Source organism: Homo sapiens, chromosome 9, assembly GCF_000001405.40.
Source record: "Homo sapiens chromosome 9, GRCh38.p14 Primary Assembly".
NCBI classification, from domain to species: domain Eukaryota; kingdom Metazoa; phylum Chordata; class Mammalia; order Primates; family Hominidae; genus Homo; species Homo sapiens.
Genome location: NC_000009.12, coordinates 20,157,571 through 20,645,157, shown reverse-complemented (window position 1 = coordinate 20,645,157; position 487,587 = coordinate 20,157,571). Strand labels below are relative to the sequence as shown.

At 38.5% G+C, this 487,587-nt stretch overlaps 2 protein-coding genes, 1 long non-coding RNA gene, 2 other non-coding genes and 3 pseudogenes across 7 annotated transcripts in view, besides 17 other annotated features; 4 read left to right on the top strand and 4 right to left on the bottom strand.

Annotated features, from left to right (window-relative positions):
- Positions 22,061 to 22,200: a silencer, noted in NCBI's record as "silent region_19801". NCBI's record gives its function as "represses an Ori minimal core promoter by ATAC-STARR-seq in GM12878 lymphoblastoid cells {active_cell/tissue: GM12878}" and the evidence as "EXISTENCE:reporter gene assay evidence [ECO:0000049][PMID:35858748]".
- Positions 22,221 to 22,680: a silencer, noted in NCBI's record as "silent region_19800". NCBI's record gives its function as "represses an Ori minimal core promoter by ATAC-STARR-seq in GM12878 lymphoblastoid cells {active_cell/tissue: GM12878}" and the evidence as "EXISTENCE:reporter gene assay evidence [ECO:0000049][PMID:35858748]".
- Positions 22,659 to 303,489, top strand: MLLT3 (MLLT3 super elongation complex subunit). Of its 2 annotated transcripts, none has more exons than NM_004529.4 (11): positions 22,659 to 22,913; positions 24,324 to 24,504; positions 188,372 to 188,454; positions 196,892 to 197,035; positions 230,733 to 231,437; positions 279,414 to 279,489; positions 281,553 to 281,682; positions 284,317 to 284,416; positions 290,279 to 290,350; positions 291,562 to 291,633; positions 298,584 to 303,489. In NM_004529.4, the coding sequence occupies exons 1-11, from the start codon at positions 22,902 to 22,904 to the stop codon at positions 298,713 to 298,715; spliced, it is 1,707 nt and encodes a 568-aa protein (NP_004520.2). In that variant the 5' UTR covers positions 22,659 to 22,901; the 3' UTR covers positions 298,716 to 303,489. The 2 variants fall into 2 exon arrangements, with proteins under 2 accessions (NP_004520.2, NP_001273620.1); NM_001286691.2 differs by lacking the exon at positions 22,659 to 22,913 and adding an exon at positions 23,220 to 23,385.
- Positions 23,101 to 23,250: a silencer, noted in NCBI's record as "silent region_19799". NCBI's record gives its function as "represses an Ori minimal core promoter by ATAC-STARR-seq in GM12878 lymphoblastoid cells {active_cell/tissue: GM12878}" and the evidence as "EXISTENCE:reporter gene assay evidence [ECO:0000049][PMID:35858748]".
- Positions 23,321 to 23,370: a silencer, noted in NCBI's record as "silent region_19798". NCBI's record gives its function as "represses an Ori minimal core promoter by ATAC-STARR-seq in GM12878 lymphoblastoid cells {active_cell/tissue: GM12878}" and the evidence as "EXISTENCE:reporter gene assay evidence [ECO:0000049][PMID:35858748]".
- Positions 24,301 to 24,430: an enhancer, noted in NCBI's record as "active region_28229". NCBI's record gives its function as "activates an Ori minimal core promoter by ATAC-STARR-seq in GM12878 lymphoblastoid cells {active_cell/tissue: GM12878}" and the evidence as "EXISTENCE:reporter gene assay evidence [ECO:0000049][PMID:35858748]".
- Positions 24,591 to 24,710: a silencer, noted in NCBI's record as "silent region_19797". NCBI's record gives its function as "represses an Ori minimal core promoter by ATAC-STARR-seq in GM12878 lymphoblastoid cells {active_cell/tissue: GM12878}" and the evidence as "EXISTENCE:reporter gene assay evidence [ECO:0000049][PMID:35858748]".
- Positions 40,313 to 40,362: a silencer, noted in NCBI's record as "silent region_19796". NCBI's record gives its function as "represses an Ori minimal core promoter by ATAC-STARR-seq in GM12878 lymphoblastoid cells {active_cell/tissue: GM12878}" and the evidence as "EXISTENCE:reporter gene assay evidence [ECO:0000049][PMID:35858748]".
- Positions 59,753 to 59,802: an enhancer, noted in NCBI's record as "active region_28228". NCBI's record gives its function as "activates an Ori minimal core promoter by ATAC-STARR-seq in GM12878 lymphoblastoid cells {active_cell/tissue: GM12878}" and the evidence as "EXISTENCE:reporter gene assay evidence [ECO:0000049][PMID:35858748]".
- Positions 93,212 to 93,271: an enhancer, noted in NCBI's record as "active region_28227". NCBI's record gives its function as "activates an Ori minimal core promoter by ATAC-STARR-seq in GM12878 lymphoblastoid cells {active_cell/tissue: GM12878}" and the evidence as "EXISTENCE:reporter gene assay evidence [ECO:0000049][PMID:35858748]".
- RPL7AP48 (ribosomal protein L7a pseudogene 48) lies at positions 111,759 to 112,632 on the bottom strand (annotated as a pseudogene).
- MIR4474 (microRNA 4474) lies at positions 142,816 to 142,893 on the top strand. Its single transcript, NR_039685.1, has one exon. It is a non-coding gene; the product is annotated as a microRNA 4474 (primary transcript).
- On the bottom strand, positions 226,731 to 226,837 carry RNU4-26P (RNA, U4 small nuclear 26, pseudogene; annotated as a pseudogene).
- MIR4473 (microRNA 4473) lies at positions 233,920 to 234,010 on the top strand. Its single transcript, NR_039684.1, has one exon. It is a non-coding gene; the product is annotated as a microRNA 4473 (primary transcript).
- Positions 267,985 to 268,034: an enhancer, noted in NCBI's record as "active region_28226". NCBI's record gives its function as "activates an Ori minimal core promoter by ATAC-STARR-seq in GM12878 lymphoblastoid cells {active_cell/tissue: GM12878}" and the evidence as "EXISTENCE:reporter gene assay evidence [ECO:0000049][PMID:35858748]".
- Positions 267,985 to 268,307: a biological region, named in NCBI's record as "Sharpr-MPRA regulatory region 10870".
- Positions 268,013 to 268,307: a silencer, noted in NCBI's record as "tiled region #10870; K562 Repressive non-DNase unmatched - State 24:Quies". NCBI's record gives its function as "represses a minimal TATA promoter and a strong SV40 promoter by Sharpr-MPRA in K562 cells {active_cell/tissue: K562}" and the evidence as "EXISTENCE:reporter gene assay evidence [ECO:0000049][PMID:27701403]".
- Positions 283,702 to 298,039, bottom strand: LOC124902129 (uncharacterized). 2 transcript variants are annotated; one of them, XR_007061434.1, is made up of 4 exons: positions 294,371 to 298,039; positions 293,013 to 293,127; positions 292,758 to 292,852; positions 283,702 to 283,830 (listed from the first exon to the last, which is right to left on the bottom strand). It is a non-coding gene; the product is annotated as an uncharacterized LOC124902129 (long non-coding RNA). The 2 variants fall into 2 exon arrangements; XR_007061433.1 differs by lacking the exon at positions 292,758 to 292,852.
- On the bottom strand, positions 312,874 to 313,720 carry SMNP (survival of motor neuron 1, telomeric pseudogene; annotated as a pseudogene).
- SLC24A2 (solute carrier family 24 member 2) overlaps positions 337,266 to 487,587 on the top strand; it is an 800,438-nt gene continuing 650,116 nt past the window's right edge. Inside the window, exons 1-2 of the mRNA XM_017014592.2 lie at positions 337,266 to 337,505; positions 343,794 to 343,932. The gene's annotated coding sequence lies outside the window, so the exon portion shown is untranslated. The remainder of the gene's footprint in view (positions 337,506 to 343,793; positions 343,933 to 487,587) is intronic.
- Positions 342,414 to 343,091: an enhancer, noted in NCBI's record as "OCT4-NANOG hESC enhancer chr9:20302065-20302742 (GRCh37/hg19 assembly coordinates)". NCBI's record gives its function as "activates a minimal SCP1, AML or CMV promoter by ChIP-STARR-seq in naive H9 embryonic stem cells {active_cell/tissue: H9 hESC(naive)}" and the evidence as "EXISTENCE:reporter gene assay evidence [ECO:0000049][PMID:30033119]".
- Positions 354,232 to 354,733: an enhancer, noted in NCBI's record as "H3K27ac hESC enhancer chr9:20290423-20290924 (GRCh37/hg19 assembly coordinates)". NCBI's record gives its function as "activates a minimal SCP1, AML or CMV promoter by ChIP-STARR-seq in naive H9 embryonic stem cells {active_cell/tissue: H9 hESC(naive)}" and the evidence as "EXISTENCE:reporter gene assay evidence [ECO:0000049][PMID:30033119]".
- Positions 357,793 to 358,087: an enhancer, noted in NCBI's record as "tiled region #2682; HepG2 Activating DNase matched - State 5:Enh". NCBI's record gives its function as "activates a minimal TATA promoter and a strong SV40 promoter by Sharpr-MPRA in HepG2 cells {active_cell/tissue: HepG2}" and the evidence as "EXISTENCE:reporter gene assay evidence [ECO:0000049][PMID:27701403]".
- Positions 367,451 to 368,650: an enhancer, noted in NCBI's record as "MED14-independent group 3 enhancer chr9:20276506-20277705 (GRCh37/hg19 assembly coordinates)". NCBI's record gives its function as "activates an origin of replication core promoter dependent on BRD2, BRD4, P300/CBP and CDK7 cofactors, and independent of MED14, by STARR-seq in HCT116 cells {active_cell/tissue: HCT116}" and the evidence as "EXISTENCE:reporter gene assay evidence [ECO:0000049][PMID:35650434]".
- Positions 446,713 to 447,007: a silencer, noted in NCBI's record as "tiled region #8935; K562 Repressive non-DNase unmatched - State 24:Quies". NCBI's record gives its function as "represses a minimal TATA promoter and a strong SV40 promoter by Sharpr-MPRA in K562 cells {active_cell/tissue: K562}" and the evidence as "EXISTENCE:reporter gene assay evidence [ECO:0000049][PMID:27701403]".

Below are 487,587 nucleotides of genomic sequence, written 5' to 3'. Positions count from 1 at the left end.
AAACATGAAAGGTAAATTATAAAGTAGAAAAATATTTCAATATATCTGACAAAAAGCATGTAGTAGTTTAAATCAATAATGAAAACACTGAAACTTCAATGGAAAAAAGTACAATGTGCAGACAAATCTCAGAAGCAGAAATATAAATACCAATAAATATGTGAAACAATTCACTTTTACTGCTATAATACAAAAAGTTAACAATTTCAATGATATATCATTTTATTCTACTAGAAAAGTTATGAAAATACAAAATTTAAGGCTGGTGAGGTTGTTTCAAAAATAAGCATGATCGTACACTCCTATTAAGAGTCTAAACCAGTATGTATTTTTTAGAAAGCAATTTGGCAACATATCAAGAACTTTGTAAAAGATCCATATTCTTTGACCCAGATTCCCATTCTAGAACCTTTAAAGGCATAAAATGTATCCCCTTTTCTCAGAAGTGTACATATGCAAGAAGCATAAAGCTGACAGCCAGAGGGAAAGAAGGCAGTAGGAAGAAAGAGGTGGCATTAAGATTCTGGTTGTAGTCACTGAAGGCCCTAAAACGGCCCTGGTTCTTCAGAATCTGTGAGCTATCTCAGAACCTTTCCAATAAATCCTCCCCTATGATCCCTTAGTCTCTGTCCCCTGCACAAAAAGATAATTGACTAACATAATGACCCTGGCCTGAAATGTGTATTCTTTCCTTTTGCTAGATTAACCTACTGTATAATTTTGGGTAAAAGGTGCTGATTGCTTTGATTCATTGCAGTTGGTTCTAGTCCAAGCTTAATTAGTTTGGAATTAAACTGGATCCAATACTAGCACCTTTTATAGTGTCTATTGAAATACAATATTAGAGCGATGAAATTCTTCTTGAATGAGAGGTGTTGGTGAGATTTTTAGCCAAGACAAAGTCATGTTTACTAGCTGGATTAGCCAGGGTTTCTAAAGGGACAGAACTACTAGGATATACGTATATATGAAGGGGAGTTTATTAGGAGAATTGACTCACACAATCGCAAGGCGAAGTCCCACAGTAGGCCATCTGCAAGCTGAGCAGCAAGGAAGCCAGTGCGAGTCCCCAAACCTCAGAAGTAGGGAAGCCGACAGTGCAGCCTTCAGTCTGTGGTTGAAGGCATGAGAGCCCCCAGCAAACCACCCATGTAAGTCCAAGAGTCCAAAAGTGAAGAACTTGGAGTCTGATGTTCAATGACAGGAAGCATCCAGCACGGGAGAAAGATGAAGACTGGAAGATTCAGCAAGTCTGCTGTTTACAACTTCTGCTTGGCGGCTGATTAGGTGGTGCCCGACCAGCTTGAGGGTGGATCTGCCTCTCCCAGTCCACTGACTCAAATGTTAATCCCCTTTGGCAACACCCTCAGAGACACATCAGGAACAATACTTTGCATCCTTCAATCCAATCAAGTTGACACTCAGTCTTAACATTCACACCAGCCAAAATAGATCAGAAACAAAAATTAGAAGAAATTTACTGGACTTAGCCTAATTAGTGAGATAGAGCTGCTTCGTGCGGTGCTGTGGTTAAGTGATTAGGTAACAATGATCCAAACACAATAAAATTCAACATCCTGAGGTGATGCCTTATGAATCCTTTCCTCCTTGAAAAGCCTGTAACACGGTGGACTACTCTTTTCTTGTCCTTTTCCCTAGCCTTCACAATTCCACACTCTCCTGATACTTCTCATTAGTCACATTCTCCCCTGGTTTTAATAATAGTTGGATTAGCTTGGATAAAGGCTAGAATGAGGTAACAAGAGACAAAAAATACTCAAATAAGATAAAGAGTTATTTCTCATGTAATATTTTGTGTATATTGTCCAGGAATAATATGGTGGCCCAGTAGGTTAGAGAACCTGAGGTCCTTTTAATGTATGACAGCCACTGGGTACGACCCTCATCCATGTGGTCAAAATGACCTCACTATCATATTTGCATTCAACCCCATGGGAAGCAGCGACATGCTTCTTTCCTACAAAAGGCATAATTGAGAAAGTGAAAACATCATTTCTAATAAATCCCACAAATGAGAACCTAATCATATGGCCACAATTAGCTGCACAGAGGCTGGGAAATGTAGTCTATATTTGGGGAATCGTGTGCCCAGCTAAAGCTCTATTGTATAGAAAAACAGCACTTTCTAACACTAAGGTTTACTAAATATGTCTCATTACTTCAGATTTCTCTCCTGATGTTCACACCTAGTTATTCAACTGTTTACTGAGCATTTATTTATTCCACAAATATTTAACTGCGCTCCTGTGTTACCAGCCACACTAACAAAGATGCTTTTTCTATTTAGATGTTATTCAGAACCCTAACATGTCCAAAGCTGACCATTCCGCATTCCCTAAACTTTCCTCCTTCCTATCTAGGTTATTTGCACCATTATTCAACCAGCTGCCCAACTCAGAAGTGAAGGTGTCTCATACTTATATTCTTCCCTCTCTCATCCAAACTGTCACCAGGCCTAATCAAATCTACCACCTAAACAGATCTCCATTCTAGCCACTTTTCTCCACATACCTCCTTTTAACTGTCGTCTAGGACTCAGTCCTCTCTGTTTTTGAAATTGAAGTATAACATATGTACAGTAAATATGTGAAGTGTGCTAATATAAATGTAAAGTTTAATGGGTTTTACATATGTGCATACCCATTTAACCACCATCCAGATGAAGATACTTCTCAAGATTCTCTGTGTTCTTTCTCAATCAAGCACTATTTCTCCTGTTTAGATAGTTGTTTAAGCCTTTTCAATGGACACTGACCATCTTTCAGTTTCTTTATCTCTCTGTTTCTGACTGCCTGCTTGTCTCTCCACCTCTCTTTCTCTCTCTCTCTCTCTCCTGTGTGTGTGCGTGTGTGTGTGTGTGTGTGTGTGTATTTTTCCCTTGTCCCTGGGGCTTCATTTTACTTCTGTTCTCTCTCTTCCTTTTTGGCTGATAAATCCTTCTGTAACCCAGATCTCAGCTGAGATATCACCTTTATCAAGAAACCCTGTCAGTTGCTGGTATGGGGATTTGCCTAAATAACCTTGTTATGGTTATCTTAGCTTGGGAAAAGGAGAAATAAAACATGTTGAACATGTTTTGATGTAGAACATAGAATATATTTGTTTTGGGTAAACGAATTGGAGATAGTATTTTACTTGTAGGTGAGACCTGGTCACCAAAATATTTTCATTCCTAGTATTAGTTTAAACATTGCTGCTGTAAGTTAGCTATCACAGCAAATCAATAATATTTAAGTCATAGCTCCTTTCAGTGGATCTCACTAGTAAATAAGCCATTGAAAAGTATGACCATATTTATTTTTAGTGAACTAATGTTTTATAATATACATCTAGTAAAGTATACATAACTTAGTGAGTAGTCTGATGAATTCTGATGACTGTATACCTCTGGGTAACCAATATCCCAACTGGTTTCCAAAGTAGAACTTTTCCAGCACCCCAAATAATTCCTTTGTGCCTTTTTGGTCAATTCCTCTAAAATGCAGTTACTGTTCTAATTTCTACCACAATTCATTGGTTTCGCATGTGTTGGAATGCCATGTAAGTAGAATCAGATAGTATATGTATATTCATGTATTTTGCTTCTTTTGCTCAACATAACGTTTTTCAGATTCATTTATGTTGTTGCATATATGAGTAGTTCATTCTTATTTTATTACTGAACAGTATTCCAATGTAGTATATGTGGCACAATTTATCCATTTTACCAATTTTCATATTGGTGGACATACGGACTATTCCCTATTTTGGCCTATAACAAATAAATCTACTATGAACATTCTTACGTAAGTCTTTTTGTGAAGATATGTCTTTATGTTTCATAAACACCTAGAAGTTGAATCCAGATGGATCATAGAATAGGTATATTTTTATCTTTATTAGAAACTGTTAAACAGTTTATCAAAGATTGGTATTATTTTATACTCCAACTAGAAATGTATGCAAATTCTACTTGTTCCACATCCACATCAAAATCTAGTGTGTCAATCTTTTTAATGTTTGTCCTTTTAGAAGTGTGAAATGATTTCTCATTGCAGTTTTCACTTGCATTTCCCTAATGATTAAAAATGCTGAGCACCTTTTCTACATGTCTGTCCTGGAATCTTTAAAGTGTGGCTCTTGTTCTCATTCTTACAAAATGGTGCTGGAGCTCTAGCTGTCACTGCGCCGTAGGCAGAAGGAGGAACAAAGGGTCCAGATCTTACAGTCATGTATCTGCTGAGTCTTTCTCAGAAGCCTCACCCATGGGCTTCTCTTTCTATCTCATTGGTCAAAATTATGTCACATGCCTAACCAATCTGCCAGGAAGGCTGGGTAAAGCAATTTTTTAAGCAGATCTTCCAGGTTTCTATTACTGTGAAACAAACCAACTCAAAAGTTAATGGCTTAGAATGAAAATGTGTTTTTCTCACAAATAGGCCATTTGGGCAAAGCTTAGCAGAGACAGCTTGTCTCTGCTTCACTTGGCATCAGCCTAGAGGCAATTGTTGCTGGCTGCCGGCCAAGAAGACTCACACAGTTGGAACTGTGGTTAGAACACCTACACATGAGCTTTTCATGTGGGTTCTTGGATTCCCACACCACGATAGCTGAGTCCCAAGGGTGAGGGTCCCAAGAGAGACTGAGGTAGAAACCATATCGCCTTTTATGACCTGGAAGTCACACATTATCACTTGTGCTGTATTCTATTCATTGTGGAAAATACAAAGGTCTGCCTGGTTAAAGGGGAAGAGAAGTCGATTTTACAACTTGATCTGGGGGTGGCGAGGTATGGAAGAGCAAGTGGACCAAAATATTGCTGTGGGCTGGGCCCAGTGGCTCACGCCTATAATCCCAGCTCTTTGGGAGGCCGAGGCAGGTGGATCATTTGAGGTCAGGAATTTGAGACCAGCCTGGCCAACATGGTGAAACCCCGTCTCTACTGAAAAAATACAAAAATTAGCCAGATGTAGTGGCGCATGCCTGTAATCCCAACTACTTCAGGAGGCTGAGGCGGGAGAATAGCTTGAACCTGGGAGGCGGAGGTTGCAGTGAGCCGAGATCGTGCCACTGCACCCCAGCCTGAGCGACAAGACTGAGATTCCATCTCAAAAACAAAAAAAACAAAAAACAAAATATTACTGTGGCCATTTTGGGGAAATACAATCTGCTACAATTGGGCATGTTGCTTACCCCTAACTAAGCTGGGATTCTCTTCACAAGAAAGATGTGGCGAATAAATATTGGGTAGGCAAGCTGAGTTTCTGTCATGTTCTTTACACATATAACATTATAATTGTTTGCTTTCCACTAGACTGTAAACTCCATAAAGACAGCAGCCAGATTTGTCCATCTGTCTTTATTAATTATTGGTTCCTTAGGGCCTAAGGAAAAAAAAATAGGCATTCAAGAAATATTTCTCAATGAACAAGTATTAAACTAAATAAAACCATATATAGAATATCAGTTTTAGAAAATAAACTGTGATGAAACATTAGGAAAGAATGTAAAAATTGAAATTTTAAGTCAATAACCTGCCAGCCTGGAGCTGGGAGCTGTGGCTCACACCTGTAATCTCAGCACTTTGGGAGGCTGGGACAGGTAGATCGCTTGAGCTCAGGAGTTTGGGACCAGCCTGGGCAACGTGGCAAAACCCTGTCTTTACAAAAAATACAAAAATTTGTCAGGTGTGGTGGTGCATGGCTGTAGTCCCAGCTACTCAGGAGGCTGAGTTGGGAGGATCACTTGAGCCCAGGAGGTTGACGCTGCAGTGAGCCATGATTATGTCACTGTACATCAGCCTGGGTGACATAGTGAGACCCTATGACAATAAATAAGTAAATAAATAAATAAAAACCTATCAGGCTGGGCAACATAGTAAGACCCTATCTCTACAAAAATCTTTTTAAAAAATTAGCTGAGTGTGGTGGCATGCACCTGCAGTGGCAGCTATTTGGGAGGCTGAGGTGGGAGGATCACTTGAGCCCAGGAGTTCAAGGCTGCAGTGAGCCATGATCACAGCACTGCATTCCAGCCTGGGGGATAGAGTGAGATTGTCTCTAAAAAAAAGTCAATAACCTGCAGAAAGCCCAATAAACATATATGCTAAGGATTAAAACAAATCTCATTCTACTTTTTAAAATAAAAAACAAAATAAAGTGCTATTTAGTGAGGCAATCAGAGACCAAAAGCCAGTCCTTATGACTTTTCTATACATTACTTTACATTGGTTTAGAATATCCAGCCATTGACCATTATTTGCTATTGTTGGAGACAGTTTGGAAAATGCATGCTCCCTGATCCTTACTGGATCAGTATTGAGGTCAAGAATTTGTTCATTCTGTGAACTATCTCTTCTTCATCCTTAAGTACATTTTTAGCTTACATAGTTTAAAATCTTTATTTTCTCTTTTTATTTATTTATTGATTTATTTATTATTTATTTATTGCTTTTTAGTTTTAGAGACAAGGTCTCATTCAGTTACCCAGGCTGGAGTGCAGTGGCACTATCATAGCCCACTGTAACCTCAAACTCCTGGACTCAAGCAATCCTCCCACTTCAGCTTCCCGAGTACCTGGGACTACACGTGCACACCACCATGCCCAGCTAATTAAAAGAAAAAAAATTCCTTGTAGAGACGGGGTTTCTCTGTGTTTCCCAGGGCGGTCTCTAATTTCTGGCCTCAAGCAATCTTTCCACCTCAGCCTCCCAAACTGCTGAGATTATAGACATTAGCCACTGCACCCAGCCTTAACATTTTTTGACTTATGTTGTTTCATATATTTAAATATTTTCATCGTTTTCATTGGTTTCATATTCCCTTTTGAAGAGCTCTTCAATGTTTTGTTTTTCTTTTTCTGGTCCATTTAATAACTAGTTTGCCAGTAACCATGGCTTTGCATGGCACGTTCCTGAGGACTGTGACAAATATTCTCATACTGTGATCTGATTATATCATACCTCTGCTCAAATTTTTTCAGTGGTTTCTTGTCAGGCATAGAAAACTCTTAATCTGTTGAGCATGAACAGAATACCCTTTCTGAGGAGATTCCTCATCTCCCAACACTTTCCTTCAGTCAGACCTTAGAATAAGTATAGCTACTGAGCTTGCCATACCTTCTCCTTTCTCAGTGCCCCCCCACCCCCACCCTTCCTAGTGTCTTTCCAGGCTGAAGGAAGAATATCTGTTAAATGTTTGCTCCCAATTTCATTCTCATCCTTGTGACACCCTCTCCTCATCCTTGTGATAAACTCTTACCCTCCAGTATCATCTCAAGTGTTAATGCCTCAGTTATTCTTTCTCTAAGCTCCCATCTCAGATTGGGTGCATTTTCCTTGTCTTGTATTTGAATATGCAAATCTCAATTAGGCTTTTTTTTTTTTTTTTTTTTTTTTTACTTTCTCACAGCAAGTAGTTCTACACAAAATCTAGGTGGAAGAAACCAAGCACAATCATTTATTTAAATAGTATTTATTGTTTCTTCCTCTCTCTATGTCTTTTTATAGGAGAAGCGAGATATGAATTGGGGGGAGAGGAATCCTACTCTGTTGTTGGCTCTTTTTTTACCTACTATTGGCCAAAGAAGAAGACAGGTGGAGAGTAGTGATGCTCCTCCTGGAATGCCAAGGTGGAAGAGAAAAGCAAGTGATTTGAGAGGTGATTGCATAAGCTTAGACTCAAAGGCCCTGCTGATATATTTCCTATCTTTTACTTGCATCCTTCACCACATGAAGGAGGTTTTAGGGTATTTTTCACATCTGCCCATGGGACAACCCAGCCATTTTCTCTGTCCTCTGGGCTCCCTGCCTTGACAGAGTCTTCTTAGTGTGGTGCTGTCACAACAAGGCTGTTACTGTGATTGAAAGGAAAAGGCCAAAAGACACAGACAACGGAAGTTTATTTAATAGCCATGAATATATAAATGTACAGAAACAGTCAGACAAAGCAGAAAACAACATAAAGTACTCCCAGTTGGATTTACAGACTTTTCAAGTTCGCCACTGGGTCCTACTTAGGAAGAGTGAGTCATCTTCTAAGCCATTTTATCAGAGGATTTCCAATCCCCCTGCTCCTCCCTCTGCCTTTCTGAAGATTCTGCAATTGCCTTGCAGCTCTCCAGCTGCAAGCAACTGATGCAAATCAACCCTAGTACATTCCAGAGTGTTTATTGGGAGACTAGGTGAGTTGAAGGTGAATTTCTACTTGTAGCGTCTATAAGTAGAGCATCTTGTAGCAGGCCCAGATTTCAGGGTTGCTTTTGTTTGGTCCATTTCTACACATGGTGTTTCTATATTTACTAGAGTTATCCCTGCACTGTTATAAGAGAGAAAACATGTTAATAGCCTGGAGTATGGAATTAGATTGCCAGGGTTTGAATTTTAGGATGACCAACCATGCTGGTTGTGCTGGGACTGAGGAGTTCTATAAGGATGCAGGACTTGTCAGTACTAAAACAAGGACAGTGGTCACCCCAGAACATTGCTACTTACTAGCTCAGGTCTCAAATGGAAGTAAAAGTATTCCAGCATTATGGAGGTATTGTTGGAATAAGAGTTAATATTTGTAAAGTGCTTACAACAGTGTCTGACATATATAAGTGTGTGTTAAATCAAAAACTTATGGAAGACACGGTTTTTTTCTGGGCATAATCGCATTGTCCAAGCAATGTTTTTAATTTTTGCCATTATCTTAGGGGTTTACAAAAGTGAATTCTTATTTATCTACACATTTATATGTATATACTGTTTAAGTGAGTTTTTACCATCTAATTTTCACATAAAACAATACATACTCAAAATAACTTCACCATAGTAATGTTGAACTACAAAATAGCATGACTAAAAAGTGATGTGGATAGTAAAGGAGGATGTCCAATTGTGAACGAGTTCCTCCAAACCCTGCACCTCTTTCCTTTCTGCTCTTACTCTACCTTGATCAGAGCCCTGTTTAACAATGACTGTATTGTATTGGAATTATATGTCTGTTGCCACCAGAGAGGGTATGCAAAAGCAGAGCCTGTGTTGCAGCTGACAGTGTGGAGGGAAAAGAGATCTTGGGCCGGTGGCTATTAATTACTGGAAACTTTCACCAGAAGTGAAAGACTCAATGAATGTCAGACCCTCACCCATCAGATTAGCCATCCCTCCTTCAAAGCAGGGGTATGGGCAGTCCTAGAGAAGGCAAGAAGTATTCAGGCCATGTTCTATGGAAATGAGAAAGCTTTGGATCACAGATGTATCTCCCAGCCTACAACCTTTTGACTAAAAGCCTCCTACTTTAAAATATTTGTTAATAGTCTGAAGCTTTAAAAAAAAAAAAGTTTTTGAATCCCTTGTGGTTCAAATCCAGAGCAGTTCTTTTGACAAGAAATGAATGCTATGTGAACATAAATATTTTTAAATACCAAGACCTTTAGGTTTTCTTTGAACCTCATGAAAAGGACTCACAGACCTCCAATACTTCTTAAAAATCCTCTCTTCTTCTCCCATTGGCTAGTCTATTCAGCTAGGCAGCCTTATCTCTCATAGCCCACTTTCACTTTCCCCACCCCAACCCTCTTTCACCCTTAAGCCTAGAAGTCTTTGGGACTTTGTTCCTATTCTTTTTCCTACACCTCTGAGTTCTTTATTGTGTAAGAAATCATAATTTATTTAATTTATTTGCTAAATTATTGCCGTCTAATATTCTTAAATTCTAAATCTGTGATGTCCTTCCAACATGCTAGCACCATCTTAGCTATTGAGCCCTTGAAAGGTGGCTAATCCTATTGGAGATACACTGTGGCAACCTAAAATCAGTGAGAGACCAACTCTACAAAGCAAAGAGTTCATTCAGGAGTAGCAAGGGATTGCAATGAGGGATACATGTGCTATGAAAAACATAGGTGCATCCAAGAGAATTGGGGCAAAGGGGAAGCTTTTAAAGGCAAAATAAATGTCCATATAAGTCATTTTGAAACAAAGACCATTGATTACAGGGTCGTGTTGCTGGAGTTGTTAGCTTATTGGTGGAAATAGCCATTGTTAGGCAAGGGTCCTTGTGAAATCAGGTTACTGCAGTTTCGAGGAATTCCTTGCATAGTTCCCATTATAGGCATACATGTGTGAGGACCCCTCCTTCACGGCATCCCCGCTCCATTAAGTTAGGGTTTTATATTAGTGACTCCATTTTCATACTGATAACTTTCACAACTGCAAGTATATACACACTGAATTTCAAAGGCAGAATGAAAAGGAATGTAAAAGATAGCAATAATAATTTTTAAATTAATTTCAATTGAAATGATATTTTGGTTATATTGGGTTAAACAAAATACATTATTAAAACTAATTTTATCATCTTGCTTTTTAAAAATATGGCTACTAGAACATCTAAAATTATATACGTGCCTCACATTATATTACCTTTGAACAACACTGTTCTAGATTGGGTCAGCAAACTTTTCCCATAAAGGCCAGATACTGACAAAGATTTTTTGCTTGGCCAAACTTTAGTCAGTCTGCTGAACCTTCTCCTAGGCCCATTTGTGCACTTCCTAATTAAACTCAGTTTTAGCAAGAACCCCTACCCTTGGAATCTGACCATCTCAATATCTGATCAGGCTTCTCATCCTCCACCATCCTCCAGGTGATGTCTGGTCACCCTGGCCTGCCTTCAACAAAAATCCTGTTAGGTCGGTTTAGCCAGACTCACTTTTGCCCCTGATGTTTCCTCTTAGTGATTTCCATCCAACCACACCCTGCTCCTCGACTACGAATTTCCACTTGCCCATGTATCTGGAGTTGAACCCAGTTTCCGCCTCCACTGCCAGGCTCTGTTGTAGTGGTTCCTGTACCTGTCTCAATGATGCTGAGTAAAGTCTTCCTTATTGTGCTTTAATAGGTATCATTGAATAATTTTTTTTCTTTGAAAAGGATAAGCATTTTAGGCTTTGTGGGCCATGTGGTCTCTGTCGCAACCACTCTATTCTATCCTTGTAGCACAAAAGCAGCCATAGATATATGAAAACTAACGACCTTTGTTATGTTTCAATAAAACTTTATTTATAGGCTCTGAAATATGAATTTTAAAATAATTTTCACTTGTCATGAAATATCCTTTTAAAAATTGTATTCAACTATTCAAAGATGTAAAAGTTTTTCTTTAACAGACTTAGAGTCTGACTCGACTTCCTGGCCACAGTTCGCCCACCATACATTACCCACATCTGTTCTATATCAACAACAGGACCCTAAGGATGAGATTATCTTCACTACCACAGAAAGGGCCTCAAGAGCTGGGCTGCTTGAGTAAATGAGTAAATTGGGGAAATCAGAACTGTGGACAACTAGAGGAGGAGTACCTAGTCTAAGGGGGTAGCCTGAACTCCGCTTCAGCTGAGTCTTCTGGATAGGTAAGCCCTGGGTGGCCAGATTTCTGATTTACTTTTTCCCCAGGAGAAGCAGGGAATTCGAATTTTTATGTAACATTTTCCAAACTTGACATATTATCCACTACCTTAAACAAATAAATAAGCCAAAAATTTTGTTCAGTTCAAACACTATAGGATATAGGTTCAATTCAGTTCTCCAGCCACCACCTCATATCCTTTGTCTTAGCCATGGAATTTTATTCATAAACACATTTCTTTTAAACCTTGCAGATAAAGGCGACTGGTGTTTTACATGTTTATGTGTCTTGCCAGAATAATTTTAGGTAATTTCAGCGTGACATAATTTTGCAATTACTACTTCATGTTCTCAAAGATAATTTTGTGTCATGTAGAGACTTTTTTACTTAGTAAACAATCATAGTCTATAACTAATTCTCTCCCTCCCCCTTCTTGTATATGTCCTCCATTTATTATGGTTTTATTCTTTGCAAAACACATTCTTTTCTAAAAATGGCTTTTAAGTGACTAGTAGATGAGAACTTTCATGACTCAAAAAGGCCAGGCTTTTAGTTTTATTATCTGAGAGAGAATGAGTACTTAGAAAACTATATGTATTCACTGAAAGAAAAAGCAAACAAACATGAAAACTGATTTTGGGGTTCTAAAAATATTGTTGTTTTTACCTTTGACTTAACAGCTACTTTGGGCCATCTTTATTCTTAAGTTAAATACATTTTCTACTATTAGCTTAATGAAAAATTATTTTGAAATGATTTTTTTTCTATTTCTACAATAGAGTAAGATGGCTCAAAATTGTTATTTTGGGCAAGTCTGCTATTCCTGAACTCTGCCAGTTGGAGACAACCTCTCGTGTCAAAGAACTTCCTTTTTGAGACATGTGCTTGGCTCAGAATTACTTCTGCTCCCCAGTTTTGCCAAGTGGGCTTGCTTATACCCGAGAGTTCAATCATTTTATCTTTGACATTAAGGAGAAGTTTAGCCAATATATATTTAGGTCAATATTTTAAAAGGAAAAAAATGCTAAGACTGATTTAATGCCATTTTGTAGCATTTTTCATTTATCTGCTTGTAAGTTCAATGAACTCGTCTCCAAACATGTAAAATTAAATCATAAAGCCTCAGCAATTACCTTCAGATCTAATTTTTCAGAATTTCAACCCATGAAACACAAAGCAGCGTTTCAAAACAACCAATATGATAAAATACTGGAGTGGAGGGGAAAAGAATGAAGCTAAAGACTCCTGCTATGGTAAAACCAGAATCAGGAATGTTCTGATTTATCCCAACTGGAAAAATGAGGATTGGTGTACCTTAACCTTGACAAAATTCATTAGTAATGACAGAATCCTGTGTAATGACAAATGCCCTTGCTTCTCCATTTCTAAATTGTTATTAAATTCAAACTGTGCCTATATTATTTTATTCATATTGTTTCTCATTATTTAATGAGTAGACTTATGCTAGGAAACAGATCAAAACTCAAAAACTAAGTACTTGCAAGTTTTTCAACATTGCCTTTTAACAGATTTTCTTATTTCTCTACATACTTTGAAGTCTTTCTTACCTGTGCCTTTTTACTTCTTTTTTTTTCTAGAGATGGAGTCTTACTACGTTGCCCAGGCTGTCCTCGAACTCCTGGGTTCAAGGGATCCTCCTGCCTCAGCCTCCTGAGTAGTTGGGAATAGTTCCAAAACTATTGGAAATAGAGGCATGAGCCACGGTACCCAGCCTTTTCTTACATTTATCTCTTTCCTTTAACCAATATGGCTCCATCCAAATTAACTTTCTGTTGAATTCTATTTCAAGTTGCAGAATTTAGTTTTTTGTGCTTTATACATAATAGGTATACAGTAATATTTGTGAAATACATCTATAATGTTAGGGAAACTAGTTATTCTTTTCTGTTTTGTATTTGTTGAATATGTTATATCAATAGAATCAATAAACAATTTCATCCACTAATATGGTTATTGCCATTTTAATTAGAATAATTACAACTTCTTCCCATTCTCTCCAAAATAAAATAAAAATCAAAGCCTTGAGTGTCTCACTAAAAAATCTGTACCATGTTGTTGAGTCAAGGAAGACAAAATGACTTGGAATATTTTGCATTATGACCTGGAAACTGCGTTTATATCTTTTTCCTGCCATGTGCATATGATCACTGCCTTAAGGTTCAACTTTAGTTTTGGCTTGAAGTCAGACCATTGCGTTAGCTCTCTAATCAAAACGTCTGGGATACAGCAAGACCAGTACATAGTTTTAAATATAGGGTTGTATAAGAGAATTAAAGGCCTTGATTGAAGGAAAGGTTAGGAGGTCTGACATCTCCAAAAGACACTTCTGGTGGCTTTTGTTTACAGAGTACCACAACTTGGGTAAGAACCACAGTATAACAACTAATGAATTGAGAAACTACATGGACTGTTATATACAATTACAGCTTCCACATTGGGATTACTGAATAAAAATCAAAACCAGTCTCTGAATGCTTTGCTCTTACAGTAAAAAGAATTTTTCCAGAACACTGTCATCATATTTATAATTCCCATAAATTTTGCTTTATGGTCTAGTTTGGAAGTTTTTATCTTAAATTGGTTTGGATTTATTTTGTTTATTTGTTCTTTATTTGGGACCTGATTTTTTAAATTCACATTTTCACTTAATGACCTTCTCTACCCCTCACAGACATTTTAAGGAGTGAGTGGTGCCTTTGTGCATTCTCTCTCAAGTTTGGAAAGGAAACACAGAGCTCTCTACCCTGTTATTTAGTCTACTCTTTCCACATTCCTCTCTGGTACCTGGTTGGCAAAAAAATCTCCATAAAGATCCTGGGTATAAAATGACAGCTCAAAGAGCAATCTGTTCATCTGCTATTTGTTCAAAACTGCTGGCCAATCTTCAGACATTGCATTGGCTGTACTTGATCAAGAAAAGGTCCTATTTCCGATTTTGAGAAGTACTAACCTGACAGGTGTCAGAGGTAGGTGACCTTTAAAGAAAATATTAACTGAGAACAAAAGCATTAGATGGTTTCTAAATGAGCCAAGGCTACTCATCCAGCTGCCCTTGAGCAATAAAAAAGGAAAGTCAGTGCATTATACACCGGGTCAGTGATAAAAGCCATGAAAAAAATAATCTTTCTAAGTTAGACAATGCTGATATTGGCAGTCCTTGAATGCTATTAAAACACACATACTTCTTTTTGAGAAATGCTTAATGGGGCACAATTAAGCGGTCTGTAGAATTGAATGACCTTTAAATTGCTGTAATCTCATGAGGGAAACCTTTCATACACAGCCTCTACTTTTGAAAGAACATTCCATGAAAATATTGTCACTAATTCAGCAGGGCATGCCAAACCTATGTCTAGTTTCTTGCTCCCTTTGGAGTCCTTCATTCCCAGAGAAAAGCTGAGATCACCAAATAGGCTGACCTCAAACATGTCAGTCAACTAAAAGCCGTCACATGATTAAAATTCAAAAACAAATTTGGTGGTAGGCAGAAAGGAGAAAACATAAAATAGGTAAAGCTTTAAACTGACAAAAAAGAAAAGAAGAAAAAAGAAAAAAACTATAACCTCAATCTTTTACTTAAAAATAAAATCATTTAGATTGTAATATTTTCTCTTCTCATTTGTCCTACTTTTGTTCTTATTAAGCATATATTTTTAAGAAAAAAAATCATCAAATAACATATACAGAACATATACATATACATATACAGAACAGTGACTTCCTAAATTAGTTCTGAATCTTAAGAGCCAATTTTCCCCCTACAATTTATGTTTTGAAAAAAAGAGACTAGGCATGATGGCTCATGCCTGTACTCCCAGCACTTTGGGAGGCTGAGACAGGAGGCTTGCTTGAGGCCAGGAGTTCGAGATTAGCCCTGGCAACATAACAAGACCTCCTCTCTATAAAAAAATTTAAAAAAAAAATAGCTGGGCATGGTGTCTGGTGCCTGTAATCCCAGCCACTCTGGAGGCTGAGGTGGGAGGAGGATGACATAAGTGCAGGAGTTGGAGTGCTGCAGTGAGCTATGAATGTGCCACTGTACTCCAGCTGGGAAATAGAATAAAACCCTATCTTAAAAAAAAAAAAAAGACAAATTTACTGAAAAGGCAGTACAATGATCATTTCAATTCATTTGCCTTATCTCTCTTTTATCTTAATCTGTATCTTTATTATTTTGACTCACCTACTTGAGGGTAAGTTGTAGACATGACACGACCCTAACTACTTTGGCATGTATTTTCCAAAAACTAGGAGGGTCGCCTGTCTAATCACAATCCTATTAGCACAAGAAATTTAACTTTGATAATATCTTCTAATATACAGTATAGATTCAGATTTCTCCAATTATTCCAAGAATATCCTTTAGGCTATTTTGTGTTTATAATACATGTTTTTGGATCCAGAATTCCAGTAAGTATTAAACATTGTATTTAGTTGTCATGTTTTAGTCAACTTTAATCTGGACCTATCCTCGTCTTTTTGTTTTTTTGTGTTTTTGGTTTTTTTGTTTTGGCCCTTATGATACTGATATTTGAAGAGTTCAGGTCAGTTATCTTGTAAAATGTTCTACATAATCTGGATTTGTCTGATTACTTCCTCTTGATTAGATTCAGGTTAAACATTTTTGGCAAGAAAAATACATAGGTGGTGATGCTGTATGCTTTTTTACCGCATCACTTCAAGAGGTACATGATGTCAGCTCTTCCCACTAGAAATGACGGTAAGTTTAATCACTTGGTTAAGTGGTGTCCATGAGATGTTTCCACTGTAAAGGTCTCTTTCTCCCTTTGTAATTAATATGTAATCTGTGATACTATAACATTAAATTAAAATTGATATATAAAATTAATATGTAATCTGTAACACCAGATTTTGTGAATAATGTATTCTCCAAAATCTTTCACTTAATACTTTCAGCATATACTAATGAGCCTTGACTAAATCTATTACTGTTATGGAGTCTGCAAAATTATGACTTTTCTGATCCTATCGTTCCTTTTATGTATATTAGCTAGCATTTTTCCATAAGAAGAAGTTTTGTTTTCAACCTTCTTGTTAGTTTTTTAAAGTACCATTATGGAATGATAGATTCTTTCTGAAGTTCAAATTGTCCCAAATTTGACTAGTTGGATCCCTTCAAAGTAAAATTTTAATTTGGAAGTGCTTTCAATACTTGTTTTAATCTTAGTAAATAATTTCAGCCTTTTTTTTAAAGTAGAGGTTACTACAATGTCATGGCTAAATCTTTTTTTTTTTCTTAAATAAGGATACAAGTGAATAACCAGGGCTTATCGTTATGTGCTTAATAACATCTTTCATTTATTGTGGCAACCTGTCAACTTTAATTCAATAATTATGAAATGCCTTGAAATAAATGAGAGTTAGAGGCATCCTAAACTTACCCTGATTTGAAAGGACCAAGAAAAGTAGCTGACCTTCAATAGAAAGCCAATAAAAGTTAACTGAACACATTAAACTAATCATCAAACTAAAATGCTAAAGTCATGAAACATAAGAAAAGATTGAAATAAGAAATATTAAGGGTTTGATCATACAGAAATAAAGTTATTTAGCTATTTTTAAGTTATTTTCATCTCCTTGTTACTATATGAAATTTCTCCCAAACTGTTATCAATACAGTGCAGAAGACAGTTCTTCACTAACTTTCCCTTATTTGGATTCATAGAGCATATGTAATAGACCTATAATTAGGAATAGCCTTTAAGAGTTATTTTGATTTAGCAAATTGTAAATGAACATTCCTTCTTTCCCATTGATTGGTATTGCTTCCTAGATCAAGAATTTTTTGCCAAAGCACCCTATATCTGGGATGAAAAATTGGTTAATAAAATTTAGAAAGTTTTTCTTAGTAAAATTTAGAAAGAGCTCCAAAACAGAAAGAATGAAATAATATATAAACTTTTCTGTGAGAAAAACTATGAATGGAAAGTAACAAGTAGATGCAGTGATATACATTTTGTATAGTTTTAAAAACCCTGCCTATAACATACATTTACATTTAAAAAACCCCACAAACATAAATTGTGTCATTGTGGATTATCTGCAAAGTAGGTAATATACTCATGGATTATTCAAGGCTGACAGTAAATAGCTTAACCCAACCAGGATACTTGATCCTACCAGAAGGTAGTAAATCACTGGCTTCTTAGAGGCTTAGTATTATTTTCAAGCCACTGTCACACCATTTAGTAGATGGAAAGGAGTCATTTCTTTTTTTTTTTTGAGACAGAGTCTCGCTCTGTCACCAAGCTGGAGTGCAGTGGTGCGATCTTGGCTCACTGCAATCTCTGCCTCCCGGGTTCAAGTGATTCTTCTGCCTTAGCCTCCCGAGTAGCTAGGGCTATAGGCGTGTGCCATCATATCCAGCTAATTTTTGTATTTTTAGTAGAGACAAGGTTTCACCATGTTGGCCAGGATGGTCTCGATCTCTTGACCTCATGATCTGCCCACCTCGGCCTCCCAAAGTGCTGGGATTACAGGCGTGAGCCACTGTGCCCGGCTAGGAGTTACTTCTTTTTCCTAAGTTTTTGGCAGTTTTTGTTGAAGTTTGAGCTGTCCAAATTAGTTCATAGGCCTGATATGTTATTTTTCCATTTTTACCAAAAAGACAAAATATATTTTATTATTTTAAGATAAAGTGATTATTTTAAGCCCTGATTCATTATATGTGAGTGGGAGAGGTGAACTCATATATAAAAACAAACAGAATTTCCATTAAAAATAAAAGAGATCAAATCATTACATAAAGAAAGAAGGAACATTGCACAGTAGCGTTTGAAGAGATGCCAGAGATACATAAAGATATAGTCATTTGGTCTACTTTTTAGATAGATTGTTTTACAGCAAGCATTTTCAACTCAATATGTATTTTACCTAGAACTATTCCACTAAGCATCCTGTATATATTAGGGAGACTCTTTCAATCACTCTATATCAACTGTCCCCCAATACTTATTTTGTTTCATATTGCTGGTTTTACACGACATCCTTGATTAATTTTCAGGCCTTGAGGTGCTACTTATTAAATTAAGGATACAGCCCACTAAATTAATAAATTATTACAGTGGAGGCACTCTTGTCTTCTGCATGTATAAGTGCATTGCTTAAATTACTCTCAGGGAATAATTTACACATGAAGAGGCACTGGTGGTTAAAAAAGCTCTGTGTATTTCTTATCTCTGGAAATAGTCCTGGACTAGGTGCTCAAACGGCTATCAAAGCAATCTTTTTTTCAAAATAGTAATGAGTCTTACCATTCTAGTGTTCCCACACTATCCTAGAATCATGAATTAAATATAATGTTAAACATGTAACATTTTGAACCAAAAATTTCCATAAGAAATGGGGAGATGATTTCAACTGAGAATTGCTCATGATCTTGAAAAGACTTAGCTTTCTTTCATTGTGGGATTTTTTTTTTTCTCCCTAAAAGAGCTGTAAAAAAGTGAACATACAAAATACTTCAGATCAAGAAAAAGGAAAGTAGGAACTGGCTGCTGTTGCAAGAAAGATATCTGCCTCTCCCCACCTTTTAAGTATTAAAAGGTGGAATTAAGGACAATGACTCCTGGCTTCTAATCTCATGCCACTGTTTTTCCTGTCCTTGGGCTGTTCATGTCAGGTTTCTATGCTCCTCGCTTATATATGACACGCATCTTATCCCAAATTTAGCTGTTATGAAATTTAAAAAAAAAAAAGTTTTTGGCGAAACTTCTCCCCTGGTTTATAAACTCTGATATCAGGAATCCTGTCATTCTTACAGTCTTAGGGCCTAACTCTCTGCCTGAGACGTGGAATGATTTTGTGAATAAACACATGGATGCAGTACACAGAAAAAGGTGCACAATTATGGAAGAAGAATCCTTAATTACTTTGAGTCTGATTTTTGCAAAATGTCTATTTAGAGTCTGGCACATTTTCTAGTTTTTTCCATGCTTCTTCTTCCTCTTTTCTCCCCAAGTCTATACAGCAATGACGGGAAATAAATGGTAAATTTTTATTGATTTGAATTTGTGCATCAATTATCTATCACAACAAATAGATAAGTTTATTTTAGGATGCTCCTTAACACTCTAATTACACGTTAAAGGCCCTCTCTTTGTTCTGCCAGAAACATGGAAACTGGCTTTAGCTTCCAGACTAAAGAAAACAATTGCAAATAAAAAGGCTGGAGCCAAAATGATGGTGGTAGGGCAATGGTGATGGTAGTGGTGGTAGTGATCTGTCACAGACACTGTTCTCTTTTATTCTTCATCACGATTTTTATTTGATATGTTAATTACTTTTCTGATCTTCAAACTAACCCCATGGTGCTTCATACTGTGCTATATACAACAGTATGAATTTTGGTAAGATAATTATTCTTTGGATAAGTAGATGATTTTATCCCTCACCACTTCCATTTTAGTTATTATATTACTATTTCTGTATTTAGCACTGAAGTTTGTCTTAAAATTTCTTTACAGTACATTTTCTATAACCACATTGTCAAGTACACAAAAGGTTATTTTCCACATTTTTACCTCACGTTAAAGTGTGAAGATCTGCACAGGAAATTAATCGATTTTAATTGTTTTTAATGGCAAGCTTATTAAAATAGGTTGTAATTAATAAATTGACAGACTTGCATAAATTTCTTTGTCCAAAGTTGAAGGGAGAGTATTCAGTCTTGTGTTTTCTTTTCTTTCTTTTCTCCCCCTTCCTGATCTTTTTGTTGTGAAGGGGTCACGTAAGGACGTCCGTGGAAGAGCTCCGTGCGCCATCTACTGACGGAATCTAAATGTCCAGTATTTGGAGATTGGGAGTAACTACGTTGGGTTGTTAGAGCATTCTTTGAGGAAGGAGGGGTACTGGGAAAATACCCTTTCAGACTCTATGGCTTATTAGTGATTGCTGGAATAAATCTGAATTCAGCAAACACATAATTCAAAAAAGAGACCTCTATCTGTTGTGCGGGTACAAGTTTTGGAGACAATCTCAAGAGAGTCCGGTGGCTGGCGCCGGAAGAAGTTAAACCCTGAAATGAACTCAAACGGGGAATGGGATTGTTGTTTTTTGCCTGTGTCCTGAGCTACACTCGCTGTTAATGGTTACTTCTTAATAAGAAATGGCTTTACTAATGGCACGTCCAGATAACCTTTAGTTTCCAATACTATTATTACAAAGGACTGCTCTCAAATTTGATTATTTTATGAAAAGTTTAATAATGCACAATAAATAGGTCCCCCCTTCACGTAGATACTACCCACACAGCTTGTCTCTGCGAATATAAACGTAGTCCTTGTACATACATACAGACACAGCGACGCATATACCTACAGGATGATATGCAGTTATGTATATGTGTGTCAGTTGACAAATCTAAGCCCTTGGATTTAGATTAAAATGTTTCTACCTTCAGTCGTTTGCTCCATTCTATGCTAAATCCTGTAGAAGGCTGGGAAGAACTGGGGACCTCAAGCCAAAGAAGTTTCTTGATTATAACTGACAGGCAGCGGAATATCAGTTTTAGGGAATCAAAAGTTGAGTTGGAAGGCTGCTGGTTTGGAAACTAAGGTTGGTTCCAAGTGGTCCGACCTGATTCCCAGGATCTTTGTGAGAGCTGCTGGGAGAACTGAAAATTAACAGCGAGGACACAGGACGCCCTAGGTAACGTCCTCCCCGCTATTCTGCTCTTCTCAATTCAAGGGCCGAGACAACTTGCTTTTGTGGAAAAGGGAAGTAAAGGGAAAAGAGGAAAGCAAGGAAGTTCAGTCAGAAAGAGGAAGAGGGACAAAGAGGAAAGAAAGGGACAAAGAGGAAAGAAAGGGACAAAGAGGAAAGAAAGAGGGACAAAGAGGAAAGGCAAGGAGAAGAGAAGGAAAAATCAAGGTTCAGCAAGAAGTTGGAAGGCGAGGGAAAAAGGGGAGTAAAGAGAAGGCAAAAGAGGTCTAAGGGCTAGGAAGATGCAAGGATCTTTTTTTAACGAACCAAAGTCACATCCATCTTTCACTTTCAAATCAATCGTCTAGATCTTATCCGTTTCCTTTTTAAAGGTTATCTGCGTCTGTAAAGGAAGCCAGTAGTTGATACTCCTCTCCGCGCCCCACGCGTGGCCGCGCTGTTCTATCTCCGGCCACTGAGATCAAATACAACGCGAGTGAGAACATTTGCAGAGGCGCGACTCTGGGAACACTCCTGCGACTGGCTGTCACCCGGGAGTCTAACCGGATTAATACTCAGAGATGGATTACGCTGGTTGTCACCAATACGCCTAAAGATTATAATCCAATTTACGCACATTACAGTCAGTATTAACTTTATCTGCTATTTTAAGACTCCCGGTTGCCCCGCGCGTCCTCAGAGGACAATCCTCCACGTTCTGATGCAACTCAGTAGGCTGTCAGGAGGGGAAGCCCCCCGAAGAAAACAACTCCAAGCCTGGTCCCCGAGGGTCTGTACCCGGCACTCCCAGGTGTCTTGCTTTCACCTGGGCACCGCTTTATGAAGCTTCCCAGCCGGGGATTACCAAAGCGGAAGGCGTTCCCTTGCAAGGAAATAGCATCCTTGTTTCTCCCTTGTTCATTTCATTTTCAAATTTTCGGTGGCGGTGGCAGAAGGGCGGGGAGTGAGGGTGGCGGGCGGGTGCCTGTGAGTGGATGGGGCAGGGGGCCAGGGGATCGTTGCGGGTTAGAACAGCCTCAGTCATTGCTATTTTCATGCTCGTTTTTTGCAGGATGGCATTTCTCTCGCTCTCTTTAAGTAAGTTTGTTTGGGTGTGAGTTCTTGTCTTTTCAGCACAAAACCACAGAAATACGTGGTGGAAAGTAAAAGAAAGCCCACTCCCTCCTCCCCGTGCGTACTAGCTAAGGACTTGATTTAACACCCCCTCTCCGGCTGCTGAGGGCTCTAAGCAGTGGCTACATTCCAGCAGTTTTAATCCGTTTTTTATTGTAGGGCGAGCAGAGTTTACACAGGGGCTGGGATGGCTCCCCAGCTGGCCGCTCTCCCCACTCCTGCGTCCCCTCCCTGCCACCCCCCCAGCAGGAACCTGTTACTTTAAGCGAGGCTTTCCAGTGTGGCGCTGCGGGCCGCCGGGGTTTCGGGAGGTGGCAGGTGATTGGCTCTTTCGAGCTCCCCCTGGCTCGCTCGCTCTGCCTCCCCGCGCGCTCCGCCCCGCCCGCAAGCCCTCCCTCCGCCCTGTGAGGCTCGGAGCCCGGGTGTCAGGCGCCACGGCGCATGCTCCGCAATCATCTTCTTTACCCTGGAGCTGCTGCTGCTGCTGCTGCTTTTGCTTTTGGGGCTGAGTTTAATAAGCGAGCGAGCGAGCAAGCGAGCGCGGGGGGAAAAAGGCAGAGAATGTCCGCCATCTACCCTCCGCTCCTGGGCGCGCTCTCATTCATAGCAGCCTCTTCATGAATTACAGCTGAGGGGGGGCGGAGGAGGGGGGGGTACCACACAACACCCCAGCAAACCTCCGGGCCCCCAGGCATGGCTAGCTCGGTAAGTACGCGCAAAAATAATAATAAAAGCCCTCCCCCACTTTCCTTCCTCGCCCTGCGCCGCCGCAGCCCAGACAGCGCCAGCGCTCCGCGGTTCCAATTAGAGAAAGGTTGGTACGGCTTGCAGGGAGCTGCCGCCTCTCCCTCAGCCTCCGCTCCCCTCCTCCCCCACCCCCCCCCGGCGCGCACACAGACACACAGACACACACACACTCACACACGCTCACACTCGCCCCTCCACCCCCCGCGCCTCCCTCCCTCCTCGCCTCTTTGCAGTCACAAGAAGCGCACTCACACACTCCCTCTCGCTCACACGCGCGCACTCACACACACACACACACACGGTGGAAGGAGGCGAATAATAACTCAGCCATATTTCAGCCGCCGCCGCCGGGAGCTGCGGGCACAGTCCGGGGACGCGGCGAGCAGCCTCGGCGGCCGCACCTCCGCAAAGCGCCGCGGCCGCTACGATGGTGCGTTCTCCGCGGCGCGCGTGTGTGAGCCGAAGTGTGCGGGGCTGACAGCGGCGGGGCCGCACGCAACTTTGCCCCAGCGCCGGGAGGTGCTGAGCGCGAGCCGAGGCTCGGCGGCTGTCCGCCCGCCGCCCTGCCTTTCTGAATTTCATTTTTTGGGGGGAGGTGGGAGATACTTTGGAGCCACTTGGGCTCTTGAAAGTGTGTTGCGGGGGCTCGGTTCGACTGGCCTCGCCGATCGCGTGGGGCTTTTCGCTGGGGGGTGCGGGGTGCTCTAAGTTATGGATGCCTCGGCGTGTTTTCCTGCGGGCGTGTGTGTGTGTTTCAGTGTGTATGACGACGTCTCATTTTTGTTGTGCACGAACCCCGTGGCAAGAGCACGGGAGTTTGTGCCCATCAGCAGAGGCTGCCTGTAGTTTCCATTTCGCCTGGCACAGCGCTCCACACGCACGCACACACACGTACACAAAGACTTCCTCGGCGTGTGCCTGTCGCCGCGGTACTTTCGGGGAGGGGGCTCGCCAGGAGCCCTTCGGTCCCCCTGGGTCCCAGCCACCTCCCCTCCCACGCCGGGAAACCGCCCCGGCATCGCCTTCTGATTTGTTTCCGATGCATTTGTTGTCGTGCTTGTCGTGGCTGAGTGTGTTCTCCCTCTTTTCCCCGACCCCCTTCCCGACTGGGGATAACATTCCGTTACAATCCTGTCCGATGTAGATGCGGGGCCCGGGGCGCCTGGGGCCAAGCCGGGCCGGGCGGGCGGGTATATTTGGGGGTGTGGAGTGTGCGCGCCCACGCGCGTGAAACGTGGATGCAGAGGGCACCGCCGTTTCCTTTTATGTGCGTTTCAAGAAGGAGGAAAAAAATGTCAGGCGCAACGTTCACTGCCGAAACCTCGCCTTCCTGTTATTCACGGCTGTCTCTCCTCCCCCTGCCCGCAGTGTGCCGTGCAGGTGAAGCTGGAGCTGGGGCACCGCGCCCAGGTGAGGAAAAAACCCACCGTGGAGGGCTTCACCCACGACTGGATGGTGTTCGTACGCGGTCCGGAGCACAGTAACATACAGCACTTTGTGGAGAAAGTCGTCTTCCACTTGCACGAAAGCTTTCCTAGGCCAAAAAGAGGTAGGGCTCGAATACAAAAGGGTCTTGATAAAAAATGTCTTTGAAACAATCGCTTGGCCCGGGCGGTCCCGCTGTCCCGCTCCCCGCCCCCCGCGCCGCGCTCGCCGGCGTAGCCTCGGGATCCGGGTGCGCGGCGCCGCGCGGGCCAGGTCCCGGCTCCCGCCTGCCCGCGCGCGCGCCACTTCGGCTTGGTGAAAGTCACCGCAGAGAAAGGACCGTCAGGTGTCGAGTGTTTATTCATCCCAAGCCAGCCCTCACCAGTCCTCTGGGGTTAGCCGCGGGTTCTGTGGGGAAGGTGCAATTAGTTGTTGAGTTTGGAGATGTGGGGAATCGGGCTGGAGGGAATAAACACTTTGCGCGTGTGTGTGTGTGTGTGTGTGTGTGTGTGTGTGTGTGTGTGTTTTCCTAGAGAAATTAAGATTTACCTGTGTTATTAGCAAAGAATGTATTGGATGTAGTTATTGTTCGGTCTTGGCAAGTCGGTTCTCTTTAGGGTCTTCTGTGCTTTCCTGTCTGTGTATGAGGCACCAGGTGCCAGTTGCCATAGACTTTTCTTTTTGTGGCTTAGCCACCGCCACACCCACTCCAGTCTGGATTTTATGTTTACTTGGGGGGCTTACTCGTTCCTCCCTCCCACCCCCGCGTGCCACTTGACTGCTCCTTTGATTCTGAGCAACGTTCCAAAGTGTCTGCCGGATGTGATCTGCAGGGAGACTGTTCTTGCAAAGGTCGAAGCTAAGTTGAAGAGGAACGATGTGGAGGAAGCCTTTTGCTTTAGTCCCTCCCCACCTTGGTTCTTAGCCTTGGAGTCTAGTTTGCATAATCCTACTGGGCCTCTGTGGTCCCAAACATTTTCCATAATGGGCAGGACAGTTTTGGAAAAAAGAAACGGAGTGTCATTTTGAAAGAAATTTAAAGAGGGTTTGAGAAATACCGATTTCTTTTCCCTTCAACCTCTGGAAAACTAATGTCTGGTTGTTTTAGTTGGATTAGTGAAGGTAACAGTACAAATACAATAAGGTGCTTTGTTTGTGAGCAGGTTTATTTATCTAAGTCGACACAATGGTTAGTAGTTATCTTCCATTTGATCCGTAATCTTTATTGGCATCTAGAACTCCTGTCGTTTCTTAGAGTAATATCATAATAAATCCATTCTGCTTAGAGCTGTGTGGAAATTATTGAACATTCAGGGGGCTGAATAAAGAAAGGAGAAGCGTCGTGTGCCTTAGAGGTGGCAGAGGTTTGTATTGGTGCTTAGTTTTGTTTCCAGAGCTCATGTAATGGGAAGTAGGATTGTATTTTTTGCCTTTAGTGGTTTGGTTTATAACTCCTCCTGAAAACTTGAACGGTTGAATTTGATGGTCTTTGTTGGATGGTTAATAAATAAATCCAGTTTCTTATAGAGGGCTAGAAATATGCATGGCCTATAGGAAATAACATTTGAAATTTGTTAGCATTTTATGTTAAAATATAGTCAGAGATTATTATATTTCATATTTCCTCCAAACTGTGGTAAGGATGAGCGATGTCAAATTTCTATCGCTGATGAGGTTGATATGCTGCTTCTCGGATTCTCTCTCTCCCTTTCCATGTGTCTGTAGAGCAGAGGAGTTTAAACAAAAGAAACCACTTTCTAAGATCCTTGGTACACATTATTACTACTACTTGGCTGCAGTTCACTTCAAGGTGAAATAAGCTTTTAAAAAGCAACATTTATTAGGAAAATTAACTCAGTTGGCAGAAGATGTAGCTCTTAAGGTAACTTTGTTTAGGCACCTTGACAATCAACAAATTGGCATTATGAAATTAAAGATGATCAACCTCTATTTTACCATTGTTTTTCTGCTTCAGTGGATGTGTGCATTGATGTTATTTTTATTTCCTATACTTAATGATTTTCTGTCTGCCCTGAGGGAACATGAGGGTGCTGCTCACATAGGCCACACCTGGGAGTTGTTGCTAGGCGTGGTAAGCTGCTTGATAGCAGTGATGACTTCTCAGAGGTCTCTGGTGAGAGATGTCTGCTTGTTGGTTGGATTCCTCAATTTTTATACTCAACTGTGGAGGTTCTCTATGCAGTCTATAAGCCATTGTTTTAAAATGTTTATTTTTGGATTTTTATTTGTATGCGTGCTTCCCATGATGTGACAAGTCCTGGGAAAAGTGCCAGCTTACATCACCCAGGAGAGACCTTGTCATACTGTAATTACACATGATTCAGATTGCAAGAGAAGGTTTCTCTGTTCATTGGGAATAGTTGTAAGTTCAAGCAACACCAAACATGCCACTTAATCCTGGGACTTATTTTTTGGCTTATAAAGTCTTTCAAAATGATAAGAATAAATATAGAATAAGAATGCCAAGAATTTGTATGTCTACTTCCAGTACCTTTTAAAGTGTTATGTTAGCTATATTGTAGATCTATAAGTGATAGAGTAAAATTCTACCAATTGGAAATTGGAGAAACTGAAAATATGAATTTGTGAGAAATCTGAGTTATAAGATCTTTAAAAGAAATGCTCATATTCTATAATAAATAAGCTGTGTTGGCTATAGTGACAATCTAAATCACTTTCACTGTATACAGTAGCTGCTAAACAGAGATGAGCCTTAGGACTGAGGATGAACTGCTCAGCCACAAAGATGAAAGAGTCCTTAGTTTTGTAAATCTTTGGTTTGGAAAAGTGAATTGATTTTCAGGTTGATTTCCTTTACTTCACAGTAATATTAGAATTTGTAGGAGAAAAAATTATAGTATTTTTAACTTGTTGCTTAATGAGAATTATGTATACCATTTCAGAATTGAGCTAATTGGATTTGAATTAATGAGGTTTTACTCTGTCACAAAGATGGGTGGGAGACCTTCAATTTAAAACTAATGGCACAAAATCTTAGAAAAGAGATTTTGATGAAATGGTGAAGCCTGGAATGTCTATTAGCCATGACAAAACAGGTAGGTCAGAGTATGATGCATTTTTAAACTATTTACCTGCAAAAAAAGACAATATCTTATTTATTAGTACCAAAGATTTGTACTAGTCTGATATGACTGAAATGAATAGTCACATTCAAAACATTTCTTTTAAAATATTAATGTTTTTGTTTTTAGTATGATGTGAATTTGAGTGAACTTTTTTTCCAGTTACAGCCATCCTTACTATTGCAATTTGTTTCACTGACATTTATGATATGAAATCTGTTGCTTATTATTTTATGGAAGCTAATTTGGCCACTGGTAGGATTTGATAGCTTTTTATTTGTAGCCTTAGTCCTTTGAGTGGGCAGATAAAGCTTAATAAATCCACTCTAACAATTTTCCTTTAAGTGTATGAGGCCAGCTTTACTGCATAGTTTTGATTTGTGTTAAATGGTCTTCTGAAATAATTTGGGTAAGTTTTTATCAAGGTAACTAATACTTGAGGGCTTACTAGCTGAAGACGTTGTGTGCATCTGGTATATTTTCTCTTCAGAGTCATTTAAAAGATATAAGGAACAAAATGAAGATGAGTGACTGTTCTGATAGATTCAGCGAGTGTTATTTGTGTAGGGTTCTGTATGAAATTTAGATGACCAGTGAGAACAGTTTTACTGCTGTGCATTTTGAAGCACATAAAGTATAATTTTCCAAGGCACTTAAAAGCTGAATTGTTGGTGGAAATCTCATATTCTGTGGGTGAGAATGTAAATCGGGCAGGGGTATTTTGGAGAACATTGGCAAGGTCTATTAAGATTTTTAATGTTTATACTGTTTAGCCTAGCAAATTTACTTCTAGGAATTTTCTGACAAATATGTTCTCACAAGTACACAAAGATACAGCATGTTTCTTGTGACTGTTTTTGTAATAGTCAAAATTTGGAAGAAAGCCATATAGGGGCCCTCAACTGGATACAATTAAATGATGATAATCTATAAAAAGAGGTATATCTATTTGTAGATGCAGGAAGATCTTCAAGAATAATTAAGTGAAATAAGGCAAGTTGCTAAATCATTGTGATCTCATTTTTTCAAAAAAGTGCTTGTGCAGATAAGTATACGTATGTCTATACAAGTGTATGTCTGTAAATAAGTAAATTTGCATTAGCGGGCATCAAACTCTTACTAGTAGTTTAGTAGCTACTTGTGGTGGTGATGGGAGGTTATTTTTGTAGTGTTTGATTTTTTTTTAAAGTTAACTCCGTATATTTAAAACATTCAATGAGCACACATAACTTTTTAAAACTGAAAAAGAATAAAAAACCAATATAGAATATTGTTTTAAAAATAGGGATTAGCATGTAGCTATCTAAAAGTTAAAGATCTAAAAGTGATCTTTAATATCTTGGGTAGATATTGTTGCTTAAAGATGGAGAGAATTTAGGGTTAGGAATTACAGACTTGTATTCAAATGTTGGTTTAAGAGACTCCTTGTATGGTTTTGGACAAGTTACTTCTGTGTCTCTTTTCTCATTTGCATTATGGAAATGATGATAAAATAGAACTATTACCTCATAAGTTGAGGTTGAAATGTAAATCAACTGTTTTCATACTTATTGGGCTTAAGATCCTTTTACACTTACAAATTGAAGAACGCATAGAGTTTTTTTGTGTAAGTTATATCTATTAATTTTAGTGTATTAGAAATTAAAATGGAGACATTTTAAAGAAATTAATTTGTCTAAAGGTAGTAACCTATTATATGTTAACATACAGGTAACATTTTAATGAAAAATGAACATTTTCTTAAAAACAGTGACAAGAGGGGCATTGTTTACTTTTCTTTTCTTTTTTTTTTTTTTTTTCAAATCTCTTTGTTTTAATAGAAGACAACTAGGTCCTCTTACCAGCTTCTCTTTTCAGTCTATTGTGTTATCACATGTCCTGTAGCCTCTGGAAAACTCTGCTACACACTCACGAGAGAATGGGAAGGAAAAAGGCACATAACTTAATAGATTTTATTATATATATAGATTTAACGTCACCAATCACCTGAAAAGATCATAGGGATCCTGAGATCCTAACTCTACACTCCGAGAACTGCTGGTAGAAAGTATTCAGCCTACAATCTGGCACACATAAATTGCCCAATACATGGAAGCTGATTGTTATTATTGTTGCTAATAAAAACTTATTTAATGGAAAGAGAAAAGGTAAATCTTCCAAGGTATTTGCCTCATTAAATTCCGGTGAATGATTACCTAACAAAATTGTTTTCAGAAAAGGATAATTTAAACTTGGGTTTTTCTGGGCATATTTTATAGCTACTATTACTATCCATTCTTTTTTTTTTTTTTTTTTTTTTTTTTTTTTTTTTTTCACATGGTCTGGCCCTGTCACCCAGGCTGGGTTGTAATTGCGTGATTTCAGCTCATTGCAACCTCCATCTCCTGGACTCAAGCCATCCTCCCATCTCCTGGTCTCAAGCCATTTCCCAAACAGCTCAGACTATAGGCGTGGACCACCATGCCTGGCAGTTTGTGTGTGTGTGTGTTTTTGGTAGAGATGGGGTTTCACTATGTTGCCCAGACTGGTCTCCAACTCCTGGGCCCAGGTGACCCACCAGCCTCGATCTCCCAAATTGCTGAGATTACAGGCATGAGCCATTGTGCCCGGCCTATCACTGTCCATTCTGTGATGCATTACCTGAATTATGCAGAAGTCTTTTATATTCATTATTGTAGGTGCCCCTCTGTAGAACTACCTATCTTTATGAAGTAGGCCAGGCAGGGATATCACTTGGTTTGATAATTTTGCCTTAAAGGTCCTTTGTTCCTTCTCTTGGTTCTTTGAAGTTTCTTTCTCATGGGTCTTCCATGGACCAACCTTGGCCCCTTTCTTGCCTTTCTAGTCATTTATTACAGGTAATCCCCACTACATAACATCACTTTTACAGTTCTAAGATATAGAACTTTTCTTGTTTTGAATCTTCAAAAGAGATGTCATAGAAGCTGGGAAATTACATGGCACAATTTTGTGGTGTAGCTTTTATGAAGAACCTTGTTCATTTTTTTAAACAAATGAAATGTTTTTTTTTTCTAATTTGTAGATATTTGTTCATTGTAGAAAAGTCAAACCATGGACGAGTTATCTGAAATTTTCATATATAACTATAGTTAATATTTGTTAGACATCTTTATATATATACACATACACATCAATATTAACTATTAACATTCATTCATTCAACAAGTGTGTGCTTTTTTTTAGCTCCTACTATGTGCGTGCCTGCCTACCTCCCTCCCTCCCTCCCTCCCTCCTTTCCTTCCTTCCTTCTTTCATTTTGGGACAGGGTTTCCCTCTTGTCACCCAGGCTGGAGTGCAGTGGCATGATCTTGGCTCACTGCAACTTCTGCCTCCCGGGTTCAACTAATTCTCCTGCCTCAGCCTCCCGAGTAGCTGGGATTATAGGCATGCGCCACCACGCCCGGCTAATTTTGTATTTTTAGTAGAGACAGGGTTTCACCATGTTGGCCAGGCTGGTCTCAAACTCCTGACCTCAGGTGATCCTCCCGCCTTGGCCTTCCAAAGTGCTGAGATTACAGGCATGAGGCACCGCGCCCGGCCCTAGCACCCTTCTTAGAGCTGGAGATAAAGCACAGAGGAACATTCCTACCCTTGTGGCATATCATCTTTTAAAATTGTTGGATTTTTCTGGTATGACATTGTATATGGATTTATTATACTTCTTTTGGATTGTTCCCAGTTTTGATTTGTTATGAATAGTGCTGTGGTGGACATCTTTGACATTCATTTTAATGGTTTTTCTAATAATTTGTTTATGTTAAATTTCTAGAAGGGAGGTTGTGGAGTCAAAAGGTATACAGAGTTAAAATTTTGTTATATATTACCAAACTTTCCTCCAAAAAGATTGTCCCAGTTTATATTTCCTCAGGCATATAAACTGGAAATTAACAGCTTAAAAAAATCTTTGCCAATCTGTGTGGAAAAACTGCCTCATTTTGGTTTGCATTTATATGATTAGCAGTGCCACATATCTTTCATTATGTATTTATTTACCGTTTGTCTTTTGTGATGTGCCTTTTTTGTCCTTTGTAGTCCATGGCTGCTTTTTTAATTAAAAAAAAAAAAGCATGGGGAAATGCAGAGAATGATATAACAAACATTCAAATCCCCACTACCAAGAATGAATAAATGTTTACATATTATCTTATTTGATTCCTTGTTTGGATTCTGGAGAATTAACTATTATAGATGCAGCTAATGTTTTAAAATGCTTCCCAGCCTTTTCTTCCAACCCTTCAGTCTGTCTTCCATTCTATTTATTTTGCACATATATGTTGCTTACAAATAATAATGTATTGTGTCTTAAAATCAACGTGAAGAGGATCATGCTAGTGAATCTTTTTTTTACAATTGAGATATAATTCACATGCAAAATTTACCCTTTTAAAGTGTGCAAGTCTGTGGTTTTTAGTATATTCATAAGGTTGTGTAACCATTGCCATTATTTAATACCAGAATATTTTTATGAGTGAATACATTTGCATCTTGCTTTTTTCCCCCACTCAATTCTGTTTCTGAACCTGTCCACATTTCATCTATAAAGAGCCACGTCATTCTCTTTAATTTCTTCTGCTTAGTATTTCATCATGGGAATATATTGTATACTTTACTTTTCTGTTTTCCTATTAAGAAATAAATAGGTCATTTTCTGTTCTGTGCAGTGAGCATCTTTGTGCATGTTACCTTGTGCAGATGAACAAGGGTTTGGACATAGGCCTAGATTTTGAGTTATTGAGTTGTGGGCACGTGTGTCTTCATTTGTACTAGCTGCTGTCAGATTGCTCTAAAAAGTGGTTCTGACAGTTTATACTCTGTCAAGAAAATGAGTACCATTTTTCCTCTATATCTTTGCCAATTTTGGCTATTTTAATATTTCCTATTTTTCAGAGTTGAAATTTGGTATCTTTTTGTTTTCATTTACATTTCTCTGGTTCCTGGTGGGATTAAGCATTTTATATATATATATTGACTATTTTGATTTCCTCTTTATTGACTTCTTTTTATATCCTTTTTCTTAAAAGAAAAGATTGGGTTGCTTGTCATTTTCTTGTTTGTAGGATGTTCTTCCTTTGTTATTTTTGTTGAAAATATCTTGCCTCATTTTTTTCTTTTATCTTGATTTATGGTATCTTTTTGCCATATGCAAGCTTTTAATTTTGTCAAACTGATGTGCTTTATTTTGTTTTGTTTTCCTCTCTGGGCTTAGGGTCTTATTTAAGAATTTAGTTCGTGGCCATAGTAATGTGCTTAACCAAAAGGCAATATATATGTAGGATACAGTGAAAGACTGAGGGAGATACAAATAAGAGTAAGAGGAGGTCCCTGCCTTCAGTGTGCTGTGTCTTTTTAGAGCTGGAAAGGACACTTGAGATTCTTCATCTTCGATTACCCTTTCATTTTACTTTTAATCAGAAGCCTAGAAATGTGGAGCAATCTTGCATGTAGACACAATGAGTCACAAGTATGCCTGTGCAAAGATAACTAGTAATAAATGGTGGTCAATGTTTACTTTTAAAACATTGAGTAATAATTCACTTATATTAGCAGACAAATGTTCAGCAATAGCTGCTTTTGTAGACATGATCTAGGATTTAATTAAGTGGTGGTAACCATGGTAGATGCTGTTTAAAAGGAAAAAGTTCTATAGCTACTTTCAGACAAAATCAAATTCTCTATATGAATTAAAGTTTTCCTTTGAGATTAAATCATTAGAAAAAATTGTTGCTGGGTGGTAGTTATCTCCTGATATTTTGTCCCCAATTCACCCAGTGGTAAGAATTGCAATTACATGAAGGATGCAGGGTGTTGTTTTAAGAAGTAATGTTGCATGACTTAATCCTTTTGACTTAAGTGTGGTAAGTTTGCAGTGGTTGACGACTGAAGAAGGCTATTACGATAGAATTTCTAAAAAGATAAGGCCAGCATTTGGGTGTGATTTAGTTGGTATGTAGCAGTTAACAATTAACTTTTTGGATAAAATCAAGTCACCATTTTTTTTATTAAAGAAAATTATGGCTTATCTTTAAAATAGTGTTCATTAGTGATTATAAATATAATTAGTTACCTTTAATTAGTTACACATATTAGAAGGTTGATATTCTCAAAGCCAAGTTAATTTTTTTCTATTTTAAAATATTTGATTTTGTCAAAACTAGATTTTTTTTCTTTGTTCCTTTCCAGTAGAAATTATTAGTTATTTCCTCATCAATACCAGGCAAAATGCTCTGTGTGTGTATATTGATTTTTAAAAGCAAAATATATATTAACAGTTTCCTGAAGTATTAATAATAATAGCAGTGGCTTGGAGAGTAGGGAGGTAATTTGCCTCTTAATGTTTTCAGATATAAATTTTGTCTGAATGATGCCTTTTCATTTTTGCAGATAGGTTTTTATGTCCCATTTCCCCTGCCTCCCTCCAAGGATGGTACTGGGGATAGAATACTGTCTGATTATTCCAGGTATCTATTCATTTGATAAACATGTAAAACACTTTGGGTGTTTAAAAACCAGGTTCATTGTAGACTTTATATCATCTTTACCCTTTACCACAAATACTTCATTAATATGAATAATGAAAGCTAAATAATTACGACCTTTTTTATATTGAAGAAACATTCTTCTATTTCACATAGTATTTTCCTTCATTTTACTTATTTCTCTGTTTCTCTATAATAAGCAGCTGTTTTATAGAGTCAATGAAACATGGGGGATTTGGGCTGTTGAGATTTAGTTGCATTGAGTGGAACACGTTATTTGAAAATGTTGACCCAGTTCAAGATTGTCTGATGCTTGTTGTATGACTTTTTCTCTGTATGCACAGAAATAGTAACTAGTGGGCTGGAAGCTAACTTCCCTCATTTTATGGAGCACCAAAGCAGCACGTGTTATGTGTTACATGCTTTCATTAGACCAACACTCCCTTCTCTTTGTATATGTTATCTCTTTTTCCTCCTGTGTTGCATTAGAGTTACACATCAGAAAGGATGGGACCTATGTTATCACTGTAGATACTACTTATAGCTCCATCAATGTAATGTCTTGACCCTGGAATTTTTTGGCAACCGTATAAAGGCAGGTATTGCAAGTCAGAAAAAGGGTTTTAGAATCCCTGGCTTTACTTTCCACTCCTGTAAGTTATAAATTATTACTCAGATTTCTGAAACTCATTTCTTCTGCACCTCTAATAATTGACTTTGTGTAAACAGAACCACCACTTGAATTTAGCAGGAAACATTGTGTCTGCTGAGAATCACATTTTCTAGAATGTGTTCTAGCATTTGTAATAGGCAAAAATGAATTTTTCTCTTTTCTCTTTTTTCCCTTATTCTTTCTTCACTTACTTTGGATGCTTAAAAAGAAAAGCTAGACACAAACTTGAAGGACTTGGCCAGCTCTATCATTTTTTTACTACCTAATCCATGAAATACAACCAGCCTTTTAGCTTTAAAAATAAGAGTCTAATGTAATTCCAGTAACTGGTAGGAGCAGTATTTAGCAGTGTGGCAGGAAAGGCCCTGGCCTGGGAGGTAGAAAGGATGTGTTTGGACTGAATAAGCTGTGTGGGCTTTTGCAGCTCTGAAAATACTGTTTTTCCTTTAGTTTTAAAAAGGATAAATTCTGCAATTGTCATTGATCTAGTGTTTTTATAACAATGAAATAATAACTACCCTTTATTAAATAGCTATATTGGTTATCATGCTAGACAATAGACATGTGGAGTATTTAATTTCTGACTCTTCCTAAGTAGTAGTTCGGAGAATGATATTCTTGAGAAAATAAAATACCAATATATGAACATCAGTGTATTGGAATTTTATCCTTTCTTATGGTGAATGGACAGTGAAATGGGTGAAAGACTTGCTGCAGTAATAGGGAAGTAGAAGATAACATGAGTAATTCACCAAATAAGGGATTAAGTTACACTTGTAAAAGTTAATTTCTGATCATATCGGTGCCATTCACCTCAACCATCAACTATTACTTGTAGATTGGAGCATTTCAAGAACTCAGAAGACCACCCAGTGTTGATAGGAAACTTCTTCCTCAATTATGGCTCTTGACCATGCCATTAGATCGTTGGGTTTTTCATGCTTTTTTGTCTTTTACATAAAATAGACCTTGAAATTGTGTCACTTAATTTGCTTTTCTGAAGTATCACTTACCAGATATTACTTGTGTTTTTATTATCAATAGAGTAATAATTGAGGACTGCCCATGTAAGCTAATTGAGGGCTGTCTGTATTATCATGTGAACAGATTAGAAGAAAGTATATGAAATTTTTGATCATCCAACATACTTGCATACATACATATAAGAATAAATAGGGTTTTCTATTTAATAATTCAAATGCTGAATTGAAGTTGTTTTGAAAAGCAAGTACTTTTCTACTCTTCAGTTGTAACATGCTGTATAACTTTTAGGTCAAAGAAAAAATAATTTTAGTTAGCATTCCAATTCTGTAAAGGAAATTGTCAAGCAATTGACTAGAGCCGATAATTTATCCAAAAATACACAAATGCAGACATTTAAAATAGAGCTGCAAATAAATAGGAATTTTCTTACATTGTAAAGGCTAAACAATAGCTTATAGTTAATGCTTCTTGACAGAGTATCTTTTTTAGGTTAACATCATTGATTCAGTTCATTTTCTGTGTTAGAATGGCTAGATTTGTTCATCTTTACCCCACATTTTGAGAAGTATGTGATAGATAAAAATACATCACTGAAAAGATGGGAAGAAATACTATCGTAGAATGTTAATATAAGTGATCTCTGGGACGTGGGATATCAGGAACTTCTTATTGTTGTCAGTAAAATTCGTTGGCTTTTTCAAGTTTTCTTGAATGACTCATATTATGTGAAAGTAAAACTAGTATTTAAATGTATGTATGGGCACATTTACAATAAGATTTTTAGTTTTTTCTACAAGTAATTTGGAACATGATTAAGACTGTCTTTCCCAAGAAACATTTTCAAATTTTGCTATTTGACATTTTTGCCACCTTGTCGTTTTGAGTCTTTTCCTTTAATGTTACTATGAGTATTTGCACAATGTTTCATAAGTTGATCGTAAGCTTTAAAGGGAGACATGTAGATAACGTTCTTACCTTTCTTAACATTTTGTATTGAAGTTATAAAAGTAATGAGATTAACCTGATTTATAAATGTGTATTCATATAGGATAGTCTTGGTAACAGAAAGATACCCATGTGTAATATATCAGTACAGTATACATTTTTGGAGTACTTAGGAATGTTTTGAAAAGTTCTGGCCCTTTTTTCCTGTGGAGTTTTGATAACTTTGATAATTAACATGTCTATCTTGCTGTGTAGTGTTAAAAATTTTTCTAGAGCCTACATCTGACTTTAAAAATCAACTACAAATAAAAAGACTGTCATCATGTTGCTTAGATATATGGTGATTATGTTGAAGAATAAATAGTATTGATAATTGGAAATAAAAGACTCAATTCCAATGTGTGCATCTTTGTATATAATTTGGAAGTTAAACATGAACTTTTAAGAAATAAAAAGTACCAAAACAAGTACCAAACATAAGGCATAGAGAAAAAAAGATTTAGGGCAGAGAAAGAAGTGGTCCTTTTTGGATGGAGAATTCATGCATAATTCCATAAATTCAAACTATTTTGATACTAAGATGATTTTATTAATATTTCATATATAAGCTACAAAAATAACTAGAGGTTTTTACAAAGGGAAATTAGTACATAATTTTATGTTTTATATACAATGCAGATTGATATGAATATTCCTTAAGCATAACTAAAAATGATTTCCGCAAAATGAGGAGGTTAATTTTAGTTGTCTCAAGGGTCTCTCTGCAATCTAAAATTTATCTAATTAAGTCCATGATTTTATAGTCCGTGAGAAAACACATTTGCATTTTGACATTAAACTTTAAAAGTGTACTGTGCACTAATGCATAGCAAAGCTATATGTCAAATAAAAATAAGGGCATTTTCCCTTTAGTAGTAGATGATTTTACAAAATCCATAAAATACAAATAGATTAACTCTACCTTAGAATGTTTGTGAAATATAAACAATGATGTTTATGATCTGGGTATTTCTTATTAGCTGCTTGAATAAAATTGCAACTTCAAATTCTATTTGCCAGCATTTGGAATAAGATTATATTCCATGAACTTAATTTAGTTCTGCTGACAAATTTCTGCTTAACTATGTCTATTCCTTTTGAGAGAATTCTAAATGTGATTGATAATGGCCTGGAATCCCTTCTTCAGGATTAAGGTGTATACAAGAATGAGGAAAATATACTCTTTGGCACAATGAGTACAGATGGCAATGTTTATTTGCTGCTTTTATTAGTAAGTTAATTTATATAGATGTCTTAACTGCAAAAATAAAATAATAGTTTTAAAATTAAGTAATTGTTTTAAAACTTGTTATAACCAAATACCCCAGACACCAAGTTGAAGAGTGGAGAGTTTGAGCAATATGAAGACCTGGTTTGAGTATTGCAAAGAGATTCCAAATTGGCACCAAATTAAATAAAAATACTCATAAAATTTTGTTATAGGACAGACAAAACTATGGTAGATGACGATAGTGTACAAATGGCCCTTATTTGGAGCATATGGAGTGGGAGCATATTTTGCAGTGAAAGAGGAACCAGAGGACAAGGTGTTCTCTACTTGTAGACTTGTAAAGACCTCTGAGTTTTCTTTATGTTATTGTAGAAAGACATTATTTTTGCTTTGGTGTGCTTAAAACTAAAGGGCAAATGATCCAAAAGAATAATCTTGAAATTCAATAGCAAGAGAACTACTTGACATTGTGGGCTGGAGGCCAGCAAACGTGGGGCTTTCATTGAATGCGTGGGAAATGGGGCAGGCCTGGAATTTAAAGAGACAGGGTGCAGTACCCTAGAAAAGAAAAGCCCTCCTGTATGATTTGCTTACTTGGAGAAAAAAAATAGACTTAAAGTTTTCTCTAAAGGATCTTTATTGGATCAACTGTTTAAGGCATTGAAAGACACTGAGTGAATTTTTCCTAACTCCACCTCCCACACTCCCTAGCCATCTTCTCTTGTCTGAAATTGGTGCAGAGTAAAATTGTTTATAACAGAGCACAAGCAGCTTTTCAAATAAAAGTACTTTGTAGCCTGTTCAAATGGAGTATAATGTAATTCTCTCTGAAATTGAGCACTTATTACTTTGTTTATGTAGCTGTTTTAAAAGTACGGGTGGGTGAAGGGGGTACGGCAGGAACCTCTGCTTTAGAAATTACTGTTTTTTTCTGAGTTTTCCTCCCCCATCCACTCATGAATCCGCCTTCACCCCTCCCCCACCTCCTGCAATCCCTCAATAAAATAGTATTTAAAAGACTTGAATAACCAGTCCTATGTACCAGCTTCTTGCTGGAGGCAATAATGTTCTATTTTCAATGGGTGGTCTTGAATCTCCATGGGAGATTTTACAGGCAGTGGGCTCCAAGACCCACTAAGTGTATTATATGAACATAACCAGCTAAATTTCCCAGCCATAGAGAATACGCAGGGATAGTTTTACGTTATTGAATTCTCGTCATTAATTACTTGCAAACTAATTTATTTAATTTTATTTGAAGAAGTATGGTTTAAGTCCCTAAAGTGAAACATATTAACCCAGCATTTGGGAGTTACTTTTTAAAACCAGTAAGCCATTCATAAGTGTGTCAGTTTAGGAATATCCATTCGTGCACATACTTTAATTATTAAATGTTAAGTAATTTGTACTCCTTTACAAAACCAACACTTAGTAATTGTCTTCAAATGCTTAATAGTTGAAGTGAGATTTCTTCTACTTAAGATGGTATAAAATGATGATATAGGACTCATAATCAGAAAGTATGTTTGATATATTTATAATCAATTAGTATCTCTTACCTATGGCATATAGTATAAATGTTATACTAGCTTAAAATCTGACTAAAATTGTTCTGGCCCAAACCTTTGTGGAAGTAAACATGATTGGAATTATGTTAAATACTGGATTAAAATTGTTCTTTAGGCGAATTACTTGAGTAAGACAATATAGTTACATATGCATCATAAATATTGAAATGGGGAATGTTGTGTCATATCTATTCCCACATAACTTAGTTTGAAATTATTTTGGAGCTTCTTTCTAGTATGAACCCGTGGTTATTAACTAGACTAATAAGCATAACTTTGTTGGGTCACTTATTTAAATTACTTTGTTTCCGTTATTCACATTCTTCAGACACTTGATTTATAAATAAATAAATATTTATAAGTCCCAATTAGCTAGATGTCTGAAATACCTGTTTTCCACAGGGTAAGTAGAAAAGAATGTAGGAATAGGTATCTCAGATACATTGATAGTAACCAGATGATGATATGTAATGAGAGAGCTATTTTTGGTTTATTTTGAACAGTGTAAGTAGTTTTTGGTAGGAAATTGTAATCCTTGAGGAATTGAGTTTGTTTCTTTTATAAAAATCATTATACAGTTGTTTTAGGTCTTCTATAAAATGGTATAAATCCTGCAGTTTTCTTCACTGAAAGAATCAAACATCTATGGCTCAACAGTTTACAGCAATGACTAACCATTTGCCTTTTATTTTTTAGCTTAATATGTTCTTGAATAGCTAAAAAGTTTTCCAGTAGTTTTTATAAGTGAGTTTAAAGAAGTGATAGCCATCTGAAGTTTTATCTTGTGTAGCCAGTATTTAAAAGTTATTAAGATTATCTACACAGAAAAAAGATACAACTTACTTCTGGCCATATATGTGAATAAAAGTTTAACATTGTTAAAAATTAGCTTGTCAAGTAAACGTACTGACTGAGGCATAATTTTGTTTTCGTTATCCATTCCGTTGGCTGAAAATGAAATAGAAACGATCTGGTTACTAAAGACCAGTGCTGCATTGGATCACTTCCTTGAGCTTTTGCTATGATCGTTAAAGGCAAAGTTAGACAGCTGCTGTAGGTTTTGCCAGTGGCCTCACAAAATAAATTGTTTAACCCTATTAGTTTCAAACACTATCATTTCTACTTTGCAGATATGCTAGCTGTGTTTTATATGAATCTATATGACTATGATTTGAATTTCTGATTTACAGGAAGGTAGTATAGCAGAAAATGAGTAATTTTAACATGATTATATTTTCATGTCTTGGAATATAACAAATCTCAACATTTTTGCTTATATTGGGACAGATTTAAAAACTTCAGCTTAGACTGTTTAAAGTTAGACTTTGTTTTTTGTATCTGAAGACTTTTAGAAAACTGTGAAAATTGAGTTTGACTTATAATCCTTGATAATTGGATATTTAAATGTCATTTTTAGGCTTGAAGTTCAGAGGAAATACTAACTCATTGACTTTAAAATCTCATCTTGGATAAGTGTAGAGTTAGAATAATACCATGTACTCCTGGAATTGATGTCATAATGTTAAAAATCCCAACAAAATTTCAACAATGTTGGGTCCTTCTGTATAATGTGTTTGCGTTATTGCTATAGATTTAAAGGGCAGGGAAATACTTTATTGTTAAGTCTTAAGAGGGCAAGATTTTGAAACCCACTGCTACGTGATTAAATCAGTGTGTTTGCCCTGAGGCTTCAGCCATTCAATCTGAATTCATAGCCTGAAATTTTGGATACCTTCTGTGTTTGAAAATAATACTTCTTAAACAATTTTAAGACTGCCTTTGCCTATTCACATGAAAACTATTGAGGCAAATTACCAGGGTTAAGATTTTCATGTAATCAAGACTCTCAAGATAAATTTCAGTATTTTAAAGAGAAAGTTCACAGCCACTGTACATAAAATTTTAGTGGGCTTTTCATTAATCTAAAATAACTGGTCTATAAGTACTTTATCAGTGAAAACTGCTCAGCATGTAAAACGAGGAGTAGAAGAGCACAAAGGCTTCCTGCAAATTAAGGGCACAATGAGTACTAACGGACTTTCCAGCCATCTCCAGCTGTGAGATTATTATAGTTTTTGCAAACCCTTTTCTCTCAAAACTAAATCAAGAATGGTAGAGTCCTGATAAAAAGAAGTGTAGAAAAGCCTAACTAATCCTTAGATGAGTTACTTCAAACGTGCCAAAATAGAATAAAATCAGTTAATAGCATAGATTAAGGGTTACTTTTAATGCATTTTTATCACTCACATTGAGAATTTTGTTGTATGTTAATGCATTTGGCCTTAGTTAACAAAATTCAGAGGAAAAAACATAATGAAATTTGAGAGATTACATAATCACATTATTTTGAGGAAATTTAGTACTAAGTTGCGGGTGCCAGATTTGACCTAAGAGGTAAAAGTGGTGTTCTTGAGATCAGAGCTGAAACAGGTGGCTCTAAGTTTTCTGGTTATAAATAGAAGGCTAACCTATATACTTATAAGAGTTGGCTTATTATATAGATTTTGAAAAACAATGTGGCTATATGTCTTTGGATAAATATGTCCAAGTGGTTTCTTGGATAAGATTATAGAAGACTGCCAAAATCAGATCTGGATTAATGTTTCAAAAGTGCTTGATTCTTGCTAATGGTAAAGAGAAAGTGAGAAGGAGAAATTAGAGGCAGATTTTAGGTGCAAAGGTAGTCTTTATTTTATGTATATATCTAAAAATGATCTTTCATATATAGAGGGAGACTATATCATATCTACTTTTAATTCAGAGCCACATGTTAGCCAACTACTGAATTTGTGGAATTATGGCATATTATGATAAAGCTGCCAAAAATACTGGGTTAAGGAAAAATTGATTTGGCATGATGCCATTGGCAGGAGGAATTAAAAAGTGACATGTCTTTCTCTTTTTAGGTGGAGATAAATAAATATATGTGTGCATATGCTGTGTGTGTGTGTGTGTGTGTGTGTGTGTGTGTGTGTATCAAACTTAATAAAACATTGTTACAAGAGCCTGGCAGTAGGAGATTTGATAATCATGTTACATTTGCCACTCCTCCAAGATGCCAAATTCTAAGTGTCTCTATGAGGACTTAACATTTACTTCCTTGTAATAAATGTATTGCTTTTGCAGTGGGATAACAGGAAATAGTTTGACTGTCACTCCTGAGCACATGCGTGTACTATATGGGTTAGGTGTTTGTGTGTCTATGTGCCCATCCCACATATCCCATATACAAATGTAGATTTTTTTATAAGCCATGTGAGAGTAAAGTTCTGTTAATTTATAGTCAAAACATATAATTTGCCCATACATACAATTCCTTTATTGAAATTCTGACCACATTTAACCTTATTGAAAGCTTCTAGCTTGAATGAGTTTTGCTACATTGAATAAATACTATGCTGTATAGTTATTTATGTGCTTAAGAAGCTGAACTTTCATTCCATCCCAGTAAGTTCCCATGGGATAAGTTATTTTAGTAAATCAGAAAATTTCTCTGAAAGCAAAGTAATTCTTAATTTTTGGAGGCTTGAAAATGGAGAAAATAGCCATACGAGTTAGCGGGAAGAAGTTCTCATTGATTCATATCGCTAAAAAATAATTTAAAATACTTGTACTCTTAAATTATCGTGAGGGGGAAGAACCCACCACAGTGCTGCTGAATTGTTTTACTTCTGGGATTATATCTTTGTGTGTTTATAGGAGTGGGAACATTTTATCTTCTGTGTTTCTGTTGAGGTTGTTTTTCAGCAGTGCCCCAAGAAAAGTCCTGGAGTCTAGCTTTGAAGCCCGGTGGACAAGCTGGATATCAAAGAGCCAGAGGAATTCAGCAGTAATTGTTTTATGACTGGCCAGAAATCAGACCTATTTGTATAGGTAGCACACAAAATAGCTGTGATTTGACAATTTGGTGCTATTTATACCCACCATAAAAAGAGAAAAGAAAAAGTTAAAGGGATATTTTGGAAACAGGAACTAAGCTGTAAATGCAAATTGCTTCATTTTCTCAAAGGAACAAAAAAAGAAAGGGTTTAGGAAGTTTTTATTGAAGCTACATTATTGAGGATCTGTCTGCTTTCAGGACACTCAATATTGTACTCACATTGAAACTACACTTCTTTCTGTTTGCAGTTTTTTCCCTATTCCCATCTGACTAAAATTATTTTTGTGGAGCAAAAGAAACTCTGGGGGAGGAGGGATAGTGGAGTCACAAAGTTTCCAACTCTATCTTAGTAGACATTTACAGTTTCATATTGCTGTTGTTATTTAGCTTGGGGTAAGAACAGTCTGCTGTTGCTACAGCTAAGTATTTTTCCATATAAAAGTTACATATTTTCCACAGTCAGTTGCAGATCATTTATTATAGTGAAGTGTGAGACTTTGCTAGGTAAGTTTTCATGTGTTTTTTTAGAAACACGCAGAATAAACTTTCTACTTTCTATGACTATTTTTGATCTGGAAGCCAGAGACATCTTTTTGAATACAAAACGCCTTAATTATTTGTTCCTCTCACCTGGAGAATATTCTGAACTAAAGGTGGGCAGTGTATCATGGTATGTCTCTACTTAAGTGGGTAGCCCAAAGTGAAGTTTGTTTCCAGAATGTCATTCTGACGTTTTGACGTTGTCAAATGCTTCATTGTTTTGCCTCCAAACCCCAGCCCCTAGAGCAATCTGAGTCTGGGGGCAACGGTGCAGAGAAAAAGCAAACATGTCTGTGATTGACTACACTTTTTTTTTATTTAAAGAAACCCTAGAAATGCCTTAGGGACCCCTGGGGCTTTGTCACAATTTAAAGCCATTTTACCATTGAAGGTGCCGTTGAATTTTGACTGTATTAATTTGCTTTGGTTTAAATTTTTTCCCATTGGATTCTGATTCTCCCATAATAAGTAGAGTGATCTATGTCATGTATACCTTACTTTCTAGGGGAAGGCTCTATAGTTATGGCTGGATGAAAATAGTTCACTGGGGTAGGATAAAAGAAGTGGAAATGGGTGGAGATAATTGGGTGTTCAGGCAGTCAGTTCTGGCTTTGAAAGAAGAGTAAGGTTTAAGATGGTGTGTGAAGGATCAGAAGCTTCTGAGTAAGGATTTAAAATGGGAATCTCCCAAAAGCCTAAAATCTAGTTGGATTTCAAGGTGGGTTCCTTAATCGGGAAATAGGTGACATCACTCTATAGAGAAGAAACATTTGGATTGCTGTTATTCCTGAGGAGTGTGAACACTCAGATGGGAAAAGAAGGATACATCCTTACAGAATATTTTCATGGGTTGAGAATGTACACCAGTTGGGGTTGGTTAAGGAAGGGGTTGTATTTCTAAAGTATTGATTACTTATTCAGCCAACATTGAGCACCATCTATGTGCCAGGCACTGCAGTAAACATGGAGGATAGCAACAAAACAGACGTGGTTCTTACCTTCTGGAAATGCTTAGTCTGGCATCAGGCATGTTTTCCATACACACAAACACAATAACAGCACAACAAGATGAGTGCTTTTATGAAGCTATGAAAAATGAAGCTGTGGAAACAGAGTTCTGAGTGTTTAGTACTGCCCAGGTATCAGAATTTGAACTAAGTGTTTTTTTTTTGTTTTTTGTTTTTTTTTTTTGGACAACATTGCAAGTGAAATGTTTGATAAGAAAGAGAATCAGTGTGGATTTAAAAAAATTATCCTGAATCTGTCAAAGATGGATTTTCATCTCTTTGAGGGTTCTCTTTATAAGGCTGTATAAGTGCAGTGTTCTTGCAATTTCTGAACTCACTGGGTTAGCATCGTACAATATAATATTATATAGGTGAAAAAAGAAGAAAGCTAAGCAATTTATAGTTACTGAAGGTTTAATTTTACACCTTGTTATTTTACAGACGTGGCATCCAAGACTGAAGATTAACTAACTTGCCCATGGTCCATGTGGCCTATGAATATGGTGACTCTATGTCCTGTTTTGCTGAGGACAGTCCAAGTATATACCTATTGTCCTGTGTTGGTGTCAGAACTATTGCTCTTTGGATGATAGATTATATAGTCACCCTTTTTTAGAGTGGCATAACTAAGATTTAAACTCAGGCCTTTTGACTCCAAGTCCTAAGCTCATCACTGTTTTACTCTGTTTATACCATGCTTCTAGGTCATATCTCTACTTTTAGGTTGGTCTAATGAGAAGGATTCTGAGGCCTAAGTCTGGCTTAGTACAATATTCAGTTCTTGGTTATGTTTACCATGGACAATGGGGAGAAACATGAGAGGTTTCATGCTACCTTTTTTTTTTTTTTTTAAACATCTGGTTACTAATTGTTTCAGAATGTGATTTAGTTTTCCTTCAGAAATTCTGAAGGCATTTGAGGAACTTTATGTCTTAGGATTGTATTTATAAATATTAGTCATCATTGCATGATACTCAAAGAAAATTCTCTTTTTTTTTTTTTTTTGGAGACAGAGTCTTACTCTGTCGCCCAGGCTGACGTGCAGTGGCACGATCTTGGCTCACTGCAACCTCCATCTCCCTGGTTCAAGTGATTCTCCTGTCTCAGCTTCCTGAGTAGCTGGGACTGCAGGCGCGTGCCACCATGCCCAGCTAATTTTTGTATTTTTAGTAGAGACAGGGTTTCACCATGTTGGCTAGCATGGTCTCGATCTCTTGACCTCGTGATCTGCCCGCCTTGGCCTCCCAAAGTACTGGGATTACAGGCGTGAGCCACCGCGCCTGGCCTACTCAAAGAAAATTCTAATGATTTGAGTCCTCTGGATACGTGGAAATTTGGCACATCTCTTAATCATTGAATATTGTGCTTTTCCCTTTAATTTTTGTTTCCCTTTCTTAACCTAATCAGAAGCCTAAAGCAGCAGAATAGGGTTTGAGGAAAGTAACTCTAATTTGGAAAAGAAAATTGGAAACTTATGTTGTGATTTGCTTAAATTGATTAGCATTGCCACCAGGTTTTCTGGACAGCTTTTGAGTGAATCACCTTTATTTGGTTTCACTTAAATAGCTCAGCACTTCATAAAGGTAGTTTTAGAAGTGTACTGTCTATCAGGTAAATTAGCTAAAACTTAGATGGATTCAGTTTACTGATCATCACTTCTGGTAATTAGATAACTTTATTTTGTTTTGTGTCATTTGTCTTATATACTGTCTGAGCAGTGCTTCACTGAAGGCTGTAGTGTCCTCACCTAAAGAATGACTAATGGCAACTGTTAGAATGATAAAAGCAAAACTAAAGCCATTTTTGAGAACTTACAGGTTGGATGGTTATTGGGGTGGGATGGAAATGCCTTATGTTGCACATCCTACTTCTCTTCCAAATTTACACATCTAGTTAGACATATGGCTTCTCTGCCCTCAGAGACTCATATGTGGGGCGAAGGGGAGATAGATTTGTAAGTGGATAAATTTCAGTGTAATTTAAATAAGTTATAGTTTGGTAGGAACGGAGTTTTTTGGGAACATAAAGTGGTAAGTAGAGATTGAAGATGAGCACAGTAATGTTTCCATTTATATAGCAGATGTTTGAACCTGAATCTTTCATATTTTATATCATTTTTGGTTTCTACAGCATTTTATGTTGGTTTGCTTCTCTTTTCAGAGACTGTTTATGACCCAACTTGAACAATGTAATGAAATTCTTCTTTAGCTCAAGCTGTTATGAATCCAAAAATAGATCTGGGCTAAGATTAGACTTTGTGGCACAAATTGTGGTTTGTTAGGTTGTGGCTGTCTTTCTTCCAACAAATAAATGTAAATTAACAATTATTTAGAAGTAAAGCAAATGTTGCTGAGACAGAAACAGGACCTGGTTGATTTTAAATGGTGCTTTGGAACACTAAGCAGATATCTAAGTTTAAAGAACTATTTGGAAAAAAATTGTTTTAGTTAAAAAATATTAGTAAGCTTCTATAGAATGGCAGAATTGGTGACTGCAGTTCTATAGGAACCTTACTTATTGTAATCTCTTACTCCTTTTATTTTCCATTTCTTTTTGTTTCTCTTCTGAAAATTCAAAAGCATGAAATAGGCTTCACAGAAAGAAAAAACAAAGCTAGTAATTACAAGACGCTAAAACTTTCTTATCTTATTGGTCAAGTGCAATACATGACACCACTCTGCAGTAATACTGGTGTTCAGAAGAGTTATGGAAGAATCTAGTAATAAACATAGTAAGAAGAAGGAGGGATGAACCTCATTTGTATGGTTGAAAAGTAGATGGTCTTCTGAGGCTCTTAACAGTATATGAAGGTAAATTTGTTGTAAAGGAAATCTTATTCAGATTTTTAATATGATGTCTATACAAATTACTTGTGGGACAAGGATGATCTATTTCTGCAGTAAGACCTCTAGCTCCTTATGGACAGGATTTTTTTTTTTTTTAAGTCACTGTGTTACTCAGACCTTTGCACATAAGTGGTATTAAATAACAACTTTATAGTAAGACACCTTTGTAAGGCCCTAGATAAATAAAAGTACTTCAGTGGCCTACTGTGTGCCAGGCTGAGTACTGGGTACTCTCCAATAATTACCTTATTAGTCTAATGATCCCTATGAATTGAGGTACTACCTGTACTATCCCCATAATGGATGAATTTATCAAGGTTATAGCATACAAGATTAGTATAAAAAGATAGTATTTCTACGTACTTGCAATGAACAATCTGAAAATGAAATTAAGGAAACAATTTTATTTATAATAGCATCAAAAAGAGTAAAATACTTAGGAACACATTTAACAAAACAGATGTGAAATTTGTGCTGTGAAACTACAAAACATTGTTGAAAGAAATAGAGGACTATTTAAATAAATGAAAAAATATTCCATGTTCATGGATTGGGAGACTTAATATTACGATGGCAATACTCCCCCAAATTGCTTCAGGTTACATACAGTCCCTATCAGTCAGAACTCCAACTGGCTTCTTTGTAAATTGACAAGCTGATTTAAAATTAATGTGTAATTGCAAGGGACCCATAATAATATTTTGTGAGTGAGACTACATTTTTAATGTTTTCAAGCAGCTTATTATTTTATTTTATTTATTTATTTTTTGAGATGGAGTCTTGCTTTGTGGCCCAGCCCAGGCTGGAGTGCAGTGGCACATCTCAGCTCATTGCAACCTCCAGCTCCTGGGCTCAAGCGATTCTCATGCCTCAGCCTCTCAAGTAACTGGGACTACAGGCATGCACCACCATGCCCAGCTAATTTTTTGTATTTTTAGTAGAGACAAGGTCTCACCATGTTGGCCAGGCTGGTCTTGAACTCCTGACCTCAGGTGATCCGCCTGCCTTGGCCTCCCAAAGTGCTGGGATTATAGGCGTGTGCCACCATGCCTGGCCAGAGCTTATTATTTTAAATGAAAACTGCAAATCAGTTTTTAAAAATCAGTCATGAAAATAGGGACGTCTTAAATCAGGGTACTCCTATACATTTAATTAAATGCCATAGTTTTCCTGGTAATTCAGTGTTTTGGGGTAGGTTTAAAGCTTTATAAATTTAATTCCGCAAGCTTTTATTCAGCATTTATTTTTTGTAGTCAAGAAAACATGCTATAAGAAAGTTCAATGGAGGCAATTCCTGATACAGAATTATCTGGTGATAAAAGCTTATAAAATAGTTTTATAAGTTTTTCAAGTTTTCCCTTAAGCCTGCCCATAATTTAAGCTTGTGACTTTTTATATTGTCTTTCATGGCTAGGTTTGTTTATACCCTGCAGCAGTACTGTCTAAAACAATAGCCACTAGACATATGTGGCTTTTAAAATTTAAATTATTTAAAATAAAACATTTAATTCCTCAGTCACTTGCCACATTTGAGGACTTAACAGTCATGGGTAGCTAGTGGCTGCCGTATTGGACAGAGCTAGGTAGAGAAATGGTAACAGATTTCCCGGACTTCTTTTTACAGTGGGATTCAGATAGTATATGTGCTTTTGTGAGGGATAAAAAGTAGAGGAAAAGAATCTGATAAGACTTTTTATATAAAATCGTGTCTTTCTTTTTTTGTGGTTACTGCTACTAGCATTATGACACTTTGTATCTTTCAAACGTCATGTGCTACAATAATCTTTTCTCTAATGGTCTTAGCATCTACTGCTGATCTTTTTTTGATGAGCTTGAATTAACTATTTTATTGGGGTTGCAAATTGGTGATTTTCCTTCTTTGATAACGCTTATGTTTCAAATGATAGATACAGGATCTATTCTATTTTTCCTGTTTATGGTTTTGACAAAATTTTATATTGTGACAAATGTTTCCTGTGTCTGATTTTATGGATAACTTAGTGAAGTATGTGGTAATATAAAATTATAATATAAATTATAAAGTAATATAACCTTATTTTTCCAGTAATTTTTATTTTATTTTATTGTTTTTTGAGATAGGGTCTTGCTCTGTCACTCAGGCTGGAGTGCAGTGGTATGTATGAAGACGATTCACTGCTGCCTCAGTCTCCTGGGATCAAGCGATCCTCCTGTCTCAGCCTCTTGTGTAGCTGGATCCACAGGCACACACCTCCATGCCTGGCTAATTTTTTCTTTTCTTCTTCTTTTTGTAGAGATGGAGATCTCACTTTGTTGCCTAGGCTGGTCTTGAACTCCTTGGCTCAAATAGTCCTCCCGAATTGGCCTCTCAAAGTGCTGGGATGACAGTTGTGAGCCACGGCACCCTGCAACCCCCATGCCCAGTAATTTTTTTTTTAAGTGAAAGTAAGTTTATTAGAGAAGTAAAGAAACAAAAGAATGGCTACTCCATAGGCAGAGCAGCAGTATGAGCTGCTGTTTGGACATTTTTATGGTTATTTCTTGATTATATGCTAAACAAGGGGTGGATTATTCATGAGTTTTATGGGAAGGGGCTGGGCAATTCCTGGAACTGAGGGTTCCTCTCCTTTTTGGACCATACAGGGGAACTTCCTGACATTGCTGTGGCATTTGTAAACTATCTTGGCATTGGTGGGAGTGTCTTTTACCATGCTAATGCGTTATAATTAGCATATAGTGAGCAGTGAGGATGACCAAAGGTCACTTTCATCGCCTTCTTGGTTTTGGTGGGTTTTGGCGGGTTTTGGCTGACTTCTTTACCTCAGTCTGTTTTGTAAGCAGGGTCTTTATGACCTATGTCTTGTGCCAACCTTTTGTCTTATCCTGTGACTAAGACTGCCTTAATCTTCTGGGAATGTAGCCCAGTAATTCTCAGCCTTATTTTACCCAGCCCCTATTCAACATGGACTTGCTCTGGTTCAAACACCTCTGACATATTGCCCCCCTCCCTTTTATAAGAGAACCCTTAATCCTAAGGGTTGAAGAGGGATGAAGATCCATCTTCTGTAACTTCTTCAGGCTGAATAGAGGTGATAATATTCCTGCCTATTAGGGTCTCTTGTATTCAGGGTAGAGAGGAGCTCAGTCAGAAAGCATTAGTATGTCGAGGAGCACTCATAACTCTTGAGTTCCAACGAAAGGTGATATCTAGAAGATTAATAAATGTTTAATTTAAGAGAACATTGGTTGGGCACGGTGTCTTATACCTGTAATCCCAGCACTTTGGGAGGCCGAGGTAGGCGGATCATTTGAGGTCAGGAGTTCGAGACCAGCTTGACCAATATGGTGAAACTCTGTCTCTACTAAAATACAAAAAATTAGCCAGGTGTGGTGGTGGGTGTCTGTAATCCCAGCTAATTGGGAGGCTGAGGCAGGAGAATCGCCTGAACCCAGGAGACGGATGTTGCAGTGAGCCGAGATCACACCACTGCACTCCAGCCTGGGCAACAGAGCAAGACTCCCTCTCAGAAAAAAAAAAAAAAATGAGAACATTGAGTAAGCTTATCCTGCATTCCTACACATGGAGTACAACAACAATGTATTCTACAAGAGTAAAGCTAAATAAGCAAAGTTATCCTAAGTAAAATAATAAGAAGGCTTTCTATGAATTATGCAATTGTTGGAACCAAGCTGATAGTCTGAAGTTGCTGGCTGATTCCAGTACGTGCCCAGAATTAAAATACTGCCTCAGAGTTTTACATTACCCATCCCTATTGTTTCTTCTGAGTCACAGCCAGAGATCACTGGTTGGTTCACAGGAATAAGCAGAGTTAGTTTAAATTGCAGGAAAAAAACTGAGAAACAACGAATGAGACTAGAATCTAATAACAGATGTACCATAGTTGTTGAAACATAATTTTTCTCTCTCCAGTGTCCTATTTTTACTAAAGACAAATCATGGTAAAACTGATCTGCTTTATTATACTTGGCGTGATTATTTGTATAAAGTGCAGCAAGAAAAATTATTTTTCACATAGGCTTTTAAAACTGGCTTTGATGGTTTCATAAGGAATCTCAGATAAGACTTTCTTGATGCTAAGCCCAACAACGGGTTTCTGCCCTCAAATATCTATAAGTTTGTGTACATTCCTCTCCTCTCGAGGTCCCAGGATAACTTGGGGTTTCTGGGCCTGTCAGAAAGTGAACACACCCATTAATTTTTAAATGTTGAGATCTGAGGAGAGAGGAGGTGGTTCCAAGGGAAGAAACGGATTTGAGTCAGACGTTTATGGCCATTTAAATTTACAATATTGAAGCCCTTGTTTTTTTATTTTAAATATGCTTGTGGCTTCTGAAGAGTCATGCTATCTCAGAAGAAATTTCTGCTATAGTAAATTTAGCTACAGTACAGAAAAATTTGAGCTTTTATTAAGTTCTGGGCATGGTCATCAAAAATGCCATAATAATACTTAACAGCTTTGGTAGCAAGTGTTGGAATGTCACTATATAAACTCCACCTGCCCTTGCCTTCTCTTTCATTGCTTCTTTAGTTTTATCAGTGGGGATGGATGAGAAAGGAACTTGTCTGAAATTTTGTTGCTCATAGGAAGTGGCTTAAAATTCCCAGGATAGTTTTGGAACTGATTCTTGATCTTGGAATGTTGGAATAGACCTCCTGGTAATCGTATGGCTGAAGTGCACCTGCATTCTAGGAGGGATCTGGTTAGACCTGAGTGTGTTTTTCTCTTTGCTTGTGAGTATTTATTTAGGACTTTTTCAAAGTTTTTGAAGTAATGATTACTTTAAGTTATAAAAATTATAGCCAGTTATAATGTTATGTGCCAAATTATGTGCCCCCTACCCATGCACCACAAATTCGTATGTTGAAGTTCTAAGAATGACTATTTGGAGGTAGAATCCTTAAAGAAGTAATTAAGGTAAAATGAGGTCATTGGGGTAGGACCTAATCTAATATGACTTGTGTCCTTATAAGAAGAGAAGATTAGGACAGACACACCAAGAAAAGACCATGTGAAGGCACAGAGAAAGGATAGCCATCTGTAAGCCAAGGAGAAGCCTCAGAAGAAATCAGCCCTGCTGATATCTTCATCTTGGACTTAGAGCCTCCAGAGCTGTAAATAAATTCCTGTTGCTTAAGCCACCCCATTTGGGTTGTTTAAACCCACTTTGTTATAGCAGCTCTAGTGAAGGAGTAAGCATAGGTAAGCAGGTTATTCTGGTTTATATCTAAAACCACATGTAAGTTGGGGTAGGGGAGATGATAGGGTTAAGTAAGGATGGATTGTGAGGCTAAAAGTCTAATTTTTCATCTTCCATTTTAATTTTTTGGGATATGTGATTGGAATAGGTAGAATGTTTACTCATAGGCTTGCCTTATCTTTTTCTGATCTCTTAATCACTTGGGAATGAAAATATGATAATATAGGTTGGCGGCTCACTAATTCTTATTCATTCTATTCTTAATTTATTTTTATTATTAAAAAAATGTGTTGCCTAGGCTGGACTTGAACTCCTGGGCTCAAGCGATCTTCCCACCTCAGCCTCCTGAGTGACTAGCTACAAGTGTGCCACCGTACCTGGCTTCATTCTGTTTAACATTTCTTAAAAACACTCTTCCTTTCTTTTCCATTTGGGAATTAATTTTCTGTTTTTAGTTTCATGTTCCTTAGAAACCATCTTTCACATGGTTGTCACAAAAACTTTTTTTTGATACACATTCACTTATCTGCTTAAACACCTTTCTCTTAAAGTATTCTTTCTGTGAAATATTTCATATTCAAGATGCTCCCTAAATGGTGAGTTCACAGTTTGCATGTAAGTTTGGTAATTTTCAGGTGATTCTTTGTTCCCTAAACATTTCGCGATATTCTATAACTCTGCCTAAGTTGTTCCCCTCAGTCTGGAATTCCTTTGGTGTTCACTACTCATAATCAGTTCCTTTTTTATAGGCTTCTAGAATTCACAGATGGTTTTTAACATATCTGTTTATAAGTTCATTTTGTGGGCCAGGCTGAGTCGTTCTGTGGCTGCATTTGCTGAATACACCTCTGAGAATGCCCCCTACAGTCGAGTCATATTTTGTTAAAAATGCTTCCTCCACACTATCTGAGACCTATTGACTGGGAACCTTTTCAGAGTGAAATCTGGGAATGTGAATTTTTAAATGCACCCCCAGTGCCCAAATTGCAGCACCTCTGCTGTACAGTAGTGGCAGGAACTTACTCTTCTTCCTAAGTGTCAGGCCCCCAGTAAACTAGAAAAAAACATACTAAATAAATTGGAGAGAACAATAAAACTAGATTCAAAAAATAGGTCCAATAAATTCAGAATGCCACTAGGTATATACTAAAATTGATTTGGGATTGTGGGTTAATGTGACTAAATGTCCCTTGTGTTCTTTTTAAAAACTGTCAAGGCTAGGTACAGTGGGTCACAACTTTAATCCCAGCACTTTGGGAGGTTGACGTGGAAGGATTGCCTGAGGCCAGTAGTTCAAGACCAGACTAGGCAATGTAGGAAGACCCCATCTCTACAGTCAAATAATAAAAAAAAAAAAATTAGCTAAGTATGGTGATGCATGTCCATCATCCATCCCAACTACTCAGGAGGCTGAGGTCAGAGGATTGCTTGAGCCCAGGAATTCGAGGCTGCAGTGCATGATGATCAGGCCACTGCACTCAAGCCTGGATAACAGAGCAAGACAATGCCACTAAGGAAAAAAAAGAAGACGGCAATTGTATTAGTTCATTTTCACACTGCTATGAAGAACTGCCTGAGACTGGGTAATTTATAAAGAAAAGAGGTTTAATTGACTCAGAGCTCCACATGGCTGGAGAGGCCTCAGGAAACTTACAATCATGGCAGAAGGGGAAGCAGGCATGTCTTACATGGTGGCAGGCAGGTGAGAGAGTGACAGAGAGAGAGACAGACAGACAATGAACACGAGAGAATGAACAAGTGAAGCGCCACACTTTAAAATCATAAATTCCCGTGAGAACTCACTATCATGAGAACAGCGTGGGGGAAACTGCCCCCATGGTCTAATCACCTCCGACTGGGGCCCTGCCTCCGCATGTGGAGATTCATAGGGATTACAATTCAAGATGACATAGGGGACACATGCAACCCATATCAGCAGTAAGTATAGGGACTCTGTCTGGGTAGCACTGATGTAAAGGGGACTCATGAACTCATGCTTTCTAGGGAGGCACAACTGCCATTTTCATCTACCCTGACTTCTAGGATGTTAAGAATCTTGGAGAGAGTTGACGCCCATTGAAATGTGTGTAATTACAGCTCTGGAAGCCTACTAAGTTAGAGTGGTTGGTGAAAGGAAAGGTAGAAAAAGATTTTCCAACTTCTAACAGCTGACCTAGATGACTTTGTAAATGGGCTGTTCATTATCCACAGAATGGCTTCTCCTGGCGGGTAACTCAGCTCCACAGAGGGCTGCTTACAAATCACCAGTTAGGTCGGGCTGTAATCCCAGCACTTTGGGAGGCCGAGGCAGGTGGATCACGAGGTCAGGAGTTCGAGGCCAGCCTGGCCAAGATGGTGAAACCCCATCTCTACTAAAAATACAAAAATTAGCTGGGCACAGTGGCGGGCACCTGTAATCCCAGCTACTTGGGAGGCTGAGGCAGAAGAATCACTGGAACTCAGGAGGCAGAGGTTGCAGTGAGCCGAGATTGCACCACTGTGCTCCAGCCTGGGTGACAGAGCGAGACTCCACCTCAAAAAAAAAAAAAAATCACCGATTAAAACCATGGGCTGGGATACTATTGCCATCATAGAAGAAACTTTCAAGAAATACAAAGTTTTTGAATACCTCAATTCTCAAATTCTTTTTTTATAAAAAAATTTTCTTTTTTTTTTTATTATTATACTTTAAGTTTTAGGGTACATGTGCACATTGTGCAGGTTAGTTACATACGTATACATGTGCCATGCTGGTGTGCTGCACCCACTAACTCGTCATCTAGCATTAGGTATATCTCCCAATGCTATCCCTCCCCCCTCCCCCCACCCCACAACAGTCCCCAGAGTGTGATGTTCCCCTTCCTGTGTCCATGTGATCTCATTGTTCAATTCCCACCTATGAGTGAGAATATGTGGCGTTTGGTTTTTTGTTCTTGCGATAGTTTACTGAGAATGATGGTTTCCAATTTCCTCCATGTCCCTACAAAGGACATGAACTCATCCTTTTTATGGCTGCATAGTATTCCATGGTGTATATGTGCCACATTTTCTTAATCCAGTCTATCATTGTTGGACATTTGGGTTGGTTCCAAGTCTTTGCTATTGTGAATAGTGCCGCAATAAACATACGTGTGCATGCGTCTTTATAGCAGCATGATTTATAGTCCTTTGGGTATATACCCAGTAATGGGATGGCTGGGTCAAATGGTATTTCTAGTTCTAGATCCCTGAGGAATCGCCACACTGTCTTCCACAATGGTTGAACTAGTTTACAGTCCCACCAACAGTGTAAAAGTGTTCCTATTTCTCCACATGCTCTTCAGCACCTGTTGTTTCCTGACTTTTTAATGATTGCCATTCTAACTGGTGTGAGATGGTATCTCATTGTGGTTTTGATTTGCATTTCTCTGATGGCCAGTGATGGTGAGCATTTTTTCATGTGTTTGTTAGGAAAAGAGGAAGTCAAATTGTCCCTGTTTGCAGATGACATGATTGTATATCTAGAAAACCCCATTGTCTCAGCCCAAAATCTCCTTAAGCTGATAAGCAACTTCAGCAAAGTCTCAGGATACAAAATCAATGTGCAAAAATCACAGGCATTCCTGTACACCAACAACAGACAAACAGAGAGGCAAATCATGAGTGAACTCCCATTCACAATTGCTTCAAAGAGAATAAAATACCTAGGAATCCAACTTACAAGGGATGTGAAGGACCTCTTCAAGGAGAACTACAAACCGCTGCTCAAGGAAATAAAAGGGGTTACAAACAAATCGAAGAACGTTCCATGCTCATGGGTAGGAAGAATCAATATCGTGAAAATGGCCATACTGCCCAAGGTAATTTACAGATTCAATGCCATCCCCATCAAGCTACCAATGCCTTTCTTCACAGAATTGGAAAAAACTACTTTAAAGTTCATATGGAACCAAAAAAGAGCCCGCATCGCCAAGTCAATCCTAAGCCAAAAGAACAAAGCTGGAGGCATCACACTACCTGACTTCAAACTATACTACAAGGCTACAGTCACCAAAACAGCATGGTACTGGTACCAAAACAGAGATATAGATCAATGGAACAGAACAGAGCCCTCAGAAATAACGCCGCATATCTACAACTATCTCATCTTTGACAAACTTGAGAAAAACAAGCAATGGGGAAAGGATTCCCTATTTAATAAATGGTGCTGGGAAAACTGGCTAGCCATATGTAGAAAGCTGAAACTGGATCCCTTCCTTACACCTTATACAAAAATCAATTCAAGATGGATTAAAGACTTAAATGTTAGACCTAAAACCATAAAAACCCTAGAAGAAAACCTAGGCATTACCATTCAGGACATAGGCATGGGCAAGGACTTCATGTCTAAAACACCAAAAGCAATGTCAACAAAAGCCAAAATTGACAAATGGGATCTAAGTAAACTAAAGAGCTTCTGCACAGCAAAAGAAACTACCATCAGAGTGAACAGGCAACCTACAAAATGGGAGAAAATTTTCTCAACCTACTCATCTGACAAAGGGCTAATATCCAGAATCTACAATGAACTCAAACAAATTTACAAGAAAAAAACAAACAACCCCATCAACAAGTGGGCAAAGGACATGAACAGACACTTCTCAAAAGAAGACATTTATGCAGCCAAAAAGTTTTTCAATAAAGGATTTCTCTGTATTTGAAAGCCACATTATAGATTTTTTTCTTTTAATGGTTAAAATGAGTATTTTTTTTTCTTTTATCTTAGAATTTAGGCATTATTGTGAAGTGGAAAGAGTAGGGGGCCCCTCTCTTGTCTTGGAGGTGGGAGTCCTTGGTTTGAGTTTTGGCTCTCTTATGCACTGAAGGCCATGCAGTGAAAAAGTTTCCGTCACTTCCAAGAGTGTCTGCTTTCTTATCTGTAAAATGAGGAGAGACAGATGGGCTTCTCCTACCTAATTCATAGAATAGTGATAATAGGAGTGAATAAAGAAAAAGATTATATGATATGTCATTTTTATCTGCTTTGTGTCTTATTGGTTTCTTTGAAAGTTCCCTTTGCAGATATGAACCTATTGGGAAGTTGTTTTTTTTTTTTTTTTGGCCTAGCTATCTGCTATCTGTTGGAAATATGCAAAAATTAAAATATCAAACTTTTGTTTAAAAAAATCTAAGGGAAATTGGTATATTAACATTATTTTAAGCTGCAGAATCAAGTCTTTTATTTTGTACTTGGTTTTATCAAATAATTGGCTGGCTTCTCCTGACTCCTACCTAGAAAGTTTGAGGAAAATTAATTCATCACATCTTCTACTTAGGAAAGAATCATGCTTTTGTTTTAAAAACAGATTGAGGTTTCATTTCATTTTTAAAAAAAACAAAATAAAGGATGTAGCAGATAGATTGAAAATGGTATTATACTAGGAATAGTTCTTTCTTACTCTTATTTTTGCTCTTTTTTCTCCTCCCAACTTGCTCCCCTCTGCTGGCTCCTTAGAGGAATGGGAAACCATTTCCCCACTTCCCTAACCAGTGAGTCTCATTATTTCTCTACTTTTTTTCCCTTCATTCCTCTCCTCCCTTGGAAAGAGGTAAAAAAAAAAAACTCCTTGATGTTTATTAGGGGCTTTAAATTGGAGTTTGACTTGTGACCTGCCATAGTTTGAATAATTTGCCTCCATGGTATTTTGCCTATCTCAGTTTCCCAGCTGCATACCTAACTTCTGCCTCTCTTTTTCAGCAGGTTAGTTGAACTTATTTTTAAGGAGAACCAGTCCACTGCCACCCCTAAGCCCCCCAGTGATTTTCTAGGGGTTATGTACGAAGTCAGTGATATCACTTTTGGGATTTGGGCAAACGTCAATTTTCAATCTCCTTTTTTTTTTTTCTTTCCAGTCACAGAATGACTTTGATTTCCTGATTATGTCAGTACCCATCCATACCCATCCATATTACTTTTTTTTTTCTCTGAGATGGGGTCTTGCTCTGTCACCCAGGCTGGAATACAGTGCCACGATCATGGTTCACTGCAGCCTTGACCATCTGGGCTCAAACAGTTCTCCCACATCAGCTACCAGAGTAGCTGGGACTACAGGCACACACCACCACACCTGGCTAATTTAAAACATTTTTTTTGTAGAGATGAAGCCTCGCTATGTTGCCCGGCTGGTCGCAAACTCCTGAGTGCAAGTGATACTCCCATCTTGGCTTCCCGAAGTGCTAGGATTACAGATGTGAGTGATTGTTCCTGGCCTATATTTATTCTCTTTAAGAGGCTTTCTGGTTGAAAAGTCAGCAGCCCGTGAGGAAAAGATAATGGTTGCAGGTCTCTAACCAATCCATCCAGTAAGAGTCAGGCTGACCATTGGTGATTCTTATTCACTGTTTCTCCCTCAATTATAGCAGTCTGTTTAGTGTTTGGTATTCTTGACTGTATTAGAAAGGTCTTAATATATTGTTACTGGTTGGAGCCCAATCTTCTGCATTTCTAATAAGCAGTCCTGGTGATCATGCTCCAAGATGACCATGAGACCACACTGGGAAATAGAACAGTGAAAAGAGTATTTTGCGACACCTTGCCAAAGAAAATGTACAGATGGCAAATAAGTGATGAAAAGATGCTCAATATCACGTCATTAGAGAATTGCAAATTAACAAAAACAATGATACCACTACATACCATTAGAATGGTGAAGATTTAGAATCAAGTGCTGGGAAGGATGTGGATCCACAGGGACTCACATTCACTGCTGGTGGGAGTGCACAGTGACACAGCCACTTTTGAAGATGGTTTCACGGTTCTTTACAAAACTAAACACACTATTACTGTACGTTGTGGACTGACTGTTTTTGTGCCCCTACCAAATTCATACGTTGAAACCCTACCCTTCTACGACTGTATTTGTAGATAGAGCCTTTGTGGAGGTTAAAGGGTGGGACCCTGATCTGATGGAATTAGTGTCTTTATAAGAAGGGACAGGATGTTGTGTACCATAAATATGTACAGTTTTTGTCAGTTGAAAAATAAGAGACTGAAAAGAGGCCTGCCTGCCCCCCGGTTGTTTGAGGACACGGTGAGAAGTTGGCCATCTACAAGTCAGAAAGAGAGTCCTCACCGGAAACAGAATCAGTTGGCCCCTTTATTTTGGACTTTCCAGCCTCCAAAACTGTGAGAAACAAATTACTAAGCCACCAAGTTTATGGTATTTTGTTAAGGCAACCTGAACAGATTAATGCATCATGTGATTCAGAAATCATGCTCCAAAGTATTTACTCAAATGAGTTGAAAACTTATGTCCACACAGAAACCTGCCCATGAATGTTTATAACAGCTTTATTTATAACTGCCCAAAATTTGAAGCAATCAAGATGTCCTTCAATAGGTAAATGGAGGAGCTGGTGCATCCACACAATGGAATACTGTTTAGCAATGAAAAGAAATGAGCTATCAAACTACGAAAAGACATGGAAGAACCTTAAATGCTGATGCAGTTTGGCTGTGCCCCCACCCAAATCTCAACTTGAATTGTATCTCCCAGAGTTCCCACGTGTTTTGGGAGGGACCTAGGGGGAGATAATTGAATCTTGGGGCCTGGTCTTTCTTGTGCTATTCTTGTGATAGTGAATAAGTCTCGTGAGATCTGATGGGTTTATCAGAGGTTTCCACTTTTGCTTCTTCCTCATTTATCTCTTGCTGCTGCCATGTATGAAGTGCCTTTCACCTCCTGCCATGATACTGAGGCCTCCCAGCCACGTGGAACTGTAAGTCCAATTAAACCTCTTTTTTCTTCCCAGCAGCGTGAAATGGGTATGTCTTTATCAACAGTGTGAAAATGGACTAATACAGTAAATTGGTACCAGTAGAGTGGGGCTTTGCTGAAAAGATACCCAGAAATGTGGAAGTGATTTTGGAACAGGCAGAGGTTGGAACAGTTTGGAGAGCTCAGAAGAAGATAGGAAAATGTGGGTAAGTTTGGAACTTCCTAGAGACTTGTTGAATGGCTTTGACGAAAATGCTGATAGCGATATGAACAATAAAGTCTAGGCTGAGGTGGTCTCAGATGGAGATGAGGAACTTGTTGGGAACAGGAGCAAAGGTGACTCTTGTTACGTTTTAGCAGAGAGACTGGTGGCGTTTTGCCCTGCCTTAGAGATTTGTGGAACCTTGAACTTGAGAGAGATGATTTAGGATATCTGGCAGAAAAAATTTCTAAGCAGCAAAGTATTCAAGAGATGAGTTGGGTGCTGTTAAAAGCATTTAGTTTTAAAAGGGAAGCAGAGCATAGAAGTTTCAAAAATTTGCAGCCTGATAATGTGATAGAAAAGAAAACCCCATTTTCTGGGGAGAAATTCAAGCCCTCTACAGAAATTTGCATAAGTAGCAAGGAGCCTAATGTTAATCCCCAAGACCATGGGGAAAATGTCTTCAGGCCATGTTAGAGACCTTCATGGCAGCGCCTTCCATCACATGCCCAGAGTCCCAGGAAGAAAAAGTGGTTTTGTGGGCTGGGCCCAGGGTCCCCATGCTGTGTGCAGCATAGGGACTTGGTGTCCTGTGTCCCAGCTGCTCCAGCCATGGCTGAAAGGGAACAACGTACATCTTGGTGTCTGGCTTCAGAGGGTGGAAGCCCCAAGACTTGGCAGCTTCCATGTGATGTTGAGCCTGTGGGTGCAACAGAAGTCAAGGATTGAGGTTTGGGAACCTCTGCCTAGATTGCAGAAGATGTATGGAAATGCCAGATGCCCAGGGAAAAATTTGCTGCAGGGGTGGGACCCTCATGGAGAACCTCTGCTAAGGGCAGTGTGGAAGAGAAATGTGGGGTCGGAGCCCCCACACAGAGTCCCTACTGGGGCACTGCATAGTGGAACTGTGAGAAGAAGGCTACTGTCCTCCAGACCCCAGAATGGTAGATCCACCGACTGCTTGCACAGTGCTCCTGGAAAAGCCACAGACACTTAACACTAGCCCATGAAAGCAGCAGAGAGGGAGGCTGTACCCTGCAAAGCCACAGGGGCAGAGTTGTCCAAGACCACGAACCCACCTCTTGGTATCAGCACGATCTCTATGTGAGACCTGGAGTCAAAGGAGATCATTTTGGAGCTTTAAAATTTGAATGCATGGGCCCTGTAACTCCTTTGTTTGGCCAGTTTCTCCCATTTGGAATGGTTGTATTTACCCAATGTCTGTACTCCCATTGTATCTAGGAAGTGACTAGCTTGCTTTTGATTTTACAGGCTTATAGGTAGAAGGGACTTGCCTTTTCTCACATGAGACTTTGGACTGTGGACTTTTGGGTTAGTGCTGAAATGAGTTAAGACTTTGGGGGAGTATTGGGAAGGCATGGTTGGTTTTAAAATGTGAGAACATGAGATTTTGAGGGGCCAGGGGTGGAATGATATAGTTTGACTGTGCCCCCACCCAAATCTCAATTTGAATTGTATTTCCCAGAATTTCCATGTGTTGTAGGAGGGACCCAGGGGGAAGTAATTGAATCATGGAGGCCGGTCTTTCCTGTGTTATTCTCACGATAGTATGTCTCACAAGATCTGATGGGTTTATCAGGGGTTTCTGCTTTTGCTTCTTCCTCATTTTTCTCTTGCTGCTGCCATGTAAGAAGTGTGTTTCACCTCCTATCATGATTCTGAGGCCTCCGCAGCCATATGGAACTGTAAGTCCAATTAAACCTCTTTTTCTTCCCAGCAGCATGAAATGGGTATGTCTTTATCAGCAGGGTGAAACAGGACTGATACAAGTGCATATTGCCAATTGAAAGAAGCCAATCTGAAAAGCCTACATATTATATGACTTCAATTTTATAACATTCTGAAAAAGGTAAAACTATGAAAACAATAAAAAGTTCAGTGGTTGCTGGGGGTTTGGTGGGGAGGAAGGAAGGGACGAATAGGTAGAACATGGTGGGATTTTTAGGGCAGTGAAACTACTTTTTTTGATACTGTTATGAGTGGTTACATGACGTTATACATTTGTCAAAACCCATAGAACTTCCGTACAACAGAGAGAGAAAACCCTAATGTAAGGGATGGACTTTAGTTAATAGTGTGTCAATGTTGGTTTATCAGTTGTAGCAAATGTACCACCCCAATGCAAGATGTTAATAATAGGGGAAAATGAGAGCCAGGTAGAGTGGGGAGAGGGAATATGTAAGAACTCTCTGTACTTTCTGCTTAATTTTTCTGAAACCTAAAACTGCTTTAAAAAGTACAGCTTATTGGTTTTTTAAAAGAGTATTTTGGATTCACCTTAGTTTTGTAAGGAGAATAATTTAATATAAAAAATTAAAAATATTTTTCATTGCGGCTGGATTGAGCATCAGATATAGAACTTTGTTCTGTGGTTTCAAAAATAGGAGAGAAAAGGTTAGGCTCTTTTAAACCTGAGAGAGGGTTGCTCTCCTTAAATAGTGATATAGAGCCTTAAATGCATTTCTGTTGTTGTTGTTGATCACTTAGAGAAATAGCCAGAGGTAATGGTATTCCTCTTACCAAATTGAAGGATTAGCTCTGTAGAAATGTTGAATTTTAAATGTTTTCCTTGTACCTGATAGAATTGCATAGTGTTCCTGCATCTTATATGAGAGGTAGTTTAAGGTGCTTCATCAACTGTGGATGGAATCCTCAAAGTCCAGTCTCTGATTGGCTGCCAGGGGCCTAAACAGGTTGAATATTTTAATCAACTATACAGGAGTCAACCATCCCAAGAGTTAAAGAATTGCATAGATCCTTTAGTTTAAGGGAAAAAAAATTCCAAGTGAATTTCTGGTGTGAATTAGGGAAGACTTATTTACGTTGCCCTTTAAGTCATTAAAGTGGCCTCTTAGAACTCCTGATTTAATGAAAAGATAAAAATGTTTTGTAATTAGCAGATCAAAGTACTGCTGTGGATGGTGTTTACATTGTCAGTATGTAAATTAAATTTCTAAAGGGAAAGAAAGAATTTGTTTAACACCTCTTTAATTTTGTTTATGTAATTTCTTGCTTAAAAATCTCTTCCCACTCCCACTTACCATAAATGATCCTAAAATAAACACTAACTTACCACTCTCACCTGTGTATCAAAGAACTTGAGAAACAGCAATGTCTGAATTGTTGAACTTTGCTATATTTAAGACAGATTGAGTTTATCCTCCAAAAAGAAACATGGTCTTGAAAGGTTCGTTCAGCAGTCCTAAACTATAAATGAATCCACTGATAAATGGAATTTAAAGAAGCACCAAAATAAACGGGTGTGTTCATAGTCATTTTGTATTGGAATTTGGCAATATCCTTTTGTACAAATTACCAAATGCAGTGTAGCTTGGCATGCATTGCTTGTTTGGAATATAATGTAGGTTTAAAAACAAAATATGTTGACAGAGGCTTTTCTGTTCAGGTGGTTAGGCAGGTTAGCCCTGTGTAAATTGTTGTAGTTCTGGTTCAGTTCCTCTGAACTGGAGGGAGGGGTGCTCTCCTTACACATTGCTGTGTATGATTAGAATGCTACGTCTAATACAGTAAATATTTTATACAAAAATGAATTTTGACTGCTTTATTTCAAGGCTTTACCTCTAGCCATGTTTGTGAAGGAGTGTGTGAAGAAAACATTGATAAGCCATGCCTATGTGAAAGGAAAACTATATTATATTTCAAGTCATTCCATCCCTAGTCACTTTTTGATTAGCAGCCTTGGTCTTCTTCAGGACTAACCATTATAGGCAGAGTGTGCACAGGTTCCAGATAAAACTGCTCAAAGCAAATGGATTAAAAAAACTGTCCAAGAGAGTCTAAGAACTTGTTTTATGAAGAGTCTTGGCTCTCCAATGGTGAGTCCCAGTCTGAATTTATTCAAGACTGAAAGAAGTTGGAGCATGTCTGTGCAAGGGTATTTTTCAAGAGATTTTCTCTAAGAAATCGAGCTTAAAAAAAAAAAAGTCAAGTTAACTAACGTAACATGCAAAGTGTTAGATGGGACTCTTATCACTGTCTAGTTACAGCAATGGAAATTATTATTAATTTCCATAAATGGAGAGAAGGGATTTAACCTTTCTGTTTTGTTTTAAGAGTTAATGCTAATTAAATGCTCCCAAGGAAGAAAGAGTAAAGTAGTGGATAGCATTTGCATTTATGACCATTAGCATGGCTGGGGTTGTGCCTGTGTGAATGACTAAGATGAGTAGACTTTTTGTACTGTGAGACTGTGGTAGCTGAGCCAGAGCTCTTGGGTCTTGCTAAGGTGGTAAGAAGCTATGGCTTTCTTTATTTAATGGGCCTGTTTAGTGTAACTGGGATAGGACCTCACTGCTCCCTATTTACCTCACACGAGTCTGGTGAGATTTAATTAGTCTTACTTACAAAAATCTGCCTGGGGTCTACTTTAGGGTCTGAATTCACCCAGTGTCTTCTCTCCCCCTAGAGAAAACAAAAGGTTTCTCCCTCTTTGCTACCTAGGCATCCCATACTGAGCTCTGTGGATCACCAGGCTGGAGGCCTCACCTTTATGCTGTTACCATGTCCTGTCTAGCCTCTCATATGTGTCCCTAACTTGATTTGGACTTAGTAGTGAGTAAAAAGGGTGGGGTTAGAGCAAAGAGCTCTTTTACCCTAACCACAAGTCCACATTTCCTCATACCATACTTTACTTTCTCATAGGAAATTAATTTTGTGTGCCTCCATAATGGCTCTCATCAACTTCTTGTTTTTTAAAAGTTTATATTTTTTTATTCATGCGTCAGAATTGTGAAGAAATTATTTGGATACTTAGAAATCTTATTTGGAGAGATGTTTTTAAAAAAGTCTTCTCATGGGCTCTTTGTAGAAGGACATTTCCTCTTGTTTCTCGATGATACCAAGTTGTTTTGTTCTTTTGTATATATATAATTTTCATTTCTTCTCATTTCTTAATTTTTTTTTCTTTTTAATAGAGATGGAATCTTACTCTGTTGCCCAGGCTGGAATGTAGTGGCGTACTACTCAAAGCTCATTGCAGCCTTTGACTCCTGTGCTCAAGTGATTTTCCCATTGAGCCTCCAGAGTAGCTGGGACCACAAGCATACGCCCAGCTAATTTTAAATTTTAATTTTTAATTTGTTTAGAGACGTAGTCTCACTGTGTTGCCCAGGCTGGTCTCAAACTCCTGGCCTCAAGCAATCCTCCTGCACTTCAGCCTGGGATTACAGGAGCTGCGATTACAGGCACGAGCTATCATACCTGGCTTGATTTATCCTGTTCTTAACCCTTCTTTCAAAAATTGTTAAATGTTTTACATTCCTTAAGGTAAGCAACGCTGTACAATAGAAATATAATGCAAGTCACAGTTGCAATTTTAGGTTTTCTAGTAGCTTTACTCGAAAAAGTAAAAAGAAACAAGTAAACTTAATTTTAACAATATAATTTATTTAACTGAATATATCCAAAATATCACTTAACATATCTATAAATAATTAATAAAGTATTTCACTTTTTTTGGTGAAGCCTTTGGAATCTGGTATGTATTTAGATTTCATAAAATATCTACTTGGAAAATGTTAGCGTCATATACTTGAATTGTTCCCAATATAATGTTCAAGGGTTTTCTAGTAATTGATCATATTTTAAAATTTTTAATTAATTAAAATAAAATATAATTTAAAATGCAGGTCCTCAGTTGCACTAGCCACATTTGACGTGCTCAGTAGTTGCGTATGCCTGGTGGTTGCTGTATTAGATATCATAGTGTTCTTGACCTGTCATTCTTTATTTGATATGTTTCCCATCTTCTCTTCTTTTTCTTTTTCTTTTTTTTTAGAGACGTAGTTTCTGTGTTGACCAGGCTGGTCTTGAACTCTTGGCTTTAAGCAGTCCTCCCACCTCTGCCTCCCAAAGTCTTGGAATTACAAGTGTGAGCCACCACGTTCAGCCCCATTTTCAGATAATGAAACTGAGCCCTGGATTAGTAATCAATCCCTGTTTTTCATTATGCTTCCATAATACTTAGAATAGATGTTAGTTCAGAGTGATTCAAAATTTTAATACATCTTATGTGCCAGATATGACTAGGGAAGGGAGGACTTACATGGACTTCTTTTGAGTTTATCTAGCAGTTCTTACATTCTTATTTAGTCAAGGTCAGCAGAAGAGCTGACTGTAGTACAGATCCTCCAAATTGTTGTCTATCTCTTCTATCATGCCAGCCACTAATAATTCCCTTTGTGGTGGAGTATTTCCTTTTGCAAATGATAGGAACTTAAAGGAATCCTTTTCTGTTTAGTAGTATGTAGGTCTGGATTCAGTTGTTGATAGCAGAGACCACTTTAGCCAGTTTTAGCAGGGAGAGATTTGATACTGGGAACTACAGAGGATACTGGAGGATCAGGTTTTAGGTTAAATTTCTAGGAATGATTCCCAAATAATATAGAACTGGCCAGCCAGGAAAACTGCTATGTCTGCTGTAATCAGGAAGCTGAACACATGAGCAGTCTTCCATTATCACAGCAGCAGACTTCAAGACCCTAAAGCCTAGCTGGCAAAATGGTGTGTGTGTTCACTCTTCTCCCTTGAAGCTGAAAACTAAACACTAGGATTTATTCAGAAGCACAGCCCCACCCCACAGTGCTTATTTCTACCTTTCGAATCTGTCATGGCTGTGTCTGGCAGAAGTCTGTCTTCTATTGTGCAGTAATGGGGCTAGAATGGATTTGAATGGACAAGTCTGTGATAATTGCCCAAGTGGTTGGTATATTGGTATGAAAGTGAGAGATGGTCAAGGTGAATCTTTGCTGAACCTGGGGCTCTTTGTCTTGCTGGGAGAATTTCACAGAGATGTTGAAAAGGTACATGGGTTAAGAGAACAGGCGCTGTGAAATGAAAGTTGTGTTTTCTTCTCTGGAGGGCATTTCTTCAGATTCATATCATCTGAAAAGATAAAAACAAATGGTTATACTCCTGGATCAAACTTTATTATGTTGTGTTTTGAAAGATCTCAGAGCCTAACTCCACGTGAATATATCAGGTTAGTGTCTAGCCTACTTCATGATTTTTTTGTGCATCTGAACATTCAGGGCCTTAAAAATAGGAGGGAAGCAATACTAAATTGAAATGTTGTCCTACTATTGCTTTAACTGGAGTTATTAAATATATTAAATTTGTGTGGTGATAAATCACCACACAGAACAGTGTATAATTTTAGAAGAGACAGGTAGAAAGAGTTATATGTTTTGGGATTTTTAGAGGTCAAGATAATAGACATTGGACAATGTTGCAGGATTACTCCTGGTTTGAAAATAAAGTACAGGTATACTTCATTGTATGGTGCTTTGCAGATATAGTGTGATTTGGTTTTTGAGATGAGATCTCACTATATTGCCCAGACTGGTCCCAAACTCGTGGGCTCAGGTGATTCTCATGACTTAGCTTCCTGACTAGCTGGGACTACAGGCATGTGCCACCACATCTGGCTGGATATTGTGTTTTCGTAAGTTGAAAGTTTGTGCCACAACCCTTCATTGAGCAAATCTATTTGCTCCATTTCTCCAACAGCATGTGTTCACTTTATGTCTCTGTGTCACCTTTTGGTAATGCTTGCAGTATATCAGAATTTTTCATTATTATCGTATCTGTTATGGTGATCAGTGATCGTTGATGTTACTATTGTAATTGTTTTGTGTTGCCATGAAGCGTGCCCATATAAGATGGCGAACTAGATATATGCTGTGTATGTTCTGACTGCTCCACTGCTCCAGTCATTGTCTCATCTCTCCTCCTCTCCTTGGACCTCCCTATTTCCTGGCACAACAATATTGAAATTAAGCCAATTACACATCTTTCATTTGAAATCAAAAGCTAGAATTATTAAGCTTAGTGAGAAGACCATGTCAAAAGCCAAGATGGCCAAAACCTAGATCTCTTGTGCCAAACACTTAGCCAAGTTAAGAATGCACAGGAAAAGTTCTTGAAGGAAATTAAAAGAGCTACTCCAATGAACACATGAGTGATAAGATAGCAAATAGCCTTATTGCTGATATGGAGAAAGTTTTAGTGGTCTGGATAGAAGATCAAACCAGCCACAGCATTCTCTTAAGCCAAAGCCTAATCCAGAGCAAGGCCTTAACTGTCTTCAACTCTGAATGCTGAGAGAGGTGAGGCAACTGCAGAAGAATAGTTTGGAGGTTGTTTTATGGGGTTTAAGGAAAGAAACCATCTTCATAACATAAAAGTGCAAGGTGAAGCAGCAAGTGCTGATGTAGAAGCTACAGCAAATTATCCAGAAGATCTAGCTAAGATCATTGAGGAAGGTGGCTACACTAAACAACAGATTTTCAATGTAGGTGAAACGGCCTTCGATTGGAAAAAGATGTTATCTAGGACTTTCATAGCTAGAGAGAAGTCAGTGCTTGACTTGGAAGCTTGAAAGGACAGACTTACTTTCTTGTTAAGGGCTAATGCAGCTGCTGACTTTTAGTTGAAGCCAGTGCTCGTTTACATTCTGAAAATCCTAGTGTCCTTAAGACTTATGCTAAATCTACTCTGCCTGTGCTCTATAAATGGAACAACAAAGCCTGGATGACAGCACATCTACTTACAATATCTGCTTGCCACACTGAATATTTTAAGTCCACTATTGAGACCTACTGCTCAGAAAAAAAGATTTCTTTCAAAATATTACTGCTCATTGACAATGCACCTCATCACCCAAGAGCTCGATGGAGATACACGAGGAAATTACTGTAGTTATTATGCCTGGTGACACAGCATCTATTCTGCAGTCTGTGGGTCAGGGAGTAATTTTGACATTCAAGTTTTGTTATTTAAGAAATTCATTATGAATGTATACATTATAAATGCACAGGAAATAAAAATTTTGCACAAACCTTAAAAAATTTAATTTTAAAAATGCTTTATTGCTAAAAAAATTGCTAATGATCATCTGGGTCTTCTGCGAGTTGTATCTGTAATTTTGACATTCAAGCCTGCTATCTATGGCTATAGCTGCCATAGATAGTAATTTCTCTGGTGGATCTGGGTAAAGTAAACTGGAAACCTTCTGGAAAAGGTTCACTATTCTAGATACTATTAAGAACATTTGTGATTCATTGGAGGAGGTCAGAACATTAACACGAATAGGAGTTTGGAAGAATTTTTTCCCAGCCCTCATGGATGACTTTGAAAGGTTGAAGACTTCCGTGGAGGAAGTCACTAAAAATGTGGTGGAAAGAGAAGTAGAATTGGAAGTGGAACCTGAATATGTGACTGAATTGCTGCAATCTCATGATAAAATTTGAACAGATGAGGAGTTGCTTCTTATGGAAGAGCCAAGCAAGTGATTTCTTGAGATGGAAACCATTCCTGGTGAAGACGCTTTGAACATTGTTGAAATGACAACAAAGGATTTAGAACATTACATATAACGTGGTTGATCAAGTGACGGCAGGGTTTGAGATAATTGACTTCAGCTTTGAATGAAGTTCTACTGTGGTAAAATGCTATCAAACGGCATCACATGCTACAGAGAAATCTTTTGTGAAAGGAAGAGTCAATCCATGCAGCAAACTTTATTGTTGTCATATTTCCAGAAGTTGCCACAGCCACCTTAACCTTCATCACCCACCACCCTGATTAGTCAGCAGCCATCAACATCCAGGCAGGACCCTCCACTAGCAAAATGAGGGGATGGATGTGGCAGATACAACTTGCAGAAGACCCAGATGATCATTAGCATTTTTTTAAGCAATAAAGCATTTTTAAAATTAAGGTCTATGCATTATTTTTAAGACATAATGCTATTGCATACTCAATAGACTATGGTATAGTGTAAATGTAACTCTTAAATTCACTCAGAAACCCAAAAAATTGTGTGATTTTCTTTATTGTGGTATTCACTTTATTTCAGTCATTTGCAATGAACTTGCAATATCTCATAGGTATGATTGTACTTTACACCATAGTGACTTTTCACAGAACTTTTGTTCTTTAAAATGTGTGGTATAAATCAAATAACTGGAAAATTCAGACAGTGGAATTAGGTTCCTTTGAACATGATTCATTCTTCTTTTATTGTGTCTCTAAGTGTTTGTCATGTTTCTTTTTTATTGGTATAAAGCAGTGGGTCTCTTAATTGTGATTTGCAGTTAGTCCGGGCATTATCACCTAGGAACTTGTTAGAAATGCAAATTATTGGACATTATCTTGAACTTACTGAATCAGAGACCCTGGATGTAGTGTCCAGAACCCGGCAATCTGCATTTTAACAAGCCCTATAGGTGATTTTGATTTTCAAGTTTAAGAACTTTGATATGAAGTGATTTACTATTCTCCTTAATAGGAGTAACCAGTCACCAGTTCTTCTATTTCTATACTTTCTCAAACCCAAAAAATGAAACCAAACAGCAAAAATGCAACAGAATTTTATTTTTGAGCAAGTAACTTGATCTGTCTTGTACCTCAGTTTCTCACCTGTAAGATGGAAAAATTTATAGTTTTGGGTTTTGATGAGGATTAAATGCAATAGATGGTTTATGTAATGTGCAAAGAACAGCTCAATAATTAGTTACTGTTAACACTGTTTTTATTATGTTCCAGTTTTTCAAAGCCTTTTTGGAGGTAGCAACATGATTCCATTTTACCAAGGGGAGACGTATACCCAACCTGGTTTGGTTTTAGTTCTCTTAAATTGCTTCAGATCTTATAATTCAGACATCTTTTAACTTATTAAAGCTTTTTAACATCTACTTTAAACATTAACTTTATTTGCATTTTCTTTAACTTTTCTGGTCTTCATTCATTTCCATTTTAGTTTTTTATTTGTATTATGTCTTAGTGGTTTTTAAAATCTTCCTCGTGGCTGGCCACAGTGGTTCATGCCTGTAATCCCAGCACTTTGGGAGGCTGAGGTGGGTGGATTCCTTGAGCTTAGGAGTTCGAGACTAGTCTGGGCAACATGGTGAAACCCATCTTTATGAAAAATACAGAAAATTAGCCAGGCACAGTGGCATGTGCCTATAGTTCCAGCTATTTGTGGGGCCGAGGCAGGAGGATCACTTCAGCCCTGGAATTTGAGGTTGCAGTGAGCAGTAATTTCGCCACTACACTCAGCCTGGGTGACCAAGTGAGACTGTCTCAAAAAAAAAAAACAAAACAAAAAAAAACAAACAAAAACAGGAACAAAAACAAAACACAACAGCGAAAAAAAAAAAAAGTTCTCCTGTTGTGATAGTTTTACTTTGACCTAGTTTTCAAACTTGGTGGGAGATATGAAAGTATCAACAGGTGAATAAACCAAATGATTTCATTAAGTCTCCTAGTCAGTAATCTGGAGGTACTTCATTTTATATGCAAGTGTATAATTTTTTGAAGGAGAAACTATATCTATGGATGGAGAAAACACATCTTTGAGCAAGGAGAGGTTTTCTAATTTTAGTTTTCTTTCAACTAATAAAAAGGTAGTTCAGAAATTTTCTGTTTCTAGACCTAATTAACTGAGAAATCTGGATGTTACTGTTTACTTATTTATATATTATTATTTTTTGAGGTGGAGTCTTGCTCCATTGCCCAGGCTGGAGTGCAGTGGTGCAATCTCGGCTCACTGCAATCTCTGCCTCCAGGGTTCAAGCAATCCTTCCGCCTCCACCTCCCAAGCAGCTGGGGTTACAGGCGCCTGCCATCACATCCAGCTAATTTTTATATTTTTAGTAGAGATGGGGTTTCACGATTTTGGCCAGGCTGGCCTCGAATCCCTGACCTCAAGTGATTCGCCTGCCTCGGCCTTCCAAAGTGCTGGGATTACAGGCGTGAGCCACCATGCCTGGCCTAATATTTTGTATTAATATATAAATAAATAACAAACTATATATTTTTGGAGTATAATGTGATATTTTGAGAGCTTTATAGATTGTGGAATGACTAAATCAAGCTAATTAACATATCCAACACCTCACATACCATTTTGAGATGGCAAGAACATTTAATATCTACTCTCTCAGCAATTTTGAAATATACCGTATATTATTATTAACCGTGGTCAGCTTCCTATTTGATCTCCAGAACTTATTCCTTCCATTTAACTGCAGCTTTGTGCCCTTTGGCCAACATCTCCCCATTCCTCCACCCCTCTGTCCCTGCCCCTGGTAACCACCATTCCACTCTCTACCTCTGTGAGTTTGACTTTTTAGATTCCACATACAAGTGGGATTATGCAGTGTCTTTTCATGTCTGGTTTATTTCACTTAGCATAACGTCCTCTAGGTTCATCCATGTGTCTCTTTGACATACTGATTTCATTTCCTTTGGATATGTACCCAGAAGTGAAATTGGTGGATCATGTGATTGTTTTATTTTTAATGTTTTGAGGAACTTCCATACTGTTTTCCAAAATGGCTATACTAATGTACATTCCCACCAACAGTGTGCAAGGATTTCCTTTTCTCCACATCTTTGCCAATACTTGTTATCTTTTGTTCTCTTGACAAAAACTGTTCTAACAGAAGTGAAATGATATCTTATTGTGGTTTTAATTTGCATTTCCACAATGATTAGTGATGTTGAGCATTTTTTTCACATACCTGTTGGCCATTTGTTTTGTCTTTTAGAATGTCTTTTCAGGTCCTTTGCCCATTTTAAAATCAGGTTGTTTTCTGCATGTTCTCACTCATAAGTAGGAGTTGAACAATGAAAACACATGGACCCGGGATGGGGAACATCACACACCAGGGCCTGTCTGGGGGTGGGAGGCTAGGGGAGGGATAGCATTAGGAGAAATACCTAATGTAGAAGATGGGTTGATGGGTGCAGCAAACCACCATGGCACGTGTATACCTATGTAACAAACCTGCATGTTCTGCACATGTATCCCAGAACTTAAAGTATAGTAAAAAAATACATAAAATCAGGTTTTTTTTATTGTTATTGAATTGAGTTGCTTATATATTTCAGATATTATGCTCTTATTACATGTAGGTTTTGCAAATATTTTCTCCTATTAATAGGTCATCACTTCACTGTGTTGTTTGTGTGTGTGTGTGCATGTGCTTGTGCACACTATGCAGAAGTTTAGTTTGAGGCAATCCCATTGTGTAGTTTTGCTTTTGTTGCAGTTAAAAGGTTTTTGTTGGAAAGTTAAAAGCTTTTGTTGGAAGTTATAAGCTCACCTGCAGCATTATATGAAAATAAATCTTTGTTTCCCAAGGAATGATATGTATATGTGTGAGTACACGTGGTGGTCCTTGTTTTTTTCTGTGTGTAACTAAGCCACTGTGTGCTTTTCTATACTACAAAGACATGTCTTCTATTTTCAGTGAGTGATAAAGCCTAGAGTTTTACTCATGGCTTCTTAATTTTGTATGAAATACAGTTTAGCAATTGTGTAGTTAGTTTACAAAGTCTAGGTATGACTCATCTTCAGGCTATGGCTTTTTCAAGTTATGCTTAAAGGTCAGAATCTATTTAGTTCTTAACCCTGCCTTTTCTAAGTGGGAAGTTAGAGTCAAAAAAAGTAAGAAAATATGGAATTTGTTGGGACTTAATCCAGACCTATAGGTTTCTTATTTTATTGGGTTGCTTTTTAAAGAAGAACAATCGGTATTGCTAGGAATTTCCAGAATTTCTAAGTAATTTGAAAGTTAATCGTTTAACAGTGTTCATAAAAGTTGGACCTTTGGATTTTTGATTTTGCTTAAATGTTTGGTTCTGACAAATACAAAAATTGGTAAGGTTCACAATTCATTTTCTACTCATGTCATAAATGTACATATGTCTAAATCTGTTTTGTTGTTATAGACATTCCAGAAATCTCATTTAAACAAAAATAGTTTGATGTAAGTAGCTTAAGAAATTGTTAAAACTGTGATACATGTAGGAGAAATAATTTCCATGTTTGTTAGAAAGTGTAGTGTTTATGTTTAGCCATATTAATTTTAGTTTCATTTCTCTTAAGTGTTAGTGAATAACCTTGAAAAAACACAGTACTTTGACTCTGCTGTTGTTGTTTATTACTACCATGCTAGTAATGCTGACGGAAGAAAATTAAGATTCTATGACTTGATTCTTTGGAATTCTGACTGTTGTCACTGTATAAATAAAACAATCTCTGGCTGCTCATGCAGTTTTTGTCCCTTACAATATAATATCCTGGCATTTTTCATACTCTATTTTCAAAGCCAAGGTCTAGAATTTTAAGTGGGAAATTGGCTCTGAAATAATCAAATGCCAAACAAAGCCCATCTGAAAGTCCAATAAAGTAAAATTATAGTAATTGCAAAATAGCGTTACTGAGCTAAATCCCCACAGTTTGAGGATCTTTCATTTATAGAATAGATGCTGTTGTGTTGTCAGAGTGGAGGGAATGTAGTTTGGGCCAGCTGGGGGCAAATGAGGAGCCAACGGTTCATTTTTCTGCTAGGGTTATTGGAGGAGAAAGGATGTTTGCAGGTACAGACCACAGCGCATTAGGTGGGGAAGAAGACTTTACTGAGCTTCTGCTTCACATTGAGTGTCAAGCACTGAGCTTTACGTATACATAGGTATGTTAGCTCCACTAAACAGGGACTGAAATAGCTAAGAGATGACGTGCCCAAAGTCATAGAACTTGTGAGTGGAGAAACTGGGATTTGGAATGGTCTCTTCACTCCAAACCTTTAGAACTGGGTGTTCTAAATACCAAGGACACCGCTGAGTTTTCCCTAGTGCTTGTTTGCTGAAGTTTTATTATAGGTTGTCGTCATTGGCTTGTGTACTTTTTGAAATATCAAGCATATTATAAGTATGTTGTAGTAGATTTCTGTGTAGTCTTTCTAACAGCTCTGAGACTTTGAAAAGTCTTGGGACATCTTGGTGACTGTTTTGTGGGGTGTTAATTGGGGAGTGTAGATAGATGATTGCTATTATTGCTATAACTGTTTTTAAAGAGGGAATGAGCCTAGATTTCAAGGTACAACATTGGGTAATGGTGTGTGCAGTAACCCATGGAGGCTTTCTGGGTCTCGAAAACAGTTTTTGCCTACTAGCAGGTATCTGGAGCAGGTTACCTGGTTTCTCCGAGTCTCAGTTTTTATAAAATGGGAACGATAAGAGTTCCTTTAGTGTGTATGTGAATAAGACCATGGGAGGCACATAAGTAAGCATTCTGTAAATGCTGGCTGCTGTTGTTGATCTTATTGAGGCTTATGGAACTTTTCATTCTTCTTGATGTATTCCTTTTACAATCATTTGTTCCCCTTGGTCGTGAGCATGGACAGGAGGGGTGTAAGTGTTACCCTCACATAGGGTTACGTTGGAACCTGAGGCTCTGGATAGTTTTCCTTTGGGAATTTTTTGAAGTAGATGAATTATTATCTTTGTGTTTGGGAATTTTCTCTCCTATTTTTTTTCTCTGAGACATCTTAAAGACAAAGATGTGATTCTTAAATTCTTGGAATCCCTACTCCAACCCCACTCTATTTTTACTCTCTCAACCTCAATGTCTTTATTTCTGAAATGAAGGTAATAACTTCCTCTCAGGACTGTAGTGAGGATTAGATGTAAATACAGACAAGTTTTTTGTACATAACAAGGACTTAATCAACATTAGCTGAAAGGGGAAATAAACCTTGTTAAACAGATGATATTTTCCTTCAGGAAAAGAAATTAACTTGTCTTACTTTCTGTTGGGATATTTTTGTCAGATTCTTTTCATTCTATACTTGTTACATCCTCACTGGAAACTTTGTTTATATGGATTTTTGGGTGTGTACCCCTCAGGGGACTGTAGTTTTCTCTTAAGCTTGGATCTTGCTACAGCTTGGTTTGCTTGTATTAGAATGGCTTCTAAAGGCATCCAGAAGTATTTTGTAGAATCATTATGCTAGTTATAAATATTTTCTGAACATAAAGTAATATGATTCTTGTCAAAAAGCATACTGAATAAAATTATCCATAATCCCTCCATTAAGAGGTATTAGCATTTTATTTTAAGTTTTCAGTCCTTCCTCCCCAGCCTTGTATTATGGAAATTTAAAAATATTCAGAAAAGTAGAGAGAATAGTATAATTCTCTGTGTATTCAGTACTCAGCCTCAATAATTATTAACTCACAATCTTGTGTCATCAATACCACCATCTAAGCCTCCTTTCCTCCCTCTCTCCGACTGAATTTATTTTGAAGTCAGTCCTAGACATCAAATCTTTTAATCTATAAATATCTCAGTGGCGGATGCTTTTAAAATGTTACGTATCACAGTTTCTAACACACATACACACACCCCTCTTTTACTTTATTTATGAGTACTTATTTCTGTCACCATATTCTTCTTAACTAAGGTTTATTAATTGGGAATTATTGAATAGCCACAGAACATGGACTCCAAGTCAACATCTTAATTGTTCCTGAAGGCAGCTGTAGGTGGCGGGGATGGAGGTAAGTATTTTGGTGAGTGGGGTGGAGGGTAAGAGAGAAGAGTTCTTGAAACATGGGCCTTTCTCTTTTTTAAACCCCTTGCTCCCCAGTGGAATGAAGACCTGTTAGTTTCAGGGTTAGAAGCCAAGTGTTAGTGTATGTAGCCCTTCTTGACTCTGAGCCAAAAACCTGTTTGGTTAATGTATAAATCAATTTGTTCATTTCAAAATATACATTATTGTTGGACATGTACCCTGTGTCTTGGTCACTGGGACCATTCTATAAATCTGGGTAATGATAATATAGTCAGGGCTGTTGACCAAGTTGTGGAAAGTTTCTTGTGCCAAATCTTGCAGTTACGCTTTCTTGGAACCCTGGCAAGGAAAAGGAGAACTGTGATGATAAGCCAAATTAAATGAAATTTCAATGTTCAAATCTGAAGATTTACTAAAACAGAGTTTGACATAGAAGAGTTTCCTGTGCCATTTTATGTTTAGGCTCACTATAGCTTGGGGTGGCTATCAGTTGGTGGCTTGATTGCAACAGCAAGGCTAATAACCTTTTAAAAAAGTTAAAGAATTTATACTTCTATATTGAGTTGCATATTAATTGGTTAAATCGTTTGTGTTTTTTTTTTTTTTTTTTTTTTTTACTGAATATAGTACTACTTTCAGCTCTTCTTTTGGTTATAGAAACACGTTTAATTTAGATTCTTGGAGAAAAGGGACCCAGCCTAATTTTAATTTTTTCAGCCCTACTTTTTTTTTTTTTTTTTGACTTTGAGTGATAACATTTCCTCTTGTGCTTTTGGTTGCATCCTGAAGTTTCTGCATTTTTTCTAAAATGAGTTATAAATATTCAAACACAATTCAGACCCACTTTCTAATCCATAAATGATCTATTCTGAGGTTGATACCCTGAGAATCCTATATGCGGTTGCTGGACGGTGCCTTTAAGACAGTTAATAAGACTGCCCTTGAGATCAGGGACATAGCAGAATCCTAATGGATCTCCCTCTTTGGTCAGTTGCTTTGAGTATTATTATTATTTTTTAAAGATGGATATGCTGCTATTCCTCCGTATCCTTGTGCTGGCTAACCAGTGATCATTTGGTGTACCACCTGGAGCCCTAGGTTCAGATGCCCTCTACCCTTTTTCCTCCTTCTTAATCTCAGATGAGCATGGGCACAAGCATATGTAAGGACACAGACATGTGTTTCTCCTTGTTTCTGAAGTCCCCAGAAGACCTGCTTCTCTGTGGCTTTAACCGTTTGATTATTTCTTGAGTAAATATTTATTGAGCAACTATTTGTATCAGCAGGGTGCCAGGTACTGGATGCACAGGTGAATAGGGCATTTCTTGCTCTTATAGAGTGCACAGTCTGTTAGATATGCTAGATCTGTAAACTGATAAGCATGTATACGTGTTTAAGTATATAAATCAGGCTGGAAGGATACATAACAAATGGTTAGCAGGGATTGGAGGGAGAGGAGAGGACTCTGTTTTAACTGAATATGCCTACGTATTGTTTGAACTTGTCCTAAGCGTGTATTGTTCATGCAATTAAAAAGAACATGCATTGTGATAGGTACAATAAGTGTTTATTTTGTTAGGGGGCAGAAGGGTCCTTCACATCCCCTCTTCTTTTTTTTGAGATGGAGTCTCACTCTGTAGACTTGGTAGAAACTGGGTTTCACCATGTTGGCCAGGGTGGTCTCAAACTCCTGACCTCAAGTGATCCACCTGCCTCAGCCTCCCAAAGTGCTGGGATTACAGGCATGAGCCACTATGCTCAGCCCAAAAAGTGTTTAAAAATACAGTGGGAAAGTGGTTAATTCCATGTGATGAAAGTACACTTTATATATATATTTATATATATATATACACAAATATATATATAAATATATATATAAATAAATAAATATAAATAAATATATATAAAAATATATATATAAATAAATATATAAATAAATATATATATATATAAATATATATATATAAATATATATATATATAAATATATATATATATAAATATATATATATTTTTTCCTTGAGTAGGAGGAAGGAGGAAGTGAGGATATAGAGAGTGGACTTTTTCTGAAGAGGGACTAGAATGTGCCCACGATGGACAGAGTAGCTTTTTATGTTCAGGGTTTTGGTAGTGACTAGCTTATCTAGTCTAGGTCTCAGGGCACCACAGCTTTTCTTTCCTTGGGGGTGGAGAGGTAAAATGCAATCATATTTTCTTTGGGGATTTGGAATATATTAGTTTCAATATATTTAATATTTTTGAAAAGGTACCGTAATTCGTGGTTAGGTTTTCAGTGAACCTGGGCATGTTTTAAAAACTCATGGTATAGATAACTGTAGACTTGGACTGTGACTAACTTTGTTTCAATGGGAATATTAAGTTGAATTACCTAGCAGTGTGTATTAGATTATGAGAGTGGGGAGGACAGTACTTATAGCAGTGGTTCTATAAAGAAAGTGAACAATTAGGTCCTTGGGTCCACTGGGCTACTCTAGAAGTTTTCCTTTTTGGGCAGTGAGTTGGTAAGTTATTCGCAGTGTGCGCACCCCACCAAGAGCACAGTTGCATTACAGCTCACTGTGTTTTCCTCATCCCTCCCAACTCCTTAGCCCAAACTGTTCTAAGTGTAGCTGATAACCTAGCGGAACCGAAGCTTTGTGCATTGTACAGTTTGATCAGTAACACACTTACAGAAGATAATCTTGTCAATTGTAAACAAATACTCAGTGGGGCATCCTTTTATTCCTCCAATTGGTGGGAGAAAACTAAATACTGAGAAAAAAAAAAAACATATCAGTCAGTAAACCAGAGATTTTACCTAATATATGTGGAATAAAGCAGTTAATTCCTTGATTCTCTGTATATGCCAGTACTATAGTGATATCATATTTGAAAGATTCCAGTGTGTTTTAATTCTCTAACTTTTTACAGATAAATGGAAGACGTGTAAGCTGAGTTTAATGTAGAAACCAGTCATATTAAGTGCTACCCATACCGTGTGGTATTTCTCCCCTGACTACAAAACATTTGCCTTGTGGAAGAATGGATGGCTCAAGGGATTAGTGATGGGGAAGTGGAGGTTTTCACATTGGTTCAGATTTGACCTTGGTCAGTGATGCTTGAAAATCAGCACTATTTAATAGGCATTAAGAGAGCCCACTTTTTGATCCACTTCCAGTGGATAAATATCCATAGTTCTTTAATGCCATAGTTGCGGAACTAATTGGCAGAATTAAATGATTTAAGAACTTTACTCCCCTTTTGCCCTCAGAAAATAGTTGGTTGTTGTTTAAATCAGAATCTTGGAAAATGCATGAGTTGTTTCTGAGGACCTGAGACTATAGCTAGCTTTGCAGCTTTTACTGTATTGGGAAGCTTATGTACTTTGAATTACTTTTAGTAGGTGAGGCTGGAGAACGCAAAGGCTATTTTTTCTTTTAGTTTGCAATTTTGCCAAATTCGAGGCTTGCTCATCTGATCCTAGACACACTTAAAAACATACAGGAGTCATTTATTTCCAGAGATTCATTCTTCTTTTCTCCATGATCAAATAAAGGGAGTGTAAGAGCCATCTCTTTTCTAAGTCTCCTCATTTTCCCTCCCCTGGAAGAATTTCAAGTGCATGAAACTTTTCTGACACCCTGCTTCTGATTGATATGATGGACTTCTGCAGTGTGGCTTAAGTGAAGTTAGTAGTGTTTTACATTTTACACTGAGTAACTGCCAGTCTTGATCACTCTGTATTTATAGAGCATCCAGGGAAGGGTATGCACTCAGGGATGATATATTACCTGCTAATTTGTTTGCTGAAAGATAGGCCCGTATATTTAGAATGATGACAGATTAGAATATTTGGCTAAGTGTATTAGTCAGTGTCTCATTTTTCAAAACATGAAAACTCCAGCATGCTGCTCTAAAAATGCTGTGCTGGAGATGGATTTTACTTGCCAAATGGATTTCTATCCTGACTAGATTCACTTGCTTATTTATTTATTTTTAAAAGTCATCTTTTGTTATATCCTAAGTTGGATAATGAAAACTTGTGGCTGATTCTTTTTCTTCTTTTACAGATTCTGTTTGTCATTCCTGCAACTCACTTTCCTTTTTCTTATTATAGCAGTGTTGGACGCCAACGTCTTTCCCACATAAAGAAGGTCAAGTACAGAAATCTGTAGGTCTGACTACTCTTTGTTCTGTCTGTCTGTGGCCAAGAGGTATAGACAAGGCCTTCACTGAAGGATAAAGGGAAAAAAACAATGGGCTTTCTAACCCAGCTGAGAGGCTTTAGGATTGTAAGAGAAATTAAAAGCACCATCCAGGAAGGCAGAAAAGCAGTATTTATGCTTAGCAGGTAGAGATGCTGCTTGTTCCAGATGTCTCTGTGGACCTTTATGGAGCTGTTCTCTCCTTGTGCACATAAGGGAATCTGGAAATGTATTTAGCCTGGTTTGTCTGAATAGACTGTCAACAAAAAGAAAAGGAAAAGGCTGTTTCAATTATTATTTGTCAAATATATGACACCCCTCCCTACCCAGCAGGGACCTGGCTTTAGGACGGTAAGATTAGATAGTGAATAAAAGGTATTCTTAGTTCACCTGTTATAGCAAGTGATCTTTAAAAAAAAAAGTGTTTTAGATATTAGCAGATCAGATTCCAGGTAAACCCATTAATGTTGTTCCTCCACGACATGTTACTGATTTTCCCAGGACTGTGCTTGTAATCCATATGTTTTAAAGATATTTATGTCTGGAGTTGATCAGAGCTTCAGGGATAAATTTTTTCCTTTGAATTCTGCCTAGTGTGCTTCTTGGAAACTTTCCCCAGCATGTCTGACAGCTCTGATAGGTTACTGTGCTTCTTAGCTCTTAGCTCCAGGTTTATGAGATCTAAGCTAGCAAGCCAGCAGGGCTGTGAGCTGTGACTGGATGGGAATGGGGGACGGTAGGTGTTCCTAGAAGGTGTTTCATTGGGTACAGTATAAGTAAAATAAAGACAAAATGCAAAGAATGCTCTGGGACCTAGTGTTTTTGAGATTTCACAACTCTGATTAGTTAAGACTTGAAGCCAGTCTTAACTACTGTATCACCTGTTATACTACACAAAGTATTAGGGAAACACTTTCATTTTTCTGGTCTTACCAGGCAGAAAGATAGGCAGGGCTACTGAGCCTCTTATTCTTAAGAATAGTGTCTTCTCTTAGGAAATCAAAATGATAAATTATTTCTACCTGGTCATCCCCTAAAAACACTTAATGTATAAAATTGCACATGTATCTGGGAAATGATTCTTCTGCCATTAAACATATTTACTCCTTTTTTTCTTGTCACTCTTTTTTTGCATTTGCAGTTTCTTTTATTACACTTTTGAATTTGCTTAACCAAATTGTCTCTGAAATTATCTTTGCTGGTGCTAAGGGTCCATTGGTGGGTTGTTTATATTTATGAAGTAGTTTATTAAAATCTGTTAGTGTCATAGATCAAATTTTAAATTCCTTTACATGTTACTTTTGAGGTGCAAAGCTAGAAGTGTAAATTATTTCTAAACTTTTTTTTTTGGTGAGGATTGCATGAATGATGGTGGTGGTAGAGGTAGTGGTGGGAGTGGAAACAGCGATAGCAGAATTCAACCGCATTTTTAATTACTGTCATGGTATATTTTTGCTTTTGGTTCTGTGTAGCCAATGGCTGGAAACTTATAGTGATTGTGAAACTAGTATTACTATGGAAGCTACTGAGTCACTTAGTATAATAGCCCTTTTCACAAGCATAACTTGCATTACATGGTAAATGTTGACATGCATGGCTTTATATATCTCCTCAGTATAAATGGGATTAAATAAAGCATGAAAATATGACATAAAATATTTATAGAAAGATAATATTTAAATTATTGTGTCTGAGGTTAGGCTTAGGATTCTCTCCATCTCCCCTTGGTGATGTCCTTACTTCTGTTCCCTAATCTCTGCCCCCCCACCCCTCAAACCCAAACAAACCAAAACCCCAAAACTCTACATTCTTCAAAAGGATCAGAGAAAGTTAATTATAGTGATACGCAGCGAGTAGGACAATCATAGCTGTTGGTCTGTCCCAAAGCCTACAGAGGGTTCTTATTTCATAAGCAGAGATAATTTGTTTTTCTCTGTGTGCCATATGGTTTTGCAACTGCAGAGATCAAACAGATTTGTGGATGTAAACTTCAGTTCTGTACTTAAAAAACTTTGAGTCGTGTGGAGATTTTCATAATGTGCTTGAATCATTGATGCCAACCAGGTCTGTTGGAGTCAAGGATCTCTTGTCAGTTCTGTAAGCAACCATGTGTGGTGGTTTTTATTTGCCTTGGACTTTAAAGACAACTTTGGAAAGGAAACTTGGACACAGATTGTCAACTGGAATGCAATGATTGTCTTTTGCTATAAGGACGATGATTAAAACCAGCAATCATTAGCATAGAAGGATAATAGTTCTGAGGCTGCCCAGGTGGTCTCTGGAAAAGATTGGAGTTTTTTCTTAATCAGAAAAGTTTTAATTACACGAATTTATTTTGGGATTAATTATTTTGGGGATAGTCTTCAGAATGAAGAGTTTGAGTATCTTGATTGCTATTTTTAAAATGAGAAAAAAATGTAAGTGTGCCAATGATTTCCCTCATTTTTTGTCTATATATATAGTGCTCTGTCCTGCTGGTCTCAGTGTATATAATTTTTAATACAGTGCTCCATTGATCTAAAGTAGATACATGTTAACTAGAGAAATAAAATGCATGTGCTTGTGCACACACGCGTGTGTGTGCGTGCATGCATGTGTAACCTGGAGAAAAGTACAGGAGGCAGCACACACACACACAAAATAAAGTAGATACATGTTCCCTGGTCCCTTTGCTTTTCAGTTATAACATTTAACAGTATACCTAAATTATCTAAACTGTCTCAATTTATAGATATAACATTTGATAGTGTCTAATATTTCAAATATTTCGAGGTAGCTAGAAGAGAGGATTTGAAATGTTACCAATACGTAGAAATGATAAGCATGCAAGGTGATGACACCCCAAATTCCCTGACTTGATTGTTACACAATCTGTATGTGTAAAAAATACTCACATGTACCCCATAAATATGTAAAATATTATGTATCAATGAAAGAAAAATAATAAAAATAGAATAAAAAATTTTTTAATAAGAGTGTAAGGCTATCCTCTCTGCATAGAATGCTGTCTCCTGTTAGCCCACAATGCTCCCCGCCCACAATCCTTAAAATCTTAGATGAAATGTTATTCCCTGAGGACCTTCACACCCAGCTTCTTCTACTATTAGGTTTTCGGGCACACCCTATATCTACTTCTTTTGTGCATCAACATCACGTTTGTAAAAATTCTTTAATTTTGGCTTACTCCCTTGCTGTTTATCTAGCTCCAAAGAGCAGGAACTGTTTGTCTTGTTTTTGCTCTTTTCCCCAACTCATGGCTCATAATGGGTGCTCAGTAAATATGTGTTGAATGAATGACAGTATAGTTGGTATAAATCATGCTTATTTAGTATGTAAGATATAATATGTTTTCTTTTGCTAATTTTCGTATACATCATCTTTCAAAATAGTAGTTGTGGCTTTTTGCCTCCTTCTTTTAAAAATGACTACATACCTTCTGTTTGCATGTATTGAAGGGATCTGGTGTCTGGGTATCCAGATGTTATTTCTGATTTTTTTTTCTTCACTTTAACTTATGCATGGCAGCTATTATTTTGCTATTTCCCAGGCTTATAATTCCAGAACCCTCAGCAGGAATAAGCAGACAGTAATGAATTTCTATGTCAACTTCACAATATGTTTCATTTTTGTTGGTACAGAAAACAACACCTGAGACTGCTTGAAAAGTACAGGTTTATAGTGTGAGCTTTTAGGAATCATGTTATCCAAGTCTCCCTTATTTTATATCTGAAGAAACCAGTGGCACAGAGAATGTATCTGGTGTTGCCCAAAGTAAAATGACTAGTCTGGTTTGTGTTTACGTAGGGTTAAGAACATAGTCACTTGCTTCTGTGTTAGTACTCTTGCTGCTACAAAATCCTTGTATTTGTCAGAAAGTCAGTCTTTCTTTTTACCAAAACTATGTTGTGCATATTGAACATTCAGGAGTGACTATTCCATAAAATATGTATTTTATGCTCTCTCAGGCAGTGGTGATAACAGGTACACAACATTTGACAGCACAGAGTAATTTATCCTACATGACTCAGGTGGAGGAGGCACTCAAATTAAAGGATGCCATGTGATGCATTTCAAAGGGGTGAAGTGATTTGGCCAAAGGCTCTGCCATAGTAAAATTGGTCACCATGCCTCTGCCTACCCCTGCAAAAGGCATTGGCTTTGAAATAAATATCCCCATATAATAAACTCAGCAACTTATCAGATAAGTTAATGTGGAGTGCCAAAATAAAGAGAAGTTTTATTCTTCCGGAGTGCTATTCTTACCCTTTGCACTGGTGTAAAATGCCCCCACCCCTCTGCTTTCACAAAAACAGCTTGGAAACTGGAATGGCAACTTGAACACCACTTACTTTAACCAGTTAACAAAAGCTTTGTTTATTTTATGTTTCCTTTTAATAGCAAAAGTTAAAAGTGTCTCAGCTTTTAAAAGTACTCATACATATGTTTTGCAAAGGAGTATCCTTTGCTCTCTTTAGGAACACAAATATTCCAAAATACTTATATCAGTATTTTAAAATGGAATCGTATTATAAAGTATAACTTTACTTTTATATAAAATTATTTTTAGTAAAAACAAATTAGCAAAACTGCTCAGTGAATGATTCCCGAGAGACCATATCCCATGAAGCCCCATTTTCCTGCTACAGGGTTCCTGGGCCATAAAGGTGGACCTGGAACAGGATAAAACAACCATTGTGCTACAGTCTACCCTCATCATTCAGCCTTTTAGTGAAAAAGACAAGCAGCCGTCAGGGTGATTCAGACCCTTCACCAGGACTGTGACTAAGCTATGAGAAAGATGCTCTCCCCTTCCTTTCTGTTTGTAATGCTGGCAAGTTTCAAATCCGAAACAGTTTGTAGTCATGGTCCCAGTCTTGTGGAAACAGAGCTTGCTGATGCAAATGATGCCAACAGTTTCTCATAGTGGGCAAAGTAAGTATGAATTGCATTTGCTAAGTGATATTCCAGGGATGTCCTTCAGGCAGTGGTCATAAAACTACAGTGTACTTAAGAATTCCCTGGGGGTTTGTTTAAAAATGCAGATTCTTGATCTCTACCCCAGACTGAGTCAGCCTCTCTAGGGGTCCAGGAATCTGTATTTCACACAAATATCTCAGCTGAGTTTAATGCTTTTGGGTGCTGTTGAATTGATAAGAGCCTATTCTTCAACTTGGCAGCTGAGGATGTGATGCTGGCTTGCATTTAGGCACAAGTGAGGTTTAGGTTTATTGCAATGAAAAAGTTATATTGCAGTTCGGGTTGGAAAGATGCTTCCTGGTTGGGTGCAGTGGCTCACGTCTGTAATCACAGCACTTTGGGAGGCTGAGGCAGGCAGGCAGGCAGATCACTTGAGGTTAGGCACTTGAGATCAGCCTGGCCAACATGGTGAAACCCTGTCTCTACCAAAACAAAAACAAAAACAAAAAATAATTGCTTCTGAAGGCCAAATATGGGGCTGCGTTTATTAGGGCAAATCATTTGTTAAAAAGAAACATTCTTTCCTGAAGATATGATTTTGGGGATGGTTGTTGTAGTGGTCGCTGAAATCAATGGTTCTGTGTTCATACACCTGCCAGCCCATGTTCTCCAGAGCTGCTGTTTAGTACTGTCCTTGGCTTCCTTCTTGCAGCCTCTTTTTCTGTTTTCAACCAACTGTAAAAAGTGAACTACAGCCAACTGTAGGCCTGAACAACTGGAGAGGAGAGGAATAGGCAGTGATGTCTGTATCAATCGTCTATCCAGTTATTTTTTGGTTTTCTTTGGTTATCAATATAGGTTATCCCCCTCTAATTATTTTCCATGTATTGTCTCTTGATTCAAGATAAGGAATGAATGAAGCCCTGGGAATAGAAAGTGTGACCTTCTCCCAGCAGTTTCTTCCCAGGACTTGCCCTCTCCCGGTACTTTTTGCCACTAGATTTTTCTGTTTCTGAAACAGGGTAGAATTACTCGCTAATTAAAATACCTTTGCTAGTGTTTCTCTTCCTTAACCCCAGTTGATTTACACAGAGTTTTTATGGACCGTATTATATTCTCACTAGTGCCTTTCTCTAGGAAGGGACTAATGGGGTTCATAGATATTCTTGTTTGTTTCTTGCAAGTAAGCAGTGCCCTGAAATAGGTGAGGAAGTAGCAATTTATAAAGATGTGGGCTAGTGTCTACACAGTAAAAATCTGGACCAGGTGTGGTGATAGTCACTGTAGTAGAAATTTTGGTGGGGGCAATAACGATGATGTGGCAAAAACTGTCAAGCAGGGCTTTAAAGGTTTTAGCTATATTAATTCATTCAGTTTACAACACCCCCATCAGGTAATGTTGATTATAATTCCCATTTTAAAGATGAGGAAATTGGACCACAGAGAGATTAATTGGCTTAAACTAGTAAATTGTAGAGGCAGATTTTGAAACCAGGTAACCTGCTACCACATTCCATGCCCTCAACCCCACTACCCCACTATGTTATTCTGCTCTCCTACCAAATTAGCAGTTCACAGCACCTGACCAAAAGCCCCTGCTTAAGGAAGAATGGTGGAATTTGAGGAGGACTGGGTCTGTTTTCTTGGTGGTATGAACAGGGGCCAGGAGGTGGGAAAGTGCAAAGCTTGTGGAGGAAATGATGTTCCTGAGACTCCAACTGCAGGTGCAAACCGAGGAGCTGTTGTTAGTTAAAGACTGGAACAGTAGGTTGCGTTCTTCTTCTGAATCGTAGTCATTGAGTGCAGACCGACTGCTACTGGTATAGCTCCATGGTCTTCAAATCTTGTGCTGATTGCATACGTTGTCATTATAACTTAGGTTGTTTCAAAATACGTAATTTGGGGCATATTGTAAAAATTGGCTTTTAAAAATAGGCCTTTTACATAATATACTTAAGTAGAGCTGATGAAAAATCTAACATTGTCATACCAGCCACCATTCATTAAAAAAATCAGTGAACAAGCTCTTTAATTGGAAACTTATCTCTCCCTGTTTACTTGAACTCTTTTGTTATCTTATTTCTCCCCCAACTTTTATTTATTTATTTATTTATTTTGAGATGGAGTTTTGCTCTTTCGCCCAGGCTGGAGTGCAGTGGTGCGATCTCGGATCACTGCAACCTCCTACTCTTGGGTTCAAGGGATTTTTCTGGCTCAGCCTCCTGAGTAGCTGGGATTACAGGTGCCCGCCACCACGGCTGGCTAATTTTTATGTTTTTAGTAGAGATGGGGTTTCACCTTGTTGGCCAGGCTGGTCTCGAACTCCTTACCTTGTGATCCGCCCACCTCGGCCTCTCAAAGTGCCGAGATTACAGGTTTGAGCCACTGCGCCTGGCCTTCTCCCCCACTTTTTATTCTAATATAATACATGTTCATGTTTTAGAGTCTTTTATGGATTATCATGTCATACTTATGTAATAAAAATATATCAATACTGAAAATTAAAAATATCCTATGCCTCAAGGATTATTTAATCCAGAAGTAATTGTATAAATATTTCCATTTGTGGAATGGAGTTGATCAAAATAACATGATTATATTACAAATTCTGATAAATGATTGATAAAAAATAAAAATATTTCTGTTTATACATTCATCTATTGCATATATACAGGTGTTTTATTCTTTATAAATTCGTTTATTACTAGATGAGAAAAGATTTGGCATCATTTTTATTTTCCCTTTTTCTTTTCTGTGTAAGATGCAGGCACTGAAAAAACTTGTCAAAAATGAAAAAGGGAGTATTATAGCAGTGCCAGTCAATTGTTTGGAGTTTTTCTGAAGTTATATGGCAAAACTCACACAGTAATCTCATCAGAACTTATTTTTAATGATTTGTTGGCAGATGGCTTAAAGAATGGATGCTCCTGTAATTTTGTTTGAAGCAATCCAACTTGCAAAAGCATTTTGTTCCCTTTTAGACGTCTAGAAATGTTTCTTATTTATTTATTTGCATCAAGACCAGTTTGCTTCTAGTGGGTCTCCTCCTTGTTGCCTGGGAGGTTTTATAATCGTGGGCAGTGTGCCTAGTGAGATGAGGGGAGGGTGGTGGCTGAGAGGTATGCCCACTTTAGGAAGTGAGAGGCAGTTAGGAAAGAGAAGGGAAATTCTCAGGCATATTATTTTACAAGGAAGTTGAAGATGGAGAGATAGTTGTTTTCCTTTAGAGTTTTCATGTGCCCTAAATGTTATACATAGCCCGGTTTAAAGACCATCAGTGTAGAATGTAGTAGAGTAGTGAGATTTTAAGTTTTATGTTTTCTCAGCTTTATGGGTTCAAGAACTCAGTTGCAGCCTGGGTCTGGTGGCTCACGCCTGTAATCCTAGGACTTTGGGTGGGAGAACTGTTTGAACCCAGGAGTTCAAGACCACCCTGGGCAACATGGTGAGACGCTGTCTCTATTAAAAAAAAATAGAACTCAGTTTCAGCTCTAAAAATTTAGGTTGGAGGCTAATACTTACAGAGGAAACTGTGTTTTCAACCAAAATGCTATTTCCGGCATGAAAATAAACCAGAGAATCCAGTGTAAGATTAGGTTAAGATGATTTGTGGGGTCAGTTAGATGACCTTCAGGAGGAGTGCTATCTGAAGACTCGTCTGGCCACCCTGGGGAAGGGGATGATTGGGAGTGGCCACCACCATATGCTTTATCATATTTGTTTAGCTTCACGAAACACTTCTTAATTCGACACCAGCTGACTACTTGGTCTAGTTGTAGTTAATTAATTAGAAAGGAATAATTAAAATTAAGATTAAAATTATTGTTTCTTACAGACTTAAATTCTCTTTCCACCGTTCATTAGGCAGTTATTAATTTAGCCACTTCCGTTTGAGTATCTGCAAAGTAGTTAATTTAGTTTTTCAAAAGTAGTCATTTTTCACCCTCATTTTATTGGTTAACAAAATAATAAATTACTTAAGTACAAGAGCAAATGGTCAAGAACAAAAGCAAAAAGCCAGGTTTCGGAACAAACAAGATGCCTTGTACTAAGTATATTATGGGAGAGGTACTTAATAGCTATATACATTTGCTCTTTGGAGGGTGTCACCCATGTATTTTACAGAGGGAAAGTAGGTATCCTTGTCAGATTGAGAGGTAAGTGAAGTCAGTTAAAAGTTTAAAGTATATATAATCAGCTTTGTTTTGCTGAACTTTGTTTTATTGAGAGTTTTGTGCAATTTATAATATTGTTTCATTGATTTTCTTTCTTATTGCATCTTATATGGACTGTTGTAACATTCTGTGAGTATATTTTGTTCATGTCATCCATTTTTGGTGTTCAGTAATTTTAAAAATGAATTTTAAGTAGGGACAGGAGCTTGAATATGTAATTTGGTTTTATGTACCAGAAGATCCATCAGAAACTGAGTAGCCAAACTTGTAACAACCTGTATTGGTGCATATTCTGCCAGACTATGAATTTTCTTAAGTAATAGAGAACAGAGGTCTTTAAAAAATTGTGAACTGAGATTTTTTTAAAGGTGAAATGAAAGCAGTACTGTACAGGAAATTAAGTTTTTGGGTAAGGAAGTGGAATTGGTTTGATTGAAATTGTTAATGTCTCTTTAATGAGGGGTTATATGAAAAATGTTAGGCAGAAAGTGTGATCCAGTTAAAAATCCTAAATATGAAATTGATTCAGTTTGAACAAACAGTATTTGGAACTGAACAGAGAGGAAAAGGAAAATTCTTATGTGGAAGAAACTAGTCATTATCAAGGGTATGAAAAGCTGCTGGACCATTACAATTGATTTGCTTTTCTCTAAAGAGAAATACCTGACTCAGAGATTTGTGATTTTAGTATGTGAAGTTTTCCTCAAATTAGTATTTAGTATTCTGGGAACATTTTCTTTTGCCAGGAGGGTTGTGATTGTCTATTTTTGTGAATTGTAAATTAAAAAAAAAAAAGCTGTTTATTTTTTGTCTTGTACAGGCAAGGAAAGTTTCTAATGTAGTTATAAAAACTTAGTTACATATTCAAGCTCCTGTTGTTTCCTGTCTTCTAGATCTGTAAGATAAGAATGTCTAAAAGGTCAAGTAATTTGACCAGCCTTTTGGGGGAAGTCCAGTGAATAGTAGAATAATATTTAGAGATGAATTTTCTGTCATAGGCATGGGATAAACTCTATTTCAGTAGAAAGGCAAGATAATGAGCAGGATCTTATATAGACAAATCGTTCATTCCAAACATGCTGGCTCTAGGAGGTGTTCAGTGTGTTTGTTGAATGAGTGTTACAGATGAATTGAGGTCAGATGGAATTGAGGTCAGATTTCTCCATGAGTGGAGGGATTTTTTTTCTCTCATGTCCTGGGCACCTAACACCATGCCTGGCACATGCTTGTCAGCTGTCCTTTGTTGAATCTGCGAATAAATGTGAGGCCGACTCAACAACTATTACCTCCTTGTGGATATGCATATAAGCTCTTCTAGAGTATTTTGGGGGAAGAAATAACCAGAATGTCTGCCCTCTCTTCTTCCTTTGTGAAACTGTTTTCTACAGTTACATTTAGTGTCGAGAAATGAGGGCTTTTTTGTTTTGTTTTAAGTGGCTTTTAAAGTTGCTCCAAGATTCATGAGGTTAAAGTATAAAACTTTAATACTTTAGAAAAATAAGGACTTAATTCTGGATTCTGACCTCTGGTGGTGAAGAAGAAACACCTATTACTCATAATAAAAGATCAGATTCTCATATGTTCTGTAGTACTTTCTGGATGTCCAATGTAGGGAAAGTCTTAATTAGAAAAATACAAATTTTGTATGTGGTTTTGAATTTTCATGAGACAAAAATTTTATTTTTTTACCTTGCAACTTTTTGATAAGCATATAAAAAACATTTAGGTTGTACCTTTACAAGGCTCATTACTGAAAGTGGTTTTTTATTTGGGACCTTGCCTGATGAGAAAAAGTAGATTCTACGTGGGATTTTTATATGGTAATACTAGTCTTATATTTGACTTCTTAAACTTTCTATTAAAACTATTTCCTAAGTAAATCTAAGGTTTATTTGGATAACAGTTATATTGTTATCAAGAAAAACATGAATGTATTACTTGGGAGGAATGTCAAGGTAGATTATTTTGGGTCCTTAAAAATAAACTGCTTATCAGAAACTCAAAACTCGTCTTTATTATCACACCTATCACTGGGCTCATAGGTTCTGTTCTCGCCTCTTCTGCTCTCAAACCGTCTATTCTGCCCCAACAACAACAACAACGATAACAACAACAAACTGGGAAGGAGATGTTCTAGCAGCTAGAGTCTAGCTGCTAGTGGTGCCGCATGTGATGAGCTGATTCTGCTCACACGAGTGATGTCAGCCTTAATTAAAAAACAAAAACTTGAATTTTGGTGGCTGAGGAAATTAAAAGGGTAGATGGAACACTTGCTACCTTGCACCTGAACTCTACCTTGTATCTACTGGGTGGTCTTTTGCAAGTGACTTAACCTTATTTTTGGTGTGTGTTAAATAGGATTACGAATGCTTCCATTTCTAAAGTGTAAGAAGGCTCTGATGTGAGTGTAAAGTTCTTTGCAAACAAGACTCCAAGTAATAAAATCCTAAAAACATCTTTGCTACTGTTGCTCACTGTCCTCTGCCAATATGCTTCTGAGAATTGATCAGAGCTTTATAAAAGGAAAGTGGTTACAGTATGTCAGGAAGCAAAACCCGTGAGAAATAAGTAATCCATAAACTTTACAGTCATAAAGGGATCCGGGTGGGTGGATCTGATGACTTGGCAACTCAGAGAGGGAAGCAAGTGTAATTGTTGATTTTATCAGAGCAGGTTTGTGTATTTGTTTGTGCACGTAGGGGGATGGGGGTTGAATGAAGACTTAACAACATGAATTTCGTGAGGTTACAAAAGTCTACTGCTGCATAAATCGTAGGTAATATGTTCATGTCTATAGGGTGTAATGTTAATGTTCAATAAAAATTAATATCAAAGTCTGTCATAGATTTTATGTTTTGGGGCCTCCAGGTAAATGGTTTGTATCATCATTGGGAATTTATGGAAGTTGATTTAAGTATACAGTAGTTAGCACTCTATTAAATACTGAAGTCATGCACTGTGTCACCTTGATCAATGAGCAAGTTTTTTTTTCTTTTCTGATTCTGGAATTTCAGCACTTTCAGCTTTGAAGGTTGCCTTGGGTTTGTTTTTGAATTAAAAGTGTCACAGGAGAAAGGCTGATTGTTACATTCATGACCAATCAGAAGGGTCTGTAGGACTCAAAATGTTTGGTACATTCCTTAAATTAGAAGATATGCTTCTGGACTTTTCCCAGGGAAAGCAGGTCCATGTAATAATTTACCAAAAGGAAGTTGGGAAAATGAAACATCACCTTTTGTGAGAAAGAGGATGGGGTGGGGAGAGTGCTTTAAAGTGATCTTTGCTTTGTGGAATGCATTGGATTAAAGAGTCACAGAGGCCACAAAAAGCAGCTCAGTGAGTTATCAAATATAGGAGTACTTGAGAAATTAAACCAGGTATGTTATTATTCTTTCTTGGGGAGCCTAAAAATAAACTCAAGGATTGGGATTGTTCCTTTTACTTTCATATCTGCTGGCTGCTAAAGGCAATTGGAAATTTTAGCCAACATATTGACCTACTTGATTTTCACGATGAGTATTTTTTTCCTCAGCCGAATTGGCCATTTAAAGAAAACTTTGTGGCTGGGTGCTGTGGCCCACGCCTGTAATCCCAGTCTTTGGAAGGCTAAGGTGGGAGGATTACTTGAGGCCAGGAGTTTGAGACTAGCCTGGTTAATGTAGTGAGACCCCATTTCTACCAAGAAAAAAATGAAAAAAATTTAGCTGGGCATGATGGCACATGCCTGTAGTCCTAGCTACTTGGGAAGCTGAGGTGGGAGGATTGCTTGAGCCCAGGAGGTTGTAGTTATAGTGAGCTATGATCATGCCACTGCAGTCCAGCCTGGACAACAGAGTGAGACCCTGTCTCTTAAAAAACTAAATAAATAAAATAAATAAGACTTTGTAACATATTAAACAAGCTTTATCATATTAAAAAATACACACAGCTGGGCACAGTGGCTCATGCCTGTAATCCCAACATTTTAAAGAGGCCGAGGAAGTTCAAGACTAGCCTGGGCAACATAGTGAGACTCTGTCTATAAAAAAAAATTTAGTCATGTGGTGGTGGTGTGTGCTTGTGGTCCCAGTTACTCGTGGGGTGGGAGGATCACTTGAGTCTGGGAGGCCGAGGTTATGGTGAGCTGTGATTGTGCCACTGCATTCCAGCCTGGGTGACAAAGCAAGACCTGTCTCAAAAATAAAAAACAACAACACACACACACAGTGAAACGAATGGCACCAAGGAAGAAATCCAAGTGCAAGAAAAGAGGGAATCATACAATAAGAACAATAGGGTGGAAAGCCAGGGTGAAATACACATCTCTGATGAAGGAAGGGCTGTGTATCTGGGTCCTTACTTTTCCCCTTTTACTTGGGTGCTTCTGTCATTATTATTTGTAAGTCACTTCTCTCATGAAGTGCTTTGAGCTTTTGGGGCAAGTAAGAGTAGAGAAACTAGAAATAGTTGGCAATTCATTATCAACCTTGTTACGTGGGATTAGAACTATTGTCTAAGATGGGATTGTGAGTTTTTGAATTGTAGGTGAGATTTTAATGCGTGTGTCCATGCCCCCATTATTGAAGTGGGTTTGGAGTTCATGATATTAGAAGCAATTCCTTAGTTAGCAGTTCTTGTAGATGAGTGATGAGCCACAAGATTTCTGTTGAGATCAACATTCAGTTGTATGAAATTCTTGAGGTGCAGAGGGGAGTAGAATAGGAATTTCCTAATTTGGTTGGATTGACTCCATTTTGGAACTAGATTTTCTGCACGCATGTGCTAAGAAGAGAGATGGTGGTCACAGTGAATGGATCACTGCGCAAAGATCTTTGGTGAGTAAATGTGGAAAGAAGTTTTCATGTATTTGTATTTCTGTCAGGGTGGGATTAAAAGGTCTGAGTAGGTAGTGGTCTTTATAATTCTCAGACCAGCCAAGGTGAATTTGATAGTCTTGGCTGTACAGCGTAGTGGTTAAAAGCATGCCATTTGGAGCCAGACTGTTTAGGTTCAAACCTTAGGTCTTCCGCCAGTCGCCTGTGTGACCTTTGTTCATTAACTGTCATTTCCATACTTTCTTCATCTTCAGAATGGGTCGCATAAAGTACCTGCTTTCTAGAGTTGTTGGGCAGATTAAACGAGTTAACTACGTAAAATGCTTAGGACAGTTCCTGGCACGGAGTAAATGGCATATATGTGTTAGCTATTATTATTACTACTAATATTATTAGTAGGAACTATTTGAGTTAGTCGTTGTTGTTGTTATAAACCATGCTGGGTTGGTAACAGAGATTGTTACCAACAATTGTTGGTGTTTCTTTGTAGAGAAAGCAAAGCCTGATGTCATTTTTATCTTTGTGTCCAGTGTTTTGGCTCACACAAATTATAGCTACTTGGCTTTTCTCATTCTGATGTTGCCAAGGAATCTTATAATTTAATCAGTGATTTGAGTGGCCTGTGCCTTGTCAAATGAAGGCACTATTCCTAATGCCTCATTTTATTATTATTGTTATTTTTGTTAATATCTTTGAGGCAGGGCGTGATGGCTAATGCCTGTAACCCCAGCACTTTGGCAGGCCCGGGTGTGTGGATTGCTTGAGCCCAGGAGTTCGGGACCCACCTGGGCAACATGGTGAAACCCCCTCTCTACAAAAAATACTAAAATTAGCCGGGTATGGAGATGCATGGCTGTAGTCCTAGCTACTTGGGAGGCAAAAGTGGGAGGATCAGCTGAGCCGGGGGAGGTCGAGGATGCAGTGATGGTGCCACTGCACTCTAGCCTGGCTGACACAGTGAGACCCTGTTTGGAAAAAAAAAAAAAATCTTTGAGCAAAATATGTGTTTTGGTAAGTTTGAGAATATTCAAATTCCCAACAAATATTGCCCATCAGTCTTTCAAAGGCATTCAGGTGAGTAGTTTATTCTTTTTGCAGCTCCTTGCTGCCTTTTTATCAGCCTGCTGCCCAGAGCCCGCAGAAGAGATTACACCTGGGACAGGGGATGACTTTTCTTCAATCTTACTCTTAACAGGGCCATTCCAAATGGATTTTAGAACAATTTCACATAATTAGGGTAAGCAGGTTTTACCCTTGGTGTTTCCAATAATTAATTATTACAATTAAAATCCATTTACTGTATGTACTCCAATGGGATGTCAAATGTAATCTGTATTTAGCACCCCCCTGGAAAACTTAAAATATTTTCATTTACCATTGTTCAGACTCCAAATGCTGATGGCTTTTCAGAGAACAAAAATGTCTTCCTTGCGGAGGAGGTTAATCTCAGCCTGTACCAGTTAGATACTACGAGAGCCATCATAAACGCAATGTCAGAGAACTGGAGAAGATAGAGCCAACTGATGAGATAGATGCTTTTTCCTGTTCCTGTTAGACATATGCTGTCCAATATGGCAGTCACTAGGCAAATTTGACTGTTGAGTACTTGAAATGTGGTTAGATTAGAGAATTGAATTCTAAATTTCATTTAATTTTAAACTTAAACAAGAGGCTTGATTCAATTAATGGAAAATTGTAAATATGTTTAGAGCAACTTGGGTATGTGAATCTACCTTTTCAACTGTAAAGTTTTTTTGGACTCTAGATACAAGTCAAGTAGTCAAATGAAAATTTAGCATCTGAATTGAGATGTGCTATAGGTGTAAAATATGTACCAACTTTTATTTTGTTTTATTTTTGAGATAAGATCTTGCTGCGTTGTCCAGATGGGAGTGCAGTCATGTGATCTCAGTTTATTGTAGCCTTGAGCTCCTGGGCTTGAGGGATCCTCCCACCTAAGCCTCCTGAGTAGCTAGGACTATAGGTGTGCACTACCACACTTGGCTAATATTGTTTATTTTTTGTAGAGGCAAGTTATTGTTCTGTTGCCCAGGCTAGTCTTGAACTCCTGGGCCCAAGTGATCTATCTGCTTCCACCTCCGAAAGTGCTGGAATTACAGGCGTGAGCCACTGTCCAGTGTATGTACCTTTTTTTTTTTTTTTTTTGAGATGGAGTTTCACTCTTGTTGTCCAGGCTGGAGTGCAATGGTGCGATCTCGGCTCACTGCAACCTCCGCCTCCCAGGTTCAAGAGATTCTCTTGCCTCAGCCTCCCGAGTAGCTGGGATTACAGTGCCCACCACCACACCCAGTTAATTTTTTTGTATTTTAATAGAGACGGGGTTTCATCATGTTGGCCGGGCTGGTTGTAAACTCCTGACCTCAGGTGATCCACCCACCTCGGCCTCCCAGAGTGCTGGGATTACAGGCGTGAGCCACCATGCCTGGCCATGTATCAAATTTTAAAGACAGTATGAGGGCCGGGCATGGTAGCTCACACCTGTAATTCCAGCACTTTAGGAGGTTGAGGCAGGTAGATCACTTGAGCCCAGGAGTTTGAAACCAGCCTGGGCAACATGGTAAGACCTCATCTCTACAGGAAAAAAAAAAGTATATGAGTACAAGAATATAACATATCTCAATTTTTAATATTCACTACAAAGTGGAACTATTTTTGGTATATTAAATAAAATATTATGTTAATGTCACCAGTATCTGTTGTGCCAAACTCCTATTGACTCCAGTGGGGATGGCACCAGATTCAAGAGGCCAAAGAAGAGACCCAGAGCCAGCAAACAAGACATGGGGTGTTTCTGGGCCTTATATACGGGGAAGAATCCAGTGGCAGCAGGCTGGACAGGGTAACTGCACAGGCCAATGGCAGCAGGCTGGGCAGAAGAACTGCAACTGCTTGCAGAAGGCATGCAGTTTATGTAGCATTTTTACTTAGCACCCTCCTCTAACAGTCTCCACCTGGCAACCTTCGTTCAACCCGAAACAAAGAGCCTCGATCCCCTGTATGGCCCCTGCCTGTTCCACGGGACAGGATGGGAGTGAGAGAGGGTAAAGACTTGGATGTTCCTCATAGTTAAGGAATGGATCTCCGGGTTGGCCTCTCCTGGATTCCTTAGCTTGGAACTCTAAATGCACATTCAGGTGCATCTGCCATACAGGGTCATTCGCAGGTATGCTTAAGTTATCACTGTCAGGTGTGTCTACCATACACAGGTTCGTCTACCATACAGTAGATTTTTTTTTTTTTTTTTAAGTGATAGGTTCTTGCTCTGTTGCCCATACCAGAGTGCAGTGGTGTGATCAGAGCTCACTGCAGCCTTCAACCTCTTGGGCTTAAGCAATCCTCCTGCCTTGGTCTCCTGAGTAGCTAGGACTACAGGCATGTGCCACGACATGTGCCAGCTAAGTTTAAAATTTTTTTGCTGAAACAGTGCCTCACTGTATTGCCCAGGCTGGTTTCAAACTCTGGGCCTCAAGCCATCTTCCTGCCTTTATTTATTTATTTATTTTTTAAGTGGCAATGGGAAAACTTTAAATTACATGTGTAGATTGTGTTATATTTGTATCAAGCAACATTGTATTCTCTCTTTTTACAATCTGTGTCTTTGGAAGCATTTTGATAAACTCCTACGTTCCTGTGTGTTGGGAGTTCATGTTCTGGAAGAGGTCAGAGAAATAAAAATCATCTGGAAATAATATTAGCTTAATATATGTTGAATATGAAAATAATCTCAATCTTGTCCCTTTCATAATTTCTTTTTTTATGACTGTTTTTTTAGAGATGAGATCTTGCTGTGCTGCCCAGGCTAGGGTGCAGTGGCACGATCATAGCTCACTGCAGCATTGAAACACTTGAGCTCAAGTGATCCTTCTGCCTCAGTCTTTCTCGTAGCTGGGACTGGAGATGCTAATTTTTAATTTTTTTTTTTTTTTTTTTTTTGGTAGAGACTGGGTCTTACTTTATTTCCCAGGCTAGTCTCGAACTCCTGTCTTCAAGGGATCCTCCCATCCTGACCTCCCAAAGTGTTGGGATTACACATGTGAGCCACTGGACCTGGTCCCCTTTCATAATTGAATATGAATGTTTAACAAATAGATTTGCTGCTCGGGCTGATTTAAATCTAATACGGTTAAAGATGTATGACTAAAATACAAGGTTGTTAAATAATACTTTGTATATAGGTAATATATTCCTGTGTACTAATTGTTTTTATTGTGGCAAAAAAACTTTTACACATAACATAAAACTCACCCTCCAATAGTTTCCAAATGTACAGTATACTTTTGCCAACCACATGCATGTTGCTATGAAACAGTTCCCCAGAACTCCTTCCACCCACCCTGTGTGATTACAACTCTGTACCCATCTAACAATGGATCCCCTCCCCTTCACCCCAGGCCTCAGGCAGCCACCATTCTACTTTGTGTTTCTGTGAGTTTGACCACTGTAAATGCCTCATGTAAGTGGGATCATGTGGTATTTGTCTTTTTATGACTGATTTATTTCACTTAGCGTGTCCTCAGGGTTCACTCTTATAGTATATGACAGAATTTCTTTAAGACTCAATAACATTCCACTGTATGTATATAACACATTTTGTTTATTTATCTTTCAATGAACTTTTAGGTTGCTCCTCCTACCTCTTGGCTATTGTCAATAATGCTGCTGCTGCTTTTTTTTTTTTTTTTTTTTTTTTTTTGTAGAGATAGGTCTTGCTGTGTCACCCAGGCTGGATTGCAGTGGCGTGATCATGGCTTTCTGTAACCTCGAGCTCCTGTGTTCAAATGGCCCTTCTACCTCAGCCTCAGCTATAGCCTAGCCTGTAGCTAGGACTACAGATGTGCGCCACCACGTTGGCTAATTTTTAATTTTTTTTAAAGACAGGTTCTTACTTTGTTGCCTAGATTGGTCTCAAACTCCTGGCCTCAAGCTGTCCTCAAACCTTGGCCTCCCAGAGTGGTGGGATTATAGGCATAAGCCATGCCCGACTGAGTAATGCTTCATTGAACGTGGGGGTACAAATATTTATTTGAGATACTGATTGCATTTCCTATGGATATATACCCAGAAATGGGATTGCTGAATCCTATGGTAATTCTAGTTTTAATTTTTGAGGAATGTTCATAGTGTTTTCCATAGCAGCTCTACCATTTTGTATCCCCAATGACAGTGCACAAGGATTCTAATTTCTTTACATCCTTGTCAACACCTATTATTTTCTGTTTTTTCAGTAGTGGCCATCCTACGTGGAAAAGATGGTACTTCATTGTGGCTTCATTTGCATTCCCTGATAATTAGTGATGTTGAACATCTTCTCATATGCCTCTTGGCCATTTCTATATTTTCTTTGGAGAAATGTCTGTTCAAGTCCTGTTCAACCTCTTATCAAATAGATGATTTGGAAATATTTATTCCCATTTCATAGGTTGCCTTTTCATTTCATTTTTTTTCCTGCATGGAAGTTTGTGAGCGTGGTATATATAGTCCCATTAGTCTACTTTTGCTTCGTTGCCTATACTTTTGCTGTCATGCTTAAGAAATCCCTCCCAAATCCGATATTCTGAAGGTTTTCCCCTATGTTTTCTTCTAGGAGTTTTATAAAGTGTTATGTTTTGGTCTTAATCCAACTTCTTTTTCTGGCATGTGGAAATCCAGTTTTCTCAGCACCATTTGTTGGAGAGACTATCCTTTCCCCATTGTGTAGCCTTGGCATCCTTGTTGAAGATCATTTGTCCATATCTATAAGACTTTACTTCTGGGTTCTCTATTCTGTTCTGTTTATTTATATGTCTGTCTTTAGGACAGTACTACACAGTTTTGATTCCCCTGTTGTAGGGGAATCTTGTTTTATTGTGCTTCACTTTATTACGCTTTGCAGATAATGCATTGTTTACAAATGGAAGGTTTGTGGTAACCTTGCATCAAGCAAGTCTATTGGCACCATTTTTCCAATAGCATATGCTCACTTTGTGTTCTTATGCCATAATTTGGTAATTCTTGCAATGTTTTCAGTTTTTTTCCTCCTCCTCCTCCTTTTCCTTCCTTTTATCCTCCTCCTCCTCCTTCCTCCTTCCTCCTCCGTCCTCCTCCTCTTCCTCTTCCTCTTCCTCCTCCTCTTCTCCTTCTCCTCCTTCTTTTCCTTCTTCTTCTTTCTGGGACAGGGTCTCATTCTTCTGCCCAGGTTGGAGTATACCGGCACGATCATAGCCCGCTGTAGACTCAAACTCCTGACCTCAAGCAATCCTCCCTTCTTGGCCTCCCAAAGTGCTGGGATTAGAGGCATGAGCCACTGCACCTGGCCAGTTTTTCATTATTCTTATATATGTTATGGGAATGTGACTAGTGATCTTTGAAGATACTATTGTAACTGTTTTGGGGGCACCATAAGCCATACCCATGTAAGACTTGAACTGTGTATTCCAGTGAAAGGAAGAGCTGCATGTCTGTCACTTTAAATTAAAAGCTAGAAATGATTAAGTGCTGTGAGGAAAGCATGTCAAAAGCTGGGTGAGTTAGGTCAAAAGTTAGGCCTCTTGTACCAAGTAGTTAGCCAGCTTGTGAGTGTGAAGGAAAATTTCTTGCAGGAAACTAAATGTGCTCCTTCAGTGAACAGTCGAATGTTAAGAAAGCGACACAGGGTTATTGCTAATATGGAGAAAGTTTAGTGGTCTGGGTAGATCAAACCAGCCACAATTTTCCCTTGAGCCAAAGCCTAATCCAGAGCAAGGCCCTAAATCTCTTCAATTCTTTGAAGGCTGAGAGGAGTGAGGAAACTGCAGAAGAAATGTTTGAAGCTAGCAGAGGTTGTTTCATGATATTTGAAGAAAGAAGCTACCATTATAATATGAAAGTGCAAGGTGAAGCAGCAAGTGCTGACGTAGAAGCTGCAGCAAGTTATCCAGAAGCTCTAGCTAAGATCATTGAGAAAGGTGGCTACACTAAACAACAGATTTTCAATGTAAACCAAACAGCTTTCTAATGGTGAAGATACCATCCAGGATGAGGAGTCAATGCCTAGCTTCAAATCTTCAAAGGACAGGATGGCTTTCTTGTTAAGGGCCACTGCTCATTTACCATTCTGAAAATCCTAGGTTCCTTAAGAATTATGCTAATTTTACTCTGCTTGTAGTGTAGAAGTGGAAGAGCAAAGCTTGGATGACAGCACATCTGTTTACTGCATGGCTTACTGAATAGTTTAAACCCACTGTTGAGCCCTACTGCTCAGAAAAAAAAGACTCCTTTAAAAATATTACTGCTCTGGCTCACGCCTGTAATCCCAGCACTTTGGGAGGCCGAGGCGGGTGGATCATGAGGTCAGGAGATCGAGACCATCCTGGCTAACAAGGTGAAACCCCATCTCTACTAAAAATACAAAAAATTAGCCGGGCGCGGTGGCGGGCGCCTGTAGTCCCAGCTACTCGGGAGGCTGAGGCAGGAGAATGGCGTGAACCTGGGAAGCGGAGCTTTCAGTGAGCCGAGATTGCGCCACTGCGGTCCGCAGTCCGGCCTGGGCGACAGAGCAAGACTCCGTCTCAAAAAAAAAAAAAAAAAAAAAAATATTACTGCTCATTGACCATGTGCCTGGTTACAGAAGAGCTGTGATGGGAATGTATGAGGAGATTGATACTATTTTCTTGCCTGGCAACACAACACCCATTCTACAGCTCATGGGTCAAGGAGTAATTTTTGACTTTCACTTACTATTATATAAGAAATATATTTCATAAAGCAACAGCTGCCATAGATAGTGATTCTTCTGATAGAACTGGGTAAAGTAAATTGAAAACCTCTGGAAAAGATATACTATTCTAGATGCCATTATGAACATTTGTGATTCATGGGAGGGGGTCAAAATATCAACATGAACAGGATTTTGGAAGAATTTGATGACTTTGAGGGGTTGAAGACTTCAGTGGAGGAAATGACTGCAGATATGGTAGGTGTACTAAAAGAGGTAGAATTTGAAGTAGAACCTGAAGATATGACTGAATTTCGGCAATCTCATGATAAAACTTGAACAGATGAGGAGTTGCTTCTAATGGATGAACAACAAAAGTGGTTTCTTTGAGATGGAAGCTACTTGATAGGGTTTGGCTCTATGTCCTCACCCAAATCTCATGTCAAATTGTAATTCCCACATGTCAGGGGAGGGACCTGGTGGGTGTTGATTGGATCATGGGGGCGGATTTCCCCTATGCGGGCCTTATGATAGTGAGTTCTCATGAGATCTGAAGTTTTAAAAGTGTGGCAGGTCCTCCTTTGTGCTGTCTCTCCTGCTGCCATGTGAGATGTGCCTTGCTTCTCTCTCTGCCATGATTGTAAGTTTCCTGAGTCCTCTTCAACCATGCAGAACTGTGAGTCAGTTAAATTTCTTTTCTTTATAAATTATCCAGACTCAGGTAGTTCTTCATTGCAGTGCAAAAACAGACTAACATAGAAAATTGGTACTGGTAGTGTGGCACTGCTGTAAAGATACCTGAAAATGTGGAAGTAACTTTGGAACGGGGTACCAGGCAGAGGTTGGAACAGTTCAGAGGACTCAGAAGAATACAGGAAGATGTTGAAGTTTGTGAGTTCCTCAAGACTTATTGTATGGTTTTGACAAAAATGTTGATAGTGATATGGACAGTGAAGTCCAGACAGGTGGTCTCAGATGGAGAAGAGGAACTTATTGGGAACTGGAGTAAAGGTCACTCTTGCTATAATTTAGCAAAAAGGCTGGTGGCATTTTACCCCTGCCCTAGAGATTTGTGGAACTTTGAACTTGAGAGAGGTGATTTAGGGTATATGGTGGAAGAAATTTCTAAGCAAAGAGCATTCAAGATTTGACTTGGATGTTTCTAGCAGCATACAGTCATATGCATTCACAAAGAGATGTTCTGAAATTCGAACTTATGTTTAAAAGGGAAGCAGAGCATAAACACTTGGAAAATTTGCAGCCTGACCATGTCGTAGAAAAGAAAAACCCATTTTCTGGGGAGGAATTGAAGCTGGCTGCAGAAATTTGCATTAGTAAAGAGGAGTGAAATGTTAATAGCCAAGACATTAGGGAAAATGCCCCCAGGGTTATATCAGAGACCTTCACAGTAGCCCCTCCCATCACTGGCCTGGAGGCCTAGGAGGGAAAAATGGTTTCAGGGGCCAGGCCCAGGACCCTGCTGCTTTGTGCAGCCTTAAGACATGGCACCCTGTGTCCCAGCTGCTCCATCTCCAGCCCCACCCACTTCAGCTCCAGCCATGGCTAAAAGGGGCCAAGGTACAGCTTGGGCCATGGCTTCAGAGGGTTCAAGCCCCAAGCCATGGTGACTTCCACGTGGTGTTGGACCTGTGGGTGTGCAGAAGGCAAGAATTGAGGTTTGGGAACCTCTGCCTAGATTTCAGAGGATGTGTGGAAATGCCTGGATGTCCAGGCAGAAGTCTGCTGGAAGGGTGGAGGCCACATGGAGAACCTCTACTAGGGCAGTGCAGGAGGTAAATGGGTTGGAGCCCCTACACAGAATCCCCACTGGGGCACTGCCTAGTGGAGCTGTGAGAAGAGGGCCATCGTCCTCCAGTGACACCTTGCACTGTACACCAGGAAAAGCTGCAGACACTCAACACCAGCCCGTGAAAGCAGCTGTGGCGGCTCTACCTTGCAGAGCCACAGGGGCAGAGCTGCCCAAGGCCTTGGGAGCCCAGCCCTTGCATCAGCATGCCCTAGATGTGAGACACGAAGTCAGTGGAGATTATTTTGAAGCTTTAAGATTTAGTGACTGCCTTGCTGGGTTTTGGAGTTGCCTGGGGTTTGTAGCCTCTTTGTTTTGGGCACTTTTTCCCTTTTGGAATGGGAGCATTTACCCAATGCCTGTACCTCCATTGTATCTTGGAAGTAACTAATTTGTTTTTGATTTTATAGGCTTCTAGATGGAAGGGACCTTCCTTATGTGGAAGGGACTTGCCTTATCTCAGATGAGACTTTGAACTTGGACTTTTGAGTTAATGCTGGAATGAGTTAAGACTTCGGGGACTGTCATGAAGGAATGATTGATCTCACAGTGTGAGAAGGTCATGAGATTTGGGAGGGGTCAGGGGAAGAATGATATGGTTTGGCTATGTGTCCCCACCCAAATCTCATGTTGAATTGTAATCCCCGTGTGTCAGGGGAGGTATCTAGTGGGAGGTGATTGGATCATGGGTGTGGATTTCCCCCATGTTATTCCTGTGATAGTGAGTCAGTTCTCACAAGAATTGATGGTTTAAAAGTGTGGCACTTCTCCCCTTGTTCTCTCTCTCCTGCTGTCCTATAAGGTGTGCCTTGCTTCCCCTTTGCCTTCAGCCTTCAGCCATGATTGTAAGTTTCCTGAGGCCTCTCCTGCCATATGGAACTGTGAGTCAATTAAACCTCTTTTATTTATAAATTACCCATTCTCAGGTAGTTCTTTATAGCACTGTGAAAATGGACTAATGTACTACTCTTGGTAAAGATGCTGTAAACATTGTTGAAATTACAACAAATGTTTTAGAATATTGCATAAACTTAGTTGATAAAGCAGTGGCAAGGTTTGAGACGATTGACTCCAATTTGGAGGAAGTTCAACTGTGGGTAAAATGCTATCAAACAGCATCACATGCCACAGGGAAATCTGTTGTGAAGGGATGAGTCAATCCATGTAGCAAACTTCATTGTTGTCTTATTTCCAGAAATCACCACAGCTACTCCAGCCTTCAGCAACCACCACCCTGATCAGTTGGTAGCAATCAACATCCAGGCATTACTGCTCCCCAGTGAAAAGATTATGATTTGCTGAATGCTCAAGTGATTGTTAGCATTTTTTTTAAAGCAATAAAGCATTTTAAAGTTAAGGCATGTACATTTTTTAAACACATAATGCTATCGCACATGTGTATATTATATTATAGTATAAACATAACTTTTATTTGCACTGGGAAACCAAAAAATTTACTTGACTTGCTTTATTGTGATATTTGCTTTGTTGTGGTGATCTGGAACTGAATCCACAATATCTCTGAGGTATGCCTGTGCAGATTTTTAAAAAACATTGGTGTTTTATTTATGTTTTTAAGGGACTAAATAGGAATGTTTAAAAACTCGATTTGTAATGCCTTACTTCTTTAATTTTATATAGTTTATAAATTTTTGCATTTTGTATTCATTTTCTCTTTCTGGGAAGTGTAAGGGAATTTCCTTCTTTTCTCTTTTATCTCAAGCATGTTTGGAGCAACTTTGGTATACGAATTTACTTTTTCAAAAGAAATTGCAGATGGTGTGAATTTAGATAGGAATGTTTGCCTTCTCAGGTATTCCTGATATTGAGGTGGAGGTTGGAAGCCAGGAAAGAAGGTTGGGATTGTTTAATATGGCATGCTCTAGAAATGTGGTTAAGACTCTGGAGCCAGATTGCCTGGATTTGAATTTCAGCTGTGTTACTTACTTACTTATAAATTTTGGGCAAGTAATTTGACCCCTTTGTTTCAATTGCCTTATCTGTAAAATGAAGATAATGTTAGAAACTACCTCAGAGAAATGTTTCAAGAGTTAATTGGATTAAACACAGTGCTTGGCACTCATTAAGTGCTATTTCAATGTGGTATATTTTATTACTTTGAATTTTACAAATAAAAGTGAGAATAGTAGCTAAATTCTTAGGTTCTAAAAAAACTAACCTTTCTAATTCCATCAGCAATAATGAACACATGGGGCACAAATAATTTTTTTCCATAAGAATTCTAACACCCAGATGGTATAATGGGAGACTTTATCTTCTCAAGTCAGTGGAGGTTTCCAAATCTTTTAATAGTTATATGAACCTTGCATTTATATTAAGGAATATTATAAGTCTGCCATGTAGTTTATCATTTGTCTTCTGATTTGTAATTAGTTTTTAAAATATATGTTTCAAACCTAGGCTAAGATGAAGATTAATGTATTTGGACAGCATAAACTATGATACTTTGATGTTGGAGTGCTTATAATATGCCATGTCTGTCAAATACATTTTGCAACTTAGACTTTATTTTCATAGGGCAATAAATCATCTGCAGGATCTGAAGTTTATAAATTTAATGGTAGTGCTTTTAAATTTCTTCTTCTTGGTGTTTTAATTACATTTAGCTTTTGTAGCTTGCATTGCTTTATATCTGAATTAGTCCAAATATTTGAAAATAACCATGTGAAAATTCACATTGGAACCAAGGATTTGTTTGAGATGTATACATGTGAATTGGCAGGACTCCCTCACCCCCGCTTCTTTTTAAAGTGTAAATGGGTGAAAAATGTTAAGTGTTCTTTTATTAGGAAAACCATGCACTGGAGCTTATGACTCAAGATGTTTATGAAGGTGAGATAATCATCTGTAGGAAAATAAAAACATTCTTCAGATAAGAAAGCCTATCTAAAATATATTTTCTTGTACAAAAAGAATACATCATTTTCTGTAAATTGTACATTTCCGTAACAGATTAAAAAATAACTCTGCCCCCTACTCTAGACAAATGTAATATTTTCACTTATATGGAATACATTCTATTCTGTATGTAGTATGCATTGATTTGGCCTTAGCTCTTTCTTGCCCAGCTTTAATAACATTGAGTACTCATTTGCTTTTTTCAACCTATTTCAGAATGTATAATATTTTAAATATCTGTAGTTAAGAGAAAGGTAAGTGTATATGAATGCATATGTTGAAACAGCTCATATATGGCCTTAAATAATTGGCTACTTTGGGACTTCCCATCTATAGTTTTACAGCTGGCAATGCAGGGCACCTAGGTTTCATGGTCCTGGATGTTTGTGTTTCTGAAACCTTCATTATAAATGAAGAACCAGACGGTTGTTCTTCATTCAGGCTGCCATCATAGATGTTCTGGAAAGCTGCTGCTGTCTATAAATGTAGTGCTTATGTTTTCTGCACAGTATGTGCTTGTTGGCAGTTTTTTTTTTTTTTTCTAGTTAAACAGCTACTACCTGCAGGAGTCGTCCCATACTGGAGTGGAGAAAAAATAGTCTTGGCTAGGTAGTTTGTAGTAATTTTGTATTTTTAAAAGATGCACACAGTAGATTTTATTAAAACAAACAAAATAGGCACTACTACAAAAGATTACCCTTCAGGAAGACTCATCAGTAATCCAATTTAAAATTGAAGGGACTTTGATTACAGTATTATGCCTTACCTATGTTACTATTTTCCCTTTGGTTCACTTTTTCTTCTAAGCTAACTGTGGCTACAGTTGGCTCATTAGACTGATTCCGAGAGAACAGTAGGCATATAGCATTTTAATTTTACGGGCTAGCATTGCATATTGGTTTTTATGGCGTGCTCAGTATTAAAGGCAGTGGGGAAAAGGGTTGAATAATCCCAGTATACTCTTTTTGCCTAAATGATACCCATCAAAATCTGGAGTCAGAAAAGGCTTTCTCATGGTGTCTTCTTTTATTACTGTGTGCCCTGCCAAAACCCTGGACACTTGCTCACTCCCAAGGACAAGCATGAGCTAGAAGTATGAGCTCTACCTCACTTGTAGGATAAATACCACAAAGCCATTTTCTTCTTTCTGTTTTGCTATCCATTTATTCCCTGCTGTCCAGTTTTTTTGTTTTGTTTTGTTTTGTTTTGTTTTGTTTTTAAAGATGCTGGTAGTAATGGTAGTCGCATGGCTGAATTAATGACAAAGCATAGATTTCTGGCTCTTTGATTTTTCTAATGGATTGATTGGCTCTTTGCCTGCTTGACTACATTAAGAAAAAAAATCCCCCTTTAAAAATTACAGTCAGAAATATACCTGTGATGGACTTTTAAAAGCTACTTTATATTTAATAAGTACAGGAGGTCCTTACAAGTTTTGTTTAGTAATAAAATCACATAGTCATGTCTGCCTCTTGGTGGATTAAAAGGCAACCTCATTGGGTCTAATTTATGCATTGTTTGGATATTTCTAGCTTAAAAATGGATGGGCATCTTCCTATTTCTCCTAACACTTGCCGGTATCAAACAGTTTTTGCAGTGATGTCATTGAGGATGTGGGACATGTGGGAGTTGAGAGGATCAGCTAATGTCTCCTGAACTGAATTTAATTCTGGTGAGCATCTCTGCTGTACCAAGACCCTGCTGGTTCAGGGCTGGTCAGTACGTATTGTAATCCTAAACGTGTGCTCCTTGCAGAGTCTCTTCCTGCTGAGCGAATAGAATATGGTTTTCTTTCAGTAACTATTTTTTTGTCTCTCATTACTCAAATATTTTATGATTGATTTTTTTGGTTGCGCATTTCCTTTTTTCTTGGTTTCTATTAAAAGTTATATTGTGTTTAAAAAAGGCTTGCTGGCTGTGGCCTCTTTGGCACCAGGGCTTTCTGGGGTAGACCTGATTGACCCTGTGGTGCTGCTGTACTTCTTTTCTTACATTATGTGATGGAAAAACAGTGGTCCCCAACCTTTTTGGCACCAGGGACTGGTTTCATGGAAGACAATTTTCCATGGATGGGGTGGGGGGATGGTTTCGGGATGAAACTGTTCCACCTCAAATCATCAGATTAAATTCATCATTAGATTCTTATAAGGAGTGCACAACCAAGATCCCTCACATGTGCAGTTCACAGGAGGTTTCACACTCCTATGAGAAACAATCTAATGCCACCACTGATCTGAGAGGAGGTGGAGCTCAGGCGGTAACGCTAGCTCACCTGCCGCTGACCTGCCGTGTGGCCCCGTACCTAACAGGCCAGGGTTCCTAACAGTACCAGTATTAGGCCCTGGGAGTTGGGGACCCCTGCTATAAAAGACTTAGTCTTTGAAGTTTGATCTGCTCATTCTTGTTTGAGCAAACCATGATTAGTTCATGTCTTTGGTTCCTAATCTATTTTTTCTTTATAATTTTCTTCTTTTTATTTTATTTTATTTTATTTTGTTTTATTTTTGAGATGGAGTCTTGCCCTGTCCCCCAGGCTAGAGTGCAGTGGCATCATCTCAGCTCACTGCAAGCTCTGCCTCCTGGGTTCATGCCATTCTCCTGCCCCAGCCTCCCAAGTTGCTGGGATTATAGGCGCCTGCCACCACGCCCAGCTAATTTTTTGTATTTTTAGTAGAGACAGGGTTTCACTGTGTTATCCGGGATGGTCTCGATCTCCTGACCTCGTGATCCGCCCGCCTTGGCGTCCCAAAGTTGGGATTACAGGTGTGAGCCACTACGCCTGGCCTTTTCTTTATAATTTTCTAAGTGCTTATGTGTTTAGTGTGCTTATTGAGGAGAATAGTTAGAACACAGTGTTCTGTTCATCCAAGGAGGACAAAGCAGAGTGAAAAATGAAGGGGAATGCTACTAAAGTTCAGAACTTTTCACATGATTGCATGAATTCATAACTATTTCTAAACTTTAGATTATTTGGAATGATCTGTTTGATAGCTTATATAAAGGATTAAAATAGGGCCATAGGATCACTATTTAAATTGGACCTTTCTCTTTTTCAGATGTTGAAAGCTCTAAAGATGCATTTCTAATGAAGACTTTTTCCCATCGTTGCCATTGCTGTTCATTTGACTTGCTTTTTAAAAGTTGGGTCAGTTCTCCCACGGTAGCAACTTTCCGAAGACATGACTTACAAAATTTTTAGAAATAAATTTGCTAAACATTTCTCTTTCGAAATATCCCTATTTTGTATAATAACTGTTGAATATTCTGGTGGTAGCTTTTTTTTAAGGATGACTTTTATTTACTTAAAAATATTTAATTGACAAATTAGGATTGAGTACAAGTTATACAGCCTGATGATTTGATATACGTGTACATTGTGCCATGACTACCACAAATTAATTCACATATCCATCACCATCCATGCTATATATATGAGATCCCCAGAAGTTAGATTTTAACTGAAACTTTGTGCCCTTTGACTAACATGTCCCTGATTCTCCCACCTCTCAGCTCCTGGCAACAACCTTTCTTTGCTTCTATGACTTCAGCGTTTTTAGGTTCTACCTGTGGATCATGCAGTGTTTGTGTTTCTGTGTCTAGCTTATTACACTTAGCATAATGTCCTCCAGGTTCATCTATTTTGCTACAAATGGCAGGATGTCCTTCTCTTTTATGACTGAATAATATTCTGTTGCTTATATGTATCACAGTTTATTCATCTGTGGATGGACACTTGGCTTGTTTTCATATCTTGGCTATTGTGAGTAATGCTACAGTGAACATGGGGGTGCAGATATCTCTTCAAGATACTGATTTTATTTCCTTAGGACATATACCCAGTAGTGAGATTGCTGGATCATATGGTAGTTCTATTTTTAATTTTTTGAGGAACCTCCATACTATTTTCTATAATGGCTGTACCAATTTACATTCTGGTGGTAGATTTTTTAAACAGCCATCAAGATGACATTTTCTTTTCTTTTCTTTTCTTTTGAAGGAAAATTTGTTTTATTTTAATTATTTTTATTTCCAGAAAACTCAACAGTGTACATTTAACCCAGTTTGGTGGCAAGTTCTTTAGCCTTTGCCTTTTTGAGCTTGGCAATGTGAGCCACAGTCTAGGGACCCAGTGACGGCAGATCTCATCATATCTGTCATTATAATTGGTCCTGATGGCTTCCACCAGCTTAGTCAAAGCTCCTTTGCCTTCCAAGTTAACCTGTGTAAAGGTGACGGTGGTGCAGGTCTTCCTGTGAACTAGATGTCCCAGACTTGCCTTCTCCTTGGTAATGCACTTAAGGGACCCCCATTTTACGACACAGGGCAGGCAGGAAGACAGCCAGCTCAATGGGATCCATGTTGTGTGCAGTCACCACCAGCTGAGCCTTTTTGTTCTCCACCAAGGTGGTGATGATATTAACTCCTGCTCGAAGGACAGGTGATCTCTTAGTGGGGATGTGCCCTTTGCTGGGAGCTTTCTTCTCAGCCCAGGCCAACAAGCTCTGCTTCTTGTCTTGCTTTGCCTCTGGTCTGTACTTGTGGTCCAGCTTAAGCAGCTGAGTAGCTGTTTAATGGTCCAGGGCCTGGGTGAACTGGTTAATAATCTCAGGAAGTGCTTTCAGCCGCTTGTAATAGGATGGCTCTGCTGCTGCAACCTGATATAGTGGGGCCATTTCACAAAGCGAGTTAAGTCCCTTTTGGGCTGCATATCCTGTCCAATGCCAAAATTCTTAGGCCTTTTCTCAAACAGGAGATTTACCACTTTCTTGGCCTCCTGCTTTTTCAGGACAGCAGGGGCCGGAGCCACCTTCTTTCTCTTGGCCTTCTTTCCTTTGGGAACCTTGGGTGGCGGAAGGAGAGAGCAAGATGACATTTTCTTAAATGTTCTAATGACCTAGGACAGAATTTATGATACAAGTTGAAAATGTAGGCTCAAATTATATACTATATGACTGCAACTGTGTTAATTTTTTACGATTATGAACATATTACATTTTGGTGTCTTTTACTATTCCACAAATTTTCACAGTTGTTACTCTTGGGTGATGGTTTGAGTGATTTATATATATATATTTTTTTTTCCTATTTTTTTACATTTTTCCATAATGTATTTCTAACAACAGAAGGTAATCTTTTAAAGTATTGCTGGTGAATGTTTGCGAGGGTCACTTTGGCTAAGCAGTATTTTCTAGATTATTGTGAAGACTTTATCACATAGTTGAATATCTTCACTTTACAGATTAAATGATGGCTGATAAGGTTTAATGTTTCGCTTGAGGCCATGACATTTAGGGGCCGTTAACAAATCTGTAATGGAACATAGCTGTGAAAACAACTTGCAATCGTTTTAATTTGGTCATTTTTGTGGGCTTTTGAATAGTGCTGTCTGTCACTAAGCTAACGAATAGTGAATGTTTTGTAAATATTTGTTATTTAGTCTAAACTAAAATGAAAATTTTTAGCTTTTCCTGTGAAAGCTAAAAATTTTCATTTTAGTTTATATTAAATAACAAATATTTATTCCTGTGAATCAGTAGTTTACACAGATAATATTGAGAGGCTTTCTTGGGAATTTGAAAGGAGTCTTCAAATCATCCTTTCCCTCAGAGATGAAAAAATATTTTAAAAAAATTACTGTCTTGTATATTTGATATTTTGAAAATGGCAGGGAATCAACAATTTGTTAATCTGTTGTTAAGATCAGTTATACATTCAGTGGCATACTTCTTGTCTTAGAAATTGGTTGAAATTAATATTGCTAGTGAAAGTGTGGAAATAGAAACAGTTGAAAGGAAGACAAATGAGAAGTGGACCTTGCTTCTCATTGAGGATGCTGCAGAACTAGAGTGGTTGCCAGCAGGATGAAATCTCAATTAATTGCTTGACAGAGAATTAAAACAAAGGCAAGTGGTGCTTTTAAAAAAGATAAAAATAGGTGAATATAAAGTTGAAAGGAGGCCAGGTACAGTGGCTCACACCTGTAATCCCAGCACTGTGGGAGCCCAAGGTGGGTGGATGGCCTGAGGTCAGGAGTTTGAGACCAGCCTGGACAACATGGTGAAACGCTGTCTCTACTAAAAACACAAAAATTACTTGGGCGTGGTGGCATACGCCTGTAATCACAGCTACTCCAGAGGCTGAGGCAGGAGAATCACTTGAACCTGGAAGGTAGAGGTTGCAGTGAGCCGAGATCGCGCCATTACACTCCAGCCTGGGTGACAAGAGCAAGACTATGTTTCCAAAAAAAAAAAAAGCAACTGAATATTGGATAGAGAGGAGAAAAAGGGCAATGTATCAAAAAAAAAAAAAAAAGCTAAAAGCAAAACTGGATTATTCTTGGATTTTTCTTTTTTGGGAAAAAAACTAGAAGTATCTTAAAAATATAAGTAGATGAATTAAATTAGGTTAAAAAGATGTAAATAAAATATGTAATACATAATTTGCTCAAAATGTACAAGCAGCGCCAGGCACGATGGCTCACACCTGTAATCCCAGCACTTTGGGAGGCCAAGGTGGGCCGATCACTTGAGATAAGTAGTTCGAGACCAAGCTGGCCAACATAGTGAAACCCCATTTCTACTAAAAGCACAAAAAATTATCCATGTCGTGGTGCATGCTTGTATTCCCAGCTACTTGGAAGGCTGAGGCAGGAGAATCGATTGAAACCCAGGATGTAGAGGATGGGCTACAGAGCAAGCAAAACCCAAAATGTGCAAGCAATTTATACAGGACTTTTGGAATCATGGTTTACTGAACACCTGTTTATATTCAGTAACTGTTTTTATGCATGTATTTACCAGAGAACAAGACATAATATAGGTACGGATTTCTGAAAACATTTTGCACATCTTGAAGGGAAGTTGCTGAATAAATTCCTCTCTCCGTCATCTAGAAGCTGACAGCTTAACCCCTTTATCTTGGCAGATTTAAGCTCTGAACATTTTGATAGGTGACTTGGCTTTGAAGTTTTTCCACTGGCCATACATTTTGCCTTTCATTGTATGTGAATAAAATACGTATGTTAAATCAAAGATTTAGTAACTCTTACTTAACAGTTTCAATATTGAAATATGTGTGTGTTCTAGTCTTGGTAATTTTTTATCCATGTAGTGAGAAGTAAGGGTAACAATGAAAATCCAACCGTTGTATGACTTCCTGGTCTAATCTTCCTTCATTTGTGAAATCAGTTTATTGAGATACTGTTTTTGCCACCTTTGCAGTTATTCATCATACTAATCAAAGTAAAACATGGCGTTTCTAAGCAAAATTAACAAGCATTAACATTTATGCCCAACTGTTGACGTGTATAGGCTTTCCTTTGAAATAGGAGGCATTTCAAAAAATACACATTTCAAAATAGAATCAACTGACTTTTGAGTTTCCCTTCTCTTTCTCAGTAGTGGAGGTGGTAAACAATCCTAGGTAAGTAGATAAAAGTGCAGCCCCAGAAAGAATGAAGAGGAATCAGAGACAGGAAAATAAAACCCTCAGTTTGTGTAACTGGCCTGGTTGATAAAGAATTGGATTACAGTGGGATGCCATGGCTCATGCCTGTCAGCTTTGGGAGGCCAAGGCAGGGGAATTGTTAAAGGCCAGGCGTTAGAGACCAGCCTGGGCAACACAGTGAGAACCCCATCCCTACCAAAAAAAAAAAAAAAAAAAAAAAAGGATTGGATTAATCATCTTTTCTAGTCTCTGAATTTTGTTTGTCATTTCTCATGCCTTAGTGTAGTGGTCTTTGATATAAAAATAAAATCATGAAACAGCAAGTATAATTCTAAAATGATCTCAATATGATTATTTTCATGAGTGGCTTATTCCAAACAAGCATTTGATACTTTTAGAGAAAGGTCAATTAAATGAACTAACTGGCGGTTCCTTTTTATGAACTAGACATTTATTTTGTACTGTATTTGGGTTTGGGTTTGACATTCTGCTAACATACTCTGATTTGGCTAAAAGTGTCATGCATCAGTTTTTAGAACTTTTAATCTGAACATATTTTCAAATTAAGTTACAAACGTGATTTTTAAAGGAATCTTTTCTCCCTAACGAGAAGAGGTGGTTGCATTAAATTGGTAAAAAAATAACAAAAACAAACCAAAAACAGTTTACTGTATAATTAAGGTCTCCATCCTATTTTGTTATTCTGTTGGGCTAGTGGTTTTTCAAACCTGGTTGCACATTTGGATCACCTGAGTTAATAAAAAAAATCCAACCAAACCTAGGCTGCATACCCAGATTGTAAGGCGTAGTCTCAGGTGTGGCCCTAGAGTCAGTAGTTTTAAAATGTCCCAAGATGATTTTAATGTTCAGTCAGAGTTGATAACCCTGATCCAGGCTCTCACTACTAATAGACATCTGTAGCATGACACTGGTAGTCTTTGATTTTTCTTGATTTTGGCCTTCAGTGTACTCTGAACTTTCATACAGTACACATTAAAATTCCCTACCCTGTCTACAGTTGGGGCCTTGTATATTAACTGATGAGAATGCTCAACAGTTTTACAGTAGGCTGCTGTTGTAGGCCAAATGCTGGTTCCCCAAAATGTCCACATCCTAATACCTGGAACCTGTAAATTTTACCTTATTGGAAAAAGGATCCTTGCAGATGCGGTAAATTAAGGATCTTGAGATAAAGAGATCATCCTGGATTATCTGAGTTTTCCCTAAATTTCATCTTAAGTATCCTAGTGAAATGAGGGTGAGATTTGACAGACACACAGAGGCGAAGGCACTGTGAAGATGGAGACACACATGGAGTGATGGGGCCACAAGTCAAGGAATGTCTGTCCGTGGCCACCAGGAAAAGGCAAAGAACAGATTCTCCCCTAGAGCCTTTGTGGGGAGCGCAGCTCTGATGAAACCTTGATTTCAGTGCAGTGAAACTGATTGTGAGCTACTCGCCTCCAGAACTGTGGGGAAATACGTTTCTGTTATTTTAAAGCACAAAGTTTGTGGTAGTTTGTTAACAGCAGCCACAGGAAACTAATATAGCCACTTTCCTGTTACCAGTTGGGTTTTGGCGGTGTGCTATCCCTGTCTACACAGCAGTATATATTTGTGTAACAGATTAAATGCATTATCCCATTTTATAAAAATAAGTTGAAATCAGAGAATGGCTTTATGTATTTGTGTGAACACACACATGGATATATTTATACACACACCCAGTGGTATAGCCATAATCTTAATGTGATTGAGATAAAGATGGAAATCATTAGGATGGGTCTTTAACCTCAATTAGATGCTCATTAGATTTAAGCTGTGTTTAATGATGAGGCAGAAGAACACAGTTAATGAACATGTACCAAATGCTGGAACTATTTTGTTGAAGATTGTTTCTAAAAACGTTACAGATAATTAGGGATTTTAATAAACTTCTATTGCACTGGGAATAGATAATCTCTCATAACATTTATTGTGCTTTCTTGGTTCTAAGGTGTAACACTTTCCTCATTTCTGAAATCAGGATACCGTGTAATAAATGTGCTCATTTAATGTGTTCACCTTAAGATGTTACAGAATTAATGGTGTCATTCTGAAATACAGGTATTTTAGAATTGTGGCACTTCAGCAAGCCTGTTGTTTGACTTTTCCAGTTTGACTCTTGGATATTCAATTTGAGCACATTTTTTTGAAATGCATTATATAAGAAGACCAAACATTACCTATATGAAATTCTAAAGCTTTTGATGTTCCAGTTTAGTTATTGTTTTTGTCTTCAGTTCCCAGGAGCTACCATAGTGGGAACTTTAATTTTGCTTGTTGAGATACAGACTGTTCAGTGGAAAAATCATGGACTTTAGAAGTGGCAGACCTCAGTGCTTAGGCTAATTCCACTGCTGATTAGCTGTGACATTAGGTGACTTTTCTTTGGTAAATACCTATATTACAGGGTTGTGATTAAATGAGATAAGGTATTTGAAGTGTTAAGTAAGGTCTGTTCAAAACTCCATAGACTACTGTCATCTGCCCTCATTTTTATCCAACCTATTTTGTGCCCAGTAAAGATTTGAACCTTAGGAAAGATTTGACCCTTAGGAGAGGAAATTATGTTAATCCAGGAATAAGGCTCATTCTGAGTTGAATTTTGCTGCTTATGGCTCTTTATGCTTTTGCATATTGTTCTACCTGATAAATGTATTAAATTTCTTGATGGTTCACCTCCAGATTTCCCTTCTTTATATATTCTTCTCTGTCCACAATAACCTTAAATTGATTATTCCTTGTTCTGTGTTCCTAGAACACTCATAGGCTGGTTACATAACCTTACCCTTTGATCTTACACTGTTCTTTGTCTTTTCCCTGTGTGTATCATGTTCATACTAAATAGATTAAAAGCTTTGGACCAAGTACTTGTGTCCAGAATATATAAAGGATTTTGCCAAATCAATTCAGAAAAGGCAGCCAATCCAATAGAAAAAGTGAATGAAAGACTTCAACAGACACTTCGTAAGTGTCCAATATATACAATAAACATATGAAAGGTGCCTAGCCTCATTAGTCATTAGGGAAATGCAAATTAAACCACAAGGTGATTTCACTACACCACCACCAGAATTGCTAAAGACAATGAAGTATTGGCAGGAATGTAGAACAACAGAAATTCTCACTCTGCTGGTGGGAATGTAAATTGATGTGAGCACTTAGGAAAACTGCCAGTAAAGTTAAACATAAACATACCCAAGGATCTAGCTGTTCTACTCCTAGGAATGTGCATATGTGTGTGTGGGTACATGTACAAGACATGTACAAGAATATTTCTAGAGTACTACTTATAATAGCTTAAAACTGTCAATCATTGTAGAATGTTCCTACAACAGAATGATCTACATTAGTGAATATGAACTAACTGCTGCTATACTCAGTAATGTGAATGACTCTTAAGAAGCCATACACATAAGCATGTGTATTCTATGCATAAGCCATACACATAAGCAATACACATAAGCATGTGTATTCTATGCTTCTGTTAATAAAAAGTTCAGAACCAGGATGGTACTACCTTTTGGCAGGTCTAGTTTGTGGGGTGTAGTAATGTTAGTGGGTACTGGGGAAGGCTTCTGGGAAACTGGTAATGTTCCATTTCTTGAACTGAGAGGTAGTTTATTGGGTTTGTTGATTTAGTTTAACTTCATCAAACTGTATACCTATTATCATTGCACTTTTCTGTATGTATGTACACTAGTCTTTGATAAGCTTACTTTTTAAAAAAGTTCATTATTGTCAGCTAGCAGAGTGTTTGGCACCTCATGGGTGCCTAATGAACACATCTTTTGGTTTTACGTGATTTTTATACCCTAGTATTTTATGGAATTTTTTTCCATGAAATGTTACAGTATTTTCTGATCTTGAACATACATATCTTCTCCAAAGCAATGCTTCCCACCACCCTTTCTACCTTGTCAAACTCCAAGCCTTTCTTAGTGATAGCCAAAATTATAAAATGTATTGCTTTTTTGGTCTCAGTACAAATGTTCTTGCCATAATTTTCAATAAATTCTTAAAGAATGTCACAACATGTAAATTTAGAGGGTCAGGCTTCAACCTAGACTACAATCGGTCTTGTGAGACCAGTTATAAGTAATAGTTTGATGAAAGGTATTAAAAGCCTGGACTGACACATTAAAAGGGCTGAAAAGAATCTTACAGCAACAAGGTTGTATCCTAAACCTATTAAATGGAGAAGCCTGTGTGCTCAGTGACCTTGGGACTGACTAGACCTACATTTGAGAGTTGACAGGAATGGTTTACAGATGAATGAAATAAGAAGCATGTGTAGTGGGGATACTGTTAACATTTGATAGGAGGAATGAAAACAAGAGCTTTAGATTTCATTTAAAACCTCAGTACTGTAAAAAACTCTAAGATGTCTTTATTTTTTATTTTTTATTTAAGTCAGAGTCTTACTGTTGCCCAGGCTGGAGTGCAGTGGCAGGATCTCAGCACACTGTAACCTCCGCCTTCCGGGTTCAAGCAATTCTCATGCGTCAGCCTACCAAGTAGCTGGGATTACATGTGCACGCCACCACACTCGGTAATTTTTGTACTTTTAGTACAGACAGGATTTCACCATGTTGGCCAGACTGGTCTCAAACTCCTGACCTCAGGTGATCCGCTTGTGTCGGCCTCCCAAAGTGCTGGGATTACAGGCGTGAGCCACTGTGCCCGGCCTTGAATTTGTCTTTCTGTTTGTAGAACTTATAAATGTTGAGGAGCTAGCTACTTTTTTCACGCCTCTGTTTTTTTTTTTTTTTTTTTTAGTCTTTCTTCTTAATTCTACTTTCTTGTTCATATCCTCTCCCCTGTCTCCTTCCTTATACTTCTCATCCCTTTCTTCCCCTTCCCTCTTTTTCCCCTCCTTTATCCTCTACCCTCACTGGGCCAAGCTACTAGGTGCCTTCCTGAATGCTGAGGATGTTGTAGCGCCCTCTGTAGCCTGACAGGGTTCCTGCTCCCTTCTGACTGAAGCTGCTCACAAGGATTTAGCATTTGTCTTTTTCCTTTTGGAAGGACAAGTTTTGACTTCTTGTCTCCTTTGGGAATACATTTGTGAAAACAAGCAAGGTAGAGGGGGTGTGGAGTTGGGGAACCTTCAGGCAAGCAGTGCCCAGCAGGAACCTCATTCAGAGATTTGCTGGGCTGGGATGAAGGGAATGGGGAACAGGTATGAGTGATAATCACACTTGAGATATTTGGTAAAACTTTTGGTGGGTCATTCATGACAGCTACCCTGTGCCACAGTAATTTTTATTTACTATTTTTATTTAAAAATGTTATTTCTGGGAGAATTGCTAGAGCCCAGGAGTTTGAGTTCACCTGGTAACACAATGAGAGCCCGAGAGCCTGTCATTTTTTTTAAAAAAAGTTATTTTTCGTTAGTCACCGTTATTCCTTTTCTCTGCTTTAAAAAGTATGGAAGATGATTTTGATTACAGTACATTTCATCTGGTGGAAACATTTCAATATTCTATTGTACTATGCAGTAGTTTTATAGAAGTTTTTGCAGAGATTGTTATACCAGAACTGAGATAAGGATCTTAATTTTGTATCTTGATACAAATAGTATTTTAAGAAGCAAAACACTTACTTTTTAAAAATTTAGAGGAATTTTAGGTTTACAGCAAAGCCAAGCAGAAGGTACAGAGATTTCCTATGTAACCCCCAACCCCACACATGCACAGCTTCGTCCATTATCAACATCCCCTACCAGAGTGGTATATTCTTGCTGTTGTATACTTTATGGGTTAGGATAAGTGTATAATGACATCTATCCACCATTATAGAATCACATAGAGCAGTTTCACTGTCCAAAAAATCCACTGTGCTCTACCTATTCATCCCTTCTCCCTGCCACTTCCCCTGACCCCTGACAACCATTGATCTCTCTGTGTGTGTCTGTGGCTTTTTTTTTTTTTGAGATGGGTTCTGGCTCTGTTGCCTAGGCTGGAGAGCAGTGGCATGATCTTGGCTCACTGTAACCTCCACCTCCTGAACTCAAGCGAACTTCCCATTTCAGCCTTCTAAGTAGCTGGGACTATAGGCACACTCCACAATGCCTGGCAAATTTTTGTATTTTTTTTGTAGAGATGGGGTTTCTCCATGTTGCCCAGGCTGGTCTTGAACTCCTGAGCTCAAGCGATTGCCCTCATCAGCCTCCCAAAGTGCTGGGATTACAGGCATGAGCCACCCCATCCGGCCCATTGATCTTTTTACTGTCTCTATAATTTTGCCCTATCCTAAATGTCATATAGTTGGAATCATACAGATGTAGTCTTTTCAGACTGGCTTCTTTCATTTAGTAAAATGCATTTCAGTTTCCTCATGGCTTGATAGCTCATTTCCTTTTAGTGTTGAATAATATTCCATTGTGTGGTGGAGGTACCACAGTTTATCTCTTCATCTACTGAAGGACATCTTGGTTGCTTTCAAGTTTTGGCAACTATGAATAAAGCTGATATAAACATCCATGTGTAGGTTTTTGTATGGACTTAAATTTTCAACTCCTTTGGAGTAAATACCAAGAAGTTCCTTTGCTGGATTATATGGTAAGAGTATGTTTAGTTTTATAAGAAACTGCCAAATGTCTTCCAAAGTGGCTATACCATTTTGCATTTCTACCAGCAATGAATGAGAGTTCCTGTTGCTCCATATCCTCACCAGCATGAAGTGTTATCGGCATTCTGGAATTTGGCTATTCTAATAGGTGTGTAGAAATAGCTCGTTGTTTTAATTTGCATTTCCTTGATGACAGATAATGTAGAGCATCTTTTAATGTGCTTATTTGCCATTTGTATACCTTCTTTGGTGATTTGTCTGTTAAGGTCTTTGGCCCATTTTTGAATTGGGTTGTTTGTTTTTGGGTTTTAAGAATTCATTATATATTTTGTTGTTATTTTTATTTATTTATTTATTTATTTATTTTTTAAGACAGGGTCTCACTCTGTTGCCCAGGCTGGAGTGCAGTGGCACAATCACGTCTCACTGAAGCCTCGACTTCCTTTAGCTCAGATGATTCTCCTATCTCAGCCTCCAGAGTAGCTGGCCCTACAGGCACGCACCACCACATGCTGAGATTAGAGGTGTTAGCTACTGCACTGGGCCCTTTGTATATTGTATATCCTTTATCAAATATGTCATTTATTTCCTTCTAGTCTGTGGCTTTTCTTTTGATTCTCTTGACAGCATCCCTTGCAATTTAGAAAAAAAACAACTGTTTTTATTCTGTTTATTTTCTTCTCTACTCTTTCTTCTTACACTACACTACAGATTTCTGTATCCACCCTCCCCTCCAAGCGCATACTGGGCAGTAAGCTCTTCCTTACCTATTTGAAACAAGAGGGAATAAATATCACATATGACCTCAAAAGGGTAGTAAAAAATTGACAGGCAATAATTATATGTTCTAAGAGATTATATCTAAGAGAAGATATAATTACTGTTTTGGTCCAGAATGATTATATCATTATTTTGAAGAGGAAAAGCTAATTTTAAAATATGTTAATTGCTTTCTTTCAAATAATGTTTAAGCTTTAATATCCAATTTATCATTTAAATACAGCACAGAACTATTTTAATTTTTAAAATTCTTTTTTTTTTTTTTTGGTCACTTTCAAAGCTGGAAGGGATGACTTTGGCTGTCTTATTTGGAATGGAAACTACCTAACAGTCTTCTCTATGGAACTTGTTTCTGTACTACAGTAGTACTTTAAAAACATGAACAGTTTAGTGCTGGTAGTGGGAATCTTTCTTTAAATAATTTTTTTTTTGTATCAAAACTTGTTTCTGGGCTCTAGAAATAAATGTGTTTCTACATTTTTACATTCAGTTTAATGAGGAAAGTTTCCACCACATATTTCAGAGTGTTAAAAAAAAAAAAAACTGTGACAGTCAAAACTTAATTATAATTTTCCCTTTTAATATCACGTGCTGTCTCCCTTTAGTTCCTATTACATTTCTTGTTTTCTTCTTCATTCTTTCCTCTTCTTTTAGACTGCTGTTAACCTTGAATACTAAGCTGCATTGGATAAATAGAATGAGAATATTACGGCTATTTTTTCAGCAATTAATGAGTTCTAGCTGGTCTTAATTGCTTATGGCATCACGAACAATAAGGGATTTTTCTCCATTAAATCCAGGATTCAATACCTATTTAAAGAACAGAAAGCACTGAATTTTCTTTTTCATGCATTACTTGAGAACACATTTTCTTACCATTTCTTCCTGCTTAGAGCATCTATATCCAACATTGTCAGTTTAAACTTTGCTTTTATGATAGTTACTGTAATGTGGTAATGAATCAAAAGCCACCATAGAGGCTTGAGTTTGAGTTACAGTTAAATGATTTCTTCTTCTGTTTTCTTGAGGGTTTTGAACTCATTTCACATCCATTTTCTCTCATTTACACACACACACACACACACACACACATATACACACACAGCGAGAGAGAGTGAGCAGGAGACTCTTTTTTTGAGGAACAAATTCTCAATTGATTTGGTTTAAAGTTTACAGCTTAGGCTGGGTGCAGTGGCTCATGCCTGTAATCCCATCACTTTGGGAGGCCAAGGTGGGCAGATCACCTGAAGTCAGGAGTTCGAAACCAGACTGGCCAACACGGCGAAACCCCATCACTGCTAAAAGTACAAAAAGTAGCCGGATGCGATGGTGCATACCTGAAGTCCCAGCTGCTAGGGAGGCTGAGGCAGGAGAATCGCTTGAACTCAGGAGGTGGAGGTTGCAGTGAGCCGAGATCGCCCATTGTGCTCCAGCTTGGGTGACAGAGCAAGACTCTCTCCTTTAAAAAAAAAAGAAAGAACAAAAAAAAAGTTTACAGCTTAGCTGTGCAACTCATTTAAATTTAAAAAAATTATTTCAAAGGTTCTGTGAATTCTTCCACATCCTCAGCCTGTCTACAACTCTTTTGTCTTAGAAGAAATCCTGCCTTTTCCACTATTCTACATGTCCTGCTTCTCCCACTCTTAGTCTTCCCTCAGCTTTAGGACAGTTGCTGCGTCTCTGGCTTTTTCTGCAGCCGTGGCCATGGCCAGCATTCTCTTCTAACACTTTGCTATTCCCAAATGTTCCTTGGATTTTCCTGTCCCTGTGCCTTTAAGATGTTATCCTCCTTTCTGAGAACGTCCCCTTTTTCTTAGGATTGGCTAACTTGTGCTCCTAATTGAAGACTCAGTTCAACCATCTCTCTGTCTCTAGGGAAGTCTGTACTGTCTCCCAGTCAACCATTTTTGTTGTGTGCCTAACCCTTGTGTGTTTTTATTGCGGTGTTATTCATATTAGTCTCTATTCATTTTCTTGTATTATTTTTCACATTATTTTTTATTTATATGCCTTCCTATTTTGCTGGACTTTAAGTTACATGAAGGAAATCACTTTTCACAGCATTTAGGATGGAACTTAGCTGGTACAAAGTAACTCGAAATAAGTGCTTTTTCATTGATAGGATTTGTGAGCTGTTTATGTGACTGTCTCAATTTATTCCAATTGAGACTCAGTGATATTCTTTTTTTTTTTAATTTGACTTTTAAGTTCAGGGGTCCATGTGCAGATTTGTTATGTAGGTAAACTTGTGTCATAGAGGTTTGTTGTACAGATTATTTCATCACCCAGGTATAAGCCTAGTACCCATTAGTTATTTTTTCTGATCCTCTCCCTCCTTTCACTCTCCACCCTCCAACAGGCCCCAGTGTGTGTTGTTCCCCTCTATGTGTCCATGTGTTCTCATCATTTAGCTCCCACTTATAAGTGAGAACATGTGGTATTTGGCTTTCTGTTCCTGTGTTAAGTTTCCTAAAGATAATGGCCTCCAGCTCCACCCATGTCCCTGCAAAGGACATGATCTCATTCGTTTTTATGGTTACATAGTATTCCATGGCATATATGTACCATATTTTCTTTATCCAGTCTACCATAGATGGGCATTTAGGTTGATTCCATGTCGTTGCTACTGTGAATAGTGCTGCAGTGAACATATACATGTATGTGTCTTTATAATAGAATGATTTATATTCCTTTGGGTATATACCTAGTAATGAAATTGCTGGGTCAAATGGTAATTCTGTTTTTAGTTCTTTCAGGAATCACCACACTGTCTTCCACAATGGTTGAACTAATTTACACTCCCACCAACAGTGTATAAGCATTTCATTTTCTCCACAACCTTGCCAGCATCTGTTATTTTTTGATTTCTTAATAATAGGCATTCTGACTGACGTGAGATGGTTTCTCACTGTGGTTTTGATTAGTATTTCTCTAATGATCAGTGATGTTGAGCTTTTTTTCATATGATTGTTGGCCACATGTATGTATTCTTTTGAAAAGTGAGATTCAGTGATATTCTGTGAGTTTAACTATGTACGTCATTGTATATCATATAGTCAAAAAAGCCTATATATGGCTCTTAATATGGCCTAATATAATGACATGCTTCCATCTGGCAATCATTAGGTACCTAAAAGTGATGACATATAAATAAAAAACTTTTTGTCTTGGAATAAATTTAGGTCTACAGAAAAGTTTCATAGTATAGAGTGTCCCTGTATACTCCTCACTCGATTTCCTCTATTGTTAAAAGTCTTTAAGGGTTTTGTAAAAACTTTTGTAAAAACTGATAAGCTAATATTGGCACACCATTATTAACTAATTTCCAGACTTTATTCAGATTTGTCTAGTTTTTCTACTAATATCTTTTTTTTGTGTTTCAAGATCTAATCTAGGATACCACATTGATTGTATTTAGCAAATATTTATTTTAAAAGTCTGTAATTTAAAGAGTAATCTAAATTTCTTCTGGTTAATAAGTATTTCCAACTTTTTTCTATTTAATGATTTAAAAACACTATTCCTTTTTTACCTTTTATAGGAAGGAAGAATTAACTCATTGTTAATTAATGAAAGCATTAGTTAATTTAAAGAGTATTGCAGGGTCAGCAAAATCAGGATCCAAACCAGGATCCCACATTGCAGTTAGTTGTCATGTTTCTTTAGTCTCCTTTATCTGTGAGTTGCTCAGTCTGTCTTTGTCTTTCATGACCTTGATATTTTTGAAAATTCTTTTTCAGGTATTTTGTAGAATGTCCCTTGATTTGGGGTTTGTCTGATGTTTTCTCGTGATTAGACTGTGGTTACATTATTGAGAAGGACTCCATACATTCGATAAGCCCTTCTCATTCATTCCATCACCTCAGGGGTACATGGTACATGATATCAGTATGTATTACTGGTGTTAACCTTGTTCACTTGTTTAAGGTGGTATCTGTTAGGATCCTTCACTATAAAATTTTATTTTATCTTTATGATTACTAAGTGTCTTGGGAGAGATACTTTGAGATTGCGTGATATCTTGTTTGTGCTTAAAATTTTGCCCACTTATTTTTGTTTCCATTCTTGCATTTTGCCTGGAGCAGTTACCACTGTAATGTTCTCATGGTGTTTTTCTGTTTCTCTTATTTTCTTCTGCATTTGTTAATTATAATTTTTCTGTAAGGAAAAGTTGCCTTTTTTTGTTTGTTTGTTTGTTTGTTTTGAGACGGAGTTTTTGCTCTCTTGCCCAGGTTGGAGTGCAATGGCGCGATCTTGGCTCACTGCAACCTCTGCCTCCTGGGTTCAAGTGATTTCTCCTGCCTCAGCCTCCTGAGTAGCTGGGATTACAGGCGCGTGCCACCACGCCCGGCTAATTTTTTATTTTTAGTAGATATGAGGTTTCACCATGTTGGCCAGGCTGGTTGCGAACTCCTGACCTCAGGTGATCCGCCTGCCTCTGCCTCCACCTCCCAAAGTGCTAGGATTATAGGCGTGAGCCACAGCGCTCAGCCTACCATTCATTCATTCATTCATAGCACTATGCTTCATGAATATTTATTCTTTTGGTTATACTATTATTGCTCATTTTATTGTTTAAATTACGCCAACTTTGGCCAGTGTAATTTCTTGTGAGTTGCCTTCTATGCCTTCTGACAAGTCTTCATCTCTTTTGCCATCTGCTTCTCTATTTTGTTTTATTTGATTTCTCGCTTTTTTCTTTTTTTTTTCCTGAGACAGAGTTTTGCTCTTGTCTCCCAGGCTGCAATGCAGTGGCAGGATCTTGGCTTCACTGCAACCTCCGTCTTCCAGGTTCAAGCAATTTTTCTGCCTCAGCTTCCCAAGTAGCTGGTATTACAGGCACCACACCAGCACACCCGGCTTATTTTGTATTTTTAGTAGAGATGAGGTTTCACCATGTTGGCCAGGTTGGTCTCAAACTCTTGACCTTAAGTGATCCATCTGCCTCAGCCTCCCAAAGTGCTGGGATAATAGGCGTGAGCCACTGCGCCTGGCCCTGCTTCTTTATTTTCTGACCCCACAGGATGATCTAGGCACACCTTGTATTTTCACTGCCCTTATCTTGGGTTCAACCAATTTTCTTTTTTTTTTTTTTGAGACAGAGTCTCACTCTGTCACTAGGCTGACCCTAAAAAACCTTGGTTCCTTTTATTGGGGGATTGTATTTAGAAACCTCAATCTGGGTGCCATTTGTGTTCATTGTTACTGGGATGCCACTCCTTCTGGTCCCTCTCAGTGGATAGAGCTATGAGATTTGTGTTGTTCTTTTTTGATGTTGGTTTTGTAGCCCTCTACAGTAGGTAGAAACTGTTGGCCAATACCTTGTAAAAATCTCAATATAGCTTTTCCTTTTCTGTTTTTCTGAGGAAATTTTCCAAAATTCCAATGACATTATAATACACAGTAAATATTATATAATACTAGGCTAAGAGCTCCTTGAAGTCTGAAACAACCTATACTAGCACCTGGACAGTAAATCAATGCTTATTGAACAAAATGGAATTAGACTATTTTTAAAAAATACAAAAACTGCGTAAGTATATTATTTCCTATAGCTAATTAATAAAGTAAAACATTTATCCTTAAACTGCATAGCAGTTTCCAGCATATTACTGAAAATTTCTAGCATATTACTGAAAATTGAGTAGATGCTTAAAATGCATGAGTTGGATTTATTATAATACATTTTAAATTATCTCATCCTGTTGTAAAAATAATATACCTTCTAGGGACAGATTTTACCTTTTAGCCTGCCCATTGAACTTACTGAAAATATATTTGGAAACAGAGTTGAGGTAAAATGTGTTACCAATTTAACATTCCCATGTAATCTTTCTACATTGTTGTAACTACTTGTTAGGAGAGGCTCAGATTCTTTTTTGGTTCAAGAGTATCTGGAAATGATTCTGTACACTCCATAGATGATAGAGCATTCTAATAAGCTTTGATATAAAAAAGAAATAGATGTTTCTGCTCAACATTGCAAATAAACTTTATAGTATTATGTGCCTTTGGCATGACAGTTATTTAATACAATAGCATCAATAGCATTCCTGAGACATAGAAAATGAGGAATAACAAGGGGGACCTGACAGGTAATGAAAGTTTTGGAGGTAAGTCAAGAAATGAGAGTAGTAAGACTGTAGAAGCTCTAGCTCTGTGATTAACTGTAATTTAAAGTATTTTAGTGTGTATACATGTAGAGTGTTGTGCTTTTCTACATATTTTTGTGAGGCTGCCTATCAGATTGGAGTGCGATTAGAAAAAAAAAGTCACAATATCGTTTGTGCTGGTTGTGACCAGAGAGCCGTTTAGTGTAAACATTTGTTTCCAAGCTTATGTGATGGGGATACTTTCTCCTCCTTCATGTGGGTCACAGGTGGGATTGGTGAGTCCTTAGCGGAGTCAGGAGATATCTGAGGCAGTGCTGGTGTTCATAGTCACAGACTCCTGGAGCTGGGTCTGGGGTTTATGGCTGACATCTAGATATCTCTTACTTAACTGGCTTTGCTTCTGTGTTTTATTTTTTTGTCATTAGGTGTTATGCTCCCATGGCACACAATATAACATGTCTAGTAACATTGCTTGTGAGTCTTTTTCTTGTATAAAAGCAAATAGATGTTGCTCTGGTGTGGAATATATATTGACTCAATTTTCTTCAGACATACTCCCCAGCCGCAGAGTCTTACATCAGGCGGTCTGTGCTTGAGCTTTGGGGAAGGCCACAGCCTGATCCGGATAAGGTCAATGGGGAGATCCTCAAAAGAGGCTGCTGCCTGTTATGACTCCGGCTGATGGCAACCATAGTAGAGGTGGCCACTTACTATGGTTGCCATATGGGACCCCAGGAGCTCGTCAGATAAACATCCAAAGAAAGAAAAATAATTATTTAGCTGCCTGGCCATTCTAAAAGATTTTGCCAAAAAGAAAAAACAAAACAAAAAACAAAACGGTGAGTATGGGGAGAAAAAGGGACTAATGATCTCACAGTCTCTGGCCATCCCAAGAAAAGGCTGCTGCCTAGAGATACCTTCCTCCTCCCCCATTTTCTCCTATCAGTCAGATATAGGAACTAAAAATGGTGTTGGCTTCAAGCCCAAGAGGGAAAGAAAAGGAACTTTAAACCCTATAGTCCCTATTCACCAGGTCCCGCAAGTATGCCAGTCCTAGATTACTTAAAATTTCAAAACAAACTTGGCCAAACTTCAGGCAGGCCCCTCAGCACTGAATGCCCTGGCCTACAAGTAGTGACATCGTTACATTTATTATAAACAATTGGAGCATTGCCTAAAAATTGTTCCTTGAGGCCTGGCGCAGTGGCTCACGCCTGTAATCCCAGCACTTTGGGAGACTAAGGCAGGTGGCTCACGAGGTCAGGAGTTTGAGACCAGCCTGGCCAACATAGTGAAACCCCATCTCTGCTAGAAATACAAAAAATTAGCCGGGCGTGGTGGCGGGCACCTGTAATCCCATCTACTAGGGAGGCTGAGGCAGGAGAATCGCCTGAACCCGGGAGGCAGAGGTTGCGGTGAGCCGAGATAACGCCACTGCACTCCAGCCCGGGCAACAGTGCAAGACTCCGTCTCAAAAAAAAAAAAAAAAAAAAAAAAATTGTTCCTTCAAGGTAAGAAACACTGAGAATCTCCTGCCTTGAAGATATTACTGGTGGTAACCAGGAAACACATTTCACTTCCTAGAACACAATACTGGTTTCTTGGAAGATGCTTTCAGTAGAACTTTCATGTCCCTGACAGGTGTTAGGTAATGATTTAATCGAGAGGCATAATGATTTCCTCAAACGACTCCTTTTCAAATCCCAGCCCAACAAATAAAGCCCTAACAGTTTCTATCTTGCCCTAGGTCATATCTTTATACATTTGTGATCTTGCTGCCATCCCATAAAGGCTGGCAGCTAGATCAAGGGCACATTCTTTCCTGGGACCTATTAAAAATAGATTGTCCCATGGGCCAGGCAGTTTCTCATTTGATATGGGGGACCTATTTGAGCTTAAATCTCCACCACCAAAAAAAAAATAAAAAAATAATAAAAACCCCTATATGGTACAGCTACATATCATTTTGTTGAATATTAGTCTCATTGCTACTGGTTTGGGTGTTTAATGGTTTACAGTCCAGAGGCCTGCATCAGCTCGAGTGGGCAGTCACTTAAAAAGCCATACCCCAGTCTCACATCCCAGATGATATCACCCAACCCAGGACCTCTCCATTGGAGATGACTTTGCCCCTGTGATTCCTTCCCCTGGGACACTAAAACCTCCACTCATCAGGACACAGGACATTTTTTGGTTTTCTTCCTGAACCCACTGTTTCCTTAGCCCATGATCCTGGTATCCTCCTTGTTCTCCACTCAAATGTACACCCCTACACTTCCATACTGCAAGGAAAATCCGGAATGAGTTACTACAATTAATGGTGACTGTTGCTTTCCTCAGGAGACACCTGCCTCGTATCAGTCAACCCCTTACTCCCTAGGGGAGAGGACCACCTACCCACTGGTGTCTTTCCCTACTACCCCTTCCAACTTTCCATCAGAATCTCCTGACTTGTGCCTCTGAATATGACCACCAAATCCACTTTCTCCTTACAGTCAGTGCATCCACCCCTCAGACTTACACTTATCTGACATTTAAAAACTGGTGCCCAGGCACCAAGATGTGAATTACAGTGAATTTTTATAATTTTATGTTGCTTCAGCATCTATTCTGAATCTAGGTGTAACTTGTTTCACACAGAAGCAGGGCTCAGTCATCCTTGACACACTATCCACTCCCTGCCTCCTCCCGGTTCCTCAGTGTGGTCGAGCCAGATACCTGCCGTGTACAACCACCTCCCTCATGGACATACAGATACAGCCTACTTGACTGACCCCCCGTACCCTGCATGGACTGCTGCAGATACGCCACGGTAGCCACTCTCATTCACAGTGTGACTCCACAGAACTTTTGCCTGCTTGCTCTAAACCCACCAACTAGAACTTCCCACAGGAAACCTGCTTGGTTAGTTCCCTGGACCCCAATAAAGGCCTTGGCCCATAGCTCATTTCTCTCTGGCTGCCCATCTGCTGGTTGAGTGCATTTCCCTGCCATCTTGTCTTTCGCCCGCATTGGTACTCCTCCTCTCACCAATTTGTCGTACGTTGCTTCTGGTATTTCACATGTTTGTGTTGTATTTCCTCCTCTGTGTCTCATCGGACTGACAGACCCAGACCTAATTTTCCTCTTAGTCAGAGCTCTCCCAGAGAGTGGCTATCTTGGGAGGAATAAACTGGACACAGGTCAGACAAGGGCCACAAGGGTACCTGCCAGTATAAACCAGTTTCCTGTGAGAGGGACACCTGGTCACAGGTCAGACACTTAGGCATTAGGCTGTCTGCCAGGATGAAGAAGGATCTCATGAAAGGTACACTGTAAATATCTACAACTATATTTCCTAGAGCCCTATCAGGGCAAGACTAGAATTTATGGCTACTCTCCAGAGAGATACCCCCAAAACCAAATTGTAGAGAAATATAACAGAGCCTCACTTACAGTTCTTAATATGGTGTCTTATGTGTAGTGGATGTTTGATCATTTGTATTGAATTGTCCTATACCGTGGAGTATGTATGTATTATTTACTTAGTCACTTTATAGCTTGTGTTGCAAAATGGGCAATGCCATAAACAGGAGTTCTAACCAAAAGACAGGCTCTGCAAACTGCATGCTTAGTGTGGAGATGCGTTTAGTCATGTACTGTGCTTTGTGGCAGTATAGTTAGAAGCAGTTGTGGTGATGGTCATAGCTATTTTAGTAACTTCAGTTACTGACTTCTGGGAACAAAGTTTCTTGAAAATAAAATCAGCTGCATTAAAAAACCAAAAACAATAAATGAACTTTGCTTAATGACATAACATGGCATGCTAGTGAAACAGCATTTTTAACTATTAAACTTAGGGGGTGTATAGGATAAAAACACTTGTACTCATAGATGCTGTTTATAATGTATAGTTAGGGGCAGTGGTTCTGCAACAATAGCCATTATCAGAATCAGAACAAGCTAGACTCTTCCCCCAAAGTTTCTGATTCATTAAATTTGGGGTGGGGCCTGAGAATTTGCACTTCCAAAGGTTCCCAGGTGGTGCTAATAGTTCTGGAGTCACAGTTTGAGAGCCACTGTTTTAAGGTTAGGAGAACATACCAACCTATCAAAGTGGGCGGGCATCTGATATTGCTGATTCATGGTGGCATGCTGTTGCTGTATTAAACATCTAAGAAAAATCTACTGTGGAGTGAAAATATGATTGCTAATGGAATTTCAGATCAGGAGCCAGATAGGGAGACATCTGTTGTTCCACAGTCCGTAAAACAGCACCATTGCAGCCTTTCTTGGAGGCATATCAAGAATGAGTATTTTAGGTTAGTATTTATTAAAGGAATACTTTTGAAAGCTTGCTCTTGTAGTGCTAGGTTAAGTGCATGAAGAGGTCTGTGTCTCATCTTCAGCTCAGACTTGGGGGCTTTTTTCTTTTTATTGCTCCAGCAAGGTCAACTAGGCTTTATGCCTCTCCTACTCAGGGATGGGCTTCTTCTATTTTAGAACTCTGTACTGGTAATGCAATTCTGAGGCTGCTCTCTGCTCCACAGAGAAGAGTGCTGTGATAGATTATTAATGTCTGCTGTGGCTACTGTTGCCCTTCTCTGCCTTCAGTATGAGCACTTATAGGTGTTCCTCTTCTAAGCTTTACTTGCTGAAGAGGAAGGAGAGGCAGAGGTGTGTGTGTGTGCATGTGTGTGCGCATATGTATGTATGTATGTGTATCTGTGATGTCTGTGTATCTGTATGTGATGCATTTAAAAAAAAATCTTACATATTTTCTTAGGGACTATGTTGTGAGGCTGGAGTACAGTGGCTATTCATAGGCTCTGTCATAGGCCATGAAATCCTGGGCTCTAGCTGTCCTCCTGCCTCAGCCTCCCAATGTATGTGATACATTTAATGATGCTTCATAGCATAACGCCTTTTCTACCATCTTATAATGTAATTCACTGTTGCTTTTACTTCTGGTAATAGTTTGAGAGAAGGAATTGTACTGTAAAGATTCCAGCTTGTAACTCATTGTGTTATACTTAAAATTTCTTGGTAGATTAATTTTTTTGTGTTTGAAGAAAAGGTATTGCAATTGCAATTTTTTATTATTTGCATATGTTTGTATTTGCATATATTCTTTCCAATACTGGGTCTGATCAGTTTCATTTGTTCTTAATTATTTATTTTTTTCTTGAAGTTTTTTTTAAATTACAAAAGTAATACGTTTAAGTTTTATAACTCAGTCACCCCAGAAATTAATAAGCATCCTTCCATATGAACATGCACACACACATACACCACCACTCTAGTATTAGGCTCTAATAGACATGTTTAAAATGTTTTAATTTGTTTTAAATTTTATAATATTAAATAATACCAGTCACATGATTATTCTCTGACTTTAATTTTTCACTTAAACATATCTTGGACTTATTTTGAGGTTAATAGATGCAGATATATAATTCATTATTTTTAATGGCTGCATAATATTCTATAGAGAGAACCAAATGTGATTTATTTAGCCTTTCTGGTATTGATGGCAACCACATTTCCAATTTTTGTTCTTTTAAGCAGTAATGGCAAAGCATTCTTGAGTACATATCTTTAAATGCTGGTGCTTTAGTTCAGTTGAATAAACACTGAAAGTGGGATTCCTAGACTAAAGGATGTATAATTTAAAAAATTTAAATAATAACATTTTACCAAATGCTTTCTGGAAGATTGTAGAAACTTTCAAACCCCTCTCCCAAGTAATGTATGAAAATGTACATTTCCTTATAGTACTACCAACTCTGAATATTAACAATCACCAAGTTTTTGCAAAATGGATCTTTTTTTTTTTTTTTTTTTTCTGAGATGGAGTCTTGATCTGTCGCCCAGGCTGGAGTGCAGTCATATGATCTTGGCTCACTGCAACCTCTGCCTCCTGGGTTCAAGCGATTCTCCTGCCTCAGCCTCCTGAGTAGCTGGGATTAGAGGTGCACTCCACCACACCTGGCTAATTTTGTGTATTTTTAATAGAGATGAGGTTTCACCATGTTGGCCAGGCTGCTCTTGAACTCCTGACCTCGTGATCTGCCCACCTTGGCCTCCCAAAGTGCTGGGATTACAGGTGTGAGCCACCGCGCCTGGCGGCAAAATTGATCTTTTATTTGTGTATCTCTGCCAACCAGTAAGGTTGAGTACCTTTTCGCATATTTTAAGTTTATTCACATTTCTCCTATTCATTGCTCATTTTTTTCCTTCTTGGATTCTTTTTGCTTATCAAGTTGTTGGAATTCTTTAAAGACATTAACTCTTTTTCAGATGTGTTACACATATTTTCTTCTAGTTTATCATTTGATAGTGGTGGTGCCTTGCTCTTTCGCCAAGCAGAAATATTTAATATTTATCTAATATAGCCTGTCAGTCTTTCCTTCATGGTTTTAAAAATAGAATTTTAGGGTTTATAAAACATTTTCACATTTGATTCACATAATTCAGCTAAGGTAATGTTGATATTCTCATCTTTATGAAGAACCTGAGCTTCCAGGAAGCCAACTGGCCTGCCTAAGTTTGTAAGTGGTGGATATCAGATGTAAAAAAAAAAAAATAATAATTGTACCCTGATCATTATACTGTGCTCTGATTGACAGTTCTTTTACAATAAAACTTAGTTAATCATTTGGCAGGATATAAAACAAAAATATGTGGTAGTAATGAAATATCTGTTTTCAAGGCTATGTGTAAGACAAAGTTCAGGTTACATTTCGTTTGTTAGTGAAAGATGCAGTGCCATGTACGTTACAGCAGTGACTTGAACTGTGCTATTAATACAGTCTTGGCGTGGTGGCTTATTTTTAACATGGTATCATACAGTATTTCAATTATTTATGCTTAAACAAAAGCCAAAACCTCAAGTGTTGTAGATATTAATGCTTAGGAGAAAGACCAAGGTAGAAGAGAAACACATCTTCAACAAATTCAAAAGGGCCACCTCTTACTCAATGCCTGGGTGTTTCAATGACTTAAAGCCACTACAAGCACAACTAAAGAGTGAGAACCATTTTTATCTAGAGTCAAAGAATTATAAAGAAACAGTAAAAGCTTTTCCCCCACTACATTTCAGCTGAACTTTGAACAGAATAAATATACCTTTCAGTACATATTTTAATGAGTATACTGTCCATGGTGAACATACTTAAAAAAAAGGAATCCACCATAAAACAAAAAGATTGCCATCTTTGGTAGACTTCAGTGATTTGTGCTACCAGATGTTCTGGGTACCCAGTCTGGACTCTGAATGGAGAGAGTTTGAAGAACCCACTCAGAACTGGAGTTCATTAGATCTTCATGGAATGTAAACGGTTGTGGGCATTGTACATACATCATATGCAATATGAAGCCTAGGACAATAGATACCTCTCTTGCATGAAAAGAACAGAGACCTTGTGCTTCTGATTCCCACTGATGTACATTGACCTGTAATTCCTTGTCATGTCTTCACCACCCCTTTCCAAACACACAATCACCAGACTTTAAAAATGAAATTATTTAAAATGAAATCATATACCATATTCTTTTGGTTATGAGTTCCTTGAGGATGTAGAGACGACAGCCATATGAATTAGTGATACCATAAAATGGAAATGTTTTTCAGTATTGTAAAATGGGGATGCTTAGCCATATTTTGTTTTTGCTGGACCTATGGGGTTTATAGATACTTATTTTATACTTCCATTAGTGAACATGTCAAATCTTTTTAGCCGTTTGGGTTTAAAACTTTTTTTTATGAATTTATTACTTTTTGTTCTGTTAAGTTTCTTTAATTTACGAGGCTAGTCTACTTGAATTGTATGAAGTCTGACTTTGTAAAGCAGTGGTTTGTTCTTACCCATCTAAATCATTTCTTGTGCCTGAATTTTTAATCTTTTGTCTTCTTCATTCTTTACCTCTAAGATTTACTTTCAGTTCCTCCCTACAGTTATGACTGGGGTTTTGTTGACTAGAATTTCTTCTGCTTTAGGTCTCTAGATCCTGGGATGATAGTGTTGGCACTGCGGTAGTGTCCTCTCCTATCTCTTTCTACCATCTGTAAACACTTTCATTCTCCTTTTAGTGGATGGGCCTCCTGAGGATACATGATGCAGAGTGTTTGTGAAAGGAAACTGATAGGACTGAAGACATTTTTCTTTATAAAAGGGGAAGGGCGGAATGTGGGGTGAGAGGTAAGGGAATGGATCTGTTGTCATCCTTACTTGTTTCAAGTGTTCTGTAGGTTTTTCATTTACCTGCAGTTTTGTGAGACCATAAATAAGAACATTATGATGGGAAAGTTGCAGTATTTTAAATTTAGAGCAGTTTCAAAATCTGTGATTCTGGTTAGTAGGAGACAGATGCTAAACTATTTTATTGTGATGCATTGAAATAGAACCTCTCCTTTTGGATTAAGCAGCAGGGAATATACATTTGAATATCTTAATGTTATTGAATTAATTTCCAGATTTATTATGGCTACCTCTCCCCTCATGTAAACTGCTTTTATTCTTTTTTTAAACAAATGTGTTATATTTTGATGTCTAATCATGATTTTAGGCATACTTTATTTGGATTGTTATAGATTCTTATTGTGAAGAGTACCTTTCCTTTTCCTTTTATTCTATTATGATTTTAACATTAAAATGTTGAGCCAATTGATTTATCTATTTTTCTGGGCTTGAGATTTGTTTTTTTTTTTTTTTTTCCATTTTGGGAATAGACTACATGACATTTTGTGATTGGTTAATTTTCTTCTAATATTGCTGCTCTATCTTTGAGGAAGTTAATAAGCAAATTCTTGCATGCATGGGCAGGAAGAAATTGGGTAATCTTGAGAAATCATCTGCTGGCTTTGAACATGAGATTAATTTTGGTTTTGATTACTTTGTTAGACCAAAGATTTGGGAAGAAAGGAGGAAACCTATAAGGGTCTCTTTTTTAAAGGCAAGCTTTAAGAAATGTTATATAAACTAGGACCTTTTTATGAATACGTTTTTGTAGGGTTAACATTCTCATTTTAAAAAAATGAAGGAAGTTTTGAGCCTAGGCTGCAGTCAACTTGGGGGAGGCAATTTTAGGCTTCAGAAATATTTCCTTAGCTCTTCCCCAGACACTGATTTTCTTTTGGTGCCTTGTAAGTAAGAAGTAGATTGCCGAAAGATGCTCAATTAACAGATTATATGAATTTGTAGATTGTTTGTAAGCTTCAAAACTTAAGAGGTAGATATCGGTGGAACTTGATCTGGATTCAGCTAGTCCCCTTTCCCTTCTTTTAAAGGTCAATTAACTGCTAAAGTGATGTTTTAAGAAACAGTTCTCTTTCAAATGTAGACACCGTCTTGAAAATTTACTACTCACTTTCGCATTAAGCCAGGGCCTACTTGTTAAAGGTTTTAGGGGGTGCCTTGCACTCTTCATACTGCCAATTGAATAGTAAGTGTTGATTTGGAACAAAGAGAATTAATTTTACATGTTTGAGAAAGATTCGTTTTTAAGTGATACCCACCCCCTACTTAAATAGCAAGTGATTAACTACTACTTTAATTTTCAATTAATCAAATTAGGTTTCTACTGGTAGATTTTGATTACATGCAGTTCTAACAGCTTCCAGATACACTTCTCTTTCCCATATGCTTGCCATATGCTGACTAAAATGAATGTAGAATAAATTAGTGTAAAAGTAAGAACACTAAGTTCTTTTGTAGAGTTCATCTTGAATGACAGAAGACAGCTCAGAATCATTTTAGCTATGAGGCACCTTTTGAAAAGTGATATGGAAAAATAACCTATTTATGTGTGCCAAGGTCTGTTTTCATAAATGTAAATTTGAAAGTTCATTAAAATTTTGGCATGTGATTTGGAATGCATAATAACTGGAAATGAGTCAACGCCAGAAATCTGTATCCTTATACTAACAGCATGTTTCACTGAAGACTGGCTTTGTATAGTTGTTTAATATTTAAAAGGTTAAAAAAAAAAAGCATTTACTTGACGGTTATGGCTCTGGAATTGTATTCAGGATGGAGAGGCTGCAGAGGAAAGGGAGAGCCAGCAGTCTAACCAGTGGTCCCAGGAAGCTCATCAGCCAGTTCTCTTGAAAAAGCAGGGGCCGGGCACGGTGGCTCACGCCTGTAATCCCAGCACTTCGGGAGGCTGAGGTGGGCGGATCTCCTGAGCTCAGAAGTTCAAGACCAGCCTGGCCAACATGGAGAAACCTCGTCTCAAACTAGCTGGGCGTGGTGGTGTGCACCTGTAATCCCAACTACTTGGGGGACTGAGACAGGAGAATTGCTTGAACCTGGGAGGCAGAGGTTGCAGTGAGCCGAAATCGTGCCACTGCACTGGAGACTACATCTCAAAAAAAAAAAGAGAGAAAAAAAGAAAGAGCAGGGCTGGTGACTTTTAAACAGTGACTACTGTCAGTGACCAACTATCCCTTGTTTTTCAGACATAGCAAGACAGAAATGCATGTTTTCTGTACCATCTTTGGGAATGTAAAGTTGGACCATGAAGGACATTTTAGCTCACGTAACAACAGCTGAAAAATGGCTGAGCTGGGATCACACTGAGGGGGTATCTAAACTAGTGGTAGTATGAACAGTTAATGCTTGGATATATTCTAATGTTACATGCCTGGCCTACTGCTTACCTGTAACATAAGCCTTCCGAGGTGACGCAATACAGGCATAGAGGACGAGGAAAAACCTACCAACTGTTGGAGCAATCAAGCCCACTTCTTTGTAACAGGACAAATGTGTGTCACGATAGTCCTTTCAGACATCTTCAAGTGAGGCATAGGAAACAATGCCATAAGCCAAGGTAAGGATGAATGAGGAATTACTGAAATAGAAGAGTTTTTATTTTAGAACTTATAGGCTAACCTCTTCGAATTCTTATCCTCTGCCCACTTGTTATTTTTGCTGTTACATATGTGTACTTTGTACAGATTCCATTTTTATTCTGTTATTCATTTTTATGACTTTGTTTTTAAAGTTTCTTGTTCTCTGACATCTCAGGCACTCTGGTTTCTACATTCCAATTTTGTTGGAGGAAAAAAAAGTTTATAATTTAGCAAATAAGGTGATCACCATGATGAAAAGTCTTACTATTTAAATTTGTGATTATGTGTTGAGGTCATATTCTGTCACTTAGTATGCCATTTATGGATGATGTTTTAAAATTAACCAAGCTTCTTGCAGAAAGTGAGTTTAAAATCACTGTCATCTTGGTTTATTTCCTCTCTTAGCTTTTGATCTATTTGACTTTGACACATGCATCTCACCAACTTCTGTAGATTCTCATTTTGACAGGATGCTTTGATTACCACCAACACCCCACCAGCAACCACCCCCTGTTCTGGTTCAAGCCATCAGTCACTAAATTGGATGTTCTTGCATCTGTTTTGTTCACTTCATGTCTTTTGACTTATGGTGAGCCCTTCTTTTTTTTCACCTGAACTTAGTAATTTTTCCTACTTTTGGGCTCCTTTCCGTCAAACCATTTTTCTCATTGTGGACAAATACCTTTCTGAAAACATGGGTCTCATCAAGTTTTTCTACTTAAAAAAATAATTTTTTAAATTGAAAAATAAAAATTATACATATTTATAGTGTATAACATGATGTGGAAATCTGTATACATTGTGAAATGGCCAAATTGAGCTAATTAACATATGCATTATCTCAGGTACTCATCATGTTTTGTGGTGAGAAGACTTAAAATCCCCTTAATGTTTTTCAAAATAAAATACATTGTTATGAACTGTAGTCACCATATTGTACAATAAATCTCTTGAACTTATTCCTCTTATCAAGTGAAATTTTATATCCTTTGAACAACATCTCCCCAACTCTCCACCTGCCCCCACCCACCACCATTCTACTCTTTGATTCAATGAGTTCAGCTTTTTTAGATTACACATACACATGAAATCATGTGATTATTTGTCTTTCTGTGTCTGGCCTATTTCTCTTAACATAATGTCTTCCAGGTTCATTCATGTTGTTGAAAATGACAGGATTTCCTTCTTTTTAAAGGCTGAATAGTATTCAGCCTTTAATATAATTATATTTGTACACACACACACACACACACACAATTCCATTGGGGATATATATTTCACATTTTCTTTGTCCATTCTTCTCTTCATGGACACTTAGGTTGATTCCATATCTTGACTATTGTAACTAGTACTGCAGTGAAAATGGAAGTACAGATATCTTTTTGAAATACTGGTTTTGTTTCCTTTGGATGTATACACAGTTTTGGAATTGCTAGGTCAATAATTTAATTTTTGAGGAACCTTAAAATTTTCCATAATGGCTATACTAGTTTTCATTCCCACCAACAGTATACAGTGGATCCTTTTTCTCTGCTCTCTATATCCTTGCAAAAATCTATCTTCATCTTTTCGATAATAGCCATTCTAGCACGTGTGAAGTGATATCTCATTGTGGTATTAATTTGCATGTCTCTGATGATTAGTAATGTTGGGCATTTTTTCATACACCTGTTGCCTATTTGTATGTCGTCTTTTGAGAAATGTCTTTTCAAGTCCTTCACCCATTTTAAAATCAGGTTATTTATTTTCTTGCTATTGAGTTGTTTGAGTTCCTCATATATTTTGGATATTAGTCTTTTATCAGATGCATGGTTTGCATATATTTTTTTCCAGGCTGCAGGTTGTCTTTCAGTGTGTTGATTGTTTTCTTTGCTGTGCAGAGCTCTTTAGTTTGATGTAATCCCAGTTATCTATTTTTTTGTTTTTGTTTTTGGTTGCCTGTGCTTTTGGGGTCATATCCAAAGAATCATCACCCAGAATAATGTCATGGAGAATTTCTGCTATGTTTTCTTCTAGTATTTTTATGGTTTCAAGGTTTACATTTGAATCTTTAGTCCATTTTGAGTTGATTTTTATATTTAGTATGAAGTAAGGGTCGAATTTCATTCTTATGTGTGTGGTGTCCAGTTTTCCTAACACCATTTATTGAAGAGGCTGTGCTTTCCCCATTGTGCATTCTTGGCACCTTTGTTGAAAATCAATTGACTGTATATGTGTAGATTTATTTCTGGGCCCTCTATTCCATTCCATTGATCTGTGTGTCTCTTTTTATACCAGCAGCATGCTGTATTGATTACTGTAGCTTGGTAGTATACTTTGAAGTTAGATAGTGTGATGCCTCTAGCTTTGTTCTTTTTGCTTGAGATTACTTCAGATATTTGGGGTCTTTCGTGGTTCCATACAAATTTTAGGATTGTTTTTTCTATTTCTGTAAAAAATGTCATTGAAATTTTGATTGGGGAATCTGTAGATCACTTTGGGTAGTGTGGACATTTTAACACTATTAATTTCTCCACTTGTGAACACAGTATGTCTTTCCACTTATTTGTGTTGTCTTCAGTTTTTTTCATCAATCTTTTATAGTTTCTGGTGTACAGGTCTTTCAACTTCTTGGTTTAAATTTTTTCCTAAGCATTCTGTTCTTTTTGGTTGCTGTAGTGAATGGATTGTTTTCTTAATTTATCTTTCAGATAGCTCATTGTTAGCATATACAGATGCTACTGATGTTTGAAAAATGATGTTGATTTTGTTTCCTGCAGCTTCACTGAATTTATTTATTAGTTCTAACAGTTTTTTGATGGAGATGTTAGGGTTGTTTGTCTACAGTCATTCCTCAGTATCTGCAGGGGATTGGTTCCAGGACCTCCTGTGGATACCCAAACCCATGGATTCTGAAATCTCTGATATAAAATAGCATAGTATTTGCATATAACCTATGCACATTCTCCTGTATACTACACATTATCTCTAGATTACTTATAATAACTAATACATTGTAAATGTTATATAAATAGTTGGTATACTGTATTGCTTAGGGAATAATGACAATAAAAAAGTTCAGTACAGATGTAATTTTTTCTCCTAATATTTCAATCTGTGGTTGGTTGAATCCACAGATGTGGAACCCATGGATATAGACAAGCAACTGTATAAGATCACGTTGTCTGCAAGTTTTTTCACCTCTTAAAAATACTTGGTGGCTAGCTATTACCTGTAGAATTCAGCTCCTTACAGTGCTATGTAAGGAACATCACAGGCTGGCATTTGCCTACCTTGTTAGTCTCATGATCAGACACAAATATGGCTCTTTGTGGCTGGTCATGAGGCTAACAAGGTAGGCACCTGGAACCACACTTCAAGTCAGGTTCATTTGTGGTGCCCTGTCAAGCCAGGCATTCTGTATACTCTGGAATTTTTGCTTACATTTTAACTTTGTCAACAATCAGTACTCTTCGTTTTATTATTGTCAGATATTTACCTACTTTTCCTTAAAAGGTAGTCCCCCCCCCCCCCTTTTTTTTTTTTGAGATGGAGTTTCGCTCTTGTTGCCCAGGCTGGAGTGCAATGGCACCATATTGGCTTACTGCAACCTCCGCCTCCCATGTTCAAGTGAATCTCCTGCCTTAGCCTCCCCAGTAGCTGGGATTACAGGTGTGTGTCACCACCCCCAGCTAATTTTTGTATTTTTAGTAGAGACGAGGTTTCACCATATTGGCCAGGCTAGTCTCGAACTCCTGGTCTCAGGTGATCTGCCTGCTTTGGCTTCTCAAAATGCTGGGATTACAGGTCTGAGCCACCTCGCCTGACCTCTTGGGTGCGGTTTTTTTTTTTTTTTTTTTTTTTTTTTTTGAGACGGAGTCTCGCTCTGTCGCCCAGGCCGGACTGCGGACTGCAGTGGCGCAATCTCGGCTCACGGCAAGCTCCGCTTCCCGGGTTCACGCCATTCTCCTGCCTCAGCCTCCCAAGTAGCTGGGACTGCAGGCGCCCGCCACCGCGCCCGGCTAATTTTTTGTATTTTTAGTAGAGACGGGGTTTCACCTTGTTAGCCAGGATGGTCTCGATCTCCTGACCTCATGATCCACCCGCCTCGACCTCCCAAAATGCTGGGATTACAGGCGTGAGCCACCGTGCCCGGCCGGGTGTGGTTTTAACTGAGTCTCCTAGGTCTTAATGAGGGCTCCTTTGGATATTGTAAGTAATAATCATGGTTGTTGGTAAATTTGTCTTCATAGTTAGATGCCTTAACTATGTGAGGGGAAGGAAACTGTCTTATTTGCCTTCGTCACCTCACACATAGCAGAAGGCCTGGTATGTATTCAGTGTTCCATCAATATTTATTGTGTGGAATTTATTTTCCATTACATTTTATGGAGAATGAGAGAATCTTAAAGTAAATGAGGTGTCCTAGAAATGGTATATTTGAATAAAGATTTGTGACATCATGATTTATGGAAGTAGAAAGGGAAATATAGTAATTCCTAGGCATTTTAACTAGTGAATGGATACCATGAACCATAATTGGTAAATTATCCAAAAATCAATCATATTTAGCTAAGGAAAGTGGTGCACATGTGTGTGCATGTGTGTGTGTATCTGTGTGTTTTATAATGGGAAATTCACTTTAAACTAATGAAAGAATGATTTGAAACTCTGAATTATAGGCAATTCTTAATAATTATTGGGAGGGCTAGAGTGTAACCCAGGTTTCTGGGCATTGAACTTAAAGAAGACATTGAACTGGAGGGAGTTGAAAATGATGCAGCTGTGCATCAAGAGATTGCTATTAGTTTCTCTATATGACCTGTGGTAAGTAACTTCTGAATTCGGTTTTTGTAACACAGAACACCTGGAGGACCAAAGTCAATAGGGTATACTCAACTGTAGTAGACAAGATGGAAAACAGTATTGGGAGAAATAAGAATGGGGAAAATATTGAGCCTGGGCATGTCAGTGTATAGCTTTGCCTTAGAATTTAATTTGAACTGAGTGGTCAATAGTTCTTGATGCCCCAGGGAGAACTAGGATATATTCTGGGGCAAATTGAATTTTCCAAAGATTTCCGTAAAGTTATCTTTCACCCACATGCTCTTCTCACAGTTGATTTTGCTACTTCTGTCTTTGAGAGGTAGGGTCTTTGTCTTTTCTTTTTGAAGCTAGGTTGGCTTTTGTGCCTGTTTCAGCCAATAGAGTAGTGCAGAAATGATGCTATGTGATTTCTGAAGCTAGATCAGAAAAGGTGATGCTCCTTTCTTTGTTGAAATACGGTGTTCAGTTGTGAAACCTGCAGCCTTCATGTAAGCAGTCCAGCTGCTCAGAGGCCATTGTGTTGTGAGGAGAGACCAAGGGCCCTGAGAAGACCAACTGTATTAAGCAGCCAGACCTTTGCCCTGCTAGCCCTGCACCGCTCTTGCTTCAGGCACCATTTCAGTGCAGCCAAATGAGAAACTCTGAGCTAGAACCACACAATCAAACCTTTCTGAGTTCCTGACCCTCAGAGAAAGTAAAATGGCTATTACTGTTTTAAACTAAGCTTGATGGTGACTTATTATGTATCAATAGATAATTGGAACATGTTTCTTTGGAGAAGCATTTTTCCATTTTCTGTTAGGTGGTATTGAAGGAAGACAGGGATGGAATAAGAGGCATCTCTGAATGCAGATTTAGAGTTGTCACTGCATTAACACCTGTTCCCCCACATTTTTTTTTAAGAGACAGGTTCTTGCTATGATGTCCAGGCTGGATTCAAAGCCCTAGGCTCAAATAATCCTCTCGCCTCAGCCTTCTGAGTAGCTGGGACTACAGGAGGATGCTACATTTTTACACCCTATTTGGAGACAGAACAATAGAGATCTTAAAAGAAACAGTCATACAAGTTTTTTTCTTCATGTACCTTTACCTAACAGTTGTTAATAAGGGGACAGCTCAGGGTAGACCCTTAAGCTGAGCTGATTGTATTGCAAGGAATGCATCTATTTTGGGGAAATAAGACCATGGGTAAATTCTGCAAATGATTTCGAAGGTATCTCTATGAGAACAGTTATTGCAGCAAAAATGGACTGTTTCAAGGAGGTCAGAGCTTATGTCAAATAATTTATTGTTCAGTGTGTGTTTTTTTTAAAGACAATGTTTTTAGAGCAGTTTGAAGTTCACAGCAAAATTGAGAGGAAGATGTAGAAATATCCTGTGTACCCTCTCCCCTCACACATGCATAGCCTCCCTGTATCATTTACAGTGGGTTTTAAAAACATATTAAACACTAAATGCCTGTTATGGGCTGAGTTATATCCTCCCAAATATATGTTGAATCCTAACCCCAGGTACCTTTGAATGTGACCTTATTTGGAAATAGTGTCTTTTGTAGATGTGATCAATTTAGGATGAGGTCATCATGGATTACTGTTGGCCCAAGTCCAGTGACTGCTGTCTTTATGAGGAGATACTTTATATGAAGATACAGAGGCAGGAAGAAGCCCATGGGAAGATGGAGACAGAGATTGGAGTTATGCTGCTACAACTAAGAAATGCATTTCAAAGATTGCCAGCAACCTCCAGAAGCTAGGAGAGTCAAGGAAGGATTCTTTTCTAGAGCTTTCAGAGGGAATATGGCCCTACTGACACTTTGATTTCAGAATTCTAGCATGAATGGTTAAATTCCTGTTGTTTCAAGCCACCCTATTTGTGGTATTTTGTTACAATAGCCCTAGGAATCTAATACACTAATACTAAGGCAGTATGCTTTAGTGCTTAAAGTTATATTGAAACAATAAAAACAATTTGCTCTTCAAAAGTTACAAAAGTTAAGCCACAGCCTGGGAGAAAATATTTGTTAACATATGTCTGACAAGGGCATGAATCCAGATCAGGGGTGTCCAATCTTTTGGCTTCTTTGGGCCACATTGGAAGAAGAATTGTCTTGGGCCCCACATGAAATACACTACTGATAGCTGATGAGCTAAAAAAAATACAAATCACACACAAAAAAATCTCATAATGTTTTAAGAAAGTTTACAAATTTGTGTTGGGCCGCATTGAAAGCCATCTTGGGCTGCATGTGGCCTGTGGTCGGCGGGTTGGACAAGCTTGATCTAGATTATATGAATAACCTACAGCTGAATAATAAGATGGTTCAGTTATAAAATGGGCAAAAGATTTGAATAGACACTTCATCAAAGGAGATATACAGATGTGAAAGAAGCACAAGAAAAGATACTCGACATCATAAGTGATTAGGAAAATGCAAATTAAAACCAATAGAAGAGTATTACATTCTCAGTAGAATGGCTAAAATTTAAAAGACTGACCACACCAAGTACTGGTAAAGGTAGAACAGCTAGAAGAACTTTTTTTTTTTTTTTTTTTTTTTTTTTTTTTTTTTTTTTGAGACAGCGTCTCGCTCTGTCACCTAGGCTGGAGTACAGTGGCGCCATCTCTGCTCACTGCAGCCTCTGCCTCCACCTCCCAGGTTCAAGTGATTCTCTGCGTCAGCCTCCTGAGTTGCTGGGACTACAGGTGCATGCCACCACGCCCAGCTAATTTTTATATTTTTTAGTAGAGACAAAGTTTCACCATGTTAGGCAGACTGATCTCGAACTCCTGGCCTCAAGTGATCCACTCGCCTCACTGTCCCAAAGTGTTGGCATTACAAGCATGAGCCACTGCACCCATAGAAGAGTTCTTTTACCTAGCTGATGGACACTTAAAATGGTATAATCACTTTGGAAACAGTTTTTAAAAAATTTTCATAAAACATTAAGGACATACCTACCCAATCATTCTGCTTGTAGGTATTTACCCAAGAGAATTGAAAGTATATATCCATACAAAGACTTACACACTTATACAAGTTCATAAGAACTTTTTTTTGTAATTGGCCCAAACTGAAGGACACCCAGATGTCCACCAACAGGGAATGGATAAACAAATTGTGGAAATTCCACATCATAAAACACTACTCAGCAATAAAGAGGAATGAACTATTGATACCCAACACCATGGGTGATTCTCAAAGTAATTTAAATAATTACATTTAGTGAAAGATGCCAACCCCTGAAAAAGCATACACATTGTATGATTCCATGTATACAAAATTCTATAAAATGCAGCATAATTATAAGAACAGGAAGTGGATCAGTGGTTACCTGAAAATGGAGCCTAGACAGGGCAGGGAGGGGAAAGGATCATGAAGGTCGGGGAAAACTTTTAGGGGTTGATGGATGTTCCTTATCTTGACTATGGTGATGGTTTCCTGGGTATATATTTATGTCAAAACATATCAAATTGTATTACTTTAAATATGTGATTTTTAATGTCAATTGTGGTTAATAAAGATAGAGCAAAAAGAACATTGAAAAGTTATAGAAAAAAATGAAGGTTTGGGAGGTCAGAGGGGTTTAGACCCCAGGCCATATTCTACTGTCTGTCAACTGAATATCAGAAGGTGAAGTTTGCGTTGCCATTTACTACTGGATACTACAGCATGTCTTTAATGACAAGAAACCATTTAAATCTAGAGCCAACAAGTAAACCGTTTTGAGAATCAGTTGTGGTTTGATCACGGAAGAAGAACTCCAATGAGTTATTAGCATAAGGAATTTATTATAGAAATTAAATCTTAAGCATTTATAGTGGAAGCTTGACAAGTGAAAGTCCAAGAGGGAAGTTGGAGGATCAGTGGTGTCCCCACTTAGTCTGAGAAAGGCTCTTGGGGAAGTGTCTCTGAGAAGCTGTGCCTCAGTGTACCTATCATCTGTATAGGTATGTTGGGCCTAAAGCACTGTTTATCTGTAGAGGAAGTTGGACAGGGATTTGAGAAGAGCAAAGATAAGCCTGAATCCACTGGCATAGTGGACTGTCAATATAGTAACCATGACGATTTTTGGCTTCCAAATCTGTGCAAATTCTACTTTCTGGTTCCATGTCAACTTTAACCTAGAACCATACTGGAAGATCCTAGGAAAAGTAGTTTCAGCTTAACCAGGCTAACACAGCACAAACCACAACATCCTGCTAATTAATGAGCTTTGTAATTGTAGTGCTTATTTTTTTTAATGTGTGTGTGTGTTTTTACAGTGCGTGTTATGAACCTAACCTCCCCTGTACTCATGTGACGTGTCAATTATGCTAAACAAATATAGAATATAATTTGGAGTGATCTAATTGGGATAGAATGGAGTGAAGGTTAGTCCAGGCATGAATTATAAGCCTAGATCTTTCCAGAAACAGGGCTGATTACAATATAAACAATGGGGAGACTGCATCCCCTGTTACATGGAAGGTGTTTATAGCAACATAAACACCTTTTCAACACAGTAACATAAACAGTTTCTCAAGGAAACATTCTGTAGCATTCAGGAAATGTTTCTTTCTTTACAAACAAAAAAGTGTGTTTTTCTAAAGATTTAATTTACTTTAGGGCTCTGTTTAGAACAAGGCAATGATTGTAGAGGGATAAAGTTATTCCCAGAGCACTTTTGTGGTAGGTTACAGTTGAAATCCTTATAGAAAGCATCTTGTTAAAAATTCTGTGGACTAAGCACAGGTCAGTACAAGTGTGACATGTTGCATATTGGGCAAACCTATGGAAAGTTCTGCAAATTGTACTTTTGTGACTCAAACTGTGTTATAAATTTCCAGGAGCCTGTTATTTGGTATTGTCTTATGAAAATCCTTCTTGAAATTATGAGGACCCTTTGTTACAGGTATAACATTGACTGTCTACTGTGAGCCGAGGGCCTATGATAGGGGTTATGTATTTGTCTCAAGCATATTTAAATTAATTTGTGAAGTAAATGCTTCCTCAAATTGGTCAATTAGGATTCTTACATTAAGGTTCTTTAAAACATTTTTTAACTTGGAGCAACTAAAAATAGATTTCATCCACAAGACCCATCTTAGGCTTGAAAAAGAGGACAATTCTTTAGTAAGAATGCTTTGTTAATAGAGAATGGTGAACAGATATACCTATTTTCAGTATGTTATTAAAAAATCTAGTTCCGGTTGTGTAATGAAAACGCTGTTAATAGGCACTGAGCATCAGCCACACACGTTTTCTAAATCTATGTGGAAAGGCCACATTTAATTAAAGATTTACCAGTAATCTCTAGGAATGATTTATTCATTGCTGACTGTAGATTTTTTGCAGCTTTCTACAACTTAGAACGTGCAAGCAGGAGATAGTATATCATTCTGCCTTCTACCTTAACCTCTAGACTAGTGCTTCTCAAACTTTAATGTGCAGACTGATAACCTGGGCATCTTGTTAAATGCAAATTGTGATTCAGTAGGTCGCAGTGGGGAGTCTGAGATTTTGTAGTTCCAACAAGCTCCCAGGGGATACTGATGTCACTGATTTGCAGAGCACGCTGAGAAGCAAGGGAGTAGGTTTTCTGAGTGTAATTCTGGGTATGGTTGCCCATATTATTAAACTTTTTACAGTAAGTATGATGGACAGAGAGAAAAATGATTTATATAGGCCTAGTTCTTCTCTTGAGGGCAAAAAGATAATGGCAGACTCCCATTAATTAAGTAGCTTGCTTGTAGTTTGGCAGGAATGAAGTACAGAAATTTCCTATTCAGCTAGCTGTAAATGTATTACATTTTTTAATTTATGAAAGTGGGCCAATTTAAAAGCCAACCTCTCATCCAGATGCAAATTACCCTAGGAGGAAAAAAAATCATCTTGCATATATGTATAGTACAACTATGGGCTTACTCCTTTCCCTTGGGAAGATCCATTTGGTACCTGTAAAATTAATAAAACAGTTGTTTTTTCAGTTTTAATATATATGAAATTAAATGAATTGCTCGTGGGTATTCAAATAACAAACTCAGGACCACCTTGAGTAATTTTGAACAGCATTCCAATATTGAGAAAATGTCCGTGGTAGGGAAATTTGTCTGTTTCAAGGATGAAAATGGGGAATTAATTTGAAAAGACTTTTTAGCTGTCACCACTTTGTTTTACCTTTTAAAGTGGCAGCCTGAAAACACTGGTAAAATGCCATCACGTGCTGTTAAAATAGATAGGTTTTGAATATTTTTAAAGAAAACTTCAGGCAATTAGATTATATTTGGGAAATATCATTGCAGTATGACTTTGAGGTTAGGAAAAAATATTCCCAGAGATAAATTCAAATACTTCAAAGAATTATTTGCTTATTTCTTAAACCATTATTTCTTAATTTTAAGTTGACCCTTTATAGTGAAATTGATGATTAAAAACAAAACAGAGCAAATCAGCATCTTTAAAGCTTTCTGGATTTGTGCATAAACCTCTTCTCCCCTGAAGAATGGTAAAAGCTGTAGCCAAATGGCTATGTCTCTCGGTAGAGTGATATGATGGACCACAGAAGTCATTTAGCAACTGTGAAAATTCCTTAGGATCCTGACACAGGCTGATAAAAGAATTCCTAGGAATCATGGAAGCCAAAGTGTGTTTATATGCTGTAATGATTGTGGATAGTCAAATATATTTTTGACAAAGATATTTTAATAGTTTTCAGCTTGACTTTGTTATCCAGGATAATAAATGAAAACTTAGGAACTGATTGCATCTTCCTGAAGACAAGTCTATTGTTAGTTTCTATCTGAGAATTTTTCATCTGCATTTCAGATGGTTGAGTATGTTGGAAATGTGCGTTCCAGAAAAGTGAGGAAGGAGGTATGTGCTTCATGGGGACTAGGTGTTAAAATGGTTGTGGTACCAGCATATTTTAAAGAATGAGTAGTAGGAAAATAACTATGGTGTTACAGATTTAAAAAATTATGCATGTCTATTGTGTACCATTTGCAGAAAGACAATAATGTGAAAAACTTAACATACTTTATAGTATTTTTCAGTTTTTTAGAATTGTAATTATCCTATTTTTCATAGTTTCTTTAACATAAGGTATTTCTCATGTAATTATACATGTTTTGGGGTGAACATTGTTTTTGATGTCTCATTATATTTATAAGAGGAATGCCATTTAGGTAATAATTTTTACTTGTTGGATATTTAAGTGGATTCTTTATCTTCCTATGACAAATAATACTAATGAGCATCTATGTGTAATGCTTTTCTGTGGTCAAGATTTTTTCTTTAAGATAGCTTGCCAGAACTTAAATTTACATTCTTATAGGAAACCTTTCCTTAAAGACTTGTCTGTGAAGTTGAGGAACTATTTATAAAGAAATACTAACCCTTCCTGAGTGTTAAAAGATAAGGATGTTATTTCAGGGTGTTAAAAGCTAAGCTGGAGTTGGATAGGTCAGATTAACCTGGTTCTATCTTTAACATATTTTAAACACCTGTTGAAAAGGCTGGAAACTTATTTTTTGATAAATTACTATAGGATAGGTAGGATGCTTTTTGGAGAAATATGAGTTGTTTATGTGGCGAATGTCTTTAAACAATGTTTTTCTAATAACAAGAGTAGGAAGACACTTGAAGATAAAGTTTCTAATAATAAGAAAAAGTTTATAATGTTTAACTCCTAATCCTCTGAGCTTTCTTTACTGCAAAATATTGAAGTAGGCATGATCCATTAGGCAAATAGAAAAACAAATTGGAAATGGGAATAATACCTATAGTAGAAAAAAAAATGGAAACGGGTGCACAATTCAGTCTGTAAACTGACTTGTGACATTCATTCTTGGCCAATATTTAAAGGTAAGACAATCAATTGGATAGGTCATGAATCTATCCTAAACAACTCTAAACTTCTATTTAGCCTGCAGCATTTTAGTTGCTGGAGAGTGTTATGGCATTAAATTTATAGACAGAGAAAAAGTTTTTCAAGATCAGATCTATAAGCTATATTTTCTATGTACTTACTAAAATTCTTAGTTTAGCATATTAATGGATATTTAAGTTAGAGATTTTAGTTTTCAGGCGAATTCTTTTGCTTAGATATTTAGTTTAGAGATTTTAGTTTTGAAGCAGGTGCTAATTTCTCTTGAGTAACTATTTTGTGCTCTTATATAAATGATTTTTTTCTATTAAATCTAGCACATTAATATATATCTTAATATATGTGGGAAATTTAATTAGGTAGAATTAATGTGTGTGGGAAGTAATGAAGTGATGTTTTCATGATTTTATTTTTATGTTTATAACTATATTTTCAAGAAATTATATCGCCTCTTGAGTTCATTTTAAACTGTAACACTTGGAACATATAAATGCATGTAAAGTATAAACTGTAAAACAAAATAATAAAATGAACATCCTTGAAATGACCATCCAACCTAAGAACTAGGATATGACCAAAACTATCTGTAAGTTCTTTTTCTAGCCCATTCAGTTTTGCAGAGTTTACAGGTTAAAAAGGATCTTGGTACCTTCATTTTCTAAGTTACAACTAGTATGCTATCAGCCTTTGAAAAAATCTAAATAGATATATGCAATTTACTTTAGGAACACCTGCAAATAAATGATATCAATCCATATGCATAATTAATAATGACAAAGATGGAGGTTTTAAAAATAGGACATTAGTACAGAAAATATTAGCTATGGTTAGATTTAAGCTTTTAAATTTATTAGGCTAGAAATCATCTCTTTTTTTCTAAATAGGTTAATAAATGTTTTATTACTGAACCTAAGAGTGACATGAGTACAGTATCTGTACACAAAACACAAATAGGTGTTCATTTAATAACATACATTCACATTACTGGTTGGAATTCCAGGGTTGGTTTATTTGAGAAGAAACTCCATATTCCATATCATGCTATTCCTCAGTGCACGATCTTCTGTGTTCCCCAATCTTTCTTTGTACTATGCTCTGAAAGTCAACAATTCATGGTGAAAAGTCACACAAGAAAACATCAGCAGTAGAAGAAAGTGCTACTGATGAATAAAGCTCCAGGTGTATATGTGGTTATTTAAAGATCATCTCCCCAAATATTATTTCTCCCATTTGTACTTTTTGACACTTACTGTTTTGGAATATAACTGTTGTTGATTTCTCACTTGAGTTTTGACTGAGTCTCTCTTAACAGAAACTCAAATTCTTTTTAAATTTTTACTATCTTTAGCAGTAACTCTTTGAGGAGTAGGAAATGCCATTTATTCATCTTCTATAGCCATTGCATGTGATTGACTGGCTGTTTATCTTCCTCATAAAATAAATATTAGATTTCATTTTTGGTTTGTATTTTGCCCCTGATGTCTTTCTATATTATTGCGTTTATCTGGATTTTTCTGCTTTCTTGAGCAGGGATGTATCTCCTCTAAATAGTGTGGTACTGTATATAGTTCCTCATTTTTCTCTTTCTTGAAAAAACTCTCTCACATGGTTTTTAAAAATTACTTTCATTTTTTTCTTCATATAATACCATATTTAAAATGGTTTTGTGGATAAGAATTAAAAAAATTAATGTTAAAACGTAGCCTTTGATTGACAAAGTATTGCTCTTGATTTTTGAGTATGCAGGAAGAAGTACATAGTTACATAGGTTTGAATTTATTTTTAGTAATATTGTTTTTCCTGTTGGGTTGACTTAAGGACGTTATATGATATATTAACGTCACTTAAGGACATTATAAAAAAGTACCCCTCTGATTTAGAGAACCTTTTCATTTTAAACCATTTAAAGTTTTCTGATCTTTAAAATGAAAGTATTTCCCTGTTGAGTGAAATTTAGTCAAATTCCAGCTGCAATTTTTAATTCATATTATAACCATTATGGGCCAATTAGTTTTCTTGAATATACAGTAAACCACTCTAGTCATTACTAGATCCTAGATTCTGTGTTCTTAAGCAGATTATTTAAAACTCTCTATTCCTTAGTTTCCTCATGTGTAAAATGGAGGATGATAACTTTTCAGGGTTGTTGTGAGAATTAAATGGGTTCCTGTGTCCAAATACTTGCATATGGTAAGTTCTCGCATTAATTTTCTGTTGCTGCTATAGCAAATTAACACAAATTTAGTGGCTTAAAACGAGACTGTCTCATGATTCTCTGGGTCAGAAGCTGGGACTGCCCCAACTTGTTTCTCTGCTGTGGGTTTCCTGAGGCTGAAATCTAGGTGTTGCCAGCTGGGCTCTGGGAAGAATCTGCTCCCAGGTTCATTCAGGTTGTTGGCAGAATCTGGTTCCTTGTGGCTGTGGGGCTGAGGTCTCTGTTTCTTTGCCAACTGTTAGCTGGGCCATCCCTCAGCAACTAGAGGCATCTCTCCAGTCCTTGAATGTGGGCCCTTAACATTTCAAAGCCAGCAATGGCGTGACAAATTCTTCTCATGCTAGAATCTCTCTGACTTCTCTCTTGTACGCCATCTCTCTGACTGTAGCTGAAGAAAGTTCTTCACTTTTAAAGTCTCATGTGGTTAGATTAGGACCATCTGGATAATCTTCATATCCTATGGTCAGTTGATTAGTAAACTTATATTTGCAGAATCCCTTCACAATAGTACCTAGATTAGTGTTTGGTTAAATAGCCAGAGGACAGGAATCTTTGGGGGGCAGCTTTAGAATTCTGCCTGTCATGGTACTTAATCAGTGATGGTGAAGAGCAGTCATGGAGGTGACTGGCAGTGATGAAAGAAATCACATCTTTATCAGAGGAGCACAGAGTAAATTCCTTGAAGGTGGGTACCATGTATTCCTTTTTGTATCCTTAGCACCTTACAGTTTGCCATGTATTTATTTGAGTACTTGCCATTGGTTGTTAGCTTGAATGTAATTTCTCTCCTTATTTTTTTCATTTTCTTTCCCTGACTCAGAAAAAGTATTACAGGAGTTTGATTTGGTATCTCTGGCACCTGCTTGGAAAATTAATTACAACATGTAGTTTCCCTTTAACTTTTCCCCTAGGTTTGATTGTCATCAAATCACAAAATAAAATAGCTTGCCGTTTATATAGGAAGCTGCTACGACAGACTTACTGTCATTGGAGCACAGACCCTGAGTTGTTTTGCATTGTGCTTTTTCAGGATATGTTGGAATTTTAGGTACTCTTAGCCATGTCTTCTGTATCTTGTATTTGAAGATAGGTTGTAAGTACAGCTATTGTGATGGCTGAGTATAAAGTTAGCCAATTGCTCCAGCAGATAGAAGGGTTCTGTTAACGTCTTCAGGGTGGCAGCCCTAAATATTGAACCTACTGGCCAAAGACAATAGCAAGGTGATAATCACCCACAGTTTCTCTTACCATCTGTGGATGTTTTCCTGATCAACAAATCTGACTAAATCTCCCTTTAATGATTTTGTTAGACATATTAGAGACCTGCCAAGAAAGAGAATATAAATCTTCACCTTTAAGATGCCAAGATCTTTGAAAAGGTGTTAGACCTTCTAATGACATTGTTTATAGGATATTTACATAGGCCTGCCTCTGTAGATATAAAAAACCTATCTGACTCAGGAACCAATTCATTGAAAGAATTTTACGAAATTTATTTTTCCAATATTCTTTCTATTCCATTGACATGCCAGTCCCCTACCTCTCTACCCTTCCACCCGCTCTCCCTTGTTAAGCCAGGAGAAACAAGGAATTTGTTTAATATACTTTGTGGAATAGTGTTCACTTTGTTACTTCTCTTTGTTCATAAATGGTATTAATGTCTTGGAATCTTTCTGACACTTAGATACTGTCTAAAAATATGTCTATCTTCCCCCCAAGAAGACAGATAAAATGAAATACCTCTTTTGTGCTGAGTAGTTGAAACACTTTTTGCCAAAGTGCTTTGCTTGCCTTGCTGCCTTTGAATTTTATTACAGAGGCTGGCTGGGCATTCACATGGTGAGTCTTTTCAAGAATGCCTTTCTGTCTAAATCTGGATCAGCAGTGTCCACTCACCATTTATCTGATCTTTAAGTTTTACAGCCTTATCTGGCAGTACAATTTCTTTCATGGAAAACGGGGCATTTGTTCCTTTACATTAACCACTTTTCAGTGAATTGGAGCCTCCCTTACCAAATTTCATTTCAGGAGAGCAAATCTTTCAGAAGCTCTTTGAAAGAATCAGATTCTGTATATTGCTTTTTAAATTTTAACTATTTTTGGAGATCTATTCATGTTACAAGAATAAGTTTAAAGTATTATATTTGCTTCATTTGTTGAGAAAATTGTCATTCTTACTGATGTCATTAGTCTGTAATCAGGGAAATGATTCGCACTCTTTATTTAAAGTCTTCTAATTACTAACAAATTTTTAATCTTTTTCTACGAGTACACATTGTTCAATTTTTCATTCAGTTTAGATTATCAGTTTGATTATTAGTTTTTTTCTTTTTTATTGTGGTAAAAATATATAACATTAGATTTGCCATTTTCACCATTTTTTAAGTGTACAGTTCAGTGTCATTAAGCATATTCACATTGTTGCACAGTCATTATCACTATCCATCCTCAGAGCTTTTTTGTTACCCCAAGCTGGAAGTTTCTACCTATTAAGTAGTAATTCCCTATTCCCCCCTCCTTCTGACCCCTGGCAACCACTTTGTTACTTTCTGTCTCTATTAATGTGACTTAATTAATTTGTTTCTGTAATCTTTACCTCAAAAGCACTTATCCTTCAAGGAAGATTTGGTTTATGGGTATCAGATTTAATTTATTTAATTTATTGCACCTAAGGCACAATAAAAAGGTAAGTAACCTTACCTGCCTTGTGTACTTTTGATTATTTTTAATGTGCAGGATTTGAACATTTGGAATATATGAATATAACTTGTCTTTAACAGAGGTGCTATGCCATTGAAGAAAAAAAATAAAGCTTTGAACTTTGAGTTATGAGTTTTACTGATATTCATCTCTCTCAAATACTATATAATTTCAGTTTGGTTTTCCTCAGATCTTTTACTTACCATCTTGAATGTTTAGTCTATGGCTACTAGAATTCAATGGAAATAATCCCTTATTTTCTTAGACCACTAATGCCTTGATTTTTGACATAAATATGTCTCACATACCACAAGGTTGCTTTAAAATTAATTTGGTAAGAATTAGTTATTCCTAAATTGTGCCACTTGGATTGTGGATACGTTGTCTGATAACTAAATTATTGGTACAGATGGACCCTTCTAAAATAGAGGGAAATGGCCATCTTTCTTGTTGTAAGAAAGTGATGAATAGTACTGATTAGGGAGTATAAAACAATTTTCTGACGTTTGACATGGGAAAGCATGGCTCCGGTTGAAAGTAGGTTAGGTTTTTTCTCTTACGAGTGGCCATAAGCTTCTCCAGAGGCAGGTTTCTAGCTGCATTTGTTAATTTATTTTGTAAATAACTTAATCATATGTTGGGCATAAATAGAATTTCATCCTAGTAGCAAAAGTCCTATGATTTTGCTAGACAGCAGCAAGATTTTAGCCTTGGATAGTTAGAATTAAAGGTAAACAGAGTCCATTGCTTTATAAGGAGCACTTTTACCCTTTTTTCTCCTTACATTTAGCAGACCAGGAGAAGAAATGAAAGATGAGGTGAGGAATATTTTCATGTTAAACTAGCTCTGCTTCGCAACTTTTATTCGGCAGCTTTAGGACCTTTTTATTTAGCTAATGCCCTCTCTGCCATAATTCTAGGTGATAAACATAGATGAATACATGGATAAATAATTGATTTTTTATAGTCTGATTAATAATTGCATTTTGTTATCTTAACACACAACAATTGATAATCACAAATGCATTCCTATAACATTTCTGAAGTTAAGGTGATTTTATTATTATAAAATGTCATGAGTGTGGGTTTTCATTTCCTCCCAGATTCCCCTAGCACAATTTTCTGTTAATCAACAAGTACTGATATAAAGATAATAAAATTTATGTCCCTTGCTTTTGGAGAATAAACAAGCTGATGGAGGCTTAGACATCCACTGAAAGAGTGAGCAAATAAGGCTGTAATACAGTAACGATGCAATACTGCAGAGTAGGTCTGTCTGACAGTTTAAATCTCATAGATATTAACCAAGAGCTGGCCCTTGGAGAATAAGTGGAAACATTTGTTGCCACGTGTCTTCCAAAGAGGTGATACCAATTTGCATTGTAGGAGTGTAACCTTACCTTATTTAAAAACTTTCGCTAATCTTTCAGAAAATCGTGAGGTGGAATATCATTTCATGTATTACTAGCTGCTTTTTTCTGGAGGTTTGCCAGTTAGTATGCTTTAATGTTGGCCTGTAGAGGATAGGATGTTTGTTGGAATTGTGTTAAAGGTATAGAAAATTAGCCTTTTTGTGATAGTGTACCATTTCAGTCTAAGATCATGTTATATCTTTTTATTTATTCAAGTCTTATTTTATATCTCTCAGTAAAGTTATATAACTTTATAGGTAACCTGTGTTTCTTGAGTTCATTGAGTTTTTGCTGCTTTTATAAATGGGGCCCTTTGTTCTGTTGTATTTTGAAAATAGTTATTCCAGAAAGCAGTTATTGCTGCCATGTAGGAAAAGCTATATATTTTTGTATATTACCTTATTTCTGGTTATATGTTTTTGTATTATAACCAGAATCTTTCTGGGAAAGTATAGAATAGTGCTAAAAGAATAGAAAAAATGTTTATCATGTGACTGACAGATACAAATTTTATTTCAGGAAATGGATGACTTGACTATAACGTGTGTGAGTGAAGTGTTACTTCATGGCTGAAAATAATACAATACATGCATCTCTGTGTGGAAATTCTTATTATTTTATCACTATTTAGACATTATTCAAGAAGTGCTATATGTATATAGTACAAGGTTTAGACCACGTGAAGTCTGTTTGCTCAACCCTGTTATAATTAATGATACTGATTTATTTATTATTTTCAAAGTGTAAAAATTTCACCTTATTCCCCAATTTGCTTCTGGTAAGAAATCACTGTTTTGTTTTATAGCTTTCCAGTCTTTATGTATTAAATCACATCACACACACATGCACACACACACACACACGTGTGTATATGTGTATGTGTATATTCTTTTATTAAAATTGAGTGATTTAAAGCAGAAAATGTAGTGATTTTTTAAAAAAACTTGCCAATGTATTGTGTACCTTTTAAATGTGATTTAAAACATCTTGGCTTAGTGTCTGCATTATATTATTATGGTGGTGACATTTCATGGCTTCTTATGTTTGGAACGTGTGAGAAATAAACAAGTGTAGTGATATTATAGTAAATGAATTATTCGAAAATAAGATATATTGTTTAGGTTTTCATACATAGCAATCATTCTAGGAGCCAATTAGCCAAAAGTGGTCTCAAAATAATGTATGAAATTTATAGTTCCCTAAGAGATTTTCACCAATTAAAAGAAATTTTAACAAAACAGATATTTTACATGTAAAATAAAACTATTAACGGAGACTTGAATATGCTCTTGCTTTAAAATCTGGTGAAGAAATATAATTGGCCGGGCATGGTGGCTTATGCCTGTAATCCCAGTACTTTGGGAGGCCAAGGCGGGCGGATCACCTGAGGTCAGGAGCTCAAGACCAGCGTGCCTAACATGGTGAAACCCCGTCTCTACTGAAAATACAAAAATTAGCTGGGCGTGGTGGTGGGTACCTGTAATCCCAGCTACTGGGGAGGCTGAGGGAGGAGAATTGCTTGAACCTGGGAGATGGAGGTTGTAGTGAGCCAAGATTGCGCCACTGCACTCCAGTCTGGGCAACAGAGAGACACTCTGTCTCAAAAAAAAAAATAAATAAAAAAAATAAAAATAAAATTACAGATTTTGCAATAGGGGACTTATGTAAATTTGATTCATATTTTCAAAGACCTTTACCATACATACTCCTTATCTTTTGAAAATATTTAACTGCGTTCAAAATGTGGTTATGATTATATAATTACTGTTCTCTGGTTCATGTGCTTGTGTTCATGATTTATTTTCAGTATTTCATTAAACATTTTGAATACTTTGGGTTAAGCACCATATTAGGCACTGGTACTGTCTTGGGGGAAGGGCAGTTCTTTTTACAGACTTTACAGGTTACAGACTAATGGGAGAGACAAAGAAGCAAATTTCATGGATTCCGGGGAGAAATTGGTAATTTTGGGCTTAGGAGGAAGATGCAGAGAAATCATGGCGGTATGTGGTGGGGCAGACCAGAGAAAAGGAGTAATTTTTGGGTTAAGTTTACCCATATAGTTGGGTAGTAGGTGCATCTCATAGGGTTGAGGGAGTAAAAGCCAAAAGTATATAAATATTTCTGGTTCTATAAACTGCACACAGTTGAGTGTGGCAATTGAGGAAAAATTAGGCGATAGATAGCTTCCTCCAATACAGCATTACTACAGCAGTGTAGTAATGACGGTAGAACAATTGTTCTGTCAGAGGTAGGGCAAAGTTAAAAGAATAAGCTGGAGAGCATGGTGAAGGATGTATTACAGTTTTCTGATAATACTTTTTCATGAAAATTTTTAGTAGACCTAAATGGAAAATATAGTGATACTAGTAGGAAAATTTATTTGGTAAGATTTCTCTCCATTACCGGCTTGACTGGATTGCCTCTGTGTGCACATTATCTTTAGCCAAATCTCTTATTATATGTTCATGTGCCCATAAATAATTAATCACCTGTAGTTATATCACTATTGTATTTTATATATTTTAAGATCTACATTTTAACCTCTCTGAAAGTGGAATATATCTACTAATCTATGCTAAATTAAGAGTTTTACTGGGCCGGGCACGGTGGCTCACTCCTGTAATCCCAGCACTTTGGGAGGCCAAGGCGGGCGGATCATGAGGTCAGGAGATCGAGACCATCCTGGCTAACACGGTGAAACCCCATCTCTACTAAAAATACAAAAAAAAAATTAGACTTGCGTGGTGCTGGGTGCTTGTAGTCCCAGCTACTCGGGAGGCTGAGTCAGGAGAATGGCGTGAACTCGGGAGGCGGACCTTGCAGTGAGCCAAGATGGCGCCACTGCACTCTAGCCTGGGTGACAGAGCGATACTCCATCTCGGAAAAAAAAAAAAAAAAAAAAAAAAAGAGTTTTACTGACTGTGTTATCTCGTTAGTGTAACATCAAGTCATATTGAGTCTTACATTCAGGGGCATCTTACACTTAAAATATGGTATTAACAGTTTGCTGGTGGTTCTCTCCTTTTAAAAAATTAGGTGCACATATTTTCTCCTTTTAAAAATTGTAATCATTGGCCAGGCACAGTGGCTCATGCCTGTAATCCCGGCATTTTGGGAGGCTGAGGTGGGAGGATCTCTTGAGCCCAGGAGTTCAAGACCAGCCTGGGCAACATAGTGAGATCCTTAAAGTTAAAAAAAAAAATAGCCAGGTGTAATGGTGCATGCCTGTAGTCCCAGCTACTTGCGAGGCTGAGATGGGAGATCACCTGAGCAAGCCCAGAAGATCAAGGCTATAGTGAGCCATGACTGCACCACTGCACTCCAGCCTGGGCAACACAGCAAGAACCTGTCTCAAAAAAAAAAATAATAATAATAATAATTTGTAGTAATATAATGAATATCCATGATGGTTTGTAATGGAGCATTTCTGATCATTGCGTTAATATGGATTACTGGGTGTGGGATTTCTAGTTAGCTTTTAAGAGTCTGAAATGATTCACAGTTGGCCTCTAGTTGTCTTTTTCTTTTCCACAGTTTGTTTTTTTTTCACCTGGAGAAGCCAGAATCACTTGTCATTTGTCAGTTCAGTTCTTAGCATGTAAGTAGTACTGTACAATCCTAAGATCAGCAAAGAAAATTGAGGATAGACTGCTAGGACAAGAGGGTGGAAGATATGTTTCTAGGATATAAAAGTCACCTAACAGGTTATCGGGTAATGTGTTAAACTCATGATTTATGTAAGAAACAACAGGTATAAGTAAATGGCAAGGACAGAGGTGTGGGTGTTCCCTCTAATGGGAGAGATTTTTTACCTAAGAAATAAATATACACTCATTTGAACTCTTCTTGGATTAAAAAAGAAATGAAAACAATCCGCTAATGCCTCTTATACTAATTATCTTAGTATTATTCACTCTCTCCTTTAGGACTTATTGGAATGTTGTATTTTTATGATAATCTATTATTAAACCTCCTGGCTGGTATTAGGTAGGAAATCCTAGTAGCATATGTTGTGTTGTATAGGATATCACCTTTTAGATTATCAAAAGACAAAATTGAAAATCTAGTTTAAAGATCTTAATTGATTTTACTCGCCATTCTAGAATTGGGCAACACTTCATTTTATAAGGTAGAATGAGTGTTCCAATGACCCGAGAAGGGGAAATTGATTTTGTAGACAAGAGCTAAAGAAAGCAGAAAAAAGGAAAAAGTGGATGACCATTGCAAAGTTACTTTCCTTGTAAGGTGGGAACAGGGAAGCAGAACAGAAGAAAAATAACTGGCTAACATCAGGTTACATTTTGTTGTAAGGATTAAAGATAGAGGGAACTTTATTGTCATGCCGATTGAAACTGGTCTGTGGACTTTTAGAATGTGTGATTCCATTTGGTTTGGTCTGGTTTGTTTGGGTCTAATGCAGGAACTTAGTCCAAAACTATGGCCTCCTATAATTTTTATTTAACAAAATTCAGGAGTGACTAATATAGGGAAATACAATATGTGGATGAAGAGTCTAGCTTTTGACAGGCTTTCTTAGATTGGGAGATAATGTCTAAACAAGTGCCTTGTCTCTATAACTAGACAGGTAGGAGAGGACTCTTGAGTTCGAAGTACATTTCCTTAATTTTTTCAGCATGTTCTTGAGACCTTGGTTCTCTGTATTTGTTACTACCCAGCTGACCACTAGTGTGGTCTTAGCCAAAATCAGTGGCAATGCTGGTTCTTGAATGCTAAGTAAGGTATTCCTCTTCTAGTTGACTTTTTTAAAAAATGTGGTTTTAGCTTTTTAGGCACAATTTTGACTTTGGTAAGTAACTTGTAACCTCTGTCAAGTATATGTGAGGGAACTGAATTTTCTCCAATGCTCCATTCCTAAGAAGTGGAAGGGAGTTTTAACTGGTGATATGTCATTGATTGAAGGATCTGCATGGTAGGCGGAACGGAGCAGAGCAAGGGGATGTACAGGGTACTATGGGGGTGGAAGTGGGTGGGGAGCTATTTGATTCCTAACTCCCAGTAGGTTCCTCAGTCACAGTTGTCTCTTTGTATCTGAGAGGTGTTGGTTCTAGGAACCCCCATCCCCTCATTGCAAAATCCACAGATGCTCAAGTCAAGTACAGTTGGCCGTCCTTATGTTGGGGTGTGGGACTTGCGATATGGAGCGCCAACTGCATATCAGATAATTGTAGAACTTGAGGCCATCCCTTTAGGCATCTCTTAAATTGTTTTTGGTCTGAGGTCCTTCAGGTTCCTGAGGAAAATAGGAAAATGTTTGCTCCTGTGACAGCGATCGGGAAATTAAATCAGGATTTGGCCAAAATCTTAATGGGAGATTAAATAACTCTTAGCTGTCTGCATGTAATATGTGAGTCCATCATTAGGAAAAAGTATATTAATATTCCAGTTCCCAAACACTGCTCTGAGACAATTCATCAGGGAAAACTTGGCTTTAGTGGGACTGGCAATAGTTTGCCCATTCTTAGTTTTCTCTTTTACTTGAGGTTCCTGTCATAAATAACATTTTTACCAATAATACTTAGTTTTTAAGGCTAGTTTTAGGGATACCTCTTAAATACCTCCTATGAAACTGATCCTGACTCTTTTTTGTGTGTGTGCGTGCTTCGCCATTACTTTTAAAATTATAGTTCTCATGACAATTTATTTATTTATAGGTTTGCCTTTTATTCTCCTTTGAATAAGGTCCCTCTGACCTAGCTATCTTTGTGTTTGTAGTGCCTAGCATTTTATAGGTGGTCAGTAAAGAACTGAGCATCTACTATATACCTATCATTATATGAGGCCCTCTGAGATATTAAAATAAATGGGTTCCCAGTGGTTGGCCCTTTCTCACTTCCAAAAGTGTACAAAGGTTTGTTCGGTGAGTCAGTGCATTAGTGCTCTATGAATATTAATTGATTGTCTTCATGATCCCATTAGGGTGAACAGAAGCATACTTTTGTCTTGAAGAGCAAAATTGCTCTGAAGTGCCTAGCTCGGAAGACCTAGGCTATCTCTCCAATACGTGGAGGAAAAGGAATCCTGACCCTCTTTGCAGATGCAGTTTTGAAATAGGTCAACAGCAGGCTGGCTCCATCTGAAACTGTCAGTTCTTCATTGTTGAGTTTGCATATGGAAATTTGTCTTTGCTCATCCAAGCTCAGGAATTATTCAAGTGGATCTGTTTGCATGAAGAGAAACTTCCAGAACTGGAAGCCTTCCTATGAAAGGCAAGAAGCCACGAATAAGGCAGTGGAAGCCTTGGGGCCCATGAAAGAGCTATTTCATGCATTTATTTTTAGGCCCCCTGAAATGAAGGAATGAAATAGAAAGGCTCAGGAAGCCCCAACAAGTTTGTAGTTTACAGTTTGGCTCTCAAGAAGACAGCATGCGTTCTTTCTGCAAACTTTTGATTTTCAGTTCTCATGTTTTACTTTTATTTTGCTTACTTCTTTGCCTTAAACCTGCTTTCCAGAAATAAGTCAATGGCAGAAAGGATATGAGGTTTGGCAAAGAAAGAGAGCAGATAGAATACCTCTAGTATTTGTAGAAAGGACTGTACCTTGTTATAGGCTGTGATATGGTCACATTTTATATTGCAGTAATACCAGAAGCATAACTCGGCATCATGGGAACTCTCTGTTGCAATGGTTCAGAGCATGGACATTAGGTAATTTCTACTTACACTTTCACATAACTCAGCTGTTGTATCACATATACCATGGCATTGTTATGAGTTATGGAAAATAAGCCATTGTGATGCATTATTTCCCTGCAAAATATTTCATGGTCTTTATCCAAATTTGGTTATATATACAAATGAATGTTATCTGTATGATGTTTCAAATGTTGATTTTTATTATGTATAGAATATTTTTACTTAAAAACAAGTATTATTCACAGCATCCCAGGAAGGAAAGCTAGGACAGATACTATCACTCATGTCTGATTAAGGAAACGGAGTCATGGGAAATTTTTGACTCACCTGAAATCTCAGGCCAGGAAATTAGTGGCAGGCTGGAACTAGAAACCATAGTACCCAACTTCTCTAGGCCTTACTCCTTTCTCCTCTGAACAGCTTGCTTTGAGTCAAATGGAAAAGGTCTCAGCTTAGAACTGGACCCTAATTTGATAAACTAGTTTTTCAGGATTTGTTTAGAGTAAGGAAAGGAAATCACCCATTTTCCCTCTTGCTATAAGAAAAAAAAGGGTTGCTCTAGATGTGAAGGGAGGCCAACAGCAGTTAACAATATAAAAAGCAAATTAATTAGAGAAATAGTTCTAGTGCTTAAAAGATACCCCTTCACAGTAATTGCCTTGGGGTACAAGTACACAGTTAACAACTTTCCTAAGAAACCTGAAAGCATAAAAAGAGCCAGGAACCCCCTCAACAACAAAAACAAAAACAAACCAGCCAGCAGGATTATGTCATATTAGAAACATTTAAACTTGTAAAGGAAACCATTTTAAATCGTTCTTTCCAAATTACCCACTCCTCTCTAATTAAAGAGATTCATCATGTTGGGAATCACATAAGAGAAGGAATTCAGGCCCTGCCAGATGAGGGCAGACCAAGATCTCTTTAATTGAGAGCCTTCAAATCCAAACTGTCATCAGTTCCTGTCAATCTCATTCTTTGTAAAGTCTCTCAAGAGCATTCCCACAGCTGCTATTGTACACCAGGCCCTCTATGGAAAATTCCGTGTTGAAGTTTCTGGAGATGGAACTTCACCTCTGCTGAAGTTCCCTCCCTTTCTCCCCTTCCTCTCCTTCTCTCCTTCCCTCCAGGTGATTTCTTATACATGGCCTCTTTTCTAAATCCAACTAGACTATGAAGTAGAACTCCCTTGTTAAACACGAGGAAAGCTCCGAGGTTAAAATGACTTGCCCCGGGTCATAGCTATTAAGGAGTGGATTTAGAATTTAAACCAGGTCATCTTATTCACGGTCCTGTGCTCTTTTCACCTTGCCATAGCTATATCTTCCATCTTAACTATAGTGATCATGTGCAGAGCAAGAGATATCTGAGGTCATCTTTGAACCTAGGCTTTTAGGGCTTTATAAGACTACGATCAGTTGGTTGAGTTGTTCCTTGACGGGGCACAGTGTCTCACTCTGCAGTTCACCAGCCATGTTCTATGTTATATTTCTGGCTTACTTTCAAGAGGCATGTTAGTCAGTCCGTCTGTGGTTAGTGAGCATCTCTTCTGTGCCAGGTATTGTTTTAGTCACTGAGGGACAGTGCTAAACAAGACAGAACAACTCTTTTCACAGAACTTACATCTCTTCTCCTCACTGTAGCTCTTTAGTGAAAGCCAGAAATGTTTATAAAGGCCTTAGTGTATGCAAAGAATGCCGTGTTAACTTCAATTAACATATCTGAGAAGAGACTGCAGAGGTAGAGGAATAAGATGCAGCTTCTCAGTGCAGCCACTGCCAGTCCACCGAGAATCTGTGATCACCAAGCAGTTGCAAAGGATCTACCCAAGTTCTTGTCATGCCTGAAACACAGCGACACTAAGCCCCAGGGCAGGGTTTAGGGGACTTGTTATTTCAAGGTGGCTTTGTTTCTCTTGATCCACCTCTGATAATTATTGTACTTTTTACTTTGGCAGCTGTAAATAGAGGATGAAGTTGCAAAGGCTGGAACAGCGCTTCTTCTGCAACCTAATTAAAAATGAAATCCTAAATTGTTAAATCCAGTATTGGTTAATCTGTGAAACATACAGTCGTAGAAAATATTTCCTTCTCTTTAGGACTTTCTTTGTTGCTTTTATAGCAGTGTTGGTCATCTCATTTTAGGGTAGAAGTGAGCTTGCAAAAATAACTCATACCATTGGGATTAGGTTGATAATACTGTGCACCCTCTCTGTATCTCCCTGGAGTATAGGAGAACTGTAGAGCCAGAAAGGTCACTAGCTCTAGCCTTTATTTTATAGAAGAAACTAAGTCCCAGGGAGAAGTTGTGTGACTCTTCCTGGGCCCCAGAGCATATAGGAGAGGAGGGCTATTTATTTATTTATTAATTTAAAATTTTCCCTATCCAGTTTTGTCATCCTTCTGGTCATTAGGACAGTAAGCTCACATAAAGGTGATAGGTTGTCAGCTTCAGTTTTAGGTGGCAGAGTTTGTTTTAACTTATTGGGGTCTACTTTCAAAGATTTTTAGTTGGGGATGTGAGAGAGGCTGCATCAGAGTTTGTTAGTCAAATGCCATTATAAAACAGAGACTCCAGTTGTTTCACTCCTCTCTCTAAAATACTACTTTAAAAAACAAAGGGCATAAGCAACTTGTAGAGTGTGTTGCCTTACAAAGAAAGAAAAAAGAGCCTTGAAATTTCCAATCATGACAAATAGAGCAAACCTTAAAGTCAACACTTTTTCATTTTTGTTCCAGTTTTCTCCTGGCAAATAGAAGAATTTAATAAGAAAGGAACCCATGGTTCCAAAACAAATAGGGTCTAAGTCCAAGACATCTAAAGCTTGTGTGGAATCCCTCCGACATTCATCCCACTGGGCCCCAGAGAAGGGAGGAGACAAAAGTCCGTATCCCTGTTCTAGTCAGAGTTGGTTCAATTAAAGGTGAAACTGTCTGTCAAACTATTTATAGCATGTTTATAGCATGGTGGAAAAAACAAAAGACCATAGGTTTTAAAGCCTGGCCTTTATTCACAGATGGAAAAGACTTGTTTGTTTTAAAGGATAGATTCCTTAACGTATGCTATGGTTATTGATATAAATTTAAATCAGGACATTTTAGCTAGTTGATAATTTTCTAGATTGTAATCATTCTTAACAATTTCTATTTAATATTGAGAATTCAATGAAAATGTCAGTCTTTAGGATGAATACTCCACTTAAGATGGACTTCAAGGGATTCAAGATAAAATACTGTCTTCAAATGTAAAAAGTTTTTCATTTTAAATCCTTAGAAGGTTGGTTTTCATTGGCATTTCCAAGGAATCTCAACCAGGTACCATATGATTTATAGAGCCTCTGGTGTAATTTTATAAGCTTTTGTTTGGTTTCTGATTTATAATTGTATGTATTACCATTTATTTTTGAATTAAGTTGACATTACTTATTTGTTTTAAGGATATAAATTTTTTGGCAGTATTTTACAAGTGACTGATATAACTTAAATTTACACACTGTAATGAACAGGGAACATGTGGATAAGGCATGCTGAAATCTATGAGATACCTTTGTTAGACAGTATATTTAACTCCCGATTAAAGTGAAGTTGCTGTCTCAGGGTCTCTGTATACAAGTATTTCTCTGATTTGGGTCACTCTAACTTGCTTAAAAAACAAACCTGCTGACCTGCTTTGAGTCTTGTAGGAAGATGGCACAAAATCTGAAGAGTGTATGCATTGCTCAAGTACTATTTCTCCTCCTGTTTCATTAACCATATTTATCACATGGCATTTTATCTAGAAATATCTTCACCAAATAGAGTTTGAGGTTTACTGTGAACTATGATTGCGTGACTGCACTCCAGCCTGGGTGACAGAATGTGACCCTATCTCTTAAAAAAAAATACACAAAAAAAACAGCGCATTAATGTTGAGACAATAATTTTCCTGTTTTTGAATCAAATAAATAAGTTTGGAATAACTGGGAAAACTTTTAGGTAGCATTATCATATTTGCTATTTAGAAAAACATGTATCAGTGAAACGCATAGTTTGTTTCAGTAGGACAATTTTGTTGCTAACTGAAATAACACACTGACCAATAGCTTTACTGATATTCTCCCTTCAACCTATTGAAATGAAATATTGTGTGTATTTTGGAGGAGGACTCAACTTTGGTGTGTAAAAAGCTCTTGTATTTAAATTGTGCCAAATCCTGGTATAGCTAGGTAATGTAAATCAGTGTAATGGAAGTCAAATGTGATTTTTCCCATAAAACCAATGTGAGAATGAGGAGCTTCCATTCCTGACCCGGGGACCTGAACCAGGTTTTGTTTTGTTTTAAACAAATGCACCAAATACCATATTTAATCAGCTATAAATAATATATTTCTGATCCTGTTGAATTGTCCTTCATATATACATGACTTATTTCAATACAGCTGCCTAATAGTAGACAGTTGTATGAAACTTTATATGTTAACAAAATTTTAAATATTTCTTAACTGAAGCTGATTTATGCCTTCTTTTTCATGCAGCAGATCAGAATTTGAAATTATACCATTAAGATAAAGTGCAGGACAGCTTCCAAGAGGGGAGATTTGATGGGTATCTTTGTGAAAAGTTGTTAAGAGTTAGGGGATGGGATAAGTCTTTTTAGGTGAATTATTGAGAGATACCTGTTTGGCTACCCTCTTTCACATTGTAGAAATTTACTGCAGAAAGCACAGTCGTTAACAGTCAAGTGGCTGACATTTCTGCTGTATTTGAGTTTCCTACTAGAGCTGCCATCCCATCACAAATAACTTCACCTTGAGCCTTTAAAGTTGTATAAATCACACTGACCTTTAAAATGCATGAATCAACTCTTAAGCCAATGGATTTTTCATTCATTCATTCAGTTCCCACCCCCCGGCCATTTCTCATGCCATTACTTTATAGTGTCAAGTAGCCTTAAAGCTTTGGCTTGATGGGTTGGTGTACTAGGCTGACAGCTCTTTGTTGGATTCATAGCATTAAGTTACTCTAGTTTACTCCTGGATGTGGACATATGTAATAAAGTCCTCCAATATTTAGAACACTACTCCCTTTTACCTGTTAGCTATTTAAAAATATTCAAGTCTTGATGAGATTTGGAATAGATATATTAAAACATATTTTTTGCAAAAGAGTGTGTTTCTTTCAAGTGCTTTCTGTGGATGCTGTCTTCAAAACCAGCTTAGTAGCTGTGGGAGAAAATTGCCCTCATTACATTATAGTCATAGGATGCCCTTTGGTCTGCTTTTTTTTCCCCTCGTTGGTCAAACTGCTTATAGGGCACTATTTTCTTAAGCAAATAGCTAGATCAGAGAGGGGGCTGTATGTGGGAAAAAACAAATTAGGATGGAATACAAGGGTGTCTCTCAGGGTCTCCGCCGAATGAAGGCAGAGTCTTTTGGTGGTAGACCGAGCCTTGTAGTATATGGATGAGGAGACTCGTGTATAGGAACAGAATGACAAGATAGGGTAGGTCCATTTATATTAACAGCAATACCTTGAGAGTAATTGGCTTCACATAATGAATATTAATTGTGGGTCAGCTAGTCATTGAAAATGTAAGTATTCATAGTTGCATTTGAACATTAATATCTACACAAGCTAATTTCCAGGGTGTTCTGTTTAGATCATAACAGATATAAACTCTTTCATCACTTCAAATCTTCTCCAATTTTCTTTACACATTTCTTATTATAAAAATTTCTATGTGGTTTTAAGCCAAAATTACTGAAGAATCTTTTGTTCAAATCAGTCCAATAATTAGAGTGTTATAGAAATGGTGTCGAGGGCTTCAGAAAGATAAATCATAAGTTTAGGAGCCAAGAGACCGAAAAAGACACTCCCAGCCGACACTTGGAAATCAAAAGCAGCTGCAGCAAGGTCAGTGTCCTGAGTATCGAGAGGCTGGTTATATTATCATCGTTTAAGGGAATCAACTTTATTCCAAGTCTGTAGGCATTTGATACTTCTATTGGGCATCAACTCTGGCCTTCTAGGAACAGACATGAAGCAAGAGTGTGGTAGAATAAATTCTATTTGTGCAGTGACTAGAAAGTACAGTAGTAATTTACAAGTTGCATAATAATTATTTATGTATTGTACTTCATTGTTGTATATGAGCCAGGCTTTGAGTCCATTATTGTGAAGCAGTCTGCAGCTACTTTGTTTTTTTAGTTTATTAGCATAGTTAGTTTTTTTGTTGTCTTTTGCTTTTTTTTAAATGGTTTTCATAGCAGTGACATTATGAGATTACTATGTTCTTGACAGTTCTTATGGGAAATGTTTGAGTATTATCTGGTGGATTAAGCTTGAATATTGGACCCAGTCCTATTCTTTACCAACCAATGAAAAGCAACTGTTGTTTAGCCTCTGATGTTTAGAAAATTCCTTCCCTGACTGTGTCTATGTCTTCCTGGCAGTGATTGCTTGAACAGTAAACAGACGTACCTCTAGTGTTGTTATCACATTAAGGATCATAATTTTACTCTTGAACATTTTATTTTGTTGTTGTTCTTTGTTTTTAAAATTACATTTGGTGAAACTCAACATTATTAACAATTTTTGTATTATTAAAATAATGTTATACAGAAAAGGAAATTTTTAGGGGATGATTGTACATCATGCTCCTTTAAAAAAGTGTTTTAGAAAACGATGTAATTATTCAGATGAGAGAAGTAACTTTAACCATTTGGTGGACGAAAAAATAGCAGTGTAACTGAAGCAATAAGAAAAAGTGATTTGCAAAGAGAAAACATCTTTGCTTTGACTACGTGAGTATATGAGAAGATCTCTAGTGCAGTGGATGTCAAACTTGAGCAAGCATCGGAATCTCCTGGAAGATTTAGGAGAACAGATTGCTACGGACTACCCCAGAGTTTCTGATTTAAGAGATCTAGAGTAGAGACCAAAAACTGGTATTTCTAAAAAGTCTTTCAGGTGATGCTGGTGTTACTGATCCTGAGACCACTGTTCTAGGTGTAATTAAACTAATGGACTCTTAGCTAAGAAACTTTCTTTTCTTTTTTTTTTTTGTTAGCATAGTGCTAGTAAAAAGAAATAAATGGAAAGAATAGCAGTTGAAGTTTCTTTGGGAGTGTGGCCAACTTTTGAATGACTAGGAGAGGATTGAATTGCAATTACATTGCTGAACTAATATGATTAAAGAAAGGATATGGTTTAGAAGTTAAGATATTTCTAAATTTGGTTTGCTTGGTATTTGTATTAGCACTTATAGCTTATGAAAAGCTTTTTCTTTGGTTGTTAACAAGAACTGTTTCTTCAAAAACATGCAGGGGCTTATATATATTTTTCTTTATAGTTGGTTTAAGCCCATCTGAAGTTTGTTCAATCTAGGGTGTTCAACTACTGCTGCTAAAGACTTGGCACCTTCACTTGTTTAATGCCCAACCCCCAGTGGTAGGGGTGGGCAGTACTTGAAATTCTTAACTGGGATCTAAAATGCTTGGACAGAAAATGCCTAACTATGATCCTTTTGAGGATAAGCCCTTATTTCATTCATGCTTGCATTCTTAGTCCTGGTGTATAATAAATGTGCGATGTTTGGGAAAGGAATAAGTGAATGGCCGGCAACACATATGTTGAAAATAGGTGATGGCAGTGGCATTGAGGGTTGGAACCATCTCAGAATATAAACCTATCCCAGGAAATACATGGTAACTTGAAAAATTTGCATACTAGTTTATTAATATAGTTTCTGTTATGTCAGTAAATTTAAGGCAAATGAAAATCCTAATAGGATTAAATAATATCTGGGTTTTAACATAAAAACAAATCCCTAAAAACATATTTTGATAGCTATAACACATTATCTAAATGAAGCTAGAATTAAAGCCATGGAGAGATAATAAGAGCATTAAACTAAAACATGAAGTTCAAGTAAACCATATTTGTAAAAGAACTTCCAAATTTATGTCATTTATTTCACCTTAACAGTTTAACAGTATTATGCTATTCTAATAATATATTCTTTTAGGATCTTCATTTTCCTTGCTATTTCTTAGCTAAGAAACAGCTGTGTTGCTGTGTTGGTGGTAAAAGTGTATTATCCACATCCTACTAGAGTTTTCTATCCAAAAAAAAAAAAAATGGTAGGTGACATCCTTAGGGGCAGAATTATGTCTCAGTATTTCTAACACCTATCTCTTGGTTAGTCAGAAGTTTTGGCTCAGTGGCACCTTCTCTTTGTCCCCATTTAGTGGAAGTAAGCGTAACTGTTGGCAAAATATGTTTTAAGACGAATGTTTGGCAGGCATTTAGCATTTACAAATCAAGTTTCTCATAAAATAATGTGTTACATTGAATTTGCACAGCCATGCTTTCATTGTTTTATGGATAGGAGAATCTGAGATAGAGAGAAGTTAAATAACCTACCTAAAGTTAATTACTACAGCTAGGAAATGTCAGAGCAGCAAAGAACACAGTTTAGCTGGCTCTAAATCTGGTATCTTTATAAACTTGTTTCTTGTGTGATTTTCATAGGAAAAGGTGTAGAATGGAAAGTACGCATAGGTGGAAGACCTAGACCTCAGTCCTCCTTGACTTTCTGAATATTTCAAATTCCAGAGACCTTGCATTTCTCCGAATTCCTCTTAATTTCACTCAACATCGCATTACTGTTTTAAAGATTTTTCTTATTATTACAAGTAATAATTTTTGTTTTTGTAGAAAAATGAGAAGATCCAAATAAGCAAAAAGAAAAAAATACTTTTCATATAAGCATCCAGCACAAAGTGCTACACAGAAGCCTTTAATAAATATCTATTGATTGAATGCTAGGAATTAACTCACTGACCTCTGAGTAAATTGCTTAAGTTGTCATATTCCATCTTTAAAAAAGGGTGGCTGGCAGAGCTCTTGAGCTACTTATTTCCTTATGTTATAGATTTATGTGACATCAGTGATCTTTCAGGGACGTGATGAAAGGTGTTAAATAAATCATACCTTTATTGTTATCTCCAAGGAAGAAATTATTTGAAATTGGCTGTCTTTAAATGTCTCACTGCTTTTTGTTGCAAGTAGGAAAGAAAATGACTTATTTGCAATGTTTGATATGTGTTTATTTAGAAGGGGGTATGTGTGAGAGCAAATGCATGTATTTATACATAAAGCATCATTTTAAAATATTAAAATTTTCTTCCTGTGGTGTTAAGTACTATTGTTCAGTTTATTACTCCCTCCCTACCCTCCTTTGTACCTTTGGTTTAGGGTAGAAGCTAAACAATAGTACTTGACATCCCAGGAAGAAACTAGAGTCAGATGGATTTGGAATTTATCTACCAGCATTTCTTGATGAAAACAGAAAAACAAGGAAAAGGAATTGATAAGGTAGGTAAAGCTTATTCAGTTTCTTGGTAGTCTTTCTGGTTGATTGTATTTACTCCTGGGCATGGCATTGACATAGGTATACTAATTCACATGATTTACTTAGTTCATTAGCTGATATCAGCATCATTGTCCAAAAACGTTGCTATTTAGGAGGGAAAATTAAATTAGATAGTGGGTTTTCAACATACGAAATGACAACACACAGGGAGAGCAATTTTTTTTAATAAAACACAAATGAACCTGTTGTCTGATGAGAAATTTAAATAAACCAGGCTTCTCAAGATGGGATTATAATGCCTCCCAAATATTTGCTACTAACGTGATAAACATTTTTTTCTATTCTTTTAGCACTATTCTATACTTTCCACATTTTCCTAGAGCCAAGTTTGTATTTCCATTTTGAAGGTAGTATGTGTACACAGTGAGAAGTATATGTTCATCTTTTAGTTAAATACCCTGTTAGAAGAGATTGAAACTGGTGACTGGACATTCAAGTCAACAAAAAATAATACTTGGGAAACAAATTGCTGTTTTTTTCTTCATAAAATTTCTTTTCTTTTTATATAAATAAATTAGACTATAATAGAATTCTACACAAAATTAACTGGAAGGCTTTTACCAAAATTCATACTTCTGTTAATATTTGACATTTTATAGTTCTAGAATTTATTTTTAAATTACAATATGACAGCAAGATTTTAATCTGTGTTGTACCTAAGTTCCAGTCGATTCAAAATAGGAATGGTTCCCTGTGAATATTATTTGGGACTTAGCTCACCTTCATTCAGTTTTATAATTTATCTTTTAAAACAGACTCAGTGAAAGTTATTATGGTCACTCTTTAGGAAGAGAGATTTTTTTTTTTTTTTTCCTGATTGCACCGAATTAGTGAACACTAGCTAGTTCTTCAAGTTAGGCTCTCAGTTATTCTCTTGTTTGACCTTTGTCTGTAACATTTGGTTTGAGTTGTGTTCTTCTCTTTGACTTTAAGATTCAACTACTGGCAGAAGCCTTAATCTTTCTATTGAGCTGTTTCATCTCCTTGAATAGGGCATAAACCTATTCATCAACCTATCTTTCATATGGGCACGCTGTTCTGGAATACTATTAAGATTGACTGCATAGTGGCAGGGTGCATTCTATTTAAAAAGCAATGTAATATGCTTCAATGTGATTAAGAACAAGGGTGTTACAAGTGCAATATATAGAAAAATCATAACATTCAAGAGCTTTTTACATAACGTGCTATGCCTAATGTGCAAACAGTTGATTTAATTTTCTATTTTACCATTTTAAAGGCATGATATTTCTCATAAATGCTGCCAGGTATGTTCTGTTGTTTCATTTCTTAATACTGGAGTTCATATGCCACTCTAACTAAATTATACCAAGTTCCTGAGGAATCAAATTGCTGGTTTGATTTATACATGTAAAACAGGGTTTTACTTGACACATTTAAGGTGACTCCCAAGTAAGAATGGAAACAATGAAAATCTAATTTATTTTTTATTGCACGGGGGCAATATTTAGTATTCCTTTATATTTAGTATTTCCTGTTTTATTTAGTATTCCTTTATTTAATGGTCTAATAAAAAATATAGTTGTTCTCTCTTTAAGAAAAATGGCTTTACCAAATATATTTAAAACAATTCAAGTGTGATTTTAAATCCCTTCGTTTTTGTTGTTTGTTTGCTTGTTTTGTCTCAGTTTCCTGATCGTGTTAACAGCAGATGTGGTGTTTAGCTGATAAATGTTTTATGCTTAAACAAAGATAATGAAAAAATGCATTTGCTTTCAAGTTAGAGTAGAAGTAACATATATGACGTCGGTCCTTTGAATGTTAGGATTTTAGATGTGGAAGCAGCCTCTGAAATGGAAGCTGGCTTCTTATGTGACAGAGGAGGGCTAGAGTAAGTGGTTAAAGGACAAATGGCTAGTTTGTGATAGAAATGGAGCCAGAACCAGGTCCCCTGATTCCCCATTAATTTTTCTTTTACTGCATCACAGGACTCAAACTCAGATTACATTTCCATTTTCTACTCATTTGTTTATTGCAGTATTTCAGTGTTCCTGCTTTAGTACATAACCTCGGAAGCCTTACTTAAAGCTTTTTCACAATATGTGCTCACTTGGGCTTCACGAGTTTCTAGGTGGGCTGATTAGTGTGGCCTCACTGCTAATAGTACCTTTAGTGGTGGATTGAGCTAAAAGAACTCCAAGTGAGGAACATTTTCTTTTTTCACATATCCCTGTCAAGGAGCTATGACAGCAAAAATAAAAACAAATTTAGGAATATTTAATTATACTGATGGCAAATATATGTATTTCACTGTTTGGGGGAAGAAGTCCAAAAAATTCTCTAATATTTATGGCTTGCATTTGACTACTATTAGATAACTGAGTGATTTCTAGTTTTCAGAAAGTGTTTTAAAAGTTAAGGGACTATCTCATGCTTTCTAGCATGGATAACCTCTTACAGTTTATAGGAGCTATATGAAGTAGGCAATAGCATTAGCTTCACTTTGTAAATGAGGGAACTGAACATAATATGTCCAAGATGGGATCTGAACCTAAGGATCTTTCTCAAAGGCTCTGGCTCTCGACCACTAAACTTCTCTGTCTCCACGTTATACATACCTGCCTCTTCCGCAAAATGCTGCCTGTTGCTAAATTAAAGTTTTCAATGAGCCCTTGATTTAAGTGAGGAAAACACCTGCCAATTATTACAGTAAGCTTCAGCAGCATACATGATAATTCCTACTTTTGTATTTGAGGTACAGTCATAATTTCTGACAGCATCTTAACCTTCAGCCTCCTTTTTCCTCCTCTTTCTTCGTATTTAGTCTTCATTTTCTGTATTCTCTGTTCTCTTTGTTTATTTGGGGCAATAGGCAATATGCTTTGCGCATTATTTGGTTACCTTTGCTTCTATTCTCAAAATAGCGATTTTTTATTACTCCTAAATAAGATTAAATCTGCTCATCGACTTTTATTTTTTATTTTGTTATTTTATTTTTTGAGATGGAGTGCCACTCTGTCGCCAGGCTGGAGTGCAATGGCATGATCTCGGCTCACAGCAGCCTCCGCCTCCCGAGTTCAAGCGATTCTCCTGCGTCAGCCTCCTGAGTAGCTGGGACTACAGGCGCGTGCCACCACACCCAGCTAATTTTTGTATTTTTAGTAGAGACGGGGTTTCACCATGTTGGCCAGGATGTTCTCCTTCTCTTGACCTCGTGATCCACCTACCTCAGCCTCCCAAAGTGCTGGGATTACAGGCATGAGTCACTGAGCCTGGCCTGAACTTTTAAAATCTTAAGCAGGGCATGGTGGTGCAGCCTGTAGTCCCAGCTAGTTGATAGGCTGAGGCGAGAGGATCACTTGACGCCAGGAGTTCAAGTCCAACCTAGACAACATAGTGAGAGCTTGTCTCAATTGAAAAAAAAAAACTCTTTGCCAATATCCGGTTCTCTCTCTCTTTTTGTTTTTTAACCTCCCTCTTATTTTCATAGTGTCTCTAGTTTGAAAAGAACTGTTAAGAAATACCTAATTCAGTTGCTCTACTGTGGAATGTTTCATATATACTCTAGCTTGTATTATAACCTACTTATACCAAGCTTTTCTAGAATCATTACTGCTCATTAGAATTTTATTTTCTTCTTCCTTTTGACAGTCATACCTGCTTCCTTTAAAACAAACTAATATTAAGCCCCAGTGACTGACTCTGTCTCTGCTTCTCCCTGGTTTGTTCCCTAAGCATTTCAGTTTGTGAGCAACCTCCTATAACACTGACTACTAGTAGTTTTTATGTTTGTTTTGATTTCTCTTTCATTTATGTTTGTGCTCTTATATTTGTCCCCCTACTTAGTAATTCCTGCAATTCAGAGACCATGAGAGATACTATGCAATTAGTACCACATTTGATAATCAGAAGGTATTTTGTAAAAGTTGACCTGCAGAGTTGAATAAAAGCTGTTCTTTATCCTGTTATCTATTTAGCCCAAAGACATGCCAGAGTTACAAACCTGAGAGATCTGTGTGTTTCTCACTTCTATAGTCAGGGTAGGGAGAAAACAGTAAACTGATACTATGTTTGATAGGAGCAAGCAAAAAAACCCCATACTCTGTAAAAGTAGGTTTACTTAAATGATATAGCTAAAACTTCATAATGTAAATGCGTTTGAACAGTGGTTTCAGATTTTGTTTTAGCCATGGCTTTTTTTCACATAATGTTAAGGGGACACTAACACTGTGCAGGTTAAGTCTCCCTAACTTGAAAATCGGAAATCCAAAATGGCTCAAAAATCTGAAACTTTTGAATGCCAATATGACACTCAAAGGAAATAATCACTGGAGCATTTTGGATTGGGATTTTTGGATTTAAAATCTGAACCTTAAGTATAGGCAAATATTCCAAAATCCTAAAAAATCTAAAATCCAAAATCAACCTCTGATCCCAAGCATTTTGGATAGGAGATATTCAACCTGTATCTAAAACTAGGATGAGTCCTTCCACTGTTCAGTTTTTCATTGTTTGGGACAAATACCCTTTTTGTAGAATCACTTAAACAGCTTGCAAGGATGTAGGGTTTCCTGGAACACAGTTTGGAAATCCTTGCTTGAGAAAAGTGGAGAAACTGGATTTTCCCTGGTTTCTTGAAGAAGATTGAAAGATTGTCAGCCTAAACAGAAACTGTACTCCTATATGTACCCTGTATAAACTGTCGTCATCATATTAACATCACCCTCATTCAGTCTTTGTTTTTAATGTTTAATGGAGTTTAAATCAATTAGGATATTTAGGATAGGCTACCACTATGCCAAATGCCATGCAGGGGGGAAAAAGAAGTAGAGCTCACAAGATGCTGAAAAGAAATCTTGTTCTTAATCCTTCCTCTGAAGTTAGGACAATTTTGGATCCTGTCCTGGAAAAGGGAATAAAGCAAAAATTAATATTGAGCCATCACGTTTTGGTGTTTCTGTCGAGTTAGGTTCTGATGGTCTCCTAGGCTATTTTTTAAAACTCAGAAATGGGTTTTAATTTTGATTTATTATATTTGATTATTTTATAACACATTGCCATTTCTATCACCCTATGCAATTGATAACTGTTGTGTGTAACACAATTTTGTTGTCCTCTGCATTTGGAGAAAAAGGGTCAGAATAAAAAATGAAATTTCATGTTAGGTAAGAGAATATGGGTGTAGCGTATTTAAAAGTAACTCTCATACAGTGCATTTATTAAAAGAACAACACCCATCTATTTCAGTTGAAAATTATCCTTTTAAGGTGAATATACGTTTGAGAAAATTAGAACTACTGTATATTAATAATTTGAACATTATCTCTTTTTGTACTTTTCCCCTTTCTCTCCTGAACCATGTAATTTTTTTCCTGCAACACTATTTCCCTCCCTTGTGTAGATAGCTTTTCACCTGTTATCTTTCCTTTTCTTAAATTGCACTCAAAATCTGCTGCTTTTTTATGCTTTGGTATTCCTTAGTCCACATTCATTGTGTTTAGGAACTCTGAAATTTCAAGGGACAGATTGAAAAAGAAAAAATAGGTTATATAAATTCCCAAGAATTATGTCTACTTATAAAATCTTTATAATGTAGAGTCATTATAAGCTCTTGGGGGTTTATAGCTTTAGGAGAATTTAAGATATGAGAAACGAGATTATCATGAAATTATAAGAGCCAGACCTGTGTGGGTTATTACATGGTGAATTCATGGAAGAGAAGCCCAAGTAGGAAATGTTTAGGAAGGAAGAAATGGCTTTCACCTCAGTTATACAGGAAGAAATCAGGTAAGGGGCTAAGTAGTGCTGGAGGTGAATATAAGGACAGGCTTTAGATTGTTTGCACATCTTCCTCTGTAACCAATATAAATGTCATTTTTTCCTGCCAGGCCAACACATACCCTCCCCGCTTTTTTTCTTTCTTTCAGGTCTCAACTTAAATGCCACTTCCTTAAAGAGGGACTATGATTCTAAAATAAAAAAGAGCTCCTATTCTTTAAGTCTGTTTTATTATCATAACACTTTTATTATTCTATACTGTTATTTTTATGTAGCACTTGTCACTCAGTACTTTCTCAGTATTTTATATATGCATGTTGTCTTTCTCTCCACTTCCTCCCTTTGTCTCCCAACAGTGGATATAAGTTTATTAAGTGCAGGGGACCTGTCAATTACGTTTATTGCTCTATCCACAGTCCCTAGAATAGAACTTGTACTTAGCAGGCAACGGTCTCTGGTTAGACTGAGCAGGACTCGTCTTATCTTTGTAGCCTTAAGATTTTGTAGTGCTTGTTGAATTTAATTAATTTGGCTATTATTATTGAGAAGAAATGCGTTAATATTAATGAAAAGTATAATTTTATAAATTAACACATTAAAATTCTTTTTTTTTTTCTAAATAAAAAACAGTTCCAGTTTTAGCAATGGCTCGGCCAGAAGTAGTACATGGAAGCCTGGGTAAAATTTTGATGCCAGAGGGCTGTCCCAAGGTTTGTTTTTTCTGCTACCTACAGAAATCAAAAGGCGATTGTTTTAGGAAGTGATACTCTTCAATGGTTTTTTATATATTTTATTTTAAAAAGCCACCAAGAAGAACTGGGGTTTCAGATGACCAACTTTTATGATGTAGTAGTACACACTGAAATGAAAATGTTCCCACCAAATATGGGAACAGTTCTTAGTTACTTTCCTAGAAGATCATTTTCTGTGTAGCTAGTGTTGCTTTTCCAGATGGACTTTCTGAAATATGAATATTTTGCCCAAGGTTTAACTTTAAGAAAATGATAATAATTCTTGGAATACAAGTCTCAAGATTTTTCCATTTGTATTATTTTCAATAAAAAATTAGGTCTGTTTCTAGGTTGAACCTTCTCTGAAGATACAGTTTTTCTATTTCCCATCATATTAGCCTGGACATCTGTGTCCACTAGGCTAATCATTTGAAACAATTCTGTATACTGAGTTACATTGAAGGAACTTGGGGGAAGTTGCTAGGAGAAGCACTATCAATTTTAGTGAAAGATGTAAGCCTGAGAAATTATATTTAGTATTTCCTAGCAATTAATAATATTACCTAGTTTTGGGAAACTTCTGAATTTTGCTGGCTTATTTGTTATACGTTCCTTGAAGAAATGATTGTGAAAGCAGTCCTGTTTTAACATAGCTGTTATATTCCCTCAAGATGAAATGTATTGACTTAACCTCAGCTACATGGGCTTTGCTAACTCTAATGACTAAACTCCTTAGAAAGCTGAAAATGTTGTGCGTATGTTAAAGAAAATTTCTCCTCCCCCCCACCCCCTTGAAAGAGAAGCCAGGGATATACTGAATACATAAGTAAACATTCCAAGTTACTAACAAGTGAAGTAATTTTTATGTATCATCATTAAGATTTTTGCAATATAGCCAATTTGGAGTCTCAAATTCTTATTCCAAATCTAGGGGTTCTCTGTAACATTTCAAATTCAATAATCCCTCCTTTACGAGTGCAATCCATTTTTCCCCTCATGGACTTTTGACATGAATTTCTGAGTGTGTGTAGCATGACGTTCTCTATACAAATGTAAACTTTATTTGTATTGTCTGTTGTTTCATTGTTTTCAGTGTTTCTGCTTATACCGACTGTCTCATTATATTGAATTTTACTCTCCTGATGCCTTTGTTCACACTTTCTGCTTGCTGCCCAGGCCTTGTATACTTTATCCTCAACTGTCAGTCTTACTCTATCCCTTCTTTTAAAACTCATGCTAAAGTTATGTTTCACAAATTTACTCAATTTCATAAATGATGGTCTGGGATAAGGAACGAGAGGAGGTGTGGGAAACAGCATTAGCTTTTGGAAAGCTCTGAATTAAGTAGGGATGAGGATGGGACTTGATGGTAGCAGATGTATTAGGATTAGCTAATATGATGCAATGAGAAAAAGGTAGAAGAGAGAAATGACCATTTTTTGTTTTGAGTATTGGCAGAAGGCTCTCCAGAGGTGGTGCTATTGAGTCAGGCCTTGAGTGGTGAGTCCAGAGGAGGTGGACAGGTGGTCTGCATCTTCTCCGCTAACTGTATCTAGTTTGTGTCTTTAAAACTTTATGAACGTTAATTAGACAGTTATATTGGGTGGCTACAGTTCCTTATTGTATAGGAAGCAATTAGGTTTTTAGAATTGCATTTGAATTTTTTAAAAGATCCAAAAGGTGAGAACAACTCAACATACAACTCAATGTATTTGTTGATGTTATCTTTAATTCTTGTTCAAGGAAATGGAGGAAATAAAACACAAAAGAGGGAAAACTTTTTAAAATTTTGTTCTTTAGGAATAATCTGTTTTGAAGTGGGATGAATAAAATCAATGGTGAATCTTTTTGTGTGTGCTTTTAAAAATAAAAACAAAACTCAACTGTTGATTTTTGTTTTCAAAATGTCTTGACTGTAAAGCCTTGTAGTGGTAGGTGCGGTAAGCTACCCTCTGATGCTCAGACTTTCAGACGCTGGCTCTAGACTTCCAGATGCTTGTGCAGAACAGTTTGGGTGCGGAGAGATGGGCTGAACAGGATCTTGTTTGCCCCATTCCTGGAGGCTCTGATGTGGTAGAAGTGAAGCAGGAAGTGAGGGAGTCCAAAATACTAAAGCTGGAAGGGACATTTGGCACAAAGCAGTAGTAATAACCAGTCTATATATAGAGAGAGTTTGATGTGTTTCCTTCCTGAAGGGCTCTCTGCACAGTAAATAAAGTAAAGCCAATAATTATCAATGGGCAACTGGGCCATGTTCTTAACAAAAGTATTCAGATGGCCATAAATCATAGCATCAAAACAAATAGGGTAAAGGGATGCTCTGGAGAGGAATCTACCAGCTGTTTTCCTGAGGTTTCGGGAAAAAACTGTTGCCTAATAATACTTCTAAAGTTTAAATGAAGGTCTTATGGAGTTGGCAGCGTTTTTTCTTTTGGTGCTAAAAAAATAGTTCCTATTAATTACATTTATTTATTGAATATATATAAGTAATTTATTATATAAGCACAAATATATTTATTCATTTACAGAGCATTTATTTCTCTGTACCAAGCATAGCTCTTCGTCAAATCTTTTACTTCTAAACGAGAATATTAAAATTTTCAGTAAGGACTTTTAATAAGTAAGGGTTTGACTTATTTCTAACTAATTAAAAGTCCTTGCTTATTGCAAATTTGCCAGATCATTTTCTTTTCCCCCTTTCCATGTGTTTTTCTTCCTTGTGTACATGTTTTCCAACTAAAAATTAAATAGGTTATTGGTCAATGTATGGTTAGCATCATACTACATATTATATATTTGAATCTATATTGTGTCTGTTATTTTGAAAAGACATTTCAGGGAAAAATGCAATTAAACCCAATTACACTTCTTTTTAAACAAACAAAAACTTTGGTCTGTTTCTCTCAGGCATGAATTTTCATTATAGTATCCTAATAGACCTTACATGGTACATGGGATTAATTAGACAAAGAGAGTTTTGAAAACCTCTCCCAATTAGAGTCTTGGAGTACATGGGTAGTAATGTGTGGATGGAGAGGAGAAGGGGAGCGGTTATTTACGGCTGTTGAATATTAGTTTCAAAATGGCCTTAGAGATCTTCTGGCCCAGTTGATTAACTCAATTGCTTAACATGTGGTGCTCTCAGAACTAGGACCAGTTCCACAGTACTCAAGAAAAATTTCCTCTGTGGCAACACTTTTCTATCACCTGTGCCAATTTTTTAAAAGCTTTAAAAGTTTATGTTGATTGTAGCGAGTTTGGAGAAGAATTTGATGGGTTACTGTCAACTCACCACTTCTTTTGGAAAAACAACTTCTTTGGCAGTGGTAAATCAGTGAAGGGTAGCATGAGTCTTTTAAAAGTTAAATTTGACAAACATTTGTTGGGTACATATTATTTGGCTCAATGGTAGTGTCAGGCCTTGCAAAGATGAATAATTATTGTGGTTGCTGACTTTGAAGGGGGTCTGTCTAGTGGAGGAGTCTGAGAGGGAAATGACTTACCTTCTGACCTGTTCATTGCAACAAGATTATGGAAGAGAGCCAAGGGAGATGTTCTGAAAGAGCTAACATCTGGGCTGGATATTTACAGATGAAAAAAGCTTTTAATGATTTTGCCTGAATTAATATGTGAGAATGCATATGCATATAATAGAACATGAGAATTTAAAAAGTAAATGTTAATTATCCCATTTTATTGTCACCTAAAGATTTTAATGGCTTTCTAAAGGTGAATATTCATTCAGTAGCTTCTGAAACTTGGCCTTTTATGACATAGAGCTTAAGGATGATCTGATTCTTGAACAATCAAGAGGAAGAATTAGTTTCAGGGTTTAGAATGCTTAGCTATCATAAACTTGATGCAGTGAGAGAAGAGACTCTCAATGAAGAAGTGTTGCAAGTGACAGAAGGTGATCCCTCCCAAACATGGTTCTACTTGTTTAAAAAAGAATTGCTTTATATCTAATGTAGTATCCCTACTGGCTAAAATGTTTCTAAGTTTTAACCTCTGTTTCTTTTGAACTAAGAAACTCATACTAATTCTGATCATAAAATACCCAAATAAATAAACAACTTCCCCTAATTTGACTTTCTTCAGATTAGAACTGTAAGTTTTTTATTTACATGGCTACTGATTTTCTAGCCTGTTTATTGTGTGTAAAAAGTTCCTGTTGTTTGCTTCTAATTAAGAACTCAGGGGTTTACAGACATTGTTCATTGTTATTGATGAAATTGTTGCATTTAAAAATAATTATATGAATTGGTAAACAGTTTCTTATAAAATCACACTTCTATACAATATTAGTACGTAGCAAGTCATTTCCTTTAAAGGGTGGGGAAAAAAAAATCCAAAGATATTCAACGATAAGATGTGCTCATTAACAGCTGTTTCTGTTAATAGGAGCAATTTGCATTCAGAATAGAGAAAATGAATTATACTAAAGGGTATATAGAGGATCAGGTATAACTTCTCTGGCATGTGCAGCAGCCCACAAAATAAACTACCTTCCAATGACATTGGCATGATTAATCCCAAGCAACCTGACACTGAAATTGCTGTTCTGAAAAGGGGCTTTGCAGCCTGGAAGTGTCATAAGCGTAACACTAGCCTTCTTGCTAAGGTGGGGTGGGGGCTGCTCAATGCGTTTAGTGAGACTCTCTCACTTGTCTCCAGTGTTCACAATATTTGAATATTCATGATCGGTTGACAGGTGGTCAGTGAATGCAAGACTGAAGCCACTCTGGATCTTTTCACGTTTTCGTTTTTCTATTAGAGAAACTTATAAGGTCATGTGAGATGTCTCATTCTTGATTTACTTCTTCGGATGTCAGTTTGGGGCAATTTTCCTAAGGTGGGCTTCAGTTTACCTTTTTGTAACCATATTTCTGCTTGTGGAATGTCTAACCAATTTCCAGGTACATTATCAACATCATTTCTGTAATAAAAATGCCTCGCGCTTCTGTTTCCTTACATATAGTCTCCTTGTATGTCGATGGCTGTGCCTTCAGTTGTGTAGATGGTGTTTCCTCTTCTTTAAAGGGAGAGAAAATGTAGGCTGTCTAGAGAATATTCAATCCAGGGCTGTGGACCTGAGTCTTCTGACCCAAATCTAGGGCTCTTGCTTGCTGCATCCTGTTTATTTTCATCCAAAAGGCTACATGGCAATTGGGTGTTTTATGTTTAGATTTCCTCCCTGGCTTCAGTCACTTACTGAGAACTTATGCGCCAGGCCCTGTGCTGCATCTTTTACACACATCACTGTGCTTACCCATTCAGGATGCTTTAACAAAGTACCATCCACTGGATGGCTTATAAACAACACAAATGGATTTCTCACAGTTCTGGAGACTGAAAGTCCCAGATCAGAGTGCCAGCATGGTGGGATTCTGGTGGGGGCCCTCCTCAGAGTTGCAGACTGCTATCTTCTCACCATGTCCTCACATAGAGGAAGGGGCAAGAGAGCTCTCTAGGGTGCTAATCCCATTCATGAGGTTTCCACCTTCATGACCTAATCACCTTCAAAAGTTCCTACCTCCTGATAGGATTTCAGTTTACGAGGTTTAGGGGAATACAAACATTCAGTTCGTAACGGTCACCTTGTTTAGTCTTCAGATTGTCTAGAAGAGGAACCCAGAGATCTAAGATGAAATAATTTTGCAGAGGTAGCTCGCCTAGTCTGAGGAGGATCATGGATTGGTACCCAAGTATTCTGGGCTGCTGTCGCCTGAGCCCTTGACACTCTATCTTCTTGAGGTGAATGTGCTTCCTGTCCTTGAGAAGTGAAAGGAAATTAGCAGACAAGATCCTTCAAAATATGGTCATAAGGAACTCTGTTCAGTGTCAAGGTACTGATTCAGGCAGTTAACTTTTTGGGAGGATAAAAGGAAAAGAGATGGTAATGCTTTGTGGTCTAGAAAGATCTTGTGAAGAAAGTAGAATTTGAACTTGCAGAGGATACTAAGAGTAGCTTCAAGGTGTGGTGGAAGGGATAGAAGGAGGACCAGGCACTGGTGGGAAATGCTGGGCACATTTGGGGGAAATGCATTGGAATGAAGCAGAGGGGTTTTGGTAGGTGACAAAAGGACAGGTAAACTGGGGCTGCTGAAGAGGACTCAGGGCATCAGTGTGTGTGGCCTTGATATTTGGCATGTACATGTTTACTTTGTGATACCACCAAAATGCAGTCTTAACTAGAATGGTTTCAGTTGGCTTGTGACTGATTTTCGTTTAATTGAAATTTTAGTGGAATGAAATCCTGTTTGGCTTCTTAGGGTCTCTCATTCCCCAAGAGCTTGCCTAATAGTCTTGCTTCCTTTTAACTCCATGAGAAATAAAAGCCTTATTGTTTCTTATGTATTCTTATGATGTGATTAGATCTTAAGTGTTTACATGTATATTGGTATTTTAGTAAACATTCCTTTTGGGTGGGTGAAGGAGGGAGGTTATGCATCATTGAGAAACTCTGGGTTTGGGATTTTCTAAGGAAAGAGGATGGCATAGAAGTCAGGACATCTCTAGGCCAGGCATGGTGGGTCATGCCTGTAATCCCTACACTTTGGGAGGCTGAGGCGGACAGATCACCTGAGGTCGGGAGTTCAAGACCAGCATGACCAACATGGAGAAACCCCATCTCTACTAAAAATACAAAATTAGCCTGGTGTGGTGACGCATGCCTGTAATCCCAGCTAACTCGGGAGGCTGAGGCAGGAGAATTGCTTGAACCAGGGAGGCGGAGGTTGTGGTGAGCCAAGATCACACCATTGCACTCCAGCCTGGGCAACAAGAGTGAAACTCCGTCTCAAAAAAAAAAAAAAAAAAAAAAAAAAAGATGTCCTTGTCAGGACATCTCAGACAAGTCAGAAGTTAAGGTGGGGAGTGATTTGCATCAAAGACTAGATGCAGATAATACTCTTGTTAGGAAGCTTACAGTTCTTTTCAAACTTTGGGTCATAGGGAGCAATCATCAGTTTCCCTAAAGCTTTTGGGCAGGGTAATAACAAGTGAAGTTCACTCATTAATAATCATGGTTGACTGTGATGAGCTATTCTCCACCAAGATTTGAATAAATGACTTACATATCTGCTTTACATAAGAGCAATTATTGTTATAGTTTCTGGAGAAGAAATAAAGGATAGATCGGAGACTCAACTGGGAGTTTGGCAAGGGGCTATGAAAATTGCGTGTGATCTAGATGGTAGAATGGGATTTTTTTTTTTAAAAGAAGAATGTCTTTTTGTCTATTATTCTCATCTTACCTATTTTCTTTTTTAATGTTGCAGTGTGCAAAGATCCACCTTACAAAGTAGAAGAATCTGGGTATGCTGGTTTCATTTTGCCAATTGAAGTTTATTTTAAAAACAAGGTATGTAATCTTTACCCATTAATCTTTCAGTAGACGATCCACCATTAGCCAAATGATGTTTAAAATAATTTTGACTCATAAGCACTTCTGTCACTAGATGATTTTAAAATAAAAGTTAAATTTGTCTTCTAGGAATTTTGGCTATCATTACCCTTAATTATCAAGGAAGTGGCTAGAAGAAGATAATTTTAATTATATGAAGTCAGATTATGTGAAATTCATTAAGTGTTCCTTTAAAGAGAGGAGTGATTACCATTTTGGAAAAGATAAATATGTTTGTAAAATAGAAAAGAAGAATTATAGTTTTTCAGTAAAATGCTTCTTTTCTCATTTTCATGTCTGTAGAATTTTTTTGAGGCTTGCAAAGAATACTCTCATTTTATCTTTAGCTGGTACCCACACCATACATGTATATAGTTATTTCAACTTCAGATATATGGATTTTACTGGATTTAAAAGTTTTCAGGCCTGGCGCGGTGGCTCACACCTGTAATCCCAGCACTTTGGGAGGCCGAGGCGGGCGGATCACTTGAGGTCAGGAGTTCGAGACCAGCCTGGCCAACATGGTGAAACCTCGTCTCTACTAAAAATACAAAAATTAGCCGAGTATGGTGGTGGATGCCTGTAATTACAGCTACATAGGAGGCTGAGGCAAGAGAATCACTTGAACCTGGGAGACGGAGATGGCAGTGAGCCGAGATCGCACTACTGCATTCCAGCCTGGGTGACAGAGTGAGGCTCCATTATTTTTCTCAAAAAAAAAAAAAAAAAAAAAAGTTTTTAGCAGTACATATGTGGCATAACACACAGACTGTATAATACCAGACAAATTGGTCAACCTCTGTGGGGCTTACTTTCCTTATTTATGAAATGAGGAGATAAGAGTACTTACCTCATAAGGTGGTTAGTAGGATTAGATAAAATAAACTTATGCAAAGTACTTAGAATAGTAACTTATAGATAAGCACTTCAAAATGCTAATTATTATATCATATTCCTTATTTTTCCTCCAGAGATATCATAATTTCTAAAACCTGCTGAAAAGTCAGGTAATTGGCTTTTTTTTTCTTTTAAGGAACTACGCAAATAGAATGTCATGTTATCCAAACCAGTGCTCAGTAAAATATGGTTCTTTGGATAGCATTAGCATTACCCTAAGGGCAGGTTAGAAATGAGATTCTCAAATTCTACCCAGATGTATCAAATCAGAATCTCTGGAGGCAGGGCCTAGGAATCTGCATATTTGCTAGTCCTTCTGATGCTCAGTAAGTAAGAGAACCACTGATAAGCCACTCCTTAATGTGCAATCCCTTCCACTGGAACAGTGTCACACTGGCCTTTTTAACTTATAGCAGTCTCAGTCCTCAATTCAGCAGTTAGAAAGTGTTAAAACCAGATTCGTGATCTAGGTCTTTCTCTCCATTGGCTATGCTCCTAATTTCTGTGCCTTCTAGCAACAACTCTTTGCTAGAATAATGATTATCTTTCTTAGTGGTGATACCACTGAATCGTTGACATATTTGTCATCAAATCAAATTTGTCGAGATGTATTTATGTCTGTTGACGTGATATACTTTCATATTGAAGTGCTCATTTTTCTCATTTCAAGTTCAATTTCCCTTAAGAAAATGGTTTTTGGCTTTCTTTTATTTCTTCTGTTTTTCCTTCACTACCAATTTCTCCAATACTTGTTACTTGTTATTTTCTATTATAGTCATCCTAGTAGATGTGAAGTATACCTCATTTTGGTTTTATGTGCATTTCTTTGATGATTTATGAGTTTGAACATCTTTTCATGTGCTCGTTGTTCATTTGTATTTTTTTTGGAGAAGTGACTGTTCATATCTCATTTTGCTCACTTTTCAGTGTATTTTTAATTTAAGTGGTATGTTTGTGGGAAGGAATTTAGAGCCTGTCTCTATCTCCCATATTCCCCACTACCCTTTTAATATCTTAGAAGTTTAAGTGATGAAGATCATATGGTGCTTTTCTTCCCTCTTGTCACATCCTCATAGCCAGTGTTTTAATTTCATCTAGGGATCGGGCTACACCATAGGAATAATCTAGCCCTTCAAGCCAGCAAAGTTCTTAACTCAAAGAAATTAAAGAATAGGCAATTATGATCTCTTATGAGAAGACCATAATGGTTATGATTATATCACTGTCTTCCCACCAGCAAAGTTAGTTTGACATTGCATTGACTTCAGTTTTGAAATAATGATGCAATGAAGTATCTTCTCTCTTTTCTTGTTTTTAACTCTTCTGGTCATTTGTACAAGCTCGGAGTTGAACAGAGGAATCTGTTTTATGAATTGCTCAGTTTCCTGCTTTACAAAAATAACTGGAATTTCCCCATATGCCAGATTTAAGAAGAAAACAAGTAAAGGATGAAGAGGCAGCAAGTATCACTCCCTACCATACGCGCACGCACACACACGCATGCGTGTGCACACACACACACACACACACACTTCAGTCTTCTTGAAATTCATGGAACAGAGTAAAAGCAAGATATAATGAAGGCACATTGGGTAGTCATTATGACTGTAAAACATATATTCATTTTGTGAGGGATTTTATTTTCTTAAAATATAAAGGAAGAAAGCAGCATATGAGATGAAAAACATCTCTTCCTTTGTGGCCATTATAAAATAGACACATTTGGAACATCGTAGATTTTCTGTTTAGTATATAGATTAGCTTATTTCTATTTTCTAGTTTTAGGCTTTCTTTAAAATTTCATACATAATAATGATTGCTGTTTTCACATGTACACAATAATACATATATATTTCAGTGTTTGTAATATAGAAAAGTAGGATACACCTAATTGGCCCTATGTAGAGATGTGGATTAATAAATGGTAATTATGTAATCCATAGAATTCTGTACAGTACTTAATGTGGCAACATGAGTAAATCTCAAAAAATGATGACTTAAAAGTTGCAGAAATATATGTGCATGGTTATATCATTTGTGTATTTTTTAAAGAAATTATTGAAATGAGTAATGGTGTTCTGGAGAGGTATGTATTTAGTATAAGAGCATATGTTGGAATGACAACACAGGAACTTAAGGGCATTAGTTACTGGAGGAGAGGAATGAAGAAGCTTACATATATAAAGTTGGTTTTGTTTTGTTTTGGTGGGGTTTCACTCTGTCACCCAGGCTGGAGTACAGTGGCGCAGTCTCAGCTCACTGCAGCCTCCACTTCCTGAGATCAAGTGATCCTTCCACCTCAGCTTCCCAAGTAGCTGGGACCACAGGCATGCACCACCACGGACCCGGCTAATTTTTGTAATTTTTGTAGAGACAGGGTTTCACCATGTTGCCCAGGATGATTTCGAGCTCCTGGGCTCAAGTGATCTGCCCACCTCTGCCTCCCAAAGTGCTAGGATTACAGGTGTGAGCCACCCCAACTGGCCAAATTTTATTTCTTTAAAAGATAAAGCATATCTCTGGAAGTGTTATCTGTTTAATCTCAGTAGAAGGCACATGGATATAGCATTTTTAAGTACTTTTCTATATGTTACTAATTTCTTAATTAAAAAAGGAATTATTGCTTTGCCACTTTTTTGTTTTCTTAGGATGTCTTAGAAACCAAATATTTGCTATAGTCTGATCTAGGTCTCTGAGCTAGGTATATTTGTTTCTTTATTTTTTCTAATTTAACTTGTAAGAGCACCTAATGTGAGATATAGTTTCTTAACAAATTTTAAGTGTATTAAGTGTACAATACCTTATTGTTGACTATAGTTGCAATGCACAGCAGATCTCTAGAGCTTATTCATCTTACTTAATTGAAACTTAATGCCTATTGATTGACAATTCATTTTCCTCTCTCCCCAGCCCATGGTAACCACCGTTCCAGTCTCTGATTTTATGAATTTAAAATCTTACATGATATCTGTTTTAGATATCTCATGTAAGTGGACTTAGACAGTACTCATCTTTCTGAGTCTGGCTTATTCCCCAAGGTCCAGCTGGATATATTTTTTATTTTTCATGTTACTGAAATGATCCATTGGTAAAAATTTAATAGGTCTAGGCTCTTGCTTCAGAGTGTTCATTTCTTTCTTTTGCGTATTTATTATTTTATTTATCCCTGGAGTTTATACAACTCTGTCTTGAAGAATAAACATCCATTATAGTAATGGCATATTAGTCCCTTCTCACATTGTTATTAATACCCGAGACTGGGTAATTTATAAAGGAAATAGGTTTAATTGACTCACAGTTCTGCATGGCTGGGAAGGCCTCAAGAAACTTACAGTCATAGCAGAAGGGGAAGCAAACACGTCTTTCTTCACAAGGTGGCAGGAGAGAAAAATGCAGGCAAAGTGGGGAAAAGCCCCTTATAAAACCATCAGATCTTGTGAGAACTCACTTACTATCATGAGAACAGCATGAGGGAACACCCCCATAATCTAATTACCTCCCAAGACACGTGGGGATTATGGGAACCACAATTCAAGATGAGATTTGGGTGGAGGCACAGCCAAACCATATCAAATGGTTTATGAAAAAGTGTTGTTCAGAGTTTTCACAGGAATGAGGGAAAGCAGAAAAAATAATTCCAGGTAATGATGGAAGAGTCTTAATTCCACGTATTAAAGATATCCTGTCCTTGGTCACATCCCCATCCTGTGTTTTTCCTGCTTCTCTAATGAGCTCGTCTTCAGTTCTGCTCATTTATTTGAGCTGTCAGGGTCAAGAGGGGTGGTAGAGTGTCAGTACTTCTCTTGAGTTTGTATATGTTAATGCTGTCTTATTTTGTATTTGTGCTCAACAAAACAACCCTATTTGTGAGAATTGTGTGTTTCAGAAACTCTAAACCAACAGGGACACTGAAACATAATCAATTTATGTTTGAAAGGATCGCAGGCTTCTTTCTTTCAGTCTGATCTCAGAAAAGAGAGAGTAAATGTCAAGTACTGAAGCTTCTGCAGAGTGAGAGAGGGTAACTTGATATTGCCAAAAACAAATTTCCACCTCTAGGAAATGTATTATTTATATATAGAGAGCAAGCACATGCTTTCTCATTTGAACTTTGAAGAAGAATGTTTTCTAAGGAGCACAGACTGACATAATGTCGATGTCTGCCTTCTAAGAGAAGATATTCAGTTGGCCAGAGCACAAGTTGATGAGTACTTTTTTCTTACTTAAAAAAAATCTTTAAAAAAATCATACTCAGGATTCAGAGAGTCATTTTCTGTGGTGCTTACCATTGGTTTTATTGAAAAGTGATGTTTTTTGTTCTGTTTTAGACTGTTGTAGACTATAAAGTGATGTTGATATTACCTCATTCTTTTTATGCTGGTAATTAATGTGTATTCTTCAATATGTTTTTCTCTTTAAGAAAGTGTATAGGAGTATATATTTTCCTAGTAAAAGTATATGGAATAGAACTTAGGAGTTTTAGTCTTTTGACTACATTTAATGATTGTTGACTATTTGGTACAGTCTTCCCAGATTTCCCTCCATGTATTTGCATAGATAAAATGTGTGTCAGCGTAGAGATTGGCAGGGGCATGATTTAATATTTTTCTGTGACTTGCCTTTAATTCAGTTAGCAATATGCCTTTCAAAGTCAGTATTTTTAAACACCTGAATGGTGTTATGTGGTAATGATGATCATTCTTAGTTTCTTGCTATTCTAAGCAATGCTACCATGAACATTTAATAGTATATTTTTGTACTTATATCTGAATATTTCTATGGAAGAGATTCTTAGAGGTAGAATTACTGGGTCAAACATTATATATATTTGGTATGTTGATAGATATTGCCAAGATGTCTACCAAAAAGGCTTTACCAGTTTATGCTCCCAGTTACATGGCAGAAAACTGCCCTCCTTTTAAAATTAATTCTAAAGTTACATCTTCTGTTTTATAACTTAGAGGATAGACAGATAAATAAAAAATCATAACTAAATGTGATAATTACATTAATAGAGGAATGCCATGAGGGACATCTAATTCAGATTATATTGGGAGAGTAAGAAAGACTTTCAGAGGAATTAATGCTTTAGCTGGGTCTTGAATAATGAGTTTGCATTAACTAGGCAATAGAGGGGAAGCTATGCTGGGAGGGAGGACATTTCAGGTGTGGGGAGCACTACTTGTGAAAGGCCAAATGAATGAGTTAATGTGAAGTATTGGGGAACTGCAGATGCTTCAAAGTTGTGGAAAAACAGTATAGTAAGAAATCAAAAGAAATATAGGAAAGGTAGTAAGAGACTGCAATGGTTATTCCAAGGAAGTGGGATTTTACTGCAGAAAATGATGAACCATTAAAGGCTTTTATATCAGTGGAAAGCTGTAATCTGATTTTTGTGTTAGAAAGATCACTCTCTGGTCACTGTGGGAAGTAGAATGAGGTAAGTTCAAAATCAGGGAGGACATCAAATGAAGAATGGTGGTGGTCTAAGCTAGGACAGTAGGCCTTAGAGGAAAGGATAGGTAGATCTGAAAGTTCATAAGGACGAATACTAAATAGAACTTAGAGAAAATTTGACTGTAGTGAGTGAGGAAGAAGTAACAGTTGGGAATGATTTTTGTGTAATTTAACCTTGGCAAGCAGTTAGAATTGCTGTATTCCAAGATAACAGAGGATAGGACAAAAGACACATATGAAGGTAACTTTAGTTTAACATAATGCATGAATTGGATGCTGCCGTAAGTCAACCTGTGGACACATGTATATGGCAGTCAGTGAGAGCTGGGTTGGAGATACACTTGGGGGAGTCACTGTCACACAGGTGGAACTGACTCCTTGTGAATGGGTGTCATCTCCTTGGGAAACTTTGCAGAAAGGTAAAGGACATTTAAGGTCAGTGAAGAAAGAGAAGAAAGTCCTTGAAGAAGATTGAGAAGGAATAGCCAGTAAACTATGAGGAAAACCAGGAGAGAATGGCATCCTGATAAGAGAGAGGAAAAGTAGATTTCATGTCAGATTGTAGTGGAAGTGAAGGGGTACTGAGGAAATGAGTGGAGATTATGATTTGGGAAGTTTGGTGAGGAGGTGGAAACCATGAATTTTGAGTAGTTAATTCCTATATTCGGAGAGTTTCAGGTGCAAAGACCCTTGAGTCAAAAGAAATGGATTCAAATTATTTTGTTTCATCATTTATTAGTAATATAACAATAAAACAAGGCTCACACCTGCCCCAAAGAGAGCAGCGAGAATTAAATGAGATGTCATTATTATCTTGAGTCTGTATTTTCACCTTGCGTGGCTAAAGATCAATGTGTAGAGAGGGATAAATGTTCAGTCAACTTAAGTAACAGCTTGAGAGTTGAACCTGGGTATCGGAAATTCTAATTATTGTATTCTTTTGCATAGGATGCTATTTTGTCCTAGTTATTTATTCAGAAAAATTCCATTCTTATTAATCTCACAGATACTCACTGCATTTCTACTGTGTATAGGCATAAACTAGTCTTTGAGGGCACAATGATGATTCAAACATTGATCCTACTTTCAACAGTCTTCTGATCCAGCAGGGTAAATGGTGATAATAAGAAGGCAATTATTCTAAGACGTGGCAAGGGTGAGAGAAAGATGCATACATAGTAGAGGAGAGGCAGTGGGGAGTCGGGAGTTAAGGGGAGGTTTTCCAAAAGTGAAATCTTGAGTTAGGAATGGTGAGAAGTTATCTAGGTAAAGCAGTAGGTAGAGAAATGGAGGTAGGCAGTGAAGGTAGTAATGCAAAGCAAGAATGAAACCAGAGGTAACCTAGAACACAGTAGGTACTGGGAAGCAACCAGTAATGGGATGTTGCTAGGCCATCAGATGGACAGAAGGGGAATGGTGGAATATGAAGCCAAGAGCCAGATTATGAAGGCCCTTATGTGACATTCAAGTGAGATTAGGATTTTTAGCCCAATGGCTATTGGAAGCTGTTGAAATTTTAACTAGGAAGTGAAAATGGCTAGATTTTTATTTCATATAGATAATCTTAAGGCCTGAATGGAGGAGGAATTGAAGAGAATATATCCCAAAGTAGAGAGTTTATAGTTTGGGCCATGAGTAAAAGCCTAGTAGTAAGAGTTAGAGGGCTTGTTGAAGAAATATTTATGGAGAAAATGGCAGCCTTTGATGGTGAGTGTACTGGGGTGGGGAAGAGGAAGGAATGTGCTTGGTTTCTAGTTGGGTGGCTATGTTGCTGGTATCCTGTCACCTGAAAGATCATGGGGAAGAAGAGAAGTTTTTCTTATTTCATTTCCCCTAACACAAGAAACTAATTTGTCAGACATTTCTATTTTGTTTCACTGATGATTCCATGATACTTTTTTTTTTCCCAGTACTACTTTGACAGTTTAGCTGTTAGATGTCTTAGTTCTTTTCTATTTCTTATGAGGAGTAAATTTTTGCTTTTAAAATTTCACTTATGCCTCACTCTCTTTTTTCTTTCATAATTTTTGTTAACCTCCAGGAAGAACCTAGGAAAGTCCGCTTTGATTATGACTTATTCCTGCATCTTGAAGGCCATCCACCAGTGAATCACCTCCGCTGTGAAAAGCTAACTTTCAACAACCCCACAGAGGACTTTAGGAGAAAGTTGCTGAAGGCAGGAGGGGTAAGTGGCACTCTCTTGTGAAAAGCATTCCTATTAAAAAACAACAACAACAAAAAAAAAAACAAACAAACTAGTTCCTCATGTGTTAAAAAGTATAAGGTTTTGGGAGAGGTAAAAGAAATGATGTACCTTAATGGCTTAGCTGTGGATTCATGTGTTGAGATGAACAGGTAGACAATAATATTTTAGATAGGCTTAAGTTTGAAATTACACTATTTATTAAAACAGCCTTAAGATCTATGCAGCTCAAATTTAATTATGACAAAACCCCAAAACAAACAAGCAATAAACTCTCATTTAAGAAAAGAATAATATTTGAACTGTGTTATATCAGTTATAGAAACTTTTGGGTTAAGTTGCAAGTCACATTAAAAATTATATAAAAAGAAATCCAAATTTTCTTGATCACAATTATTAAAAAAGGTATCTTCACTCATACTACATGTTTGGGTCATTTAAATAGACATTTTTGTTTGTTTGAATTTTATGTTGATAAAAGATGGATTTTCCTTTTTAAAGTAATGGTAGCAAAAGTGTTGTAAACTTTTGCCCTTGTGATTTGACTAGTATGGGAAAGAATTTTAAGTGGTACCTCTTGGAAACATAAACATTTGGTGTGTTTGCTTCTGAAGCTGGGTCAGCTGTACAAACACTATTGATTGGTCAAAATCTATTTGACAATGAGTGTCACTGGGATCATCAGCTCCTACTGCACATGAACTTATGTGTCATATTATGTGGGCACTTCACACCCCATCTATTTTGAGATGTGTTCTTTTCTCCAGGATCATCTTCACTTAGTTTCTCTGGAAGGTTTTTGTGCAGTTTTCTATTTATGAAGTTATTTTCTATATGCATTTGTAGACCATAACCCATCAAGATGCCTTATATCACTGATAAACTCTACCTGAGGGCTTTGTAGGAAGCAGGTGGTTTTTTTGTGGCACAGTTTTCTTTATTGGATACATGAACAACCACTTTGAGAACCTAAGAAAAGCTATTGTTCCTATTATGAGAAAGTTGCCCATGTATATAATTGTGTGACTATTCTGGGTGATGTGGACCCCATTTTTTGAGTTCTGTTTTGCTAGGCTGCTGTCCTTTTACTTGAATTATGAATATGCATTTGAAGCATTGCAAGTACTTTTACCATATTTCATTCCTTATCATATATATGTCAATAGATTATGGTTTAAGTGGGTATTGAGCCAGCTTTGGAAATGAAATGCCACTTAGAGTATTCTATGGGAGAAATACAGCTTCATGAAGAAATGTATTTATTTTTGTAACACAACTTATTTTAAAATTAGGAACTTATTATAATTTTATTAAAGAAGTTGTTTGGAAAAGTAACTCTGTTTTACTCCTTTTATAGTTATCAGGAGTATAGTTTTGATGCCATTTACCTATGGCTATGCCATTAACAATCAACTAACTGGTCCATTTAAAATCCTAATCAATCTCATTTTTTTAATGAATTCGGCATTTTACATTTCTGATTATCTCTCTTGGGTTGTGTAGTTGGGTGGGTAAATTGGAGAGTGCAAATTATGTAACTTTAGTACGTCATGCTTCTGATAAGGGTCGTAGGAAAACGTAAATATGACACAAGAACTTTTTAAAGCAACCACTTAGTCCCAGAGAAGTCGAGGGTTGCCTGTGAGCTGGAAGAGAGGTTACAGTCAGTGATAATGCAGCAAAGTGCAGCACTGCATCCTGATAAGGTCTCTAGTTGATTTCTCATCTTGTGCTCTACTCAGCCTTTATCTCAGAATGATTCTTCTTGACTTCTAACTTTCCTTCTTTGTGTTTAAGTGCTGTTTGAAGCCAGCAGATATTTTCCTATTAGAATTAGATTGTGTCTTGACAACTCTAAAATAATAAGTTGAAATGTGAACTATTCCAGGCATATGCTGTTTGAAATATTACAAGTTACTTAAGGGACTAATCACAGTGAATTTTGTAGTAAAATAAGCATTTAAAAATTCATTAAAAATCATAATAATTCCACAGATTCTGTCTATTTCATATGGGAAGATTAAAATAAACTTCTATAGAAATGTAAAAAAAATCAGTAGACTAATAAACATCTTTTGGCTTACCTAGATTTTTGACTGCCTTATATTATTGATACCTGGCTTTAACCATTTGTCTTATCTTAGTATTAATGCAGCCTATCATGGTGTTACTAACTTATGAGCCATTCTGATTTAATGAGAAATGAGTTCACGATTATGTCTTCAGATAAACTTCTTCTTCTTCTTATTTTTTGGCCTGGGTTTTGTGGTGGGAGAGAGGATACTTTCCTCCTCATACTTAAAAATTATGTGTTGACATAGATGTATATATTCTACCTTAAAAGGAAAAAATAATTGAACCTCTCTTCTCATCTTAATATATAAGTTAAGGCATGGGTGGAGTAAACTTAGTGTTTGGCTATGGTTCCTTCTCTTTTATTATTTTCTTTTAAACTAAAAGTACATAGAGCTACTAAAAGTTGAGTGTTGCTTTTCAAGAGATCAGAAAGGTTGTTTTTAGAGCTGGGAGCATCTTGGAAAAAATGTTTTTCAGCTCTTAGAAGAAAATAATTCCAAAGAACTTTTTGCCAGAGAATCTTGAAAAACTGCAGATTTTTTCTACTTCATAATCTATAAGCCTATAACAACTTTTTTGGGAGAGGGGTCAATAACATTCTGTTTTTTTCACTGGATTTTGTTTTTAATTTCAATGTCATACTATTTCCTAAATAGTCTCAAAACTTGGTGTATGTCCCTCTTGGAAGAAATATACCCTGTGTTTTTCTGTGACATGGCTCCCTAATATTAAGTATATTCTTGTTATAAAAGAAGAAGTATTGTGGGCAGGGCACATTTAGATTCAAACATTATTTTCTGAGAGTATTGAATACAGAGTGATTTACTTTATAGGACCGTGAAAGTAGTTTCCTCTAAATTAGACAGCTCATGGGAGCTTGCTGGGGAAATTGTGGATTTGATTTAAGATCTAGCCCGACGAACTTTTTTTTTTTAATTGAGATGGAGTCTCACTCTGTTGCCCAGGCTGGAGTGCAGTGGCTTGATTTTTGTACACTGCAGCCTTGACTTGCCAGGCTGAAATGAACGTCCCACTTGAGCTTCCCAAATAGCTGTGACTACAGATGCACGCCACCACATTTACTAATTAAAAAAAAAAATGTAGAGACAGGGTCTTACTGTGTTGCCTAGGCTGGTAGATTTTTATTTTTATTTTTTGAGATAGGGTCTTACTCTGTCACCCAGGCTGGAGTGCAGTGGTGCAGTCATGGCTCACTGCAGCCTCAACCTCCTGGGCTCAAGTGATCCTCCCACCTCAGCCTCCTGAGTAGCTGGGACTACAGGCACAGACTACCACACCTGACTAATTTTTGTATTTTTTGTAGAGACAGGTTTTCCCATGTTGCCAAGGCTGATCTTGAACTCCTGAGCTGAAATGATCAGCCCCCCTCGGCCTCCTAAAGTGCTCTAACTACAGGTGTGAGTCACTGCGTCCAGCCCCTTGTAAGGCTTTAAGTAAGAGAAAGAGGGTAGGGGTTATGAAATGAGAAAGAACAACTTGAGAACTTACTTTAAAAATTATTATTCATATTTATTATATAAATTTTTGTATGTTATTATATTAAGGGAGGATATTTCCTTTGAGATCTTTATTCTTTGATTGGTAGAGGGAAGAGAGCAGTGAGCAGTAAACTTTTGAGGGCAAGAACAAACATAATATGTCTTTTAATTTTAAGCAAAAGGACCAAGTGTACTCTGTGGAGAAGCACCTCCCTATTTGCTGAGATATTTCTATTTATTTCCCATTTTTAAAGAATGAACTGATTGATCACTTTTGGATCAGTGATTCTCAAATTGTGCTCATTAGGATGTTAAGATTAAAAGGCTTATGATCACGACAGATAATTTTCTCTCTATTCCCTTATCACTTTTTAGTAGTTGGAATTCAGTCATACTGAAAACATTGCAGAAGAGTTTGTCATCTATTACTATAAGATAGATGAAAGAAGATGAGCTTTTCTTTGGGGTGTTGGCAAAGTAAACATATACTGTATATTAGATATTGTATATTGGGGAACTAAAATTTATTATTCTACTAACTTGTTTTTCTGAATTTCTGGTTGGAAAGAAGTGTGATACAATTGGAAAAGTTTTAAATTCAAGCTGGTTTAGATAAAACCTTTATCATCTTCAAGCTGGGTAACCCTGGGAAAAACCATTGCATCTTTTTGCATCTCAGTTTATTAGCTGTGAAACGGATATGGCAGTGTTTTCCTCATAGGGAACGTGTAACCATGGTGTATGGCACATAGTAGATACCCAGTACCTTAGTTCTTTTCCCCTCAGTTACTAGTTTAGAATATCAGCAGATGCTTAACCATCTTTATATCAGACACTTAAAGGTATGGTGAAAAAGATTTGCTATTCAGTGTAAGCTACTCAATATTTATTCACAGGAAAACATGTTTACCACCAAGTTAGTGTAACCAGCGCATTGATAGATCTGTGTTGTGTTTAAAGATTAGCCCGTGGTTTCTTCCTTCAAGGTGTTGGCACTCTGTTTGTATTTTGCTTGTATGAAGTGCTTGTTTGTATTTTGCTTGTGTAAAGGGCTCGGAATATTATTTTGTAAGATGTAACTTTTCATTAGAAAAATGGATTCTTAACATTGTTCTTAATTCTGAATTTTTAGCGGATTAAAGGCTTCTCAAGGCTGTGTGTTTCCTTAGAAGAGTTCACATATATGACCAGCAAGGTAGTTGGATCCTTGTGCTTCTACGAAGAAAGCACAAAATAGGCAAGCATCTTTGGAAAATCAAGTTTATTTTGCAGTTTCTTTTTTCTTTTTTTGGCCTGGAAACCAAATGGCCTGCTTTGGTTCTGTTGTTTTTTATGGGATGGTGGTAGGGTGTTGGGTGTTTGTTTGTTCCTGCTGCCTTTCTTTCTTCCTTCCCTCCCTCTTTCCTTCTCTCCCTCCCTCCTTCCTTCCTTCCTTTCCTCAATTAAACAGGGCAAAGTCTAAACATGTTGTTCAGTCCTATTTCTGAATCACTGGCAAGCAGTTAATTTTGAGGACTGAAAATTAAAACTAACCACAGCAGTTGTTAAAACTAGGGTTTCTATAGGCAGAAATCCAATTCTGTTCAGACACCACCTGTTTCAGTAGGACATTTCAGACGCCCATTTGGCAAGATTTGCTGGAGAAGACATGGGGAACATGCTTCCAGTCTGTATTAAATCTGCAGCATAATGCAGTCCTGTTTCTGAGAGTGACAGTTACATTTATATATGATCTGTTTTCACAAGGAATAAATTGGAATCTTTCTGAAATGCTGCTTATTGTCAAGTGAAATTCAGGTCCACAGTGGACCTCCAGCGAGGGGTTTTGCTTATTAAAGGGCCAAAAGGATCTTAGGATAAGGAGCTTTCAGTAATGCAGCTGTGTCAAGCCATCTGAACACAGCATTTTATTACAAGGATTTGGAATGAATCTTGTGTAGGGTGGTTTAGTGTTTCCTTTGTAGGGGAGTTGAGAACACTTCTAATTTCTCAACTGTATGGATCACAATCTCTTCTCTTCAAATTTTAATTTTTTTGAATAGGTAAATATACACACAGTGCATCATGACATACAGTTAGGTTTTCCTCTAGGACACCAGTAATACTGTAGTAAATAAACTCATACATAGTTCTTTGTGCACATGGATATGTCCGTAGGATAAATTCCTTAGAGTAGAATTGTGGGTCCAAGGCAAAGTGAAATTTAAATTTTGGTAGACATCTACACATTTCCTGCCAAAGAGGTTATACTACTCTATGCCTGCACCAAATAGTACGTGAGTGCCTTTTTCTCCACAGGATGATTTATTAAACTACCCTCTCCCCCAATCTGATGGATGAAAAATGGCATCTCATTTGTAATTCACATTTCTCTCATGAGTGATGGTGAGCAACTTTTCATATGCTTAAAAAGCCATTTTCATTTCCTTTCAAAGACCACATTTTAATGTATTTTAAATTGGAAATATTCTAAGTGTTTCAGTTTCAACTTAAATTTATGGGTACTCTTCCCACATACTTACATTTGGAAAGGTTACAAAAAGATACGGAAGCCTCTTTAACCAAGGTCTGTGTTTTCAGGCTTTCTTCGATGTGTAACAAATTATGTTCTTAGGAACTGATTTGTCAAGACTTTGGCTTCTAAAAATATAAGTGGCTTTTGTGGCAAACTCATCTAGACAGTGCCTAGAGATGGATAGCTGGCTGCTTATTTTAAAAATGACTCAAAGAAAATAATACAGAGAAGATTATTTTAGTGGCTGTCACTGGGCAGCTTCATTGGATTTTTGGATATTTGTTTTGGAATAAGTACCTTTTTGATTATTTTCTGATATATATAATTCTGTAATTGTCACTTCAAACGATAAAAGAATGCTGCTGCTTTTTTACTGGCACTGATAAAAGGTGGTTTATTTAAATAAATGTAAGACGAAGCAGGCTGCTTCATTTGTGTGGTTATTTCTTAGAAGCTAATTTTCTGTCATATTTGGCATTTTCTCCTTCTTTCTATAACCTTGTCGGCCACCTCCCCCCACAAACTCTGGAAAATTAAGTTATGAAAGTGGAACATACATATAAATGTTAAGTAGAAAGTCAAAATTGTGAGCCTTAATTCCAAATGTAATGTCGATCTCATAAATTATTTCAGGGAAAGCATGGTCATGACAGTACAAAGTTATTTATGTCACTCAACCTATTTAGTGGTTTTATGATTTAATGTCTTCTTAAAGTCACACACGTTGATTGCAGGGCAGTTACAGACTTTTGAAAATAGGTACCAGAAAAATCTGTGTGATAAAACAACTTTCGTGTCTTCATTTGTTCCTTCCTTCCCAACTACCTGTTTACCTTTTAAGTGACAAGGAAAAAAACAGGAGCAAACTTTCCACTCTGCTGAAAGCTCAAACGCCATTACTGCATAAACTAAGCAAAGACTGAAAGAAAAACAGAGGAGAGAGGGAGATGTTCCTAGAATGTGTACTAAGAAAAGTTGTTTTGAGTGTTTAGTTGTCAGTATTGGAAGGTGTGCCCCATTTCTTTCTGCAGACCTCCCCGAAGTAGCAGTTTAGCTGACTGTATGTACGAAACTCTTAATATAGTAACCGTAATTTAGTTTTGAAAGGAAATGCTGTGATATCTTAAAGTTGTCACTTAATCCTGCTACTACCTCCTGTCCCCAATTGCACAAAAAGCCAAGAAAATAAGAAATGAACAGAAAAGGAAAAATATGAAAGGATGTGAATGTTGGGAGAAGTTTCAGATTAAGAAATAATTGTTTCTCTGTTTAAATACAAAAATATTGCAGTTGAAAACTGTTGATTCTGTTTCTCTATTTCGTCTTTGCTTAGGTACTAGCTCTTTATGTACTTGTTTCAAGGATGCATACAAAGTGTATCTAATACTTTGTCTGAGTTCATTCTCTTCTAGGATGGTAAGGGAGTTGTCTGTGAGTGCAGATGCCTATTTTGACTGTCCCCACCAGATATTTTTGAGTTTCATACTCTATAATATTAAGTGAAAACAATTTTAGGGGAAATTGAGGAGGAGAACGGGGGCTATGATTAACATTTTGTTTTCTGCCTGTTTTCTTGTTCCATGAGTTGTAAGAAAACCTGACAATAATCAGGATCTGAAGGTAACACTTTAAGAAACAAATGTCTGAGACTCGAAGTAGGCATATGTGGTTCATTTTCAGGGGTTGAGGATAGATGGTAGGTGGCTTAATATAAAAACCTTCATTACCACAGGGGATATAGCCATGGTATAACAGAAAGAATGTTTGATTTGATATCTGAAGGCACAAATTCAATTGTAGGATCTGCTGCTAATTTACCTTGGGCTTAGGTTTGTATAAATCTAAAATAAGCATAATATCTCCTTTCTCCCATTTGAGATTATTAAATGCTATCTGGTACATAGTTAAGTAGTCAGCAGATAATTAGTTTATTTATTGACATGACTTTTTTTCTGCAGATTTATTATATTTTTGGTTAAACCATAATTTTCTGTTATCTGGAATGGTGAAAGTAAAAGGTTTCCATTACAAGGATTTGACATAATAATAATGTTCTACCAGAAAGAACATATTTTAGTTTCAAGAAGGAATCTAACATTTTCCCTGATTTTGAAATAAGTATGTGTTAATTTTAGAAAGTGTGGACATCTAGAAAAGCAAAAAAGAAGAAAATAAGTCATTGTAATCTTTCTGGTGACTATAACCTCTGTCAGTATTTCACATTATATTTTTATGTAGATGAGATCCCACTGAAAATCTATATTTTGCATTTAATATATTAAACATAACGCATAGATTTTAAACATATATGACTTTATTCTATGTCCTCACACTTCAGAGGATTGATATAAACTTTCTGGTTGTTGAGAACTTACCATTAATGTGTTCTATTGCTTTCTTTCTCCGCCATCCCCCCACTCCCCTTCCTGGTGCTCTGCTTCTCAAAATTAAACTTACTGGCTTAAGACCCAGAAATTTTAACATTGAGAACAAAAGAACTGTTTTGCACAAATTTGAAATTTTCTCTTCATGGTTTTGACAATACAGAAGTATGATGTACTAGCTTTTTTTTTTTTTTTTCCTGATGACTGTTTAGTCCATAGATCAGTTATTTGGAAAGATCTGTAAATATTTTGTTTCTGTTTTTGTTTTTGTTTTTGAGATGGAGTCTTGCTCTGTCACCCAAGCTGGAATATAGTGGTGCCATCGCGGATAACTGCAGCCTCTGCCTCCTGGGTTCAAGGGATTCTCCTGCCTCAGTCTCCTGAGTAGCTGGGACTACAGATGTACGCCACCACGTCCAGCTGATTTTTGTATTTTTTTGGTAGAGTCGGGGTTTCACCGTGTTGGTCAGGTTGGTCTTGAACTCCTGACCTCAAATGATCTGCCCACCTCAGCTCCGAAAGTGCTGGGATTACAGATGTGAGCCACCGCACCTGGCCTAAGATTTGTAATTTAATATAGATTATTGCAGGTGTAGATTTTGCAGCTTGTCTTTGCAAATATGATTCACACCTTCCCTTTCACTATAGGGTACATTGTGGGCCTGTGGGTAGTGTGAAATGGTAAAATAATGGACAGATTGAGTGAGATAAGGATCCCTATTCATGAAACAAACTGGTCCAATCAACTACAGTTAGAGTAAAATGAAGTAAAATAAAAATTTAGTTGGCCTTACAAATATCAGCCTTTACATGAACTTGTGGTGACTTAAGATAGGAATTTATATGGGTAATATAGACAGAAGTCCATGCGTATGGTGACCATTGTGTCTTTGGGCAAATTAAAAATAAATGTCATGCTTATAATCCCAGCATTTTGGGAGACTGGGGCAGGAGGATCACTTGAGGCCAGGAGTTTGAGACCAACCTGGGCCACAGAGTGAGACCTGTCTCTACAAAAAATAAAATAAAGTAAAATAAAATAAAATTAGCTTGGTGTAGTGACAAACCTCTATAGTCCTAGCTGCTCAGGAGGCTGAAGTAGGAGGATCGCTTGAGCCCAGGAATTTGAGGCTCCAGTGAGTTATAATTTCTGTTACTGCACTACAGCCCCAGCCTTGGTGACAGAGCAAGACCCTGTCTCTAAATAAATAAGTAAAGTGCTGCTACCTCTCCCCACTCTATAACACCCCAGCCCAAGGAGCATGGCATGGCTAGCATAGTGTAGCTGAATTTCAGCTAATCCTCATCCCATTGGCCACACTTCCTATGCAGGGTACCATCTGGACAACCATTTGCAGTGGCACTATTTATAGGTTCATAAAAAAGGTGATTTTGATGTTAAAGCTATCTTGTTTGATATAGTCTAGACAGAGTTATCTGGAGAAATAATAAATACATCTTTCTTGAAAATTTGTTATCAGAGTGTTCTGGTTTTGAATAGTCATGTTCTTTCAAAGGTTTAGCTTGACCTCTCATTCTGCCACTCTGCTTTGTGCTTTTAGCTTATAACACTATTGTCCAGCATTCATAGATATCTATAAAGGTCTGGTTTAAGCATAGGGAGCAAAAACTTTTGATAAGACTGTTTTGCTAAACCAGGGGTTTCAAATGCCAGTGACTATGAGACCAAGCTAATCCTTTGAAAGAACATGGCTACAAAAACTAGAGGACCAGCTGAATAATGTAGCCCTTGCTGTAGGGAATTTCACACAAAAGATAGTTATTTATTGTTTTTTTAAAGTAAAGATTAAGTGAAGTGGAATTTTCCTTTCTGATGATTTTGAGCTCTGAATACTTTGGCAAAGAGATCATCAGTGAGCTCTAAATCAGGAATATTCTAGATCAGCATTAATAAAAATACCTTCTACTATGTTCCAGTTTTAAGATGTACTTTATCTGATTTGGCTCTTCATATGGGTCTCAGGGCCAGGGCTAGAACTACTTCTAGTTGAGTCATTTCTCTTACGTCCCCTTTGTATTTTTTCTTCCTAGATTTCTGTTCCTACTCTTGAGAGAAGGGATTGGCTTCTTTCGTCCACTACACCCTCTCCCAGGGTCAGGTTTCTTGAGCTTCTTTACTTCTCTATACACACCAACCCCTGGGATCATTTTATCTGAAATCTCTTCTTTTTTATTTTTTTCTGGAAGATATTTTTGTGGCTTATATACGTACACTTAATTTTGGCTTCAGTTTATTTTTCTTTTTTAATTAAAAAAAGCTGTAATTAAACCTTTATTCTGATTTACCTTTTTAAAATGAAAATAGCTTGACATCAGATGTATGTGCCTCTGTACTGCAGAGCAACATAGAATGTGAATGTCTCACAGGTCTTAGGTTAAACTACTTTGGATTGATCAGCCTTAAAGATAATAGTGACACCTATAGAAATTGAGATGTGTAGTAACTTTCTCACTGCTCAATTTTCTGCATACTGATCTTGATTTTTTTTTAATGCAATGGATACAGCATAACAGTTAGAAAGGCAGACTCATAGCACAGCCCTTTTTTTCAAATGCTGGTATTGGTGCTTAGTAGCTGTGTGTCTTTGGGCACATTACTAATCTCTATCAGTCTGTTTGCTCATTTGTAAAATGAGGTGTTGGTACCATCTACCAGGATATAGTAGTTGTGAGGATGACTTGAGATAATGCATGAGAAATGATTAGCACAGTGACTGCTGTTTAGGAAAAACCCATGAACACTTTCATTATTTTTAATACATTTAGATTCTGGGCATGTGGATCAGGGTGTATTTTTATGGCTATAAAATGAGTAAATCATACAGTTTTGTAGCTGATGAAATTCTTTGATATAATAGGTCAAGGTCACCATTTTACAGATGAGTAAACTAAGGCATCAAATACTGAAATCAGTCAAGCAAGAGATAGCTGAGTCAGGGTTTTTGTTCATTGTTCTTGCATATTCTTTCTACGGTTACACATAGTGATATTAGCTTTCTTTTTGGAAATGCAATGAAAAGAAGACAAAGAATTAAAAAATAAAAATCCCCAGGGCCACTTCTCTTAGTTGCATTAGGACCAATGGAGCAATCTTGCATGAGTCTCCTTTCTGAAGACAACTTGGGTAAACTGCCAGTGAAGCAGTTCACTGGTTGGCAGCAACGGACTTCATATTTTTGTTTATTGCTTTGTAGACTAAAGTTTCCTGTATTTCTCTTGCTTCTGAAAATACAATTTATGTGGAGAATATGATAATTAGAAATCCCTTTCCCCTAAACTTTTTAAAGCCAGCATCAACCTATCTGTGGGGATTGGTTAAGTTTGCATTTTCTGTAAGTTAAGAGGCAATCATAATTTTTGGAGTTTTTCTTTTACTCAGTTGAACAGCAAGGTTATGCATGACTTTATATGTGGTCTAAAAATGGTTAATGCAACATTAATCAGCATATGAAAAAGCCTATCATAAAGTCAAGAAATAACTGTAATCTACCAGGGTTTTGAAAGTAGAGATACAAGTAAGCCATGGGGTATTGTGATTCTTTGAGTGCTTAGATATTAAAAGATTTTCCGCTCAGGGTAGGAAAGTAGGATGGTAGTACCCTTTAATAGAATTAGTTTACCGTGGCTGACTTTGCTACCTTTTCTCTGGGGGAGCTACTTTGGCCTCTTTATAGTCATATTCCACTACCCCGCCATGCGTGTACAGTCCTTAGCATTTATGATCTAAAAATGGTTGAGAATATTTGAATCTAGGACCGATAAGACAGGCTCAGGAAATCCAAGATGCTTTTCAAGTCCTGGAAGACTTCTGGCAGAAGATTTTTATTCTTTTGTTTCTGCTTCATAGATTGAAGTTCCCTATACAAAACTAATTTCTTTTGCTTCTGAAAATCAAGTTCGAGAGGACCTTCCTAAGTCTTCCCGTACTCCTTTTTCCTTCAGATACCATCCTTACACCTCCCACTTTCTGCCTACATAGCTCGGAGTGTATAAATAAACAAAAATAAAAATGTCCTTCCAAGAGGCATTTTTTAGCTTAGTGCTTGCCTTATCTGGAGGACATATAAATACTTTTCATTTTGAAGTATTTGAGTACCTACTGTGGGCCACACTTAATGCCAGATTTTGGGTATATAGTGAAAGATCACTGAGTTGTTTTGCTTTCTATCAAGCCTTAACCCTTGGTCAACTTTTAAGGGATAATAAATTCTCATCTTTTAATAGGATTGGAATAATCTACCTCAGTTTCTTCTTTTTTTTAAAAAACACTGGGTGTGGTGGTGAGCACCTGTAGTCCCAGCTACTAAGGAGGCTGAGGCAGGAGGATTGCTGGAGCCCAGGAGTTCGAGTCTAGCCTGGGTAACATACTGAGACCCTGTCTCTAAAAAAGAAAGAAAGAAGGAAAACAAAACAAATTCACAGCCACCAGTCCAGGCCGCCCTCATGTGCTTTCAGGAGAAAAAGCTGTGGTACTCAGACATCTGCTTCTTTTAGTGGGGTGCCAGAAGCTTTTTTATTGGACTCCATTCCCCATCCCACTCCAGGCAGGCTCTGAGTCTCTAAAGACTAAGGATGGCAAAAACAACATTTTTTTTTAAGAATGCTGATCTTTTGTGTAAATCATCAGATGATCAAAGTGCATGTGTGTAAAATTGTCTTGTTTCTACAACAAATCCTAAGTGAAGCTGATTTTCCCAACAAGATGTGGAAATGTTTTTCCCAAATACACCTTTGAATTTATATTACAAGTTTATTGTCTTTTTTCTGCAACCGAGACAATATATTTTAGTTGAGAGGAGATGAACTGAAGGCTTCAGATTATGCTTGTTTTTTGTTTGCTCTGTTTTTGTGTGTGATATAGATAGAAGAACAACCTCATTTGGCATTTTTGAGAGAAAACCACTGCCTTTCCTTTTATTAGAAAAGGCTTGATTTAGCTAACAGATCAACTAATTTGTATAAGGAAGCCTTTGTTCCTTTCAGGATGGCATTTCGATTCCTCTTAGGATAATATGGTGCAATTTAGGTCTGCACAGTATGTTATGGGTCCTTGAAGAGACAGCCAAGTGGAGCAAATTGAAACAGACTGAAGGCCCCTTGAAGACATCCTCTGATTTCAGTGCCCTTCCCAGAGTCCCTTAGTCCACTGTGCATAGATTGAGATGTGGGGCTTCCCCAAATACTATTTACTTACTTTATAATTTAAAAAAAATTGGAAATAATCTCACATTTACACTTGTAATACAAGTATGGTACAAAAAACTTTTCTTTCTTTGAGAGTAAGTTGCCAATATTGATGCTCCGTTGTCCCTGAATACTTTAGAATTTATTTCTTGCAAACAAGGGCATTCTCTTATATAACTACAGTACAACCATCCAAGTCAGGAATTAGCACTGATACATTATTAACTTGTTATCCTCAGATCCTACTCCAGTTTTGTTGCAGATTGTTCCAGTAATGTCCTTTATTTTTTTATTTTTTATTTTTTTGAGATGAAGTCTCACTCTGTCACCAGGCTGGAGTGCAGTGGCACCGTCTTGGCTCACTGCAACCTCCGCTTCCCAGATTCAAGCGATTCTGCTGCCTCATCCTCCTGAGTAGCTGGGACTACAGGTGCGTGCCACCATACCCAGCTAATTTTTTTTTTTTTGTATTTTTAGTAGAGACAGGGTTTCATCATGTTGGCCAGTATGGTCTCGATCTCTTGACCTCATGATCTGCTCACCTCGGCCTTCCAAAGTGCTGGGATTACAGGTGTGAGCCACCATGCCTGGCCCTGTCCTTTATTTTGATAGCAAAAGGATCCAGTCTACAATCATACGTAGCATTTAGTTGTCATGTCTTAGCCTCCATCAACTGGAAAGAGTTCCTTGGTCTTTCCTTGACTTTCATGAACTTGAAGATTTTAAAGACTTCAGGCCAGTTATTTAGTAGATATACATACTTGGTTATGTATATTTCCCTGCAACTAGATTCATGTTATGCATCTTTGGTAGGAATATCTGCACTCTTCTCATTGAACCACATCACATGATCCTGATTTCCACTGAGACATTACTGTTGATGTTAACACCCATTACTTGATTCGAATGGCATCCTCCAGGCTTCTCCACTGTACAGTTTCTCTCTGTAATTAATAAGTGTTTTATTGGAAGGTACTTTGAGAAGATGTAAATATCCCATTTTTCCTCAGACTTAAGTTTATTCTTATGTTTATTTTATCATCATGGACTCATGGGTATATATTTTTTCAATGGGTTATAACCTATTACTATCATTATTTATTTTGATAATTTAATTTTCCTGACTTGGCCAGTGGGAGCCCCTTTAACCTGGTTTCTTTGCATACTTTTTAACCTTTTTCTATAAAAAGATATGTCAAGTTCATTTTGTACTTCTTGTCCCTGCTCTGAATTCAGCATTTCTCCGAAGAGCAGGCCCTTTTGGTGGCTCCCAGCCCCTGTACGGGTGTCTCTCCACCTGTAGCCGTTCCTCCTCACCGTTGCCTACTTTGCTTGGCCCGACATAAGAGCTTTTGGACTGAATTGTTAAGGGGGCAAAAAGGCATAATTTCATCACTTGCGTTAGCTCCAAGTGGATGGGGACTATAATATATTTGATGTGGTATCCCCAGGTGCCTACTGTATAGTAAATACTCAATAAATGTATACATTCATTCAAAGGCACATACTTATTATGTGCCTTTTAGGGTCAGCCATTAGTCCAGGTGCTGGAGAGATACAACAGTGAATCAAAATTTAAAAACAAAAGCATACATATGTAGGAGCTCTGTGAAGGGAAATAGTTTTTTGTGAAGGATGGAAATAATTTTGTAAGGCAGCCGTTTCCCAAGTGTGTTTGTTTACGCCGATATGTATTCAATGAACAAAAAGATTTTGATTTTGCACTTTTAAACTGTTGTTCTTATTAAAGTGCATAGACTGAAAAAAAAAGCGATTTTTTTTCCAGCCTTGGTGACTTCTTTTTCTATATTAGGACAGCTCTGCTTTTTCCCCCCACCCTGTATGTGCCGCACATAGAGCTAACTCCACGTATTAGGACAAAGGGGTATTGCTGAAGTTACGTATCAGCTAATTCTGCCCTACGGTTTGTTAGTTTGTACACCTTTGACCAGCAATATAATACTTCCATAGAAAAAAGTGATTTGACTTGAATATTTTTCTCATTATACTTTTGGTAATAAGTAATATAAGGTAAAAAAAGGTAAGAATATATTAGTAACTCTTTAAAGTTATGTTATTTCATTTAACTCCTGTCAGTAGAACTATAATACTATATAATCAAACTCTGTCTCTTTTAATATTATAAAATTATTCAAGCATTTATTCACTGAGCACATACTTGATTGCCTATTCTTTATCAAGTACTTACCGCACAGGACTCTTTAAGAAGATTAAATGAGACACTGTGTTTGTGTTTTGCTCATAGCAGCTAATAAATAAGTATCTGCTGAATTTGAATGTGAATTTCTCTTCCTAGACTAGAAGATTTTGACATCAGGAATTTTGAATTTTTCTTATAATAAAAATGTTATATTACAAACCACTCTAACTATCTGTATATGCCTCTCACTCGATTCCTTTGCCTTCTCTCGATATAATTACCTTCCTAAAGTTTCTTGAGCTTTTAAACATGGTTTTACCATAAATGTATGTTTGTTTGCTCATCTTTGCTTATTTTTTATTGTTATGAAAATGGTATAATAGTATATGTATTTTTTATGACTTTGACTTGCTTTATTTATTCAGCATTATAAGATTTGTCTTTATTATTGTCTATTTCACTGCTGTGCATAGTCCAAAGAGTGATTATATCATGAGTTGTGTATTCATTGTCTTGTTATCTAGATATCTAGATTACCCCTTTTTATTTGGTTTTGCAATTATGAACCTTTTTGTGCATATGTCTAGTATACCCATGCAAGAGTTTCTGTAGGGCATTAGATTTCAGACTTTTATGACCGTGACCCATAGTAAGAAACCGGTTTTCCATAATGATCAAGTACCCATATACATAAATAAATATGCATGGACAAATGAGACAAAAGTTTCATAAACCATGCTTAACCTTTACTACATGGAATTCAGTCTATTTAATTTTGTACTGGTTGACTTATAAACAATTATGGAGTCTACTATATTGCTTTCCAGCCTTACCTAAACCAGTTCTGTTTGAATAATACTGCTGTAACTCAGTGGTTCCCAAACTCTAGGGTACATGAGAATTACCTGGAGAATTAAGAAACATGAGGACTCCTGGGCCCAGCTGCAGAGATTCTTATTTAGTAGGTCTAGGGTGGGGCCTAAAAATATAAATTTCTAATAAGCATCTAGGTAATACTAATATTGCTGGTCTGCCGACTACATTCAGAGAAATGCTGTCTTATATTGTATACCTATGAATAAAATTGCTGGGTCATAGAGCAGTCACCTATTTAGCCTTGGTTTATTTTATATAATAGTTATAGCAATTTAGAGTCTCATGTCAGCATGTAAAAGAGATCTCATTGTTCTATTTTCTTGTCAGACTTGTTCATCTATGCACATTTAGTAAGCACATAAAGTTGTATCATTATTCTCTTATTTTGCATTGCAGTGATTATATGTTCATTAATGAAGCTGAACATATATTTCATTGGCCATTCATGTTTCTTATTCTGTGAAATGTTTGTTCATGTCTTCCACTTATTTTTCTATTTACTTATTAGAGGTCTTTTAATATCCTGGAGATAGGAGTTCATTGTTGTTTCTATTTACTATTGACATATTTTCCTAGTTTTCTCAGTTAGTGGCTTTTTTACTTTATGGTATCTTTTGATAAACAAATTCTTAATGTGATCAGATTTTTAAAATAGTTAGTTCTTTTTAATGTCCCATTTAGTATATTCTCCTATACCAAGGTCATATAGATATTCTCCTGAATTTTCTGAAAAGTTTTAGAAGTTTTGTCTAACATTGAAATATTTTCAAATATCTGGAATTGATTTTATGTATGTATGAGGTAAGAGTCTAATTTAAATGTTTTCCTATATAGGAAACCAGCTCCAGCATGTTTTATTGCGTTGTCTATGCTTTTATCAATGATCCGCCATGTCAAGCATCAGCTTTTAAAATATTTATGAGTCTGTTTGGAAGGGTGTACATTTCTGTTCCATTGATCAGTTTGTTGATCTCTGTAGCAATACTACAATGTTGTAATTACTATCATTTCATAAAGAGGTTGGCTATATAATGTAACAAGTTCTAGTAGATCATTTTTTTCTTCATATACATTTTAGACTCAGTGTAAGTTCTCTGAAAAACTGTTGAGATTTGAATTGAAATTACATTGAATCTGTGGTTGAAGAATATTCTCATCTATGAACCTAGTTTCTCAATGAGTTTATTTAAATGTTATTTAATGTCTTTAAAGTATCTGTGTAGTTTTATGCTTTATTTATTCCTAGCTACTTTATATTTTGTTTTGCTATTATTAATATTAAATGTTTCCTGTTTGTTCCTGATGTGTAAATATGCAGTCTACCTTAGGATATTGATATGACTTCTAACATCTTACTAAACTTATTAATTCTTTACAGATCCTTTTGTATTTCTGTGTGGACAATTAAATGTGAATAATGACACATACCTGTCTTATTTCCAATTTTCCTATCCTTTTCCCCCCAGTGCATTTTGCAGTCCTGAGTTAGTAGGAATACCAGTAAAAACTGATTACAAAGGGACTGATTCTAATAATTTGCTATTTAGAAGGTTGTCTCCATGGGACTTTGGTAGCTACTCTTTTTCAAGTTAAGGAATTTATCTCCTAGTCATGTTTGTAAGGAATTTTGTTTGTTTTCATTTTTTGAAAAACCATGGATGAATTTTTGATTTTATCAGAAAACGTTTCAGTATCTATTGAGATGAACAGATGGTTTTGTTCTCCTTTAATCTGTTAATGTAGTGCTTGACAAGCATTTTTGTCACGCCAAAGTACTCTTGAATTTTGGGATTAAACCCAATGTGGTTTTGGTCTATTAGATTTTTTTCCTTTTTTTCCCCCCTACAATTGGATTAGTTATGCTAATATTCTATTCAAAAATTTTTGCATTTATATTCTTGAGTTAGATTAGGCCATATGCTTCTTTTTCTTACTCTTCTTGGTAGGATTTGTTGCTTTGATAATATTAACCACAGGAAATAAAATATGTTTCCTTTTCTCTATTATTATTAGTTTTTTAAGAGACAGGGTGTCACCCTGTTGCCCAGGCTGGAGTGCAGTGGTGCAGTCATGGCTCACTTCAGCCTCCAACTCCTGGGCTCAAGGGATTCTCCTGCCTCAGCCTGCTGATTAGCTAGGACTATAGGTGTGTGCCACCATGCCTGGCTAATTTTTAAATCTTTTTTAGCAGTGGGGTCTTGCTATATTGCCCAGGCTGGTCTTGAACTTCTGGCCTCAAGAGAGCACTCTTCCCACTTTGGCCTCCTAAAACCACAGGGATTACAGGCATGAACTACCATACCTGCCTGTCTTTTCTATTCTTTAGAAGAGTTTCTTTAACGTTAAAATTATCTTTTCCTAGAACTTGCTTCTAAAACCCTGTGGGCTTGATGTTTTCTTTGTAGGAAGATTTCAAACTACTTATCTGATATTAATACAGGATTCTTCCTAATTTTTATTTTTTTGGGGGAGTCAGCTTTGGTAAGTTACATTTTTCCCAAGGTTTGCTTTCACATTTGTTGCAATAAAATTATTTATGATATATTCTTATCTGTTTTATCTGTGCTATACTTGTAGATGTTTTCTTATTTTTTTCTTCCTATGCTGTATTTACGCTTTCTCTCCTTTGTTTTAATTCAGTCTTTCAGTGAGGACTGTGAATTTTATTAGTTCTTTTCAAAGTTCTTTCCTTAGGCTTTGTTGACTGTTTTATTAGGGTTACAAAAATCTTTGTAGTCTTTCTTTTGCTTGAGTTTATTATTCTTCTGTGCATTTATCATCCATCATTTTCTTCACAGACGAGGATTGGTGGCTAAAATTTTTTCAAGTCCTATTTTAATTCCACAAAATTAATGTAGCATTTTCTTTATCATTCAATGTGATGAAGTTGAAAATTTTTATTTTAATTTCTTCTTTAACCTGAAAATTATTGAAGTATATTTTTATAATTCCAAATATATACAGTTTTTTTAAAAACATTAAAACGTTTTTAAATTTTAGCATAATTATATTACCATAATGTCTTCTTAAACTAGTTTTCCTTATTCCTGATATAAATCCTGTGGATGTTCTTTTACTAAAAGGCTCCTGTTAGTAAACACTCAGTTTGTGTTAATCTATAAAGTTTTGATTATTGCCCCTATTTTGAAAGTGTTTTTTCTGGTTTTACAATTCTAGGTTTTTACTTACTTCCTTTCAATATTTGAAAATATTTTTCTATTGTTTTTGTGAAGTCTGGTGTAAGTCTGATTTAGGGTTTTTCTGATGTTTAGCAACTATCTTTCTGAGGGAAAAAGTCATGATTTTTAGTGTTTACTTATTTGTGTGGTGGAAATACTCTCACCGTATTATATCAGTTATTGCAAAGTTGGAAAGAACATACAGTTATGAATTATTTCTGCCATCCTATGCAACAGAGAGAATTACCTCAAGAAAACAGCAAATAATAATATGTAGTAAACTAATTAGAAAGTGCTGAGTTTTGATTATTAATTACCACTGCTTTTAATATTTCTCTGCTTGCAATTTTATATTATATAAAATAATAGTCTTGTTTAATTTATACAGTGCATTTACTGTTTAAAAACTGGCTGAAAAAAATTCCTAAAAATTTAACAGCTGGCTCCCAGTCAAGCCTCTATTAGCTGGCACCAGTGTACCACTAGCTCTTTTTTTAATACATGATCTCTTGTTTCTTACTGTCTTTATAGTTTTTTTGTTTTGGTGTTCTTCATTTTTAGTACAATGTGTCTAGGATTAAATTCCTTTTAATTTATGTATATTATTTTTATACTATACTTGGTTTATCTGTAGATTCATGACTTTGATCATATTTGGAAAATTTCCACCATTGTGTCCCTATGTTCTTTATTCTTTCTGGGTCTCTAATTTGATATTTGTTATTTTTATTCTGTTCTCCATGTATCTTAATAGCTTTTATATTTCCCATTTTCTTGTGTCTTTGTATTATGGCAGTTTATTCATATTTATCTTCCAGTTCACTAATTCTTTTCAGCTGTGTTCAGTCCGCTGTTTAACTAGTCCATTGAGATATTGATTCCAACAGTGTTTTTTTTTTTTCATTTCTTAAAGTCGTATTTGTTTCTTTTCAGTGGCCCAGTCATTCTTATTAATTTCTTATTGCTTGGTCGCTTTTTGGATTCCAGTGTTTTTCCTTTTTATACTTCATATATAGTTATTTATAGTCTGCATTTGATGATTTCCCTATAGTAAGTCTTTAAGGTCCTTTTACCTCACATCATGGTGGCTTGTTTCTTTGTGTTCAGGAATATTTTTAAATCGCGAATTCGTATTTGATTTAGGTGAACATTGGGAATCCTGAGACCTGAATTCAGAGTATTTTTCCCCAACAGCAGATTTGTAAAGGCTTCTTCTTGGTTTCTGTTGAGACTCTGAGGTTTAGGTCTCCAAATGTGCTATAGGGCCCAGGTTTGGTCTTTAGAGACCCAGGAGAACACAGTCATGCGTGTGTCCTTAGGGCAACCCCATCTTTCATGAGTGATTGTAGTTCACATTTTATGGCCTGCCTTTTATGTTTCTATTTCTCTTTCATATACTCTTGATTCTTGAACTTTTTCTTTATTTTTTTAACGGCCCAGCAATGAAGTTTTGTTGTAATTATCTAATATCTAGTTGTATCATAGTAAGAACTCCCAAAGAGTCCACCATATTGCCCAAATTAGACGAGTTGTTTTCTGCAAAGCCATAGTATTTAACAGTTTCAGCATATTCCTTTGCGTATGCTGGAGACCTCATAAATATGTATAAAATAACTACTGAGAGAAGGTAACAAGATAGCATAAACCTGATTATATTTTCCCATTGTTCAGTTGCATCTCTTTGGGCTTTTATTTATGCAGTATATTTATTAAATTTGTGTGTGTCAGGTACTGTTTTTCATTTTATACTTCCAGCCATTATTTGTGATTAGTAATATAATCTGAAGATTGGCTATTCTCTGTTATTTAACGATTATTTATCAAGGCTAATTATCAGAAATCAAGCTAGTACTAAGAGAGAAGGCTGGAATGATCTGGCCAATGTGTTTTTAAGCTGGTTTAATAAAGCAGGAACTGTACAAAGCTAAATATACAAAAACCTAGAAAGAGAAGTGATATAAATATTACTTCAAATTTTTAGTTTCAAACCACAAAGATAGGCAGAAGTTTACTTGAAACTACAGTCTTCTAAATATAACTTACAGTCAGTAGTACTTAACTATGATTTAGAACTTAAGCCATAGCAAGTCAGGGAGTATATATAAATAGGAGAATTTTAAATGAAATTGGATTCTGAAACAAAAGGATTTTATAGCACGTACAACATAGCTGAAACAAGTCATAGTCATTTGAGGAAAAAAGGGCATTATATATTTTGTCTATTTAAAATATTATTTTGTAAAATATTAAATATTTTTGCCAATCAGTACTTTACACTTAAGCTTCATTTAAGTGCAAATACAGTACTTCAGGATATTTTTAATATTAAAAAATATTTATTGGGTTTACCTTAAATTCTTTAGAACAAAAGGCTGGGCAAATGAAAATTTACTACTTATTCTTTTCTCTTCATAGTTGAAATAAATTTTTTCATGTGTTTCTATTTCTCAATTATAAATATAATTTGTAGATTTTTTTCATCTTATTAATGATGTAAGCTAAATGTATATAACTCAAAGTGCAATCTTAGTAAGAAGCTACGTCTGTAGATTGATGCTTGATTGTAGTTTGCTCGAAAACAGTAAGATAACAAATGACATCAGAAGGAAAATTGAAGTGTTTTTAAAACATAGAATGATACTAGTCACATTGTTGAATCATTTATCTTTTTATTTTTCTAATGCAAAATGTATTTCACAAAGTCTCTAAAGTGCAAATGAGTGCATGAAAAGGAAGAGGATAAAGTACATTTGTGAAGTCGAAGATATTTACATGGCTGAAAAAAATAGCGAAGTGTTTAACAAAAAGTAGAAGTCCTATGTTCTAATCTTCCTGAACCTCCTTCCGACTTTCTGGAAGGAACCACTTTAACTGTTTCTATATTTAAATTCTAAGGTGAATGTCCAGAGTTTCCTAACTATATGCTATGCTGCTATTTTTACATGAGAATCTAACCCATTTGCTCCATATTATACCATTTTAATGACACCTAATATGACACCATTTTAAATTGATCTCTTGGATACCTTTATAACTTTCTAGATGTTTAATGTAGAACTATATTAGTTGGCTCACCAACTATGGACAATGTCCCTTGATTCTCAAGTTCAGGTTATCCTAAAGTTATTTCCCTTCTCTTCTGTTCAGACACTTACGTTGTAAGGGTTGATAACATTGTGCTATGTAATAAAATGTTAAGTCTTCTGTGCTTGTCTGCACTAGTGGTGGTGGTAGTAATAGAAAGCACTCACATAGTTCCTGCTTTGTGCCCGGCCACATTGCATATACATGTTATTTATAAAGCACACACATATACAGACATAGGTACTTTACATATATTAAGCTTTTGTAATCATTAGGCTCACTTTGTGGTATAGGTAATATTGTGGTAATATTATGGTCCTCATTTTACTGACAAGAAAATTTAAGGCACTTAGCAAGTGGTGGAGCTGAGTAGATTAGTTTCCAAAAGTTGAAAATCAGTGAATATTGTTTATTGTTATCACTAGGTAGAATGTTTATTTGCAGCTAAAATGTTAGATTTTCTTTCTTGCACAGCCATATATTTTTGTAGCTTTTGGTTTTCTTTATTGCTGCCTGTTTTTGTGTAAAATATTTCAAATTCTCTCTCTTCCTAATGACAGCCTATAGGGGCCCTTATAAGATTCTCCAGTTTTCTTAAAACAGTGACCTCTCCCGCCTCATCCTTTTTGGAGGTGATTATTTATGTGATTTGAGCACTATAAATTTTTATGACTTCAAAATTTGAAAACATTTAATGTGAGATGAGAAGTATCTTGCAGTTTTCTGAAACCCTTTGAAATAATTGGAAGCATCATGTGCTCTGCCAGGGCATTATAGGAGAGGGTGATTTTTCTCAGTATCACAAGAGCCCTCTGAACACAACTCTACTAATAAGTTTATCAACTTAAAAATATTTATTTAGTACCAAAAGACTCAAAGTTTAACCCACTTGAAATGTATACAAGAAGAGCCTCTGATTTTAAAATAAATTACAGTTGCCTCTCAGTATTCATAGGGGATTGATGGGTTCCAGGACCTTCTCAGTTGCCAAAATCTATGAATCCTCAAATCCCTTGTACAAAATGGCATAGTATTTGCATATAATTTATGCACATCCTCCTGTATGCCTTAAATTATTTCTAGATTTGTTATACTACTCAACACAATGTAAGTGCTATGTAAATAGTTGTTATACTGTATTTTAAAATTGTGCATTATTTTGAGTTTTCCCCCAAATATTTTCTTTTCTTTGGAGATGGTCTTGCTCTGTTGCTCAGGCTGGAGTGCAGTGACTTCCTAGGCACAAGTGATCCTCCTGCCTCACCCCTCGCGAGTAGCTGTGGAACTACAGGCATGCACCACCACCACACTCAGCTAGTTTTTTTTTTTTAATTTTATTTTAGTAGAGATGAAGTCTCACTATATTGCCCAGGCTGGTCTCAAACTCCTGAGCTCAATATCCACCCGCCTTAGCCTCCTGAGTAGCTGGGACTACAGGCACATGCCACTACGCCTGGCTAATTTTTTTTTTTTAATGTAGAGATAGGGTCTCACTGTGTTGCCCAGGCTGGTCTCGAACCCCTGGGCTCAAGTGATCCTCCTTCCTTGGCCTCCCTAAATGCAGGGATTACAGGTATGAGCCACTGTACCTGGCCTTTTCCTGAATATTCTTGGTCCGTGGTTGGTTGAATCTGTGGATACAGAACCCTTGGATATGGGGGGCCAGGGGGGCCCATTGCATTTTTTAATCACCTGCCAAAAAATAATATTTTACCCCCTCTACTGGAAATAAATAGAACTTCATTTGTATAGTTCTGCCTAGACAACAGGCATATTTTTGATGATGTTCTTTTACAGTCATTGAGCCTCTCCCCCATTCTATATCTTCTTTCATTTCTGGCCCAGGTTATATTGGCAAGATTGACAGCTGATTTTGAAACCCACTGACTTTACAAGTGTAAATAAAAATGTAGTGGTTAAGACTATAAAAATATAGTGGTGGTGCATGCCCTTAGTCCCACAGCTACTTGCAAGGGGTGAGGAAGGAGGATCACTTGAGCCTAGAAGGTCACTGCACTCCAGCCTGAGCAACAGAGCAAGACCATCTCCAAAGAAAAGAAGTCAGACTAACTGGGGGCTTGAGTGTCAGTTTTATCACTAATTATATATGTGTCTTTGGGCACATTGATATTCGTACCTCAGTTTCCTCACTTATAAATTGGGGCTAATAATAGCTATTTCACAAGATTGTTGAGTTAATAATGATAAAACTTCTACATCAGTCTGGATTAGTAAGCATTCATTAAGCTATTACCGCTGCCACCACTGTCACCATCATTGTCACCATCACTGTCCCACATTGCTACCAGATGACCTTCCTAAAGTGATTAGTTAATATTGATCTCCTCTTTAAAGTTTTCAGGTGGGTTTCTTTTGTTTCCCAGATGTCACTACTCCCAGATGTCACTACTCTTTGCGGCTGCTATTAAGGCCTGTCTTTCCTAATAAATAATTGTCAGAATTCATAGTCAGGTATGGCTGAGGGGAATCTTTCATTATTCTCTCGAATCTCTCCTTGAACGGTCAGCATCATCTTTTGCTCTTTCATGTTATGTGTTGGTTCTTGCTTAACTGTTAGGATGATTGCTGTATCTTTCGTCATTAGTGCAAAATCCAGACTTATTTGTATTTCTGTAAGTGTGGTTATATCTATATTGGTTATTTTACAGATCTGGGTAAATTGAGGAATTTAAGGATGTAATTCTTTAGTTTTGTAAAACTGCTGCTCTTCCCTGGTCAGGTCTAGAAATGGCTTTATTATTTTGGATCTGCGAGGATATATTGTAGAGTTCCCTCTAACTTTCTGGTTGAATGTCACCTTAAAAAATGGGAGATTATTCAAAAGTCGAAACAAGTAAAACCTTCCAAAGCATTGTATTTCATAACAGGAGACCTTTCTTTTTCTTGAGTGTGTATAAATATTTTTTGTCCTTTTTGTGCACTGGCCACATATATTGTTTTGAACGAAAGACTCTTGGGCTTCTCAAGTGCCATTTCTCTTCCACTTGTGGCATGTTCTTTTAGTCTTCTGCCCATTGACTGAGACATGTTAGATTTTGGGTCTCAGTGGCTCTGTTTAGACTCGGTGTTTAAATAGGTTTTGATTCTTTAAAACACATTAATCCTACCAATTGTTAAGGTGTTTTCTGTTTTATAATTTTATTATAACATTAATTTTTAATAAAACATTTACAATATGAACTCATATCTTGCTAAAAATCCTATAAAAAGCATCAGCAGTCCATTTTGCTTCACTCTTTCCCTTAGTACATTCTCTCTCTCTTTCTCTGCCAATTGATGGGTTGATTCTTTTGGTATTTAAGTACCTATTTTGACATGTTTCTAAATTGCTGTCTCCTCATTAATCTTATTCCTTTTATGGAAAATCTGAGTTTTTAATTCAAGAAATTTTACATGCAAGAAATTTCACTTCTTTCAGTTAATGTAGAGAAGTAGATTGTAAATTTTCTTTAAGTCAGAATTAACTTGGCAAATTTCTCCTTAGGATTGGAACACTAAACATATATGTCAGGACATTATACAATTATATAATTAAAGCACTGATGTTGGTGAAACTTGTTTCTTTTACTTTCTTCATTATGTTGGGTATTATAATGTTTGCATGTTTTGTGGATCTTTTCCCAGTTTCTCAAAGTGAATACTAAGTTTAGCTTTGTACTTGGTTTCTCTCTTCTCCTTGTACCTCTTCTTTTTTGTTTAAAAAACAAACGCAATAAAGGCTATGAATTTTCCCTGGAGCATGTTTTTCTGTGCCTCCAGAGTTTTTTTTATATGAAGTGCTATTTTCATTGTTTTCTTTTGATTTATTTGTCTTTAATTTATTTATTTTATTTATTTATTTGAGACAGAGTCTTGCTCTATTGCCCAGGCTGGAGTGCAGTGGCGCAATCTTGGCTCACTGAAACCTCCACCTCCCAGGTTTAAGTGATTTTCCTGCCTCAGCCTCCCAAATAGCTTGGATTACAGGCCCTCGCCACCTGGCCCGGCTAATTTTTGTATTTTTAGTAGAGACAGGGTTTCACCATGTTGGCTAAGCTGGTCTTGAACTCCTGACCTCAAGTGATCCACCTGCCTCAGCCTCCCAAAGTGCTGGGATTACAGGTGTGAGCCACTGTGCCTGGCCTAATTTTCTAATTTTCTTGGAGTAGGGTAGCCAATGTAATCTATACAAACATTTTAAAAGGGGTGTTTTAAAGCTTATGTTACCTTATGATTGATTTTTATCAGTGTTCTATGGATACATATAAAACTTCTGAACTTTATTCAAGGATAGCATTAGGAGATACACCTAATGTAAATGACAAGTTAATGGGTGCAGCACACCAACATGGCGCATGTATACATATGTAACAAACCTGCGCGTTGTGCACATGTACCCTAGAACTTCAAGTATAAAAAAAAACGAGATAGAAAAATTCTACGTATAATTATTAAATGAGCGTGTGGGTTGTTTTGGTCAATTATACTGTGTCTGTACTCATTGTGTTTTATGAGGTCTGTCAATTTATGACAAAGATATATTGATTTCTCATTTAACTAAGTATTTTTAAATCTTCTTATTAAATACCTTTTGCTTTATATAATTTAGATTTTTACATTTTTTATCCTATTTGGTACTCTCAACGTTGAATTCCACATGATCTGATATTAATCTAGCACTCATACTTTCTTTTGGGGGCATTTAGCTGATATTTCTTTGCCCATTCCATTATTTTAAACTTTTTTCAATCAATTGATTTAAAGTATTTCTTGTAACAGCCTTTATCTGATCTTTGTCTTTTTAGCCCAGTCTGACAGTTTATTTTCCAGAGGGAGAATTCAGTTCTTCCATTTTTATTCTAAGTTATACTTGATCTTATTACTGTCTTTTCACCTTGTTCATTATTCATATTTGTGACTTTTTTCACTTTTCTTAATTTTGCCTATATTTTCAAGTTGATATTCATTTTCCATTTTCCCTTTATGTGACAGTTCTGCACTTTTCCATTTAATAAATGACCACCTTCCTTTCTAATTGCTCATAATCCAATTTTTATTCCACTTTAACATAAAAAAAGATACCAGCACTTTCTTTCACCTTGACACCCTAATCCTCTTTCATTCCTAAATTTCTGTGGAAATAATTTAGTTGTTTAGGTCCAGATTGTTAGACTTTTCTGTGTCAGGAATTCATGTTGAGGACTTATATTACAGTTTTTTTTTCATTTAGATTTAAATCTGTATATTGTGCAAGATACATTTTACCCCTCATTTCTTCCCTTCCCACACATAAAACGTTTCTGGTTCAGTTATTGTTTGACTAGACTCTTTTCTCAAGTCCTTTCCTTTGGCGGGGACAGTGGTTGATGTGCTATTTGAATTCTTAAATTTTGGCAAATACTTCTTTCGCAACAGACTGTGTGTGTGGGATATTTGGGTTCTACTTCTTTTTCTCCCAGCTGTCTGGATGTTACTGTTCTTTCTTCTAGATTTCAGTATTACAAATGAGAAGCACAATGTGAGTTTAATTATTATTCAATTTTAAGTAATTATTCTTTCTGGATACTTGTCAGGTTTTTTTTTTTCTTTCCCTTTTTTTTTAAGTATAGTGAGCTCTGTGAGATTGTAATTCAGCCCTCTCTTTAGTTTATGAAAATTTTTTTCCATATTACTTTAATTATTACCTCTTCTGTCTTTTCTCTTTCTTCCTTCTGGAACTCTTCTTATGGCTGTATGTTAGGTTTCCTTGATCCATTCAAGGCTCTTCTCTTTTCCCATTATGACTTTCATCGCTTTGTATTTTTACTTTGTGCTTTGAAATTTCATTCATTTGATCTTTTATACTGCCAGTTAGCATCGATCTTCTACTTTATCTACTGAATTATTCAGCTTGAGAATATAAATATTTAAATTTTAGTTTTTAATTAAACATTTTTTTCCAGAAGTTATTTTTTATACTTCACTTGATTCTCCTTAAGTAGTCATACTGCTTTTGACCTCAATATTTCATCTTTCTCCTCCAGAAAATCTGTTAGATCTGCTTCCTCCTATTTCCTCCCACCCTTAAGTATGTCACTTATATGTGCATTGGGATTGAGGTTGAGCTGTTAGGGGACTTTAGGCTGTTGTAATTCTATAAGTGATGAAAGGTACAGGCATCTCAACCTGCACAGTAGCAGCAAGCATATTATCTATTTCTTGTTTATACACCTAGAGGATTCTGTGCCTTCCTTCTGATCTCCTTACATTCTGCAGCCCTAAGAGCAGACTCTCCTCCTGTATCAAGTGCCTTCTGAGTGCTGGGAAGGCTGGCCATACCTGTGTGCGTGAAACTCTCCTGGAAGCTGGGTATGGTGGCACGTGCACCTGTCGTCCCAGTTTGTTGGGAGTCCAAGGCAGGAGGATCACTTGAGCCCAGGAATTCCAGGCTGTAGCATGTAGTGATCATGCCTGTGAATAGCCACTGCATTCCAGCCTGGGCAACACAGCAAGACCCCATCTCTAAAAAAAACAAATAAACTCTTTTGGGTCAAGCAGAGCAAATCCTGCACCAATTATTTTTCTCAAGACGCCCGTTAGCTCGTGGCCACATTCTTCAGGCCACTGCCTGCTGCCCCCAGAGCTAACTAGTTCAAGAGACGTAAATGGGGTTAGATTTGGGATTGAAGTGGGAAAAGTAAATCAAATTCAAGGCCTCCCCTGACCCCAGAATTCTGAATTTTAATACTCCATTCGTAGTTTCAGTTAGCAGTAATTGTGCCTCGCATAAACCTCATTGGCTATGATCCTGCCACTGCACAAAGCTATTTGTAGTTTCAGATGGCTTGTCATCCCTCTGTGTTATTCATTGTGTGTTTATTGACATTTTAGAGGAGACTTGTATTTTGGAACCTTACCTTTGACTGTCACGGTTTTTCCTACCCCTACATATGCATAACCTCTTGGACCACACTACAATTTTTAGGAAGTGTCCTTGTAAAAATGCAGTTTGAACAAATAAACTTCTAGGAGAGTTTGTTGGTTTTGATAAGTAAAACTCTTCTGGGAGAGTTTATTTGTCTATATGCAAATTTCATTGAACAAAATATGATTGATCTGAAAATCTTTCACAAGACAGAAGCCAGTTAAAGTAGAACAGAGACCAAAAATAAGAGGGATAGCCAGCGGGAAGAAACGGAAGCCAAGAATCAGCTATGAGTTGTCAGTGGTTCTTAAAAGTAGACTTGGAGATAACATGGAAACTGAAAGCCACATATAATCAGAAAACCTTATTCTGGCCAGTAGTTCTGATTTTTTTCTTAAGTCCTCCACTTGAGTTGCTGACAAGTAGTATTAGAAGAGATTAAACATTAAAGATACCCATTCTGTTCCAAAAAATTAAAACAAGGAAGCATTCAGTGCAATCTGAATAGATGAGAGAAAATATTGTATCCTATAGTCACAGGTTGTAAAGTTAGTGCAAATATATGTATATTTATGTTTAAACAATCATTTGCCTTAAATATTTGAGATTTGAATTATGCACACGTGCTCTCTGTGTTAGATTGCTTGATATTCAGTTTGTCCTAATCAGCCTCAGGCGAAGAGAATTTGAATTATACATGTGTAAACTTTACATTGAATGCTAATTAGTCTGTGCTGCTCAGTGGTACTTAACGTTGAGGTTAATGGTTAATTGAAAAATTTAAAAAGCCAGTGACAAGACCCCCATGTATATTATATATATATATCAGATATACATATTTATATATAATATATATATTTTTATATAATATATGTAAATATCAGATAGGCTGAAAATCAGCGAAAGCTTTTAATCTGTGTCAGTGACAGTTTAATGTCTGGCTGTGTATCTGAGCCACTGTTTTACATTTATTACATGTACAAACATGGAGACTGGTGACAAGACCCCCATATATATATAATATATAATATATATATATAAATATCAGATAGGCTGAAAATCAGTGAAAGCTTTTATTCTGTGTCAGTGACAATTTAATGTCTGGCTGTGTATCTGAGCTACTGTTTTACATTTATTACATGTACAAACATGGAGACTGGTGACAAGACCCCCATATGTATATAAGTATCAGATAGATAGGCTGAAAATCGGTGAAAGCTTTTATTCTGTGTCAGTGACAATTTAATGTCTGGCTGTGTATCTGAGCCACTGTTTTACATGTATTACATGAACAAACATGGAGACTGGTGACAATATATTTGAACTTTGACATTGGTCATGGGCCCAGGACAAAGAAAATGCTGCCTTAAAAACTGCTCTCTCTCCTTTTATTTTTTAAATTTTATTTAAGACATTGTTATGGAATGTGTTTGTCCTCTTTTGTTCTCTTAGCTTAAAGATTTTTGAGGTGGTAATTACAAAAAAGGAAAGAACAAGAATGTCTGGGTCACTTGCTTGTACCAAGATTTATTGAGTGGATAAAAAGGTAACAGTAGACATTCAATACCCAGACCAACATGAGAAGTAAAACATTATAAAAAGACATATTTCTAGAGTTTTGTACCTAGCATTATATGCATGTAATTAAAAAAGGAACTTAACTTTTTTATGACACAAGAAGCTGTGTCAGATACCAATGTGTACCCTGAATTAAAGAATTCCAGTTTGTTCTAAAGAAGGATTTTAAAAATATATCATGGAAGGATCTATACAGAAGTTTTATTTTCCTTCCTGGTGCTGGAGTGTTGCTGTTTTTTAATACTTAACATTAGAAATATGTTGGTAGGTTAAAAATTGTATGCTTTTAAAACTTATTTACAAAATATGTGTATAATACTTCATATAGGTTGAATATTAAACAGTGATACTTGAGTATTCTAGAGCCATAATTAGAATACTGATTGCAAATTTTCAAAAATCAGTAAGTCAACAAGCCTATTGAAAAAAACTCAAGGATATTAGATTTCAAAATGTTGTTCCTTAATTTGGTTTGTCCATTATACTTTATTTTAATTATTCATAGTATTGCTTAACATGACAGGAAATGTAATAGAATTTATAAAATAATGAAATTTTAGTAATATGAATCCTATCTTTAGAATTTTCCTTTTAAATCTCAGATTATGATGTTTTCTAAGGAATTATCTAATTTAGTGCATAAAAACAAGTCTTTGCTTAGTAACTTCATTCAGTTTAGAATTTTGAAACCACTCCAGAAAATAAATGGAATAATTTTGTTATATGTCATTTTGTTGTTGAGCAAATGAGACAAAAAAAAATTTATTAAGAAACCAAAAAATATATTTCTACTAATATAGAACAATAAGTTTTCATTTGGATATTACTTTGTGATGCTTATACATGTACCTATATATATATTTTTTGTTGTTTTGTTTTTGCATATACCCAATAAGTAGATTGTTCATTTTAGTGAAAAGCATAGCCCCTGCTTGCTTACTGTCCTGTGTCATGCTAGATATTTAAGGAATATAGGATTGGTTTACATATCATTGGCTTAAATGGGTGAGTTAGGGTGAAAGATAATAAGCAAGCCTGAAGATGTAAATTCTAGTTGAAAATCTGGACATTTATTTGTCTTTGGTTCCATTAGGAAGTGGAAGTAAGCAAGAAAGAGCTCTTCTTTTAGTATTGATGTGGATTTTTGCATGTCCAGGATCTTCTCTGTTTCTTATTCTTACTATTAATGGTAGAGGTTCACAAATATGGTAAGTATGGACTTAGATTTTGTTCCTAAACAGAAAGATTATATATAGGTTATATATTCTGATATGTTTATATGAGTGGAAAAATTGATCATATTTAAAATGAAATAGGCAGCAATTACGTCTTTTCTCATGATCAAAATACAGTAATTGCTAAAGACTTTCTAGTCCATTTGATGGTTAGGTGAAATCTTTGTTCTATTAACTTCCTTTTATTTTTCCTAGTGGGTGAGAGATACAGTTCTTAACTGATGAAATTTTATACAGCATAAAAATAATTGCTTTTTATCTCAAATTGAGAATTACTTTATTTCTTTTGGGGGGGTTTTATGATTCCTTATATTGCAAAGCCATTTGAAATTTAATGTAATCTGACCTTACTATGTGAAGCTGGGCTATTTTTCTGCCTCCTTCTCAATCTTGTTCTATAGCTGGGTGTTCCCCAAATACAATCTGTGCTTTGCTCCCTGTTGTTTTAGTTTATTCTGGTCCTTGGTCTCTTAAGTACCTTTCCATTCTTTTCATTCTAGTAACTACCTGTTTATCCTCCAGGACCTAATTCAGATGTTACTTCTTTATGAATTTTTGAATTATTCTTCGCCCCATGCTCCCAACAGAATTAATAGTTCCCGTCTTTTGGTTGTCAACATCTATCAATCATAGATACGTCATAGTTATTAAGGGTGGGGTCCATGTGTTATTCATCCTTGTATCTTCTAGGACAAGCAGTAGTTAACATTTGTTGAATTGAAATGTTTTAAAACTCCATGCTTCAGATGATTAAGAAAACAGCTTTCCTCATTAAATTATTTGATAATAACCTACTCTCACCTGTTTCTCACATACACTATTCTCACCTGTTATATTGTGGTTTTTGGTTTATATTAAAATATTTTTGGTATTTTAATGATAGCTTGAGAGGAATCAAAGAAGGATCATTTTATGTAGATCTCTTTTGACTCTTCATTGCTATTTAGTTTTGGGAGTTTCATTTTCTTCTCCCCTTTTTGCAGGACCCTAATAGGAGTATTCATACCAGCAGCAGCAGCAGCAGCAGCAGTAGCAGCAGCAGCAGCAGCAGCAGCAGCAGCAGTAGCAGCAGCAGCAGCAGCAGCAGCAGCAGCAGTAGCAGCAGCAGTAGCAGCAGCAGCAGCAGCAGTAGTACCAGTTTTTCAAAGCCTCACAAATTAATGAAGGAGCACAAGGAAAAACCTTCTAAAGACTCCAGAGAACATAAAAGTGCCTTCAAAGAACCTTCCAGGGATCACAACAAATCTTCCAAAGAATCCTCTAAGAAACCCAAAGAAAATAAACCACTGAAAGAAGAGAAAATAGTTCCTAAGATGGCCTTCAAGGAACCTAAACCCATGTCAAAAGAGCCAAAACCAGATAGTAACTTACTCACCATCACCAGTGGACAAGATAAGAAGGCTCCTAGTAAAAGGCCGCCCATTTCAGATTCTGAAGAACTCTCAGCCAAAAAAAGGAAAAAGAGTAGCTCAGAGGCTTTATTTAAAAGTTTTTCTAGCGCACCACCACTGATACTCACTTGTTCTGCTGACAAAAAACAGATAAAAGATAAATCTCATGTCAAGATGGGAAAGGTCAAAATTGAAAGTGAGACATCAGAGAAGAAGAAATCAACGTTACCGCCATTTGATGATATTGTGGATCCCAATGATTCAGATGTGGAGGAGAATATATCCTCTAAATCTGATGTGAGTAGTTCTTACTGGCTTTCTTCCTTTCCCTTATTTTCAGATTTTATTTTGGATAGCTTTGTAATAAAGAATGAGGGAAGAAAATGAATGCTGAGCCATAAAATGGTAGCACAGAGGTAGATCTGGCCTAGAAATGCATTTCCTTAACTAATGAGAAGGAAGAAATGAAGTCATTAAGGAATCTGCAGAATTTTAGGCTGTTATTTAAGTTGTTAAAGGAAAGATATTTCCATAGCATTATAATGGGTCATTTGAATAGCAGCAGAAAATTTTGTTGCTCATCAAAGCTTGGTATCTATGCTTTCCAATGAGTGATGACTTAGGAAAGTGAGAAGAATATAATAAAACTTGAATACAAGGGAAAATAAATTTAAAAGAGAAACTTAGAAAATATTAGGGCTATAATGTTGATGTTTTGATCATTGGAATGAAGTAACATGTTTATGTTGATAGAAGGCTGGTGATAGTATTTTTTTAACCAGTTTTATTGAGGCAAAATGATGTAACAATATACTACACATATGTAAAATGTATAATTTGATAAATTTTAACATTTGTGTATACCTGTAAAACCAGGCAGTAGCATTTTGAAAGAGAATATTTAATATTTTTCTTCATTGTTTAGCCACTGATTTGGAAGGGGTGGGGTATGTGATCTTCATTCACTACAAGTTTTTGCTAATGGGTAGGATTATCCTTTGTGGATGCCTAAGAGAGCATCTGACCATCTAATTCCCCTAAAAGGTGTTTTTTGATATTGGGGTTTAAACTTATAATTACAGATTTTCAGCAGTGGAAGGGATTTTCAGATTATCTATTTTAACCTCTGTAGTAAACCTTACACTTCTAGTGACAGGGTTGTTACTAATTCAAAAGTATTTGATAACGTTTTTGAAGAATAAACATTACTTTGAAGTTATCTCCTTACTTCACTATTTTTTCTAATTTTGGCCTTTTTTCAGTTACTTATTAGTAATGATCAGTCCCAATAATCTCCTTACATTGGCTTGACCGTATTTCTAGGCAATGGTCAAGGAAGCTATCTGGCTAAAAATAACTGGCAATCTTAGAACACTTTTCTTTCTGTCCCTTGGGCTGCCCACAGATGTCTCTAGTTTAAATGCTGGCAAAGGCTAGGAGGGCATAGTAGCAGATTTGCTGTGCCGGGTTTGTACTGTTCTGGGTAGAAAGCCAGTCAGGGTCAGGACATGGTGCTGACACTGATCCCCAGTGGTCCACAGATCTCCCTACTCTCTATAGCTAATCTCGAAATTTTGGTAGAAGATCAGATTAGGACAGTAGCATATAAAATACTGGACATTGGGAAAATTTGTTCCAGTATTTGGTAAAGGCTTTATAGTCATAATTTATGAAATGGAGATGAGAGTTGAATGTGTTTGTTCCAATAACTCAAGTATTTATTTTTCCTTCTTTGCTTCTTACCTTTCCTCTTAACTTGAAGCTTATTCTTAATGCAGATGTTACTTGGACCTTTTTTGTGTGTGTTTGACTTTTGTTTCCAATCACCCTGAAATGCTGTTGGGTTGTGATTATTCAATCAAAATTGTCAAATTTTGCAACTTTGCCATTTTATATTCTAACACATTGCAATTCTTCTAGTATAGAGGTTTTCAAATCATGGGTTGTGATTCACTAGTGAGCTGTGAAATAAATTTAACGTATCACTAGCATTAAAAAAATCAGAAAACTATAATTAGTATGGGTAAGTAATGGCTTATGAAAATTTTATTTCAGAGAAGGTGTGTGTGTTTCTTATAGTGGTCAAAATTTTGAAAGGCACCTTTTTAGAATGTTTGCCGATTTATGAGAAGACCAAATGGCGTTCATAAAGCATCATTGAAAGCTCTTTCTACATGAAACACAGATGGTCTTCCTCTTTAGGTAATTTTGTTTATTCTCCTTTTGTCTGCCTCTTGCTCCCTCCCATTTATATATGATTTATAAAGTATGTCTTCCTTTTAATAAAATTCTTGTTCAATTTGATGTATTTATTCAAAGTATACCTTGAAAAGTCTTCTGGAATGAAGAGTTAGAATTGGAAAACTTTACAGTAGGTAGTAAATTTTCAAAATGGTATATGACATATTAGAGCCACAAATCCAATGATTACAATAGTAGTTTTTGTAATGTACTCTGCATAGCATTGCTGAGAAAGCCTGTAAAGACTTTCAGGTACTATTTGTGTATAAAACCCAACAGCCGTACTTTCCTTATTAGTCTTCTGGTACTAGTAATGGCTTTATTGTTGTTGCTATTGGTTCAATACTTGAAAAGTAGGTAGCGTAACAGAAGAGAATTAACAAAAGTGATGTCATGTAAACCATGAACCCAAAGGCCTTTCTATGAGCAAAGGAAGGTGAGAGAGAATTGAAATTCCATTTATCCAGTAGAAAAGACAGGCTTTGTTTGGACTGTCTCCTACCTGTCCTACCTGGCATCCCTCCTGCCAGCAAGACAAAAGGAACAGGGGACACTTGTAATGGAGAACACTAAGCTATGGACTGCTATGGACTGCTAGTGCTCTCCGTTACAAGTATCCCCTGTTACCTTGGCTAGTAATTGACTTGGTGGCTTGGGGCAGGCCCAACTTCAGGGGTGACTGTGCACATTGTCCTAGTTGTGTGTCTGCCTCTGAGTAAGTGTGATTAGATGACCTGATCTCTCTAAGGTCCTTTCCAGCTTTATTAGTTGAATATGAGCCAGATTCGTATTCATTTGTGGGACATGGGGTGATGGGTGATTTTAGACATAATGGGCAGAGATCATGGACTTTGGAAACAGAAAAAAGACACAAATAAATCAGAAGAATTTGAAGTATAAGGAAGGCTGGGGAAAATGATTATTTGTCTAGTATGTCTATAAAGAAAACATCTCGCCTCAGTATAGGTCTTATAGTTTAAAAAGATGAACATTTTAAAGAACCTTTTCTAGAATCAAATTCTACTCAGGTTTTATATAAAAATGTCAGTAGTATTAAGATGGGTTAGGAAGCTTAGATTATTAATTGATATGGTCCTTTTTGGTAGGATTTTCATATCCTTTGTATGTGAGAAGAGAGAAAGAAGTTGGACATCCATGGTTTGTATGTCTGGCTGGTGTTTGAGGGATCGATCACTTATTTGTTGATAAGTGAAAGGTAGGTAGATAGGTAATTAGAATTCTGCTGTCTGGTGTCAGACAGGCTGTGTCTTAAATTTCAGTGCCACTAGGGATCTTGGGCAAATAATTTAACTTTCTCTGTTTCTTAGTTTCCTCTTTTATAAAATGGAGATCATAATAGTATCTTCTTTGTAGGATTATTGTTGAAAATTTAATAAATCAATGTGGGTGAAACGTTAACACACTAATAAAAAAAATGTAAGTTAGCTATTGCTATGTATGACTTGACTTCTGGGTACCTATATAACCTGTAGCTTTGAAAGAGATTTTTTCTCTTTCAAACTCAAGATTTTTTCTCTTGCAGAACTCTGGTGTCCTTTTTCAAGGTTGTGGGTTTATATGCTGCAATATTTGGTACTCTAAGCCACTTTGTTTTGAGTTTTGTCTTTTGTCACTTTGCTCTGAATTTTGTCGTCACAAGGTGTATGGTCTTGATGTTGATATGGTTCTGCTACATGATCAATGTAAAAATACAAGATAAAAAGTCTTAAGTTTTAAGCTGAAAGATAAGCCAAAGTGTCTCAGATCTTTCAGCTTTTTAATTAAATGAGATAAAGGACAAGAACATACCAAGTACTGCACTGGGTAGGCACTTGGTAGATTTTTGTTTTTTCATTTTTGTTTTCTGCTGTTGCTGTTAAAATATCCTAAGAAATGATTTATCTTTGAGTTACTGTTAATATAACTGAAAGAATAATTTTTAAATACATTTTGTGATTATTGAAATGTTTCTCATAAAGAGATGTAATACTGTCACATGAAAGTTTGTCAACAAATTTCCCCTACAGAAGAATTTGGTAGGGGCTTGGATAAGGTAGACAGGCAGAAGGACTGTGTTATAGTGGGTGAGCATTTAGCAAATACAGAAAGCATGATAGGGGAATGTTTTTGTTAAGAATATTTTACATTCAAGAACTGAGGCTATTCCCATTAGAGTACAGTGGTTCCTGGTTTAGGAGTTCATCTCTTTGGGGTACATGATATTCCACTGTACTTACTGTTTAGTAGGTAAGTGACTGGTGACTGACACTAACAGCTGCAAAGGGAGTGTATCAGTGTCAACTAAAGGTTTATAATTGTATTTTTTATTAACCTGCTTAAACTTTAATTGATAATAGGGAAAAAACCAAATATCTTTCACCTCTTCTGTAATTCCTGTTTTTGTTTTTCATATAATTTTGCTCCTGAAGAGAAGTGTATAGAGTTGATCTTGTCTTCTGATATGAAGAAGTTTGGTATTCACAGCAGAGGAGGAAAAAAACAGTAAATGAAAATTGAGATAACCACGTATGATCAGATTCAGTTATGGTGGTAGTTTTCTTATCATTGCCTTCCTCTTTCTTGCCTTACTTTGAGGATTTAATCATAATTTTAAAGTGAAGAAGTAAAAAGTTTTAATGATCTTTCCCTGAAAATGGACAAATTACATTTGGCAAAATGTTACATCCTTCAGCCTGCAGCATGAGAAGAGAGATTTCAGTCATGTCTTTTGATAGTTGGAGCTTACCAAGGGGTTTTCTTGGAGAAAACCTTCTTGAAGGAGAAAAACAAAATCTCATCAGTTGGCAGCATTTTTCCCAAGGGTGGATGGTGATTCCGATGCAGGATAAATGCTTTAAATCACCTTACCAGAAATTTCTTTCAAAAAGAAAGAAGGAAAAAAAAAACTTCCCTTCTTTTGTTGTTTCTCATTTCCTCCCGCCCCACCCTGTTCATTGCCCTGCTTAAACTGTCTGGAGCTGGTAGTAAACGTCCTGCTGTTGAAGCATTGGCCTTAGGTTTTTATGTGATGGAAGGTTGTTGCAGTCAGAGAAGAAGGTCTTTATTGTGTTTTCAAAGTGGCTTTTTAATGACTTGTAATTCCAGCACATGCAAGAGCTGTAAAGTCTGTAAGTATGGTGAGGGAGCAGCTGGAGAGGCCATTCATTAAAGGGCTGCCCTGGCTCTCCAGGGGGCAGGTTCTCATCGGAGGCTCCTGTTTTCTGTGTTTTATAACTGGAGGTAAAAATACCTGAACGGTTACAGTTCTTCCTCTGGTAAATTCTGCTCAATGTGGAACATTAATTGAAATTACCAGACAAAAGTTAACTTTGTTGGGTGCATGGAGATGTTTCACCTGTCCCTATTTTCTAACGCATTTTTTTTTTCTGTGTTGGGTGTGATCACACTGAGGAGGAGGCAGCCTTGCCAACCAGCTGTTCATTTATTCATCCATATTCCTGGTTTATTTGAAAAAAGCAGTTAAAAAGGAGATTAAAAAAAAAAACAGTTGGAGGCCTTTTTGTTTCCGTGTTTCAGTACATACTAGGGCCAGTGTGGTATCTCAGTTCTTAAATTAAGGAATTCCTTAGAAGCCCTTGGGTAGCAGAAGGTTGTGAATACACAGGGGCTCTATCTTTGCAAAGCTGGTTGTCATCAACAATTGGCAAAACTCAGCATTTCCACTGACATGTATTGAGCCAGAATCTCTCTTCCAATAAATTCTGTGAGCCTTCTTTAAGAGAGCTACATCACCTATTCAATGCATTATTGTTTCTTGCTTTATGACCTATGCATTTGATGGAATTATCCCATTTGTCATCTTTAGACATAAAGCCAACAATGGGACTCAACATGGGCTTTGCAAGACTAGCATTACCATACCACAGAGATGCCTTATAGCCATAGCTAAACTTGAGTGTTTAGTCTGTTAGTCACCCTTCTATGTACTTAACATGATTTAACTCATTCACCCCTCGAGACAGCTCTGTGAAATAGGTATTATTATTATTATTGCCATTTTATGGATGAAAAAGCTGAGGCTCCAAGATGAAGAATCTTCCCCAAGGTTGCCATCTTTAGAAGTGATGGAGCTAGGATTTGAACCCACTTGATAGGTAGTGTACCTACCTAAGAGGAGGTTGGTGGTAAAACAAATCTTATTCTTCCTTGGATTCATACTAAAATTGTAGAGGTGTGCTACATGAAGTTGGCAGTGCTGCTGGGAAAGCCTTGAATATCTCATGTTGTCCCCCATATGAATCCTGTTTCTTTGACCTATTGGTTTGGGCTTTACCAGTGGCCTTCAGGAGGTGACAGGTTGTCCTCATAGGTGGATTTGGCATGCAGAGCCAGGATTGAGGGAAGAGCTGTGAAACATCCAGGAGCCTCTAGCTTCTTACACATCCTCACTTAAAATAAAACTGACTCTCTTGGGTCTAGATTGCACCTTATTATACTATATCATCAGGATTATTTTTCTGTTTCCAGAGTTTTTCCCATGTGCTTTTGCAAGAGAATTTATGTTTCACAGAGCTGAGCTGCAATATCAACCTTTCCCAGAAGATGCCACCAAATAACAAATGGTGTCCTCCAGTTTGGAGACTCCTTTCTGAATTTCCTAGTTACATTTTGTAAATTCATGTTATAACCTCTCTAAGTTATTCAAAATGTAGGCTGTGCTTTCTTTGAATTAGGAGACAAGATAATGCAATGGTAGGAGTAGACAGAGGGTTGTTTTCTTTTGGTGTCTATGTAATTATTTAACCAAGTTTGAGAAATTGTTCTCAGAGGGTTACAATTTATGACTGTAAACTTTGCAAGCAGTGTCAAGGTCCACAAGGAAAAATCACCCCTAAGCAGCTTCCTTAGGTCACCAAAGGTGATTGTGCAGTGATATATTCCCAGATAAAGTCAAAGATCCTGCTATTAAGCAGGATAATATGGAGAAGCATTTACTAAAATGTTTGAAGACAACACTTTTATCTTTGAATTCTGAAAATATAGAGGTTAGGGATGTGGGAGTACAGGGATAGGAAGAAATATTCAGAATCTGTGACACAGAAAAGGTAATTTTCTTGCCTTTCACGGTCATAGAAGGAAAATACATATATGGGTCCCTCAGGTATTACTTTAAATAAATAGAGAAAGAAAGAAATTACTAGAGTGGCCCTGGTTTGAGACCTCAGTGCTTAGAATCACGGTACTGGTTTTTAAACAATAAATTGCTGACCTTTGCTTTATTATGTGACACTCCTATTTTTTTAAGTATGATAAACTATCATGTCACTTTAAGTTATTAAAAACATTTTCTTCTAGATGTGTTTAATGGTTTGTAATATTCTTTCATTACTCTAATAATGTTCAGTAACGCTTAAAAATATGTATGTGGTAGGTACTTCCTATGTACGGTCACTGCATGAGGTGGTCCAGATAGTACAAAGTTAGAATTTGAGCTGGTCTTTGAAGGAAAGAGGCATGAATTAGTAGAGATGAGGGTGTGGGGTCAGTGGGAGAAGACTTTCTATTTATTTTTGAGACAGGGTCTCGCTATATGGCCCAGACTGGTCTCAAGCTCCTGGGCTCTAGTGATCCTCCTGCCTCAGCCTCCCAAGAAGCTGCTGGGGGTACAGGAGAAGGCTTTTTTTTCTTTTTTTCTTTTTTGTTTTAGGTGGAGTCTCACTCTGTTATCCAGGCTGGAGTGTAGTGGTGCAATCTCGGCTCACTGCAGCCTCTGCCTCCTAGGTTCAAGCGATTCTGCTGCCTCAGCCTCCCGAGAAGCTGGAATCACAGGCGCATACCACCATGCCCTGCTAATTTTTGTACTTTTAGTAGAGGCGGGATTTCACCATGTTGGCCAGGCTGGTCTCAAACTCCTGACATCAGGTGATCCACCCTCCTTGGCCTCCCAACGTGCTGGGATTACAGACATGAGCCACCACACCCGGCCAGAAGGCATTCTTGATAAGAGGAAACAACTTGGAAAAAAACACAAACAATTGATGACAAATTGTGTAAATAGTTTGTGTTATCCTCTCTGAGAATGAAGAAGAATCTCATAAATAAATTCCTGCAGTTAATTTATCAAACTGGTTTACTGGGAATGAAAGAAACCTTATTGAACTCTACTCCCTCCATGGTAGACCTGTGTGGGACTCTTTTATTTTATATCTTCTTACTTAATCTATACAATAGGTAAGATAGCTTTTGTTCTCATCTTACAGGTGGAAGTGACAGAGCAAGAATTCGAATCCAGGTCTGAATAATGCCAAAATTCATGCTTCTTGTATTGTACCACTGATGATTAAACCTTGTTCAGAGGGAAGTCATGTCGAATTAAAACCACTGTGATATTGACTAAACACTTTTGAGAAAATAAAATTTAGTACTGTTAACCTTCCCATCATCTGACATCCTCTGACCATCTGGTAGTGGTGCCACATTCTGGTGAAAAGGGAAGAGTAAGAAATAAAATGTAGCCACAGTACTTGGAAACTTGGGTGTGAGTAATGGACTCTGGCATGATTTCTAAAATGCTGATTGAGTCTTGCTTTATGTAACCTAATATCATTTTCTGAGAAGCAGAATTGCAGAAAGTACTGAAAAGCTGTGGTACCTTAGAGTCTATCTGAGGGAACTTTTCCCTAATGTTATTAGGTTGTTTCATATATCTCATTTCTAGGGCCAAGGACATGGCCAGTGTTACTACGAGGGCTCCAACCTATTGTATTGATATTATATTGTATTATCTAAAGGTTGCACTCATGCATCTCCGGGTGGATTATGTCAGAAAAAAATTATAATAAAATAAATAAAGGTTGCGCTCATGGAGGATCTGAGGAAGGAAGGTAGGGCTTCCTTCCTTCCTCAGGAACATAGCCATACCTGGCCAGTCAATTATCTTTGTGGGCTCAGGAGGAGTGGTCCAGGAAGTGTGGTACAAGAGTCTACACTTGGAATAAAAAGACTAGACAGGCTGGGCACAGTGGCTGAAGCCTATAATCCCAGTGCTTTGGGAGGCCAAGGTAGGAGGATTGCTTGAAGCCAGGAGTTCAAGACCGGCCTGGGCAACATAGTGAGATCATGTCTCCACAAAAATATTTAAAAATTATCTGGGCGTGGTAGTGCACGCCTGTACTCCTAGCCACTTGAGACGCTGAGGCAGAAGGACTGCTTGAACTCAGGAGCTCTAGGCTGCAGTGAGCTATGATCACATCACTGCACTCCAGCATAAGCAATGTAGTGAGACCGTTTCAAAATCAAAAACTAAAACTAAACAGGTTTAGCTTTGTAGTAGAGAGCCGTAAAATGTGGATTTAATAATTAGTAATGCTCACCTTATTATAGATGCAAATTGCCATTCAGGTATTAGTTCAAGCAAAATATTAATGATGTCATAGATGAAGACAGCTTTTGTTAGGTAATTTTATCAATTGCATTATGTGAAGACCTGATGTTGGCAGGGGTTCTTGTAAAGATTGGGAGGCAAAACTGCAGTCTAGGAACCTAGTGATTTATAATCCATGATCACAGAATGTGTTTTTATTCTTGCATATATTTCTAAAACGTCATTTCCTATTTGGCCTAACGCTTCATTTTATTGGGAATAAAAGCAGAATCTTTCTCAAAGTCCACCTTAGTTTAAAATGTTTAGTATCTGACTGGGCGCGGTGGTTCACACCTGTAGTCCCGGCACTTTGGGAGGCCAAGGTGAGTGGATAACTTGAGTCTAGGAGTTCAAGACCAGTCTGGGCAACATGGAGAAATCTCATCTCTACAAAAAAATACAAAAATTAGCTGGGTGTGATGGTTCTCACCTGTAGTCCCAAGCTACTTGGGAGGCTGAGGTGGGACAATCATCTGAGCCCAGTAAGTTGAGGCTGCAGTGAGCCATGATTGTGCTACTGTACTCCAGCCTGGGCAATGTGAGTGAGACACTGTTTCTGAAAAACAAAAAAAAGTTTAGTATCTGATCAATTCTACTCAAGATAACCTAATTTCTAGGGCATTTTTAGTAATATAAAGTATTCACTCTATTTTCACGTGTCCTAGTTCACATTATTTTGCAGCGTTATTTTAATTTAAAGTGAGCCTCAGACTTGTTGATCTTGTGGTGGGTTATTTTAAAGTGCTAAGTTATCTGATGATCTTAGTTAAGAATCAGACAGGGCTAGCACATTTACTGTTGTTTACCAAGCCTCCTGTCATTGTCTATCAACTTTCAGAGACTTGTAACAAGTCACTTCCTCCCCTTTAAAGATAAGTCATGCATAGTCCTCTGTGTTTTGTATAATAAACCAATAAGCCTAATAGTTTACCTCCTCCAAAAAACAAGATTTGAAGGAGGGAGGTTGTGTGTTATATGCCACCCATCTCTTTATCTTCATTGGGCCTGTAGATACATTAACAGCTCTGTGGTCTCTCTTCTGTATTTAGAAAACCTCTCAAGGCTTAGGTACTCTTTTTGAAGGTTTAAGACCAAATTTAGAAATCACATACAGTTTTATACAGCATTTATTTCATGAGTTAGATAATCACAGAGTTTTTAGAACAAGAAACTTCAGAAATCTCATTCAACAACTTGAATTTTGCAGAAGAGAACTGGAAGCCAAGTTTAATAACTTGCCCAAGATCCTAGGGGTCTCATTGTTTTTTTTTTTTTAAAAGGGGGCCCTCGGATGCAGGCCCCCAGTTGGCATGCCATTATCGATCATTTCCAGTTTGCAGTGATTCGCACATCCTTCACTCACTTTCCCAAACTCTCCTCCTCTAGAACATTTTAAAGTGGTTCCTAGTGAGTTGTTACCATTTAAAAACTAGCCCTTACACACTTATTTAAGCCTGTCAGGCGTACGGCCAATGTGACCTCTTGGTCCAGCATCTCAGCCTGTGCCCCTATGTTGAATGAATGAACCTCATATCCCATATCCCCAGCTGAATTCCACCTGCAGTGCTTCATGTCTTGTCTAAAAAAGGGTAGGGTGCAAATCCCAAAGGATGTCATGTAAGTTAATTGGTGAGAATTTTGATAGACTTTGTGTCCTGGTCATCCTTTATTGTCTCTGGGATATTGCCAACCAGAATAATCATGACTTGATGTATTTCAGGGGGGAAAAAAATCACTAGGCAAAACGGAAAATGACACATTTAGGTATCTGGCAAATCAAAAGTCTCAGTATTGTTTCATAATAAAAACATGGAAAGAGGTTTTAAAAACTCCAGTGTAAATGAAGCCTTTACTTGGACAAACTGCTGTTCTCAGCGGACGAAACCCAGATCCTCCTCCGTTCCACCCTCCAGGTTCTTCAGTATCTGACTCTGTCCTGGATTGTTCTTCTTAGTCTATCTACAAATATAATGAGTCATCCTTCAGACCAAACATACCTCCCTGCAACTTTCCAGTGAACTCTGGTGCTTTTTAGACTATGGCACCTTCATATCCTTTCTTTCTCTGATGGACATCTCAAAAGCTCCCTTATTCCTCAACCCATTGTGGTCTGGCTTTTGCTCTTGAAACTGTTCTTAAAACTACCGCTGGAAAAGTTCACTAGTGCCTTCCAGATCCTAATGTAGAAACCATGTCCTAAGCATTGACTTTGACTTTACTGGCACTTTTGACTTACTTTTTGCTTGATTCCTTGACTCTGTTATACCTACCTTGATCTCACTCTGTGTGAGTCTCCTTTACCTGCTGACCTTCCTCTACCACCATTAAGTTAGCCATTCTCAGTTTCTCCTTTTCTATTATATAGTCGGTCCCTGGACAATCACCTGTTACCAATATATTTTTTACATCTTCTTCAACGCCAACTATTCTCAAAAGCTACCAACTGGACAATTCTGATCAACAGGTACTTGAAACAGAACAGATACCCAGGTACAACATATTCTAAAGTATCTCTTGCAGACACTGCTAGTTATCTATTCAATATCCATTATCCTCTTATTCTTCTAACAGAATGTTTATTTTATTATAACAGTAACATGCCTAACAAAAAAGTTTCCCCAGCCTTCCTTGCAGTTAGACATTATTCTGTGACTGAATCTGGCTAATGAGATATAAATGGCAGTTATTAGGTGGGAATTACAGGGAAGTTCATTAAAAAGAAGCTGACTCACTGGTAGGTACCATTTTGTCTTTCCCTCTTCTGCTTCTTGCCTGGAACTGGAACTTGGAAGTGATGACCGGTGCTCTAGCTGCCACGTTGTTAGAAGCATATGGAAAGTATGGAGGAACACAAAGACAGGAAGGGGCTGGATTCCTGATTCTTGACCTTGTAGAGCTGCCATGCTGATCCTGTCTGTCATACTGGGTTTCTCATTTAATGAAAAAAACAATGTTAGTTCATGATGTATACATTAGTGCCAGGTGGGCATACTCCCTAACTGATTTAGCTGTACCCATTATCCCAAAACACCTTCCTGTGTTTTCTAATTAGGTAAATATATATTCCATCTATTTTTATTAACCTAAATTAGAAAATCAGTTATTAACATATTTTTTCAAAAAATACTTACTGTCTATTATGGGTTATTGGGCACTGGGGATAATACAATGCTTAAGATAGGAGCAGAGCTTTACCTTCATGTAAAAGGAAATCTATAATTTTAGGTAGTGATTGGTGCTGTGAAAATTATTTCTTTTCCCTCAGATCTTATTTCATTTGCTTATGATTCCTTATCAGGTTTGCTCCAAAAATGTCTGTGACTCTCCCTTTTTCTCCTCCTCCTGCTTCTTCTATTCAGCGCTTAGTTTGGATTCTTATCACATTAACTCAATTGAGGTTGGAGATTTTGAGTTGTTCTTCCTATCTCCTGTCTCTTTCCTTTCTCAGGTTCTTCTCTACAAAACTTTCTAAAATACAAATTCTAGAAGAAAATATGCAAAAGGATATAAATCAACTAGTTAAAATTATGGTGTTATGGGTCACTTTCAAAATATTATCTTCACAATTGGCAGTTTAATGAAACATTCCATAGTTTCAAAACTGCAGCACTTGTATGGACTAAGTACCAAATTCTCTTTAACATGTTTTTTTTTTCTTTTTGTAATCCTTCATTATGAAGATTTTCAAGTATACATGAAATACACAAAATAGTAAACCCTTCATGGACCATCACTCAGCTTCAACAATTATTAATGGATGGTCAGTTTTGTTTCATGTGTAGTGCCATCTTCTCCTAGCCTGGTATGATTTTTAATAAGATCCAAGATACATTATTTCATTTATAGATATTTTAATATGAGTCTCTAAAAGATAAGGACTTTTTTAAAAAACAGAACTAAATACCATGATCACATCTAAAGTAATTAGTTAAGTCTTAATATCATCAAATATCTAGCCACTGGACAAATTTCCAATGGAATCAAAATATCGTAAGTTTTTTTCTCTACATTTTGTTTGAATTGAAATCTAAATAAAGTTCACATCTTGCAATTTGTAAAAGTATTACATTTCTTTAATCTATAGGTTCTCCCTCATCTCTCTTTTTTCACATGAAGATGCAAGAGGAGAAAAACTTGGTTGTCATAGAATTTCTGGTTTTGGATTTTGTTGACAGTATCTTCATGGTGTATTTTCTGTAAGTCAATAGTCAAAGTTAGAATCATGGTCAGAGTCATGTTAGGTTTTTTTGTTTGTTTTAGTTTTGTTTTTCTGGGCCAGACCATCTCATGGGTAGATTATATTCTTTTATTAGGAGGCCTATAATGTAAGATTATCTCTTTTTTTTTAATGATGTTAGCAACCATTGATGCTCATTGCTGTATAAGCATTAATTCATTAGGGATTGTGAAATGCTGATATTTTTGTTCCATCGTTCTTTCTTCATTTATCTGTCAGAGTTCACCTATAAAGAAAAACTGCCCCTTATCTACTTTCTCCCCCCAAACCAGCAGTAGTTTGTATAGAAAAGTAAAACACAGTGCTTGATTCTTTCCATTTATTTGTTTTCAAAAGAATGACTTTGGTACCCTAGCAGCCTCGAACAGTTTCACATGCCTCAAATTATATTTTAAGTACTGCTTTTAAGCCTTCTCCAGTCTGACCGTTTCATCCTTATCTTTCTTTCTTCTCCCCTATACTTTAGTCATCGTAAAATATTAGCAATCCATGATTCCTTGACTATTCCATGCTGTCTCATGTCCCAGTATATTACCCTGAGTCCTTTATGACCTGGTTAACTTTCACTTATTCTTTGAAACTTTTCTAAATAATCTGCCACACCCCAACTAACCCCTCCCTCCTTTGTGCATCTACCATGTATACAGTTTATGTATACTTGGATGATGATTGTTTTTCCGTCATATTAAAGTGTTTTTCTCCTGACCAGTGGACTATTTTGAGGGCAGACCCTGTCTCTTAATTTTCTAATCTCACAGCTCTTTGCATGGTCCCTGGCTCTTAATTGGCACTCAACAAATATTGAGTTTAATAGTGCAAAGATGTGTTAATATATGCGTATGTATTTATAGTTAAGACTCCTCTTAAGTAATTGATGCATGTCTAGTCGAGGAGTCTTAACTATAAATATGTCTGTGTAATCTGGAGATGGAATTTTTGGTCTGTCTTCTTTATGGAGGTGGACTAGACAGGTCACATGAGTGAGAGAACTCCCTGTACAAATAAGACAAGTCTTGGCCCTCTCAGAGGTACACAGTACAGGGTGTAAGCCACCCTTATGCAAATAAGTTTATATAACAAAATCCTAGGATAAATTGGAGGTCACAGTAAGCAAGTTGCATAAATTGGATTTCACTCTTACCTGCCCGGGCAGCCCCTTGCCTTTGTGTTGGAGTACATAAGCCAGCCAAGGAGTGTGTAGCTCTTGAAAACTCCAACAGAAAGAGAAGAGAGTTGTTTTTTTTGTTTGTTTGTTTTTTAGCTGATTTCACCGTGAAGGGTATTAAACCACAAAAATAACACAGGGGCAGCAAGGACCACAAACTAATCTTTTATTGAGACAGCAGAGGGATGTCAGAGTCTAAAATTCCGAGACATTTGCTTCTCTATTTTAAAAAAGCAAATAGTTTTCAGAGAAATTTCAATAACAGGATGTTGCAGTGAAAGAAATTTCTGCCTCCCTATTTCCTATAGGGGCTGTGCAGGGGCATGATAACATGAAAGTTATATGGCCACCTTGTTTTTGCTGTCTTTGTGATCGTGAAATATGATTATATTCCCTCTAATGTTTACAGTGCTCTTGAAATTATTGGAACGGGTAAAATGCCCCTTGTATACCGTGTAAAAGGGACTTGCTTCCCCCACTCCCCCAATTTCTGTGTCCTCAGGTTGCATAATTGTCAAGACAGAATAGCTTTAAATTAATAAGCTTAATTTGGCTGTTAAATATTTATTAAACCATCACATCTGAGTAACTACAACCGTATAATTAAATGTTTATTGTAGCCATGTAGCTCATGCCTGTAATCCCAACATTTGGGAAGCTGAGGCAGGAGGACTGCTTGAAGCCAGCCGTTTGACACCAGCCTGGACAACAAAGGGAGACTCTAAAAAAACTAAAAAATAAGCTGAGTGTGGTGGCACACACCAGCTGCTCGAGAGACTGAGGTGAGGGATTACTTGAGCCTAGGAGTTCAAGACTGCATGAGCTGTCCTTGTAACACTGCACTCCAGCCTGAGTGAGACCCTGTCTAAAAATAAAAAAAAATTAAAAATTAAAAATATTCATTGTATATGCAGAAGAATGAATGAAAAAATGCAAAAGATATAAGTTTCTAACTAAAAGGGGCAAGTATTGTGAAAGAGAGTTATATTGAACACTAGCATAGTGACAGAAACAAGATGTGGAAGATGAAGTTAGTTCCCCTAAAAATTAGGGTCTTAGTTGTGTCTTTGTTGGCACTTGTATTTGGAAATACATATATATTTAATTATATTCATTGGATACACTGTAGCATTTCTAAGAGTGGTTTTAAAAGAGCCATTACATCTATGAGACAAAAATTATACCCAAATATAATTTATCACTGTGGGATGCTGAGATTATTAAGAGAAAAAAAATGAACTCTAAAGACAGCAGTCATCATTTTAGAAAGGAAGATGTTATCACAACCTTCTGTTTTCTTAAGGAAAGGCATAGCCTCAGCACATGTACTTTGAAACCTTATTAAGACACCCTAAAACTTAGGTAAATATAGATTGATGGGTTGCCTCCTGTATTCACTTCTGGAGATCCCCTAAGTTGTAATTTGCATGCTGATGGGTCCTGCAGAGCTGCCTTTCTACCCAGCTTTTATAGGGCCCTACATGTTCCGCAGTCAAAAGAAGCTCAAGTAATGAGCCTGCACTGATAACAATTCTCTCCAATCGCCTGAAAAGCATACTCACTCTTGCCAATCGCTGGTGGGTGCTAGCTTATACTGTGTACTTCTGCTCCCAAAAGTTGAACGTTATACTCACTGAGAAGCCAATGTAGTTGTTCCCAAAGATATGTATCAGTTGTTCTTCTAATTATGTTAATTAAATGTTTTAGAAACCAATAATGTACAAAAAGCAATTGTTTCTATGAAAACTAAGTTGAAACCTGATGGGGAATCCCTTGAAAAAATATGCTTTCAAATAAGGTATAAAACACCAAGGCAGAAAAAATTATCAGACTCTAGAAGGACTCCTGCGTTCTAACAGCTATACAAGTCTCTGGCTTCTTGCTCATAAATGATGATCGTAGATAATGCATTGAGTGTGATTTATCTAAGAAAGATTTTTCAGACCCCACTGAAAACTGCTTGATTCTGCATCAAAGGATTGGTTGATTAATGTGTATTTATAAATTTTCAGTTAAAGCAAAATATTTAAAGTGTGTGTATGTGTTTAACTAGTTCTAGCATCTTTCACCTGACAGATCTCCACTAGCCAGAAATCTTGATTGTGCCTCACCTTGGATTGTGGTTCTTTTTTCCTTGATTTTTGAGTTAGGATAAGCCTTACTCCAGCAACAACACCCTTTGTTGCCTTTTCTTTCTTCCATTATTCCATTTTATCAATGACAGTGTCATACATACCTCACTTCCTGCATGCATTTCTTTCTAGATGAGTTTGTAGATTCTGTCAGCTTTGACGGCATCTACGCCCACCAACATTTCCCTTCTGAACTTGTGTGCTCCTGTAAATATATGCCAGGTGGTGCAGGAATCTGCTTGGAACCATAGCACTTTGGGCCCAGGCAAGCAGATTGTCCATATTTTGGTGAGGAACACAAACTGTGTTTTATAAACCAATTGAAAAACTAACACCCCAGAAAGACTCTTGAGACCTGGGAAAGGGCCCCAGGTCTGACAGTTTAACTAGCTCTGTGATCTGGGGCAAAATACTTATTAACAACTTTGAATCTTAATTTTATAATCTCTGATATGTGAATAATAGCTCACAAAATTGTGTGAATCAAAGGGTAGTAAAAAGTACCTGGCACATAGTTGGTAGTCTGTAAATTCCAGTAGAACCTGAATATTTCTAGTTTCCTTCTGTCTTCCCTCTTTCCTTCTTTCCATGCCTTACTTCACATATTGTTAGGGGGACTATATGTGTAAAAGAGTTCCCAAAGTTTAAAGTGCTACTCACAAGATGTTAAAAGAGATGACTTTCTCTTAAAAAAAAAACCCTGAAAATATGGTTTATAGTAGGCATTTTATCCTTTTAGTTGATAGTTTCTGTTCATGAGGTGACATTGCCATTATAGATGCTGTATTCGTATGTATTAGTTAACTTTTGCCTTTATGCTTCATCTTGTCTACTGAATAGAACTGGGAATTTAAAGGTAGGGATTCTGCTTTCTCCAAGAACAAGCCTATGCTGTCCTGAACACAGGATCCTGCATTCAGAAAATTCTACAGTACAGTTGTTACCGATGGTTTCCTTCATCCTGTTTACCTGATGCTCTGCCATCAGTACTTTTGTTGGCTCTTCAACAGCTTAAAGCCTATAAAAGTGCAGACTTGGCTGGCATGTTTTAATCTATCGGAGGGCATGTAATGTACCACACAGGAAAGATTTATGTTGCTTTCATTATATGTGGTTGTGAACCATGTCACTAAGTCAAAGGAAAAGCTTTTAATTATTACTGAAAGGACAGCTAAAAGGTGTTTAACCTAAATTTCTTTCCTGAATGCCAAATATCTATCCAGGGAGAAAGATGCCAAGTTTTTTCTGATGAGTTTATTACAGAGCAGTAAACACATAGCCAACATGAAAGGCAAAAACAGTTTTGCATTAGATTCATAGCTGCATGTTTTAAAGTAGCTTTAAAAGTTACCCCATTAGTACCTTTTAAAGCTACACATAAAATGCCACTTTACATCTGGCATCAGATCTATTAATTTGACTATTATGAATATGTAGGAATATTTTTGAAAACTCCTGTGGTCTTGTAAAGCCTCCAGGCCCTTATTAGCTAAAAAATCTTGCCTTCTGCCAGGGCATGAAGCCAAAGTAAGATCCTAAGTAGATAACATTTAGCGTTTGAAATAATAATAATGAAAGAGAAGTCCACATGGAGCTTTCAAGTTGTTACCCATTTGAAATACCCAGTATGGAGTTGGAGGCCAGGGGAGAAGATTAAGCAGATGTCAGGTTTGTTTCAGCAGGATGCGCTGCTTAACCACCTTCCCTCCAAAGTGCTTTGTGCCTAGCATCCTGGGAAGGGCAGTGACTAATTCATTTGCTCCATCTGTTGCCTTGGGAGACGCTATGGTTTAGTTCCTCTGACGCTTAGCTTCACAGGTGGTGACCATTGAACATAGGGGAGATTACGCCCTTTCCTTACTCTTGTGGGACCTTTCTTTCACCTGCTCTTCTCTCACATGGGTCACCTTGGACGGAAACCTCTTCCCACACCTCCCTCCATCAAAAAAGAAGTTGGTGGGGGAGGGTGGGCACAGCTTTTTAAATGGGCCCATTTTAAAAAGTTGAAATAAGCCAAGATTTCCTGTTTACTGGCATGTCATTCTTTTGTGGAAGCCTTATTTCTCCATACTGTTTCTCCAGCATTTTATTCCTTATTTTCTTTTCTGAGAAAGAGTTTAAAAATACGTTCCATGTTTGTTACAAAGTGTATCTTACAGCCAGTGTCTAACACTTTGTGACTAAAGGTAACCCCCAGAAAAGGTGATATCTCTGTGGTGGAAGTTACAACTAGTTCCATATTCTGAGTAGATCAGTTCTTGCCTCCAGATAGTAAAGTTGTACACCCAGACATGATGTCTCCTTTGTGGACCCCAAATTTACCTAGTGGGAATATTGAGTTAAGTTACCTTATCACCATCCCTAATGCCCCCTCCTTACTGCACTATCAGAACTAAGACACTGTAGTAGCCTTAAACAGTTAATTCTCTAACTCAGGGCCAGGTCACTAATTGGCTCAGTGTCTAGGTAGGAAGAATCATAGCTGGGTTTCTTAAAGCTGCGGCTCATCTTCTTTTTGCACAGCTAGTGTCTTATTTTGTGTTCAGATCGGAAGAACTGCTCTGCCTCCCTGCCTCCGTAAGTGGCAAATACCCGAAAGCTTCATTCTAATTCTGGAGGAGGTACCTGTCCCTCAATGCTCCCCCCAACCCTGGACCTTTTTCTTTGGGTGTCTGTGTTTGGTGTCTCAGCCTGCATCCAGAAGCCTATATGAGAATCCAGCCAGCTCCTTGCTGTGTTGTACAGGTGAAAATTCTATAAACTGCATATGAGTCATTTTCCTCATATGGAAAGAATCAGAATCAGGGATGGTGGCATTGAATGATTTGAAAGAGTTGTTGTGAAGGATAATTAAAATGACTGTAAATCTTTTTTAGATATGAAGCTTTACAAGAATGATAAATCTTATCAATGATGAAGTACTTTTAAGACAAGTATCAAATAATCAGAACCAATTTATTATATATGTTTAAAAATTGGTAATGCTAGTTATAAATATATCTCAAGTTACAGTTATCACTTTCTCTTGTTACTCTTAGTTTTCTATGCTCTTAAAATAGTTTTACCTGTTCTTGTTAGATTGGCACTTAAAAAATGCATGACTAATTACTACATAATTGAAAAAATCCAATAATGACTTTTCTCCTCTGTCAACTAGCATTACTTTTATCACGCAATAAAAAGTGGTTATGTAAGGCATAGCTGTTGGAGTAAAGAAGAGAGGCATTGCACATATTTACAGTCTTCAGGCACTGACCTTTTCATAGCATGTAACCTAAAACATTCAGACCTGTATTTAATTATATCAGTGAATATTTTTGAAATCGAAGGGAAATCTTTATAGCAAGGTCTACTGTAGATGATATAGTGCTACAGTTAAAGATAGCGTTCTAAGTGAGTAATGTGAGCATTTAGCCTTTGAAATGCAACAATCAGCATCCAGTGATAAAGTGAGCATAATCTTCTATGAGTAGTCCTGACAAATCCTCAGATTCCAGAAATTGCCGATTGGTAAGTCCTATAGTGTTTCCCAGTAAACTCTGGAATTGAATTTGAAATACGTAGTTAAGGAACATTTGGAAAAGACTGTGGCTGTCACTAGGTCCTACCTGGTTATTATACCTAACAATCCTAATTTCTTTATTTTTTATAAGGTTGACTAGAGAATGCAATGGCTCATCCTCATCAGCATTTTTTTTTAATTGAGATGGAGTTTTGCTCTTGTTGCCCAGGCTGGAGTGCAATGGCATGATCTCAGCTCACTGCAATCTCAGCCTCCTGGGTTCAATCAATTCTCCTGCCTCAGCCTCCTAAGTAGCTGGGATTACAGGCATGTGCCACCATGCCCAGCTAATTTTGTATTTTTAGTAGAGACAGGGTTTTATCATGTTGGTCAGGCTGGTCTCAAACTCCTGACCTCAGGTGATCCACCCGCTTTGGCCTCCCAAAGTGCTGGGATTACAGGTCATCAGTCTTTTAATGATACCTTAGGATAAGGTAGAAGAGGACCTGGTGATTCTTGAGATGGATGGATTTGTACTCACTCTACAAATGCATTTAAAGAGTCCATGTCAGCCTGTAAAGAGATCTCTTGCAGAGGGTTACAGGGCTTTGCCTTTTGTCCTGTCCTATTTGTTATGTTTATTGCAAATTTCATAAAGATATGGAAGCTGTGTTCACCAGTAACCCAAAGCTGGGAGGGATAATGTATTCATTAACCCCAGAATTATAAGAAAAAAATTCTCATCGAGTAGAAATGCTAGGGTAAACCCAAGAAAGTGAAATTTAACAAAGATAAATATAAGTTTCTTCATTTAAAATTAAGTAATTATTTTGATTAGTAAAGGAAAAGGGAGATGGGCCTTAGAGACAGTTTATATGGAGATGAGGAGGATCTTGGGGATTTTAGTAGATTGTCAGCTCTATATAAGCTACTTCAATCTAAGATTGTATTAATAGAAAAATTGTATGTCAGTCATATCAAATTACAGTTCTATCATCTTCTCCCGTCAGACTGCATCTGGGCCTTATGTTTGGTGTCACATTTTAAAGAGCTGACAAAATAGAAATATAGTTCAGAGGGCAATCTCTGGACCCTGAAGGTTCTTACAATTACCAGGTATGGTTTGAGGAAGTGAGATTGGGAAGACACATAGTAATTATCTTTATTTTGGAAGTAGTGCTCTTAGAAGTTTCTTAGAGTGTTCTGATTAACAGTAGATTTGGCTTCTTGGTAACTCAGGGAGCTCAGGAGGCCTCGGATAAGCAAATTGAAGGATATTTTTCCGGTGAAGTTCCCGCTTACCGACAAGGTGAGCTGATTCTTGTGGCAAGCCGCCAGTGATACGACGCTCCTTAGAAAGCCTATTGACTTCCATATAGTTTTGTCTTTTTCTTTAGTTGTTTTCTGTCTTTAACCTTATGTAGCACCTGGGCTTTATTATATTAATAGTAAAATAAAATTAGAGAAATCATAGATACATACTAAAACCTTAACTTTCACAAACTTGCATAATTTCTAGCTGCTAGTTCGACATTTATCACATACACATCTTCCTTCTACTAACTTAAGCTTGAGAGAAGTACATTTGATAGTGACAAAGAATTGTGTATTTTTAAAACCTGTCTTGTTTTAGGAAAAACATGGTAGTTGATGGAAGTAATATTAAATGCAATAACATTAGATTTACAAGAGGTAAATACGGAAAGTGGATCAGGAACAGATAAACATAGGCTGGCATATTTTCTCATGAAAATATTCAGTAAATAAATAGATGGATAGGTGAGATGAGATGATGATTCCCTGTGTTTCAGGCTGCTCTTTGATCCGCCTAGGCTCACTTTATGTTGCCTATTAGATCTAGCTTGAGGGCTTTCTGGTTTCATGCCTTAAAGTAATAATTCCCTCATACTGTCAGCCTTCCTTACAAAATAAATATGGGAAGAATGAGTACAGTTCCCCCTGGGTTACTACCTTGTTTACCTTATCTTGTTTACCTTGTTGATCACAATCTTCAGGCACCTGTTCCATTTCCTTCTCTTCTTTTTCCCTCTGCTTTTCCCTGTCCTAGAAATTAGCAAGGATTTTCTAAACACAGATAATCAGTCACTTAGATGTGATTTTATTCCTACAAAATGATTGATTGATGTCAATTGAGTTGCCTTAAAATTTTTTTCTACCCAATTCCCCAGGGGAGTTGGTAGGACCAAGCAAGAAATCCAGCAAATCACCTAGCAAACCGTTGTCCAAAATTGCCAACAGGTGAACTGTTCTGTATCTTGATCTGGTGGCAGTAACATGGGTGTAGAAATATATAAAATTAATTGAGCTGTATGCCTAGATTGTGCATTTTACTACATGCAAGCATGTAAATCACACCCCAATTTGCTTACTTAACCTTTTTTCAAAAAATGAGATGGGATTTCACTATGTTGCCTAGGCAAGTCTTGAACTCCTGGATTCAAGTGATATTTTCACTTCCGCCTCCCGAGTAGCTGGGGTTACAGGCTTGCACCACCATGCCTGGCACACCTCAATTTAATCTATAAGATATCTGATTTGTCTTACTATTATAGAAGGAAATTGTTTCTCCAAATGTTAATTTGTACTTCTAACTCAGCTTTTGAAAAAGAAACTTTAATGCTCCCTCTTATGTAAGTATTTTGGAGAAGTTGTAGTTTTCATATTTGAAGAGTGTTAGTCAATTTGCCAGAGTTCTTGGTATATGTGAAATATTGAAGCAAAGGCAGTTAAACTTTAAACAATAAAATACACTCCAAAGTCTCTAAGGTCAGGAATCATATCTGGGTTGTTGAGCACTGTTTGTCCAGTGTGCTAAGACATTTCTAGACACATAGTAGGCATTCAATAACATACAATTTTTGTATGTACAAAATTTGCTGATGTTTTACACAAAGGAATTAATTTATGATTATTTTGGGATCAGTGCTTTTATCTGATCTTTATACAATTGTAGATCCATCTTCATTTTACATTAGTGCTACTTTCTCTTTTTCGGTAGTAGATCTCATTCTATGTAACAAAGTTTTAAGTTTTGCTTTTAAAGCCCTAACTATATTTACAATCTCGGGGAAAATTAGTATCCTACTTTTAAGATCTCTATTTAAACTTACCACTTTTTCCTCCAAATATCTCAACATATTTTTCTAATTTATGTCCTTCTTAATGTAACACTATCAAATCTACTACTATTTTCTTTGGCTAATGTTTCATATTTTATCTTCAGTTCATTGGAAAGATTGCCGCCATACTCATCATTAACTTCCCTTGGTTGCTTCTCATAACGTTTCCATTTTAGGAACTTCCATAATAATCTGATGGGCCAAATGTACTACACAATGCCCTAAAGTATACATAACTTAATTACATTTTAACCTTTTAAAATATAGGAGCTGAATCAAGTTGCCTTACTGGACAAAATAAGAAAAGAAAAAATTTAATGAGCAATTGTCAATATATGTTCAATGTAACTTTTAAAATGCAACTTTGTTTAAATACAGTTCACCCATTTAAAGTGGTTTTCTTTCCCTTCCTTTTTCATTTCCCTTTCCTTCCCTTACCGGACGGGGTCTCACTGTGTTGCCCAGGCTGGAGTCAGCGGTGTGGTCGTAGCACACTGTAACCTTGAACTCTTGGGTTCAAGTGATCCTCCTGCCTTAGCCTCTTGAGTAGCTGAGACAACAAGTACATGCCACCACATGTGGCTTTTTTTTTTGTTTTAATTTTTGTAGAGATGGGGTTCTACTGTGTTACCCAGGCTGGTCTTGACCTCCTGGCCTCAAGCAGTCCTCCCACCTTGGCCTCCCAAAGCACTGAGATTACAAGCATGAGCCACCATGCCTGGTCTAAAGTGGTTTTTAGTATATTCCAGAATTGTGCAGCTATCCCCACAATACATACTGGAACAATTTCACTGGCCCCAAAATAAACCCATACCCTTTAGCTATCAACTCTCAATTCTCTTATCTCCCCTAGCCCTAGGCAATCACAGGCAACCAGTAATCTACTTTCTATCTGTACAGTTGCCTGTTCTAGACAATTGATATGAATGGAATCATATAATATGTGATGTTTTGTGCTTGGCATCTTTCACTTAGTATTGTATTTCCAGGACTTACTTATGTTGTACCATGTACCAGAACTTCATTAGTTTTTATGTCTGAGTAATATTCCATTGTGTGGATATACCACAATTTGCCTTTCTGTTCATTGGCTGATGGACACTTGGATTGTTTTCACCTTTTGGCTGCTGTGAATAATGCTGCCGTGAATGGCTGAAAACAGGTTTTTGTGGATTCAGTGTTTTTTTACATAATATGTTACTGATGAAACATTACTTTCTGATCCTACTGCAGCATTTGCAGTTTCTGACATTCTTGTTCATGTAATTTTCTATTTCTCTTCAGAGCATCTTGAGAAGGCTGAAAGAATTCTGATATATGTTGAGGGAGATGGTTGTTTTTCTCCCCACTGGAATGTCACGTTAGGTCAGTTATTACCAATATTTTCACCACACACAAAAAAACAAGATAAACTATATGGTCTCACCCACATTCTTATTCTTGGTGACATCACTCTTTTTCCCAATATGCTGGCATATAACTTTCGTGAGAAACTGTCTTGAAGGATCCCATCTTTTGGAATCATGGTGGTTTTTTTTTCCTTTCTTCCTGTTTATTCTTTGTTTTTGACAATTACCTTATTATTGTTTTTTAATGGGAGATTCTTTTGGAGAATAGTTTTGTTTTTTTGAGACCGAGTCTCACTCTGTCACCCAGGCCATAGTGCAGTGGCACGATCTCGGCTCACTGCAAGCTCCGTCTCCCAGGTTCACTCCATTCTCCTGCCTCAGCCTCCCGAGTAGCTGGGACTATAGGCGCCCACCACCACGCCTGTCTAATTTTTGGTATTTTTAGTAGAGACGGGGTTTCACCATGTTAGCCAGGGTGGTCTTGATCTCCTGACCTCGTGATCTGCACGCCTCAGCCTCCTAAAGTTCTGGGACTACAGGCCTGAGCCACCGCACCCGGCCAGAGAATAGCTTTCTTTATAAACAAAAAAGGACAAATTCTACTGTCATCTTCAAATTTCTTCAACCTTTGATTTTACTTTTTAGCTAATGGTTTAGTTTTGTTGTTTATTAGAATAAGTGTTCAAAAGAAACAAGTACATATTTTCTAAATCAATACTTGATCTTCCTTTTTGTTTTGAGGTCTATGCAAGAATCAATTTGGTTACAGAGTCTAGTGTGAAAAATTTCATCTAGGTAATAATCAAAATACTGATCTTCATAAACATCAAATTGGCCATAAAGCACAGGTGATTGTTTCATTTGATTAGGTATTTTTGGGGGGCAATTGTGATGTTAACCCCCACTCTCCGCTGCCCTCCTGAATGAGCCAGTCCTGCCTGTATTTCTGTTTATAGAACTGGAACTTCCAGATATTTAAAACTTATCCATTTAAAATACCTGAATTTTTGAAACAATGAGTTGCATTTGCTAAACGAGTGACCTTTAGATAGCCTTCCTGTGGTGGCTTGAGAATTCTGTTTGTAACTTTTCTCAAACTGCCTTTTCTAAGATGTTGCCATATCAAAGGAACTATCTGGTAGAGAGTAATTTATTATATTTTATTGATGAGACTTTCATTTGTATACATTCAACAATATAATTGGCATGAAAACTCACTCTTCAGGATAATATATCACAATTGTGTCTTCCACAGTAACTCTGAGAAACTTGGACAACAAGGTCAGAACACTGCTATTTTGCAGGATAAAATTGTTTAGCTGCCATAGGACAGAGTGTCTTTAAGGAATGGAAAACTGCATAGCTAGTGAAGGAGTTAAGCTTCCCCTCCACGACCGCAAAAACAAAAAAGCCAAAATTGTGTTTTCAAACAAAAATAGACCAGTAATAGGATAAACTAAATCAGAGAAATCTGATGTAACAAAGTTCACCAAATCCCTAACATCTTTAAGTGTGATATTGCTGTACTAAGTACCCATGGAGCAGGGATCAGCAAAAACAGCCTGTGAACCAAATCTGGTACACTGCTTGTTTTTGTAAATAAAGTTTTATTGAACACAGCCATGCCACTTGTTTACATACTGTCTGCGACTGCTTTCATGCTACAAGAGTAGAGTTGAGGAGCTCTGGAATAGCTCTGACAGAGACTGAACAGCCTGTGAAGGCTAAAACATTTACTATTCAGTCTTTTATAGGAAAAGCCTGCCAACTCTTGCTATAGAGGATCCGAAGTAAGAAAGACGTATTTTCTGTCCTCATCTTTATCTTTGGCTAGTGTGACTGCAGGGAAAAGTGGCTAATACAAACATTTAGATAACTTACACACAAAGCAAAAAGTAGAATAGTAGAATTTTACCAGGTATGAAAAGGATATGAAAAGTCAACTTAATACATTAAGACAATTAGAATAATAATTTCTATATTGGAGAGCAGTGGATATCTGGATAAAATAGTAATAGCAGGCCTATAACTTATTATTATCTAGGTTTAGTTCAGAATGTTATATATATATCCAGAAAATAGCCTGGTTTTTACCATAGGAGCAGACTGGCCAATACTAATGGCCATAAAATCCGGTTAGCATTTCTTACTGAGAATTTTTTGGGGTCTAGAATATTTGATGTAGTCACATATTCACTTGGCTGTCTCATTCCAGCACATCTTTAGAATAGGAGTTTGGGGCATCCATGGGATGGAGTCTGTCACTTCCAGTGATGACTGTGACAGCTGAAAGCTTCTGTCAATAGGCTTTATCCAATTCTGCAATGTTCATTACTCCAGCGACTGGGCCTCCAAACAAAGCTTGATGACAGGAGCCAGATCAACTCCTTGTTGGTCTTTCTTTAGCAAAGCTACAGCCACGAAGGAAAAGCCACACATAATTCAGAGGCTAACTTGTCAGACTTTGGGTTTATTGGCTTCTGAGGTAGTAGGCTTGGGACTGCTGACCAGAGAGGTATTTGAATGAATGACCCTTCTCCTTACTCTTCAACATGCTGTGCCTTGGAAACTCTCCTTGAAACATTATTTTGTGCCACTTCAGGCACAGAACAACACTTGCCCTAAACATAAACTGACTGGTAACACCATTCTTGTATTTACTTACTCTAATTGCAAACTCTTTTTCATTTCAGATAACATTATGTAAAGTATGTGCTTTCACATGGTACTTTTTGGACCCTGTTAACCAAATGGCACGGCATCTCTACATGTTCTGTATATGAAATACAGAAATGGCAGTGCCCATTGGAAATGGGAATTCAGTTTCAACCTAAGGGACAACAGGGCTGTCTCACCAGAACCAGAGTGGAGTGATTGTCCTCTTCACTAAAGGGAGAGATGCAACACAAATATCTCAGAAGGCAGATTGCAGTTTACTTCAGAATACACCTTAGCATCAATGCTAGAGAGAGACCATTGAAATGGATCTTATCAGACCAAAAGTATCATTTCATAATGGTCTTAAGATTAGAACATTATTAAAATGGAATCATCTGTCAATTAGTGGTATATAATTATATGAGACTCTTGTAGGTAACTTCTTGAGAAAACATTATCCTAGGATAGTGTCTCCCCTACCCCACCCCATTGGGCACTATCTGGAGACATTTTTAAATGTTGTGACTTGGGAGTGGGAGTGGTGTCAGCCAAAATTTTCAGCTGAGATTTTAACATTTTAGGACAAATTATTAAGTCTTTCTAAAATCTTTTTGGACTTGGAAAAGTATTTCTTATTGCTTTAGGATGTTCTCGATTGAACCAAAAACAGACATTTTGTTATTTTTATTCATATATTTCAAACATAATTATTGTAAAAATTTTTGAAAGGTACAGAATTGTTTTATAAAGAAGAAAATAAAAAGCACCATAATCCTACCATTCATTTGTACATTTTCTTCGAGATTCAAAATATCATGGAACAGATGGTTTATCAGAGTAGTCTCCTTAAGTAAATCAACTGGAAGTGGGATTTTTTCCTGGGATATTGCTTACATTATCTTTCCGTAGCCCCTTCTCTTTCAAATAATACTACTGTCACACAAAGTTTAGGGTCAGTTTATCAGAACGTGACTAATTATACTATAAATACCTGAGTAGAATTTCCAGCTTTAGGAGTTCTTACCGATATTTAAATAGACTCAGGAAAAAGTATTGTAGACCCCTTTATTATTTTCAGTGTGTATGTTAATCGGTTAGAGATTTTTATTAAGTACCTTTACTTATGGTAGGATTTATTAATAAATAAAAATATTTTGTAACTTTTCAGTCTGAGTCTAGAGGTAACTTTTTACTTTTCTGCAAGAATTTTTAGTTGATTATGAGATCTAAAAAGGCAAAGAAGAGGGAAAGACCAGATAATCTAGACCACCACATAACAGTGTCTCTGGACTTCAGAAGCCCCAGGAGGGTGCGGCTGGGGAGTGCTATATTTTCTGTACACTTAGTGAGTCAAATTTGGTTTGGCAGAGAATTTTTAGAAGTAGATCAGTCTCTGTAAGTAAAACTTTGCAGTTTTAGCCAAAGAAAACAGACTGTAGATTTGATGACTCTATTTGATTTATTAGTGCCATATGCAGGGCCTTTTGATCTTCAGGATTCAGTAAACCAATGAATTGATATTTATCAGAACTCCATCACATGGGAAGAAATCTTAATTTGACTGTCGTGTTGATACTAATATAATTATCCAACACCTGCATCCCATTGATGATAATTGTGTTAGATTATATTAAATTTTAATGATAGGTACAAACTGAGCATTAAGAACACGTTTTTGGATAACATTAACATTGACAATTCTCTTATTTCTTAGGAAATGAGTACATTAAACTTGCTTACTTCTATGTATAACAAAACCTCTTACTTAGGAGTGCAGGAACTGTGTATATGTAGTGATTGTAGTTTTTAAAGAAAAAAGAAATAATTGGCATTGATGATATACCACATGACCAGACGCTATATAATAAAGTGACTTACAATCTTAATTTGTCAGACAACACTAGAGAGTTTCAATTAAGTTTGAGGTTTTGGCCCACCTCTGTATTCCTTTGTAATATTTTATAAAGTAGCAAAAACTACAGACAAATATTTCTGCCATTAAGCAATCAGCATCCATCTGTTTTTGTCTTTTTACTACCAAGACAAGTTAACATGTGGCAGAAGCATATAAGTCTACAAAATTGAGATGAACTGTTAAGAACAGTATCATGATATTATTATTTTCTTTAAGTGGATCATTTTCTTGAGAGTCTTAGGGCCCACTTTTTCTGCAAAAGGAAAAACTTCTCAAACAATGTGATGCCCTAAATAAGTTTCACTTTCTTTTTTCTATGAATTCTCAAATATTACTTGACCAGGCAGTTCTTACCTATAGATCATTTGTGCTTAGATTAACAATCACTTTTTAATTCTCATCTTTGTTTATTCTGTTTGTATAGAAGTCCTTGCTAGAATGTCTTATATATTGGGCATTGAACTAGGTACTTTATCAGCTGCCTTCTCCAGGAGAAGTTTCAGAGAAAATAAATTTTGGATTAGTCTAAAGGAAGTTACCTTATTTCTTGAAGTGTCAAGTGTTTTTCAGGGAAGACTATCATGGGGGAGAGGGTGGACAAGCCAAATGGACTCAGACATAACTTTTTAATATCATAATTTTATATTTATTCCTATTGATGATAATAGTAACTAATATTTAGTCATCATTTATTCAGTGTTCTGTCCTAACTGCTTTGCGTTGTCAACATTCTAACATTAGCGATATGAATTGGTACCACTATTACTTATGTTTCCCCATTAGAAATGAAGGAACTGAGGCCTGGAGAGATGATGTTATGTGCTAAGGTCACATAGCTAGAAAGTGGTGGAACTGAGATTCAAACCAGGTTTGATGTTTTCAGAACCTGAGCACCAAATTATTATAGTGTTTCATTCTTTTCACCCTCATACTAATCTAGATTTTTCAAAATATTTGACATTAAGATTAAAATGCAAAGTTCATGTCAAAAGTAAAATATAATTATGTTAAAATTGTTTGACATTTTAAAATAACGTACCCCCCATCATAGAGCTGATAGCTGCATTTGTTTTCTGCTCCTCACCAACACATCTTAATATATATAAATCTCAATGTGTATGCATATATACAACACAATAGTGTTGTAGGTGTAGTTAATAGCTGCCAGCAAACAGTGCCATCTGTGTTTTCTCTTGTTTCTCACTTACTGGAAAATGTTACTGAAGCTCAAATTATGAGTAGGGGCTTAAAGTTCATGTTCAGTATCTCCACCTTTTAACTCTACCACCTTTTATTTGCACAAGAAAATGTGATCCTCTATAGTGACTTTACCCTGTTTACAGAATAGGAGTGTGTGCTATTACTGATAGGATGGGCAGGTCTTACAGTTTAAAAATACCCATAAGACAAATAGATCCTGCAATCTTTACATAGTCATTTCTTTACTTTGTACTTCATAAAACCCTGCAGGCTAGAGCAAGGAATTGATGTAAGTTGATGTCAAACTGACTTTACAAAAACATTCTGGAATTCTAAATCAGTGTGATTTAAGATCCTGTTATACTAAGAGAGGTAGTTAAGCATTTGACATCCGATCTCTCTAGAAGAATGTCTGCTTACCACACATACAGTAGTATCAGATGGGAGAAGCTAGTTTCTAAAACAGTTCGGGGTGGATGTTTGCCTCTGATTAGCCTGTGTATGTGTTAGATGAATGAGCAATTGGGAAGTCATGACCATGTGTTTGCTGTCATTTAAACTGCCAGTCTAATCTAAATATACATGTGGGTGCCTAAGGAGACTTCTTTCTTTTCAAGAAGATCATTCTTAACAGCTCTCCATTCCTTGCTGACACACATGAACTTAGGGGCACTTCTGTTTTCCTGAGGGCTACACCGTTTTCTTTTGAAAGAGGTGAGAACAATTTCTTTGCTTGCTGTGTTTCTAATTTTTAAAGATAAACTATATGTAAAGTTTATTTACTATGAGTAGTAATTTCATAGGCAAGATAGCTTCTGGGATATTATGTAAGGTAATGAAAAATGGGGTGAGAGGGATGGAACAAGGAAAAGCCACAGGAGGTTTTGATGTATAGAAAAATTCAGGAAAATCTTACAATTTTAGATGATTAATGTGCATATAACATGCATTCATCTAATTAAGAAAAAAATAGAGAAAAAGTTTTAAAATAGGAGCCCCAGTGTGCATTTGTTCTCCAGAGTGATTTAAAGTAGGAAAAAAGATACCCTTCTCCTCTGACTTCAGCACATTTACAAGTATTTTATCTACCAGTGAATTTTTAAGTGCATGTTAAAGAAATAGAAGCATTTTTTAACTCATGATTATCGTATTAAATAATTTCTCTTATTTTCTGAGAGAAGCTAAGGATTAGACCTCTAATTATTTTACTAATCTGAAATGAATCTTCTTTCAGAATAATATTGTTCTTACATTTTTCTTAATTATATAGCTTATCATACATTGAAAGTCGTTCATCCAAAATGATTTTCTCCATTCACATATTTTTAAATATAAAAGTAAACACTGCAAGATTTAACTTACCAGAAAAATAACAGAGTATCCCTTGTTATCTAACCACTAGGGTATTTGGTAAAAATTAGCCCTTAATTATACATTAAAATGTTGTTTTATTAAATTAAAAATATAACTATGTAAATTCTCATGCAAGTACATGTATTTCATTTTTAACTTGTTTAATAGTTATATGACTGAATGGCATTTAGATTGGTTTACAGGTTAATATACATGGCAAATATAATCTAATATAAGTAGTTACAAAATTTAAAGAACACAGCATTTGTTCAGAGTTAGGTGCTTTTTTACACATAGGCAATAAGTTCTGCCATTTTCTTCCTAGAGAAATATAACAGTTATGGAGTTTTATATTTGGAATATCGGAAAGCGTGCACATTCTTCAGCAGAAATAAATTTTCCTGGAACTACATTCAAGGAGAATTTGTCATGTGGATGTCTATAAATTAAATGCAATCACATGATGTCCAAATAGTTAATATTATATGTAAATGTTGTATATGAATGCTAATCCCGATAAAATTGTTTTTCTGATGCACTAAAACATGTTGCTTCTACCCAAATGTGGAAATATCTAAAGGTTTAAAATACTTTGTTGGAGCATTTTCTTTTGAGATTTCATTTCAGCACAATTTCAGAGAAAACAGAAGCTGATCATAATAAGTTCCTTTTATTCTAGGAAGAGTCATATTTAGTATATTATATTTTAGAGCAATAAGTGGAGCCTTAGTGTTTCTTTAAAGCTAGTCTCTCCCCTTCCTCCTGCCATTGCTCAGCCCATTCTCAGAGAATTCTGCAGTTTGCTCAGTTCATCAGGAAGATCATGAGACTAATAACATCAGTATTTCTGGCTTTCTTTCGCATTTTTAGTTTATAAGAAAACAGCACTTTCCAGTCTAATTTGACTTTCAAGTTTCCAGCAGCCAGCTAGAAAAGAGAATGTACTCTGTTACGCATTTCACATTGTTCCTAAGATAAAAACCAATCTCTTAGGAGATGTTTAAGTCAGATGAAATTAAGTGAAAAGAACGGTCTGTGTTTTCTCCTTGCTTTTCGGTCTATGGTGTTTAAGTGTAGTGGATAAAAGGTAATAAGCAGCCTTTACTACATAGGAAGAAATTGGAATGGCAGGTTACAACTAAATGTGTTGAAGTTTTAAAAGCATCCATATTTGAATTGTACGTGCAATTGTGTGTGGATAGTAAGGTTTGTAGAACTGAATAATAATTCCTGAATAATGATTCCACAAGTAGGAATTGCTCCTGTTTTATGAAGATTAAAAACAAGTTAGGCCTTTAAATCATTCTTGAGATATTTGAAATTGAATGAGTTTCTGAGGATCAATTCAGAAACGATCCCTAACCATCCCCTAAGAATGCTGTAAATCATGTGTGCTGTTGTTCTAATTGAACAGTGTGGATCTGGACCCTCACTAACTTGTCTGTAGGAAGAGAAAATTGAAGAGAGAGAGGAAGAGGCTGAGGAGAAGACCTTTACCGGTGCTGTCCTGAGCTGCCATTGTTGAAGGACATCCTGTGAGCTAATTTCAGTCCCATTTTAAAAAAAATCTGTTTAGTGATTAGTAACCAGTGGATAAGAGTAGAAAGCCCAAGTGAATAAAGGCCGTAAATACTGAAGTCTTTGGGATAACAGCCTGTAAAACTGTCAAAAACCATTGCTTAAGTGACAAAAGATAGCCTGAAGTAACAAGAATGTTAGCTCACTGGGCAATACTACATATTCATGAACGAGGAGATGTAATTTAGTTTTCTTCAAAAATAGAGATTCTTCTTGAATCCAGTACCTGCCTCACTTCATTTATTTATTTGTTTTGGATGGTGTCTATTTGTTTTAAGTTTATGGTTAACTGCTTTTGCTAGTAGGAGTCATGGTGCCTGTTTAAAGATAGCTTTGTTTCCAAAAGTGGGACTCTGATTACTGAAACTTCTGTTTAGATCCATCAAGATCTACTTACTTGTTAAGAATGTTAAGCCTAACTGGAGTGAATGGGTGAGTATGTGTGTGTGTATATTTTTAAAAGGCAGATGGTTAGGAATTAGATGCTGAAAAGTACCTTCTTATTGTTTTTAAATTAAAACCTAAAGTTTGTAATTCTTAAATATTTCTCCCTAAGGGGAAAAATTAAGTAAATAAAAACAGAGGAATGTTAAGTCTATATTGCAAACTGTTTTGTTATTCCTGCACAATATTGAGACTCAAATGATTAAAGTCTTACTAGCCAGTAATTTAGATTTGTTTTTAGGGCTAGAGAAAATTCAAGATGATGAATCCAGTGTCTTTATTCTAAATTCCAATTGTTCTCACTATGATGATGATTTGGGGGCTTTTGGGGGACAATCTAAATTCTGTGTTCTTTAGTTTTGTGGTATAACCTCTAAATCCCAAATGTATGTTTTAGAGATGGGACTTCAGTGTATTTAAAGTGTTGTGCTTCTTCAAGTTAGAGAATTTTATCAAGTTAGAGTATTTGCTTTTCAACGTCCAGGCTGTGAGAACTAGAGGTGTCATTCATTTCAAGGGAGCAGATGTTAAAGGTTCTTGCCCCTGCCTCCCTAATCCCAAATACCCTTGAAGAAGAGAAACGTTCTGTTACCCAAATAGGCATCTTTCTGATGGTGAGAAAAGGCGGTAAAAGGCAGTAAATCTGCCTTCTCATTATGAAGTGCAACAATAGATTGATTTATGAAGAAAAGCAACTGTTAGGCTTATATAAGATGTGTGCATGGAAATGCAGGTTCCTTTAGAGCCTTATAAGCAGCAGCATTCCTCCTATTCTGGACAGAAATCTAATATTACTAATCAGGAATATGTGATTCTGAATACCACATTTTTAAAGGGGCTACATTGAGAACACAACAGAAGAATCTACCTCCTAAGTTTTCACATGAGGGCTGTCTTGTAAATGTAGCATGTTTTTGCTACTTTAGTTCATTTTCACTAAGATAGAGGGACTTCTTAAAATAGATATATTTTTACAAACTTTTTATTAGGACTTAACATTTTAAATAGAAGTGAATGTAAGTATAGCACATTTAGACTGATTATAAACAATTTCACTTAATATTGTATAATTTTCTGTAAACACTATAAAAGCAAACTCTAAAATAGAGCCACAGATAATTTCAAACTTCTAGGGGGATTATGTAAAGTATTTTGTGTTGGGTTTTTAAGAAAAGCTATGTGCACTTCAAAATCTTTTAAATAAGTTTGTGTTACCTCTTCTTCAATAAGGAACTCTGTGTACAGTATAAATATAAAAAGTAAACTTTTAAGCTCTGAGTTTGATTGTTATAAAATACTGTAAAATGACAAAAATCTGGATGCTCTCTGTGTGAGTTATAATGAGACTGTCCTGTTTATTTAGCATGTATCACTCCAGAGCTTGAAATCATGTGATATAATTAAGATTTGAGCAGGTAAATTACAGAATTAAAACTTACAGAGTTGGTATTACAACTCATCTCTCCCTGTAAACCTGTATCCCCAATGTATGTACATTTCCAAATTATAGTAAGCCAACATATTATGTACAAGAATAAGTTATGCTGTACTTTCATATTATGTACAAGAAAACACATACAAAAAATTGAAAATTTAAAAGTAAAAGACTAATATGAAAAGAGGTCTTGTTATTTTCTTTTACTACTATGTATTATCTTACACACATCTATGTAAACATATACATTCATACCCACACCCAAAGAACTTTGGAGTTCCTTGATCTAGATAGAGGAAAGAGCTCCAGTATTCTAATTCTATTGAGGAAGATATAAGGCTTGTAGAGAAATAACCCTTGCAACTATCAGTAGTCCTTGTTTCATAAGCTGATAATGAGAAAATGTTGCATTTTTGACCTGGTGAAGATGAGGTAGTCTTAAGTCAACACTTTTTCCCCAGTGGATTTTGGTTATATTAAAAGTCAAACTACCATGGACATAAGTTCTTAGCAAATAAAATAAACTCTTAATGCCACTGCCATGATAGTAAATCCAGGTTTCACATTTAATCGGGAAAATTCTGTAAGATAGTCCAAAGATTAAAATTAATACTTCTTGACATCTGTGTAAATCTGTAAAGATTATATTGGTGTCAATCAAATGCTTTATGAACATTTTAAAGTGACACATTTTTTAAAAGGTTAAAGTTAATAAGGAAATGTAGTTAAATGTCTTGTCAAAATAATCTCTTCAGATATATATCTTTTAGTTATTTCATTTCATTATCACCTTTATTTCCTGAATTCATTCTATTTAATTTACTTTATACTTTTTTATAATCCCAAATATACTTTAATATTTATAATCCAGTACTGAGCCCTGTAGCCATAATGTACTTTTTATGACTTTGTTCAATTCAGTGTTCAGTTCAATGTTGCCGTTATAAATGTTGAGAAGACAAAAGTGATTTTCCACTATTTTAAATTTCTTATGCTCTGCACAGGAGGGTTACTTCACAAGTAACTGAATAGTTCTGACAATAATCTCAAGATCTCATTGTAAACTGACAAGTAGTGGTGTTTCGATGTTCATTGGTCAACTCCAATAACACTTAATTATGGGCCAGTTCTATCAGGAAACTTTTTTTCCTTCCTGTTTCTCTTCTGTGAGGAATTACAGCTCTGAGCCCTCTCACTTGTAACATTTTTCTTTCTCTACCCGTCACTCTCAAAACACACAAAAGAGAAAGAGAAAACACAGCTAAAACATATGTCTTTGGCATCACAACTAAGTGGTGTAGTTAAAGGTCAGTTGTGAAATTCAACTTCTGTACATGTGAACTTTGCTCAAAAATAGTACTGTGTTTATAGGTGGTGTGACTGTAAGTGGTCTGTTTTCAGATGATTTCTCATTCTCAAAGCTCTTAACAAGGATCCTTCAGCCAGTGATCTTAGAACACATCTTGCAACAACTGGATTTTTTGAAAGAGCACATGTTCTGGCTACAATCGTAGCAGCCTTTAAAGTACAAATGGTGATGAGAGATAAAAGACTTGAGGCTCTTCTGCTTAAAAGGGAGGAAGCTGAAAGAAAATGATAGCCATCCCTAAGTGTGGAAAAGGGTCTTATGGAGAGATTTATAGACCCCTGCTCCCCGAGGCCATTTTATTTCCTAATGACATTTTCTATTCTCAGACAAGTAGTGATAAGTCCAAATGACAGCATTTAATAATAATAGTAAAGGTAATGATAATAATGAAGAAAGTGAATGTAATTGTAAAAACAGGCACCTCAATGCAAGCCAATTATCTTGGCTTCCAGGATGATTTTATATCTGTAAGTTGAAAATATAACAGAAATAAGGACGTTTCCTGTTTTGCTAACAGTTGAGAGGGTAATTCTCAGGATCTTGCTCTATCATCAGAAAATGATGGGTATAACAATAGCTTTTGATAACATAAGAACTCAAGAGGCTAAATATGATTCTAATCTAACATCAAATTCATTCAAGTTGTCGTAATACAAATGGAGAGCATCTACTAAAAAGAGATGTAGAGTCTTCTCTGTGGTTACAGACTTGAGTAGGTGTCTAGCAATAAAGGTTGCACTCTAGTGTCCTTTCCCCGGTTCCACCTTGTTTTGAAAGAAAGAGCTGTTAACAGCTTATTTAAAGCATTAAATGGTATTTTTTTCTTGGATATTATGGGATTTATATTGAAGAGTTAGGAAAAGAACGTAGATCACTTGAAGGTAAATAAAATATATGATTTTACTGTGTTGCCTGATGTGCTCATTGGTCCTATTAATGCCAGTCTCAAGAGGATTAGGGCAGTTCAGAGAAGAAACTTCCCTGTTTTCCTTTATAAAACTTACTGAAGTCCGGGCGCGGTGGCTCAGGCCTGTAATCCCAGCACTTTGGGAGGCTGAGGCGGGCGGATCACGAGGTCAGGAGATGGAGACCATCCTGGCTAACACTGTGAAACCCCGTCTCTACTAAAAATACAAAAACCTAGCCGGGCGTGGTGGCAGGTGCCTGTGGTCCCAGCTACTCAGGAGGCTGAGGCGGGAGAATGGCGTGAACCCAGGAGGCGGAGCTTTCAGTGAGCTGAGAACCGCGCCACTGCACTCCAGCCTGGGTGACAGAGCAAGACTCTGTCTCAAAAAAAAAAAAAAAGAAAAGAAAAAAAAAAAAATTACTGAAATAACAAGGTTCCTAGCCAGGATTCATTGTAATATTGATTGGACAAATGTTAGAAGCAATGGATCAGACACATTAACTCCGCTGGGATGAAGTGTTTTGTTTTACCACTGGTTTGCTTTGGGTGTGGATCAGAAGATGTACCTTGGGGACAAAGGATATTCCTTACATCTTCTGCAGTGACAAAACTTTCTTCCCTGTCCCTAATTTATAAAAGGGTGTTAGTATGTTCAGAACACTGCTTTAAATTAATTGCCCTTTTTCAAAGTTAATAGTTGCAGTACAAATAGCATTGGATTAGAAGTCAGAAAATCCGGTTCTAATTCACCTAAATATTACCCCCGGTCACTTAATCTTACTGTGTGCTTCAGTTTTATCATCTGAAAAATATTGATCTAAAATGCACCCTGCTATCTTAGTCAGCTTGGGCTGCCATAACAAAATACAGTAGACTGAGTGTCTTAAGCAACAGCAATTTATTTCTCGCAGTTTTAAAGGCTGGGAAGTCCAACAAGGAATCTGGTAAGGTCTCTCTTCCTGGCTTGCAGATGGCTGCGTTCTTGCTGTGTCCTCACATAGTAAGAAAGAAAAGAAGCAAGCTCTTTGGTGTCTGTTCTTACAAGGATACCAATTCCATCAAGAGGGCCCTACGTTCATGACCTCATTTTAAACCTAATTACCTTGCAAAGGTCCCATCTTCAAATACTATCGTATTGGGACACTGGGGGTTAAGGCTTCAACATGTGAATTTTAGGGTAGAGGGGGCATAATTCCTATCACTCACCTTACTAGTGGTAGTGCAAATGAAATAAGGAATATGATAGAGCTACACAAAAATACATTATGAGGTTAGAGTTACTGATGTTTGTTCAATCTCATTTTTATATATCTTTTTATATAACAAAGTTTTGTTCTTTTAGCATGTTTTTGAAGCAGTTACTAATGTAAAACCAAATGATAATAAAATTTCTCTTGATTCTGGCTTTTAATAATTCGCTAGTGCATAGATTGTTAGGTTAACATAAGTAGAATATTGTTTTATCACTTTTCAATACTTCTTTGTTTAAATTTGGCCTTACCTTTTATTGGCATAGCTATCTCAATATTTTACCCATTAATGGGAATTGGTAACATAGATTTCACTCATCTAATGGAAAGCATTTTTCCACAATTGTTTGGCATGGATGTTATGTATTTTATTTTGAGACAGAGACTTGTCTTGTCACCCAAACTGGAGTGCAGTGGCATAGCCGTAGCTCACTGCAGCCTCAAACTCCTGGGCTCAGGGGATCCTCCTGCCTCAGCCTCCCAAGTAGTTGGGACTACAGGGACACTTCACCAAGCCTGGCTAATATTTTTATTTTTTGTAGAGATGGGGATCTCACTGTGTTGCCCAGGCTGGTCTTGAACTCCTGGCTTCAAACAATCTTCCTGCCTTGGCCTCCCAAAGTGCTGGGATTACAGGCATGTGCCGCTGCACCTAGCTTGTTATGTTATTTTTTTAAATGTACATTTAAAAATTGAGTGGATTATTTTCAGTTTCCTACAGAGGAGAAACTAAATGAGGTGGACTTTTAAGTGGTTTTTTTTTTTATGTTAAGCAAAAAGAAAAGCTATATAATGTGTAAGGTGATTTTTTTTTTTAATGAAAGAAGGACCAAAACTGTGAGAAGAACCTAATACTTCAGTCAGGCATAATGAAAATTGAACAGAGAAGTAAATAAAGTGTCCTATATTTGTGTTTTCTTCTTTCATTAGTATTCATCCACAGTCTTTCTGGATATTTGTGAAAGAAGAGATAATCTTTATAGCAGGCTCTAGGTGTTCTTTTTCTAGGTGAGGTTTACATTTTATGAAAAGTTACATTTTCGTAATGTAACTAATGAGGTTACATTTTATGAAAAGTGTAGCAATGTGTCTGAAATCATTTCTGTTTAACTAGTTATACTGTACTCTTTCCCTTTTCACTATTTTTATTTTGATTGCTTTAAAGATCAAGTCACCAAAATTCTGTTCATAAATATAGTTGCCAATTAGAAAAGACAGAACTACTTTTGACATCTGTTACCTAAAGAGGAAGTATGCTCTTAGTACAGGATCAGTGCCAGCTTATGCAGGCCTCCCCTGTGATCTACCTTGACAGGTGCTCGCTTTTGAAACACTTCTAGTTGTAAACATGTGGTTTTTCTTACTTGTCTTGGACAAAAGTAATACTCTGTAGAAAATCCATTACAAAATGATTTTGCATAGCCATTTAATGTTGAAGATTGTATTGCAAATCCTGGTAGGCCCATTGTTTTGGTAGTAAAGATATATCTTGTATTAGGCAGTAGAGGAGTATGTGACCTATTGTAAATGATAGTAGCAATCAAATGTTGATTAGCTGCCATTAGAACAGCAGTGTGCTAGGTGTTTTTACTTTATTATATCAATTTAAGGTAATCACTTCTGTATGAGGTTCAGTGCCCTCACTCTATGAGCAAACTAATGTTTAAGCAATCTTCACCAAAATATACTATCAAGCAGTAGAATTAAGATACTTCAGCATATGTAGGCATACCTTCGAGACACTGCAGGTTAGGTTCCAGACAATTGTAATAAAGCAAATAGCACAATAAAATTAGGCATGTGAAGTTTTTGGTTTCCCAGTGCATATAAAAGTTATATTTATGCTATATGGTAATCTATTAAGTGTGACAGTATATATTACCTTATTAAAATATACCTTGTTGCCAGAAATGCTTACAATTTTCTTGGCCTTCAGCTAGTCATAGTCTTTTTGCTGGTAGAAGTTCTCGCCCAGATGCTGATGACTACTTATCGATTGGAGTGCTGAAGATATGAGTGGCTGTGGCAATTTTTGAAAATAAGACAATGCAGGCCAGGCGTGGTGGCTCATGCCTGTAATCCCAGCACTTTGGGAGGCCAAGGCGGGTGGATCACGAGGTCAGGAGATCGAGACCATCCTGGCTAACACAGTGAAACCCCGTCTCTACTAAAAATACAAAAAAAAAAAAAAAAAAAAAAAAAAATTAGCCGGGCGTGGTGGCGGGTGCCTGTAGTCCCAGCTACTCAGGAGGCTGAGGCAGGAGAATGGCGTGAACGAACTTGCAGTGAGCCGAGATGGTGCCACTGCACTCCAGCCTTTGTGACAGAGTGAGACTCCGTCTAAAAGAGAAAAGAAAGAAAGAAAATAAGACAATGCAGTTTGCTGCATGGACTGACTGACTTTTGCAAAAGATTTATCTGTAGCATGTGAGGTTGTTTGATAGTGCAGTAGATCTTTTAGAATTGGACTCAATTCTTTCAAACCCTGCCACTGCTTTATCGACTAAATTTATATAATATTCTAAATTCTTTATTGTCGTTTCAACAATGTTCCTAGCATTTTCACCAGGAGTAGATTCCATCTGAAGAAACCAGTTTCTTTGCTCATCCATAAGCAGCAACTCCTCATCCATTCAAATTTTATGAGATTGCAAAAATTCAGTCACATCTTCAGACTCCACTTCTAATTCTAGTTATCTTGCTGTTTCCACCACATCTGCAGTGACTTCCTCCACTAAAGTCTTGAACCCCTCGAAGTCATCCATGAAGGTTGAAATCAGCTTTTTCCAAACTCCTTTTAATGTTCATATTTTGATCTTCTCTTGTGAATCATGAATGTTCATAATGGCATCTAGAATGGTGAATCCTTTTCCAGAAGGTTTTTTATTTACTTTGCTCAGATATATCAGAGGAATCACTATCTATGGCACCTATAGCCTTACAAAATGTATTTCTTAAATAATAAAACTTGAAAGCCAAAACTACTTCTTGATTCATGAGCTACAGAATAGATGTATTAGCAGGCATGAAAACAACATTAATCTCCTTGTGCATCTCCTGCAGAGCTTTCAGGTGACCAGGTACATTGTCAATGAGCAATAATATTTTGAAACGGATCTTTTATTGTGAGTAGTAGGTCTCAACAGTGGGCTCAAACTATTCAGTAAACCATGCTGTAGGCAGATGTGCTGTCATCCAGGTTTTGTTGTTCCATTCCTATAGCGCAGGCAAAGTAGATTTAGCATAATTCTTAAGGGCCCTAGGATATTTTCAGAATACTAAATGAGCATTAGCTTCAACTTAAATTCACCAGTTGCATTAGCCTCTAAAAAGAGTGTCAGCCTATCCTTTGAAACTTTGAAGCCAGGCCTTGACTTCTCTCTAGCTATGAAAGCTCTAGATGGCATCTTGTTCCAGTAGAAGGCTGTTTCGTCTACATAGAAAATTTGTGTAGTGTAGCCACCTTCATCAATGTTGTTAGCTAGATCTTCTGGATAACTTCCTGCAGCTTCTGTATCAGCTCTTGCTGCTTCAACTTGCACTTTTATGTTACAGAGATGGCTTATTTCCCTAAACCTTATGAACCAACCTCTGCTAGCATCAAACTTTTTGTCTGCAGCTTCCTCATCTCTCAGATTTTATAAAATTAAAGAGAATTAGGGCTTTGCTCTTGATTAGGCTTTGGTTTAAGGAAGTGTTGTGGCTGGTGTGATCTTATATCCAGACCACTACAACTTTCTCCATATCAGCAATAAGGCTGTTTTGCTTCCTTATCATTCATGAGTTCACTGGAGTAGCACTTTTAATTCCATTCAAGAACTTTTCCTTTGCATTCACAACTTGGCTAAATATTTGGTGCAAGAGGCCTAGCATTTGGCCTGTCACCTCTTGACATGCCTTTCTCACTAAGCCTAATCATTTATAGCTTTGATTTAAAGTGAGAGATGTGTCTTGGTGCAGTGGCTCACACTTGTAATCCCAGCAGTTTGGGAGGCCAAGGCAGGTGGATCACCTGAGGTCAAGAGTTCGAGATCAGCCTGGCTAACATGGCGAAACCCCATCTCTACCAAAAATATACAAATTAGCTAGGCGTGTTGGTGCACACCTGTAATCCCAGCTACTCGGGAGGCTGAGGCAGGAGAATGGCTTGAACCCGGAAGGCAGAGGTTGCAGTGAGCTGAGATCCTGCCATTGTACTGCAGCCTAGGCAACAAGAGCGAAACTCTGTCTCAAAAAAAAAAAGATTTGTGGCTCTTCCTTTCATTTGAACATTTAGAGGCCATTGTAGGATTATTAATTGGCCTAATTTCAGTATTGTTGTATCTCAGGGAATAGGGAGACCCAAGGAGAAGAAGGGAGTTGGTGATTGACAGGTTGGTGGAGCAGTTAGAGATACACAACATTGATTAAGTTTGCTATCTTACATGGGTGCGGTTTGTGGTGTCCCCAAAGCAATTACAATAGTAGCATCAAAGATCACTGATCTCAGATCACCATAACAGGTATAATAATAATGAAAAAGTTTGAAATGTTGCAAGGATTTCCAATATGTGATGCAGAGACATGAAGTGAACACAAATTGTTGGAAAAATGGCATGATGAAGCAAAGGATGTCTATACTTTTATCACTGTAGAACATACCATTGAAAGAAACTACATGCATAGCATTTCATTACCCAGTAGGTCAGGTAAGCATGTGGTTAGAGGATCAGCAAGAAGTAGTAAAACATTTTTTTGGTGGTGAGAATTTTGATATTTTACAAACAGGTGTTATATTAAGAAGGGGAAAAAATCAGAACCTCATTGGACTTCTCTGAATTTTTGGTTTAGCATTCACACATGTGCACGCCCTACATGTATACAGACACAAGCACATATTTAAAATGTTTCTTAGGGGGTAGGGTGGGGAAAGGAGATTATTATATCTTGCAATCCTTAGGGCCTGTAAAGATCTTCATATAAAGATCTTCATATAACCCTGTTGATGATGATTTTTTTGTGTGTGTAGAGCAAGTGACCTTCTTTAGTTTATATAATCATCCTTGGTTTGTTTTTGGAAGATAAATGTGACATTTTAAAAATAAAATACATAACTCACAGTGAACTGCAATTCTGTTGGTTGGGCTTGATGAAATGTAAGACAGTGTCAGCCTCCTCTAGTGGCAGAGTGGCTCTTTGAGCAGTTAACAGGTGAATTCTGTACTAGGCAGATTAAGTTAGTTTAAGGTGTCTCCCCCACAACATGGTTGTACATGCTTCATAAATGTTTTCATTAAGTGGCAATTGCGTTCTTTCAAGCTGCCTCTGGATAAGTCAATTTTTTTCTAATTTTTCTCATGATATATATAGTCATGCTTTCTTAAATTTAAAATTCTTTCAAAAATGTGTTTTTGTGTGTGTGTTTAAGGAAGAAAGGCAGACTAATATAGAATCAGTGGCCTCATCCTGTAGTTTTCACCAGTATCTCTTGTGAGCTTTTTATAAAAATGCCTGGATCTCCACTATCAACCTATTAAATCAGAATCTCCTCATATATAGGCTTCTCCCAGCTAATTCTGTTGAGTTTCTGTGATTATCGGTCTCTGGGTCCTCGATCAGTGGTTCTCATCAGCATGGTTGGTCCCTGGACCTGCAGCATCATCATTACCTGTGATGCTTTATAAATTCCAGGGTCCTGTCCCACTCACCCATGTCCCTCAACCTACTGAATCTGTAACTCCTGGGTGGGGCTGTAGGCTGTGTTTTAACAAGTCCTCCTGTCATTCTGTTGTCCACCAAAGTGTGAGATTCACTGCCTTAGATCATTTTAAAGGTCTCATCTTCCACAAATGCTTGTTCTGTCCTGACTACTAAAAGCTTTCAGGACATTGCCTTGTTGCCCACTCTTCAGCATTTTATCCTTTTTTATCCAGCTCTTTTGCTTTAAACTTTCTACTTTAATGTCCTTGTAGAATTAATGTCTTTTGTTGTAAAACTTCTCAAATACTTTGTGGCAGAGGCAAGGTCTTAATCATAAATGATGAATAAAAAGCCCTTTTTCCTGTTGTGTTATGTTCCTATTTGTGGGTTTTTTGGTGATCAGCAACTGTGGAATTATTAACCTTATTTATGGGTAAGAAGCTAAAAGAAGCCTGCCTCCTGGTTTGGTTCTGAGATTGACATGATGCTTGAGACAAATGAGTAATGTTTCATGTGGGGTAGTTGGAGAGATGACCACCATCTTCTCTTGTCATCCTTGCTAATATCATTCTCAGCAAATAGCTCTGGCAGAGTGGCTCCTTTAAGTCCAATACAATGTGAACTGGCCAGGCAAGATGAGGAATTAGAGCTCTCTCTGCTCACTGTAAGGAAACCTCCTTTTCGGCTCCCAGATGGTTTCCAGAGCTATCAAAATAATATCATTTGCAGGCACTTTTCATGGCTGAAAAGAGCAACTTGGAGAGGAAGAGGAGTACTCTGCAAACCCTGGGAGAAATGTTTTACAGCTGGGCAGTGCACATAAATGCCAACTGAATGCTCTTTCAGTTGTGTAACTCGCCATTGGGGCTCAACAGTAGAAGAGCCACTCAACAGAAATGAAGAGTACCTTATAGAGCATTTGTACGTGTAAACCAACTTTTCTTTGTGACCCACAAACAGCAATGTGTAAGACATTGTGCTACAGTACTCAAGTAAATGTTACAGTGCTGAAGGGTTGGTAGGCCGCCTGCTGCTCATTAGAGATCCTGTCTGGCTCTTTTCCTGCAGAATGAGTGCTAGATTGCTGGCACCTGCTTTCCCATCAAGCCTGAGGATGTGAATTGTGCATTAGGAATAAAGTGTTTCCTTGTGTCCAAGTTGGTAGAGCCTGGTGCTACCTTGGGAGAAGGGGGTGAGAATTCAGTGCTGGAAAGGGAGATGAACAAAGCATTGGTGAGAAACAAATATAAACTGACTGAGATTCTCATCCTCATTTAGTGATTTCTGGTTGTGCTCTTAGTTTGTCCTCAAATTTGGTCACCTTGAATTAAAAAGATTTGTTCTATACACAGGAAACCACAAATATTCTCAAATATATAGTTAAGACTATGAGCATATTAAAAATAGGATGGAAATAAATTTGGTTATGAGAACATGACTAAGTTATTGTGAAATAAATTTAGCCTTAAATATGTAAAATTCAAGTTTGTTGGTATGATTGGTATATTTGCACACTTAGGTCCATGTGTGTGCATTGCCTGTCTTTACCTGCCATGGAATCTTTCAAAAAAACTGTGGCAGAAGGTGGAACGCAGGGCCTAATGTACCGTCTTTAGTCACCGATAAAAAGTGCCTCTTGTATACAATGCATTATGCTAAGTACAAGAGGATTACAAGAAGCACAAGACAGACCCCTAATTTTTCAAGTGCTGGCAGTCTACAGACTATCTGGGGAGCAAAGACACATCAGAGGCAGTGCAATACTGTTGTACCTCTAACAAGAAAACATGATACTTCCACTATATTTCAGTGGTTTTGGAGAAGGAAGAGAACTGAGTTGGGTGGGTCAAAGAGGATGTGGAACTTTCTGGTTAGAAAAGGATAAGGAGAATTCATAGAGCGTAAGAGATTGGGGTGTGTGTATGACACTCTTTCCTTGCCACTAATAGGTTGTGGAATTAAAGAGAATTTACAAAAAAACAATGGCGACATTTTCCCTTGACTCATTTGGACCTGTCTGGGTCTTGTTATGAATATTGGCCTCCATTTGTGAACTGTGGATGAAAAGGGTTAGGGTTGGGTCATGGCCTTGGGCCACAGTTAAATTAACTGGCTCATAGTGTGATTGAACTAATGACCTTAGCCTCATTACCACTATGTTTTAACCAGTTGAGTCAATCGAACATTACAGAAAGGGTAATCAAGGTATCTCTTAGAAAGACAGCTGTATTTCTCTAATGACCAGTAATGATGAGCTTTTTTTCATATGTTTGTTGGCCGCATAAATGTCTTCTTTTGAAATGCAAATCAAAACCACAATGAGATATCCTCTCACACCAGTTAGAATGGCGATCATTAAAAAGTCAGGAAACAACAGATGCTGGAGAGGATGTGGAGAAATAGGAACACTTTTACACTGTTGGTGGGAGTGTAAATTAGTTCAACCATTGTGGAAGACAGTGTGGGATTTCTCAAGGATCTAGAACCAGAAATACCATTTGACCCAGCAATCACATTATGGGGTATATACCCAAAGGATTATAAATCATTCTACTATAAAGACACATGCACACGTATGTTTATTGTGGCACTATTCACAATAGCAAAGACTTGGAACCAACCCAAATGCCCATCAGTGATAGACTGGATAAAGAACATGTGGCACATGTACACCATGAAATACTATGCAGCCATAAAAAGGATGAGTTCATGTCCTTTGCAGGGACATGGATGAAGCTGGAAACCATCATTCTCAGCAAACTAACACAGGAACAGAAAACCAAACACCGCATGTTCTCATAAGTGAAGAGTTGAACAATAAGAACACATAGACACAGGGAGGGGAACATAACACACCAAGGCCTTTCAGGGGTCAGGGGCTAGGGGAGGGATAGCACTAGGAGAAATACCTAACGTAGATGATGGGTTGATGGGTGCAGTAAACCACCGTGGCACATGTATACCTATGTAACACACCTGCATGTTCTGCCCATGTATCCCAAAACTTAAAGTATAATAAAGAAGTATTTTATATCTAAGATGAAAAGAGGGAGACCTGTATAGCAGTAAACGTAGGAGTGAAATCAAAGCCAGGCCCTTTTCTCATGTAACACCCAAGTGTTTATCTCCTCAAGTTTTTATACTTGTTTCTGCATCTAATAAAAATACAGTGGGCACAACAAAAGACAACATGACTCTCCTGTGTTAGTAATTTGACATAATGAAATGCATCACGGTTTTTGCAGAGGATGGTTTGAGCAACAATACTGTTTTCAACTTTAGATGTGTGGTATCCCGTAAATTTATTGATGGTGCCTTTTTATTCTTCTTTAAAGTCTGAACAACCCAGTCCTGCCAGCTCCAGCTCCAGCTCCAGCTCCAGCTTCACACCATCCCAGACCAGGCAACAAGGTATCAACATCTCATGCAAACTAGGAGATGCTTTTCTCATAAAACACCTTAATGGCACTTTGGGAGGCTGACACGGGTGGATCAAGAGGTCAGGAGATCAAGACCATCCTAGCTAACACGGTGAAACCGTGTTTAGTAAACGTCTCTACTAAAAATACAAAAAATTAGCCAGGCGTGGTGGCATGCGCCTGTAGTCCCAGCTGCTCGGGGGGCTGAGACAGGAGAATCCTTTGGACCTGGGGCGGAAGTTGCAGTGAGCTGAGATCGCGCCACTGCACTCCAGCCTGGGTGACACAGTGAGACTCCGTCTCAAAAAAAAGAAAACAAAACAAAACAAAAAAAAACCATCTTAATGTCTTGATTTATCACCTTATACTGTTTTATTATTCGAATCATAACTTGGCTTTTATGCAGTTGTATTTATTTCCCTTAGGAATACAGTTGAGTATTGTTCTGATGTACGAGGCAAGGCTCTAGAAATTCCCCTTTTTCCGGTCCCTGCCATCAGATTGTCATTGCTACAAAAGGATTATAGACACAGCCCATCCCAGGGAGTTCCCAAAGGAAATACAATAGCAAAAGCTTTAAGAGGCTTTGACATAGGGAAATAGGTTTTCATCTTTCCTCCTGGACATATTTTTTTTCTACATGTTAATAGTCTTTAAGGCAATACTAATTGGCTATCTTTTAAATATATATTTTTCTCTACTCATGATCAAGTGTTAACTTGAATTCAGAATAAAGACATTTAAACTAGAATATTTAACTAATTATATTTTCCATTTTTGTGTATGTGGAAAATCTTCAAATATACACTCTTTTTACATGAAAAATGCATAGGTATCAAAGTAGAATTTGTGTTTTAGCATAGTATTGAACATTACCTTTTTCAATGACCACACTGAATTCCTGATGGCTTTGAATGTTTTGAAAAGGATTAAATTGTTGTATGTGTTTGGACTAAGGCTAAGCTTCCAGGAAAAAAATAAAATAAAAGACAGTAATCGTTTTGGCTATTCAGAGGTCTTGTTTCACTGACTTCCAAAGAAATAAGCCCACTACAAAAGCAGATAAATTTGGGTTTTGCAGAATGTGAGATTGTAGGGAGTCAAGATAGTAATAGCTCAGATATCCCTGTCATAGATGGGACTTTAGGAATTGCCTAATCCCGAATGAAAGTGTCTCTCTTTCTTCATTGTCTTTATAACCTCTTCTGTTAAGATTAAAACTATCTATTTTTCATCACATTTAGCCTAGTAAAGTGAAAATAAGCCACACTGATGAATTTGTGTTTGTGTGTGTGTTTTCATTTCTGTCCTGTCCTAGAATAAAATTAGAGTTTGATTTTTTTTCTTTTTCCTGTCTGATACTGGATACTGTCCTGATTTTTCTGTGTACCTGATTTATTACATGGTCTTGTTTATGTTTATACATGCTGGTATTGTGCCAGTAATTTCTTAAAAAGTAAAATGAAAATTGGCTGCTTAAAATTGCTGCAACAAGACCTTGTGTCCAAGATCAATGTGAAGATCAGAGGTAGGATATTACACCATGGAATTGAAATACTTTATAATCTGAACTTGACTGAAATGCTTGCTTGACCTGAAATTGACCTTGAAATAAAAGGAACAGCTAAACCTTAATGGATCAAAAAGTACCACACAAAGGCTGCATTGCCAAGAACAAGTTACAACCACAGTGATTTATTAATCTCAACTTCTCAATACATGGATTAACCTAACAAAACATTCAATTTACTGATAGATTTTTCTTTTTCTTTTTATGTATAATTTTTCTTAGGGAAGAAAAATACACAGAAAAAAAATTCCTAGAAAATAGAGATTCTTTAATAAATATTTTGGGAATCCATTATGAAAACAATAGTGTTTTGGCAGAGATTGCATTTTAGAAACTATACCAAATTTGCCTTGTAAATTGTATAAATATATATGATGATTATTTTTAACCAGTGTTCAGTGCTGGTAAGCATCCCCCTGTTTCTAATATGGCTAAGTGTGTTTGAGTATATGTTTGATTGCCTGTGGTTCATTGTCATTACTCAGGTCCTTTGAGGTCTATAATGAAAGATCTGCATTCTGATGACAATGAGGAGGAATCAGATGAAGTGGAGGATAACGACAATGACTCTGAAATGGAGAGGCCTGTAAATAGAGGAGGCAGCCGAAGTCGCAGGTGAGTATCTTGGAAGGAAAGGGGTTGCCTGTGATGAAGTCAGACTCTTTCACAAGCCCTGCTGGGATAATCACAGCAAAGGTGTGAAACACCAAAAACGGCAGTAGATGGTCACATTCATTTGATGCAGGGTCTCCTTGGTATGCCTACACACACTTTACAGGGAACTGTTTCTCCTTTTTCTCAGAAAGAGGCTTTTCCTCTAAAAATTTTTATAGGAAAAAGTCACATTAGATGTCCTTGTCCTTGGAAAAGTATGCCAAGTGGCAGGACTGACTGTTGAACTAAAGTCTGTTTTCATTTGAAGAGTTTGTGTTGATCCACTGCTGGAGATAGTCTCAGAATTTGAAGAAATGTGTTTGCTGTTTGTAGTTAGAAATACATAATTGGCTCCAGTGAATTATGTGTGTGACCTAATTAAAACTAGGATCACCTGTGTGTTTTCCAGAAAATAAATTCCTTTTAAGTGTGCTGACAATTAAGTGCCTTAAGTAGCTTTAATGCTGTGAGGCATAATTCCATGTTATAAGATGGTAATTCATGTCACTTATAATTAATACTCAACTTGAAATTGCCCTGAGGATTTTATTTCTTTATCATGAAGAAAACAAATAGGCATGCTTACTTTAATTTGTCTTGAGTGGAAAAAATACGAATCTACTTGAATTTAAAATCCAATTACATTTATAATATATTGCATTAAATCTTTCCCTGTTATCCATTACTATGTAGAAGACCCTAAGATTCAAAAAAAAAAAAAAAAAAAAAAGCGGTCTTAACCCAAACTGGAGAGACCGATGCTTCCTAATTGCCAATGCTTTGTCCTCTGAAAAGAGCCTCCTCAGGGTGTGTGCCCCATTAGATATCTCAGTGACTGTTTTTTATGGTCATATTCAACCCCTGTTTCTCTCCTTGTCTCTCAGACCAACCTGTCAGCATTCCTTTTAAATAGGAGAATATAACCTCTTTAATATGCCCATGGCCTTATAACATTTCCCTTTAGAAGTCTTTTGTCTGATAAAAAGGAAACTGATAGGGAAAAAAGACCTCAAAATGGACTGAAACTTAAAGTAGCTTACTTATACCAACCAAAATCCTGACCACTGGCTGCTCTCAAGTTTAGTTGATGAAAAACGTATGACCTATTTAGATGATTTCCCTAGTTGTTATTTAGAATATCTGGATATTCTGTGATTAGTTGTTGCCCACCTACTTATTGCTGCAACTCCTGAGTCTGTGTGGTCATCATGTAGGTTTGTGAGTCATCTGATACAGATACACATTTTGGGGGCTGCTTTTCTTGTTCCCTGCCTGACCGTGCTGTGTTAGCATGTCAGTGCCAGTGTAACATTTGATCTTCACTGCACTTGTGAAGTCTCAACTGTTTAATCAGTTTAAATACTTAGCCTTCCACTTCACTCAAGACACATTTTAAAACAGCACTTCAACTGAACACTTCATTAATGTAATTTAGTTAAGAAAAACAAGTTCTATCAGTTTTTGCTAAAAGGATGTCCCAGTGTATCCTTTTCATTTCCTATCTTGTATCTTGTCTGTCTGAATACATTATAGAGCTAGAATGTGATTGCCTATTCAGAGTGAAAGAAAAACTATCCTGATTTCTAAAACAGTTTCTGTTTCTGAGAAGCATATTACATTAGGTGCTATATAACCAGAGAGGAGGGGAGCAAATACGGAAAGAGGACATCTCTGAGGGAGGACTACATTCAGCACAGTAGAATAAATAAATCTCTCCTATTGTGGATAAAAGAAAATTCCATTTTCTTCTGAAAAGAAAAAATGGGGAGGAGGTGGTGTGGATTGTCTTTAGTTCTTTAATTTTTAAAATATATCATTGTAGTTTTCCAAAGCGGTTATCCCAAACATACCATTTCTTTGTGTTGTTGTAGCGTATTTCCAATGAATTGTTGTATCAGTGTTCAGAACTAGAGACAGCCTTGAATAATGACACAGTAGAAATGATTGGTAATGGTCCTAGCATGCCGGGCTCCACATGTTCAATCCTTAGATGTCACTCTGTGCTGTCAGCGGTGCAGGGCTGTTTTCTACATTCTTTATGAAGTTTCATTTATGTGGTTGCTTCTTCCCCTGCAGCGTGTATTCTAGACATGTTTGTAACTTTTTCATCTGTAACAGAGAGGGAGGAGGAAAGGAAAATAAAGGTAGTAATCAACAAACTAATTTTGCTGACCTTCTGTAAGCTTGAGTAGCATGCTTGATCATAGTAGGTAGGGAGAGCAGGAGAAGGGAGATGAATGAATAAATGACCCCAGTAAAGTATAGTGGCTGAGCACTAGCTTTGGGCCACTTGCTTGTATTTGAATTCCAGAGCCACCATTTTTACCTGTGTGACCCTAGATGAGTGACCCAGTCTTTCTGAGTCTCAGTTTACTCGTCTGTGAAACAGGAGATCATGAAAAGAGAAATGGCAGGTAAAGCACTTAACACAGTTCCAGTTACAAAGTAAGCACCAATATGTGTTAGCGGCTGTGAGTTAAAATGAACTTGTCAAGGGTTAGTGTTTGGATTCTGTGCTTTCCACGCCTATTTCTATGGGTATTTCAAGAATCATCTGTTTGTAATGATGTGCATAACTTGTCTGTTTCTTTTCAGAGTTAGCTTAAGTGATGGCAGCGATAGTGAAAGCAGTTCTGCTTCTTCACCCCTACATCACGAACCTCCACCACCCTTACTAAAAACCAACAACAACCAGGTAAATTGTGGGGTTTGCACTTTGCAAGACTCTGCAGAGCTAGGTGTAATCATTTTTACAAAGCATGCAAAACTTTCATCCCTGAATTTTAAACAAACTTCCTCTTGATGCCAAATAGATGGGAGGGAGGCCACAGCCTGTGGAATAAACACATAGTTAGGGTATAAGAGGTTCTGCTGTCATGAGAAGATGAATATGTTCCACCAGATGGGTTAATTAAGTTAGTACAATAAGAGAGGGTGACAAAAAGTATTGCCCATTTACCATTTACTCCTGATTTCTATATACTTTACACTTCAGCAGTAAGTAGGTGCCTTAATTAGGAAGAATATGACCTTTGGGCCTAGTATAGAGCTTGGTTCTTTACCACTGGTAATTTACTGGTGGGAAATTAACTTTTAGCTTTTGATTCTCAGTTTCCTTATCTGTAAATGACATTAACACTATCTTTTAGGTTATTGGGAAGATGACAAATAATATATGTAAAGAGCAAAAGGCAGTGCACAGCCCCTCCTTGGCACTCAGTTGATGGTAGTTTATTATTATAGGTGTTCGGCCTCAGTTTTCTCGTCCAAGATAGAAGGATTATTACTTGGGATTTTAAGGAATAATTAATAAAATGCTGAGAAAATAATGGTCATTATCATTGTTACAACTTGAGCTAAAGGAAAGCTTATTAATTTGATAGTCAACTCAAAATATAACTATTTGGATAAGATCTAGGCAGAACTTTGAAGGCTATGATAAAGAGCATTTGTTAAATAAATTAAATCGGGATATTTTCTTTACCAACTAAAATAAACTATTTTCAGTATCATGAATAATGTAAAAGCCTCATTGAGCATTGAATTGATACTCTCATTACCATAAGTTTTTCTTATCTTTTTGTGTCGACAGATTTCCTATGACCTCTACAATAACTGCTTAATTCAAGTTACTGTACGAATATTAACTTGAAAACTAAACAACTGTGTTTTTCTGAAAATACTGTTTCACAGGTGTCCTTCAATTTTAAATAGTCTTGCCCTTAAATCCGTGGTCTTTGTGTTACTTGGAAAATGTTAGTTTAGAGCTGAAGACTTTTTCTTTTTGCATTTTATTTAAAGCACTAGCAAAGATCTCTTATAGTTTAAAATTCCTCATTTATAAGGTTTGTCTATAATGCAAATCCGTTCTTGTTAAGTAGGAATGATACCAGTACTCTTTGTTGTACCAGTTACAGTTCAACTGCAATTTCTTTGTGTCCTACATTAAAATCAAAGTCCAGCCTCATTATCTCTTATAGATGGGGTATTCAGCAAGTTATTTACTTCTTTTTCCATATCCTGGCTCTTCCCCATCTTCAGGGCCAGCTGTGCTCATGGCCCAGCCGTCTTTTACCTCTGGTGTGGATGCCTGCCACCACAAGTCAGGCATTTCAGAGGAAAGTAAAAAGAGGAAAGACATATGCATCATGGCCAATCAGCTGAGAACACTGGACTGGTTAACTAGAAAATTTGGGATCCTTTTGTAAATTTGTGCTTCAGTGAGAACTAGCATTAGAATAGAATTTGAACCTTGGTGAGATTTTTTTTTTTTTTTTTTTTTTTTTTTTTTGAGATGGAGTTTTGCTCTTGTTGCCCAGGCTGGAGTGCAATGGCGCGATCTTGGCTCACTGCAACCTCCGCCTCCTGGGTTCAAGCGATTCTCCTGCCTCAGCCCCGCGAGTAGCTGGGACTACAGGTGCATGCCACCACGCCCAGCTAATTTTTGTATTTTTAGTAGAGACGGGGTTTCACCATGTTGGCCAGGATGGTCTCGATCTCTTGACCTCATCATGCGCCTCACAAAGTGCTGGGATTACAGGCATGAGCCACCGCTCCCAGCCGATGATATTTTTAAATCCAACCTAGGCATATTTCAGCTTGATTTCTGTATCCAGTGGGTGGTATATGAGAGCTACAATACGTCATGGGCACAGCAGTGGCAGGGCCAGGAGTGTAGGGCATTAGGCTCTGCTTTTGTGCCCCTCACTCATCTCCTTCAGTATCTCTCCCAATCATAGTGAAAAGTGGGCTTGCTAGGGAATGCAACTCCAGCAAGCACCTTTCATGCCCTTCAAACCTTATGGCTTCACTTAAGCCCTTCCTGAATGGGCAGTCTTGAACAGACCTTGGCTTTAGGGAAAGGTTTAGACTCTTTGTCAGACTGTTTTTTACCTGTCTAGCAAAACAAAACCAAAAACGAATAGTATCGTCTATCTGGAGAGGGTAAAAGTTACCTTATCTGATTAAGTAGCATACTCCTGGTTCCTTGGCGTGTTTATTTGGCAAGTGTTGCTTCACACATGTGAATCATCAGTCTGCCAATAATACTGTATTATGTGTCACTTTCTCCATGCACTTGTAAGCATGGTAAGAAAGTCCGTATGCTTCCACTTTTAGCTAGTCTGGGTTAGGAAATATATATACCACAGGAGGGCTTACCTTCTTAGAGCTATGTCTTGGAGCCGAGAGGACAAGTAAAGGTTTCTTAAACCTTGTTTAGTATTGGTTTCCTAGCCCCTCAAATCACTTGCACTGGGGTCAGGTGTGATGCTATCCCTTTAAGTCAAGCTTCTGGGACTTAAAAAAAATTACTAGTATATCTTAATTCTCTATGTTGATGGTATAAGAGAGTAAAAATTTCTTAAAAATCTAAAAGTCAACTAAATTTCACTCTGGAATGACTTTTTAGTCGTATTTGAATGTGTGTGTGTGTGTGTGTGTGTGTGTGTGTGTGCGCAGGAGGGAGGGAGAAAAGTAGGGGGAGAGAGACAGGGATAGAGAAAGAGTATGAATCTGAATTTTCACGATTAATAAAGAGTTGAGAACATACTTGGAAGGACTAACTCCGAAATGGGAACACTCTTGAGTTTCCTCCTTCCATACTCCTTGCCTGTTCTCTCTCTATGAATTGATAATGATCTCTGAGTTTGATAAAGCACCAGGCAAAGCTGAAATGTCCATTGCCTTTTCTCAAATCTTCCAGGGACTAGAGAAGAGGGGAAGTACTAATGGAGTCAAATATTTTCATACTGAATAAAAGTGAACATAGAGTCACACGTCAACCAAGCAAGTAATTAACCTGAGTACTGTTGGGAGCTACTGTCATTAGTATGAAAGATCTATCAGTAGAGAATCCATCTGTGAATAACTGAGTTGTCATTCTTCATAAAGTGATACAGAAAAATATAATCTTGAACGTTTGTCAAGACATTTTCTCAGATTAAAGACAAAAGTGCTACTAAACCACAATTCTTCTATTTTCAGAGACTGCTGTATCTATAAATGGAGTAGCTAGGCAGTCTAGGTAGCTCTGCTTCTCTCAGTACAATTTAATAGGTAATAATAAAGAGTGTTGCGTCATTTCAACCAGAGATGGTTTTTTCACTCCAAACCTCCCTTATGTGAATTTCAAACAAAAACAAAATACCACATCTTTTTTAGCCAGAAGCTTGGCAGGGAGGGAGGGGAGAAAGGACTTGAAGGAAGGAAGTGATCCATTGGACCCGGGTTAATATTCAGAATATCATAAATCACCTATCAGCCTGCAAGGCATGTTGAATGAAATTAAAAAGAGTCTATCCAGTTAAACTGGTTTAAAATAAGCCTGTGGAAGACAAGGTGTTGTACTTTTTTATTCTGGAGTTGTTTCCCTAAAGATAAGAAATGATCATAAATAAAACAATTGTCTTCAGCAGGGCTCAGCTCTCTCAGAATGAGGTTTTGACAAAGCTGTTTATTTTGGAGCAGGGAGAGATCAAAGAAGGAAGATTAACTGAGCCCTCTCTGGGCAGCCACTCAGTAACTTGAGGCGGGTCACTGACACCCGGAGCTTTTGTTCCTGCCACTGCAACTTCAGAAGAAAGAAACTAGGATTTCAATGTATTTTGGCCTTCTGTGCTGTAGCACTTACGGAATGTGTGGGGTGGGACTTCAGCGTCCAAATGTTCTATTTTCTGCTTTGAAGAAAAGGTGGCAGAACTCTCTAAACCTAGTTAGCAAAGTTCTATTGCAAATACAGCGTCCTCAAGTCACTTCAACACCCAGAGTACAGGAGTTGGAGGAGGGGATCGTGGGAGGCAGCGGGATATGATGGGAACAAAATTCAGTTCTGTAATGCACAAGTCAAGCAGGCAGGCACTTTTTTTTTCTTTTTTTCTTGCCTGAAATCTCAGCGGATTGTCTCTGCATGCCCAGCCCAGTATCTGAGTTGGCGAGGAGTGCCATCTACTGACCTACTTGCTCCTAGGTCTCAGCGCTGATTTTTCCCTTGAGATCTCACTTTCAACAACAATGGAGGAGGAAATTCTGAATGTAGTGGAGTATTTGGTTTCCTTTACAGTGGAGCATGTTAAAAACGATTGCCTTGCCTCTGTTAATACGTAATTTCCTTGTGTTGCCAAAAGTATTGTATTTTAAGTTAGCCTGGTCAAATTAGTCATTTGGTTATCTTCATATTAAAAATGATGAAAAAAAGCATGATTGTCAGGAAAGACTGTTAAAAGGACACTTTTTACTCGTGCATTATTCTCAATTAAAATAAAAATATGCCCCTTCAGGAGTATTCGGTCTTTTCCAGGATGTCATGTTCCTATCCTCATCCAGTAAAATGTTTATTAGTAATAAAAAATGTTAAAGCTGAATGGGAATCTGGGTCTTATCTTGTTCATCTCTCCCATTTCATCCTTTGCGGTCCAAAAATATTAAATAATAAGGCTGGGACTTGAACTTGGGCTTCTGAGCCTAATCAGTGCTCTTGCCACTACAGATTAAAAGTGGACTCATTCTTAAAATCTTTATGTTACGGAATGTGGTAAACTTGTGGACAGAAGTGTTACTAAGTTAGGGCACAGAATGGGTAAAGAGAACAGTAGGAATATAAAACCTCTTAAGATAAATTAGGTCCTTTATTTGGCATTTTCCTCCTTTAATATTAGTCTCCAGTTATAACAACTCACTTCATAATGAGTTATAATGAAAAAGACAAATTACTTTGCTTTTTGTGTTTATACACATGTGTAAGCACTCATCATTTATAAATTTAGTGGTTTCAAGCTTTTTCAAGTGAGGACCATTTAAAAATACTTCCCTTTTAATCCTCAGTTTTGAAGATGCTGTCAAAGAAATCAGCTGCATTTATTAAATAATAATTTGCTTCTCCTTTTTATTAAGTAGAAACATAGCTTCCCACCAAAGCTTCTATACAGTATGTAAAGCTATTCATAACTTAAGTTGTAATCAGTCCAGATAAAAGGAAAAGCACTTGGCGTTTTACCAAGGGTAAACACATCATTTCTTAAAACACAGAAGATAGTCGGCCATCTTCATTTCCAAAGCTGTATCAGTTTTGTGCATATGAGTAATTTTAGAATGTGAAAGTTAGGTACTAAAAAGGGCATTTGAGTATTTGTTTTTATCATCCCTAGCATACTGAACACTAGTAGTCATGCTGAAACAGCAGAATGAATAGGAAAAAAATTCTTGCCAGAGGGAACTATAATCTCTGTATAACTCAGCTGCTATACATATGGTGAGAGTGTTGTCGCAAAAGAGAAGCAGCCTTGGAAGCTTAGATCAATTTCCTTATCATCAACTGTGTTGTTTTTTTTTTTTTTTTTTTTTTAGTTCTACTTTTCTGACTCAGCATTTCAGATCTAAGTAATTCATTTTCCAAGGAAAATAAGATTAGAGAGAAGAAGGAAAATGTATAGAAAAGAAATGCTATTTGGAAAGCAAATGTTACTGTACATTTCATTCAGTGGATGCCTTTGTTTAGGTGGCTGGTTAGCTAAGAGATGCTTGAAATAAAATTTAACACAGCGTTCTCTTTGATCCCTAGATTCTTGAAGTGAAAAGTCCAATAAAGCAAAGCAAATCAGATAAGCAAATAAAGAATGGTGAATGTGACAAGGTAGGTTTCTAGTCTGTTACTAGGAGGGCTCCAACACTGACAAGCCTTCCGTTTCTTTGTGTTGCCCTTGATCATCCTTGCTGGTTCTCCTTTCATTTTCTTCATCAAAGTGTCCAAGATGCCCAAATGATGAGTATTTCATCCCAGTGCTTTGTAGTTTGTTTTCCATGTGTTGTTTATATCTTCAGTATTAAGCTTGGCCTTATGCTGTCATTTGCCATGATGCCTACGTTGCCAAGGGATTTCAGGCACATTGAATTGGGAATTAAGAGAATTGTGGTAGAGATAGAATATTAAGGAATCTCAGATGTAGATGAGCAAGACATCTGATGCTAGTGCAGTGTGCTTTCCCAGAGTGTGCGTCATGCTTCTGAAACCTGACTACAACACCTGGTGGGGTTAAGTTGCCTGGTTTGGGCAGAGCCCTAACCTTGCTCTGTAGGGCCAGGGCAGACCTCTGTAATGTTTCACAAATCTTTCATTTGCCTTTATCGCAAATGGTGCTGGGGGCACCCATGCAGTTACACTAACAAAGACTCGTGAGTCTGAGCATATGGAAAGAGAGGTACCCCCTCTCCCCTTTCAGGGGAGCTCTTCACAAATCAGATGATAATTAGATAGTGATCCCTGTTTTTCGTAATACATTCTTCTGTTCTTCTGTCACTTGCTGGCATTGCTTACTAGCAATGTTTGGTATGACCAGGAAGCCTTTTTAAAACAAAAACAAAACAAACAGGAAAAACCCCACAAAATTCCCCTGACTTAATTGGTAATGTACATTCTTGTTTCCATGTTCAAACTTAGAATTTTTTTCTCTTAGAAACCTTCTGAGATTCAAGAATGAAAAAAAAATGAAAGTAGCCTTTGTTAATATGTTTAAACTCACAATTTAGCATTTAATTTCCCTACCTTTTGTAGAGATATTGTTGGAGGAAAGTGAGTCTACTGACTTGAATCTTCATAAGAGCAATTAAGTCCAAGAATTCACTCCAACTCCCTTTTTGAAGTTGGTGTGATAAAGGTAATGACTGGTCCAAGACAGGCTTGTTCTGCAGAGGCCTTTGGGCACTGAGTGCACACAGCCTGGGCTAGAGTGGTGTAATGAGAAACCTCCAGCTGCTGCTGCCTGTGTGTTCTTACTTACATATTCATTTATTTTTGAACTACTACTTAAAGTGCTTGTCCTTTTCGGGGACATTCTTCTCTTTCAGGCATACCTAGATGAACTGGTAGAGCTTCACAGAAGGTTAATGACATTGAGAGAAAGACACATTCTGCAGCAGGTGAGAAATGCTTTTTAGCACAACCCTTTCCAGAAACTTCAAGACTTGGTTTGTCCTGCAGTAGTGTGATAGCACCTGGAGGCCACTGCAGCCCCACGCTATCAGAACCTGGCGAATGCCACCTGTAGATGTATTTGGGAAAGGTTCTCATTTCTGAGGCCACCTAGAAGTCTGCTCTGGAGCTCTATGGCAACTGTTCTCCCTCCTCTAGTGCAGTGGATGGTGAGAACTGGGCAATTTGGGAAGTGATACTGGATTGTAGTGATCCCTCAGATGGCTGGTGTAATGTGGGCTCAGGGAGGGGACAGTAGAAATGCAAAAAGCTTTGGGGCCAGGCTTCTGGTTTCATGGGAAAACAGTGATAAGAATTTGAGTCAAGTGTTGTAAACATTTGTGATTCAATTTAGTAACCTTTGCCAATGATATTCTAAGGAAAATAAATATTTTCTTCATTTCCCTTATCTTGTATGACATACATTCTATTATTATGAACTCAACTGTGGAATACTTGTAGTGGAATACTTGTAGAGTGGGGAAACTTCTATTAGTATAATTTGATGTTTTGAGAAGATAAGAAGGGTGGTTTTTCATTTTCATTCAGTTAATGATGTATGCCTCTGTTGCACTACCAGCAGCTATTGGTAATTTTTTTTAACACCCAAAGAGAAGAATGTGTGTTCTAAATTCCAGGGCAGACATGTAGATTGTTTCGCTGTTTGAATTTTTTTCTTCTTTTTTTTTTTACTACTTTCAAATGACTTGACGTTAGTACTTAATCTACCCCAGCTGTGTGTGGGTTTTTTTTTTTTTTTTTAACATTTAATGGCTGGTGGTCACATTTATATTCTGTGTACATTTTTGCTTACATCTATAAATATATACTCTCAAACTTGCCAAGTTTCCTGACTGGCCTGATAAGCTTTTTAACCCTTGTAGAATTTTAGATTTGAACAAAAGACTACAGACCTATGATTCTTAATTGCAGATAAGTTGCATTTCTTGCAGTTTCTTTTTAGTTAGTATGGGTAAGGAAGCAGGACTTAAGTGGCCTACCATGAGTGGTGGTCTAGTACTTTGCTAATATTCTTCTTAGGCCTCTTTTGAAGAACCGAACGTTGTTTTACCTGTCATTTTCCAAATATTTGGGGCTGGCATAATGCTGATTGCAGATCTATTGCATGATCTTTCTCGTCTCTTCCCAAACACCAGCTCTGAACCACTGTGGAGCAATTGTCCAATAAAGCTATTAATGCCCAAGCTGGGCCCAAATAGTGAGTCTCATAGGAGGGTGGGACAGATGTTTGTGCAGGGTTGGGACATCTTCACAAAGAAAGCCCTATCAGTTAGTCAAGGATACTAGGCCATTGGGCAGATCTTACCTTGGGGTGTCATTGGCATTCGCAATTTAATGTTGTCCTTTATTTTGACCTTATAAGAATTGCGAAGAAAGGTGGCTTACTGGAGAACTCCATCCAAGTGGATTATTTTAGTATTCTAGAGGGAGAGAGTAATATCTGTGAATTTTTAACCTGGCATAAAGGCACTCCAGGGCACACAGCATTTCACCCTAATTGCATTCCCAGGCCGGTTGAAAGCTCTCAGTCTTTGGCCTTTTGCCTTGTAATGCAGCTGAGGCTTGTGATTATGATACCATGATGCATGTCCTGTCACGGTTTACTGCTTAATTAATTCCTTTTGTAAAACATAGCACTATTGAGGACTAATGTTATTCTCCACCTTGAGGGCTGCTCATCTCATGGAATTCATTCCACAAAGTCTACGTATTCTCTGCCGTGCAGACTTGAACACCTGAAGCAGAATTTCTGGTGGGCCCAGGATCACATCTAGGTCCTTTCCTGTTAAATGCATCCTATCCAAAAATCTGGCCTGACGATTTTATTTGGCTCACAAAAAGCGGTTAATAACTTTGTTTTCCTCTGGGGGCATGCAGTCCTGGCACTCGGCAGCTAGTTTAATGAACAGACAGCATTGGATCAAGGAGCCTGTGTTCCTAAGCCACTTTTTCAAAGGGTATAAATACAGTAGAGTAGACACAGTCAAACCAAGAGAAGTGATTACCTAGGACTGATGAATAATTTGATTGCTCTTTAAACCACATGTTCCACATTTATTTGGAAAGTGAGATTGAACATATGTAACCTCCCCAGCAATTCAGCTCTAAGCCTGGATTTGCATCCACGTCTGGGGGAAGAAAACTCTGTGGGAAACCAGGTTTCCTAAGAGAGTAGTTTAGCAATTTAGAAGCCAGCCGTCATTCTTTTCGAATTGTCTGCAGGGAATGGGGAATCTGTGGCGTATTAGAATATTCCTTCTAAGAACCCAGAGAACCCTCCCTGAGAAATGTTCTGATGAAAATGATGTTCTCCATCCTGGGAAATTACTTGTCATATCTCAGCACCCCTTGTAGATTGGAGCCTGATGGCCTATCCCTTAACCAAGGGTAGGGCACACATTTTTATGTGGTGGTTGTCCGTGCTTTCCAGACCATAGTAGAGGCCATTCTATGGGAAGACCTATGTTATCCCAGATCTGGCTCTACTCCATAGAGAAGCAGTTAAAGTAAGGCCTGTTCATTACTCCCCACACAGCGAAGAGGCTGCTTCACATGGAAAGAACCCTGGTTTTTGAAATTATAATCAGACCAAAATCAATGCATTTACCTTTTTATAATTAAAAATTGGGGAAGGGAGCCACAGATCTGACAAGTGGATCTTACCCTGTTTAAAACAAAATGAGACATCCAACAGCCTGCGTAGTACCGCTTGAAAGGCTGATGTGGCAGGAAATAATCCATCATGAATGTTTTCACAACAACCATCATCTGAAGAATGAGTTAAGCAGTTTACACACTCTTCCTTTTCCACTACCCATATGTACCTGGTTGCCTGTTTTTCTTTCTTTCTTTTTTTGAGACGGAGTCTCGCTCTGTCGCCCAGGCTGGAGTGCAGTGGCGGGATCTCGGCTCACTGCAAGCTCCGCCTCCCGGGTTCACGCCATTCTCCTGCCTCAGCCTCCCAAGTAGCTGGGACTACAGGCGCCCGCCACCACGCCCGGCTAATTTTTTGTATTTTTAGTAGAGACGGGGTTTCACCGTTTTAGCCGGGTTGGTCTTGATCTCCTGACCTCGTGATCCGCCCGCCTTGGCCTCCCAAAGTGCTGGGATTACAGGCGTGAGCCACCGCGCCCGGCCGCCTGTTTTTCTTATCTGCAGTCACTCTATCTACTATTATTATTATTTTGGACAGACGTTAATTATTGCACTATGATGCAGAGTAATGACGTCAAGGTCAAGCCACACTGCATCAGCAAAGAGGGTATTCCTGTAGAAAGGCACAGTGGAGTTCTTCAGGCACTCATGGGGTGTGTTCAGGCTTTGTGGCCTGTGTCAATGGAATAAAGCATGTTAATGTTGTTTCTGACGTTCTAACTATCAGGATTCCTGGAAAGCAATGCACACTTATTTTTCTTTATGGAGCCCTTACTTAAATGAGGATGTGGGCACATGCTCTAATAATTCAAATCATTAATGCCATTCCCTTTGGCAAATAATTCCCAACTCCCCAGCTGCTGCCACTGCTACTACTTTAAGGCTGTTTCTCTGCATCTACCTTGATGTATTCTTGTGGGCTCTCATAAAAACGTGGGGCTCATTTAGTTAGATTTATCAGATCCCCTTTATATTGTTGTGCATGTGTGGCTGCAGGCCGGGCACAACATGGTGATAGAGGAGGTAGCGGGTGGTGATGGAAGTACTGGAGATCTGCAAGATAGCACAATGCATGAGAAATGCCCGGGCTGACGTTTCTAGTGGGCAAAAGTGTTTATATGCTTTAAAATTAAGTGGCTTTTTTTCTAGAAGGGATTTTTTTATTGCCCAGTTTTCTATTTGTTATTAAATAATTAGGGAACAACTATATTGGGTCGTGGAAAACTGTTTTCTTAAAAGAATGAGTTACAATTTTTTTTTTTTAATTCAAGCCGGCCTTTCTGAGTTTTAGTTTCTGCATTTTCTTGCCTCATTTATTTTAGTGCTAATGAAATGGCTAACACTCATTGGGGGCGAGAGGAAAAAGCATCAGGTCTATAATTCATGTGCAGTTTAGTCACCTCCCAGATAATTAAGGATCAGTTTATAAGGTAATCATAATCATGTTATCCTGACTTAGGTAGCAATTTACCATTTATAAGAAGCTTTATTTATGATACCTTATTTGATCATCTGCCCAAACTTGTACAAGTAGAACAGGTAGCATTACTCTCATTTTCCAGATGAGGAAACTGAGGCTCAAAGGTTATGATGTTCTGTCTAATACCATTGAAAAAGTTTGCAGAGTCAGAACTTGATATGCCAGATCCAGAACTCTATTCTGAATGCTTTGTCAATTACCTACTGGGCAGCTCGCTGAGGAAAGGAGTCAAATTCTGGTCAGCTTGTTATTTGCCTCCATTGCATAAATTTGAAATTATAATAGCTCTAAAGAGACTACTTGTTTCCATCCTGAAATTTACACATTTTCACTAGATTCATAGTATTTTTGCACAAAATGGCAAAAAAAAATTATTCCAGAAAATACATAGTCTTAGTTCAATTGATCTTAATTATATAGTAAGTATATGATTGACATGAAAAGCCTCTGTGGGCATAGCTGTGTGTTTGTGTTTCTGTATGTGTGTGGATATGTGTGGAAGACTTCTTGAAAGTTCTGTTACTAATAACTAATAAAACAAATGTGTGTCCATTTTAGATCTTTTAGTGTTAATAAGATCTTGTTGGATACATTTTTACATAAATGTAGCACTTTAACCATAATTGGGTACACTCCTTCTAAGAATTTCTTGATGCATGTAACAGAACCTTGAGTCTAGTGGTTTAAGCAAGTAAGGTTTTCTTCTGACTCCCTCCCCACCTATAACAGTAAGCCTGGAGGTAAGTAATCCGTGGTCGAGATAGTGGCTTAAAAGATGCCACTGATGACACAGGCTCCTTGTCTTTCTTTTCTTCCATCTTTCATAAGCTGTATTCGTCTTCTTAATGGGAAGACAGCTGCTGCACTTCCAAGCACTGCATTCCCATTGCACACAGGAAGAAGGAAAGAAGGCAAAAGATGCATACCCATTGTCCATACCCTTTTCAGAAATATTCCTGAAAACAGTGAGTTCTGACAAATAAATTGTAAATAGCAGCATCTGACAAGTGCTGCAAGTAGGTCTGGGGAGGCAAACATTGTAGTTGGGCAGCTCTCAGAAAAACGGCCTTCCGTTAATAAAAAAAAATTAAGGAATAAATCGATATTAGGGAGTTAGTTTGCAGCATCTGTTGTTGCATCCACTATGAGAGTAGCTTATTTTAATATTAAGGCTGTAGTTATATCCCTAAAAAATAGTTCCAGAGATTGGGTAAGACAATAACAGCTCAATCTGGAGTTGAGCAGTTAATTGGATTGAGAGTTAATATGTCATGCTTCTGTGAAAGTCAAATAATATGTCAGGAATGGGGAGCACATTTTCTATTAAGAGCCACTGACCTATAGGGAGTAGTTCACAAATTTACTGTATTTTTTAAAAGAAAGCTAATTGTAAGAAGAGAAGGTTAAAAGTTTCAGTTCTGCTGTTACTCAGCGTGGCATTAGGTAATCTAAAACTTCATTAAATAAATGATAGGCTCAATAATTAAAATTATTCTCTTTTTTAAGATTATTGACCTAAAGAGAATCAGAGGTAAGTGATAGAAAGAGAATAACAGACAACTCAAATCAGGTAGAAGTTTGTCAGCTGTTTACTCTGTGCAAATTTTCTTTTATTGCCCTGATACTAACTTTGCTGCCTCCCCCAAAAAACGCTGTGCCCAATACACTGCCCAGATACAGCATCCATGTCCAATAAAATTATTAGTAGAATAGGAATGGGAAGATACTTTACATGGTAAAAGAATCTCTCAAACCAATCATCACCTTCATTCTTAATGTTGAGACTTCAGAAGTGTTCTCCTGAAAGCCAGGGCAAGAGTAATAGTAACCGTCATCTCTGTCATTTAACATTTTTCTGAAAGTTGGAGCCAATACAAGAAGAAATGAGGTATAACTATTCCAAATGACAAGACAAAGGCATCCTTTCTTTTTCTAGATAATATTTCTATTTAATTGAATACCTTAAATATTTAAAATCTCCCCAAAATATTCAGGGGAATCAAGTGAACACAACTAAAAGTAATAAATATGTTTTTATTTTTATGTTAAAGTATAACAAAGCATTCAGGTAGATACATTTTCACCAAGTGACAACATCTTATGTAACTAGCACCCAAGTCAAACAACAAAACAGTTCCAGTACTCTAGAAGGCTCCCTTGAGCCCCCTCTGGTCACTATCTGTTAAGGGGGTGGGATTGTAGACAGTTTCTTTCTTTTCCTTTTTTTTTTTTTTTTTTTTTGGGAGTTCCTGTATTTTCCAAATTATTAACAATTATATAATGATAAAGGAAAATGATTTTATATAGGGGTGTGTGTGTGTATGTGTTTGTACTTAAGTAAAAGTAGTTTTGTTATTTCTCGGCTGGATTTTTCTTATGTCTATTAAGTATAATCACTGTCTATTGAGTCAGTAACTAATTTTTAAAGGAGTCTTGAAATGCTATCTCCCCCTAACTGCTCACTCACAGTTAAATATTCTGTTCATGACTTGAAAGCAGACATCAGTTTAAAGGGTATGAAAAGCAAGACAGGTTCTCACTGGGAATTTCTAAGGCTTAATATACCTTTGACTTATCAAGTTGACTGAGACAGTTTAATGCTATTCATGGTATGGGACCTTGTTGCTATAAATACGAATATTTATCACTTGATTCCATATTTGATCGCCCCTCCATTACTCTCTCTTTGCCTTTTGATGTTTGCTGCGTATTGCCCAAACTTTCTCTTCTTCACTCCTCTAGATCGTGAACCTTATAGAAGAAACTGGACACTTTCATATCACAAACACAACATTTGATTTTGATCTTTGCTCGCTGGACAAAACCACAGTCCGTAAACTACAGAGTTACCTGGAAACATCTGGAACATCCTGAGGATATAACAACTGGATGCATCAAGAACTATTGTGTTTTTTTTTTTTGGTTTTTTTTTTTTTTGGTTGTGATTTTTTGTTCTTGTTGTTTATATGAAAACACTCAAAATGATGCAACCAAAAGGGAAAAAATAAAAATCAAACAACCTTCAGCTTTATTTTTCTTTAAAGCCAGTCATCATCTCTTGATAAAGGAGAGGTTAAAGCAAACCAGCCTCAGCGGACCACTCTTCTCTCCAAGGAAATCCCCGGGAAGAGTTAGCCTGGATAGCCTTGAAAACAAACAAATCAAACACAACACAAGAAAACTCAAAGAATGTGTATGGTATCATGTATCTCTCTGTGGTGGTTCATTCCACAGGACGAATGCATATTCAACACACTGCCTTATTACATAACTGATCTATTTATTATCGCATACAGATATTCTAAGTCGTTGAGGGAATGACACCATCAGACATTATAAGTACTTGGTCCCGTGGATGCTCTTTCAATGCAGCACCCTTGCCATCCCAAGCCCAGTGACCTTACTCGTATACCGTGCCACTTTCCACCAACTTTTTCCAAGTCCTTTAACTCGTTGCAGTCTGTATTTTCCACCTTTTGTTTTTCCAGTTCCAGGACACAGATTATCAACTGGGGGGACCAAATAGCCACCTTGATTTTCTTCTTTGTGGTCTTTTTCCTGAAAGTTGGGGCCCAGTCCTTGGCTGTATCCATGTAATGATCTTGGACCATGGTAGAAAATGCACCAAATAGGATCATATGAATTGCTGTCTAGCCTTAGTCAATAAACTTGTAGGACTTTTAAACAAAAGTGTACCTGTAAATGTCCTGAATCCAGCATTGTTGAGCTGTCATCAACATTCTTGTGTCTGTTTTACTGTTACAATATTAGGTGAATATGGAAGTAAAGGCATTCCACAGGATCATCATTTAAAAAAAAAGAATTCTGGTCCTGTTTTCTAAAAAAAAAAACTGTTGTAGAAATTCTTAATTTGGATCTATTTATTAGTCAGAGTTTCAGCTTTCTTCAGCTGCCAGTGTGTTACTCATCTTTATCCTAAAAATCTGGAATCAGAGATTTTTGTTTGTTCACATATGATTCTCTTAGACACTTTTATATTTGAAAAAATTAAAATCTTTCTTTGGGGAAAAATTCTTGGTTATTCTGCCATAACAGATTATGTATTAACTTGTAGATTCAGTGGTTCAATACCTGTTTAGTTGCTTGCTAATATTTCCAGAAGGATTTCTTGTATTGGTGAAAGACGGTTGGGGATGGGGGGATTTTTTTGTTCTTGTTGTACCCTTGTTTTGAAACTAGAAATCTGTCCTGTGGCATGCAAAAGAAAGCAAATTATTTTTAAAAGAAAAAAACCAAAGTACTTTTGGTGTCATTATTCCATCTTCTCCATAAGTGGAGAAATGAAAAGTAAGAACAGCTCATCTTCAAAGTTTTTACTAGAAATTCAGCCGAAAAGAAGAGAAATGAAGAAATACTTCTGGATCCAAAGGTTCGTCACTGGATCAGCCTTAAGAAAGTCTCTATGTGTGCTAATAGACCAGTATCTCCCTTGTTTGTTCCCATGCCAGATGCTGTCTTTTCATACAGAGATTAACTAGTGTCTGTACAGAAAATGGTCTTTCCAGACCCATTCTTTTGGGCAGTTATATAAATGCAGATTGATAATGGAGTTATTTCTGCATTTTAAAAAGGGGATTTTTTACACTGTTTCTTTCTATCCAAAGAAACTATTTTTCCTTTAAAAAATTATAATACAGCCATGCTCCTTGTAAATTATTTCTCTGAAGCGTCCTCCCAGAGGACAAGTGTACTTTCTCAATAATGTTATGATTCTTAATGACGATTGGCATGAACCGTACTTGAAGCATTTGTTGTATTGTCCACTTCTTGATGTGCAGAGAAACTTTGAGTCATTTTGGACATTAGGTGATTGATGAATTGTGTGGTTTCAGTTGCGTTTTGTTTTTAACTTTATAGCTGGAAGGGGAGGGTAATGTTTATATGGAAATGTTGCAAATTTTTAAAATATTTTAAAATTTCTAACTGCTAACACATATTCTGATCAAGCCAGAAGTTTATGTGATTTAATATATCTGTGTAGTTTAACTAGAAACGTATATATGTAGTTTGGGCCATTTTTATTTCTGTAACTAAATTGTGGGGCAAAAAATATGATTTGCCAATGTAAAAATTTTTTCCTTTAAGTTACTAACCAAGAAGCTAGGTAAGATAAGAAATGACCAAACAAAAATAATGATAAGAAGGACAGCTATTATATGATAAACTTTAGACTTGAAAATTAGGTAATAAAGTTAATTTCTTCAGAATATCCTAAAATGTAAGTTTGTAAATTGATAAAGTTCAGAAAAACTTATCCATCTTCTACTCATCAAGATAGCAAAGTAAGTTTTTCACAAAATTAAGACTGAGAGTTACGTTATTTTTTTTGAAGTGGTAATCTTGCTCTCATCTAATTTTTAAATACAGAAATAAAAAGATCCCTTTGAATTAATTTCAAGTAGTTTTAATACCTCTCTTAAAGTAACCCCTTCAGTTCTGTCACATTTATATACACCCAACTTTGAAGCCTATTAAGAATATCTTTGACATGTGAGTACCCTAACAGTGGCTCTGGTTTCTTAAGCACAAAGGGAAAATGGCAGGGTTTAATTTCTTTGGTGTACATATATAAATAGATGTTTCAAATAAAATTAATTGGGTAAATGTGAATATGGTTTGAACCAGCCAGAGTATGATAAACTTTTAAAAAATTTTTCCTCAGTGATCAGCCAGGGGAAAAAATATATGTACAGAGCTCCTGCCCCTCTGCCCCCTTATAACTTAGCTTTTGCCTCTGGTTTTGCAGCAGGATGTGTGTTGGTGGGTTTGGGGTTCCTTCTGTCTTCGGATGTAACAGTCATGTTAGCAACAATATTTTGCAGTTACTTCACCATCCTCAGCATAATCTGCCTCTCTCTCAATCTTAATACAGACAAATAGGTATGTCTATAAATGCGTTCATATAGTGTCAAGGTAGGGAAGACTATAAAAACTTCAGATCAGGAAAAAAATATCTCTTAAGAGAGTGTCTTAAACATTTTAAATTGCTAGGCAATTTAAATCTCTCTAATCTGAATATTCACCTTTTGGTGGAAAGAGCCAGTAATATTGGTTTTCTTCCACTAAAAAGTTTCTTCAAAATTTTTTTTTTTTTTTTTTTTTTTTTTTTTTTGCCGATATCTTTTACAGGCCCACCTAATCTTTAAAAAAAAGAGAAGAAACAATTTTAGGCCTGTATAACATCCTATTTACTACTTCAAGCTCCACAAATGTAGTTAATATATTTGTTTAAGAGAGACTTTACTCTTAAATGTTTTAACTTTGCCTACTTAATGGAGTTGGATGTCCAGTGTTGGAAACAGTCAGTGTCTGTTTGGTGGCTCGTGTTTATTTTTGTCACTGTAGAAGTGATCTGCTCTGGAGTAATTTGCTGTATGCTTATTACTTTCCACCTTTAGCGTTTTGTGTACTAATGCTATGTACTGCTCCTATATTTATATATACATATATATATATATATACACATATATATTATCAGAGTAATCTTGCTTTGGACTGTTGCTCTAAAACTATGAATATGATGTAGAGACTACTACAGCTGCAGTGAATGTTAAGGAGTCAATTCCCATGGTTTAGTTTAGTCTCGGGCTGGAAGTCTACATCTTTTGACCTCTTTTGTTTTATATGATGCTTTTTATTATGTAGGCACTGCCATCCCTGAATATTCCTTGTAAAGATGCAGTGAAGAAGTCAATTTAAAAGGAAGACAAAGCCACCGCTGTCTGTAAACTGTAAATGTGTATTTTGGCACTTGTACTCCAGTATTCTGAAAATAGAGTTATGATGGAAATGCTGACAGATCCTTAATGGTGGCCAGAGCTACCATGCAGTGCAAAAATAAATTAAGTGAAAATGTATTATTGAGATTAACAGTGCAAGGCCAATACATTTTATAAATCTGTCAGTATCTTTTTAATGGACTGTGTATGTGTAGTTATGTTGAAAGATACATTGTGTATGTGTACATGCTTTTGTGTGAATTCAAGGCACACTGTAAGATGTATTTCCCTTCTCTAAAATCCATGTTGAAATGTAAGTACAGATTGATAGAAATAGGTGTTTTACTTAAACTCATATAATCTGTTTCAGCACCTTTTTTAAAATGTATAATTGTACTGATTTGCTGAGAGTCATTTGACCAAAGTTTGGCTTTATTTTGCATACAGGAAAAATTAGCCCCTAGCCTTTTCTCAAGAAGTGATGCTGTTTCTAAAGAAGAATAGATGGGGAGATCTGAGACATCCAGAGAGAGGACAATGTGTCCAAAACCAGCTGAAGGCAGAGAGTCCATGCCTCATTCATTTTAGGAGTCCCTCATGTCTAACACCATCTTCTGTGTCCTAAAGCCAGTATATATATAATATTTTTAAAACTCTGCAAAGATTGGAACAAGAAGTGGTGGGATACATTTTTTGGCATAAACTGGGCTATGTGTGCCCGGTATTTTTTCTTTCCCCCCTATTTCTTTGGAGGGTTTTGTTCAGAAACAATGTGCTATAGCCAGAGAGAGTCGATCTTACAAAGTCCCTGCATTTACTTTCACAGCAAGAACTGCTACCTTGATTAGACAGGAAGGAGAACAACTACTACAACAAAGAGAATAAAATACATTCAGTTTGGTAAATAACCAAGGAATTGGATGTGATGCTCTTACTTAATAGTAAGGAGATTTACATCAAATTTGAGAAACTGACTTTATCTTCATTCAGGCTGACAAGCCATTTAGGGGATTAGAGGGGACTGCTTTGTCTCTTATCAACCCGAAACTGAGTTTAGGTGTGGAAGCATCAGTCCCAGATGGGTTGGGGTGGCAGTAGAACTTTCTAATGACCATACTTGGATTGGACTAATCTGTTCCCTTGTTGTGGCATAGATACTCAATTTTATTTAAAATAATGGCCTTACACCTTCTCCACTGTATAGAAAGGGTCAAGATCAGCCCCAGGCCCTGCTGAAGCACACTCACCCAGGGGTGCACTGCACCACATGGTTTTCCCCAATAATTTGTTTCCTGTCTCTCCAATTTATGGCCCCATTTCGATATGCAAGGAAACCTGGAGAGAGATGACAGATAACCAAGCCTGACCCCCAGACCTCTCTGGTTGCTAATTCAGGGAAATAAGTCTCCAAAACTAGTGGTCTTGTTTTATTCTGATTAGTAGAACAACTAAGGGTATTTTATTGGTTTCCTTGCCAGGGATACCACCCAAATAGAAAACACGGAGCACATTTCAAAGCTTCTGCTTTCTCTGCCAGGTAATAGTATCCATACCTTCCTGTTTATGCGGTCCCCTTCTGTAGAGGCGTTTCCAATTTTTTCCAGAGGTTGTTAAATTGCCTTTGGCTCTCAGCTTAGCCTCTTGGTCTTAATTTCCCCTTAATTAAAGAAGGGTAACCAATGTGGTCCCTAGGAGCTAGTGAGAGAAATATACGGCACAAACCAGAAAACACTCTGATAATGATAACTGGGCCCTATGGCTCTTAAATAACAGCACAAATAGTCTTCGACCTGAATGAGAAGGCTCCTTGAGTCCACTTTTATAACAATTCAGGGTGACTACTAGGGCACTCGGCAGTCCGCATGGAATGGGAGGTGCCCACAAGGAGTGGGAGATAGATGGTGAGTAAAGACAACGTTATTTGCTCATTTTCCCCTTAATCATGTAGTCATGTCTCCCACCCCATGCAGTCCCCACCACAGAGTTCTGAGGCTTCAAAAGGGTAGAAAAGGATAAATCCAGGCCATTAAAAGAAAATAATCAAAGCTATTGAAAAGATAAAACAAATGAGTCGCACTAAAAGGGCCGTCTGTGCAAGTAACAAGGTTGAAATACTGATACTGATTTCCTAGCCGAACAGCATTCCTCACACATGTGGTTTGTGTATCCGTGTCTGGGTGGGTGGTCTGGTGAGAAGTGCTAAACGCAGCAAGATGGCTTAGTTTTTGAGCAGTGGAGGGAAGCTTTGGGACAGGCTCAGCCCGTGGCATCTATAGTCCCTGCAACATAAAGAGGCTTTCCTTTTGCTTTGTTCCAGGATGGAAAGTTTTAACTTGGCTTATTCATTTAAATGTGAGTCTCTATTCTGCACAGAACCAATCAGAGGGTAGGAGTGTGTGTGTGTGTGTGTGTGTGTGTGTGTGTGTGTGTGTGTGTGTGTCTGTGTGTGTGTATGAACCTTCTTGTCTCTCGCCACCCCAGCCCTAGGGGATGGGATGTGTGGCATAGAATGTATAACTCTTCATTTGTTGGAATGTATTCCCTGGGTGCTAAGCACCTATTAACATCTCTTTTGAAAGGGACGCTGTTTTAAATAACACCTCGGTCTAGCTAGGACAGGAAATAGCATTAAATTAAAGGTACACACGAATACGGTCCACAAGCAATCTAAATAAAGGTGGACTCCCCCAAAAGCACATCTATACTAATGAGAATGCCAAATGAAGCGCGCTTAGTTCAAAGGCGGAGACTTCTTAAGGGAAGCTTCTTTTATTCAGGAAACACGATGCCCGACGATGGCTTTTGAGAGACACAAATCATTGCCAACTCACATCTGAAGACAGGCTGCTTCATGAATATCCCTCAGAATTGTTAGATGTCGGGAGTTTTGACTTTGAATCAGTTGGGGGATAAATCATTGTTTTCCAAATTACAATACTTATTTGTTTCCATGTTTATTATCTGTCTCCCCCACTAGAACAGAAGCACCTGAGGGCAAGAAGTTTGGTTTGTTCACTGCTGATTCCAGGACCTAGAACAAGTCCAAGACATACGAGACACCTCTATTTATCAAATGAAAATGTGGGAGCATTTTGTGGAACATGAACCTCTTTTGACATTTCATGAGAAATGGTTTTGCGTTTAAGTTTGGAAAAATTGCCCAGTATATGACCCTCTTGGCAATTCATGACGTACTAAAATATTAAATCTTGGAAAGCCACATGTTCCACCAATAGTCAAACTTGTTTAACTTTATTTAATGCAATATTTCCCAAACAGTATGTAACACAATAGTAGTTATGCAAGATAATAATAGCTGTTTGGCATTTAAAATAATGTTTCTTTATCAAAATAGTTTTTATTTTATTTTATTGTTTTTTTATGAGACGGAGTCTGGCTCAGTCACCCAGGCTGGAGTGCAGTGGCGCGATCTCGGCTCACTGCAAGTACCACCTGCCGTGTTCACGCCATTCTCCTGCCTCAGCCTCCCAAGTAGCTGGGACTACAGGTGCCCGCCACCACGCCTGGCTAATTTTTTGTTGTATTTTTAGTACAGACGGGGTTTCACCGTGTTAGCCAGGATGGTCTTGATCTCCTGACCTTGTGATCCGCCTGCCTCTGCCTCCCAAAGTGCTGAAATTACAGGCCTGAGCCACCGCGCCCAGCCTCAAAATCGTTTTTAAACTGTATTTCATTCTTCAAGGTTTATAACATAGTTTGGGTAGCACAGTTTCAGAGAAGGACAACACGGCTATTACTATCTCTAGAAGTGGTTTTCTGGATTAGCTAACCATGTAACTTTTTGGCCAAACTGGAATTTTTTTTTTTTTTTTTTTTTTTTTTTTACATACAGGATTTCTCTACGTTGCCAGGGCTGTAGTGCAGTAGCTATTCACAGGCACATAATAACATGCTATGGTCTTGAACTCCTAGGCTTAAGTGAACCTCCCGCTTTGGTCTCAGAAGTAGTTGGGACTACAGGTCCATACCACTAGATCTGGCAAACTGGAACATTTTTGAGAAGGAAATGGGACACTATTAATAATCATCCCAGGACAACATGAATAAATCAAAGCTGTCTTTGGCAAATCAGGGCATGTGGTCACTGTAGTTTCGAGGAAAACACTTTGGGACATGTGGAACTGAAAGTATACCTTCAGATTTCTCTTTCCATCACTTTTATCATATGCACTTATGATGCATATGGTTTGGTTGGGCTGTGTAGGGTAGAAAAAATATCTTTCTTCACCCATTGCAAGGTTCATGGCTGACACCCCTACATTAAAAATAGATTAACAAGAGAGAAGCAGAGCAGATTCAACCAAAGTTTTGTGTGACATGGGAGCCATTAGAAATGAAGGTCCAAGAGACCCAGAGGAAGCTCCATTTTTATGCTTAACTTTGATGAAGAATGGACAGTCGTACGGAAGTATCCATAAAGGCGGTATGACCTAATGGTAATAAACTGGGGGCACTTAGCAAGGCCTGATTGTTCAGATTCTTCTGACCTCAGGGTATAGGGCAGGACTCCTTTGGAATGAGGATCTTTTTGACCTCCTTTCAGGTGAGGTAAGTCAGAAATTTTTTAGAAGGACTCTCGCCTTGTTGACCAGGCTGGAGTGCAGTGGCCTGATCTTGGCTCACTGCAACCTCCGCCTCCCGGATTCAAGTGATTCTCCTGCCTCAACCTCCTGAATAGCTGGGATTACAGGCGTCTGCCACCACGCCCGGCTAACTTTTTGTATTTTTAGTAGAGACGAGGTTTCACCATGTTGGCCAGGCTGGTGTTGAACTCCTGACCTCAGGTGATCCACCTGCCTCGGCCTCCCAAAGTGCTGGGATTACAAGCATGAGCCACCACGCCCAGCACAGAAAAATTTTTAAATGACCAATCTTCATGGGAGAAATGTGGCAAAAAGAGTGCTCTTTCTGCTTCTGAGTTTTGTCAGTTTCCTTCAGTTTAAAATACTCAGTATGCCAAGGTGCCATATTTTGGGATATTGTGTTCTGAACCTTGACAGCTGCTGCTTTGTGGTAACAATTGAGCATCTCCCTCATATTAAGGGTAGGCCCACAGGATCCAGGGTTTAAAGGGCGTTGTCAGTGTTGCTGAAGAGGCTTTGCAGGTGATGTGGTCTCCAAGCCAGCCCTTCCTTCCTCACCCCCGCCCTTGTGTTAGCCTATCAGTTGAACAGGTGAATAGGCCGGTATTGAACATCAGTCCTGCAAGGAAGAAGGGCGCATTCCATATTTGGGGTCTCTGGCCCCATTTCCTGAGCCTGTTGCATGTTGAGGTTGTGTTTGTTTTCCTCAAACTTGACACCTTTGTTTGAGATGCTACCTCTTCATTGTCACCTGCCAAGTCATTCTGGCTGCCGCTGCCATGTCCAGGGTGGAATTGCTCAGCTGGCAGGTCCTCTCCCTGTTAGAGCATGTTCTGGAACTTTGTAGGTTTTCACTGTGTCTCCAAGTCCTACTACCTGATACCCTTTGATATTTTGGTGATTCCAAGTCGTATGGGCACAATTCCTAGCGTAGACCAAATGCTCAAAAAATGATGAACCGATTAAATAAATGGCCGTAAATAAATATCTTCCTTGGCTTGCAAGTAAGTTGCTACCTTGATGCCAATTCTCTGCTGCCTCTTTCCTTAAAAGTGTGTCTTATTCTGCTACTGTATTAAAGGTAGTATAACATTAGAGGCAGAAAGATTTGGTTTTGAATGCCAGGTCTGTCACTCCTAGCCATATAACCTTAAAACAACATACTTTCCCACACTTTGGTTTTCTCATTTGTGAGATGAGATGAACAATGGACCTCTGTTTAAGGTGATTGTTAAAATTAGATGTTTGTAGCACACTTAGCACACTGTGCCTGGTCCACAGTAAAGTGCTTAATAAATGGTAGTCATGATGCTGTTGGAGTCTGATGAAACAATTCTCTATTCTCTAGTTGGTGGAGAATTTTGCCAATATGTAGGATTACACTGGTGCTGTTTGCCATTCAGCCCCGAGTGTCTTCAGCCTATTGTGATCATTGCCCTTCCTCAGGTGCACATTCTTGCAGGGCAGTCATCAGCTATGTAACTGACTGCTGCTCCTTCAAAGCTGTTTTCAGCCCATTGGAATGAAAGGGAGCCAGGTCTCTTGCCTCAGAGCTGGGCCACATAGGACTGATAGAGTTGAACCCATTTCCACCTGATGAGCTCAATTGCTAGAGGTAACACTGGTGAAGCTGAGGTCATAGGTTCAAGCCCCTTTTCAACCCACTGGTTTGCCCCCTTGCATGACTACACACTTCCTGAGCCTACACAAACATGTCATGAATAGTGCCCTGGATCATAGGAAGGACAGTGTGAGAGCACGCCCTTTCAAACATGGTTGTATAGTGCCTTCTGGAGAAGGGTGGGTATGCAGTATGAGCATCACTGTCATCTTTATGCAGCAGTGCCTTACACCTTTGGTGAGTGGTATTTGCGTGGGAAGCCATTCTCTAGAGAGTGTTGGGCATTCACCGGAGTAAGCCCAAGTTGTGATCTTGGTTAGCCAGACGTTCTACTCATTTATTTACCATGTACAAGACCTTAGAATGATGTCACTTTTTCTTAAGGCACATATACCACATAGAAATGGTCATTTTATTGTATAGTCTGTGATTTTATTTATAGCAAGCATCTCAGTAACCTTTATTTCACCATTATACTCTTAAAAGCCATATCACAGTTTTGAAAGGGATGTGGCTAGCCACATCATCTTATAGAGGATACAAATGTAGCCCTTTGCTATGTTGAAATGCAAAGAAATGCTAATGTAGTCACTATTATTCTCCAAATTATTTTTTTCTCTTAAATATTGTGTGATGTGTTAGTTTCCTATTGTTGTAACAAATTGCCATAAACTTTGTGGCTTAAAATAACACAGATTTATTTTCTTACAACTTCAGGGGTCAGAAGTGTAAAGTGAGTTTCACTGGGTTAAAATCAAACTGTCAACAAGGCTGCATTTCTTCCAGTGTCTTTTCTGGGGGAGAATCCATTTCTCTACCTTTTTCATCTTCTAGAGGCCACCTGCATTCCTTGGCTCATGGCCCTTCCTCTATCTTCAAAGCTAGAAGCATAGCTTCTTCCACTCTCTCTGTCTGAACTGTGTCTGTCTTCCATCATTTTTTTTTCCCCTGAGGCAGGGTCTCGCTCTGTCACCCAGGCTAGAATGCAGTGGCGTGATCACAGCTCACTGTAGTCTCGACTTCCTGGGTTCAAGCGATCCTCCCACCTCAGCCTTCCTAGTAGCTGGGACTATAAGCATGCACCACCACACCCCGCTAATTTATTTTTTGTAGATATAGGGTCTTGCCATGTTGCCCAAGCTGGTCTTGAACTTCTGGCCTCAAGCCATTCTCCTGCCTTGGCCTTCCAAAGTGTTGGGATTGCAGGCCATGAGCCACCATGCAGTCTTTCTTTCATCTTCTAATGAAACTTGAATTATCTTGGGACCACACAGATAATCTAGGAACATTTCCCTAGCTCAAAATCCTTAACTTTGCTCATTTACCAGGTACTGTAACATATTCACAGGTTCTAGGGAGTAGAAAGTAGTCATCTTTGGGGAACCATTATTATGCCTCACAGGTAGGGAGGTGCCAGCTTTGAAATCTCCATCCTTCAGAATGTTTAAGTAAAGTCTATTTAAATATCTAAGCAGAACTTATTTGGCCCACATTAAAATTAAAGCAATTTGCTGCTAGTTCCAGTTATTCATAGTAACATAATTCATGATGATGACTGTGGTGGCAATTTCTTCCGAAGTTGGAGACAGATCCACAGTAAGACATCTTAAAAGACTCATGTTTTAGCCATGGTAATGGGAATCATTCGTGAGATATTTACTGAGTGCCTACCATGTGCCGACCACTATCCTGAGGACCCTGTGAAAATATAGCTGCTGTGTCCAGAGTATTTCCTTTCCATTTTGCTGGTAGTAGAATCTCTTCACTCCTGAGCAACAATGTCATCATGTGGTTAGAACTTCTTTGAAGCTATATGGAAATCCTTAACTGGCAGACAGACTGAACACCATTTCTGGGCTCCCAGCCTCCTTATTCCCATTACAGATGGGACACTTTTTAATTTGATCTGAATTTCATAGGCTTTTTAGAGAGACCTGAATCAATGGTTCAACTTAAAGCTATGCACAGCGAGCAGCCTGGAGCACCAGCCCAGCTAAGTGGGTCCCAAAGTCGATGTATAGTTCCTTTTTGCTGCTCTGGCTTGGAGAATAAAGATTAAAAGCTGATAATCCCAGCTTCATCTTAAAGCACTCAATTCAGTGTTTTCCATATGCTGAGCTGTGGTCTGGTTTCATCACCTAAGGAGCTTTTACAAACTACTCCTCTTTGAGAGGTTCTGAGTCAGTCGTTTTGCATGAGGCCTTGGATACTGGCATCTTCAAATGCTCCCCAGATTATTCTAATATGCAGTCAAGGTGGGAGTGTAAAAAATAAAGTCCTGGTTCCCACTGCCAGGGATCCTTATTCAGTAAGTCCTACTGAATTGTGAACGTTCCTTTGGTGATTCTAGCGTGCAGCTATGTTTGGGGGCTGCCATCCTAGCAACAATCTTTTGGCACTTTTAGCTATCAGGATTCTGTTTTCCTTGTCACAAATGTAGATTTCTGAGGGCTGTCTCCATTCCAGGCTTTCTGACCCAGACTCTGGGGGCTGTCCCTAGAAAGCTGCAGGCTTAACACACATGCTTCAGGTAATTCTTATCAGAGAGTTGTAGGAAACATTGTGTAGTGGAGTGCTACAAAGAACTTAAAGCTGTGCCTTTACTTACTTAGAGCAAACTAACCCGCATTCTCAGCTCCAGCATTTGGCTGATTTTCCCTTGTGGCCAGTATTCCTGAGGCTGGGTTGGGAGTGTATGAAGGGCAAGGTTATATGCTGGTGGCATGGAATGTTTTGGTCCCTGATTGATTCTCCTCAGCCTTTCTGTGTGTTGATGGCTGCCTGGATAGTAGATATAGTTGCCTGTTAGGTTGTCTGGTAAGTTATCAATAAAAAAAGATGAAGAAGTCCTCTAAAGCACTGTAGATAAGAAAAAGTCAAATCAAATAAAACTCAATCTGGACAACAGTAAACCAGAAGAATGCACCAATCGAATTTTCTCTGAGGGAGACAACTATTGGCACTGAAAGCTTTGGTCTGTCCTGATTCAGCAAACCCACACCAAGTATAACTTTTTAAAGTTTCTTTTACATAATCAAATTTGTAGCAATTCTAGCGTAAGAAGAAAACTGTTTATTCTTGTTTCAGTGTTGCCTTTTTAATTTAAAAATATATATATACTTTTAAACATACAGAAAATAGGAAAAAATAGCACATTGAACACCCATATACACACCAGTTAGATTCATTAACATTTTGCCATATATGCTTCATGCGCATTTTGCAAAACCATTTTAAAACATTTTAAGGGACACTATAACACCTCATTCTTAAATCAGTATGCAAATGAAGGCATTCTTTTATAAACTACAACATCCTTCTCACAGCTCATAAAATTAGCAATAATGGTCTAGTATTCAAAATCTAGTCCATATTCAAATTTTCTCAGCCCCCTTAGGTTTAATCAAAGATTCCACATTGCATTAGGTTATGATGTCTCTTAAGTAGCTTTTAATCTGGAAGAGTTACCCGTTCCACCTTTTTTTATTTTTATTTTTGGCAACACTGATATTTTGAAGCAATGAGGCCAGTTATCTTCTATAACATTCTATATTCTGGATCTGTCTGATCGTTTCTTTAGTGGTGTCATTTAACTTGTTGCTCTATCCCTAGCATCTCCTGCAAACAGGAAATTAGATCTAAAGGCCTGATTAAATTTCAGTTAAAGTTTTTTGACCAGAGCACTTCACAGGTCATAGAGTGTACCAGTGCAGTATGCGTAGGTCATACCGCATCACAGGTCAGAAAACATGTCTGTTTTTTCTGACTACTAGTGATGTAAAATGTCATCAGAGCCTACGGAACTCTTTATTGTAAAAGTATATTTTTTCCACACAACCAACCAGTAAGTTTTTGGTGAGGTGATACTTTGATACCATGAGAATTCTAGTAGGGATGTAGCTCAACCTTTTATCTAATAGTTTTGGTATCAGAATGTCTTTAATACTGTTTTACATTAACCTTTCAACTTTTTAACATTTTAAATTTAAAAATATTCCAAGACATTTGCTTTCCACAAACCATAAAATTTTACAAAAGTAAGATTCACTTTTATAATAATGGCATATTTACTCATTAATTGGAACGTGAGCACTCTCCCTCTTTTTAATTTTGCTTGAGCCCTGTATAATAGCCAGTATGATAGCCACTTAATGTACCAAGAGATTAGCATACTTCATAAAACATTAACATCATCAAGAAAATCTAGACCTGTGGGAGGTGGTGGGGGAATTTTTGGTGGTCCAGAAGGAAATGGAGGCAGCAAGCATGAGGGGAAGCAGGGTGGTGTGGGTGGTGGGCTACTGAATTTGAGACCTGACCTGGCTTTCGTGGTCTCAGAATTCCATGGAGTAGCTTCTGACCTGATGCTAAATGGTTTGTTTCCAGGACCTGGAGTTCTCACTTTCATCCATTGAATCTTGACTTTCATTTTCATTCTTTTGAGCATTCTGTCCTATATTATTAGCTACAGAGGTTGAAGAAAGTAGATCAGACAGATTTGCTCCTCTCTATTTCCATATCCAGTGTAAATCACAACACAGCTTTCTCTCTTCATATCAACTGAAGCAATGGTAGCAGAGTAAATGCAGCTGTCTTCTGACCAAATGGCAGGACATTTGTCCCCAACTTTCCACTACTTCAAGAAAGTTACAGTATTCTTTTTTTGGCCTTTATGCTTCTTAGCAGGTTTTCTATTAGGCATGCTTTTTGGTTTATCTGAGGTTTCACAAATGTCATCATTCTTTAGAGCCTGTTTAAATGAAGCCACAGCTTTATCATCCACTTCTATCAGTGCTGTAGCATCCCAAATGTCAGAAACGTCACTCTGGCCTATGCTGCACTAGAAATGCACCAAATCTTCCTGCTCCAGGATGCCACAGCCACTGCTGGCACTGCCCATTGCCATCGTAAGCCTACTGCCAGTTTTACCTTTCAATGAATGCATTATTTCCTAAATACTAAGCACAGTCAAAAATTGTTTCCCTGAGATGATATAGCCTTCTCCTTTGGTGGCATATATTAACTTTGTTAGTCTCAATATGACTAACAGTTTGGATTTTCAAGTTCAAGAATGTTTGTGCAGAGTCATCTGAGTCCTCCCTACAGGTGGTTTTTTTCAGCACATTTTACTTAGTCAAATCATCAAACTATTGATCATGTCCCCACACCTAACCAATTTATAAAACTCAAAGCCATCTGCGTGGCACGGACTCTCCGTAGTCTTGATTGCAGAGTTGATTTATGACCTAAAGAAAGAGAGATTTTAGCTTAGCTTTTGGATATATTCCCTTCTGTTGATCAAAGATGATGGTGGTTTTCAGTAAGTTGACTGAGCAGGAATAGAACTTTTTAAGTCATCTCAGTTTTATAGGATTCAAGGCATTTCTTTTCCAAGGCTGATTATTAATTTTGCATTGAAATCCCTCATAACAATAAGCCTGTTGCATAGAAACAAATTTTTGATGAATCATCAAATCATCAAATATTTTCTCTTTCTTCAAAATGAAGGGCATCCATGCTAAGTTACTTCTGATTTAAAGATATTTTAAAAGGATCATCAAACATCTCCACTTGATGGCTATACTTTGTAAGAAAGACATTTTCTCTGATAAAGTGTAATTGCTACCTTCTTCTCTGAGCATTTCTTTATGAAAAGGTGGTTGGTTTCACTCCTTGAGTGATCCCTAAGTTGATTTAACTCTGGGTCAGTTTGTCAATTTTAGTTGGTAACAAATGGGGAGGAAGGCAGATTTCCTGAAGGGCATAAAAATAAGATATTCATTTTAAAATCCCCTCCTCTTTCTCTTTGAACTGATTTGGTACACCAGGAAGGTGAGTAGAACTGATATATAGCATGGAAACCTGAATAATTTTCACAAACCATGTGGAAGCCTTTCTTTTGTCTTAATGGAGGAATTTTGAGGATGAACCCAATTGGAAGGTGTAGGCAAATTCATAATTCCTTGGAATTTTCTTGCTTGTCTGATGGCAAACTTAGGATGAAATGTAATCCTTCATTGTGACAAACATGCCTACTGTTTGGCAGATTTGCTTTTTCATCCTTCTATGTGGCTTTTAATTTTGTATGCTACTAACCTTCCTGAATGTAGGTCCTTTACACTGCCTATTATTTCAATAGCATGGTATAAATTACAGTTAAGCCAATAAATAATTGTTTCTCCTTCTGGCACGTCCATCCCACAGTTATTCTTTCGTTAGTTGTTGACTGAAGTGATTTGCCAGACTGCAAACTAGCTCTGAGGATCCCAGGTTGAAGAAGAGGCTCAATACAGAGCTTACAGCTAGAGAGGTATTAGACAAAGAAACCAAAGGTTATAAGACAGGTGGACATGTGGTATAAGAGAGTTGAGAGGACAGTGTAAGGATTTGAATGGAGTTCTACAGAGCACCAAAGATGCTTGTAACTGAACCTGTACAGGAAGGCATTCTAGGCAGAGGGAACAGTAGGGAAAAAGAGAAAAGTATACAGCATTTGGGGCAACTACATGTAGTTTGGTATGACTTAAAGGCGGAGTGCAAGTGGTAGGAAAGCAGGAGATAAAATTGGAGAAATAGGCAGAGACCACATGATGTCAGACCTTGTTGCTAGACTAAGGAACTCGTGCTTGATTTAGTGGATAAATGGGCAGCTATAGTGGGGGTGGAGGTTGGAATAGCATGAACAGCTTTGCATTGTGAAGTAGGACCCCATACTTCTCCTCCAGAGAGTATCTACTGTAAGTATCCTATGATCCCAAGCTTCACACTTTTAACAAGAATCTTTGCATGTGTATCTCACTGAGTTTTCATTACATTTTTATTATATTGGATTATCTATTGCTGTGTAACAAATTGCCCTCAAAAGTCAGCAGCTTAAAACAATACATATTTATTATGTCACAGTTTCTGTGTAATCTAGATATGGCTTGGCTAGATCTTGCAGCTCAGGGCCTTTCCTATGGATGAAACCAAGTTACTGGTTCAACTGGGGCATGGTGTTTCCAAGTTCGCTTAGTGATTGTTGGCAGAATTCAGTTTTATCATGGGCTGTTGGACTGAGGGCCCCAGTTCCTTGCTGGCAGTTGGCTGAAGGACACGCTCAGTTTCTTGCCACCTGGGCTTCCCAAACTGCCAGATTGCTTTATTAAAGCCAGTAAGAGAGTCTGCTGGCCAGGCGTGGTGGCTCACGCCTGTAATCCCAGTAGTTTGGGAGGCCGAGGTGGGCGGATCACGAGGTCAAGAAATCGAGACCACCCTGGCCAACATGGTGAAACCCCGTTTCTACTAAAAATATAAAAATTGGGTGGATGTGGTGGCACGCGCCTATAGCCCCAGCTACTCAGGAGGCTGAGGCAGGAGAATCACTTGAACCTGGGAGGCAGAGGTTGCAGTGAGCCGAGATCGCGCCACTGCATTCCAGCCTGGTGACAGAGAAAGACTCTGTCTCAAAAATAAAAAAAAAAGTCTGCTAGAAAGATGGAAGTAATAGTCTTTTATAACCTAATCATGGAAATAATATCCCATCACTTTTGCCATATTGTATTTATTGGAAGCTAGTCACGATGTCCTGCGCTCACTCAAGTAGAGGTTCCCTGTGTTGCCAGGTCAGTAGGAGGAATCTAGAATGTCATCTGGATGGCTGTCCACTTTGAAGGCTGGCCTTCCTCCCTTTAGGAGTTTGGTGGTTGGATAAGGAATTATATTGTTTCTTGAACCAAAAGTGCTGGATACCTGAAGGCACTTCCTGATATCCCAGGCACTTGGACAAACCCAAGGAAGCAGGGGTACTTGTGGAAATTTTGTTCCTCAGTGGGGCTTCCTTCTCCTCCCCTGAAGGGAAATATGGCAGAGCTCTGAGGCCTGATGGGGCAGGAAGAAGAGATTATATAGAGAAAAAGTCTCAGCTGGGATTTTTTTAGACTGCTTGTTTATGGCTTCACCAATTCAACTTTCTGGTTGTAAATCATGGCCATTTGTCTTTCCCTCAGGGATGGTTTTGTTTTTGGTTTTGGGTTTTTTTTGTTTGTTTGTTTTTGTTTTTGTTTGAGACAGGGTCTTGTTCTTTTGACCAGGCTGGAGTGCAATGGTGTGATCTCAGCTCACTACAACCTCCGCCTCCCTGGTTCAAGCAATTCTCCTGCCTCAGTCTCCTGAGTAGTTGGGACTATAGGCACCCACCACCACGCCTAGCTAAGTTTTGTATTTTTAGTGCAGACGGGGTTGTAGATACAGGATTTCACCATGTTGGCCAGGCTTGGTCTCGAACTCCTGACCTCAAGTGATCTGCCCAACTCGGCCTCCCAAAGTGTTAGGATTATGGGTATGAGCCACCGTGCCTGGCCTCTGGGATGTTTTTAATGGCTGGAGAGCAACCCACCTCCTGACTGGCTGTTTGGAGGCCACATTTCAACAACATATATTCCCTCCCAGCACTGAGGTGGCAGATTCTGTCCAGGTTTCTCTCTTATAACAGGATATTCCATGCAACTATATATTTCATCTGTAAAACTTTCCACTGGGATTATGACTTTCTTTCAAATGTAACTGACCCTGCCCTGGCATTGTTTTCATACAACTGTGTGTCATTGCCTGGCCTGGAAAAGATGCCACTATCCAAATCTGCTCTTGCAGACAAAACTAAAATTTCATTTCCAAAGATATTTATCCATTCAATAACATTTATCGAATGCCTACAATAGATCATTCTTGGTGCTAATCAGGGAGAATATAGCACAGTAGCTACCCTCTAGGAGTTTACAGACTAGTGTATTTGAGGTTGATGTGTCTCATTTTATATAATCTTTTCCCTCACACAAACATTGCATCTAGTAAATGGTTCCAAGATACTTACAAATATTAATAGCAGTGTCACATTGTTCCTCAAAATGTCAAAAAATTTATATGATCTTATCTGTCCTGCACTTTAATGCTATGGTGTATATTTAATAAAGGATTGAATTTGGTCGATGTCAAGAGTGACGTGAGGAGACCCTACAAGATAAGTGAGTCTGGAGGAGTGTGAGTGTGCATAGCAGATTCCAGACCCAGCCTCCCGGTGATTTCTTGTTCATCTTGTTCCATCTCAGCTTCCCACTTTGGTCAAATCACCCCCAATTGAATGAGCATGGCAAAAATATTTCCCAAAAAGACATTTTGAACTTGCGAAAAAAGACATTTTGAACTTGGGAATAGCGGTTGGTGAGCCCATAGTACTAGTTGTACTTACTGGCTCTAAGACCTTAGTTAATTAACCTCCCTAAACCTGTTTCTCAACTGTAAAATGGAGATAAGAAGAATACTTTAATGCATTTATTTACTAAAAAATGTTTTATTGAAAACACCATTCTTGTAGGTCCTGGGGATTCAAAGTGAACAGAAGTCCTGTCCTTCTCCAGCTACTTTCTAGTTGGTGGAGACAGTAAACAAATATGTAGCAGGTTGACAGTGGGGGTGAAATGAAGAGAATGTGAGCAACGAATGGGATGTGGGGAGGAGATGAGGTACAATGTACACTGGGCAGCCATCTTCTCCCTGAGAAGATGACATTTGAGAGTAAAAAAGACAAGCATAGGGGAGAGAGGGGAGTTAGTTGACAAATGAGGGCAACCGCAAGACCAGCTAGAGTGCAGAACTGAAAGGTGATTCTCTAGAAAACACCATCAGAGAGCTCACAGGGGCCTCATGACAGCCCACAGTAGGACTTTACTTTTCCTCCAAGTGAGACAGCCACTGGAGAGTTCTGTGCTGAGAAGCATCATCATCTGATTTCTGTTTTAAAGATCATTCTGGAGTTTGGGGGTGGATCAAATGAGATAATGCCTGAAAATCAGCACAATGCCTGGAACATGGTAAACTCACAATAAAGATTAACTCCAGGGAAGAGGGGCCTACAATTACACAGCATCAAGCCTTTGGGAACACGTTTGTACATTTCTGTGTCCTTCAATCATATAGACTTGGATCCTAAGAAATTGAGTTTTTTTTAAAGGATGTTCACTCAAAACCAGTGCGGTTTACCCACTTTCAGGGATGCCAAGGGGCATAAATTGTAGAGAAGGCTTAGCTATTTAGAGTTTAGAGGCTCAAAATGATACCATGTTTAAGGATACCTTTGGAGCAGCTCAGAGCATACCCACAGAAGGCCGAGAGGCTGCCCTCTGTGCATTTTTGCTAACAGCTTTGCATAGACTGGATTTATGAAGTGCCACCCCATCTGCTAAGCCCCATGGAGATTCAGAAAAGCCGAGGCTGATTTTGATGGTGTGGAGGCATGAGAAAACCAACTGGAGATTGATGCAGGGATGAAGGTGGGTGCTGAGCCACTGTGCCAAATTTAGTGTCAACACTGAACCGGAAGGTAGGAATGAGTTTATACTGAGAAATAGCAAATGAGAGCCTGCTCAAGAGGTTTGCTGAGAATAAGTGCTTCTTAATGGATTACGTTGTGACTTGAAATTGAAAATTAATACACAGAAAGAGTCAAGCTCAGAGAAGGGCAACCTGGCTGCTCAACTCTGGCCTGAGAGATGGTCATGGGGGTTTGGGTAGAAGATGATTCCTGTTTGCAAGTATGAGCAAATTTTGAGTGGAGGAGGAAGTGTCTTGGAAACACAATCCTTCGTAAGTGTACATCCAAGGTGCCCATTACAGCAAGTTCTTGAGAACGGTGGGTCCCCGGATCCACCATGTGCCCAGCAGTTTCTCTGCAATCCAGGAAGTTAGGCAATGGGGCTTTTTCTCTCTCTTATCTGCAGAATAGAAAGGATCCATGGGGCATCACAGAGCACCGAGTTCTTTCCAGCCACGTTGCCTCTTCTAACAGCATTTGCTTCAGTGGTGGTTTGACAGACTTGGGTGTTTTAGCAAATGTGCAGGGCCTAAGGTCAAAGAAAGCAGGCCGGGGTGCACTCTGGTCCCCATTGTTCCCTTTTCCCTTCTTGTCTTCATTTCTGTTCTCCCAGGTTTCCCTCAGGTCTCTCCTCACTCCTTCCTTTTCTCCTGTCACTCATTGTTCTCTCTCATTTGCTTTCTTCTCCCGCCATTCTTTTATGCCAGATTTCTCTTCTTTAATCACCGCTATTAAGCATTTGAAGCAGTGAGCGATGTGTGTGTTCGGCTGCAATCGTTCCAAACATTGGTCGTTGCCATAGTGTTCCTTTAGCATGACGCCAGGGAAGTGTAGAAGGCTTTTGTGTCTGCCCTGGGGAAGGAGGACAGCCTCCTGAAGGGGTCTGAGTGCGGAGCAAGAGGTGGATAGTAATTTAGAAAGCAGGAATTTGCCGTCAAAGCTTTGGGGAGGTTTAGAAGAGGCTATTTATAATCCATCAGGGAATTAAAAAGAAAATAGGCAGGTTCTGGGATATTGCTATAGATCACCTAGACAAGATGAAAAGATAGAGCAGCTCAGGAAATGTGTTTACAGATAAGAGGCAAGTTTTAAAAGCAGGGCCGTGATCATGGGGACTTTGATTACACCTACTAAATAATGTATAAATGAATGTTATTCAACAACTACAGACATTGACTGACAAAACAACGGTGGGCAAATGGAGGCAAAAGCATGAGCCTTAGCAATAAATCTCTGTAGTCCAGGCTCCGCGCATGGTTACTCCCTTGTGGCCACGGCCTTTCCCTCTTGTCCTACAGCTAGGCTCCTTGCAGCTAGCTTTGGGGGGAGTTGATACATCATTCATTTGTGTCTTCATTTATTGTCACACATTTGAGTACCGACTTTGGGTTCAGATTGGATGCATTTAGGAGAAAAGATTCAGCCTCAGCCCTGAAGGACCTCATGGGAGGCAGACAGGAAACAAACCCAGCTAACAAAAATAAGACAATGAAACACGTAGAGATGTAAACAAAATGTACTGAAAACCTAGGAGGAACACCTCAGTATCAGAAGTAACTCAGAACTAGGACCTGGTGTTTTTCAACTCCAGTGGAAAGAGTCTTGAGATATTCCTAAATGGCATGGAGAGACAAAAATCCAGCAATCTTGGACTTCCCTCTTTCCTAGTCGGGATTAAATATAAATATCAAGAATGGCATACATTCAAAGTTCCCTGAGGAGCTAGAATTGAGTCCAAAATGAATCTAGCCTTCGTCATTTATTTCCCCCAACCCTCAAAATAAGCTGGTTTTTGGATTTTTTGTTGTTGTGTGTTTGTTTTTTTGAGACATGGTCTCACTCTATCACTCAGGCTAGAGTACAGTGGTGCGATTTGGTTCACTGCAGCCTCAACTTCCCAGGCTCAGGTGATACTGTAGCTATGCATCACCATTCCTGGCTTTTTTTTTTTTTTTAGAGACAATGTTTTGCCATGTTCCCCGGGATGGTCTCAAACTCCTGGACTCAAATGATCCTCCTGCCTTGGGCTCCCAAAGTGCTGGGATTACAGGCATGAGTCACCAAGCCAAGCCAACATAAGCATTTTTTAAAAAATTATTTGAGATAAAAAGATCCAAGTGGGCCAGACAATGAAGAGTTTGTTTCTTTTTTGTTACATGGAGAGAATGAGAATGTGGCAAATTTGGGGAGCACATTTTTCTATAGTTGGAGAAAACCTTGTTGATGACCAAGACTTTTGGATTAAAGTTGGGTTTAACCATGTGGGTTGCTTCTATGAGTCAATACTTTTAAGGTAATTCAATACAAAGACAGTGGGTAATATCTTGAAAATGGCAAGGACAACTGTATCTCACAGTCAAACATACCCTTTTCTTTGGGGGTCAATAAACTCTAAGCCACCAATCTTCAGTGTTGTGGGAAATTCTTAGAAACCTCAGAATCGTTTCACGAAGACCAGATGACGTATGTTAGTTTCACTAAAAATCTCAGGCTTCTATTTGGCACAGAAGGTCTCCTTCATCTTCAGATTTCCATCCAGAGAACTAAAGATGTCCAGTCATCAAAAGTCCATGGGTCATTGCTAAATGGCATCAAGGAGGAAATACAGGGGCTGTAGTAAACCAGGCTGGGAGTTTGGTTATAAGCACTCACTCTCTAAAACTGATTAGCAGTAATATTATGAAGCCTAGCAAAGATTAAAAGAAAACATTGTCCCAACCAAGAACAATTAAATTAGAATCTTTGGTGGTGGGGTGCCAGGTACCAACACTTTTTCAAGCTTCTCAGATGATTCTAATATGAAACTAGCACTAAGCATCCCAGCCCTCGGGGCTACTAATCTCGGACAGATGTGACTCAGTAACTGAGATCCAGCATAATTTTCAAGGTGATAGTTGTACATGTTGCTCAGTGCAGAAAACATGGAATTGGGTTACTCTAAATTTGTTAGAGCAGGGTCCCCAAATGTTACCTTTTGCTAGAAGTGTGGTTGGGTTACAACAAACAGATTGCTATGGCAGAAAGTCTGAGTAGAATGCGAATGAGCACAGGATGGGTTCATACCACTGGGGCTCACTAGGCCTTTCTTAGCTTTTGTTTTGAAAGTCCAAAATTCTTCTTCTCCCAGACAGGCATTTGAAAGACTGGAAAGATTTGGATAGGAAGCCCTAGAGAGATAGACATTTGCTGAGTTGAAGCCAAGGATCGAGTCTCATGCATGTGAAAATCTAATACAGGTAAATCTCCAACATATGGCAGCACTAATTCCTGAGAAAGGTCATGAGTGAGCAGCAAAAGCATGAACAAAGCCTTCAAGCCCAAAGCTTTGATTATGCAAAATAGCTATTTGTGGCACTTAAGTACAGTGGTCACCCTGGATTTTCCAGAGTGGTTTAGATTTTGGCTCCATTATCAGTGTGCTACATCAATGTCCAGTTTTTTGAAATCCCAGTACCTGATGCCGAGTGAATATACAGTCATGTTGGTTGAATTGAGCTAAAGTCCATTCCCCCCTCCAAGTTGCTCCTCACACAGAACCAAACTCTAGCCACACAGACACCCAATGAGCTGAGGGCAGGGCACCCCAGGAATGAAGGTCATGGCCCTGTGGCAACCTCACTGGATATGCAAGGTGGAAACTGGCTTTCTGCTGGTGCATAAGCCATTCCCTGCCTTCCCGTCAAACAGCCCAGCTCTAAATCTACATTTCCCACTACCGGAACTTCTTTTTTGGGTACTACGACTGTATCTCAGAGCAAAGATCTAGGCATGGCTCTCCCATTCCTACTAATTTTAAGCACTGACATCTGCTTTGGGACCCACACACCTGGCTCTAAGCAATACTACATCCCCACTCCACAGCTGTGGTTCCCCACATGGCCCCGCCATCCCTGTGGAATACAAAAATTACCTTGACAGAGCACTTGTTTGCATTATCCCCCTGGAAAACAGGGTGCATTATTCACCCATATATTTTGGTGAAGAAAAGCAGCTGTTTTCAGCTAACTAGTCGTTCTCAGCCCTGGCTGCACCCATGCCTATAGACCACACCCCTTCCCACAACCTTTTGTGGCAACCTCAGCTTAAGCTTTTGTCACTGTCTTGAAATCACATGACTAGTGTTTTTTCTTTTCTTTTTTTTTTCTATTTCCGGTAGGATCATTAGCTCATACAAGTCATCAGGGAAGGACTCATCCAGCTCCCATCTCTTTCTGTGGAGCAGCATAATGACTGTGTGCACGCATTGCAGGGAGCCTCAGGCACTCAGACCTACAGGGGACTGGTGTGAAGCTCCTCATTTCAAATGCTCCGCTCTATTGCTCTATCTGAACATGAGGACCTTCTCTTGGCAGCTTAGATCCTCTGTTACAGCAAAGGATTGGCTCCAACCAATGGGAGCCAGTTGCTGGTGGAAAATATGATTACCAACACAGAGGCAGCTGCTGTTGCTCTTTGTTTTTCTAACTTTCAAAAGTGTGGAACGGTAGTTAAAGCCCCCAACAATCTTACTCCTTTCTATCCCATTTCATTTCACCGAGGGTTCAAGGTAGCTGCACTCCAAGTAACATCTTCAATGATCATATTCAAAGCATGATGTCACACAGGGATAAGAGTAGCAATTTTTTTTTGAATCAATATGTAAACCTGACTCCTTCATTCAGGGTTACAGCTCTCCAGTGTTTTGGCCTCTCATCACATGGCTCTGATGTGTGGATCTTTTGTATAGAACCTCTTGGCTGGTGAAAGTCTGAACTGAAAAGGCACCAGTATCTGTTAAGACAATCCTGTTAGCCTGTTATTACCTGCCAATTACATTGTTCCTTGTTTAGAAATCCAGTTGAAAGAGGCACGCTAAGAACTCCATCAGAAGTAGCTGGTGTGGATTTTTGTAAGTATGGGTAGAGAATCTGCCTACGGCAAGTAACACCAGTGCTGGCATGCCCAGAAAATTCCAGCTGGAGGTGGGAGTAAGTGGCACTTGGCAAAGTTGCCCTCTTGACCTACTTGTTTAATTTGGATGGAAAAATGTGTTTTGTTTATGTATTTTTTTCAGGAAGCCATTATGGTGAGTCTTTCCAATATAATTTCCACTGAGACCTCTCTTATTCAGCTCAATTTTCTCTTGGGCTGAGGCTGACAGAGACATGGTTGGTGGGAGAATCTGTCACCCTGTGGAGCTGAACAGTCTTCAAGATAAAGCTGCCTGCTGGCCTTTCACTCCCAAATTGCCTGAAACCTGGTCACGTCCCAGCCAATGTCCTCTGCCTTTTGATGAGCTCCACTGTGAGGGGAGAACTAGAAACTGTGAGGAGTGGGTAGACTTTTTCCTACTGCGCAGTGAGATGGGAATTTGGTTACATTAAAAAATACATCTGTATTCCTTTTATCATGCAGATGAAGTAAAAAGGAGTATATAAAATAAATTTATAGTTTTGCATTTAAAAGAGACACAGACAGAGAGAGAAAGAGACATCTTTGGCCTTTGTTATTTGTTTGACATCTGCAGTCCTGCTGGACCACTAGCTTGGTGAGGGCAGCTGGCAGGCAAGCCTGTGTGCTGTTGTAGCCAAGCCCCTAGCACAGCTCATAGTAGGGGCTCAGTAAATGTTGAATTAATAATTAATCTCCATATCAAATTTCCTCTTTGTCCGCAGTCATGAAATTCATACGTGTCTTAAGTTTCAAAGCACTGAGTGAATATAGCTTGCCCTAAAGCAAACAAACAAAAATAGCATTGCTTGGAAAGATCTCGTTTAGCACCTTAGTTACCACAAGTGCTCATTAGGGCTTTCTTTTTCTCTTGAAGGTGTACATTTGGCTGAGCGTGTGTAAGTGGGTTATGTGACTAGCCAAATGCCTTCTCTCTTCTGTACTTGAAGCCCTGCTCTCCCAAGCTGAAGAGTAGATGACTACAGGGAAAATGTGACTCATAGCAAGTGTTGTTATTAAATCACCTTGAAGTGTCTCTTGTAAAAGATAACTCCCTGCATTGTAGAAATGTCTTTGACAAGAGAGGATTAGGGTGAAACTGCAATTACCTTGACATAAAGGAATGAATTAACTTTCCAACTTGCATTTTTGCAAGGCATAGATTCAAGCTGCTTGGAATATAAACATTGAACACATTCACAATAGCTTGGGGCACTTGAAAATTCTAAAGATGGGCAAGGAGCCCCAAGATGCTAGGCAACTTCAGAGGTATTTCTCACCACAGAGGGAGTGCCTGTCTGGACAGAAACCGCCAGTGCAGTTGTGCAGTGTCTGCTCATGTGTCAGCAGGGTTTAGGGGACCGTCAGGACGAATGCCTCCTGGAGCTGATGCCTGCAGGGTCTGCCCGGAGGAAACAGAGAAATGCTCTTCCAAGATTTGACTTCCAAAACTACCCATTCACTCGACTCAGGAAATATTGACCGAGCACTTACTATGCGTTGGGGCGTTGGGCCGTGAGTTCAGGCAGTCTTGGCTGTCAGGGACTTGGAAAAGTCACACGTTAAACAAATCGTGTGGGCATGAACCTCAGTCAACAATTCATGTGCAAAAATACACACTTTTGTTTGTTTTCTTTAAGTCAAAGCTGACTCTAAGCTCTCATCCTGCCAGGGCAGCAGGAAATTCCAACTCCTAGTTTTGCACCAGAAGCCCAGGGCCTTCACGAGGATTCTGAAAACACAGGAAGGGCCTCTGGTTTCTGGTCCATCATAGCTGCTGCCAACATCTCTATTTTACCTCAGTCTCCAGATGGGCAAGCAGGCCAAGATGTGAGGCAGCTCAGTGTGTTCTGCTGTGTCAGTGTGACCTGTGGGTATATGAATGTCCACCTGAGCTGGAAAGTCCATGACAAGGCCCTGGCGTCCTCAGGTGCACGCCTTGGCCATCTCTCTGAGGAATATTCACAGCTCCCTAGGCACACTTCTGTCGGAGACACAGGCAGGCTCTAACCAGGGAGGGGAGGGGGTGGTCTGCAGAATAGGGCCTGAGCCACCCTTGGATGATAGGGGAGTAGGTACTCTTGTCCAACTTCTAATAGGAGACTGGGCACTTAATTGTCCAATTTCTTTCCTCTATCATCTGTCATATTCTTAACAGCAGCCATGTCAACATATGACTTAAAATTGTTAAAAAGCCCAGCATGTTGGGAGGCCAAGGTGGGAGGATCTCTGGAGGCCAGGAGTTTGAGGCTGTAGTGAGCCATGATTGTGTCCCTGTATTCCAGTCTGGGTGACAGAGGAAGACACCAACTCAAAACAAAAAATTGTTTAAAAGGCTGAATTTTTAGTAAATGTATTCAGGGGAAAAGTATTCCACTAACACTTGGTTACATTTCAGTCTGGTCTCTGCTAAGCTCAGCATCTGTCTACCGTCATCCACCTTGAGAATTTCTCTCCTCTCTTCCTGTCATCGAAGGAAGGGCTCTCACCCTTTGCTTTGCCTGCAAAGGACTGGGTGTTTTACATGAAGAACAATGTCTTCCTTCAGCTTCCACTTTCTCTCTGGAAAAATCCCTGCAGCAAAGGAATGCAAAGCCAGGCACCTGGTAGAAATGAAGAAATGGAACCACAGAACACCCATGAATGAATGGTTCAGCAGACTGTCCCACCAGGCCCCAAATCACAAAGCGCATGAGGATAATGAAAGAGGAATTGCCTGCAGCCAAGGGGCACATGGTGGGCTGGTCTGAGGGGCCAGAGAAGGCCTCCTGGAAAACGTGTTGACTAGGATAAGGTCTCGAGGATGAAAAAGAAGTTCACCAGGGAAGCAGGGTTAGGATGTTTACAGGGCCAGGTCACAGAGGGAGAGGGGCAGTCAGAGAGGGAGCAGGTATGGCCTGAGATCTGAGCAAAAGCCCAAAGGGCAAGAGAGGAAATATCGATGGTGACCCAGTGGTTGTTGAGTCTGTCCTTGTCCACTGGGTCCCTTACAGGAGGGCTTTCCCTCATGTGGTTTGTTTGTATGGGGCCTGTGTATTTAGGGACAGCACAGATAGAGGCAAGAAGGAATCAGAATGGAACCTACAAACGTGGAGGGGAAGGAGCCACAGCCCCTAGAGCCACCACATGTGCAGACCCAAGTTGGAATGGATCTCGGAGCTGGCGCTCTGGAGTGAGCTACTGACACTCTCACAGTCTCGGCATCTCTGTAAGATTAGAACAGTAATTCTCACATCCTAAGTTGTGAGACTTTAAAGACTCATGCACAGTGGATATTAGGCCAGGCCTGGGCTGCTTGCCCTCAGCTCTATTCTCTCCCAATCCTTGCTCTCTCTGTGTGTCAGGAGGCCATCCCTGCAATCTCCGGTGTCAGCCAGATCTCTGGCCTGTTGAGGCCTTGGCAGGAGATTGGAGGGTGGGAGGATGAAAGAAGCCCAGGTATTTCTATCCTCTTTCTCTCCTCCTGCCTGGCTCCAATTTCCTCCTGACAGAGCTGCCATGGTCCTCATTTCCACTTAGTAGGTGACCCAGGCCCCAAGTCTTGCCTAACCCTGACATTCAATTTGTCTGTGCAGTTGAGGCATGGCAGCAGCTTTCTGCTCTTGCTAATCTCTGGGTTGTATGCTGCCTCCTCTTTGGCTTCTCAGCCTCCCTATCACCTGTTACCTCTTCTCTGCACCAAATCCCCTCTGCTTTAAACTCTCAGCATGATTTCTGTTTTCCTGGATGAATGATAAGCGTCACAGTGAGTAGCAGTAGTTCCTCTTCCCTGTGACCACTGCTGTGAGTTGAGTTGTGTCCTCCAAAAAATACTGAAGTCCTAACACCTGGTGCCTGTGAGTGTGACCTTTTTGGGAGTTAGATCTTTGCAGATGTAATCAAGTTAAGATAAGGTCATTAAGGTGGGCCCTAATCCAATGACGGAATCCTTAGAAGAAAAGGGAAATTTAGACACAGGAGAGCACCCATGGGAAGACAGAGACACACAGGGAGATCCCCATTTGATGACACAGACAAAAGTTGTCACAATGCAGCTGCAAGCCAAGGAATGCCAAGAATTGATGGCCACCACCAGGAGCCAGGTAGAGGCAAGGAAGGATCCTCCCCTTTGGGTTTCAGAGAGCATGTCCCGTGTGGCACTGATTTCAGACTTCTTGCCTCTAAAACTGTGAGACAATACATTTCTATTATTAATATTTTAAGCCATCTACCTTGTGGCATTTTGTTATGTCAGTCCGAGAAAACTGCCATGGTTTCGACGTGGGTTGCCCCCACCAAAATTCATGTTGACATTTGATTCCCCTGATGGCAGCGTTGGGAGGAGAGGCCTAGAGGGAGGCGTTTGGGTCCTGGAGTAACGCTGCTATCACCTCTCTCACTATGCAGGGAATAGTTCCAGAGAGAGCGATTGTTATAGGTGAGCCCAGCCCCTCTTGCCTGCCTCTTTGTGTGTGACCACTGGCCTTTCTGCTTTTCCACTGAAAGTGAAGCAGCCCATGGCCCTCGCCAGAGCTCAGCAGATGTCAGTGCCATGCTGTCGGACTTTCCCGCTAACAGAACTGTGAACTAAATAAACCTCTTTCTTGTATAAATTACCCAGTCTCAGGAATTCTGTTATGGCAACACCGAATGGATGAAGGCAGAAACGAATGCAACAGCCATGGCAGATTATCTGGGGGAGCCTCTTACATCCAGCTCTCCCTCCCCTCCTCTCCACTACCACTTTGTGCTGCCCTAAGTACTCTGGTCACCCACATGTAATAGACATCCTCTCCCCTGCACATGGCTTTGCTTTGGGGAGAGGTATGGAAGCTGATCTCAAGCTTGATAGCGGTTGCTTTGGCCTCACCTTTATTCTTCTGTTACAATCAATAGGAGGTTGAGATTTACCATGTTTTCAGTGTCTGTATAGGTTTTGATGTTTTAATTGCAAAACAAAACAAAACAAAAAACTGACAACCTAGAAACCAGTCAACTTGGCTTAAAGAAACGAAAAAAAAAAAAAAAGAAAAAGGGCATAAATTCTAAGAACCCAGAAACATCTTACAAAATATAAAGGCACTAATGTAACTGTGCCTGTGGAGGGGATTAGAGCCAGAAACTGGAAGCCTTCTGTGACTCATTCTTCTCTTTTTTCTTTTAGAGGACTGGAGTTTTCTGCTGCTGCTCTGATTCACATCTCCCATATTTATGTCTCATATTTCCAGCCGCATAGAGGCTGACTTGGTTCAAGTTCAAGTTCCAAATTGCCCAAAGAAGAAAATCTGATTGGATCAGCTTGAGTCAGGTGTCCGCACCTAATCCAATCAATTGTGTTTATGGTGGTGGAGGGAGCACACAGGACCAGGATGGTTGCTGGGAGCCCACCCCTATGGAAAGGGAGATTTTAAAATATGAAGGGCAGAGGTTATTGTAGGGTTCATTCCCCAAGAAAAAAGGTGTGTTCTGGGTTGGATGCCTTCTGGGCTGAGGCTGGGGTAGGAATTGTGGCTCTAGGCCAGCCCCTGGCTCTCACCTCACAGTCAGGGCCTGCAGGGACTCACAGGTGGCCTTCACCAGAACTTACCATCTGGGTGTGCAACAGAAAGAGTAATGGGAGAATTCACTCTACCCTAGTTAAACCTGCAAATCAAACCTCCCACTTCACTAAATGATGTGTGTTCGTGTTATGTAATCTGTGGGTAATAATAGCTAACATTTACTGGACACCTACAACAGGCCAGTTGCTAAGTGTTCAGAACATTTTTCTAATGCTCATAATTCCACAAGATTGATTTTGTTATTCACTGTCATCTCTGCCCCCGCATCTTCCCCATTAACACACGTCCTAATCTCAAGCCACAATGTAAAATGACTATGATCTTCAACTTTCTGCTACGTAGTTGGTTTTTAACAGGTGATGCAGGAACATGGTTCAGGTATATGTAAGTCTCCTTCCCATCTCTGTGTTTCAACCACATCCTTCCTCCCCTAAAGGCAACCACTGTTGCTGGTTTCTTACATATACAAGCATAAATGTGTGTATCCTTTTGTTTTTCTGGAAGTGATAGATGACTTTTCACATTATTATAAAAATTGTAACACTGTGTCTTGGTGGTGGTTAGCACAGAGAGCAAATCTTTGAATGGCTTCTGCTGAAATATTGTAAGGAAATGTCATTATCTGTGAAACTACCACCTTATTGATGATAACTGAGGTTACTTCCACTCTTTTGCTAATATAAGCAAAGCTGCAGGAATATCTCTGTGGCTACAACTTTATGCACATGTGCCAACATATCTATAGAATAAATTCTCCAAAGTAGAATATCAGGGTAAAAGAGTGCATGTGCTAGGGCTGGGCGCGGTGGCTCACACCTGTGATCCCAGCACTTTGGAAGGCCCAGGCGGGTGGATCACGAGGTCGGGAGATTGAGATCATCCTGGTTAACACGGTGAAACCCCGTCTCTACTAAAAATATAAAAAATTAGCTGGGAATGGGTGGCAGGCGCCTGTAGTCCCAGCTACTCCAGAGGCTGAAGCAGGAGAATGGCGTGAACCCGGGAGGCGGAGCTTGCAGTGAGCCGAGATCGCTTCACTGTACTCCAGCTTGGTGAACAGAGAAAGACTCCATCTCAAAAAAAAAAAAAAAAAAAAAAAAATACATGTGCTATACATTTTTATATGAGTATTCAGTTGCTCTGCACTGAATCAATTTATAAGCCTAGCAACAATTCAAGTGAATAGCTGTTTCTACTCTCCCAATAGTGCTCCATTCAAGGATTTGATATTTGATAATTTGCAATATAAGAAATGTAGTTTATTTGCTTTCTTTTAAATGTCATTTTAAGTGTTTTAAATCCTTTTGGATTGTGTATGTGTCGGGGGAGTGTGTGCCACAGAGAAAGACATGTCCATCCAGGTCCTTTGCCCATTTTCCTGTTGTGTTTTTGGCCTTTTTCTAATTGATTTTTGGTGACTGTATATATTTAGAGAATGAGTCCTTTCTTACATGTATTACAAATGGTATCCCAGGTGTGTTGTCATTGTCTGTCTTAATTTTGTGTGTTTCTTGAAGGCAATTTTTAATTTTTGTAGAGTTGTATACATTTTATTCTTTATGGTTCCTGGGATTTTTTTTTTTCTCATACTTAGGTCTTTCCATTTCTAAGATTATAAAATATTTTTCCGTGTTTTTCTAGTGACTTACACCCATCAGGAATTTACTTTGGTCTGATGGATAAATTTAGTAATCCTGCTTTATTTTTTTCCTAAATGGCTACCTAGTTGTCTCAACACCATTTGCTTAACTATGTGTTTTTCACCACTGATACAAAATGCCACCTCTGTCATATTTTACATTCTCATATGTTTTGGAGTCTGCTTCTGGATTTTATTTTTTAAATCAGGCCCATGATGTTTTAATTACTCTAGCTTTATGTTATACCAGCTGGTACATCCAGTCTGTCTTTCTTACTTTTCTTTTTCAGAATTTTTCTAAATATTCTCATTGCTATATATTTACCATATACGATTTAAAATCTGTTTAGTGAAAAAAGTTCTGTCAGTGTTTTCATTGAAATCACATTTCTTAGATTTCTAGTTATTTTATCCTTTAGGTTGCTGTTGGAAATGGGAACTGCTCTACTTTCCAAATGATTGTTGTTTTTATATTTGAGGCTGTTGATTTCTTTTTGGCACTAATTTTGTATATAGCTGACTTTTTAAGTTTTCTTACTTATTTTAATATTTTTTCCTACTTTTTTATTATTCCCCATAAATATGTGATCATATGGTCTGCAAATACTGATAACTAGACCTCCTGGCAAGTTCTGAATTGGTGAATTCCTTGTCTTTCCTAATTGTGTTGGCATGTATCACTAGACTAGTGTTAAAAGGTAGTAGTGAATATGGAAGTCCTTTGTTTTGTTGCTGACTTTAATGAGAATGTTTATTATGTCTTCCCATTAAGCATGGCCCTAGTTTTTGGGATATGATATATATATATTTTGTTTCACAGAACCTCACCAATATGGCCTGCTTCCATGCCTTTGCACATGTTAATTCCTTTCTGCTATGTGGGAAAACTGTCCTTATCCTTCATGACCCTTTCTAATGCCATTTTCTGTATGCTGTCTTCCTCATGACTCAAGGTATTAGTCATCCTCTCCTCTGTTTTCCCACAATGCCCAGCCCATACCTTCATTATATATAATACACAATACACTGTTTTCTAGCCATCTGCCTGTCTTTTCTTAGGTTGTGAGCTCCTTTAAAGCAGGCACTGTGTTCAGAGCTTGATAAGAAGTGGACCAGTCAAGCAGCTTCCAGAAGCATTGATCTAAAAAGGGATACTAATATATCAGTGAACTTAATCTCTGTCTACACTCTCTTGGCCCATGGCTTTTAAATACTGTCTACAAGAAAGTGATCCGAATTTATATCTCTTGCTTTGACCTGTCCACTAAGCAAGTACATCTAGCCGCCAACTTGATATATACAGATTCAGACCACACCATCTCATGGATCATGTCTAAAACAGAACTCTTGATTTCCTGTGCTTCCAAATCTGTTGCTGCCTTCCCACCCCCCATTTTCCTCATCTTGGCTAATGGACCTGGGGTTCTTCTCGACTCCACTCTTTCCCACACCTTACACCACACCACAGCAAGTCCTGTAGCCTCCACCTCCAAAACATATCTGGATTCCAACTGTTTCTCACCACCTCCACTGCACAATTGTAATCATCATGTAAGCCACCCTCATTTTTTGCTTAGATTCCTGTGATATGTTTCAAGTAGTCGTCCAATTCCCATTCTTTTTCTCATAATAATCTATTCTCTACATACTAACTGGCAGAATCTCTTAAAAGGGCAAATAAGATCATGTCACTCATTTTATTAAACCTTTTAATGGTTTTCCATTACATTTAGAAGAAAATGTAATCTTCTTATCATAGCCTGTAAAATCTGCCTCTCTTCTCTGCCCTTTCATTCCCTTATGATTTACCTGGGTGCTCCACTGCAGCCCTGCCAGCCTTCTGTCTGTTCCTCGATGCCACAAACTTATGTGGGCCTTTCCATTTGCTGTTGCCTTTGCCTGGGCTACTTTTCCCCCCAAGTCTTTGCCTGGGCCATTCTTTCTCAACAATCAGATCTCAGCTCAATTACAAATAAAAATCTAAATCAGCTCCCCTTCCCATGGTCAGAAAATGGCATATGTCTTGAGCTCTTGAATACCCAGCGTTCTTATTCTTTATCACATCTTCCTATTTGATTTCCTCCTTAGAACCTATCATTATCTAAAATTAATCCATAGATTTGTTTAGTTGTTTATTATTTTTCCCCACACTCCATTAAAATGTAAACTTTACATAAACAGGCACATTATGTAGTTTGTTCTTTGAAATAGGCTCAGTAGTTGGAACAGTCCTGGTACATAGTGGGCACATAATAAATATTTGTTGAATAAATGAAATAATATGTATGTAATAATGTATATGTACCAATGAACTCATTTACATGATATTATCCCTTACATGAAGGGCAAAGCAGGAAGGAGTTTTTCTTTTGCTGTAGTTGATAGCACCCTGGAATGAAAAGCACCTCTTTCTAGGGTCCAAGGAACATTGCTGAGAGTTTTTGTGACAAGCTCATGCAATTTGCAGTGAACCAATGGCCACGCTCTCCTGAGACCACTCAGGGGACGGTGGCCTAGCACCACCTAACCCTTTGATGAAGCCTCCAAATCTGATCGTGCGGGCTGCTTTGGGCTTGCTTCCCATAGGATTTGGCATGGCTGGCTTATTTGTAAAATCAGGTAGTCAGTCACAATTCTGAAACCACATAACGCTGGTAGAGTGTTGTTTATTGGCAATTATTGAATTATTTTATTGCCTAAACTCAAAACTCTTTAATATGTTTCCTGTCCAAGAAGTGGTCTGATTTAAAAACAAACCACAATTTAAAACAGGGAAGAAAACAAGAGCTCTAGAAATGAACATAAGTTGTTTGAACATTTTATTTCAACCAATGGAGGTAAAGTAGGTAAATTTACTGCTGCATACAATGATTATTAAATCATTTACTTCCCACCATCACTAAATAAATATCTAACAAATAGCTAAAGAACATTCTTTTAAAATAGTACCGAATAATTAGGCTGCTTGGGATTCTTCATCCACTGGACTGCCCTGAGCTTGTCTCATTCATCTTTGTTTTCCCTGTATCATCTCCCAGAGTTCCTGATAAGGCCCGGTGCACAGTAAAGTTTTCTGAAATGAAAGGGGGCAGGTGAGAGTCTTGAATTTTTCCTTGGCATCCAAACAGCTGAGAGATATTTGCACTCTCAGCACAGAATTACCTGAAGGGATCCATCCAATGTGGAAAGCATCCTCTGTTCCATTTGGCCCCTCCAAGAGTTTACAGCAGGAAGAGTCAGATACACAGAGCCCTGCCTTGTGTTTACATTACCCCAGACCAACAGAATAATGTGGTCCGACTTCATTACAGCCTTTATTCCAAGGCTTGAAATCTTGAAAACATCTTTCTGGGTGTATTGGAAATCTTCATGTAGATGCATTTAATGTAATTAGATTCAGCCAGCCTTGGTAGCTCTGGTATGTGTGATGTAATTAGTAAAGCAACTAGTTGAATGAATTTGTACGGCCTCTCGCCCCATTTGGGAGGAGGTGAGATACTGACACACTGTACAGAGACTGTGTAGCTATAAACATTGTCTAGGTTGATTGTCAAAGAAGGCTTGTTCTAATTAAGACTGTGAAATGGCTTCTCTTCCTCTAGCAGAGAGGTTCTCAGTAAATATTTCCTCTGGAATGGAACCTTTCATGTTTGGGCTCCACCCAAAGTGGAATTTAACTTTCTCTAAGTCTTAACATTATGGAGCGGAAAAGGGGTGGGACTGTGAAGTCCTTCCTTCCAATGCAGGAGGTTTAAAAAAAAAAAAAGAATTGAGCATGTAGAGTTTACAAAATGAAATAAAGATTCTTAAGGGTTAAGTAACCCAAAACTAGAAACACCTGGCTGAGTGTTTGGAGACTATGAAGGTGGTGATGATAGTGATGACTTGAGAAGTGATGCCGTTAATCTTACATAGTGTAAAGTTTTTGCCAAGAAATGGCTGCTCAGAGACAGACTGCATGTGTTAGGCAGAATAACAGCCCTCCAAAGATATCCACATCCTAATTCCCAGGAAGTGAGTTTGTTGGGTTACATGGTAGAGGGGCATTGAAGTTGCAGGAGGGGTGAAGGTGCTAATCAGATGACTTTTGATCAGGGAAATTATTGTGGATTATGCTTTTGGATGACATGTAGATAGCAAGGAGAGGTTTACCCAAAGTTAGCAATGGTAGTCATAGGAGGGGAAAGACAATAGGCAGGGATGGTGGTAACAAAGATGTACTTGAAGAGAAGATTGTGGGGAAAATGGGTACGTTGCTAATGGCAATGGCTGATCCAGTGGAAAGGCCACTGGTCAAAGGCCAGAAAGTCTGCTTTGAAGTCTTGGTTTTACCACCTCAACCTACGCCCTCTCACAGCATTAGAATTCTCATTGCAAAAGAGGGATGGTAAGACTTACCCTGCCTCCCAGGATTGTTAGGCTCAAGTGAGAAGCAAGCCTCAGTTATTTGTAAACTGTGATTTTGAATGCATAGCATGGTGTGATACCGCAAACGAGGTTTAAACCTCTGAGACAAGCCAGCTGTTTTCCCTCTGCCTACAACTTCCTTGAATTCTGGCTGATATATTTAAGGGCAACTTTGGAGCCACCAGGTCTGGCTCATAGCTAGCACCACCTAACCCTTTGATGAAGACTCCAAATCTGATCTTGCTGGCTGCTTTGGGCTGGCTTCCCATAGGATTTGCCACGTCTGGCTTATTTGTAAAATCAGCAGAAAATCCACCCCAGCTGGGAGACATCAATTCCCTCTAGCCAGAGCACGTGGCTTCCCTGCAGAGGAGAGACTTGCTTCTTTCTCCAAAGCACTTGGTGTTGGGTCTGAAGTGCCTCCTTCCTCAGTAGGAACTCAGGCAGGTAAACATCCATGAAGCTGGACACTGGGACACAAAGGCACAGTCTTGGTCTCCAAATCTCTCTGCCGTCTGTCGTGGGGAGAATATGAATGGCTTTCTGACTAAAGCCAATGGTGGATGTGGATGACTGTAGCGCTGATGGTGAGTTATGATGTGATAGAAATGAAGCCACCTATCTCGGCAGCCTTGTCTTATAATACCTATATGCCAGCCATCCTGACCTTTCTTTCTCGTCCTCTTCTCTGGCAAGCTTGTTCCAGATCAGGGCTTTTGCACCTCTGCCTGGTGTACCCTCTGTCCAGAATGTTCTGCCTCCAGATCTCCATGTGGCTGCGTCTTTCCCTGATTTGGGCCTTGGCTTGAATGTCATTTCCTCAGACCCAGCATCTCTGACTACTCTGCCAATGGTACCTACTGCCATTCCTGTTACTCGCTTGCATGATTTATTTTCTTCAGGATCCTTATCACTACTGAAATTCTTCATTCTTTATTTCTTTCCAGCCAACCTTGTCCATCTTTTCAGTGCTGTAGCCCCAGAGTCCGGGCATTATAGATCATCAATGCATGTTTGTTGACTGAGCACCTTGTGCCGCTCACCGTGTGCCAGGCACTGCATGCAGTGCCCTATAGACATTCTCAAGGGCTACTCCAGATACTTCTGGGAGAAGGAGTTTGCTCTCCTTGTTTTACAGATGCACTGACAGAGGCCGCAAAGGGCTGAGTGATCTGCCCTAGTTCCCACAGCTGGTAATTAGGGGACCCTGGATTAGAACGGTGTTCCAAGTGGTTGCAACATTTAGAGTGGTAGCTCCCAACTGTGAGCATAAGGACCACACAGCTGAAGGATCCACGGCTTGCAGTCCAGGATGACCACCTGATCACAATTTTTTTAAAGTAGTGCTTCTTGAACTTTAATGTGCATTGCAAATCACCTGGAGACTGTTAACCTGGAGATTTGGATTCAAGGGTGCAGTTAATCTATTGTGGGGCAGGGGGCGTGTCGTGGTGTGGGGTGGGGTGCTGAGATTGTGCATTTCTCACAAGCTCCCAGGTACTGCTGGTGGCCACCCTTTAAGAGCCAGGGCTTAGAGGTTCCTTTGATTTGAGAACTGCATCAGCTATTTGCAGAACAAAGGCAGGATGAGAGGGACCTGGTAAATCTTGTAGTCAAATCAATTGCTGCAGCTGAGCAAAGAGAGCCGCGGTCCCTCCTTCCCTGGGAGAAGCGGATGTTATCCCAGCACCTTCTGCAAGCTGGTCAGGGACCGAGTCCCGGAAACTTGGGTCTAGCATGTGTCTCTGAGCCTAGATTTGGTTTCCAGTTGTGTAGCACTTGGCTGAAGACCAACAAAGGGGCCGAGCCAACTATAGAAAGTCATCTCTTTAAGCAGTAAGTATTTCCTGCCGACCCCTCATTCCTGGACCCCAAGTATAGTTGTCTAACTCTAAACGCCAAATGAGAAGCTTGCTTGGAGTTTAGGAGTTTCTCACAATGCCTACAATTTGCTGGAATTTTCTCATTTAGAGGACAAGTGTAAAATGTCTGCTCTGGTTATATTAGAGGGTTGTTGTTAAAGTGCTTTGAAAAGTAGAAAGCAGCCTTTCCCAAATGTGGGTGGAATTGGTTTTCAGGAGGACAAAGTCGCAGCATTAGGGAATACTAATCACAGAGTGAAGAAGTTATTCTCTCTTCAAGTTTGTTTCAGCTTCTGATTAATTTATAAGAAAGTCTCACTTCAGGACTACTATATCTCAAACACTTCATTTACATGTCCCAATCCCCTTTTTTAAAAGCAGAGAAAGAGGTGGCAAACAGCTGTAACTAGCTAGAATTTAATAATAATTGTTTTTTTGTGTGTACCTTTTTATGGTTACTTTCTATCTGTGACAAATGATATAGATTTTCCATTTAAGATAATTATATAAACCTTCCCTTTAAAGATCGATGTAAACAAAACATAAGATGATTTAAAACATAGTAGGTAAAATTACAGGGTGAATGCAGATATGGTAGAAGTTGTGAGGGTGATATGAAGATGAGTCAGTCTAAGAAAATAACATTAAGATCTGTAATCCCAGCACTTTGGGAGGCTGAGGTGGGAGGATCACTTGAGGTCAGGAGTTTGAGACCAGCCTAGCCAACATGGTGAAACCCCGTCTCTACTAAAAATACAAAAAATTAGCCAGGTGAAGTGGCATACACCTGTAATCCCAGCTACTTGGGAGGCTGAGGCGGGAGAATCGCTTGAACCCAGGAGGCAGAGGTTGCAGTGGACCAAGATCACGCCACTGCACTCCAGCCTGGGTGACAGAGTGAGACTCCGTCTCAAAATAAAAACAAACAAAAAAAGAAAATAACATTAAGGACTGTAAAGGGGTGTAGCTGTGATATTATTCATGGGATGACACAAAGACACCCAACACGGCCCTGCCCAATTAGTGGATGTGCCACCTCCCTGGCTCTGGGCTGGTAATCCCGCCAGAGGGTCCTCAGGCAGGAGATGGAGGTGGATAGTAGCCCCAGGCAAGAATGTGCAGCTAAATCTCAGCCACAGGTTTGCAGAAGCCTTTGGGTCTTTCTCTATTTGTGGAACCTTTTGGGAAAAAATTAAGCAAGACAGCTATATAAAGGCTCAGCATCTTACATTTGCCTGTGGTAGAGACAAATCAATTGCTTTGCTTTGGGCCTTGCCTTGCATTTTTTGTTGTTGTTGTTGTTGTTCACTATTGTTAAAAGAACTATAGTGATTGTAAACAGAAGTTGCCAATTTCGTGGTTATTTTCTAAATCTCATTGCAACAGGCCAAAGGAGTTAAAGAATCATTCTGAATTCCAACACAACATGGGGTAGCTTCCAACATCACAGAGTTGTGTCAGAATCCTGGCTCACCCAGTGCTGTGGGCTGAGTTGTGTCCCTATCCAATTCATACATTGAAGTCTTAACCCCTAGTACCTCAGAATAATGTGACTGTGTTTGGAGATAGGGTCTTTAAAGAGGTTAGTTATTTAAACCGAAGTCATTGGAGTAGGCTCTAATCCAGAATGACAGGTATCCTTAAAAAAAGGACACAGACACACAGAGAAAAGACCACGTGAAGGCAGAGGGAGAAGATGGCCATCTATAAGTCAAGGAGAGAGGCCTCTGAAGAAACCAACCCTGCCCACAACTTGACCCCAGACTTCCAGCCTCTGGGACTGTGAGAAATACATTTCTGTTGTTGAAGCTGCCCAGTCTATGGTACTTTGTTAAGGCAACCCTGGCAAACCAATTCAGCCGCTTGCCATTGGGTGGTCTTGGTTAATTGCTTGACATCTTGGAGCCTCAATGTCCTCATCTATATACTGGGATAATGCTATTGACTTCGCAGAGTTATATGCTCAAATATGCTGACGTATGTGAAATACTTAGCATAGTCTCTGCTAGACTCTAGATACTGAATATGGATAACTATTTTTATTTACTTAGAGATCAGTCTCCCTTCCCCTCCCATTTTGAAGAGTTTAAGACAAAAACGACAGCTGTTATTGCTACCTCCTGACCTACATCTTTTAAAGATGTTAATTGCTATTATAAAGCCTTTAACAGATAGGTAGTCATCTACACTGACTCCTTGGTAACTATTAAAATGGTATTATCGGCTGGGCGCGGTGGCTCATGCCTGTAATCCCAGCACTTTGGGAGGCCGAGGGGGTCGATCATGAGGTCAGGAGATCGAGACCATCCTGACCAACATGGTGAAACCTCATCTCTACTAAAAATACAAAAATTAGCCAGGCGTTGTAGCACACACCTGTAATCCCAGCTACTCAGGAGGCTGAGGCAGGAGAATCACTTGAACCTGCGAGGCAGAGATGCAGGGAGACGAGATTGTGCCACTGCACTCCAGCGTGGTGACAGAGCAAGACTCCATCTCAAAAAAAAAAAAAAAAAGGTATTATCCTATTTGGTAGAATCCGCTTTCTTTAACATGCATGTCTTTAAATAACTTTGTGCTAAATGGTGTTTTCCATATCCAATCCACTCTCCAGTGTGGGTATATGAAGTGGGGAGTCATTTAAGTAGTTGGATAGAGGCATGGTATGATCATAAGACTCATTGTGGGCTGGTGGACACCGAGACTGGCAGTAGGGTTGCTGGGCAGTTACTGTCGTGACCCAGGTGAGCTCATACGTGTCTCTGGGATCCCACCTAGGACTATGTCCTTGCTCTGCTGCTTATTATCCCTGAGACTTTAGGCAAGTTACTTGTTTCTTCTCTCTCTAGCTTGGTTTCCTCCTCTATAAAATAGAGAAGTGAAAATAGTCCAGGGCTATCTCATTTTATATAAGGATTGTGTTCCTGGAGACCCAGCATAATTCAAACAAAATGTACATATTTAAATCAAGAGTAATTTACCTATAAGAATAAGCATATACTGGGTTTTATGTTTATTCTGATGGGTAAAGTAGGCTTTACATTATTTTTATACCTTTAACTTTGTACCTTTCTGTGTGATTGAAACTTTCCAAACTTACGCATGTGTTTTATATAAAATACCAATGAGAATTATTTGGCTGTTAAAAGTCTTTTTTTAAACAGAAAATTATCTCTATCTCTGTATTTTTAAGTACTTTAAAACAATTTTGAAAATGTGTTTATTACAATGGACTCTTTCTAAATATCTTCTTTACCCTTCAAAAAAAGATCACTCAGGCCAGATGGTCAGTTTCCCTCTGTGCTTTATAAGCCCTTTGCAGAATCCGCTCCCGGGGCTGTGGGATGAGAGTTTAGGAAGGGGGCTGGGGGTGGGTTGGCAGTGAGGGACAGAGCATCCAGCAGTGAAATAGTTAACCTGCCTGCCACTGAAGTGGAGAGACCCAGCTTGAGGCAATCCTGTGTGAGGCAGCAATAAATTCAAGCCAGGTTTTCAGAGTGGAAACTGAAGCTAGCCTCTTTAATCAGATATTTCAGAGTCACTCAGCATAAAACCCAAGACTAACGAATTAGTACTTGGAACTGTTTTATAGCTATGTCATGAAATGTAGCTGAGATTCTCAGTGGACTTGGATACACCTTATGTGGTCACTGTCACTTAGGGACCGTAAGGCTGAAGGTACTTTCTTCCCAAGTCTTGCCCCATCCAAACCTCCAAAGCATAAGATGCACAGCACCCACTGAGCTGAGAGCCCCCTGCCCTGTCTGCATGTTAGCTTCAGATAAGATGCAAAGACTAGGAACACAGTGAGGTTTTGCCGCTAGGTTGTCCCTACTTAAGAAAAGCATTGCCTGTGTCTCTATTAAAAATAAAATGAACCCTTCTGGTGGCAAAGTTCAATTAAATTTCAAGATATGGCTACAGTCAGGTGGAGGAAAGACTTCTACTCTTGAAGGAGGTAATAATTGGGCAGCTAAGGGTTGGACGATCTTCAAGGCTCTGGTGCAAATGTCTCTTGCTTGATTGTTTTGGCAAACCTCCAGTTATTGGAAGTATCCCTGGCTGTATGGGCTGGGGGCTATCATCTTTTGTGGCCCTTAAACTATGCTGTCAGAACGTGGGAACTAGATTACTTCATTCTGCTCCTGGGAAAGGGAACAGACTTGTGGGATTTAAAATGAATACGTTAAATTTGTTGATTATCAAAGGGAAAAATAGAGAAAAATAAATAAACTCTTACAAGATCTTGGCTGAAGTACAGGGGCCAAAGTTTAAATCCTTGCTCTCAACCATGTTAGGATTTTGTAAAAGACCTTCAATTTTCCCTCCCAATTCACTCAGGTGGGAGGAGGGATGTACCCTTTGGAGGCCCCTGTTTCCCCTCAGGGTTCTTTTTTAATGTAAATGGAATGGTAAGAAGAGGGATAGTAACTGTACTCCCGTGATGCATGAAAAAGGGCAGCAGCCTTATGATGAATTTTTCCTTTTTTTTAAAGAAAAAAAATACAGATATATCTATGTATCTTAGTAAAAAATATTTTTAAAAGTGTGATAAGATGGATATTGTCACATGCAGGTAAGAGGGTAAAGTGGTACTTTTGGGGATGGAAGTTTAGCAAAATATATCAGATACTCTAACAAGATTGAGACTCCATTTCTCTTTTAGGAATTTATCCAAAGGAAATAATCCAAAAAGTGCACAATTATCAATATGCTGTCATTGCATTGTTTACAGTAGTGAAAATCTCAACCTCAATGTTGATCATATGGGAAATAATTGGTTATATTAATGTTGGTTCAGCCCCACAGTGGTATCATCCTTGGCAATTAAAAATAAATGACAACACCACCAAAGGCACAATCCATGAAAGAAATAATTGATAAGCCAGACTTCATTAAAATTAAAAACTTCTGCTCTGTGAAAGACATAGTCAAGAGAATGAGAAGACAAGCCATAGACTGGGAGAATATATTTGCAAAAGGCAGTCTGATAAAGGACTGCTATCCAAAAGAAAAGTATAAAAAAAACTCAACACCAAAATATGAAAATAACCTGATTAGAAAATAAGCCAAAGATCTCAACAGACACCTCACCACATAAGATATACAGATGGCAAATAAGCATATGAAAAGAAGTTCCACATCACTGTCATTAGGGAAATGCAAATCAAAACAATGAGATACCATTACATACCTATTAGAATGACCAAAGCCCAGAACACTGACAACACTAAATGCTGACAAGGATGGGAAGCAACAGGAGCTCTCATTGATTGCTGGTGTGGGTGCAAAATATAACAGTATGGCCATTTGGGAAGACGGTTTGCCAGTTTCTTACAAAACTAAAAATATGCTTACCATACAGCCCAGCAACTGAGCTCCTTGGTAGCTACCCAAAGGAGCTGAAAATTGTACAAAAACCTACACACAGATGTTAATAGCAGCTTTATTCAGAATTGCCAAAAACTTGGAAACAGGATATCTTTCCATAGGTGAATAGATAAATAAACGGTGGTATGTCCATGCAATGGAATATTATTCAGCGTTAAAAGTAAATGAGCTGTCAAGCCATGAGGAAACTTAAATGCATATTACTAAGTGAAAGAAGTGAGTTGTAAAGTCTATATAGTGTATGATTCCAACTCTATGACATTCCGGAAAAGGCAAAACTGTGAAGACAGTAAAAAGACCAATGGTTGCCAGGGTTTAGCGAGGAGGGAGAGGTGAATAGGCAGAGTACAGAGGGGTTTTAGGGCAGTGAAAGTACTCTGAATGATACTATAATAGTGGATACCTGTCATTAATACATTTGTTCTGACCCACAGAATGTACAACACCAAGAGTGAACCCTAATGTAAACCATGGACTTTGAGTGATTATGATGTGTCAACATTGGCTGACAGTTGTAACAAATGTACCACGCTGGTGGGGGATGTTGATAATGGAGGAGGCTCTGCATGTGGGGGTGCATGGAGTATATTGGAAATCTCTGTACCTTCCTCTCAATTTTGCTGTAAACCTAAAACTGCTTGAAAAAAAAAAAAGGCTTTAATTTCTTTTAAAGTCTTCATCTCTTACTATGATACCCTGAGCATTTCCCCCAATGTCTTTAAGGGAAAAGAAGCTGGAAATAAAAGGGTAAATGTGTGGTAATGACAGCTTTGTGAAAGTATACACATAGAAGGGGAGAAATGCAGCAAAGTCATGTCTAGGTGGTAGGGTTATGGTTAAAATAATTATTTTCTTTTACATTTTTTCCAAGGTTTTCAAGATTGAACCTATACCATTTTTATAATAAGAAAAAAAAATGTACTCCCCAGACAACAATGGATGTGAAGCAATTGCCAGTCTTCAGCCTGTGAGACAAAGGGGGACTAAGAGCATGTTTACTTGCTTGGAAGGTAGGACTTTTAACCAATGTTTCTTTCACCTGCCAAAGGCTGAGAAGCCAAGAAGATACTGGAGGTAGAGCAAAGTGTGTGCCTTTGTGTTTTTGCTCTTGTTTGCTTGGGGAGCAATGTGCCTTTGTGGCCTCTTCAGGTGGGAGAAGAGGTAGAGGAAGAGCTCCTCCAGTTTTTAATCCCCTCATCTAATCACCAGACCTTTCTTGTGGTTTTCCTGGGACTCTTTTTACTCAATGGATGGATTGACACTGTTTGTGTGTGTATGTTGTACTTGGATTATGCCTTAATGTGTCACGATGATGACAAAAGGGTTTGCAACAGCAGGCAGGCAAATGTCCCTGCTTTTAATAGAAAGCACATTCCAGCACTTTATATTATCTGTAACACATAGAGCTGCTTAGAACAAAGCATTGCCCCTAAGACATGGTCCCCAAGAGTCTTTAATAAGTTCCAGACCTCTGTGAAGGTATTAATTAAATATTTTAAATAGAATGACTTTAGCTGGCTGGGGCATTTTTATGAGAGAAGGGAGTATATTTAAAACCAGGGCCGTTTCTGTAACAGGAGCTTGTTTTGAAGGAAATGTTCTTGGGTGGGGACTCTATGGGTACCAGGCTGTCAAATCTATGGGCCAACTTGATGTCAAAAACAGACATTCTGGATGTTTCAAACAATATTTGAATTGGGTCCTTGCTGCAGAATTTGGACATAATTCTGAAGCATGATTTTAACACAAAGGGGAGAATAGTAAGAGTCTATGGGTATACCAGGCACTGTTAGAGGTAGTTTCTCACAATAGTTCCATGAGAAGGGCTTTGACAAGGCCATTTTATAGAAAACAAACAAACAAAACCTAAGTGACTATTTTTCAAAGTCACAAAGTTTGATGGAGGAGCTCAATTAAAGTCTGTCCAATAAACTCAAAGTCTGTCCAATAACTAAAAGATATAATTGGATTGTTTTTAACACAAAGGATAAATGCTCAAGGGGATAGATACCCCATTTTCCAAGATGTAATTACCATACATGGCATGCCTGTATCAAAACACTTCATGTACCCCATAAATACATATATACCTACTATGTATCCATAAAAATTTTAAAAAAGTCTGTCTGCCCATCTATCCAACCATCATCTGTGTATTTACATATGCATTTTTCTACCTATCCATCTTCTATATTTCAGAATACTTTACTCTTTCTCAGGAAGTACTAGAAATAAAGATAAGCTTAAAAAGCAGATCCTGGTCCAATTGATAGACATTTCCTGAATTCAAAGTCATCAGAGTTATTGAATACTGTGTAGAGTCTAGAAGCACAGAGTTAGCTGATTTTTCTAGAAGGCAGCATGATGTAGTGAAAAGAGCAATGCACTTGGAATAAGAGGTCCAAGTTTGGATCCTGGCTCTGCCACTTATGGATATCTGTGACATCGAGCAAGTTTCTCCCTGAACGAGTTTCTTTGTCTCCAAAATTAGAATTGCATTTAGCATAGTGCCTAGTAGGTGACCAGGGAAGGCAAGTTAAACCTGAATTTGGTCCTAGTAGTGGGGGTAAGGAATAGGGAGAGGATTGTCCTTGAGTCCTTCATGGATCACTCTGGGTCTTCAGGAATCAGCAGTCCAATGGATTCATAAGGAACCTCCCCTTCCTGGCTAATGATAGCCAAAGTAACAAACTGGGGTAGAGTCACTCCCAAATGAGACATTGGAGCCCCCTCAAGGGAGTGATCATGTTCGATGGGCATCACAAGCATGGCAGGAAATGATTGATGCTGCTTTGGCTTCTTCCTGGATTCACTTCATTCCAGAGCCTGTCAATCCACTTCTTGGCATGAACAGCCCTTCTTGGGACCACCCTTAGTGTATTCCCACCTGCTCGAGAGCTCTATCCTTCTTCATGTCCCCAAGCTCCTTTCCCACATGCTATGTTGCCTCATACATGGAACCTTTGAATCCCTAAATAAAATAGGTATTCACATCTGTGAAGATCCTTTGTGACCTGGGACCCAGGGCTGTGTGCACGAAAGGGCTAATTTTTATTATTCCTTTAATGGGCCTGCCCTGCCTGCTCCTGCTCCCTCTCTATGAATCTTCAGAAGCCTCCAAGCTTTCCCATCTAGCCATTCTTGCTTATTTATCTCAAGACCTCAAATTGTCCTTCTCTGCTTTATTTGGGGAATGACTCTATGGGACTGTTGTATATACATCCCGACCCCCAAACCATCTCTCAGACCCTCCATGGCCGCATGTCCTCTAGGATCCTCCCTGTTCAGCACAGGTCTGTAGATGAGCTATTAAGAACTTAGAGTCATATGAGCCTCAGTCTGCCCCAACTAGCTGAGTGGGCTCTAGTAAGGAGAAGGGCAAAGGAAATGAAGAGCATAGGGGATAACTCACTACCTTTTTACCTCTCTCCTGCTGCTCAACTCTCTTGCCTCAGATCCTCATTTCTAAAATGAAGATAGTAGTTGTATCTTCCTCAGTGCTGTTTGGAAAGATTAAATGACTTAGTACATACAAAGCACTTAGTGTAGTGTTTAGCCCACAGGCTGCTGCTATTACTATTATGGCTGCTAATAGAAATCATTGGAAACATGATGATTTGAGATAGAACATTGTATATTAGGAAGAACGTATCTAGTTTTAAATCTAAGCTCTCTCACTTTAGTGTGTATGAAAATTAGTCTTTCTGGACCGGGTGCGGTGGCTCACGCCTGTAATCCCAGCACTTTGGGAGGCCGAGGCAGGCCGATCACCTGAGGTCAGGAGTTCAAGACCAGCCAGGCCAACGTGATGAAACCCCGTCTCTACTAAAAATATAAAAATTAGCTGGGCATGGTGGCGCGTGCCTGTAATCCTGGCTACTTGGGAGGCCAAGGCAGGAGAATCGCTTGAACCTGGAAGGTGGAGGTACAGTGAGCCGAGATAGCTCTGCTGCACTCCAGCCTGGGTGGCAAGAGTAAGACTCCATCTCAAAAAAATAAAAAAGAAAATTAATCTTTCTGAACCTCAATTTCCTCACACTCACAATGGACATAATAATCACTTGCTCACAGATCTGTGGGAATGTAAAGTCTCTGGGACTGTGCCTGGCACTGTCTGAGCTTCATGGGTATCAGTCACCTAGTTCTGTGGCTGTCCTGCCTGCTGTTGCTCCCTGCTGCCTGCTCCATACAGCCCTGGGGGTGCTGCTTCCTTATGGAGTTTGCCTCCACCAGTGCTTGGAGTGGGAGCATGCAAGGCAAGCCAGCCAAGGAGGGTTAAAATCAGGGAATATTGTGTACTTGAACTGACAGTGATTCACAACATGTCTGCACAGATTGCTCAGAGTCTAGGCATTTGCCAAAGTTGGGGAGATGGTGGGTGGGGGTGGAGCGTGGGGCTGTGAGCAAAGGATGTTCCGTCCCTGGGAGTATAAACACAGCACTGTCTGTAACCTAAAAAGGTTTGGTTGGGAGGGCCATCAAAGTCTGCTGTGCATTATTTGGACTGTGCTCAGCCTCCTCAAGGAAGCGCCCACGGATCCACCCGTGTTGCATCTGAGAGCTGTCACACGACAGAGTCAGCAGTGCTGGACTCTGCACAGGATTTCTGGCAGCTGCCTAGGTGGGGGCTGCCATTGCCATGGGTCTGTCCCAGACTTGTCACTGTCCCTGAGGCAGGTGGGTCCACCCATCTGGCCAGTGACTAATCAGAGTGAGACCCTTTCCTCATTTACAGTCCACGTGCCAAACCCTTCTTCAGGGCCAGTTTATATTCCTTCCTCCCATCCCACCTTCCCCTGGTTTCCATCCCCTTGGCCTTCAAACTGCAGCCTCGTTTCCTGTTGGCCACCTCACCCTGACCCCTGGAATCTGCTTCTTTGGTCTTCAGGTCTAGTTTCTCTCCTTCATCAGGGTTAATGTGTAAAATGGATGATGCTGATCCAGGTTTGGGTCCTAACCTGGATTTTGAGGCTCAATCTGTAACCTTCCCTTCAGGTTTTCCTGGAGCACAGTAGCACCTGGACAGTCTGACTGGCACATTGGTCATGAGGATGTTCTTTGGAATGGGACAGACCTGGGTTTGAATCCTTGCTCTCCCACTTGTTGGTGGGTTTAGGTCATAATACCAAAGGACACAATTCCAAACACCATAATCCTGAATGTTGAAACCCCAAAAGATCAAAATTCCTAGTCCAAAATCCCCAAAATATAATTCTGGAAAAAATAAAAATTCTTTAAAATAAATGTATTTACATTTTAAAAGGGGGATTTATTTGAGAAGCATAAAAGAATGACAGCATACTTCATAGACTGCTTTACAGAACAGACTAGTTAATAATAACGTGCATATTTTTGCAAGCATAAACAGTCAGGTGTACTAACAACAGTCATGAGAGCATAACAGTTATGAACTGTATACATGAAGAAATAGGTCAGAAAGTGAAATTTATAAATGCATACCACTATGATTGGCAATTCTGTACACCCAGCTTTATAACTGTGGTCATCTGAAATACCATGATGGGCAACCTCAATCTTTTGACGAGAGCAAACAAAAACCACAGTGGGTCACCACTGCATATGCAGTCACCCGAAGAATTGGGACTTCAAGAAATCATATCTTTCACAAATGCAGATGTGCAAAGAGAGGTCCTTTTTGTACATCTGCATTGTGAAAGATAAATTCTTTACATCTTCATTTACTGAGGAAGTTTCAACATTTTTTACATACATGCATAGTGCTTACACACAAAGTCAACATTGTGAATAAAGCACTTTCTTGGTGTCCATTTTTTATAAAAAATGTCTAAAATGAATTAGAGCTCTCTAAAAGTCTTTGTGCAATTTATATCACCAGTACTAGAAATGATGCAAAGATAAAACTCATAGCATAGCCAATTGGCACTATGTGTGAAGGGGCAGAAGTTGTATACAATAGAATAATTTGGCAGGGGAGATTTCTTGTGTTTTTCATTTGTTTTCACATCTTTGAGTTTGGAAACACTCGCTGCACTTTTATTTGGAGAATAGTTGTGGTCTATACATTTCGTAAGTATATGCCGTCCATCTGAGAGTCTGGATATTGCTTGGCTATTGCAATTAGGTGATTTTCTGCTTTTGCAGCACCAGTAATAATTAGTTTTAAACTTTTATCTTTCACCATTAAGTAGCCTCACACAATTAAATTAGAGGGAACAACTTTCACAGATCTCTTCCATTATGTTGTAAGGAATGCAGTAAGAAAGAACAATATCTGATTTCCCCAATACAAAATTTATATTAGTCAGGGTTCTCCAGAGAGATAGAACCAAAAGGATATAGATTTAGATATATAAGAAGGGATTTACTGGGGAATTGTCTCACGCAGTTATGGAGGCTGAGAAGTTCCATGATAGGCAACCTGTAAGCTGGAGACCCTGGGATGCTGGCAGTGTGGCTCTGTGCAAGTTCAAAAGCCTTAGAACCTAGAAAGCAGATGGTGTAACTCTCTGTCCAAGGTCAAAAGCCTCAGGACCCAGAGTGCCACTGGTGTAAGTCCCAGAGCTCAGAGCCTGAATTTCTGATGTCCAAAGCAGCAGAAGAAATATTTCTCTCAGCTTCAGTGGAAGACCAGTTCACCTTCTGTATCTGTTTGTTCAGGGCCTTTGGCTGATTAGACAGTGCCTGCCAACACTGAGGGCACATCTTCCTGCCTAGTTCATTCACACTCACACACTAATCTCTGGAAACACCCTCACAGACACACCCAGAATAATGATTTACCAGGTTTCTAGGTATTCCTTAATTCTGTCAAGTTAGTACTTAAAATTAAGTCCACAAATCCACTCCTTGTCCACTTGGCACCCTTAAACTATACTTAATTTCTAAACAAAGACACTAACAAGGTAATAGTTTGCCTAAGATGATGAAACTAATATGATGCAGCTCTGTGTACAACTGAAAATATACTAATCTCTCCCCTAGGATTCTGCTTTCAAGATTTCAACATTTGGTATTTTAATCTTTCAGGATTGTGATTTTGGGGATTTTAGAGATTAGGGATTTTAGATGTTAGGAATTTTAGACTTTAGGGATTTTGATCTTTAGGGATTTTGACATTCTGGATTGTGGCATTTGTGACTGTATCTCTTGAGGTTGCAATACACACTGTGTATGTGTGTGTGTGTGTGTATGTGTGTGTGTATATATATATATATATACATATATACACATATGCACAGATACAGATATGTTTTGTGGTTTTATCTTATTATTTATTTATTTATTTATACCTGATCTAAAATGGGTGTGCTTAGTAAATGACAATTTGAGTTTTGCCAGTATCTGAGTAGAGTGGTACAAATGTGACCTGAGGTTTGGGAAAGGAAGAGCTCAGGCTTGTAGGAACATGACCTTTGATGTTATACCAATGTTGGGTGGCCATTTGTACTGTGCTTCTGTCACCAACGTGCACTTGTGAGGTTGAGGATGGTGCCTTATTTCTCTTTTGTCTTTTGTGCCTGAAATATCATATTTGCCAGCAAATATTTATTGAATTAAACCAACTTCATTTTCAATTAGTACTGGTTTCTTCTTTAAGGAAATCACTAAGTGATTTCTGATGTCTTTAAAAGAACTGAAGGGCCTATACTCAAGTTTTTCTCTAATACAGAGTTGTCATTTTCAACATGTATCTTAAGAAAGCATTGAGTCAGCAGAACTGAAGAACTGGGGCTTTGAGGGAAGAGTTTGAATTATTTCTGAGACAAGAAAGAATGCCACGTTTCCTAAAATGCAGCAGCAGCTCTGCCCAGGCTGGTTAGTTGAGTGGAGCAAGCTAACGAGCTTGCCTCATGGGGAGTTGGGAAGCAACAATCAGCCCCTTTGAAATAATTCCTTCCTAGGGCGGGAGGTATTCCAATATTACCATTGTCACCGTGATGAGCAGTCACGTGGAGAAATGTGGCAGGGTTGGGTTGTGCCTGACTCATTCTCATGGCTTCTCTGCATTCAGGAAAGAGGGTCCATGGGAGACTAGGCCAGCAGGGTGCAGCCTACAGATATGGGATCTGTACTGCACTACAGGGTGTGGCTGTGCCTGGGGTAGCAGGCTGCTGATGTGCCATTCCAGGAGGGAAGCTGGTGCTTCAAAGTCCAGGAAACAAAACAAGAAGATGATGGTCTAGGAGAAAAGATGGCGCAGTGGAGGTCATGATGAGCAAATGTACAAGCAGTGGGGGTCCTTGTCAGGGTAAAGATGGGCTGGCCAGAGATACACGGAATGGGAGTCAGGGCCTCATTGTCCAGGCTCAGGGTGTCTGCCATAGCATCCTTCTTGTGTGGAGCCTGAGGACTTGGTTGGCTTACTATGTGAAGTTAAATGGACTGATCTCTGCTGAAGAAAGGACTAAGGGGGTGGGAGTGGACATTGTACTAAATAAATGTCTTCAAATATCTCTAGGAGGACCCCTTGTAGAAAGCAAATTGACAACAGAAAATAGAAGGGTTGGGGAAGGGATGGTATTCTTGACAACCTCTGGAGTTTCATAGTGAGTGTCATAGATCATAGGAGATGAGCAAAGATAATACTTGTGTATTTGTGCAGAAACCCCGCCCAGTGAAGGGTATGTGCATACTTGAGCCAGAAGGCCAAGAAGGCTCTGCCATCCCCTTTGACCAGAGTGAGGGTGGTAATAACAGTGCTTCCTTAGGAATACCTCAAGGTAGGGGAGGATCCAAATGAGCCCCTGGGCTTTTTTGGCCACAGCCAGCCAATCTTGCAGTTAGGATTTGACCCCAAGGACCAGTCATAGGGGTTCCCTACAATGACACCAAATCCACTCTGCCTCCCTGAGAAATTCCTAGAGTGGAAACCTAGGTGTGAAGAGATGAGAGAGGTCAGGGAAGGAATCTCTTAGATGAGGCCCTCTTTGGGAGCCAACCCTACCTTTCTGGGAGAAGGAACAGGGAAATGTGGGAGTGTTAGGTGTTGAGTTGTGTCCCCTTAAAAAGATATGTTGAAGTCCTAATCCCTAGTGTCTCAGAACTTGATATTATTTGCAAATAGAGTTGGTGTCGATGTAATTATTTAAGAAGAGTTTATACAAGAGTAGGACTGGTCCCTAATCCAATATGACTAATGTCCTTATAAGAAGAGTCAGGAGAGACACACAGGGGAAATGCCATGTGAAGATCAAGGCAGAGATTGATGTTATGCAGTGACAAGCCAAGGAACGCCAAAGATTGCCAGCAAACCACCAGAAGCTGGGAAGAGGCAAGGAAGGTTTCCCTTACAGGTTTCTGAGAAGGCCTGGCCCTGCTGATCCCTTGATTTTGAACTTCCAGCCTCCATAACTGTGAGACAGGGCCAGGTGTGGTGGCCTATGCCTATAATCCCTTTGGGATTTGGGAGGCCAAGGCAGGAGGATTGCTTGAGCCCAGGAGTTTGAGACTAGCCTGGGCAAGGTGGGGAGACCCCATCTCTACAAAAAATAAAGGAATTACCTGGGCTTGGTGGTGCATGCCTGTGGCCCAGTGAAGTGAAAGGATCACTTGAGCCCAGGAGGTCAAGGTTGCAGTGAGCTGTTTGTGCCATTGCACTCCAACCTGAGTGACAGAACGAGATACTATCCCAAAAACAAAACGAAACAAAAAACAGAACCGTAAGACAACGAATTTCTGTTGCTGAAGCCACCCAGTTTGTGGTACTTTGTTACAGCAGCCCCAGCACGTCAATACAGATAGCTAAGGGAGAATCAGTATGTTTGTGTTTCTGAACTATTTATTATGACTTTAAGTTCTCAAGTGAATTGGAGACTTAAGAAGGCGTATATGTGACTTACCTCATCTTTTCTCCCTACTCTTCTCTTCACCTTCTTTTTTCCCTCTCCTACATTTCTTTCTAAACAGATAAAATCTTATACTTAAAACGAGACTATTAGTGGAATAAAGATTTCCATGAAAGTGATTGATTCTGTAATAACATTCCAGTCTGATGACTTCATTTCTGTTATTCCCATTGTATCATTCCCCAGGAAGACACCAACTATCTGGGAGACAGAGGTACTGCAGTCAGTTTCCCCCTGCACAAGCAAGTCGTTTTTTGATTGGCTGGCTCCAGCATCGTGTCAGTACCCTCTGCTGTGTTGCGGTTGGGTGTGTAGAAACACAACACCCCAGCCTTTGCATCCAGGAGTCCAGTGCAGGCTGGCAGGACTTAATTCTGACAATTCAATGATTTGACCCAATTTTCCACCTGACACCCTTTCTAGTCTCCATATTGGCTTTTGAAATGGCCCTGCTTTTCCTTCCTGCCCCCTTCACTCCCTCCATTTTCCCCACCCAGAGCATAGCATCCTGCCTTGTTCCTCTCCAGTCCTTCCACCACAGGGTGATTTTCCTAGGTGCATTCTGATCATGTTGCTTTGACCATGAATCATGTCAAAAATGGCCAGTGGCTCTTCTTGATCCCTAGATCTGCTACAAAGTCCACATCTTTGTTACGTTCAAGATCCTCCATAGTTGTCATTCAAGATCCTCTATAATATATCCCCAAATTATTTTAGTGCTCCAGCGTCCAGGAAACAAAACAAGAAGGTGATGGCACAGTGGAGGCCACGATGAGCAAATGCACAAGTGGTGGGGGGTCATCATAAGGGTGAAGATGGGCTGGCCAGAGACACATGGAGAGGGAGTCAGGGTCAGAGCCTCATTCTCCATTTATAAGGTGTCTGCCATAGCATCCTTCTTGTGTGGAGCCCGAGGGAGATGTGAGATGTCATCTCTTGCATCCACTTAAAGCTCCAGACAAATTGGACTATGGACTGTCCCATTACATGGCCCTGATCTCCCCTCTGCCATTTCTTTGTTCATGCCTCTCTGTTTGAAGTGTCTTTGTGTACCTTTCTCCTTTTCATTTCAAATGCCATCTCTCTCTGCAAGCCTTTCTTGATTTCCCCAACCAGAAGCATGTTCTCCTCTTTGAATCCCTTGGCACTCTGTTTTTCTATTTCTCTCCTGGCCCTTCTCTTATGCTCTCCTGTGTTTTCCACGTCCATATTGCTAGCCTTGCTTGCTCTCAGTTGCTTAAGGGCAGGCATTTTTCACTTATTTTGTCCCCCTACTTCTCATCATGACTTCCGTATGCTCCTTGGAGCTCTTCCTCTGTTCATTGTTGATATGTGTGGTTGTACATGTTGTTTATTGCACAAGGACCCCTGGTCAAGAGGGTGAGTGGGGCTGAAATCCAGCCTATGCCCTGCTTGCCAGGTTGTGTACCTTGGTGCAGGGCCATAGCTCCAACTTTTAAAAAATTCTCATGAAGATGCCATATGGGTCAATGCTAGGTGGTCCAGTCCTCTTGAAATCAGCTGTCCTCTACCTTATCTGTGCCTCCTGGGCACAAGGTTGCAATGGCCTCTGAGGACTCCATCCCTTGCCCAGAAGAACCCCACTTCCATTTCTGCCTCTGCCTTTCTCCACAACCCCAAAGTATGCCTGCACTGGACTTCCACAGCTTTCAGATTGTATTTCCATGGTAGCATGTAGGCATCTCAGGCACAGCTCTCTGTAGCATCAAAAACGATTTGTCCCTGCTCTTTCCCCTCACCCTGCAGCAAAAACCTGCAGGAGCTGCAGGTGGTGGCGTCACAACAGCTTAGGATCCAAGAGACTCATTCCAGCCGCTAAAGCGCTAAGCTTTCTCTGTGATCACACATTTTGCACCAGCCAGAGCTCACACATGCCTCTACAGACCCGCGGCCAAAGGCATGTGGATATCAGCAACTGCTTAGAGAAGCTGGCCAAGGCTGGCCTGAAGAGGGGCAAGGGAGGGAGAGCCCAGATTACAGGCAAGATGAGATACATTTGAAACAACTGACAAGAAACTGTACATCAGAAATCAGAACAGCTGTGGGCTCCTCAACATGGCAGATGGGTATGCAGGGAATGCTGTGCAGCTTTAATCACATTTAACACGCCTGTCAGAGAATTGGGTCCATCTTAGTATTAAATCGGGTTTTCTACATTGTTGGTTTGACAGAGTTCAGCCTTATCCTGCTTGCTGCACTCAGTATGGCTAGAACGAAATTGATTTCTGTTCCTTGTTTTCAGCAGAGAATAGCTAGTGCCACTCTGCCGAGCTGGGGAAGTGGTGGGTTTGTGTTGGGGTTGGGTGCAGGGCGAAGAGACCTGTAAGCCACTGTTGTGGCTCAGAGGGCAAGAGCTCAGCCAGGGTTGGGGCAATAGTCCTTAAGGAGTGCGCATCCCAGCCCTGATTTATGAGCACTGTGTGATGCTACAATGTGTGTGTGGCTGTGTGTTTAAATTCTGAATTTTTGAATGCTTCTATGAATGGGAGATTCATAGAAGCGTAGGAAAAAATTCCAATTTTTCCATTCTGTGCCAACCCAGTACACAGTTTCCATTTAGTATTTGCCAAGGAAAATCAACCCTGCTAGTTATAAGCCCTAAGTGTGGCATCCTGATATAACAGGAGGAGGCATTTTGGGGCCTAGTGGATGGGAGTTCAATTCATTTGTTCATTCATCCAGGAAATGTTCATGGAGTGCCAGCCCTGTCAAAGGCCCCGTGCTGCTGGAGACACAAGACAAAAGAGCGCCTGACTCTGGGCCTGACTTTGTCTTCAGTGCTGCTTGTGTAGTTAAACATTGAATAAAAATTCCACAAAGTGGTACTATTTTCATCTGCATTTCACAATGAGAGAACCGAGACTCAGAGAGGTTAATGACTTATCCGAAGGCAGGCAGCAAGAAACGGGGAAGAGCCGGCATTCAAAACTGCACTCCTTTAATTCCTCTTAATAACTCCGGTAACCCTTGTCTTGTTCCCATGGAGAAGAAGGTATGACTGTGGACAAATTGCTTTGTCTTTCTGTGTCTCAATTTTCTTGCATGTGAGGTGGAGGTGATTACAATAATTTATTGGTGAAATGAAAGAGTGCAAGAAGCAAACTCTAAAGCAGGACATAAAACTTAACTGTTACCATGTTTCTGTGGTTATTGCTAAGAAAGAAGCAGTAAGCATTTGCATGCTGTTTCAGTTACTATGGCTGTATCACAAACTGCCCCCTAAACTTAGTGATTTGAACTAATGATGACCTATGTTTTGCTCACAGATCTACAAATTGCTCAGGGCTCTGTAGGGACAGGTTGCCTGCATCACTTAATGTCAGCTGGGGTGACTGAATTATCTTCAGTGGCTGAAGATAATTCCAGCCACTGAAATCTAGTGGCTGGAATTATCTGAAGGCTCTGACTCAGGGACTTGTCTGGTGGTTGATGCCGGCTGTCAGTTGAGACATTCTCTGATGCTGTCAGCTGGAACACCTACATATGACCTCTTCATGTGGCCTGTGCTTCCTGCCAACATGGCAGCTGAACTGTACTGAGGATGAGCATCCTAGGAGACAGCCAGAGCTAGGCAGAGAGGTAACGTAGCCTGGGAAGTTGCATTGTGTCTCTTCCATTGCATTCTTTTTTTTTTTTTTTTTTTTTTGAGACAGAGTCTCACTCCATCAGTGGCACAATCTCTGCTCACTGCAACCTCCGCCTTCCAGGTTCAAGTGATTCTTGTGCATCAGCCTTCCAAACAGGCATGTGCCACCATGCTTTGCTAATTTTTTGTATTTTTAGTAGAGATAGGTTTTCGCCATATTGGCCAGGCTGGTCTCAAACTCCTGGCCTCAAATGATCCACCTGCCTTAGCCTCCCAAGATGTTGGGATTACAGGCATGAGTCACCGCACCTGGCCCTTTCCACTGTATTCTATAGTTTGGAGAAGTTACCCATTCCCTCCTCTCCCACTACCCCACCTCCCGCACCCCCGGCATGCACTCATCCTCTAGATGCAAGAGGAGGGAACAGACTTTACTTCTTGGTAGGAGGAGTGTTGATGCCACCTTATAAGAAGAACATGAGGAATGAGAGGCTTTGGAAAATACAAACTGCCATATGAACCCTTGCATTACACCAAGTCTGACCTTCCCTGGCCTTGAGGTTCCTACAGGCAGATGCAGAAAATACTGATGTACTAATGTATACTCCCCTGCCCCTGCCCAGGTGATGAGCAGATGATGGTTGCAAGTCACTAAGTACTGCTTTTCCTTGTTTCTAAAACTCATTTCTCTCTGTATTTTCAAACTCATGAAATTTAGATGCATCGTATGGTCTGGAAATTTTAATGTGTGTGTGTGTGTTTTTTTCCTAACTCCTCCCTTCCCACTCCCAACCAAAAAAAAGAGAAAGTGTTATCAAATTGTTTGTATACCTTGCAATCAATATGTGTAAAAATTGAGAAAACTTTGTAATAAATGGACTTAGAGCATTTATTTCTTCATATGTGCATTTAACAGAAATTTGAGTATCAGCCAATATCAGGGAGTTTGACCTGGACTAAGGGAGCATGTTATGAACTGAGACTGAAGAATTAACTGGAAGAGATGGAGAGGTGGTTTTGGCACTCTGTAAGGGCTTGTAGCTCTGGAGGCTTCCTTCAGATCAACAGAGGCAATGTGTTAAGTATGCATTCACCAGTGAGGTTCTTTGGTGTAGGATTTCCCTCATTGCTCAACTGAAAGCTCTGCGAAGGCACGTATTTTGTGTATTTTCTCATCAACATATCCCTAGCACTAGGAATCTGACACAGAGTAGGTGTTAAAAAACTGTTCGTTGTATGAGTGAAAAGTCTATACTTGCTCTGTCTTATTTGGGTATTTTTTCTAGAGGCTACCAACCCTTTTGTTCTGTGGTTATCAGAATAGAGCTGGTTTCCTGCAACCCACCCCACCTCACCCCAGGGGAGTTGATAGGCTCAGCATATAAAAGTTACCTGGGCAGGAGTGAGGAGAGACACACCTCTGGCCATTGGGCTGCTATGACCCTCCCGCAGCCTCCCATGGGTCTGTTCACCTTTGCTCTCCCCAATGAGATGAATGTTTGCCTGGTTCCCAGATTCCCTAGGTAATGGCTAGTCCTTATCAGGAGGACCAGGTCCTGCAAGAAATGTCCCATTGTCCTTTTAAACTGCTGAGTCACAGAAGTTGAATAAATGTCATTTTTCTCCTAGTGAAAGCATGGTGGAGGATTTGTGCTTATTTATACAGGTTTGGTTGTCTTAAAACAATGTTTCCCGGAATGCAGCTCACTGCATCAGACTTACCCTGGCATGTTTATTTAGGAAGCAGACCTCCGGGCCTCTACTCTAGACTCACTGAATCCAAAGCCCTGGGGTAGGGTCAAGGAATCAGTATTTTTAGCAAGCACTTTAGTGTTTCTGAAGCAAATAATCTACATCTACATCCTTATAATCATAACATTCTAGTGCAATTGTTAAGGAGGATGAGTGTTGGGGTAAGAGTTAGTAGGGTTGGAATCCTCAATGTGTCCTTGGACAAGTTAAGCATCCTTTCTCGGCCTCCTCTGTAGTGCATCCAAACACTTTGTTCAGGAGAGTCCTGTTTTGTGCCTGCTGTCCTGGCATTATTATCAATAGCATCCCCTTCCCCAAGTGTCATGATTTAAATAGCAACTGACATGTATAATTTATCCATACTCATCCGTGCAAGGGGAAGGTGGCAAACACTGCTGTTGCCTGCCAGTAGTCATTCTCTCCTTCTCCCTCAGTTCTATTCTGCTAAAATGACAGATCTCAGCCCCCCCTTGCAGCATAACATAGAGCAATCTAATGAACTGTAAACAGGAGTTCTGCTTTTCTGTAAAACCTTTTTTAAAAGAGAAACTGAGTTGTCCTGTGCCTTTTGCTCATCATCCTTACTATTCTTCCTACCTGAATGCCAGATATGGAGTTATATTCTTGTTAGTACAAGGAAATAAGCAAAGAACAAAAGCCATGCATGAAGGATAGCTAAACAGCAGAAGCTTGATGGAGCCTGGATGTGACAGCTGCCACATCATCTCCCTGAGCTGCCTCATAGCCCTGGTCTGCTTTCTTCTGTAGTTATTGAATATGAGAAAAATAAGCCTTCATTTGGTCAAGCCATGGTAGCTTGGATTTTCTATTATGTGCAACCAAACCTATTCCTAACTGATACAAAGATATGCGCACCCACCTCTGGACAGTGTCATAAGGATAAATGAGAGCAGTGGGTGAAAAATGCATAGCTCAGTGCAGGCATAAGTTCTTCATATATGATGATTTGCAACAGGAAAGCTGTTTTCTCTTCCTTCCTGGGAAGGGGACTGTGTTAGTCTGCTCAGGCTGTCATAACAAAATACCACAGTCTGGGTGTCTTAAACAACAGAAATTTATTTCTCACAGTTCTGGAGGCTGGAAGTCCAAGATCAAGGTGTTGGCAGGTTTGGTTTCTCCTGAGCCTCTCTCCTTGGCTTGCTGATGGCCACTTGCTTGCTGTGTCCTCAAATGGACTTCCCTCTGTGCATGCCCTTCCTTGGTGTCTCTCTGTGTGTCCCAGTCTCCCCTTCTTATATAGACACCAGTCATATAGAATTAGGGCCCCACCCTTATGATCGTAATGTTTGAACCTTACTTTTCTTGTGATAGTTAATTTTGTATGTCAACTTGACTGGACCCAGAAATTTGGTCAAACATTCTGGGTACATTTGTGAGGTGACTTTGGATGAGATTAACATTTAAATTGGTAGATGGAGTAAAGCAGCTTGCCCTCTCTGATATCAGTGGCCCTCATCCTATGAGTTAAAGGCCTAAGTAGAACAAAAAGCCTGTCCCTCCCTCAAGTAGAAGAGCATTCTTCCTGCTTGATGCCTTGGAATTGAAACATCAGCTTTTTTCCTGCTTTCAGACTCATACTGAAACATCAGTTCATCCTGGTTCTAGGCCTTCAGCCTTGGACTAGAATTAAATTGCCTTCCTTGGTCTCCAGCTTGCCGATTCACTCTGCATATCAATGTCTTGCCAACCTTCATAATCACACAAGCCAACTCCTTATAATAAACCTCTTTCTACATATTATATATACATCCTATTGGTTCTGTTTCTCTGGAGCACTCAGACTAATATAAGGCCCTATTTCCACATGCAGTCACATTGGATGTTAGGACTTCAACATGAATTTGGAGGGCAGCATGATTCAGTCGGTAACAGGGATGCTTCTACCTATTTCCTTGGGAAGAGGTTTCCTCACATGAATATGACGTGCCACCTCCTGCCCACCCTGCTAGCTCTGGCCTATTGTTTGCGTCATTTTGGCCTGCTGGTAGTAAATATTAGGTAATCCTTACACTTAACATTTAAAAACTGCTAATAGAATTATATTTGGCTTGCTTGAATTGCAAAGGCATAAGAAAAAAGCAGCTTCTCAAACAATATCATTGTAGCTTTTATGTCCTTAAAATTCCCTGTAAGGCATTTACAGAAGCTGAATGTCTTTAAACATGTACATGCTGTCCTCAGGAAAACAATCCTTTTGTTTCTATTTGCTAGGGCCTAATCAGTGAAGGGAAGTAAGATAGGAGAGGCTGAGGACCCCACCCTACTAGGCTTTTCATCTGGCTCCTTGAAATCCAGGATTGAATGGTGCTTTATTGTGCTTGGTTCTCTACTTGTGAAACTCTACTAGTTTCACAGCTCTTGCAGGATTTCTTAAACTTTTCAAAATAAAAATTTTATTCTCTTTAAAAAAATCTCTTCTTTTGCTATGTAGTTAGAATCCTGCTGGGCAGAGATGTTGAATCTTTAGTCATTGGCTTGACTATACCACAAAAAAAAATGTGTTTTAAGCTTATTGACATGGCTAAATGAGGGGTTGAACTATGACATCTCAGAGATTTCTCTGCAGTTATTAAGATAATGTACCTGAGCTGCGCATGGTTGTGCCTGCCTGTAGTTCCAGCTACTCGGGAGGTTGAGGCTGGAGGATTGCTTGAGCCTAGGAGTTCGAGCCTGCTGTGAGCTATGATCACACCACTGCACTCCAGTCTAGGCAACAGAGTGAAACCCCATCTCTTTAAAAAAAAAAATACCTGAAAACACATTTGAATTATATAGACAAACAAAAGCTTCATGTGAGGATCACCAGTGATTTTGACTTATAAAGGGATCAAGTCCGTGGCTGTGTATGTTACAGGTAGTTAGGCATGAGTGGGGCAGGAGGGGGCTCTCCCCCACCCACTAGAAATGTCGAGTGATAGTTCGGCAATTATCGCATTGCCTCTATAGAAATGATAATTCGGCAGCCACGGAGAGTCAAGCCACTGATGGTCCACACCTGTTAACATTAAAAATGTTCATTGAATGTAGAACCCAGGGAAAAGCAGCTTTTTGGGCACGCATGTTAAGAGACAAAATGGTGAAGTATGACATTCCGGGAACACATGCCACCGGAAAAAGGAAAATGCCTCAGATGGGCATGCGTATAACTCCCTAAACACGCTGCCTGCTCAATTCCAGAGGGCAAGAAAAGCATTGCGCATGCGGGAATCCTACACCTTTCGTGGGAAAGAGGCGAGCCTATAAAGTTGTAGGATCAAGATTAAAGCCCCCCCCCCCCTTTTTTTTTCTCTTTTCTCCCTTGGACCTTCAGGTGCCCACTGGGTCTCTTCCAAGTGAATTTTCCTTTCTTTCCTGTTCTAACGTCTTTTAAAATAGACTTCCATTCTTGCTCTGGAACTTGCTTCAGTCTCTTTTTCTGCTTTATGCCCCTCAGTTGAATTATTTCTTCTGAAGAGGCAAGGACTGAAGTTGCTACTGACCCGTATGGATATTCCGGCCATAACTCGGGGTAATTCGAGTCTCTTCCACTGCTAACATGTAGACTTGTTTGCTGCTTCTAGGTCTGGAATCTGCAGAGGCCCGACTGGAGGAGGACAGTGATGATCAAAATCTAGAGTCCATACGAATTGCCAGCAGAGCTAACAAAATCAGATTTCCTCCCTCCAACCCCCATGCAGGGATCACTTTAGGTAGTCTGAACTGGGAATCAGGAATCGACCTGTTTCCTATGCACATAAGCATTCTAATGCAAGTGATCCAGAGAGCATTTGTTGAGAAACGGCAACATCCAAATGGACAAATACACATGGCCAATAACTAGATGCTCAAAACCACTGGTATTTAAAGAAGTGTAAATTAAAATATGATTTTTTCGACCTATCCGATTGGGAAATATTTTTCTAAGTGGTAATATCCAGCACAGACAAAGACACAGCAGATGGCCCTCTCTCTTGCTAAGGATAGGAAGAAGCTGTGACTTATCTGGGAGATGGGAGGGAAGGGAAGAGGAGGATTTGACCATGTGTATTAACAGTCTTAACATGTTTCTATCCCTTTGACTCAGGATAATACTTGGAGGAATTTATCATAAAGAAATAATCAGAGGTGTGTGCAAAGTTGCAATGATACAGATGCAAGGTTCATTGCAGAGTCATGTATTACATGAAAAATAGTAATAGTTTTATATGTCCAACATGAAAGGTATTTGGTTTAAATATTACAGTGTATTAACTGATGAAAAAGTATGCAGATGTTAGAATGATAAAGTTCAAGAGTATATAAACTCGTGAGGATATTATAAGTGATACTGAGTAGAAAATCAATGTATATCTATAAAATCATTTCTTTATACTTTTCTATATTTTTCAAAATTTCTGTAATGAACATGACTTTAATTTTAATAGTTGAAAAGATACCAATTCATGTTACTTCTAAAGATGGGGGTGCGGGGTTGCTGCTGGCATCTGTCAGGCCTGAATTTGCATTTCTATCACTGATAGAGTATGATTTGGGGCATTAATCTCTTGGATTTCAGATTCCTCAACTAGAAAATTGAATAAATGCAAACAGTGTGTAGGTTTGTCATGATAGATAATTGTGTAAAATGCACTTGACACATAATATGTATGTATAAATATTGGATTTTGTCTCCCTTTCAAATTTTTGAAATTAGAAAAAGTACTCACTCTCTGGCCAGAGATCAATGAAAAAGAGTTTATTTCTTTTACACAAACCATGGAATTTCAACTTATTTCTTTTGGATCCTTTTCTGGGAAAAGGTTTCTTGGGGCCTATTTGATACTGTTGGAAGTGAAAACTGGAATTTGTAGTTGGCACTCTAATTGGCTAATTGCAGCCTCTGGTCTTATTTGTTTTCCCTTTTGTCAGTTTTAATAGTTTGGGATATTTAAATAATCTTTCTCCTCCTATCATTTTAATAAAAGAAAATTTTAGGATTCTTGTCTAGAAAGGCAATAAAGCTCAGGCTGCTAAAATGTTCCATCTCCTTAAAATCCCACAGAGTCCCAGTGCAATTTATAATAGCATCAAAAATATAAAACACTAAGGAATAAATCTAATGAAAAATGTGCCAGTGTTCAACAAAGACTACAAAACAATATTGAGAGAAATTTTAAAAAGACTTAAATAAATGTACGTTGTTCATATTTTGGAAGATTTAGTACTGTAGAGATATCAATTTTCCCCAGATTATTCTATATGTATGTTTGCCAAAAGCTATAAACTAGAATTTTTATAGCAGCACTATTTGTAATAGCTAAAAATTGACAACCCAAATGTCCATTATTAGTAGAATGAATGGATCTACTATGAGATATTCCCCAAATCAAATACTATACAACAATGATGCTGAGCAGTTCATTACATGCAACATTATGGATAAATCTGACCAACACTATGTGGCACAAAAGAAGACACACATAAAAGAATATATACTGTATGATTACCTTTATATAAAGTTTGAAGATATGCAAAGTTAACCTATGTGATTAGACATCAGCATTATGGTTTTTCTTGTGGGAGAGTAGTGACCGAGAAAAGAGTACATGGAAGTTTCTGAGGTGCTGGTAATGTTCCGTTTTGGATCTGGGTGCTGGTTACATGATTGTGTTCAGTTGTGAAAATGTATCAAGCTCTATCCTAATGATATGTGCATATTTGAATATATGTGAAAAGTATATACTTCAATAAAAAGTATAAAAAGTTTATAGTTTCCTTAAAAAGTATAAATAAGATAAAGAGTGCTGTTGTAGTTATAGTTTCTTAAAAACTTCATGCTTGGGCTGGGCATGGTGGTTCACGCCTGTATTCCCAGCACTTTGGGAGGCTGAGGCTGGAGGATCGCTTGAGCCCAGGAGTTCGAGAACTGCTTGTGCAAGATGGTGAAACCCTGTCTCAACAAAAAATACAAAAATCAGCCAGGCATGGTGTCTCATGCCTGTAGTCCCAGCTACTTGGGAGGCTGAGGTTGGGGGATCCATTCATCCCAGGAAGTCGAGGCTGCAGTGAGCCAAGATAGTGCCACTGCATTCCAGCCTGGGTGACAGAGAGAGACCATTTGTTCCTCCAGATGCTCTAGGGAAAAATTCTATCCCTTGTCTCCTCCTGCTTCTGGTGGCTCCAGGCCTCCCTTGGATTCTGGCTGCATGGTCTGCACCTTCACATGGCTGTCACCTCTGTGTCTGTGTCTTCTGTTTCTTATAAGGACATTTGCCATTAGATTTAGGGCCCAAGCAGATAATCCAGGGTGATCTCATCTTGAGATCCTTCACCTAATTATGTCTTCTAAAACCCTGTTACCAATAAGGCTACATTCATAGCCTCTGGTGTTTAGGATGTGGACATGTCTTTCGGTAACCCACAATTTGACCTAGTACAGGGGCCCAAGTTCATAAATGAAAACAAAAACGAAACCATAAACCCAAAACCTGATGTGGCTCCAGTACCAGAGATGTTTTCCTCTTTAGTAACAATGGTCACCACTGATTCTTGCACAATCATTCAGGGCAACTTCTGAGGTGCCCAGCCCAGACCTCCCTTACCAGGCTGGTGCCTCCTGTGATCTAGGGCTGTATTGGCTGCTAATAGCTCATGGCGCCCTCTTCTGCAGAGAATTGCCTCTAGTCAGATGGAAGCTGCTTCAATCTAGAGGTTATATACCCATCTCCTCACCTCCCTCTGAAGGCCAATGACTAACAAGGGGTACAAAAAAATGGTACCTTGCCTGAAGATAGGACCACCTCTGTGGTGTAATTTGTATTCCAGGGCTCCCTGTGGGATCACACTGGAGCCACCTGAGCCACATCTTCGTTTAACTTTCTTCGGAGCCCCATTCAGCTTTTTTGCTCCCTTTCTCCCAAGCCCACTCCCCTAATAAACTACTTTTTCAAGAATCCCCATCTCAGACTCTGCTTCTTAGGAACCCAAACTAAGACAATGCCTCTGCCATAGGCAATAGCCTATTTTTCCCGCCAGACCCTGCTGCTTAGAATCCTTCATTTGTTTGGCAGGGGCACTTATGTGAGAATTTTAAAGATGGGACCATTCAGTAAGCTGAATCTCAAAGTCCTGATCCTCAGTGGTTTTACTGACAAATTTTATAAATACTCAGCTTAGAAGATCTACATCATCGATAACAATGAGAGTGTGTCCCTGAGACCTGGAGACCTGCTTATGACCAGCCATGCAAACCACCGGAAGGAACACTTGTTTTAATGGTGGAGGTGAAATGATCAGTTCAGTAACCCAAGGAAAAATTTTTCTACCCCTTAACATGTAATCTTATCTTCCTAATTATGCTTTACACAAGACAGTAAGAATGTATGATCCCTTGGCATTTAATTCTGCAAGTCAAGTAAACTATTAGTCCAGCAGAAGAGCTGTCCAGACCTCTTGGTTAGACATTGTTGATGGACTTGCAATATCATCAACATAGCTTTTTAAAAAATAGCCTTTATTTTTATTTTTTGTTTATTTTTTAAGACAGAGTTTCACTCTTGTTGCTCGGGCTGGAGTGCAATGGCGTGATCTCAGCTCTCTGCATCCTCCGCCTCCTGGGCTGAAGTGATTCTCCTGCCTCAGCCTTCTGAGTAGCTGGGATTACAGGCATCCGCCACCATGCCCAGCTAATTTTTGTGTTTTTAGTAGAGATGGGGTTTCACCATGTTGGACAAGCTGGTCTTGAACTCCTGACCTCAGGTGATCCACCTGCCTCAGCCTCCCAAAGTGCTGGGATTACAGGCATGAGCCACCATGTCTGGCCGGTTTTAAATAAACAATATATGCTTATATGATTTGGCTGTGTCCCCATCCAAATCTCATCTTAAATTGTAGTTCCCATAATCCCCATGTGTCATGGGAGGGACCTAGTTGGAGAAAATCAAATCATGGGGATAGGTTTTTTTTCATGTTGTTCTCATGATAGTGAATAAGTATCATGAGATCTGATGGTTTTATAAGCAGCTTTTCCCCATTTTGCTCTCATTCTTCTCCTTCCTGCTGCCATATGAAGAAGGACATGTTTGCTTCCCCTTCTGCCATGATTGTAAGTGCCTTGAGGCCTCCTAATCCTTGTGGAACTGTGAGTCAATTAAACCTCTTTCCTTTATAAATAACCCAGTCTAGGGTATGTCTTTATTAGCAGTGTGAGAATGGACTAATACAATAAATTGGTGCTAGTAGAGTTGGGTACTGTTGTAAAGATATGTGAAAATGTGAAAGTGACTTTGGAACTGGGCAGGTAAAGGTTGGAGCAGTTTAGAGGGCTCAGAAGATAGGAAAATGTGAGAAAGTCTAAACTTCCTAAAGACTTGGAGGGCTCCGAAGACAGGACGATGTGGGAAAGTCTGGAACTTCCTAGAGACTTGTTGAGTGGCTTTGACCAAAATGCTGATAGTGATATGGAAAATAAAGTCCAGGCTGAGGTGGTCTCAGATGGAGATGAGGAACATGTTGGGAACTGGAGCAAAAGTGACTCTTGTTGTGCTTTAGCAAAGAGACTAGTGGCATATTGACCCTGCCCTAGAGACCTGTGGAACTTTGAACTTGAGAGGTGATTTAGGGTATCTGATAGAAGAAATTTCTAAGAAGCAAAGCATTCAAGATGTGTCTTGGTTGTTCATAAAAGCATTCAGTTTTATTGATTCACAAAGATTTGGTCTGGAGTTGGAACTTATATTTAAAAGGGAAGCAGAGCATAAGAGTTCAAAAATTTTGCAGCCTGATATGTGATAGAAAAGAAAAACCCATTTTCTTTTTATTTATTTTTAATTTTTTTATTATACTTTAAGTTCTAGGGTACATGTGCACAGTGTGCCGGTTTGTTACATATGTATACATGTGCCATGTTGGTGTGCTGCACCCATTAACTCGTCATTTACATTAGGTATATCTCCTAATGCTATCCCTCCCCCTCCCCCAACCCCACGACAGACCCTGGCGTGTGATGTTCCCCACCCTGTGTCCAAGTGTTCTCATTGTTCAATTCCCACCTATGAGTGAGAACATGGAGAGTTTGGTTTTCTGTCTTTGTGGTAGTTTGCTCAGAATGATGGTTTCCAGCTTCATCCATGTTCCTACAAAGGACATGAACTCATCCTTTTTTATGATTGCATAGTATTGCATGGTGTATATGTGCCATATTTTCTTAATCCAGTCTATCATTGATGGACATTCGGGTTGGTTCCAAGTCTTTGCTATTGTGAACAGTGCTGCAGTAAACATATGTGTGCATGTGTCTTCATAGCAGCATGTTTTATAATCCTTCGGGTATATACCAGTAATGGGATGGCTGGGTCAAATGGTATTTCTAGTTCTAGATCCCTGAGGAATCGCCACACTGTCTTCCAAAATGGCTGAACTAGTTCACAGTCCCACCAATAGTGTAAAAGTGTTCCTATTTCTCCACATCCTCTCCAGCACCTGTTGTTTCCTGACTTTTTAATGATTGCCATTCTAACTGGTGTGAGATGGTATCTCATTGTGGTTTTGATTTGCATTTCTCTGATGGCCAGTGATGATGAACATTTTTTCATGTGTCTTGCGGCTGCCTAAATGTCTTCTTTTGAGAAGTGTCTGTTCATATCCTTTGCCCACTTTTTGATGGGGTTGTTTGATTTTCTTCTTGTAAATTTGTTTAAGTTCTTTGTAGATTCTGGATATTAGCCCTTTGTCAGATGGGTAGATTGTAAAAATTTTCTCCCATTCTGTAGGTTGCCTGTTCACTCTGATGGTAGTTTCTTTTGCTGTGCAGAAGCTCTTTATTTAATTAGATCCCATTTGTCAATTTTGGCTTTTGTTGCCATTGCTTTTGATGTTTTAGTCATGAAGTCTTTGTCCATGCCTATGTCCTGAATGGTATTGCCTAGGTTTTCTTCTAGGGCTTTTATGGGAAAACCCCATTTTCTGAGGAGAAATTCAAGCTGGCGGCAGAAATTTGCAAAGGTAATGAGGAGCCACATGTTAATCGCCAAGACAATGGGGAACATGTCTAGGGCATGTCAGTGAACTTCAAGGCAGCCCTTCCCATCACAAGCCAGGAGGCCTAGGAGGAAAAAATGGTTTCATGGGCCAGGTCCAAGGCCTTGCTGCTTTGTGCAGTCTTGGGATTTGGTGCCCTGTGTCCCAGCAGTGGCTAAAAGGGGCCAACATACAGCTCAGGCCATTGCTTCAGAGGGTGCAAGCCCCAAACTTTGGTGGCTTACACATGGTGTTGGGCCCACAGGTATACAGAAGTCAAGCACTGAGGTTTGGGAACCTCCGCCTAGATTTCAGAGGATGTATGGAAATACCTGGATGTCTAGGCAGAGGTGTGCTGCAGGGGCAGAGCCCTCATGGAGAACATCTGTTAGGGCAGTGTGGAAGGGAAATGTGAAGGGGGAGCCCCTACACAGAATCCCCACTAGGGCACTCCCCAGTGGAGCAGTGAGAAGAGGGACACCATCATCCAGACCCCAGAATGGTAGATCCACTGACAGCTTTCACCATGTACCTGGAAAAGCCACAGACACTCAATGCCAGCCCATGAAAGCAGCCAGGAGTGGGGCTGTACCCTGCAAAGCCACAGGGGCAGAGCTGCCCAAGACCATGGGAACCCAACTCTTGCATCAGCGTGACCAAGATGCGAGACATGGAGTCAAAGGAGATCATTTTGGAGCTTTAATTTGCCTGCCCAGCTGGATTTTGGACTTGCATGGGGCCTGTAGCCCCTTTGTTTTGGCCAATTTCTCCCATTTGGAATGGCTGCATTTACCCAAAGCCTGTATCCCCATTGTATCTAGGAAGAAATTAACTTGCTTTCTATTTTACAGGCTATAGGCAGAAGCGACTTAGCTTGTCTCATATGAGACTTTGGACATTTTGAGTTAAGGCTGAAATGAGTTAAGACTTTGGGGGACTGTTGGGAAGGTGTGATTGATTTTGAAATGTGAGGACATGATATTTGGGAGGGGCCAGGGGCAGAATGATATGGTTTGGCTGTGTCCTCACCCAAATCTTACCTTGAATTGTAGCTCCCATAATCCCCACGTGTCATGGGAGGGACCCGGTAGGAGGTAATTGTATCATGGGGGTGGTTTTCTTCACATGCTGTTCTCACGATAGTGAATAAGTCTCGCGAGACCTGAGAGTTTTGTAAAGGGGAGTTCCCTCACACGTGCTGTCTTCCCTGCCACCATGTAAGATGTGCCTTTGCTCCTCCTTCACTTTCCACCATGATTGTGAGGCCTCCCCAGCCGCATCAAATTGTGAGTTCATTAAACCTCTTTTTCTTTATAATTACCCAGTCTTGGGCATTTCTTCATAGCCATATGAAAATGGAGGAATACACACGTAGAATTTCAAAGATGTCAGTCACTATAGCTATATCTCAATCAACATATCATTGGAGTAAAATGAGATTGTCTACAAACTTGCCCTGGATATAGAGACATGAGGAAAAAGGCCTCATCAGAGCTGGGAGGTGAGTGGGTGTCTAAGAAGAGGAATGTATGGTACTATCTTAGGTGTGATCTTCTTGTTGGTGGCCTGAAAGCCAGACTAGCTGAGCAGAGGTAGATATTTCTAAAGCCTAAACATTTAGGAGCAGATGCCACTGTATCTATACACATTTTCACAAAAAAATAGAACCACCAGGCCTCAGGGCAAGGTAACTCTAGGAATTTGAGCAGAAGGAGTGTGTGATTTTTCTTGCAAGTGCTCTGGCATTAGTGTGAGTGAGCCATTTCCTGTGTCCTTCATTGGTACCGTGATTTTCAAGTCCTCTTTTCTTTTCTCTGCAGGTCTTCTCTCTCCTCACTTGTTTGCCGTAACCCCTAACTGAGCTCTATGTCTATGTTTACTTTTAGCTTCAGGCCCCACTGCTGAGAACTTCTTGCTGTTGTTATGTCTTAGTTCAGATGCCAGAAGGGGAATCCTACTGGCTGTGTTCATCTCTTCCTGCTGGGTCGCATCATCTTAGCTCCCTGGCCAGGCCTCAGGTATATTGCCTTGGATCAGGAGTCCACCCCTAATCCTGTCATCTAGGGTCTGACTGAGGTGGGGATTGAGGGAGAAAGTCATGCATCACAAAAGGCGGCCACTAAGGGTCACCTCTTCCGGCTAGACAGTGGCTGGGAGAGGCACAGTGACTGATGTCTAGTACCACCACCCAAGCTTCTGCACCGTGGCATGCTCATCCCACAGTGCAGAGAGGGGTCTGACAAGGGCAGAGTTTCTTCATCCCCAAGAGATCTCGGTGGATGAGGAAGCCATGGTCCACTATCCTTGGGGGACAAAGAGGGACAAAGCTTCTTCTGTCATCATTGTAAATTAGTGAAGATAGCCCAGGCACAAGGCAGGAGGCCTAGCCCTCCCAGAGCTGCAGTGTTCCCTTCACATCTCTGAGTTTCTTCATAGTGTTAGACTAGAGCCTTTCCAGGGTTCCCTTTACCTGTGAACTCTCTGACTCCACAGTGTAGTATCGCAGTTGGTAGAGAGACCTGAGTTTGACAATAGTTCCTCCTCTTTTTCCCTTGCACCTCAAAAGTTAATTCTCAATCCAGCAGCCAAAATTACCCAAGTGAAATATTAATTGGATCAGGACACTTTTTTGATCAAAACTCTCTAAAGAATTCTTATCTTATTTAGAATTAGAGTCAAAGTCCTTCATGCGAGCTAAAATGCCTTTCATAATCTTGGCTCCTCACCTCTTCCCCCACATAACCACATGATCTCCTCCACAATCACTCTATGTAGAAGAGCAGGCCCCCAGCACTCCTGGTCCCCCTCCCCTGTTTTGGCTATATCCATAGTCCTTGAAGCCACAACAGCTGGCATCATTATCTATGTATTTGTTCATTGTCTACCTCCTACCCACCCACACACTAGAATATAAGTGTCAGGAGAGAAGGAACTTTGGCTTATTCCCTCTTATATCCTCAGTGCTCAGAACAGTGTCTAGCACACATCTGGTGATTGAATGAGTGGAGACATACATCAGTAGGTATTGGGGATGAGGGGAGAAAAAGTCATATCTTTCTCTCATCCATCACAAGGCTCATGACTGATACCCATATTACAAAAGAAAGATTAACAAGAGAAAAGCCTAACAGAATTATTTAAATTGTATCTAACATGAGAACCTTCAGAAATGAAGACCCAAAGAAATGGGTAAAACTGTCCTTTTTATGCTTAGGTTTGATGGAGAATGGATAGTTGTGTAGAAATATGATTGAACAGATGGGGGTAAGGTTTAATATTGAACTGGGGAAACTTGGTGTATTAGTCCATTTTCACACTGCTAATAAAGACATACCTGAGACTGGGCAATTTACAAAAGAAAGAGGTTTTAATTGGACTTACAGTTCCATGTGGCTGGGGAGGCCTCACAATCATGGTGGAAGGCAAGGAGGAGCAAGTCACGTCTTATGTGGATGGCAGCAGGCAAAGAGAGAGCTTGTGAAGAGAAACTCTCGTTTTTAACACCACCAGATCTCATGAGACCCATTCACTATCATGAGAACAGCATGGGAAAGACTCGCCTCCATGATTCAATCATCTCCCACAGGGTTCCTCCCATAAAAGTAGGAATAATGGGAGCTACAAGATGAGATTTGGGTGGGGACATGGAGGCAAATCATATCACTTTGGATGCTTTTTGTTAAGATTCTTCTTGGCATCTCTGTGTCTTTGTTTCTTTTCTCTGGGAATAAGGCAGGATATCTGTTGCATGAGGGTTTTATAACTTACTTTCAGGGGAAGCAGGTCAGAAAATTCTTTTATGGCTAGCTTTCACACAAAAAGGTGGGGCAGTGTCTGAGGGTGACCTTTCTGCTTACGCTGTCTTCTCAATTTCCAGGAAGCCATATTTTGGGGGCAGTGTGTCCTGTGCTCCATCAGGGACAAGCATCATGGTTTTGGGCTGTCCACATCCTCTGTTGGGTGTGGTATTGGTTAGACACATCGTCTGCCTCACACTGTGGAAGTCACTGACGGTAGATCCTCTTCTTCCCAGACCCTGGCAGCCAGGATGTGGGCATGTGACCTAGGCTTGGCTTGGCCAAATGGATCCTAGCCTGGGATCAGGATCCAGTAAAGAACACACTGAGGGATCTTAACCTTTACTTGCAACACCTAAGGATATCACCACTGGGCTCCTTGGGGAATCCCCTAGTGCTGTTCCTATTGGCTTCAGCTTCCCATGCATTCTCAGTGGGCCTCTGATAATCTCCTAATAAACCTCTTTTTTGCTGTAGGGAGCCAGAGTAGATTTGTAGAGCTGGCAACCAAAGGAACCTTGACTGGAACAAGAGATGCCATTAATTTTAGGCTGCTATGCTTTTCTTCTTTTTGTTATTTTGAGTTGCCTGATCAGTCAATTGGTTTACCTTGAAGACTGGTTTGTATGTTTATATGAGAGTTATACTACAGAATATGGAGTTTTAGTTTCTCAGTTTTCCAACTTGCTTTAGAGGAGACGATGACCTTATTACAAAATCATCTCATTCAGAGAAGCATAGGGTCTTGTTTAATCTTCCAACCTTCAGGGTGTCAGGGTAGAGTCTAGAACACTACCTAGTACTCAGCTTACATTTGTGGAGTTGGAATAAAAAATTAGGGAGGCTGAGCTAAACATACTTGTCAGGATGAACTGCCACATTAAGGGACGGGTCGAACTATGAGACTCTAAAACAGCAGTTCTCTCTGGATGATGGTAGGAATGATCACAGAAATCTCCCTCTGACATCTGTTAGAGCATCTTGATGTTTGCTATACTACTGAGTCCCTTTTAGGCGGTCTCAAAAAGGACTTCATTTTCTAATTTTAGTGCTGGTGCTTCTCCCAAATTACTGGTTTATTCTTGAGTTTTTAACTTTTAGGCTCTACGAATTATGCAAGTCAGCCATTCTCAAAGGTGTATAATTGGCATTTCAGGCAGGACAATTATTTAGGACTGAAGCATTGCAGGATAATTATCCTTCCTGACCCTAAACCACAAAATGTGAGAAGTAGCCCCAAGTTCTTGTGAAAAAGTGAATGCGATCTAATAGTTTAACCTTTCCCCCTCCAGATGGGCAGCATCTCAGGCTGATCATGTTTTCCTCTTTGCTTTGGCCATTAGGTGGCATAGCACCAAATCTGATTAAGTACAAATTTTTGCAATATCCTTACAAATGGATAATCTAATTTTCTTTATTTTTTAGTTGAATTTCTTTATCCTTTTTTGCTCCTCTTTATATATTATATGCATTTTGCAAACTCATTCAAACCTTTCTTTAATAACAAAACGGAGTCCAAGTAAAATAAAATAACAAAATATTTGGATAGTGTGTGTTGCTTGTAGATGCTTTAAAAAAAAATTCAACATCTGTGTCAGTCTCTTGCTTGAGCTTTTCTTTCCTAAGATGCTTCAGGAATAAAATTAGTTGCAGAAACACGTCTGATATCATTTGTCTATTGCACCTAGCAGTGCTGTGAGTGAGAGAGCCTTCTGTGTGCTGATAATCTCAGTCATTTGTAAAGTGATTTCTCAGAGATGATCTGTTGAGTATAAGCAGAAAAAATAAAAAAGGAAATTCCATAAAAGAAAGCAGCAGCAGCATATATCTGGCAAAACCCACTAGCCCAGCAGCAGAGGATGAATAAAGACACACAGTCTCACTCTTGAAACTGCAGGAGAGCATATTCTGGGTAGGATGTAACTCCCCAGACATCTGTTGGTGACATCTACAGTCAGACATGCATCATTGAAGGGATCTGTAAATTATATGGGGGACAGTTTAATGATCTACAAAGCAGCACATCCAGCCAGCACAGACAACATCTTCGAAATAGGGCAAGAGAATTAATTTAGATGGGAGAGGAGAGGGTGCTGAGGTGGGTGAGTGGAGAAAGGGCTCTATGGGAGCCCTTTATGGGAAGGACTCCTTGGAGACAATAACCTTAAAGCGAGAGTAAGATAGAGTGAAGAGGATGGTGCTGCTTTGTGTATTTCAGGGAGGATTAAGCAAGAGACAGGAGGCTAGCACAACCTGGGGAACAGAGAAGAAAATGGTCCTTTTAAAAAGGAGGGAGATAAAAAAGGAAACTGGATTCCAAAGAACAAAGGCAAGTTCTTCCCTCTGTGCCCCATTTATTTAAGAAGACTAGGCAGGAATAGTAGAATTCTAAATGCTTTCTGAAAAATATTCTAAGACATCAGCTTTCAAATTTTTATTGTATAAAAACATTTTTGTTTTTAAAATAAATTTATGCAAAGTTCCACTAGAATGTGAACTCCATGATGACACGGGTTTTTGTCCCATTGTTAACTGTTATATCCCCAGAGTCTGTCACATAGCAGGCACTCAATAAATATTTGTTGAATGAATGAATGAGTAGGTATGCCTTTGGGCTGGGAAAGATCTTTACCTCTCTAGCAGAGACCAGAGCTCCTTAGGGAAAGCACTTTATTTTAGGGAAATACCTTGCTAAATCACCTTCAGGGAGAAGGCAACCAAGAAACAGCTAAAGGCTTTTTGTAAGTAATAAACTTGAATTTGATGGTGGGGATGGGTTGCAAAGAGAAGGGAGGAAGAAGGATGGAGAGGCTGAGTAACAAGGCTTGTCATGAATAGTTATGACTAATTCTCTTAAATTACGTCCTGTGAGGTACACAGGAAACTCCTTACCATTATTCCCAATTCTACAGTAAAAAATATAGCCTAGACATCTCCTTTATGTGTGAGATATGGAAGGGCAGTGCTATGGTTTTTTTATTCCCACCAAAATGCATGCTGAAATTTGATTCCCCAGTGTGGCAGTGTTGGGAAAGTGAAGCCTGGTGGAAGCTGTTTGGGTCATGGGGTTGGATCCCTTATGAATAGGTTGGTGCCCTTCTGGTGGTTGTGAATGAGCTCGCTCTCTGACAAGACTGGATTATTTTTTGCAGGAATGGATTATTTCCTGCTAGAGTAGGTCATTATAAAGCCAAGATGCCCCTCCAGTCTTCCCTCTTCACACGTCTGCTTCCCCTTTGAAATTCTCCACCATGTTATGATGCAGCATGAAAAATCTTGCCAGAAGGCAGGGCCATGCCCCTGGACTTCCTAGCCTGCAGAACTGTGAGCTAAATAAGCCTCTTTTCTCACAAATTACTCAGGCTCAGGTATTCTGTTATAGCAACACAAAACAGACTAAGACCAGGTATCAACAAGAAAGCGGTCAAGTCCTTTGTTTGGGTCAATGCCAAGAAGAAGATAAAAAACAAAAGGAACAAAGAAGCCATATGACTCAGATTGACAGATGTAGTAAAAACAAAGTATGAGATAGAGATGACTACCAGAAGGTAAGCCTCTAAGGAATTGAAAAAAAATCTTGGTGAGGGTCGGGGGAGCAGGTTGTACTTCTCCTTGGTTGTAGAATAGGGGTTTGGTTTGCTCTTATCTGGATATTAAAGGACATCTGCTATCAGGGGTACATGAAAAGCAGATGAAACGGAGCTGCTGGGAATGAAGAGAGACACCCAGAACACTCCTCCTTTCACTCGTGCCCCTTCTTACTGTACCCCACCTGCCTTTGAAGCTTTTACTTGCTGAGAACAGAGAAATGAAAGGAAGTTCAGGAGAGTCATGGGTGGGAGGAGGAGAAGAGCTGAGGAATGAGGCACTGGGGATTTGGATTCAAACCCATGGTATAGTAGGGATATTCCTGAGATAGCCATATCCCCAGTTTCCAACATCATGGATGCGTCTCCTTTTCTTACCTATACAACAGGGATAAAAACACCTGCCCTCCAGAGTACTGGAAAGATTCATATGCATTTATATTAAGGGAGAGCCACAAAACTTGAGATTTTGAGTGTCTAGACTCCTTCACGGCTAAGACCCCCTCCTGCACACCAACTTAGGTGGGGCATAAAAATTCGTGCTTCAGGCAAAAAACAAGTAACTCCCCACCCCCTGAAATCCATTGAGGTCACTTTTAAATTGTCAAAGCAGGAAATATTGCATCCTTAACTGCTAAATTGTACCTAAAAATAATTCTTAGCAACAATAACAAAAATCCTTAGCTGCAAAAGGGGTCCATAGTGGGTTCAACTCTTGTTAGCTGGCTGTTGAAGATGATATCCCTGAATGTGGAAAACTGAATGTCCCAGAATGGTACTCCCTTAAGAGTTCTCTTTCGTAGTTCCTCCACACACATACCATTTATTTTGGGCCAGAGACTGCCTGCAATGAGTCTGGGACAAATGGGAAGATATGTGAACTGAGTATATTCAAATAGGCCCTGGAAGGATGCCTGAATCCTTTACATGAGAGGCAAGCCTGAAGAAGTAGATGTCTTAGTCTGTTTTCTGTTGCTTATAACAGAATACCTAAAACTGGGCTATATAATTTATTTGTCACAGTTATGGAGGCTGAAAAGTCCAAGACTGAGGGGCTGCATCTGATGAGGGCCTTCTTGCTGGTGGAGACTCTGAGAGTTTTGAGGAGGTGCAAAGCAGCACATGGTGAGGGAGCTGAGTGTGCTAGCTCAGATCTCTCTTCCTCTTCTTATAAACCCTTCAGTGCCACTCCCATGATAACCCATTAATCCATTAACCCATTAATTCATTAATCCATAAGTAAATTAGTCCATTCACAAGGACAGAGCCCACATGACTCAATCACCTCTTAAAGGCCCCATCTCCCAATACTGCCATGTTGGGAGTTAGGTTTCAACATGACTTTCGGAGGAGACATTCAAACCATAGCAGTGGGGCATAAGGCCTGATGTAGAGGAAGAAGACCATGGGGCTATTGGCTGTGAGGGAGCGCCCTCTCCTCTGCTCCTCCCTATTGTCAGTTTTCAATGTACTGTCAACAACTCACACCTGAGCGTGAGAGGGAGTGAATCCTAAGCCATGCTTCCCACATCAGTGTTAATCTTCTCAAGCCAATGTGGCTAAGGTAGTTCACTTGCACCTCAGGCTACTCATTTCCCATTCCCTCCTTAAGGCAAAGGAGCTAAATAGCAGATAACGTGGCTGTGGGGCAGGAAGTGCATGAAACATCACGGTGGAGGAAGAAAAGTAGGGGCCAGGCAACCCAGTGGGATGGGGAGGTTAAAGGTAATTGAGAGAGGGTTGAGGGCCCTATTCTCACTTCCTGGCACCCAGTAGGAAGGGCCAATGAGAAAGCTCAAAGTCATTCACTCCTTACACGATTGACTCATTCACCCACTCTTCTTAGGTCCATGAACCAGGCCCTTTATAGATACTTGACACATGAAATTAAAAAAAATTGTGTTTCCTCTTGGCAACTTCATAAATGAGAGGCAAACATTCTCTAAATGGAATGTAGTCCTGCAATACGCCAAGTACAATTTATTCATTTATTGATCACCTACTATGTGGCAGACACAGTGCTGGGCTTGGGGAATGTGCACTCAAAAAGTGTTATCAGAGCCCATGAAAAGGTGAGGCATCCAATGCCTCCCCTTAGAGTCTTCCCTGAGCGCCTATTCTAGGCTGTGTTAAAGGCTGGAACCCCTTTTTCAGAGTGTTATTCTTCTCCTACCACCAAAGAGCCTGACAGGACAGTGTAGCTGTGGGGTGGTGGCGGCACTCGGGGGTCCTGGCCAGACAAGCACTAGGAGACGCCAGCATTCTGAACTCACTGACCTGAAGGTGAGTTTTCAGGGGGATCCGGGTAAGCAATTGCCATATTCTTATTCCAAACTTACCAGGAGACCTGGACAAATTTGAGTTGGTGTGGGGGTTAGAGGGTGGGGATGGTGATGGTTATTGTGAAAACTAGATTTGCTATATGATGTAAATATCTTTGTGATTAAAGAAGCCATTTAATTTAATCTCCACTTAAAATATTATAGGTTGGCATTTTCCAAATTGGGTCTGAAGAACACTTGTATCTTCACAGAAATTTGTTTCAAAAGTATTCTGTTTTATGATAATTTTTGTTTTGTCAGTTAAACCAAACCAGCTTTTTTTTTTTTTTCATTTCTTAAGAGATGGTCTTGCTCTGTCATCTAGGCTGGCCTCAAACACCTGGGCTCAAGTGATGTTCCTGCCTCAGCTACCCAAGTAGCTAGGACTACAGATGTGTTCCACTATGCCTAGCTGATTATTTTAATTTAGTTTTGTGGAGATGGGGTCTCATTCTGTTGACCAGGTGGGTCTCAAACTTCTGGCCTCAAGTGATCCTCCTGCCTCAGCCTCCCAAAGTATTGGAATTATAGGCATGAGCCACTGCACCTGGCATCAATTCCTTTTAATTACAGTACTGCTCAGTGTCTCCACTTTGATAAAGTGCACCGTGAATCTCCAAGGATACAGAGATTTTCAAACTTGCTTATGTAGAACCTAGACTAATTTTCAGAAAAATAAAGTTGTGAAATGTAGGTCTGATATTTCAGCAAGTTTTGGGATGCCATTGTTTATAATTTTGTGTGTCCCTGAATTTTCCTGGAAAGAAACATTTATTAGGTGCTTAGCAGATGTGCCAAAAAAAAAAATTACTGAGGTCTTTGTGGAAACTTGAAAAGCAGTTATCGAAGGGCTTTTCGTGGTCTAAGAACTATAACTATGAGAAGAGCAGTTATCTGGAGAATGAGTTAGGTCTTGAGCTATAGGGAACACCCAGAGACTGGGTATTGGGGAACCTGCCCCCGACAGTCATGTAGGTTCTTTTCTATTTTCACTAAGCATCAGCCGTTTAGAGAAATAAAGGGACAGAGTACAAAAGAGAGAAATTTTAAAGCTGGGTGTCCGGGGGAGACATCACATGTCAGTAGGTTCCGTGATGCCCCACAACCCACAAAACCAGCAAGTTTTTATTAGTGATTTTCAAAGGGGAGGGAGTGTACGAATAGGGTGTGGGTCACAGAGATCACATGCTTTACAAGGTAATAGAATATCACAAGGCAAATGGAGGCAGGGCGAGATCACAGGACCACAGGACCAGGGCGAAATTAAAATTGCTAATGAAGTTTCGGGCACGCATTGTCATTGATAACATCTTACCAGGAGACAGGGTTTGAGAGCAGACAACTGGTCTGACCAAAAATTTATTAGGTGGGAATTTCCTGGTCCTAATAAGCCTGGGAGTGCTATGGGAGACTGAGGCTTCTTTCATCCCTACAGATCGACCATAAAAGATGGCCGCACCCAAGGGGGCCATTTTAGAGGCCCACCCTCAGGGACTCATTCTCTTTCTAAGGAATGTTCCTTGCTGAGAAAAAGAATTCAGCGATATTTCTCCCATTTGCTGTTGAAAGAAGAGAAATATGGCTCTGTTCCACCTGGCTCACCGGCGGCCAGAGTTTAAGGTTATCTCTCTTGTTCCCTGAACATTGCTGTTACCCTGTTCTTTTTTGAAGGTGCCCAGATTTCATATTGTTCAAACACACATGCTCTACAAACAATTTGTGCAGTTAACGCAATCATCACAGGGTCCTGAGGTAACATACATCCTCCTCAGCTTATGAAAACGACAGGATTAAGAGATTAAAGTAAAGACAGGCCTAGGAAATCACAAGGGTATTGATTGGGGAAGTGATAAGTGTCCATGAAATCTTCACAATTTATGTTCACAGATTACAGTAAAGACAGGCGTAAGAAATTATAAAAGTATTAATTTGGGGATCTAATAAATGTCCATGAAATCTTCACAATTTATGTTCTTCCGCCATGGTTTCAGCTGGTCCCTCCGTTTGGGGTCCCTGACTTCCCGCAACAACTCGGCGACTATTCTTCAGCTCCCTTTTATGACAGTCAACCCAGGCCCATGGATACCCTGCCTTTACCAGGAATCCACACAGTAGACTGTGTCTGTTCACCCACTGCCGGCTGCTCTGACAGAAGCCATAGATGTCCGTCCTTTCTAATCCTCACATGATGAGGAAGGCTCCAGAAGTGCAGGCAGGCAGCCATTGATATGGATCTCCCGCTGTAGCCCGCTGCAAGAGCAGAGCCATTTAGCAGGAGGCTGCTTCTCCAGCTGGCCTGGATGTATCCTCAGGTGGTGAAAGACCCATGCTAATAGACCCAGATGTACCAGGGCTGGGAGCACGGGTGAATCCTAGATAGGCCTCTGTGCTCATTGCCGGAGTGGCTTAGGATTCTCCAACAGTCCAACAGTGACTCCTGAGCCGTCTTGAACTCAGAGATTACACATTTTAGAACTGATAGACCTCTGGAAGGCATTAATACCACCTTCTATGTTTTACAGGCATGTTGTTTTTTACAGGGATTAAGTAACTTGCCTAACTCCTTTAGGCCTCTGTTTTCTATAAAACAAAAAGTTTAGCGTCAGGAAAAAGAGAAACAAATATTAAGCACCTATATTTTACCACAGGTTATTTTTCATATGATCTCAAATATCACAAGGACACTATATAATTTAGATATGATTGATTGCTCTCATCTTCCAGAGGAGGAACCCAAAACTGAGATTGTCTTTTGTCCAAATTTCCATAGTTAGTAAGTGATGGACACAGAATTGAATGCCAATTGTGTTTGATACTTCACCTCCACCTCTTGTCATGCTACCATTCCACCAAGAAAAGATTTGTTTCAGAAGTTCTTGACTTGATGTTTTCTTAAGGAGAATCTTTGGAGAAGGGCAAATTCAGCTGCAACACATGAAGCAGGGGCAGCTGTCCTGACCTTTGGCTTTTTGGTGGCCCTGCCCACTGTGGATGAGATGAACTGAGTTATCTGAGAAAAGGGGATTACTTTGTTCCAAGTACTTTACAAGCAGGAACTCATGTAATCTTCCTCTCAAGGGAACTGTGAAGTAGATACTTATGCTAACCTTATAGGTGTGGAAACTGAGGTGCAGAGAGGTTGTGTCAGAACTGACATTTCAACAGAGGTGTTGTTCCTTTAGTGTCCTTGCTCCTAACTGCCTTTGTTACACCTGAGCATCTCTGGACTCATGCAATGCTTTGTGTTGCTTGGGATGGGGGCCCTCAGGGCTGACTACAATAGAAGTCAGATTGGCAGGAGGAAGAAGCATTGGGTCTCTCTTGTCAAGAGCTAATTATTCCAGATACGTGGGCCAGCTCAGAGGTGCAGAGCAAGAAAGGAAACCATCCAAACTTCTGAGGAAGAGAGGAGATTGCATCTGCCCAGCCAGACATGATGTTCACTTAAAGCCTTCATTGTGTTAGAGCCTTAATGGGGGGGGGGGGGCGGGTGGGATATCCAGGAGGGCACAAGGGAGAGGGGAAGCAGGTTTACTTCCTGCAACAATGGAAGTGTTCAGGATGGGCTTTGTCCCAGTGGCACCAAGGAACATTGCAAGTCTTCCAAAAGGAACACATACTATAGGGTAAAGTTAGTGCTAGCTACTAGTGCTGGCTACTACAAAAAGCATCATTCATGTAAACATGTAGTGCATGGTGATTCAGGACTGCTATTCACATGAAGCACAGTGTGAAGGTGCCCATGGAATTTTGCTGGCTTCCTAATTTTTCACTAGAAAGCATGTGAAGAATCCTTCTCTGATGGATGCAGTGGTTCCTGCCTGTAATCTTAACGCTTTTGGGGGGCCGAGGTGGGAGGATTGCTTGATTCCAGGAGTTTGAGACCAGCCCTGGAAACATAGTAAGACCCAGTCTCTACAAAAAATTTAAAAAATAGCCAGGTGTGGTGCACACCTGTGGTCCCAGTTACTCAGGAGGCTGAGGTGAGCAGCTTGCTTGAACCCAGGAGGTGAAGGCTACAGTAGCCATAATCACATCACTGAAGGCCAGCCTGGGCAACAGAGTGAGATCCTGTCTCACCCCCACCTCCACCAAAAAGAAAAGGATTCTTCTCTCTCTGTCTCCTCCATCCAGGTCTTGGTTAATTTTATTGCTGACTATCCTTCCAGGTTAACCTCAGAACAAACCAGTAGTGAAGAAACATAAAAGTACACATGAGTTTTGAAATGGGTTAGGTATTGGGCTACAAGAAACACCCAGTGATAGCACAGGTGCAGGCTCCAGTGGATTGAGGACAATTCATGAATTTACCTATTCCATTTATCTACCTATTTATTCCACCCTGATTTATTTCTTCTCTCAGGGAACATTAACTGACATTTACCAAGTGCCGCTCTGCCAAGCATTGGGAAGAATAAAACACCATGGTTCCTGTTCTCAAGGTTAGGAAAAAAAAGATTCAAAACCAACCCTGCAGAATAGAAAGGCACACATGGCAGTGGAAAAATGTACTAACTTCAGTGCAGACACCTAGGAGGGCGTGACGAGGGGCAGAGAGTGGGAAGAGAATGGGTGAGAACATTCCAGCAGAAGGAGTTCATTCAGGGAGCCAGGGGGAAGCAGCCAGATGGCAGATTCTAAACAAATTCAGCCGATGGTTTCCATTTTATACAGGCTGGTGCCCAAATATGAAATGAGATAATGCTCATGATAAGGTTTCATAAGTGGAAAATAAGCACCTCCCCAGTTGTAGATATTAGAGGTTATTTCTGGGCTGTACTGAGGTAAATGGGCTTTTAACGCAGGCAGCAGGGCTATGGTTAGCTCTGAGGTGCCAGTGGCCAGCAAAGCTGCTAGAAATCCTGAAAAAATTTCTGCCAGAGAATTCCTGAAAAAATTACTTGTGAGCCAACAATGACCACTTTCCTTTATTGGGCAATGTGCTAGGCACTTGGTCTTCAGTCCTCATGTATAGCCTGGAATAGGTCTGATTATTCTCATGTTATAGACAAGGAAACTTCGGCTGCTGGGAATAACTCATTTGCCAGGGTCACATAGGTAGGACATGCCAAAACAAAGATTCAAACCATGTTCGCCCAACCCCAGTGGAATCTTTCTCCTTTGGGGATGTCAGTTTTATTTGCTTATAAGTAAAACCCTGAGTAAGCTGGAAGCAAGCTTGGTCAGAGAATAATAGTATTACAGCATTATTTCTCTTTTTGGGGCTGCCTTTTCCTATCTGTACAGAGAAAATGTAACATGTTAGCAATGTTGTCTTTTGTTTATGGAGTTATTTAAAAAATGATTTGGTAGCCAGGCACGGTGGCTCACACCTGTATTCCCAGCACTTTGGGAGGCCGAGGCAGGCGGATCACGAGGTCAGGAGATCAAGACCATCCTGACTAACATGGTGAAATGCTGTCTCTACTAAAAATACAAAAACTAGCCAGGCGTGGTGGCGGGCGCCTGTAGTCCCGGCTACTCGGGAGGCTGAGGCAGGAGAATGGCGTGAATCTGGGAGGCAGAGCTTGCAGTGAGCCGAGATCGTGCCACTGCACTCCAGTCTGAGTGACAGAGCGAGACTCAGTCTCAAAAAAAAAAAAAAAAAAAAAAAAGATTTGGTGTTTTCTACAAATTTTCAAAATGGCCAGGCTTTACTTTACCAGTAGAAGATAGTAAACTTTATAGAAAAATGAAAATACAGTTATGATAGTACTGTGGTTTAAATGCATCCCCCAAAATTCACGTGTTGGAAACTTAATCCCCAATTCAGCAGTGTTGGGTGGTGGGGCCTACCAGGTGGTGATTGGGTCATGAGGGCGGCGCCCTCATGAATGGATGAGTGTTGTTATTGTAGGAGTGGGTTAGTTTTGGAGAGAGTGGGCTGTTATAAAGCAAGTCTGACCCTGGCACTCTTCTTTTTACACATGCTTGCTGGCCTATCCTCCCTTTTGCACTTCTACCATGGCATAATGCAGCCTGAAGGCCCTCACTAGATGTCAGCCTGTTGACACTGGACTTCCCAGCCTCCACAACCATGAGCTAAATACATTTCAGTTTTTTTTAAATTATGAAGTCTGTCAATTATTCTAGGTGAAGTAACTCAGGAATGGAAAACCAGACATTGTATGTTCTCAGTCATATGTGGTTGCTAAGCTATGAGAATGCAAAGGCATAAGGATGATACATTGGGCCGGGTGCAGTGGCTCGTGCCTGTAATCCCAGCACTTTACTGCCCGGGCTGAGGCGGGCAGATCACGAGGTCAAGAGATCGAGACCATCCTGGCCAATATGGTGAAACCCCGTCTCTACTAAAAATACAAAAATTAGCCGGGTGTGGTGGCAGGTGCCTGTAGTCCCAGGTACTCGAGAGGCTGAGGCAGGAGAATCGCTTGAACCCGGGAGGTGGAGGTTGCAGTGAGCTGAGATTACGCCACTGCACTCCAGCCTGGGCAACAGGGTGAGACTCTGTCTTTAAAAAAAAAAAAAAAAAAAAAAAGAAAGAATGATACGTTGGACTTTGGGGACTCGGAGGAAAGGGTGAGGGGTGGTGAGGAATAAAGGACTACACATTGGGTACAGTGTACACTCTTCCGGTGATAGGTGCACCAAAAGCTCAGCAATCACTGCTAAAGAACTTATTCATGTAGCCAAACACCACCTGTTCTCCACAAACCTATTGAAATAATAAAAGTAAAAAAATAAAAGCAATGGAGATGGAAAAAAGGAAATTACGAAGTCTGTGGTATTCTGTTATAGCAGAACAAAATGAACTAAGACAGTGTTTTAATCCTGAGCTATGTCATATGGATTTCTATAAAATGAAATTGAAAATTGATATCTAATTGTATTTAGCTACCCAGAAACCAAGATCCCTAGTGTTACAAAAGGTTCTCTACACCTCACTTTAAAAAGTTATTATTTCCCATTAACTTTCTTAATTAGTAGTTTTCTTTTGGATGACTGGCTTCTTAGTCCACTGTTGCTGCTGTATCAGAATACCTGAGACTGGGTAATTCATAATAAACAGAAATTTATTGGCTCCAAGTTCTAGAGTCTTTGAAGTCCAAGATTGAGATGCCAGTATTTGGCAATGGATTTCTTGCTGCATTATTCCATAGCAGGAAGTAGAAGGGCAAGAGAGGGCAAGAAGGGCCAAACCAGCCCTTTTAAAATGGCACTAAGCTCACTAATGAAGTTGGAGCCCTCGTGGTCTAATTGCCTCTTAAAGGCCTCACCTTTTATTTATTTATTTGTTTGTTTTTTGAGACAGGGTCTCACTCTGTCACACAGGCTGGAGTGCAGTGGCACAATCATGGCTCACTGCAGCCTCAACCTCTGAGGCTCAGGTGACCTCCAACCTCAGCCTCCTGGGTAGCTGGGACTACGGATGTATGCCACCCAGCTAATTTTCATATTTTTGGCAGAAATGGGGCTTTGCCATGTTGCCCAGGCTGGTCTCAAACTCCTGGGCTCAAGCAGTCCTCCCACCTTGGTCTCCCAAAGTGCTAGGGTTATAGGCATGAGCCACTGTGCCCTGCTAGGTCTTACCTCTTAATACTGTTACAATGGCAATTAAATTTTAACGCAAGTTTTGGAGGGGCCAAACATTCAAATCATAGCTATTGGGGACTGTTTGAATCTGAAGTCTCTCTCCAGAGGCTTGAGATGATTAAGACTTGAGATGACTACTGGGGACTATTTGGATCTCAAGTCTCTCTCCAGAGACTTGAGATCATTAAGTTTCAGTTGATGTCTCTGACTCTGTCCCAAACAGTAGGCATATAACTCATTCATTCTTTGAGGAGCTTCCAAGGGGTTTTCTTCAACCACTGCTCATCTCCTATCTTGGCTGGGCAGGGTAGGGCGAGTGTGATAAATATATTAAAAACAAACTAATTTTTTTTTGGTTAATAAAATTTAATCCTCCCACACAGCAGTATGATTAAAAAGAATTTTCTCTAGGGCTGGGGTGATGTGATTTTATCAAAATGGTTATAGTAATATCTGTGTGCATTAATTTTCTATTGCTGATGCAACAAATTACCACAAATTGTGTGGCTTAAAATAACATAATCTTTTAATCTTACAATTCTGGAAGTCAGAAATCTAAAATGGGTCTCACTGGGCTAAAATCAAGGTATCAGCAGGGCGTCAATTTTTCCTGGAGGCTCTAGGGGAGAATCTGTTTTCATGTCTTTTCCAATTCTTGGAAACAATTCACATTCCTTGGCTTATGGTTCCTTCCTCCATCTTGGAAGCCAGCAATGTTGCATCTCTCTTACTATTCTTCCCAGGTTTCATTTCCCTCTGACTCTCTCCTTCTGTCTCCCTCTTCCATGTTTAATAGTCCCTTTAACCACCCAGATAATCCAGCATACTCTCCCCTTCTCAGAGCCTTTAACTTAATGTTTTAGTTAGGGCTTTCCAGAGAGACACAATCTGTAGCATGGATGGATGGATGGATGGATGGATGGATGGATAGATAGACATTAGATAGATAGATAGATAGACAGATAGATAGATAGATAAGGTAGATAGATAGATAGATAGATAGATAGATAGATAGATAGATAGATAGATAAATGAGAGGAGATTCATTAGGGAATTGGCTTACAAGATAATGGAGGCTGAGAACACCCGTGACAGACCATCTGCAAGCTGGCGAACCAGAAAAGCCAATAGCGTGGCTTCATGGTGAAATTATTAGTCAGAGGCCAAAGGCTGAAAGGCCCATGGGCTGCTGGTATGAGTCCCAGAGCCCAAAGTCAGAGAATTTAGAGTGCTGACGTCTGAGGACAGGAGAAGAGTGTCCTGGTTCCAGAAGAGACAGCAGGAACTTGCCCTTCTTATAGCGTTTTGTTCCATCCAGACCCCCAGTTGTTGGATGGCACCCACCCATGTTGAGGGTGGATCTTCCTCACTTAGTCCACTGACCCACATGCCAGTCTCCTCTGAAAACACCCTCAAAGATAAACCTGGGGCAGCCCAATCATTCTAATCAAATGCCAAACCACCTGTGTTTCTCTTTGAACAGAGGAGGGATAGGCTCAGTGCTTACTGAAGCATTGAGAATAATTAATGCTTTACCAGCTATCTGGGTATCCCTTAATCTGGTCAAGTTAACAGCCAAAATTGATAATCACACATATTAATTTAATCATTTGGCAAAGACTCTTTTCCCATGTGATGTAACATATCACCGTTCCGGATGTTAGGACTTGGACATCTTTGGGAGTCATTATTCTCCCTACCACATGGGGTGTGTGTAGGGGGTTGGGAGAGGAGTTTAGGGAGAGGAAATCTATAATGCAAAAAGGTTTTAAGGTAAGGACACTATTGATTTATTCTCAGCACTCACCTTGCTCTTCCTAGTTAGGTCTTAAGGATATTTTTAGACAGCCCCCTTTTCTTAGCTGTTTACACACAGACTCCATGAGCTAAGGGACCATGCCAGTGTCATGGAAAACACTGTTTCTGTATGGTGATGTCAAGCCAGTGAGCCCACTCGTTTTAGAAAAACCAGAGGCTCAGGGGATGGGAACCATTATTTATTGAGGGTTTGCTATGTGCCAGGTCATTTCCATATATTATTTTATTTAGTTGTCATAACAAACTGATAAATTGGGTACTTTTGCTCTCATTTTACAGATGAGGAAGAAAGAAATTTAGAGATGTTAAGGAAACTGGCCTAGTTAATAAAAGTCAGTAACCGGCAGATCTGGGATTCAAACTCTACTCAGTCTGGTTTAAAATCACCTCTCTTTCTGTACTTATAAACATGCTTCTTTCCAGAGGCCCAATGACACGCCACTAGTTTAAGGCAGGAGCTTAATCCTAACACCAGTCCTAACACCAGTGCCTTTTCCTTTCTGCAGTACTAATGAATCTGGTATGATCAGAAGGATTGGGACCACAGATACAGAATTAAGTCAACTATAGAAAAAAAAGGGCACCAGGACTTACAATTTGACTGAAAACTATAAAGAGGTAGATTTTAACTCAGGACCTTGATGTTTCTAGAGATTGAGTGTTTCTCTTGTTTTTTGGAGTGTATTTGTTCCTAAATCTCTAAGCCTTAAAAAATATTTTTTAATCTTATGATGTATTTATCACTAATTGCAATTGGGATCAAACCAGTCTGGCTGTGTATACTGCTGAACAAGGGACTTTGGAAAATTTCTAGGCATTGGGTATAAGCTGAAATAGTAGACCTCAGAAGACCCACAACCAATTTAAAAACAGATTGATAGTGCCTCTCATTTACACGAGCTGAAAGTGCTGAAGTCTCTGATTCTCTGAAATGATTAAGCTTTCAGTAACCAAAGGCAAATACAAGAATCTTTTAATTGTGCAAAGAGAATAATACTGGCTCTGCATGCTCATTCACTTTAGGCAAGTGTGTGTGTGTGTGTGTGTGTGTGTGTACATGCTGGAGTTTTATTATTGTTTTTTTCTTTTTGGTTTCCTTTCTTTCTACCCTTGGGGACTATTTCATGCTCAATGGGCATGGCAGGAGCAAATAAAAAGAGTAAAAAGAACTACAAGTTTGCTTGCAACTCATTACCTCCAGAGGTTGCTTCTACTGTCTAGGTATGGTAGATGAATCATCTCCAGGGTATCAGAAAGCCCTCACTGAATGCACGGCTCTAGAAAATCTGATCCCAACCTCTCCCCTGAACCTAAGAACTGCACAGTTGGATTAGGAATCCCACAGCATTTATAATGCTTGATGGCAGAGCATGTAAGGATTAGAAAGGTGAAGAAGAGAACCCTTGGGACAGTTACCCAAGAGGTAGCAGTAGGGCAGGAAACACAACATAGAAAGTGCAAGCCCCAGTTGGTAACTGAGAGAGGAAAAAAAAATTGTGAAGTGCAGGCCCAGACACTCTACTTCCTGAAATGATTGGCAAAGTCTTGGCAGGACTGTCTGCCTTCATTGTGTAGCCTTTGGAGTTCTTGAGTATTCCCAGAAGAGCAGAGGCTTAGCAGGAAGGACACATCAGAGCAGAGCTGGTTGCAACTAGAGGTCTCACACTCTACACCATTTTATTTTCAAGCCATTAGTCTTGAGCTTCCCTTATGCTTTTCATTATGAACTACCCTAGCAAATACTATGGTTTAAACGTGTCTCCCCAAAGGCATGCTTTGGAAGCTTAATCCCCAAGGCAACAGTGTTGGGAGGTGGGGCCTAATGAGAGATGATCAGGCCATGAGGGCAGTGAAATAATTAATACTGTTATCACAGGAATGGGTTTGATATGAAAGGATGAGTTCAGAATCCTCTTGCTCTCTCTCACTCTCTGCCCTTCTACCATGGGATTATATATAAAGAATGGCCTCACCAGATGCCAGACCCTTGATCTTGGGTTTTCCAGCCTCCAGAACTGTGAGCAGATAAATTTCTGTTCATTATCAGTTACCTGGTCTGTAGTATTCTGCCATAGCAGCACAAGTGGACTAAGACAATAAACAATCGGAGCTGGGCTCAACTTGCTTCACAAAATGGAAGAATGATGTGGCAGATTAAGTATGACCATGAATTCTTTGACACACTTTCTATTCCTTTTAACCTGAATGTGTTCTATGACTGCATTGATCAGTAGAATATGACAAAAGTGATGTCGGGCCATTTTCTAGGACCAACTCTAAAGATCTAAGCAACTTCCACTTGCTGTTTCTTAGTTTCCACTCTCCATACTGTGAGGAAATCCAAGCAGCCTCTTAGATAGACTCGTGTGGAAAGGAACTGAGGCCCTCGCTGACAGCTACACCTGAGCTCTCAGACAATGTGAGTGAATCAACTTGGAAGTGGATCCTCCTGCCTCAGATGAGCTGCTCCAGATGATGCCATGTATACAGATATGAGCTATGTCCTGTGTGAGTTCTTCCCAAACTGCAGATTCACAAGGAAAACTAAGAACTGGTGTTTTAAGCCGCTAACTTGGGGGTAGCTTATTGTGGAACAATACAGCACTAGAACAAAGGAGATTGGGCAAAATCAGGGCTGGAAACTACACTGTTTAATGCCACCCCATGGCAAAACTTTTTATCTCACTGAGCCCAGAAATCTTATTAGCAGTACTCTAGGCAGTCATTACCAGTGCATCAAAGATAATGTGTAAAATGAAACCATTTGTCATCTCTCAGCTAAGTGGTAAGTGATTAAGGATGATGGCGTAGATATTAGACACGCTAAACCCTGAACTTTGGTCACATTTCATTCCAGAGAGGTAGAATAACAACTCATGATATGGTTTGGCTCTGTGTTCCCAACCCAAATCTCACCTTGAATTGTAATAATCTCCATGTGTAATGGGAAGGACCTTGTAGGAGGTAATTGAATCATGGGGGTGGATTTTTCCTGTGCTGTTCTCATGATGGTGAATAGGTTTCAGGAGATCTCATGGTTTTATAAAGGGGATTTTCCACACACATGCCTCTTGCCTGCTGCCATGTAAGATGTATCTTTGCTCCTCCTTCACATTCCGCCAGGACTGTGAGGCCTCCCCAGCCATGTGTAATTGTGCGTCAGTTAAACCTCTTTTTCTTTATAAATCATCCAGTCTTGGGTATTTCTTTATTAGAATTGTGAGAATGGACTAATACAGCCCCCATCCAGGAACCTGCTTGGAATCTGATTGTGTCATGAAACTAGAAGTTGTCACTTCTGCCTTTTTCATGGGCCACTAAGTGGTGGTCACTATGGACTTAGTCTAGGTACCCTCCTGGTCAAAGATGAATGCAGTTACCCTTCTCCTCCCTTCACCACCTGAAGCAGATTAATAGAGGTACAACTTGTTACATACAGTGACTCTACCACAAGTAATTGCCTGTATTCTTATCAGTCTGCTAGGGATATCCTGCCCCTGCATCACCCCACACAGTGCCTGGCATGTGTTGCTATTGAACACATTTGTTGAATGGATGTAGCCAAGGGATATCTATTCCCAGTACCCAGCTCCTAGCACAGAGCCTGGCACACAGTGGGTGCTAAACAAATGCTCATTAAATTGATTTTGATGGCATTATTTCTAAAATAGCAGCTTGATGAACAAGTGGAGTCTCACCCTCCCTAAGAAACATCAACTCCAAACAGAGGCATAATAGAGCCAGAGCTCAAAGTAAGAATTATTCACAAATTCCAAGTGCCTCAATCCATGGGTTTTAATGAAAGTCATTCTGCAATTGAGAATGTTGTAGTAATTACAGACAAGCTAATATCTCTGCCATATGGTTTGAAAGCAGGTCTGAATTCTGAAAGCTACTATCAGCAGTTTTATTTTCTGCTTCTGCTTCTCTGCACCCCACTCCCTGCCTGTCTTTGTCTCTCTCTTTGCTTTTATCTCTTTATTTCAACCTCATATTCCCTCTCTTCCACACCATTCTCCCTCATTGGTCCTCCTTTACCAACCCCAAGCCACATTTGTAAAGCATTTGGTATGAAGCATCCAGTGGTTCTAAGAAGTAATTGCGGTGCCCAGAACGGGTCATGACATACACCTGACCCAGTGCCAAGAAAGAGAACCAAGGATGCTCTGACCCCCCGTGAACTGACTGTGTCACTCTCTCCTCCAAGTGTGGTTGCATGACTGAAAGAAAAAGAATCCAGTTAATCTCTCTGCTACTGGATCACTCACGTGCAGCAGTTCACAACCCTGGCTGCACAGAGAATCACCTGGCGAGCTAATAAAAAGTACTGATGCCTGGGCCCCACTTCCCCAGAGATTAGATTCTGAATTAACTGGTTCAGAGTAGGGTCTGGACATCACATTTTATAAAAATCTCAAGATGATCCCAGTGCGGAGCCAAGGTTGAGAACCCTGCCCTGGATCATTGGCCTTGGATAAACAATAGTGAGATTTGGTCTCTCTCCTTTTATCTACCTGTTACACTTGGAAGTAAGATGGTACAAACAATTATTATTGAAGTAATGCCAAATTACAAGGTATCCACTCACCTAGATGCAACTGTTTAATAAAATAACTACACATCTGTTGAGCTCAAAGTGCATTCATGAATGCTTTGATAAAGTCTTGTAAAAACTCTGGAAAGTATGCTGGGCTGGAGCTAATATTCATATTTTGTAAATGGGAGCTTAGATACTAAGATCATATAGCAGGCATGTCTTCTCCCAGGTCAGTGCTCTTTCTACTGCATCATAATATTTTCTTTGCCCTGCTTTAGAATAGTTAAGAGACCAGGCTCCTAACTATCTAACAGTCAAGACTTCCCTCTAGCCTATCCTAAAATTCCCACTATAGGGGTAATTGCCTTGGGATAGGCAACAAAAGTGGGTGCCTTGTTTCTAACAGGCCATTGCTATTCTTCCCTAGAAAGGAAGAGCCTGGAGTCTTTCTTTAGCAAATTAGTTGATGAGATTAACTAATGATCCCATTGGAAGGTCAGAGAAGCCTGAGGCAACAATGAAAGGGGCGATGTCAGGAGCTCATAAGGAAGCACCAGCTACTTAGTTAGGCATAACAGACAGGAATAGAGTCTGGTACCAGAAGGGGTCCTAGAGTATGAAAATTTGGAGTGGGGATCCCATGTTTTTTGGAGACATGCTTGCTGATTTAGGATCAGGTGTTGAGAAGGAGCAAGGGGAAAAGACAACAACAACAACTGCCAATTGGTAGTAAAAAGCAAAACAAATAAAACCAGTTCAATTCATCCAAACCTGAGTTTCTTACCATCAGCCTGCTTGAACCTCAATATCCCTATCTGTAAATGAAGACAACTCCACCTTGCCTAATGTTTCATAATGTTGTTTTGGGAATCAAGTGAGATCATGATGTGTGTGTACTTTGGAAACAAGTGCTCTATCCCTGTTGAGCATTTTTATAGTGAAAGTCACGTGGTGTAGTAGAAAGACTAGTGAACTAAGTGTCAAAAAGCATGGCATCCTGTCCCACCTCTATCTCTTGCTAGCCATGAGACACCAGACACAGTGCTCAGCTGGTTCCTTTTCTGTGAAATGGGATAATAATTACAGTGTCATCCCCGAATACATGAAATATCATTGGGGAAGTTTGTCAGAAAGTACAATACAAACTATTAATTGCTACATAAATCTAAGGCAATATTAGGAATAAAACTCATATGCCTTTCCAGACATACCCTTTGGATGGAATATTTGTGGACTCCGAGCCCTTCAAAATGAGCTTTATAATGATCTTCTCATTGTCCATAGCAGTCTACTTTCATTCATAATGTGAACACATTGTCTTGTAGTCTTTGTGGCTGGCCTCCCAACATCTGTTCCAACTGAAATAATTCTCTCATGTTATTCATGGAGATCCCATTCCCTTTGACAGTGATTGGTCTAGGAATGGGCAGGTGACCCAAGTCCTGGCCAGTGAAGCATGTGGCAAAGTCTGGCTTAAGCTTCTGGGAAAGATGTCGTGTTTCAGTAAGGATACAGAGGCAGGCCAATCCCGTTCTACCTCTGGACATTGTGGAGCATGGCTATAATACCTGGAACTGCAGCAGCATCTTGAGTCCATGAGGGAAGCTGACTCTTACAACTGATATGTTGTGGGTGACAGAGGGATCTTGGAGAATCATTGAGCTGTTGAATCACCCATCCCTGGAACCATCTTAGGAGAGGTTTACTTCTAAATCTCTGGTTTCAAAGAAATATTTTTTTGTTTGAATCAATTGGAGAAGATTTTTAAAAATTGCTGCAGCTAAAGGTATCTTAACTGATATACCATGTAACTTGACCAGTTTATTACGTAATTCCTGATACTTACTTTATCTTATTAACGCTTTCTCTTTGTGAAAAAATAGCTCCCATCCTCCCTATTAAAAAGTGATGATTGTTAATGTCAGTAGATTGAGCAAACATGGAAAAGTTTAATGAAGAAAATGCAAATTGTACATAGCCTCCCTACTTAGAGAAAGTTATGACTATTATTTTGGTCATTTTTTTCCTTGGTGTTAGCATAGCTTTAATCTGAGTTTACTCGTTTGAAATGTTTGCAAAGAGGATGAGAAAGCTCATGAAGGAATTTGCTAGACTCATTCTGCTTCTATAAAGGATACTAAGAAGGGGATAAGGGTGGGTGGGGACAAACCTGGGGGACCTTGCTGAGAGGAAACACCTAAGAGTATGAGAGGCTTGGGAGGAGAAAGTAGTAGAGAAGTAGAGAGAAAATTCTCAGAGACAAATGTAGGCTTCAAGATTTTCCCAAAGGTTGGTTGTGTCTTTTGCTGGCTTTCCTCGTCATATAAAGGAAGATGTGCTTTTCCTTTTTCACTGCCTTCTTCTCTATGGGCTGAGTCCAGCAGAGACTAAATCTGACCCCTCTGTCTGGAGGAAGCGAACACTGGAGCCAGCTGGCGCCTTGCCTATTTTGAGTAGCTCATCTAAATGCATCTCAGTGATCTAATTAATCGAGGTGAGAAGTGCGCTTCGAGGAATCAGGCTGTCAAGCTTACAGGGATGCTCAGAATTCAGAGAATGGGAAGGATCACTAGACTTGGTTTATAGTTAAGGTTGCAAACTGATGGTGTATGTGACCCATATAGTCATTCTGTTTAGGCTACATAGTATTAAATAATTGGGAAATTTTGGATACCATGTAGATTTTAGATTTCTCTTTCTTTTTTTTAAATTAAGATATAACAATGTTGAGCTTTCACTTCAACATAGTAAAACGTTAGCTGGAGGTGAATTGGCTGTTCCTTAATCCATGACATAGGCTCTTGTGTTCAGCACACTCACATGAGGCGTGCATGGGTACTGACATTCCCACTCTTTTATTTATATCCATAACCAGCCTGGACCCTGCTATAAAGATTTGAGTTTTCATTCTTCAAGGTCTAGTGTCTGAGCAACAGAGAGATTTCATTTCACTTGCCAGATATGATCAAGTGGTTATGGCTCCTGAAGGGATCTATTAAAGAAGACTCCGGGGCTCATTAGGAAAGAGCTGTTGATTGGTGATGTCTGCCATGAACACCAGATGGGGGCTCATTGTCATCTGCAGTCTAAAGGTCACCCACTAAACATTTTGAGGAGAAGACCTGTAGGACTTCCAGAATGATTTTGGAGAAACAGTGGGCCAGGCCATCTGAGTTCTAATTCTGGTTCTACCATAGCCTAGCATGAGCAGGATGATTTATTATTCTAGTCTCAAGTTTCCTCACCTGCTAAGTGGGCTTGGTGATCCTTTCCCTATCTACATTACAGAGCTGCTATGGGAATTAAGTATGATACTATGCATAGAAAGACTGGGATAATCATAACAGGTCTTGCTATTGTTGTTCTCATGTATTGACTTGGTTTAAAATCCTTCTCTGCTCATTATTTAGCAAAAATTGAAAATTAGTTCCTCCCCAAGACAATTTATAAATGTAAATTTTCTGTTTTAGATTCTGAGTTACTTTGGAAATTGTACATATTTTCTTTTATTTGAATATGAAACCAGGAGGAGAATCTATACAGATGAGTCTATGTGTAAGGCTTATTTTCTGGGTGTAAGAGGTCAGTGTTGGGAGTCACCTCAGCTGCTGTGACCACTCCTTCCTCACTTCCAATTATAAATAATAATAGTCATGATTTTAATAATAGCAGATATTATTACTCAGTGCTACATGACATTTCAGACTGTCTCATTTTTTTTTTTTTTTTTTTTTTGAGACAGAGTTTCAATCTGCTGCCCAGGCTGGAGTGCAATGGTGCAATCGTAGCTCACTGTAGCCTCTGCCTCCTGGGTTCAAGCAATTCTCCTGCCTCAGTCTCCCAAGTAGCTGGGACTACAGGAGCCCGCCACCACGTCAGCTACTTTTTTGTGTTTTTAATAGAGATGGAGTTTCATCATGTTGACCAGGCTGGTCTTGAACTCCTGGCCCAGGTGATCCACCCGCCTTGGTCTCCCAAAGTGCTGTGATTACAGGCATGACCCACTGCGCTGGGCCCAGATGGACTATCTCATTTAATCCTTATGACAAACCCACAGTTAAGTATTATTGTCCCCAGATGACAGATGAGAAAACTGAGGCTCAGGAAATTAAGTAAACTGTCCATGGTTCACAGTTATACAATGGCAGAGCTGTGATAATTATAATCACAGCTAACATTTTGAGCACTCACAATATGCCAGGCATTGTACTAAAGGTCAATATGAACTATCTCAATTGCTCTTTGAGGCAACCAGGTTAGTTATATACTTTATCATCCATGTTTTTATCCCATGAAAAATTGAAGCCCAGAGAGATTAATCAACTTACCCAAAGTCACACAACTTGTGTGACTCATAGGCAGGCAGGCTGATTCCAGAATCTGCTTTACTTCATCGTCTTTGTCTTGAGAATAAGTTTGGCCAGCCTGAGCCTCTGCTGTGTCCACTGGGCTCCCTGGCCTGTGCAGGCTGTGGTCTACATTCAGCAACTTCCAGGGGGAGAAAGGGAGACCAGGACCAGGAAGAACCATGAATATATCTCTGGAGGAAACAACTATTTAGAGACTCTCTTATTGTCCTTAAGTGCCCTGTAGGAGGTCTGCCATGTGGGTGCCCCGGAGAAGTAAATGCTAACAATATAGTTGTACATTGTCAGGATTTGCAGTTGGATAGTTACTCTGTTCCTGATAAGATGAAAAATGAATCCTTAGAATTCTATTTGTGAGGCAGCGTTGGAGAAATGCTCGGTGTAGACTGAATGTGGCCCCCCAAATTCATATGGTAAAGTCTAAATCCCCAATGCGATGGTATTCAGAGGTGGAGCCTTTGGTGGGTAATCAGGTCATGAGGGTGGAGCCCTCATTAACGGGATTAGTGCCCTTATAAAAGAGACACAAGAGAGCCTGCCCCTTTTTATCTGCTCTCTTCCATGTGAGGACACAGCAGGAAGATGGGCATCTAAAAACCAGGAAAAGGGCCTTCACCATAAACTAGATCTGTTGGCGCCTTGATTTTGGAATTCCCAACCTCCAGAACTGTGAGAAATTTCTGTTGCTTAAGCAACTCAGCTTATGGCATATTTGTGATAGCAGCCCGAACCAAATAAGATGTGCTCTATTTTTGAAATCTTTCTTTAGTACCTGTTAGGGCCTTGAGCCAAGGCACAAAGATCCTCGATGTATAAAATCCATGTTGGAGATCTGGTGGGAGCTCCCATACGGGTTCCTTGCATTCACTATCAGTGCCAGCTGCAGCTGCCTCCCAAAAAGTCAGCTGTTTGGAATAATCCATTCCAACTCAGGAATCAGAAACTGTATCTCAGAGGCATTGAGTTTAACAAGAACACACGGTTATTTAGTAGGAGAACTGGCACTGGAATCTGGATTTTCTGACATCCACTTTCATGCTCTTTGCTTTACACGTGTGTGGACAGACAGGTGGATATAATCAAGAATATTTATTGAGGGCATTCCATATGCTCTAAGCCCTTTGTATGTAATAACTCAATTCTCATAAGCATAGCAGGAGGTATTATTATTATTCCCAATTCACAGTTAAAGAAACTAAGACTCATAGAGGTTAGAATCCTTTCCTAAGTTTGCACAGTAAATAAGTTTGAATTCAAACTCATGCTCTTAAACTGTTATGCTATGTGGCCTGTTGGTTCTTTGTGATGGTCGCCTGAAAAGGCTCCAACTCTGGAAAACAGTTGATTGTGAAAATTATCAAAGTATCTTACTCTGTTTGGGCTGTCATAACACCATACTATAGACTTTTGGCTAACCAACAATAGAAATTTGTTTCTCAGTTTTGGAGACAGAGAAGTCTAAGATCAAGGCACTGGCAGATTGGGTGTCTGGAGAGGGTCTGCTTCCTGGTAGACAATTGACTTCTCACTTTAATCTTACATGTTGGAAGCGGTAAGGAGTCGTTCTCAACTCTCTATTATAAGGGCACTAGTCTCATCCATGGGGGCTTCACCCTCATAATTTATTACCTCCCAAAGGCCCTACCTCCTAATGCCATCACCTTAGGGGTGAGGATTTCAACATACGAATTTTGAGAGGACATGCACATTCAGACCACAGCAGTGGGAGAGGCAAGGCTGGACCGTATGTGCTTGGAGTTCTTGGTGAGGGCCTGCTGATGCTTACGTAAGGATGATAGCACCATGGGATTTGCTTGAAAAGAAAATAATCTGTTGGTTCTTTAGTGGGTGGAGATGTCAGGAAATGCCCTCAGTTAGGGCATATATTCATAGAAATGCCCTGACTTTTATGCCACTGCTGAAAAATATTTCCAATAGAGAAACCTGTGAAGATTTCATGAGATAATATCTGAAAGTAAGCAGAGGCACTTAGCAGAAGGTGCTATCTAAGCTCAAGATATAAGTGGTCTCACATGTTATTTTTCTGTGAAAGGAGTCTCACTTCAAAATAATGCAATACACTGTATAATGGTCATGTAGCACAGAAATAAATAGGGATCCTGGTGCTATCTCCTCTGCATAGTTAAGGTAGAACAAATCTCACTCAGTAGTTGCATTGGTGTTGGCAGTGGAGATAGGGTGGTGGTGGCAGCTTCAGTTGGGACTGGTGCAGATGCAAGGAACCCTCATGGGTGCTCCTGTCAGGCTACATCTGGGCCTGGCTATACATGTGCCTAGCTATACAGGCAGACAGTACAACTGCAGTTGCTGAAGGATTCCAAGGCCCACAGACCAGGGCAGGCCAAATGTCAGGGGCTTCTCCCTTCCTTCCCATGATCTTGAACTTTGTGATTGAATTTTTTCCCTCTTTTCTTGAGGGAGATCTGCATTCTGTTGACCTGTGAGTAACTTGTCATTACTGTAGTCTTCTCATTAAATTCTATCAACACAAATGACTGAGATATATTTATTTTATTATTTCCTAAGCCCAACACACATGCTGAGTGGTTCGTAAAATTAAAATGAACTCTTTCCTCCTGACTGAATGTTTGCATGTTTATAGGGTGCTTTGCTTTAAGAAAATCCAGTATGGGTAATTCTGAAATTGCAAAAACAGGTGCTTAAGGGATGAATTATTTGTTTTGCAGAAGGAGCTATCTCTGAGTTAGAGAGTATGTGTTCAGCTGTGTGATGGAAATTTTTGCTTTACCAAAATTTCATGTACATATGTTTCACATGTGAGTGCTCCATAAATATTAATATTTAGATGATGCTATAACTCCAGCTCTGAAACAGCATCAGGTACAAAATAAGTGCTCAGGAAATAATATTTGTTGAATGAGTGCATCTTTCTCTGAGTGCCAGACCTATATTCTTAGCTATTTATTAGAAATCTCTACCTTGATATCCTGCAGCAACCTGAAAATTTATGTACACATGATCTTATTTCTTTTCCTTACAGAGCATGTTTCCTTCTCTGTGAACAGTATACATAGAGTTTTGGGGACGTTGGACAGCCTGTGTTCAAATCCTGGCTCCCCCTTATACTAATTGGTGACCTTAGGCTATTCACTAAATTTCTCCTTGCCTCATTTTCCTCACCTGTAAAACAACTATAATAATAGTACCTAAATTATAGGGTAGTCTTGAAGGTTAAATAAGGATTAGCATGGATCTGAATATAATAGCACACAGTAAAAGTTAGCTACTATTATCTCCTATTTTAGCCAAGTGCTCTTCTGACTAAGTTAAACTTTGTTGTTAAGTTTACCATCTACTTTTTCTCTCCAGATCCAATGTGACTTTATCGCTCCCTGCATTTTGTTCATCCTAATACTTCCATAGTCCAAAAATCTCAATTCGCTTGACCTTTTAACACAACATCTGAAGACCAAGCTGTTCTTTCTAAGCTCTGCTTATTCTCCTCACCATGGCTTGGGGGTCCACCTTCCTTAGTACAGCAATCTAAGCCTTTGATGAACTGCTTCTGACTCCAAACCCACACTTCCATTCCATCATTAGCCATTCCTTGCCACTCCCAGTCGCCATGCTCTACCCATACTGGACTCCTTACGGCTTCCAGAAAACATCATAGACTTCCACCTCTCTTTGGCTTTCTTGCCTCTCTCTGGGATCCTCTCACCTGTCTTGTCTCACCAATACCATCTAGGTGTAGGTTTCCTTGATACAGTCACAGTTCTGTGGAAATAACTGCTCCTTCATAGGTAACCCGTGAAACTTGATACTTAACTCAGTTATAGCACCTGTCACTTGGTATTAATCACAGGTATTTGTTTACTTGCCCTCTCCACCTTCTTCTCTCCTCCCACTAGATATCAACTCCTTGAGGGCAGGAACCATGGATTGTAAGATCTTTGTCTATTTTCTGTGTCACTAGGGCCTACCTAATGCATAATCACAGTTCAATAATTTTTTTTTATTTTTCCCATTATGACATATTCTCATGTCCGCTAAAAAACCTCCACAGGAATACGTGACTTAGGATGTGACAATTTCCTGTACTTTCTGCATCTAGCACTAACTCATTGAAAGGTTTATGTACATTATTTCAGACATTTGCAAAATGTTTAAAATGAGATGTGAGCAAATAATGATGCTGACACTCTATCAAAACCACAGATTTTTTTTAAAATAAGAGAAGTAAACATACTGCATTGGATGAAAGCAAACTACATTTCTGTTTTAAAGAAAATGTAGAAAAATTTGCTTCTATAAAGAAGCAGTACTGTTATTGTATAATACCTTCTGCTTTTACAGGATGCTTCCCCATCATAATTTCCCTTTTTGCTTGAAAAAGGAAACTATGAATGCATAAAGATGGTGAGGAGAGTAATTTCTCTTTTGAACCTAAGGGAAAAGCACATGCATCTACCAAACTTCCATTTAGCTTTGAAGGCAGAATGATTTTTCACTTGGAATCCAACAGAATTTCAAAGATGTTCGGCACTGGTGCGCCTCTTGGAGTGGTGCAAAGGCAAGCATAAATCTGACAGATCTGAGGGCTGCACGCATGCATTTCACAGGGCGCAGTGTGTAGGGGCTGGGCGGGTCCTCTGCCTGGCCTGGGGGTGAGGGCCATCTGGTCTCTTTTATCCCTCAGTGCTGGCTTAAAGGCTGTCTTTCTGATAATGTTCCCTCCTTCCTGCTCTTTACAATGCTGAAATGAGCATCTTATTTTTCACTTGTTCTCGCTTTCCTTAATTGTCTCCTTGGGATCTTGTAAACTCATTTTAGTGTCTGGCCCATAGCTGTTTAAAGGCACACGTTTTAACCGGATAGTTTATATTTTCTTTTCTTTTTTATCTGAGTTTATTTTTCTTCAAAACTACCTTGGATGGTCTGCCAGAGTCAGAGATGCTCCTTGGAGGCTTGGAGACTCTCAAAGGAATTAGTCCAAAGTGGCCCAGACTCCATGGATTAACTTTAAGCCATCCTGCATGGGCTGCCCTGCTGAAGCCAGCGCAGTTTCACAGGCTGGGACAGCAGCCGGACTTCCTGTTTGAGTTTAGAAATCTCCGCCTGATCCCCCTCCTCCCCACTCCCTTCCTCTCGAGGTCCCTCCTTCTATCCACCAATAAAACAAAGAAACCTGAGAAATTATCTCAGAAAGAAGAGACTTCTCAGGCCTTGATTGTCACACTGGCCTGGAGCCAAGCCAGAGCCTGCCTCAAAAATGGACCCAGGAGGCAAGCTACTGGAAGGCAGTCAAACACCCCCAAAAAGTGAGGTCATATGGCATCACCCCCATTGACCACATCTCATTTGCTCTGCTTTCCTTTTATTTTAAAGGAAAAATTAAAAGTCTTCTAAGACATTGTCTAGGCTGGTAATAAAACTCTAGAATGCTTTGTTCATATATATAACAAAATTGAGAGCAAATGTGTGTGTACATGTAAGTGTGTGTGTCTGTATGTGTAAGCGTGTTACAATCTGGCTAGTAAAATGATCTCAGATTGAAGATACCCTCAAATACTGAGGATGATGCTTATAATTTTCTAACATGCTTTAATATTTTTACTACTCATGTATATATGTATCCACAAACAGTATTATATACTGTTTAGTATGCTGCAAATTTTTATAAATAACACCTCATTGCATGTGTCAAATATTTCATAAATAGAATCACAAAAGCAGAATGAAGGAGCTGGTATGTCAGCATTCTGCTTATGTGTTTTTCTGATTATGATAGTCTCATGAGAAGAGGATTTTATGCATTCTCACTTGAAATACAGCAGATGCCAACCATGAAGGGAATGAAGGTGCTAATTTATAATTTTTTTAAAAATTGTGCAAAAAGAAAGTGAAAAGAATATAAGTGCGAGCTTAGCAATAAAAGGAGTAGTAAAAACACCCACAATATGGGGGGTGGGTGTGGAGTCCTTTCGTCTGTAACCAAGGAGGTCTGTAAGAAACCACGGAAGTCTCTACTAATTTGAAATTCCACCAGCTGAGAAATAAAACACTGCTGGGTTATTGAAGAAAGGTCTTGGCACCTTATGCACGGGAAATGAAACTTTTCGTTTTGCAAGTGGCTTGTAGATTGGTTATTTAACCACCACCCATCCCCCCAGTTTTTCAAAGGCTGAAGAACAGGCTGGAGTTAGAGATGTGGTTTGCATAGATTGCCTCGCTGACAGCACTAGATCACCAGTGAAAGATTAATTAACCAAATTGAAGGCAGCAAAGAAATAAGGTTTTAGCAAATGACAAAGCCATTAATGGAGCAATGTTTCCTTCCACTTTAGCTAAGCTCTCCGTTTTTAATTAGCATTAGGATGTTTTAACCGCAGCTATTTAGGAGGAGGCTCTTTCTCATGTCAGGTGTTGCATCCCGGAGTCAGAGCTGGTGAGAGAAGATAAAATCCGACACATCCACCTTAAGTTGGAATTTTCAGGAGTGTCCTCATGGCTCCCTGCCCTTCCCTGCACTCACAGCCTTGAAAGCTGGGGCCCTGACTTGGGAACAGCTGTCTTCTCCCATTGGACCACTACAGTCAGTTGCTGATTTGGAGGACAATTCTGAACATATGAAGCACATTACTGGAGCCAAAGCTCTGGATTTCCTCGTTTGCAGTTGATTGATAGGAAGCATTCAACCTTGGATGTGATAAAATCAACCCACTAACCCAGTAATGCATCGAGTAGGAAGTCTTTCCTCTTTAGTTAGCTATTTTAAGTGGCGAGTGTTTCTTTAGCCCTATTTCTCAGGACTCCACAAGCCTTTGTAATTTACAAGTCTTCTTCTACCTAAATGGTCAGAATGCATGCTTTTATTTTATGGACTGGTAGACTGAGGCAAAGGAGTGTTTTAGTCAAGTTAATGTTGGGGACTGTGGGGGGCAGGAAAAAGAATGTCAAATCTCCTGTGGCTTGGCCAGCGGCTGCCAGAATATTGGGCCAGCACCTGCTGGCGCGTTAGTCCATAGGATGGGCATGGTGGAGAGGATGATCAAAACAGGAGATGCTTTCGGTGAATGAGGCTGGCAGGTCATTAGAATTTCAAGAAGATTCTAGAGGAGAATGAAAAGGTGAACTTTAAAAGTGGTGGCAGCTAGATTTGCTTTAGAGAGGAATAGGCATTGGTGGAAGTGAAACAAGGTGGCGATTGATGTTGCAGCCATGTTTTTTAGAAGCTGTAATACTGTCTTGCATCTCTGCTCCTCCTGCTCCTTCAGCTTGGCTAACTCCGGGTTGATCATCTTCCCAGGTTTGGCTTGCACCCCCAACCTCCTCCCACTCCTCTCTACTCAGCCTTAGGCTGGGATTACTCGCTTATGGTCCCTTTAGCACTGTGGCACACCCCTCTCCTAGGACAGATGGCAATTTATCTTTATTTTCTCTCAAGGCTGTAAGCTTCTTGAGGACAGAGATCATGTAATCATCCTTGCATCCTTTGACCTATTTATTAAACAACTATTTTGTACCAGGTACTATGATGAAGGCTTGATAATTAATTCTCACAACAGCCCAATTAAGTAATACTCTCATAGTCTGTATGCTGAGAGGTCTAGGCATAGAGGGATTAAAATCACCTTCAAAAAGTCACACAACTAGTGGATGGTGAGGTACAGATGGAGACATAAGCGATGACCTCAGAGCCATCATTATGCTACATGCTTCCCTAGTGGACCCTCAACAAATACCTGCTGAATTGAACTGGTAATTTGTATTGTGCTTATTTTATTGCACACAGTAGGTGCTTAATTATTTGACTTCAGAACTCATTCAGATTAAAACTTTCATATAAGTCTATGGGAGTAATTTCTTTTGGGTCCTAATATGGTGAATGTAAGAAAACTTCAGTGTTAACACCAGGTGAGCACTGGATGCGTGTCTTTGCAGGTGTTGATAGATTCTGAAGACACGTGGTTTCATTGGTAAAGGTACCTACCTTGTATTATTTCATATCACATCTTCATTACTGTAATTTAAAACAGAATGAGAAATGCTTTCTTCCAGGAGGAGAGTGGATCTGAGGGAGGAGATGAGGAAAGAGAAAGCATCTTCTTATGAAGTTAAGACTCCTGAAACTGTGCCTCAATTCATCTGCGTGTGGTAGAGAATCTATTGATGCAGTAGCCTTTCAGGGGCAGAGACTCTGTAACTGGTTATGAGAGACCTTCCCAGGTGCAGAAGGGGCTGGTGAAAGTATTATGGTCACATTGATCAATCGATGTCCATTTGTACTCTAGGTAACCTCTTCTTAGAAGCCCTCTTCCTGGAATTTTCCTCCCCTTTGCTCACCCTAAATGCAGTACTTCTCTAGCCTTAGGGCCTCAAAACCCCCCTGAAATGACCAACCTCATAGTCATTTCAGTTCCTAGTCATTTAAAACCCCGCTACAATCTGTGAAAGAAAGGAACCTGAGTGCCAATCTTAGAGTTCAAAAAAGTTCTACTCCCATTAATACATCCAAGTTAAAAAGGAAGCTGCTTAGTTTGGCCCCAAGCCAGTTTGCCTTCACCCCCTACTTCTTACTCTTGACTTTTAACAAGGGAAACACCCTGAGTCAAATCCCACAGCGTGATGCTTGGGAATGAGACTGAAATTGAGAGAAGAGTCTTGAGCTTTCATGAGGTTCCAAGTTCATTTATATATTTCCTCCAACACTCAGCACTTAGCCTTAGGGCCAGCTTCCTTGGGTTCCCTTTGTGTGTATCCTCATGGTCCTGAGTTACAACCCATGGGATTAAGTTCTCATCTAGGCAGGCTCCTTTGAAGATGGAAAAACAAATAGGTGAATTAAGAGAATATTTACATATCTCATAGCATCTTCTGCCCAGGTAGGGTGGCTGCTCTGCTCTCTCTCCTCCACCTCTCTTTCCCTGCCTTCTTGAAAAGGACAGTGCCTCACCTACCCACCAGGCCCCAGAGACATGTGAATAACAGTAGGGGAGAGGGAGACACATCAGTTCATGGGCCAGAAGGGATCAAGTTCTCTCTCACCTCTCCTGAAATGCTTAGCCTAGTCTCTACTGCTAAGCTTCCCGGATGGTTACCACTAGACAGGGTAACCCTTTCCTAACCCATTCATGGGCAAATTGAAATACCTAACACCCTCTTCCAGTTCACAGCTGGTTCGAATCAACTCCGTGACAAAAAAAAAAAAAAGCCAGAAGGCAAGGAAACTCAAGCATTTTCATACCATATCTCTTTTTCTTTGACAATAGAAGCAGCTGGTATTGAGACTTACTATGTGCTACTATGTGTTAAGCATGGGGATAGTTTTCTCACAAATATTATTCCATGTAAAGCTCTGTTTTACATACAGTTCAGGTATCTAAAGTTCAGAGAGATTAAGTAACTTGCCCAAGTCTTATGATGGATCCTGGGTCTCTTTATTCCTAAATTCAAGCTCTTCTCATGTACTCCTTTCCAAGCTATCTGCTACCAATATTGCCCTTAGACCTGGGCAAGAGCAGCCCTTTTCCTAGGCCTCAAGCCTAAGAGGGCCCCTCCCCATGAGGTAGTCTGGGGAACAAAGGGCTGTGCCTATCCAAGGCCCAACTCTCCCTGACCAGGCCCCCTTAAACATTAGACAATGTTGTGAACACTGAGGTCCCTGGAGCTCCCTGACCAGAGCCTCAGTTGTGGTTGCCAGATTTAGCAAGTAAAAATACAGGATGAAATAGAAGGTGCATAGTTAAATTTGAATTTCAGATAAATAGCAAATAAAATTTTATTATAATGTCCCATGCAATGCTTAACACACAGTTAATACTTAAAAATTTTTTTGTGATTTATCTGAAATTCAAATGTAACTGGGAATCCTCTATGTTTTGTGTTTTGTGGCAACCCTAGCCTCAGTCCACTTACAGGACCAAGTGAGCTTCTGCTCAGTGGCTATTTGGATAGGATGTTGTATTAGTCAGCTCAGACTGTTGTAACAATGCCACAGACTGAGTGGCTTAAAGAAGAGAAATTTATTTTCTGGAGGCTAGAAGTCCAAGGTCAAGGATTTAGCCAATTTAGTTTCTGGTGAGAGCTCTCTTCCTGGCTTATAGATGGCTGCTTTCTAGATGTGCCCTCCCGTGGCCTTTTCTCTGAGGTCACTAGGAGGGAGGAAGAAGAGACAGGAATAGGGAGAGAAGGAGATCTCTCTTTTCCTCTTCTTATAAGGCCACTAGTTCTATTAAGTTAGCACCTCATCCTTATAATATCATTTAACCTTAACTATACCCTAAAGTCCCTATCTCCAAATATAGTCATGCTGGGGGTTAATACTTCAACATATGAATTTTGGAAGAATACAAACATTTGATTGACAACAGATGTACACAAAGCTAAGACATGTACACTGGGGTGTCCCAAAGCATGCAAACAAGGCCCCTCACAGTGCTAGAAGCAGCCCAGAGAGGGAGAAAATAGGGATTGACTGGGAACTTCCATTTATACTTTTGTTAGGGGTACACCTGCTCCCCAGGCCCCATTTAAAGCATTGATTGCTGTATTTTCTGACTAACTTAATTTTTAATCATAATTTCCTTGGCCAATTCAGTTCATAAAGCATGAACCCCTTTGCTTTCTTTCCTCGATCTGGGGTGGTATGGTGGGTGCTAGAACAAGCTACTCAGAGTTCCACTCTAAAGGAAATTTAAATGTTGCTGCAGATGGCTAAATTGGTTTTTCAGCCTATGTGTGTGAAGGTCGGAGTTTTTGGCTTTACTGTGCAAAAGGTGCCTGATCATGCATAAGACACTGCACCTCTCTGTGGCCCATTTTTTAAAATTCATAACATGTGAAAAATACTTCAGCCTCTTAGAGTGGATGTGAGGGTGAAATGAAATAACACGTGAAAGTATCAAAGTACTTGGCAGGTGTCAGGCCTCATAAATGTAGTTGAATCTGAATAGGCAGGAACAGACCTGGGCTTTTCCTTCTGTGGAGGCTCAGCTGGACCACCCACATGTCAGTTTCCAGCCCAAGGGTCCTTACGTCTTCTGAGAAGCCAAGATGACTCCAAGTCAGGAGCTCCAAATTAGGAGGTCCTGCACCATGGAGTGTGGTTGTCACCTCCACCCAAGCCTTCTGGGACATTTCAGTAAATGAAAACAGGGATATAGCCTTCCAGAACTACCTGACTCTAACTTGGCAAACTCAAAATGGATGACTCAACACTAGGGAAATGAGGAGACTACTTCTATCTAGAGGGAAATGAGGAGACTACTTCTATCTAGAGGGCAAGGAGGACTCTGCCTATGAAGATAGGGCTAAGAAACCCACCACAACAGAGGCCTGAATTATCCCCCTGCACTTTATTAAGACTGCTCAGATCAAGTCTTACTAAGAATCATTAAAAACAAAAAAAAATCGGAGTGCTTCCCAGTGCCAGGTGAGTGCTCTTTCTTGAGCATGAATAGCAAAACATAAAAAGAGAAATGCACATCATTCCCAAGTTCCAGATGGCACGCCAGTGTGCTCAGGGCTTCTCTAACCTTCTCTAGTCTGTGTCTTCAGTATCCTTCCAAGTTTCTTCCTTTCTTCTTTCCCTAGCAATCCCTAGGAACAGCTTTGAGAGAGGTGGTTTACTTTGATGCAGAGAGCATGAATGCTAGTGTCAGAAAGACCTGGGCCCCAACACTGCTCTGCCATCTTCTGGCTAAGTAATCATGGGTAATAGACTTAACTTTTTCCAGCCTGTTTCTTTTTTGACAGTGAATTTTATGACCTACCTTTACCTAGCACAGTGTCTGCCCCTAGAAGGTGCTCACTAAATGGTGGCCATTATTATCAAGGATGATGCTTATTATATATGATACATATAGAAGTATGCTTTATGCTCAAGCAGAACAAATGAATGAATGAAATACGATCTGAAAGTTTCCCTTTGCAAATTTCACAGTTTCACAAAGAAGCAGAAGATAGCCAAGGAGTAACCTGGAGGTTCCATCTTGCCCTGAGCCCCCAGATTAGATGCTCTTTTGAGTCTCTGGTGTTTGCGATTCAGGCTCCAGCTTAGCCTGACAGTGTGAGACACACCTGGCTTCTGCTTGCTTATTGTGTTTGTCTGTCCCCACCCCCTCCATCCTTCATTGATCTGGGTCACGTTTTGCTGTAACCATCCCTGATTTCCTGCAGGACCAAACAAGTAGGCAGCAATAGTTAGGAAATGACAGGCACATACCTTTCAGATAGCATAATCACCCTCATGTCTGGTACAAGTGCCCTGACAAGCTTGCTGCTGTAGTCCACTATGCAAACAGTTCCACCCGCCGCAGGTGAAAAGAATTCTACTTTTCAGGGCTGGGGAAGGCTGATTTTATGCAACAGAAGGTGTTTAATTATTCAGGATACTAGTGTCTTTTTTAGTTCAATTATTCAGGGGTTTCTGAGTACATGACTGTAAATTCAGCATTTGCTGGTCGTAAAGCTTGGACTTGATTGGTTTAGATCCAACCTGCTCAGTATGTCTCTCAAACATGACAGTAACATGGACAAGATAAATAGACATCCCTTCGACAGAGAATCAAGTACAGAGGAAAATTTATCTTTGAAAAATTTTGATTCACAGCTTCTAGCCAATACAAATGGAATGCTTACTTTCATGATGGCCTCCTCCCTTTCAAACCAACACTCACACAACAATTCTTGGAAATCAATAAACAGCTGTTTCTGTATAATGAAAGACATTTATTTTAGATTTACCTTTCCCCCACTCAGATAGTATTGTATGTATCTGTCTTGAATATTTAAAATTAAGGGCTGCTTGCTTACCTGTCAGGGTGCCATGCTTTCCTATCTCAGATGAGAAAACAAACTAAGGACAAAGTACCAGGGATTCCATGTTCTCTTTTGGAGAAATGATTTCTTTAGCACAGAGACACGTGTTACCCTAAGAAAGCAGATCTTGACTGCTGCTGATAGATACTTTATTAAAAATTCACCGCCTATCTCATTTGCTGTGCTGGGTTCTAATGAAACCTTCTATAAAGCGATATCTAGTTATTTCTCTTGGATTATTTATTCATTCAACAAACATCAATTGAGCTTCTACTATGGTATGTTAGGTTGCATAATGGGAGTACAACAGTATATGGATCCCAGTTCCTGTCCTTGGAAAGCTTACAGTGAGGCTCAAGACAAACATTAATTTTAAAAAAAGAAAGAAATAGCCTGGAGCCAAGAAGGCCGAATGGGAACAGCTCCGGTCTACAGCTCCCAGCGTGAGCGACACAGAAGATGGGTGATTTCTGCATTTCAAACTGAGGTACTGGTTTCATCTCACTGGGGAGTGCCAGACAGTAGGTGCAGGACAGTGGGTGCAGTACACCGTGTGCGAGCCGAAGCAGGGCAAGGCATTGCCTCACCCGGGAAGCACAAGGGGTCAGGGAATTCCCTTTCCTAGTAAAAGAAAGGGGTGACAGAGGGCACCTAGAAAATTGGGTCACTCCCACCCCAATACTGCACTTTTCCAATGGGATTAAAAACCGGCACACCAGGAGATTATATCCCGCATATGGCTCAGAGGGTCCTACGCCCACAGAGTCTCGCTCATTGCTAGCACAGCAATCCGAGATCAAACTGCAAGGTGGCAGCGAGGCTGGGGGAGGGGCACCTGCCATTGCCGAGTTAGCTGTTTGATTAGGGAAACAAAGCGGCGGGAAGTTCGAACTGGGTGGAGCCCACCACAGCTCAAGGAGGCCTGCCTGCCTCTGTAGGCTCCACCTCTGGGGGCAGGGCACAGACAAACAAAAAGACAGCAGTAACCTCTGCAGACTTAAATGTCCCTGTCTGACAGCTTTGAAGAGAGCATGGTTCTCCCAGTACGCAGCTGGAGATCTGAGAACAGGCAGACTGCCTCCTCAAGTGGGTCCCTGACCCCCGAGTAGCCTAACTGGGAGGCACCCCCCAGTAGGGGCGGACTGACACCTCACACAGCCAGGTACTCCTCTGAGACAAAACTTCCAGAGGAACGATCAGGCAGCAGCATTTGCGTTTCACCAAAATCTGCTGTTCTGCAGCCACTGCTGCTGATACCCAGGTGAACAGGGTCTGGAGTGGATCTCTGGCAAACTCCAACAGACCTGCAGCTGAGGGTCCTGTCTGTTAGAAGGAAAACGAACAAACAGAAAGGACATCCACACCAAAAACCCATCTGTACGTCACCATCATCAAAGACCAAAGGTACACAAAACCACAAAGATGGGAAAAAAACAGAGCAGAAAAACTGGACACTCTAAAAATCAGAGCGCCTCTCCTCCTCCAAAGGAACACAGCTCCCCACCAGCAACAGAGCAAAGCTGGATGGAGAATGACTTTGACGAGTTGAGAGAAGAAGGCTCAGATGATCAAACTACTCTGAGCTACAGGAGGAAATTCAAACCAATGGCAAAGAAGTTAAAAGCTTTGAAAACAAATTAGATTAATGGATAACTAGAATAACCAATGCAGAGAAGTCCTTAGAGGACCTGATGGAGCTGAAAACCAAGGCACGAGAGCTACGTGATGAATGCAGAAGCCTCAGTAGCTGATGCGATCAACTGGAAGAAAGGGTATCAGCGATGGAAGACGAAATGAATGAAATGAAGTGTGAAGAGAAGGTTAGAGAAAAAAGAATAAAAAGAAACAAACAAAGCCTCCAAGAAATATGGGACTATGTGAAAAGACCAAATCTACGTCTGACTGGTGTATCTGAAAGTGACGGGGAGAATGGAACCAAGTTGGAAAACACTCTGCAGGATATTATCCAGGAGAACTTCCCCAATCTAGCAAGGCAGGCCAACATTCAAATTCAGGAAATACAGAGAACGCCACAAAGATACTCCTCGAGAAGAGCAACTCCAAGACACATAATTGTCAGATTCACCAAAGTTGAAATGAAGGAAAAAATGTTAAGGGCAGCCAGAGAGAAAGGTCGGGTTACCCGCAAAGGGAAGCCCATCAGACTAACAGCTGATCTCTTGGCAGAAACTCTCCAAGCCAGAAGAGAGTGGGGACCAATATTCAACATTTTTAAAGAAAATAATTTTCAACCCAGAATTTCATATCCAGCCAAACTAAGCTTCGTAAGTGAAGGAGAAATAAAATACTTTACAGACAAGCAAAAGCTGAGAGATTTTGTCACCACCAGGCCTGCCCTAAAAGAGCTCCTGAAGGAAGCATTAAACATGGAAAGGGACAACCAGTACCAGCCACTGCAAAAACATGCCAAATTGTAAAGACCATCAAGGCTAAGAAGAAACTGCATCAACTAACTAGCAAAATAACCAGCTAACATCATAATGACAGGATCAAATTCACACATAACACTATTAACTTTAAATGTAAATGGACTAAATGCTTCAATTAAAAGACACAGACTGGCAAATTGGATAAAGATTCAAGACCCGTCAGTGTACTGTATTCAGGAAACCCATCTCATGTGCAGAGACACACATAGGCTCAAAATGCAGGGATGGAGGAAGATCCACCAAGCAAACGGAAAACAAAAAAAGGCAGGGGTTGCAATCCTAGTCTCTGATAAAACAGACTTTAAACCAAGAAAGATCAAAAGAGACAAAGAAGGCCATTACATAATGGTAAAGGGATCAATTAAACAAGAAGAGCTAACTATCCTAAATATATATGCACCCAATACAGGAGAACCCAGATTCATAAAGCAAGTCCTGAGTGACCTACAAAGAGACTTAGACTCCCACACAATAATAATGGGAGACTTTAACACCCCACTGTCAACATTAGACAGATCAACGAGACAGAAAGTTAACAAGGATACCCAGGAATTGAACTCAGCTCTGCACCAAGCAGACCTAATAGACATCTACAGAATTCTCCACTCCAAATCAACAGAATATACATTCTTTTCAGCACCACACCACACCTACTACAAAATTGACCACATAGTTGGAAGTAAAGCACTCCTCAGCAAATGTAAAAGAACAGAAATTATAACAAACTGTCTCTCAGACCACAGTGCAATCAAACTAGAACTCAGGATTAAGAAACTCACTCAAAACCACTCAACTACATGGAAACTGAACAACCTGCTCCTGAATGACTACTGGGTAAATAATGAAGTGAAGGCAGAAATAAAGATGTTCTTTGAAACCAACGAGAACAAAGACACCACATACCAGAATCTCTGGGACACATTCAAAGCAGTGTGTAGAGGGAAATTTATAGCACTAAATGCCCACAAGAGAAAGCAGGAAAGATCTAAAATTGACACCCTAACATCACACTTAAAAGAACGAGAAAAGCACATTCAAAAGCTAGCAGAAGGCAAGAAATAACTAAGATCAGAACAGAACTGAAGGAAATAGAGACACAAAAAACCCTTCAAAAAATTAACGAATCCAGGAGCTGGTTTTTTGAAAGGATCAACAAAATTGATAGACCGCTAGCAAGACTAATAAAGAAGAAAAGAGAGAAGAATCAAATAGACGCAATAAAAAATGATAAAGGGGATATCACTACCGATCCCACAGAAATACAAACTACCATCAGAGAATACTATAAACACCTCTACGCAAATAAACTACAAAATCTAGAAGAAATGGATAAATTCCTCGACACGTACATCCTCCCAAGACTAAACCAGGAAGAAGTTGAATTTCTGAATAGACCAATAACAGGATCTGAAATTGAGGCAATAATCAATAGCTTACCAACCAAAAAAACTCCAGGACCAGATGGATTCACAGCCGAATTCTACCAGAGGTACAAAGAGGAGCTGGTATCATTCCTTCTGAAACTATTCCAATCAATAGAAAAAGAAGGAATCCTCCCTAACTCATTTTATGAGGCCAGCATCATCCTGATACCAAAGCCTGGCAGAGACACAACCAAAAAAGAGAATTTTAGACCAATATCCTTGATGAACATTGATGCAAAAATCCTCAATAAAATACTGGAAAACCAAATCCAGCAGCACATCAAAAAGCTTATCCACCATGATCAAGTGGGCTTCATCCCTGGGATGCAAGGCTGGTTCAACATATGCAAATCAATAAATGTAATCCAGCATATAAACAGAACCAAAGACAAAAACCACATGATTATCTCAATAGATGCAGAAAAGGCCCTGGACAAAATTCAACAACCGTTCATGCTAAAAACTCTCAATAAATTAGATATTGATGGGACATATCTCAAAATAATAAGAGCTATCTATGACAAACCCACAGCCAATATCATACTGAATGGGCAAAAACTGGAAGCATTACCTATGAAAACGGGCACAAGACAGGGATGCCCTCTCTCACCACTCCTGTTCAACATAGTTTTGGAAGTTCTGGCCAGGGCAATCAGGCAGGAGTAAGAAATAAAGGGTATTCAATTAGGAAAAGAGGAAGTCAAATTGTCCCTGTTTGCAGATGACATGATTTTATATCTAGAAAACCCCATCGTCTCAGTCCAAAATCTCCTCAAGCTGATAAGCAACTTCAGCAAAGTCTCAGGATACAAAATCAGTGTGCACAAATCACAAGCATTCTTATATACCAGTAACAGACAAACAGAGAGCCAAATCATGAGTAAACTCCCATTCACAATTGCTTCAAAGAGAATAAAATACCTAGGAATCCAACTTAAAAGGGATGTGAAGGACCTCTTCAAGGAGAACTACAAACCACTGCTCAATGAAATAAAAGAGGTTACAAACAAATGGAAGAACATTCCATGCTCATGGGTAGGAAGAATCAATATCATGAAAATGGCCATACTGCCCAAGATAATTTATAGATTCAGTGCCATCCCCATCAAGCTACCAACGACTTTCTTCACAGAATTGGAAAAAACTACCTTAAAGTTCATATGGGACCAAAAAAGAGCCCGCATCGCCCAGTCAATCTTAAGCCAAAAGAACAAAGCTGGAGGCATCACGCTACCTGACTTCAAAGTATACTACAAGGCTACAGTAACCAAAACAACATGGTACTGGTACCAAAACAGAGATATAGACCAATGGAACAGAACAGAGCCCTCAGAAATAATGCGGCATATCTACAACTATCTGATCTTTGACAAACCTGACAAAAACAAGCAATGGGGAAAGGATTCCCTATTTAATAAATGGTGCTGGGAAAACTGGCTAGCCATATGTAGAAAGCTGAGACTGGATCACTTCCTTACACGTTATGCAAAAATTAATTGAAGATGGATTAAAGACTTACATGTTAGACCTAAAACCATAAAAACCCTAGAAGAAAACCTAGGCATTACCATTCAGGACATAGGCATGGGCAAGGACTTCATGTCTAAAACACCAAAAGCAATGGCAACAAAAGCCAAAATTGACAAATGGGATCTCATTAAACTAAAGAGCTTCTGCACAGCAAAAGAAACTACTATCAGAGTGAACAGGCAACCTACAGAATGAGAGAAAATTTTTGCAATCTACTCGTCTGACAAAGGGCTAATATCCAGAATCTACAATGAACTCAAACAAATTTACAAGAAAAAAACAAACAACCCCATCAAAATTGGGTGAAGGATATGAACAGACACTACTCAAAAGAAGACATTTATGCAGCCAAAAGACACATGAAAAAATGGTCATCATCACTGGCCATCAGAGAAATGCAAATCAAAACCACAATGAGATACCATGTCACACCAGTCAGAATGGCAATCATTAAAAAGTCAGGAAACCACAGGTGCTGGAGAGGATGTGGAGAAATAGGAACACTTTTACACTGTTGGTGGGACTGTAAACTAGTTCAACCATTGTGGAAATCAGTGTGACGATTCCTCAGGGATCTAGAACTAGAAATACCATTTGACCCAGCCATCCCATTACTGGGTATATACCCAAAGGATTATAAAACATGGTGCTATAAAGACACATGCACACGTATGTTTATAGTGGCACTATTCACCCTAGGAAGGACTTGGAACTAGCCTAAATGTCCAACAACAATAGACTGGATTAAGAAAATGTGGCACATATACACCATGGAATACTATGCAGCCATAAAAAATGATGAGTTCATGTCCTTTGTAGGGACATGGATGAAACTGGAAACCATCATTCCCAGCAAACTATCACAAGGACAAAAAACCAAACACCACATGTTCTCACTCATAGGTGCGAATTGAACAATGAGAACACATGGACACAGGAAGGGGAACATCACACACCAGGGACTGTTGTGGGGTTGGGGGAGGGGGGAGGGATGGCATTAGGACATATACCTAATGCTAAATGACGAGTTAATGGGTGCAGCATACCAACATGACACATGTACACGTATGTAACAAACCTGCACGTTGTGCACAGGTACCCTAAAACTTAAAGTATAATAATAATAAAATTAAAAAAAAAGAAATAGAAAAATAATCACACAAAATATAAATGAATATACTGTGATAAATGCTTTGATGCAAAAGTAATAGTATAATGAGAGCCTGTGATAAGGGACCCGAGACTGGGAAGCTCAAAGGAAAAGTTGACAAATGTATGGACTGAGTAATGTTACTTTTTGTATCCCCAGGCCCTTGCTTAGTGTCTGGCACATTGTCACTCTGTTGTATAAATGAAATAGTCTTTTATGAGGCTCTTTTTACTCAAGAGTCTCTAATTTTAACAAGTAAAAGCTTGTACACACTGTCTACTGGGTGTTTAACACAGACCAGGCACTGTTGTAAGTTCTTTATATATATTAGCCTATTCACTCCTTCTTCAAAAACTGATGAGGTAGATATTCATACCATACTTTCCTTATATAGAGAAGAACACCAGAGCACAACAGGTCAAAGCACTTGATCAAGGTCACACTGTTATTAAGTAACAGAGCCTGGATTTGAACCTTGGGCATCAGACTCCATAACCTGTCTTCACTGAGCTACACTGCTTCTCAGGAGGAAATGAGCTCTCCATCAGGCTGTAGGAAAGTGATGAGCTGTGATGAATGGAAAAAACAAGTGGAATTAGAAAATGGATTGTATGTACTCCCCTCAGGAATCAGCACTCTGGGGGTTACAAGGCAGCAAAAGAGAAATAACACAGTTATGTCACACCTCACACCCAGCTCCCAGCCTCTGCAGCATCACTAAGTCCCTTTCCTCCCCCAGAGGCCTTTATTGCCAGGGATGATTGACCCTTCTTGGTGGCCTTTAGGACTCCTAGAAGAATCTGCATCCTCCAGCCACCACCATGCTTCACCCTCCATTTACCAGTGTCTGTGCCCCTTCTACAGAGTGAACAGCCTTAGCTCTCCTTCCTCAGCTGGGAGCTCCGGCCTCTTCTGCTTTTCTCTCTCCTTCCTTTTCCACATACTTTGAGCTACACATGGATTAGGAAGGCACAGGCTGGATACTGGGTGCCACACTGGTTATACCCTCCTAAGGGTCATCACAATCTTTGCTTTTCTTCTAGGACTTGACCTCTTCCTGGATCAGAGACAATGGGGCGTTCACCCTTCTTCTCTCTTAGGGCAATAGCAGAGAACTTCTGAAGAAACTCACTCCAATGCACCCACCCTACAGCAAGCCAGTCTACTCCCTTCCACTTGGAGTCACCTTCACCTCCCCATTTTCCATCTTCATATTTGTTGCGCTTGGATTTTTTTTTAAAAGACAATTTGGGGTGCCAGCTCTCTTACTTGGGAATTCATGCTCCATCATCAGTGTTCCTTCTCTGGGTGTGTATGTGAGTGCAACTGGGAGCTGACAGTCTGTGACCCCCAACTCAGAGCGCTCTGTACTTTTGAGTGAGAGCTGGAACAGAGCTTGTGTTTTGAAAAGCAGAAGAAAAGGAAGTTCAAGGACTTTGACCTTGAGCCCTGATTCTTGGAAACCACTGTCTAGAGTCTCTTCTACTAAGAGGAAATTTAGGTCAAAGCATTTCCAAATTCCATTCTCAAATCCTGTGACAAAAAAGCTCTATAAAAATAATATTTGAAATTTAGTAAACTGGGAATATGCAAGTGAAGGATTTTTTCAGTTTCTGACATTCTAGTGTTTGTGTTATAAGGGGTGAGGATTTGCGGAAAAATAGAACCTGTTTTTAATGGAAGAATGACCTCAATGGGCCTTTGATTTTGCAAAGAGAAAATGAAGATTCTATTCTGGAGGGAAGAGAGTCCAGACTTGGCCTCCAAGAAGCTAAACTGAAACAGGTTGTTTTTATTGTGGATAGAGCAGAATTTCTGTGACTACATTTCCTTTGGGAAGAAAATATGTATTTCAGACTACCCAGTCTCTGAATATTACTGGTAGTTGTTGGGAGATGTGTGTGTATGTGACCTTGTTGGTGGCAATTATCCCAATAGACATGGGAAAACTTTAGGCAATAACATTAGAGATTCAGTCTTTAAGCCTGAGCTCAGGTGGCTATTGAACATAGTTGGCTGCCTAGACTGTTCTGAAATACCCCAAGGCCACGCTGATAGCAGGGCATAGAAGGGCAGAAGAGACACTATTTTTGTTATATTAATAGTACATTACAGAAATGTAGTTGCCTCACAGCTCCAGTCATCTTCATTCTGCTTAGCCTTTTTTTTTTTTTTTTTTAGAAATGTGTGAGCCTTTTCTTCAGAAAATGTGTAAGCCTTTTCTTTAGAAATTGTGTGATTATGCTTTTAGTTCTCCATGAGACCTTCACCTCACATGGTTGAGCTATCATTAAATATTCTTGAGGCCAGTTGGGTATTAAAACACCACAAAGATGATGCAAGTAAGTGTGGACCACTTGCCAAGTTAGTACAGGATCATGGCTCTGAAGAAAAGTGAGGTTACACACCATCACATACCAAAGAAACCATAAACAAATCAAAGATTTTCATTGGCAAACCATAGTTAAAATATTTCATTGACTCCAGCAGCAGAGTCAACATATCGTATTCATATTTTAAAACAATTGAGTCTGTGTGTCATGGCAGTTAGGAAAATCTGACCATTTTCAAAAAGGCAACCTGTCAAGGCCATTCAGAGCCAACGAGAGCATAAACAGTCTAAAAGGGATTTGTTACTAACGCTGAGATAAAGTTACCACCAGTGTTTGGATTTAGAGAATGAACAATGCAATTAATCCCTTAGAAAGGATTTGGGACGGACAAGGAAGACAGCTATTCAAGTTTGTTCTTACCATTAGGTTCCTCCCTGTTAGCACAAATCAGAACAAATACTTTAGTCCTAAATTATTTCCCTAATGATAGTCAGAGCCTACTTCGCTGGCTGGATGTATCTCTATTTGCAAACAGTCAGGTTTCCCCGTAGGGGTTGTAATACACACTCATGATTGATAGAGATTACACAAGTTGCAGAGGCCCATGCAATATGTAAACATATATATGTAATGTATTTAAAATAAAGACAGATGGAAGAATGTGCCCACTAGATGACGAGACAGGAATATGAATGTGTATTGTTTCAGGTCTTCATCAGGTATTGCTCCAGCTTCATGTCAGGTCTATATTATAGCCAAGAGAATATGTGCACACATACACCCAAGGGAGCCCCAAAGAAAGGAAATTGCAGTAGGCACACAATTCATCTCTGGCCGCCCACCTGCCAAATGTTGGCAGACTACTCAGGGTCACAACCCACATGTTGTGAACCACGGTTTTACCTCCCTGGTTAGCATGTGGTTTTGAAGGTAAAGGCTGTGAGTTTACATTCCCAGATGCCATATGTATGCAGTTAATGGACAACTATGGTCTCTTTATACGTACATGGCCACAAATCATTACCGACTGATGTCTGGCTGATGGACTTGATCTGCAAATTTCCCATATGCTTCACCTTAAGCCAAAATGAGCTGGAAGAAAATACATGGTTTTTGGATGCTTTTGACAGAAAAATGGGAAGCCTTTTCTTATGGCACTATGGTGTGTGGAGCTGCAATGGGAGATGGAAGAAGACTATCTTTTCCTCAATTTCCTTGCATATTCATAAAACAAATAGAAAAAAAGAAACAACCCACAGCTAGAATATAATTGGCTGCTGGAACTTTCTCCAATGTGGTTGATTCTGATTCATCCTTAGGAACTGAAAGGAGCAACCATCTCCACAGTTTCAGGGTTTTCATTGACAAACTGTATGATCCCGTTTCCTCCTTCCTTCACTTTCACTTTCCTTTTGTTCATTCTTCCCTCTCTCTCTTCCTCCCTTCTTCTCTCCTTCCTATGTATGTACATACTATGTTTCTCACTTTCTAAAGGATTTGGGAGAGTAAACAAGAGGAACAAATGCTGGGAAACAATATCCTCAGACCCATGGCCATTGAGAGCACAAGCTAACCATAAAGACCCATATGGTTTATTATTATTAACATCTAACAGTTCTCCCATGACTATCTTTGGAATAAAGATCAATGAAAGGAAATACAACTTACATATTTTTTATTGTCAAAAAGGAGGAAACAAATGACTTCCTCATGTATGTGTATTCCACAGGAGTGCATCAGGGAGATAAGTAGAATGGGTTTGAGTGAGGATTTAGAGCTCTCACATCTTGCTTTCTTTAAATGAAATTATATATATATATAATATATATAGTATAGAAGATATCACAAACATTAATGTACCCACTCACTTCCGAGCTTTAATAAAGTTGAATTTTTTCACATTTCTTAGAAAAATTATAAAGACAATATTTTAGATACAAGTGAAAATTCCTGCATATCCCCTTTGACTTTCATTCCCTTCCTCCTCCCCAAAAGTAGTTATGAGAGTAGGATTTATTGTTTCCATACCCATTTATCCATGCTCCTACTGATAGACATTTAGACTGTTGCCGAATTTTTGCCACAACAATGTGCATTGTTATACATGTTTCCTTGTGTAAGTTTGAAAGATTCTCCCTAGAGCAGAAGCATTCAAATTTCTAAAAATACATTTTACATTATAACTCAATATACATACACAAGCACTTAAAAATATGTACCCTTCTTTCTTAGGTCAGGTTCCCTAGCAGCAAAGCCTGAGACAGACTTTCTTGTGCTAGGGAAAACCTGTAAGGAAGAAAGAGGAGCAGGACAGAATAGAGGAAAGAGCTAAGCAAAGATGTGGTTTCCTCTGAGGTCTTGCCTCAGCTTGATCCCTCAGGAAATTGTGGAGGAGGGGGCCCCTGACTTTCATACCTCTTATTTGTAGTCATTGGCTGCTTGGTGGGGTCAAGAGAAGAGTGCAAGCTCCCAGACATTTCTAGTTGAAGTAGCTCCCATCAGCCAAGGGCAAGCTGTGGAAATGAGGGCAGCTGTGAGCAGTTAGCAGCTAATACAGCAGTTAGGGGTGAATCCATTAGCCCCACGAAAATGATCTGGGCAGGGCCCCAACAGCATGGACTACACCTTCCAACTGGTGATGCATTCTGGTATTTTTTCCTCTTCCCTCCCTCCATCCCTCCCTCCCTCTTCTTCTCTGCCTTTTCCTCCCCTCCCCTCTTCTCTTCTCCCTTTCCCCCTAAATTGATTGCATTATCTGTTAACCTGCAGTTTTAAAAACACTATTCTAGGATTTACCTTGAAGGCAACTTGCTAGACTATGAACTTCTACAATAGCAGATATAACCAAATGGCTCCTAAAGCAGTTTAATCAATCTATTTTTTCTGCCAGTATTGTATGAGAGCTCTGGTTTTATGACTTCCATGTCAATACTTGTCAGTGTTTTCAGGCTTTAATTTTTGCCAAACTTATGGTTATGATTGGATGTGTTATTACTGTTGTAAATTGAATTTCTCTGATAGTATTCAAATTGGGCAACTCATCGTGTTTGTGGCTCAGTGAGATTTCCTTTTCGCAACTAGATAAGAAATCCTTATCTAGCTTGAAGACATAAAGACATTCTACCTTATTTTCTTCTAAACATTTTAAATTCTTATTTGTCATATTTAGAGCTTTATTCATCTCTGAGGTTTTCTTGGTATAGAAAAGGTATTGTTTGGCTCTGTGTCCCCACCCAAATCTCATCTTGAATTGTAATCCCCATGTGTCAAGGGAGGGACCTGGTTGGAGGTGATTGGATCATGAGGGCAGTTTCCTCATGCTGTTTTTGTTATAGTGAGTGAGTTCTCATGAGATCTGATGGTTTAAAGTGTTTGTCAGTTCATTCCTCACTCTCTCACTTTTTCTCTCCTGTTTCCACGTGAAGAAGGTACTTGCTTCCCTTTCGCCTTCCACCATGATTGTAAGTTTCCTGAGGCCTCCTCAGCCATGCAGAACTGTAAATCCGTTAAGCTTCTTTTCTTTATAAATTACTGTCTCAGGTAGCTCTTTATAGCAGTGTGAAAACAGACTAATACAGGTACATAATTTTGTTTTGTTTTCCACCTAAATAACCAATTATTCTAGCACCATTTATTAAATAATCATCTGTCTTATCCTTACCAATTTGTAAGCCACATCCACTATATATCCATTTTTCCCATGTACACTGGCCTGTTTTTAGGTCTTTCTATCCTAGTCCATTGATGTATTTGTCTATTCACCTGCACCAATAGCTTACTCTTTTATTGCTAAGCTTTATGATAAATTATATTTGATAGCACCAAACTATTCATTTTGTTCTTCAAGATCTTCTTCTCAGTTTTCTTCCACAAACATTTTAGGATCAGCTTTTTAAATTACATGGAAATTTCAGTTGGGATTTTTCTGTTGTTGTTGCTGTGTTGACCAGGATGGTCTTGAACTACTGGCCTCAATTGATCCTCCCACCTTGGCCTCCCAAAGTGTTGAGATTAGAGGTGTGAGCCCGGCTTTTATTGAAAATGAATTTATATATCAATTTGAAAAGATGATATCTTTATGATATTGGATCTTTCCATCAATGAATGTGGTATTTATGTTCATTTATTAAGGTGTTTTTCTATGTACTTCAATGCTGTTTTAAAGCTTCTTCCATAAAGTTATAGTATATCTTTTCTTAGATTTACCCCAGGTGTCTTTTACATTTTATTGATGTTTAGAGTGGCATCTTTTTTTGTCTATTACATTTCCATGTGGTTATTGCTAATCCACAATCAGTAGGAACACTACTGATTTTTGTATAAACCTTAAACTTTCTTTTTGATTTTAACTTTGTATAGACTCTTTTTTATTTCCTAGATAATCATATCATCTACAAATAAGTAGAGGTTTGCTTGTGCCTTTCCAAGTTTAATGCTGCTTTTTTTTCTTCTTATTTAATAAGTTAGGACTTCATTACCGTATTAAAGCGAAGCTGTCACAGCAGGTGAAATGCTTTATTAAGATAATGCTTGCTGTAGTTTTACGGTGTTAAGGAAGTTCCCTTATCATTTATAATTCTAGTTGGCAGCGATTTTTTAAAAATCTTGACAAATATCACATTTCATCATTTTTTGCATCTACTAAAATAATTATATACTAATCTCCTTTAATCTGTACTTAAGGGGTATGGCATAGATTTTCTTCTATTGAACTATTCTTATATTCCTGAGATAAACCTCGTTTGGTTTTTACACTCTGCCAGATCATTTGCTAGTACTTTATTTAAGATTTTGCGTCTGTTTGTAAATATATCCTTTTCTTTTAACAGTTTGTCTAGTTTTGAATCAATGTGATACAAACATTGATATAAAATTAGTTGGATATTTGCCTTGTCTTTTATTCTCTAAAACAGAAATTACCAGATGGGATACCAAAACAAAATCTAGTTTTAATTGCCTACAAAACACTGTCAATACTAAACTTTGCTTTTTATTAGGTAAGCTTAAATACTTACGTTGATTGTTTTCTGCTGTATTTGAGTTTATTTCTATCCTTTCATTTTAGGTTTTCTATTGGTCTTCTTTTTTCTTGCTTATTTTTTTTTGACTCCCTTTCTTCTGGTACACCAATACAGTTTCTACATTCTTTTCTCCTTCCTCCTGTTTCATAAGCTAGATTATTTTCCCATTATTTTAGTTGTCACTCTTACATGTTTAACAAAATATTTAACCATACATTTTCTACCATTATTTCGTTATTTAATATTTATATTTTCTTGCCAGATATAACAAGATCTTAGCCTACTTTTACTACCAATGAGCAATGCCCCCACTCCCAGCTTTTTGTTTAGAGCTTTTGTTGTATCTTCAAAAATTCAAAATACTTAATTATTTTTATTTATTTTCTGTTCTCACTGTTTCATTTCTTTTTTCTGGGTTCACTTTTCTTCTAATTGAGGTAAATCTTAATAATTTCCTTCCTGAGTGTCTGTGGGCAATAAATACTCAAAGTCTTTGCTGGGTAGAAAATACCTTTATTTTGTCAATACAGTTGAAAGACTGGACATGAAATTGCAGGTTGACAGTTACTTCCTGTCAGCACTGAAGATATTATTCTGTTATTTTTGGCACTGACTGTAGTTAAGGAAAAGTCTGCTCTCTGAGAGCTTTAAACATCTTCCATTTTCTTTGATGTTCTGCCGGTTTGTTACAGTGTATCTAGTTGTGGATTTATTTTTATATATTTTGTTCAAGACTTGAGGATGCACTTCCGATCTGAGAACTTACATTTTTTCAATTTTAGATAACTACCATTTAGTATGGTTTTAAATCTTTCTTTTCTCCTTCCCTTTTCACCATTAACTTATTATGTCATACCTTCTCCTCTTAACATCTGACAACTCCTCTGTCCTCATCATTCAAAACAAGTCTTGTTTGTTTGTTTTATTTTTTCACCTAAATTAGTTTCTTTCATGGTAACTTTCTTTTCTTTTTCTCAAATTCAACTTACCAACATTTCTGTTGGTTCTAACTTAAAAATAAGCCCAGAAAATGGCCACTTCTCATCACTCTTACTGCTATCACTGTATCCTAAGCCACGATTAGCTTTCTGCTTCTACACTTGTCTCCCACAGTCTATTATTAGTGTTTACAATTTCAAATTGCACCCCCCACCCTGACACTCCATGTCACTCTTATCTTCTCCATGGCACTTATCGCAATTAGCATGATATCTTTAAAAAATGTTTTCTTCTTCTTCTGATTCTGCTTCTGATTATGTTCACTGTCTCTCTTCCTCACCACTCTATAAGCTCTGGTGATAAGGATAAGAATGCTTAGAAGAATCAGAATTTTTTGCCTATTTTGTAAACTCTGTAGGTTAAGCACCTAGAACAGTGTCACACATAGAAAGAATTCAGCACATTTTTGTAAAGGAATACATATGTTTTAAGAAAGAAGAATAAATTTTGCTTAGGTTAATTGAGTATTGGTCATTTCCTTTAGAGGTGAAAGTTCTTTAGACTTGATATTTTTCGTTTAGGTAGGTGAGGGTTGGGGAACTCTGAAAAATGATGAGAAATATATCTCAAAGAAGAACTGTAGAGAATCAGCACTCCATCCTGGATCTTAGCATTCACGTGCTTTTAAAAGTAAGGCCATCGTGACAGCGTTCTAAGTTAGGAGATGAGACATGCAGAAGAAAAAGAAATAGGAAACTCTGCAACCAACTGCCCAAGTGAAAGCTAAATAAACAAACAAACCAACCAACTGCCTTTCTGGGTTTATGATAGAGGTGCTGGAAATCACAGGAGACTTCCCTGGGACATGTGTTGTGTAACAAATCCTGACAAATACATGGATCATCAAAGAGATTTCTATTTTATATACTGAGAAGCTTTCTGATCCAGGAAGTGGTCAGGCCATCTGGGATCTCCTGCTTACCCATATGGAGCTCTGATTGAATATGTGAGAATAAGAGGAAAGCTCAATTTTAGTGAACATGAGCTGTTTGGAGTCAGCACGGGGGTGCATCCGAGGTGGTGATGAAACAAAGGTATTACTTTTCCACCAAGCCCTTTTAATGAGGGCCGAAAGTAGTCAGAGTCTGGGAAGATAGAATGACAAAGAAGGAAAGAATGACTTCCATTTCTCTATGTGACAATGTTATAGGTTGCAGTCATTGACCTAAACAACCAGACATTTCCTTGGGATGGGAAATCAGTGAGAAATACTTGGAAGCCATCATGTTATGAGGAGAAAAAAAAAATTAACTATAGGAATCAGCATGTAAAAGGAATTATTCTTTAGTAAATAATACTGAACTATTTCTTCAGTAAAAGGAATAATAAATTACACTTATATAGCATGTTACACTTTCTCAAAGCATAGAAGCCACCTCATTAGATATTTTCAACCCTGTATGGTAGGTAGGATAGACTCTCCAAAGCTCGAATTGTGTATAGTATAGTGCTGGATATATGAAGAGCACTTAATCACTCTTAATATGAATACTAATTTTACAGTTGAGATGGAAAGAAATTATGAAATTGTTTATTGACAAACAAATATCACAAGGCTAATTGTGGTACAGCTGGACCCAAGAGCAAGTCTAGTAAATTTTCAGTCTTGGACTCTCAATATTTCTTCATATGCCCTGCCAAATGTGCTACCGTCCAAAGGCCACACAGATGCAGAACAGGAAATACAAGTGTTCTGAGTTAATTATCCTGTGCCAACGGTCATTGATCTTCCTGAGGAAGAGCTACTGTTGATTCACCTAAAGTTTAATAATCTACCAACGAAGGCACTATTAAGAATAGCTTAACATAAGCGCAACCTGCCAGTTAGGAGAAACTTGGCACAGAATGGGTCCATTCAACCGAGGACATTTTATTATAATCTCCAAGATTGGCTTAGTCTTGAGGAAGCAATACCAAAGTGGCTGTAGAAGTACAATTCAGCCCTAGGTGATTTACTCAGAAGGTCTCACTCTTTGCTTTCTTCTAAAGTCAGTGTCCAACTCCAGCACTGGCATTGGGAACAGATCTCTGTGCTGCAGACTTCCAGTGCACTTCCCACATCTCAATGGAAGCCTGTGTTATACTGTCAGCATCTGCCTGCTGGTAGGAGTGAGTCCTCCCTCAGCTCATCTCACTAGCAAGTATACACAGCCTTCTCCACAGCCTCTGCCACATGTGTTAACAGTGTCTCTCTCTGAAACCATCCACTAATGGGAAGACTGAGGGCCACCCAACTCCATTGAGTAACTCAAAAATAGGGGATTGTACATTTACTTCCTTTCCTATTTCTCTCACCCTCACATACAATGACAGAGATCATATATTTCCCTAATTCTTGTCCTTTCTCAATCCTCTGACTCTCTGATTTTGTTAAAGTGAATTAAGCCCTCAGCACTTCATCAATAGGATTGCTGCATACACAAAATCATTCTGCTTGGGTTCCCAATGACTCTGAGCCTCTAATGAGGCTGCATTCCTCGCAGACACCTGGATTGCAGCCTGATGAGACTCGGTAGTGGAGAATCCAGCTAAGCTTGGCCTGGTCTTCTGACCTATAGAAACTGAGATAAGAAATACATGTGTGATTGAAGCTGCTAAATTTGTGGTGATTTGTTACATAGCAGAGAAAACTAACATAACTAGGCATTAAAAGATATGGGCACCCTTCTTTGGCTCAGTCCTGTATGAACTTGAATAAATGACTACCATATTCAACATCAGAACTAGAACTTCACAGGACATTAGCACTCCAAGGAACAATCTTACAACAATTACCCTGTTATAAATTTCTCATTCATAAAATTCAAGTTTAGAAACCCCTCACTTAAGAACATTCTAGATATAGAGTAGAGACTCTTCCAGGGTGGGTTTTAGTGCTCCCAACACAAGGACACACATTCCGACACAAGCAGACACACGTGTGTGTGGGTTGTGGTGGTGGTGAAAGTGTTTTATGGAGCCAGACTGGTTGGATGGAGCACTAGAAATCCAAAGGATTGTAGGCTAGAACAGAAAAGTCTAATTATAGACCAGTAACATAGCAAGGGTTCTTTTACAGAGGTCAAATCAAAGACCCAAATGACTGGATAGACAAATGTGAGGGACAGAACCCATGAATATTTTGATGTAACAACCAACAGGAGCAAATAAGTGGATGAATCTCGAGATCTAAGTTCTGATGATGGTAGCCTGCAGTGCCTTCCTAGTTCAGAATGAATTTCCTCTTTTATACCTTTTGGAAGCTCAAGGCTCAACATATGTGTATGTCTTTACCTTTCTGCAGGCACTCCTCTGTGGAAGCTAAGAAAATGGTTACCCCAATCCACAGATCATACCCAAAGAAGGCAAATAACTTGCTTAAAGCCAGAAATGAAGCTGGGGTTTCTAATGACTAGTTGACTGTTTTCTTTGAGTTCATTGGAAAACGCATATAACTGGTTTAATGAAATGCTTGGAGGATGCAAAAGTGAAAGATGTTGAAAGCTCCAGTGAAGATAGAAAAGCAATACAAAAGCAAACTGGGATCAGGAATATAGGCAGAAGATAGCCAGATGTGACTCAAATTGAAGTAAAGGAAGCCAAAACACATGGGTACAATAATTTGAAACAGATATTCTCCAGGAAAAAGCAATCTGGAAAGCAGTAGTATAGTGAGAGACTTGGGTAGCGCTGTTACAACAAATGGAGTCTCTAGTGCAGTTTCAGGCTTTAACCAACCTCTTTGTTTACCCCCCGATGTGTTCAAATTTTATCATGGCCTGTGTGTGCCATAAAATAAGAAAGGTTGGGACCCCCAAGCTTTTTTTAGGAAGACTAACCTGCTCCCAGCACCAGCTTGTTCTTCATTATTCCTCCTGTCAATTAAAAAAACTTACAATAAAGTGCTGCATACATGCAGAGAAGAGCACAAATGATAGGTTTCCAGACTGATCAATTATACAAAGGGAACACATCAGTGTAGCCAGTACCTGCATTAAGATGATGAACATCACCTGGACACCAGAAGTGCCACTACCCTCCTTGTAACCTCTTTCTGATCACTACTCATCCCCTGCAAAGGTAACTGCTAAGCTGAATCCTAACAGCATAGATCAGTTTTGCCTGGTTTTAAATTTTATATATATGGAATCATACAGTTGGCAATTTCTATGTCTGGCTTCTTTTACCCCACATTATATTTATGAGTATGACATATGTTGAGTGTAGGTACAGATTTTTCATTCTTATTGTTGTACGGTATTCCACTGTGTGACTATACCACAATCCATTTATTCATTCTATTGGTGATGGGCATTGCATTGTTTCTGTTTGGGGGTATCATGAACATTTTTCTTCTTGACTTTTGGTGAGCAAATGTATACATTTGATTCAGTTCTAACCAGCTTTTAAGAGTCTTTTGGGACAAACCTTCTCCAAATTCCCCTTATATGCCTGAACCCTCCATAAGTTTAAGACACATTTAATTATATTTTTTCTCTCTCTGCCTTGGGAAAAAGATGGAAACAACCAATCGTGACTATTAACTATTAATCTCAACTAAGGCACACTGAAATATTTGTATACTTTTCCCAGAAATATTTTTTACAACAAATGAGACATGTAATGCTTAAAAACATTCATTGAGAAGCATTTGTTCAAAAATTGAGATAGCTTTCTGTTCATTGATACTAACAAAGAACAGAGTGATAGTATCTGTCCATTTAACCTACCAAAAATGAGACACTGGATATCATCACTGCCCCAGGAGTGATAATAAAAGAGGGTCAGAACCCATGATTGAGACCAGAATTGTCTTTTGAAAGCCCCCAGATCACCTATCATACTCCTTTTTATTTTGACACTTTAACAGAAACATCTAACAATTATCTCCTCTCTGATAAAGACAGTAAGAGCTTTATTACCTAATGGGGTCCTAGATTTGTATAACACAAGTATCTTAAATATGCCTATTTCCTAGCTCCCTCCAACCATTTTCTGCTTTAGAAGAAATTCATTTTCCAAGGGAGAATATGTATGTCCTCTCACTGTCATTTGGAAGAGGAGACAGAGAAATAAACCAAAATTAAGTTTAATCTCTGACAGGTCATCCTTTTCATCTACTGCTGGTATTTCTCTAATGCAGCACACATTTTCCTGAGGCAAACGGGATACAACGTGGTGCATTATTTAGGAAACGTATTTTGCATTAGACTGACAGCCCAAGGCACCGTTGATATCAGGAGCTAATATTGCAAGGGAAATAGAGAAGGAGAAAAAAACCCTCTTATTTGGTTTGAATGGCTTTATGATTTATCACAAAATAGTAGATCTATTAATTAATGGGTTTCCCCTGCTGTAAGTAACAGAAGGAGACCCAGGCTGATTTGAACAACAGTAAAAGGATTCATTGAGAGGCTATTGGGAACATCACAGACTTGAATTAATGGCTGTACAGTAAGACCTCAGGATTGGGAACTAGCATGAGACGCTTGCATGCTTTCTCTCTGGGTGGTGGACTCACTTATTTTCACTTAGTGCTCACTCCTTGGACCAAACATAGTGGCTGGAGCCAGGAGTAATCTCACAGGCCCAGCCTGCATCATGGGTTCTCTACCTCAGGGGTGGATCTGTTACCAAAAAGGGTCAGAGGAGGTGCTGGCAGACAAAAGCCATGGCCTTGTACTACAAGGGTGACAGCTGAAGTCATCAGCTTACTGATAGAAATAGTACAAGAAAAAAGGAAAAGTGGTCTGGCAAAGGCGATAACATTGGTAAGTGTATATAAGAAGTCCTGGGCTAGTGACAGTGCTGGAAGACACAGGAAAAGGCTTTACTTGAGCACATACCATAATCAAATGCTACATTTGTTCAGGGTATTTGTTTGCTATAGCTAGACTTTTTTTTTCTATTAAAAATTATTAAACTTTTTTTTCAGGAAGGTAACTTTGTTCTTGTGAGTCTTCTCATTCTACCCATTGAAAGAATTGTTTTATAACATAGTTCTCGATAATATGAGGTTTCTTAGTGCTATGGTCTGAATGTTTTTGTCCCCCACAAAATTCATACGTTGAAATTCTAACCTCCAGGGTGATGGTATTTGAATGTGAGACCTTTGGCGTGTGATTCGGTGAGGCAGACAGAGCTTTCATGATTGGGAGTAGAGTCCTTATAAAAGAGACCCAAGAGAGCTAGCTATCCCCTTCCACCATGTGAGGACACAGTGAGAAGGCACCATCTATGAACCAGGCAACTGACTCTCACCAGACACTACATCTGCCAACGCCTTGATCTTGGACTTCCCAGCCTTGAGAACTGTGAAAAATAAATTTTTGTTGTTTATAGGCCATCTAGTCTATGGTATTTTGTTATAGCAGCCTGAATGAATGTACAGATATATGCATTAGGTAGAATTAGATGTACAGGGATATTTGCATTAGATAGGATTTTTGTATCTATATAAATAAGTGAGACTGTACGGTAATTTTTCTATGTTATATTATACTATGGTTACTCCCAGTGTTCTCATTGCTTCAATCAGTTGTTTATTGAGTTACATTTATGTGAGAAGCTTTATGTGAATGTCAGTTCTAGGAATATGAGGATGCTTATGGTGAACACAGTCCCTGTACTTGTAGTGCTTGGAATTTAGTAGGGAAGACAAATGATAACAGCAGAATGTAACAAACTTATTATCATTTTATTGTGATAAGAATACTTAACATGAGATTTACCCTTTTAACAATTTTTTTTTTTATTTTTTATTTTTTTGAGACAGAGTCTCACTCTGTCACCCAGGCTGGAGTGCAGTGGCATGATCTCGGCTCACTGCAAGCTGTGCCTCCTGGGTCCACGCCATTCTCCTGCCTCAGCCTCCCGAGTAGCTGGGACTACAGGGGCCCACCACAATGCCCAGCTAATTTTTTTTGTATTGTTTAGCAGAGATGGGGTTTCACTGTGTTAGCCAGGATGGTCTTATCTACTGACCTTGTGATCCGCCTGCCTTGGCCTCCCAAAGTGCTGGGACTACAGGTGTGAGCCACTGTGTCTGGCCAACAAATTTTAAGTGCACAAAACATTGTTGACTATAGGTGCAATATAGTACAGCAGATCTTCACAGCTTATTCATTTTGCTAGACTGAAACTTTATGCCTACTGAGTAGTAGCTCCCCACCTTCCTATCGCCTCACGATGCCACTCTTTGATTCTGTGAATTTGACTATGTTCATTGAAGCACTATTCATAGTAGTCAAGGTGTGGAAACACCTTAAATGTTCATTGACAGATAAATTAATAAATTGTGGTATATACCTACAAGGAAATATTTTTAACTCTTAAAAAAGAAAATTCTGCCACTCACGACAATATGGATGGACATTGAAGACATTATGACAAGCGAAATAAGTCAGTCACAGAAAAACAAATACTGCATGATGCCGCTTACATGGGCATGTAATAAGGGAAACACAGGGTGAAATGGAGATACAATGATATAGATCATAATACCTATCTTACAATGTTGTATGTCAGGGATAATAGATAAAGCACCTAGTATAAAGCAGAACACATAGTAGGCACTACAAATATTATTACCATTTTTGGCAACTTTTCCCAATTATTTTCTAGTTATTAGTTTACATAAGTTTTTAAGTTCCTGAGCAAATTGTGGTAATATCTATTTTTTTGAGAATATTGTTCACTTTATTATTATATTAACACAAAATTGTACAGAGTATTATTCAATTTAAAAAGCTCCATGGCTGTGGTTATCTATATCTTCTCTTCCAAATATTTATTTTCTTTTTCAGATTAAGCAGAGAAGGTTGGTAAATTGTAATAACTTTCAAAAGTATTATTTTATGTGTGAATATACATTTTTATTGATTTTACCTTTTAGGCTTGTAAATCTTTTATGTTATCCTCATTAATCCCTTGTATCAGTTTTTCTTAAAAATTTTTGTTTCTTTTCTGGCTTCTTAAACTTAATGTTTATTATATTTTGTTTTTCTTGCTTAATAATGAAAACATTTAAGAATATAAATTTTTGTCTGATGTAATTTGACTTCATCCTATAGGTTGTGATAGTTATTTGCTTTCTAAATAATGTATAAATCCAGTTTTTACTTTTTCTTTAAATGAAAAGTTGCTTAAAGGAGTGTTTTAAAACTTCCAAATGGGTGGAATTTATTTTCTTTTGACTTTATTTTCAGTTCTGGGATACAAGTACAGGATGTAAGGGTTTGCTACATAGGTAAATGTGTGCCATGGTGATTTGCTGCACTTATCAACCCATCACCTACATATTAAGCCCAGTATGCATTAGCTATTTTTCCTGATGCTCTCCCTCCCCACCCACACACACCCTCCGTCAGGCCTCAGCATGTGTTGTTCCCGTCCCTGTGTCTATGTGTTCACATTTTCAACTCCCACTTATAAGTGAGAACATGTTGTATTTGGTTTTCTGTTCCTGCATTGAATTGCTGAGGATATTAATTTTTTAAACGGTGTGGTCAATGAGATTGATAAAATTTCTGTTTTTTGAAAACATTTGTATTTCAGTATACATATATATTTTTATAAATATGTATATTTACACATATTTTATATACATACTTGTTTTGTTATTGTTTCATGGGAACCAAAAATATTATACATAGGCTACAATGTTTCAGAGATACATCTATAGATAGTTAGTAAATCACTCATACTTATTGTTATCTTTCAGCTCTCTTATTTCCTTATTTATCCCTGGCGTTATTGATCTTTCTAAAACAGAGAGGGTTCTGGTTTATTTACCAATTCTATAATATATATACATAGTATAGATGGACATATGCCTCCCGAGTAGCTGGGATTACAGGTGAGTGCCACCACGCCCTGCTAATTTTTGTATTTTTAGTAGAGATGGGGTTTTACCATGTTGGCCAGGCTGGTCTCAAACTCCTGACCTCAAGTGATCTGTCCGCTTTGGCTTCCCAAAGTGCTGGGATTACAGGCACAAGCCATCATGCCTGGCCCCAATCCTATTTTATTTCTGTCACTTTCATCTCGGATTTTAAATTTTTTTTTCCTTTGTATATTTGGAAGCAGGTAGTTTTTGGTATATAAAATTTCTTAACTCACATCTTTGTTATAAATTGAACCACTTATTGTGAAATTATACTTTTTGTCTTGTGCCTATTGTCTTGAATTTTCCTTTTTACTGATATTAATATTTTGATATCTATTTTGGGAAGATGCATTTAATATTTTTGTGTCTTTTTATCACTTGTCATAGACAATCACTGAATGTTTAAAATTTATTTTGAATTCTTTTGTAATAGGGAAGTTCAACCCATTTATTGATATTTGATTTTATTTCTGATATATTAATTATTTTCTTTAGGTTTCCTTGTTATTTCCAGTCCCTCCCCCACACATATAAACTATAATTTATTGGCTTTTATCTTCTATAGTGCTCTAGAAAGTTCATTTTCTATCTTAATTTTATTTCTTTTTAAGTAAAAAATTGTTCTTTGACCAATACCTCTTTAATTATTAAAGTAAAAAACAAACACAAACACAAATATTTTGAGACTCCTTATTTAAGACATATAGTTTAATAGCCTTATAATTTTTTATGTTCCCTTTCCTCGTTAACAATTTTTGAAAATATAAATTGGGGGTTTAGTTCTAGATTCTTGTTATTGTTGCTAAAATTATTATTTTACACCTTATTTCTAATCTTTTAAGAATAATGTTTGACAGTTTTTGTTTTTGCAACCATATTTAGTACAATTACTATAGATTTACATACATGTCTAGCTGATTTCAATACTCCAAGTCTCTAAGTTTTGCAATTAACATGTATTATTATTGTTATTATTCTTTTTTGAGATGGAGTCTCGCTCTTCTTGCCCAGGCTGGAGTGCAATGGTGTGATCTCAGCTCACGGCAACCTCTGCCTCCTGGGTTCAAGCAATTCTCCTGCCTCAGCCGCCCTAGTAGCTGGGATTACAGGCATGTGCCACCATACCCAGCTAATTTTGTATTTTTAGTAGAGATGGCTTTTCTTCATGTTGATCAGGCTGGTCTTGAACTCCTGACCTCAGGTGATTCACCTGCCTTGGCCTCTCAAAGTGCTAGGATTACAGGTGTGAGCCACCGCGCCCGGCCAGCATGTATTATTTTTATAATTACAAAAACAAACAGATATTTTCCAGAAGATAGGAAAGACTAGTGCTAACACCAATCAGGATAGCAAATGCTTATTCAAACTTTGTCTCTTTTTTTTTTGCCATTAGCTCCAGCAGCTGTTTATCTGATATATGTTTAATGGCAATAATAAAAAGATCTTTTTTCCTCTTCTTTCTAATGCCAAAGGCAGTCTTGTCCTTCTAAAACCTAAAGTTCTGCCTATTCCGGAACACAGTCTAGATCCAAAAGGTTTATATTGACTGTTCAGACTAAGGTAGACCTGAAGCGGGCAGCAACAGCAGTGGGATTGTGATGATAATCACATGTCAAATTTCTCTTCCTCTCCCCTCTCCTTGCTTACAAGCCCCATCCCTTGGCACCGTTCACGTGCACAAGAACCTTCTGTGGCCGGGCGCGGTGGCTCACACCTGTAATCCCAGCACTATGGGAGGCTGAGGCCAGTGGATCATGAGGTCAGGAGATCCAGACCATCCTGGCTAATACGGTGAAACCCCGTCTCTACTAAAAATACAGAAAAAAAAAAAAAAAAAAAAAAAAAAAAAAAAAAAAAAGCCGGGCGTTGTGGCGGGCGCCTGTAGTCCCAGCTACTCGGGAGGCTGAGGCAGGAGAATGGCGTGAACCCGGGAGGCGGAGCTTGCAGTGAGCCGAGATCGCGCCACTACACTCCAGCCTGGGCGACAGAGCGAGATCTGTCTCAAAAAAAAACAAAAACAAAACCTTCTGCCTTCTGCATGATGATTTTGTCCATCTTTTCTTCTCCCTTTAAATGCTATTTAGCCAAATGTTTGTCTTTTGTCACTGCTTTCTACCACCTGACACATTTTATTTTATTATTTAAGAGCCATTTGCTTACTGTCAGAAATTACTTTTCTAGTTACCAGCACTTGCTTTAAATGTATGTGATGTTAGTTTAAGCTGTAACTCTGGGAGGCCACCTGCTTCTCTGCCATCCTGCCAGGTGCTGGGTCTGGGTGTGTAGGTGCGGGTGTTAAACCTGTCCCCCAAAGAAAACCACAGCAGGTCTTTTATCCCTTTTAAAGCCCACCACAGTGGGCTTGTTCATCCTGTGTGAATGTAAACTTCAGAGAACTTGGTTCGTGGAATTCAGGAAGAAATAACACTTGCTAGAAACCCCTGACAATGAACTCTTCACAAGACCCCTTCAATTAAGCTGTCTGCAGGTTTTAAAAAGTGTTTCAAGGTTCTAACTACTTTCTTTCACTTGAGGTATTGAGAGATACCTATGAAAGGCCTTATGATCAAGGTCAAGAAGGATGGTGTTATTCTAGTTATTTCATATTTCAGGCGTACTTAAACCAAATGTATACTTTTGAAAGTCTTTCTTATTTTTTACCAAGCACAATCTTGATGTGGTTTCTATTGATTCCTGTTCCACTGTGGATTAGGTAAGAAAGAGCCACTTTTCTTTCATGGACACATTTGACTTTGAGGGGGTTTGTGGTCGGAAAAATATCAAAGTCTGTGATTACTTCATGCTTTACCCAGTCTTAGGGTGAGTGTGGCTGGCGTTTGGTTTCAAGGCGTTGCTGGATGTTAAATGAGGACTTGTGAAAGCTCTCAGGTCTGAATGGGGATTCAAGAGCCCCCAGTCTGGGGGTGTTGGTGAGTGACAGGATGAGAGAACTGCTATTCTCAAAACTGCAGTGTCTGTTCAGAGTAGTAAAGGAAGCAGTTGGCAAATTCGGGGAAGAGAGCTTGTTTAGCACTGTGTTTCAGATTTTAATAGAGAGGGGTTTCTTAGAATATTTTTACAGGACACAGAGGTTATGAGCAATAAGGAAGGGAAATAAAAAACCAAGTAGTTTTCTTGCATGGCTGTTTGGCTAGAATTTCATAAAATGAATGTTATCTGCAAGAAGACTAAAAACAGGGTGATTCATTACAGAAACTGTGTCCTTAACATGCTAATCAAGTAGTTACATATGGGAATAAAACAGTCAGTTAAGCTGGTCTTGAAGCCTGACTGATTTGAGACCTGGAAATGCTCTTGGCTGATTGACTGGTGTGAGCAATCATAATAGTAATAGGTAACATTTAATGAATGCTTTGCTAAGCCTTGAGTTACATCATCACATTTAATGCTCACAGCAGTCTATGAAACAGATACTACTTATGTCTCCATTTTACAGAGAGGGCATATGAGTGACAAGGTAAATAAGTTAACTGGGATCACAGAGCTAGTAAGCAGTTGAGCCGTAGTTTGAACTGAGGCACTGCACCTTAGTTACTCAACTAGATCCACGTTGCTGACTGGCCAGATCCACTTCCTTGCTCCCCATGTCCAACAAACCAGCTGAAGAAATCTACAGAGCTTTGTTAATATTCCTCCTGTTTCTGGAGGCAGCCATTAAGGAGGAGTAGGTCCCAGCTCCAGAACGGGTTTTCCCGTAACACGGTCATGACTCTCTTGAGTTATGTTTCAGCTTCTGGGCAGTAGCCTAGATGGGGGTCTATCTACTCGTTCTGGAAACAACCATAGCTGGGCTATTTTTTCCTTTATTTATGGGTCATGAGCACTGCCAGCAAATTTCTCTGAGGGGTGCATTTAAATATGCCACATTTGTATTACTGTATGTGTATGCTGGGTGAAACATTTATGATAAATCAAGGTTTTAGGTGCCCTATGGGAAAAGCACTGATGGAGAAATACATCTGAAGAAAACTTTTCTCTTAGCAGTAGTTACTTGAGGAAACAGTCTCCATTTATCTTTAGAGGCTTATGTGCAATGAATACAGACCACCCGGAATCATGGTTCTGCATATCAGAAGAGGAAAATGAAGCACTTAAGCTTAGCTCTGGGCTGCTTCAGCCTTCGCCGTGCTATGCGAGCCCCTCTCCCATTCCTCTAGCCCTTGCTCTCTCCAGTTTTCAAGCCTGGTAAAGCTGGCAAATGCCTGCTTTCCTGTGAAGACTTCTACCCCAGCCACGTTAACCTGCTTGGAATGCTCGTCTCAGCATTTTCCCTGTGGTTAACACCCACATGTGCCTACCCACCTGCACACATTTCCTAAGGGGTACCATTTCTGATCCCTTTTCCTTCCCTGATAATGATGTATCACTATTTTTCCTTCCCAATCTTGCTGACCATTTACACTTACATACTTACTTGTGTGATATTTGTTTAATGCCTGTCTCCTTTACAAGTCTTTAAGTCCATTGAAGGCAGAGGTTCTGTTTGTGTCTTGAATAAGTGTCTTGCTAGACATAGGTGTTCTAAATATTGAAGGAATGTGCTTCTCCTCTTTAATTATTAAAGTAAAAAATAAACACAAACTCTGTAGAAACTTGTGCATGTAGCTTGTTTATTATTTTCTGCCATTTATAGATCCCCCTCTCCCCCACTGGACCATAAGCTCACTGACATAAATATTTGTTATCCCCAGTGCCCATTGTAGTGGCTAACACATGTAAGTGTTCAATGAAAGTGAATGAAGTTGAATGGCCCTGGGTGACTTATACCTCAGATTTAACATCATGGATATAAAGCATTTCAGTTCAGTCTAACATTTAAAGCACCCATTAAGTGTCAGACTCTATGCATAGTACTAAGGATACAAAAAGGTGTGAGACAGTCTAGAAAGGAAGACAGATATAGAAAGATAATTATAGACAAATTGTTGCAGTGCAATGAAAAAGATATGGATAGAGTATTACAGGAGACAGTGAATAGAGTTGCCTCATTTCTTAGCCTAATTTTAATCTTAAAGGTTCAGAATTAGACCTGTATAGAGTGTGTGAGTGAATGAACTCTGAGTACTAAGGACAAAGATCAAGAGTGTGATTTAGTAGCAGTCTGATGCTGCTGAATCATGAGGCATGAGGCAAGGAGTAGTGGTCGTGAGGCTACAGGGGTAAGCCATAGATAAGCTTAAAAGGCATGTGAAAGAATTGTGATCTTTCCTTTATGTTTTTCTCTACAACCTGGTCATTGTAATTGCTGGAATTTTTCTTGGCTGTTTCAGAATGCAAGAAAATTTCAGATACTAAAGTCTGCATTATAGAATGAAAGAAAATTTCAGGTACTAAAGTTGAAAGATTCATTCATTCATTCCTATTTATTCCTTCAGTGAATGTTACTCAGTATTTACTAAATACTAGGTACTGAAGATGGTTACAGGTTCAATGAAAATTCAGTGTTTACCCTCAAGGAGTTTAATCATGTGAGGGGGGTAAATATGGAGTAAGTATAATGGCATAATGGCATAAGTCAACAGTTCTCAAATACTTTGGCCTTAGGACTTCTTTATTCATTGGAATATTATGAAGATCCGTAACCGCCCCCCCCAACTTAGTTTTTTTTTTATGAGGGTTATATATCATCAGTTTTTGTTATGTTAGAACTTAAAACAGAAATTTAAAAAAGATTTATTAATTAAAAGTAATAAAGCGGCCAGGCGAAGTGGCTCACGCCTGTAATCCCAGCACTTTGGGAGGCTGAGGCGAGCAGATCATGAGGCAGGAGTTCGAGACCAGCATGACCAACATGGTGAAACCCCGTCTCTACTAAAAATACAAAAATTAGCTGGGTGCAAGCCTGTAATCCCAGCTACTCAGGAGTCTGAGGCAGGAAAATCACTTGAACCTGGGAGGCAGAGGTTGCAGTGAGCCGAGATTGTGCCACTGCACTCCAGCCTGGGCGACAGAGCGAGACACCATCTCAAAATAATAATAATATAATAATAATAAACCAATTATGTATTAATGTAACTTTTTTTGGGAAAATTACTGCATCTTACCGTTATTTTTCTTTCACAAAAAAATTCATGAGAATAGTGCCATTGTTTTACATTTTTGCAAGTCTCTACGTCTGGCTTAATAGGTGTTGAATTCTCATATCTGCTTCTGCATTCACTCTCCTGTAATATGCTCTTTTGATTTAACTACATGTAGAAAATCCAGCCTGACACAGTTATGTAGTTAAAATGGGGAGATTATTTTAATATAGACTTTTCAGATAATTGTGTATATTCTTTGACATGATGCCAAAACTTGACAAGTGGTAGTTTCTTAAAAGTTAGTTGTAATGGGGAATCTAAAACCAATCAATAAACTTTTTATACTCTGTCACATAAAAATTTATTGGTCTATCTTATACTCTGAATGGATTTATTAACCAGACATGATTTTGTAACATTAGGTATTAGTCATTTGGAAAACATTGGTTCACCGAGTGAACCACAGATGCATTTCATTATAAAACATGAAGTCATGATATAAATACAGTATAAATATAATAACAATAAAAATCAGATAATTCATTAATATCATTGTCGACTTCATCAGAAGAGGCTTTAAGCACTGAGAAGCTGTCATGGTCATGGTGATGAGTTTTCCAAAATTCTAGCTTGTGCTTGAAAGTTTAACTTTCATAACTGATAGCAAATAGTGTCAGTTGTTTTCTTTAACATGTCAGTCTCACTTCGGTCATCTTCCAGAAAATATCTGCTAAATACCTAAATCTGAATAACCTGAGGTAAACGTTTTTTTGTTTGTTTTTTTTTTTTTTTTTTTTTTTTTAGATGGAGTCTCACTCTGTTACCCAGCCTGGAGTGCAGTGGTGTGATCTTGGCTCACTGCAAGCTCTGCCTCCTGGGTTCACACCAATCTCCTGCCTCAGCCTCCTGAGTAGCTAGGACTACAGGAGCCTGCCACCACGACTGGTTAATTTTTTTTTGTATTTTTAGTAGAGACGGTGTTTCACTGTATTAACCAGGATGGTCTCGATCTCCTGACCTTGTAATCCGCCTGCCTCGGCCTCCCAAAGTGCTGAGATTACAGGTGTAAACCATTGCGCCCGGCCTAACCTTAGTTTTTATGTAAGTCATTCTTTCACATAAAAGATGGCATTCCATGAAAAGATTGAGTAGTTCAGCTTGCAATTCAATCATGCAGATACTTTTCTTCAAGACATCCAGGAAAAAAAACCCATCATGCTTCAATAGGGAGAAATGCTTTGCGTGTACTCCCCATTTTCTCATACAGTTTTTTAAAAAGTGTGTTTATTAAGAATTCAACAAGTTATTTTGAACGTGGCAATGCTGTGAATTCTTTTACTGACTTTTCATCCTGCAGGCATTCAGCAATTCAACTGAAGGGTCGTGTTTAAAAAAAATTATACTTTTGGCTGGGTGCAGTGGCTCACGCCTGCAATCCCAGCACTTTGGGAGGACGAGGGAGGTGGATCATGAGGTTAAGAGGTCGAGACCATTCTGGCTAACATGGTGAAACCCCGTCTGTACTAAAAATAGAAAAAAAATTAGCCGAGTGTGGTGGTGCGCGCCTGTAGTCCAGGCTACTCGGGAGGCTGAGGCAGGAGAATGGAGTGAACCTGGGAGACGGAGCTTGCAGTGAGCCAAGATTATGCCACTGCATTCCAGCCTGGGTGACAGAACGAGACTCTGTCTCAAAAAAAAAAAAAAAAAAAGTTATACTTTTTATTGCATTATTAAGTGTATTCTTAAGTGAAATAAGTTTTTGCTTTTATTTGTTTCATTGTAAGTATGTCGTGATGCAGAATACAGTAACTACTGGCATGGTTTGGTGCTACTGCCATGATTTATGCCAAGGTGCCAGCAGCTTTACCTCCCATTGCTTTTGCAACACCAGTACGACATCAGCAAAGTTGGTCCAGGATAAGTCAATAGATTAAGGAAATATTCAACACTTTGAATATTTTAGCACCACTTGTGTGTGTTGTCAAGCATTCACATAAAAAATAATCTTCTTTGATGATTAGTTGGTTCTGATACTGGACAAATGCAAGCAAAATAGCCATGCTTGTAGATTCTTCTGTTTATAAGGCAAAAGTAAAATTATGCAGAAGACGTGGCAACGCAGTCTCTTTTTCCAGCTAAATTTTTAATTCAGTAAGTTACTTTGAAGGTGGCAATGCTGTGGATTCTTTTGCTGACTTTTCTTCCAGCAGGCATTCAGCAATTCAACTGTACAAGGTTTTATTATTTCTCAGTTACTATATATGTGTTTCTCTAGTTAATGCAATTCAATGACTTTACCCATTTATAGTTCAAAATATATAAGCAATAATTTTTGGCTTTTAGGAGTTCATTACATCTGAATTTAACATATTTAGTCCTTTATCTTTAAACTCTGAATGTGTTTTTAATATATTTTGTTGAATTTTCTTTTGTATTAATATATTGAGTATAATTCAGTTAAGGAGAGTAATGTGACTCTGTTTCTGAAAACAGTTTTTGTTACTAGGAAAAGAGTTTCACCCATCTACACTAAATACGTGTTGAATAAATACTCAAAGAATATTTGTTTGAAGGGATGCAACATTATGGGTCTGCTGATATGCATATACCATAGGCGAACCCAGCAAGGATGAACAATAAAGGTACCGCTGCCACAGAGTTTGGGTTGGGATGTATTTTTTCTTCCAGTTTATGTCACCACACCCAGCTAATTTCTTCTTCTGCTGCTGCTGCTTCTTCTTTCTTCTTTCTTCTTCTTTTTTTTTTTCTTTTAAGAGACAGGCTCTCACTATGTTTCCCAGGCTGGTCTTGAACTCTTGGCCCCAAGCGACCCTTTGGCCTTGGCCTCTTGAAGTGCTAGGATTATAGGTGTGAGCCGCTGCAACTGGCCAAGAAGAGGTTTTGAATTAGTAGCATGGACTGTTAGTAAGGGAGAGAATTTAGAAGTCATCTAGTCCTCTGATGCATGCAAGTCCTGAGAGCTTAAGCGGCTTGCCTGAGTTCACCTGCTAATTAATGGTAGGGCTGAGCCAACAAGTTAATGTTTTGGTATACCGTGGAGCTGAATTAAGAGCAAATTCACATGCTAACTTTCAGGGCAACTCCCTGCCATAAGAAGAACTGCATTATCTAGTTTAATTGCCACCACCACAAAAAGATCATGATGTATATTAAGGTAATAGGAGCTTCATGCTGAAAGGGAGGGGAGTAAAACCATTGCCAAGCAGAAATGCTGGAGATTTCCACTCTTGCCCTGTTCACAGCTTAGATTTGGTAACTAAGCTGTTAAAGAAAATCATGACATGCTAACCCAGTCTTTTTTTTTTTTTCCTTTTAGTCAGTGGTTCTCCAACTTTAGTGTGGATAAGAATTATTATTCAGGGATGTGTGTTAATTAATGGGGGATTTAAGGATATTCAAGCCAATTTTGCTAATAAGCAATATTTGCCAACCTTGAAATCTAACTCTGGTGGGATGGAAATCTACTTTACTCCAATGCATTAAAAATTTAGTATTTAACACATTTGAGTGTTTGCTAAATTAAAATTTTGAATATAAACTTCAAAAAGTAAAATTAAGTGTTTTGGGGAAACCCTGGAAATTACTGCTTTCTATGTTAATACCTACTAAGCCCATTCCTGGTTTCAAAGCCAGGGTTTAAGAGGTTTTATTATAATTACATTTTGTAAACTTCTACCCTTCTCTCCTTTTCTTTTTCTGTAATCCAGCAATATATCCGACTTGCCTTTCTCCCCTCTTCTTCCAAGTCCCAGAACATTCTTTTCTGGAGCATTTAAATCCCAAAGGAGAACTGTGAGCTCTAAGCCACCAATCAAAGCCAACTTTTACAGTGTCTTCTTTTGTCTTTCTATTTGTAGGCAACTCCTGCCCATCTCTCCACTCCCTGAAACCCACAACTATCCCCTCAGGCCCCGCCATAACTGCTTTTTCCCACCTGGCAAACAGCCTCACTGAATTCTGGGTGGCAGGCATTAACCAGACTTCAACACAAATGCGCCTGTCGAAAATGGCACCAAGTTAGGTGAAGAACAAAGACACTCTGGCTTCAAAGAGGAAGCTCCAGTTTTTGCACAGAAGGAGTTTCACACAACTTCGGTTAACAACAACAATCACCTCAGGGGAAGAAAAGGCCCAGACTACAAAGAAATGCCAAACAAGCAGTCCTCAGTCCTTCCTTTCTTTCTCTGGCGTGTTTTGCACAAAACCTGATCAGGAGAGGAGGGCTTTGATAATCACTTGGACCATGACTGCTGCTAGTAGCACTTCTTCTGCTTCATATATCTCAGCAATTTGCGGGCATCTGAGTGTTCCATGCTTACCCAGGTTTAGAGTGTGAACACACACACACACACACACACACACACACACACACACACACACCATGAAATGGGATTGGCTGGCTAGAAAAAGATTCTGGCGACTTCCCAAAGATTACAGGCCAAGTAATGTTTTTCCTTTTTTCTTTCTTTTTTTCTACAATTCCCTCTCTATTTTTCTTACTCTTCCAGTCAACTGCTGATGTGTGGCTGTACAGCAATGACAAATACATACTCACCCTAATTGCCACGTTTTTGAGGAAAAGAAGTTGAAAATGGTGGGAAAGTGGCAGCTGACTGCACAGGGAGACGGAATGAAATTTCGAAATAATGAACAATTTAAAAATGTTACTTTTCTCCTCTCTCTAAACTCAAAGCAGAGAATTTTTAAAAAACTGTTTCCATCTTGATAAAACCCTAATTAAAAATAAAAGGGCTAATTAAAAATAAAAATAAAAGGACTCTTTGTGGAATGAGGCAGGCATTAAATAAGTAAATCAGACAAATTCAATATGCTTTCATTTCTATACCTATTCTATTAAGTCACCTCTTCCAGGTTGTAACATGACAGCTCTCTTTTCTTCCTCAATCTCTCACTTTCTTTCTTTTCCCTTCTCTATCTCAAATTGTCGAGCTGTTACTGTCTCTTCTATCCCCTCTTGGTCTCTGTTATCACAGAAGTGGACAGGAGCCAGGTCTAGCTGTGGTTTTTTGCCATGTCAGTAGCCACACCAGTTGTTGATAAAAATCTGGCACCGTGAGATGAGGCCATCTGTGGTGAAGTTTAAACCTATTTACCTCCCTGGCAAGCTGGTTGAAGCCTCCCTTTCTCTGTATTCAGTGAGGCTGAAGATGACAAATGCAGTGGGATTAAAGCCATGGGATGAAGTTTGGGGCAAAACAAAACCCTTTCCCAAAGACAGAGCTCATGATAGCTATTAGCTGTGAGGATAAGCAAATCCCCAGTGTCTGGAGCATGCAGCCAAGAGACATTCCAGCTCTGTGTCCCACTCTGTGTACTTGAAGGAGACAGACAACTGGCTGAGTTACAGTCTGGACTTTGGGTACTGGGAGATGCAAACTGGACTCTGCCACTTCTTTGTTAAAGGACCTTGGAATAATCCTGGGCTGTATTTTGTGATTTGCAGGGTAAAACCCCTGTTTTAGAGAACTGTTCTCAAATATAATGAGCTACAGAACAAAACTACCACACTTGTGACCTCCAAATAGGACTCCACAGCTTGACCAATTACCTGAACCATAACACTACGGTCCAAAAGCTTTGGTTGCTTCCAAAAATCCAATCAACCCTTACAGCTACCAATGAGGCTATTCAGACATGCATGAAGTAAGCTCTGAAGTCAATGCCAAATGCTTTGGACAATGGCAGCGTCCCTGGGCAGAGGCCAATTTACCATGAAGCTAATAAAGCTGAAGCTTCTAGGCCTCTTTTGAGACCCCCAAGAAGGATGCTAGCAATGTGTCCCCATGTTTGTATTTTTGTTGCAAAATTTATAAAAGTAGGGTGTTTTAAGCCCAATGAGTTGACTGCTTTCTCTATTTCTACTTTCCCTCTGTTCGATTTCCCTTTCCGTTACACGGAGTTGGAGTGATCCAAGGCAGTTGAGTTAGAGATACATTTAGTGTGGGTTTAGCGGGATAAATTTGTGAGAATCAAAGTCTCATCCATATGCTGCTTTACTGGCTTTACTGCTGGCCATCAGTATAGGAATGGTTTCTTGGTCCATGCCTACAGCTCAGTGTACTGACCCACCTGGCAAGGTACACAGAAAGAGGCAGAGCCAGAAGTTGACTCCCAATATCTCCACATGAAAGTGTCCCGCAGTGTTTGGCACTGGAAATATGTGGGCAGTGGAGGAGAAACCAGATTTGAAATGTGTGGAGCCAGAGGCTACTCTGTGGAATGGAGATAATATCTATATTTTTAAGGTTATTATGAAGATTAAACACAATAAGGTATGTGTCAGTGTTAACCGGTATCTAGTATAAATGGTTGGTAAGGAAAAGTATTTTTGTTTCTTATTTGAAGGATCTGACTATATTCATTATGAAAACCAGATATCAGCTGGTCGCGGTGTCTCACGCCTGTAGTCCCAGCACTTTGGGAGGCCGAGATGGGCGGATCACCTGAGGTCAGGAGTTCAAGACCAGCCTGGCCAACATCGTGAAACCCTGTCTCTATAAAAATACAAAAAAAAAAAAAAAAAATTAGCCAGGCATAATGGTGGGTGCCTGTAATCCCAGCTCCTCAGGAGGCTGAGGCACGTGAATCACTTGAACCTGGGAGGCAGAGGTTGCAGTGAGCTGAGATCACGCCATTGCACTCCAGCTTGGGCAACAGAGCAAGATTCTGTCAGAAAAAAAAAAAAAAGAAAGAAAAAAGAAAGAAACCCAGATATCAGAATATCAGAATGCTTGGGAGATTGTGATAGCTCTTGAAACATTATTTTAAAAAACCTATTGTTACTTTTTTCTCCTTTTTTCTTTATTCTCAAAGTGAATTGAAAAATATTGAAAATCCTGCTATTTGAATTCTAGTTAATAGAGATTCTCCCACTCTAAAAGGATTAAAAATTTAAAACACTCTCAAGATGCCTCATAGCAACATTAGTAATAAGAATTAGGACACCCCCCAGATGCCAATGGTTAAGAAGCAAAGTCCATCTGATATTATTAAGCCGCTCTCTGCTTTATTGATTGCTAGGCTCTCTGAGGATGGGAAGAACATCTTTGGGTTTAGTAATATACAGTGCCTGTCTCAGCACATAGGTGCTCAACAGTGACTAATACACCTCTCTAATTGTTCTTTTTATTGGTTCCTAGACTCAGACTGGACTCTATCCCGCCTGAGTTTCACAGATGAAGTTGAAATGGACCACTTGCTCTCCATTTGGTATCATTTCTAAAGTAATGGCTGAAATCATCCCTAACTGGAGAGAGAAAAAAAATAAAATAAAATGACACCTGAAACATTCTTGTTAGTTAATAAGCAATAGGCTGGTTAGAAACAACTTTTTCTCTGTAGAAAAAGGTCCATACATCCTTGTCCCCTACCTAGTCTACCTTCTGTTTCTTTTCTATTTTTCCTGCACCATCCAAAAAAAAGAGGTGCCTCATTTAACTAAAAGCAAGTTTCCCCACATTGGACAGCCTGATCCACACCCCTTTTAGCCTCGGCATCACCTTGGTGAAACTCCAAGAATGTGCCCATACACAAAAGAGAATTTGCTCCTCTTTCTGAGAAACTGATTTCTCATGGCACAACCAGGTTTGCCAGAGCCAGTTGGAAGTTTAGCAATCTTAACTGTGCTTCAGAAGGTCAGACCCAGCCGAAACCCAGGCTACTAAGTATCTAGGTATTGGCACCTCGGGGTGGATGGCTTGGGGAGAGAGAAGGGGGTGGGGGTGGAGAGAGAGAGAGAGTGAGAGAGAGAGAGAGAGATGCGAGGGGACCCCATGTGTTCCACAAATTGCCTCTCCCCAACACCCACCCAGCCATGAGTATATGAAATAATTCCTCCTTTGTCCGCCAGCTGGCTTTCAAAGCTATTGGGATGAGCCTGCTGGACCTGTCTGGGAAGCTTGTTAAACTGCACGGAGTAAGTCAGGGAAAGGGAGGGGTAGGGAAAAGATTAAAGGGCGAATACAGTCTGTGTGAGGCAGTGGCTCTGACTCTAAAGAAGCAGATGATCTAAGGAAAGGAAGAGCTTCCCTCTAAAACCAGAGACTGCATGCAATGCAAATGACCTGTGTGCAGCTGCCTCTGGCAGGCAGCCACCCGCCTCCAAAGAATAAAGTCAGAGCAACAATTCACTCCTGAACCCTGAAGCTTAGTGACTTCAAACAAGAAAAAAGAAAAGTGACATGCTTTTTTCCCCCTTTCCCGAGTGAACTCATCCTTTCCCCAAATTGTGCTGATGACCTCATCATCTGCAGCTGTGTGCTCCAAGCTCTCTCACCCCCTCAATCCCTGGGGATCACATCTGGTGTGGAGCCTTGGTACCTGGGGCTACAACATCTGGAAATGACCGCCTTTACAAGTGGGGTGTTTTGTAACCACCTTTTACTCTGTTTGATGCAGCCAAGGGGAAGGGAAATCTTCAGCATCTTTTTCTTGGGAGATAGCCCTCTCGTCTTTGTGCAATAAGGATTTGCAGGGACAGTGATGTCAGGGTTAGTGTTTCAGGTACCTTTTCATTTTTCACCTTTACATTCATGAGTGACTGTTGGTCTAACCTGAGAAATGATATTGGTCTCTTTGAACCAATCCTGCTTGTGTTTGTTTGATGGTCTGGCTTTTGGTTTGTTTATGTCCTCACTGACAAAGGTAATGTTATTGTCGATATGAAAAATCACCCCAATTATGGCCTGGCTCGGCTCATGCCTGTAATCCCAGAACTTTGGGAGGCCAAGGTGGGCAGATCACTTGAGGCCAGGAGTTCAAGACCAGCTTGGCCAACACGGTAAAACCCTGTCTCTCTAAAAAATACAAAAATTAGCTGGGCATGGTGGTGCATGCCTGTAGTGTCAGCTACTCGGGAGGGTGAGCTGGGAGTATCACCTTAGCCTGGGAGGTCAAGGCTGCAGTGAGCTGTGATTGTGCCACTGCATTCTAGCCTGGGTAACAGAGTGAGACCCAGTCTCAAAAAAAAAAAAAAAAAAAAAAGAGAGAGAGAGAAAATACATCATCCCAATTAGCAGAATTAAATGGGCTTTAGAAACTACAATGGTGAAAATGGCCCTAAACTATTTATGTCTATGGGAAAACATATACATTTAGGAAGGGGACTCTTTTCCTATTGTGAGAATATACATTGATCCAACTAAGTTTGGAAAACAATTTGGCAATCCTCTCTATATAAAGGAACTTAAAAATGCTCATATACTTTCATTCTGAAATTTCATTTCTAGAAATCTCTTATCCAAGTAATATAGAAATTCTAAACTATAGTATGAGATCTTCATTCCAGTATTATTTACTATTTACTGCAATAAAACAAAAAGAATCCCCCCATCACATAAAACAGAGACAACCTAATCCAATGTTCAACATTAGAAGAAGGGCTGTGTAAATTATGTTACATCCATATAATGGAATGTTATGTAGTCATTAAAAATGAAAATTATGCAATGCCTTGTTTATATAATGCTAGAAAATATCAGAATATAAGCATGATTTCTACTTTATACAAGGCATATATGCATGGACAAAGGAATTGAAAGAATATATATGCCAATTCCACAAGTGTTGTTTTTAGGAGGGGATGATGTTACTATTATTTGTTTTTTTATGCATTTTCATGTTTTCAACTTTTCCACAGTGAGCTTGCTTTACTTTTATAATTAGGAAAATAAAGTTATTTTAAAAGGTGGGAAAATGCAAATCCTTTGCAGGCCTCCTTGGCAGAATGTAATGAATTATTATCCTATGCACTATAAACTAAAGTGGTGTATTAGCTAGGCCTGACATAAGAAAATGGCAAACTGTAGGGGAGTTTATATTTAATTCTAGCTGATTGTTATTATGAGAAAATATAAATGGCTCAGAGCCACTGAATCTGATTTTTCTAGATAAGTCCTAAATCCCGATTTTAAAGTGGAATCCACTGATTTTTAAATAAAGGCGATAAATTCACATTTAAAAAAATCAATTACATATGTTGGGCCAGCAAAATATCCAGCCTATGTGGCATTATTTTGAAACTCACTAGTTAGAAAATGCAAGTGCAGTCCTGTGGAGACAGTCACCAGCCTTGGGGGCTGCGGGGCATTTCACTTCACTTCATTACTATTAATAATGCTGCAGTGAAAGCCTTCTACTTATTTCTTTTCACAGCTAGGCAGGTATCTCCCTAAGGTAAACTGTAAAAAGATGGATTTCAGATTCAAAGATTACATTGATTTTTTATACATATTGTCAAATAGTGTTCCAGCAAGTTCAAATGCATTACTTCCATTAACTGTTCATGGTAGCCCTTCTTTTTCACACTATCATAAGTATAGAGTTTGGTCAAGCTTTGTCATAGATGAACGTTTATATCAAATTATATTTATATTATATTCGCTTAATGCTATTAAACAGATATTGTATGTTTATTGACCTTTGGTATTTCTTCTTTTATTATTTGCCTGTTCATGTTTTTTGCCCATTTTTAAGTTGTCTCTGACTTTTTCTTATGGTTTTATATAACCTTTTTTTTGTATACCATGGACAGTAGCTATCATATGAATTAAGTTAAAAAATTTTTTTTTCTTTTAATCTTGTATAATGGGTAAGGTTTTTTTGTTATTTTAATGTATGCCATGAGACTATTTTAAGTGGGAAATTAATTTTGCTTCAGAGAATATCTTGAGGAGTCACTTAGATGATAAAGAGTGAGGGAGCAGTTCATCAGGAAACTGTGAAGCAAAGGGCTAGCCAAACTCATAGGCAGGCTGGAAAACATTAAATGGAAGACACACTAATAAGAGAAAAGTAGGAGATTTTTGCAATACATATAATTGATAAAGGATTAGTATTGAGTATATATATGAATAACTTACAAATTGAGAGAAAAAGGCAGACAACCAATTTAAAAAACAGACTAAAGATTTAGACAGACACTTCACAAAAGAAGAAATCCAAATGGTCAATAAATACACGAAAATTTCCTAAAATCTAATGAGTAATCAGATAAATATAAATTAAAACATCAATAAAAACACACTTAGATGTTTGCTGATGCCAAATGTTTTTGAAGATGTGGAATATCAGAAATTCTCCTAAATCACTGATTGGACTATAAATGCCTAGTGTAGGGACACAGAAAAATGTGTGTATAAATAATAGTTATTATATTAAGGTATATATACAGTCATATACATTGAAGCATTGTTTATAATTTCCCCTAACTGGAAACAATGCAAATAGCCATCAACAGTAAAATAGATGAATAATTGTAATATGAAAACTATACAGCTGCGAACATGAATACATTAAAATTACATGTTCCAGCATGGACAAATCTTATCAACATGAGCTGGGGAAGAAAACTGAGACAAAAAGAACATATCCAATATTCCATTAATAAAAAGTTCAAAAAGAAACTAATTTACATGGTTTACGGATGTATACCTAGGTAATAAAACTATAAAGAAAAACACGAATGTAGTTACTAGCAATCTTAGAATATTATTTATTTCTAGCAGTGGAGTAGTGGTTGTGATGGGAAAAGATGTAGTGTGTGTGTGCATGCGTGTGTGTGTCTGTCTGTGTGTGTTTCCTAAAATGTCAATGGTGCTGTTTTACTTGATCCAGGTGTTCTCTATTTTTCTGCATTTAATAATCAAATAGAAATGTGGAGAGTTAGAAAAAGTAGAGAAATGAGAGGATGTGAAAAAAAATACTGTGAGAGACAGGGATAGACAACATGGCAAGAAACTAAAGCCTGCAGAAAAATATTGTTAATAATATATTCCAAATGGGCTATACAAAGGAGTTCTTAGGATAAAGCTACCTGATATTCAATTTGATATTGCTGGCATTTCTTTTCACATTCTAAACCTTCAATAAACTCTGTTAAATAAATATTTTGAATGAGATTTTAGGAAAATCAAAGAAAAGTAACCAACCTATAAATTAATTTAGAACAAGGATTTTTTGAGAAAGGTGAGGAGTGGCCATGAGCATGTGAGCCCCTGAATGTGTACAGTAATCTTGGAGAAGGGATGAAGAGTACCAAAGGATCTGGAATCGGGCTTCAGTCAAATGGATTTGAGTCTCTAAAGAATAGTGCCTTACCTGATGCCCAGAGATATTGGTTTATGGCAGTATTTTCTCTTCTTTCTTCCATACAGAAGTCTAAGACTTATAGGTAATCAGATTTATTGGTCTTTATTCTTTGATTTCTGGTTTTCATGACATGCTTAAAAGACATTTTATCATGTTTGAGCATCTAAATCCTTGATTTGTCCAGAGTTCTACTTAGTGGAAAGATGGAAGGAGTGCTTACTTTTGTTTTCCCAAAAAAAAACCCAGCTCAATCTTTTTCTCTGATAATTTGAAATACCTCATTTAACCATGTGTTAAATTTTCATATTTACACACACTCTGTCCTATTCCATTGATTCTATTCCTGTGCTACTTCTATTTGATTACTATAATTCTTTGATAAATCTTAAAGTCTGATAGGGAAAGTCTTCCTTGTCAGTATTTTCTTGGCATTGCCCCTTTGATTATTCTTTCAACCGATAGGATCATTTTGCCATATTTAAAAACAAAACAAAACAAAAACCCTCTTGGGACTTCTGTAGATAAGTCATTGAATTTACAAATAACTTTCAGTAGATACACAGAATATTCTGTTTAAGAACTTAGTGTCTCTAATTATTCAGTTATTTTTTGTATGTCTCTCTATTGGGTTACATATTTTAAAAATCAACATCCTAAATATTTATCATCTTTAAACTATCCTGTTTATCAGTTTCAGCATCCAGTATTAATTTTAGAATCTATATTGATAGACATTTGCTTATATATTAAAAGATCAACTACATTTCATTAGGGGATGTCAGTTGGGTGTTAAAATACATTACATATATTAAAAATAAATTATATATAATTTCTATTTAAGGGAAAGTCTTCCCAGATTCTGGCACTGGGTTGATAATCTTTCTTTTGGGTGGTGTGAGCTTTCAAGTTTTCTTGCTTTTCTTTTTCTTCTTAGAAATTTTAAAGGGAAGCTGGGAGAATACCCCAGGAAACTCTAGCCAGGTACCATTTTAAAGCAGAAGTCTGTTCACTGACTAATAAATAATAAAATTTCAAGGCATGATTTATATGCCTTAATGCTACTCAGGGTTACAAATCCAGTTTGTACTTTATTTCAAACCCATTCCTTTCACCTTAATTGGTATATGCATCCAATATTTTGAATGTAGATGATTTCAGGGTATACTCAATATCAAGGCATGTGGACTGTTCTACCACCTGTTATTGTTTCTTTTCACCAGAAGAAACTAGAGCAGGGATCTTGCTACTTTTATTTAATTCTGACTTTAGACCTCTTATGATAATCAAATGTCAATTGCCCAAGACTAGGGATGGAAAAGCACTATACTGTGTGCTGGGGGGTTCTTCAAATAAAAGATTGGGTAATTTATATTTTTAATATAAGTGATTTAGACCCTGAGGCTTTGATCTAATTAAGTAGAGAATCAAATTAGCTGGAGATTAAATGAAGATAGAATGAGGGGAAGTCTTGCTGGCTCTTGAGTTTTCTAAGAAAGGCTCTTTGCAGTGCAGTGGTTCTCAACCTTGGCTGCATGTTGGAATTAATCAAGGAGCTTCAAAAAAATACTGATGCCCAGGCCCCAGGCCCAGAGATTTCAATGCAGTTTGTCTGATGAGCAGCCCCCGTATCAGGAATTTAAAAGTCTTCCCAACTGATTCTATAATAATATGCAGCTGAGGTTAATAATGACATAGTTCTTAATCCCAGTTGAACTAAGTGCCACCTGGAGGCTGGTTTAAAAATATACATTCCAGGGCTCTATCTGGATCCCTTCTGATACAATGGACTGAATTAGGCTCTAGGAATCTGCATTTCTAATAAGTGTCCATGTGATTCTGATGTTAATGATTCCTCCTCTACAAGATGTATCTGACTGTAGTCACCTCTCTCCCCATCCACCTTTAACTCAGCTCTCAGAATATCTTTCTTAAATATATATATATATCTTCCCAATTTAAAACATTCACTGGCTGCCCCTTGTCTACAAAATAGTCTTTAGTGCAACTTTCCAGGCCTCCCCAGCCCCAGCCTTTGTCCATCTTCTTGGCCTTCTCACCCACTTCATCCCAATCTCTGTCTACCATGCTCATTGCATCCTTTCCTGATTAACTTCTGGCTTCTTTTAGAGTCTTTGCTTAAGCAGTTACCTCTGACTTCATAGACCTTTCCCATCTTCAACCACCTAATCCTGCTCTTCTAGCAGCTGGAATTCCAACACTTTCATGAAAATTTGTTTGATCTTCTAAAATTAGGATATTCACACTTTCCTCCACATGCCTATTGCAACTGATCTGCACCTCTCCCTTATTTGCTTTGGTTTGGTTGGACCTGAGCTGCGGAAAGTTGAGTTCATCTTACCCCTCTGTGCATAGCATCTTATCTTCATGGGTCAATGCCAGGATCCTCTAATATGTTTGAACTGTTCATAAACATGTGTGTACCCTCCTAAAATAAGACATGCTGCCTCAAGTATAGTTGGTTTTGTTCTGGAAACCTCACTCTTTTTTTCACTTCAAATTTCTTTTATGATCTATCCACACAACTAAAATTAAATCAAATTCATTTCATCTACCCACTGCATAGCATCCCTTAGAGGGCACTTACCACCACATTTTACTCTTCTTTTCCCGTCTTAATGGATATCTAGTTTGCCCTGAATTCTCTACTGCCACAAGGAGGCCACACTGAACATTCTCTTAGGTGGCCCCTGGTGGATCCATATGATAATTTTTTTAGATATATGCCAGAGAATGTAATTACCTAGCCATAGGGAATAAACTCTCTTAGTTTCTCCAGATACTGTCGGAATGCTTTCTGGACTAGCTGTGCAGTTACACCTCACTTCTGGTCTTAGGCACTCACCTCCTATAGTGTACTTATCCCTGGTGAGGATTATGGTCCCATAAATCATGCTGGCACGGGAAGGCACCATTTATGAACTTATTTATAGGAAAAAGTGAATCAGGATCTTGAAGTTGCATGTGATTGTGCAAAACCCTTTGAGATATTTTTATGTCCGCAGAAACAGTAAGTATATAAACTACATACTTACTAAGGAGATCATCAATGATATTTTATAAGCTAAAAGCAATAATAGATGTTTTTATGAATGGAAGTAAGAGATCCAAAGGTCTTGTCTGTCCTGCAAAAAAAAAAAAAAGGTCCGGAAAACATGGTGATTACACCTTGATTAGGCCAATTTTATGACCCTAAGTGACTCAAAGAGCACTTTATCTGAGATTTTTGCTGCAGGGGAAATAATCTTTCAAAGTCAATTCACAAATATTGAAGTTTTAGAGACGGGAAGAATGTTAGTGTGGAAATTGCTGTTAGAGAGCAAGCTCCTTGAGAAGAGCATGGAAAAATAATTGTGTACAGTTAACACTTTTGGAGAACTTTTTATGTACCAAGTACTGTACTAAACAATGTATAAACATTATCTAATCTTCATTAATCCTGTGAATAGGTACCATTTTTGTCATCCCTTTTTAAAGATGAAAACACTCAGAGAATTTACATAATTTTCCCGAAGTCATACAATTGCTAAGTAGCAAAGCCAGAATTTAAATCTAGGGATTTTTTTAATTTTTATTTTTTAATTCCAGATTTCAAGCTCATGACTAATACAGAAAAAGCACAGGTTTGGAGTCCAACAGACCAGGTTCAAATTCTTGATTTATCCATAACTTACTAGTTGTATGATGCTGGGAGAAATTATTTAACCTTTCTGAGCCTCACTTTTCTCTAAACAATGGGACTAGTAGGAGTATGTTCTCCAGAGAGTTATGAGTATAAATGAGCACAATATATGATGTATATTAGATGCTTAGTAAATGTTACTTCCCTTATTACATCGCTTCTTACCAGCTTCTGGCATAGGTTAGACATTTATATGTTTATTGAAAAACACAATAGATGATTAAAAATTTTTAATTATTATCTGAAGTTTCACCTTTATTAATTTGGTAGGACAAAGATCTGAGAGAGGTAGGAGGATGGGCCCTAAAAGGATTGTCTTGACAAGCCAGAGGAAAACCTAGGCTATTTTGCAGTTTCCCTGAGGACTGCCCTGGCATAGTCCCTTCCAAGCATAGTCAATGAGTTACCTGACTTATCTCCAGAAATGGAGAAACAAAGATACCAGCAGAGCAACCACATACAAGCTCATTTTGCCTCTTTTGCCAGGCTTCATGCAGGGAGTGTTGCGGGTTCACACAGCTATGAACCAATGCAAACTCTCCCAGGGAACCGCTGGAGAGGAAATTAATTAACCCCTGCCATGGCTTCCCAGTGGGGTGCCGGGAATTAAGCTGTCATTCCTCCTGGATGCTTGGATCAGTCCCACTCTGGCTGTCTTCGAGTCTGAATGAATAGCCCATCTCCCCTCCCCTCCCAGCACCCTTAGACTGAGAATGCTGCTCCAGGCAGGTAAGATGAGCATTCCCTTTCAGAGGCAGAATTGTGCAGTCACTGCCACTTGTTTCTAGGGCTGGAAACTTAGGAGAAACCTCTTCCAGGGGGATCATAATCAGAAATCCGTAGCTAAAGTAATGCGATTTGCAGAGACCTTGAGAAAGTAGCTTTAGCTGTGGACACCAAGGAAACTGCTCAGCATTTGGGATTCTCTGGCATCTAGACCATTGTTAGCTCTCCAAAGGGAGGCTCATGCCATGTGAAATTCAAAGCTGTTGAGAGCTCCACTTTTAATGAGATCTTTCAAAGGGGATAGCTCAAATGGTCCTTAAGAATCATAATGTCAGGTGGATTTCATGGTCTAGACAGATCTGACATTGCCCACTCCCCACACTTTCTTTCTTTAAGATTTCTTCCATAAACCAACAATAACAAAAAAATAAAGTTCTTATGGGAAGGTATTGATTTATTAATAGAAGCTACTGGTTTTCGGCATTGATGGTCCCAGGGACTTTCACTACCCAGTTATGATGACTGGCTTTCCCCACCAAGCCTCCAGAGCTCCCAGCAGTCGATTTATCAACACAGGATGACAACTTCATTGTTGTTCTCTGGAAACTCTGGCTCTTAAGAACTACTTGGGGTTTTAGGCTAGAAATGCCTTTGGGAGAGCATTCTTGTGTGGAGTAGTAAATCTGCTTTAAAAACACTGGATCTTTTGAAAATTGAGATCGAACCAACTTCTTGCTTTTCCCAACCAACATCCCGAAGGAAGCATGTTTTCTCCTGGAACTCTCTAAGAGCAAATCAACTGGGAAAAAAAAAAAAAAAAGAAAAAAAAAGAAAAGCCACCCTAATTTCTGGCAGTCTAGAACTGTGGGAGTTTAGCTTGGGTAACCCAGATATTATAACAGCTTGTGTAAACAAAGGAACTCACATTAATATGAATAACTCAGATTTCCTGCTTGTATTAATTTCCCAATGCTGCTGTAACAAATTACTACAAATTTGGTAGCTTAAAACAGCACACATTTTTCCTGTTACATTTCTGGAGGCTGGAAGCCTACCATCAGTTTTACTGGGCTACAATCCATGTGCCAGCAGGACTCGTTCCTTTAGGCAGCTCTAGGGAGCATCTGTTTCCTTGCTTTTTCCAGTTTCTAGAGGCCATCTTCATTCCTTAGCTCGTGGCTTCTTCTCCCGTCATCCTAGCTCCTGCTTCTGTTGTCATTTCCCCAACTTACCTGACTCTGACCCTTCTGCCTCCCTCTTGTAAGGACCACTGTGACTACATCAAGCCCACCAAGATCATTTCAGGCTATTCTCCCCATTTCAAAATCCTTAATAAAATTTTCAAGCCCTTTTCACCATATACATAAATGTAAAGTAACACTCACAGATTTTGAGAATTAGAATGTGGATGTAGCTGGGGAGCCATTATTCTGCTTACCACACTACTCTTGCTCTCATTTGCTCATGCAGGACCTTTGGCTCCTGCAATGATCCCTAAAGTGTTACTTGGAGTTCCTAATGGGTGCCCCTGACCCACCCCATTTGTTCACAGCAGACTCCCTATTGTTAAGGCTGGCCCACTCCTCAGAAAGTGAGCTAAGGAAACCTCATGATGGCACCCAAGATGGGAACTCCAAGGAAACCAGGGGTCCACTGTCCAGCAGCACTGGATCCCTGGAAGAGAAGTGGAGAGTGTTCTCTAATTTGGGGATGCACCTTGTCGCATGGACACTGTTTGTAGCAGAAATTCTACAAGGCCTCCCTTGAAAAGAGCTTCTGACTCTAATCCTCTTCTGACAGGATAGAAAACCAATCCAAGAGGCCAGGTGGGGATCAGGACACAGGCATGATGCCAAATTCAGCCCTATGATGTGCCAAGTACTGTGCTATTGTTGGGGCTTCAGAGATGAAAGACAGTCCCACCTCCTGAGGATCTGCACAGTCTAACTGTTAAAGCAGACTTTCCACATTTTCATGAGCGGAGGAATCATGTGGGATCCTGAGAAAATTAAAATTTTGATTCAGTGGGTCTGAGGTGGGCATAGAGATTCTGCATTTCTAACACTTTGAGTAGCAAGGGTCTAGGGGAGACTGACCATAAACAGATGATTAATTATGGTGTGGTCTGAGAAGTGCATTGCCACAAGATGCTCAGATGTCGTGGGTGCAAAGGAATGCACCTAGCTAAGAATGGGAGAAGGAGAGGGAATGACTCCTAGAGGAAGTGACCCCTGGACAGAGTCTTCAACTTTGAATGAAAGTTTTCCAGGTAAAGAACTGGAGAGAATGTAGGCAGGGAGACAGAGCAGCATGAACAAAGAGATTTGGAGAGAGGAAGTTCTAGAACTGCAAGAATTGAAGCATGACTGCAGCTGAGAGCTGAAGAATAGAGGAAGGGCATGAGATGAGGCTGTTGAGGTAGGCAAAGTGAGCGTGATCATTCAGGACTTTGTACTCCAGGCTCAGAAGTTTGGACTTGGTTGAGTAAGCAACGGGGGGTCAGGAAAAGGAGAAAATAAAGGCAGAGAATTCTCTCTTTTACTATCTGTTCTGAAAAATGTCCACCAAGTTTTGATTGGCAAATTACTGGGTAATTAAGTGAATGATAAAAAAAAACTTTGTTTTTAAAAAGTAGGTCTTATGTAGAACCTATGGGCATATCAAAACAATGCCATATTTGAGGTCAGCCAAGATCTGTTCCATTATAGAATGGTGCTAGGGGCCAAGCCAGGTTCTGACACCACTGGAAATAAGCCTGGGTGCATGGATGGGATGGGATGGGGATGGGGGAGAATAGGACCAGCTCTGCTGGCTCATGAGACAGGGAGCACTGTCTCCAGGCCTAGCTTTCCCTCAAAATGCCTTTTCTAGTCTAGTCAGCATATTACTTTAAAAAATCTTCATAGAGATGCCATTTTTGGAGAGTGTGCATAGGGACAAGACTCAGAACTTGATCCCCATGCTCCACTCCCACCCACACCCCTGCCCAAAGGTCAGAATGAAGTTGTAGAAACAGGCATGGATGTAATTGCTAAAGGAAAATTATAATCTGGAGGGTAAAGATGCCCAAGATGAATAAAAATGTCTCTCGTTGATTAAATACTTACTCTGTGCCAGGCTTTGTACTAGGACTTTAAAATATATCATAACATTTAATCCTATATAATTTGAGGAGATAGGCATTATTTTTCCTCTTTTTTTTTCAGATGAGAAAACCAAGGCTTAAAGATATATTTTCATTTTCCAAGGAGGTGCGGTTGGAGATTGTAAAAATTAGGATTTGAACTTGGGAATGCTTAACCATAAAGCTGACTCTACAAAATCACCTGAATCAACAGCAAAAGTAGGTTGTAGTTCAGGTAGGTAGCTGGCAAAGGATGAGTTCAATGTGTTGGAGTAGGGAGGTGGTCCAGGCAAAGTGGTTGAGAATCTGGGGGTAGCCATCCATGTGGCTCCAGGAAGACAGATGGTGAAGAGAGAGTCCGTACCAGGGAGGTAAGCCAGACAGTAAGTAGGGCCCCGGTTAGAATATCTCAGTCAGAATGGTCAGAAGAGACACTACAGAGATAAGTGTTCAGAGATAAGCAGGTTAAACAGGATAGAGGCACAGGGAAATCGACTGGGGCAAAAATCTACTTCTTTGAATATGGCACTAGGTAGAGATGAGCCTCAGAAACAAGGTGGACATCAAATTTTCAAGACTGGTCAAATGATCAGGGGCCATTGGAGCTCCTAAAGAGTCCCCCCTATTACGCTATGTGCTCACAGTGGACTCATTATTCTTAAGGCCGGCCCCCTCCTCAGAAAGTGAGCTAAGGAAGCCTCATCATGGCACCCAAGACAGAACTCCAAGGCTCCTAAACAATACATGTATTTTAATTGACCACTTGGTGTAAGCCCCAAGAGGCCAGGAACCAGTTTTCTTCCAATCACAAAAGCAAAGCAAACTGAGACCTTGGAGAGGGACTGGCATACAGCTGGAGTTCAGTACATCTCAGATAAATAAATGCCTGAGTGTGGGGGTGTCTGCTTTTCCAATTAAGCTTCATTTTGCAATCAAATCTAGCTTTTTACCCCCTTCCCTACCTGGCTTCCAGTCTCTACAAACTTTAGAGTGCTTGAGTCACCTTGGGGGCTATTTTAAAATGCAAATTATCAGGACCGCCTTCAGTAGATCTGAGGTTGGGGGCTGAGTAATGTTTTTTCTTTTCTTTTCTTTTTTTTTTTTTTTTGAGATGGAGTCTCGCTCTGTCTCCCAGGCTGGAGTGCAGTGGCGCAACCTCGGCTCACTGCAAGCTCTGCTTCCCGGGTTCACGCCATTCTCCTGCCTCAGCCTCCCGAATAGCTGGGACTACAGGCGCCCACAACCACGCCCAGCTAATTTTTTGTATTTTTAGTAGAGACGGGGTTTCACCGTGTTAGCCAGGATGGTCTAGATCTCCTGACCTCTTGATCCGCCCACCTCGGCCTCCCAAAGTGCTGGGATTACAGGCGTGAGCCGCGATGCCTGGCCTGTTTTTTCTTTTTTTAAAATTTATTTATATTAACAAATAATATTGTATATATTTATTGTGTACAATATGATGTTTTGAAATATGGATGCATTGTGGAATGTCCTAATCAAGCTAATTAACATATGCATTACCTCCCATACTTTTTGTGTGGTGAGAACACTTGGTAATTTTTAAGAATACGATACACGGTTAAGTATAGTCATCATGTTGCATAATAGATCTCTTGAACTTATTCCTCCTCTCTAAATACAATTTTGTATCCTTTGACCAACATCTCCCCAACATCCCTCCCTGCTCAACACAGATAACCACCATTCTACTCTGCTTGCGTAAGTTCAGCTTTTTTAGATTTCATATGTAAGTGAGATCATGGAGTATTTGTTTTTCCGTGCCTGACTTATTTCACTTAGCATAATGTCCTCCAGATATATCCATGTTGTTGCAAATGACAAGATTTCCTTAGGTTGAATAGTATTTTATGTGTATATATGCCACATTTTTTTTAATCCATTCATCTGTGATGGACACTAGGTTGATTCCATGTCTTAACTATCATGAATAACACTGCAGTGAACATGAGAGTGTAGTTATCTGTTTGACATACTGATTTCATTTCCTTTGGATATATACTCAAGCAGTGAGATTGCTGGATCACATATGGTAGTTCTATTTTTGATTTTTTGAGGACCCTCCATACTGTTCTCCATATGGTTGTACTAGTTTACATTCCCATCAGCCTATGCAAGGGCTTCCTTTCCTTCACAACCTCACCAGCACTTGTTATCTTTTGTGTTTTTTGTTTTATTTTGTTTTTGTTGTTTTTGTTTGTTTGTTTGAGATGGAGTCTCGCTCTGTTGCCAGGCTGGAGTGCAGTGGCGTGATCTCAGCTCACTGAGACCTCCACCTCCTGAGTTCAAGTGATTCTCCTGCCTCAGCCTCCTGAGTAGCTGGGATTACAGGGGCCCACCAGCATACCGGCTAATTTTTGTAATTTTAGTAGAGACAGGGTTTCACCATGTTGGCCAGGATGGTCTCGTTTCTCTTGATCTCGTGGTCTGCCCGCCTCAGCCTCCAAAAGTGCTGGGATTAACAGGCGTGAGCCTCTGCACCCAGCCTATCTTTTGCTTTTTTTGACAATAGGCATTCAAACAGGTATGAGGTAATATCTCATTGTAGTTTTAATTTCCATTTCCGTGATAATTAATGTGGCTGAGCATTTTTTCATGAACCTGTTGGCCATTTGTATGTCTCCTTTTGAGAACTGTCTATTCAGGTTCTTTGCCCATTTTTAAATTGGGTTATTTGTTTTCTTATCATTGAGTAGTTTGAGTTCCTTACACATTTTGTGTATTAACCCCTTATCAGATGTATGGTTTGCAAATATTTTCTCCCATTCTGTAATTGTATTTCTCTCAATCACTCTGTTGATTGTTTTCTTCACCATGTAGAAGCTTTTGAGTTTGATGGGGCTGAGTACTTTTTAACTAGCACCAGTGAAATTCTGATGCAGGTGATACAAGGTTTGCATTTTGAAAACCATTGATCTACACTCTTCTGAACCTTATAATCTGGGGCTACTTGACCCTTTCCCTCTCTCCCTCTAGGCCTACCTCTAGCTCTCAAGATCAGTCCTGACCATAGATATGTCTTGAGTCTATGCTTTCATCCCCCAAATGATTCCATCCTCTGAAGCCTCTTCCATCCTCTGCTCATCTAAAAGTTACCCATTCTTCAAGGCCCAGAGCAAGTGCATATCCTGCATGAATCTGTTCTTGCTAGCATTAGCTCTGAGGTTGGGCAACTCTACAAGTTGCTAAAAGCATTCCCTAAAAAGGAGCTTCTGTTGTCAAGTATGTTTAGGAAATAATTGTTATTCAAAGTTAAGCAGGTTCCTTTTCTGCTGTCTTCTCAGAGCCTCCAACATGCTAGTAAGCAATATAGTTTAGTTGCCAGTAAGCAACTCTCCAAAGGAACATGGCTGTGTTTCTGTAGAAAGCAGTTTTGAGGACATCCTGCTTCACTCTGCACTCATCACAACTTCTGTGATCTTCTTTCTTATATTTATGATCCATAATACAAAATAGGGCACTTACTTATATTATGGTTAATCTTCTCTTTCCAGCTGTGCCAAACACTCCCTGAGGTCAGGAATCAGCTATGATACTTAGTTCTCCCCACACCTATCTTTGGGATGTTTACACAATCAGAGCTCACTAAATGCTCCCGTGAAGATAGAATTCCTTTTCCCAAGTCCAGGTACGAGCCACTAAGGTAGATCTAGATTTTAGGTTCAGTTCAAAACTGTGGTCTCCCCAGGGAGTGTTTCTTCTAAGAGACTTTTTAAAACATGAGAGTTAAAAAAAATCCTGCCTTATCTTTTTGCAGAGAGGACTGAACTATTAAGCTCATTTTACAAATCAACTTTAAAAGGAATAGTTGCCTCTTAAAGGAATCTTAGAACATTCAGACAAGTAAAAAGATTGTGGCCCAATGTATACCTATTGTTACCATTTTGGTTCTTATCATGAAGTTTTATTTTCTGCCTTTATACTTATACATGAATGTGAATTCATTTCTTTTCTACCATGCTTCTTTTTTGTATCATACTTTAAATTCTGGGGTACATGTGCACAACGTGTAGGTTTGTTACGTAGGTATACATGTGCCTGTTGGTTTGCTGCACCCATCAACTCGTCATTTGCATTAGGTATTTCTCCTAATGCTATCCCTCTGCCAGCACCCCCGCCCCGACAGGCCCTGGTGTGTGATGTTCCCCTCCCTGTGTCCACGTGTTCTCATTGTTCAACTCCCACTTATGGGTGATAACATGCAGTGTTTGGTTTCCTGTCCTTGTGATAGTTTGCTGAGAATGATGGTTTCCAGCTTCATCCATGTTCCTGCAAAGGACATGAATTCATCATTTTTTATGGCTGCATAGTATTCCATGGTGTATATGTGCCACATTTTCTTTATCCAGTCTATCATTGATGGACATTTAGGTTGGTTCCAAGTCTTTGCTATTGTGAATAGTACCACAATAAACATAGGTGTGCATGTGTCTTTATAGTAGCATGATTTATAATCCTTTGGGTATATACCCAGTAATGGGATGGCTGGGTCAAATGGTATTTCTAGTTCTGGATCCTTGAGGAATCACTCGAGGAATCACTGTTTTCCACAATGGTTGAACTAATTTACATTCCCACCAACAGTGTAAAAGCGTTCCTATTTAACCACATCCTCTCCAGCATCTGTTGTTTCCTGACTTTTTAATGATTGCCATTCTGACTGGTGTGAGATAGTATCTCATTGTGGTTTTGATTTGCATTTCTGTAATAACCAGTGATGATGAGCATTTTTTCATATGTCTGTTGGCTACATAAATGTCTTCTTTTGATAAGTGTCTGTTCATATCCTTTGCCCACTTTTCAATGGGGTTTTTTCTTGTAAATTTGTTTGAGTTCATTGTAGATTCTGGATATTAGCCCTTTGTCAGATGGATAGATTGCAAAATTTTTCTCCCATTCTATAGGTTGCCTATTCATTCTGCTGATAATTTCTTTTGCTGTGCAGAAGCTCTTTAATTTAATTAGATCCCATTTGTCAATTTTGGCTTTTGTTGCCATTGCTTTTGGTGTTTTAGTCATGAAGTCTTTGCCCATGCCTATGTCCTGAATGGTATTGCTGAGGTTTTCTTCTAGCATTTGTATGGTTTTAGGTCTTACCTTTAAGTCTTTAATCCATCTTGAGTCAATTTTTGTATAAGGTGTAAGGAAGGGATCCAGTGTCAGCTTTCTACACACGGTAGCCAATTTTCCCAGCACCATTTATTAAATAGGCAATCCTTTCCCCATTTCTTGTTTTTGTCAGGTTTGTCAAAGATCAGATGGTTGTAGATGTGTGGTGTTATTTATGAGGCCTCTGTTCTGTTCCATTGGTCTATATCCCTGTTTTGGTACCAGTACCATGCCGTTTTGGTGACTGTAACCCTGTAGCATAGTTTGAAGTCATCTACCACGCTTCTTTATGTTTCCGCCAGAGCAGGATGACAGTGCTGGTGGACTTTAAAATACATCATCACATTTAGTCCTATATGATTTGATGATATAGGCTTTATTTTTTCTTTTTTTTTTTCAGATGAGAAAACTAAGGCTTAGAGAGATATTTTTATTTCCCAAGGATATACGGCTGTAGATTGTAAGAACTAGGATTTGAACTTGAGACTAGTTAACTACAAAGCTATTAGTCAGTATCCCTAACAATCTGGGCTCCAATTTGGTACCTGGAGTTTTCTCTCGAATGCCAAGAATTTTTCTGCATGGACTGTCTCTGAAGACAATTTCTTTTTGACATGAACATGTGCTGAAGGTGGCAGGAGGGGCTCATGACCAAAGAGAGCTGCCAAAGAGGAGCCCTGCTCTCAAGAAGGTGTCAGTGTCAGAAAGGACAGAGCCCACTGTAAGCTTAGTTCAGGGCAAGCAAGAGAAACGGGGAAGAAACAGCTCACTTTTAGTGGCAAGCTATGCTATTACAAGAAAATTAAGAGAAAGCAAAGCTCTTAACTTTCCATTTGTCTTCTCTTCTGTGTTAAGGAATATTATCTTTAAACTGAAGAGGAGCAAACCTACATGGCTTGGAGGTTTGTGTGTTTCCCTTGATGTAGGAAAAGCACAGGTTAGTTGAGGAGTGAACCAGATAGCAAAACTTATGCCCAAGTCTTTAGGCTCTAATTATTAATGTATCGGGAAACTTGAAATAATTCTAAATGTGATCATTCAGCCATGCCAATAATCTCCATGGAATTATTAAGAACTGGAGACATGCCAAAAAGTCCTTATTTTCAAAAGTAGTAGGAAAGACAAAGGATTTCTGAAACTTCCCTTGGAAAAATTTTTGGATGAATTTTTAAAAATGGATGGTTTATAAGTACTTGAAAAATTAAATGGAGATCACTGGAAGTCAATATGAGTTTATTACAAAGACGGGTAACAGACACACCATTTCTTTCTTAAAATAATGAGATTTAAATAAGACATCCATTTATTAAGAGATAATAACCAATATCTATATGGTGATTAATATTTATAAAATGTGTAACCTCAGCTGATCATAATAGCAAGTCTTGAATCAGGTGTTATTAGTGAATTTGTCCCTCAATTTACAAACAAGAAAACTTTTAAAAAAAGAAATCATAGAGGAGTTAAGTAAATTTTTACAATCTTCCTAGTAAATTGTGGAATTTAAAGAGAGATTTTCTAACTCCACAACCTACACTTGTTTCTTATACCACACTCTATCTAGATTTTGTGTATGTTGATTTTAGCCAGGCAATGGCCAAAATCTTTACTGATGTCCTCATGGGACATCTGGAGCACAATGGGTGACTGTAAATATACTGTGTTGGTTACTGGTTGAACCAATATAACCAGTGGATATTGATTTGTGGTTTAATGTCATCTTAGGAAAAATTTTTGGTCATAAGTGTGCCAAACTCCCTTTTGTGCAGTTCTGTTCAATAATTTTTAGCAATATTTAGAGAGAAATAGAAGCAATATGTTTATCAGGTAATACTAGCACACTCTGCAATTCAAAACTTAGTTTTGCACTTAACCCTCAGTCTGTCCTAGAGCATATAGTCTATTCTACTCCATTTTGTTATGCTGATTTTTTTCTAGTCAATTTAAATGTTATTATCTCAGTCTCAATCTATTCACTTTGGGATAAAGCACTGTCTTTGAAGGCTTCTTCCCCTTCCCTTTCCTTCTTCCTTTCTTTGGGAAGACATCTGTGCACAGAGGGAAGCTTTCAAAAACAACATCGTGGTTCCAGGAGGAGGGCTCCCTAGCTTCTGTGTCCTTGTCCAGTCTCTGCTGGTGATGAAATGGGTCCCATCTGGCCCTTGGGCATGGACCAGCAACTGCTGATGTTTGAATATTTTATCACCGCCATCAGTCATGATGATCTCATGTTCTGGACCACCTGTCCGTACACCAGGACATTTCATTCCTTTTTTTCTCCGATTGGGGCATGTGGGACTTCTCATTCTCTAGCGTGCTTTGGTCAAGCTATAGGGTATGGTGTGCACTACCTCAGAACCCTTGCCCTGAAGACATCCCATGGTTCTGTACTGAAGGGCAATATGCCTGAGTGGTTGTTTTCCAGACAAGCAAGGCACAGTCCCCTTGGGCCCCAAGAGTCGTCTTCCACTTACTCATGATTTCTACGGTCTTCTCTTCCAGCTGCCCCCAACCTTCAGTTTCTAAATTGAGATATTAGGAAACCTGGTGGGAAATGAGGGGATAGAGGGGGTCACAGTAATTCTCTTTACCTAGCTGGAGGTCTGCCATATGCAAGGGAATTTTTCAAACTCTTTGAAGAAGATTCCCCAAGTGATTGAAGTGTGATTTTGGACACAGGTCTTTCTGAGCCCAAGCTGGTCTTATGGAGTCATAGTAGTATGGTGCTCAGTAAAGGGTAGTTATTCTGAGCATCCTCCTAGGTATGTGGCTTGAGAGTATACCTGCTGACTCACTTGAGTTTTCTTTAAAAACTCTAAATGTATCAATATGTTGGAGAAGCAAGTTGTACTTGACACATCTCCTGGCACTTATATAAAAGAATCCTAGAAGCACAGGCAGTTTCTCTTTTATGAGACATGTACTAAAAATGTAGAGGCAGGGGTCAATGCCAGCCAGGCTAGGTGAGCTCTGTTAAGTTTATCCTCTGGGCATAAGTCTATTCCTCCTTATCAGCAGTTTTTCATATTTAGTTTGCCGTTTCACAAAGGATGGCAGCAGAAAAGTGAGTTCCTGAGGGGTGAGGTAGGGGAAGGTGGAAAAAGGAAACCCACAGCTAGCATTTGTCTCATTAAAATCTGTCAAAGTCAGAGGAACAGAAGGCAGCAAGGAGTTAAAATCAGATGTCAGTAGCTTTCAGAATATGTTGACATGTGGGGGAGCAAACTGTAGTGACAGTGTACCCTTCAGCTGCCTTGGCTCTCAGCTGGTAATAATAAAGCCCTTTGCACACTGCACTGGGGAGGCAGACAGCAGTCTAGCACCCGAGGACAGGAGGTGCAAAGGACAGTAACAGCTGATAGGTTATAGGACCTTACCATGACTTACTGTCTTTTAAGAAACATTTTCTCTTGCTGAAATTGGATTAGGAAAGCCAGTGTGATTTTGTTTGTAAGAAGTACTGTGAAGATGGTTTCACTCTGAACAGTTCAGATCATTAACCTTTTTACCTGTACTTGTAAGGCTGAAAATATTTACACTTATATTAAAGGAACAAACTGAACCTTATCAATCCAGACTCTATAGTTAATAGCAGATGCTGTAAGTGATACAGTCATTTACTTAGAATGGTGAGGTTGAATATTGACTTGAATTAAGGTATTATTGTATAGTGTAAAAAAGTAAGGAGGCAGATAGATAGGGGTTCAAATCTTGGCTCTCCACTTACTGAGCGTGTCCCCTCGGCAATCTCCGTAATTTCTCAGTGACTCAGTTTTCCTCATCTTCAAAAGAGAGATGCTTATTTCTTGCTTTCAAAGTCATTGTGAAAATTTACATAATAGTGTAAATAGTATAATAGTATACTGTATGTGGTATAGTCAACTCTCAATAGATACTAGTTTTCTTGTCTTGCATGTTTTCTTTATATTTTAGAATCTATTTAATCTACTTATATTTTAGAATCTGTTTATTTAATTTCTTGCTCACCCATAGCCTAAAGGATCAATTAAGGACTTATAGCTACTCCAGGATACACTTTGGTTCCCCAATCTTGCATCTGACTCTATATGTTCCAAACATACCACTCACTTCCTCTCAAGACTTGATCAGATCATCTAACGGGGTCAACACCTCTACCTAAATTCCTGCTGCTCAGAAAAAGGGTCATTTGTGCTCTTTTGGTGGCTCTGACCTCAGCCTGTAGAGTAGGTATTTTTCTGCTGCAACAAAGAAGACAAAGTAACTGCTGGTGAGAAATAATTTAGAGGAAGGAAAAGGATATTTCTTTCTAGAGAGGTTGGGGCAGGAAAAAAGGCGAAGTAAATACGGTAATAACAGGTTTGGATTAACATTTTTAAAATCAGAAATCAGGAAATCTGGCCTGGTAAGGCCTTTTTTTTACTTTTGAAAGTTTAAATAAAAAGTCATACTACAGATATGAACTTAAATTGACAAACAGATATTTAACAAATGGCCTATATCAAGAATAAAGATAATAAGTAAAAGTAAAAAACTTCACAGAAATGAGTAAAAATAAATGTCAGCCAATCTAATATTTGCTATGGAGACCTATGGTCAAAATAACCATGGTAATAATTTAAAATAGACATTTCTGTGAATCAAAGACTAAGAAGAGTGCATAGTAAAGACTGTGTTAATAAATATTGCTACTATTAAAACATATAAGGAACAATGGATAGTAAGGAAGTTCTAATTTTCCACACTTCTCCATCCTCACACTTTAGATAACTGTTAGAAGTTTGGTGCATATTTCTCAGAATTCTAAAGCTTTTATTCATAAGCATATATTTAATAGGCTTATTTGCAGATTTTTCAACTTGCTTTTTGTATTTAGTATCTTTACATTTCAATACATTTATATTTTCTCAAACTAGCAAGGGAAAAATAGACATGAAAGTCAACGTTTACAAGCAAAGTAGACCTAAGACCCATAGTCACCAATGTCTAACTTCCTCATTTATACCCCTGGCTGAATTCCTGGAAATAAAACTTATGCATCTTCATCGGTGTCTATGGTTGGCACTTCTCATCGGCAAGATAGTACACTGTGTTTCCAGCCATTGCTGTTTCCAGTCCCTTTCCGAGTTTATTTCTAGTGGGGAAGATTATAGGAAGTTATTTTAATGACTACATTTCTGAAAAAGGTTTTTTATTACTCTCCAAAACCTTTATTGACTTCTCTTTTTATACTGGAAATTTCAGGTAGAATATTCTCTGACTGATCTACAAGGCTGTTGATTGTTTTTCTGTGATTATGATTTACTATCTGATTCATCTAACTGAAATCACAGCTATAATGTTATAAATCATAAATCATTTGACCTTTTCCAGTAAAATGAAGTAAATCAGAAGATATTATACTCAGAAATGGCTCAATTGGGGCAAATAGAAGAAAAGACTCACTATTTCATTTTTAAGCCTCAAGATCACCTAACAAATCTGAGCTTCATGGAACCGTAGCCTAGAACCATGACCAAAAACCTGAAAAACCTAGCTTTTAGCATGTGCCTCTAAGGTAAGAACGAACGAAAAAGCCCAAGTGTTGTTACGGTTTCATGGAAGCATGAGACTGGTCAGTACCTCTCTATTTCTCTCTCACCGGGTCCTCACTTTATCTTTTTGCCCTTCCAAATCCTCCACATCCTTCCTAGCTCAGCTCACACCCTCTCCATGATCTCTTCTCTGGCTTTTTCAGACCTTAGTATTTCTCTAACCCACAAAGCTTCTTAAACCTTCAGTCTAATTAATTCATCCCTCCATCCTTCCATCATACAGTTATTTATCTAATAACAGATCTTGGAATACAAAGGTAAGTGAATTGATGATTTTCAATCTAAAGGAACTTACAGTTTACTTAGATTATCACTAAAGAGTAATAACACACTGTAAATTCTATCATTATTTCAAAACTGAGAGTCTTCTTTCTCCTAAAATACTAAGGTTTTAATATTTGTTTGTTTGCTTTAAAGAAAGTGTGTGACAGATTCTTTGTATTCAAGCCACAGAGAGCACTTTGACGGTTTTTAGTGTATCTTGCATTGTATTTAAAGTAACATAATAATTTTCCCACATATATTTCTTTTTTGATTTTTTAAAAACTGTGCTAAAATATACATAGCATAATATTTATCATTTTAACTATTTGTAAGTGTATAATTCAGTAGCATTAAGTAATTCATTATGTTGTATAACTATCACCATTCTCTATACCTCAAACTTTTTCTTTTCTTAAATTCTTTTTTCCCACAGGTTATTGGAGAATAGGTGGTCTTTGATTACATGAATGAGTTCTTTAGTGTTGATTGGTGAGATTTTGGTGCACACATCATCTGAGCAGTGTACACTGCACCCAATTTGTCGTTTTTTATCCCTACCGCCTTCCCACCTTTCCCCCTGAGTCCCCAAAATCCATTGTATCATTCTTATGTCTTCACATCCTCATAGCTTAGCTCCCACTTACGAGTGAGAACATACAATGTTTGATTTTCCATTCCTGAATTACTTCACTTAGAATAATAGTCTCCAATATCATCCAGGTTGCTACAAATGCCATTAATTCATTCCTTTTTATGGCTAAGTAGTAGTCCATCATATATATATATATATAAAAAATTCAGAAACTGATATATATATATATCAGCTTCTTTATCCACTCACTGGTTGATGGGCGTTTGGGTTTGATTACACATTTTTGCAATTGTGAATTGTGCTGCTATAAGCATGTGTGTGCAAGTATCTTTTTCCTACAATGACTTCTTTTCCTCTAGGTGGATACCCAGTAGTGGGATTGCTGGACCAAATAGTAGTTCTACCTTTAGTTCTTTAAGGAATTGCCACACTGTTTTCCATAGTGGTTGTACTAGTTTACACTCCCACAAGCAATGTAGACGTGTTCCCTGTTCACAGCATCCACACCAACATCTATTATTTTTTAATTTTTGTTTATGGCCATTCTTGCAGGAATAAGGCGGTATTGCATTGTGGTTTTCATTTGCATTTCCTGGATCATTAGTGATGTTGAGCATTTTTTCATATGTTCTTTGCCCATTTGTGTATCTTCTTTTGGGAAATGTCTATTCATGTCCTTAGCCCACTTTTTGATGGGATTTTTTTTTTCTTGCTAATTTGTTCCAGTTTGCTGTAGATTCTGGATATTAGTCCTTTGTCAGATGTATAGATTGTGAAGTTTTTCTTCCACTCTGTGGGTTGTCTGTTTACTCTGCTGACTGTTCCTTTTGCAGTGCAAAAGCTCTTTAGTTTAATTAAGTCCCAGCTATTTATCCTTTTTTTCTTTTAATTGCTTTTGCTTTTCGGTTCTTGGTCATGAAATCCTTGCCTAAGCCAATGTCTAGAAGGGTTTTTCCGACATTATCTTCTGGAATTTTTATAATTTTAGGTCTTAGATTTAAGTCCTTAATCCGTCTTGAGTTGATTTTTGTATAAGGTGAGAGATGAGGATCTAGTTTCATTCTCCTACATGTGGCTTGCCAATTATCCAGCATCATTTGTTGAATAGGATGTCCTTTCCTCACTTGATGTATTTGGTTGCTTTGTCAAAGATGAGCTGGCTATAAGTATTTCGGTTTATTTCTGGGTTCTCTATTCTGTTACATTGGTCTATGTGCCTACTTTTATACCAGTAACATGCTGTTTTGGTGACTATGGTTTTCTAGTATAGTTTGAAATTACATAATGTGATGCCTCCAGTTTTGTTCTTTTTGCTTATTCTTACTTGGGCTTTGTGGGTTCTTTTTTGGTTCCATATGAATTTTAGAATTGTTTTTCTCTAGTTCTGTGAAGAATGATGTGGTATTTTGATGGGAATTGCATTGAACTTATAGATTGCTTTTGACAGTATGTTTATTTTCACTGTGTTGATTCTACCTATGTACGAGCATGGAACATGTTTCCATTTGTTTGTGTGTTCTATGATTTATTTCAGCAGTGTTTTGTAGTTTTCCTTGTAGAAGTCTTTTACCTCCACGGTTAGGTATATTCCTAAGGTTTTATTTTTTGATTTTTAATTTTTAATTTTTGCAGCTACTATAAAAGGGGTTGAGTTCTTAATTTGATTCTCAGCTTGGTCACTGTTGGTGTATAGGAGAGCTACTGATTTGTGTACATTAATTTTGTATCTGGAAACTTTGCTGAATTCTTTTATCAGTTCCAGGAGCTTTTTGGAGGAGTCTTTAGGGTTTTCTAGGTATATAATCATATCATCAACAAACAGTGACAGTTTGACTTCATCTTTGCTAATTTGGATGCCCTTGATTTCTTTCTCTTGTCTGATTGCTCTGGCTAGGACTTCCAGTACTATGTTGAAGAGAAGTGGTGAGAGTGGGCATCTTTGTCTTGTTCCAGTTCTCAGAGGGAATGCCTTCAGCTTTTCCCCGTTCAGTATTATGTTGGTTGTGGGTTTGTCACAGGTGGCTTTTATTAAATTGAGGTATGTCCCTTGTATGCCAATTTTACTGAGTTTTAATCATAAAGGGTTGCTGGATTTTGTCAAATGTTTTTTCTGCATCTGTTGAGATGATCATGTAATTTTTGCTTTTAATTCTTTTTATGTGGTGTATCACATTTATTGTCTTGTTTATGTTAAACCATCTCTGCAACCCTGGTATGAAACCCACTTGATCGTGGTGGATTATCTTTTGATACGTTGTTGGATTTAGTTAGCTAGTATTTTGTTAAGGATTTTTGTATATATGTTCATTAAGATATTGGTCTGTAGTTATGTCTTTCCTGGTTTTGGTATTAAAGTGATACAGGCTTCACAGAATGATTTAGGAAGGATTCCCTCTTCCTCTATCTTGTGAAATAGTGTCAATAGGATTGGTACCAATTCTTCTTCGAATGTCTGGTAGAATTCATCTGTGAGTCCATCTGGTCCTGGACTTTTTTTTGCTGGTAATTTTTTTATTTCATGTTAAATTCACTGCTTGTTATTGGGCTGTTCAGGGTATCTAATTCTTCCTGATTTAAGCTAGGAGAGTTGTATCTTTCCAGAAATTTATCCATCTCCTCTAGGTTTTCAAGTTTATGTGCATAAAGATGTTCATAGTAGCCTTGAATGATCTTTTGTATTTCTGTGGTGTCAGTTGTAATATCTCCAGTTTCATTTCTAATTGAGCTTATTTGGATTTCTCTCTTCTTTTCTTGGTTACTCTTGCTAATGTTCTATCAATTTTATCTATCTTTTCAAAGAACTAGCTTTTTGTTTTATTTGTCTTTTGTATTGTTTTTGTTTGTTTCAATTTCATTAAATTCTGCTCTGATACTGGTTATTTCCTTTCTTCTGCTGGGTTTGGGTTTGGTTTGTTCTTGTTTCTCTAGTTCCTGGTGTGACCTAAGATTGCCTGTGCTCTTTCAGACTTTTTGATGTAGGCATTTAGGGCTATGAACTTTCCTCTTAGCACTGCCTTTGCTATATCCCAGAGGTTTTGTCACTATCATTGTTCAGTTTGAAGAATTTTTTAATTTCTGTTTTGATTTCATTGTTGACCCAGTGATCATTCCGGAGCAGATTATTTAATTTCCATGTATTTGCATGGTTTTGAAGGCTCCTTTTGGAGTTCATTTCCAGGTTTATTCCACTGTGGTCTGAGAGAGTGCTTGATATAATTTCAATTTTCTTAAATTTATTGAGGCTTGTACTGTGGCCTATCATATGGTCTATCTTGGAGGAAGTTCCATGCACTGATGAATAGAAGGTATATTCTGTGGTTGTTGGGTAGAATGTTCTGTAAATATTTGTTAAGTCCATTCATTCCAGGGTATAGTTTAAATCCATTTTTTCTTTGTTGACTTTCTGTCTTGATGACTTGTCTAGTGCTGTCAGTGGAGCATTGAAGTCCCCCACTTTTATTGTGTTGCTAGCTCATTTCTTAGGTCTAGTAGTAATTGTTTTATAAATTTGGGAGCTCTAGTTTTAGGTGCTTATATAGTTAGGATTTTGATATTTTCCTGTTGGATAAGGCCTTTTATCATTATATAATGTCCTTCTTTGTCTTTTTAAACTGCTGTTGCTTTAAAGTTTGTTTTGTCTGATATAAGAATAGCTACTCCCATTTGCTTTTGGTGTTCATTTGCATGGAATGTCTTTTTCCACCCCTTTGCCTTAAGTTTATGTGAGTCCTTATGTGTTCGGTGAGTCTCTTGAAGGTAGCAGACAGATGGTTGGTGAATTCTTATCCATTCTGCAATTCTGTACCTTTTAAGTGGAGCATTTAGGCCATTTACATTCAACTTTAGTATTTATATGTGAGGTACTATTCTATTCATCATGCTATTTGTTGCCTGTATACCTTGTTTTTTTTTATTGTATTTTTTATAGGTCCTGTGAGATTTATGCTTAAAGAGGTTCTGTTTTGATGTGTTTCCAGGATTTGTTTCAAGATTTGGAGCTCCTTTTAGCAGTTCTTGTAGTGCTGGCTTGGTAGTGGCAAATTCTCTCAGCATTTGTTTGTCTGAAAAAGAGTATATCTTTCCTTCATTTATAAGGCTTAGTTTTGCTGGACACAAAATTCTTGGCTGATAATTGTTTCCTTTAAGGAGGCTGAAGATAGGGCCCCAATCCCTTCTAGTTTGTAGGGTTTCTGCTGAAAAATCTGATGTTAATCTGATAGGTTTTCCTTTATAGGTTACCTGGTGCTTTTGTCTCACAGCTCTTAAGATTCTTTTCCTCTTCTTAATTTTAGATAACCTGATGACAATGTGCCTAGGCAGTAACCTTTTTGTGCATGAATTTCCTGGGTGTTCTTTGAGCTTCTTGTATTTGGATGACTAGGTCTCTAGCAAGGCCAGGCAAGTTTTCCTCTATTCTTCCACTAAATATGTTTTACAAACTTTTAGATTTTTCTTCTTCCTCAGGAACACTGATTATTCTTATGAAAGATACAATGAATTTCTGAGTTTCTCTTCAAAGATTTAGTCTGCTAACTTCCTTGTCCTTTGTTCTCAAACTCAACTTTCCTGTTTCTCCTTGTCCCTAGTTACTGTAAAACAGCCTACCCCCTTCCCATCAGCTCTAATCAATAACTCACATCTGTTCCCTTGGTTACCTGCACCCATTTTTCCCCCAAAACTGCACATCTCACAAGCTTTGCCACTGTACCCCATGTCCCCCTTGCCTTCCATGTTTAGAAAAATATTTTCAAGTAGCCAATCGGCTCAGCTCAGATTGTGCGTCTGACCCCAGCCCATGGGGGAGGGACACCGAGGTAGGGATTGTGTTAAGGAGATAAAAAACCCCTGGTCTCCTTTGCTCTCTGTGCTCTTGCAATCTTAGTTGATGGGAGTGCTACCCTTCTGCAGAAGTAAATTGCCTTGCTGAGACAACTTTTGCCTGAGTGCTGGTTTCACTTTGTGGCACCAAGCATTTATTCCTAGAAGTATTTTTATATCAAACATTTAGGTTTTGTTGTTTAACATAATCCCAGACTTCTTGGAGGCTTTGTTCATGTCTTCTTATTCTTTTTTTTTTTTCTTTTTGTCTTTGTTGGATTGGGTTAATTCGAAAATCTTGTCTTTGAGCTCTGAAGTTCTTTCTTCTGCCTGTTCAGTTCTATTGCTGAGATTTTCCAGAGTATTTTGCATTTCTATAAGTGTGCCAATTGTTTCCTGAAGTTCTGATTGTTTTTGCTTATGCTGTCTATTTCATTGAATATTTATCCCTTCACTTCTTGTATCACTTTTTTGATTTATTTAAACTGGCTTTGCCTTTCTCTAGTGCCTCCTTGTTTTACCTAATAACTGACCTTCTGAATTCTTTTTTCAGGTAAATCAGGGATTTCTTCTTGGTTTGGAACCATTGCTGTTGACCTAGTGTGATTTTTTGGGGGGGTGTCAAAGAACTTTGTTTTGTCATATTACCAGAGTCGGTTTTCTGGTTTCTTCTCATTTGGATAGGCTATGTCTGGGAAGGTTTAGGGCTCAAGGCTCTTGTTCAGATTCTTTTGTTTCATGGGGTGTTCCCTTGATGTAGTACTCTCCCTGTTTTCCTAGGGATGTGGCTTCCTGGGAGCCAAGCTACAGTGATTGTTATCTCTCTTCTGGATCCAATCACCCAGCAGGTCTACCAGGCTTCAGGCTAACACTGGGGGTTGTCTGCACAAAGTTCTGTGATGTGAACTGTCTGCAGATCCCTGGATTCCACACCTGCTAGTATTTGAGGTGTCTCCTGGGTCCTGCAGGAGCAATCCACTTCCTTCAGAGAATTTGTGAGTTCTCTTCACTTTCCTGATTTATTCCTGCAGTAGTCCTGGAGCAAAAGTTCATGACACGAGGCTCCACATGCTGCTCTGTCCATCTGAGTGGGAGCTGCAATCTAGTACTTTTTCCTGTCTGTCATGATCCTCTTAAATCTATACTCCAAACTTTTTCATGATCCCAGCATAAACTCTGTACTCATTAAACACTAACTTCCTTCTCAGCCCCTGATTATCTCTAATTCTACTTTGTCTATCTATGAATTTGCCTATTCTACATACTTCATGTAAGTGTGATCTTACAGTGGGTCCTTCTGTGTCTGGCTTATTTCACTTATACTATATTTTCAATGCCCACCTATTTTGTAATATGTATCAATATGTCATTTCTTTTAATGACTGAGTAATTTTTCATTGTGTGTATATACCACACTTGGTTTATGCATTCATCTATTGATGGACATTGGGTTGTTTACATCTTTGGCTACTGTGAATAGTACTGGTATGAACATTGGCGAACAAATGCCTGTTTGAATCCCTGGTTTCAATTGTTTTGGGATACACACCTGAGAGTGAAACTGCCGGGTCATGTGGTAGTTCTATAACTTTTTGAGGAATTGCCAAATTGTTCTCCACAGTGGCTGCATCATTTTACATTCCCACCAGCAATACACGAGGGCTTCAATTCCTCTACATTCTTGCCAGCACTTGTTATTTTACCTTTTCTTCTTTAGTTTAGGCATCCCAGTAGATGTAAAGTGTTATCTCATTGCAGTTTTATTTGTATTTCCCTAATAACGAATGATATGAAGCATCTTTTCATGTTCTTGTTGGCTATTTATATATCTTTTTTTGAAAAATATCTTTTCAAGTCCTTTGCCCATTTTGAATTGGATTACTTCCTTTTTTGTTGAGTTGAATGAGTTCTTTATATATTCTAGATATTAATTAGCAGATACATGATTTTTAAATATTTTCTTTCATTCTGTAGGTTATCTTTTTGCTATCTTGATAAACTGATAATTTGATGAAGTTGTATTTATCTATTTTTTATTTCGTTACCTGTTATCTTGGTGTCATATCCCATACTTTTTTAAGCTTTTTAGTTTGAAATAATTTTAAGCTTAGAGAACAGCTGAAAGAATAATACAGAGATGTCCAATTATACTCTTTATCAGATTGACTAGTTTTTAGTCATTTTGCCACATTTGTTTAATCTTTCTCTTTCAATCCTCTATAACTATCTATCTAGGTCTGATAGACATACATAAGTATAGATTGGTAGACATGTAGATTGATATATGCACACATCACATACATATATTTGAATACATTTTTTCTGTACCATTTGAGAGTAGTTTGCATGGATAATGACCCTATGGGACTTCAGTGGTTTGAAACCCTGATCAGTGTCAAACAAGGAAAGAGTGCCAAGGCTTTCTTTCCAGCTATTGACAGGTACAGCACAACAGCAAGAGGGAGAGGTAAAGCCTAAAAATTGCCAGCAGTCGAATATAAAAAAAAAAAACAGGGCTGGGCATGGTGGCTCATGGCTGTAATCCCAGATACCTGGGAAGTTGAGGTGGGAGGATTGCTTGAGGCCAAAAATTTGAGACTGCAGTAAGCTATGATCTTGCCACTGCACTCCAGCCTGAGTGAAAAGGTGAGACCCAGTATCTTGTATTATAATTCACCTCTGTTTTACTGATGATTGAAACATTTCTTACACATACTTATTGGAACAACAAGATGTTCTAGTCTCACCTTATACCTTGCCTGCTTTAGCAGTGGAATCAATCATTTGTCCAAGGGACACTGATCCTTTACTGGGGAATGGTATTTAGAAACCAAGATTTGGGTGCTAGGTGTGCTCATTGCTATGGGTGTGTCATTGCTTCTAGGTCTTTATCTGCCTACCTATATCTATCTATCTATTTGCAAAATCACAGATTTGAACTGCTGCCAATTTCAGCTGAACCCACAGGATTCTTTCTTGCCTTCCCCGATTCCATATCTGTATGTTCCTTTCTCCACAGTAAGAACTTCAGCTTCCAACAACACAAACACATTTACTCATTTTCTCAAACCTAAAAGACACAAAAAATTTTTTCAGAATTGCTACACAGACATACCATTATAAAAACAAATGTATGAAAGAGTTCAAGATTTGCTTGCCATTCTTTTTTCCCCTGGATTGAGAATGTATACAGTCAAAGTCTTTTGTTCAAAAGTTAATTAAACGTATCCTTTTATTTTTCCCATTCAGTGTGTTTACAACATTCATTTGAAATACAGTAGGATTGCAGGGTGCAGTGGCTCACACCTATAATATTAACACTTTGGGAGGCTGATGTGTATAGATTGCTTGGGCCTAGGAGTTCAAAACCAGCCTCTACAAAAATAAAAAAAGAGCTGGGTGTGGTGGTGTGCGCCTGTAGTCCCAGCTACTCAGGAGGCTGAGGTGAAAGGTTAGGTTGAGCCTGGGCAGTTAGGCTGTGGTGAGCTATGATTGTGCCACTGTGTTCTAGCCTGGGTAACATAAAATAAATTCAGTTGAGTTTATATGTTTCTGTTTGCATTTGGTATTAGGGTTTTTTCTTTTTCTACTGCCATCCTTACTGATTTAATTTTACCTTTTTAATATGAAGGACAGTAACACATTTCAAAAGTCAAAACCATACATAAAAGTATATCCAGAGAAGTATCCTCCCTCTACTATTCCTTTTATCCCTGTTCTTTCATACCTTTTGTAAGTAACCAATTGTACTATTTTCTGGCTTAAACTTACTGTGTTTCTTTTTGCAAAAATAAGCAGATATCTGCATTTTCTTTCTTACATAAGAGGAAACATACCATATATACTCCTGTACATTGTTATTTTTTCACCTAATAAGGTATCCTGGAAATAATTTTTATCAATTTACAGAGATCTTCTCCCTCTGTTTTACAGTTGCATAATAGATGTTGTTGATATACTTTAGTTTGTTCAATCAACCTTCTAAGACCCACCTGAATATGAACATGCTTAAATATTTGGTCCTCCTATTTTTGGACACTTAGATAGTTTCCAATGTTTTGCCATTGCAAGTAATGCTGTAATGAATAATCATATGCATATTTATTTTCATATTGTTAAAAGTTTAATTTCAAGATAGATTTATAGAGTTGGGATTGCTACATAGTAATTTTGTTGGATATTGCTAAATTCCCCTTTATAGAAGCTGTATCATTCTGCAGTCCTACCAGCAATGTGAGTGTGCTTGTTTCCCCAGAGCTTTGCCAACAGATTATAGTCAACTTTTGAATTTTTGCCAATCTGATGGGTGATAAATTATATTTATGTCATTTGAATTGTGTCAATCTTATAATGTTTAATTTTTTTATATGTTTAAAGTCATTTTTACATATTTTTGGTGAATTTTTTGCTCATGTCTTTTTTCCATTTTCCTATAGGATGTCTCATGTTTCCATCCCCCTTGCCCAATTTAAAAAAGCTCTTTATACATTTGGGATAATAGTTCTTTTTCTGTGATACATATTGCAAATGTTGCTACCAATTTGTCATTTGTTTTTGTTTCTGGTGTGTTTATTTTTTATGCAAAAACCTTTTACTTTTATGTGATCAAATTTATCAATTTTTTCATTGTCACACGTGGATTTTGAGTCACATTTAGAAAGCCTTTTTCCTTTACCCAAGTTATAGACACATTAATTAGGTTTTGTTCTAGTACTTATACAACTTAATTTTTAAAAAACATGGATCCCTGATACATTTAGAGTTTATTCTTGTGTATGGTGGGGGCAATGGTTGTATTTTTTTCTTTTTTCAAATGTCTACCCAAATGTCTTAACACCATTTATTTCTCTGTTTGCCTCAGTCATTTGAGATACCACTTTATTACATACTAAATATCCACATTAGAGTGCTCTGTTTCTGTTCTATTTCATTGATCTTTCTAGTCATGTGCCATTACCACACCTTTAATTACAGAGGCATTTTAGTACTTTTAAATATTTGGTAGGGCTCATAGCTCAACCCATATCTCTTCCTTTTCAGTTATTTTCCTAGCTATTTTATATGTTTATTTTTCCAAATGAACTTCAGAATCAACTTGTCTAGTTTGCAGGAAAAAAAAATTTGTAGCATTTTTATTGGGGTTGAATTGAATTTATAAATTAGTTCAAAGAGAACTGACATCCTGATGATGTTGAGATATTCTTATGAAGAATAAGGTAGTAGGCTTTTCCGTGTTATTTTCATATCTTTCTTTTTTTATTATTATTATACTTTAAGTTTTAGGGTACATGTGCACAATGTGCAGGTTAGTTACATATGTATACATGTGCCATGCTGGTGTGCTGCACCCATTAACTCGTCATTTAGCATTAGGTATATCTCCTAAAGCTATCCCTCCCCCCTCCCCCCACCCCACAACAGTCCCCAGAGTGTGATGTTCTCCTTCCTGTGTCCATGTGTTCTCATTGTTCAATTCCCACCTATGAGTGAGAATATGCGGTGTTTCGTTTGTTGTTCTTGCGATAGTTTACTGAGAATGATGATTTCCAATTTCATCCATGTCCCTAAAAAGGACATGAACTCATCATTTTTTATGGCTGCATAGTATTCCATGGTGTATATGTGCCACATTTTCTTAATCCAGTCTATCATTGTTGGACATTTGGGTGGGTTCCAAGTCTTTGCTATTGTGAATAGTGCCACAATAAACATAGGTGTGCATGTGTCTTTATAGCAGCATGATTTATAGTCCTTTGGGTATATACCCAGTAATGGGATGGCTGGGTCAAATGGTATTTCTAGTTCTAGATCCCTGAGGAATCGCCACACTGACTTCCACAATGGTTGAACTAGTTTACAGTCCCACCAACAGTGTAAAAGTGTTCCTATTTCTCCACATCCTCTCCAGCACCTGTTGTTTCCTGACTTTTTAATGATCGCCATTCTAACTGGTGTGAGATGGTATCTCATCGTGGTTTTGATTTGCATTTCTCTGATGGCCAGTGATGGTAAGCATTTTTTCATGTGTTTTTTTCGCTGCATAAATGTCTTCTTTTGAGAAGTGTCTGTTCATGTCCTTTGCCCACTTTTTGATGGGGTTGTTTGTTTTTTTCTTGTAAATTTGTTTGAGTTCATTGTAGATTCTGGATATTAGCCCTTTGTCAGATGAGTAGGTTGTGAAAATTTTCTCCCATTTTGTAGGTTGCCTGTTCACTCGGATGGTAGCTTCTTTTGCTGTGCAGAAGGTCTTTAGTTTAATGAGATCCCATTTGTCCATTTTGGCTTTTGTTGCCATTGCTTTTGGTATTTTAGACATGAAGTCCTTGCCCATGCCTATGTCCTGAATGGTAATGCCTAGGTTTTCTTCTAGGGTTTTTATGGTTTTAGGTCTAACATGTAAGTCTTTAATCCATCTTGAATTAATTTTTGTATAAGATATAAGGAAGGGATCCAGTTTCAGCTTTCTCCATATGGCTAGCCAGTTTTCCCAGCACCATTTATTAAATAGGGAATCCTTTCCCCATTGCTTGTTTTTGTCAGGTTTGTCAAAGATCAGATAGTTGTAGATATGCGGCGTTACTTCTGAGGGCTCTGTTCTGTTCCATTGGTCTATATCTCTGTTTTGGTACCAGTACCGTGCTGTTTTGGTTACTGTAGCCTTGTAGTATAGTTTGAAGTCAGGTAGCATGATGCCTCCAGCTTTGTTCTTTTGGCTTAGGATTGACTTGGTGATGCGGGCTCTTTTGTGGTTCCATATGAACTTTAAAGTAGTTTTTTCCAATTCTGTGAAGAAAGTCATTGGTAGCTTGATGGGGATGGCATTGAATCTGTAAATTACCTTGGGCAGTATGACCATTTTCATGGTATTGATTCTTCCTACCCATGAGCATGGAATGTTCTTCCATTTCTTTGTATCCTCTTTTATTTCCTTGAGCAGTGGTTTGTAGTTCTCCTTGAAGAGGTCCTTCACGTCCCTTGTAAGTTGGATTCCTAGGTATTTTATTCTCTTTGAAGCAATTGTGAATGGGAGTTCACTCATGATTTGGCTCTCTGTTTGTCTGTTATTGGTATATAAGAATGCTTGTGATTTTTGCACATTGATTTTGTATCCTGAGACTTTGCTGAAGTTGCTTATCAGCTTAAGGAGATTTTGGACTGAGACGATGGGGTTTTCTAGATATAAAATCATGTCATCTGCAAACAGGGACAATTTGACTTCCTCTTTTCCTAGTTGAATACCCTTTGTTTCCTTCTCCTGCCTAATTGCCCTGGCCAGAACTTCCAACACTATGTTGAATAGGAGTTGTGAGAGAGGGTATCCCTGTCTTCTGCCAGTTTTCAAAGGGAATGCTTCCAGTTTTTGCCCATTCGGTATGATATTGGCTGTGAGTTTGTCATAGATAGCTCTTATTATTTTGAGATATGTCCCATCAATACCTAATTTATTGAGAGTTTTTATCATGAAGAGTTGTTAAATTTTATCAAAGGCCTTTTCTGCATCTATTGAGATAATCATGTGGTTTTTGTCTTTGGTGCTGATTATGTGCTGGATTACATTTATTGTTTTGCGTATATTGAACCAGTCTTGCATCCCAGGGATGAAGCCCACTTGATCATGATGTATAAGCTTTTTGATGTGCTGCTGGATTCGGTTTTCCAGTATTTTATTGAGGATTTTTGCATCAATGTTCATCAAGGATATTGGTCTAAAATTCTCTTTTTTGGTTGTGTCTCTGCCCAGCTTTGGTATCAGGATGATGCTGGCCTCATCAAATGAGTTAGGGAGGATTCCCTCTTTTTCTATTGATTGGAATAGTTTCAGAAGGAATGGTACCAGTTCCTCCTTGTACTTCTGGTAGAATTCGGCTGTGAATCCATCTGGTCCTGGACTCTTTTTGGTTGGTAAGCTACTGATTATTGCCACAATTTCAGAGCCTGTTATTGTTCTATTCAGAAATTCAACTTCTTCCTGGTTTAGTCTTGGGAGGGTGTATGTGTTTCAAGAGTATTTTATGATTTGCTTCATACAAGTTTAGAACTTTTTTTGGTAAATTTATGCCTAGGCATTTTATTTTTGTTGCTAATATAAATGAAGTTTTCTCTTTTGAATTATATCTTCTAACTATTGTTTGTGTAGATGAAGCCTATTTTGTTTTTCTTTTAAGAGGTGTCTTGCTATGTTGCATAATAACATAGCTGTGAAACTGGCCTCAAACTTCTGGCTCAAGCAGTACTCCTGCCTCAGTCCCTGGAATACCTGAGACTACAGGTTCACATCACAATGCCAAGTTTGAGTTACTGAATTTTATAGGTTAATTTTATATCTTGCTATCTTGCTGAATTATTTAAGTTTTATCATTGATTCTCCAGAGTTTACCATTTATACTGTTATCCATCTGCATATAGACAGAGTTTTATTTGTCTTTCAATTCTTATGCATCTAATTATTTTGTTGTATGTAATCGCATTAGCTAGTATTTCCAGTAAAATATTAAACAGTAGCGAATATAGTAGGTTTTCTAGCTTTTTCCCAACTCCTATTGGGAATGTAGCATATCCTCATTAACTAAGATATATATGTAGATACATAGATATGTGTGTGGTATGATGTTTGTGTGTGTGTGTGTGTGTGTGTGTGTGTATCTTCATGTTTTCATGTCAAATAAATCAAATTAAATATCCAAACTGAAGAAATATGCATCATTCTTATTTTCTGGAGAGATTTTTTTAGGAATGGGTGTCAAATTTGTCAAAAACTTTTTCAGGATTTAAGGAGGTAATAAGTCTTTTAGACTTATTATAGGGAATTATATTAATATAGTTTCTCATATTGAACCATCCTTTCATCCCTTAGATAAACCTCACTTGATAATGATATATTTTCTTAATGAGGTATTAAAATCTGTTGGCTGATATGTTATTTAGGATTTTTCATCAATATTCATCAGGGATATTGGCCTGTAACTTTCTTTTTTGTACTATTTTTAAAAATCAGGTTCCTGTATCAATGTTACACTTACTTCAAAAAGAATTTTTAATTAATTTTCTGTGCTCTAAAACAATTTATGTAGCTTTGGGATTATCTCGTCTTTAAAGATCTATTAGAATTCCTCTATGAAAGCACCTGAGCCTGGTGATTTTGATGAGATAGCTTATTGATAATTTTGGTATCTTCTCTAGAAATTTGTCATTTAAAGCCTCTTGTCTCTTTTAATGTCAGTTTTGTCAAAGCTTATTTTCATAAGAATTTATGCATTCAATCTAAGTTTTCAAATTTAATTGTATAGAAGTGTATATAACAGTATTTCATAATTTTTTAAAGAAGTTTTATCCATATCAAGAGGTAATTCCTCCAAGTCATGTCATTTTCTACATTTATGTTTTCTCATTTTTTAAATTAAATTATTTGGTAGTTTTTTCATTTTATTGACTTCTCTTTTAAGGAACTAGTGTTTTGATATATTAACTTAATCTATAGGTTTTCTGCTTTATGCTTTATTTTCTGCTCTGATCTTTTTTGTGTTTTCTTTTGGCTTTTTTTTTCTGTTTTAGGCTTTTGAGTTAGAAATTATAATTATTTTTAAAACATTTCATTTGTATTATTCAAGATGTTTAAGGTTATGACTTTTCCTCTTACCTGTTATTTAAATGTATCCCATAGATTCTAATACGTAGGTTTTTATCATCATTATTTTTCGGAAATTCTGTAATTTCTGATTTTTCCTTTCGCTCACAAGTTGTTTAATAGAATATTTTATAATTTTTTACATGAAATGGTTTTTTTGATTTATTAATAATTGATAGTTAAAAAATTAACCAGTTTTGTTCATATTTGTACAATATAAAACATATTGATACTTTATAAACTACCATATCAATTTTTGTGAATGCCGCATATGTACTTGAGAAGAAGGTATATTTTCTATTATAAGTGTGTAATGCTTGACATATATTTATGATATCTATCATAATTTTTAGGGTTTTTATAACCTTACTTATTTTTTGTCCACTTGACCTAAGACAGGTCAGTATGAGAGTAGTATGTTAAAGTCTTCTGTTACTAATGTGTTTTTCTATGTTTCTCCTTGAGGTATGAGTAATTATTCTTTACACAGGTGTTTACAGTGTCATTTGGGACACAGGTATTTATAACTGTTAAATGTTCATTGACAATTGCAGCTTTTAGCACTATAAAGTATTTTCTGCTTCCTTTAAAAATGCATTTTGGTCTGAATTTTATGTTATCTGATATTAAGATTGCAACCTCAGCTTTCTTATGATTTCCATTATCTAGTAAGTCATTGGCCACTTCTTTATTTTTGCCCTTTATGAATTACTGTTTTAGGTGTGAGTCTTATGTTCAGCATAGAGCTATATTTTGCTTTACAAACCCATTTGAAAATATTTTCTTTTAATAAGCAAGGTAAGCCTATCCACACTTATTATTACTGATATTTCTGTATCAATTGTCATATTGTTATAATTTCTGTGCATATTATGCTATATCTACTGTGCTTATTTCTTCAGATGGCATGACTTCTTTGTATATTTTAAACTTTATTTTGGTATTTATCAAATACAAAATACCAAATACTACTTGTATTTTTGTTACATTTGTGGTTACCATTATATCTAGTTCTGCTTTTTGTTGTCTTTAGTCACCATTTTTACTTAATCTTTTATTATCTGATCTGCTGATATTAAATGAATGTTATTTGCTGACATCCACCTATTCCCTATACAAGGATAAATCATCTTATTTGACTTTTCCCTTTCTCTCTCCTTCCTCATTTTCTCACTTTTGGGGAATAACATTCTTTCTGCTTTGTCACACATACTACTCTTCCTCCCTACCCCTATCATTTACCGCAATCAAATCTGTTATATGCTCTATCAGTCCATCTCCATAAATTTCTACTTATATATTGGTTAAAATATGTTCATTCTGTAATACATCCATGGGGTGAAAATTGGTTTCTGGGGCCAAGGGTAAAAAAATCTTAGATGTTACAATGGTGTGTAGTCTTTCAAAAGACCATAGCATATAAAGAGATAGTGTATATGCAAGGTATTAAAATTTCATCGTGATGGGATGTGTGTGTAGGCAGGTCTGAAAAGGCTCCTAAGAGGGGCGTTAATGGGGGAAAAAAGTTGAGAAACATTGCTCTAGTAGACTCTTCAGGAATGGTTCGTGTGTATGATATTCCACATATTACTGCACGTTGAAGATTTTTTTATATAGTCGATTCTTGAAGCGAAGCTTGCCTTGGTATAAATCTTGACTTGTGCTTCCTTTCCTTAAATTTCTTGAAAATGCAATCTCTCAGTGGCCATATTTTGTTTTATGTTGCTATTGAGAACTCGAATGTAAGTAAGCCTAATATTTTTGCCCTCACAGATAATTTGATCATTTTGTCTGAAGATCTCTGAGGATATTTTTTCTTTGTCTTTAAAACAATAGTTTTACTAGGATAGTCTAGGACTTGATCAGAATATTTCTAATTCAGTTTTCCCAGATATATAATGGGTCCTTTCAACATAGATTCAGGATCCTTTTATTTTTGGAAAGTTTTATTTAGTTATAGTTTAAATATGCACAGCTGCTCCATAATTTTGTTTTTCCTTTCTCAGAGACTCCCATTATAAGTGCACCAAGTCTTCTTTGCCTTGTTTTCTCTGTGACCACTTTTACTTCCTTCTTTTCTCATTTTTTATTCTTTCAGTTATTTCCCTACCTTTTTTCAATATGTCTGTCTTATTCTTTTTAGGCTGCTAATATAAAATGCCATCGACTGAGTAATTAATTATAGACAACAGAATTGTATTTCTTATTGTTCTGGATGGGAAGTCTAGGATCAAGATCCTGGGAAGTTGCAAGTTTGATGTCTGATGACGGCCCTGTTCTTCATAAATGGCACCTTCTATGTGTCCTCAAATGGCATAAGGCGTAGAAGGGGCAAATAGGCTTGCTGAAGCCCTTTTATAAAAGCACTAATCTGAATCATGGGGGTGGACCCCTCCTGACCTAATCACCTACTAAAGGCTCCGCTTCTTAATCCCATAAACTTGGAGGTTATGTTGTAATGTGTGAATATTGGAGGGACACAAACATTCAGACCTGTGTAACCTCTTATTAAATTTTTATTTTAATCTATTCTTCCTTGTGCAACTTATAATTCATCCTTCATTTATGAGATGGTTTTGTCTTTTTATTCAGTTTCTTTCCTGAGTTCAGGCCATTCTTATTGCATTTCTTCCTGTTTCTTTCCATATCCATTTTTTAGTTCTTAAATTTTTGATTCTATGTATTAAAAGATACTTCTCTAAATGGTTGCTTAAGAATATTAATTTATTTTGGAGTTTAGTTATGGTTTTCTTCTGCTGTATGGTTTATTGGGAGAGAAGTTTCAACTGAAACTCACATTTTTGTTTGCTTACTTTCTTCTTATAGGATCTTTGCATAGCACTGGGTTGCTTTTTTAGATTTGATTCATAGATATTTTGTGGACAGGATTTCTAGTTTTAAGGGTACCCTCTTTCTTGGTATCATGAAGCACAGTTTCTCTAATAGATGATGCTAATGGTGATGGAAACAGGGAGAGGGGTGAGTATATTTTATTTCTCTAATTTCTGTAGGATTAATAATTTTATATTTTTCCTTTTTATTTCTCTTTTTCTCTTCACTGCCACATCTCCAATACTGTATTTTCTGTATTTGATTCTCCACCAGAAACAAGGTTTCTTGTGGAAACAGAAAGTACAGTTTTTCTGTATTTGTCTGTATTTGAGAGTTACTGGTTGCAACCTCCAGTATCTCTCACTTTAAAG

Bases quoted from the DNA above. Each gene is read 5' to 3' on its own strand.
- MLLT3 (NM_004529.4), top strand. The intron at 290,351-291,561 runs GTAGGTTTCTAG...CTTCTCTTTCAG, and splicing joins AGAATGGTGAATGTGACAAG to GCATACCTAGATGAACTGGT. The intron at 291,634-298,583 runs GTGAGAAATGCT...TCACTCCTCTAG, and splicing joins AAAGACACATTCTGCAGCAG to ATCGTGAACCTTATAGAAGA.